Source organism: Hemiscyllium ocellatum, chromosome 5 (genome assembly GCF_020745735.1).
Source record: "Hemiscyllium ocellatum isolate sHemOce1 chromosome 5, sHemOce1.pat.X.cur, whole genome shotgun sequence".
Lineage (NCBI taxonomy): Eukaryota > Metazoa > Chordata > Chondrichthyes > Orectolobiformes > Hemiscylliidae > Hemiscyllium > Hemiscyllium ocellatum.
The window spans coordinates 21,916,589-22,482,053 of NC_083405.1; the positions used below are offsets into that span (position 1 = coordinate 21,916,589).

A 565,465-nucleotide genomic window follows, 5' to 3' on the forward strand; every position below is an offset into this window, starting at 1 on the left:
CAAATTGGGAATAAAAGATTGAAGAACTTAGAATGGAAATAAGTGAACTAAGTAGAGTAAATGAGATTAGATTACCAGGTGATATAAAAGGGAATGCAAAAGCCTTCCATAAACACGACTGGAGGTGTTTATCTCAACTCATCTCATACCCTCCACTTCCCCTCACACATTCGAGGTGATATTAGATTGCAGGTAGAACATCCAGTGTCAGCTACTTCGCAATTTGTTCCACTTAATCTTCAGGAAGACTGAACTCACTTTCTGCTGCTCCTGGAATCTCAACATACTCCATATCCATATTCCTGAAGAAGGGCTTATGCCTGAAACATCGATTCTCCTGCTCTTTGGATGCTGCTTGACCTGCTGCACTTTTCCAGCAACTCATTTTTCAGCTCCATATCCATGCTGCCAATTCCATTCCTTCTCTATGGCCATTGAACCTGTGGACATACCTGACTCATGAAAATTCCATGTGTATTACATTGCAAATTGGACATCAACACATGTGTGCATTGTAACATACTGTTTCCATTAAATTCATGATTGAGATGTTATGTTGGTGGAACTTTTAGATTACCAAGTGGCTTTCCTCTACCACACAAGCTCAGCCGACCCTCTAGACCCCTGCCAGGAAAGAGGATGATTTGCCAGACAGCTCATACATGATGAGGGATTGTGAGGATTTATCTGACAACACAAGTGCATGATCTTTTGCTATTTACTGCACCCAGGTAATCCATTCCACCAAGAAAATCTCCCCAATAACTCATAAGGACGACAAGTGTAGTCTATGAAATTCAAAGGATAACGATCATCTACACTTAAACAGTTCAGCTTTTTCAGCAATTTTCTAATGTTCAAACTTTCTCTCACAGCACAAACATCCATAAGACAATAAAGATTCGTGAGGATATGTGAGAGGTAAGGATTTTACAGTGAGTGGACAATCCTTGGAATGTTTTGGCAGAGAAGGTGTTGGAGGCAGATACAATAGTAATGTTTAAGAAGCATCTTGACAGATATATGAGTAGGCAGGGAATAGAGGGACCAGGTAGAGACAATAGGTTTTTCGTTTGCAAAGGCATCATGTTTTGGCACAATCATGATGGGCCGAAGAGCCTCATCCTACGTCTTACTGTTTCTTGTCCTTTGATGGTTTAGGTGAAATACTTGGGGAAGTGTTCTTCACTAAGAGATCTAGGAGTGCATTTTAAATACAAGTATCAGTAAAACAGAGGAAGACAAACTGATCCAGAAGGAAACAGAAAGTAAGGTATAGAGTTGTATGTTACCAGTAATCAGCTGAGAGTCAATTTTAGCAAGTAACAGACAAGGTTGTTGGCCATGAGGCCCAGCGAGGTTTCTCATGCTGTTTTCGAACACTCACCTCAATTACTATGCAGCACTCCTCTATGATGCTCCCTTCACCGTAGCTTCCCTCTCTCCTGCAGGCAGACGTAGTCACCACTGCCAGTACCTCCCAGAATTCCCCCAGCAGCACCTTATTTAAAACCCAATTGAGCACCAGGTCAAATTCAGTCAGCCCAGAGCTGCACTGCACATTTTGTGCACAGTTCCAATGCGCCATGTCAGAGGTAAAGTTCATGAACTTCACTAATACGAATCTGGTGAACGTGGTAGTGCAAAGGAATATTGTCCTCTTCCCTCAGGATCAGCAGAGGACACCATGCCATTGGACCTTCCTGACTGGGTCCAACATTGCTGACCGGATCTGTGCCGTTTCCACAGTTCGATGGAGTGTGAAGCAAAGAGCAAGAAAGTAATGATCCTACTGCATGTTGTTAGGGTAAGGGCCACTGCATTCCCTCCACATCTTCACGCAAACTCTATCTTTGCTATTTCTATCGCACCCCCCCCCCCAAACTACTAACCCTGCTTGGGCTCTTTGCTGCTTACTCACACACCTGGGATACATCACCACCGTATCTTCCACTTGTACTACTAATAACAGCTGTACTAGCTACCTTTATCTCACCCAGTCCCTCTCTTTGTCTCATTCTAGGAGAAAACATCTCCACACCAGGGTGGACAAAGTGAAATGGATTTTGGGTGCCCGACATTTGGCTTTTCACCTCCTACACAGACAGAACCTTGGCCCTGGCTATAAGGTCCATGATCATTCCTGTGGAGATTCGTAAGCAACCCAGCAACCAAGGAAGAATTACTGCCCATTGCTGATTTGTTGCCTCATTACTGCCACTGTGAATGTACTCTTAACATTGTGTCATTGAGTCTTAGAGTCATACAGCATGGGAACAATCCCTTTGGTCCATCTCATCCATGCCAATTAGATTTCCCAAGCTGAACTAATCCCATTTGCCTGTGTTTGGCCTATATCCCTCCAAACCTTTCCTATTCATGTACTTGTTCAAATATCTTTTTAAATATTGTAACTGTACCTGCTCCTATCACTTCCTTTGTCAGTTCATTCCATCTGTACACCACCCTCTGTGTGAAAAATTTTTCCCTCAGCTCCCTTTTAAATCTTTTCCCTCTCACTTTAAAACTATGCCCCCCAGTTTTGGAATCCCCTACTCTAGGGAAAATACCTTTTCCATCTGCCTTATCTATGCCCCTCGTGGTTTTATAAACACCTATAAGGTCATCCCAACTTCCTATGCTCCAGCCTAATGCCCGAATGTCTACTCTCTTTTCACAATGTATTTTCTCTGTCGCTTCCTACAGGCTCCATTGGGATCTGTACAGTCTCTGTGGTCAAGAGGCCAGCCCCACAATACAAGACTTCCTCCACCTCTGAGGAAGAAGTTTCAGATCTCTCACAGGCTGCATGAGGAAAACTGCCTTCTATACCTTCACCAGCTCAAATACTGATACTTTAGCACATATTTTATCGAGATTAGATTCAGCGGTAATTGCTGAGACCAGATTCGTGGGCGGCACGGTGGCACAGTGGTTAGCACTGCTGCCTCACAGCGCCTGTAGACCCGGGTTCAATTCCCGACTCAGGCGACTGACTGTGTGGAGTTTGCACATTCTCCCCGTGTCTGCGTGGGTTTCCTCCGGGTGCTCCGGTTTCCTCCCACAGGCACAAAGATGTGCGGGTCAGGTGAATTGGCCAAGCTAAATTGCCCGTAGTGTTAGGTAAGGGGTAAATGTAGGGGTATGGGTGGGTTGCGCTTCGGCGGTTCGGTGTGGACTTGTTGGGCCGAAGGGCCTGTTTCCACACTGTAAGTCTAATCTAATCTAATCACTGCTGCATCTCTGCAGTTGGTCAAGAGGAACTAGCCCCAGCAAATTCAATGGCTACTAGATATTTGCACAGGCCAGCACTCCATTGCACTAGTCATTGGTGCTCAGCAGGAACAGCAAGGTGACAGAGGCACTACGGACCTTAACCCCACATCACTATAATGTATGAAAATGTATGGTATAAGCTATGAAGTGAATGGCTCCAGCACCACGTGCCGTCTCTAGGAACTTGGAAGATTGTTACTTTGCCAACAAGGATGAATATTTCCAGGATGCAAAACATTGCTTGTGCATCACAGACATTAGTGGATTGATTTGTAGTGTCAGTTGAGGTGGCTAAGAGAGCTTTGAGTCAGGATTTGTTCTCCACACAGTGGGTTAATGTGTGAGGTTCACAGAGAACCCTTCATGACCGTAGGTGCTTTTCACCCCTGCTATGTGTTATGATTTGGAGATGCCGGTGTTGGACTGGGGTGTACAAAGTTAAAAATCACACAACACCAGGTTATAGTCCAACAGGTTTAATTGGAAGCACACTAGCTTTCGGAGCGATGCTCCTTCATCAGGTGATAGTGGAGGGCTCGATTGTGACACAGAATTTATAGCAAAAATTTGCAGTGTGATGTAACTGAAATTATACATTGAAAAATTGATTGTCTGTTAAGCCTTCCATCTGTTAGAATACTGTGATAGTTTCACTTCTCTCATGTGTAAATCACAAAACCCTTTTTTATAAAGTTGCATTCTCGGGTTAGCTGTTAACAATGGTGATAGCTAGACAATATGTTGAAGGTGTTAGCCTTCAATGTGTTAGTGTTTGCTATGTGTTAGTGTTTATGGATATTGACCTTCTTAGGGCCTCCCATGGCTCAAAAGTGGAGCTCTCTTCCTCACAGAATGTAACAATTACCCCACTCCGGGTGTGGTAGCAGCCATTTTCAGCTCCATTGCAGACTCACTATTCCAACCACGGTGAAAGGATACAGCAGTAAGACAACACTGAGTTAGATACACTATCAACATTTCAGCCTAGGGGATTTCTTAATTTTCATATTCCCTTCTTAGTTGCTCTCCCCATCATTGAGAGTTTTGATACCCTCAATGTTCTCACACAGCCTATTCACTTAACTGTTCATCACTACATTTTACTCCCTGAGCCTCATGAATATCACAGTTCACGACTGCCCTGTCAAAGCCAACCAAGTACTGGCTGTGGATGGCCTCCCCTCCTGCATTATCACTTTCTATCTTGTATTCTAGCATTTGCTCTCCTAAATGCTTCTCCACTTCACAATCCATCCCTCTACAATGCTGATTGTGGCCTCTAATCCACTACACTTAAAAATGTGTTGCTGGAAAAGCGCAGCAGGTCAGGCAGCATCAAAGGAACAGGAGAATTGATGTTTCGGGCATAAGCCACTACAGCTGACTTTCCAAGGCTTTATTAATTGTTAACTAAATATCAGTGCATGCAACTGGATATAAATACACTCGTCTCTGCTCTGTACTGAGATTCTTGTCTCACTATTCAACACCCCGTTTCCTTGACTCAGCAGTAATGCCTGATAATCCCCTTTTGATGTTTAGTAGACAAAAGCCCAGGAATGATCACTGCCTATCCCATTGACTGACTTGGATGGGCAGCTCCAATTGATCACTGACCAGACCCTTGACTGATCTCAGTGTAGCTCCTCAACTGATGTATCGCCATTCCCAGGACTGGTTCCAATAGACATCCAGGGTTGACCATGATGCACACCCCAGATTATAGAAGTATGGAGCCCCAGTCCTGATTGCCTCAAATAACCAACAGGCCACACTGAAGGACATATACTGACATTAAAAGCTGCCCTTGAGTGACAGTGACAGCTTCCATGACTGAAGCATGTCTCCCTTGTCTGACTGAGGATTACACCCCTTAAACATTAAGGCATGGCCATACAGTTGATGCATATGCAGTTAGTCATGTATGTGGCTGAAACATGGTGCAGTTGAGGGCTTGATGTAACAAAGTAACGTACAGCCCTGGTGACTGTGGCTGAGAAGCATGACAAGTTGCCTGGCGCTATGTCTGTGCTAAAAGAAAACCAAGATAGAAATTCTGTGAGTCTTTAAGCTCTGCCTGAGGAGGCAAAAGCAAGGCAAGGCGAGGCAGAGGGAGAGCCCTGTAGTAGGTGCGAAGTATGTGAGCAACTGAAGTGTCCTGATCTTGAGTTGAGTGCCTGTCCCTTCGTGAAGAGTCTCCTGACCTCAGCATACAAGTGATAGGTGCTGGTGATTTCTCGAGTGCCTCAAACAACCAAACAAACAAACAACTGTAAGTGGATTGAGATGTGCCATAAGAATGGGCCGAGGCTTTCGCATGTCTGATACCCACACCCATGGGGAAAGTGTAGGCGATTGCTGCCCTTGGAGGGTGTCTCGGAAGATTTTGGTGACTGGCGCTCAAGCTGACGAACTGGAGGAGAAGTGGTGAGCTGGAGATGCCACTCTAACTTACATATTGACAATTGTTTTTTCTGAGCTCCTATCTGGCAAATAGGAGAATGGCAAACTGCATATCATTGAAACATGATGAGGTAATAATGAGACATTGATACAGCCAAAATATGCAACTATGGTCCTCACTGCTCAGCAGCAAGATTATTGCCTCACCATTGAACTCCTGGTTGGAGAATGAGACATCTTGCTCTTAACATTGGGAATCTCATTTATGCCAATCTCGCATAATTTTCCCAACTTTCTCACCAATGCCCATGCTGTTCAGGGCTGAGAGATTCCTGATGCAGGTATGCAGTCATAAAAGTAGATATATCAAAAGTCAATATTGAAAGCAAAAAGAAAGGTGAAAAATTGTTATAAAAATGTTTCCTTATCACAAAACACAAACATGCAGAAGGAGGTATGCAGTGGTGTCCTCCAGAGATTAGTGTTCAGGTCCATTGCTCTGTTTGATACATATTGATACAGCAGGTCAGGCAGCATCCAAAGAGCAGGAGAATCGACATTTCGGGCATGAGCCCTTCTTCAGGAAAGGGCTCATGCCCGAAACATCGATTCTCCTGCTCTTTGGATGCTGCCTGACCTGCTGCACTTTTCCAGCAACACATTTTCAGCTCTGATCTCCAGCATCTGCAGTCCTCACTTTCTCCTTGATACATATTGATGACCTGGACATAATGTATATTACATCAAAGTTTGCAAATAAGACTAAACTTGGCAAGTGGTAAGCAATGATGAAATAAGCAGACACAAGGCAGCAAGAGAATTGGTGCATAGGTGTGTGATGTGATATGTTGGTATATTCCAGTCGAGAGAGTGAGGAGGGAAAATATAATAAAATGTTTTATGTCATCAGTTAATATGTTTGCCAGTGAAGTATCAGTTGTCACTGATTATTTACGTTTGAATGGGATGGGCTGCATTGTAAGGATGGGCTCAATTACCTCCTTTCATGCTGAAAAGCATTCTATGATTCATGAAGCTGATCATGTACTAACACATCTGTCCAGTAGAGGGATCGAGGCTCTTGAGATGATGGCATCACTCATTTAGTATGTCTTAATGTGGAAGGTTGCAGTTGCTGAATAAGCACATCAGCTTTCGGGGGTGTAATGTTAAAAACTCCTCCCTTCATCTTGAAGCTGGAATGGTTTCTTTTCATTGGGGTCAAACACAAAGTGTTACTGGGGTAATAATATTTATGGTCAAGAATGCTCCCATGAGATTGTGGTACAGACACTCATTGTTATTGCACCTAAGTTTCACCCAAACGTCTCTGGAGGAAAGAGCAGACCGGACAAAAATGATATACAACTGCACTTCTTACTGTCTTGTGTCATCAGATTAAAATTTCATGCCCGTGTGTTAACAGTATGTGATATCTTGTGTCACATCTTGTTCTTGCATTGGTAATTGCATTAATTATTTTACAAACCAAAGTATAATTTCATGGTAGCAATGTCTGAAAGTCACAGGGTCAGGTTTTATGCTTTCACTTCCTTGGGCAGTTAATTGAACCAGATCACTACCTGAAATCACTCCAAACAGCTTCACAAAGTCCTAATTGTGTTTGCATTGCTGTTCTGCCAAAACTAATTCTGGCATGTCCTGCACTGCAGTGGAATATAGTAATCATGCGTAAATTTACGCTGTGTTAAACCATTGCAGTAATTTCTTCCTGACACTAGATCCCAGCTCCTGTTACATATAGCAAAAGCAGTAAATACAGAAGAGTCATAACCATTGAAGTAATGTATAACTCCATGCCGTCGCGTCTTATATGCTAGACTACATAATGTAATGGTCACAGCAGGGAGCTAATGCTACTTGATTTGTATCAAATCACTGTACACACAGGCAGTTTTCATAAACCTTTTGCTGTTGGCCCATTAACTTCTGCAGAGCCCCAAGACATGTTATAACTTCAGGTGGATTAATCATCATCTGACTATGCATCACGTAAATTCAAATATTTTGCTGATTTTGCTCCCTGTTGGTAGAAGTGGTATGCCATACAAAGCAGAGAGATCCAGGTTCAATCCTGTGTTTGTGGTAACTGATCTTAACTACAATAACCGTAAAGCTAAAACAAATAGACCCTATGTTCTTGTCCCTTGTGAACAGGAGGGAAACTACATTGAGAGTCCCTGTTCCTCAATGTTGTCCAGTAACTGGAATATGGATTATCAAGTGCTGATATTCTGCATTATACATGAGCATAAAGGATGCTCTGATTCATAGACTAAGATTGGACATGGAGGGATAGCACAAACAACTCTGCCTGTCTTATTTACTATCCTATTAAATTCATTGCTGAAAAATTAGACAGACTTTATCACATACAGAAAGCAAAAACAGAAATTGCTGGAGAAGTACAGCAAACCTGATAGAATCGGTGGAGAGAAAGCAGGGTTAACTGAACTGACTTGTTCAGTTCTGAAGAAAGGTTGCTGGACTCAAAGTGTCAATTCTGCTTTCCCTCAATATACCATGCCAAACTTGCTGCGTTATTCCAGCAATTGTGTTTTTGTTCCAGGTCTTGAGAATTTGCAGTTCTCTATTCTATGTTATTATTTTGTTTTAATCCAGTACATGCATACAATTCTTCATGTTTACAATGTGGTTTTATTAGAATGTTGACCAGGATGAAAATTGTTAGTATACCTGGAGAGACAAGATAAAATGGTATTGCTCTCCTTAAAGCAGAAAAGGTTAAGGGGAGAATTAATAGATGGGTTCAAAATCATTTGAATAAATATTAGAAATTATTTCTCACGGCAGAGGGGTGGATAATCTGAGGATATAGATTTAAGGCAATTGTAAAAATTAGGAGAAAAATATTTACCCAGTGACTTGTCAGATCTGGGATTAGCTAACTGAAAGGAGGATGGATGCATATTCAAGTCATAATTTTCAAGCGAGAATTAAGTGAATGCTTAAAGTAAAACTGCTGGGCTTTGATTTGGAGATGCCGGTGCTGGGCTGGAATGTACAAAGTTAAAAATCACACAACACCAGGTTTAATTAGAAGCACACTAGCTTTCGGAGCGATGCTCCTTCATCAGGTGATAGTGGAGGGCTCGATCGTAACACAGAATTTATAGCAAAAATTTGCAGTGTGTTGTAACTGAAATTATACGTTGAGAAATTGATTGTCTGTTAAGCCTTTCATCTGTTAGAATACAGTGATAGTTTCACTTCTTTCATGTGTAAATCACAAAACCCTTTTATTTAAAGTTACTTGTTAGCTGTTAACAATGGTGATAGCTAGAAAATATGTTGAAGGTAAAAGTCTTCGAGGTGAAAGTGAGTGCTGCAGATGCTGGAGATCAGAGATGAAAATGTGTTGCTGGAAAAGCGCAGCAGGTCAGGCAGCATCCAAGGAGCAGGAGAAATATCTGTGTGTGTGTAGTGCAACGGTGATCACCTGTAATGTGACATGAACTCATGTCACCCATGAACCCATGAGTTCATGTCACATTACAGGTGATCACTATTGCACTACACACACACACAGATATTCCTACACGCTCACACTCTCACATACACACGGACACAGGTACACACAAACGCGCACACAGACGCCCACACACACCCTTATAGACACACACACTCCCACACTCACGCATGCACTCCCTCACAGACTTAAGACACTTTGCACTCACTACACACACACACACGCTTCCTCACACTCACAACCCCCACTCCAGACACACACACACACACACACACACACACACACACACACACACACACACACCCAAAGACCCACATGCACACATATATTTTGTGGGGTGAATTTGTACTTTCAGGATTACATTGCACTTTGCTCAAAAACTGCATGCATTCATGTAGAACTCTGTGCTCAAAAACTGCATGAATTTATGTAAAACACTGTTATCTCACTTTTTAGATTAGAATCAATCTAAACATCAGGTCATAGACAGAGAACACAGGGGGCTAACACCTTCGACATATTGTCTAGCTGTCACCATTGTTAGCAGCTAACCCGAGAATGCAACTTTTCAAAAAAGGGTTTTGTGATTTACACACGAAAGAAGTGAAACTATAACTGTATCCTAACAGATGAAAGGCTTAACAGACAATCAATTTTTCAATGCATAGTTTCTGTTATATCACACTGCAAATTTTTGCTATAAATTCTGTGTTACAATCGAACCCTCCATTATCATCTGGTGAAGGAGCGTTGCTCCGAAAGCTAGTGTGCTTCCAATTAAACCTGTTGGACTATAACCTGGTGTGTGATTTTTAATTCTGCTGGGCTTTGGGCAAAATACAGGAGAGTGGGACTAATTGGATTACCATTTCAAAGAGTCATAGAATCCCTACAGTGTGTAAGCCGGCCATTCAAACCTATCTTGTCCACATCAAACTATCAAAGGGAATCCCATCCACACCCAGCTCCCCAACCCTATCCGTGTAACCCTGCATTTCCTGTGGCTAGACCACCTAAGCTACATATCCCTAGACATTATGAGCAATTTAGTATGGCCAATCCATCTAACCTGCACATCTATAGACTGTTGGAGGAAACTGGACCACCCGAACGAAACACAACCAGACACGGAGAGAACGTGCAAACTCTTCAAAGACAGTCACCCAAAAGTTGAATCTAACTTAGGTCTCTGTTTCTATGAGGCAGCATTGCTAATCACTGAGCCACTGTGCTACCCCAGTCGGTACATGATGTGGAGGTGCCAGTGTTGGACTGGGGTAGATAAAGTTAAAAATCATACAACACCAGATTATAGTCCAACAGGTTTAATTAGAAGTAGAATCTTTCAGAGCACCGCTCCTTCATCAGTTAGCTAGTGGAGTAGGATCATAGGACACTGAATTTATAGTAAAAGATCATAGCGTCGTATACTGATGTGTTTTATTGAAGAAACCTAGAATGCTGTTGGCCTTGTTCAATATATCACATCAGTGTGTGACATTGTGATCTCTTACTATACACTCTGTGTCCTATGGTCCTACTCAACTCACGATCTGATGAAGAAGCAGTGCTCCGAAAGTTTGTACTTCCAAATAAACCTGTTGGACTATAACCCAGTCAGTACAGACATGATAGGCCAAATGGCCTCCTTCAATGCTGTATCATTCCTGGGGTTTATGACAGTCCTCTGTGTGCTATGCTGCTGGAATGCTTTATGCCCAGGTGCAATAAAAGGAGCATTTGACCTCTGCGGTCTGAAAATACATTCCAAACCAAAATAGCAATTAAATGTCTTGCTGTGCAAAGAGATTTTTCCCCTCATCTATCACCTTACTCTCTTAATTGACAATTTTAAGTTGATAACCACTAGTCACTGACTTTCCAACTTGAGGTAATATGCTTTTGCTACTCAGCCCTATCAAAATCCTTCATAATTTTGAAAACCACAAAGAAATCTCTTGTTAGCTTTTTTTGTTCTCGTGGGAATAGCCCCAGCATCATAATCTCTCCGCGTAACTACATTTTCTTTTCCCTGTCATTATCCTGTGAGTCTGTTCTATATTCAATCTCCAGACCAATGCATTTGCCCTCTGCAATGAATATTCCTGTCGATGTCTGAAGCCCTCACACCACAAAGTGCTATTATCTGCAGACTCTTGCTGCTTGCACCAACACACACAGCTTCCATTCATGCCACATCATCAAGCCACATTCAAACCTTACCAAGAACATGATTTGGAGATGCCGGTGTTGGACTGGGGTGTACAAAGTTAAAAATCACACAACACCAGGTTATAGTCCAACAGGTTTAATTGGAAGCACACTAGCTTTCGGAGCAACGCTCCTTCATCAGGTGATAGTGGAGGGCTCGATCGTAACACAGAATTTATAGCAAAAATTTACAGTGTGATGGAACTGAAATTATACATTGAAAAATTGATTGTCTGTTAAGCCTTTCAAATGTTAGAATACAGTGATAGTTTCACTTCTTTCATGTGTAAATCACAAAATCTTTTTTTAAAAGTTGCATTCTCGGGTTAGCTGTTAACATGGTGATAGTTAGATGATACGTTGAAGGTGTTAGCCCCCTGTGTTCTCTGTCCATGCCATGATGTTTAGATTGATTCTAATCTAAAAAGTGAGATAACAGAGTTTTAAATAAATTTATGTAGTTTTTGAGCTCAGAGTTCTACATGAATGCATGCAGTTTTTGAGCAAAATGCAATATAACTCGTCAAGTACAAATTCACCCCACAAAATATATGTGTGCATGTGGGTCTTTGTCTGTGTCTGTCTGTCTGTCTGGGAAGGGGTTGTGAGTCTGAGAAAGTGTGTGTGTGTGTGTGTGTGTGTCTTAGGTCTGTGAGGGGATGCATGTGTGTGTGTGGGAGTCTGTGTGACTATAAGGGTGTGTGTGGGTGTCTGTGTGCACGTCTGTGTGTACTTGTGTCTGTGTGTATGTGAGAGTGTGTGTGTGTGTGTAGGAATATCTGTGTGTGTGTGTGTGTGTGTGTTGTGCAATGGTGATCACCTGTAATGTGACATGAACCCAAGGTCCCGGTTGAGGCCCTCCCTGTGGGTACCGGCTTAGCTACCAGCCTCTGCTCGGCCACTTTTCTCTGCTGCCTGTCCCGAAGTCCACCTTGGAGGATGGTCACCCGAAGATCCGAGGCTGAATGTCCTGGACCACTGAAGTGTTCCCCAACTGGGAGGGAAACCTCCTGTCTGTTGATTGTTGCATGGTGCCCATTCATCTGTTGTCGTAGCCTTTGCTTGGTTTCTCCAACGTACCATGCCTCCGGGCATCCTTGCCTGCCAACTGTATACGATAGACAACGTTGTCTTGGGTTCATGTCACATTACAGGTGATCACCATTGCACTACACACACACACAGATATTCCTACAACATGCACACACTCTCACATACACACGGACACAGGTACACACAAACGTGCACAGACACCCACACACACCCTTATGGATACACAGACTCCCACACTCACACATGCATCCCCTCACAGACTTAAGACACTCTGCACTCATTACACACACACACACACACTTTCTCACACTCACAACCCCCACCCCAGACAGACACACACACACAGACAAAGACCCACATGCACACATTGTTAACAGCTAACCCGAGAATGCAACTTTTAAAAAAAAGGTTTTGTGATTTACACATGAAAGAAGTGAAACTATCACTGTATTCTAACGGATGAAAGGCTTAACAGAAAATTAATTTTTCAATGTATAATTTCATTTACATCACATTGTGAATTTTTTCTATAAATTCTGTGTTACGATCGAGCCCTCCACTATCACCTGATGAAGGAGTGTCGCTCCAAAAGCTAATGTGCTTCCAATTAAACCTGTTGGACTATAACATGATGCTATGTGATTTTTAATTTTTTACCAAGAACAGTTATTGCATGCATTTTAACCTTTGTGCAGCAGCAATTACAGCGAAAACTCACATTACATGTCTGCCTCGTGTTTCTAACCACCATGTTTTGCTTTAGAGCAAGTGAGCAATATGTGACTCCTTAAAATGAACCTATTGCTCCTCATGATTGAGAGATAAAGGTCAGAAAGGTGGATTGTTTCTCTTACATAGTTTTACTCTTGTGGCATTGAGTTGCCTTGCATGGGCGAAGGAAGTTTGCAATGATTGGCACAGAACCTCGAGAGGACTTTTTCCCATTCTGTCCCGAAAAGATCTTCCTCTTTCACTTAATTTAGACCAGCATTGGTAATTGCTCATAAATCTGATTTTATAGTGGTGGTGGGCAATAACTGGGTACTCACCTGTGTACCTTTAACTTGAAGCTGACTGAATCTGAGCCTGTTGAAATTGTGGATGTTGAGTGAGAAAATTCATGTGCATAAGGTATTTGTCTCTTGATGAATGCTGATGAAAACACGTAAAGATTGGGTCCAATTCAACTTTTCACCACCTGGCTTTCTAAAATCGATCAAACAGATCTTTGACTGCAGCTCCTGTTAGGAACAGAGTGCACCACAGTCTTAAACTCTCAACATTTGTTTATTTTTTTTAACAGCTCTGCTTTCTGAAAGTAAGTTCAATTATGATATTTCATTGCTTTCACTATAACAATTATTTAATCCTTTGAGTAGTAAGCCATTTTCTCAGTCCAATTATACGAGGTCTAAATCAATTACACTAATACATATAATAGGCACAGTTGGGAACTAAATCAAGGAAAGCTTCTCACAGCATTGTTCCAAAGTTATCTCATGAGGTACCTGCAATACCCCTCTCATCTAATACCAACCCACTTCTACCATTTACCATAACTGGTGGTACATGCTGCTGCTGGCATATTTTGGCATACCCTAGGATCCCTGGCATTGTCAAAGTTGCAGTCTCCTTCCAAGGTCCCATAGCTTACATTTGGTACAGGAGCTCATCCCATACTTTGGACCTGAAACCTACATGCAGTGCTTTAGATAGGTCTGGTCTGTGCCTTCAATATTATAATTCTAACAGCTAGATGGATTTTTGCTCACACAGCTGATGATGAAATATGGTGGAAATAGCAACTTATGATTCTTCGATTGCTGAAGCCGGTGGGTGGAAATTGAGGACAACGAGGGCCACATTGCTGTGTGGGACAGAAAGGGAGGAGTGTAGGCAGATGTCTGGGAAATGGGCTAGGCATAGCTGAGGGCCCTGTCGAATACATTAATGGGAAATTGTCAATTGAATTAAAAGATGGGCATATCTGAGGACCCCGGTGGAAGGTGACAAGGTCCTTAAGTGCTGACAGATGAGCAAGGCTGAGTATCTTGCCCTGTAAGTGGCCTCAGCGTTGGTATCCAAGGTTGTCAGGAGTGCCAGCCAATCAGAGACAAGCAGCATCTGATTGCTAAAGTCCACAGTCCAGGACTACTCCTCAGGGGATACAGCAGTGGGAGGGTGTCATTTTATCTTCTTGTCCTAGGGTGTGGTCCTAGGGAGAGGGAACTTAGAAGATAAGGAAATGGAGGGATGCATGTGTTCAGACTCAACACCCACCTGTGATTTTCTCATCTCCACCTCCACCCATCCACCTGACAGGCAAGTGACCATGAGTTCCCAGTCAGGAAACTAACCACCTTTGTTACCTCCCTGGAAGAGGCAGGTGATCATGGAGGCAGTGAGCTGAGGCCTAAAAATAGCTGTTGATTGACTACTCAAGAGCCTCAATGTCCCCAATGACCTTCTTTCCCAGTGCTTAATTACTGAGATAATAAAAGGGGGTGAATTTCTCTCTATCACAACCTTGCCCTATTATTTCCCTTCTCACCATTTCTATTGCTTCATATCTCCAAGGAGAGAAATGTTCCTCTATGTCCTTTTGCCCTATTATTGATGCCAGCCTAATGGACCTATATGGTTCCTTGTTTTCTCTGTCTCCTATCATAACAGCGGAAAATACATATTTATTAGTTCCGATCCATGGGTGAAAATGTCATTCAAAATGGCAATAATTTAGCAACACCTTCATGTTCAAAATCAATCACTGTGCCAAGTGACCAGAGGCAAGGGGACAATTTCTAGTGCAATGTGTAGGAGAATGAAGTTAAAAATCACACAACACCAGGTTATAGTCCAACAGGTTTATTTGGAAGCACTAGCTTTTGGAGCACTACTTCTTTATCACGTGATTCAGCAGTGCCCCAAAAGCTAGTGTGCTTCCAAATAAACCTGTTGGACTATAACCTGGTGTTGTGTGATTTTTAACTTTGTACACCCCTGTCCAACACTGGCACCTCCAAATTAGGAAAATGAAAGCTTGAAAGAATGGAAAGGAAAAAAGTGACTTGGCCAATCATTTCATTCCTATGCAGAGATTCCAAGATGAAAAGCCAAAACTCAGAATGCACAACAATACCAAGGTTGAAACAAATTAGAACAAATAATGCATGTTTTAGATAGTTCAATAAGTATCAGTTAGGTAGCACAATGCTTTGCTATTAAAATTCAGTTGTAGAAAGCAGTCAATTTCAAACTACATCTGTGCATTTTGTGGGAGAGAACTGTTTGAATCATAGAATCCCTAAAGTGTGGAAATAGGTCCTTCAGCCCAACAAGTCCACACTGACGCTCCAAAGAATAACTACCCAGACTCATTCCCTTACCCTATTAATCTACATTTACCCCAGACTAATGCACCTACCCGACACATCCCTGAACACTATGGGCAATTTAGCATGGCCTATTCACCTCACCTGCAGGTCTTTGGATTGTGGAAGGAAACCGGAGCACCTCGAGGAAACCCAAGCAAACACGGGGAGAATGTGCAAACTCCATACAAACTGGCACCCGACACGGGAAATGAACCTGTGTCCTGTCACAGTGAGAGAGCTGTGTTAACTACGGAGCCACCCTTCCACACAAAATTATGTTAAGTATATTGGGTTCTGGGGATTTTGGCAATAATAGCAAATTAGATCACACTTTAAGTACAATAGGCAACGTAAGAAATATACTTCAAAAGTAATTAATTGCTTATATAACTGATTGAGACATTCCAAGGATGTGATGATATGTTTTACAACAAATTGCAAGCTGCTCAAAAATAACTACGGTTCACACCACCTGTAATACCACATATAACATCACCTATAACACCACCTGTAACACCACCAATTATACCAACTGTAATAGCACCTGCAACATCACCTATAAGACCACCTGCAACACCACCTCTATTATCACCTATAACACCACCCCTCATACCATCCATAACACCTCCTGTAACACCTCCTGTAACACCTCCTGTAACACCACCTGTAATACCACCTGTAATACCACCTGTATACCACCTATAACACCACCTGCAATATCACCTGCAACATCACCTGCAATACCACCCATAACACCACCTATAACACCACCTATAACACCACCTGTAATACCACCTGTAATACCACCTACAACACCATCTATAACACCACCTGCAATACCACCTGTAATACCACCTATTACACCACCTATAACACCACCTGCAATATCACCTGCAACATCACCTGCAATACCACCCGTAACTCCACCTATAACACCACCTGTAATACCACCTGTAACACCACCTGCAATATCACCTGTAATACCACCTATAACACCATCTATAACACTACCTGTAATACTACCTGTAACACCACCTGAAATACCAACTATAACACCACCTATAACACCACATGTAACACCACCTGCAATATCACCTGTAATACCACCTATAACACCATCTATAACACTACCTGTAATACTACCTGTAACACCACCTGCAATACCACCTGTAATACCACCTATAACACCATCTATAACACTACCTGTAATACTACCTGTAACACCACCTGTAATACCAACTATAACACCACCTATAACACCACCTGTAACATCACCTATAATACCACATGCAATTCCATCTGTAACACCACCCATAATACCACCTGTAACACCACCTGTAACACCACTGATAACACCACCTATAATACCATTTCTAACACCACCTATACCGCCAATTGTAACACCACCTATAACACCACCTGTAATACCAGCTGTAATACCATATAATACCACCTGTAACAGCACCTATAACACCACCTGTAATACCACATGTAACACCACCTTTAACGCCACCTGTAATGCCACTTATAGCATCACTGATAACACCACCTGTAATACCACCTATAATACCACCTATAACACCATCTGTAATATCACCTATAACACCACCTATAACACCATCAGCAATACCACCTCTAGCACCACCTGTAATATCACTTATAACACCACCAGCAATACCACCTGTAATTCCACCTCTAGCACCACCTGTAATCCCACCTCTAGCACCACTGTAAAACCACCTATAACACTAGCTGTAATACTACCTATAATACCACCTGTATTACAACCTGTAATACCACCCACATGACCACCTATAACACCACCTATAATATCACCTGTATTTCCACCTGTAATACCACCTAAACCACCACCTATAAAAAAATCCTAATACCACCTATAACACCACCTGTAATACCACCTATAACATCATCTATACCACCACCTTTAACACCACTTATAACTCCACCTATAGCATCACCTGTAATACTACCTGTAATACCTCCTAAACCACTACCTATAAAAAACCCCGTAATCCAACCTATAACACCACCTGTAATATCCCACATGATAAAGTCCCACATAGGAGGTTAGTGAGCAAAATTAGAGCGCATGGTATTGGAGCAAAGTACTAACTTGGATTGAAAGTTAGTTGGCTGACAGGAAACAAAGAGTAGTGATAAACGGCTCCATTTCGGAATGGCAGGCAGTGACCAGTGGGGTACCGCAGGGATCAGTGCTGGGACTGCAGCTTTTTACAATATATATTAATGATATAGGAGATGGTATTAGTAATAACATTAGCAAATTTGCTGATGATATTAAGCTGGGTGGCAGGGTGAAATGTGAGGAGGTTGTTAGGAGATTACAGGGTGATCTAGGCAGGTTAGGTAAGTGGTCAGATGCATGGCAGATGCAGTTTAATGTGGATAAATGTATGGTTATCCACTTTGGTGGCAAGAACAGGAAGGCAGATTACTAACTAAATGGAATCAATTTAGGTAAAGGGGCAGTACAGAGAGATCTGGGTGTTCTTGTACACCAGTCAATGAAGGTAAGCATGCAGGTACGGCAGGTAGTGAAGAAGACTAATAGCATGCTGGCCTTCATAACAAAAGGGATTGAGCAAAGAGGTTCTTCTGCAGCTGTACAGGGCCCTGGTGAGACCACACCTGGAGTATTGTGTGCAGTTCTAGCCTCCAAATTTGGGGAAAGACATTCTGGCTATTGAGGGAGTGCAGCGTAGGTTCACGAGGTCAATTCCTGGAATGGCGGGACTACCTTACGCTGAAAGACTGAAGTGACTGGACTTATATACCCTTGAGTTTACCCTTGGGATCTGATTGAGACATATAAGATTGTTAAAGGATTGGACACTCTGGAGGCAGGAAACATGTTTCCGCTGATGGGTGAGTGCTGAACCAGAGGACACAGCTTAAAAATGCGCGGTAGACCATTTAGGACACCATTTAGTGGGTGGCATGGTGGCACAGTGGTTAGCACTGCTGCCTCACAGCGCCTGAGACCTGGGTTCAATTCCCGACTCAGGCGACTGACTGTGTGGAGTTTGCACGTTCTTCCCGTGTCTGCGTGGGTTTCCTCCAGGTGCTCCGGTTTCCTCCCACAGTCCAAAGATATGCGGGTCAGGTGAATTGGCCATGCTAAATTGCCCATAGTGTTAGGTAAGGGGTAAATGTAGGGGTATGGGTGGGTTGCGCTTCGGCGGGTCAGTGTGGACTTGTAGGGCCGAAGGGCCTGTTTCCACACTGTAAGTAATCTAATCTAATCTAATGACAGAGATGAGAAGAAACTTCTTCACCCAGAGAGTGGTGGCTGTGTGGAATGCTCTGCCCCAGAGGGCAGTGGAGGCCCAGTCTCTGGATTCATTTAAGAAAGAGTTGGATAGAGCTCTCAAGGATAGTGGAATCAAAGGTTATGGAGATAAGGCAGGAACAGGATACTGATTAAGGATGATCAGCCATGATCATATTGAATGGTGGTGCAGGCTCGAAGGGCAGAATGACCTACTCCTGCACCTATTGTCTATTGTCTATTGTCTATTATCACCTGTAACATCTCCTATAACACCATCTGCAATACCACCTATAACACCTCCTAAAACACCACTTATAATACCACCTGTAACACCACTTATAACACCACCTCTAACACCACCTGTAATATTATCTGTAATACCACCTGTAATTCCACCTGTAACACCACCTGTAACACCACCAGTAATACCACTGCGTACAAAGACAATGTTTTCTGAAGAAGAACACATATTGCTTGGAGACTTGTGTCCAACAGGGTCAACAACACCTCACAACAATAGGATCTTGTGGTCAACTTCCCTTTAAGTATCCAGGAAATGCCGCAGTTGTGCTTTAAATACCAATCAATTTCACCTGACATTTTGAGCTGGGATTCTGGGTTACAAGGATACTATTTATAACATGATTAGTGTTTTGATATGAAACTCAAGGGTGTACAGAAGTATGAAGTTGTGGAACCTCTCCTGGAAGCAAACCATTTCTAGAGGATTCTCAAATTTAAAATGTTAAATGTTTAAGTGTTATTTTTCCTTTTCTATTTTTTCCTCTTGTTTTATTTTCTCCAAATCCAATAAGTCATCCATCTCTACATATTTCTTCCTGTATCCAAACAGGCATTAACTCAAACAATTTCTTTCTTTTTCCTTCATTGTTCCTTTCTCCATGTTCCAGTTTAATTGGTTAGTCAAGACAGAGGGTGGAATCTTATTGGGGTCTGAGTGATGTGGCCCCATCTTTTAGATTTTTCACAAGATGTTTGGTGAGATTTTTACTAGGCAGTGGCAAGATGCCAAGTGACAATGATCATTGATTGTTGGAAGCCTTGTAACACTGCAGCTCTCCTCATTAATATGCAGCCTGTCATCTTCCCAAATTCGGAGATTCACCTCTTGACTCCAAATAATTTACGTGTTGGACTCATTGTAACGAGGGCATGATCCATGGGTATCAGCCACATGCATCCTTCATCCCCTGCCATTAACATCTAACCTCTGTCAACCCATCACAACCATCATGGTACCTTTCCAGTACCCTGGCAGATGACCTGGGAAGCTCAGGTCACATTTGCAGGAAGCTCCAGTAACTAGCATTTGAGAAGGCTACAGAAAGGACATTGTGTCCACATGGGCAGGCACCCAGGTCATGGAATGGACAAGATGTGTCTCAGGTGACTCACTTAGTTCGCACTCACTTAGTGCTTACCAGCACAATCACAGCATGCATGCACTGCTTTGCCACGCCACGCTGTGCTAAACCAGTAGTACAGTAGTGCTTCAGTTAGAGCCAATTGCTGCCACTATGCCATTTTGAGATGTTCTTTAGCGCAGACACATAGGCGCTTGTCAGTACTGATCTGTTCAAGGCGGATGACATCTTGGTGAACCACACATTATGACAGCAACTTAACATTTACAGCAGGTGCCAGCTGCTAGTGTGACAAGTACATTGTATGTTCATTCAACCGAATGACCATGTTGGCAACTGGTGGGTACTAGTCTCAGTGCAGAACTGGGAATAGGAGGCAGGAGACCGACAATGTCAGTCAGGGATCTCAACAGGGTCAATAGTCATACAGTTCACAAGTAGTCCAGGGACTTCAACACAGTCAGTCAGTCATCCTGATGAAGGGCTCATGCCCGAAACATTGATTCTCCTGCTCCTCAGATGCTGCCTGACCAGCTGTGCTTTTCCAGCACCATACTCTCGACTCTGATCTCCAGCATCTGCAGTCCTTATTTTCTCCCAGTCATCCAGTTGGTCTGCCCATGGTCAGCGGACATATTCCAGCACAGATTGGGAGGCAGGTGGGCTGCTGGTGATGTTCAAGGTCAGTCCTGTAGGACCAGCACAAGTCGTCAGGACAATTGCATATCATCTGTTAGAAATCCGCGAACAATGTCAGGCATTTGGTCAATCACGTGTAGGGAGCTTTTCATCGAAGTCGGTCGAAGGTCTGGGGTAATTACAGTCCTGGGGTTGCAACCATTGATATTTCAAGAAGCTGAAACAATGTGCCTGTAGGGGCAGTGGGGTGACGGATTCAAGGCTGGAGGTGGAAAGTAGAGGGATTTGTAGAAATGGGGACAAGGACAATGACTGATTGAGGGTGGATCGGAGGCTGTTTACTATTAGCATGGCCTCAACAGGGCCTGTTGGGGCAGATTGGCTATCAGCAATGTGTGATGCTAGGGTTCAAGGAGCAGGGAAGACAGTTTAAATGGAGTTCTTTGTGGTGGGTCTGCATAATGGGTAGAATGGCTGAAAATGGACGATCAACGTAGTGTAAGGCAATAGGAAATGTGAAGGATCTGGGGGTGGTGATGGCAGGGGGATAGGGAGTAATGGCAGGGGGATTGGGGGAGCTGGCTGGACCCAGTGCTGTTGGTCCTCCACCATGATCCCAGCCATTAGTTTCCCTTCTTTAGATGTGAGATGGTACTTGAAAATGGCTGGAACAATGCTCAGGTTGGGCAAAGAATGTATTACACTAAAATGCACAATTCCTGGATTCACACTTTATGGCCCCCATGGTATTTTAGAGGCAAAAACATGAAGCAAACATTGGAAAAGGACGGCTACACTGGATTGGCAATCATTCTGTCACCATGCTATCCATGCAAATGAGTGTGCTTTGAGGTCAGCTGTGGGTCAAAGATGTTATGCAGCTTTCCATTGGTGCTTGAAAACTAAATATGGCCACCTCAGAAATAATGAAGTTATCAGCAATGGTGATACTAAAGGTAAGTGGTTGTTGAAGGGGAACCGTGTTTAGATGCACCTCCAGCAGTCCTGTGAGCCACACAAGTTTAAGTTCTCATCTATCATGCAAGTGTAACACTTGAGCTCAGTGCAGTGTGAAGTTAATGTCAGTGTAGAGTTGAAGGGTGCCACTGTGCAGCAGGCAGTCCTTTTTCGATGAGACACAATGATCACCCAGTCGGCGTGGCTCCTTCAACAAATGCACTTGTTGAGGCGAAATGTGGATGTGCAATGCAGACGCAACTGCCCCACACCCCCACCCATTATCCATATCTAGCGTGCCTCACTGTGTGGTGAACTGTGCTCAGACCTCATCGGCCACTGATGACTCTTCTGAGATCCAAGAAACACTTAGTTCCTTCGATGTCTAATTTAAGTCCTTTCCGTTGAAAGTCCTGCACCCTGGCACTGGTGGGATGTTGGTCGCTGTGGTGGCCAACCTTAGAAAATGAAGATGGATGCAGAAAGGACAGGACTAATGGCAAATCGAGGGACAGCCAAAGGCCAGTATGGAGGATGAGGAGTTCCCAGCACAGGAAGAGGCTGCAGGGGTCCTCACCATGTCAGGTGTGTGCAGGAGGCCTGGAATATTCCATTTCCTGAGCATGGTTGGGGAACAGTGCTGATGCATACACAATATCTGAGGACACATTGTCGGAACTGTGCCAAATTCTGGAGCGGGACCTGAGGGCTGCACAAGTGAGAGGGCATCCTCACCCAGTGGCTCTGAAGGTCCACTATACTGCTGACAATTTGAGCAACTGGCTTCTTTCAGGGAATGATGGGAATCCCCTGTGAGCTCTCTCAGTCATGCACCCACAAATGCTTCAGGACCAATGCTATCTGTGCAATTTTGTTGCCCCATAACAAGGTTAGTGCTACAGCCTGGGCAGTTCCGAATAGTCACAAAGCCAGGTGCAGGGCGCCATTGACAGTACACATGTGGCACTGAGCGGGTGGTATCACAACATTGCAGAATTCATCTGCAGGAAATGACTCCATAGTTACCACTTTCCTGACAGCTGCTGTGTTTCCTACTTTCTGGAGTAATCTCATGTACCTGGTGCAGTCAAGGGTCCAGCTGCCTTACAAGGCTGGTCACTGGGAGAAATTGAGGACTGTAGATGCTGGAGGTCCGAGTTGAGAGTGTAGTACTGGAAAAGCAGAGCAGGTCAGGCAACATCTGAGGAGCAGGAGAATCGACATTTCAGCCATAAGCCCTGGTTACTGAGAGACAAAGGCTATCCACTGTCATGACACCTTTGTGAGACTCCCTGATGGATGTGAAGAGTAGCTTTGATGCCTTACATGTCTCACCAGGACTGTAGTCGAGGCTTTTCCACAGGTCAAACTTTAAACTAGAACAAGCCACAAATTTTGTTTGTCTGATGTCATATAGTTTATTTCCAAGTCCAAGTCATAGGCTGTCTGAACTGACACCATGGTGTCTTTGGTGGAACTGCCTACAAATGGCTCTGAGCTGATCTTTCATGCACGCAGGGAAAACGTGGCTGCCTCCATGTGACTTTTCACATGTTCAAATTTTTTTTGCAAGTGGTGGATGATGGTCATATTGATTTCAAGATGCAGTGTTACTCGTTAATACCTCTAGAGGTTTGAGGTAGTCAGTATCTTTGTTCTAATTTACATGACAACACGCTTTTAATTGGCATCAAGGAAGTATGTTGACTCACATTCATGAGTGTCCCACCATGGCAACTTTTTCCAACCTTTTAAAGTCTAGTTTTAAAATAAATGATCTAAAATGAGTGTATAATTCAGGATAGAGCATGGTAATTCTGCATGCTTCAATAAATACAGTAGACCCACTGTCTTCGTTTTTATTGGTGCTTTTGAATATTTTTCTTATGAACGGAAAATGCTGAACAAACTTGCTTTTAGACTGATGCCCCTGCCATTGACTGCATTTAGGCATCAGCCCTCCTGCTGGGGTCTGTCTGTTGAATGCATCAAGCATATTCCAATTCATTAAATGTATCGTAAGTGGACAGGTCCAAAATTATATTATTCTAAACAGATAAACTCCTACAACTCCTTCTAATACATGGAAGCAGCAACAATATTGTGAGGCACTGCACTAGCAACACAGATCAGAAGTTGCAAAATGTGAACTAATATGGCTTATTGCTACCAACATACAGGATCGGACTACAGTTCCAGGAATCATCCACAATGGATCCTTTCTTAAGGGAGATACCTGAGGTAATTCTGAAGATAAAATGACTGACTCATTGTATTTTCAGACCACCTCCTCTGTCTCAGTAATGGTCACCCATAAGCAGGTGTCGATGCATTCAAATTTCCAATGCCTTCCTTCATGTTCTAGGTCTCAGTCACATGACCCTGCCATTCAGATAACTGAGGGTGATCCCATTAGTGAATATCTCAATGATGCCATCAGCAGCCAACCTGCTTGAAACTGCACCCGAGTACAGCAGGAGGGAGCCATTACCCTCACCGCACCTTTGTTCAGACAACTATTTGCTTCTTCTTTCCCCAGACAAAGTGCACTTACTCGAAAGATTAGCCATCAAGTGGAAACCTGAGTCACCTCATCTTTGCATGAGGGCAAGCAGTATAGGAGTACTTTAAGAGACATCATTAATCTTTTTTTCACAAATTTAGATAGCTTAGTCTGCCAATAAAGCCATGGTGAAATTTTAAGAGACCAAGTATTAAAATGTGTTAACTTATGTAAAAGTATAAAAGAAAAGCACTCAGCTAGTAGATAGGTTTTGTTGCTGGTTCTTCTTCAAAGACTGCAATTTCCTCCCAGACGTGATCGACGATGCCCTCCACCGCATCTCCTCCACTTCCCACTCCTCCGCCCTTGAGCCCCGCCCCTCCAACCGCCACCAGGACAGAACCCCACTGGTCCTCACCTACCACCCCACCAGCCTCCATATATATCGTATCATCCGTCGTCATTTCTGCCACCTCCAAACGGACCCCACCACCAGAGATATATTTCCCTCCCCTCCCCTATCAGCGTTCCAAAAGCACCATTCCCTCCGTGACTCCCTCGTCAGGTCCACCCCTCCCCCCCACCCCCCCTCCACCAACCCAACCTCCATTCCCAGCACCTTCCTCTGCAACCGCAAGAAATGCAAAACTTGCGCACACATCCTCCCCCCTCACTTCCCTCCAAGGCCCCAAGGGATCCTTCCATACCCGCCACAAATTCACCTGCACCTCCACACACATCATTTACTGCATCCGCTGCACCTGATGTGGCCTCCTCTATATTGGGGAGACAGGCTGCCTACTTGCGGAACGTTTCAGCGAACACCTCTGGGACACCCGGACCAACCAACCCAACCACCCCGTGGCTCAACACTTCAACTCTCCCTCCCACTCCACCAAGGACATGCAGGTCCTTGGACTCCTTCATCGCCAGACCATAGCAACACGACGGCTGGAGGAAGAGCGCCTCATCTTCTGCCTAGGAACCCTCCAACCAGAAAGGATGAACTCAGATTTCTCCAGTTTCCTCATTTCCCCTCCCCCCCCCACCTTGTCTCAGTCAAATCCTTCAAACTCAGCACCACCTTCCTAACCTGCAATCTTCTTCCTGACCTCTCCGCCCCCACCCCCACTCCAGCCTATCACCCTCACCTTAACTTCCTTCCACCTATCGCATTTCCAACGCCCCTACCCAAAGTCCCTCCTCCCTACCTTTTATCTTAGGCTGCTAGACACATTTTCCTTATTCCTGAAGAAGGGCTCATGCCTGAGACGTCGATTCTCCTGCTCCTTGGATGCTGCCTGACCTGCTGCGCTTTTCCAGCAACACATTTTCAGTATTAGATAGGTTTACCAACTTCAGCCTCAATAGCAACAAAACCAGCTTTATTCTAGTTATAATTGCTCAACAGTATTGCTCCTCAAGCAAAATACCAAACCCTCTGTAAAAGGTACATCATCTCACTAACGAAAGTCATGATTTGAAATATAATTGGCTTTCATAACTATCAGAACAGGAATGGAGGGGGTTCATTGCTAGGTGATAATTATTAAACTCAACATACCTGCACATAGTGAGGCATCAGGTTGTAATGCTCTGAATAAAATTAATATGAATAAAAAATAGATCAAGTTGTAAATGAAGAAGATGAGCAAGATTATTTTTCAAAGTTAATATAATTGCTTTCTGGATTGATTTTGTCACATCCTGAATTTATGCTCTGGTCTTTCTTTATGTTGTTCCAACCTATGCTCTGCAACTTGGTCAGATGGCTGTCCTTTGTCTCCTTTGGGGGTTAATATTTTAGTTTCTTTTTGTTCAGTTTAGTGTAGCAATGGAAAAGAACCCTTACAAATCAAACATAAAATATTCAACTTAAAAATGTTTGCATTATGAGCTGACTTTCTATTTGCACTGGGCTTTTTACATGAAATGTATGGTGCAGAAACAGACCATTCAGTCCAACTCGTCCTTACATGTCCTGTGGTACGTTCAGAAAGACAGTCCAAACCCTCTCAATTCATTAAATCATTTTGTTCCTATATTAATGACAGTTATTAGACATGAGTGAGTCAATTACTTGCTCTTTTTAATGTGCTATTCGCATAGGAATTATTCAATTCAGCAAACTGGCTAAACTGGAAAGCCGACATAATTTTTCAAACCATTAAAAGAATGTCTCTTCTTTTCATGCTGCAATAGTTTAAGGATCAATGGCTGATTGAGCAGACCAGTCAGGCCACAGCAGGAACCCTCCGTCACATGCCAGCAGTAATTACAAAACCTGTCTCAGAGTTTTACTATGCTACACATCAGTGTGGGTCCATTTTTCATTAGTCAGTGCTTCAGAACTCACACAGCTATGGTGATTTATGTAATCTTGGTATCATAAACATTAACTGAACTCCATTATAAAATCTATCTCAAAGACCTCTGCAAAGGGTCAATTCGGTTAATCTATGAAGCTGTAACGTATCACTATACACAGGTAAAGCAAGGCAGGAATGCCTATTATTTTCATGATTAATTTCCATTCTATCAACTTTCTATTGCCGTACTGTCTGTCTGTAAAAACAACTTTTCCCTTAGTTGAGACCCACAGAGACTTGCATTCTGTGAAGTCAGATTGATGAGAGTTAATGTTTAGATTATAGTGAACTGAGCCGTTGTTAAAATGTTTAATGTGACACAAAGATGAAGAACTACAATATTCAATGTTGTTGGAAACTGTTTCGAAAAATGAGGTTATAGAAGTACCAAATGGAAATAATTGATTAAAAGAAACTTTACATTTCATTTTTGATTAAATAATTCTGCTTAGACCTAACATAATTATTTTCGTAAACTTTGCTGTTATTATCGAGTTGAATACTTTTCATTTTAATTCTCTCTGTGTTGTAAGCACCAGCATCTCTTTTACAAACTAGACCTTTGTTTACCCTCTGATTTTCAGCTCTGATCTCCTTCCAGCAACACATTCTCAGCTCTGATCTCCTTCTAGCAACACATTTTCAGTTCTGATCTCCCTTTGGATGCTGCCTGACCTGCTGCGCTTTTCCAGCAACACATTTTCAGCTCTGATCTCCGTACTTTTCCAGCAACACATTTTCAGCTCTGATCTCCGTACTTTTCCAGCAACACATTTTCAGCTCTGATCTCCAGCATCTGCAGTCCTCACTTTCTCCTTTGTTTACCCTCTGTCAAGAACATGAGGGGCAAAATTTTCTTCCACTCTTGTTCCCTCTGAGGTTTCCAAGTATTCTTTCCTTGAACTTAACATTGTAATCAAAGTTTACAGTAATGTCTGTTATTTTAGTTAATTGCTGTAAAGATTTCAAGATGCTGTGTGAGTCAAGAGGAACTGTCCGGCTCCTCGTGTTCCACTTCAGAATTAGAATCGGATTTTATTGTCACATGTACTCAAGACATGTGTGTCACATGTACTCAAGACATGTGTGTCACATGTACTCAAGCACATGGGTGCATGGAAAAGGGCATAATGTTGTCATTTCTGGTGCCACTTTAATGCAAGAAAATTGACAATTCTCTTTGGCCTGTGTCTCCAGCAACACCTTGGTTAGCTCCTTAAGGAACTGCTAAAACTCAGGTACTTTATACTAAATTTGGGAGGGAGTTTCAAGGCATTAGAACCATGATTAGCCTATTAAAGACATCTAATGCTTGTTTCAATTTCACCCCATGCATTCCCACAGGGCTTGAACTTGTGCAAGAATTAGTCTCTTCAATGCAAATTTCTCATTTAAAATACAGGAAGGTTGATGACAATATTTATTCCTTACCTCTACTTCTTAATTTGCCTTTATCCAGAAACGTCTTCTCACAGTTGTAAAAAGTAGTAAAAAGTATTTGCCAGTCATAGGAAACAGCTTTTTTTTAAATTATATAGGACGAAAGCGTATCCTTAGCAGCAACGCTACCACTGAGCACATCAGTCAGTCAATACCTCTAGTTCTGTTATTAAGGAATGCTTGTCTCATGTCTGAACTTGGTTTCATTGAGTCCTGCTGTGAATTTGAACGGAGACACATTGAAAAGCAGAATAAATCTGACGGATTTTATAAACACACATAGTACCACCCTCTTCTCTCTGTTGTTCTCTCCTCGGCAGGATAAAGGATGACTTCCTTCCACTCTTTTGTTATGGGTGCTGAAGAGTTTTAAAAGTCTGCATTCAGGCATTTTTCCACAGCTGAGGCAGTGGTGCTTGCTGAAGGGGGGTGGGTGGGATGCTCGTGTTTTCGCTCAGGCTTTCCTTACACTGTACACATTTGTTCCTCCACAGAAGCCCATCTGAGATGCTCGAAATGATAGACACCTGAGTGAATCTTTAGCCCCTTCCCCAGTTGGGACAGTCTTGGGCTAAATGTTCCCATGAGCCAGTGGGTGTGCGGCATTTTCAGTGAGGATTTGCAGGCGTCCTTGCAGCATTCCTTCTGCCTTCCCAGTAACTCTTTGCCACAATGAAATTTGGAGTAAAGAGCTGAGAAATTTATGTGTCAGGCATGGTACCATTGCTCCTGCTGAGCATTGGTCATGGAGCGAGGGAATGTTTGTAATCCAGTGCCAATCAAAAGGATTGATTTTCCCTGGAGCTATCAAGCATCTTAAGTGTAGTTGGACCTCCAGCCATCCAGGAAAGTAGGGGGTATTCTTGTATTGTGTCTTGTAGATGATGGATAGGCTTTAGGGAGTCAAGAGATGAGATATTCAGGGTTCTTAGCCTTGGGCCTGCTCTTGTAGCCAAAGCATTTATAGGATGAATCCAGTTCAACTTCTGATCAACGGTAATTCACAGAATGTTGATAATGGGAGATTCACCGAAGGTATTTCCCAGTCTTATTTGAGTTGAGGTTGTAATTTTGGTTTGTCCATGGTGATTTCCACTCTGACAATAGGTTTATGGTTTCTGTATGACATCATAAGGTACAGGCTGGGGCAAACTGCACTCAGTTGAAATCACTGCCAATACAATACTAGAGCATGTATAAAATTGAAATGCTCAGGTCTTGTGGCACGGTGATAACTCTGAGCCAGAAAGTCTGCATTCAAGTCCCACCTGCCCCAGGCACATATCAGAGCTTGATCGCACAGGTTGATTAAAATAATCAATCACTATCTCCCAGAGGGATAGAATCCTGACAAATAGTACAGAGGGGTAATTGAGACTGGAAGGCAGAGGAAACATAGACCAGATAAGAAAGAAGTAAGTCTAACAAAGCTAAATGGGGTATATTTTAATTTAAGAATCTTGAATAACAAGAGAGACAAGTAGACAGAATAGAAAGGCACATAGTAGCATGATATCATAGACTGAGACTCGCAGGAATATGGGCAGATTGGCAACTCAACACTCCCAATTGTAAGCTATTCAGATGGGATAAAGAGGGGTTTAGAAGGGGAATGTAACGTTGATCAAGGAATCAGTTATGGCATTGAGAAGGGATGAGATCTTGGCATCTTGGAAGGATCATCAAATAAAGCCATGTAGGTAGGTATAAGCACACAAAAGAAACATTCACACTGTTGAGTGCATAACTACCAGCCCTGAAACATTTGGGATTGGGAGAAGATGAGTGTGTAATCAAATTTCAGGCAAGTATAAAGATAATAAGGCAGAAATAGCAGGGGATTTTAACTACCCATATATTAACAGGGATAGTTTAAGTATGCAATGTAGAGAGATAATAAAATTCTTAACTGCATTCAGCAGAGCGTTTACGCCAGAAGACAGAAAGCCCAATAAACAAAGGAACAGTTCTGGACCAAATGTTTGGAAATGAGCCCTAGCAGATGGAAGGCATGTCAATAGGTGAGCAGTTTGGAGATAGTGACCATAACTTAGTTAGATTTAGGTTAATTATGGGAAGAGTTCAGGTTGGGTAATGAATAATAATTCTAAACTTGGGAAAAGGCTGATTTTAGTAAGCTAAGGCCTAAGTAGACAGGGAGCAACTATGTGAAAATAAAACTGTGTTGGAGTAGTGGGATGCACTCAACGACAAAATAGCAAGAATTTGTTCCTGTAAAGACAAAGGATGAGAGCAAGATTGGACAAACCTGGACGTGAACGAATGTAAAGGTTAAAAAAAAAATGCTTGTGGTAAAAATAATGTTGCAAGTCTCTAGAGGAATATAAAAAGATGCATGAGAAAGCATTGGCAAGTATGATAAAGGAAACTCTAAAGGGTTTATTTAAATAGATAAACAGCAAGAGAATAATTCAAGAAAGAGTGGAGCCAAATAGTGACCATAAAAGTCATCTTTGTGTGGATCCAAAGTTCAAGTATGCAATGTATAAAGATTACTTTGCATCCATCTTCACAATGGAAAATGATGGCACTGATATAGACATCAGGGTAGAGGATTGTTAAGTATTAAAATAAATAAACCTACAGACAGAAAAGAGATACGAGAAGGTTTAACAACAATAAAACTTAATTCCTTCACAGGCCTGAATGCGATATATCCCGGAATTTTGCGTGAAACAAGGGAGGAAATATCAGAGGCCCTGTCGGTAATTTTCAGATTCACTATGGCCACAGGTCAGGTGCTCGAGGGATGCTATCATTATTTTAAAAAGAAAGGATTGGATACACAAAGAAATTGCAGACCAGTCAACCTAAACCTCAGTGATGGTGAAGCAATGAGAGACAGAATCTGTCTGCAACTGGAGAAGCCACCAATTACTAGTCAACATGGATTTATTAAGGGGGGGGGTTATAATTGACAAAATTGATAAATCCTTTGATGAGTTGATGATGAGTATTGATGAAGGTAGTGCATTGGATGTGGTCCACATGGGCTTTAGCAAAGCTTTTGATAAGGTTGCCCATGGCAGACTGGTCAAGAAAAAGTCCATGTGATCCAAGCCAAAGTGGCAGGTTGGCAGGAAATAGTAGGAAGCAGAGGATCATCATAGGATGGATGGTTCTGTGAATTAAAGCCTGTTTCTAGTCAGGAATAGCAAGGCTTGGAGCTGAGGCCCTTTTTTTTTGTGGTGTACATTAACAAATTGGGCATAATTTAGGGCCATGCTAAGGAAGTCCACAGAGATGCTGAAATTGATAGGTTGGTAAATACTGAGAAGGTTAGCCATAAGCATCAGGAGGTTAGCAAGAGACTGTTCAGGTAAGCAGAGCAATGGTCAATGAAATTCAACCTGGAACAGTGTGAGGTTAATCCAATTGGGAAGAGCTAACAAGGCAAGGGATTACACAATGAATGGCAGAACCCTGAACATTACTGAAGATCAGCAGGACTTTGATGTACATATCCACCGATCCCTGAAGGTTGCAGGGCAGGTAGATAGGGTGGTTAAAAAGACATATGGGATGCTTGCTTTTATTGGCTGACGCCTAGAATACAGGAGCAGGGAGTTTCTGCAGAAACTGTAAACTGTAACTGTAAATTAGGATACAGCCAAAGTACTGTGTGCAGTTCTGGCCACCATATTACAGGAAAGATGTGATTACACATGAAAGAGTGAACTGGAAATTTACAAGGATAACACCTTACTTAGAGGATCTGAGCTATGAAAAAAATAAAGGGGCTGGGGTTGTTTTCCTTGGACCGGCAATGATGAGTGGGAGCTTGATAGCAATTATGAGTGGCATAGATATGAAGGCACTCTTTTCATTAGTAGAGGGATTAAACTGGGGATCTAGATTTAAGGTAAGAGGTAGAGGTTAAGAGAATAGTTGAAGGGAAACGTTTTCACCTAAAGGGTGGTGGGAGTCTAGAACACACTTCCTGAAACAATGGTTGAGTCCAAAACTCCCATAATATTTAAGCAGTGTTTAGGCATACAATTGTGTTGGATCAGTGGTGCTGGAAGAGCACAGCAGTTCAGGCAGCATCCAACGAGCAGTGAAATCAATGTTTCGGGCAAAAGCCCTTCATCAGGAATAAAGGCAGTGAGCTGGAAGCATGGAGAGATAAGCTAGAGGAAGGTGGGGGTGGGGAGAGAGTAGCATAGAGTACAATGGGTAAGTGGGGGAGGAGATGAAGGTGATAGGTCAGGGAGGAGAGGGTGGAGTGGATAGGTGGAAAAGGAGCGAGGCAGGTCGGACAAGTCCTAACAAATCATGGGGACAGTGCTGAGCTGGAAGTTTGAAACTAGGATGAGGTGGGGGAAGGGGAAATGAGGAAACTGTTGAAGTCCACATTGATGCCCTGGGGTTGAAGTGTTCCGAGGCAGGGGCATCAACGTGCACTTCAACAGCTTCCTCATTTCCCCTTCTCCCACCTCATCCTAGTTTCAAACTTCCAGCTCAGCACTGTCCCCATGACTTGTCCGGACTTGTCCGACCTGCCTAGCTCCTTTTCCACCTATCCACTCCACCTTCTCCTCCCTGACCTATCATCTTCATCTCCTCCCCCACTCACCCATTGTACTCTATGCTACTCTCTCTCCACCCCCACCTTCCTCTAGCTTATCTCTCCATGCTTCCAGCTCACTGCCTTTATTCCTGATGAAGGGCTTTTGCCCGAAACGTCGATTTCGCTGCTCGTTGGATGCTGCCTGAACTGCTGTGCTCTTCCAGCACCACTGATCCAGAATCCGGTCCCCAGCATCTGTAGTCATTGTGTTTACCTCATACAATTGTGTTGTCATAGCCTCTAGGGCTAAAGGCCAAGAACTGGAAAATTGGATTAGTGTTGCATGATGATTGTTGAGCAGAACAATGGGCTGAATCCTTCCTTCTGTGCTCTAAGCATCTATGAGTCCAAGATATCTAAAAACCCGTTCACTTGATCTTAAAGTACTCCACCACTAATGTTCAGTAACCGCAGTGCGTACGACCTTGGACTGTGGAAATTCACTGATGCTCCTGAGACAACACATTCCAAACCCATGACCACTACTATCTAAAAGGACAACAGCAGCATCAGGGAAAATCAGCGCTTGCAAGTCATTCACCATCCGAAGAAATTTATCACCATTCCATTACTGTTACTGGGTCAAAATCCTGGAATTCCCTCTTTAACAGCATTGTGGGTTTACCTACAGCACATGGACTGCAGTGGTTCAAGAAGGCAGCTCAGCACCACCACCTTCTCAAGGGTAACAAGGAACTAGCAACAAATCCTGGCCCAGTCAACGTCCCACAAATGAATAAAGGAAAACTCAATTTTGGAAGCACACAGGAACGTTAAAGACTAGGGCTAAATTGCTATGATTTGGATTATGACACAATGTGTACAATGGTGTGTCCAAAACACCTTGGTGAAACACTCTGATACCGATACCCAAGATATTCCTCACTTCAGATTGAATGGTTCCTTGCTGCCAAATCTCAGTTCTCATATCACATTAACGCAACCATGTTTGCTATCCTTGAGGGACAAGTTTCTTTCAAATTTTCTGCAGATATATACAACAGAATAAAGAAAATGTCACATGATACAACTTAAAATGGTTTAATTAGACCTGGAGAAGATTACAGAAAAAGTAATAGAAAAATAATACAAGGAGACTTATTAAATTGTAATGCCTTATCTGCAGAAAAGGAAGTGATAAAATTGTTCTCCTTTATATATGATAAGGGGACATTAATCAGTTCCTCTTAACATTATTTGGAAGAAAACTAATGGAACTCAAGAGGGGTTCAACTAGCAAATATCCTCTAAAAAAAGACAGAATTCAGTTTTTGGCAGCTACCTTACTAAAGCCTTAGAGAAGCAAATATATATTAGGCCAAAATTGCCTAAATAATGTGTTGTTAAATCTTGCCAATTTGATTTGTTATGGACCAGGCCAAACGCCCTCAAAACATTTCAAGAGAGTAACCCAGACCCGAACTTTGCTCATTGTTTTACATAGATTAAAGTAGGTATTCCAGGAGTGATGCAGCCATCAAACCAGGTAGTTTTAAACAAAATAGAATTTATTGGCAAGATTACAGAATGAAACACAAACAAAAGGGAACAGATAGAATAACTTAGCTATTTAAAAACCCAGTTGATTCTATTACAACTTAATGATGTTTTTCCAAATTCCTGCATCAATCCCCATAAACACCCCTTGGCAAAAAAAAAGGTAAAATCAAACATAGGGTCTTACAGGAGAGAGACAGAGAGAGAGATGGCAAAGGGATTCAGATGGAACACCTTCTTCCATGTAACTTTTCTTTGACCAGTATTCTCAAAAACTGACTGCTTGCTCTGAACAGTCAGACTGATAAACACCCAAACAAACCAAACTAGAGAAAAGCTGAACTGGGAGAACTGGTACTCCTCTTTCATTGTACAAGTGTTTTTTTAAACTTGAAAGCCTTTTCCTCAGGCAGTATCTGTTAGCTATAATCAAATTGGCCCTAAACCCCATCCAAACCAGACAGCCCGGGACTTCTGTATTTATAACCCCTTTGAAAGAAAACCAAGGACAACATAACATTAGTAAAGGAGCAACGTCATCATAGATTGTACAGATCATGTTGGACTCTTGCAATTATCATCTTCCTTTTGGATTTCACAATCTGATGCAAAAACTATACAACAAAATCATTGAGATGGAATATGCCATGTAAAAGATATTATTATTGTAGTTTATCCTTAGAAAGATTGGCATGCATTTTCTGGCTCTTGCAAATCCATGCCAATATTTTTGCACCATGCTTTAGCTCCATGCTTCCGATAACTATAAGACATAGGAGCAAATATCAACCAATTGGCCCAAAAGTTCTGCTGTTCCTTTCAATAAGATCATGGCTGATTTGATTATCCTCTACTCCACTTCCCTGACTTTCCCTATAACCTTTGATTTCCTTCCTGATTAAAACTCGGTCCCTCAGCCTTGAATATATTTGATAACCCAGCATTTACAACACTCTGTGGTTAAAATTTCCACAGATTCAATACCCTTTGAGAGAAAAAAGACCTTGTCAGCTCTGTCTTAACTTGGCAACCTGTAAGTCTGAGAATATTCCTCTGGTCCCAGAGAGGAAACAATCTTTTAGCATCTATCCTGTCAAGATCCCAAAGATTCTTATATGTTTTAATAAGAACACCTCTTAATCTTCTCAACTCAACTTCTCCTCATAAGACAAGCCCAGTTTCCTGATGAAGGGCTTTTGCCAGAAACGTTGATTTCACTGCTCGTTGGATGCTGCCTGAACTGCTGTGCTCTTCCAGCACCACTGATCTAAAACCTCCACACTCAAAGTCAACTGAGTGAACCATAAGACAAAAAAAAACTTGTTTATAAGCAGTTCCATACTGTGCCAGTACTGACCAAGTTAATTGACTGTATCTCTACTAATTGTCTTCACTTCTGCTACGACATGGCAGTGCGCCCTTCTGCTAATTAAACCAAGTCCCAGAAAAGCTCACCTCACCTTGTAATCTGTTAAAGTATGAGTGACAGAGAACTCACAAATTCCACTGTTTAAAGAAAATAAAATCAATTTAATCCTTAACTCTAAAAGTGAACATTAAACAACAACTATTCACAACTCTAAGCACTCCCCTTTAACGTAACTGCTTTTTATCTGCCTCCAACTCTATAACAATATATTGTTCCAATAAAAAAACTTATTAAAATTACATCAATTTAATTTCATAACCATACAGCAGCTGTCATCTCCAGTGTCTGTCTTCTTTCGACTAAGATCTCCCTGGGCCATCTTCTTTTATTTTAGTACAAAGGTGTTTTATATGAAAAAGGTACCTTTGACAGAGAATGTTTTCGTAAGGCAGTCTTTCTCAAGAGCACTTACTCTCACAATGGCAGTTGCACTGTCTGACTTTTCAAAAAATGCCTGCTTTTTTTTAATACCCCTAACATCGGATGATCTCATTGGTTCGATGTTAGCAAAAACACTAAACTCAAACTTGGTTGGGTTTCAGTGTCCTGGAGAATAATTTAAACTGATTGGTTAAATTTGAATTGTTGTCAAAGCAGCAACCAACTCACGCATCTATTTCACAGCCAAATGGTACACGTTTTCAATTTTCCAGTACGCTCTGAGACTGCTAGCTAGTCATCACAGGTGCTTGTCAGCTCTCAGTTCAGAACAGCATTCAATTTCCGTTAAAGGTATAGTACATGCCTTCAACTTCATAAATCTTCTGAAGTCAGGCCTCCTTGCAAGGCCTGCTGAAACATTTGATCAGAGCATGCCCCATTTTGATGAACAGATAGCATTCACTAGCCAGTCCCATTTCATTCCAGCTGCTGGTCTTAATAAATTAAATTTTCTTCAAACAGCCTCAACCATCCCTTCTCTTAATGTTCATTTCCAAAATGGATGTTAAGAGAAGGGATGGTTGAGACTGTTTGAAGAAAATTTAAGACAAAATGATGTGGCTAAAATGCTATGGTTTTTGCAACAGGTCTATTGTAGTGATTAAGTCCCATTGTCTTCTCACAAGATGAGAAACAGAAGATAGGAATGTAATGCTTGGGTAACTGTAGCTCTAACAATATTCAAGAAGCTCAACACTATCTGGGACAAAGCAGCCTTCATAGTTAGGAGCCATATAGGGTTGGAATATAAAAGCACCGTTGTGCTACTGAGACTTTATAAAGCTCTGGTTAGGCCCCATTTGGAGTACTGTGTGCAGTCTTGGTCCCCACACCTCAGGAAGGACATACTGGCACTGGAGTGTGTCCAGCGGAGATTCACACGGATGATTCCTGGAATGGTTGGTCTAACATACGAGGAACGGCTGAGGATCCTGGGATTGTATTCATTGGAGTTTAGAAAATTAAGGGGAGACTTAATAGAAACTTACAAGGTAATACATGGCTTGGAAAGGGTGGACGCTAGGAAATTTTTTCTGTTAGGCGAGGAGACGAGGACCCGTGGACACAGCCTTAAAATTAGAGGGGGTCAATTCAGAACAGAAATGCGGAGACATTTCTTCAGCCAGAGAGTGGTGGGCCTGTGGAATTCATTGCCGCAGAGTGCAGTGGAGGCCAGGACGCCAAATGTCTTCAAGGCAGAGATTGATAGATTCTTGATGTCTTGAGGAATTAAGGGCTACGGGGAGAATGCGGGTAAGTGGAGTTGAAATGCCCATCAACCATGATTAAATGGTGGAGTGGACTCGATGGGCCGAATGGCCTTACTTCCACTCCTGTGTCTTATGGTCTTATGGTCTTATTCACCGTCATATTCACTCCCAAGATCACCAGCACTACAGTTTTTACTACCTACAAGAGATAATGGAGAAAATCATCATGATTTTTTTTCAACAGCGTTTTCTAAAGTTGCAACATTTACCACCTGGAAACATGTATCAGAAAGATTCTTCAAAAGTTGTTGTAATGGTTACGTTCTGTATCAGAAATATGATACATTATGTGGACCTAATCAAACTCAAGTCCAACAATGATTTCAGACCAACAGTTAGTTGCTATAGCTGCTTTATGCAATGAAAACATTACATTTTCCAGCAGAACATCAAGAACATCAGCGATCAACAAAAATAAGTGCAGACTAAGTGTCACTTCAAAATAGATGAAACCCCGTGAATTTCAATACCCTCGGCAGCCAAACTATGGAATGAAAAGATTAACAATGGTTCAAGTGAAAGTGATGGGACATGAGAGGAAAGGTTCACGGTGGTAATAGCCAGCATGGGCAATGGGATGAAATTCACCTCCACATTAAGGCTCAAGTAGTAAACCATGCTGACCATCACATAGGATTTTTGCACTACACCCATAGCTGTAGTTGGATGGATGATGGAGAATTCAGTGGGTTCCACAGCAATTAAATTACCATAAAAAACAAGTAAATACCTAGTCTAACTCCTGGATATCTTTTAAACACACTTCCCAAATTACACCTCATGTCCCTCCCTTCAAGGAAGAAAAGTTTTAGCGATGCATAAGGGAAAAGGAAATAACTTTAAGGAAAATGATGCAAAGACCTGCAAGGTTAATTGCATGATAGCACAAAGTGCAATACCATTTGATCAGGTGTATTTACAAGAATGTTAGGAAGCGAATATGGACACATGTGCTGTCTCCAAAAGCTACAGTAGAATGCCTACGGCTCACTCACAGAGTTCTAAATGGATGACCTTTTATTCTGAGACTGTGTCTCCGTGTTCCAGATTCCCCAGCTAGGGAATTATTTTCTGTCAAGTCCCCTCAGAAATCTTTTTTTATTTTAATGAAACCACCTCTCGTTCTTCTAAACTCGAGGAAAAATAGGCTCAATCTTTTTCAGCTTCCATCATTGGACAACCTTCTAGTCTTTGTACCGACTGACTGAAACTTCATTGTACCAAGTCCAATGCAAGTATATCCGTTTAAAGCTGCGCACCATATTTTAAAAGTGGTTTCATCAAAACCCTGCATAATGATAGCGTGGTTTCTTTATTCTTGTCCTCCAAACTCCTTCCAATAAAGTAGAACCTGTGGAAAGAGAAACAGAGCTAATGTTTCAGCAGAGCAATCTTCTGTCAGAAGAGAAAAATATTGAGCGGTATCAGATTTTCCACATGAAAAGAAACAGGAGAAGAAGCTAGAAGGGTAAGGAAGGACCAAATGGATAGTTCCACAAATAGGTGGAAATATATCTACAAGATGCATTGTGGCAACTCACCTATGGTCCCTCAGCAATAACCTGCACTGTCAGCTCCCTAGAAGAACAAGGACAGCAGATGGATGGGAATAGGACTGCCTGGGATTTCCTCCTCAAGCTGCTATCCAGGACATTAGTGAGGCCACTTCTAGATGACTGCATACAGTTCTGGTCACTCTTCCATAGGAAGGATATTAATAAACTTGACAGGATGCTGAAATGATTTATAAGGATGTTGCCAGGACTGGAGAGGTTGTGCTATAGGGAGAGGCTGAATATGCTGGGCCTTTTTTTTTCCCTGGAGCATCAGGGGTTACCTTACAGAGGTTTATAAAATCAAGAGGGGCGTGGATACTGCAAATAGCCAAGGTCTTTCTTTCCCAAGGGAGGGCATTGGTTTAAGATGAGTGGGGAAAGATTTAAAAAGGACCTGAGGGATAACTTTTTCATGCAGAGGCTAAGTGAGTGTATGGAACAAGATGCGAGATGAAGTGGCAGAGGCAGGTAGTATTACATTTAAAAGGCACCTGGATGGGAATATGAATAGGAAGGATTTAGAGGGATATGTCTGAAATGCTGGCAAATGGGACTAGGTCAGATTGAGATGGCTGGTCAGCATGAATGAGATGGATTGAAGGGTCTGTTTCCATGCTGCATGACTCTATAACTGAATGACTCTATAAACCATACACAATCCTAACCCTGTAACTCCTTCTTAACTGTATTGAAAGTATACTCACAACCTATGAACTGCAACGGTTCAAGCAATCTGGGTCACCAACACCTTCTCAGGAGCCATTAGTGATGGGCAATAAATGTTGGCTTATCCAGTGGTATCTACGTGCAGTGAACAGGTAACTAAAGAGGAGAGATTCGATGAAGGCTACTGACTTTCAAAACAACCTAGGTTTGTTCAATATGTCATTTCAGTTGCATGACACTGTAATCTTTGGCGATAAATTCTGTGTCCTAAGGCTCTGTTTCACAACCACCTGATGAAGAAGCAGTGCTTCGAAAGCTAATGCCTCCAAATAAACCTGGTGTTGTGTGATTTTTGACTTTCGGTCTTACTTGGTAGTTGAAAATATTCAGAACCTTAAGGCTTAAGAGTGCACTACCACAGTGCGTGCAGGAGTAGGCTGAGCCTGGTCAGCTGAAAGGTAATAATAGAGGCCTCTGATGGAATGGTAGCGATAGCAATTCAAATTTTGTCCTTCCTGCAGATTGCTACCCTGGAAAGGGTGGAGTTCAAAATCAATATCAGGCCTAGGCCAGCTAGAGACTCCACACCTCTTAACAATGACAAGTTACAAAGAGGATTGATGAGGGCAGAGCGGTGGACATCATCTATATGGAATTCAGTAAGGTGTTCAACAAGGTTCCTCATGGAAGACTGGTTAGCAAGGTTAGATCTCATGGAATACAGGGCGAACTAGCCATTTGGATACAGAACTGGCTCAAAGGTAGAAGACAGAAGGTGGTGGAGGAGGGTTGCTTTTCAGACTGGAGGCCTGTGACCAGTGGAGTGTCACAAGGTTCGATGCTGGGTCCACTACTTTTCATCATGCATATAAATTATTTGGATGTGAACATAATAGGTATAGTTAGTAAGTTTGCAGTTAACACCAAAATTGGAGTTTTAGTGGACAGCAAAGAAGATTACCTCAGATTACAACGGGATCTTGAACAGATGGGCCAACGGGCTGAGGAGTGGCAGATGGAGTTTCATTTAGATAAATCTCTGGATTCATACCCTTCGGTCTTGACTTGTGTTCTGCCCCATCAAAGTGTCCACCCAAGACTTCTGCAGCAGAACTCACCTGTGGCTTCTCTGTACACTGAGTTGGCACACACATACCCTCTCCTCTGTCCTTGCCTGTCTCGCACTCATGCCAGCTGATCTTGAGTTTAGATCAGAGTGGCGCTGGAAAAGTACAGCAGGTCAGGCAACATCCGAGGAGTAGGAAAATTGATATTTCGGGCAAAAGCCCTTCATCAGGAATAGCCCTGCTCCTCGGATGCTGCCTGACCTGCTGTGCTTTTCCAACACCACTCTGATCTAAACTCTGGTTTCCAGCATGTGCAGTCCTCACTTTTGCCCAGCTGATCCTGAATCAACCCACTAACAGACATATGCCTGAATTGGCAGTGGCGGCTGTATTTTCCTGACCAAGTGACAGAGCTTCTTCGTATGAAGCCTGCTTTTGCTCATTGCGAGGCAGGACTGATAAGGTAGGAGTTCTTCGATCACCTGAAAGCTGAGCAACAGAAGGAAAGAGTTAGAGTGCAGGACACAAAGTGGGGTGCAAAGCAAGAGCTTACTCAGGAGTTCGCACTTTATGCCCAATAGCAGAATGTGAATGAAGTGGAATTTTAGAAGGCACATCAGGCAGAAACCCACCATCATCCTGAATAGTATCAGACACACCACATACAACAGCTTCAGTGACTGCTGGATAATGTAAGGCTCCATTTCCTCCACAGGGCTGAGGAAATGGAGTTAGACCTATTCCTATGGAGTGATCTGTTCTTCCTTGAAACTATACGTGACCTTGTGCTGTAAGAAGCCTGTAAGGTAAATGGATAGAACCTCAACATGTCTGGGGTAGGTGAGTACTGCTGTGAGCAGGGGATAAACCCCCTGAAAAATGCTGGCCGTGTGGAAACCCTACATGATACTGTCCACTTTGAGATCCATCCAGGGCTGTTCTGAAATGACGGGGAAACCCATGAAACGTTCAGATCAGTCACTTAAAATTTGAAAGAATCAGTTATTTCAGTCGTAAGTCAGTATATTCTGACATGAACAGCCAATGTAGATATTCAGGATCAAAAAGGTGCCAGCACAGTGAGGAATCTTTGACCAATATAACTGACAGGCTGGAATGCTTATAAACAGAGAAACTGCTGGATTGCATATGTGAAAGAATCATTATATCATAGCATATGTTCTGAGAGTCTGCTTTTGAAAGTCATTAAAGCTACTGTGGAATGTGTTCACTTTGATCTGAACGTCCCTACAACTTGCCGTTCTTGTAATAAAGGAGAAGATAGTGTAGCTCTACCTTGGACCTCTGGTGAGGGACAAGATGAGCAACTAAGCCAATACCAACATCATCAGGAGCAACTATATTGGCTTCCTTCCCTTCTGCCACATGCTGCTCCATCGCACAGATGGTCAGGGTACTGTGCTCCAGCTAAAAGGAGCCAATGCTCTGATCAGGAGAATGTATGGGCAAAGGATCAATGTGTTCTCCATTATGGAGCAATTTAATGCAATTGAATGTAATTTACTTTTTGGGTTCATCTCAGACTTAAATTTAACTACAACTGATTTGATTTATTCACTTTTATGATTTATATGGTTATTGTTTGGGTTTAAATTACTTGGCTGCACTTGTCTCTGAGCTGCACTGAATTCTTACTGGTGCCCTGTTTAGAAAACCAGAGTTGAGGGTGTGGTGCTGGAAAAGCACAGCAGGTCAGGCAGCATCTGAGGAGAAGGAAAATCGACATTTGTAATTAAGGGCTTATGCTCAAAATGTCGATTCTCCAGCATCTGCAGTCCTCTCTTTCTCCCTGTTTAGGAAGCCTATCTGTTTCACAAATTCATTCAAATTTCACCCAGCTCTGCTCAAAACTCACGAATGCACAAGCCTCCAAAATCAGATTTCAGCCAAATGTACCATTCCCTTCTTCGATCCAAAGTATAGGGGCCACTAGTTCCACTTGGCAATAACCCTTGCTGACTTCAAATAGAATATGGTAGCAATCTTTGAAAGATCATTAGGATGTCATTCTCTTCCAATATCTCTAGTATCTGGTTCAGACAGCCCATCTGAAATCTGACTTATAGTTGTCAGACTCCCTATCACGTGAACATAATTCCTTGAGAGCTGTAATAATATATTTCATCAATATTCCACTGCAACAATATCATCTGAAATCCTTAAAATGACAGAGATTGGTTACTTCCAGAATTAAGGAAGAAAGTATTTTAAGTTAAACTAATGGCTTCTGAAATTTTAGTTGTGTGTGTGTGTGTTTATTTAGCATTTGTACCTGAAGAAACGTTTATGTTCTGAATGTGTATTTGCAAATTTCTATGTATGAAAGAGGATGGATGCACAGTAAACAATCCATTTTGGGTGAAGGGTTTTCATTCCTTGCCCCTTTATTGATGGCTGTGAAGTCCACTCCTTGAGAAGCAGGTTCTGTAACAAGCATTGTAAATGAAGCTGCCAAGCAACATTGGGGGCTATTGTTTTCAGTGTTGGCATCTGTTGCCAAGCTGCTGCAGCCACGGGTCAGCGTGGTTGAGCACTCCATAAGAAATGTTGCTATTTGCCCCTTGCATCTTATTCCCAGATGCATTAGCCAATGTCTGAGATCTTCATGTCACACTTGAAAGCATCACTGAATCAAAGCCTTGGATGCCCCACTTAATCATCTGAGTCTAGTGACCTCAACATATCTACTTACATGCCTCAGTCACCAAAGCTGCTTCTTTTTAATTACTGCCAGCTCACTTTCAAGCTCTACCTGTGAGAGGACTACCCGATTTTACCCTCTTAAGATATTTCCTTATAACGAGTGAGATGTTGTCAAGATATATCCATAAAATGAGATGCAGTGCAACAACTTACCACCATTCCTTCGACAGCAACTTCCAAAATCTATGACCTATACCAGCCAGAATAACAAGGGTAATAGGGACATGGGAACACCATCACCTGCTCCCCTCGAAACCATGCCTTGTCTTTTATCTTTTCTTAACAACAGCTTTTATTGGATTCTTCCTCCCAAAAGTACTTGCACTTTCTTTCCACTGAGCAAACTGCAAAAAATCTGCAACAGAAATAGCTGAAGAAACTCAGCATGACTGGAAGCACTAGTAGAGAGAAAGCAGAGTTAACATTTCAGTAGAAGTGACCCTTATTATATTAGATTCCCTACAGCGTGGAAACACACCCTTCTGCCCAACCAGTCCACACCGACCCTCCGAAGAGTAACCCACCCAGACCCATTTTCCCCTCTGACTAATGCACCTAACACTACGGGTAATTTAGCACGGCCAATTCACCTCACCTGCACATCTTTGTGATTGTGGGAGGAAACTGGCCAGCTCTACCTTTGAGAGGACACAGGGAGAATGTGCAAACTCCACACAGACAGTTGCCCGATACTGGAATTGAACCTGGCACCCTGGTGCTATGAGGCAGCAGTGCTAACCACTGAGCTACCATGCCACCCACAATGACAGCTGATCCACAGTTCTTTTTAAACTTTTGATTTCTTGTTGCCAAGGAATCACAAGATAAGACCACTTCAACCCAGAAATGTCCAAATAGTTCCATTGTTCAGTTTGTTGTGATACATCAATATGTGTGATTTTTAATTAGCAATAGATGGGATGGCTGTAGTCAGCAGACAGGAAAGTACAGTTGAAGCTGAAGTGAAATTAATCATGATTGCATCAAATGGTAGAACAGGCTTCAGGAACTGATTTGCCTACTCTTGTTCTTTGCTCTCAGATTCATTTATATATATTCTGAACATTCTCCTTTATGTACCCACCGGTAAATCTTTGAAAATCTCCCATAAACTTGTCAAAAGTAATTTCCCTTCCACACAACTATCTAACATTGTCTGATCATACGCTGACTTTGTAAATGCTAACCTGTTGATATATCTTAAATACTAGATTCCAGCACCTATGCAATGACTAATCTCAAATTATCTGAACTATAATTCCCTGTTTTCGCTTTTCCTTGCTTTTGAAGCCAAGCAGAAAAGATTGAATGAAACATGAAGACATAAAAGCATTAGAAATATGAACAGGAATAAAGCCTACCCTGCCCATTCAAAAATGTCATGACGGATCTGCCTCAGGCCTCAACTCCTTTTTCATGCCAGTTCATCTTTACCCTTCTCTCCCGTATATTTCAACAATCCAGGTACCTCCACGGTGGTTCAGTGGTTAGCACTGCTGCCTCTCAACAGCAGGGATCTGGGTTTGATTCCCACCTTGGGCAACTGTCTGTGTGGAGTTTGTACATTCTCCCCCTGTCTGCATGGGTTTCCTCCAGGTACTCTGGCTTCCTCCCACAATCCAAAGATCTGCCAGTCAGGTGAATCAACCAGACTAAATTGCCAATAGTGTTAGGTGCATTAGTCAGGGGTAAATATAGGGTAGGGGAATGGGTCTGGGTGGGTTACTCTTCGGAGGGTTGGTGTGGACTTATTGGGCTGAAGGGCCTGTTTCCAGACTGTAGGGAATCTAATCTAAAAATAAACTAATTCTCCTTAAGTACTTTTAGTGATCTGGTCTTCACAACTCTCTGGGGTAGACAGTTTCAGACATTCACTCCTCTCTGAGAATAAATTTCTTTGCATCTCAGTTTCAAATGAGTGGTCCTCCCTATTCTGTAACCCTGTTCCCTAGTTTGAGATCCTCTTGCTAGTGGAAACATCTTCTCAAAATCTGTCTTCAGGGTCTTGCGTATTGCAGCAATATCAGCCCTCATTTTTTTCAACATTCTAATGACTGAAGGCTTAATCTGTTTATTTGCTCTTCATAGTCAACCCTTTCATCTCAGGAATCAGGCTAATGAATCTCTATCAAACTGCCTCCATTGCCAGTATCTTCTTTTTTAAATACACAGTATTCCAGGTGCAGCTCACCAATAATTTGCAGCACTGAAACAAAAAACAAACTTCAAAACTTTTTAAACTTCAACACCTGAGCAAAAAAGATCAAAATTGTAGTTGCCTTCTTTATTACTTGCTATGTGCTAACCTTTTATGTTCTATGCCCAGGAATTCCCAAATCTCTCTGCCTGCATTTTTTGCAATATCTTTCAATTTCAATAATAGTTTGCCTTTTGATTTTTCCCACCAAAGTACATTACTGCACACCTTCCTTCATTAAATACCAACTGCCGAGTTTTTGCCACTCACACAATCTGTCTGTGTACCTTTGCAGATTCATTACATCCTCATCTCAATATGCTGTCTAACCTATTTTTGTATCAACAAATTTGGATACATTCTGATCCTCCTCATGTCCATGTCATTAATGTAGATAGACTCATTAATTTGACTCTTCGTCTTCTGTATTTTAGCCAATCTTCATTCCATGCTAATACATTACCCTCAATATGACCTGTTCCTAACCTTTTCTGTGACACCTTATGAATGTCTTAAAAATCCAAATGTTAGAAATCCAAATATACTACATCTGTCTATCACCTTTATCAACTCTGTTTGTCACATCCTGAAAGAACTCTTGCAAATTTGTTGACATGATTTTCCTTTCGCAAAATCATTTTGACTCTTTTGTTGTGTTATATTTTTTACATCATGTTGCTTCTGTGTTATTTCTTCTTTAATAATGGACTCTATCATCTTCCTAACAGCAGATGATAGGCCCAGTGGCCTACTATTTCCTACTTTCTATCTCTCTCCCTTCTTGAACTGAGGTGGCCACATTTTCAGATCAGCTGAAGCCCTCCTGGAATTCAGTGAGCTCTAAAATATTTTGACCAATACATCCAGTAGCTTTGGAACCATTTCCCTTAAAACACCTGGATGTAGGCCATCTGGAGCAGACAACTCGCCTGCCTTCAATCTCAATAGTTTGTCAAGTATATCGGGATTGGAATGTTTACAAGATCTTTCCTCCCATTAGCCTTTTGCTTATCTGATATTTTTATGATATTTCTAGTGCACTCCATTATGAAGACAGATGCAAAGTATCGGCTTTATTTATTTGCCATTTCCTTGTTCCTTGAAATTAATTCCACAAATGCATTCTCTAATGGTCCCACACATACCTTAGCTACTTCTGTTTTGTAGATACATGGAAGTTCTTGCAGTTTGATTTTATATTTCTTGCCTATTTGCTTACATAATTAATTTTCACTGCCTTAATTAGCTTTTTAGTCATCTGCTCATGCTTCCTAAAAGAATTCTCAATCCTGTGGTTAACAGTTTAGCCTTTTGCTTCTGATTGAATACAGTCCCTGACTTTCTGCATCAGGCATGGGTGGTTCATCTTTCTAGCTGACCAGAATGGCTTTTTCAGAGTATTATGAAATATTTGCTTATATGTCTGCTGCTGCTCATCTCCTGATGGTCCTGTTAATCTGTGCCAGATCTGTCAACTGGAGCATCATGACTCTGTATGTGTGTGGTTGTGTTTGGGAAAAGGGAAGGGCTTATGGGATGCATGGGGGGGTACTTGAGCGTGGTACCAACGTTAGGGTTAAATATAAATGGGAATTTGGAGCCTGTGACCACTTAGTGGAAGTTTGGCTTCATCCTACCTGAGATCAAATTCTCACCTGTCGATCTGCATTACATTACTAAACAGGGAGATTATCACATCAGCATTCAGAGAGGGCTCATCCATTTTGGCAATATGGGTAGAGCTCAAAAATAAGCTGGGTGCAATCACTCTGATGGGATTATCCAAAAGCTCCACACCAGCCATTGAGACATTGAGGAACATTGTAAGCAGATTATGGAAAGATGCAATGAAAAGAGTTGTCATAGTGGGTGATTTTAACTTTCTCAATATTGACTGGGACTCCCTTAGAGCAAGAGGCTTAGATGGTATAGAATTTGATAAGTGCATCCAAGAAGATTTCTTGAAAAAGTATGCAGTTCATCCAACTAGCAGAAGGGCCATACTGTACATTGTATTAACTAATGAGCTTGGCCAGATGACTTTCAGTGGGTGAGCATTTTGGAAACAGTGATCATAGCTCCTTGAATTTTATGACTGGCATGTTTCAGGAAGGAGGAAGGTCAAAGATGGCAAGGTAATGGACCCTTGAATAATGAGGAAAGTTATGAGTTCAGTTAACAGGTAAAAAGAAGCATATGTAAGTTTTAGGAAGCTAAAATCAGACAGGGCCTATGAGGAATATAAAGAAAGCAGGAAAGAACTCAAGAGGGAATAAGGAGAGCAAGAAAGGGTCATGAAACAACTTTGGCCAGTAGGATTAAAGAAAATTCCAAGACATTCTATGCATACATTAAAAATAAGAGGAGAACTATGGAGAAGATAGAACAAATCAAGGATAAAGGAGGGAACTTGTGCTTAGAGGCACAGGATGTGGATGAGGTCTTAAATGAGTACTTTGTATACTCATCCAGGAGAAGGTTGTGGAGGAAAGTGAGATTTGTGTGGAGCATGTTAATATGCTAGGTGCTGGGTCTCTTGAAGAGCAGGAAGTGAGGACTGCAGATGCTGGAGATCAGAGCTGAAAATGTGTTGCTGGAAAAGCATAGCAGGTCAGGCGGCATCCAAGGAGCAGGAGAATCGATGTTTCAGGCATATTCCTGAAGAAGGGCTCATGCCCGAAACGTCAATTTTCCTGCTCATTGGATGCTGCCTGACCTGCTGCGCTTTTCCAGCAACACATTTTCAGCTATCTTGAAGAGTATTAAGGTGGATATGTCTCCAGGGCCCAATGGCATCTACCCCAAGTTATTGAGAGGGGCAAGGGTGGAGACTGCTGGGGCCTTGACCATGTTTCCTCACTAGCCACTGGAGAAATCCCAGAGGACTAGCAAGTAGCTAATGTTGTTCTTCAGTTCAAGAAGGGAAATAGGGATAACCCAGTGAATAGACTGGTGAATCTCACAATGGTAGTTGGGAAGCTATTGGAAAGAACTCTTAGGAATAGGATTTACACCCATTTGAAAAGGTATGGCCCAATTAGCAACAGTCAGTATGGCTTTGTGCGAAGCAGGTCATGTCTTACTCACTTGACTACATTTTTTGAGAAGATGACGAAGTTGATTGATGAGTATAGAACAGTGGATGATATCTACATGGATTTTAGTAAGGTTTTTGAGAAGGTGGGCTCATCCAGAAGATTAAGATGCATGGGATCCATGGTGACATGGCTGTGTGGATTCAGAATCAACTTGCCCATAGAAGGCAGAAGGTAGTTATGGAAGGGTATTTTTCAGAATAGAGGTCCGTGACTAGTGGCGTTCCTCAGGCATCTGTACTGGGACCTCTGCCATTTGTAATATATATAAATGACTTGGATGAAAATGTAGATGGATAGGTTCATAAGTATGCAGATGCTACAAAGATCGATGGAGTTGTGGATAGTGTAGAAGGATGTTAAGGGCTACAGCAGAATATTGATCAGTTGCAGATGTGGGTGGAGAAATGGAAGATGGAGTTTAGTCCAGGTAAGTGTGGGGTGCTGCACTTTCGGAGATCAAATGTTAAGGAAAAGTATACAGTTAATGGAAGCACCCTGAGCAGCATTGATGTAAAGAGGGATCTTGGGGCTCAAGTCCATAACTCCTTGGAAGTGGCCACACAAGTAGATAGGTTTGTAAAGAAGGCATATAAAGAAGGCATAAAGAAGATGCTTGCCTTTATTGATCAGGGAATTGAGTACAAGAGTCAGGATGTCATGTCAGGATGCTTTATAAGATTTGATTAGGTCACACTTAGAGTACTGCAGTTAACTCTGGTCACCACAGTACAGGAAGGAGGAGGAGGCTTTGGAATCAGTGCAGAAGGGGTTTACCAGGATTCTGCCTGGATTAGAGGGTTTCAGCTACAAGGAGAGGCTAGAAAAATTTTATTGTTTTCTCTGGAGCAGCAGAGGCTGAGGGGAGACTTGATAGAAAGCTATAAAATAATGAGGTGCACAGACAGAGTTGACTGACAGAATCTTCTCCCAGAGTTGAAATGTCCCAGAGGGCATGCACTTAAGGTGAGAGGGGCTCAATTCAAAGCAGATGTGAGGGGCAAGGTTTTTACACAGAGTGTGGTAGGAGTCTTGAATGTGCTACCAGGGGTAGTGGTGGAGGCAGATACGGTCAAGCATTTAAGGACTTTTAGATAACACATGAATGTGCAAGAAATGGAGGGAAATGGACTAAGGGCAGGCAGAAAGGATTAGTTTAATTGGGCGTCATGTTCGACATAAAACCGTGGGTTGAAGGCCCATTTCCCCTATGTGCGGTGTTACGTTCTGGAGTTTACTTCACTTATAGAGGCCCATAACATAAAGGGGAATTTGAACATTAGCAAGGTAGAAAAGGAAGGATGTATTATGATTTGGCCATGCACCTGAGCTACAGCTAACAAGTCCTGAAAAGTAAGATGTCTCACTGGAAATGGCACTTTATGAAGTCATGATTTAAATTTAGATTGATTTTTCACAACCATGCTAAAGGAGTATTATTGGAGAAACTTTCATTAGATGAGACACTAAACCAAGGCATTCTGCCATTGTAATCTTGCAAATAGATAACAAAGATTCCCAGGAATATCTTAAAAGAATTGTCCTAATCAATATTCCTACCATACATAATATCATGAAGATACTAATTAATTGGTTATTTCCTGGCTGACTGTGAGAGCTTGTATGCAGTAAAATGTTACCACATCTCTTTTGACTGAATTTCACAGCAAATAAGTAGTAATTGTCACAATCCGGATTGTAACAGTGCCTTTTGGCTATCTTTTTATTTCTGAGCTGAGAAACAGAAATCTGGATTGCTTTGGGTTTTGAACCTGTCTCCAGAGGGAAACAGTCACTGTTTGAGATTTTCACAGAGCTGTCTCTTGAATTGACAAGGGGTCAGGTATTCTGCTCAATTATGGGTGGCCTCACAAAACTGAAGGCCCAGAGACCTCCCAGCTTGAGAGAAGCAGCAGACAGTAAGTAACTGAGAGCACATGTCAACATGCAGGCATCCTCTCATCAACTTCGTTTTGAAACCTTAAATAAACAACTGATTAAGCAACCAACAGGACACCAATGGCATAGAAGTCGGAAGGAAGAGGAAGATTTCACTGTACTCTACAGCCATTGGCTGCACATCCATCCAGCCAGTCAGCAAAGCCCTTGAGGGAGCACTGGCAGCCCAGCTTTCTACTGGTCAGGCACGAGCACACAGTTAATCTACTCCCATCATGTTGAGAAGCTGCAGACTGAGGAATCTCAGATGACCTCCTTTAACAAACAGAATCATACCTTACAGAAAGGAGGCCCATCAAGTCTGTACCACCATCTATGTTTAAAACAAAGGTCGTAATGAACCAAATCAACTAATGTCCCAATCCTACTGCTAGCCCTTCAATCCATCTTTGCAAAACAAAGACCAGCACTGGCATTGGGATTAGCAGCCTAGCACTCTGGCTGGTGCTGGTATTTTCAGACCCTGTCTTGTTCCCAAATTTGCTGGGGCTAAAAACGTCCTGCTTGCAATTTCACACTTTCTGACAGGGTCTCAGATTCAGTGTCCATTCCCAGCTCTGATCTCATTTCTGTCACAGCACAGTGACTGCAGTCTAAAAATAATGGGCTGTGTGAAACACTTTGGGATATTTCTGACAGTTGATAAGGCATTATTTAAATCAATTATTTCGTGTAATTCCACAGAAGCTATGTCATGATGCAATCAAGATTAATTTTTACATTTCTGGTCTTCAATGGTAAACATGAATTAACCTGAGGGAGCCTAGACTTAAACCATACAACTATTATCCACAAACAACATTGAGAAAGTGTACACACAGCCTAGATATTCTTTCTTTGAACTATTTAAATACAGAAAATTTGCAATTAAATGCAGATGATTTTGTCACAACCATATTGAAAATAAAGATCTGACACAGGTAAACAAATTACGTGTATTGAGGGAAACTGAATCTATGTTATTTATTCATTTCTCCCCCTAGCTTTCCATAAGTAATAAGATTTAATCACGTTTACTTTTTTCACTTTAACAAAAATACTGTTTGTTAGAATTTGGAATTTTGATACCAGACTTTCTAATTGTTGCAGGAAAGAATTGTTGAAAGAAAGATCTTTTTATAATTTCAAAGAGTTTTTTTTAATTAAAGGAAAATTTTTAGCATCTGAGAAAGCTGCCTATGTGGATTTAAATATCTGAATGTGCTATAAATAATTGGTGCACGTCCAGGTTTTGAGACTGGGAGGGTCGAGAACAGGCAACTATATAATTACACATGCCAGCATTTCCATGGGAAAGTTAGTATAGCCCCCCTCTAGGGGTCTGGAATAGGTCAAAGAGCTTGATCTACTGGGAAAAAAAAATACAATTTGACAGAAAAAAATGCACTTTCCTGTGTTTTGAATGAGTATTTTCCTTGTGGAAATCAGTTGACCAAAATGTCATCTAATATCCAACATCAAGTGTGGCATTAAGAAAATGGAAACCTCTGTAGGTTTAAACAGGCTACCATCAGAACTGGGCAAAAATGAGGACTGCAGATGCTGGAGATCAGAGTCTAGATTAGAGTGGTGCCGGAAAAGCACAGCAGGTCAGGCAGCATCCGAGGAGCAGGAAAATCGACGTTTCAGGCAAAAGCGTCCTGCTCTACCATAAGAACTGTAGCTTTCTTCATAAAATTTTTGAAAGCAGAATAGAAAAACAATGCAGAAGCCTAGTAAAGAGGGAAGACAACAAAGGATGGAAGACCAAAGAGGCAGGGCTATGCACTCCCACACAATCATTAACATTATGATACTTCTTCAAACTGGGCAAAGGGAATGAAAATCTGGTGGATTCTATAAAGGGTGAGTAATCCACTTCCGATTATCACCCAAGTAGTGGTATAACAAGTGTAACCCCTAAAATAAAGGAATTCCAGTGTTATGAAAGCTTACTTGGCAGGAAAGCTTACTTTCCTCATTTCATAGAGCCATAGAGTTGTGCAGAACGGAAACAGACCTTTCAGTCCAGCTTGTCCATGCCAACCAGATATTCTAAAGTAATCTAGTCCCATTTGCCAGCATTTGGCTCATATCACACTAAATCTTTTCTATTCCTCTATCCATCCAGATGCCTTTTTGTATGTTGTAATCGTACCAGCGACCACCACCTCCTCTGGCGTGCATATTCCATACATACACCACCCACTGTGTGAAAAAGTTGCCCCTTAGGTCCCTTTTAAATCTTTCCCCTCTCACTTAAACCTATGCCCTCTCATTTTGGATTCCCCTGCCCTGGGGAAAAGACCTTGACTATTCAATTATCCATGGCCCTCATGATTTTATACACTTCTATAAGGTCACCCTTTGGCATCCGACACTCCAGGGAAAAGAGTCCTGGCCTATTCAGCCTCTCCCTGTCACTCAAACCCTCTAACCCTGGCAACACTGTTGTATACATTTTGTTTGTAAAATGTGTGGGGATTTGATTTCCACTGGTTAGACTGTGCAGCAACATTATCTATAGATTCCACAAAATTTCTGCTGCTTGGTAATTCTAGCCAAGTCTGCAAAGAGGTAGTATTTTACAATGAATTAGATAGACTCTACAACGCAGTTTCCAATCATTCACACCAATTAATCTCAGCTAATGTTCATATTCCTCTCACTCTAATTTCCTGCTCCCAGTCTGCTATTGGTTTCTCGACATTTCTTTCTCTTTCAAGTTTGCATAAATAAATATTATCTGCATAAATAAATATTATCTGCTTGAATCATTTAATGAGACAATGATTTTCACACTTTTGTTCTGTAAAGCAGTTCCCTTGATTTCTATATTTCTAAATTTGCAGAACACCTGAATAAAAGAAGTTTGCACAAATGCCAGTATAAAGTTGTTGTCCAGAAGAATTCTTAACCCAATACCTTGAATAAAAGTCAGATTGACATATAACATTGGATTCATGTTGAAAAGTGACTTTATTGATTTCTCTACCCATAAAAAGTCAACAGGAATGATTCAACAACATGCAACTCAGAACAGTAGTTTCACTTGAAAGCAATCTAGTACTTTAAAAATCAAGAAAGCTATGCTGAGCATCGATGCGTTATCCTTTAACATAGAATACTACAAAAAAACTCATTGTCTGAATTTTCAGTTGGCAAAAGACAAGTGCACTGTAGTAGACAAACATGCCATGCTGGCAAATTAAGCAGTTCATTAATAATTCCATATTATTTGCAAGACTCAAGTGTCCTCCTGGCACAGACTTTTCAGATGCATGCGATGAAAACAAGTTTAAAGACTCTGAGGCAACTATGATTTGGAGATGCCGGTGTTGGACTGGGGTGTACACAGTTAAAAATCACACAACACCAGGTTATAGTCCAACAGGTTTAATTGGAAGTACACTAGCTTTCGGAGCGTCACTCCTTCATCAAGTGATTACCTGATGAAGGAGTGACGCTCCGAAAGCTAGTGTGCTTCCAATTAAACCTGTTGGACTATAACCTGGTGTTGTGTGATTTTTAACTGAGGCATCTATGTATTCTAGCTATGCAAATACTGCTGCTGGATATCCATAGGTGTCAGGCCCACAGATCAAACAAGGAGTGAGATAGAAAACAGGTCTTACATATGTAATAGGAAAAGTGCTATTGATTATGAAGAAGGTCACAGTCATTTAGCAAATCTTAATGTGATGTCAACATGATTTAATGAAAAAAAAATCATGTGGGCAGCATGGTGGCTCAGTGTTTAGCACTACCACCTTGCAATGCTAGGGACCCAGGTTCAATTCCAGCCTTGAGCAACTGTCTGTGTGGAGCTTGCACATTCTCCCCATGTCTGTGTGGGTTACCACCCACAGTCCAAGGGTAAATTGGCGTTGCTAAATTGCCTATAGTATAGGGATACACATCTCTATAGTATTCAGGGATGTGTATGCTAGGTGCATTAGTCAGGAGAAATGTGGAGTAAGGGAATAGGTCTGGGTGGGATACTCTTCAGAGGGTTGGTGTGGACTTGTTGGGATAGATGGCTTGTTTCTACACTGTAGGGATTCAATGATTAATTTATTAGCAATCTTTGAGGAAGTAGCATGCAATGTGGATAAAAGGGAACCTATAGATATGGTGGATTTGGATTTCCAAAAGATGTGTGATAAAAGCCATATCAAAGCTTACTATAAAAAATAAGAACTCATGATATAGAGGGTAACATATTAATATGAATAGAGGTAGGATAGTTAATTTGCAGCTCAGATTGGAGAAAACTGGATCATTTTTGGGTTGGCAACATACCATAGGAATCAACATTAGAGCATCGACAGTTTACAATCAATATAAATGACAAGAATGAAGGGACTGAGTGAAAAGTTGCTAAATTTACTGGTGACCCATCGTAGGTCATATAAAATCAATACTGATCATTTGTCCTATGGCAAATGATTAGAAGCCAGCTCAATCCAATGTACAATGCACCAATCATGCACAGAGGAAGTGAGGAAGATCAATCTGAAGATGATGCTATTGAGTGACAACAATCATCAGTGAGACAACCAAATTTTCAAACAAGTGCAGCAGAGAACAGTACATAACCGTCCAGAGAGGTACACAATAACTCGATCAGCTTGAATTTTCAAATGTCCACAGCATTACATTGAAGCTTGAAATGTTAAACTTGTGTTTTACCTGTTTGTATAATTATCGAATAGACAGTATGTATCATTGCAAGTTTGCACATATTTGTTTTTTTCAATCTTTGCAAAAAGAGGAATATTGTATTATGTCTCACGGTCAGTGATGGAGCACAAATGAAGTCATGTGGAATTGGAGGTGGGCCCAGCAGGGACAGGGCAACATAGTTGAGTATAAAATGTGGGCTGTTAGGAAAGCCCATTCATGAAGAAAGAAGTTTGGTGTCTGCATATTGTGCATTAGCGATGTGTGTGTCTGTCCGCCATCTTGTAATAAAGCAAACTACAGACTTTGCATTTGGATAGTACAGTCATAGCTCCAGAGGGAGCATTCAAGGACTCACACTTTGTCCCATTAATTCAATAGCAAGTTATGGGCCTGAGACAATTACATCATGTGCCCTGCACAGATAATTCATAAAAGTCATGTTAAGAGGTGACTGGCACTTAAATGGGGGCAGAAGCTCAAGATCCTCTCCATGCCTGGGTTCTCCATAACCAGAGTAGGCATTTTCAGTAGACATGATTGGAAAATCATGGTGGGAAAAGCATATTTTACTTGATGTGCAATACTTATATTAGTCCCAGTAACATCAGAAATGTAATGTCAATATTGTGGTGTTGAACGATCTCAGGAGATGTTAGTTATGGCTAATAATTATATACAAACATTTCATTCCTCAGGCACGTAATATCTGGGATAGTACTGAGTTAGTATGTTACACAGAGTAGTATGTCATGATTCAAATTATGTTGGGCAAGTTGGTGTATCAGACATTTATGCCCTCTGGTCTCATGCTGCGATAAATTAATGATATCATGAGCATGTTCTGTGATACTTTTCATTCATATTCTATTCTCTCTTTCTTATCAATTTCTTGCTCCTCCTTTGATGAATTCTAAATTTCTTCCAATCCTCAGGATCGCATTGTCTTGGCAACTTTATCAGTCTCCTCCTTTAATCTAATACTATCTTTAACTTCTCTAGTTAGCCAACACTTATGACCTTTTCCAGATGGGTATTATTTAAAAGAGTGTACATCTTTTGAAAAATGACCATTTGTTCTTCAAATATAGTCATTGCCCACAAACAATAAAACTTTTTAATGTATTTTCCCAACTAATACAGTGGAAAAATCTATCATACTCTGGTCATTATTTCTTAAAGTTTTTAAAGATTTTTAATTCACTCTTTCTCAGTGCATAATACTAGAACTAAAATAACATATCCCTTAATTTGTTTCTAAACATATTTCTCAGAAAACTATCTTAAACACATTCCAGTAATTCTTCTTCCACAACATTGATTTACTCTGTTTATATGCAGAGTAAAGTTACCCATGACTATTGCATTTCCCTTACTAAGAGCTCCTGCCATTTCCTGACTTAAACCAAATCCTACTTTCCTACTTACCACTGAAATCATAAAAATTGGATATTACATGAAATGGCCCTTAACATGAACATAGGTGCAGGAGGAAGCCATTCAATCCCACTGCTTGATAGTCTAAAAACCTCGTATCATTGTTTCCCATCTCGTTCTGGTTGTTAACTCCACCAAAACAGAATCCATATCCTATTCTTCTGATCAAAGATGCTCTCTCACTAATATATTGTTCCTTTCCTTATTATGAACATGGTCTACCTTAAATATCCTTTAATATTCAGTTCCAAGTTTGATCACCCTGCAACCATATTTTAGTAATTAAATTATACCTTTCTACAAGCACCATCAATTTACCTAGTTTCGTCTACACATGATAATTGATACTAAATCACTAGATGTTAATTTTAAATATGAAACTTTGCTTAGTCATTTTTCAAACTTATGGGGCAAAGGCAGATATATGGAGTTAGGTTACATATCAGCAAGTTCCTACTGATTGGCAGAAGAGGCTTGAGGGACGAAAGCACCTACTCCGATTACTATGTTCCTGTGATAGTTCCAGGGCTGTTTCAGATGTATAATAATCCAATTCAAATATCATTCTTCTTTTCGTTCCAATAATCTACATGACTAAACCATGTGTTCACGTAAGGGTACATAATGTGATCAAATCACTAAGACCTCAGTGACCCCAAAATTCTTTTCAGCTATTTTTATCTGCAAACAAATGTGTCAATAATCAGTGGACATCCATGAAAATCTTTGGATTATCACAAAGCTACATTTTTAAAGATCAAAGAAAAATAGTGATTAATCCTATTGTTACTTTAATATTAATCTGATTTTTTTTACAAAACTGAGAGATTTTTGTGAATGCCTTAGACCTTCTTTGTTCTTTTGTGCCAAGTTCTGTTAACAACAGCAAAAAGTAGTTAACACAATGGCTATATTCTGTATGCATGTTAATTGAATATAAGTCAGCATTATTGCTGAGCTGAATTGAGTAGTATTTTCTTTCGAAAAAGGTTCACCCTGGTACATTAGAGGACAAAAGTTATCATATCTGCCTAGCACCATTGCAAATGGGAGTCAATGGTTTTCAGGGGTAGGTGGAATTGTGGTTTAACTGTAGAAGCCATGATGGTGGAGTGGATTAGTGGGATTGAATGGCTTCCTCCTGTACCTATATTCATGTGAAGGGTCTATTTCATGTAATAACCAATTTTTGTAATGTCAATGGTAAAGAAAATTTGATTCAGTGTAAAATAAGTTGACTATTTGCTATTATTCTGTTTCCAACTCTTGCTTGGGATAGATTTCACTCTTGCTGTCTCTTAAGTAGATAAGCAGAAAGTGGCTTGAGTTTCCAGTTTTAATTCTAAATCCAGCATAAATTGAAAGGTCATAAATTGTCAGCTTGGAAGCTACTGCCAAGGTAGTGGTATTACCCCAATCATATTCAATAACACCAGTAATATTTACTAATTCTAACATACTATAAAATACTATTGCTGTATATTGTAAATGAAATAAATGTAAAATCATGGAATTTTCCTTGTTAGCGTTTAAGGGTGGCATGGTGGCTCAGTGGTTAGCATTGCTGCCTTACAGTGTCAGGGACCTGGGTTTGATTCCAGCCTTGGGTGACTGTCTGTGTGGAGCTTGTGCATTCTCCCCGTGCCTGTGTGGATTTCCTCCGGATGCTCTAGTTTCCTCCCAAAGATAGGCAGTTAGGTGAATTGGCCATGCTAAGTTGCCCATAGTGTTCAGGGATGTGCAGGTTAGGTGCATTAGTCAGGGGAAAGGTAGAACAGTAGTGTAGGGGAATGGGTCTAGGTGGGTTCCTCCTCAGAGAGTTGCTGTGGACTTGTTGGGCCAAATGGACTGTTTCCACACTGTAGGGTTTCTATGATAATATGGCACTGGGAAATCAGATCAAGCTGACAGCTACTTATCAGCAGTTACCCATTTTGCCAAACCCCCAACTCCACCAGCCATACCTTCTACATCATCCCCCTCAACACCAACACCCTGTCCCACCCACCAACAGCCCTCCCAGGTATTGATGAATTCAAAGCTCTCCATCTTTATCAGCTCTCTGTTTACTTGCATGCTCATCCTTAGAGTCAGTTGCAGTATTCATGTCCAACTCATCTTTCCCAGATAACTTCACTGGCTTTGGAAATTCCTGCAAACATAAGGACACTATATAAATGTGAGCTCTTCCCTTTCTTTCCTTAGGAACAACAATCTCCATGTTGGTCAGGCATGTTCATCAAACTGGCAATGGCTTCAAAGTTCATGCCCGCTGGAAGAAACAGCACAAGTGCATGGACTCAAAGAGGGTCTTTGCTTTAAAATGGATGATTGCTGCCCATGTGGACTCATTGACTCTGTCAGAAAAAACTGTTTTCAATGGTCAATAGATGTGAAGCTGGAAAAGCACAGCAGGTCAGACTGTATCCAAGGAGCAGGAAAGTCAACGCTTCGGGCCAAAACCCACCACCAGTCTGGGAGGGGGAGGGAAGTGGGGCTGGGGGAAGGGTAGGCGTGATGGCAATAGCTGGATGCAGGGGGGGTTTATTATAATTGGTCAATAGGAGCAGATAGGTGAGTAGGAAGATGGACAAGTGAGGTTAGGTCAGGGAGGTGTTAGGACGGAGCTACCGTCCCTGGTGTTCGTTTGAAGGAGAGAAACACTGGATCTGATTCAAAATATAAGCTTTTACTGAGAGAGAGACGTACACAATACAGTGAGATATTTACTGCTCACTGGAGAAAGCGCCTTCTGATCTATTGTTCTCTTTGTCTAGCTTTTAGCCCCTCGCATCCCAGTGCTACATCCTTATTTGGTAAGAAGCGGTATACTCTAATAGGATTGGTTCCAAAAGAGATAACATTCAGTTACCTCAGTATGAGCTACGTGCAATCTAACACGGTTTCAATGTCCTGTTATCTGTTCACCCTCCCTGTGGCCCCATTATGCCATCAGTGTTTCAGTCTGTTCTTAGTGTAACATAATGGCTTACTGTTGTCTAGTGAAGCTAACAGTTTCCAGACTTGCTAATACTACCTTACGTGAGCACTACCTAACAATAAAGTTTCTGAACACAACCTAACCTTAATAATGCTTCCTAACAGAGGCAAGGAGGAGGGGAAGGGCTGGACATGGGATAAGGCTGGGGGTGGAGGGAGTTTGAAGCTGGTGAAGTCAATATTGAGGCCATTGGATTGTAAGGTCCTGAGGCAGAATATGAGGTGTTATTCTTCTGTTATATGTTTGGCCCCACTCTGACAGTAGAGGGCCAAGCATGGACATGCCGCCAGGGAAGTGGGAGGGGGAATTAAAATGGATGGCAACCAGAAGATCGGGTTGGTTGATGCATGCCAAGTGCAGATACTCCACAAGCCGGTCCCCGAGTCAGCGTTTCATCTTCCCGATATAAAGGAGACCACATTGGGAGCACAGATATAATAGATCAGGTTGGATGAAGTGCAGGTGAATCTCTAATGGATCTGGAAAGATTGTTTAAGGCCTTGGATGGAGGTGAGAGGAGAGATGTAGGGGCAGGTGTTGCCCCTCTTGCAGGGAAAGGTACTGGGTGTGGTGGAGAAGTTGGTAAGGAATGTGGAGTTGACGAGGCAGTCGCAGGAATGAATTGTTCCTACAGAAAGCAGACAGGAGTGGGAAAGAACATGATTTTTTTGATATTGGGGTCTGATTGTAAGTGGCGGAAATGTCGGAGGATGATGCATGGAATGTGTTTCAAATGCCAAGAGCAATTGGCAATAGATTGTTTTTATACATCCTTCCTTGATGACTGGATCATCTGAATTGCAGCAGAAGTTGACAATAGTACCCCAGCCCCAGGAAAGATAATTGCTTCTCCAAGTATATTTAACTGTATTGTTTTATACTTGTGTCCATTAATCAGACCATTGTGTCATTTCAGGAATCGAAAATATTCAATCAGCTTGTGTAATGGAGCGGTAGGTTGGCTCAGTGGGGGGCGGCATGGTGGCACAGTGGTTAGCACTGCCGCCTCACGGGACCTGGGTTCAATTCCCGCCTCGGGAAACTGTCTGTGTGGAATTTGCACATTCTCCCCGTGTCTGCGTGGCTTTTCTCCGGTGCTCCGGTTTCCTCCCACAGTCCAAAGATGTGCAGGTTAGGTGAATTGGCCATGCTAAATTGCCCACAGTGTTAGGTGGATTAGTCAGGGGTAAATATAGGGGAGGGTGGGTTTCTCTTCGGAGTGTCAGTGTGGACTTGTTGGGCCGAAGGGCCTGTTTGCACACTGTAGGTAATCTAACCTAGACTAGTTATTTATCAGAAATCAACTATTAAGGTAACTTTGCTCCTTTGTAAAACTATGATTAAAATTCCCCGGAAACCCTTAAAGCATAGTACGTCACATCCAGGCTTTTTGTTTGCTTCTGTAGCTTACAGCCAGCAAGGCAACCATTGAATATACAGTATTGGTACATTTAGAAATTCCAGTTACAAGAAACTTTTGCTCCACTTGTCATGTTTGCACAAACCATGATGATAATTTGTTGCTTGACTTTTTTCCTTGAACATTTTCATTAATGAAAACTAATTTTCTGCTTGAATGCAGCTTTTTTTAAAAAAAGGTCAGTTCCATCCAGATTAATGATGTCTCAAGTTCAAAACAATCTAATATTTCAGAAATGTTATCAGACATCCACTTGCTGACATTTTCATTGGGAACATCTCCTGCTGCTCCAGGTGTGGATTTATCCTTGAGAGTATTTGAAATGACGAAGCCACAGAGCAAAAGCAGGGTCAGTTCCAAATCCTTCGCAAAATTCATTTACTAACAGCAAGATGCTATCATCTAGTCGGAAGAGTTGGCTCCTCTGATCTTCCTGATCCAGCTTAGCCAAAATGATTTGCTATTAAAACAGAATAAGGGTCCCTTTTCTTTTGTTTCTTTCTGCAAAATATCAATCAGTATTGACTATCGATTCTCTCCTTGAATTTTTGGTATAAGGCAAGAGTGAAAAATGAGATCTGCAGATGCTGGAGATCACAGCTGCAAATGTGTTGCTGGTCAAAGCACAGCAGGCCAGGCAGCATCTCAGGAATAGAGAATTCGACGTTTCGAGCATAAGGTTAATTTTCTGCTTTGCAACTTAATGCATTATTTCAGCATTCCTGCAAATGTTTGATAATTGTGTAATTTTCTTTGATTTAATGTGTCTTGTACTTTTAGCTCTCCATGTTCTCAAGCATTCATCAACCCACAGCAGAGGCTAAACCATTTGATTGGTTAACACTTGGTGGCATCAAGAATCTTCTGGAAGACATATGGAAGGTGCCCAGAGAATAGGCCCGCAGTGGGACAAATATTTCTGCCACAGCTGTTGGTAGTAAGACTGGAAACACCATTGCCAGAGTTAAGGGCATATCCTTCAGGCGAGAGAGGAACTTGGAGTGAAAGGATGAAAATCAGTGTTGTGTTTCATGTGGGAACCAAAGATATAGGCAGAATTAGGAATTACTTTCTGCAAAGAAACGTTAAGGACTTAGGGAAACACTGACAGTCAGAACAATCTTTAAAAAGTCAGGTATTGGCCTGTTTAACGCAGTTAAAAAATTATTTCTACCACCATAGATGCTGTAGATCTTGTAATCGTGGGACATGGTAGGACTTGCAAGTCCAATATGACTCAGTTTCAGACTCTTCAGAAGAAGAGACATAATGGACTCAAACTATTAACTCTGCTTTTATCCCGACTGATACTGCTAGACATGTTGCATTTCTCAAGCACCTTTTGTTGTTATTTCAGTTTTCAGCATCTACACTACTTTCCTTTAATCTCTGGACTACATGTCCAGTATACCACCACTAAACCATTGTTTCCCCAATTTTCCTATAACCGGGGACAATTAAATTGCTGAGAATGCAATAGAAAATGGGTTTGCAGAATACTTTGTAACAGCTTCGTCGAGTAACATGTGTGTACCTAACTAGTGATAAAGCCATTTTAGGTCTAGCATTGTGTAATGAAGCAGGGTTAATTAGTAATGTCATAGTAAAAGATTCTCTGGGAAATGGTAGTCATTTGAATGATTGAATTCCATGTTAAGTTTGAAAGTGATGTGTTCCAAACACAAACAATAATCTTTAACTTTTAAAAAAGCAAATTACAAAGGTATGAGAAAACTGACTAAATTTAATTGGCCAAATAGGCCAAAATATAGAGTTCTTTTATTATTTTATACACTGTGGAGGTTAGTCCCTGAGCATATTCACAAGAGACTACCCAAAGTTCATTAACAAAAGAAAAACGCAAAATTATGTGACACTATATTACAACTACTTGAAACAAAATTCTTACAAATATCAAAAATGATATTGTCTCCAAACTTTTTCCTGTACAGCTGGCATGACTACAATTGGTTTCTTTTTTCAGCAAAGTAATATACATTCACTTGGGTGGCATGGTGGCTCAGCGGTCAGCACTGCTGCCTCACGGCATCAGGGTCTCAGGTTCGATTCCAGCCTCAGTTGACTGCCTGTGTGAAGTTTGCATATTCTCCCCATGTCTGTATGGGTTTCCTCCCACTGTCCAAAGATGTATGGGTCGAGTGAATTAGCAAGGATTCTCTGTAGGAGAATCTAATCTTGATACCACTTTCTTTAGTTAATGTATTTTCCTGAGACCCTTAAATAAACTGCTGACTCAACTCACTCACCACTGGACGTGTGATCCTTAACACGTCTTCAACAGCCTTGTAGGATGCCCTTTTCCTCTGATACCTCCAAAGTCTATTAATTTTGAAACTTTCTTCTAAGCAGCTCAGCCTTGGATTTCTATTGCTGCTTGGATTTCTATTAACACCACCTATGATAATAAAAATAATTTCTTGCTGCATGAATCTGTACAATGCCTGTCTTCTTAAGGACCGTGTGGCACAGGAAAAGCACAGCAAGTCAGGCAGCATCCGAGTAGCAGGAGAGTCAATATTTTGGGCACAGGCCCTTTATAAGACATTTCTGATAAAGGGCTTATGCTTAAAACATCAACTCTCTTGCTCCTTGGATGCTGCCTGACCTGATCTCCAGCATATGCAGTCCTAACTCTTTTCTTCAGGATCGTTCTGACTTTCTGTGTTACAGGGTTCCTGTCTCCAGGCAAACCAGATTTTTTTCTCTCTCTTTGTGCTTCAAATAAATGTATGTAAACAAAAAAATCTCCAGTTACCCCTCACCGTTCACAAATAAAATGAAACTTAGATAGCACTTTCCAAACCCATGACCAAAATGTCTCATAGAAGAAGGGTCGAAGATACGTGGAAATATCATTATCTGTATGTTCCCCTCGAAGCCACTGAACATCCTGACTTGCTGTGTTTACCAGGATTATGACCCAGTGATAGTAAAAGAACATACCATTGTTCTTTTACTGTCACTGGGTCATAATCCTGGAATTCCCTCCATAAAGTATTGTAGGTCTACATAAACCACTGCAACGGTTCAAGAAGGCAACTTATCACCACCTTCTCCAGGGCAACTAGGGGTCAGCAATAAATGCTAGTCCATCCAGCAACAGCTATGTGTTATGTCTGAATAAAAAAAATCAAGCTGATAATTAGCTTTGTGGAAGAGCTAAGGAAAATGTGTGCACATGGGATGTGTAATGACGAGTGATGTTGGAAAATTTTCTCTAAGTGAATTGTGAAGAAAGTGTTACAGCTCCTACTTCCATGATTTGCTTATAGGTGTAGCTAGACATATCACTTGTTCAAAGTATGTATTTATTTCTCAACTTCTCCACTAGCTCCAAGCCAATAATAATTTTTCAATGACTGCAACTTAGATTGTTTGCATATTTACTGAAGTCATTGTTATTGAGTGAGATTCTATAACCTTCCCAATCTTTGAGGGATTATAAACAAAACAAAAACCCGGTCAAGCATTGGGATGATTGCTTTTGTTGAGGTTGATGTAATTACTTTCACAACTGGGAATCTGCAGTGATTACCAGTGACAGCGGAGTCTGAAAATTTGCAAAATCAATGCTAACTTCAACCCATGGTCTTGACATCTGGTAGGATCATAAAGGTTTGACAGTGTGTCTGCTTGACATAGCAGATATGGATTGATCTGCAAATAATTCCTCGGAATTACTTTTTTTCCGAGGAATTATTTGATTTTGACAACTCCCTGGTGACCTTCGTGTGTTATAATGATAATATATTTTCTCAATGACTGTAGAAATGATGTTGCAATTGTTGTCTGATCAGCTGTGACGTTTAAAGGAGCTCATTTTGAACACTGCAAAGAACTTGCATGCAGATGCTGTTTCAGTCATATTGCTCAAGTTTAGTGATTCCACAGCCTTTATATGTACCTGTAATGCCTCATCTTGCTTTGTGGACAATTTAATGTCAGCTAGCTTACACAACTTTAGCACAGCATTTGGACTCAACAGTAAAATGTGGCTCCTCACAACTATTAGAATTGACTTTTGGCAACAGCTGTTGTGAAACATAGTTGACTGGGTCGATCTTGCATGACTGGTAAACAATATGAAACTCATACTCATGTGGTTTGAGTATCCAACGGCATTATTGCCATTTGAATCATAGAATCTGCAGCATTTTGCAATGGCCTCAACTTTCCATGGATCAGAAGACATTCATTCCTTCAGTGCTGATAACATTGTCACCAGCAAGTGGGCAGTTATGTCTCAGATTCACTTTCAGCGTGACTATAAGGGAGAATGTCATTCCTGATTTTCAGTGTGTTCACACGTCCTTGAAGTGCAAACTGAATCATGAGCTGAAATACTTCAGCTGCTGAAATTACTCCAAAGTTGAACTTCTTATCACAAAAAAAATTCTAAAAGTAGCCTGATTTTTTTTCTCTCTGCTAGTTGAATTTGATTGTATCCTGCGCTGAGTTCAAATTCCACCTGGGTACTTAGCACCACACAATCTCTCTATGACATTATTGACTGCATCAAATGCCTTTCTCACTGCATAGCTTGGTTTGATGGCCACAAATCAACACAATTCTAACCTGGTTCACGCTTTTAGGTTCCTCAATAACTTTCTCAAAAATGTCACGGTGAAGTAAATGCTGAAGTTGATTCTTGGCTACTTTCTGAAATGAAACCGGTTTTGTCATCTTCGATGCACAACTGTGAATGAGTTAAGGTCTGAATGAAACTGGTATGCACCAACTTTCAGATCAGTGATCTCAATGAGGTGGTCATATAAGTCAAGAATGTTGCTGGTATGCATCCAAATCACAAATGCGATGATAATTACGTGCAGATCTATTACTATGTGAAAACTGATAAGTGTGTCACATTCATAAAGCACATCATTCTTTCTCATGTCTGAATGAGATTGGTGTTTCAAAAGTTGAATATTTTCTCTCCCCTCACTTTTTCAAATGCACCTATATCTATGTGGTATCCCAGCAGCCAACAGTGACTGTCAGAAGAGGCTGGTTGTGGTGTCTAGAAGATAGCAGAGAAGTGTATGTTTCGGATTATCTGCTTCTACGTTGGCTACGTTCTCTTGCTGTTTTGCTGTGATATACATAGGTGGCACCCTTCTGCTGTTGGTGATCTATGTAGATAATTTTTCTGATGAACAACAAATGCAAGTGAAGTACTTAGGTTTCCCACAGACTTTCCTCTGCAGATAGGTGCCCCCACAATTGAAACATTGTTTAGACATGTTGCATGTGTTTGTGAGACCGTTGATGTTTCTCTGCACGTGTGTGCATTTGCAGAAGTTGATCTAGCAATGTGGTTATTGGCAGTCTCAAACACAGTAGCTCTTGACTCAGAAAGTGATAATAATCTTGTTAACTCCAACAGATCTGACAACTGTTTTTTTTAAGGGACTTTCTGGCGGAGTTGGCTACAGCAACAACTTTCAGTTATCTTGATCTCCTTTTCAACCTGTTCTAGCTCACTAATGTCACATTTGGTTGCTAGTGTTTGGCAGCACGTTGGCTCAATGGTTAGCACTGCTGCCTCTCAGTGCCAGGGAACTTGGGTTCAAATCCAGCCTCGGGTGACTGTCTGTGTGGAGTTTGCACATGCTCCCCGTGTCTGCATGGGTTTCCTCTAAGTGTTCCGGTTTCCTCCCATACTCCAAAGATGCGCAGGTTGGGTGAAATGGCTGTGCTAAATTGTCCATTGTGTTCAAGGGTGTGTAGGCTAGGTGCATTAATCAGGGGAATGGGTCTGAATGGATTGGTCTTCAGAGGGTCGGTGTGGATTTGTTGGGTCAAAGGGCCTGTTTCCACACTATAGGGATTCTATAGACTGTACAGAGTCATATAGTATGGTCTGGTCTTCCGAAACCAGCTTAGCCAAAATGATTTGATATTGGAACAAACTACGGTCCCCATTCAAAAAGTCATAGAGATGCACAGCATGGAAACAAATTCTTCATTTCAACTCAACTAATCTGACCTGGCTGCATTTGCCCCATATCCTTCTAAACTCTTTCTATTCATGTATCTATCTAGATGTCTTTTAAATGTTGTAACTGTACTCACGTCCATTATTTCCTCTGGCAGCTCATTCCATACACGGACCAACCTCTGTGTGAAAAAGTTACTCCCTCAGGTCCTTTTTAAATCTTTCCCCACACACCTAAACCTCCCCTCCAGTTTTGGACTCCCCCACCCTTGGAAAAAGATTTTCGCTATTCACTCTATCCATGCCCTCATGATTTTATCAACCCCTATAAGCCGTAACATTGTAACCTGCACTCTGTTCTGCTACCCTGATGTACTTGTATAGTACAATCTACTTCTAAACCATGTTAGACAACACTTTCCCTGTACCTCGCTACACATGACAGTAAGAATCAAATCAAAAATGTCTTGCTTTGTGTATCTGACAATGCATACTTTGTATGTTTTTGTATGTTGCATTTATGATGGTTTTGAAATAACATGCCATTACCTTTGTAACTGAATGTAGACATTTTGTAAAAGTAAAAGTAAAAGTCTCGGGTGATTGTGTGGAGTTTGCACATTCTCCCCATGTCTGCATGCCTCCTGATGTTCTGGTTTCTCCCACAATCCAAAATTGTGCAGGTTAGGTGGATTGGCCATGCTAAATTGCCCATAGTGTTAGGTGCATTAGTCAGGGGTAAATATATGGTGGAGGAATGGGTCTTGGTGGGTTGCTCTTCAGAGGGTCTTTGTGGACTTGTAGGGCCGAAGGGCCTGTTTCCATGCTGTAGTGTATCTAAGCTAATCTAATCTATCTAAATATTTCAAAAATTGTCTTCTAATTCTTCATTGCCACAGTGAAGAAATAAATTATTTATCCTTTGTCCTCTATGAGGCAAAGTAAGCATTAACCCTTCAAAATGTCACAGCAACCTTTGTCAATGCAGAAGTATTAAGGATGGCTCCAAATATGGTAGATTGAGCTTAGACATTTCCATCAGCAGCAGTGATGAAACTTGTCTGTCAAACACTCTTGCTTGCTTAATCCAAGCTCATGTTCTTTTGAAACAGTGTGAGAGTTCAACAAAGTCTGAAAATGTTGTCTGCAACTTTAAGAGCTGTTTTCTGAGCAAAAAGTTGGCAAAAACCATGAAAAACATTTACACTTCCTTAATTTGCAATATTCTTATCATCACTGTGAGGTTATTGGGACTAGGATACAACAAGAGTTAGCCAATTTTTTTTTCAAGCATCATGATTTATTTTATTAAAAAGCTTCTCCAGACTCTCCTTCTGCTGGCAGACCAACTCTGCTGGTACAATGCCAAGAAATATTGCAATTTCAAATCATCAACAATATCACATGCACTATGATAGGCAAAGTACAATGGAAGACATCCAATAAAGGAACTTATGAACTTAAGACCAGGATTAGACCTTTTAACCACCTTGACGTTATTCCATCATTCAATAAGATCTTGGCATAATCTACAAATCCACCATTGTCCCATTTTCCTTCATTCCTTTGATTAACAAAATTCAGACTTAAAATTCAAAATGGATCTGACGCCAATTGTCATTCACAGAAGAGAGCTCCATAATTCTATCATCCTTGATTCAAATTTATAGGAAATGCCCCCAGCCTTAGACTCTCCCAGCAGCAGTTTTTTGTCTTCCTGCTTCGTTTATTTGTTCTCTTTCATAGCTTGTAAATTTGGAGCACACCATCCCATCAAATTTTAACTCTTAAAGAATATAACCTGAATTTATGGAATCACGCTTTTTTTAAATTTAACCCTTGCAATCCAAACATCGTTCTGATAAAGCTAGGATGTGTCCCTTCCATTGTACCCTATTTAAAAAGAGGTGCACATTATCTGTACAGAATACTCTAAGTATGAGCTAACCAGGGTTATGTACAAGTGAACCATATAACCTTTATATTGTCCTGCTTTGTGTGTGAAATCCACCATTCCATCACAATGCAAGTTATGTTGTTTGCCTGTTCAAGAAAATCATATTGCTCTATATACCTAGAAACAAATGTCTCTTTAGATTTTGCTGCTTCTAGATTTTCACCATTCCAAACGTACCTCATTCTCCCCCCCCTTTAGATCACATTTGCCTCCATTAAACTCCAGTTGTCACAGATTCAGTTAATCTGTTAATCTCTTTGTAATGTTATGTTTACATGTGCATTGCTGTATTGTGGCCTCTATCTCCCATTCACTCTCCACCTCACGTTGTATTTTGATGAGAAAATCTACTCGAGCACAATTCAGATTAATTGGATTTTGTAGATCCCTGAAGCTATCAGCTAGTACTTCAGCACCTCCCACACCACTTGGAACTTGAAATGACAGTAGAAAGCATCGAACACTTGTAGAATCACCCAGAAGTAATCAGTCAGCAGCTCTAGGCAGTTGATGATCCCTTTAAACAGAGTAGCTATTCCTGCTGCTGCACACACGTTCAACTCTGCAAGATTGAGATGTTGCTGGCTCGATAATGAATTTTAAAATGGGATGGCTGCCATCAAATAGATGCTGCATCCTGACTGACATCATGATCTGCCTGCTCTGCATATCTCTGGTGAGTGTTCACTGTGTGCATGACCAAAGCCTGTACTAATGTGACATCCAACTAGATTTTCCCTGTTGTTAAGTTCTCTGGGCACTCACTGTGCTCAAAAGTGAAAAAAAAGAACTTGCTAATTCCTGACAAATCATAATAGCAATACCTCAGCTGTAACCAAAACGACCATTGAAAGTTCTTGGTGATTTTTTATAATGGTTGAGTTTAACACTGCTTGAATATAAGTACAGTGAGGTAAAAAGGTAAAATCAAAGGTCTATTCCTGATAAAGGGCTTTTGTCCAAAACGTCGATCTTCCTGCTCCTCGGATGTTGCCTGACCTGCTGTGCTTTTCCAGCACCACTCTAATCTAGACCCTATAAATATAGTGAGTTGGATGAAATTGATGGTTAACAACAGCCAGGCCAATTTCACTGAAATCCCTCAAGAATTTTACATGCAATTTTTCTTTCATGCCTGCGCCAGGAATAAAGGGAAATCAACAAGTTATGGCTGTCTTCAAAGACTTGAACACAAACATAGACTCAATCTTGATCAACGACAAGTAGCGTGCTGCATTGACAAGTAGCAAGAGACACAGGGAGGAGGAAGAAATGTGTTCACAAGGTGTTATATACAAGCCTGTGCTGATATAGTAGGCTCGGCAAATGCTACAAGCTGTTACCCACTTGGGCTGTGCAATCACTTTCAGCTTTATTAATGAAGAACACTGCAGGGGCCTCACAGGTAGCACCCGCCTCTCTTGTCTCTTAAGAAATTGATTCTGTGTAATGAAGCTATGTAAGTACATTTCTCCCTCGGGTTCCTCTACAGGACACAGTCTCTCTCTCCTCCCAACAGTGGGACATCTGACCTCCAGAAGCCAGATGCAAAAGGTATGATTTGAAACAGAAGGATTGTATGTAATTGAGAGGCTATTGGGAGACTCTAACAGACCCAGCAAATTATTTGCTGGCTTTTCTCCTCACATATTTTGCACAGATGTCATTGTAGTAGCCATTGACAGAACGTGAGTTACTTTAACCGACTGCGATGATACAAACCGGAGACAGATGTCCTTGAAATTCTGCAACATGTTTGAATGGGCAACCATTCAAGAATAAGACCAATGATGTATCTTCAGTGCATGTCACAGAAAGAAATTCAGTTTAGATTAATGAAAGAATGAAGAGGTCATATTCTAAGCAAGTAAACATTTCCATTGGGTGAATGAGAGTCGCCGACAGTGTTATAATAGCAGTCTAAGTCTGTTCTGTGTGGTCCCCTGTGAGCAATCATTACGACAGTTGATATATTTTCCAGAAGGTGAGAATATCAGCATGTTAAGTGCCTGTGATCGAACATGTATACATTGGCCCAGAAATTGAAATGGCCAATAGACATTCCTGCGGGAACGTTCAGAGTTGCACATCATGACCATGCGGAAATCTTAATGTAGCTGACTCTGCAGGATTTGCCAAGGAAACTAAATTTCCTTTTGACAATTCTGTCCATCTGTAACTCTCTGAAAAAGTCACCTGGAGTCAGAGATTTCTGAGTCACTTAAGCTCAATAGTTACTTAGAAAATGATAGCAGATTGAAAACCTACTCTAACTGTTGGTAATTAATAAATGGAAATCCTCCCCCAAATCTTTTCCACACATGAGATCCTAATGCGACTCCGACTCTGAGTGACCTGAATTACCCCAATCCAATTTAATCTGAGAGTCCCCTCTCTCTTTAACCTAATACCTACCCCTAAAACCTAACAAATAAGTCCCCTTTCCCTAAGAGGACCTTACATCTCTGCCCCCACCCGACACAACCTCCTCTATCCCAATTTCATAGCCCTGTGCTGGACCTGCCGGACCTGACCCTTACCCACTCACCTGGCACCCTATCCAACCATCAATCAGTCAATGACCCCCTCCATCCAGCTGACATACAACTCCCTCACCCATATGCTATTTAATCCCTCACCCATCTGTTCCTCTTACCTCTACTAAAAGATGAAGGTGAACCCTGTGTGAGAGATCCTGTGGGTCAATTCCTATATTTCTTTGTCTGAGCTCACATTGCATCAAGTTGTTTGAAGCGATATCTGCCAGGAGGCCTAGCGAGCTTTCTCACCTATCTTACCAAATTAGCCTCACTAACTATCCCAACTTCCCCCCCCCCCCCCCCACCCCCGTATCACCACAGGAACAAGTCACCAGTCAGTAGATATCTGCTGAAAAACCAGCAATCCATACGCCTGTGCATCTTTAAAAGGCCACAGTGCATCCCAATGATCACTGGCATTCTGAAGCTGCTTGCTCAAGGACAGGTTGTGATCACGAGAGAAATGATGAAAATGGCACCAGGGTTCTCAAACAGAGATCTGGATGTCCTGGTCCCTCTTCCCTAGGGACTGGCTGAGGTCAGCTGTAAGTTGGTCTCTGACTTTCTCCACAGACCAGAGCAAGTGCCACACTTGTCAACTTGTCATGTAATCAGACAAAGGAAGAGATGGAGTATGATGGAGGTGCATGGAAAAGCATTTAATGGTTATCTATGAGTAGGAGACGAGATGAGAGCCATGAGTGGATATGATGCATACCATAATGAAGTTAAAAATCACACAACACCAGGTTATAATCCAACAGGTTTAATTGGAAGCACACTAGCTTTCAGAGCGACGCTCCTTCATCAAATGATAGTGGTGGGCTCATCGGCATGGTGACAAGTAATCATGAAGATGTCAAGTTGAGTTAAGTGGCCATTAATTGGGCATTGAAGGGCCTTAACTGCTGTCAAATTAAAAAGAAAATGGTGAATTTCTCACCCAATATTTCCCTTTCTCATTGCCCTCACCCCTCAACCACCCCCCACCCTGCCCCCGCCAGGAGGAGAAAATCATATCCAGTGAGTTGCAGCTGTAGAATTGTCAATTAACCACATCTCAGAACATTGAAGTCAATTGAGACCCAACAACAACCTGCCATTGCTGTCAAGAAGTTTGAAAAGTATAACCCCAAGGCTCACTCACGTTGATCTGGAACATTAGGCAGACAGAATAGCACTTTGATACAGTTCATTGATTCAGATGGAAAAAGGAGTCAACTCCAACTTGTTCCTCTTGGCCCCAATAAGAATAAAGTCTTTTTGTGCAGCTTTCTGTTTCCCTGTTATCACACCCAGTCAGGCCACTGAACTAACATGCTACCTCTATTTGTACTCCACAAGTGGTATTCAACGTACATTCTAGCTCCCCACCTAAAGAATGACAACATGAAGTCAGCAACCAGAGCATAGCATAAAGAAGGTAGTAAGTGATTTTATGTATTCAGATTATTTCTGCCTCACATATATTAGGAAGCCACAATTAAAATTATCCACTGGAATTAACCATTCAGAGATATCCCTTGCCAACAAATATTTTTAAAACAAAGTTGGTGTTTCCTTCTACAGAATAGAGAATGGCTTGTATGGATGGATTCCATATGATTAAATAAAATATCTTTATCACAGGACAGTTTATGAAGTCTGACTATTGATTATAACAATCGGTAACAACAAACTAATTACACAGAAGGTTTATTTAAAATTATTGATTCTTTTTATATGTCATGACTCATTCTTAGATATTTATCTAGTTGGGTTATTCATAATTAATCTTGGATAATTGATGATATTCTATAAAACTGCAGTGTGCTATCATGTTTTAAAGAATTATTTTACTTATTTGAATTGCTAATATGCTCAGCTAATCACTGAGAGCATAAATTTGTAAACATTGCCCTTATGTATGCTACACTTCATTAAGCTATACAATTTGTTGAAACATCACAAAAGTTTGATATTCAGCCAGTTTTAAAATTCAGGAATAAATTGATGAATGTTGTTTTATATGCAACCAACCTCAAGAGCAAAATAACAAATTGAAATCATACAATACTGCAGTGATATAATTAAGTGTTTTTGATAACTGGGCCATTGGTATTTTTCTCCTCCTTTCTTCTTGATACTTAATCAAAACTGAGATTTTTCCAGACTGATTAGATTAGGTTAGATTCCCTACAGTGTGGAAACAGGCCCTTCAGCCCAACAAGTCCACACCAACCCTCCGAAGAGTAACCAACCCAGTCCTATTTCCCTCTGACTATTGCACCTAACAGTAGGGCAATTTAGCATTGCCAATTCACCTAACCTACACATCTTTGGACTGTGGGAGGAAACCAGAACACCCGGAGGAAACAGACGCAGACACGGAGAGAATGTGCAAACTCCACACAGATAGTAGCCCAAGGCTGGAATCGAACCTGGGACCCTGGAGCTGTGAGGCAGCAACGCTAACCAAAAATCAACAAAACTGTTCTCCTCTAAATTCTTCTACATTTATTTACACTCTTGTTCCTTTGGCCTTAAAAGGAATTTCAATTCCACTGTTAAAGCCTTCATTTACAAGTTTATGTTCAGTTCTCCTTCAAGCAAAGCACTTTGTTTTTCTTCAGAAAAATCTTTGAACTCAAACTGAATATCACTCCATATCACAGAAGGCTTTTCTACCACTTCTCTTTTACTCTTGAATAGCAGAGGCTAGCTATCTCAAAAATAATTTAGCTATCACCACTAAAGTCCAATTTTCCCAGGTTTAATAACCAAATAAGTTGCAAAGTTGGGTGTTTTTCACGGGAAAACAAGATGTTAATTCTTGTCACCATTCAGCTTCTCAACAGCATGACCATTGAGTTCCTGTTAGTCTTTCAGGCTGCTACACTTGACCACACCTGAGGGGAGTGTAGCAATGTAAGTTACAGATAGAACAATATCCAATGGCTCTGCATTTAGATTTCCCCCAACAGTGCCAGCTACAAGTGAAAAGCAAAGTGAATTTGCAGGTCCCATAGATCACGCTGATAAATTATACAAGCATTGAGATTAGATACTTCTGTATCTTACAAAGAAGGGTAGATTTATAGAACATTTTATCAACTTGTGGCATGAGCACAGACTCTCTGAATATATAAGAACACAAGAATTGAAGCAGGAGTAAGCCCATATCTCTTTGAGCCTGTTGCACCATCAGTAAGACCATAGCTGAATTTCCACAGCCACTCAACTTTCCTGCCCTGTCTCCAACTCCATCAATTTCCTTAGTGTCCAGAAATTTATCAGTCTCAACATAGGATATCCTCAATGTCTCATCACCAACAGCTCTTTGGAATGAAGAGTTCCTGAGTGAAGACATTTCTCCTCATCAGAGGACTACATGACTTGTTGTTTGTCCTTGTATTCTTTGGACCTGAATTTCTCTTACCTCTGAGAGATTACATGGACCTATGTGATGAAGGGATGACACAATACAAAGCAGAAGACATCACAACTGTATAGTGGTCCTTTCATATTTAACATAGTTATAAAATTTGCCAATGCTGCTACCAGAGCTAAGCGATGCCACAGCCAATGAATTGAATCTAAGCTCTGCAGTTTAGCCACATCCAGTCATGAATGATGATGGACAATTAAACAACTGACTGGAGAAGGAGATTCCACAACCATCCCTATCCTCAGTGATGGAAGAGCCCAGCACATCCATGCAAAAAGTAAGATTGATGCTTTTGCAGCAATCGTCAGTCAGAAGTGCCGAGTGGATGGTCCTCCTCCAGTGGTCTCCAGTCTTCAGCCAATTCAATTCACTCCACATGATATCAAGAAACAAGTGGATACATAGATACTACAAAGAGCCCTGACAACATTCCGGCAATAGGACTGAAGGATTGTGCTCCAGAACTTGTCACTCGCCTAGCCAAGCTCTTCCACTACAGTTACAACACTGGCATCTACCCAACAATGTGGAAAATTGCCCAAGTATGTCCTGCACATAAAAAGCAAGGCAAATACAACCCGGCCAATTGCTGCCTCAACAGTCTACTCTCTATCATCTGTAAAGTGTTTAGAAGGTATCATCAACAGTGCTACCAAGCAGCACCTGCTCAGCAATAAAATGCTCAGTGATGCCCAGTTTGGGTTCTCTCAGGACCACTCAGCTCCTGCCCTCATTACAGCCTTGGTTCAAACATGGACAGAAGAGTTGAATTCCAGAGATAAGATGAGGGTGACAGCCCTTGATATCAAGGCTGTATTCAATCAAATGTTGCAACAAGGAGCCCTAGCAAAATGGAAACAGTGGGTATCAGAGGGCAAACTCTCCAGTGGTTAGAGTCATAGCTGAAGCATAGAAAGATGTCGTGGTTGCTGGAGGCCAGTCATCCCAACCCGAGAACATCTCTGCAGGAGTTCCTCAGGATAGTGTCCTCAGCCCAACCATCTTCAGCTGCTTCATCAATAACGTCCCCTCCATCATAAGGTCAGAAGTGGGACTGTTTGCCGATGATTACACAATGTTCAGCATATTTCACAACTCCTCAGATACTGACGCAGTCTGAGTTCAAACGGAACAAGATCTGAACAATATCCAGGTTTGGGTTGAAAAATAGTAAATAATATCCATGCCATACAAATGTCAGCCTATTACCATCACCAACAGGGGGCAATCTAACCACTGCCCCTTGACATTCAATGGTGTTATCACCACTGAACCCCCCACTATCAATATTCTGAAGGTTTCAATTGACGAAAAACTCAATTGGACTCACCACATAAACGCACTGGTTACAAGAGCAGGTCAGAGGCTAGAAATACTCCAGCGAGTAACTCACCTCCTGATTCCCCAAAGCCTGTCCACTACCTAAAAGGCACATGTCAGGATTGTGATAGAATACTCTCCATTGCCTAGATGACTGCAGCTCTAACAACATTCAAGAAGCTTGACACCTTCCAGGACAAAGCAAACCACTTGACTGGCATTACACCCACAAGCATCCATTCCCTCCACTAGTCAACCCACAGCAGGTGGACTGCAGCAGTCAAGAAGGCAGCTCACCACCACCTTCTCAAGGGCAACTAGGGATGGGCAATTGATGCTGGGCAGCCAGCGACGCCCACACCCCGCAAATGGATAAAAACAACTGATACTACATTACCAATAATAGTTTTTTTTGTTGGCATCTTGAATTAAAAGTGATTTTTTAAACTTGTGTTATGTGATTCAGACTGTTGTTGGACTTTAGATTCATTGAATCACAGAGTTTTCTATGACACAGTAGGGGATAATCCAACCCATCAAGTCCCTATCAATTCCCCATGGACAATCCAATCAATATCCTGTACAACCTCCATATTAATTTTTATTTAAAAAGCCATTGTTTCTGCATCCACCACCCTTCTGCGATTTGGCGATGGTAAAAGCTTGGGTCAGCTTGCCTTGAGCAACCAGCAGGATAGAATTTCCCCTCTTCCATAATTTTCCCTGTAATCTCTAGAACCCACATATAACGAAAAGCTGCAGGTTCAAGTAGTGACACTCTTATAACATAATCCTACATATCCACACTTGTTTCGTCTGTGCTTCTATATCCATCTCGACAACATGCTGTTACCTGGTTTGCCATTCACTCAGCCCAGATTGTCAGCGGTATTACGCTAGTGCTTGGGGACTTACCCATCTTACCCACACAGAGCACAAACTCATTCACAGAGGATGAACCTTTAATATGGAGACCCCCATATTGCATTTCTCGGCTATAAATTAAATGATAAACTTGCCATTGAAAATGTGCCACTGAACAGCGTGGCCCCATAAACTTTAAAAGCTGAAAAATGTCGTGGAAATCTTTGTGGCCAGTGCTATAAAAGTTTTGATTACACATGCGTTATCAAGCCTTCTTTTCATTATCTTCTTGCAACTGTTAGAGTTCTTCTGGCAATAGTTAAGTATTGGTCCTTACTTGGTAATGAGAGCCGACTGAAAAATCATAATCACACTTCATCTCAACTGTTCTAGTGCAATGCATCTCTGGTTATTTGTAAATAACACTGGTCCAGAAAATTGGCCCTCTAGCATCCAACCTTCAGCTTTCAATCTTTCTTGTCATTTTCAATTTTATCACTATGACAATGATCAATGCACAGTGAATGCTCTTCTATTTTCTATATTTAACATTCTATCCATTCTTGCTTCTAACACATTTTTATATTTAACTGAGCATTAATTTTTCTGTTTAACGTTTGCATTCATTTATCAATTAGATTTGTATCATTGATAATCACAGGCAAGGTTCCAGAAGACTGGAGGTTGGCTAGCTTGGTGCCACAAAAGGTGGTAAGGAAAGACTAGGGAACTATAAACAGGTGAGCCTGACGTCGGTGGTGGGTAAGTTGTTGGAGAGGATCCTGAGGGGCAGAATTTACATGTATGTGGAAAGCCAATGACTGATTAGGGATAGTAAACATGGCTTGGTGCGAAGGAAATTGCATTTCACGGACATAATTGAGTTTTTTGAAGAAGTAACAAAGAGAATTGATGAAGGCTGGGTGGGGGATGTGATCTATGTGGACTTCAGTAAGGCATTTGACAGGTTCCTCATGGTAGATTGGTTAGAAAGGTTAAATCACATGGAATCCAGGGAGAACTAGTCATTTGGAAACAGGACTGACTCAAAAGTAGGATACAGAGGATGGTGGTGCAAGGTTGCTTTTCAGACGGGAGGCCTGTGACCAGCGGTGTGCAACAAGGATCGGCGCTAGTTCCACTGCTTTTTGTCATTTATATAAATGATTTGATGTGAACATAGGGGGTATTGTTAGTAAGTTTGCAGATGACACCAAAATTGGAGGTGCAGTGGATAGTGAAGAAGGTTATCTCAGATTACAGTGGGATCTTGATCAGTTGGGCTGATGGGCCGAGGAATGACAGGTAGAGTTTAATTTAGATAAATGTAAGGTGCTGCATTTTAGAAGTGCAAATCAGGGCAGGACTTGTACACTTAATGGTAAAGAACTGGTGAGTGTTATTGAACAAAGAGATCTTGGAGTGCAGTTTCATAGCTCCTTGAAAGTAGAGTCGCAGGTAGACAAGATAGTGAAGAATGTGTTTGGTATGCTTGCCTTTATTGGTCAATGCATTGTGTGTAGAAGTTGGGAGGTCATGTTGTAGCTGTACATGACATTGATGAGGCCACTTTTTGAATATTGTGTTCAATTCTGGTCTCTCTCCTATCAGAAGGATGTTGTGAAACTTGAAAGGGTTCAGAAAAAGATTTACAAGGATGGTGCCAGGGTTGGAGGATTTGAGCTATAGAGAGAGGTTGAATAGGCTGGAGCTGTTTTCCCTGGAGCATCTGAGGCTGAGAAGTGACCTTATTGAAATTTATAAAATCATGAGGGGCATGGATAGGGTAAATAGCCAAGGTCTTTTCCCCAGGTTAGTAGAGTCCAAAACTAAAGGGCATAGGTTTAAGGTGAGAGGAGAAAGATTTAAAAGGGATCTAAGGGGCAACTTTTTCATGCAGAAGGTGATGCGTGTATGGAATGAGCTGCCAGAGGAAGTGGTGGAGACTGGTACAATTACAACATTTAAGAAGCATCTGAATATGTATAGAAAGGGTTTGGAGGTATATGGGCCAAATGCTGGCAAATGGGTCTAGGTTAATTTAGGACATCTGGTCGGCATGGACAAGTTGGACTGAAGGGTCTGTTTCCATGCTTACAACTCTGATTCTATATAGTTGTAAGTTATTTAGAGTAAATGATAAATTAAACACTAATTTTTGGAATGATGGATGATTAAATACTTAATGACTATATAATGAAAGTGCTTTCACTCCCCAATTAATAACCAACTCTAAATACACAGTTCATTTCACACAGATGATATGAGGAAAAGTTTTGTCAAAAAATCAATGAAGCATATTGGACAAGTTTTAATGGACTGTGAACTAATTCATTCCATTCAAAGCAAATATTGTACTTTTTACTGCAAGTTATTTAGTAATGGTCAGACAGTTATATCTATGTTCAATTAGATGTTTATTACATCAGCTTTTGAATATGAATTTTCTATGTGGTAAAGTATATCATCAGTCATCAACCAACATGATATTGTTTCAATGATAGCACAAATTAGAACAAGCGCAGCCAACAAAACCTAACAATATGGTCAAGTTAAATTAAGCTAAATTTTACTGAATATTTTTAAAGTTTGCACAATACAGTGGGGAAATAGGGATTAAAAAATGACTTGCATTGGCACTGGATGTCTCAAAGTATCATATCTGATGAAGGACTTGTAAAGAGTCGACATTGTGTAATGTAGGAAATGTGTCCACCAATCAGAATTATCAATACATCAGAATTGTATGAACTGCAATGGCATATTGATCAGACAAGCGGGTTTTAAATGTTGACTGGGGGATAGACATTGTCCAGGTCACTGAGAATGACATCCTACTCTTCATTACAACATTGTCATGATATCTTTTCAGCCACCCAAACGGGCTGATGGGTTTAATGTTTAATTCAAAAGGTGGCAGTTTTGACAGTGCAGCATTCCTTTAGTACTGCAATGAAATGTTAGTTTATGGGATGGGCAGAGCCTGTGTGTTTTGTGCCCCTTAAAGCTCCAAAATGATGTTCATGCCAAACATGAGCCTTTGATATGAAGTGCATCAGGTGTCATTTTAAATAATGGTTAGCACATGTACAGTCACTTGAGGTATGCAGAACAGGTAGATTGAAATAAGAAACAGGCTTGTCTTTACTCCAACAGATTTACAATCAGATCTCGACTTTTCGTACCTGCCTTTATTCAGGATATCTTAAGATGCCCACAAACAAGTGAAATTCTAGAGCACAGAAAGAACATTGATTTGATTAGGTGCAGTTTCCTGTACGTTGAATATATAAGAGTCTGTAGACCAAGAAAGATCTGTTGAAATAAGCCAAAGTATGTTTATCCGCAAGTGTTACTGGATACTATCAATATTTATCAAAAGAGTTTTAGAGGCCATTATATCATTAGTCAGCAAGGGTTTAGAAGCTATAGGTCATGTCTTGCAAATCAATTGGAATTCTGTAAGGAGACATTGAGGACTGCCTAATGTAAATAATTCATACTAATTTTCAAACCACATTTTGAAGAAAGCTAATAAGAATGATTCCAAGGCTTAGGTTTTATTGAGGGAAGTTGATTAAATTATCTTTATTCCCATTGGAGAATTACATGGGAAAGTAGGAAGAAGATGTTAGAAGATGAATAAGGATATTATTGAGGTTCTTGAAATTCTGAAAGATGTTGCCAATGCGGACAGAAGATCATTGAGTTGAGATTGCAGGCTTTAGGGCATACGAGTTTAAAACTGACAAACCTCGAAACAGATTATAGTTGAGATCTCACCCCCAGACAAAGGCAAATACTATCAAGGTGATTAATATGCAATCAGTCAAAGAGCAACAGCAAAATCTGCCAGAGCTGTCAGTGGGTTCCTGACCCGCCTGCCATTTTGACTGCTACCGTCAGTTAAAATTTCTACCTGAGGTAACAACATTTGTTTAGCTTGTTTCTGAAGTTGAAGGGAGAAATTAAAGGTAATTTCACAGATCAGAAGCATGTAGCTGAAAGCTTTGCCTTCACTGGTGGATTGGATATAGCAAGGAATAAACTTCTTTCAAATGTAAAGGTGAAGGGTATAGTCTGTGGTCTATAACTAAAGAAAGGTTTGTAAAGAGAGCAGGACCTGAACTGTGGAATTGTTCAGACATAGAGAAGGAGATCTCAAGTGAATATACTTGCTGTACAAAAGGTTCATAGGTGAGAACAAGGTGATGGTGTGTTGGATAACCTGTGGTGAACTTTAAGCCAGAGTGCATATAGATGTAATGATTGAATGCTTGCATATTTGTCTGTCTGTAATGCTCCATAGCTTTGTACCTGGGGTGAGGTTTGAGGGTTAGGCTATAAATTATTTGAAGATACTTCAAACTTGTTTGCAGGTCTCATGTCTGTAGGACAACAATGTGGATCACATTTTGCAAAAAGTAACAGTGTACGTGACTTAAACTTGCAGAGGTCATCTGTAGCCTTGTGTTTAGGCAGTGATAATGGTTCGCATAGGTATGTGGAGACAACATTAAAAATGAAATTCAAGAAATCAAAAACTAAGGTGACTAGAGTAAAGACCCAGAACCTAAAAAGTCAGGACTGTGTCTGAGTTTACTAACTCTATGATATCAGTTGAAAAGCAGATTAGTATTCATAATGTGGAGAAAGTAATGAGAAATAAAGAATGAGAAAGTGTGTCAGATAATTTCAGAATCACTTATTAATGTTTTATTGCTTATTTTGAGAAATTCTGTCTTGTTTAAATTTCAAAAGTGGGAATGCTTGCATTGAGCACAATCGATATTTCACTTTGTTGTTCCTTTCTTCCCAACTCCAGACACACATGTTTGAAGGCCAGGCAGTAAAGAAGAAGAAATTACTTCACAGTCTCAAACCGCTTCCCTGTCAAAACAGAGGCGCCAATGAGGCAGTAGTGACTTTTCACCGTGGCATTTGATTCACAGTCAGAGAGAGTGGGGAAAATGATTTATTTTGAATAATATAGCTAGTTGTGTTTTTTTCAGCATAATTTAAATTATTTTAAAATTAGTTGCAAATCGTTAATCTTGTTGCTTTACCATCTGGGTTGGAAGGTTTATTGTGGACTCCCCCAAGAGTCAAAGATAGGACCCCTGCTCCTCCTGACATATATTAATGACCTAAGTCTTGGTGTACAAGGCACGGTTTCAACATTTGTGAGTGATACAATACTTGAAAGTATTGTAAACTGTGAGGAGGATCATGTAGAACATGAAAAAAAAGAACACCAAGGTTGGTGGAAATGGCAGCCAGGTGGAACATGTTATTTGCTGCAGAGAAGCACGAAGCAATTAATTTTAGTAGAAATTAAGGATGGGGAGACAGCGCAAAATGAAAGGTATACTTCTAAAGTGGGTGCAGGAGCAAAAGGCCAAAGTCTATATACATATATAAATCATTGATTTGCAAGAATGTTTAATAAAGTTTAAATATAGTACGCTGGGCTTCATCAGCAGGGACAAGGCAAGCAAGCTATGTTGCATTTGTATAAAGTCTCGGTTGAAAATCCACCAAACTATCGTGTCTAGTTCTCTCCCACATGTTAGGAGGGATGTGAAAGTCAAGAATAATACCAGGAATGAAAAATTGTCATGTCGATAGATTGGAGAAGTGGAAACATCTTTGGAGAAGAACACGTCAAGTCAATTGGCAAACAGAAGCCATACATTGAAAGTAACTGACAGAAGAATGGCACCATGAGGAAGAACATTTTCACACCAAAGGTGACCAGGATCTGGAATGGAGTGCCTGAGTTTGTGTTAGAAACATATTCAGTTGAGGCATTCAGAGGGAATTAGGTTATTATCTTTAAACAAAGAATGTTCAGGCTTAAGGAGAAGGCATTAAGTAAATTGCTCTTTCAGAGAGCCAGCGCAGACATGTTGAGCTCAGTGTTGGAATTATTGTAATCATTCTATGATTCTATGAAAAGTATGTCCATTTCTTTATTCACCCTTGCCAACTGTGAGCCTATAGTGACACTGACATTGCTAGGCAGTAAAACTGTCTTTCCCCTTAATGAAGCTTCCCTGAAATTTGTACTCTTTGCCTTCGTCTGTCTGTGGTACTTGTGTACCGCTTAGTTCAAAATTACAGTCTGCTTTCTGGCAATTCATCCTGCTTTGACAATCTCACTTTTAGCCACCCCTCACATTTCTAATTCAAAATCCTTTCGAGGATATCACACCAAGTTTCTTACCAAGATACTTTTGGCTCGCCTTACTCAGTATCTGTGCATTCTTTTCAATAACAGAGATTTCAATGGCATCTCTATTCACCTTGCTCTCTGTCCACTGAGTTTCCTGCCCTTTCTTCCTCCTGAAATCTCTCCCTCTGTATACATGCACTTCCCCACATACATGACTACAATCTTCATACTGACACCTCACTTAGCTTCAAAATGTCCATCAGAATTAACGCCAAGACAATCTTTGATCACTATCTTTTATCACGCATACTGCCCCTTCCAACTCTTCTGTGTCCACCCCATGGGATTAATTTTTTTCTCTCATTACTAAGTAATTCACAACCATCTCCCTTGTTGTTTGCAACTCATTAAGACAGTTCTATATCTTCCAACTTATTTATGTCACACCTCATAACTTCTTTTGTATTCAGGTCCCTACTGGGATTATGCTTTCTCACCCCAATATTTACCTTGGTACAACCTTTACATCCACTCAGCTTTGGGTTCACAGATTTGAATGTCTTTGCTAGACAGTTGGATCACTGAAGCATTGACAAGTTAAGCTGCTGATCCAAACCTCTGATAATTAATATGTGGAGATCATAGACCTCATTGACAATAAGATTGCAAAGATTGAGGCCACCTAATCAATTCCTTCTGCCAGTTCAATTCCTTCCCCATGCCCATCGACCACTTACTTGTAATGTTCTTTGCGTTCCTAACTCAAATTTGCATCTTTTTAAAAATGTTATCTCATTTAGTGGGATGCTTTCTCTGACCTTATCTCATCCTTGATCCTGTTATGGCCAAATTGCTTACCATTCAACCTCCTTTCCCAGGCTTCACATTAGCTGAAATTTATTAATGGTTTCCTTTCCTCAGGTACTGGTTCCTCTCCTTCAGATACCTGCACTGACTCCTCTGTTTTTGCAAGCTACTGTATCTTCTGCAACCTGTATTGCCTTTTCCATGTTGTTGAATCTGCCTCCACTTCACAAATCCTTGAACATCTTTCCTGCAATTTCCTGTTTCAAGATTTCCAGTCAAGTTTCTCGACCAACCACAATCTTCCTCAAAGTCACTCATGACATCTTACATGACTTTGAACTTAGTAAATTAGCCTTCTTTATCCTCCTTTACTCATCTACAGCTTGCGATACAGTTCACCATGATAACCTGCACAAGTACTTCGTCTCCATCACCATTTGAGTGGGACTGCTGTTGTTTGATTCCATTCTTATTCCATTGAGGGAAATCCAAACCAATGGCTTCTTCTGCCAGCTACACATTGTTAGCTCTGGAGTAACCCAAGGATTCATTCCTGTCCTCCTTTGGTTTCTCATCTATATGAGATCCTTTTGGTGGCATCATCCAAAAGCAGTGCTGATGATAAAACATCAGAACTAGGAGGAGGAGCAGGTAATTCAGACTCTTGCACTTGCTCAGCCATTCAATACTATCATGGCTGATTCATCTCAGCCTCGACTCCATTTTCCTGCCTGCTCCCCATAACCCCTCAACCTGTTACCAATCAAAAGTATGCCTGACTCATCCTTAAGTTTATTCGGAATCTCGGCACGCACTACCATTTCACAGATTCGCAACCCTTTGAGAGAAGTAATTTCTCCTCATCTCTGAATTAGATCTGATACCCCTTATTCTAAAGCTATGACCTTTCTTTCTGGTTTGCCCCAACAGAGGAAACATCCTCTCTATGTCTACTTTGTCAATCCCCTTTAGCTTCTTATGCACCTCAATTAGATCCTCTCTCATTCTTCTAAACACTCTAGAGTATAGGGCTAAACTACTCAATCTCTTATTATTAAACAAACACCTCAGCTCTGGAATCAGTCTAGTGAATCTTCTTTGATCTGACTCTAATACACAGACATCCCTCCTCAAGTAAGAGGATAGAAACAGTACACAATACTCCAAGTGCAGCCACAGTTAGGGAAACACTTCCCTAATTTGACACTCTATTCCGTTAGCAATGAAAGCAAAAATTACATTTGCCTTCCTTATTATGGAAAAGATGATGGTCTATTGGAATTATCAGTAGACTATTAATTCAGAGACCCAGATAATGTTCTAGGGAACCAAGTTTGAATCCCACCATGGCAAGTGGTAGAATTTGAATTCCATTTTAAAAACTGTAATTAAGAATCTACTGATGACCATGAAATCATTGTTGATTGTCAGAAAAACAATGATGTCCTTCAGGGAAGGAAATCTGCCATTCTCACCTGGTCTGGCCTACATGTGATTCCAGACCACAGCAATGTGGTTGACTCTCAAACTGCCCTCTGAAAGGCCCAACAAACCACTCAGTTGTACCAATCGCTACAAAGTCTCAAAGAAATTAAACCGGACAGATCATCTGGCATCCACCTAGGCACCAAAAAGGACAATGGCAGAAACAGCCCTGTTAACCCTGCAGAGTCCTTCTTACTAACATCTAGTGGCGAGTGCCAAAATTGGGAGAGTTCTCTCACAGGATTCGCAGAGTAGAGGGAGGAAGAGAGCTTCTTCAAGGAAGGCATCCTTGCAAAAGGATTCGTAGAAGAAGGGGTCATGCCCGAAACGTCGATTCTCCTGCTCCTTGGATGCTGCCTGACCTGCTGCGCTTTTCCAGCAACATATTTTCAGCAGAGTTCTCTCACAGACCAGTCAAGAAACAGGCTGACATAGTCATACTCACAGAATCATACCTTAAAGATAATGTCCAGATCCCACCATCAACATCCCTGGATATGTCCTGTCTCACCAGCAGGACAGACCCAGCAGTGATGGACAACAATGGTAAGTAGTTGGGAGTTCCTCTGGGATTCTCCAGCATTGACTCAGTGACTCATGAAGTCAGGTAGCTTCAGGTTAAACATGGGCAAGGAAACCTCCTGCTGATTACCATGTACTGTCCCCCCTTCGATGATGAATCAGTACTCCTCGATGTTGAACCAACACATGGAGCAAGCACTGAGGATGGCAAAAGCACAAAATATATTCTGGGTGTGGTATTTCAATGTTCACCATCAAGAGTAGCTCAGTAGCAGCATGACTGATCGAGCTGGTCAGGTCCTAAAGGTGCCAGACTGGGTCTGCAGTAGATGGTGAGGGAACTAACAAGAGGGAAAAACATACTTTATCTCATCCTTAGCAAACTGCCAGCTGATGATGCATCTGGACATGACAGTATTGGTGAGAGTCACCACTGCACACTCCTTCTGGAAACGTTTACCATTACAGATACAGATACTGTCTTCACATTAATAATAACCTCCATCATGTTGTGTGGCACTACAACTGTGTTAAATGGGGCAGACAATGAACAGAGTCAAAAAGTGTGGCAGTGGAAAAACACCGCAGGTAAGGCAGCATTCAAGGAGCCAGAGTCAACATTTCAGGCATAAGCCCTATATAAGTTCCTGATGAAGGGCTTATGGCTGAAATGTTGAATCTCCTGCTCCTCAGATGCTGCCTGACCTGCTGTGCTTTTCCAGTGCCACACTTCTTGACTCTGACTCTCCAGCATCTGTAGTGTTCACTTTCTGTCAGACTTTGAACAGATCTAGCAACTCAACACTGAGCATCCATGAGGCGCTGAGGGTCGTCGACAGCAGCAGAGTTGTATTCCAATCTGTAACCTTATGGTCCAGCATATCCCCCACTCAGATTACCATCAACAAGGGGATCAACCCCAGTTCAATAGAGAGTGCAGGAAGGCGTGCCAGGAGCAGCATCAAGCATACCCGAACTTGGTGAAACCACCAAACAGGACTACTTGCTTACCAAACAGCATAAGCAGTAAGTGATAGATAGTGCTGAACAATCTAACTTCTGCACGACAATAGAGACATGCCTTGCAAAATTAATTCACTGGTTACAAGGTAATTTAGAACTTCTTGAGGTTGAAATGCGCCATGTAACTTAAAGCTCTTACTAATACAAAATATTTCAAACAATTCAGTTCAGTAACTTGTTACTTCTAATTATTAATAATGAATTGTGGCCTTTTCCTTTGAAGTGTGTTTAAACAGATAATTTTAAATTCTGTAGTTCGCTCACTAATCTGTTGAATTGCGGCTCTTCTTTACCATCTCCAGTGCCTAATGTTAGTTATATTTCATCGTGGCGTATTGCTACTGGAAGCTTGGCATAAAAACAGTTACATTTTTTTGCAAAAATATGCTTTATACATAAACTATAAGCACATGACAATATAGTAAAAGACAATCATTACAGACAATACAATAAAAATATCAGGTAATTCGATTCACTTCATGTGATATCAAGAAATGGTTGGAGACACTGAGTACTACAAAGACTACAGGCCCTGACCTCTGGCAATAGTACTAAAGACTTGTGCTCCAGAACTTGCCACTCCAGTACAGTTACAACACTAGGATCTACCCAACAACATGGAAAATTGCCCAAGAATGTCCCGTACAAAAAACGTAGGACAAATCCAACCCAGCCAATTATTGCCCCATTAGTCTACTCTCGATCATCAGTAAAGTGATGGAAGGTGTCATCAACAATGCTACAAAGCAGCATCTGCTCAACAATAATCTATTCAGTGACACCCAGTTTGGGTTCTGTCAGGGTCACTCAGATCCTGACTTCATTACAGCCTTGGTTCAAATATGGACAAGAGCTGAGATGAGGTGGAAGTGACAGCCCTTGACATCAAGGCTGCATTTTACCTAATGTGGCATCACAGTGCCCTAGCAAAACTGGAATCAATTGTTATGAGGGGGAAAACTCTCCAGTGGTTAGAGTCATATCTGACACATAGGAAAATGGTCATTGTTGTTAGAGTCAGTCATCTCAGTTCCAAGTTAAAAATCACACAACACCAGGTTATAGACCAACAGGTTTAATTGGAAACACATTAGCTTTCAGAGCGTCGCTCATTTATCACAACCACCTGTCCAACACCGGCATCTCCAAATCATCTCAGCTCCAGGACATCTCTGCAGGAGTTCCTCAGGGTAGTATCCTAGGCCCAACTATCTTCATCTGCTTCATTAATGATCTTCCTTCTGTCATAAGGTCAGAAGTGGAGATGTTCGCCAATGAGTGCACAATGTTCAGCACCATTCATGACTCCTCAGATACTGAAGCAGTCCGTGTTCAAATGCAACAAGATCTGGACAATATCCAGGCTTGGGCTGACAAACAGCTAGTAACATTCGCACCACATAAATGCCAGACTATAACCTTCACCAACAAGAGACAATCGAACCACCATCCCTTTATATTTAATGGTGTTACCATCACTGAATCTCCCATTATCAACATCATGGGAGTTATCATTGATCAGAAACTCAACTGGACTCACCGCATAAATGCTGTGATTACAAGAGCAAGTCAGATGCTAGGGATACTGTGGCAAGTAACTCACTTCCTGTTTCCTCAAAGCGTGCCCATCTACAAGGCACAAGTCAGGACTGTGATGGAATACTCCCCACTTGCCTGGATGAGTGCAGCCCCAATAACATTCAAGAAGTTTGACCCTATTCTTGTCAAAGTAACCAACGTAGTTGGCACTGCATCCATTCCCTCCACCACCAACACCCAGCAGCAGTAGAGTGTACTATCTACAAGATGCACTGCAGACATTCACCAAAGATCCTCTGATAGCACTTTCCAGACCCACAACCACTTTCATCCAGAAGGACAGGGGCAACAGATACATTGGAATACTGTCACTTTCAAGTTCCCCTCCAAGCCACTCACCATCCCGACTTGGAAATGTATCACTGTTCTTTCATTGTCGCTGGTCAAAATCCTGCAATTCCCTCCCGAAAGGTATTGTAGGTCAACTTGCAGCAGGTTTACTACAGCAGTTCAAGAAGACAGCTCATCGCCACCTTCTCAAGGGCAACTAGGCTCAGACAATAAATGCTGGCTTGCCAGCAACGCCCACATCCCACAAAAATGAATTAATTTTTAAAATTACCTGGCGTACCTGCATACTAGTTTTGTTATGTTACACATATGCTAACAAGTCTCAGTCCTATCTCACCACCATTGTTTTTTTGGATTCCTCCACAGTCTCTGGTATGTCCCACTGCATGCTCATCATCCAGTAGTAGGTCAGCAGAAATTTCTTCCAACCAAATACTTGGGGGATGGAAGCCATTATCTTTGGTAACAATCACAAACTCCATTTCCTGGCTACCCTTTTCCATGACTGGCAATTGTCTTAAAATGATTAAGATTGTTTTGTAAACTTGATATATGTTGTACGCATGTTGAATTCTTGCCCACACATCTGCACCATCACTACACTTCCATTGTATTTTTTAATTCCCACGTTGCTTCAATGTCCCTGTTCTGAAACTCTCAAACAAACTGTTTTATCAACAGACTTGATTACTCCATTGCATTTGTAGGCTGACTTCCTATTGTCTGCCCTACCTAAACTTGTGCTCATTCAAAACTTTGCCTCTCATACTCTAACTAGCTCCAAGTCTCATTCCTGTGGTCCATGTCTGTTCTGACCTCTACTCATTCCTGCTGCAATTTTAAAATCCTTATCATTGTTTACAAATCCTTCCATGGTTAAACCCTTCCCTTTCTCTGTCACCTTCTCCAGCACTGCAAGCCCATCAGAGTCCTGTAAGCTTCCAATTTAAGGCCTTTTGGTATCCCTGATATTAATGATTCCATGATTGTTAGACATGCTTTTACCCACCTTGCTCCTATGATCTGAATGAAGTGCAATCAACACGTGGGACTGGGATAGGGATGTCTGTTCCAACTGAGAAAATATGTTTGCAATGAGAAACATTCATTCTAAAAAAAACATTTTCAGTCAATCTGTTGGGACATGTTATGACACACCTCTGGGGCAGGTGAGACTTGACCCCTGATCTTTTGACCCAGAGGTGGGGGCACTACCTCTGCACCACAACATCCAAAGCTTTTATTCTATTGTGACAAATACATAAGCACAGAAAAAAAAAATAAAAGGTACAAGAGACCAACTCAAATTAAAATTGAACCTTGAATGATTATACCCAGGAGTGCTTTACGAGACTGAGATAGTCCATTGCTTTATGTTATCTTTGCAATTGTTTCAGCTGCCAGCTGAACATTTTAACTGTGTTGGGATTTACAGAGATTCAGCTGAAAATATTATCCACTGAATATCCTTTACATTCTCATAGACTCTGAAAACATTGACAATATACACAGAATAAGTATTCCTTATGTAAACTTGTAAGTGAAAATTCAGGAAGTAATTTTGTTTTAAGATTAACTGTGGAACAATTGGTTGCCCCAGCACTTTAATATGGTAGCCGACTGTAAAGAAGTTACAACAGACAATTAATGAACTCCTGCTGTGAGCTTGTCAAATCACTTCCTTTTGGGAAAAGCTAACTGAATAGGAAAATGGACTGGTTCTGAAGGGTTAACACTTGCTGAGCTTCACAGCGATATGTAGGGAACCATGTAAAATATAAACTGCAGATAAAACATTTTTTTTGCTTGAAAAGGAAAGTTTTTTTTAACATCTTGTTATCACCTTTGAGATGAAGCTTCAATTTCTAAGATTTTCAACAGTGCTTCATATTCAAAAGTGAAAATCTGTTAAGATTTATGGTGGGAAATTGTTAATTTGGTTGAATCTGACCCATTCTCTTACAGAAATGCAAAGGTAACAAGCCTAAGAGTGATCAAAAAGGAAGTATAATCTATATTTACTCTCTTGTATCACATTTGGCAGACTGACAGGGAGACAAGGGAATATCTTACATCCCATTGAAAACATTGGCCATCTGAAACAAGGAAACTTTGATACCTTTAATCCACAGACATCACCATAGTAACAGATTCCACACTCTCAGGCACACCCAGAGTACAAAACTATTTGAATACAGCCGTTTTCCACGTTGTCTCTGTACAACTGCACTAGATAAAACTAGTGGGAGAGTTAACAGTTGAAGTAAACCGCACAATGTTCACTGAAAAAAAGTCACAGTTATCCTATTCTAAAACTATTCTTTGCTCAGTGGTTTATTGATTTAATTCAAATGGTAAAGTCACCATTGTCTCATTGAATCAAACGGTTGATTTCTCATTAGAGATAGATGACTAGTGGTAATCTAACAATTAACATAATGCCACAGTGTTGCGTGATAGGTGTGATAGTGTTTATGAGAAAGCAGCGGTTTCATAGTGATTGAATAAATAAACTTTTTGTCTCTATTTCAGCCCCTGCACATTCTTTGAACTTTTACCTAACCAGACTTATATTTTGATTCTACAGTCAGAAGGATGTCTCCATATGATATTAAAATATACCTATGCCAGGATGCATATGTTCTGTTTGGTGAACAATTGTCACTTTCCCTATCACGTTATTTTCTACTCTTATTTCGGATACTCCAGTTTTCAATTTCACAAGATTGTGTAACAAACAGAAAACAAAATATGGAAGATAAGTTTCAAGGTATTTTCCAAGATGACATTCATTATTTCTTCAGTATAGCTTTCAAAGAGCAGTCTCTGAAACTAACTTCCTCTCGAACTGGTTCAGGCCAGAGAGCAGCATAATCAGAGGAATAAACTTGCAGGTCTGTTACCTTACAGAAACCTGTAGTATGTATTGGAAAGTGCGCAGTTTCTGGCCATATTTAATACATGTTCCAATTTTGCATTTGGATGGAAGTACCTTGGAGTGCAATGCTCAAATGAGAAATGAGATATTTTTGTTGTATTTTCTTTAACTATATTGTCATGTGCTTACATTTTATGAAGAAAACATATTTTTTGCAAAAAAAAGTAGCTGATTTTAAGCCAAGCTTCCAGTAGCAATGCACCACGATAAAATACAACGAGCATTAGGCACTGAATAAGGTAAAAAAGAGTCGCAATTCAACAGATAAGTGAGCAAACTACAGAATTTTAAATTATCTGTTTAAATACACTTCAAAGAAAAAGGCCATAATTCATTTTTAAAAATTAGAAGTAATAATTACTGAACTGAATTCTTTGAAATATTTTACATTAGTAAGAGCTTTAAGTTACATGGCACAGTTCCAAACTACCTTATAGCCATTGAATTCATTTTTGAAGGCATGTCACTATTGTCATGCAGAAAATACAGCAGCAGATTTCCACACAACAAAACCTTCCCAACAGTGGCTAGAAATTCTGTGTTACTGTTGTTAGTTGAAGAATAGGTATTTGTCAGAATCACAGGACCACTGTATTGCTCTTTTTCAAATAGTTCCAGGGTTCTTTAGTCACCAACTGAGCTGAAAAGTGGGATTCAGTTTAGCATTGATTCAAAAGTCATCGCCTCCAGCAGTATGAAACTCCCTTGGTACTGTACAAAAGTATCAACCTTGAATATGTGCTTCAACCTCTGCAATGGGACACAAGATTCTGACTTGGGTGTTTTCAATATAAAGCCTGAGTAAGTTGGGTTCATTGAAGGTTAATTCCAATCATAATTTCTGGAACATTTTCGAGAACAAACCAAAAATCTCCTTACTTCATTAATAACATTTTGCAAAACAAAAATATTCCTCAGCAACCCATTTATCTACTTGCTGCATTTTTCTGAAAACATATTTGATCAGGTTTACTGGAGGGAGCGACGCTGAGGTTTTTATCCTTTATAAACTTGAAGTTATACAGTAACTCTGGTGTGCCATTTTAACTCGCAGTAAGTCTCATTCACCTGTCAGCCTGTGCTTGCTAACCTATGTTGGCTCCTACCAAGTCTTGATGCGATGAAGTATTGCTTGAAGCAATGTCCTGATTTTAAAATTCTCAACTTGTCTTCAATTCCCTTTATGTTCTAGCCCCTCCCACCCTCTGGAATATCCTCTAGCCTCACAATCCTCAAAGATATTCGGCTATTTCAGCATTTCCAATTTCAATGATTGAGGAGCTGTGTCTTCAGTAACCAAGCTCCAGGAATTGTCTGCCTACATCTCTACATCTCTACTATGTTTTCCTCCTTTAAGACACTCACTAAAACCAACCAAGCTTCTAGTCATCTGAATTAACTTCTTTGCATGGGTCACTGTAATATCTTGATTTACATTGCTGATATGAAACACCATGCTGTCATTTATTATATTAAAGATATCACATAAATATAACTTGGTGTGCTCTCTGAAGAGGTGGTAGAATCCAATTGGACTGCATGATTCCCTATCCCACTCATCCATTCACACATAGTATAGATTTAACAACTTTAAAAATACAAATAAAAGAAGAATGCCTTGACTTAGCTCTGATTTGGAGATGCCAGTGTTGGACTGGGGTGTACAAAGTTAAAAATCACACAACACCAGGTTATAGTCCAACAGGTTTAATTAGAAGCACACTAGCTTTCGGAGCAACGCTCCTTCATCAGGTGATAGTGGAGGGCTCGATCGTAACACAGAATTTATAGCAAAAATTTGCAGTGTGATGTAACTGAAATTATACATTGAAAAATTGATTGTCTGTTAAGCCTTCCATCTATTAGAATACAGTGATAGTTTCATTTCTTTCATGTGTAAATCACAAAACCTTTTTTAAAAGTCGCATTCTCGGGTTAGCTGTTAACAATGGTTATAGCTAGACAATATGTTGAAGGTGTTAGCCCCCTGTGTTCTCTGTCTATGACCTGATGTTTAGATTGATTCTAATCTAAAAAGTGAGATAACAGAGTTTTACATAAATTCATACAGTTTTTGAGCTCAGAGTTCATGTTTTGAGCTCATGTAGAACTCTGAGCTCAAAAACTACATGAATTTATGTAAAACTCTGTTATCTCACTTTTTAGATTAGAATCAATCTAAACATCAGGTCATAGACAGAGAACACACAGGGCTAACACCTTCAACATGTTGTCTAGCTATCACCATTGTTAGCAGCTAACCCGAGAATGCGACTTTTAAAAAAAGGTTTTGTGATTTACACATGAAAGAAGTGAAACTATCACTGTATTCTAACAGATGAAAAGCTTAACAATCAATTTTTCAATGTATAATTTCAGTTGCATCACATTGTAAATTTTTGCTATAAATTCTGTGTTACGATCAAGCCCTCCACTATCACCTGATGAAGGAACGTTGCTCCGAAAGCTAGTGTGCTTCCAATTAAACCTGTTGGACTATAACCTGGTGTTGTGTGATTTTTAACTTTGATTTAGTTATGGTAGACAGGCTGGAGGCTGGAAGAACTCAGCAAGCCAGGCAGCATCAGGAGTTGTAGAAGTCAACATTTCAGGTGTAACCCTTCTTCAGGACTGGTGGTGTGCGTGGGGGGAGCTGCAGATAAAAGGGGGTGGTGGGGGTAGAGCGAGGAAATACGCCTATCGCCACTTCACCATCCTGACCCCACCACCCCCTTTACCTGCAGTTCCCACTACACCCATACTCAGTCCTGAAGAAGGGTTACACCTGAAACGTTGACTTCTCCACCTCCTGATGCTGCCTGGCTCACTGTGTTCTTCCAGCCTCCTGCCTGTCTACTTTGGATTCCAGCATCTGCAGATTTTTTTTTTGTCTTTAACTGTCTTTGATTTAGCTATGGGCTAACTTGGAAGAAATTTCCAAATTTTTGATCAAATAATCAACAAAAAATAATTCAGAGGCATTAGAGTCACAAATTATACTGAAACACTGAGCTTTCCCATGGCTTCTATCTGGGCTGTAGTGGATCCTACAATAGCATACAGTTCTGTTGGCACAGCCATTGAGTTAGCTACTCCATCCATGTTAGAATGGATAAGTTTCAAGATCCAAGCACAATGCTCTCTGTCCTCATGACCCTTCCACGTTTCTTCAGATACAAGATTAAACTGAGTCCCATTCTCACTCGAAGGCTGCAAGAGGTCCCTTGGCATTATTTTGAAGAAGAGCAAGGGAGCTATCTGTAACATTCTGGCCGATTCTTAACTCTTCAGTCCATTTCACAAAACTAGATTAACTGATGGTTGCTGCTTGGGGCAACCTTTTGTGCTTAAATTGGACGATTCATTTCCAATATGCCAACTGGAGCTATATTGCAACTTCACTTTGGCTATACTTGCTTTGAAACATCTGGTCGTTCTAAAGGGTGGTTTATGAATGGAAGCATTGCATTTCTCTTTCTCTCTTTCCCCTTAATAGAAATCTGTCTCGCAAGAATACTGCATCCCAGTGGGCATTTTTTTTAACTTTCATTCACTCATGGGATGTGGCCATCACTGTCAAGGCCAACATTTACTGCCCTTCCTGAATTCCCCTGGATAATGAGGTGGCGAGTTGCGTTTTTGAATCACTATGGAGTGTACATATACACTGACTTTAGGAAGACAGTATCAGAACCCTACTCAGCCTGCTCTCTAGCCAAGCTAGAGTGGGCAGCATGGTGGCACAGTGGTTAGCACTGCTGCCTCACAACGCCAGAGACCCGGGTTCAATTCCCGACCCCGTGTCTGCATGGGTTTCCTCTGGGTGCTCCGGTTTCCTCCCACAGTCCAAAGATGTGCAGGTCAGATGAATTGGCCATGTTAAATTGCCCGTAGTGTTAGGTAAAGGGGTAAATGTAGGGGAATGGGTGGGTTGTGCTTCGATGGGTCGGTGTGGACTTTCAACACTGTAAGTAATCTAATACAACGATACCATTGGCTACTACAATGTGAAAAATTACCCAAAAAGAATTGTTGATACAAAAAGTACTTATCTAACCTGGCCAATTATTGTGTTAACAGTGAGAGAATGTGATATTGTTCTAAGTCAGAATTCTGTATGATTGGTTGGGGAATTCCGAGTGATGTTTCTATACATCTGCTGCACTTGCTATGCATATCTGTTCCATAAATGATTTGGAGGAAAACATAGCTGGTCTAATTAATGAGTATGTGGATGATGCAAAGATTGGTAGAGTTGCGGATAGTCAGGAGGATTGTCAGAGGATACATGTGCAGTTGGGAGGCATGAGCAGAAAAAAATAACAGATTGAGTTTAGTCCAGTCAAATGTGGGGTAATACATTTTGGAAAATCAAGTATAGGTAGAAACTATACATTGAATGGCAGAACCCTTAGGAGAATTGATATCAGAGGGGTCTAATGTGCAGGTCCACAGATCACTGAAGGTGGCAGCACAGGTAAAAATGGCATGCTTGCCCCCATTGGAAGGGGCATTGAGTACAAGGAAAGACAAGCTATGCTGCAGCTTTATAGAAGTTCATTTAGGCCGCACTCGTAATACTGTGTGCACTTCTGGTCACCACACTATCAGAAGGACGTGGATACTTTGGAGAGGGTACAGAAAAGGTTTGCCAGAATGTTGCCCTGGTATGGGGGATTTTAGCTATGAAGAAGAGTTGGCTAGACTGAGTTTGTTTTCACTGGAACACAGGAGGTTGAGCAGCAACCTAATGGAAGTTTATAAGATTGTGAATGGTATGGATAGAGTGGAAAGCATGAGGCTTCTCCCCAGGGTGGAAGGGTCAATTACCAGGGAACACAGGTTCAAGGTGCAAAGGGGAAGTTTAAAAGAGATATACGAGGCAATTTTTTTCACACAATGGGCGGTGAGTGTCTGGAACACATTGATAGAGGAGGTGGTAGAAGCAGACACAAGAACAGCACTCAAGAAACACCTGAACAAATACATAAAATGGGAAGGAATAGAGGGATATGGATCTTGTAAGTGAAGACAGTTTTGATACGGAAGCGCAAAATGCGTTGGTGCAGGCTTAGGGGACCAAAGGGCCTGTTCCTGTGCTGTGTTGCGGTGTGCTGCCAGGGTCAGTGCTGGATGCAGGGTTTTGCCATTTATGTAAATGATTTGGATATGGATCACATTACCGTTACACCACCAACTCCCCTTCCCATCAGTGCTCTCCTGTATGCTGTCTCATGGAATTTCCTCATGTGATTCACATGGAACAGAACTCAGCTATGACCTCAGCTGCTAGGGGGTTGGCACATAAGAGCAGGAGATGATTGTTCCTGGCCCCCTATGTGTGCTGTGCCATTTTGTGATGCAAGAAAAGCAATAATGTCAGGGGGCTGCCATGTGTTTGCCATGGTGAATAGATGGAAACATGTGGAGGCATTGAGACATGGCTGTGGTGCTGGCAGCTTTAAAATGTGCGTGAGGATGAAGGCAATTATCTAAATGTTAGTAACAGGTCTTAAGTGCTAGTGAGTATTTCTGGGCCAGAAATGGTGATTTAATTGGTGCACTGAGTGGTGTGTGAGATTAGTAGTGTAGAATAGAGAAGATATGTGAAGATGCATTTACTCACCTTGACTACCTATGTTATGTCATTAACTTTCTTCTTCCACTCCTGCCAGATCCTCAGGCAAGACTCCAAGCATTAACCAGCGGAACCAACTGCTTTCACTTCCTTAGGAGAGCAGATCTTGAGATGTCCTTGCTTCCCATGCAAATAAGTTGTCTCTTCTCCCATTCACTTCCATGATAAAGCCTTTCAATGCTTCATCTATGAACAATAGTCAACTATCTATCCCCTGATTAACTATTTCCATTCTTTCCATTGGCAGCAATGACTGTCCAACAATGTTTCCTTTTTGTCTCTGTAGCTTCCTTTAAGGGGCCAGACTTCCACTCTGGAGACTAACTGGACTATGTGCTATCCTTACACATTGTTAACTTTCCAGTTGTGCATGTGCTCATCCAACAGAATGGGCCATACTGGGCTTCACACAAAAATCATGCCAAGGAAGAGGCAATACAACGTTTACTCACTGCTCACCTCAAAGGAAACATGCAGACAGGTTACAAATCTTAACTCTGCACCTGAAAATAAGCCTGAGTAAACTTGGTCCAGACATATTGACATCATATATGCATTTGTTTTTGGATACAGCAATCTTACTTTCTCTTGTAAAAGGTCTGAGAATCTCACATTTAAAATATAACTCCCTAATGGCAAAAGGTATCTGAGTGCCCACCAGGACATTCTGATGCCACCTAACTCACAAGGTCAATGCTATCTCTGTCCCTGCCATCCTCCACCAGTAAAGATTCCAAAACCACTTCTTTCAACTTGGAGCCCTTTCACTGTCTTGTTGTTCTGTATTACAATCCTGGAAACAAGGTTTACTTGCTGCCTACTCACAACTGAGTCCATTGGATCCACAGAAAAACCAGAGCAGACAGATTTCTAGCGAATACTATCTGTCAATGCGGAGTACAGACTCTTTCTACCTTGGGACACAAACTAGTTCTTTCACTTTGGAGAAGTCAAGCATAGGCTAACAGATCAAGTTTTGAAGACCTGCAAGTGTGGACATGCAAAGTACTGGAGTTTAAACATGTGAAACCTTGTAGCCTCAAATCAGCCAGCACAGAGCAGCTTTAGCCATTCAGATGAGAACCAATCCATTCAGCAAACTTCAGTTTAAATATATTATCTGGAGACAACTGTGAAGAATCCCGACTCCCCACCTCCATAATTGATGGACCATTCCTTCTACTTATGCATCTGTGGTAAGTGATTGTTCTTCTTATTATTGCTCTCCTGCACATATTCTAGATTTACACTGCCTAAGTGCTAATGCCTTAGAAAGTTAGAGGAGCTGCCTGAGATTGGCTGGTAGTTGGACTCAGAATCGTTGCCAAGTTCGACATTTGTAATCACTGCCAGATCCAGACAATTGTGTCCTGTGATTGTGGGAGCAATAAGCCGCAGAGCAGCCCTGCAGACAGACCTAGTGTGTGCATTCTTGAAATTTACTGTGGCAGTTCCTGCCCAGCTGGAGTTAACTTTGTGCTTCAATGAGCTTCTTATCAGACAACTGATGCCCATATCAGACGTATTCTCCTAATTACTTTCCCAGCCTCTGCTTCAAAGTTGATTGGCCAGGATTTGTTTTCTTTCATTCGCTTGGGACAAAGAATTTATTATATTTTATAATGTCTTTTGTTCTCCCTATTAAATAACATAAAACTCTCAAAATAACCACAAGTTAGAAGAAGGAACCTTTTTGCAAGCTTACTTTTAAGAATAGTAGAAATCATGTCAGATGAGAGAAATAGAAATCAGAAATTGGTTGAGTAGAAAGAACAAAAGAAAGCCTAAAGTAACAGGCACTGTGAACTGTCGAACTATTAAAGGTTGAGACATCTTGCTGAAGGGAAACAAGTCAGAAATGGATTCGTTTGCTTTTCCTGTCCTCACATTTATCTGGGTATTGTGCAGAATTTCACAGTGCTTGTGTAAGCACAGATTCAACTAACATAATTTATTGAATAATATTCTCTACATCACATCAAACGATACCTTTCCAACGTGTTGCAGATCACTTTGAATGGAGTTTAGTGTCAGAGTCATCATATTGGATCTCCAATGGACAGAAGTGCAAGAAAGGGTGTAGGTGTAATCTGAAAATTCCAGTAACAGAGGTCAGTAGCAGAACCTGGCCTCTGAATATGATGCACATTTAAAGGGAGGGTTCAACAGGGGGTTTTGGAAACTTATAAGACTCCAATAAAGTGGCGAAGCATGTTGACAGTCCTCTGAAGGAGCAGTTTCAAATTTTCAGTCAGCAGACACAGGGTAGCACATAGTGTCTAGGGCACATCAGGATGCAGCTGGTGTGAACACAGTGGGAAGCATGAGGCTTAAAGGATATCATGGTCAATCATTGCAGAGAGCGAGAAAAATGCATAACTACACAACTGTTGGCACTAAATTGACACTGCTGGTGCTGTGAGAGACTTGCGTTTATCTTGAGTGAGAGGTTGAATTCTGAGAATAGTATTAAGCTGTTGGCATCCATGGTGACTGCCAGATCCCAGATGAGGTTCCCTAATTCATTATGTTTCAGACAAGACAATACAAACTGGTAAGCCAGGGTGAAAAAAGTTGAATTGGCTCCTCATTTTCATTCATTCAACACCATGATTGGTTGCAACAAGGATAATTGAAAAAAAGCTCCCTTCCTTTGCAGATGCCTTACACTCAAGCCCAAATAAACTCATGAGTTACAAGGCTCCAGTTTAACCAGATAGAGAGTGTGATTATAAGTATTAAATGGAAGAAGGATAAGAATGTAACATGCATATCCATAGATTTTAAGTAAGAGATCATTCCAAACAGATAAAAGTTAGAAAAGACAGATAATACAAATATGCATATAGCGATAAATGCATATAAATTCAGGTAGCAAATTCGGTCAAGCCCTGCACTGACAATGCACTTTCTGGATAAGGAAGTGTCTAAAACTTTAATTTGTGAAAATTAGCAGCTTTAATTTTCTGTAGGGTTTCAGCTTTGAGCTGATTTGTTTTCATGGGGTGCATTGAAAGAGTACCCAATTTAAGAACCATTAACTGGCTCAGCTAAGCCCTTCCTGTTGGGTGCATATATGCGCACCAAACACCCCATTGACCTGTGGCCGACCACTTCAACTCCCTCTCCTACTCTGCCAAGGACATGCAAGTCCTGTGCCCCCTCCAGCGTCAAATCCTAGCCACCCAATGCCTGGAGGAAGAACGCCTTGTCTTTCAACTTGGGACCCCTCAACCACACGTTTCACCAGTTTCCTCATCTCCCCTCCCCCCACATTATCCCAGATCCAATCCTCCAACTTGGCACCACCCTCTTGAACTGTCCTACCTGTCCATCTTCCTTCCCACCTATCAGTTCCACCCACCACTCTGACCTCTCACCATTACCCTACCTTCGCCTACCTATTGCAGTCCAAGTTCCCTTCCCCCCAGCACTACCCCACTCCTATTTATCTCTCAGCCTCCTTACAACACATTCCTAATGAAGGGTTTATGCCTGAAACATTAACTCTCCTGCTCCTCAGATGCTGCCTGACCTGTTGTGCTTTTTCAGTGTCACACTTTTTGATTCTACATATACAAGAAGCCAACTTAGCGCAACTTAGCATTTGATATTGTGACTTGCACTACAGTACTGGAGTTGAGCGTCTCAATTGAGAAGTATTTCTAGTCTTTAATAAAAAGTAAAGGTCTTTATTTTGTGTTTGATCACCTGTCTTTTCTATTTTTCTTATAAATGGCTTACTATGTAAAAGTTTGATATCAGTATATAAGAAAGGGGGAAAATACAATAAAGTGTTCAGAGTAAAGATTCTTCAAGTGCAAAGAGCATGGATATCAGAATGATTTAATTTATAACTTAAGTAAAATACAATAAAGATGGCAGGTCTGGTGATATGTTGCAGCTAAAGCATGTGGGAGTTGCTGACACTAAGGTGATCCATAACAAACACATCTGCAATAAATATTGCAGCTCAAGGGGTTAAGGAGCTAGAGTCTAAGCTGAAGATATTACGCTGCATCAGGGACAGGCAAAATTACCTGGACATTTTGTTCCAGGAGGCAAGCATAGCCTCTAGATTAGATTAGATTCCCTACAGTATGGAAACAGGCCCTTCGGCCCAACAAGTCCACACATACCCTCCGAAGAGGACCCACCCTGACCCACTCCTCATATTTACCCCTGACTAATGCACCTAACATTATGGGCAATTTAGCATGACCAATTCACTTAACCTGCACATTTTTGGATTGTGGGAGGAAACCGGAGCACCCGGAGGAAACCCTTGCAGACACAGGGAGAATGTGCAAACTCCACACAGACAGTCACCCGAGGCTGGAATCAAACTCAGGTCCCTGGCGCTGTGAGGCAGCAGTGCTAACCATTGAGCCACCGTGCTGCCCTTTTAGATTCAGGAATTCCTATCCTGACATTTCCCCATGGTTAATCTACATAATCTGCTGCATGGTAAAAAATGAGGTCTGCAGATGCTGGAGATCACAGCTGAAAATGTGTTGCTGGTTAAAGCACAGCAGGTCAGGCAGCATCCAAGGAATAGGAAATTCGACGTTTTGGGCATAAGCCCTTGCATCCCTGGACACTATGAGCAGTTTAGCATGGCCAATGCAGCTAACCTGCACACCTTTGAACTGTGGGAGGAAAGCCATGCAGACACAGGGAGAACTTGCGAACTCCATACAGACAATCACCCATGGGCAGAATCGAACCCAGGTCCCTGGCACTATGAGGTAGTAGTGGGCCACCATGCCTCACCCAGGTGGAGATTTAGCTAGAAATTAAACAACCAGATGAATTTGTTCAGCTGTGGGACACCTCAATATTAAGCCAACATATCAGCCACAAGAAAATAGATGCATATGGGTAGGGGGTTGGGAGAAGGGCTGGGATCTCTAGAGTGGGGACTAATCTCTGAAGGAGTCAGTGTGAGTGAGAAACAGTTACAGCATGCATCAACAAAAAAAAGGCAATACCCTTTCAGCTTCTCTTTGATTGAGCCACCAGCTGAGAGCATTCGCTCCATAAATCCCAGTTGTGGTCCAGGTGGCACAGTGGTTAGCACTGCTGCCTCACAGCACCTGAGACCCGGGTTCAATTCCCGACTCAGGCGACTGACTGTGTGGAGTTTGCACGTTCTCCCCGTGTCTGCGTGGGTTTCCTCCGGGTGCTCCGGTTTCCTCCCACAGTCCAAAGATGTGCAGGTCAGGTGAATTGGCCATGCTAAATTGCCCGTAGTGTTAGGTAAGGGGTGGATGTGGGGGTGTGGGTGGGTTCCGCTTCGGCGGGTCGGTGTGGACTTGTTGAGCCAAAGGGCCTGTTTCCACACTGTAAGTAATCTAATCTAATCTAAAAAGATGACAACGACAATGAGCATTTTAACTGGTCCCTTGACTGAATCATGCCTCCACAACTGACTTGCAGTGGGCCTGGGAATGATTGTTGCTGCAAGTGTGAATGGAACTGGAGGTTGTTCAACCACCAATGTTAAAAAATTGCAAGACTGTTTCTGCTGGGCAGGAGGCCTGAAATTCCAGCCACATTGTTCCAAGGTGTTGTCTTGCATTTTGCTGTCAGTGACAAGGAATGAAAAGCATTGATTATTATGCATACAGCTGCTCACGGACTTTTCATACACTTTTGCGTCACAAATTATGCTCAGCGCCAATTTATTTTAGCATGTCACCCTCTACAGGAATCTGGGATGAGAACTAGAAACAGCCAATCAGACTGAAGGAAGTAGGAAGTATACATTATAAAATGTAATTAATGATAACATGAAGTTAAAAAAAAAACAAAAAACGATAACAAAGGAAGACAGGATTAAGAGAAAAACATAGAAAAGACCAAAAGTGCTAAGAAATTGCTTTATTAATTTTAATTTTAAATTGCTTTTAAATCTCCAACAATAATTAAAATCCGAAGGAGCAACATTGTCTTCTGCCACTGTTCGACAACTTGTTTGACATTATATGTTGCTGATAAGACATGTTCACCATCTTCCCATCAAACACACATTATTACATTAAGATAACCCTCTGGAAGAGAACCAAGCAGAATGAAAATGACCAAACTGATGCTGACAGACAGCCTGAAGGTGTCAGAGGATGTGACACCACCCCATAGATTAACACATATGGCCTCCAAGGCTCTAGCAGGGCAGTCAGTATGTTTATTAAACCAAAACATTTGCATTTCCTCAACATAAAACTTTCTCTGTGGCCGCCACCAGTGAATCCTTCAGGGGTGTGTGTGTGCGTTCATTCTCCCGGGAGCAGCCTCAATGCTTAGACTCTCCAAAGCTCCCGGTTGGTACAACTTTTCACTCATTCCCTCCAAAGACCCATGTGGATGGGAGGAAGCAAAGGATTGACCCAGAAGAACTCCGTTAGTGTGAGCCATGCTGCAACCAGAGCAGATCATGGTCTCAAAATGAGATTCAGCTACCTGAGCAATAAGCCGGACACATTTAAAATGCCCCATCTCCAGTCTCCTGGATATTGGTGTCTTCTTCTGTGTTTTACATAAACTGTCAGATGGGGAAACACTGGCTACTGAAGCAAGGCTGGAGGGTGTGAAGGCTGAAGAAGGAGAAGAGTAGCTGTTCCATCCTGACAGGTCCTTGAAACCACTTGGAGAGTTTCATGATATTGGTGCTAGGGAGACTTGGGATGCTCTTATACTCAGCGCATTTCTTCAATTTTGCCTCTTTAGTCATCCAGACAAATAAAGACACATACTCTAAACATTTTAGCCACTCACCTCTGTTAAAAGATCAATGCATCTTGCCAATTAGTTGCAATGCTTCTATGATTGTGACTCTGAGAGCAGAAGCCATGATCTACCCCAGCTAGGGCCTGGGTCAACACTTGCTACATTTTCACTCCTTCATGGTCCCCGTCAGTGCATTACATATAAACAAGATTTGGCATTTATTAAAGTGACATTCAAACATTCTCCATGGCTCAGAACTTTATCTAACATCAGTGAAGCCATAGTTTAGTAACAAATCTCTTATTGATGCACATACATGATGCTTCCAAGATTCCTGATGAAGGGCTTATGCCCGAAACGTCGAATTTCCTATTCCTTGGATGCTGCCTAACCTGCTGTGCTTTAACCAGCAACACATTTTCAGCTTCCAACTTCATTGCCAGGTACAATTGAGACAGGTCACTGTCTCACTGTTTTTGAAATCTTGTTCAAAATTGTTCTATGTCACAGAATGGTTACAATTTTTGTCTTCCTTCTTTTGATAGTAAAAGAGAATTGAGAAACACAGAAAGAAGCTTAGGTATTGAATTCATCTTTGATTGCAATGTGCAATGTATAGGTGGGCATCCTTGTTTTATACCATTAATAGCTAAAACGTAGAGAACACAGAGTAGTGTTTTGTGCATGCCAGGAATACTGGAATGGTGAATATTCACATTTCAAGCAGTGTTTAATTCTGATGCAGCTGAATATCTTTTTTGCACTGTATTTTTTTTAATTTGGAATTATTACAAACCAGCTGGCAGTAGCATGCAAAAGCTTTCTGGAAACCTTGTCTTTGAAAGTGCTGCATAACATTTGGGTGTATGCAGATGTTCTTAAATTAATTGACTACTAGAAACTAGACAGTGTAGCTGAATCAAGCTCGTCACAGAAAAGATCTTCAATGACAACCTCTATTATTGTGTTTAGATGATAAATTATTGCAAATGCCTAAAACATGAAATGAAAAGACAGCTCCTGCTGTCTGATACTCCGTGGTAGATATCGGAGTAGAAAGATGCCAACTGAGAAAGCTGGCCCGCTACAGCCAGGAAAGCTATCATTTTAAAGCCAACCTCCAAGAGGTTGCTGAAGAAGGGTGCAACTAATGGAAGGAAGCTACTCAGTCATAGACAACTAAAACAAGAAAATGCCCTTTTGGCCCATCCAATCTGTGCTGGTCAAAAAGAACTTCTGAACTATTTGAATGTAATTTTCCAGCAGGTAATCCATAGCCTTGCCTTCCTTGGTGTCACAAGTGCCCAACTAAATACTTCTTAAATGCTATGGGTATCTGCTTCTGTCACCCTTACAGACAGTGAATACCAGATTACTAGCATCCTGGCAAATCTACTCAGCTCTGTCTCCAGTGCAATCACACCCTGCATAGTTCCAGCATCACCCCTTGGCTCTTTAAACTCTGCCTCAGTGAACAAAGGCAAATATCCCATATGCCTTCCTAATGAGTGTATCTACCTGCCCCATTACCTTCAGGTGCACATGAACAACAAGGCTCCTCTGATCCTTAATGCTCCTCAGGGTCTGAACACTTATCATGTATTCCCTTCCCTTGCTTGTTCTGTTCAAGTGCGTCGCCTCACATTTATCTAGATCAACTCATATGACAAGACCACCTATACCCTCCGCTAAACTAAGGCTATCTGCCACATGATTTACCAGCCCACCAATTTTCATGTCATCCATGAGCTTACTGATCAACCCTCCTACATTCAAGTCTAAATTATTGATTGTAACCTAAAGCAGTAATTGCCCCAACACTGATTCTTGCAGAATTGTGCTGAACAGAAACTTCACCCTCTGCTTCCTGCCATTCAGCCAAATCTGGACCCATTTTTGGCAAATTTCCTCAGATCCCATGGGCTCTTACCTTCATTATTAGTGTCCAATGTGGCTTTATCGAAAGTCTTGCTGATTTCTGAGCAGACTACACCCTCATCTAAGGTACCCAGTCACCTCCTCAGAAAATTCACTCAAGTTGACCAGACACGACCTCCCCTTAACAAAGCCATGCTGACTATTCTTGATTAATCCCTGTGTCGGTCCAATAGTTTCCCAACAGTTATGGTGAAATTGATTGTAGTTTCCTGCTTTGCCCCTTGCTCCCTTCTTGAAAATTGGTACCACATTTGCTGTCTTCCAGTCTTCCATCACTCTTCGGTGGCCAGGGAGGAATTGAAAGTTATTGTCAGCACCCCTGCTATTTCCTCCCCTGTCTCACTCAACAGCCTGGGGTACATTTCACTCAGCCCTGGGGAGATATCCACTTTTATGTCTGCAGGTCACTCAGAACTTCCTCTCTGTCCGTACTAATTTCTTTAATCATCTATACCCACATCGTCCCTCTGACTAATGAATACCCAACCAATGTATTAATTTAGAACCTTAAATACATCCTTAACCTCCACACACAAATTACCACAGCAGTTCTTAATGGGCCCTACCCTTTCTCTAGTTTTATCCTTAATGTATCTGTAATGTTCCTTTATTTATCCTGTTATTGTACGTTCATGCAACTTTTACCCTCCTAATTTACTTTTTAAGTTTCCCTTGCCTAGTCTTTATTCCTCTCCGACTTCTGTCATTTTTATCCCTCAGTATTTGCCATAAGCCTCTCTTTTATTTTACTTTATTCAATGTTGTATGTCTCTCAATATCCAGAGTTTTCTGGATTTGTTGACCCCATCCTTTATCTTTATTAGAATATGTCAGCCCTGTACTCTTCTTATTTCCTTCTTGGTTGAATTCAGTAGCTCTGGCACAAATTGAGCTGACAGTATCTGCTTCCAGCCCAATCTAGTCAAAGCATATCTAGTCTTATTAAAATCCGCTTTCCACCAGTTCAGAACTTTGATTTCAGGCTTATCCTTGTCCTTTTCCATAACAATCTTGAATCTAACAGAGTTATGATTGCTGTCTGCAAAATTCACCCCCACAGATACTTCAACCACTTGCCCAGTTTCATTACCTAAAATTAGTTCCAGGACTGCCCCCTCTCTTATATGGCCTTCTATGTACTGTCTTAAAAAGTTGTCCTGGATTCATTTTAAGAATTTCACTACATCTAAGCCTTTCCACAATGACTACTTCACACAATAACAATCCAAGTTTTTTTTAGGATGTCGAAATACTGCACTATCCTATTACTTTTACACTTTCCTGAAGTTTGCCTAGATATATGTTCTTCTATTTTCTTTCAGACTCTTAGGGGGCCTATACTATACTCCCAATGATGTGATTGCTCCTTTTTGATTAAATTCTACCAAATGGTGTCATTTGAGGAGCCTTCTAAGATATCATCCCTCTTTTCTGTTGTAATTGATTCCCTGATCAATACTGCACCATCTCCACCACTTTCCTGACTCATTTGAAGTCTAGTATAAAATGAGGTCTGCAGATGCTGGAGATCACAGTTGAAAATGTATTGCTGGTTAAAGCACAGCAGGTCAGGCAGCATCCAAGGAATAGGAAATGCTGCCTGACCTGCTGTGCTTTAACCAGCAATACATTTTCATTTGACGTCTATTCTAATTTTGATGGTGCTTTCCCTTCTCACCCACCCTCTCCCAGCAGCAGAACTCCTTTCAGGATCTCACCCTTCCTTCTCAGTTCATTAAAACATTCCTGAACAGCGCTAGCAAAGCATCCCACAAAAATGCTGGTCTCATTCCAGTTTGGGTTCCTGTCAGCCTTCTACACATTCTACTGCCCCCAAAAATGGTCCCAATGTCCTAGAAATCTAAAGCTCTTCCTCATACACCATCTCTTCATCCATACATTCATCTGGACTAACCTCTTACTTATGTCACAATTAACACATGGCATCAGAGTAATCCAGAAATTACTAACTGTTGGACCTTTCAAAACCAGAGGTCCTGAGCTGCAGCTGCCGAAAACCATACAGGTCAAGAATTGGTCTTTCCAGTCAATTACAAAGTCTGACTTGAAGTCACCACACTCACATTTCTCTACTAGTCTGTAGAGACAATGAATAAAACCATCGATGGATTCCCCTGTGTGTAGACTCTCTTTTAGATCTTGTTCTTTCAACAATTTTGAGTTCTGAAGTTGAAGTAACTATGAAAGGCTTTTCATACCTCTGCAAAAGTATACGTGTTTCTATTCCCCCCAGTAAGCTATAACAGCAACAATAGTCCAAATTCATATTTGCTCATTCTGCTTCAGCATCTAAGTTGTAAACTATTCTATATCTCATCATTTCTTTTTTCTAAGTGGTCTAATTCTGTGTTCTACTTAATCATGAAATTAAGTCTCCTGGCAATATTATTTCGAATGCAATGTCTCCCGAAATTAATTAAATATTTTGCTTGCTTAAAAGGCTTTTATTTCTCCCTGCCTTGATGCAGCTTCACTGTTTGAATCTTGCTGTCTGTAGCTTTAACAAACAATTCCGCCATTAATTATAGTAATACCGATTAATTCCTGCACCTTATGGTTTTAGTAAATCCTTCCAAACTTCATCATGGCTCTTACAAAGAATCTCCCAATTTTACTACAGTCTGAATACAGTCTCCCAACTTTCCACCCCTGTTTGATCCATTCTCTTGAATCTTCAAATCTGCCCAATAACATCACTTTAATTATAGGTTCCATGATGTCCTAGTGTCTGCAAGCTTTGATTAATATTTCTTTCGTGAATTTTATTTTTGTTTCTCTCTATAGAACCATAGAGTCATAGAGATGTACAGCATGGAAACAAACCCTTCGGTCCAACCCGTCCATGCCGACCAGATATCCCAACCCAATCTAGTCCCACTTGTCAGCACCCGACCCATATCCCTCCAAACCCTTCCTATTCATATACCCATCCAAATGCCTCTTAAATGTTGCAATTGGACCAGCCTCCACCACATCCTCTGCCAGCTCATTCCATACCCGTACTAGCTGTGCCTTGTGGTGCCCACTCACTATGGCATTGACATTTGATTGGAGGAGTAAGTAGTTTTATAACCTCTTGCTTTTCTAGTCCGAATTACTGCATTTTTTTAAGTTTCCCTAGTCCACCTAAGGATTTTAAGCTTTACTTATGGAATCCTGTGACGTCTGTTCACCCAGCACTGAAGTCAGACTCATGGTTACTCACATTATCTTGTGATGTAACCTCTGAAGTTACTAATTCTCATTTCCAGTTACTCACTCTCCTCTTTCAATTTTTTTTTTGGATTCACTCATGTGACAAGGCCATCACTGGTTGGCCAGCATTTATTGCCTGGCCCTTGTTGGTGCTGAGAAGGTGGTGGCAAGTTGCCTTCTTGAACTACTGCATTCCATGTGCTCTAGGTTGACCTACTACGCTGTAATGGATGGAATTCCAGGATTTTGACCCAGCAATACTGAAGTAATGTCACTAAATTTCTAAGGGATCCAAGGATGGTGAATAGCTTGGAGGGGAATTTGAAGGTGGTGGTGTTCCCATGTATCTGCTGCCCTTTTCCTTCTGTATGGAAGTGGTCGTGGGTTGGAAGGTAGAAGGTGCTATTTTAGGATCTTTGGTGAATTTCTGAAGTATACCTTTGAGATAATAAACACTGTTGTAAATGATCTTCAGTGGTGGAGGAAATGGATGCTTATGAATGTGATGCCAATCAAATGGACTATTTTGTCATGGATGCTGTCAAGCTTCTTGAATGTTTTTGAAGCTATACCCACCAGGCATGTGAGGAGTATTCCATCCCATTCCTGACTTATGCCTTGTCAATGGTGGACAAGCTTTGAGGAGTCATGAGGTGAATTACTCGCTGCAATCTTCTTAGCCTCTGACCTGCTCTTGTAGCTATTGTATTTATATGGTGAATCCAGTTGAGTTCTGGTCAATGGCAACCTCAAGATGTTGACAGTGAGGGATTCAGAGATGGTAACACCATTGAACGGTGGTTGGATTAACTCTTATTGGAGATGGTCATTGCCTGGCATTTGTGTGACACAGAGGTTCCTTGTCACTTGTCAGTCCAGGACTGGATATTTTCCAGGTCATGTTGCATTTGAATGTGGACTGCTTCAGTATATGAGGAGTCTCAAATAGTACTGAAACTTGTGTAATCATCAGTGAACCTTTCTACTACTGACCTTATGGTAGAGGGAAGATCATGGCTGAAGTGGCTGAAGGTGATTGGGCTAACAAAACTATCCTACTGAACTCCTGCAGAGATATCCTGGAGATGACTTCCAACAACCATGTTTCTAGATGCCAGGTATGATGCCAAGCACTGGAGAGTTTTCCTCCTGATACCCATTGACTCCAGTTTTGCTAGCACTCCTTGATGCCACACCTGATCGAATGCATATTTGATATCACTTTCACCACATCTCTGGAATTCAGCTCTTTTGCCCATGTTTGCACCAACGCTGTAATGAGGTCAGGAGCTGAGTGGCCCTGGCGGAACCTAAACTGAGTATCACTGAGCAGATTATTGCTGAAGAGATGCTGCTTGAAAGCATTGTTAATGACACTTACCATCATTTTACCAATGATGGAGAGTAGACCAATGGAGCAATAATTGGCTGGAATGGATTTGACCTGATTTATGTGTACAGGACATACTTGGGCAATTTTACACATTGTCAGGTAGGTACAGATGCTATAATTGCCCTGCCAAGGCTTGACCACGGGAACGGCAAGCACAAATCTTTGATATTATTAGTGGAATATTGTCGGGGCCCATAACCTTCGCAGTAACCTCTGTGTCCAAACCTTCCTTGGTATCACATGGATTGACCTGAAATGGCTGAAAACTGGCAGCTATAAAACTGAGGACACAGCTGATCTATTGGGTGTGGGATCACTTAGTTCTGTCTATCTCTTGTTACCTATACAGTTCTGTATGCAAGTAGTCCTGTTTTGTAGCTTCACCAGGCTGACACCTCATTTTTAGGGCTGCCAAGTGCTACTTTTGACATGCTGCTCTGTGCTCTCCATTGAGAAAGGATTGATCCGCTAGTTTGATGGTAATGGTTGAATGGAGGATATGCCAAGTCATGAGGTTACAGATTGTGCTGGAGTACAATTCTTCTGCTGTTGATGGCCCGCAGCCTCACATGAATGCCCAAGCTTGAATTGCTAGATAAATATGTCTCATTTAACACGGTAACCTTGCCACACAAGTGGAGATGGTTCTTAATATGAAGGCAACACTTCATGTCCACAATGACTGTATGGTAGTCACTTTTACTAGTGCTGTCATGACAGATGTATTGCAGCTGGCAGATTGGTGAGGATGAGGCCAAATATGTTTTTCTCTCTTGTCAGTTCCCTCACTACTTTCTGCAGACCCAGTGTGGCAGGAGCAGGTAATTCTTCCATAAGGTCATAGCTGAGTTCTAGCGAAACCTCACTTAATAGAAAATTGCTCAATCCGGTGGCTCAGTGGTTAGCACTGCTGCCTCATAGCGCCAAGGACCCAGGTTCGATTCCAGCCTCGGTAGACTGTCTGTGTGGAGTTTGCACATTCTACCCGTGTCTGCGTGGGTTTCCTCCGGGTGCTCCAGTTTCCTCCCACAGTCCAAATATGTGCAGGTCAGGTGAATTGACCATGGTAAATTGCCCGTAGTGTTAGGTGCATTAGTCAGGGGTAAATAAGTCTGGGTGAGTTACTCTTCAGAATTGTTGGGCTGAAGGGCCTGTTTTCACACTGTAGGGCATCTAATCTAATCTAAAAAATCTATAGGAAACCTGGGGTTGGGGTAAATCAGCAAAAAATACCACCAACGATCGCTCAAAAATTACCCAAAAATCCAACACAGAGTACAGCATGGCCTGAATGAAGGTTAAAATCATATTTATTAACAAAACAAAAGTAAAGTTAATACTGTATATTTAAAAAATAAAAGAAAGCTGCTCTCTGTACCGTACCTCTCACAGAAAGCTGCTCTGTTGGCAGCTGACATGATTGTATGTGCGATCAGGCAGGAAGACTGGCGCTGACATTGAGCATGCACAGAGATTTTGGCTCATGCGCAGAACGAAGGAAGCAAACTGATCCCTGCTGGAATCGTGCTATTATGAACAGTGGTAAGCATTCTTGAAAATACCGTTCCCTAATTCTTCACCAACGCAATAGCCAAAACACATTGTCGGAACACACATTATCCCAGAGCTACCTGTGTCCTTTGAAACCTGACCAACTGGATCAGTGGTGCTGCTGCTGAGCCTCTCTTGATGGTGGATATTGAAATCCCTCACCCAGAGAACACTTTGTGTCCTTGCCAGCCTCAGTCTTTCTTCCGTGTTGTTCAACATAAGCCAAGGAAGGATGATCATAGTAATCAGCAGGAGATTTCCTTGTCCATGTTTAAACTGACCCCATGAGACTTCATACGCTCTGGCATCAAGGTCGAGAACTCCCAGGGCAATTCCCTCTTAACCATATACCATGATGCCACCACCTCTATTGCGTCTGTCCTGCCAGTACGACAGGTTATCTCCAGGGATGCGATGGGACATTCTCTCGAAGGTATGATTCCAGAGACTTTGTAGCAATGGCTTGTTAGGCCATTTCAAAGGGCAGTTGAGAGTCAACCACATTGCAATGGATCTGAAGTCACATGTAGGGCAGATCCAGTGAGTTTTCCTTCCCTGAAGGACATTTGTGAGCCAAAGAGGTTTCTTCAACAACTGTTTCATGGTCATCTGTAGATTTTTAGTTCCAGAACTTTTTTAAAAAATTGAATTCTAATTCCAACACTGTGTCTAGCAATAACACCAGCAGGGCCATCAGCTTCTCCCAGTATGTGTGTCTGAAATGGTTCACAGTTTCCTGGAGTATTTGGTCATTTCTGAGGATTGCTCAAGGTTTTTTTTCTGTAGGTTTCTTAAATCTTCAGCTTTTTCCTGCTGCTCACTGTGTTGTATGAATAGCCACTGCAGAGTTGAGTTTAACTGCTGCTCACCATGTATTGTATGAGCAGTCAAATAAAACCGATGCTGGTGCTGACCTTAGTGTACAGGCATTCCAGATCACCGTGCTCTATGAGCTGCTGCTCATGATGAAGATCACTGCCATCATCCTGCTTAAATGCAGGAAACTGAAAAATCTGCTTGGTCCAGTGTGGTTGAGGAAAACCACTTCCTTCTCTAACACAAAAATCTCCTTTAGATAAGATGTAGTTTGTTGCACATTAGCAACATGTTAGAATGAAACGATAGACTTTGTTACACAGACTTTGAGGAAGGCCAGGCGTTAGCTTTCCCTCCTTTGTGAGCTCAAGCTATTCTGTTTATGTTATAAAAGTGACTGGTTTTCTGGCATTCCTCAACATTAACCCTTTCAGACCCCTGTACAACAAGGGAGTGAGATTTGTGAGTGTTATTGGGGTGAGTTTAAAAGACTTTGAAAGGGAAGTGGTAACCTGAGCATAGATTCAGAAAGTAAGGATGCAAAGCTAGAAATGGAAGTTGGAAAGCTAACAAGTGAGTACGGGGGGTGGGGGGTGGTCCTCGATTTATGAACATCCAATGAACGCTCATTCCTCCAAACGTGATCCCACCCTGGTACATAAATTTAAAGATCTGACATACGAATATTTCCTGCACATCTGAACAGCAATTTTATATTGGCCTGTTCCAACTTGCATACTAATTGAAATAAAGCTTGAAAGAACTGCAGATGCTGGAAGTCAGAAATAAAAAGAGAAATTGTTGGAAAAGCTCAGCAGGTCTGGCAGCATCTGTGGAGAGAAATCAGAGTTAACGTTTTGGGTCCAGTAACCCTTCCTCAGAACTGATGGTAGCTAGGAAAAAGTTGATTTTGATGCAGAAGATAGGGTGGGGGGAGGGTTGCATACAATTCAATAGGACACAAGAACGGAACCCGTTCACAACCTGTGGAATGCCTGTAATGAAATATTGAGGAAACAAAGGCTAAAATAGAGACAACAAACAAGTTGTTCAGTGATTGTTGGTGTATACTGCATTAAGGAATATCATGAATAATGCAAATGATGAGGAGCTTATGCTCAAAATGAGAACTCTCCTGCTCCTCAAACGCTGCCTGACTAGTTGCGCTTTTCCAGCTTCACACCCTTCCATAACAATGCAAATGAGCTGAGTTCACTGAACTTGGAAATATGATACCATTGTTTTAATGAAATGTAGGTTAAGAAAAGGCAGAAATGGCAGTACAAAGCTCTGGTTGTGTGGTTTTCAGATGGGATAAAGTGAGGGATAAGCAAAAAGGAGGAAGAGGTCAACATTTTAATTAAAGAAACACTGATTCAGGGAGGGGTGATATGTTAGAATGAGCATCAAATGAGGTCAAAATGTTTGAACTGAGTAAAAAAGAAGGGCCAATCACACTTCTGGAGTATATCATCGACCCACAGCCGGGGGACATTGATCAGTGAATCATTGATAAGTCCCGAAACCAAAGCTGAAATCCTATTTTCTTAAATTTTTCTCTATCTTTATGGTTTAGAATCGCATTTGTGCTGATGTTGTTTCTATTTAGCCTTCTTAGCGATGTCATTATATAGTTCTGGGGCAGGTTTGACTTGAACCCAGACTCCTGGCTAAGGGATAGTTGGCAACAAGCAGAGTATGGGCCAGATATTCTGGACAGCTAGCAGGTTCACCAGGAGGGGAGATGTTGTTGAAACAGGGAGAAGACCACAAGGGCTCCTCCAAGGGTGGGACTCTGTGCAGATTTCTAAAAGCTTAGAACTCAGACAACTGTTGTCAGGCATCAATGAGGAGAGAGAAACCCTCCTTTTTGCTTATCCCTCACTTTATCCCATCTGAAAACCACACAACCAGAGCTAAAGCCTTGTCCTTTAATTCTGTCCCTTAAATCTGTAGCAGTTAAGAGGAGCCATTGTTGGCTAACTGTGAGGACAGGCATGAAACCACATATGGATGAAGTTCAGTAGTAATGGGGGAGGGCTTGAGTTGGCAGAGTGAGGGAATACACACGGCAGGATATCAATAAATGTCGGTTAAAAACCAGCCTGCTCCACTAGATACCATTACATTGATATTTTCTTATTTCATTCACAGGATGTGACATCACAAGCTAGGACTGTGTCATTTGTCCATCCCTAATTGCCATTGGGCAGTTGAGAGTCAATCACAATTCTGTGGGTCTGGAGTCACATGTAGGCCAAATCAGCTAAGGATGGCTGTTTCCTTCCTGAAAAGACATGAGTGAAGTCAATGGAGTTTCCAAAGGTCAATGTGGGTTAATGGTTATCATAAACTAATGAAGCCAATATTTTGAAAGCTACCTCTCTTAAAACTTTAAGCTCTGACAATCATATCCAGGAATTTGTCAATTTTAAAGACCCATTACTTTCTCCTATATTACGTAAATGGCTGGGAAAGCAGAAATAGCTCAACGTCAAGATTAACAGTCCATTCAGTGACTTCAGCTGATACAGTGTGAATGGTTGTGATGCCACCATAGCTGGATGACTTTGTGTAGAAGTGGAGTATATGGGTGATTGTCTGACTTGGACACCCAATATCATGACTTGAGATGTTCTTTATGGTCCACTTGTGGACCATGTTACCTGACCCATCTTAAAGTAATTGAGCGTAGTACAGATGTTCCATGAAACTTTGAAACCTTGAACTCCGCTATTTATGTCCATTAACAGGTTGCATCTGGCAACAGTCTGGTCAGCCAGGAGGTGCATGTGGAAGAGGTGAGGTATCTTCAATTTTGGCAGTGTGGGATGAGCGTGTGGATTTGTTTTCGAGGTCTTGTGTCAACAGGAGCGTCTCTTTAACTGTCTACTAGAGTTTGTTTTTGGAGAGAATATATTCCCTATAGACATCAGAAGACTCAATGTGTGATGCCACAGCACTGTTCATTCTCTAAGAATAACAGTATCCCCAAGTTCCTTGTTTTCATTAGACCCATTATTTACAGAATGTGTTTCATGTTTTCTATCATGATGACACGTTCAAAGCATTTGTTTAAGGTTGCTGTCATTCATTATTCTTCATTATAATTTCTTTGGAGGACCTATATCTATTTTCTGCTAATTTCTTCCTCTTTCCAAATAACTTGCAAGCAGAACATGGGGACAGATTGTGTTGTGCATTTATTGGACTGTCGCTTTAAAAGTCTGATCCTGTGACACTGCAATGATGTCACTGGGCATTTTGGAAGGAAACAACTTAGTGTAACCTTGCTGCCTGCTGAGTGAACATGTCCACAATAACCTTCTGGCTGTGTTTAACACTTCAGCCTACTCTTCTTTTTGAAATATAACAGATTGTAAGTTTATTCTCATTCTATTTCTCTTACTTTATCAACTCTTTCTGTCATGATTTCATAAACTATAAAATCCTCCCAATCAATTGGCTCCTCTACTCTTTTGACAATCTTCCTTTGATTTAGTGCAATGCGTAGTGGTTGGACCACTTTCCACATGGATCCTTTTATTACTTAAGGAAATATACATTTCATGCAAATTACAAATTCAAATGTTAAATGTTTTCCATTGCTCATCTATCTTACCTTTTAATCCTGTTCACTAATCGCAAAATAGTATGTGGATTAGCAGTCAGGTAAACAATTGAAGATTGAGAGATGAATTTCAACAAGTGTTTGCTGAAGTCGATGATGAACAAAAGCTCTTGCTGATAGCCTCGAGGAGTATACAAAGAACAGGGATCAAGTAAATAAGATTAAGGAAGTCAAAGAGAGGGCATGAAAACTATTAGAAAAGATAAAGGTTAGGCGAGTGGGCAAAGAAGTGGCAGATGGAATACAATGTGGGAAAGTGTAAGGTCGTGGACTTTGGTAGGAAGAATACAGGCGTAAGCTATCTTCTAAATGGGGAGAGAATTCAGAAATCGGAAGTGCAAAGGAACTTGGGAGTCCTCGTCCAGGATTCTCTGAAGGTAAACTTGCAGGTTGAGTCTGTAGATAGGAAAGCAAATACAATGTTGGTGTTTATTAAAAGCAGGGATGTACTTCTGAGGCTTTAAAAGGCTCTGGTCAGACCACATTTAGAATATTGTGAACAATTTTGGGCCCTATGCCTCAGGGAACATGTATTGGCCCTGGAGCGGGTCCAGAGGAGATTCGCGATAGTGATCCCAAAAATAAAAGGCTTAACATAAAAGGGGTGTTTGAGGACTCTGGGTCTACACTCATGGAGTTTCGAAGGATGAGGGGGGATCTAACTGAAACTCACAGAATACTGAATGGCCTGGACAGTTTGGATGTTGGGAAGATGTTTCCATTAGCAAGAGAGTCTAGGATTTGAGGGAACAGCCTTCGAGTAAAGAGGAGATCCTTTAGAATGGAGAAGAGGGTAGATTCTTTAACCAGAGGGTGGTGAATCTATGGAATTCATGGCCACAGAAGGCTTTGGAGGCCAAGTCATAGAATATATTTAAGACAGAGATTGATAGGTTCTTGATTGTCAAGGGGATCAAAGAATGTGGAGAGAATGCAGGAGAATTGGGGTTGAAAAACTTATCAGCCATAACTGAATGATGGAGCAGACTCGATGGGCTGAATGGTCTAATTTCTGCTGCTATGTCTTGATGGTCTTATAGATAAACTGTCACTCAGAAAGAAATGAACTAATCAGGGATAGTCAGCGTGGTTTTGTTGAGGAAAGTTCATGCCTTACAAATTTTAATTCTTGGAGGAAGTGACAAGGAAGATTGATGAGGGTAATGCCATGGATATTGTCGACATGGATTTTAATCAGGTATTTGAGAAGGTCACACATGGCAGACTGGTCAAAAAAAACCTCATAGGGTATGGGGTATGTGATAATGTGTCAAGTTGGATCCAAAGTTGGCTTACTAACAGGAAACGGCTGTCCTTATGAATGGAAAGCTCTTTTGGATGGTGTTCGGATCCTTACTGCTTATTTTATATATTATTAATTTGGACTTGAATGTGGGAGCACAATTGAGAAATTCACAGATAACACAAAAGTTGACCACGTAGTGGATCGTGTAGAGGATAGCTGTAAGCTCCAAATGATATAGCTGGGTTGTGAAGTAGGCAGGAAAGTGGCAAATCAAGTTAGCTCTGACAAGTGTGAAGTAATGCGTTTAGGGAGGTCAAACAGTAAAAGGGAATAGGCAGTAAATGGAGTATATGAGGAATGGTAGAAGAAGAAAGAGATCGTGGCAATTGCACAGATCTCTAAAATAATAGTACAGGTAGATAAAATTGTAAAGAAGGCATATGGAATACACTCCTTCATTGGCAGAGGATGTCATTGCTCTGGAGAGAATGAAGAGAAGATTGACAAGAATGTTGCCAGGGCTGGAAAATTATTGCTATGAGGAGAAATTAGAGAGATTAGAGTTGTTTTCTTTGGAACCAGAAAAGGCTGAAGGGTAAATTGAGGTAGAGAAATAGAGTAGCCAGAAGTAACCACTGAATCACAAGATTCACTTTGCTGTACACTGCTTGGGAGAAATAATCACTTTCGCTTATAAGAACTATGGACCATTGTGTAGAGCACTATATGCACCTGTACAATAAACAAAGTATGGGAAGTAAGAGATTAGATTACTTACAGTGTGGAAACAGGCCCTTCGGCCCTACAAGTCCACACCGACCCGCCGAAGCGCAACCCACCCATACCCCTACATTTACCCCTTACCTAACACTATGGGCAATTTAGCTTGGCCAATTCACCTGACCCGCACATCTTTGGACTGTGGGAGGAAACCCACGCAGACACAGGGAGAACGTGCAAACTCCACACAGTCAGTCGCCTGAGTCGGGAATTGAACCCGGGTCTCAAGCGCTGTGAGGCAGCAGTGCTAACCACTGTGCCACCGTGCCGCCCAAAGAGGAGCTGCTTTTTTTTGACTAATTGGCAAAGATGAGCTAAAAAAATACCCATAATGAAAAATATTGTAGCTGCACTTAAAAATCAGAGTAATTTGGTAAAGTGATTAATCTTTTGCCAGCAGAACTTGAAATTTGGAGACCCTGATTTACATCATGAAATCCTCTTGCTTATTATTAGCAGGTTGGAAAATAGAGAAGTTTCCCAGGAATTGAGAGACTCCAAAATTACAACCATATACAAGAAGAAATGTTGGAAGTCTTACTGTGACAATTACTGCAGCATGTCACTGTAGTATATGTCTAGAATGGCCTTTATTGAATAGTTCTCAATCACCTGCAAAAAAAAATTCTGTAATGTTATCTATCCAGAAAACAGTATGGGTTCAGAGCTGCTTGCTCAATCCTGAGTCAACTGCAAGAGAATTGGGAGATATTAATCCAGGCTGTTTTTGTACAAAGTTTTTAATCAATAGCAGAAACATTCTGTTCTCATTTATTCACAAAATTACCAAAACTACTCCAGATTGTAACACCCTGTCACTGTAAAATGAAAGGTGGAATTAGCCACAATGGAATTTCATCTGAGCCATTCGCGATACTTAATTAATTCAGGGTTATATTTAGGTAACAAAAATGAGATATTTTCCTCACCTGTCTCTTGTATACTTTCCAAGATACAGGTCTCAATAAGAGTTATTACTATGAATAAGATTGGATACAATACAGCACAGGAACAGGGTCTTCATTCCACCAAGCCTGCACTGATTCCTAGTCCCTATTTGGGCCTGCTATTTATTGCCCATACATGATCTCTGTCCCTTTGCTTGCCATCTGTAAAAGGGCCTATCAAGGTGCACCTTAAACAGTGCGAATGTACCTGCTTCCACCACCTCCACTGGCAGTGCAATCGAGGCACCCACCACCTTCTGTGTGAAATGTTTTCTCTGCTCTGATCCTGTAAACGTTTCCCCTCTCACCTTGAACCTGTGCCCTCTTGTCATTGACACTTCCACCCTAGGAAAAAGCCTCTGTCTCTCCACCCTATCTATGCCTGTCATAATTTTGTAGACCTCTGTCAACTTGCCCCTCAGCCTCTGTATTTCCAGTGAAAACATTGAGTTTATCCAACCTGTCCTCATAACTAAAACCACCCCAGACCAGGCAACATCCTGGCAACCTTCTCTGCAACCTCTCTAAACCATCCACATCCTTCTGGTATTGTGGTGACCAGAACTGCGCACAATATTCCAAATGCGGCCTAACTAAAGTTTTATGCAGCTATAACATTAACTTGCCGACTTTTATATTCTATGCCTCAGCTGATGAACTCAAGTGTGCTTGCCCACTTTATCCACCTGTGTTGCCACTTTCAGGGATCTGTGGACCTGTACACCCAGATCCCTCTGAATTTCAGTGCTCCTAAGGGTTCTGCCATTTATTATATAATTCGCACCTGACTTTAGTCTTCCAAGATTCAACACCTCTCATTTGTCAGAATTAAACTCATATGCCACTTCTTCACCCAAATCTGCAATCTATCTATCTCCTGTTGTATCCTTTGATAATCTTCCTCACTATCTGCACTTAACCCTAATTTTAGTGTTTTCCACAAATTTACTAATTAGATCAACTACATTTTCCTCCAGATCATTTATATATATTACAAACTATAGTGGGCTCAGCACTGATCCTGCAGAATACCACTACTTACTGATCTCCATTCTGAAAAGCACCCTTCCATCTTCTAAGACCAAGCCAGTTTTGCATCTATTTAGCCACCTCACCCTGGATCCCATGAGACTCTAGCTTATGTACATGCCATGAGGTTCCTTAGCAAATGCCTTACTAAAGTCCATGTAGACAATATTCATTGCCCTTCCCTCATCAATCGTTCTTGTCATCTTTTCAAAAAACCCAATTAAGTTGGTGAGTCATGACCATTCCCACACAAACGCATGCTAATGAACCAAATCTCTTCCAAATGCGAGTAAAGCCTGTCTCTCAGTATTTTCTCCAACAGTTTCCCCATCCCTGATGTTAGGCCCACCGGCCTGTAATTACCTGGATTATCTGTTTCCCTTCTTAAACAAAGGAACAACATTAGCCATTCTCCAGTCCTCTGAAACTACGCCTAAGGCCAAAGGAGATGCAAAGATTCTGTTAAGGCCCCAGCTATACCCTCCCTTGCTTCCCACAATATCCTGGGATAGATCCCAGGGGGGTCTATCTAGCTAATACATTTCAAGACACCCAACACATCCTCCTACATTATGTTGATCTTCCCGAGAGTATTCACACACCTTGCTTGCACTTCCAGATAAACCTGTTGGACTATAACCTGATGTTGTGTGATTTTTAACTTTGTCCGCTCCAGTCCAACACCGGCACCTCCACATCATGACTTACCTAACCTCAGCATCCCTCATGTCCCTTGCTTTGGTGAATACCTATGTAAAGTCTTTATTAAGGACTTCCTCTGGCTCCACACATTATCTCCCTCCTTTATCCTTTAGTGGGCCTACTCTTCCCCTAGCTATCTTCTTGCACCTAATATATGTAAAAGGTGCCTTAGGATTCTCCATACTGTGCTGGCCAAGGACATTTCATAGCCTCTTCTGGCCCTCCTAACACCCCACTTGAGCTCCTTGTTACTTTCCCTATGTTCTTCAAGGACTTTGTTTGCAGACCTTAGGCATGCTTTTTTGACTAAGCTGATAATTTTCCCTGTCATCCAAGATTCCCAAATCCTGCCATTCCTGTCATTCACTTTCACAGGAACATGCCTGTCCTGTACTCTAATCAACTGGCCTTCAAAAGACTCCCATGTCAGATGTAGATTTACACAAAAACATCTGCTCTCAATCCATATTCTCCAGTTCTTTCAGTTATAGTTGGCCTTCTCCCAATTTAACACCTTACTCCAAGGTCCATTCTTGTTCTTATCCATAAATATCTGAAACACTTCCGGAATTATGGTCAGTATTCCCAAAATGCTCTCTCTCTAAAACTTTGATCACCCTGCACGGGCTCATTTCCCAGTACCAGGTCTAGCATGGCTCGCTCCCTTGTTGGACTATCCACATACTCTTTCAAAAAACATTTCCTGGACATAACCTAGCAAATTGCTCCTGATTCCAAACCTCTGACACTAAAGGAATCCCAGTCAATATGCAGGAATTTAAAATCACCCACCACAACAACCCTGCTATTTTCACATTGTTCCAGAGTCTGACTACATATCTCTTCCTCTATCTTCTGGTGGCAGTTAGTAGGTCACTAGTATAATCCCAGCATTGTGATTATACCTTTCCTATTCCTGAGCTCTACCCATAATGCCTCACAGCAAGATCACGACAGGGTGTCTTCTCTCAACACAGCTGTGACACACTCCCTAACAACATCTCTTTTTCTCTTGCTCCTCTGTCTTGACTAAAACATCAATATCCCTGATAGCGTCCTCTGTGCTACAGATCAGAATCATCTCTTTTTCACCCATTGCTGTTATCTCAGTTGTTAGGAATTTCTTGTCAAAAACGTTTCGCTGAAGCTTGAAAAAGAATTTTGCAGTTATTATTGACTTCCGTGTGTTTTACGGTGTTGTTTCACAGCAAGGTACCAATGTTGTGGTGCTTCTGGAGTAGCAGGGTAAAATTAGACTGCAATTTCTATATTTCCGCATTTTGCTGTGTTGTGTGGATGTCAGAAGATATTAGCTGAGAATGTGTTGCTGGAAAGGCGCACCAGGTCAGGCAGCATCCAAGGAGCAGGAGAATCGACGTTTCGGGCGTGAGCGTGAGCTCATGCCCAAAACGTCGATTCTCCTGCTCCTTGGCTGCTGCCTGACCTGCTGCGCCTTTCCAGCAACACATTTTCAGCTCTGATCTCCAGCATCTGCAGTCCTCACTTTCTCCTCGTCAGCAGATAATATCCAATTTAACATGGAATAATGGTGAGCGTCGATTGCCTCATTATTCTCGCCACAAATGATAAGGGTGGCAAGGTAGCTCAGTGGTTAGCACTGCTGCCTCACAAGATCAGGGTCCCAGCTTCAATTCCACCCTTGGATGGCTGTCTGTGTGGAGTTTGCACATTCTCCCCGTGTCTGCATGGATTTTCTCTAGCTGCTCCAGTTTCCTCCCACAATCCAAAAATGTGCAGGTCAAATGAATTGGCCATGCTAAATTGCCCATAGTGTTAGGTGCATTAGTCAGAGAGAACTGGGTCTGGGTGGGTTACTCTTCGAAGGGTTGATGTGGACTTGTTGGGCTGAAGGGCCTGTTTCTACACTGTACGTAATCCAAACTGAAAATTAAATAATTTAGTAGCTTCTATCCTAAATACAGTTTTATTAGTGCCTATATTTTCATTCCGTCCTGGTATCTTTGTTATTATTTATTTTTATTCTTCATCTTTATCATAAAAACCATTGATTACTTATCACCGGTTAATTTGGTAACTTGTTTCTGCTACAAATTATGAACGCTTTATCTGGCCATTGGAGTACGTACTAGCTTTGATAATATCAGTTAAAATTGCTTGGCATTCTTTTTCATAATCTTTTGATAGCTGCACCCAATGCTTCCAGCTTTATTTTGTAACCTCAGGAGGTTTGGAAACATTTGAATGAAGTCTTACTTGGTAGTTGGATAATGAATAGCATATAAATATGTCTATCCATCAATGTCATCCTTTTACAGGCAATTGTTACTAATTTTATTCTATTAGTGATGCATTCATACATGTACTGACTGAAACAAATTTGGTATATTGAAAACTAAAAGGCAAGATATTTTCATCTGAGCATCTTTGAATTGATTCTAACTGGAGAAAGAAAAGATAAAATGCGATCTTTTCTGACATAATCGAGTACATTATTATGAACTATCCACATTTAAGAGTAAAAAGGAGCCTGTGTTCTGCAGTATTGAGGAGTGTCTTTATTTTCATGATCATACTGTAGTTTCCCCATCGAGTTTCTAAAACTGAGGAATTGGCATTACTGTGTCTTGTTTCTTGCCATGCGTAATTCTTTGGTTATGTAAATGATTGTTTACATTTTCTATCATTAAGCGTCTAGATCTTGAGGCTTTATGAGTCAAGTTCTGAGATTTTGGGCTGAATTTGCTGCTATCAGACAGGCGAGTTTCTGCATGGATGGCAGGTTATATTATCAGAAACAAATCTTCACAAGAACTTCAAATATCAGAAACAGTTCTAGTGTAAGGACCCATAACATCTGATTTTAACTGAAGCGTGCTCCTTAGTGCATGGGAAACCCTTTGTGGACCAGATGGTGTAACATTTACAAATGTTGAAAGGCTTCAGAGTTGAATTTTAACCCTGGATTCTCTCTTTAACTGAGCGAATGAGTTTCCTGGACATTGTGAAATATGGCAGTATTGAAGGAGGTGAGAATATAGTCGGGATAGACTGAGCAAAGCTTTGTCTGGCAAGAAAGCCTTCAAATACTAAGATATCAGCTGTTTACTTTGTGAAAGGTTTGCATTCAGACTGCTGCTATCAGTATGTTTTTATAGCTTTTGGAGACAATTTCCAATATATTAGAAATCTTTTTTGCCCTTGCAGTTCACAAAGTCATATCCAGTCCAACTCATCCATGCCAACCAGATATCCTAACCGAATGTAATCCCATTTGCCATATCACTCTAAACCCTTCCTATTCATATACCCGTCCAAATACCTTTGAAATGTTGTAATCGTACCAGCCTCCATCAGTTCCTCTGGCAGCTCATTCCATACAAGCATCACCCTCTGTGTGAAAACGTTGCCCCTTAGGTCCCTTTTATATTTTCCCCTCTCACCCTCAACCTATGATCTCCAGTTCTGGACAACCCCATCCCAGGGAAGAAACTTTGCCTATTTACCCTATCTATGCTCCTCAGGATTTTATAAACCTCCATAAAGGTCACCCCTCCGCCTCCGATGCTCCAGAGAAAACAACCCCAGGCTATTCAACCTCTCCTGATAACTCAAATCCTCCAACTCTGGCAACATCCTTGTAAATGTTTTCTGAACCCTTTCAAGTTTCACAACATCCTTCCAAAAGGAAGGCCAAAACTGCATGCAATATTCCAAAAGTAGCCTAACCAATGTCCTATACAACCGCAACATGACCTCCCAATTCCTATACTCAATACTCTAACCAATAAAGGAAAGCATATCAAATGCATTCTTCACTATTGTATCTACCTGCAACTCCACTTTCAAGGAGCTTTGAACCTGCACTCCAAGATCTCTTTGTTCAGCAGCACTCTCTAGGACCTTACCATTAAGTGTATAAGTCCTGCTATGATTTGCTTTCCCAAAATGCAGCACCTCACATTTAACTAAATTAAACTTGATCTGCACCTCTCAGCCCATTTGCCCATCTGATCAAGATCCCATTATAATCTGAGAGAAGCTTCTTCGCTGTCCACTACACCTCCAATTTTGGTGTCATCTGCAAACTTACTAATTCTATCTCTTATGCTCACATCCAAACCATTGACATAAATGATGAAAAGTAGTGGACCTAGCACCGATCCTTGTGGCACTCCACTGATCACAGGCCTCCAGTCTGAAAAATAACCCTCCACCACCACCATCTGTCTTCTACCTTTGAGCTAGATCTGTGTCCAAATGGCTAGTTCTCCATGTATTCCATGAGATCTAATTTTGCTAACTAGTCTCCCATGGGGAACCTTGTTGAATGCCTTACTGAACCCCATTTACATCATGTCCACCGCTCTGTCCTCAACAATTCCCTTTATTACTTCTTCGAAAAACTCATGATTTCCCACGCTCAAAGCCATGTTGACTATCCCTAATCAGTCCTTGCCTTTCCAAATACAGGTACATCCTGTCCCTCAGGACTCCCTCCAATAACTTGCCCACCACCGACGTCAGGCTCACCGGTCTATAGTTCCCTGGCTTGTCCTTACCACCCTTCTTAAACAGTGGCACCACGTTAGCCAACCTCCAGTCTTCCAGCACCTCACCTGTGACTATCGATGATACATATATCTCAGTAAGAGGCCCAGCAATCACTTCTCTAGCTTCCCACAGAGTTGTAGGGTACACCTGATCAGGTCCTGGGGAATTATCCACTTTTATGCATTTCAAGGCATTAAGCACTTCCTCCTTTGTAATTTGGACATTTTTCAAGATGTCACCATCTATTTCCCTACATTCTACATCTCTTCCAGGTCCTTTTCCACAGTCAATACTGATGCAAAATACTCGTTTAGTATCTCTCCAATCTCGTGTATTCTCTTCCTAGTTACCCTTTTGTACTTAATGTATTTATAAAAACCCTTTGGATTCTCCTTAATTCTATTTGCCAAAAATATCTCATGTACCCTTTTTCCCCTCCTGATTTCCCTCTTAAGTATACTCCTATTGCCTTTATACTCTTCTAAGGATTCATTTGATCTATCTTATAGATATGTATAGCATATCTATACATATACTTCTAGGAGAAAGTGAAGACTGCAGATGCTGGAGATCAGAGCTGCAAATGTGTTGCTGGAAAAGCACAGCAGGTCAGGCAGCATCCAAGGAGCAGGAGAATCGACATTTCAGGCATGAGCCCTTCTTCAGGGGCCACAGAAGACTCCTGTCTACCTTTCTTACCTTTTCTGGAGTTAACCCATCTCTGTGACTGTATCTGCAACTTTTCCCCCTTCCTATAACTGCCATCCATCACATGCCCTTGCTCTTGTAAATTCCTGATTGTCTCTAACTATCTCTTCAACTGATCCATTCAATCTGATAGGATTTGTAACCAAATGCATTTATTGCAGATATAATCTTCAGTAACACAAACTCTCCCTAACCTGCCACATCCAACAAGAAGAACAAATCACTCTACTAAGGACCATTTTTGCTTCTTTCAATCTAAAGACCCAGAAAATAGCGCTGTCTTTTTCTTCTACAGAACACTGCATCAGACTAACTTAATATTTGTGGCTTTTCTTTTTAAGTTTAATCAAGAGTCATATCTCAATAAAACATATAGTCATGACAGAGCACACTCTACTCAGTACTGCAGATTTACTGTAAGGCCACACTTAAAATATTCACTTATCTGTTTCTGTACTGTCATCTCTCCCAAAAAGCTTCCTCCAAGATTAATTGTGAATTTCACTGTTTGTTAATTTTCCCAGATGCACTCCAATATCCAGCGATACATGAGTTCAAACAGCAAAGGCAGTAACTGTGCAGGCTCACTGCTGTGTCAGTGTGGGGTTTTTCCTCTCTCTCTCTCTCTGTCCTGCACTGACCTCACCATGTGCTGCCTTTGTCTGTTGCTCTCCCTTTTAAAAATGTTGTTCTTTTGACTTCTTTTTCTCCAAAGTTCCAAAACAATGCAGCAGCATATAAACCAGTAATTGCTGCTCCTGGAATTCGAGGAAATCACCCCTAACACCTAAAATACCTCAAAAAAGGAGCAGCATGTTACAGTCAGATATCATTCCCATCGTCCATCTTGGATTACCCAGAATCATTCTAGAGTAAGTCCGATCAAAATCTTCTAGGCACAGGATCAGGATCTGGATTAGCAGTGCTGGAAGAGCACAGCAGTTCAGGCAGCATCCAAGGAGCAGTGAAATCGATGTTTCGGGCAAAAGCCCTTCATCAGGAAGTTTCCTGATGAAGGGCTTTTGCCCGAAACGTCGATTTCGCTGCTCCTTGGATGCTGCCTGAACTGCTGTGCTTTTCCAGCACCACTGATCCAGAATCTGATTTCCAGCATCTGCAGTCATTGTTTTTACCACAGGATCAGGATATCTAGCTAACTGATATCCTAGACATTACATTGCCTTAGGAGGAGAATATTCCCATTTCCACAAGGTAAAATTCAGCTCATGGGCTATACCAAGGTTACAGTTCAATGCAATTAACAAATGGTGTTGAGAAAATGACATTAAATTCTTTTGCAAGCAAAGAAACTGTACAAAAGCTATATTCCACTTGAGCCAGAAATATTCACTGTTTATATTGTCATGCTTTCATCTCTCTACAGTATAATTTCAGACTGACAGAAAAGTAAAATGTCATGGTGTACATTTCTGTTAATGTGAATTAAGATATCCATATTAAATTCTGATATTGCTCAATCATTATTGCGTATGTCATATAAGGAATCTAATTTTTGACACTAGTTCTTGAGACCATATGTGATGGCTTGACGTTGACCCAGGTAATATTTTTGAGCAATTGATATGTGTGCTTGATTTGTATCCAAACAAAATTCAAAAATGGGCAGTTGCAGAAAGAAAGGCAACATTAAAAATATGATTCATATTAATTGTCATTCATACTTTGATCATTTTAACAATTTGAATAAATTGAAACTAAATCTAAACAGATATTAAACATTTTTAGACTTGTTTCCATTTTAAATATATTTAGTTATTGAAAACAAAATCAAATCAGTAACACCTCCAATATTTGGTTCTAATAATCTTGGTCTTTAATCCCTGAGAAACTAGACTTAACTTTCACATGAGGTAAGCCAAGAATTATGGGATCGACTTTTACATGAATGTTAACAACATTTTATTTGGGCTGAGTACTTTACTGAGAGGTGTTTGGATTATTCATTGGATTAGGCCTTTGCGGGTTAGATCAGCATTTGTTGTCCATCATTAATTGCCTTCTTAATGACAAGGATCTGAAGATAAAGAAACAAGATAGCCACATCATATCATGGTATTCTCCCATTTCTTCATGCAAATTAAAAATGAATGCAAAATTCAAAATTAGTAATATTAAACTCTTGAGTGTTAAGAATGGTAAAAAATTGAATCAAGTTAATTCAATTTTCTGGTACAGTGGGTATAAGGATTTTAAAACATTTTCATTAAATGTCATAAAAATGATGAAGTGCTTGGAATTTTGAGCATCTCAATATCCAAAAACAAAAGAATTTGGAATGTAACAAATATTCTAAATTACGTTCTCCAACTAATGAGTTCCTGATGAAGGATTTTGACTGTTTATCTTTTAGAATTGTTTGTCCTTATTACAGATTTTTTAAAAAATGTATCTTACTGTAATGAAGATGTGGGTATACTCTAAGAGAGTTAACAACAGCAGAACTAGCGGATACAGAACCAAGTATTCTCAATAAGACAACAATGTGACACTTGGTCGAACAATTCAATTAGCTCGTTGCCTGGAGACAAAAAACAAATTCGAATTTGGCCAATCAGTTTAAATTATAAAAATATCAACCTCCAATTCAGTTTGAATTGAGTGTATTGATAACCTTAAAAGCCAGTGACACAATCTGATGCTCTGGGGTATAAGACTGGGTACTCCAGTTTCCTCTCACAGTCCAAAGATGTGCAGGTCAGGCGAATTGGCCATGTTAAAATTGCCCATAGCAGTAGGTGCATAAGTCAGAGGGTGGTGGTGGGGGGTGGGTTGCTCTTCGGAGGTCGGTGTGGACTTGTTGGGCCAAAGGGCCTGTTTCCACACTGCAGGGAATCTAATTAATCTAATTTTTCTAAAAATTGAACAGTTGAGAGGAGAACTACCAAGCCCAGCATGTAAACAGACTGCCTGAAAAATAGCTCTCTTAAAAAGGTACCTTTTCTATCAGTAATCTGTGATGAAAAAATTCCTAAGCAGAAGAAAAGAAGACACAGAAATATCCGAATAGAAGAACGAAAACTGTCTGGTTTTGTTGCTTAGTAAATCTTAATTGGGAGCTTTGTTGGACTAGTTTTATAGAAGGGAAGGTGAAAGATAGGTTAGAGGAAGAAATGGTAAGTAGTTGTTAGTTAATAATTCTCTGTTATACTTTAAGAAATAAAGTTGTTAATTTTTACTTTAAATAGTTCTTAGCCATTCGAATTTGCAGATTACTGCTTGGGAGAAATCTTAGCTGCGTTGCTGGTTTTAAATTAAGGAGGAGGGTTTACCCCTTGTTGTAACACTTAGCTTATTAGAATTAATGCATGGTGTGTTTTGTTTCTGTTTGATGTAGTTAGTTGAGTTTCTTTTTCTAAAATGGTAATTGTAATTTTTTTGTGTGTTTTAATGCCACACTGAGTTTGGGTTCTTTACAGACTGGTTGAGAAGAAAGCAAAATCAAGGACTGTCTTCAAATACTATTTATTATTAGATTAGATTAGACTAGATTAGACTTACAGTGTGGAAACAGGCCCTTCGGCCCAACAAGTCCACACCGACCCGCCGAAGCGAAGCCCACCCATACCCCTACATTTACCCCTTACCTAACACTACGGGCAATTTAGCATGGCCAATTCACCTGACCCGCACATCTTTGGACTGTGGGAGGAAACCGGAGCACCCGGAGGAAACCCACGCAGACACGGGGAGAACGTGCAAACTCCACACAGTCAGTCGCCTGAGGCGGGAATTGAACCCAGGTCCCTGGCGCTGTGAGGCAGCAGTGCTAACCACTGTGCCACCGTGCCGCCCATTATATATTAACATTAAGTGCTATAAAACATAATACCAGGCTGTGACTTATGGGTCAGATTTAATTCATCTTTTTCATGTGTGGAAGACCATGTGCTCTGTTTTTTTCCTTCCAAACTATCTTCCAGAGAATTCCTACCTAGCTGTTTCACTCCACTATTCCATAGAATTCATATTCAGTGACATGCAATGCCTGGAGGTCATCACAAGGTTCCTTCAAGGTCCTAATTACCTTACACAATAAGAGATGCTGGACTTTGTAAAATTATATTGAAATTGTAAATATGTCAAATTAGAAACACAGAGACAAGACGTTGAGGTTTATTTATTGTGAAAGTAATAAACAATTAGTAACTTTAGCTTTGTGCACACTACTTGCACAAATTAATTGAGGACATTGGTTTGAAAGCAACTTTACCCCTCCTCAAACTATATTTGGAACCCTATCATATTGTGATTGCTATTCCTCCAAGAGGATCCTTAACTATACAATATTTCCTTAATCCTACCTCATTACATTACAAGATCTAAAATAGCCTGTTTGTAGTTTTGCAATGTGCTGCTTTAAGAAATAATCCTTCATGCACTCTTTAAATTTGTCTTCTAAGTTACCCTTGACCATTTGGTGTATCCAGTCAATTCACAGATTAAATTCTCCCAAGAAAATTGCAGTGGTTTTCTGACACATATTGATTATTTTCTAACTTATATTTTATCCTACAGTGAGGCATCTCTTTAGGGTCCTATTGATATCGCCCATTCATGACTTCTTTCACTTCCTATTCCTTATTGCCATCCAAACTGATTTCACATCATGATGTATTGCATTTACATCACAAGTCATGACTGATGTTTTTACTAACAAAGCTACCCTATCTACCTTCTCCGTTTTGCCTAATTCTCTCGAACATCGAATATGCTTAAACTTTGAGGTTACGGACTTGGCTACCTTACAACCACTTCTCCCTAAAGATGGCTATCCAGTCATATTTATTTCTATCTTGTTACAAATGCTGCATGCATTCAGATAAAGAGCCTTTTCCTTTTAATCAGTATTACTTACTCTGGTTCTAATTTCTGCTGCATATATTTTCTAACCCTTCCAGCCACACTTTGATTATTGTTCACTTCATCACTACCCTTCACCTTTACTTTCTCGTGTCTTCTTGATTTTATAAACTTCCCTTCCATTGAATCCTTCCCTCCCCATTAATTAATTTAAAACCCTATCTACAATAATGTTAACGCAGTTTGCCATGGTTCTTGACTTAGCATGGTTTGAACGTTTTCTCTTTCCCCAGTGCTAGTGCTAATGCCTCATGAATCGGAACCTATTTCTCCTAACAATCTTTCAGCCCTGCATGTACTTCTCTAATTTATTTATCATATGCTAATTTGCATGTAGCTCAAATAGTAATCTGTTACTTTTGTTATTCTACTTTTTAGTTTAGCCCCAAGATAGTCATCATCCCTTATTATTCAGAATAATCCTGAACTCCCATGCCTACTTCACTCACTGTCATATCCTGTTCTATCTTATCATGGACTGAATTTTTTGGATGGGTGCTTACCTTCAAAGTTTGTGCTAGAACATGCAACCCCTCTGACACCTCTGCCACGTTTCCATGCACTTCATGATGGACCCTCAGCATCTCCATCTTATGGACAACTCCTGTGGCTCATCGTCCAAGTGAGATTCAACGTCTGGGTCACCTCCAGCATCCCTTTGACTGGCAAAGGCCTGCTCCATCTCCATCGCTGGCAGCTGGACATGTGAGTATGATGTATCACATCATGCTTCTTTTCCTTCTGTGGCGTGATTCCCTTCTGTGGTGTTCATATCTGACCTGGTGCAGCGACCTCTGAGGCTTCCTCTTCCACCTCTGTAGTTCATGTGAAATCCTGTATGTAATAGTGGATCTGCACAGGAATCAGAAACAGGAATGGCTTACTTCCATCTTGAACATTAGGGTTCAGATAGATTTCCACACAGCAACACCGTGGGCACTGTTAGATGTTACCCAATGTTCACTTGTCACTATTCCTAACATGGATCCAGTCAATCATTACCAATGGATGAGAGTGTTTGTGAGTAGATGTCATCAATTCCTCATTAGTGCAACCAGCAAGACATCATGCACTTCCCCCTAACCTCCCTCTTATCATGTCTCCCCCAGTGGAATTACAACTCATTACAAGCAAGCTCAAGAGCACTTCCTCCAGTAGCATGGAATTGGACACTGTCTTCAACTAAAGCACATGGCTATTATCATCCAATTCACAAATATAAACCTGTAACATTGGGCAAGATCTGCTAAATCACTGCAACCATTCTTTCCCTCTTGAGTTCAGAACTTGACACGCTACAGAATTTGCAGTGCCAAATTGACACTTTCACAATTCTTGCCCCTACACTAAAAGAAATTCCTTCACTAGGCCCTTTCGTAGTACACTGTGCTACCAGTGCATCAAACCTATCTCAGATTCTGATCAGCTCCCAACACAAGACCTACACTGAACCTTCCACATCCCTCCATGCTTGCAAATCACCTAAATGGGTCTTACTCACCCTTTAAATGAGTTGCTATGACATCCTTCTGGGACAAGGCCTGCCATGGTAATGTCCAGATTTCCCACCCTCCATGAGCAGCCCCTTCTCAGGATGACCCATTGGCCAAGAACCCTCTCAGCTGCCTTCAATTGGCTGACCAGCGTATTATTTGGAGTCAGAAGTCAGTGAATGATATACTTCCTGGTCAGTCTCCTGCCCACTGTAGCAGGATATAAGTACTTACCTTGCCTCTCCTTTAATATCAAAAGAGGAGGGAAATTGCTTTAAATTACAAAGTAAGCTAAAGAGTTAAAATATTCACTGATACTCTGACAAGTATGTCAGAAATAACCAACGCAGGGTAAGTGGAACCAACCTCAGCTGTCAACATCCCAGACAAACACCACACATACATGGAATTCATCCAACATAATTACTTAGGCATCCTCCATTTGGTTCATTTTTCTTTGTTTTAATTTTGAAAATCAAAGTTTAATAGGTAAATTTTAATAGATTAATTTTTCAATTTTGTGTTAAAAATTGTGTTTTGACATTGCGTATGTACCAGATGGGGGATGCTTTCCATAAGGTAATTTTATCATTCATTGGGTTCTACTGACTGAAATATGTGGTCTGGAAGTTAAAATGTCTACTGCTGAAGTGAAGCAATAAACAGAAAATTTTTTAAAATGTGTATTTCTTTGATAATTTTCAAAATTTCCAATTTTTCACATAACTTCAGTCAGTGAGGAGTGAGAAGTCCAACTGATAGAAATAATTGTGAAAAGTAAATTTTGGACAAACTTTGTCAGCCTGTTATCAGAATCTCTCATGTGATGGCTATCCTGTCAGTATTCGCTGTACATTTCAACAGATGCTCAGTTACGTATTGCCTGCAAAAAAAAATTACTGAAAAGGTTTGAGAACAGAGCTTGAGCAAAACAACTTCCAACTGGAAGCTATTTGTTGTAGCAACTGGAAAAGATACAGGACATCTCAGAAATCCCAACTCGATGAGGACCTGGGAACGGCCTGGAAAGTTTAAACATCCCATGGGCAATTAGCCAGGCATTTAGAACTCTGAGTTAGAGGTGGAGATACGTGACTCACTTAGATGTCATATCTTCTAGTGTCTCATGTTTAATTATGAAATTGAACAGTCCACTTCCTGACTCACCCTACCACGCCTTGCCCACTTACCACACTCCACGTATTACCCTACCCTCCTCACCCACCTGCCACCCTAACCCCCACATCTTTTTAGGGTGTGGAAAGGTTGTAGTTCAGGAGTGGGTCACGATTATGAGTAAAGATTTGTACAGCGGGGAAAATATTAATGGATTGGGTGGATAATAGGAGGATGATTGTGGGTCAGTGGATGATTGTGACTTGAAAGGGTGCAGTTGAAATTCTATGTCGGGGAATTAAAGTGACTGGGTTAGCAGTATCGAAATGATTATTGGTCACAGTTCATGTGATTTCTGGCAGCAAGGCTGCACGAAAGTAGGCAAGTATGAGCAGCAATGGAGGGAGATGAGGAGGATTGTTTACAGGGCATAGGTGTAAGCACTCACCCCTCCTGGCTCAACAAGTGCTGGAAGGGCACTACCCTTCTAGCCCTAGTGTTTTTCACCTCTCTGCAGACATTTGCTTTCTCAAGCCTTGGTAAGCCTCTCAGCTATGAAATATAAATGACAATTGCAAGCTGAGGTTCACCACCTTCTTAACATATTTAAGTAACCAATCTGTCTCCAGAAAGCAGGTTAGACCCCTTCCCAACTTGCTTCAGTTAAACCTGGATGTAGGGAGTCCGAAACGGTTTGAGATTGTATTTCAGATTACTGAAATTTTAACCAACTACACCAACAATCCCCTCCAATGCATCAATCAACTTTAAAATTCTTCCTTATGTGTTAGTTGTTTCCTTCCACCCATACCAATTTGTTTCATTTGCCTAATCAGAATTTGGAAGAGTGTATTGATTAGCTACAGAATTAAAGTAGTCTGTATACCGAATGTGAAAATGTATTGTGAAATTCAAATGCAGGTTATAAAATGTTGCATTGACGGTTTAGTTGTAGAATAACAATAATCTAAATAAAGGCTTATAGCTAGCATGGTCCCCCCAGAAAGCAGATTGGAAGATGTGGGAAGTGAGACACCTATTGAGAAGTTAAAAATTAAGCAGTAGAAACCAAATGTTGTATACACTTCTTTTTAAGTTGAAGCAAGGAACATAATTTCTGCGATGATGCATACCCACATGAGCCAAAGTGACAACAAAAGGAAAATCACACCAAACCTTTGGGAAAATAAACTTTTTCACAATGCTGCCATTTTATGATTAACCATTGGCTGATTCCTTAGGCTATAAAAATACATAAGGTGATTTAATAAAGGGCAAACCTTCATGGGCGGCATGGTGGTTAGCACTGCTGCCTCACAGCACCACAGACCTGGGTTCAATTCCCGCCTCAGGCGACTGACTGTTGGGAGTTTGTACATTCTCCCCGTGTCTGCGTGGGTTTCCTCCGGGTGCTCCGGTTTCCTCCCACAGTCCAAAGATGTGCAGGTCAGGTGAATTGGCCATGCTAAGTTGCCCATAGTGTTAGGTGTATGGGTATGGGTGGGTTGCAGGTCGGTGTGGACTTGTTGGGCCGAAGGGCCTGTTTCCACACTGTAAGTAAACTAATCTAAAAAATTTCAGCAGCAAAACAACAGGAAATAATCATTACTATTGAAGGAGAGGATAATTATGGCTTTCATGTTGAGAAAGGAGATGAAAATAGGTGAGAACTATTCCAACATCCGAATCATCTACCAAGCCTTACCCAGCAATGAGACACTAATCACTCAGAACCAGCTCAGCTCAGTGGGATATGTAGATCATAAGTCTGACACCAGACTTCTGGAGCAACTGTTCTACTTGGGACTGAATTCAATCAGGAAACACCCCAGAAGGACAGCAGAAACATCTTAGGGACCTTAGCATCCCCAAAGAGGTTAAGGATCCCTGCTGATGCATGGGATTCCCTGGCTCCTGACTAACCACAATGGTTCATCCTCCAATAAATCAACAAACACATCAAGAAGTTTCATCAAGGATGTGCAGAAGGTATCTGAGGGATACTTAAACTTCCAGTCTACATGACTCTTAAGGGTCATATGGCCAAGTACATAGACCATGCATTGAATTTATCCTGGAAACTGAACTGGAACAGAAGCAAGTAATCCTCATTTCTGAGGTATTGCCAATGTTAGGAAGATATCAGAAAATTGAAGGCATCAAATTTCACACAGAACAACATGACTAAATTGAACTAAACACAGCAACTTCATGCACAGTAACTTTAATGAAGAATAATTACCTGTGATCACTAAAATATATGCTGAAGTTGGAATAAATCAGACAAGATTGGCATGGCACCTTTGCAAGGATGGTTTGCAAATTTGTGATGTTATTTTACTGCATGTGTTGAAATTAGGAAGTTAGTGTATGGTGCTGCTACCTGCAAAAATTGCAGGTACAATCCCTGACTTGGTAAAATCTTCTACTTTGGCAGTATTTCAGCCTCATACTCCTGATTTCTGACCTCCACTGGGGGAAGGACAAATTGAAAGACCACCTTTCTCGATTACGTCAGGTCCAGTCCAAATGGACAGTCTCTGATCCAAGCAGCCAAATGGAGTCATTGGACCTGACTTTCTGCCTCTCTTTGGAGTTATATTCATGCTCGAGTGATTCATCCATAAGAAGAATAGATTGTTATTTGTTCTCTTTCCTTTTCAATTTTTGTTTGTTAATTTATCAATGAAAATTGGAAACTTGTAGCCTCTTTCAATGTACCTGCAAATGATTGAATCAAAGAGAGGTATGAAGTGGAGGTGCTGGTGTTGGACTGGGTGGACCAAGTTCAAAATCACACAACACCAGCTCATAGTCCAACAGGTTTATCTGGAAGTACAAGCTTTTGGAGTGTTGCTCCTCCATCAGGTAACTAGTGGGGTAGGATCGTAAGACACAGAATTTAAAGCGAAAGATCACAGTGTCATGTAATTAAAACATTATGTTGAACCATCCTAGATTGCTGTTAAGCCTTTCATCTTTTAGAATGGGTTGCAAGTTTCAGTTCATTAATATGTAAATCACAGAAACTCTTTTTAAGTCACTCACAAACTTGATTGAGTTTTTTGAAGAAGTAACAAAGAGGATTGTTGAGGGCAGAGCGGTAGATGTGATCTATATGGACTTTAGTAAGGCGTTCGACAAGGATACCCATGGGAAACTGGTTAGCAAGATTAGATCTCATGGAATAGAGGGAGAACTCACCATTTGGGTACAGAACTGGCTCATAGGTAGAAGACAGAGGGTGGTGGTGGAGGGTTGTTTTTTAGACTGGAGGCCTGTGACCAATGAAGTGCCACAAGGATCGGTGCTGGGCCCTCTACTTTTTGTAATTTACATAAATGATTTGGATGCGAGCATAAGAGGTATAGTTAGTAAGTTTGCAGATGACACCAAAATTGGAGGTGTAGTGGACAGCAAAGCGGATTACCTCAGATTACAACAGAACCTTGATCAGATGGGCCAGTGGGCTGAGAAATGGCAGATGGAGTTTAATTCAGATAAATTTGAGGTGCTGCATTTTGGGAAAGTAAATCTTAGCAGGACTTATACACTTAACGGTAAGGTCCTAAGGAGTGTTGCTGAACAAAGAGACCTTGGAGTGCAAGTTCATAGCTCCTTGAAAGTAAAGTCGCAGGATAGTGAAGAAGGCGCTTGGTATGTTTTCCTTTATTGGTCAGAGTATTGAGTACAGGAGTTGGGAGGTCATGTTGCGGCTGTACAGGACATTGGTTAGGCCATTGTTGGAATATTGTGTGCAATTCTGGTCTCCTTCCTATCGGAAAGATGTTGTGAAACTTGAAAGGGTTCAGAAAAGATTTACAAGGATGTTGCCAGGGTTGGAGTATCTGAGCTACAGGGAGAGGCTGAACAGGCTGGGGCTGTTTTCCCTGGAGAATCGGAGATTGAGGGGTGACCTTATTGAGGTTTACAAAATTATGAGGGGGGCATGGATAGGATAAATAGGCAAAGACTTTTCCCTGAGGTTGGAGAGTCCAGAACTAGAGGGCATAGGTTTAGGGTGAGAGGGAAAAGATATAAAAGGGACCTAAGGGGCAACTTTTTCACGCAGAGGGTGGTACATGTATGGAATGAGCTGCCAGAGGAAGTGGTGGAGCCTGGTACAATTGTAACATTTAAAAGGCATTTGGATGGGTATATGAATAGGAAGGGTTTGGAGGGATATGGGCCAGGTGCTGGCAGGTGGGACTAGATTGGTTTGGGATATCTGGTCGGCATGGATAGGTTGGACCGAAGGGCTTGTTTCCACGCTGTACATCTCTATGACATTCTCGAGGTAAACAGAATTACCAAGGTTGCAGTGGAATCATATGATAAATTTGCTCACTCTCATTTATCCAAAATGTTACCAAATGATTATATTTGTTTGGCTCCTGGCCTAGCTTTAGACACTGATTCTGTTGCCAGACTTCCACATTAGACCTTCTGATACTGGGTTGTTAATGAATTTGATGGTTCATTGGTCCAGAAAAATAAGAAGCAAGGCAGAAATTGATGAGGAAGGTTGAATAAAAAGCAACACAATTTCTCATACCTTAGGATAATGGTACAATCCATTCTCATCTTTTGCGCTGGTATAAATTCAATGCCCCTTGGATAAATTGGATGAGTTGTTGAGAGAGGGTGAGTACATGAGAATTTCTAAGTATATGAATAAGTGAATTGAGAATGTGAGAAAATGTGTTATGAAACTGGGTATCTGTGAGTTTGTGAGAGTAAATGATTGAAAGTAAATTGAGTGTATGAAAGTGGGAATGAGCAAGTGATCAGTTCGAGTGAGTAAAAGCTCATGAGTAAACTTCAGTGTGAGAGCGAGAGGGAATATGTGATTGTGTAAAGATTAACTGAGAAAATGAAAGACTGAGTAAACGGCTAAGTTAGAAAGTAAGTGTATAATTGAAAGGCTGAGTGAGGCAGAAACTTGAAATACTCAAAAGGTTTATTAGCATCTATGGAGTGAGAAAGAATTAATAGTTTTGGTCACAACTGGGAAAAATTAGAAGGACAATAGGTCTTGAACAATTGAACGGCAGGGAGTGACAGAACTATTGGGAAGCTGTGATAGGGTGATGAGTAGGAGTAATTAAATGACAAAGCTTTTCATGATGCAAGACCAAAGACAATGTTAATAGGAATCAGAAAGAATCAAAAGATGTAGTATGAATGGGAGGATCCTAAATAGCTGCCATCTGAAAGTGGAGAGGAAGGAACTTTTCCGATTGCATCAAGGATTGAGAAAGACACCAACGTGAGGGATTTGGCAGAAGAAGAAATGGTAGCCACAGCAAGAGGTTAGGGTGTATAGTGCATGCCTGTGGCTGTGATTGAGCCAGATTCAACAATAGCTTTCAAAAAAACAATTTGATAATTATCTGAGGAGATGCATTTGCAGGGCTACAAGAAGACGGGAGTGGCAGTGGATAAGTTACTTGTGCAGACGGTCAGTTTTCTTGATGCTGCAGGTTGGACTGAGTCAGCTGAATCACCTCTGTGCTATAGTCATTCAATGATTCTTTGAGAAGAGAGAAACAAGAGAAAAAAATGACAACAAAGAATGAAACAAAACAGGAGCACAGGTAGCAAGTTGTTGAATTCAGTGTTCAGTACAGAAGGCTACAAAGTGGCCTATGAAAAGAGGAAGTGATGTCCCTTGATCTTTTGTTCCATTTCACTGGAATACTGCCGCAAAGGTCAGAGTCAAAAATCACACAACACCAGGTTATAGTCCAGCAGGTTTATTTGGAAGCACTAGTTTTTGGAGCGCTGCTCCTTCATCAGGTAGTTGTGGAGCAGGTCCATAAGACATAGAATTTATAGCAAAAGATTACAGAATCATGCAACTGAAATGGTATATTGAACAAACCTAGATTGTTGTTAAGTTTTTCATCTTTTAGAATGGGTTGCAGGTTTTGGTTCATTAATACGTAAATCCCAGAACTTATCTTAAGTCAAATTCTCGAGATAATTTAAGGTTTTATAAAGAAAAAGGTAACATCTCAGCTCAGACAATGCACTAAAAGGTGTGAGGTTAGAATCTGTCTGTATCCCAATCTTGAGTCAGACTGGTTCTATTTCCAAAATAGAATTTACAAAATGTTACATGAATTGACTGCCTGCAGATTGTGCATTTTTGAGCAAAATGGAATGTTTACTGCAAATATAATTCTGTAAATACAAATTCACCCCATAGACTTAAATGTGTGTGCACGTCCATGATAGAGAGAGAGAGAGAGCGTGAATGCACGTGCGATAGTGTGTTTGCATGTGTGCAACCTTGGTAAAGTGTGTGTATGTGAGTGTGATGGAGTATAAGCCTGTGAGAGGGTACGTGTGTGTGTATGAGAGAGGGTCTGTCTGAGTGTGTGAGTATGGAAGTGTGTGTGTATGTATGCATGTGCATGTGTGTGTGTGTGTGTGTGAGAGAGAGAGAGTGTGTGTATAATGTAGTGGGGTCACCTGTAGTGTTACATGAACCCAAGGTCCCACTTGAGGCCATCCCCATGGGTACCAAACTTGACTATCAGCCTCTGCTCAGCCACTTTGCATTGTGGCCCGTCCCGGAGTCCACCTTCGAAGATAGTCACCTGAAGATCCGAGGCTGAATGTCCCAGGGAGGGCACACTCCAGCCTGGTGATTGTTGTGCAATGTCCATTTATTTGTTATCACAGCATCTGCTCAATTTCACCAATGTACCATGTCTCAGGGCATCCTTGCCTGCAACGTATGACATAGACAATGTTAGTCAGGTCACATGAGTACCTGCTGTGTGCATGGTGGGTGATGTCCCCATGTGTAATGGTGGTATCCATGTCAACACTGACACGTCTTGCAGTGGTAACCATGACAGGGTTGTACGGTGTTTTGGTCGATGTCCTGAAAGCTTGGACACCTTACTGCAAACAATAGTCTGTTTAAGATTTGGTGGTTGTTTAAAGGTGAGAAGTGGAGGTGTGGGGAAGGTTTTGGTGAGGTGCTCATCCTCATCGATAATGTGTTGCAGACTGTGAAGAACATGGTGTAATTTTTCCGCTCCCAGGAAGTACCAGACAATGAAGGGTACTCTATCTGTCCGTCTCCTGTGGAGGCCATTATGGTTTCTCGCTGTGGCAGGTCAGAAGTAGCAATTGCTGAGTTGAGCATTGTACCCTGTTATTGGGCATCCTTAAGCACCTTCAGTCCATCACATTCCTCCTTATCTAAACAAATCCTGCATACGTATCGGGCTTGTCTGTTGAGGATGGCTATTTTAATAAGTTTACAGTTTATTCGGATATAGACAGACTCTAACCTCGCCCTCGTCTGAGCTGAGATGTCACTGTGTTTGATAAAACCTTGTGATCTCGAGAATGTGACTTTAAAAGAAGTTCTGGAATTTACATATTAATGAACCAAAACTGGCAACCCATTCTAAACCTTGAGAGACTTAACAACAATCTAGGTTTGTTCAATATATCATTTCAGTTGTATGATGCTGGAATCTGTTGCTATAAATTCTGTGTCTTATAGTCTTGCTCCATAACCACCTGATGAAGGTGCAGTGCTCCGAAAGCTAGTGCTTCCAAATAAATCTGTTGGACTATAACCTGGTGTTGTGTGATGTTTAACTTCATAGAAGAAGGAATACCACCATCTGTATGTTCCCCTCCAAGCCACTGAACATCCTGACTTGAAAATATACCATTGTTCCAGTCCAACACTGGCACCTCCAAATCATGACTGCTGAGCGGTTATCAGGGTGTGGAGAGTATCTGTAGGAGCAGGCAACAGGCACACTTGCCCACAGCCTCAATGTTAACTGAGCTGAGAGAGTCTGCTCTCAGCTTGGGGTCTTTGAGCAGCTGCCAAAGACAGGGCACAGCTCCGCCCCAGGGGTGGAATCATGGCAGGCTCGCCGGCAGAGTCAGCGATTGGCCGGGGCTGCTTGTCACTCGCAGGGGCTCGATCTGTGTCAGTGAAGAGGGCGAGAGATTTACTCACAAAAAAAAGCCACATGTACGTGTGAGAGGAGGCAGCGTTGGGGTTGCTCAGTCAGTGCAAAAGAAAACACTTGCAGACAGATACACAACACAAGGGAAGGGCGAGATAGCAGCAGCAACTTCAGTATTCCTGCAACTAGGCAGAGAGAGAGAGAGAGAGAGCGGCTTCCTACAGCATCGTGAAAGCAGAGGATTTCCCCTCCGGCACTGGAAATCGACAGGGCAGCCCGGCGACCAAACGCGACTCCCGGAGCCCAGCACAGAGCCTGTGGAAAGCGGCTGGAAGTCTAGCTTTCAGCCGGGGCTCTCGCTGCCAATGTACCTGTCAGCGCCAGCCGAGCCCCTGGCCACTTGCAGCGTTCCCCCGAAACTCGCTGCATTGTGAAGCCGGTCCTTTTATTTATTATTGAATTGTTCACACTCACCACCACCCTTCCAGCTGCAAGGGACAGTTCCCTCTGCCAATACTAAAACAAAATGCAGGTTTTGGAAGATGCAGTGGGCCCTTTACTGTCCGGGGGGTCCTTCTGCAGAAAAGTGTTAGCAGTTTTTCAACTCCTCATATTGATGGGACTTCACCACAAGGCATGTTAGACCTGTCCTTTTTATGTATCCCTGTGTGTTTCTCTGTAAATTGGAATGTGGATATGTTAGACAAGTCGTGTTGTAAGTTTGCAATTTCGGTGTAAACTCGTTGCAACATTTCCTGCTGTGCATGTTAATTGCCCTGTGCCTCTGTCTTGCAGAGTGACTTTGCCGGTGAAGCCATTCAAGTCGCAAGTGCTGCTGCAGGAGCTGGAGGTGAGCGGCTAGTCCATCATCATCGTCTGCCAGCGCTTGGGTGGCGGCAGCCGGGTGACAACAGCGGTAAGTGTTCGGGGTTTGAGCGTGATCCAGGATGCCACTGCTGCCCCGACTATGCCAGCACTCGAACCTGTCGCACACAAGGTTACGTGGCGAGACGAAATTCCCTGCTGGCGATGACGGTCGAGCTTCACGTTAGAAACGCAATGAAACGTGTCCAGCGAAACGCTAGAGGGTGCTCCAACACACAACTTGGGCAGCCTCTCAGCCGCTGCATTCACTCTTGAGTATTGAACTGAGAAAGGTATTTCATGTACCTAGCTGGAACTCCTCGTCCCTGGCATTATGGCAGAGCCATTTTAATTACTTGTAAAATATTGAACCAGCACTGATTGTGATTTTTGCAGAAAATTCTGCCCAATGAAATCAATTGTTTTAAGATCAACTGGGCAGAAGTGGGTACTGCCAGATGCTGGAGATTTTCCTGCTGCTCGGATGCTGTCTGACCTGCTGTGCTTTTCCAGCCCCACTCTAAACTTGACTCAGCTGTTTAAAATCTTCGAGTAAAAAATGAGGTCTGCAGATGCTGGAGATCACAGCTGCAAATGTGTTGCTGGTCAAAGCACAGCAGGTTAGGCAGCATCTCAGGAATAGAGAATTCAACGTTTCGAGCATAAGCCCTTCACCTTGACCTCCTTCCACCTATCCCACCTCCATCGCCCCTCCCCCTAGTCCCTCCTCCCTACCTTTTATCTCAGCCTGCTTGGCTCTCTCTCTCTTATTCCTGATGAAGGGCTTATGCTCGAAACGTTGAATTCTCTATTCCTGAGATGCTGCCTAACCTGCTGTGCTTTGACCAGCAACACATTTTCAGCTGTTTAAAAGTCACTTTAGGTAATAAAAAGCAAAATCCTGCAGGTGGTAGCACCCCGAAGCTTTGAAGTATAAGGGGAAGGCAGCATCTATGTAGGGACAAAAATCAGCATTTTAGATAAAAACTGAAGAGGCTGTTTGCAACTTGGTGTCCTATTGCACCTGGATATGAGTTCCATCACATTATGTTGTCACTTAGACCTCTTCACCCTGCCTCAGATCCTCTGCTGCTAAAAATCCTCATCCATGCCTATGTTACCGTAAAACTTACTTGTTCTACCATGGTTCTGATCAGACTCCTGTAAAGTTGTAGGCACACAAGACCCTACTGCACGTTTCCCCTTGCACCAAATCCCATTCATTTATTATTCTGTGCCTATGGGCTGGCTTTGAGTTAAATAATGGTTTAATTCCCTTTCTTGTTTTCAAATCTGTCTGTCCCAGCCTTGTATCCCATACAGTCCTACAACTCTCCAATACTTTCACTCGTCAAACCTGGATCAAATCAGCATCCCTGATTTTAATTGCTCCACCATTGCTGGCTGTGTCTAATGTTGCCGAAACCCTAATCTTCAAACTTCTCTTCTTAAAGCTCTTTGCTTCTTTTCCTTATTTTCCATCTTTTCCTTATTTTCCATCTTTAAAACTTTTCTGTAAAACCTACTTTTATCAAGCTTTTGGTCATTTGCCTTAATATGTCCACATGTTGCTTGGTGCAATATTTTGTTTCATAATGCCTTAGAATTTGATTAGATTAGATTACTTACAGTGTGGAAACAGGCCCTTCGGCCCAACAACTCCACACCGACCCGCCGAAGCGCAACCCACCCATACCCCTACATTTACCCCTTACCTAACACTACAGGCAATTTAGCATGGCCAATTCACCTGACCCGCACATCTTTGGACTGTGGGAGGAAACTGGAGCACCCGGAGGAAACCCACGCAGACACGGGGAGAACGTGCAAACTCCACACAGTCAGTCGCCTGAGTCGGGAATTGAACCCGGGTCTCTGGCGCTGTGAGGCAGCAGTGCTAACCACTATGCCACCGTGCCGCCCATTGCTATGCCAATGCAAATTGCTGTTGTAAACCTTTTTTAATTGCAATTAAATTGTTTCACAAAAATATACCTTGTGCTTTAATGGTGGAAATGATATTATTTCTGTCTTGTTTCTAGTTCAAACACAAATGGACATTAAGTCAATTAATTAACACTTAGCAATGTTAAGCAGCAGTTTATTCCAGACATGTAAGAAATGCTACTCACTAAATCTGACTGTACAGTTGATATAAAAATCACACTGCGGGGTGTGATCCATTTCAGCTTAACAACCTGCTGGTTTCTATGCGACCTCAAACTGTGAACATCAATTGATTGCACCAGTTGGTCCTGCAGATAGAGGATATTGAAACACTAATAATGCCATTGAAATTTCTCTTGCATTAAAATGTGCCAATACATATTTCCCATGTATAAACAACTTGGTCTTTTGCATGGTTGAATGCCTAAGGGGAATATTGAGTTTATTTTTAAACGTCCATGTCTCCCCATACTCTTATGGGCTTGCTTTAAATAGAATGTCATATGTTGTTTTCAAACATGTGTTGATCATGAATTGTTGAAAGTCCCAGATAAGTTTGATTTTAAGTGGAATGTATGATGCAGCACTTAAAAAGTGAAGCAACTGTGTAGCGTGGTGGCTGATTAACTTGTAGCCATTGTGGTGTTAAAGTGAAGAAGGGTTGGAATGCTAAACCCTCGGGTTTGAAATGCTGTACTAATACTCTGGAAATGAACTCACTTTGTTAGGTTTCAAGAGTTTAGTTGTTCAAGTGTCATGTACATCACTAGATGCGTGCTTAATTCATGAAGTAATCCTTCATAGTGTGTATGTTCAGCATCATTACATAGAATAATGAATGGGATTATTTTCCTCCATAATTAGTCATTAAGTAGATTATGTATCCTTGGAAACTTGAGTTTTGATTTACATGTGAGCTAAATTACACAATAAAAGCACAATCACAAATCAAACATGTTATGGCACTAGTCCTGGTTTTTGAACTGATTGTCCAACTCATAATGAGAACAGTAGGCACTACGTTTCTGATGTAAAATCATCAAAGAACACCTCCACCCTTGTTCATGCAATACAACATCTGTTTTCTTTCTAGAATATTTACCCATGTTTTTGCGTGCTGATACTAATCAATCAGCCATTTTAATGCTTTGCTCACATTATGCAGAGGACACTCATATAATGTAGTTGCTGACAATATTTTCTTGACTCAATTTTCCATATTTATATAAAATAATCTGACAGTTAGATGCCACTAGCTTATCTACACTATTTTCTATTTATAAAGGCACACTTAAACATTAATAAAATTAATAACATGAAATTGCTTGATCATCTCAATTGATGTAATAATTCCTGCCTTTGGCATCTTGTTTCAGCTATAGATTTCCTGGAAAGGAAAGGAATTTGGATAACTTTCTGTAATACCCACTATTCCACCATTGCAGTACATGTTCTGTCTACTTTAAAACCTAAGTTATGCTGATGCCAACAGCAAGTTGAATTTATATTGTAACTTGAATGGAGTAAAGTTGTTCCATTACGATGTGGTCAGATGAATTGCGATCTAAGGCTGTTTCAGACCTAAGCACAAAATACTTACCTAAGGCATAATACATAAAAACAAATATTGCTGTCAGAGTCAATTGACATTTAAAATTACAGAATTTGGCACTTAGTATGGTGTCGGCTGTATAGATTGAAACCTCAAGGTTTAATTCCCAGGTTTGATTATTGTATTTATACGAAATGAGCTGATCTGATTTAAAGCAACAATTGAAGTGTTATTGGTGCCCTGGGGTGTGACGGAATCAGCCATGCAATTTACATGTTCTTGTCTGCTGTCCATTGACCTTGTTGACAATTTGCATGTCTGAATATCAATGAAGACTGTAATGTGCTTGGCTATGCACCAGTCTTAGTTTATTAGTTTTTAACACTTCCTGTCTATATTTGCAAAAGTAGAATGACCTCTTGGTTAAGGGACAGATGTCTCACGCAGAGTGAGTAGCTCCAAGAGTTTGGGAAGAAGACAAAAGCAAGTGATACCAAAATAGCTGTTGCATAGTTATAGGCTCATAGCATCTCGCAGCACAGAAAAAGACTCTTGAATCCAACCAGTCCATACTGACTATAATTCCAAACTAAACCAGATCCACCTGCCTGTGCTTGGCTCATATCCCTTCAGGCATTCCTTATTCATGTCTTTTAAACATTTTAATTGTACCTGTATCCATCGATTCCTCTGGAGGTTCATTTCCACACATGAACCACTCTCTATGTAAAAAAAAAAGTCCCCCATGTCTTTTTTTAAATCTTTCTCCTTTCAACTTAAAAATATGCCGCCCTAGTCTTGAAATCCCCCACCATAGGGAAAAGAAACCTGCCATTTACCTTATCTATATGTCTCTCATACTTTTATAAACCTCAACACTCAACCTCCTAAGCTCCAGTGAAAGAAGGCCCAGCCTATCCAACCTCTCCTTATAACTCAAATTCCCCTTTCCTGGCAAGGTCTTGATAAATCATTTGTGTTTTCATATCAGATGAAACACAGACTGAAATGAATTGTAAAGGAGTAGTAAAACACATGCTCCTTAGAAGTATTAGTTTCATTTATGTTTAAAGATTTGTGCTACAGTGTTTACGTGAATAGTTTTTGTGTTTCTTGACAGTTTTGCTTTGTATGTGAGTTATTTTTCCATGAGTGACTTAAACTAAAGAGTTGCATTAAAGGAAAGCCAATGACCTTCCATTGTTCATTCCACACAAAAAGCATTGTCTGACTCTGTCTTAACTTGTTTTAAAGAACTGAGCCATGGAGATGCAGGATGCAGCTTCATGGTTTTGATTTTCTCAGATGGAAAGTTTGCATTTTAGTTGAGCCCAAAAGCACATACTAAGCAGGATTGACAGATACACCCTTCAGAAAGGAAAAGCTGAATTTAAGGTCCCCCCACCCCTCTCCCGTATTAAGCTCTTAGAATTCAAAAGCTTAAAACAGGTTATCGGAGATAAGTTTGGAATATTGTGTGACCAGGATGAGAAAGGGCAATAGGTCAAAGAGGTGAGAAATTATGTCAGTAACCTCTCAGTTATTAATTGGTTTTCTCAAATACCAAAACATGTGAGTTCTGTGCTCATGCTCTGTTAAGGACTTCAGGTATCCCTTCAATTTACAATTTTGCTTGTATGATTCAGTAAGTATGTGATCCTTTCTGCACCAGGTGCTAATAGCTGGGGTGCATGTTGACTTTTGGATAATTCACTTCCAAGTTTGGATGGGTTTCTGTCCAATAAACATATAGCTATACATTTAGTTTTATTATGGAATTTATTTTGGTCCTTGCTCTTATTTTACCATGTCAGATTTTTTTTATCTAATTCTTTTGGACTTGTGAGACAGGAGATGTCTCTTTGTGCTGCGCACATTTATTTATTTTGTTTATAATGATTATAATTATTTTCAAAGTTTTGACCCTTTTTGTTGCAAATGTGAGTTGGTTTCCATATTTTTCAATTGGTGATTTTTAAAAAAAAATGTAATTCTGGAATGCTCAAATATGGACAATTATTTATTACACCATTTTCAGTAACTTCAAGCTTGGAACTATTTTAAGGAATGTATTAAGGCTGAGCACCCCAAACCTTGTAAGAGGTATTAAAAAATGTTATTGGGTGAATGCAGTGAAAAGAATTGAATCAATAAGAACATGTTGTTAGGTGATGTTGGTTAGCTTTAAGATCAGTACAGTAATAGATATTGTTGTATTTTTGCAGAATACGAAATTGTGACTCCATATGAAGCTGACAGCAGTGGTGATTATATATCTCTCTCCGTAATCCACCAACAGAGAAAGAAGCGATCAGTTCATAATGTTGGTGATGAATCTCTCTACTTCAAACTCAGTGGGTTTGGCCAGGACTTTCATTTGGAGCTAAGAACTTCCAAGGACCTAACGCCTCCTGGATTTACAGTGCAGACTTTAGGAAAACAAGGCTTAAAATCTGTAGAGTACTATCACCCAGAGGAGCTGTGCTTCTATCAAGGTGCTTTAATATCACATAACAAATCTTCAGTGGCACTTTCTACATGCAAAGGCTTGGTGAGTCAAATAAGCTATTTTAAAAGTACTAAGTCTTTTTTGGCCAGGGACTTTAGGAAGGCCAGAAGTTAAGCTTTCTTCCAAAGGGAGACTGCTTTGCAAAGCTGTTGCTGTACAGGACAAGTTGTATGACAGCAGTACTATTATTCGTTATAGCAAGCATTTAACAAAAGCATTTGTGGGCGGCACAGTGGTTAGCACTGCTGTCTCACAGTGCCTGAGACGCTGGTTCAATTCCCGACTCAGGCGACTGACTGTTTCCTCCGGGTGCTCCGGTTTCCTCCCACAGTCACAAAGATGTGCGGGTCAGGTGAGTTGGCCATGCTAAATTGCCCGTAGTGTTAGGTAAGGGGTAAATGTAGGGGTATGGGTGGGTTGCGCTTCGGCGGGTCGGTGTGGACTTGTTGGGGAGAAAGGGCCTGTTTCCACACTGTAAGTAATCTAAAAAAAAATACTTTGAAAAACATCTTTCAAAAAGAAAACTAACACTTGCAAAATGTATTCAATAAGTCTTAATGTTGATCTGCTGATGTCAATGCAAATCTTTGACTGAATTGACAAATTATTGATTAAGTAAGTTGAGTAAGATTTAGCTATTTGTTGCATAGTGATGTGCCAGAGCTCTTAATATGTTGCTGTTACCTTTGTCTGAATGGATATTACATGTCGTTAGTTAGTTTTGCTCTAAGCTTTGAAATAATGGCTGCTAAAATGAACCGGTTATGGTTAACGTTTACAAATATCACTTGAAAATTCAAGATTCCTAACCTGGTGTATTAGCAAATCACTGTTTTCCCTCTGCAGACATTCATTTACTGCATCAGTGTGGAGCTGTCTACAAAACAAAAATGATATTCTGGCATTTGTCTTCAATGTCGAAGGACGAATGACAATCATGATAGTGATTGCCCGAGTAGATTTATTTATATTTTTTCAAAATGAGTGGAAATCATCTTATCCTGTTCACTTAGGACCCATTATAACTCCTCGTTGGAAACCAACAGAAACAGGCAATACTCCTACTTGGGGACTGTAGTCAATTTTTTTAGTTAGAGTTGGTAACCTGATAAATTTTATTATATTTGAGGAATGTTTAACATTGCCATATTCACTCAATTCCCATTATCTGCTGATTTATTAACCAGACTCCATCATCGTATAGAAACTGAAAGGACTGGGGATGCTGTAAATCGGAAACAAAAACAGAAGCTTTTGGAAAAGCTCAAAAAGTCTGGCAGCATCTGTGAAGAGAAACCAAAGTTAACGTTTCGGGTCCGGTGACCCATCCGCAGAAATGGAAGGTCGCCGAACTTGAAAAGCTAACTTTGATCTCTCTGCACAGATGCTGCCAGACCTGCTGACCTTTTCCAGCAACTTCTGTCTTTGGTCCATCATTTTATCTTCTATTGTCTCCAGTAAACTGATTGCATGGTCCTTCACAGAACCTAAGAGCAGTATCTGAGTTTTTTTGTTATTTGCTTGAAATCTGTGCCCTTAACACTCGTGGATAATGACAACAGAGTGTAATACTTCAGAATGTAAACGTTCCAGTGCATTTCAAAAGAGAATCAAAAGATAAAATATGGCACTAAATTACAAAGATGTTGTTAGGATATGTGACCAAGAAATTAGACAAAGGGGTAGATTTTAAGGAATGTCTTAGAGTCATAGAGCTGTACAGCATGGAAACTGACCATTCAGTCCAAATCATCCATGCCGACCAGGTAGCCTAAATAACTTTAGTCCCATTTGCCAGCATTTGGTCCATACCCCTCTAAACCCTTCCTATTAATATACCCATCCAGGTGCCTTTTAAATATTGTAATTGTACCAGTCTCCACCACTTCCTTTGGCAGCTCATTCCATACACGCAACACCCTCTGCGTGAAAAAGTTGTCCCTTAGGTCCCTTTTATATCTTTCCCCTATCATCCTAAACCTATGGCCTCTAATTCTGGACTCCCCCATCCCAGGGAACAGACCATGTCAATTTACCCTATCCATTCCCCTCATGATTTTGTAAACCTCTATAAGGTCAGCCCTCAGCCTCTGATGCTCCAGGGAAAACATCCCCAGCCTATTCAACCTCGCCCTATAGTTCAAACCCTCCAACCCTGCCAACATCCTTGTAAATCTTATTCTGAACCCTTTCAGGCTGGACAACATTCTTCCTATAGGAGAGAGACCAGGACTGCCCACAGTATTCTAAAAGTAGCTTCGTTAATGTTCTGTAGAGCTGCAACATGACATCCCATCTCCTATACACAATGGACTAACCATTAAGCAGCATACCAAATGCCGCCTTCACTATCCTATCTACCTGTGACTCCACTTTCATGGAGCTATGAACCTGAACTCCAAAGTCTCTTTGTTCAACAACACTCCCCAGGACCTTCCCATTAAGTGTAGAAGTCCTGCTCTGATTTGCCTTTCCAAAATGCAGCACCTCATATTTATCTGGACTAAACTCCATCTGCCACTCCTTGGCTCATTGGCCCATCTGATCAAGCTTCTGTGGTACTCTGAGGTAACCACCTTCATGGTCCAAATTTGGTGCTGAAAGGAGAGAAAGACAGAAAGGTACCAGTCAGCTATTTTGAGTGGTTTAAGCACTGACGGCAACAAGGTACATCACTGAAGAAGTGTCTACTGAGTACTTTGTGTCTGGGGAGTGCTGGAAATCAGCAGGAACCCAGACCTTCCTTGGGAACGTATGTATATATGGGAGGTGACATCATAAGGTAATAACATTATCGATATATTGTTTATTTCGAGACAAAGTCAATTTGCCGATATATGTCAAGTCCCTGATCCTTATTTCATGAAAAGTTTGGGCATTTTTTTTTCCATTTTGAGCCTTCTTCATTGCTGCAATTTAAAAACAACAACTTCATTGGCTAGTATTTGCTTCTGATTCACTTACAGAATTTTATTTATGCACTGCCAATTTGCAATTGAGCATCAGTGCATAAATAGAGATATATACACAATGCCCTGATATACATTTAAGACTTCATCAAAATTGTTTTGTGTAGTGTACTAAATATTCCTTAAATAAGCAAGTTAGATTGCTTGCAGTTTTACCATGTCTGTCCATAACGTCGAGAGAACCTTGCACATGCAGGGATTTGGAAAATCTACTGTAACACCAGTAAATATAGCATTGTCTAGAAATTGGGTCTAAAACCTTCTCGCGGGGTAGCTAACTTAATATGAATTGGTATAAATTTTGTGACTAGTCCTTTTGAGATCCCTGTTAGAATCCTATTTAAATTGTAACCAGAAATCAGCATCATGTGAGAGAAATGGGAGGGGAGCAATGGAAAAGGATTGTAGTGGGTTTTACTTGATTGTAGAAATTTGGACTTGTGCAGTAAAGTCAAACAGGCAGTTTCAGCTGTATTATCAATAGTGTTAATTATATATTTATAAAGGGATCTTGAGTCAATGGGCTGAAAAATGGCAGATGGCGTGTAGTCTGGATAAATGTGAGGTGTTGCAGTTTGATATGATAAACAAGAGTCGCTTTATGTAATTAATGGTAGGGCCTTGTGTAGTTTTGTAGAATAGAGGAACCTAGGTGTTCAAGTGCATAATTCTTTGAAGTTTGTGTTACGTATAGACAAGGTGGTTAAAAAGGCATTTTGCACGCTTTACTTCATTGCTCAGTGATTTGAGTGTAAGAGTTGGGAAGTCATGTTGAGGTTAGACAGGACATTGGTGAGGCCTGTTCTGGTCCAGTTCTGCTCGTCCAGTAATATTAAATTGAAGAGGGTTCAAAAGAGATTTGCAAGGATGTTGCTGGGTATGGAAGGTTTGAGTTATAAAGAAAGGCTGGATAGTCTGGGACTTTTTTCGCTGGACCATAGGAGGTTGAGAGATGATGTTGTAGAAGTTCATAAAATATGAGGTGTATGGATCGAGTTAATGGTAGTCGTCTTTTCCCGAGGATGGGAGATTTCAAGACTAGAAGGCACATTTTGAATTTGAGAGGAGAGAGATTTAAAAAAGACATGAAGGGCAATTTTTGTTTAAACGGAGAGTGGTTTATGTGTGGAATAAATCTCCTGAAGAAATGGTAGAAGTGGGTACAATTACAATGTTTAAAAGACATTTGGATAAGTATGTGAATAGGAAAGGTTTGGAGGGATATGGGCCAGGAGCAGGCAGGTAGGACTAGTTTAGTTTGTGATCAGCACGGACTGGGATTTCATGGGATAAAAGCATTGTTGGCTGAGCTAGCATTTATTGTCCTGGAGAAAGTGGTGGTGAGCTCCCTTAAACTGCTGCAGTCTATGTAAGTTCATACAACTGCGTTTGTATTAGGAAGGGAGTTGCAGGACTTTCACTATTGGACAGGAGCACCATTCCACCAAGGTTTCACATGGAGGTAAGTTTAATCCTTAGATACATTGCTTTTCCTTGTTGGTGTCACATTCAGTCAAATAATGCCTAGAACCTCTTTGCACACATTTGGGTTGAGGTCCAAGAGAGGTCTGAAGTGATTGGACCTCGCAGACCTAACCTTGAGTACCTTTGAGCAAGCTATTGTGTACAAGGTTAGCATGAAAGAACTATAGACAACACCTTGAAATATACTACTGGTGGTTGAGAGTAGTCCTGTGGTGCTATAATTGTCTATATTGGATTTGTCTAGTCTTTTTTATGGACAGTTTATATTTGAGCAATTTCCAATATTGTCTATACACTTAATTCCCATTATCTGATGATTTATTAACCAGACTTCATCTTTTTATTTCCCGTGGTCCTTAGTAAACTAATTGCATGGTCCTTCACAGGACTTGAGAGGTATCTGAGATTTTTGTTTTTTCTTGAAGTCTGTGCCCTAACCCTTGTGAACAATGAGGACAGAATCATAGAGTCATAGAAATGTACAGCATGGAAACAGACCCTTCGGTCCAACTATTCCATGCTGACCAGATATCCCAACCCAATCTAGTCCCACCTACCAGCACCCGGCCCATATCCCTCCAAACCCCTTCCTATTCATATACCCAGCAAAATGTCTTTTAAATGTTGCAGCTGTACCAGCCTCTACCACATCCTCTGGCAGCTCATTCCATACACATACCACACTCTGAAAAAGTTGCCCCTTAGGTCTCTTTTATATCTTTTCCCTCTCACACTAAACCTATGCCCTCTAGTTCTGGACTCCCTGACCTCAGGGAAAAGGCGTTGTCTATTTATCCTATCCATGCTCCTCATGATTTTGTAAACTTGTATAAGGTCACCCCTCAAACCTGCGATGCACCAGGGAAAACAGCCCCAGCCTGTTCAGCCTGTCCCCATAGCTCAAATCCTCCAACTCTGGCAACATCCTTGTAAATCTTTTCTGAACCCTTTCAAGTTTTACTACATCTTTCCAATAGGAAGGAGACCAGAATTCCACGCAATATTCCAACAATAGCCTAACCAATGTCCTGTACAGCTGCAACATGACCTCCCGACTCCTGCACTCAATACTCTGACCAATAAAAGAAAGCATACCAAACGCCTTCTTCACTATCCTATCTACCTGCGACTCCACTTTCAAGGAGCTATGAACCTGCACTCCAAGGTCTGTCTGTTCAGCAACACCTCCTAGGACCTTACCATTAAGTGTATAAGTCCTGCTAAGATTTGCTTTCCCAAAATGCAGCACCTCACATTTATTTGAATTAAACTCCACCTGCCATTGGCCCATCTGGTCCAGATCCAGTTGTAATCTGAGGTAACCTTCTTTGCTGTCCACTATACCTCCAATTTTGGTGTCACCTGCAAACTTACTAACTGTACCTGTTATGCTCACATCCAAATCATTTATGTAAATGACAAAAAGTAGTGGACCCAGCACCGATCCTTGTGGCACTCCACTGGTCACAGGCCTCCAGTCTGAAAAACGACCCTCCACCACCACCCTATGTCTTCTACCTTTGAGCCAGTTCTGTGCCCAAATGGCTAGTTTTCCCTGTATTCCATGAGATCTAACCTTGCTAATCAGTCTCCCATGGGGAACCTTGTCGAACGCCTTACTGAAGGCCATATAGATCACATCTACCACTCTGCCCTCATCAATCCTCTTTATTATTTCTTCAAAAAACTCAATCAAGTTTAAGACCATAAGACCATAGACATAGGAGTGGAAGTAAGGCCATTCAGCCCATCGAGTCCACCCTGCCATTCAATCATGGCTGATGGGCGTTTCATCTCCATTTACCAGCATTCTCCCCGTAGCCCTTAATTCCTTGTGACATCAAGAATTTATCAATCTCTACTTCGAAGACATTTAGCCTCCAGGCCTCCACTGCACTCTGCAGCAATGAATTCCACAGGCCCACCACTGTCTGGCGGAAGAAATGTCTTCGCATTTCTGTTCTGAATTTACCCCCTCTAATTCTAAGGCTGTGTCCACAGGTCCTAGTCTCCTCGCCTAACGGAAACAATTTCTTAGCATCCACCCTTTCCAAGCCATGTATTATCTTGTAAGTTTCTATTAGATCTCCCCTTAATCTTCTAAACTCCAATGAATACAATCCCAGGATCCTCAGCCATTCCTCATATGTTAGACCTACCATTCCAGGGATCATCCATGTGAATCTCCGCTGGACACGTTCCAGTGTCAGTATGCCCTTCCTGAGGTGTGGGGACCAAAACTGGGCACAGTACTCCAAATGGGGCCTAACCAGAGCTTTATAAAGTCTCAGTGGCACAATGGTGCTTTTATATTCCAACCTGCTTGAGATAAATGACAACATTGCATTCACTTGCTTAATCATGGACTCAACCTGCATGTTTACCTTTAGAGAATCCTCGACTAGCACTCCCAGATCCCTTTGTACTTTGGCTTTACATGATTTCCCACGCACAAAGTCATGTTGACTATCCCTAATCAGTCCTTGCCCTTCCATATACATGTACATCCTGTCCCTCAGGATTCCCTCCTACATCTTATCCACCACCGACGTCAGGCTCACTGGTCTATAGTTCCCTGGCTTGTCCTTACCACCCTCCTTAAACAGACAGGTTGTGATGTTTGAATGGTAAACATTCCAATGCATTTCACAAGAGCGCCACCATTCAAAATTTGGCATTAAATTATAAAGGAGATATCGGGACATGTAGCCAAGAGATTAGTCAAAAGGATAAAAGCAGACGTTACAGGAAAAGCGCAACAGGTCTGGCAGGATCTGTGTAGAGAAATATGAGTTAACATTTCGGGTCGAGTGACTCTTCTTCACAACAGGGGAAAGGTCACTCAACCTGAAACGTTAACTCTCATTTCTCCCCACAATGCTGCCAGACCTGCTGAGCTTTCCATCAATTTCTGTTTGGTTCTGATTTACAGCATCTGTAGTTCTTCCGGTTTTTAATTCGTCAAAGCGATAGGTTTTATGGAATACTTGAAAGGAGAGAAAGTCAGAAGGGTTTCAGGAGAGAATTTTGGGAACAATGCAACTGACCACAGTCACCAGTGGTGGAACAGTAAAAATTAGGATGAGCCAGAGGTGTACTGGTGTGAACTGAAGGAGCAGAGATGTTTATGAGGGTTTTAGGGCTAGTAGAAGTTACGCAGATCTGGATGAAATAAGCCAAAGAATTATTTCCAGACAAGAATGAGAATTTTCTAAATTGAGTATTTGCAAGAATGGGAATTCACACAGTCGAAGGACGATAGGTAATCTGGACTTGGTATAATTTAAGATACAGAAGTAAGAGTTGCGAATTGTTTGTCCATCTACATCTTATGTGACCAGTGCTCATCCCTAAAAGAATAAAGTTATGACCATGGCGATCTATAATTACTGTTTCCCTGCAGAGAGCTTCTGTTGAAGCATTCAGTATTGTTTCGGTTTCTTTCTCAAAATGCCAGTACTGCTCAGGAGAACCCTTAGACAAACTTCAGACAAGTATTTAATGCATTTCTGTGGGAGGTTTTGGAGAGAGACAGACAAGAGAGAATGTCTGACTTCATATTGTGAAGTGAAATAATGTACACTTTATACTCACATTTAGTTTGTTTGGTTTATGAGGATATTGTCATCCAGGATTGCTTCCTACCAGGAAACCAAAGTAAAATGTTGTTTAGCTATCTGATTGAAATCAAAAACGGTTATAAATATAAATATATATTCAGTTGCAGTACATTTACTGAGAAGCTTACAATGCTTAAATTGTTTTCTGATTCAGTATGAGTTACTATCTGCTAAGAAAGGCTTTTACTGAATATGACCTTGCTGTAATTCGTCTTTGGTAAAGGTTGATAGAGCCAGGTCAGACTCAAGGATAGCTGGTATGTGACAAAGAGCTGATGCATGGCAAGCACTTTCAGGAAGAGAAAATGATCATTTGTGGCTTGCAACGTTTCTCCACCTTCTTGCGGATATGCTTCAGTATTGACATAAGAGATGGTATCGTGGAATGGCACAGAAAAGCATTTTCTGTGCTAGAAGGACTTTTCCATTTCAATGCCATCAAACATTGCAATACAATGTCCAACCCAGGCAACTAGACTTTTCCTTACTTTCCTGCTTGTTCATAACCAAGAGTCATAAATTTCAACACCCTAAACATAAACTGATGGGTATTACCTTGGCTGCTATTACACAAACCAAAGTACACAAGCAGGAGGCTGGAAGAACACAGCAAGCCAGGCAGCATCAGGAGGCGGGAGACAATTTTGTTTCCCATTGAGTATTGCAAAATTAATCGACTGCTGTCTATCAACATCAGTTGTAAGCTGTTTCTGTAGTTGAAAGTTGGATAAAGAAATACAATTGATACAATGTCTCTTAGTCTCTTGCCACTTCAAGTGCAAATACTGATGTCTATTATGTTAAGCCACTTGGATCATATCAATCTCCTTTGCTTTCTCTTCTAATTTTCTACTTCAATCCAAGTTGTGGAAGCTTGACCTATCCAGATTTACAAGTGCTAACTCTTTTCTATTTTAGTTTATTTGAAACTTGCCAATAACTACTTTTGCTATAAGGCTTTCAACACATCCATTGTAATTTACAATATACTGAGTTATTTAGTGAATTTTATGATTTGAGATTTCTAGTAGGGAATGCAGAATTTTTGTGCTCTTCCTTTACGAGTGCAACAGCGCTAGTGCTGAGCAAAGTTTTGTTTCAATGAATATTATCCCAATCTCAGAAAAATGTCCAGTACGCTTGGAGAGTCTTTTATATTCCTTCTGAGTTGCTTATATCCATTTGGAAACCATTGGAAACTGTAAATTAGAGAATTGCAGTAGAGTGGATTTTTAAAGTAGAATAAGGGATTATGGATTCAAGCTCACAAAAGGCCAGTTTATAACTGAAGATCTTTTTCTCCTTTGTCTTTGTTCTGCCAATTTCAAATCTATTTACCCTCAATACTTTGTTTTAAGTGAGTGCTGACAATACTCCAAGATATTGACTTCCAAAGGTCCAGTTGTACAGAAAGGGAATACCATAATTAATCCTGCAGCTCAGGCTTGCCTTCCGTTACCCAATGTTTTGATTCACACATCCTTCTGATTGAGTGTTTTTATTGATTTCAGCTAAGGGCGGCACGGTGGCTAGCACTGTTGCCTCACAGCGCCAGATACCCACGTTCAATTCCCGCCTCAGGCAACTGTCTGTGTGGAGTTTGCACATTCTCCCTGTGTCAGCGTGGGTTTCCTCCCACAGTCCAAAAAAAAAATATGTAGGCTAGGTGAATTGGCCATGCTAAAGTTGCCCGTAGTGTTGGGTGAAGGTGTAAATGTAGGGGAATGGGTCTGGGTGGGTTACTCTTTGGAGGGTCGGTGTGGACTTGTTGGGCTGAAGGGCCTGGTTCCACACGGTAAGTAATTTAATATTTAAAAGGGGCTGCATGTGAAACTCAGTACCATTGTGGTTCAAAGTTAGAAATTTTATTTTGAGTGTGGAGTATAGGGCGCTTAATTCTAACAAATTAACAAAAGCATCTTATTTGGCGATTCCAATTTGGGATGGTTAATAAGGATGAAAATGGAACCCCTGAAAGCCAAAAAGCATCCCGCAAGAAAAATAAACCACAGTGGTTAGCACTGCTGCCTCACAGCACCAGAGACCTGGGTTCAATTCCCGACTCAGGCGACTGACTGTGTGGAGTTTGCACGTTCTCCCCGTGTCTGCGTGGGTTTCCTCCGGGTGCTCCGGTTTCCTCCCACAGTCACAAAGATGTGCGGGTCAGGTGAATTGGCCATGCTAAATTGCCCGTAGTGTTAGGTAAGGGGTAAATGTAGGGGTATGGGTGGGTTGCGCTTCGGCGGGTCGGTGTGGACTTGTTGGGCCGAAGGGCCTGTTTCCACACTGTAAGTCTAATCTAATCTAATCATTCTAATGGAGCTCTTCCTCATACACTTAATATTGGAAAAGAAAATCCTCATCCATGAAAGCTATTCAAGTTTTCTGAATCTCCTCAAATGCTTTATGTCTTAATAAGCTAACTTCTATTCTGACCCCAAATGAAAAACCGCTGTACTTTTATTATTTTCGAAATGCCAATCAAATTGTGAATTCAAAACCATCTATTGAGTTATTTGGAATTTTTTGAAACTCAACCAAGCATTCATAATAATGTAAGATTAAATTGGGGAAATTTAAGCAAGGAGCTCTTTGAAACTGCACAACCAGATGATCCTTTTTTTCTGAACAGCAACTGATGGTGTATGAATCAAGGCAATCCAATAGAATATATATTTTTAAGTTCTTACTGAAGAGAGGCATAAGCTTATTTGTTTAAGGTTAAAAAGCAGAATTTAAAACCTTCATGTTCTGGCAGTTATACAGACCTTTTCCGTCCTTCAAGAGTATTTTATGTCTGACCCATCAATCCTTGACTGCCACACTGTGGCTCTTGCAGCAGCTGAAGTTCAGTATTTGTACCAACCAAAACGGAGTGGCTTTTGTTAGCTATTGTTGCCTTATGGTTATGTGCTGTGGATTTACATCCACAATAAGTTGGTGAAGATTGCACACCAATAGTTATGTAGAGTATCATAACATAATTGAGGAGACTTCTGTTTCATCAGAAAGCTGATCGTAAAGGTGAAAGAGAAGCATGCTAATTTATTGCAACACTCGGTTGTTTATAGGATTCTTATTTATGTGTAAGCTAGGCTTTGAGGAATTGAAATAACTAGATGAGTTTTTTTTCACATCTAAGTCTTCGGGTTTTATTCCGTCCACAATACGGGAATTGACACCTTTGTACTTTGCAAAGCTTGTTTATTAAGATAATTAAAGCCACGTTTACTCAATTTGCAATTGTTGTGGGTCTATTGTACAAAATTTACCACAATTAAATATCTGTGTTAAAACAGAATTGCAATCTGAGAGGTCAAAAACGCACTCAGCAATGTCCCACTTAATATGGCAACAAATTCATGCTAATACTTGAGAATTGATATTGATTTTACATGGCTTGATGAACAATAATTCCATTCAACAATTGATTTTTCCGATTGCAAGTGAATCTGCATAACATCTAATGATGAAAATGCAAATAAATACCTTTTGGTTACTTATTTTATTAGGCAAAATTTCAAATTTAATGACTTACATTAGCAAACTGCTTTTTTGTTCCTTTTCTACCCAAAAGTGTTATCTCACACAACTGAGCAACATTCGCACCACTAGTAAAAACATCCATGTAGCCAATTCAATATTTGCATGCAAACCCCATTATGGGCAATACAAACTATCAAAGGTGAGGAAGGGGGGAGAATTAGAGAGAGTGGGAACGGACTAAATTTAAGTGGAGTCATAAGGAGAAATAAAGCACAGTATCTCCTGTGGTGCCGACCTCTCTCTGAAGACATCGAGAGCATTGATGAACACTGCATGCTCCTTCTGCAGTGAAATCTGGGCATGAATGTAACTTCAGATGGAGGCAGACATATGGTAGATGTAACTCCCTCCAGCCCACTGCCTGGTCATGTTTATAGCCAGCCTGGCCAGGCCCAAGAGCAGACCCACAAGGAGGTCCTCCAATCTGCCCATACCCCTCCGCCGAGATGGCCAAATATCAGGGGCGTGAGTTGAAGTACAACAAAAAACACAGCAAATGATTTTTCAAATAACTCAAAAGGGAGTGTGAACACCCACAATCAATTTTGGCAAACATTGGCTCCAAGTGAATATGAAAATCAGTGTTGCTGTGTCAGACTCATAGAATTCCCTTCCGAACAGCATTGTGGGAATGCCTACAGTAGATGGGCTACAGCGATTCCAAAAGGCGCACAAACAGCTACTCAAGGGCAGTTCGGAGAGTGCAATAAATGCCAGACAGTGCTCCCGACGTCCCACAAATTATTATTTATTTTAATTCAGTCAATTACAAAAAACTAAAATTGCACAGTTGATGCGATTCTTTTGTTTGATTTATTATTATTGGTATTTTTGATAATTGAAAACACTGCCTTTACAATGAATCTTTTGAGCTCTCTATTAATTGAACAATTTGAAAATACCACAATTGGATTCCCCTCCCATGTTTCCTTTTGAGTTTTAAAGTTATTGGTTTTGGTCAAATGCACATCATCTTGTCTATCGTTTGCTGAGTGGTATTGCGCAATCAAGCCATAAAAATGACATGGAACCAATAGCAAAAACAATTTGGTTGTGGTAGTTTTGAAATGAATCATGAACGCATATGCAGTTTATTCACGTGGACAGCATGTCAGAATACAGCTAAAGCTTTATTTTCTGATCTCTTGGATATTGCTTTGTTCATAAATGAAAAACATATGATCCCAGCTGATTATACTATTGAACACGTTAGATTCCTGCACGAAAACTAACTTAGTTGATTTTTGTTTAAACTTAGTTGACGTCATACAGAGACATGTTCACATGCGGAAACATATTTTCTTTTCCAAAGAAGCAGTAGTTTATGACAGAAAATAATTTTTAAAGATTTATCTATAGAAAACCACTAACTCGATCTATAAAACTCTGTAAAACAAAGTTTTAGATCAGAGTGGTGCTGGAAAAGCACAGCTGGTCAGGCAGCATGTGAGGAGCAGGAAAATCGATGTTTTGGGCAAAAGCCCTTCATCAGGAATAGAGGCAGGGTACCTGCAGAGTGGAGGGACTCACTGAGATTCTTGTAGAGAGAGGAGGAAAACTTCTTCAAGGCAGGCATCCTTGCAAGAGGATTCGCAGTGGGGTTAAAATCAACCAGGTAAAATAAGCCCTCCTGCACCCAGGGTTCATTGAACCCTGGTTTGATGTTAATGTCGGGGTGGGGCATATGCAGTGTCATGACGCTGCAGATTATGTTGAAATACAGATCTGTTGCTGATGGCCCATGGTATCTCATGAATACCCAGTCATAAGTTGATAGATGTGTCCAAAGTCAACCTATTCAGTGAATGGTGTTGCCACACACCATTGTGGGAACTATCCACAGGACTCTATCACCACAAGGACTGTTGCTGATGCTGTTATGGAGAGATGCATCTGTGTTTGGCAGTTTGGTGAAGATGAGGTGAAGAACGTTGTTCCCTATGGTTTGTTCTTCATCATCTGCCACAGGCCCAGTCTAGCAACTTTGCCCTTTAGGACTTGACCAGCTTAGTCTGTAGTGGTTCAGCTGAGCTACTCTTAGTGAGGGCATTGAAGTCCCCCAGCCAGAGCACAATCTGTGCCTCATATCAGTCTGTGTTTCCTCCGAAATGTTCAACATAAAGGAACACTGATTGATCAGCAGAAGAAGGATGGTATGTGATAACCCACAGGAGATTTCCTTGCCCATTTTTGACTTATATTGCACTTTTTTGAATATTGCTGTGTACAGAATAAGTTCCGTGTTTCCCTTCATTACATTTCAAGAAGTGTACTTGGGATGTCCTGAAGTCATGGAAGATATATCTATGCAAATCTGTCTTTCTTTAACTTGTTATTGTGTCAATTCTATCTGATGATATTCTGTTCTCGTCAATAAATTACAACTTTGTGGAAAACGTGACAACAAACTACCAAACAGTACTTGGAAATATATCTCTGTTCCTTCACTTTTGCTGGGTCCAAAGCCTGGAACTCCCTTCCTAATGCCCTCTGTCTACTTGGCTGCTATTCTCCAATATCTGACTGCCAAGTTTCTTATCCAGAACCAACAAGAAGACGAGCATGACCCCACCACCTCTACCTCACCATTCACAACAACAGGGAGCTCAATTAGCTGCTGGCAGCTCCTTTTTTTTACCATTCATTCATGAAATGAGGGCATTGCTGGCTAGGCCTGTACTTATTTCCTATTCTTAATTACCCAGAACTCAGTTTAGATTAGATTAGATTAGACTTACAGTGTGGAAAGCCCAACAAGTCCACACCGACCCGCTGAAGCGCAACCCACCCATACCCCTACATTTACCCCTTACCTAACACTACGGGCAATTTAGCATGGCCAATTCACCTGACCCGCACATCTTTGGCTGTGGGAGGAAACCGGAGCACCCGGAGGAAACCCACGCAGACACAGGGAGAACGTGCAAACTCCACACAGTCAGTCGCCTGAGTCGGGATTTGAACCCGGGTCTCAGGCGCTGTGAGGCAGCAGTGCTAACCACTGTGCCACCGTGCCGCCCACTAGAGTCAACCACACTGCTGTGGGTCTGAAATCATATGTGGGGCAAACTAGGTAAGGACTGCATTTTCTTCCCTAGAGGACATTAATGAGGCAGATGGGTTTTTCTGACAATTGGTAATGGATCCATGGTCATCATTAGATTCTTAATTCCAGATTTTTTCCAGATAGTACCTCTAGCTTGTTGTCTCCAGTCCAATGTCTTGGCTGCACAGCTGCTCAAAGAAACCAACAAAGTTTACACCAGAAGGAGGGAAGTGGAAAAAAAAACATAAAGGTGTATTGTCAATAATTTTGTAAAAGAAAACCATACCACCCAGTAAATGCCTCCGAGCCAGAGTCTTGTCATTCACCCACTCTTCCAATTCTCCACTGAGCCCTCTTGCTCTGTAGAGCATTGGGACCTCCCAGTTTCTTTGTAACCCCTTCAGGCTTGCTGGAAGTATGGTAGCATGGACCTCTGTCCCTGACTGCATGCCCCCACCCCTCGCTAAATTGGCCATAGTAAATTGCCCACAGTGTCCATGGATTTGCAGATAGGTGGATCAGCCATGGGAAATGCAGGGGTCCAGAGCAGGGGGTTGAGCCTGGGTGGGATGCTCTTCAGTAGGCCGGCGTGGATTCAATAGGCCAAACGACTTGCTTCCACACCCTGTGATCTAAGATCTGCAACAGGACTGGAACACCCTTTTCATTCACCCCTCCATGGCTCGGACATCCTGAACCCAGTTATCTGCTCTTGGATAGTAGCCTCACCAGGTCACAGGTCCTGTGTAAGGCGGGAAGAAACATTCACAGTAACTTCCAGATTCTGCTGTCTGTTAACCTTAACTAGGGTGTGAAGAAAATGGGAGGGGGTTGAGAGATTGAGGGAAGGAAGGTAGAGAGTCAGGGATGGAAGAAGGGAGGCATCAGGGAGGCAATGGATGAGCAGAGATGGAAGGAGAGGAAATATAATAATATAGGTCATAACAATATTATACTACATTAGTAACTAACTCATTATAAAAATGAGTGCAACTACACTATATTGATCACTGTAATAGCGTGCCAATGTTGTACAATCACACACTTCATGCATTTCAACCAGGACTGGATAAAATGCCCGAGACTTTGTGATCACTAGCTTAGAGTTTATACTTTGATTACTTCTAGACTTAGGAATGTGTTATACAGCTTTGATTTCAGCCTCATTTGTTGTCAGTTGATTTCTAATGATTTCAGTTGAATGTTGCTGATTACTTTAATGGCAAGTTTGTAATTGATGTAGCTGGTGCACTGTATGGTGTCATTTCAGGCTTATTGATGTCAGTGGATCCTGTTAGCTGTCAAACAATGCCTGAACGAACACTTTGGAGCACAGCTTATCGCAATTGAGTACAAACAAATGCTGATGAGCACACAATGAGGTCAGGTCTTTCTGGTCAGGGTCATGTCACATAGCTGTTGGATGGTTAATTGGAAATTCTGGTTTTAGAACTTGCAATGATGAATTCACACAGGATTTGCCTGTGAAATGATGTATATTTGAATTGTTTAAATAATTCAACATATGGTTATTATTGGCAACTGTTCAGGATTTGAATTTGGTAGATATGGATGTCGTTTTGTTTGAGTCAGTTAAATTCTGTTTCCTATTTATAATATTCTACAGTTCAAACCCCTGTATTACAGCAATCTTCATTGTTCAGTGTAGTATGCCCTTAATTCAGCGTAGTGAAAACAAAGCGGCACGGTGGCACAGTGGTTAGCACTGCTGCCTCACAGCGCCTGTAGATCCGGGTTCAATTCCCGACTCAGGCGACTGACTGTGTGGAGTTTGCACGTTCTTCCCGTGTCTGCGTGGGTTTCCTCCGGGTGCTCCGGTTTCCTCCCACAGTCACAAAGATGTGCGGGCTAGGTGAATTGGCCATGCTAAAGTGTTAGGTAAGGGGTAAATGTAGGGGTATGGGTGGGTTGCGCTTCGGCGGGTCGGTGTGGACTTGTTGGGCCGAAGGGCCTGTTTCCACACTGTAAGTCTAATCTAAAAAAAAAGCATTGAAACTATCCTGAACTCTCTCTTTCACCATCTTGTTTCGCAAATGCTTCACTTACTCTGAGATTCAACAATTTGGGTGGCACGGTGGCACAGTGGTTAGCACTGCTGCCTCACAGCACCAGACACCCGGGTTCAATTCCCGACTCAGGCGACTGACTGTGTGGAGTTTGCACGTTCTCCCCGTGTCTGCGTGGGTTTCCTCCGGGTGCTCCGGTTTCCTCCCACAGTCCGAAGATGTGCGGGTCAGGTGAATTGGCCATGCTAAATTGCCCGTAGTGTTAGGTAAGGGGTAAATGTAGGAGTATGGGTGGGTTGCGCTTCGTCGGGTCGGTGTGGACTTGTTGGGCCGAAGGGCCTGTTTCCACACTGTAAATAATCTAATCTAATCTAATCTAATAACCTATTCCATGATGGATGAAATGAGAAGTGGAGCAAGTATAGTTAAAGTGAGATAGGAAGGTTATACTTTTTCAACCAAGATTATATCACTTTTACTAGGGAATTACAGATGTGCATATCCTCTTATATGTAAAAAGTTTTACTTTAATCAAATTATCTGAAACATCAATTCACAAGGATATCAACCATTATGATCCCTGCTGATTACAATGCTGGACAAGTCAGACCCCAGAATAGAATCTACCTTGAGAGTGCAGACGTTTTTTTTTCTTTTTATTTACCGTGGAGCGCATCACCGACCATTATTGGATAAAACCTGTTTTACATTATATTATTGGAACATTCTTAATACAAACATGAGAAAGAAAAGTTCATCCTTTTTTACTGAGCGTGAATCTGTTTTTGCCCTTCCACCTGGTCGTCAAACCCAAGTCAACAAACATTTCAGCAGTTATCTTCCTGGTTATTAAAAAAATCACATGACTTCTTGGAAGTGCTGTTTTGAACACTCCGCTCAAAATTGCTTTCTGACCTTTTGTTAAAGTCAAACCCTCACAGAACTGAAAGCTAAAGTTGTTTTTTTTTCCACTTTAGAACCCATGTTTTCAAAAAAAATGATATTATCAACATTCATTACCCAATATTTAATAGCGTACTATGACTTTTCCATGTTTTCTCTTCCCTCCACTGCATCTCCCTCTGCCAAAGTCATTGACTTCTCTTTTAGGTATGCGTTCATTATTGCCAGTTGGCATTTGGTATCATAAATGGGATATTTTACCCTGGAGAGTTTTGAGCTGAGTTACTGTGCGTTGATCTTGGGATTTCTAGTGTTTTTGCTGCTTGTTATTTATATGATTTGGGCATATGCACAAAACATATTACATTAACATCTTGTGACAACACAAAAGTAGAGAGTATTGCAAGCTCCGAGGAAGACTGGAAGAGACTACAGCTGGCCTTAGCCATATCAGTGTGGACAAAAGCAATTTAATGTCAGGCAAGGTGAATTAGTACATTGGCAGAAGTAACAACAACTGTCATAATTATTAAAAGTTATTGACATTTAGAATTGTTGATCATTCATAAAGTTAAACTTTAAAACTTGAAATATGTATAAAAAGACAACTGTAATTCTGATTCTTGTTTTTATATTAAATGCCTAGAAATGTTAGGAAGATATTTTTTATAATAGGGAAAATAGCTTGGCATGATTTTGTTGACTGTGATTGGGAATCAAATTTGAAGTGAAAATGTGTTGCTGGAAAAGCGCAGCAGGTCAGGCAGCATCCAAGGAGCAGGAGAGTCGATGTTTCGGGCATGAGCCCTTCTTCAGGAATGGCTCAGATTTGAAGTGTTTGTTTATTGGGTCCTGCACCTATTGATGAGGGGAAGCAGTTACAGCCTGTGATTTTCACAAAGCTGGAATATTATTTGATGGGAGGGCAGTTTGTGGTGGCAAATTAACAGCTGTAGTGCCAGGACTGGAGGTGGGAAGAGTGTGGGCCATTTTGAACTCGCTATGGTAGCCACTACCATGATTACTATTCTGGAGGATGGATTAAACATGGAGCAAGAGAGGCAGAGGCCTGGAATTTGATGCTGACTTGCAGGTGATCCTTGTGGCAGTGAGGGACATGAGGAACGTCCTTTTCCTAGAAGGTGGCAGCAAGATCAACTTGGTCTGGATTGACATCACTGAGCAGCTAGACTGGCACAGTGCAGGAAGTCATTCATTATTTACCTTGGCAAGGTGAGTGCAATGCTGGATGCTTATGACATGCATTAGAGCATACCACCTCCCCTAGATCTTTCAACTGAGGTGCTTGGGGAAACACGTTGCCCTGAACATGGGAGTAACGTGTGCCCAGGGCTCTTACTGACACCCTGTTCTCAGAGCTATTGCATGGCTGAGGGTTGGCTATTGCTCCTGCATGTAGTTTCAATGAACCACTGGCGCTATTCAGCTAGACAGTTGGTTTAAAATGCTGAGGGACAGCAACAGCGCAGGTTCAATTCCTGTACTGGCTAATGTCACCATGAAGGTCCCATCTTGCCCATCTCCTGAGGTGTGATGATTCTCTGGTTAAACTACTGCCAGTCATCTCTGTCTCTTTTTTATTGAGACAGCAGCCCTATGACTCTCTGGCACTATGGCGACTTTACCTTTTAGAAGCCTGCTGTGCCTTATATCTCTGTCTATCCTTTCAGGAGAAGTGAGAACATCTTGCCTGGCCGATAGCTGAGAGAGGGGGAGGAAGGAGGCAGATCACAATGGAAGAGCGGGGCTCATAGACATTGAATGGTCACTGAGGGAGTGCGACTTCAGGAAAGCAAAGTAGGAATCTCTGGTGAATCTCTGAGAGAGTGAACAAAACCTGGATTGCACACATTGAGGTACTGTTTTGAACTGACAGCAAGTGGAAGGTTCCACGCAATTGGGGAAACTTAAGCAATGCCAAAAATTTACATACCCAGGTTTGTTTTTAAGATGTGTTCTTGGGTCTTTCACGAGTACCAATGTTGAAGCACTACACTTGTTCCAGCACAGCAGAGTTCAGAACAAGCACTACCGCACCTTACAGGAATACCCAGTGCAGATACACTCTCTTCCGTGTGCCCTTACATGTGTTCAGATATGCAGGTACTGAGAAACGAACGTGTCACATGTGAGCAGGAGGAGGTGAGAGAGCCAGCAGCAACAGTGGGCAGTCCCCCAGGAGGAGAGGGGAGAGATGGGCTTGCTCAGTTGGGCACAGATACAGGGCCTCCTGTGTCAACATTTACCCACCAACTGTAATTGTAGAAAAGAGCCAATTTATAGCACCTTTCTTTCCCATCTCATCCTGAGGCCACCACCCCCTCCCACAGCTATTGCCCTGTCCTCAGGCCACCACCCTTCCTGCGTCTGCCTGTTATTTTTACCTGAGCACATCTCCACTCAACAGTTTCTAGTGATCACACAAATTGGGCCCACCTGATGAAGGGCTCATATCCTCGGATGCTGCCTGACCTGCTGTGTTTTTCCAGCAGTACCCTCTTGACTCTGAGCTCCAGCATCTGCAGTCCTCACTTTTTCTCCTGAAAAAGTAAGCAGTTGACTGTTTATTGCTGCCATTCCAAAATTATAAAACTTTTGGAAAAAAAAATTATTTTCAGTCCCTGGCTCTATTTCAAATTCTATCTTTCAGTTTTATTCATATAAAATTTTATATTTACATCTTGGCAGTTATCCAGTCTGCACATGTTAGAAAAAAATTGTCCCAGGATTTACTAACCTGTGGCCTGCCTGCTTCCTTGATGCTGCTGTCTACTGGCAATTCCTTCCCGCTTCTGTATGTTGACTTTTATCAATTAAAAATAGAGGCTTGGCCTTGACTCCTCTCTAAAATGGTCTCTGGTGCACATTACCCTTCCCTTTTCTGACTTCATAATGATTTTGACTTTAAAAACGATATGTACATGGGTCTGCCCGTCAATCTCTGGTCAGCTGAGAGGTTCAAAGGAATGCAAATTTTAAAAACTGTGTTAAATTCAGGCAGATTTTTGTTTAGAAATAAAGTGTTTGAATTAATTATTTAAAAATAGTTGAATTAGTGGGTGGAAGTACATTCGAGAAAGGATTAAATGCTTTGTTAGAGAGCAGGCATTCGGGATCTGGTGAGAAGATGTAAAGACACAGTTAATCTAAACAAAATGAACTGTCTGTTTGGGCCAGATGTCTTTGCTTATATCAAAAAATTATTATCCGCAGTTTGGCAATTCGTAGCTCATGATCATCTGCTGTTTTCCTATTAGGTGCTGACAGCCTCTGGGAGATTAATGTGGCAGCACGGGTGTCAGGGTTAATGGCAGAGGTCTGAGTTTCACATGAGTTTTTTTTGTGCGGATCAAAATTAGAATATCATTTTTAAGGTGCTGGAGACTGCCTGCTACTATGCTGGAATGAATCAATACTATATATTTGTAGAAGAATCCAAATAATTATATTTCAAATTTACCTTGGCTCGTGCACTTGAGCATGGATTGAATTACCATTGAAGTGTGATCCAAACTAGATAATATTTAGGACAAATCCTTAGCTTATGACTGTAAATCATTTCAATTATGATTTAAGAAAGTTAGTGAAAAGCCAAGCTGGAACGTTTACCCTTTACTATATTGATGTTTCAACACTTGCGCAGTACCATTGAAAACTGGCTGTACCATTGAGTGCTCAGAGGGTTAACGTAATGGGGTCATTCACCATGTTGCTGAAATGCCAGTTTCCAGATGAAACATTGCTCTTTGAAGTGCTGTAATTGAACTTCAACTTCCTCCTGCTTTTTAGGATCAGTCTTGAAACGTCTGGCGTGTTTTCAAGTGTACTTGAACCTAATCCAGCTGCTAGCAGCTTCACACAATATGTGGACGGTGGTCAGTGCTTTGTGCTACTGAGGATTTTATAGCTGTTAGGTGTATTTTATGGTATGTTGTTCGTATTTCAGGAATGATGCTTTTCAAACATCTTGAGAGGATATCATTTTCACACTCAGTAAAACCAAGTGTTAGATCTTTCTGATAAATAACTGACATCAGAATTGTAAATTACATTGGATTTAGTAATGCACTTGCTTTGTGTAAGATTATGCTTCAGGTGGTTGAAGAGTAACAAGAGGTGTTTCAGTGAACACTTTATGCCAACTTTGATTAGAAATGCAGGCTCTCAGTTCATGACTCTAAATCGGGGCTTTGTTCTTCTGTATTATATCACATTACAGGAACTAAAAACTTAAAATATTTTCCTCTTTCCACCTACAAAAACAGTGGTATTTTCCGACTCCTTGTTCATTTTGCCAATAAACAATTTTCAACACACAAACTATCAATTGCACTGCTCCTAGATATTGATCCTAATTGTGAACATCAACAGGCAGTGATAAAATTCCAATATCACAACCCTGACTTGGGCCCCGAATGGCAAAGTATTCTTTCAGAATCGTGCTGTGTGTATTCAAGATGCATCTGGCTGGAATCTTGGGATAACTTGGCATTTCCCAAGGGTTTTCTCCGAAGCACTTTCAAGGCATTGCAATACGAACAGAGATGCTTTCTCCTCTTTGCTTATTGCCCCCCCCCAAAACCACCAGTAAACCAAATAAAATTGAGTACTCCAACTTGATGTAAATACGCCAAAATGCTATGCTCTTCCAGCACCACTAATCCAAAATGTTTGATAGTTCAGTGTTCAATCCAAATTTCACTCTGCCACCACTTCTTTAGCTAAAGTTCCATGTGAGAGGTGTGGGAATTCATAAGTTTATTTTTCCTTTCCTGATAATTTCTTCCTGTGCTGTTTATTGTAATGTAGTTTTGTGTTGTTATGTCTTTAACGCCTCACTGATGAGGTAAGTGATTGCATTGCCCTCTGATCACATTGCTGGAGGCATCATAATTAATATCCTGCCCTTGCCCAGTCAGTGAGAGAAACAGGACCTGTTTGTCAATTATATTTCTCCAGCCCACTATCCAGCCAATTGAAGCAGAACCTCATGCACTACATGGCAATGCTATCACAGCTCATGCACACAGAGCCTGCACAGATGAACCTGTGGGGTGAAGATAGACTAGCTCCACTCTAGCGTAACCATTAGCCCTTTGGGAAACCAGAATACCTTTTTTCAGGTCACTGTATGTGGCTCCAATACCTGCTACCAAATCTATTATCAGCGGCATTTTCTGTCCAATTCTTAGAGTTATCACAGGCTGTAATACGTGATCTGACTTCCATTTTCTGAAAACTTCATGTCGCTCAGAATTTTTTTTTGTCTCATTACGTAGTTGCCTTTCATCAGAGTTGGACTCTACAATGTGTATTGTTAGTCACGATTTCAGTGCTATACTTGGATTGTCGAGATGACACAACTGGCACTACTCCCTGGCAGTGAGTAGCATTGTTTATGTAGGCAAGTGCAGTTACTTTAGCAGTCTGATTTGAACTCATTTTGGAGCTATTCCAACCACCTGTAAGCGCAGCAACGTTTTCACAGGGCTGGAACTGCTCCAGAGTAAACTTTGTTCTTCATGCAGTGCATATGCTCGTAATGAGACGATGTAAATGTGTGAGCACTGCAATGTGATGCCTGTACAGATGTCTCTCCTGATCCAAATTGTTGCTATAGACTTAGCAAGATACTCGAGCACGTTTTTCATATTTGTGGTGCTTTAGGTTCTGAAAATCTTTTGTATCAACGCTGCAGCATAACATTTGGATGAAATAGTGTAGAATTGTAGCAGTTTGGAAATGGAGACAGATTTGAAGAACATTCTTTTATAACTTAGATTTGAATAGCTCTGTATTTCAACAGATGAGTTTTCTTTTCGGAACGAGTATATTTAAGTTTTCTGGCAGTTGATAACCAAAAAAAAGGTCCGATCTGTGCTGAGGGGCAGGATTAGAGCACCCATCATCTTGAACTATCATATATATCTAACTTAAATGCTGCACTGATGTTTTAGTTTGTATATCATAGTTTCCAGTGTGAAGGCTGCTTGACATTAGCACAGAAACATACTATTTTAAAAACTACATCCTGGTTTTCTAATTAGTGTCAAATCCAGAAATCAAGATGTCAAGCCTGCCATATCTCAGCCAACGTTCCTTTTGAGTACCATTGCAAGCCAGCAGCTAATGGAATCAGAGGAACTTAGGAACACGAGTAGACCACTTATTCACTCAAGCCCATTCTGTAATGCATTGAGATTGTTGGCGGATGTGTGAGTAAACACACACACCTGCCTACATCTGTATTCCTTAATATTGTTGGGGAAAAACATACGTCTGGTTTGAACATTTCATTGTGTACTCGTCAGGATAATTTGCAAGAACACCAATTTACTATCAAAATACTATATCTTAATACATTTGGTTAACAGAAATTTAAAACATTCTAATTTAAAATGAACAATTGAGCTTGCATCAAAAGCTATTTTTCTTAGAAGACCTGCCCCCGGCAGAACTAGAGTTCTAAGACAGTGGAAATATTCTTCATATACCTATCCCTCCATCTTAATAACCTGCAAAATTTTAATGAAGGAATCCCTTCATACTATTTAAAATTCCAGAGAATTCAACCTTAATTCTTGTAATCCCTCTTTGTACATTAACCCTTTGAGGACACATTTTGGTGGCTTAGTGGTAAACACTGCTACCTGGCAGCGCCAATGGCCCGGGTTCGATTTTTGCCTCGGGCGACTGTCTGTGTTCAGTTTGTACATTCTCTCCGTGTCTGTGTAGGTTTCCTCCGGGTGCTCCGGTTACCTCCCACAGTCCAAAGATGTGCAAGCCATGTTGAATTGCCCATAGTGTTAGGTGCATTAGTCAGGGGTAAATGTAGGGGAATGGGTGTGGGTGGGTTACTCTTCGGAGGGTCAGTGTGGACTTGTTGGGCCAAATGGTCTGTTTTCACACTGTAGGGATTCTAGTCATTCTAATCAACAGACGTGGTTATGGAGAACTGACCCTGTATTCTTCCAAAGCCAATATAACCTTGCTAAGCTGTGATGCTCCAGCTGTGTCGAAGCAGGACTTGACATTTTCTTTATTCTTTTGTGGGATGTGGGCATCACTAACAATGTTAGAATTTGTTATCCATCCCGGATTACCCTTGAACGGAATGGCTTGCTAGGCCATTGCAGGGGGCCTTAAAGAGTCAACTGTATTGTCACATGCAGACCAGACTGTTTAAGGATAGTACATTAGTGAATCAGATGGGCTTTTACAACACGTTTTGGGAACTGTCATGGTCTCCTATCCTGAGGCTAGCTTTATATTCATGACTTCTATAGCTGCAGCATAACTTCCAACTCCTTGTCCTTCTATTAACTTTTTTGATTATTTTCTGTATCTGTTCACAACATTTTATGGATATGTATACACACGGACCTCCATTGATTTTAATTTCTCAGCACTTAGAAAGTACTCTTGTTCTATTCTTTTAAGGTCTGAAGTGGATGTCCCTCACATTTCCCAAAATGGAAGCCATTTACTACCAGTTTGTATGTTCAGGTGATCTACTTTATGCTTGCATCTACACTGCTTATCCTTTTATATTCTGGTCAATCAACTGACCTGCTACTGATCTTTGAGCAGTTGTACGTCTTTTAAATGCAATACTATCCTGAAATTCTCTAGTTAATCACGGATGGTACCTCCTCCCTTTATAATTTGTGTTCATAGTCGGGGATAAACCTAACCTGACTTTTTTTTTCCAAACTATCCCCATAAATGTCTGCCATTGCTTCTCTGTTCATCTACTACCTAGTATGCTATCCCAGTTCACCAGCTAGCTCAGCTATAAGGTCCACATTGTGGCACGTTTTTATGTTTAAAATGCTAGTTTTAGACTGAATATTCTGACTTTCAAACTTGATATAAAATTTAATCATATTGTGGTCATTGATCCCTAGGGTGCTCCCTTGAACTAATCCTGTCACTTTACACAATGTCAAATCTAGTATAACTGTTTGGTGATTAGATGCCCTACAGTGTGGAAAGAGGCTCTTCAGCCTAATAAATCTACACCAGCCCTCTGAGGAGGATCCACCCAGATCCATTTCCCTCTGACTAATGCACCTAGCACTTTGAGCAATTTAGCATAGTCAATTCACCTGACCTGCACATCTTTGGACTGTGGGAGGAAATCAGAGCACCCAGAGGAAACCCACGCAGACACGGGGAGAATGTGCCAACTCCACACAGACAGTCACCCGAGGCTGGAATCAAACCTGGGTCGCTGGTGCAGTGAGGCAGCAGTGCTAACCGCTGAGCCACCATGCTGTTTCTCTGATCATATCCAGATTGTGCTCCTCAAAGAACTAGCTCAAAACCATTCTGTGAACTCCCAAACCAAGCTTCTACTGTCAATTTGATTTCTTTCCATTTCCCTGTAATATAAGGCCCCACGTGCTTATTGTCTGTATTACCACCGCACGGTATTTTGTTTTGTATGCTTTCTCCTAAATTGTAGTTACTCTTAGGAAGCCTGTAGACCACACCCACTAGCAACTTCCTTTCCCTTCTATTTCTTAACCTCCACCCATACTAATTTTACATCTTGATCGCCTGAAACAAGTTCATTTCTAATTAATAATGTCACCTTTGGCTAACAGTGCTTCCCCTCCACCTTTACCTAATTTTCTGTTCTTCTTAAATACCATAAAAATCTTAATGTTCAGGACACAACCATGACAGCCTGCAACCACATATTCATAAGAACTATCAGATTATTTTTGCTTATTTACAAACAGTCAGGGCAGGCCAGGACAAGGTACATCTAATAAATTAAACTGCATTTATTTCGATGCAAGGGGCCTAACAGGAAAACCAGATGAACTCAGGGCATGGTTAAGAACATGGGGCTGGGATATCATAGCAATTACAGAAACATGGCTCAGGGATGGGCAGGACTGGCAGCTTAATGTTCCAGGATACAAATGTGACAGGAAGGATAAGAAAGGAAGGAAAGAGAGGAGGGAGAGTGGCATTTTTGATAAAGGATAGCATTACAGTTGTCCTGAGGGAGGATATTACCGGAAATACATCCAGGGAAGCTATTTGGGTGGAACTGAGAAATGAGAAAGGCATGATCACCTTATTGGGATTGTATTATAGACCCCCTCATTGTCAGAGGGTAATTGAGAAACAAACTTGTAAGGAGATCTCAGCTATCTGTAGGAATAATAGGGTGGTTATGGTCGGGGATTTTAACTTACCAAACATAGACTGGGACTGCCATAGTGTTAAAGGTTTAGATGGAGAGGAATTTGCTAAGTGTGTACAAGAACATTTTCTGATTCAGTATGTGAATGTACCTACTAGAGAAGGTGCAAAACTTGACCTACTCTTGGGAAATAAGGCAGGGCAGGTGACTGAGATGTCAGTGGGGGCGCACTTTGGGGCCTGTGACGATAATTCTATTAGATTTAAAATACTGATGGAAACAGATAGGCCAGATCTAAAAGTTGAAGTTCTAAACTGTAGAAAGGCCAATTTTGACAGTATTAGGCAAGAACTTTCAAAAGCTGATTGGGCGCAGATGTTCGCAGGTAAAGGGACGGCTGGAAAATGAGAAGTCTTCAGAAATGAGATAACGAGAATTCAGAGAAAGTATATTCCTGTTAGGGGTGAAAGGAAAGGCTGGTAGGTATAGGGAATGCTGGATGACTAAAGAAATTGAGGTTTTGGTTAAGAAAAGGAAGCATATGTAAGGCATAGACGGGATAGATCAAGTGAATCCTTAGAAGTGTATAAAGGTAGGAGGAATATACTTAAGAGGGAAATCAGGAGGGCAAAAAGGGGACATGAGATAGCTTTGGCAAATAGAATTAAGGAGAATCCAAAGGGATTTTATAAATACATTAAGGACAAAAGGATAACTAGGGAGAGAATAGGACCCCTCAAAGATCAGCAAGGAGGCCTTTGTGTGGAGCTGCAGAAAATGGTGGATATACTAAATGAGTATTTTGCATCAGTATTTACTGTGGAAACGTATATGGAAGGTAGAAGATGGAGGGTGGTGGTGGAAGGTTGTTTTTCAGACTGGAGGCTTGTGACCAGTGGAGTGCCACAAGGATGGTGTGGGTCCTCTACCTTTTGTCATTTACATAAATGATTTGGATGCGAGCATAAGAGGTACAGATAGTAAGTTTGCAGATGACACTAAAATTGAAGGTGTAGTGGACAGTAAAGAAGGTTACCTCAGATTACAACAGGATCTTGATCAGATGAGCCAATGGGCTGAGAAGTGGCAGGTGGAGTTTAATTCAGATAAATGTGAGGTGCTGCATTTTGGGAAAGAAAATCTTAGCAGGACTTATACACTTAACGGTAAAGTCCTAGAGAATGTTGCTGAACAAAGACACCTTGGAGTGCAGGTAGATAGGATAGTGAAGAAGGCGTTTGGTATGCTTTCCTTTATTGGTCAGAGTATTGAGTACAGGAGTTGGGAGGTCATGTTGCGGCTGTACAGGGCATTGGTTAGGCCACTGTTGGAATATTGCATGCAATTCTGGTCTCCTTCCTATTGGAAAGATATTGTGAAACTTGAAAGGGTTCAGAAAAGATTTGGAAGGATGTTGCCAGGTTTGGAGGATTTGAGTGATAAGGAGAGTCTGAACAGGATGGGGCTGTTTTCCCTGGAGTGTCGGAGGCTGAGGGGTGACCTTATAGAGGTTTACAAAATTATGAGGGGCATGGATAGGATAAATAGGCAAAATCTTTTCCCTGGGGTCGGGGAGTCCTGAACTAGAGGGCATAGGTTGAGGGTGAGAGAGGAAAGATGTAAAAGGGACCTAAGAGGCAACATTTTCATGCAGAGGGTGGTATGTGTATGGAATGAGCTGCCAGAGGAAGTGGTGAAGGCTGGTACAATTGCAACATTTAAGAGACATTTGGCTGTGTATATGAATAGGAAGGGTTTGGAGGGATATGGGCCAGGTGCTGGCAGGTGGGACTAGATTGGGTTGGGATATCTGGTCGGGATGGATGGGTTGGACCGAAGGGTCTGTTTCCATGCTGTACATCTCTATTACTCTATGATTTCAATGTGTATTATCATTTTGTTTGCTACTTTAAGGAATGCTATTTGTGTTCAAACAGAGCTTAATTTTTTAAAAATTTGATATCTTAATAATATTTAGTCTTGATTGATGATGGATCCCTATTTGTTTAACTCTCTGTTCCTGTCTGCCATTCTTTGCTCTTTAATTTATGATTCTTTGTCTCGATAACCTTGTCTCAACTCTTTTGATTTGCCAAATTGTTCCATGTTTGATTGCTTGCCCTCACCATTTAGTTTAAACCCCTCTCTACTTCTCTCATTGTGTGGTTCACAAGAATCTGGTCCCAGTGTAGTTCAGATGTAAACTATCCCACTAGTTGAGGCCCCCCCTTTTCCCCCCAGTGCTGGTGTCAGTGCCATGCAAGCCCATTTAAAAAAGCTAAAGTTACCAATTCGCCCGATCCTCAAAAATACAAGACAAGATCTTTGCCAGACATTTTCTCCTCCATTGCCTGCAAAACGGGTAAAAAAAAATGACTTGCATTTATCTAGTAGCTTGTGCAATATCAGGGCATCTCTTTTTAAAGATAGTGAGATAGTTTTGAAGTTTAGTCAGTTTACAGTATTAAGTTTAACAATGTGGGAAAATGTTATCATCTACAGTGCAGGTTTGATTGCATAAGTTCCAACCAGTTTCTATCTCGAATGACATTGAAGCTCATCGTGCCATTTGGATTTCTATGTTAAAAGAGACTTATCACTTGAAACAAATACTCAGAAGAGAGAACCTTTTGAAAATGTTGCCTGTGTTAATGAGGTGATAAAGCCCCGTTTTAGGACATTATTACCCTGTTAATGCAAGGTGAAGGAAGTGTAAATTGACCCAGTGCGTGACGTAAAAACTGAAAACCCAACATTTCTGTCAACACCTCGGCTCAATATTTACATTAATATCCTACCTTGCAAAGTTAGTTTCAAAAAACCCCTACATAAGGAACAAATCTAGCTTGAACAATGGAAATTTAATGCATAAATAGCATAATTAGGGAAGAACACGTGAATGAAATTTAGTGAGTTATTAGATAGTCCAAAATAATGCACTTAAATTGGAAACAGTTAAAGGAAGCTTGAATTCCCTTTCCACCAAAGAGCATTTCTTGACAATATGAGCACAGTGTGTTGGCAATACAGATCAAAGTACATATGGGTCAGGTTAAGTATGGGTGAGAAGTAAATCTGCCTGTGTAGACCTTGGTCCAGTTGCAAAGTGTGCGAGTGTGCTACAATGGAAAACCAGCATACTCAGGAATTGTTGCGACTCAGTTGTCAGCAGCAGCGATTAGGATATCTCGGAAGAATATTATTAAACTGGGAAGGTTTCAGAAAAGATTTACTGGGGTGTTCCCGGGAGTGGAGAGTTTGAGATATAAAAATAGACTGGGTTGACTTTGACTGGAGCGTAGAGGTTGAGGGGTGACCTTATTGAGGTTTATGAAATCTTGAGAGACATGGATAAGGTGAATGACACATTTTTTTCCTTAGGGCAAGGGAATTCAAAACAAGGACCTATTTTTAAAGTGAGAGGAGAAAGATTTAAAAATAACATGAGAGACAATTTTTTTTACACAGTGATTCGTGTGTGGAATGAAGTACCCGAGAAAGTGGTGGATGTAGGTACAGTTACAACATTTAAAAGACACTTTGATAAGTTCATGAATAGGAAAGGTTTAGAGGGAAGTGAGCCAAACACAGGTTGGTGGGACAGGTTCAGTTTGGGAACATGTGGACGGGTTGGACCGAAGGGTCTGTTTCTATGCTGTATGACTCCAAGTCCAACTACACATTCACTCAAGCTTTGGCTGTAAAGGGAAAGATTGGGTACTCCACCATATATCCTGTTCTTGGCTGCACCCTTATGTATTGCAGTGGCTGAAGCCAGGATGGTCCAATTGTCCTTCCCATTACCTGATCTCATTCACGGCTATGATGAGAACAAAACATGCTGAAAAAAGCTAAGCAAGGTCAGGTAGCGTCTGTGAAGAGAGAAGCCAAATTAACATTTCAGATTGAGATGTACTGTCATTAGAGTTTTAGGGTTCGGGATGAGGCCAGGAGAAATTAAGTAACAAAAAGTTTCATGGCACAAAGGTCAAAGTTTCAGGAAATGGTATTGCTAAGGAAACAGTCAAATGATATTTCTAGGTCAGCTTTGAGTGGTAGGGCAAATCAACATGGTGGCACCAGCACGGTAGGTAGCTTTTGAGCTCTTAAGCCCATCGGCTCCAGCCTGTTGGCATTCTTTTTCTCTTTCCCTCCTTTTTGTCTTTCTTCTTCTTTGAGGCTAGAGCAGGGTGGTTGGGTGGTGGCTGCAGTATCGATGGTGTGGATCGGGACTCCAGGCAGTGGTAGGCCCGAAGCATGGACTCTTGTTGGTGGTGCCTGGAGTGGGAAATCCTGGCTTCGGTAGGCTCCGAGCAGGGACTCTTCGCGTTGGTGGTGCCCAGAGCAGTAACACCTGGCAGCAGTAGGCCTGGAGCATGGATTCTTGGCACTAGTGCCCGGAGTGGGGACCCTTGGCGAGGCGGGCAGCAGCAGTCGAGCCGGAGTCTCCTAGGGCATTGGCGTCGTTGCTGTTGTTCTTGGAGTGGGGACTCTTTTAGGCCAGGAACACCTTACACAGACCTTGCAGAAGCCCACCTTTCAAATTCCTCTACTCCCTCAGTAACCTTGACTGTGATACCTCCCTTCTTCCGGTAAGGATGCAATTCTGTTCTCAGTTTCTCCATTTCTGTTGCATGTGTTCCAACCATGCTTGCTACCCCAGTGTTAATGCTGACGTGTCTTTTTTCCTCAATCAAGATTTCCCTGCACTGTGGTTGACAAGGTTCTCTGCCATATCCAACCCATTTCCCACACATCATCAATCAGCATGGCCAATCCACCTCATCGGCACATCTTTTAACTCAGGGAGGAAACCAGAGCATCCGGAGGAAACCCAAGTAGGCACGAAGAGAACGTGCAAACTCCACACAGTTACCCGAGGGTGGAATCAAATCCGGGTGTTGGGTGCTTTGAAACAGCAATTCTAACCACTGAGGCACCGTGCTGCTCTAATCACGCTAAAGAAAAAGGTGGTGAGCTGTGTTTTTGAACTACTGCATTCTTGAAGTTTTGGGAAACTCTCAGGGCGATTAGGAAGGGATTTCCAGGATTTTGACCCAGTGACAATAAAGGAATATAAATATGTTTCCAAGTCAGGATAGCGTGTGACTCGGAGGGGTGCTTGCACCTGGTTGTGTTCCCATACATCTGTTCTTGTCCTTCTACATGGCAGAGATCACTGGTTTCAAAAGTGCTGTTGGAAAAATTCAAAATAAATATACAGCGAGTCTGTTAGTTCTCATAGAGTCGTAGGAATATACAGCACAGAAACAGACCCTTCGGTTCAACTCATCCATGCCGACCAGATATCCCAAACAATCTAGTCCCACCTGCCAGCACCCAGCTCATATCCCTCCAAACCCTTCCTTTTCATATACCCATCCAGATGCCTTTTAAATGTTGCAGTTGTACCAGCCTCCACTACTTCCTCCACACACATACCACGATCTGCGTAAAAATGTTGTCCCTTAGGTCTCTTTTATATCTTTCCCCTCTCACCCTAAACCCATGCCCTCTAGTTCTGGCCCCACCCATGTCAGGGAAAAGACCTTGTCAATTTACCCAATCCATGCCCCTCATGATTTTATAAACCTTTATAAGGTCACCCCTCAGCCTCCGACGCTCCAGGGAAAACAGCCCTGGCCTATTCAACCTCTCCCTACAGCTCAAATCCTCCAACCCTGGTAACATCATTGTAAGTCTTTTCTGAACTCTTTCAAGTTTCATGACATCCTTCCGATAGGAAGGAGACCAGAATTGCACGCAATATTCCAAAGTTGGCCTAACCAATGTGCAGTACAACTGCAACATGACCTCCCAACTCCTGCACTCAATACTCTGACTAATAAAGGAAAGCATCCCTGCGACTCCACTTTCAAGGAACTCTGACCCTCCACTCCAAGGTCTCTTTGTTCAGCAATACTCCCTAGGACCTTACCAGTAAGTGTATACGTCCTGCTAAGATTTGCTTTCCCAAAATGCAGCACCTTGCATTTATCTAAATTAAACTCCATCTGCTACTCCTCAGCCCATTGGCCCATCTGATCAAGATCCCATTCTAATCGGAGGTAACCTTCTTCGTTGTCCACAACACCTCCAATTTTGGTGTCATCTGCAAACTTACTAACTATACCTCTTATGCACACATCCAAATCATTTATATAAATGATGAAAAGTAGTGGACCCAGCACTGATCCTTGTGGCACTCCACTGGTCACAGGCCTCCAATCTGAAAAATAACCCTCCACCACCATCCTCTGCCTTCTACCTTTGATCCAGTTCTGTATTCAAATGGCTGGCTCTCCCTGTATTCTATGAGATCTAACCTTGCTGACCAGTCTCCCTTGGGGAACCTTGTTGAACACCTTACTGAAGTCCAAATACATCACATCTATTGCTTGGCCCTCATCAATCCTCTTTGTTACTTCTTTAAAAAACTCAATTGCGTTTGTGAGACATGATTTTCCACACACAAAGCCATGTTGACTATCCTTAATCAGTCCTTGCCTTTCCAAATACATGTACATCCTGTACCTCAGAATTCCCTCCTACAACTTGCCCACCACTGACCTCCAGCTCACTGGTCTATAATTCCCTGGCTTGTCCTTACCACATTTCTTAAATAGTGGCACCTTTTCAACCAACCTCCAGAATTGCGGCACCTCACTTGTGACTATTGATGATACAAATATCTCAGGAAGAGGCCCAGCAAGCGCTTCCCAAAGAGTTCTATGGTACACCTGATCAGGTCCTGGGGAACTTATCCACTTTTATGCATTCTAAGACATCCAGCACTTCCTCCTCTGTAATATGGACATTTTTCAAGATGTCACCATCTATTTCCCTATATTCTATATCTTCCATGTCCTTTTCTGCAGTAAATAGTGATGCAAAATACTCATTTAGTATCTTCCCCTTCTCCTTTGGCCCCACACAAAGGCCGCCTTGCTGATCTTTGTGGGACCATATTCTCTCCCTAGTTACCCTTTTGTCTTTAATGTATTTGTAAAAACCCTTTGGATTCTCCTTAACTCGATTTGCCAAAGCTATCTCAAGTCCCTTTTTGCCCTCCTGATTTCCCTCTTAAGTATCCTCCTACTGCCTTTATACTCTTCTAAGGATCCATTCGATCTATCCTGTCAATACCTGTCATATGCTTCCTACTTTTTCTTAATCAAACCCTCAATTTCTTTAGTCATCAAGCATTCCCTATACCTACCAGCTTTTCCTTTCACCTCAACAAGACTATACTGCCCCTGGATTCTCATTATCCCTTTTCTGAGGTTTTCCCATTTTCCAGCCATGCGAACATCTCCTTTCAATCAGCTTTTGAAAGTTCTTGCCTAATACCATCAAAATTGGCCTTCCTCCAATTTAGAGTTTCAACTTTTGGGTCTGGTCTATCTTTTTCGATTACTATTTTAAAACTAATATCGTTGATTGGATTTCATTGGTAATGATGCCAATCTTGTGATACTGTGAAGAGAGGCAACTCTTTCCACACACGAGGTGCTTTATGACTGCAACCAGTAGAGAACTATCCTGTAAATGCTACTTACCCCTATTTTGCTATGGCCCCTGGATGCCCTCATTCACGTACTGCCTTGATGTCCAGGACAGCCAATCATCCCTGATCTCCAGAATTCAGCTCTTTTATCAATTTTTGAGTGAAGGCTGTAATGGGTCAGGAGTTTGTTGGCCATGAGAGAATCCAAACTAGGTATCAGCAATTGGATTTGTCTTGCCTATTGTGCCCAGGACTCACCTGGGTAATTTTCAAATATTCTGGTAGATGCCAGTGTTGTAGATTTAGTGGAATGGCTTGGCTAGGACTGGAGCAAATTCTAGAACAGAAGTCTTCAGTACTGTTGCTGCACTGTTGTCAGGACCCATAGCCGTTACAGTATCCTCTGTTTTCAGCTGTTTCCTGATATCACTTGGAGTGAATCAAATTGGTTGAAAGGTTGTATCTATAATGCTGGAGATGTCAGGAGGGGATAATCAATCATTCACTTGACACTTCTGGCATAAGGTGAATGCAATACTTCAAAATTGTCTTTTTCACCCAAGGCTGTCTTCCCCCATCGTTGAGTTTGACAATATCTGTGGAAGTGTCTATCTAATAATATGGGCAATTGTTCACAACCATTCATCACTGGCTGTGGCAGGATTGCTGAGCATGTATCTGATCTATTAGTTTTGGGATCACTCAATACTGCCTGATGAATGCTGCGTCCACTGTCTGTCCACTGTCCAGGGCCCCAAACCTCTGTGTCCAAGAGGAGCAGTGATTCATTTCTATTTGTTTCAGTTTGGTCTCCTGCATCTGCTGCTCACAACATGTTCTCTACATTGTGAAGACCAAATTCAGACTGGGTGGGTATTTTGCACAATACTCCTGTTCTGTCTAGCAGTATGATTCCAGTCCAGTTACTTCCCACTTCAATACTCCATCCTGCCCAGATTCACATTGTCTTATGCCTGCTGCATTGTTACAGTAAGGCCCAGTGTTTAGGCACACTATGGCTTTCAGAACTCAATATTAAATTTGGTAAGCCCAGACCATGAACTTTGACCTCCATTTTGACATTCCAATCCTGCTATTGCCTTAGTTTTTTTCTGCTTTTACTTCCATTTGGAATTCGTTGCTATTATGTTATGAGCTCTGAGTCTCGGTCTTGTTTGACTATTCCCACCAGTTGTCTTTTGTCCTCTGACACCATTGATTTCCAATCTATCTCAACTTTTCCTGGACCTGCGCTTCCGTTCCATTTGATGCACCCTCCTTTCAGCAGCATAAACCCCATTATTTTTCCAACTCTTCAGTTCTGAAGAAATGTCTTTGGACTCAAAACGTCAACTCTGTTTCTCTCTCCACAGATGATGCTGGACGAGATTTCCTTTCATTAATAGCTGCTAATCCCATACTCTGCCTTGGCCTTGCTTATTTGCTTTTATCACCTGTTGAATTTTCCAAGTTGCACCCAAATCTCACTTGTGTTATCAACCTGATATATACAGCCTTCCCTGCTTTAGCTTGCTCTCTGTTTGTTTTGTCATCCAGAAAGCTCTGGCTTTGTGATTGAAGATGTCATACGGGGCTTGAAACCTTAATGTTATTTCTCTCCACATGTGCTGCCAGGCCTACTGGGTTTCTATTTTCTAATTTTTCTTTTGAAGCACTGGCTTGTTTTCAGTTTGCTCAACTGTTTCTGCCCCCATTCAAGGAATTGTACCTTACTGTAACTGACTGCCTTCACTGTAAACATCCATGACGTTTCTATTTTTGTGACTGATTTAATATTTCTTGTTCACAGAGGAGTAAAGATATTCTTTTAGAACAATCAGTTGAAGATTTATCTTGTTTTTAATCAAATGTGTTTGTTAATTACATCTGATTACAATATTCTACCTCAACTATGGATTCCCAACATGATATCCTTGGGTTATCTGTTAGATGAACGCATTGTATTGTGATACAAAACATTGAGGTTGTTCAATGTCTCAGTGAATCCTTGCAATTACCTATGCACACCAGAATCCAGCAGTTTTCTGATCCTTACTTTACCCGACTGGGTTCAATGCCCAGGTTAGAGAGGAGTGAAACTCCAGCTCCTGACCGCTACTTTGCAAACATGGTGACTTTAGCTGAGAACAGATGGGCTCTGTTGCGATGCTCGCCATGGTTAAAAAAGCATGCTTACAGCTGTTGTCGAAGCTTAACCATGAATGATGGGCTGTTGAGCCAGACACTGGGATTAGCTGGCACTTACTGAGGTGTATCACAGCACGATACAGTTCTGTAAGGAGAAAAGTAATATTGCTATATAATCCGTACTTTAAAGCTTTGTTGTCATTATGCTCCACTCATGACTTAAGCCCAGTGCTGTGGCTGGGGTCCAGACTCCAATCAGGAATTAGCTAAAGACCTATTTTGTGATATTTGTGTGTTGTAAAGTGGAAACTACAAAAGTAACTGTAAAACTGCAACTTAAGAATGCTGGAAATGATTTATAGGATAATGATTTCACTGAAATTGCAATTGTAAAACAAGGCAGTGACGCATATACTGGATTTTATGATGTGTGTATATAATTGCTTAAAATTTCTTTTTGATAGCTTATAACAGAAAACCTTATTGAGTGTGGCCAAACATTTGTAAGTGTTATGGCCATGACTGCATTCTCAAGTAGACTTAGCTTCAATCATTTTATTATGTGCAAAGCACAAGATTATGTGAGATCCTAATAAAAATGAAAGATAAGTACTACTTTAATAATGAGAACATTACTAGTTCCTACTTTTGGGTTCAGCAATCCCTTTTGAACTGTATTTTCCATTGTTTGCTAATTTTAACTAGAAAGTAGATATGAAAATTTTTTTTCTCTGGGGTCGAGGAGTCCAAAACTAGAGGACATAGGTTTAGGGTGAGAGGGGAAAGATATAAAAGAGACCTAAGGAGCAACTTTTCCACACAGAGGGTGCTACAGGTATGGAATGAGCTGCCAGAGGAAGTGGTGGAGGCTGGTACAATTCCAACATTTAAGCGGCATTGGGATGGGTATATGAATAGGAAGTGTTTGGAGGGATATGGGCCAGTTGCTGGCAGGTGGGACTAGATTGGGTTGGGATATCTGGTCGGCAAGGACGGGTTGGACCCAAGGGTCAGTTTCCACGCTGTACATCTCTAAAGCTATGACTCTATGACTAGTCACATTCCCCAGTCTTTTTTTGGATGAACATTTTGTGAAAGGCAAATGATTAGAAACAGTGTTTGCAGATTTTTAAGAAATTTTAAATAGAACGATCGAGAATATTTTGCAATTATTTGTACCAGTCAGTTCTTTCACTTTTGCTACCTTCCTTTCACTATCATAGACCAAAGCTGGGTTAACTGATTAGTTGTCATACAATTCAGGATGCTCCATTACTACTTATCAGTAAATGGGAAGACATTATTACATAGAACAGTGCAGCAGAGGAACAGGCCCTCCAGCCACCATGTCTGTGCTGATTATGATGCTATGCTAAACTAATCCCTTCTGCTTGCTCATGGGCTAAATTCTTCTACTCTGCCTGTTCATGTGCCTGTCTATATGCCTCCTGAACTTTGCTGTCGTATCTGCTTCTACCACTTCGCTTGGCACCTACTACTTTTTTTTAAAAAAAAGAACCTTCCATCACGCATCTCCTTTAAAGTTACCCCCTCTCTCGCCTTAAACACATGCGCCCTGGTTTTTGACATTTCCACCCTGGAGAAGAGTCAATGAACATCCACCTCCCCATGCCTCTCATAATTTTACATATTTCTATCAGGTCATCCCTTAGCCTCTGATGCCACAGCAAAAACAGCCCAAGTTTCTACAACCTCTCCTTAAAGCTAATACACTCCCATCTAAACCTCTTCTGTACCCTCTTCAAAGCCTCCACATCCTTCCTAAGCCAGAACTGCGCGCACAACTCCAAATGTGGCCTAACGACAGTCTTATACTTGCTGTCTTTTATTCTCAGTGTCCCGACTGATGCAGGCAAACATGCCATATGCTGCCTTTATCACCTTCTACACGTATTACCACTTTCAGGGAGCTATGGATTTTAGGTTCCAAGATTCCTGGATATGTCAATGCTCCTCAGGATCCAGCAATTAACTCTACACTTTCCTCTTGCACTTGACTTCCCAATTAAACAGCACCAGCCATTTCTCCATCCAACTTTTCAACTGATCTATATCTTTGAAATCCTTCCTCACTGTCCACGACTCCACTAATGCTCATATCATCTGCAAACTTACCAATCAGATAATCGTCATTTTTATCCAAACCATTTTTTTAGTTACAAACAACAGAGGTCCTAGCCCTGATCCTTGCTGAATGCAGTCAGAAAAATCCCTTCCATAGCTGCCCTCTGTCTTCCATAGCCAAGCCAATTTTGTATCCAATTTTTCAACTCCCCCTGGATTCCATGTGATTTGACTTTCTGCACCAGCCTACCATGAGGGATATAGTTAAATGCTTTCATAATGTCCACGTAAGGCAACGTCCACTGCCCTACCCTCATCAGCTGCTTCGTAATTTTCTCAAAAAACCTAATCGAGTTTGTAAGACAAGACTTCCCCTGCAAAAAGCCATGCTGATTATCATTAGTATGTCCCTTCTTCTCTAAATGCAAGTAAATCCTTTCCCTAAGAATCTTCCCCAATAAATTGCCCATTAATGATTTAAGCCTGTAATTTCCTGGGTTACCTCATCATTCAAGGTTCCCGAATTTTGCTATCTTGGTATTTCATCCACACAGGAATGTGCTGATCCTGAGCTCTGGTCAGCTGCCTTTTAAAAGACTCCCAAATGTCAGATATGATTTACGTTCAAACAACTGCCCCCAATCCAATTTTTCCATCTCCTTCCTGATACTGTTGTGATTAGTCTTCCCTCAAATTAACACTTTCACCTGAGGACCAGTCTTATCCTTTTCCATAACTATTTTACAACTTCCTGAATTATGATCACTGTTCCAAAAATACTACCCCACTGAAACGTCATCACCTAGCCAGATTAATTCCCTGTAACAAGGTCTAGTACAGCATTTCCCTTGTTGGGCTATCTATGAATTGTTTCAAAAATCCCTCCTTGGTGTACTGAATAAATTCTGCCTCTGGCACTAAAGAAGTCCTCATCAATATTAGGGAAATTAAAATCACACATGGCAACAAGCCTGTTTTTATATCTTTCCATGATTTGCTTATATATGTTCCTCTATTTCCTACTGACTACCGGAAGGTCTATAGTCTAACCCCATTATAGTGACTGCATCTTTCTTATCCCTATGTTCTACTCATGTGGCCTCACTGTGGACGAGCCCCAAGATGTCATCTTGTACCTGTGACAATCTCCCTTAAGAAATCAACAGCCTCATCCCTTTTGCATCCCTCTCTATCATGCTGAAGCATCTAAATGCTGAAAAGTTGAGCTGTCACCCTTCTCTCAACCAAGTTCCTGGAATGACTACCACATCATAGATCTCTGTACTAATCCAGGCTCTAAAGTCACCTGTCTTACCTGTTAACTCCTTGCATTAAAATCAATGCACTTCAGACTTCTAGTCCCACCGTGTTCCTTAACCTGGCCCAGCCTGTTCTTCCACCTCGACCTATTCGATTTTACCCCCCCTCTTCTTTTCAAGCAATCACATGCTGACCCCCCTGCTCTGGTTTCCATCCTCCTGCCACACGAGTTGAAACACTCCAGAGTGGCACCAGCAAACCTCCCTGCAAGGATAATGACACCCCTTCAGGTGTATCCCGTCCTTCTGACACAGATCTCACCTGCAGTGGAAGAGATCCCAATGATCCAGGTGTCCAAACCCTCCCTCTTACATCAGCTGTTTAGCTATGCGTTCAACTGTATTATCTTCCTATTTCTGGCCTCGCTAGTATGAGCCACGGGGAGTAATCCTGAGGTTACAAAATGGTGCATGCATTCTTTGTAATTTTTTTAGAATCTTAGATTTTTGAAAATCTCAGAAGAATGGAAAACTGCCAATGTGACAATCTTCATAAAGTCAGGGAGACAAAAACAAAGACAAGTGAATATAATTCAGATAGCTTAATCTCTGCCATGGGAGAAGTGTTTTATTATAATGATGTAATAGCCAGGCATTTAAAACTACATAATACAGCCAGGCAGAGTTAGCATGGCTTACAAAAGGGTTATCATGCTTGATACATTTATTAGGATTATTGAGGAAGTAACAAGCAGGACAGAAGAAGGTGAACCAGTGAATGTGACATATTTGGATTTCTAAAAGACATTTGTTAACATACCACATGTAATACTGCTTAATAAGGTAAGAGCTGATATGTAGGGGGTTGCATGGACAAGGGATTGTCTAAGTACAGGTCGATCTGCTATAATGTGTGTTTCATTAATGCGAATTTGCTGTGACACGACTGACGAACCGGGGACACTGCTTCTAAAGTACAAACTTGTAAGGCAGTTACTGTAACACAATTACATCGCCAACACTTTAAATACTGTTTCTAAAGCACAATTTTACTATAATGCAGGGTTGCACAATAACACAACCATCACATTATAGAAAAAGTACCTGTAGTTGGAAAGACAGAGTTAGGTTACGTGGTAAAAACAATGACTGCAGATGCTAGAAACCAGATTCTGGATTAGTGGTGCTGGAAGAGCACAGCAGTTCGGGCAGCATCCCAAGTGCAGCGAAATCGACGTTTCGGGCAAAAGCCCTTCAGCAGGAATAAAGGCAGTGAGCCTGAAGCATGGAGAGATAAGCTAGAGGAGGGTGGGGATGGGGAGGGGGAGAAAGTAGCATAGAGTACAATGGGTGAGTGGGGGAGGGGATGAAGGTGATAGGTCAGGGAGGAGAGGGTGGAGTGGATAGGTAGAAAAGAAGATAGGCAGGTAGGACAAGTCTGGACAAGTCATGGGGACAGTGCTGAGCTGGAAGTTTGGAACTAGGGTGAGGTAGGGGAAGGGGAAATGAGGAAACTGTTGAAGTCCACATTGATGCCCTGGGGTTGAAGTGTACCGAGGCGGAAGATGAGGAGTTCTTCCTCCAGGCGTCTGGTAGTGAGGGAGCGGCGGTGAAGGAGGCCCAGGATCTCCATGTCCTCAGCAGAGTGGGAGGGAGAGTTGAAATGTTGGGCCAAGGGGCGGGTGTCCCGGAGATGTTCCCTAAAGCACTCTGCTAGGAGGCGCCCGTCTCCCCAATGTAGAGGAGACCACATCGGGAGCAACGGATACAATAAATGATATTAGTGGATGTGCAGGTAAAACTTTGATGGATGTGGAAGGCTCCTTTAGGGCCTTGGATAGAGGTGAGGGAGGAGGTGTGGGCGCAGGTTTTACAGTTCCCGCGGTGGCAAGGGAAAGTGCCAGGATGGGAGGGTGAGTTGTAGGGGGGCGTGGACCTGACCAGATAGTCACAGAGGGAACAGTCTTTGCGTAAGGCAGAAAGGGGTGGGGAGGGAAATATATCCCTGGTGGTGGGGTCTGTTTGGAGGTGGCGGAAATGTCGGCGGATCATTTGGTTTATGCGAAGGTTTGTAGGGTGGAAGGTGAGCACCGGGGGCATTCTGTCCTTGTTACGGTTGGATGGGTGGGGTCTGAGGGTGGAGGTGCGGGATGTGGACGAGATGCGTTGGAGGGCATCTTTAACCACGTGAGAAGGGAAATTGTGGTCTCTAAAGAAGGAGGCCATCTGGTATGTTCTGTGGTGGAACTGGTCCTCCTGGGAGTAGATACGGCAGAGGCGGAGGAATTGGGAATACGGGATGGCATTTTTGCAAGAGGTAGGGTGGGAAGAGGTGTAATCCAGGTAGCTGTGGGAGTCGGTGGGTTTATAAAAAATGTCAGTGTCAAGTCGGTCGTCATTAATGGAGATGGAGAAGTCTAGGAAGGGGAGGGAGGTGTCAGAGATGGTCCAGGTAAATTTAAGGTCAGGGTGGAATGTGCTGGTGAAGTTGATGAATTGCTCAACCTCCTTGCAAGAGCACAAGGTGGCACCAATGCAGTCATCAATGTAGCGGAGGAAGAGGTGGGGAGTGGTGCCGGTGTAATTACGGAAGATCAATTGTTCTACGTAGCCAACAAAGAGACAGGCATAGCTGGGGCCCATACGTGTGCCCATGGCTACCCGTTTGGTCTGGAGGAAGTGGGAGGATTCAAAGAAGAAATTGTTAAGGGTGAGGACCAGTTCGGCCAAACGAATGAGAGTGTCGGTGGAAGGGTACGGTTGGGGACGTCTGGAGAGGAAAAACAGAGGGCTTGGAGGCCCTGGTCATGGCGGATGGAGGTGTAGAGGGATTGGATATCCATGGTGAAGATGAGGCAGTGGAAGCCGGGGAAACGGAAGTCTTGGAGGAGATGGAGGGCGTGGGTGGTGTCTCGAACATATGCGGGGAGTTCCTGGACTAGGGGGGATAGGACAGTTTTGAGGTAGGTAGAGATGAGTTCAGTGGGGCAGGAGCATGCTGAGACAATGGGTCGGCCAGGGTGGTCAGGCTTGTGGATCTTGGGAAGGAGGTAGAACCGGGCAGTGCGAGGTTCCCGGACTATGAGGTTGGAAGCTGTGGGTGGGAGATCTCCTGAGGTGATGAGGAGGTATGGTCTGGGAGATGATGGTTTGGTGATGGGGGGGTGGGGTCATGGTCGAGGGGGCGGTAGGAAGAGGTGTCATCGAGTTGGCGTTTGGCTTCAGTGGTGTAGACGTCATTGCACCAGACTACCACTGCGCCCCCTTTATCTGCTAGCTTCATGGTGAGGTTGGGATTGGAGGCCTGCGCGTTGTGAGGGTGAGAGGTTGGAGTGGGAGAGGGGGGTAGACAGGATGAGGCAGTTAATGTCCCGGTGGCAGTTGGAAATGAAAAGGTCGAGGGCACGTGATAGGCCAGCGTGGGGTGTCCAGGTGGATGCAGTGTGTTGGAGGTGGGCGAAGGGGTCCTCGGAAGGTGGGCGGGAATCCTGATTGTGAAAGTAAGCTCGGAGGCGGAGGCGACAGAAGAATTTTTCGACGTCACAGCGTGGCAACTTGTTCCTGACAGAGTTCCACAGGGATCAGTCCTGAGTCAACAATTGTTTATGATATATAAATGTCTTGAATGTATAAAGTGAATATATTAACATCATGTTTGATATTGATGATTCAAAATTAAGTGGAAAGGCAAATGGTGAGGCTGTGACAAAGAGTCTGTAGTTCGATGGCACCTAAAATCGTTTTGGTCCCCTTATTTGAGGAAATTTATACCGGCTTTGGTGGTAGTACAAACGAAGTTCAGTAAGCTGTTCCTGAGCATAGAGGGAATTTCTTATGAGGAGAGTTTGTATAGGTTAGGTTCCTGATGAAGGGCTTATGCTCGAAACGTCGAATTCCCTATTCCTGAGATGCTGCCTGGCCTGCTGTGCTTTGACCAGCAACACATTTTCAGCTAGGTTAGGTTGTACTCATTCAAGGTTAGAACCATGAGATGTGACCTTGTTGATGTATATAAAATATGTGTGGGACTTGACATGGTAGATACTGGAGCTTGGTTTCTCTTGTGGGAGATTCCTGAGCAAGAGTGATAATCTCAGAGTCAGGAGTCACCCATTTGAGATGATAAAGAGGATAATTAATGCTATGAGAGTAATGAATGTATGGAATCCTGCTGAGGCTGAATTGTTTAAGTATATTTAAGGCTGAGATGGACAGAATTTTAGTGAAGGGAATCCAAGAATATGGGGAAAAGGGAGGAGAAGGGGCACTGAGGAACTTGTCAGCTGAGACACGATCTCATTGAAGGACAGGGTATACTTGATGGGCTGAATAGTCGACTTCTTATATCGTACAGTAAACATTGGAATTGATTCAGGTTTTCTGTTGAATATTTATGGACAGCAATTTGAGGAATACTAAAAGTGGGAAGGAGAATACATCTTTTACCTTAGAAAAGAAGGAGACATTTTTAATTCTGGCAGGAAGTTGGGAACCGAGGTGATCATTAACTTTTGAGGGGCTGATTCACACATTTAGTTTGTGGCTTCTACATTTTAGCAGACAATGACATTTAGTATAAATCTGATGTTAAATCTATGTATGTTCAATTGTGGAAAGTTACCTTTTCAGTGGGCACTATGAGCAGTGATAGATAACACTCATGAAAGTGAATTTATGTAAGTCCTTAACAGAATAATGTTGTTTCAGTATTGGAACTCTTGACAACTCACAAGTTAGGATTTTGTATCTTAGCTACAATAGTACTGTTCCCTCACAGCGCCAGGGACCCAGGTTCGATTCCAGTTTCAGGCTACTATGTGGAGTTTGCACATTCTCCCAGTGTCTGTGAGGGTTTCCTCCCAGAGTGCGAAGAAGTGCAGGTAAGGTGAAGTGGCCATGCTAAGTTGTCCATAGTGTTCAGGCAAGTGTCGCTCAGGTTCATTAGTCAGGGGAAATGGAAGGTAATAGGGCAGGGGAACGAGTGTGGATGGGATACTCTTTGGAGGGTGAGTGTGGACTTGTTGGGCCAAATAACCTGTTTCCACACTGTACGGATTCTATGATTCAGTGATAAAATCCTTTAATTTATGAGCAGTCAATGTTGCTACAGCAACTGACTGCAGTATGGTGAGCAGGTTAGACGAGCATTGAAGTCAGGGACAGCAGGCTGTTTCACATCACCTGGATTGGGATATATGTTTATATGGGAGAGCTGAAAATTCATTGTTTTAAGTAAGACTTCTGTCAGTAAAATGCCCTTGTTATGTTAGATTTGGGCAAGGTTCCTTTAGACTGGAGAACAATGAATGTAACCCCTTTATTCAAGAGGGAAGCGTACAGAAAGCAGGAAACTACAGGCCAGTTAGTTTAACATTCATCATCGGGAAAATGTTAATAGCTTTTACTAAAGATGTTACAGCACAACACGTGGGTATGTTCAATATAATCAGGCAGACTCAACATTGTCTTTTCAAATATGTGTCATGGTTAACTAATTCATTGGAGTTCTTTAAAGAAGTAACTCGTGTTGTGGATAAATGGGAACCAGGAAGAGGTCATGTATGTAGATCGAGTTAGACCCCATGTACCACCCCTTGAGAAAAAGAACAGGAAATGACATCACCACAGGAAGTGACATCGCCAATCCAAAGAAACCCAAACAAATAAATAAAAAGCAGGAATCAACAGCAGTGCTTTGCCTGGAGGCCCACTGATGATGTTACCTAGTAGGGTGATGAAACGTCCGGAAATGAACCTTCCAGCTCAGCGAGCAAACCTACATCCAGAACCTCAACCTGAGCTACAAATCTTCTCAAATCTCGCTAATGTACTTAGATTTCCAGAAGACATTTGATAAGGTGCCACATTAAAGAATATTCAGGAATTAAAAGCTCGTGATATTGAGGTATTATATTGGTATGACTACAAAACGGCCCTGTTAATAGGAAGCTGAAAAATGTGTTGCTGGAAAAGCGCAGCAGGTCAGGCAGCATCAAAGGAGCAGGAGAATCGACGTTTCGGGCATAAGCGTTTTCAGCTCTGGTCTCCAGCATCTGCAGTCCTCACTTTCTCCCTGTTAATAAGAAGCAAAGACCAGGAATAAATGGGTCTTTTTCAGGTTGACCGGATGTCATGAAGGGTGTGTCACGGGGTTTGTGCTGAGGTCTCAACTTTTTACAATTCATGTATACAGTTTGGATGATGAGACCAAAAGTATAATAGCTAAATTTGCTGATGACACAAAGAGGGGTACAAAAGTGAGTTGTAAAAGGACTTAAGGAGCCTGCAAATGGTATAGATCGGTTAAGTCAGTAGACAAGGAACTGGCAAATGAAGTACAGTATAATGTGGCAGTTATGGAAAAATTTACTAGACTAGCACCTGGAGTGAATGGTTTGCCTTATGAGGAAAGACCAGACAGGCTAGGGCTCTAGCTTCTGAAGTTTAGAACTATCAGCATTAATCTATTGAAGCACAGGATCCTGAGGGAACTGAACTGGGTAGACATGAAACAATGATTTCTCTTGTAGCAGAATGTGGAACTTGGGGTCATGGTTTAAAATTAAGGATTCGGCATTTAAGACAGAAATGAGGAAAGTCATTTTGAGGTTTGAGAGTCCTTGGAATTTCCTTCCTCAAAAGCAGTGGATGCAGAATCTTTAAATATTTTGAAGGCAGGTGTAGATAAATTCTTGATTAAGAAGGAGATGAATTATTCTTGGGGGCATGCAGGAATGTAGAGTCGAGGTTAATATCAGATTGGCCATGATCTTATTGAATAGCACAGCAGGCTGGAGGGGCCAAATGGCCAACTCCTGTTCCTTGTTTGCATGTTTGTAAATTTGTAATTGTCAATATATGTTATATAACTGTGTCTTAACCTTTCAAGCTTATCTAAACGTATTTGAGGAAAAGTAGTTAAATGTTCATGGATCAGCTGATGTTAAAAGCGCCCTTTTTCTGGATCTGCTCTGAAGCCTATTCAGTTGTGAGTTGTCCAGTTTAAACACTGTCCCAGGCCAGGGGATAGGGATGCTTTAATGGGAGGTTTTAGCTGTTTTCAATATCCAATCTTTACTTCCGATTTGATGACCAGTGCTGATTTTTCTGAAATTGATGTAAAATTGCAGCTTTTGATAGGTCAACTCAACAAGGGTTTCTCAGTTCTCACAGCACCTATCTTGACGCCGTTTCTAGCTATTTTTGTCAGTGTACAAAGTTGTGTGCAGCTTTAAATGCATCTAGTAGGAGTGAATTCTTGGAGTTCTTAATACCAATTTTGCAAACAGCTGTTATAAATGCAGCCTCCTAATGCTTAAATGGTATTTGAAATGTGTGGGCATGCTTCTTATGTCAAGTGAGCTGGATGCCATCTTGTTAAGAGGGCTTGCAAGTGTGCACCTAGCACTCCAGGCAGCAGATTGAGATTGCAGGTTCTGTTGTCAACCAGAGGGTAGTGCCAGCACGGCCATATTGAATGTTGCACTCCAACCTGTGCTCTGACCTAGTAGTTTGCTGGGAATGATATGGCTGGTACTTAGGTAATTTTTAAGTAACATGGAATGGAGGAGGGGAGGGGCTATGGAGAGCAGGTCAAATTGCTGAAAGAGTGAGGAGAGGGATGGATGGAACTGGTGTCAACAGAACATAATATCCATCCAGGACCTTTAGGGAGCAATTGTCTTGGAAATATAAGAACATAAGATTTGAGGGAAGGCCATTTAGCCCCTCGAAGACATTCTTCCTCCATTCAGTAAGATTGTTGCTTATCTTTGACCTAACTTTATATGCTGAACTTTTCCCCATGTTTCAAAACAAAATCACTTTCAACCTCAAATGTACAATTAACAGTTAATCTAGTCCTGATTGTCATTTCTAGAAGATAGTTCTAAACTTCTATCATACTCTGTGTGTAGGAATGTTTCCTAATTTTCCTTTTGAATGATCTAGCTCTACCTTTTGGACTGTGCTCCCTAGTCCCTTACTACTTTAACAAGCACAACCAGTTTTTCTCAAGCTACCTTCCTTTAATATTTTGCCAACTTCAATCAAATCACCCATCACATTTCAAATTCCAATGAATTCAAACCCATCTTGTATAATACCTTCTTATAACTTAACTTAGAGTCTAATGTCATTATGGTTCACTACATTCCCACGAAGATCAGTATATCCTTCATGAGGTGCTGTGCTCAGAATTGTTCATCGTACTCCTGGTGTGGTCTAACTAGGGCATTGTATTAGAATAAGGTGACATCCAGCACCTTGAATTCTATTCCTTTCGATACAAAGCCTACCATTCTGTTCATCTTCTTGAGTACTTTCCTTACCTGTTAATAATGATCTGTGCAACTAGATCTCCAAGTTCCTTCGATCTCCACTGTTTGTAACTTTCGCAGTTCATAAAGTATCCAGTTCTGTGCCTAATCCAAAGTTGGTGATCTCCACAAAAAGCTGTATAATTCTGTCCATTTACTGGTCTATCAGTATCTCTGTAATTTTTTTGTCCCCATCCACATTGCTCATGGTGACCCTTATCAAAGTGTTGGTAAATGTGAACTTGTAGCAACATTGTTTATGTCATTCGTTAAGTGTGGTAAGTAGCTGACCCCCAGCATCGATCTTTTTTGGACACCATTAGTCACATCCTGTCAAATCAGAAACCTATTCGTGATTGTTACTCTTGCTGTCCTGACGAGCAGTTAATTTCTGAACCATGTCAACAATTTTCCTTCAATTCCATGAACTTCAACTTCAGCTAATAGTCTCTTACCAGAGTCCTGATCAGAAATGTGAAGAAATAACATGCCAAAAAAAACTCTGAGCCACTGCATTAGTCACTTGTTCAAAAACAGCATCACTTGGCTTCTTCAGACATGATCTGCCCTTTACAAATCCATGACCTCTGCTCTGCAGAAAATTGTCAAGGTGTTCCATCGCTGTGTCATTAAGTATAGTAATTTCCAGACAACATTCCAGATGTTGGACTAAGTGATCTGTAATTTGCTGATGTCTCCACACCACCACCCCCGCCACCCCCCCGCCAAACCTCTTTCAAGCTTTTCATTTCAAAGGAATGATTTTTGAATCAAAAGAGCGTCAGAAGATTTATGGTTCAGGCATCTGCAATGTTCTCAATTACTTCCATTAAAACACTGGGATTGATATGACCTGCTCTTAAGGGTTTGACACCTCCTTGTTACCAATCCTGAAGAAGGGTTATACCTGAAACTTTGACTTCTCTGCCTGGCTTGCTGTGTACTTCCAGCCTCCTGCTTGTCACCCTGACCTGAACTTAAGCAAAGACAGTTTCTTGAGACACACTAAGTGCGGTTGAAATCCCCAACTGTTGTGGGCACAACTGCAACCTCCAAGAAGGGCAAGGAGACAACATGAGGGACAAGGATATGGTGAATAGCCAATGTCTTTTTCCAGGGTGGGCAAATCCAAAACTAGCGGACACAAGTTTAAGATGAGTGGGAAAAGATTTGAAAAAGACCTGTGGAATAACATTTTCACACAGTGCGGTACGTGTATGGAACGAGATGCCAGAGGAAGTGGTGGAGGCGGGTACAATTACATTTGAAAGACATTTAGATGGGTATATGAATAAGAAGGGTTTAGAGGGATATGGGCCAAATGCTAGCAAATGGGACTAAGTCAGATTGGGATGTCTGATTGGCGTGAAGTTAGACCAAAAGGTCTATTTTCATAATGTATGACTGACTGACTGTATGACAGCATTCCTGAAGAAGGGCTCATGCTCGAAACGTCGATTCTCCTCCTCCTTGGATGCTGCCTGACCTGCTGCATTTTTCCAACAACACATTTTCAGTTCTGTATGACAGCAATGCCTTTTGCTGTGGAGCTGTGCATTGCTGTTAACATCTATCCAGTTGCCATGTTTCATGTCTACTGCTGGAAGATATACTCACACTTTGCAGTTTTCAGTGCATTCCAACTCTCAATCCACAAAGAAATGGCTTTAGTTCATTTGTTGTTGCCAGAGATGTGCAGGCCACAAGAGCACAAGCATATGATAGGATTGCAGGCTTTGGTACAGCATCCTATGAGCTACATGCACGTACTTCATCTGAACTCATCTTTATGCAAGAACCTGAAAGGGATTCTACTCCTTTAAAGTACATCTGGTATGCTCCTTTATTCAAACAGTAGTCATGATGACTTTGTTCAGCATCAATCCCCGGGCCACCTGTATTTCAACCACTTTTGCAAGTCAAGGCTGTCAATTGGGTGATAAATGTAGTTATTTCTGACAATGACCATCTCGAACAAGAGAAAATCTAAGCATCTTTCCTTAGCATTTATAGGTATTACCATTATGGAATCAGCCACTATCAACATTTGGTGGTGTTACCAATGACCAGGAACTGAACTGCGCTAGCTATATAAATACCGTAGTTGCATAGGTTGTCATAGAGGGTATAAGGGATCATGGGAATGGATAGACAGACATAGATTGGCAAGGAAGTTATGAGGGGGCCATAGGATCCAGTAGGGGGCATAAGTTATGGAGTGTATGAGCAGCTGTAGGTGATAGTAAAGGGACATTGGTTGTCTTGGAAGATCCAGGGGGACCATGGGCTTGGATAGAATGGCATGAGTTGGTATGATGAGTATGGTGGCCATGGGGTGGGTCATAAGTTATCATGGTGTGGGTTTGGGAAGTGTATGGGAATAGTGAATGGTGGCGGTTCAGAGAGCTGTTTTATTATACCATTGGTATCATAACTGGGCAAAGTCTCCGATCACAGCAGTAGGCCTACTAAACAGCTTGCCTCTGTACTTGGCCATCCTGTTTCTGGGAGTGAGAGGCCCATCTCCCTTTAGTTAATGCATCAAGTCCTTCAAACATAGGTCCAGCCATTTCGCACGTTAGTTGTGTGTCGGGTTTGCAAAGTCGGGAAATTTGCTGATTTATTGTATCAGCGAAATTTGGGGCTTTGGTATGTAAGATGTGTGCTTTTGCAAAGCCCTTTATCACACTGTACCCTTAAGAGAGTGGAGGCATCAGGATGGGAGAGGGGGTTAAAACATCAGAATTTTATAAATCACACAACACCAGGTTATAGTCCAACAGGTTTAATTAGAAGCACACTGGCTTTCGGAGCGACGCTCCTTCATCAGGTGGTTGTGTCCTGATGAAGGGGCGTCGCTCCGAAAGCTAGTGTGCTTCCAATTAAACCTGTTGGACTATAACCTGGTGTTGTGTGATTTTTAACTTTGTACACCCCAGTCCAACACCGGCATCTCCAAATCAGAATTTTATGAAACTGAATTATAAATTTGAAAGTTTTGATATCTGCAAAATAATTGAGGAATGCTCATTTCCAAGCTGTCATGCTGACTTTTGCTGTGCTCAAAATATTTCTCAAATGAAATGAAGAGAAAAGAATTGGTCTGTATGTCACAGGGAAGTGCAGCCATACTGACATCACTCTCTCTCATAGATTGTCCAAAGTCGTCATCTAATGGCCTGTAGCTTAAAGTTGTAATGTAAATATCCGTAATCTGAGTTGTGCTCTGTGCCAGACCTGATCACATGAAAGTCAAATGTTAACAAGGATTAGTTCAGGATTTTTGACTTTCGATTTGGCTTTGGGTTTTCAGCTCAGAGAGTAAAATGAGCTAATACAGCTGTGCTAAGCATAAACACAGTGTGCTTTTGAATCAATTGGCACTTTAAAGAAATAGAAGATCTGGAAACGTCATTGAGAATAGCATTTTTGAGAAGTTTGAATTAGCTTTGTAAGTGAAAAGGCACTTCTTAATTTCTTTTTGTTTTAAGTTCACTTGTGGGGTATGGCAATGCTGGTTGGGTAAGCACTTTACTATGCGTGGAGATAATGGGGACAGCAGATGCTGGAAAGTCGGAGTTGATAAAGAGTGGAACTGGGAAAAACACAGCAGGTCAAGCAGCATCAGAGGAGCAGGAGAGTCGAGACCTTTCATCAGGACTGGGGAGGGGGAAGGAGCTGAGAAATAAGTAGAGGGAGGGGTGTGGGGCTGGGGGAAAGGTAGGTGGATGCAGATGCAAAGGAATAGGGAGGAAACATAAGATTTCAATCAGATTATTTCAGCTTGGTTTTAAGACTATGAAGTAAAGACGAAGCCTGTGGTGATGGAGTACTTGATTGTGATAGGTCAGTTGGACATGTGGAGCAGGAAGGTAGGAAGGAAGATGGACAGGTTAAGTCCGGTCAAGGGGCTAAGAGTGAGGGCTGGACATGCGTCCCCAGTTGCCCATGAGGAAATGATAGTAAGTTGCCACCTTGGACTGGTGCAGTCCATGTCCTGTAGGTAGACCCACAATGCTGTTTGGTAGAGAATGAGAAAATAATAAAGTCCACTGAAAGAAATCTATTTGCAACATTTTCACATTCAGCTTTGCCATTTGTGAAGCATCAGGAGGTACTCAGATCAATTTTGAAGGCACCTGTTGTGGTTCTGTTCGCCGAGCTGGGAATTTGTGTTGCAGACGTTTCGTCCCCTGTCTAAGTGACATCCTCAGTGCTTGGGAGCCTCCTGTGAAGCGCTTCTGTGATGTTTCCTCCGGCATTTATAGTGGTTTGAATCTGCCGTTTCTGGTTGTCAGTTCCAGCTATCCGCTGCAGTGGCCATTATATTGGGTCCAGATTCAATCAATAAGCACATCGACCTGGACTCAATATACCGGCCACTGCAGCGGACAGCTGGAACTGACAACCGGAAGCGGCAGGTACAAATTACTACGAATGCCGGAGGAAAGATCACAGAAGCGCTTCACAGGAGGCTCCCAAGCACTGAGGATGTCACCTAGACAGGGGGCGAAACGTATGCAACACAAATCCCCAGCTCGGCGAACAGAACCACAACAACGAGCACCCGAGCTACAAATCTTCTCCCAAACTTTGAAGACACTTTTATAGTATACCTGTTAGATTCTTTCGAGTCGTGAGATCTGGGGTTTTAGGAAAGTACTCCCTGTCACCACAGGCTTGGTCTTTACTTCATTGTCTTAAAACCAAGCTGAAATAATCTGATTGAAATCTTATGTTTCCTCCCTATTCCTTTAAATAGATCTAAAATGAGATTGTTGTATGCAACCCTATCATGGAATCTAAACTGACATTTCAATCTTGAGCAAAAGCTGTCTTTTTAGAAGATATAGCCTTTCAGATGAGACATCAGTTCAAGTCTCTGCTTGCCCAGAGGGATTTAAAATATCACGTGGTACTATTTTTAGAGCAGAAGTTCTCTCCATGAAGACCAGCAAATAACAAAGTAAATCATTTGCAATTAATGAAACCTTTTTCAGCACAAACTGTGCACCACATTTATTTCTAACAGTGACTGCACTTGGTGGGGAGGGGAGGGAAGTAACACTTCTCTCTTTTACAAGCACTTGTGTAAATAGCTCCTAAACTACGACAAGAGAATTTGCATCCAATTGCATTTGGGAAAGCTCGACAATCAAATTCACAACGATAGGTCTATCCTGTTGGTGGTACTATCAGACTAGGATTCTTTAGAGGCTGCAAAGTGGTGGCACAGTGGCTCAGCAGTTAGCACTGCTGACTCATGGTGCCAGGGACTGGCCAACCTCGGGAACTTGTGCAAACTCCACACAGACATTCTCCCCCAGGCTGCACTGGTTTCCTCCAGGTGCTCCAGTTTAATCCCACAGTCCAAAGATGTGCAGGTTAGGTGAATTGACCATGCTAAATTGCCCATAGTATCCAGGAATGGAAAATGCAGGGATTGGGGAAGGAGTCTGGGTGGGATGCTGCTCGGAGGGTAAGTATGAACTCGATGGGCCATATGGCCTGCTTCCACACTGCAGAGATTCTACCATTCCATAAGTGACTTGAAGGAAGTCTTTAAAATCACGAGAGAATTGGTTATGGTGAGAAGTGGAAAAGACCTTTACCACTTGTGCAGGGTTCAACAATAGAGGCCATAAATAGAAGATCATTACCATAAATCCAAAAATAAATTGATGAAACGTTCTTCACTCAGGGAATGGTCAGAATATTGAACTTGCTACCACAGAGAGTTGTTGAGCTGCAATTTAAACAGAAGTGATAAAAGTAAGTGAGGGAGAACGGACAGGGCTGAAGTGGGCACAGGTCCTTTCTCGTGGGCTGTAAATTTCTGTGGAATTCTAACTGCCTTCAGAATGGGGATTCTTTGTTGTAACCTTCTTAGCATTCCTCTTCCGCGGTTTTAAGCATGTGCCTTCTCAGCTCCACCTTGCTGAAATTCAAGCATTTACTAAGTCAGCATAAAGTAAATCTAATGACGTGGAGGAAGTTGGCAATTGGCTAAATTAATCACATTAAATTCTATATACTCATACGAAAAGTTACAAAAATTGTCATATGACATAAGGTGTGGCTAAGTTTTATATTCCAGTCCTAATCCAGGTTTCCAACATAAAAGGTATGGCAGTACTGAGAGAATACTCAACTGCCAGAGGTGTTATCTATTGGATCACACATAACCAAACCTATCTGTTCTTTCAAGCATTTCTAAAAGACCTTTTGACATTATTACAAAGAAGAGAATCTATTCTCGGTGTCCTGGTCAATAATTACCCCTCAATTAATAGCATAGATAATCTGATCATTAACACTTCTATAATCAACCTTTACAGCAACTTATTGCACAAGTCTTTAGCAGGTGGGCATCTTTGAACACATTACCATTGTGCCGCATTCTTACATTCCTGTTGATTTAATTTATTGTGATCACTTGTACCTGAATACAGTGAAAGCCTTTGTCTGCAAGCAGTATTGGCAGATCATAGTAAGCAAGGACATACAGATAATAGAGTGCTTCAGGGTCACCAGACCTGAAACATTAACTCTGATTTCTCTTCACAGATGCTGCCAGACTTGTTGAGCTGCTGTAGCAACTTCTGTTTTTTTTCATGCAGATCATAGGGTCCTTAGAGTGAAATATGCAAGTTGCCCTGTGCAGGAGATGTGCAAAGCAAGATCAACATTATTTGAAGTTAGAGAGTCGATCCATCAGTCGAATAACAGAAGAGAAGAAGCTGTTCTTGAACCTGTTGGTCCGAGTGTTCAAGCTTCTGTATCTTCTGCCTAATAGAAGAAGCGGAGGAGAACATTACTGGGGTGGGAGGGGTATTTGATGATGTTAACAACCTTTCCAAGGCAACGAGTGATGTAAGTGGAGTCCGTGGATGGGAGTTTGGCTTCCATGATGGTCTGGGCTGTGCACACAACATTCTGTAGTTTTTTTACGGTCCTGGGCAGAGCAGTTGCTGTACCAGGCTCTTATGCACCCTGATAGTGTGCTACCTATGGTGCATCTGTAGGAGTTGGTGAGGGTCCTTATGGATAGGATGGATTTCCTAAGCTGCCTGAGGAAGAAGAGGTATTGTTGTGCTTTCTTGACCATCACATCTACATAGGAAGTCCAGGACAGGTTGACAGTTGACACTCTCGCCTCTCTCGACCTCCTATGTGTTAATGTAGATGAGGGCGTATTCTCCTCCTTTCTTCCTGAACTCAATGATCGGTTCTTTTGTTTTGCTGTCATTGAGGGAGAGGTATTGGAGTCACCTGTGCACAAATTATTTGCTGAGTTTCCAGATCACAATGGTGACTGCATTTCTTCAGTGGCTCTAAAACACTTTGACTACGAAAAGCATAATATAATACAGTATTTCTTTTAACAAGATGTAAGTTTTAAAAGTCAATCAAATTGTTAATTGCCCTACCAAATCAGCAGTAGAAAGTATTCTGGGTGTAGAACAACAGCTAAAAAAAAGCCATCCATGGAATTCACATTCAAAGTGTTCCTGACAGTTTTTGAAACAGAGAGAAAATCTCATTTGGGGTATCAAATCTTATCAAACTACTTCTATGAAATAAAAACTGATACTGGAATCATGATTTTAACAACGTGCAATAAAGGCTACTTCAGATTATTTTCAGATTTTCACGAAGTTCTGAAAGGCAAAAAACCTACACCAACTTCCATTTGTACAAAAAAAAAAGATAAGAAGGCGGTGTGTTTATTTTTTGAAAATAATGAAAAGCATAACAAGATGGATAAGGTTGAGATCTATTTTTCATAGTAAAGGGAAAACAAAATGTGCTTAATGCCACAGAAAAATCTCTTCACAATTACTCATTGATTTAAATAAACAGTCGCTTAGTCAAATTAGAGACTGCCTTTGTCAAAGAATTCAAAAGGGAATTAGATACTTCTCCATTTAGCAAGAAAAAATAATATATATTTGGGTTGAGAAGATTTATGAATTCTTTATGAATTTGTTGATTTCAATTTATCATCCTAGATTAGCGTATTTGGTGTAACTCCATACATTCCTTTTTATATCTTTTCTCAAAAGTTATCAATTTCATTTCAAATTGTAAATACAAGGACGATTGGGAGTAGGGCTGAGACGTCGTTTGACAATTTTAATTTTGTGGCAAAACTGCAGGGCTTAGAGGTGACTGACTTGGCACCAAGGTAAATCAGGGAGAGGGAAGGTTTTTTGGAAGGGGATATTCATTTCTCCTTTATTGCCCTGGCTCTGTTGCAATGAAGTCTCAATATCTGAGGAACCTTGTGCCTTATCGTTCTGTGGTTTTCATATTTGTTGCAGTTTATTTTTAAAGCTGGATAGAAGGAGCATTTTAGAAAGCATAGGTATTTTCCTTTACAACATTTAGGACATTGTGAAATTTAAGTAATACCTCCCCTGAAGAGTTGCAGCCCCTTTTTCAAGTATTATCTCCAGCACTTATGTGACACATGTATCAAACGTGGGTGAGTCTGTGGACCTTATTGTCTTTTCATGCTGGAATGAGTGAAGTTTGAATTTAGTTTTCAATCTGAACTGTGTTTTATGTGAGCTGTGGAATGCATGTACAAGCGTATGACTCTAAAAGGATTTACACAGCTCATGCCAGTCAGAAAGGTGAATTCTGCATCCTTCCATTTTAAGAGCTACTTTTTTATATTTTTGTAAACGCAAAGTTCTTTTGACGAGAACATCATTAAAACATGATGTAATCTGGTTGCTTCTACCAGCTGGTGTCCATTCCAATTTGCTTGTTGTTGCTTTTTGCCGTCACTGTGATAGATAGCCAATGCAATTTATTCTGACCACCAGTTATTGCTTTTTCATCTCCCTTTCCCTGTGGGCATAGAACTTCCTGTTGCTTGAAAGACTGCATTGAGGAGGGGAGGTTAAACCAGGGTCTATCTTTTTAAATCTTGCTACGATTGATAACCTACCTTAATTCAGTGACACTTGTTTTGGCCAGGTAATGTAGGCTTTAAGAGCTGGAGGAAAACCTCCTGTCAAGAGGATATTGGCACATGTGATAATGTAACCTATTGTTTCATCTCCTCATCTCTAGCCTAACCCTCCCAAATCTCTACTGAATGAGGGCTTACCTCTGATCAGAACATATGAAAACCTGTGAAGAAAGTAGATTTCTGACCGGAACCATTACAATCACTTTTTATTTTTTGCAGTAAATGAATGACTAGTCACATTCTTACTTCATCTATCTTCTTTTGATTGATCTGTTTTTCCAAATATTCATTGACAATTTTTGTACAAAATGTGGATTAAAAAAAAACAACAAAAATTGAAATCTGTGAACAATTGTATTTTTTTTGTAACAAGTCAAAACTGAAAGTGTTCATATTTTGGTGCAAACAGCAAAGCAACTTTAGAACAAAATTATTTTAAATACTATAAATGCTAACAGACTATAGTGCTAAAAGCAGTTATAAACCCTATTAATTAACCCATCCTCAGTTCAACCTCCTCCCCCATAGACTTTAATGAACCCCTCTGGACGTAAAAGTTGAGTATATGATCTATTTCAGTGCATGTCAGCATGTGTTGTGTCAAATACTCAAAGCAACATTAAGTTCAAATGACCATTCTTTTGCTGTTAGTGATTCCAGATTCTTTATGATTTAACCCTAATTTTGGATTTCATCACTGGTTCTTTGATCTGATATTGCAATCAAAGACATGGCTGTGATGCACCACAAGGATACAAACTGCAGTTGATTGCAATTCTGCTGTTGCTAACAGTACACAGCACTTCTTGCATGCCCACTTTCGTCCTGCTGGCTTTGTTCTGAATCACTCTCATTTAGTATGATAGTAGTGCCACACAGCATGGAGAATTTTCTCAAAGTTAGGAGTTGTCTCTGCAAGGACTATGTGGTCATCACTCTTTATCATCACTTATGGATAGGTATAAAATAGGTACATTGGACGGCACGGTGGCTCAGTGGTTAGCACTGCTGCCTCACAGCACTAGGGTCCCAGGTTCGATTCCAGTCTGTCTCGGGTGCCATTCTCCCTGTGTCTGTGTGGGTTTCCTCCAGGTGATCTGGTTTCCTCTCACAGTCCAAAAGATGTGCAAGTTAGGTGAATTGGCCATGATAAATTACCTGAACTGTTAGGTGCATTAGCCAGAGTGAAATGGGTCTGGCTGGGTTACTCTTCGGAGGGTCGGTGTGGACTGATTGGGCCGAAGGGCCTGTTTCCACACCGTAGGGAATTTAATCTCATCTAAAGTAGGTCGTTGAGGGCAAGGTCAAATGGACCTTTCACTGTTTCCTTTTTATCATCCATCCCAGGCCCAGTTAGCATCATGTGTTGTCCAATTTGGAAGAATATCGGCAAATAGGCTCATAAGCTGAGAGAAGGTGGCAACCTGCAAAAGATTTTTTTGTTCATGATTGAACTGTGCCAAAAGATCTCTTGGGATCCAGAGCCAACATTGAGAACTCTGTGATCCAATCCCTCCCACTGTGCTATCATTTCTGATAGGATTAGAGTTGTGCTGGAAAAGCACAGCAGGTCAGGCAGCATCCGAGGATCAGGAAAATCGACATTTCGGCAGGCTGAAGGGCTTTTGCCTGAAACGTTGATTTTCCTGATCCTTGGATGCTGGCTGAACTGCTGTGCTTTTGCAGCACCACTCTAGTTTTAACTCTAATCTCCAGCATCTGCAGGACCCTCTTCCGCCTATCATTTCTGATAGGTAACTCAAAACAGTGATGCTAATTTAAAAATGCTTGGAGTTTGCTTAAAGCTGTAATTCTGAGTATGACTGTATTGCTTGAATAGTCTGCAGGACAGCTCTCCCAATTTTAAAACCAGTTCCCAGATGTAGTGAAGTTCTGCAGGGCCCACTAGACACTTGGTGCATCGGTCATTGCTGAGTTGTCAGTCTCGAGTCTACATTCAGCATTATAATAGAATCATACAGCACAGGAAAAAAAACCTTTCAGTCCAACTCATCCATGCTGACTAAGTTTCCCAAACTAATCGAGTCACATTTGCCTGCATTTGACCCAAATCCCTCTAAATGTTTCCTATTTATGTACCTGCATCTATCACTTCCTCTGACAGTTCATTCCACATGCAAATCACCCTTTTAACCTTTTCTTCCCTGACCTGAAAAAATATGCCCTTACTTTTGAACTCCCCAACCCTTTACTATTCACCTTATCTGTGCCTCTCATGATTTTCTAAACCTCTGTAAGATCACCTCCCAACCTCTCTCACTCCAGTGAAAAATGTCCCAGCCTATCCAGTCTGTCCTTTCTAATTCAAACATTATTGTAAATCTTTTTGGAAACCCTCTGACAAGAGGTGATTTTACAATGTAGACTATTCTGAAAAGATTTGATAGGACAGTTGCTGAGATGCTGGTTCACCTTGCTAGAGGGTCTAGCATTGGAATGTAGTCACAAGGTAAGGGTTTGGGCATTTTAGACTGAGAAAAGAAGATAATCCATGACACTCCATTTGAACAATATTTCAGATTAAGCAAGTGAAAGCAAGGTGGAGAATTAAAAAGTGATAGGTAGCACAAGAGTTAAGCTAGGGGACTGAACTGAGCAGTCACCCAGACTTTACAGTATTTCTTCTGCCCATTGTAGAGTAGACCACATTGTGACCAATGAATACAGCGTCCTTAATCGAAAGAAGTAGAAGCAAATCTCGATTTCAGTTGGAAGGAGTGTTTGGGAGAACGAAAAGATAAGGCAAAATATAATTCATTCAGGGGATGTGAGTTTCATTGGCTGGGTCAGGATTTGTTGCCCATCGCTGTTTGTCCTTGTGAGGGTGATGGTGAGCTGCCTTCTTGAACTACTGTAGTCTGGTGTTGGTACACTTCTTATGCTGTTCGGGAGTTCCAGGATTTTGACCCAGTGACACTGATAGGACGGTGACATATTTCCAAGTCAGAGTGATGAGGGGATCTTGCAGGATCTGGTGTTCCCATGTGTCTGATGCTGCTGTCTTTCCAGATGGTAGCGATTGTGAATTTTTAACAGTGCTATTTCTGGAGCCTTGGTAAATTTTTGCAACGTGTTTATTAGATGGTACACACTGCTGCAACTGAGCGTTGGTAGTGAAGGAACTGAATGTTTGAGGATGTGGTGCCAATCAAATGGGCTGCTTTGTCCTGAATGGTGTCAAGCTTCTTGAGTGTTGTTGGAACTGTGACTGTTATAGCATCTCTGAATGTGTTTGGAAAGGTGCAGTAAGCAAGGGTGGCATTGTTAGGGGTTATGGAAGAGTGGATCAGGATGATGTGATAGAAACGGTTCCTTTGGAATTCTGAAAGAAAGAGGTCAGGGAAAGATATGTTTGGTGATGGCATCATGCTGGAGCTGAAGAAGGTGGTAGAGATTGACCTGTTGAATACAGTGATTTGCTGAGGTGGGAGGTGAGGGTGAGAGGAGCCCCATCTTTGCGGAAGGTTGGAGAGCTAAAAGATGTGAAATGGATCACATATAGTGAAAGGACTTGACAACTGGGTGGAAATAGTACATTGGGAACTAAGAAAGACCAATCAAAAGTGAGAGGTGTTTCACTGTTAGAACAGATATGATGGGGGAAGAAGCTGTTTTGCTTGCATCATGCTAGAGATGGCAGAAATGGCTGAATATGATCCATTACTTCTGGAGAATGGTGGAATGGAAGATGAGCATAAGAGGAAACTTGTATAGTTTCTGAGGGAGAAGTAAGGGGTAAGGACAGAAGTGTGGGAAATAAGTTGTACATGGACAAGCTTCCTTTTAATCATTGTGGGAGGAAGTCATTGGTTGAGGAAGAAGGCCTTCAAAAATTGCTGATGTGGAAAATTGGATCACTCAGAGCTGAGGCATCAAAGTTTGAGATGCTGAGAATTCAACAGAGTCCTTACCATGTAACAACCACATTCACATATGAAACCATGAGTCTTAAGTAGTCCCAGCATAATCATGGCACAGGTCCGAGTTATACTTGCCTTTTTGTCAGACACGTAAAATCTTCCTTCCTCCAATTCTACCCAGCCCTCTCCCTCATCTCTTTTACCAATACACTGAAGACTTTACCAGAGATCCCTCCTGCACTGACCATGAACTGGAAAATTTCAATAATTTTGTTTCATGGAAGGAGGAAACGAGAAAGGGTGAGGTGGAAGGTGAGGATGAGAGGAACACCATCATTGGGGAAGAGGTGAGAGCTAAAACATGTGAAATACAGTATGATCTGGGAGTCTGTTGAACTGTAGTGAATCTCAGATGATCACTAGTTTCCAGGAATGGAGTCTGAAAGGTCTAGGAGGGGAAGGGAAGAGTCAGAAAGGGACTGGGTGAGAGAGGGTAGGAATTTGAAGCAATATTATTGAAATTTCCAGTTCATGGCCAGTACAGGAGGGATCTCTGGTAAACTCGTCAGTGTATTGGAAAAAGAGGTGAGGGAGAGGGCTGGGTAGAGTTGGAGTAAGGAAGATTTTGCATGTCTGACAAAAAGGCAAGTATAACTCAGACCTGTGCCATAATTGTGCTGGGACCACTTAAAATACATGGTTTCATATGTGAATGTGGTTGTTACATGGTCACCAGTACTCCTATTTTATTTCAACACTACAGACAATTTATCAAATATTTGAAGTGCAGGAAATCTAAATTCCTTCTCAGTTTTACAGCTCTGATAAGTTTATACACTTTGTATACACATGTATCTCTGCTTTTAAAGTCCTGTAACGCATTTTACTTCTCCCAAAAGTTAACTGATCTTCCAAAGTTGTCACATCCTATCTGCAAAATGGAATCTTGTTTGTCCAAAATGGTATTCCACCCTTCCAAAAGAATTCTGTGAAGTTTAGACCTCCTGATTGGCATTTGTGTTCATTTCCTAAGCTTGTTTAGGATTGAAAAGATCCACTTTACCCCATCCTCACAGCAAGTGCCCATTATTGTAAAGATACTCTGCTCTGTCACAGATAATACTCATGATGTGGAGGTGCCAGTTTTGGACTGGGATGGACAAAGTTGACAATCATACAACACCAGGGTTATAGTCCAACAGATTTATTTGGAAATACTAGCTTTCAGAACGCTGCTCCTTCATCAGGTAGCTGTGGAGCAGGATCATAAGATACAGAATTTATAGCAAAAGGTTACAGTGTCATGCAACTGAAACATTATATTGAACAAGAAGAAAGTGAGGACTGCAGATGGTGGAGATTGGAGTTGAGTGTGTGATGCTGGAAAAGCACAGTGGGTCAGATAGCATCCGAGAATCAAACCTCTGCTGAGAGTGAAGAATTAGATATTTCTGTCATTTAAAACCTGATCATTCAAGCACTGCTAATGATGAACTGAGAGACTGATGATGGCATTGGTCCGGGACCAACAACAAGTAATCTTGAGCTTGAACCCCGGCAGTTTGTGAAACAGAATTCAAATAAATCTGAAACTGTGGGCTGGTACTAGAAATAAAAAGTGACCAGGTAAACAATTGCTTTGGAAAAACCTAGCTTGTTTACTAATGTCTTTGATGTATCGGAATCTGCCACATGTGCTGCAAATTTGTGATTTGAGTTCTGTATGATTATGGCTGGCTATTATGTCCTCCGCACAACTAGTGCTGGACCATAAATCCTGCCTTGCCACTGATTCATCTGTCCCAGGAATAAATTGAAAAGCAGAAAGTACTCAATTTTGGATACCATGCAGCTGAAGTCCAAACTAATGATCCTTGATAATCAATTGCTGGATCATACAGATAACTAGTTAATCATTTCAAATAAATTCTTTATGACAAGGTCAACATTTGTTCCCCATCCCTAATGACCTTTGAACTGAGTGGGTAGCTGAGCTGTTTCAGAAGGAAGTTAAAAAGCAGCACATTACTGTGGATCTGGAGTCACGTAGAGACCAGACTGGTAAGGAAAGCAGATTTCCTTCTGAAAGGACACAAGTCAGCCAGATGTGTTGCCATCACTAGTTTTGTGATTCCAGATGTTATTAATTGAATTTAAATTGTACCAGCTGCTTCAGTTGGATTTAAACCTGTCTCCTCAGATTGTTGGTTTAGTCCCGTCTACTACAAGCCCAGTGACAATGTCACTGCACCTCAGTCTCCCCCAGATTTGGCTAAAGTGTCGCAGTTTAAATATAAAACCAGAATTGACAAAGTAAAGATTTTGTCCCTGAATTTCCAAGTGGATTTAGTCATCTCAGGGAGAGATTATGGCCTGCTGAAGCATCAATGCAAACTGCTTTTTTGGTGTTTCTCTCTAACTTCAGAACTTCTTAGCTAACTATTTTAGGGCTTTATTGTTCTGTTCTAATTCTGCTGCCCCACCCTCAACCGCACCCCCATCACAGTAATTGAATTCATCAAATGTAATTGTGTGCACTCTCCATTCATTGCCAATTCCTTTCTCTTGTCCTCATGCCTACTTCTTTGATTCTGTTTCAAAATAGTTTTGATTTTTCATGTTTTCCCTATTTTAAATGATTCTTAAGTGTTTTAGGTTCACTTCATGTGGACTTGACGAACAGTTGGAACAATTTGGATACCCTGCCAGCAGTAGCTGGAAGGGATAGCGCCTTAGTATTGAGCTGAATGTCTCTCTGGCAGCCATCCATTTTTACTGTTGGCCGGCTTCTGATTTTTCTTGTGTATTGATGGTAGTGATCAGCACAGGAAAGTGCCATAGAATGACTTGATATATGTTAGTAAAGTGGCATGGTTTCCATATCGTTTTTGCTACAACCCTCATTATAACCCGCTTTACTGTTTAAATAAAGAATATGGGCTGAGTCTTTGAATAAAGCTGGGAAACTGCAAAGCTGCCGCAAAGTGTGACTTTGCACTCCATTTTCTGCTTTTCACACAGGAGTTGGGTTCATGGTGCATTTTGTGAGCTGTGCAAAGTGTGTGGGTGCAGAGGTGGCCTGGATAAAAGGGCTGCTGCAGCTCTGGAAAACAGTAGCCAAGCTCTCAACGTTGTTCACATGGTCTCTACAATTCATTCTTCACCTCCCTCAAACCTTCACCCACCCCGTGCCATTTAAGCTCATCCATAACTGCTTCATGCATCCATGTATGTCCCCCCCCCCCCATGCCTACGCAGACCACCTATGTCACTCCATGGCACCTCTATGCCCTCCCTCCTCGCCAATTAATCTTCCAATGCCACTCACCCAGTACTTACTGTACATATCCCTTAGAAGCAATGCAAAAGCAATGGGAATGATCTTGAAAATTATCGGGGAAAAGAAAAAGTAAACCTCTATTGGTCAAAGGAAACACAATGTAAATGTACAATCCTTTGTTTAAAAGAAACCAAGGATAACCAACATCTGTAATCTTTTAAGTGTCTATTAAACAACCAAAGAACCACATCAAAGAAATGCACGGTCATTACAGTCCGTGCACCTACTATTGTTTCAAGAATACCTGCTGAGCTGAAGCTTTCAAAACTCAGCCAAACATTCATAATTGAGCAAAGTCATTTAAAAATGGAGAGTATTTTGCTAAAATGATGATTACATGCAGAGCTTACCTCTCTCCCAGGAAATGTTCTTGTGCAATTTTATGCTGCTTGCCTTCTGTGTGCACCATACATTTATGGTGTGCATGTCACTCCAGCATGTGCTCACCAGCAGGGGAAGTACTCACCACAGAATGGGAGCTTGCCTCTGGCATCATACTTAAAGCCCAACTGTGTGGCAGGTCAAGTACTGCCAGTCAGCAACTGCTCACAGACAACAAAACTAGCAGATTCTGCATGGGCATAGATGGCACAGGTGACAATTCATACAAATACAAATTTGCATTCCATTGCAGTACTATTTTAGTTACCACCCTGTCTGATCAACAGTCATTGGTTCTTGTAGCTCAAGTTACAGTCTATCCATCCTTAGTACTGTACGATGTTGGAACATATCAGGGAGTTCTGCACTTTCCCTAATGCCTGGCACAACACATCTCATTGTTCACTGTGGGGGAAAGCCTTCAAACAAAAAAAATGTAAACTTTATTGGGCAAAAGCAAAGAAATAACACAAACAAAGAGGGGCTGCAGTTGTTTCTGGGAACAGGCAGGGACTATTTGCTTTCAAGCAGCAACAAATTTACAATCAGTGAATGGCCACCACACCCAACTCCCATATATTGGACCATGTGTCAGTTATGTCATATCTGAACTATTGTGCCTAACACAGTAAGAATTGATCATGCTGACAGTGATGTTCCTCCAGCTCAAAGTCCTTGTTTACCTCCGTGGAAAATTTATGCCATCCTCCCAGTTCTACAGCTTCTATCACATTCCTTCTCATCTGCTTCAGTTGTGTAGGGCATGGCATACTAGGATTATATGGCACTCTCTGAAGTATATTGTAAGGCCAATTCAAACCAATCCAAGCATTGTAACCTCATCTTCAGGAGGCTTATCATCTGCACTACCATTGCCCTGGTAGAAGGATGGGAGCAATGTATCTGCATTTGGTCTCAGGTGAGGATTACATCATGGAGTCTTCAACCATGATTCTGTTTGTCTCCATTCATTATCCTGGTAAGGCATCAGGCCTTTGAAATGAATTGGGAACAAGGAAGTTCTCAAGAATATAGGTGTCAGGCAATTCCCGTGTTATTTGGCACAGATCTCTAAGAAATTTGATTGATGATGACAGATGACTTAGACGTTGGTGGACTGGGAGCTTTTTCTGTTTGTGTCTGTGTTGAGAGTGCCATATTATAATGCAACACTGTGTGAATGGGTCTTTATGACCTTACATTTGGGGGTAAACAACAATATTCCCTCGAAGCAGCACAACTGTCACTCCTGGAGGAAATGACATCAAGTATGTTGCACTATGAGCTTCCTGTCCCTCCTGCATGTCTCACGGGGACCTTCACCTGCATCATCATCTTGTTGTTCAGCATCCATTGAAGGCTGTTGCAAGTCCTAGACTTGCCAATCTGGACGCTCGCAGCCATTTTTCCTTGGACAATTGCGATGCAGCTGAAGATGGAAGGCAACACATTGTTGCCCTTGGCAGAGTTGCAAGCTTAGGCTGGTAATCCAGACCCTTGAAACTGTTGTGATCCTTTCTTTCTTGCATGACTTATGATTCTATCAGTTCAGAGCTTCCGCATATTCCCACACAACCTTTTCATTTAATTCTTCATCTTCCCATGATACACAGTCCACTGGACCTACAGCTTAGCCAGGCCAATAATCATGCTACACTGTTTGTGACCCCTTCCATCAAAGCCAGGGTGTTGCGACTCAGCTAATTACCACCCTTCTGCAGTAACCTATGTATTCCAATTCACTATTGTCTCCGATTTCTGTATGTTGAATTGCTTCCCTTCACAATCATTGTCCCCTCTGCTCCCCAGCATGCTGACTCCAGTTTTCACAACTGATTTCCCAAGCTTTTGTCCCTGATAACCTTGCTGACTTTCAATGATAGACCCCATGACTGAGGATGTCCCACCACCACCGTCCCCCTCCCCAATATCTGGAAGGTGTAACAGCAGCTGATGCATGGAAACACCACCACCTCCATGTTCCCCTCCAAACCATGCACAATTCCGACTTGGAAACGTATCACTGTTTCTTCATTGATGCTGGACCAAAATCCTGGAATACCTTTCCGAACAGCATTTGGGTCTATCTATCCTCATTGACTGCATTTATCACTTTCTTGAAGGCAATTTGGTCAGGGTAATAAATAGTGGCGTAACCCCCAATACCTGTATTCCATAAATTAATTTTGAAAAACATGTTTGCTATTAAAATACACAAAAGTAGGCAGAGACTTGTTGATTGAAATAATATGTAGCTTTACATTATGCTTTAAAGCTGAATGTCAAAAAATTGGATTCTTAACATCATTTCCATAATGTGAAGCCCTGAAATGCTTATGCGATTATTTAGTAACTCAAACAACCTTTGCTGTTTTTTGTACTTGCTGTGCAACTTCAGTGGCAAACTGTGCTGCTGAGTATTTTAATCAATTACAGTGTGAAGTAAAATTTCTATTACAATTTTTAAGTTCATACAAGTTATTATACTTCTTTTTTAAAAAATCATATAATGAGGTAGTTGATCATATCAAAGTCTGTAGAGATGCAAAGGAGGGTGAGACTGCATTGTAGTTAATCTAACAGAGAACGTCATTTGTGAGTTTAGCTGGAATGATTTTGTTGCAATGGAAGGAGCAGAACTCCTCTTGGAGAGAATAAATCGGGTGTTGAGAAAATAGGCATGAATCTTTCAGGAGACATGGAGTTACTTCAGAATGCATTGCGGCCTGACATGTTCATGGAGAGTTGAATGCCTTTTACTGCCAACATGTTTAACCATTTGTAAATTAGATAAACCACTATTGACGTCCACTCACTCATCGCTTTCAATTCTAATACTTCTATGTAGTTAAATCTAAAAAGCAGCAATCTCAGTGTATTTTGTACTGGCCGTGCTGTAGACTCGCTTGAAACCTTGAATACTATGATCAATTCTTATCAAGGTTCATGTCCACATTTGGACAATAGACTGAGAACCATAAAGGGACTAACCTCAGTGTAGGAGATCTGAGTTATGAGGGAAGATCAGACGTGGGATATTCCTTCAGTGGGATTGGTGCTAGAAGTAGATCATGTGGAACGTAATCTCGCTGGTCCAAGTCCAAACCAACATCATTGTGACTGTGACCTTTCCACTTAGATTAGGTCAGGTCTTTGATCTTATAGCCCAAAAAACTTGTTGGAAATTTTACCATCCCGAAACAGGCAATGTAATAAGTAAGGTAATTGCTGATATAAGCTCACCTTATTATTCAGAAATCACATTGTGAAATAATAATATTTGGATTCCTTTGCCTATTATCTGCCAATGTGTTGGTTTAATGAGGATAATTATCTGATATTAAAAATTTGCTCAAAATTTATACCTAATGTTAACTTGTGTTGTTGTGCATTTACCATAGGAAGTAACGTTAAATTGTTTGAACATGGCTGTATCACTGATCTTTATAAGCAGGCTGCTGTTATATCTTCCACTTGTTTTGTATTTCTGCAAGTAATAATCCAATTTGTCATACTTTATCAAAGACAATGGTTGCAACTTATTTTTGTCAGTCTGAATATTTTCTATGTATTTTGTAATCTAATGTTTTCCTTTTTCTTTTACAGTCAGGTTTGATCAGGACAGAAGAAGCTGATTACATTTTGACACCTCTACCTCAGCACCTTGCACTTAAGCACAATTACACAGCACCTGAAGGGCACCATCCACATGTCCTCTATAAGAGATCTGCAGAGCCAAAAGTACACCATCAAAATAACGAGGTAACCATAAATCAAAGGTCTATGGGAATTGAATATTATGATCATAAGTATCGACACCAACACCGACGTCGTAATGACTACAAGCATGGACAACTTCAAAAGCAACACTACTGCGGAAGACGCAAGAAATGTATGTAAGGGAAGTATTTTATTTTCTTTATCAAATTTTAGGTCTTTCTGTTGCACTGAATAACTAACTGATAAATTAACAACAATATGGGAATTTTATTGAAAAATGCACAAATTTCACAGACCGAGAAGTAAATGTTGAAAGTTTGTAGTCATCAGCTGAACCCAAGATCAATGTAACACAGTCGCTCCTAGAATCAAATTTAATGTTGGTGATGGAGGTCTTGACACATTATTAGATTGCATTAGTTGCTCACTTAATGGTCTGAATTAGTGAATGGACGGGAAAACCATTCATGAATGTGTCCACCCCGGATTTTGTTGGTGAAAAGGCACCAGAAGTCCAACCGCTCTCCTTCCATCCAATAAATGCTCCAGTTTCCACATCCACAGCCAGGAGGAATTACATTTCACTCCTAACTTCAAACAAAAGCTATACTCCAAGCTAACTTCTAAAGTCAATTATTGTTGATTCAAAGTTTTTCTTTTTGATGTTTGTGCTTAATACTTAACACTTATAACTCCAACTGGAGAAAGAAAAGCAAAGCTTTTCTCTTATAGGATGCAGCGAATCCCAGGAAAGCGAAGATGCAAGCAGTTGATGGTTTGGAAATAGTTAAATGCCAATGATGCATTAAAATTGGAGGCCTGCTTCCTTTGTTTAGCTTAACAAAGCCAGAAAGTCAGTGCAATGCAGTCCTTTTTTTCCTATTTGCTCAAGTGGGTCTTGATGGGAAGAACAGCATTTATTGCCAATACCCAACTGCTGGAGGGTAATTCAACTACATTGCTGTGGGTCTGAGTTCATGTGTTGGCAAGACCATGTAGGATCAGTGAATTTCTTTCCCTAAAAAGACAACAATCAACAGTTGTTATATGGCCACATTAGACTAGCGTTTTACTCCAGATTCTCATTGAATTCAAATTCAAACATCTGTCACGGTGGGATTCAAATCCATGTCCTCCGAACATTAGCTGGGGTTCTGAATTATGAGAACAGTAGCTTTATCACTGTGGAGAAAGTGAAGACTGCAGATGCTGGAGTTCAGAGTTGAGAGTGTGATACTGCAAAAGCACAGCAGGTCAGGCAGCATCCAAGGAGCCGGAGAATCGGCATTTTGGGCATAAACCCTTCATCAGCTCTTGCTGATGAAGGGCTTATGCCCGAAATGTCAATTCTCCTGCTCCTCACATTATCACTGTGCCATGGACTCCCATTGGCCTAGGTGACTTTCTCAATTCAAGTTTCAAAAAGCTTAATTTCACCAAAGAGAAAGCAACAAAATAATTATTTAATAGCGCATTAAAATCTTCAAACTGGTACTTCAGTCACATTTGTAAATCAATGTTCAAATGCAACAAGAACATTATCTTGCTGTTTTATAGAATTCGGATATTACAGATTTTTCTTTAAAAGATTGCACAAGGTGGTGTCATAATCTACAGTTTTGGAAAACTAATGAAAAACAGATTGGGTAACAAATTCAGGAGAGAATGTTGACATTCGGTTTGATATCCTAAATTATTGTGTTAGTCGCTTCTGCAATAATGTTGATTCTTTTAATTCATCAAAATGTATTTGCTACTGCTCTTTCATTTTATTACTTGAAGGTATCATGAAGTGAGGAGGTTTAGCTAAAGCTTTTCCTCTCAAGGTTGAAGACTGTGAGGTAGAAAGCCATTATATCTTGGAGGAGAAAGTGAGGTCTGCAGATGCTGGAGATCAGAGCTGAAAATGTGTTGCTGGAAAAGCGCAGCAGGTCAGGTAGCATCCAAGGAGCAGGAGATTCGACGTTTCGGACATAAGCCCTTCATCAGGAATGAGGAAAGTGTGTCCAGCAGGCTAAGATAAAAGGTAGGGAGGAGGGACTTGGGGGAGGGGCGATGGAGATGCGATAGGTGGAAGGAGGTCAAGGTGAGGGTGATAGGCCGGAGTGGGGGTGGGGGCGGAGAGGTCAGGAAGAAGATTGCAGGTTAGGAAGGTGGTGCTGAGTTCGAGGGATTTGACTGAGACAAGGTGGGGGGGAGGGGAAATGAGGAAACTGGAGAAATCGGAGTTCATCCCTTGTGGAAGACCGCCTAGGTACCCTCCAACCACAAGGGATGAACTCCAATTTCTCCAGTTTCCTCATTTCCCCTCCCCCCACCTTGTCTCAGTCAAATCCCTCGAACTCATCACCGCCCTCCTAACCTGCAATCTTCTTCCTGACCTCTCTGCCCCCACCCCACTCTGGCCTATCACCCTCACCTTAACCTCCTTCCACCTATCACATCTCCATCGCCCCTCCCCCAAGTCCCTCCTCCCTACCTTTTTTCTTCGCCTGCTCGACACACTTTCCTCATTCCTGAAGAAAGGCTTATGCCGGAAACGTCGAATCTCCTGTTCCTTGGATGCTGCCTGGCCTGCTGCGCTTTTCCAGCAACACATTTTCAGCCATTATATCTTGGGCCTTCATATTTGATCAGGACTACAGAGACATGACGTTTTACATCTCTGCAAACCTGACTGGGAAAAAAGGACCTGGAAGGTTAGAATTCTGTTCAGGGTTGTCCAGGATTCAGGCCAGTCAACCACAGAACAACAGCAGAGGATGCTATGTGCAGAATTGGACTCCATGGAAAGGTTGTCCTAGTATGTGTGCACTGCACTTGCATATTTAATTGAAAAAAGGTAAAGCAAAATAAAAATCCCCCACCCACATACACTTCCTCCCCTGGTTACCCTTCTTTGCACCACACAACTTCATTCATCACTATTTCCTTCAACCCACACCAGCACACTCATGGTTAGACCAGACAGAATAGGATTAGAAGTACGCCATTTGGCCCCTCAAGCTGCTAGTCAAGAATCCATCTGTGCTTTCCATGATAACCTGTGGTCCCATAGCCATTTACAGTCCTTATGGCAACTTAAAACTTACTCACGCCAACCAATGCCCTTGCCTCCTGAAATTTCATCCAATCACATGAACTCATCTGGTATCCACCATGGAAGAACTCAGAGCACATGCAGAGATCAAATAAAATCAATTTCCATCAGATAAAGCTCTAAATGTGTATTGCAGAGTTCTTCATATTAGATAACATTGTATAAATAAAGATTCTTATGCTACATTTACATTTATGAAGCCTTTAGCTTTTGTTAAATTACAACAAACATTTTGCTCCATTGCAACAAGCATTTGAATTCATCGTCCCATATCAAACAGCAAAGCCATGTCGGTCAGACTGTGAAATTGGAAGGCACCCACTGTGATAATGGATGCACCTGAACTCAGTCATTCAGCACTAGTCTAGTCATGGAAATCATTGAGCTTGTGTCCATTGACAGAGCGAATAGGCAGTCAATCTTTTTTTTCACCTCACCAGACATTTTGGTTTCAAAGATATAAAAGGCTGTAGTTTTAAACGCTTTAACAAGTTGTCAGTTAGCATTGCCTTGGACAGTCATGGAGAGAGCCTGGGGTAGATGCCTCTGACAGCTTTGACAATTGATTTTACAAAGTGCACTGATGGTCCCAATGAGCTTGATGTTAACTAGTTTATGCACTTTTAATATACATGTATTTTTAAACAATTCTAAACAATATCTTGAACAACCACATGTTCAGCTTCAATTCCAATTTTTTTAAACAAAGTTTTGGAAAGAAAAAGGCAAGGCAATGACTTTGCAAAATGCTTTTGTTTCTGTTAAAGCCATAAACTATGTCAAAGCATTTTCCTTTTGTGCAACATAAACAGAAGTTGCTGGAAAAGCTCAGCAGATCTGGCAGCATCTGTGAAGAGAAATCAAAATTAACATACCAGACCCGAAACATTAAATGTGATTTCTGTTCACAGATGCAGCCAGACCTGCTGAGCTTTTCCAGCAATCTGATTTTGATTCGGATTGACATTATCTGCAGTTCTTTCTATTTCTTTTTGTGCAAAGTTGTTGAAAAACAACCAAACACATTGTTGGGGTATTGCAAGATTGAAAGTAAAGGGTCTGGAATGTCCCTAGAACCATTCTCATTCAACATACTAACTTTGCCCAAGTGCAGTGAAAATCATATTTATGATACCATTAAAGGTATTCATTTCCTCAGCCAGCTAATCAAACCTGATTTAGGGTTGTGGCAGATGAGCATCAAAATTAGCTGGTAGAAGGATAGGAATCATCAGGGAATCTTCACCATGTGTTACCACTGTTGATAATTTCATTGCTTTCCAAATGCTGACTGTATGAAGAGAAGGTATTTGTGCTTAGTTGCCAGTTGACAACCTAGATGATATTGAGAGAAAGTGAGGACTGCAGATGCTGGAGATCAGAGTCAAAAAGTGTGGCACTGGGAAAGCACAGCAGGTCAGGCAGCATCTGAGAAGCAGGAGATTCTACATTTTGGGCATAAGCCCTTCATCGTCTGGACTCAGGACATTGTAAATTCATGAATAATTGTCGGCAGAAGGGTGTAGAGATTGGTTGATTTTGCACTCAAATTCTGTGTGTGTATCATCGCAGCGTGATCAATGTCAAGCACTAATTTTTCATGCTCGGTGTCACCACAGAAGTATGTGAGGTGGCAACTTGCTCATTCCAGGGGCCCATACATGAAGTAGAAGCATACTCTTTTACTGTGCTGATCAGGAGTCTTAATATTTGTTTTAGAGTCTCATTCCATGTTAGGCAAAAGCTTAACTGAATATGGAGTGCATGTGCTTCATCCACTTATTCAAGGGCTTCAACAGCCAAAAACAATGGTCTTTTTGAATCTAAACAAGAGCTAATTTGGCACAAAGACCAAAGGGCATGAACCTCCTGATCCCATAACACTTTGCTTGTTAACTATCTCAATATCCTGACATTAGTCATTAGTGTGAAGAAGAATTAGATCAGTTAAGACTGTAGTCACTGGAGTTTGGAAAGATAAGAGGGTGTCACAGAGGAACATATGAAATTCTACCAGGATTAGACCAGGTAAATGTAGGTAGAATGTTCCTGATTACTGGGGAATCCAGAAGAAGGGATCACATCTAAAGAGTCATGGTAGGCCACTTAGGACTGAGATGAGGAAATATTTCTTCACCTAAAGACTGCAGACACTGGAGATTTAGATAAGATTACTTTACAGTGTGGAAACAGGCCCTTCGGCCCAACAAGTCCACACCGACCCACCGAAGCGCCACCCACCCATACCCCTACATTTACCCCTTACTTAACACTACGGGCAATTTAGCATGGCCAATTCACCTGACCCGCACATCTTTGTGACTGTGGGAGGAAACCGGAGCACCCGGAGGAAACCCACGCAGACACGGGGAGAACGTGCAAACTCCACACAGTTAGTCGCCTGAGGCGGGAATTGAACCCAGGTCCCTGGCGCTGTGAGGCAGCAGTGCTAACCACTGTGCCACCGTGCCGCCGACACACTGACATTTCTGCGACAGAAAGTGATTGAAACAAAAATATTGAATGTTCTCAAGAAAGAGTTAGTATCGTTCTTGGGACTAAAGGGATCAAAGTGTATGGGCTGGAAAGTAGGAACAGGGTATTGATTTGGATGATCATATTGAATGGCAGAGCAGGCTCAGAGGGCTGATGGCTTACTTCTGGGCCTTTTTTCTGTTCCTATGGCTCCTCTCCTTGCCTTTTGGTTATCTCTGATTGCAGCTAAAGATGCCTGACTGTCTGCAGCTCCTCTTTTAACTACAGGTAAAAGCCATGAAGAAGCTGGTGTGATGCCTCAACTGACTAGCAGTCTGCTATGAGCATAGGTCCAGTTTCCAGCTCTAAGTTTGTGCTACCCCATTCCAAACTCCATCCTTATAATGTGTTGGTCTGGTGGAATGTTATTCTGCTGTTGCACAATCATGGTTGGTAGAGTTTAAACTGATCTTTACATTGATGCTAAGATGACTGTTACTCCTCAGTATATTTATTCATCTGATGATTCCACGCAAAATGCAAGTGTAGCTTCCCAAAATACCTTTCCTACCTACAGACAATTCATCCAGGATACTGTTGCTGTCTGACCGGTTTCAGTATCAGTCATGAGATGTGGGTGTCACTGGCTAGATTATGAATAGATTAGATTACTTACAGTGTGGAAACAGGCCCTTCAGCCCAACAAGTCCACACCGACCCGCCGAAGCGCATCCCACCCATTCCCCTACATTTACCCCTTTACCTAACACTACTGTGGGAGGAAAATGGAGCGCCCGGAGGAAACCCACGCAGACACAGGGAGAATGTATAAACTCCACACAGTCAGTCGCCTGAGGCAGGAATTGAACCCAGATCTCTGGTGCTGTGAGGCAGCAGTGCTAACCACTGTGCCATCATGCTGCCCACAAAGGCTAGCCTTAAGAAAATAATGATGAGCTGTGTCCTTGAACCACTGGAGCAGTTTGTGTTGTTCCAGGTTGGTCTGGAAGGTGCTGTCTTCGGGAATTTCTGCAATACGTCTTGTAGCTAATGTCCACTGCTTTTACTGTGTATTGATGGAGGAAGTGAATCTGCGCAGCTGTCAGTCAAGTGGGTGGCTTTCTCCTTGATGGTGTGGAGCTTTCTGCATTGTTGGAGTTGCACCCATCAGACAAGTGGGGAGTATTTCATCACACTTTTGACTTATGCCTTGTAGATGGTGGACAGCATTTGAGGAGTCAGGAGTTGAGTTATTTGCCACAAATTTCCTCCTTTTTTTTTGTTAGCGATGACCTGGCACTCAAGTAGGGAGAACGTTACTTGTCATTTATCACCCAAAGCCTGGATATTATCCAGATCTTGCTGTTTTTGGATATGGACTGTTTCACCATCTGATGAGCTGTAAAGGGTGCTGAACATTATGCAATCATCAACAAATATCCCCATTTCTGACCTAGGGACCACCCTGTCCTTGAGCATTGCCTTGAGGAACTCCTTCAGAGACATCCCTAGCAGGGATGAACTACTTAGAGCTAGTGAGAACTGCAGATGTGGAGATCAGAGTGGATAGAGAGTGGAACTGGAAAAAGCACAGCAGGTCAAGTAGCATCAGAGGAGGAGGGGAATTGACGTTTCAGATCGGAATCCGATGAAAGGTTCTGACCCGAAACATCGATTTCTCTCCTCCTGTTATGCTGCTTGACCTGCTGTTTGTGTTTTTTTTCCAGCTCTGCTCTGTATCTACAGGGGTGAATATCTTCCCCAATAGCCACAGCAATTTTATCGTTGTGCTTGGCATCACTGCACCGAGTGGAAACTTGCTTCCCTAGTGCTCATTCAAATGTGGCTTTTCATGGCAAGAGCAGTCACTCACACCTCACCTCACCTCTGGCATTCATCACTTTGTCCATGTTTGAACCAAGGCTGTAGTGATGTCAGGAGCAGAGTGGCGCTGGTGAAACTGAAACTGTGATATCCCAGCGGCTGCAGCATGGTTGTTGAAAGTCAGCAAACTTCCAATGACAAAAATGGGAGATGGCCTTAGAAAATGCCCAAGAATAGGTCTGGGCTACGGGCCCAGCTTTGGGCTGTGGCACCTTGGCTTGGGTGGCAGCCTCTGAATTGGCTGACTGACAGGCGAAGGTAATTTTGGAATAGCAGTGGTGGAAGCACGGATCCTGTCATGTTGAAAGGACGTTTAGGTTTGTGCAGCACTGTCACTCTCTCTCTCTCAGTACATTGCCTTGGCTACTCTCTTTGCCGGAGGGCAAACTGCTGGTTTGCTGAGAGAGCCAACATGCCTTTTTCAGCAACGACATGTTGGCAGTAGATCGAGCCCATCTCCTAACAGATAGGAATCTCAAAACCTCAATCTGAACTTTTAGTGTGGCACTAATGCATTGCTAGATTTCAATCTGTACTGCAATGAAGCTGCAATAGTGGCATGTATGGATTTGGCACGTAGTTTTGTCAGGAAGGTGTCTACTCTTTCCTCAGACAAAAGGATGAGTCAACATCTGCACAATGCCCTACCAAGTGATGGAACCAGACTCTTGCATGTTCCTAACTACTGACTGGATGCTGTCTGCCAATTCTGCCACTGCATGAAGCCTTTTGATGCTCATTGTCAACAGTGTTCTTTAGTAGTCAGCAAGGTCCTTATCTGAGCCATTCCAATAGAAGTGGACTGAGATTTTATACCCTGAAGAGTTTGTGTAGTAGTTATCTCATCGCCCTGTCCTGCAGCTCACTAAGTGACACACAATGTGCAAATCTTGATTCTAAGCCTAGCCTCTAAGTAGGGGTACACAATGCCAGCATCTGAGGGTGCTTTTTTGTTGAACCTCTTTTCTCCTTCTGCCTTTCCACATGGAACTTCTGCAGTTGAGCGACCAGTTGTCCTTGACTGTCTGAAAGCGCAACAGCATTTTTGGAGGTGGGGTGTAGAGAATGGGTGAGGGAAAAGGATTACACTCTTCCAGTTTCCATTTTATTGCTTCCTTCAGGATGAGGGTAAGGAATGAATGGACAAAGCACGTGGGACATCAGGTTACCATCCTGGATAACCTTCAGCAATGTTGGGTACCAATGCTTTAGCGACATTGTTGTCTCCTATTCTGTGAACCGTTCCTCAAGGGAATAGAGGTGTGTCAATCTCTCCTGTTGATACTGAAGGAGGAGGAGGAATGTCAGTACTTGGGTGTTCGTATTGTTGGGCAATATGCCTATTACAGCTGAATGGTTGTAGTTTTGTGGAGGCAGGTGGAGTTGTGTGTGCAGTTTGCTTGACTTTTAGATACAGTCTAGGGATGTCCTAAGAGTATGCTTTAATGAGCAATGAGAGGTGGGATGATATGGGGCTGAGTTATGAAGTTGCAGGCACTTACCTTGAATCAAGTTATTACACCTGTGCTGCCAATGCTGTATGCGCTACACTCATGCCTTTAGTCACAATTACCACATCCTTCCCCCATTCCTACAGAGACGAGATCTTGAGGGCAAGTCTTCATTGCAGGCTTCCGTCTCTGTGATGAATATGTTCGGGGCATCATTACTGAAGTTGTTTGGTTTGCTGGTCTCATCCTCCCCCATCAGTGCCAAAATCAGATCGCCCAGGAATTTGCACCACTTTGGTGCAATTTCCCGACTGTAAGGACTTCAACCCTGGGAAGCGTTGGTTACCTGCACCTCAGAGTCTCTATACGATGTTACTCGGCCCCCTGTGGTTCACAGAGGTTACTGGCAGCTCAATAGAGTCCAGGGCAGGTGGGAGCTGCTCATTACCTCGCTATAAACAAGCTGGTGCATGAATTTTATATGTCATCCAAAATCTTTCCAAAGTGCATGGCAAGGTCATGAATTGCAGTTACTGTACCCAAAAATCAGGGAGAAATAATTTCTAGTCCCATATCTCTGTACTAGCTGCAAATCACTAATTCAGCAGGTACTGGGGCACAAACTGCTGTCGTCTTGTATCTCAGCATCAGATTTTATGCCACACTAGCTGGTTATTTCAGCACATTGATTCCTCCATATTTACTGCAGGTAACAACATTTCAAAGCACACTGAGTTAGGGACACACTGTCTTGAGGTTTCCTATAAATGTTGGACATTAGATTGATTTTCTTACCGAGAATTCCAGCAGATTCCCATATAACCTCAATAGGTTGAAAGAAATTCCGTGGGCATTCAGGAGCTATTTTGCACATTCCATTTTCAAGGGAAGTGCTGATTAGCAGATTTAAATATTCTGGAGGTGCTGGTTAAAGCACAGCAGGTTAGGCAGCATCCAAGGAATAGGAAATTCGACGTTTCAGGCATAAGCCCTTCATCAGGGCTTCATCAGCCCTTTAAATATTCTGGAGTAGATATTAGCTGATTTTTTGGCTTGTCAATCTATGATATTTCATACACAACTCATGGAAATGAATTAGCAGGTACCAAATTCTGAGAATTTGATTCTCAGTGGCTCAGTGGTTAGCACTGCTGCCTCAGAGCACCAGGGTCCTAGGTTCGATTCCAGCCTCGGGCAACTGTCTGTGTGGAGTTTGCACATTCTCCCCGTGTCTGTGTGGGTTTCCCCCGGTTGCTTCAGTTTGCTCCCACCGTCCAAAGATGTACAGGTGAGGTGAATTGGCCATTCTAAATTGCCCGTAGTGTTGGGTGCATTAGTCAGAGGGAAATGGGTCTGGGTGGGTTACTCTTCGGTCGGTGTGGACTTGTTGGGCTGAAGGGCCTGTTTCCACACTGTAGGGAATCTAACCTAAACCTCTCCAGTATCATTGTTTCAATTTGTAGATCAGAGTAAATTTTATTTTAGCTAAGTGGGTGAAATTCTGCAACTTTTTATCTATTTACAGACAGCACTTGCTCTCTGCAGTTCTTTAGAATTCAAAAATTCTTTTATAACCACTGCATGATTTATTGACCATTCTTTTTCTGCAGATATGCCAAAACCCCCAGAAACAGACATGTATATTCTCCCAGATGAGTATCGGTTCTTACCCAGAAACAAGCGGTCCTTGTTCAAGACGCGGAAGAATGAAAAGCTGAATGTGGAAACTTTAGTTGTGGTGGACAAGAAGATGATTGAAAACCATGGCAGCGAAAACATAACTACATATGTGTTAACTATACTAAATATGGTAAGGCTGAGTAAATAAATATATTTCATTCCAATCAACTCATATTTACTGGCAAAAATACTATCCAACATTGGTGCAAGGTGCATTCTTCAAAATTGGTGTTCTCCATTAGTCCTGCCATTCATTGCATGTATCGATTAGTAAGTTGGGGCTGTTCATTTTGCTATAACCAAGTCCTGAGGGATGAATATGTTCCTCTCTTTTGATTCTTAAAGTTGTTTGTAAGAGTGTTGACTATTTCTTAATTTTATGTTTCCTCAATTTTCTATGTAATTGTTCATATATAAAGCTATTTGAAGAAATAAGGCAGACAGATCTCTTGAGTTGCTGCAATTAAGGAGTTTGTTTTTATTGTAAACTCTTTGAAGTAATGTGTAAAACGTAAAAAGAGAACGACCCATCCTGAATCCTTCATGACACATGCACGGAGACCGACACATATATACAGAGCAAGTTACAGGATGGGAGGTGGCGTTTTTCAAGTGCATAAGTAAATAAACTTTACACTATGAGCTTTATTTGGTGGCTTTAAAGCCCAGTGGTGATGTGGCCAATGTAAGCTATTCTTCTGGAAGCTACTTAAAAAGAGACTATCTGTCCTTTCCCAAAGTGGATGCAATGGCACTGGACGTTCCATTTATGTTTAATTTCTTTGACATATTCCAATTTGTAACACAGTTAAAGTACAAGCTTGGAGAGCTAGTTGAGAGAGAGTTGGTGTTGGCATTCCATCCTGCAACCAGCATACAAGCTTGCAATTGTGTATTTTCACAAGGGGGAGTTTTGGTTGTGTAATAACTGACGAGTATAACACAGTAGGGGCATCCTGTGTTAATGAGGAGTTTTGGTATCTCGTTGTCAAAGCTATTATGATGCCATTGAAACGAGGGAACTTTCAGCATCCTTTTACATAATGGGCTTCGGTAAGTTTATTTTTAATTCTGCTCATTTGTGCAAGACAGTTACGTTTTGTCAGTTTCAGGTAACCTAATGAATATCAGTAGAGGTATACAATCCTTGATCTGAAATGCTCTGGACCAGCTGGTTTTCAGAATTTGGAATTTTTTGAATTTCGGAAAAGGTGACAGTTTGACGGTGAAATTTTAAAAATGTCTTACCAAGGCCATCAAGGTCCCGGGTTCAATTCCAGCCTCAGACAACTGTCTGTGGAGAGTTTGCATATTGTCCCCGTGGTCTATGTAGGATTCCTCCAGGTGCTCCAGTTTCCTCCCACAGTTCAAAGATGTGCAGGTTAGGTGGATTGGCCATGCTAAATTGCCCATAGTATTAGGTACATTAGTCAGAGGGAAAAGGGCTTGAGTGGGTTACTCTTCGGAGGGTCGGTGTGGACTGGTTGGGCTGAAGGACCTATTTCCACTATGTAGAGAATCTTAAAAAAAACAGCATACTCAATGTGAGTACTACGGGCCCTGAGACAGGATTGAGGCCGGTCGGTGCTGGGCCACGCACCCCCCCTCCCCCGTTGCATCTGAGTGACATGCATCAAGTGGGTGTGGAGTTGGATTAACTGCCTTGCGCACCAAACAACCTTATTAATGAAATAAAAACTTCACAAAACCACCTTTGGATTTTGGAGCTTTTCACATTTCGGGATTTTGGATAAATGGGTGTCTACCTGTACCTGAGCAATGTTTAATAAACATGTATTTTGTAATTCTGTGATGGAAGACATGCTAACTAAAGAATTTGGTTTTGTGGTAAACTGACAACTGTCAGCTATCACAAAATAGTTGAGGTGCATAAGCGACAGGCAGCATCACAAGGACAACTGAGCAACATTCAAATGTAAGCAGCCTTCGTTTTGAAAGATCTGTTGGAACGAAATGTTGAAAGGAATCTAGTGTGACTGGCATAAAATGAACCTTGCAGGAGATTGGCCATGACTTGGAAGATCTATGAAGTACCTGACACTGCAATGTTTTCAATAATGGCAGACCAGAGGTTAAGCAAAGCAAAAGCCGGAATGCAGAAGCCATAGAGATCCGTCTATTCACTTCCCTCCCTCTAAGTCTCTCAAAGACAATTTACTCTGGAAAAAATTCGTGCAACTTTTGAGCCTTTCAAGGCTGCTCCACCATTTGGTAAGATAGTGGCTGATCTGTTTGTGGTCTGAACTCTGCGTTGCTGTATTCCATTTGTACCCTTTGAACCCATGTTTATCAAAAAGAAATCTAATTCTGCTTTGAATAAATTCAGTGATCCAATCTTCCCCGTTCTTGAGGGAGGAGAATTCCAGACACTAATAACCCTCTGAGCGATAAAAATTCTGCTTTCTCCATTTTAAAGGGGAGACTGTGGTTTTTATTCTTAAACTCGTCTCATCTTCCTCTGCCACAAGCAAACATCACCCAGTATGCACACTATCCAGTCCCCTCGAGATTTTGCATGTTACAGAGAAATCGCTAATGACTCTTACCTCAATTTTGTTACTTCATGATTTAAGCTCTTTATCCCAGGACTGAGTTGGGTGAGCTTTCTCTGAACTGGCTCCAGTGCAAATATATTATTTTCCAAATAAGGAGACCAGAAGCATGCACCGTTTCCAAATATGGCCGAACCAAACAGCTGCAGTAAAGTTTATCTGTTTTATATTTCATTGCCCTTGCAATAAATACCAACCCTGATTTGCCTTTTTGACGGCTTGTTCTTTCTGCATACCAATTTTTTGTGATTCATACACAGAACGTTCAGAACTCTCTGTACTAATGAATTATGCAAGTTCTTCTCATTTCAGTTTTCCTGCTCACTGTGGGCATTTTCCCACAATGCACCTCATCTGCATATTCTTAATGCAGTCTCTTGGGCATGTCTCTATCCTTTGCAGACTCTCTACCTCCTCTTGAGACAGAGAATGGAATGGGATCCTTATAGGAAGCAGGTGGTGAGGCAGCATATTCAAAGTAACTGTGCAGCTATGTGTTTATGGAAAACATTTATTGATAACTATTCCTAGAAAATGAGACAAGGTAATTCAGGGACCAGCTTCATAGAAGAACATTTCTGCAATTGCATAGCTGTCTGGCAGACCATTAAATTTTAGAACTCAAAATGTCCTTATTTGAGTATGCGAACAATTTGAATTTCTGTCTGAATTTATTTTTGACCTTGTACTTAAGTAGATCTTGTGTGATCATATGAGTATCTTGAACACTGTCCTGCAAAATACTTCAGTGATTTGAGTCAAAACATTTCAACACTTTAAACATCAGACATTCGAAATAGAGTGATGTCTGTAGTTGTTACATCATCTGTGAAGTATTGGGTCTTCTGTAATTAAAGGTAGTGATGTACTGAAAGTCCTTTTATGGAGAAACAGGAAACATCAAATAATTCACTTCTAGTGATGTGTTGTAAAAATCTATGATGCTGTAAGTAAAAACCCAAACATTCCATGTATTTAAGTGCAGTTTGTGATATAGAGGCTACAACCAAGTTTTAGGGTGACATCTTGACTTTTGTTTTAAACTTGTTGCATATTTTTAAGTGTTGATTTTATATCTTCTAAAACATTTTAAATCCAAACAGTGAGTGGAGATGAGGAGAATGTGAGGACTGCAGATGCTGCAGATCAGAGTCGAGAGTGTGGTGCTGGAAAAGGTTAGACAGCAGCAGAGGAGCTGGAGAATCGATGTTTCGGGCATAAGCACTTCATCAGGAATAAGGGGCTGCTGAAGGGGCTGACGCTGGAAACATCGATTCTCCTGCTCCGCGAATGCTGCCTGACCTGCTATGCTTTTCCAGCACCACACTCTCGACAGTGGAGATAATGAGTTCTTTCTCAGGTAAAGTAGATGGAAAAGCAAGTTGGGAGAGGGATATATATACCATTCACAGTGATATTGGTAGGTTACAAAGTTGGTAAATGGAGTGTAATGTAGGAAAATGTGAAATTCATTTTGGCCGGGGGAACAGAATATTATTTAAATGGAAAAAAAAATCCTGCAGAAAGCTGTGACACAAATGGATTTGGGGTACTTGTGCACAAAACACAGAAATCTAGTTCCCAGGAATAGCAAAAAATCAGGAACGCTAATGGAATGCTGGCCCTTATTTCAAGGGACTTGTGTATAAGAGTAGAGAATGCTTACTGCAACTGTAGAAGGTGCTGGTGCGACCTCATTTGGAGTACTGTGAGCAGTTTTTGTTTCGGTATTTAAGGCAAAATATTGCTTAATTGGAGGCAGTTCAGAGAAGGTTCACTGGGATGATCCCTGGTGTGAAGATATTACGTTATGAACAAAGGCTAAACAGTTTCGGACTGAACTCACTGAAGTACAGAAGAATGAAATGTGATCTCATTGAAACACACAGGATTCTTAAGGAGCTTCTCAGGCAAAATGCTGAGAGGATGTTTCCCATCATAGGACAAGAGGGCATAGTCTCAGAATAAACGAGCAGCAATTTAAAACTGAGATGAAGAGGACTTTCTTCTCTGAGAGTTGTAGTCTTTAAAACATCTTGCCCCAGAGAGCTGTGGGGGGCAAGGCCCTTGTCTAGATTTAAGGCTGAGCTAGATCAATTCTTGATTGGTAGGGCAGTTGGGGGTTGTGTATGTGAGGAGTGTTGGATCAGCCATGGTTCCATTGAATGGCGGGACAGGCTCAAGGGCCTTATCCCGTTCCTATCGTAGGGGCTTATGTTTCTTGAGCGTTTTGCATTGTGATTTTCGTTCACTAACTTTCAATGGAGACTTTTTTAAAAAAATGCATTATTTTGTTTTTGTGCTTGTAGCATTCCGGAAATGAAATGTGACACAGACATAAATCTACAATTTTTCTTTTGCCTCCTTCAAGGTGTCCACTCTGTTTAAGGATGGCACGATAGGAGGAAACATAAATATTGTAATCGTTGGGATTGTCCTGCTTGAAGAAGATCAGGTAACAATTTCAAATCAAATTAGATAACCCTTGATGTGCTGTGTTTTGTAATGTGTATGTATACAGTCAATTTGTACAAATTATTTTCTCCAAACTACCACTAATGCTTTTTCCACTTGGTGTAACAATGCTCAGCCTCCCCACTTTTTCAGTTAAGCTTCTGCTGAGACCTATGTTTCATGCCTTTTTTGCTTCGGGGCTTGACCATTCCAACACCTGAACTCTTAGTCCTAGCTCTCAGCTGTTCACACATCAATCCATGCGTACTGACTTACTGTGGCTCCTGCTCAGGGAATGCCTTGATTTTAAAGTCTCCATCTTTGCTCTTACATCCTTCTTGACCTTGGCCCTCACCATCTCTGTAATTTACTCCATCCCCACAGCACCCTTGAGCTACCTCGCCTAATACGAGTGTCTTGAGCATCCCTGATATTAATTGCTCCACCGATGGTGGCCATGCTGACAGTTTCCCATAGCAATCAACTTCTGGATTGCTCTCTGCGTACCGTTCTGCCCTTGACCTTGCTTCTATCATGTATGGCACCGCTTGAAACCTACCTCTTTGGCAATGCTGTTAGTCATCCAGCAATGTCTCTCCTTATTGTCATATTTCATAATGCTCCAGCGACCTGCTTTAGGATATCTTTTTATGTTAAAGATGCAGTAACAATATAAGTTAATATTGTTGAATTATACTCCTGTTTCGGTTCTGTTAGATCATGGTGACAGTGCTCTTCATTAAAGGTTTAGAATCTTACACCTGTATCCCTCAAATTTATTTCCTCTTGACTTCTCCAGAAGAATGTTAAATATGTGCCCACTATCTTGTTGGCATTGCCTTCTGGCGTCTGATTTGACTTAGTCTTAATTTGATACCTTCGCAATTGCCATTAGGAATTTCATGTAAGGGTATAATTTGCAAATTCCAGCGTTGCCTTAAAGTTGCAACATTGCCAACATATTCATCCTTTCGTGAAGCACTGAACCACTTAATGAACTACAGAAACTGTCTATGCAAGCTTGTTGCCTACCATCCTTGCTCATTTGATCTTTCACAGTTATTTCACTAAATAAAGCAAATTGGAAGGGCCAATTTATGACCTCCTTTGAACTTAATTCTTTCTCCTTTGCCTTTTTAATTTGACAGCCAGGTCTTTTAATAAACCACCATGCAGATCGCACTTTGAACAGCTTCTGTCAGTGGCAGTCGGGATTGGTGGGCAAAGATGGTAATCGTCATGATCATGCCATTCTGCTGACAGGCCTTGACATTTGTTCTTGGAAGAATGAGCCTTGTGATACTTTAGGTGAACTCATTAAATGGTTTTGATACTTAATAAGATATGAAAAACACATTTTCCATGCAAAATGTGAAGCAGTCATCTCTTTATCACAATGTGGAGTGAGGTGAATTTATCTGTAATTCTGAATCCCGAAAGATTTCATGTTCTGCAACTCGTTGCACCACATTACACGGCAAAACCAATTTTCACAATTGTCTTATTTTGATGGGTTTAGCAAAGATGTGAGAACAGCAGAACACCAGTGAGAACAGCAGATAGTGAAAGAAAGGAGAAATCCGCGATGGGTGATTTGAATTGTAAACTAAGCTTTGTTTTCACTCGGACAATTCATGAAATAGCTAAAACTTCACTCACCCCAATCATTGTGTCTTTCAATTGTGCTACCTTAATATATTCAATTCCTATCTCATGCAAATTTGTTTTATTAAAAGATGTGCTTCATATATGTGTGACTGATATTGATATGTAGTGGTATTAATGAGAATAGTAAAAATAAAAGAAAATATTACAGATCAGAAAGCTCTTAGTTAAACTCATCTTGGCCTAGATTCTCCACCATTGTACTGTCATTGTTAATGGCTCATAGCAACATGATAACCATTCCCAATATTCTGGAAGACTTTGAAGTCATTGTTCCCGTCTTCCAACTTGTTTTCAGAAAACAAAATAGAAGGTTTCTTCCAGTTAAATAGATTGATATGAAAATGTTAAGAAAATTAAATTGATATCTCTGCTTTACACCTACCAAGCCATTGCAACCACCTTCTGTGTGAGATTTTTGAGTCTTGTCCAGAAAAAGACTTCAGTTCTGCATCATCATGCTCCATCTGTCCATTCAATCTGAACCTTTAAGTGCGGAACACTAATCTTGCGTGAAGTCCCATCTCTTTCTCTCTCTCTCACGCGCGCGTGCGCACACACACACACTCTCGCTCTCTCGCTCTCTCTTGCTGCCCTGAATTTTAACATTTTCATTTTTATTTTCAAATCTTTCCATGGCCTCACCTCTCCTCTCTCCTTCAGCCCATCTTGAGATATTTGTGCTCATCTAATTCTGGCTTCACCAGTATCCTTAATTTTAAAGCCTGTTGTGGTGCAGTGATAGTATCTCTGTACTGGACCAGAAGGTTTTATGACCTATGTGGTAGGGTGAAAGGTATGTCATGACGTTTCTGAACAGGTTTTTTAAAGTACATGATGTTATTAATAATATGCTTATGAGCCTAACGCTTAGGTTTATCAATTCAACAATGATTGCTTTACATTAGATTTTGTTCTTCTATTAAGTTGCATAATGAAAGTGGAGTCACAAGTAGACAGAGCTGTGAAGCACACTGGCTTTCGTCAGTCAGGGCAATGAGTGTAGAAGTTGGGAAGTTATGTTGCGTTTGTACAGGACTTTGCTGAGGCTGCGTTTGGAATATTGTGTTTGGTTTTAGTCCCCTTGCTATAGGAAGGGTGTTATTAAACTGGAAAGAGTGAAGAAGAAATTCACAAGCATGTTGCCAGGGCTGAACGGCCTGAGTTATAAGGAAACGTTAGACAAGCTAGGACTTTTTTCTGTAGAGCATAAGAGACTGAGGAGGGAATCTTATAGATCATGAGAGGCATGGATAGGGTGAATGCATTCCCAGTCTTTTTCCCAGGGTTGGGGAATTGAGGACTACGGGGCATCAGTTTCAGGTTAGAGGGGAAAGAATAAAAGCAAACTTGAGGGGCAACCTTTTTACACAGAGGGTGGTACACATATGGAATGAGCTGAGAGCAGAAGTAGTTGAGGCAGGTACATTAACAACATTTAAAAGGCATTTGAACAAACACATGAATAGGAAAGGTTTAGAAGGATATGGCAGAAGTGGGTACTGCAGATGTTGGAGATTAGAGTCAAGATTAGAGTGGTGTTGGAAAAGCACAGCGGGTCAGGCAGCATCCGAGGAGCAGGTAAATCAACGTATCAGGCAAAAGCCCTTCATTCCTCAAGTCATACAGCATGGAGACAGGCCCTTCGGCCCATACTGGTCCATGCCGACCAAAATGTCCATCCATGCTAACCCCATTTCCCTGCACTTGGCCAATATCCTTCTAAGATTAAAGTGGCACTGGAAAAGCACAGCAAGTCAGGCAGCATCCGAGAAGTAGGAATGAAGGGCTTTTGCCTGATACGTTGATTTACCTGCTCCTCGGATGCTGCCTGACTTGCTGTGCTTTTCCAGTGCCACTTTAATCTTAGAAGGATATTGGCCAAGTGCAGGGAAATGGGGTTAGCATGGATGGACATTTTGGTCGGCATGGACCAGTATGGGCCGAAGGGCCTGTCTCCATGCTGTATGACTCGATGAATCTACCAATTGAAGGGAGATGAAAGCTCTCCATTCTGATACTGAGTTTCAAACATCATATCATAATGTTATTGATAGTGCAGAAGAAGGTTGCTTGGCTCATTGAGTTACATTGATACTTTGGGGAGAAATCTGGTCAGTGCTATTCTCTTTCTTGAACTTAATAGCCCTACAAGTTTTTCTTTCAAATACATATTGAGTTTCCCTTTTGAAATTATTGATTTCGAAATCACCACTCTTGTGGTGGGCGGAGTGGGGGCAATAATTTTTAGAATCCAACCCGATGAAAGTATTAATTTAGTTTCCCTACAGTGTGGAAACAGGCCCTTTGGCCCAATCAGTCTATACTGACCCTCCGAAGAGTAACCCACCCAGACCCATTTCCCTCTGACTAATGCACCTAACACTATGGGCAATTTAGCATGGCCAATTCACCTGACCTGCACATCTTTGGACTGTGGGAGGAAACCGGAGCACCCAGAGGAAACCCACGCAGACACAGGAAGAATGTGCAACCCCCACACAGACAGTCTCCGAAGGCTGGAACTGAACTTGGGACCCTAGTGCTATGAGGCAGCAGTGCTAGCCACTGTGCCACCCCCAATAATCAATGCTGGCTTTACAGTCATCCATTGATAGTGGTTGCATAGTCAGCATTAGACTCATTTTAAATTCCAGATTTTATTAAATTCAGATTTCACCATCCACATGGCAGGATTTGAACTCATGCTTGCAGAACATTAACTTGCATTTCAGGACTATGAGTCCAGGGCCATTACCACTACACCATCACCTCACCCATTTAAACCCCTATTGCACCATACAAAGGTTTTTGATTGATCTATTGTCACGTGTACCGAAATGCAGTGAAAAGATTTTTTTATGAGCAGTATAGGCAGTTCATAGTAAGCAAGATTTACAGAACAAAAAGACTTAGACAGAGGCATGCAGGTTACCTTACACAGGACGTGTGCGAGGTGAGACCACTGTCAGCAAGATTAGCATTATTTGAGGCTAGAGAGTCCATTCATCAGTCTGATAACAGTCGGGAAGAAGCTGTTCCTGAACCACTTAGTGCATGTGTTCAGACTTCTATATCTTCTGCTTAATGGAAGAGGTTGTAGGAGAGCATTACCAGGATACAATGGGTCTTTAATGATTTTAGGAGAAAGTGAGGACTGCAGTTGCTGGAGATCAGAGTTGAGAATGTGGTGCTGGAAAAGCACAGCCGATCAGGCAGCATCCGAGGAGCAGGAGAATCAACATTTCAAGCATAAGCCCTTCATCAGGAATGAAGCCATATTCCTGATGAAAGGCTTATGCTCGAAACGTCGATTCTCCTGCTCCTCGGATGCTGCCTGATTGGCTGTGCTTTTCCAGCACCACACTCTTGTCTTTGATGATATTGGCAGCCTTTCTGCAGCAGCTAGCCATGTAAATGGAGTCCATACATGCAAGATTAGCTTCTGTGATGGTCTGGGCTGTGCTCACCACCTTCTGTAGTTTCTTATAGTCCTGGGCAGAGCAGTTGCTGTACCAGGCTGTTATGCACCCCGACAGTCTGCTTTCAGTGGTGCATCTGGAGAAGTTGGTGAGGGTTCTTATGGGCATGCTGAATTTTCTGAGCCACCTGAGGATGAAGAGAGACCGTTGCGCCTTCCTGGTCGTCACATTTACTTCAGAAGTTCAAGACAGGTTGTAGTTATTGTCACTCCGTTGTTACACTTGAATGTTGAGGCAAAGGTAAATGCCATATCTGTACTGTATTCATACCAAGGATTGCATTTTCCTGTGGTTGTTAAAAGTAATTCAAACATTGGCACAAATTTGGAGAAAAAGATCTTCTTTATACTCTGTTTGCCAACAGGAGAAAAACCCATCTGGTTGACAAAACCATCTGGATCTTTGCCATATTAAATATCTTACTTTTTCCACTTTTTGGACCTCAAATTCAGTTGTGCACAAAGCCTCCAGATAAATGTACCAATTAGTCTTTTAACGTCAATATAGACTCCAGCATTTGACTCCTGACATTGTACCTGGAATGAACCGTGTGGTGCATATTCATGTACAGACTTATCTTATCTTGTTTTCCTCGCTTAAAGATTATGAAGGTGTGATTGATTTTGTTCTCAAAAATGTTTTCATCATAGTTTCAAAGGAGAAAGACACATATAATGATTATGGTTAAGGGGATGACTGTATTCCATGTGACCATAGAGTCATAGAGATGTACAGCATGGAAACAGACACTTTAGTCCAACTTGTCCATGCCGACCAGATAGCCCAACTTAATCTGGTCCCATTTGTCAGCATTTGATCCATAGCCCTCCAAACTCTTCCTATTCATATACCCATCTAGGTACCTTTTCAATGCTGTAATTGTACCACTCTCCACCACTTCCTCTGGCAGCTCTTTCCATACATACCACCCCTTGCATGGAAATGTTGCCTTTCAGGTCACTTTTATATCTTCCCCTCTCACCCTAAACCTGTGCCCTCTTGTTCTGGACTCCCCCACCCCAGGGAAAACAACTTGTCTATTTACCATATCCATGCCCCTCATGATTTTATTAACCTCTATAAGGTCACCACTCAGCCGACGTTCTAGGGAAAACAGCCCCCAGCCTATTCAACCACTCCCTTTAGCTCAAACCCTCCAATCCTGGCCCACCCTCGTAAATCTTTTCTAAACCTTTTCAAGTTTCACAATATCTTTCCGATAGGAAGGCGACCATATTCCAAAAGTGGCCTAACCAATATCCTGTACAGCTGCAAAATAACCTCCCAACTCCTGTGCTCAATGCTCTGACCAGTAAAGGAAAGAATACCAAATGCTTCCTTCACTATCCTATCTATCTACAACTCCACTTTCAAGGAACTAGGAATCAAAACATCCTGTGGATTCCTGGCCATGGTTTCATAGGAAACTACTGGTGGTCCTCGTGATTCGCCCATGAACGCCATGACACCAGTAACGAGGGTACGTACCAAAATGGTGAGACATGTGTGAGACTGTACAATGTAGATGTTCCTTTCTTCTGTGCCCATGAGTTGGCATTGAACAGATACAGAGAAAACGGAAAGGGTGGAAATCAGGTCCTGCCCCATTGCATTACCTTGGACTTTCTTGGATTTGCTGCAAACTGGCACACACTTACACCCATAACAGATACTGCAGCAAGAGGGGCCATTCATTGCCTCCCACCTCATTTTATATTGGGTCTGACAGAAGCACCTATCAGAAGCTAGAACAAGTGGCTGGTCCAGTCACCAAATCAGATAGCGTGCAGGAATCGTGCTGCCAGGCTGACGACAAGAGGGGAGCTATGACATTATATTTTGAAACACCCCCAGAACCCTTTCAGGCACTGGGATCTTTCTGGGTGGTGTGCTTTACTCTAAAGTCTGAAATAAAAATGTAGTTGCAGAAATCCAGATTCGCCTGATTTTTTTTTGTTTAAACACTTTATCCAAACAGGACCAGGTTTATATCATGCTTATAAATGGAGAAGAAATGTAACACAACTGGCTTCTTCAAAAGGGCAGAGTTCCTGAAGGGCGCACTCTGGAAATGATTCCCTACATCTACACATGGGAGGGCAGAGCAGTCACACTAAACAATTTCATGATGTATTCAGGATTCACTGTATCCGAATTCCCTGAACATGATGATAAAGTCATTTGTTTTTCCTACGGAATGATTAAATTGAACTTTTTCATACAATGTAGACTTTTGAAAAGAGGACATGAGCATTGGCATGGTCTAGTTTGAAATATTGTCTTTCCTGGAATGTATTTTTATCATCATTGCATGAGGGATTGAAATCAATGTAATGCATATGGGACCGATTCTGTAATTGGTGAGCAAATAACTTAGTAAGGTTATTGCCCACTGTTGCTCAGATCAGCACAGCCAATGAACAGCAAAAATGTGTTCTGTCAGTGTGGAGTTCGCTCATTCTCCCTGCGTCTGCGTGGGTTTCCTCCGGGTGCTCCAGTTTCCTCCCACAGTCCAAAGGTGTACAGGTTAGGTGAATTGGCCATGCTAAATTCCCCGTAGTGTTAGGTGGATGAGTCGGGGTAAGTATAGGGAATGGGTTTGGGTCGGTTGCTCTTTGGAGGGTCGGTTGCTCTTCGGAGGGTCGGTGGACTAGTTGGGCCGAAGGGCCTGTTTCCACACTGTAGGGAATCTAATCTAATCTAATCTAATATTTAATGTAGAAAAATGTCCCAAGCAACTTCCTAGAAGTTTAACCAGAGTGAACCAAGGAGAGAGATGCTAAAAGAATAGTAAAAGAGGTTTGTTTCAGGGAATGCTTTAAAGAAGACCGTAAAATAGAATGTCCAATGGTAAGGAAAGGAATTCCCAGGCTCTAGGTGTAGACCATAAGCTACAGGGGAAAGAGTCAATTCAGCTCACAGTGATGTGGTGGCTCAGTGGTTAGCACTGCTGCCTTACAGTGCCAGAGACCTGGGTTCAATTCCCACCTCAGGTGACTATCTGTATGGAGTTTGCATATTCTCCCCATGTCCGCGTGCTTCGGTTTCCACCCACCATCTAAGGATGTGCAGGTCAGGTGAATTGGCGATGCTAGATTGCCCATAGTGTTCAGGGATGTGCATGTTAAGTGCACATTAGTCTGGGATAAATGTAGAGTAGTAGGAGAATGGGTCTGGGTGGGCTACTCTTTGGAGGGTCGGTGTGGACCTGCTAGGCTGAAAGGCTTGTTTTCACACTGTAGGGATCCTATGATTCCGCCCATTGAGTTTTCTCCATCAGTCAACGAGATCATAACTGATCTGATAATTCTGAACTTCATTTTCCTATCCTTCCCCCATAATCCTTGATTCCCTTCCTGATTTAAAAATCAATGTCAGCCTCAAATACACTGAATGACCCATCATTTTCAGCCCTCTGGGGTAAATAATTTCACAGACTCGCTGACTTCTAAAAGAAAAAAAACCTCCTAATCTCTGTCTTAAGTAGGTGACGAGATGTTGCCCTCTGGTCCCAGACACTCTCTCAAGGGGAAGCAACCACTCCACATCTGCCGTGCACCACTCTGCATCTGTCCCGTCACGCCTCCTAAGAGTCTTGTCTTTTTCAATAAGGTCATCTCTCAGTTTTATTGTATCTAAAAGTAGGCTCAACCTGCTTAACCTTTCTTCATAAAACAGTTCCTTCATACAAGCATTTACCCTGTGTACCTCCTCTGGACTGCCTCCAATGCCAGGCTACCTTTCCTTTGATGAGGGGATCAGAACTGTTACCTATATTCCAGGTGTAGCCTGACTAGCACCTTGCATAATTTTAGTGCGATTTCACTATTTTTATACTCCATTCCCTTTTGAAATGGGTGGCACGGTGGCTCGGTGGTTAGCACTGCTGCCGCACAGCGCCAGGAACCCAGGTACAATTCCAGCCTCAGGCAACTGTCTGTGTGGAGTTTGCACATTCTCCCTGTGTCTGCGTGGGTTTCCTTCGGGTGCTCCAGTTTCCTCCCACATTCCAAAGATGTGCAGGTCAGGTGGATTGGCCATGCTAAATTGTCCATAGTTGCTAGGGGCATTAGTTAGAGAGAGAGAGGGGGGGGTTGGTTATTCTTCAGAGGGTCGAAGGGCCTGTTTCCACACTGTAGGGAGCTTAATCTAATCTAAATAAAGACCAAGATTCCACTGGCCTTCCCTGTGACTTGCTGATCTTTTAGACGTTTCTGATTAATGCATTAGGGCTTTAAAATCCCTCTGAGCTCCACTTTTCTGCGTTGAAATTATCTTTATCCTCCAATTCCTTCTGTCAGCATGAAAAGCCTCAATTTGCCACATTACATTCCATCTGTCACGTCTTTGTCCAACTTGCTTTACCTGTCTCTATTCCCCTCTCGACACTCTTTGGATCATCCTCATCATCTCTATCCATTTTTGTCATCAGAAAGATTGGCAGTCGTACACTGGCAATCATCATCTATGTCATTAATCTATGATGTAAATGATTGTGGCCTGAGGACCGATCCCTTTGGCACTCCACTCGTTATAGGTTGCCATCCTGAAAACCTACTTCCAACCCCGTCCCTTAATTGTTCGTCAATCCACCACTCATGGTGATATTGCTATCTCCAACACCATCGGTTCTTATCTTAATAGGTTGCTCCATGTGCAGTACTTCACCAAATCCAAATATATTACACCTACTGCTTTACTTTCATACATCCTGATTGTTATATTCTCAAAGAATTCAAATAAATTTTTCAGATATGAAGCCATGTTTACTCTGCTTGATTGTGTTTCTAAATACTCTGTCATTGCAACCTTTATAATAGACTGTAACATTTTCCCATTGACCATCAGATGTTAAGATAATTGGCCTATTGTCACATGCTTGTTGTTTCTGTAAAAAATGAGGTCTGCAGATGCTGGAGATCACAGCTGCAAATGTGTTGCTGGTTAAAGCACAGCAGGCCAGGCAGCATCTCAGGAATAGAGAATTCGACGTTTCGAGCATAAGCCCTTCATCAGGAATTTTAGTGCGATTTCACTATTTTTATACTCCATTCCCTTTGAAATGGGTGGCACGGTGGCTCGGTGGTTAGCACTGCTGCCTCACAGCGCCAGGAACCCAGGTACAATTCCAGCCTCAGGCGACTGTCTATGTGGAGTTTGCACACGCTCCCTGTGTCTGCGTGGGTTTCCTTCGGGTGCTCCGGTTTCCTCCCACATTCCAAAGATGTACAGGTCAGGTGGATTGGCCATGCTAAATTGTTTCTGTCTGTTTGTGTAAAAGGGTGTCATGTTGGCACTTTTCCAATTGTCTGGGACTTTCCCCGAATCTCAAGATTCTTGGAAGATTGCCACCAATACATCCACTAACTGTTGCTACTTCCTTTAATTTCCTCAATTGCATCCCATCAGATCTAAAGGACTTTTCGGTCTTGGTCCTCATTAGTATCCAAAGTACTTTTTCTCTGGTGATAGTTATTGTGTTTACTTCCTCCTCCATTGACCTTTAGCCCCTTGATTATTTGTATTATTGAAATTATATTGTTAAAAATCTCACAACACCAGGTTAGAGTCCAACAGGGTTATTTGGAAACAATAGCTTTCGGAGCACCGCTCCTTTAGCAGTTTGTTGTGGGGTATAAGATCGTTAAGTCATAATTTATAGCAAAAGTTTACAATGTGAAGCAACTGAAATTATATATTGAAAAAGACCTGGATTGTTTGTTCCATCTCTCATCTTTTAGAATGACCATGTTGGTTTCAGTTCTGTCATGTGTAATTGAACTTTAACAACAGGTGCCATGTCAGCTCAGATAATGCATTGAAGGTGTGAAGCTGTCTGTGCCCCAGACTGATGCTATTTCTAAAAGAAGGAATTTACAGAATCTTCCATGGATTCATGCAATTTTTGAGCAAAATAAAATGTAATTCTGGCAACAACGGAAAGTGGCCAAACAGAGGCTGATAACCAGGTTCAGTACCCATGGGAATGGCCTCAACCAGGACCTTGGGCTCATGTCACACTGGAGGTGAGCCCACTACACACACTCACTTGCACACTCACACTTTCTTTTGCACACACACTCTCTTTCACACACTCGCACTCTCTTTCACGCACACAATCTCTCTCTCACATGCACACTTTCTCAGACACTCATACCTCCTTCCCCCCCCTCCCCAAAAATACATAAGTTCTTGGAGTGAATTTATACTCGCAGAATTACATTTTATTTTGCTCAAGAACTGCACGAATCCATGTAAATTCCTTTTTTAGAAATAGAATCAGTCTGAACATTGGGACATGGCACCTCACGCCTGCAATGCATTACCTGAGCTGACATGGCACCTATTGTTAAAGTTCACTTGAGAATGTAACTTTAAAAAAGGTTCTTGGATTTACATACACTGTGGCACAGTGGTTAGCACTGCTGCCTCACAGCACCTGAGACCCGGGTTCAATTCCTGACTCAGGCGACTGACTGTGTGGAGTTTGCACGTTCTCCCCGTGTCTGCGTGGGTTTCCTCTGGGTGCTCCGGTTTCCTCCCACAGTCCAAAGATGTGCGGGTCAGGTGAATTGACCATGCTAAATTGCCCGTAGTGTTAGGTAAGGGGTAAATGTAGGGATATGGGTGGGTTGCGCTTCGGCAGGTCGGTGTGGACTTGTTGGGCCGAAGGGCCTGTTTCCACACTGTAAGTAATCTAATAACTGATCGCACTAAACATTTGCTATAAATTCTGTGTCTTACGATCTTATACTACACAACCACCTGATGAAGGGTCGACGCTCCAAAAGCTAGTGCTTCCAAATAAACCTGTTGGACTATAACCTGGTGTTGTGTGATTTTTTTTAACTTTGTCCATCCCAGTCCAACACTGGCACCTCCAAATCATGAAATGATATTTGCATCATCTTACGTGAAGACTAACGTTTATTCAATTCCTCTGCACTTTCTGGTTCCCCATAATTTTTTACCCATCCTCCATCTCTCAGGGGATAGTGTTCAATTGGCCGTCACTTTCTTTTAATAGTTTTAAGAACCTCTTGCTACCCTTTTATTACCCTCGACCAGGCACAGTAATTGAATATTGGCAAAGGTATTTCAGGATGCTCAAAAGGCAAAAGTAGGCGATGCATCAAGTTACCAGATATTTAGTTTGCAATTTTCCCAGCTGAAAGTCAACTTCAAAAAAAGATGTTGGCAAAGTAATTTTGTGAAAGGGAAGAGGATAGAAAGGAATGGTTTATTTTGTTTCCTCCTTTTAGAGTAAAGTGAGATGGCGCAATGGAAGTTGCCTTGAATGGAATGTTCTTTGCTCACTTGATGTCTGAAAAGTCAATCATTTCATCTCACCAAGAGTTTCTCAGCCTGCCTATGGAACGTATACATGGGAACACATTCAAAATGAATGATCTTCAGATCACAAAGGGGTCCTTGTGTAAGACCAATTTGTTCCCAACCTGATTTTCCCTGCTCCTGAGAATGCCTTTCTGCACAGAAAGGAGGGCGATAAAAGCTTTCATTGAAAACACGTTATGCACTGAATAATTTAACTTTATATATGTTTGAGTGCTTGGAAACATGGAGTGAAATTGCTGTTACACAAGAACTATTAATAAATTTATGATCATGCATTATGCCTGTGCAATGTTAAGGTGGCTCAGTGGTTAGCACTGCTGCCTCACAGCAGCAGGGTCCCAGGTTTGATTCCAGCCTTGGGTGACTGTCTGTGTGGAGTTTGCACATTCTCCCTGAGTCTGTGTGGGTTCTCTCTGGGTGCTCCGGTTTCCTCCCACAGTCCAAAGATGTGCGGGTCAAGTGCTAAACTACCCATAGTGCTAGGTGCATTAGTCAGAGGGAAATGGGTTACTCTTCGGAGGGTCGGTGTGGACTGGTTGGGCCGAAGGGCCTGTTTCCACACAGTAGGAAATCTAAAATAAAATGTTAGGCTTAATAAATTTTCACATATTGCCTTCGAGATGTTACACTGTTGTAAAAGTTCAGTGCTTCAGTTACTGAAGTAGTATCTTCAATAAGTTATGAATATGAAATTTGAAGTTTGTTTTATATATTGGACGGTTTCCCTTCTAGTTGAGTTGGAATTAACATCATGCCATCCAGAATATTAATCCATTTTGAAACGCAACACAGATCTTTAACAATTGAAAAGGATTTGAGCATCTGCTACAGCAGTTTAATTAATTTAGCAGATGTTGAGAATGCAAGTGTAATTTTACGAAAAACAGATTCAAAAGAGTGCTCACTGAGAATGTTTGCAAAAGTGCTACTGATTTCAACATTGGCTTCCCTGATAAATCCTACACTTTTTTTTTATTTATGATTTTAGAAAATAAAAGAATGAGGTTAATACAAGTGAATACTGAAGTACTCATTCCAAATTGTGTTTTGTTTTATTCCCTAGGATTTGCACCCATTAGTGGGATGTGTAGCAAATATCGCAGCTGTACTATCAATGAAGACACTGGATTAGGTCTGGCCTTTACCATCGCTCATGAGTCTGGACACAAGTAAGATCAGCTGTTGATCATTCAATCTGTCATATCTCGCGAGTGCAGTGATCTTAAATCAGCACTGATATACAGGATATCAGTAGGCACTTCCAGTTTCTGAAGCACCTTTATTTTGAACAGCAACAATTTTCAGTTATCTGGTTAATATTTTGTTGGAGAAAAGTTTGACATTCCTCCTTCGTGGAGGTTGTGGAAATGTAGCCTTGCAATTTGTTGATTTGGGATATTTCATAATGGAGGAAAGAAATCTGGGATTCCCTGCTGTCCACAACAAGAGGAGCTTCACTCATGTTTCATTGTCCTGCCTCTTTTTTCATATGTCCCATACAGAAGATGTTCACAATCATGTGACTTTCTGCAGCTACAAGAGGATCATGAACTTATGCATGATATCCATCAGTGTTGCATCAATAATGATCGGAATCATAGAATCGAACAGAATGGAAGGACATCATTCAAATAATGGACTTTTTTGCCAAATCCTTCTGACTGCAATCCCAATAGTCCCAATTTGCAGTTCTTTCCCCAAATCACTTTGGTTTTTTTTGCTTTTGCTTGCAATTATTTATCCAATTTCCTTTTGAAAGTCACTATTGAATCTGTCTCCATCATCCTATCAGGTGCAATTGAAATCTGAAGCACTATTTCATGAAACATTTTTCCTCATGTCACCTTTGATTATTTTGCCAGTCACCTTAAATCTGTTTTTTGCTTACTGATCCTTCATCCATCAAAACACTTCAAGTTTATCAGCCCTAGAGCAACTGTGGAGTCATCAGCCTGGATTTTACTTGGAGCGTTAATTTGCTACTTTAGCTTTGCAATAGATGCAACAGAAAACCTGGGCTAGACCTTAGGTCAGCATTTTTGAAGGCAATGGGGTTTCGCAAAATGACAGTTAATGTTAGTTGTCATTTCTTGAGGAAATTTCAAGATGAGGGGACACATTTTTTAGGGTGAGAGGAGAGAGGTTTAAAGAAGACATAATGGTCAATTTTTTCACACAGAGTGGTTTGCTTGTGGAATGAACTTCCTGAGGAAGTGGTGGATGTCAGTACAATTACAACATTTAAAAGATATTTGGATAAGTACATGAATAGAAAAGATTAGGAGGGATATGCACCAGGAGCAGGCAAGTGCAACTAGTTTACTTTGGGATTATGTTCAGCATGGAGTGGTTGGACCAGTGGGTCTGTTTCCATGCTTTATGACTCTATGGTATTCCCAATGCCTGCCCACCTACCCCAATCTCTCTCTCGTGTTGCATCGGGCTGGGAAAATGTTAGATCGCCCATTCACCTTCGGGCTTATTGAGGCCCTTGAGTAGCCAATGAAATCTAGTTGAGAGCCCTTAGTGTTATTTTATTCATGGCTAAGGAAGGCATGGTCCCAGGCAGAAGCTGAGTAGTAACACTGACTACTATCGCACAAGAGGCGGTTATCTCCTTTATGGCTTCCCATGTTCATCAAATACAAACACCTTTCACACCTCACCTTTAATCTCACTCTAATCAGCCGCTTCACCCACCGTCCAGATGGGAGTATAAGCATTACTCAGACTCCATCGAGTGGAAAAACCCCCTCTGCTGTCACAAGGATTCTGGGTAATCCAAGATGGAGGACGGGAAAAATTTCTGGCTGTAACAACTGCTCCTTTTTTTTGAGGTATTTTAGGTGTTGGAGGTGATTTCCTCGAGTTCCAGGAGCAGCAATTACTGTTTCACATGCTGTTGCATTGTTTTGGAACTTTGGAAAATAAAGTCAAAACAACAGCAGTTTTAAAAGGGAGAAGAGCAGACAAAGGAAGCACATGGTGAGGACAGTGCAGGAGACAGAGAGAGAGAGAGAGAACCTGCACCGTTACTGCCTTTGCTGTTTTTGAATTCATGTGTCGCTGGACATCGGAGTACACCTGGGAAAATTAACAAACAGTGAAATTCACAACTAATCTTGGAAGAACCAGTTTGGGCAAAGTTCACAACACAGAGTCAGATAAATTAATGGTTGTTTTAAGTCTGTCCAAGAGAAAGGCTGTATTAGTGAGTACAGTGGGTTCTTTCTTGATTATATATTTTTGGAGATAAGTCTCTTGATTAAACTTAAAATATAAGCCATAGCTATTAATTTAACCTGGGGCAGTGTTCGTAGAGGAATAAGACAGTGTTATTTTTTGAGTCTGTAGATTGTGAAGGAGCAAAAATGGCCTTTGCAGTGATATGTACTTCTTGTCAGACGTGGGAGTTTAAAGAGAGTTTAAGGGTTACTGCAGATTATATCTGCCATAAATGCTGCTGGATGCTAATCCTATCAGATCGAGTGGATCGGTTGGAGAGACAGATAGAAGCGATGAGGAATTTGCTACAGCAACAGTATGTGATGGATGGCAGTTATAGGAAGGGGCGGGGGGGCGGAGTCTCAGATACAGTCACATAGATGGGTTAACTCCAGGAAGGGTAAGAGAGGTAGGCAGCTAGTGCAGGAGTCTTTTGTGGATATATCCAATTCAAACAAGTATGCTGTTTTGGAAAATGTAGCGGGTGATGGATTCTCAGGGAAACATAGCACAAACAGCCAAGTTTCTGGTATTGAGACTGGCTCTAATGCAACGTCGGTACGTCGGTTTCCAAGAGCTCAATTGTGTTACGGGATTCTGTAGTCTGAGGTACAGACAGAGAAAAGCAGAATGGTGGATTGTTTCCCTGGTGCCAGGATCAGGGATATCTCAGAGAAGATACAGAATGTTCTCACGGGGGAGTGAGGCCAGCAAGAGGTCATTGTCCACATTGGAACCAACGATATAGGAAGGAAAAAGGTTGAGATTCTGAAGGGAAATTACAGAGAGTTAGGCAGAAATTTAAAAATGGGGTCCTCAAGGGTAGTAATATCTGGATTACTCCCAGTGCTTCGAGCTACTGAGGACAGGAATAGGAGGATAGAGCAGATGAATGCATGGCTGAGGAGCTGGTGTATGGGAGAAGGATTCACATTTTTGGATCATTGGAATCTCTTTTGGGGTAGAAGTGACCTGTACAAGAAGGACGGATTGCACCTAAATTGGAAGGGGACTAATATACTGGCAGGGAAATTTGATAGAACTGCTCAGGAGGATTTAAGCTAGTATGGTGGGGCGGTGGGACCCAGGGAGATGGTGAGGAAAGAGATCGATCTGAGACGGGTACAGCTGAGAACGGAAGTGAGTCAAACAGTCAGGGCAGGCAGGGACAGGGTAGGACTAATAAATTAAACTGCATTTATTTCAATGTCAGGTGCCTAACAGGGAAGGCAGATGAACCCAGGGCATGGTTAGGAATGTGGGGGTTGGATATCATAGCAATTGCAGAAACATGGCTCAGGGATGGGCGGGACTGGCAGCTTAATGTTCCAGGATACAAATACTACAAGAAGGATAGAAAGGGAGGCAAGAGTGGAGGAGGAGTAGCATTTTTGATAAGGGACAGCATTACAGCTGTGCTGAGGGAGGATGTTCCTGGAAATACTTCCAGGGAAGTTATTTGGGTGGAACTGAGAAATAAGAAAGGGATGATCACCTTATTGGGATTGTATTATAGACCCCTTAATAGTCAGAGGGAAATTGAGAAACAAACTTGTAAGGAGATCTCAGCCAATTTTAAGAATAATAGGGTAGTTATGGAAGGGGATTTTAACTTTCCAAACATAGACTGGGACTGCCATAATGTTGAAGGTTTAGATGGAGAGGAATTTCTTAAGTGCATAGAAGACAATTTTCTGATTCAGTATGTGGATGTCCCGACTAGAGAAGGTACAAAACCTGACCTACTCGTGGGAAATAAGGCAGGGCAGGTGACTGAGGTGTCAGTGGGGGAGAACTTTGGGGCCAGTGACCATAATTTTTATTTATTTTAAAATAGTGATAGAAAATGATAGACCAGATCTAAAAGTTGAAGTTCTAAATTGGAGAAAGGCCAATTTTAACGGTATTAGGCAAGAACTTTTGAAAGCTGATTGGAGGCAGATGTTCGCAGGTAAAGGGACGGCTGGAAAATGGGAAGCCTTCAGAAATGAGATAACAAGAATCCAGAGAAAGTACGTTCCTGTCAGGGCGAAAGGGAAGACTGGTACATATAGGGAATGCTGGATGAGTAAAGAAATTGAGGGTTTGGTTAAGAAAAAGAAGGAAGCATATGTCAGGTATGGATAGGATAGATCAAGTGAATCCTTCGAAGAGTATAAAGAAAGTAGGAGTATACTTAAGAGGGAAATCAGGAGGGCAAAACGGGGATATGAGATAGCTTTGGCAAATAGAATTAAGGAGAATCCAAAGAGTTTTTACACATATATTAAGGACAAAAGGGTAACTAGGGAGAGAGTAGGGCCCCTCAAAGATCAGCAAGGCGGCCTTTGTGTGGAGCCACAGAAAATGGGGGAGATACTAAATGAATATTTTGCATCAGTATTTACTGTGGAAAAGGATATGGAAGATATAGACCGTAGGGAATTAGATGGTGACATCTTGCAAAGTGTCCAGATTACAGAGGAGGAAGTGCTGGATGTCTTGAAATGCTTAAAGGTGGATAAATCCCCAGGACATGATCAGGTGCACCCTAGAACTCTGTAGGAAGCGAGAGAAGTGATTGCTGGGCCTTTTGCTGAGATATTTGTATCATCGATAGTCACAGGTGAGGTGCCGGAAGACTGGAGGTTGGCAAACGTGGTGCCACTGTTTATGAAGGGCGGTAAAGACAAGCAAGGGAGCTATTGACCGGTGAGCCTGACCTCAGTGGTGGGCAAGTTGTTGGAGAGAATCCTGAGGGACAGGATGTACATGTATTTGGAAAGGCAAGGACTGATTAGGGATAGTCAGGTTGGCTTTGTGCATGGGAAATCATGTCTCATAAACTTGATTGAGTTTTTTGAAGAAGTAACAAAGACGATTGATGAGGGCAGAGCAGTAGATGTGATCTATATGGACTTCAGTAAGGCGTTCAACAAGGTTCCCCATGGGAGACTGATTAGCAAGGTTAGATCTCATGGAATACAGGGAGAACTAGCCATTTGGGTACAGAACTGGTTCAAAGGTAGAAGACAGAGGGGGTTGGTGGAGGGTTATTTTTCAGACTGGAGGCCTGTGACCAGTGGAGTGCCACAAGGATCGGTGCTGGGTCCTCTACTTTTTGTCATTTACATAAATGATTTGGATGTGAGCATAAGAGGTACAGTTAGTAAGTTTGCAGATGACACCAAAATTGGAGGTGTAGTGGACAGCAAAGAGGGTTACCTCAGATTACAACAGGATCTTGACCAGATGGGCCAATGGGCTGAGAAATGGCAGATGGAGTTTAATTCCGATAAATGCAAGGTGCTGCATTTTGGGAAAGCAAATCTTAGCAGGACTTATACACTTAATGGTCAGGTCCTAGGGAGTGTTGCTGAACAAAGAGACCTTGGAGTGCAGGTTGATAGCTTCTTGAAAGTGGAGTCGCAGGTAGATAGGATAGTGAAGAAGGCGTTTGGTATGCTTTCCTTTATTGGTCAGAGTATTTAGTACAGGAGTTGGGAGGTCATGTTGCGGCTGTACAGTACATTGGTTAGGCCACTGTTGGAATATTGTGTGCAATTCTGGTCTCCTTCCTATCGGAAAGATGTTGTGAAACTGGAAAATGTTCAGAAAAGATTGACAAGAATGTTGCCAGGATTGGAGGATTTGAACTCTGGGGAGAGCCTGTACAGGCTGGGGCTGTTTTCCCTGGAGCGCAGAGGCTGAGGGGTGACGTTATAGAGGTTTACAAAATTATGAGGGGCATGGATAGGGTAAATAAGCAAAGTCTTTTTCCTGGGGTCCAGGACTCCAGAACTAGAGGGCATAGGTTGAAGGTGAGAGGTGAAAGAAACAATAGAGACTTACGGGCAACTTTTTCACACAGGATATGGTAAGTATATGGAATGAGCTGCCAGAGGAAGTTGTGGAGACTGGTACAATTGCAACATTTAAGATGCATTTGGATGGGTATATGAATAGGAAGGGTTTAGAGGGATATGGGCCAGGTGCTGGCAGGTGGGACTAGATTGGGTTGGGATATCTGGTCGGCATGGACACATTGGACAGAAAGATCTGTTTCCAAGCTGTACATCCTTATGACTCTCAATTTCAAAGATAATAATTCACTGGTTAAGTGATTGAAATTGTCGTCCTCTAGCAAGCAGGTTGGAGGCTTATTTTTGGTCAGAGATTTTCAACTCTGTAATATATGGGAATTTTATTTCGTGGAAATCAAGAAAAGTAAAAAAAAATCCAAACAACTAGAGATTTAATTTCGTGATGAGCTGTGTATTTGTTATTTCACATAGGTAAAGCCCAGGCCCAAGTCATACACAACTTGGATTTTAATTTGAAGCAGGAAGTTAAAATTGGGTACTTTACAAAATACTTGGCCATAATGCTTTTAAAAATGAATCATTCAGACACAGTTAACTGTCTCTGAAGCTCAAAATTATTTCAGTTAAATATAGCAATGTTTAATATATCTAACATCCCGTTCAAAGTTGGGTTTTTGAATGAGTTCAATTAATTTCATATTTGACTTTCTGATGTGCACTCTTGACTGCCAAGAATCCTTTCTAAGCACCAAAGTTAGGACGTCATCTGATATGTATGAAGTGATTGGGGACAGATTGACATGAATAGTGACTGCATAAATGTAAATCTTGGATACAACTTTTATTTTGTATGAATAAGGAAGTCCTCTTTATTAGTAAGGACAATTTACTGTACATTTGTTGGCACTCAACATAGGAAATCTATTTTAATTTGCACTTTCCATATCCATATATTCATTTGATTTAAATGTAAGTAATGTGTTCCATTATTTTCAACTCACTACATTTATATTTGTATGTTTAACTTCTGCTTCAACAAGTTTGTTTGAATTTTAATTTGAAAGAACAAGTTAAGATTGAATACGTTACAAAAGACTCAGCTAAATGTTTTTAATAATGAAATGTTTAGATACTGTTAACTTTCTCAAACTAAGTGAAACTTTGATATCGGACTGAATATCTTTAGTTCCTAATTGGTATAATTTCTTTTTTTAACAGAAGATTAGTTCCTTAGTACAATGGAAAATATGTTGGTTTTATGATATTTATCTAATCTTCTTCTTATGTGTAACAGATAAGAAAGCAATGAAGGTGTCAATGACAAAGGTTTTGGATGAAGGACACTTCTTTTTTTAAATTTTAACCTAAACTTACCACTTCCTTCCAGCTTTGGTATGATTCATGATGGAGAAGGAAATGTATGCAAGAAATCCGAGGGTAATATCATGTCACCAACACTAGCAGGGCACAATGGGGTCTTCTCGTGGTCAGCCTGCAGCCGGCAATATCTCTATAAGTTTCTGAGGTACAGAATTGACTTATTGCATGTCTTGTTGCATTTGACCAATACGTCTCGACCCTTGTATTCTACATGGAACTACCTCAGTTAAATAATTTCATAGATAGGAAATACAATAATTGATGAGGTAACAATGATTTTTATTTTTCACAGGAAACCTTGACATTTAGGGACATGTAATAGAATTTTGGAGAATTTTGCATACTTTCAATTAATTTCATACCTTTGTATTTCCGATGTACATATCTGTCCTGACTAATACAGTTTTTATACTCCTCAAATACTAAATCATGCAGAATTTATAAACCTATTCTAAAACTCAGGAATAGAAATTTGTGCCATTCCTATCTTCTGCACAGATTTAGATTACATTCAGCTATATTTTGATTCTCATATAACCTAAAAATAAATCTAAATAACATGTTAGCAACCAATCACTTTTACTTTCATTTCAAAAGCACCCAAACCATGTGCAACATATTTAAGTTTGGTATAAAAGATGTGATAAAATAGTGCAGCTAGGTCTCCTTGAGAATATTTAAATTGTACATATATTATGTCTAACTTGTATTTCTTGCTTGCCACATTTCATGGTACTACATCACTGTCATCATGTCTCCATTGCAATGTTTTTACTAATTGACTCAAAATAAAAAAATTCCCCCTGAGAATCATAGTTAGAACATCATCAGTTATGTATGAAGTGATTGGAGACATACAGACATGAATGGTCACTATAATTCATGGATGCAATCCCACATTACTTCTGGAATAATATTTTTACTTTATATAATCAAGAAAGTGCTCTGTGTTAGAGTTAACAGTTATTACTCTGAAGGCTTGATATCCACTTACCAACTATCTCTGGAAGTTGGATAATATTTGCTGATGGCCTATTTATACTGTTGTTCAAACAAATCACTGTCTGACCTTGTGCTTTGTACTTGTACATGCTGAGTAAGACTGCATCATCTATGTGCGCGTGAGTGTGCACTTTGTGAAGAAGTGTTGATGTGTGTGTCTCGATGCCAGTATGGATGCTCGTCACTGCGCCAGATGCAAATGTTTTGAAAGAAACTGAAACCATCTCTTTATAATGTAGAATAAAACAGAAGATGCTGTGAATTCTCAGACAGCGTTCCCACCCTTGCCTGCCTCCCCATTGGACCATAAAGGTTCCACATACTGGCTCTGTTTCTCTCTCCACAGGTGCTGCCTGGCCTACTGAATAACTCCAGCTGGCCCTGTACTTAATTCTAGTTTCCAGCAGCATTTTGATTTTGGCTTTAGATTCTAGTTCCCTCCTATGACTTCATAATTGTTTTTAATCTGCTGACATCTAAACATGCAGTTGAAATTATACGACTTTTTTTTTCACCAAACACATTGTTGGTAGATTATTATGCCTCTAAGTTATGTGATTTACAATGGCTCATTGTCCAGCAATTAATTTGATGTTTATGTGATTATATAAATAAAACGCTTGCATTGATGTATTTTAATAATTCAGATTTTTATGTCCACCAATCATAAATTAAGCAATGTGTCCTGTATATGTGAAAGGAGGCTCTGGATTAACTCAAATTTTCCAAATAGAGCCAAGAATCTCCCACTGGGCTTCAAGCCCCTGTCTATGGTTATCTAATTACCATGCACAATTGCTCAAGAAAAGATAGTATAGATGTCAAGAATCCCAGTTCAAAACCTTGCTCACTCAAATAATCTGTGTGAGACATTATTTACCAGGTGGAATATCTCTGTATGAGTGAAGAAACTATTTCAGCAGTTGAATAATATGTTTAATCTTCTTTGATTTTAAATTACAAACTGAGCACTATAGTAGGTGAAGAGTATGTTTTCTTGAATAATTTATTAAATTGGGTTTTAAAATTTGTTCTCCTGCAAACCGCTGACTGTGGAACATCTTTCATAATTTGCTTTTAATATGACAATAAGTGTATATGGGCCTTACGCTCAGAAAACTATAAAAGATTGGAAAACTTGACCTTACATATACATATACATACACTTAAACTATAAACTTATCCATCATTAGTTAAAAATGGTTGCTGGTGCTTGACTGAATGTTGTTAGATGAAGATGTCTCGACATTGTTTTAATGTAAGAGAATGTATGTGCTGGAGAAACTCAACAAGTTTGGCAGCATCTATACAGGAGAAACAGCTAACATTGCAAGTCTGATATGACTCTTCAGAATTCAAAACTTGTTCAGAACTGAGGAAGGCAAAGGTGGGATGTAAACATTACATACCAGTGGTTGGCATCAGGCCAGTTGAGACAATTAAATGACCAGTTTGTGGTCACACAAGGGCCTTCTCCCACTGATGCTAATACTGTGCCAGCAATGACCATGCGGGCATTGTAAATGTAAACAACAGGATCATTACCATCAGCTGTGTCCAAAGTAGTGGGAACAATAGCTATGAACTCAGTGCTGAACAAGTCCTGAGGAGACATATCAGACTCGAGATGCTTAACTGTTTCTCTCTCCACAGGTGCTACCAGATCCTTTGAGTTTCTCCAGCACTTTCTGTTCTTCCTTCAGTTTTCCAGCATCCCCAGTATTTTCCTTTTAATTGATTTTCTTAAATAGCTGCACTATTTTATCACATCTTTTATACCAAACTTAAATATGTTGCACATGGTTTGGGTGCTTTTGAAATGAAAGTAAAAGTGATTGGTTGCTAACATGTTACTTAGATTTATTTTTAGGTTATATGAGAATCAAAATATAGCTGAATGTAATCTAAATCTGTGCAGAAGATAGGAATGGCATAAATTTCTATGCTTGAGTTTTAGAGTAGGTTTATATATTCTGCATGATTTAGTATTTGGGGAGTATAAAAACTGTAGAAATTGTCAGTTTGAGTTTTTTAAATGTTAGTTCCGTGTTTCACAAAAGCCTGATGATCTGATGTCCAGTTATTGTATTGTTTACTGCAAAAACAATGTAACCCTGATTTGTTGTAAAAGTTGTAGGCAGTGCCGCATTTAATCTTTTTAAACCACTTGTATGCAGCACGTCCCAGGCAACTTGTCTCGTTGACGAACCAAAGCCAGCAAATGAGTACAGATACCCTGATAAGCTGCCAGGAGAACTCTATGATGCCGACACTCAATGCAAGTGGCAGTTTGGGGTGAAGGCCAAACTCTGCAGGCTGGATTTTAAAAAGGCAAGAAAATGTTCTCGAATTTTAAGTATACTGTTGGTATTGGTCTTGAGTTTACTATTTTGTCTTCGTTAATTGCCCACTGCATGATCAAGATTAAGTATGTCATCCAAATTTAATTAGTAAGGGTTTTTCTGTACTTTTGAATGAAAAAGAAAACATTCAAAGAAACCCTTCAAACCTGAAAGATTGTTTTGGCTCACTTAATTTCACATTCCTTCTGTCAGTCTGTGTTTTCTTTATGAACTGATGGCTCCCTCAGTCACAGGAACTTATTATGGATCGCAGCAGGTATTTCTTTAACATATAAGGTCTCCTTGAGAATATTTAAATTGTACATATATGATGTTTAACTTGTATTTCTTGCTTGCCACATTTCATGGTACTACATCACTGTCATCATGTCTCCATTGCAATGTTTTTACTAATTGACTCAAAATAAAGCAATGGCCAATAAGATTTGACAAATAAGGATGAACAATTAAAATGCAAGACAAACAGTTGGAAAACTGCTGGGAGCATACCACTAAAGACTTCTAAAGTAACCAGCAAAGTACACAAGCAATGTTAAAGGGAGTAGAGAGCATTTGTCAATTTTTTAAAAAACGACAAGCAATTAGATCAACCAAAACACATTTTGGCATAAAATGCCCTGATGCCACTGGTTTCTAAGTTTAAATAAAAATGCATGTGCAGGAACAGCTAAAGATGAGCAAAATACTTCTCTGCTCATCACCAGTTTTGATGAGGGCAACTATAGCAAGCAGCCCATTTGGTCGAGCTGCCTAAAACTCTGAGATTTTCAGAGTGGTCTGACCACATATACAGATTGGATGCCACTCTTGAGTGTTAAATTTGTCAACTATCATGCTTGTTTTGTGTGAAATAAATTGCTGAAGTACATTCTGTTTTCTAAACCCCAGAGTCTCTAAATTGCAGAATTATAGCATACATATAGGCATCCTTAATAGTCTGCAAATACCCTACATTTTAGGTTAAGTAAGCATTGGCTAAAGTGATGTATTGGCCAGTTAAGAGGTCAGAAACGCTTTAAGCTTCAATGTATTTGCCTGCTTCAATTATGACCCCTCTCAGTCAAGACCGAAAGTTCATGTAATGCCAATTTATAAGCTGCTGCTTGCAAGAAAGAGTTGATGGTGGCGGATCTTCAGTTGCAGATTCTTCCGCATTCATTCCTATTGCTTATGATCCATGGACTTCATCAGGATCTGGAAAGAGAGAATAGAGAAAATGGGTGGTAACCGGAGGCAATAGTATATTGTAGCAAAACAGTAGCTTCTTGGTGACGCACCAGTAGATTGAGTGAGAGGCTGAGTTAAATTTGAAAGAGATTCATGTTTACAAAATCAATATCCTGTGATATGCTTCCTTGTGCACTACTTTATACAGAGCTTCTCGTTCCCCTTATTCATGGGAATGTTTTCAGCAGTTGACAGTCTGTGAAATGAAGCAGTCCCTCCTCCTGTACTGGGCTCGCCCTAGATCGTGCGTTGGTTTGTCCTAAAAGGGCAATGTTGCTTGTGTTGCTGTGTGGTTTACTGAAGCGTTCTGATCTATATGTGAATATGAAAGCTTGGTTTTATGATAAACCATTAATAATGAGCAAGTAAAGGTATTACTTATCGAAGCACTAGCAGAGTATGGAAACAGTAATAGGAGGACAGTCAATGAAGGCTTTTTCAATGATTGGATGAGGAAAATGAGAAGTGGACATTGCCAATATTTTCATCGATACTATTAGACCAAACTGATGCAGGGCATTTGTAATGTGAAAGAGCCCTGGCAGACTATTTGATTTTTTCCTTATGCTGCCTTTGGGTTAGAGATCCTCAACATCTGACATACACATTCCACTTCCTCAGACCATCTTTCTGTCAGGGCAGTATTGGAGGATCTGGTGTTCTTCCAGTCAGTATTGTTTCCATTATCGTACACAAGCAGATTTCAGTTATGTTCCGTAAAAAGCAATGCACCTTCCCTTTCCAGCCCAAAGTCCCTTTTTCTCCACCACTGCATGAGATCTCCAGTTGCTAGTCTGAGTCATGCTAACAGCTCCTCAATCAAACAATAACTGGATGAGCAATGTTGTTGGTCTACCCACTGTTTGTCCATTTCTGTTTTATCTGTGTTAAAAATGGTAAGTAGCAGTCATTAACATTCTAAATACTGATGGTGCTATGGAGTTATATTATCTGACTTAAGTACAGTAGAGCTCCAACCACTTTATATGACAGTTATGTTCTCGCATTGCTAAATCCCAAATCAAAACACAAGGGGAATGAGATATCTGAAGAAGTGGAAATGGTCTGTATCTGCTGTGTCAATATCCATCATAATTTATACGTCCTTTGCATTTCCTATTGGACTCCATGCTCTCTTCTGATGTGAAGGATATCATTTGAAAATCATTCATTTGTGAAATGGCCATTCAGGGATGCAAAGCAGTCATAACTATTGTATATGCAATGTTATGAAAAGGGCAGCAGTATTGTAAAGTAAATGTTTTTCAACTATTTATTATCTTTTTTCATCTTTAATATGGTTTTGTCTTGCTTATATTTGGGATACTTCAAGCCTTTCAATCAATTATAATAATTTAATCCTGAAATTCTAATGAAAATCACCTTTGTATAACATTCATAGAATGAATTTGGTGTAGAAGGAGGCCATTCAGCCCATTGTATCTCTCCAAGCATATTTGGAAGAAGACAAAATTACTGATCAGGCTATTCAGACCGCAAAAGGTGTGCCCTGTGTCAATCTGCCACTATCTGCATGGATGTCTTTCCAGACAAAAATATAGGTCTGTGACTAGAGCAGGCTAGCTTTCTATTCCGAATGCAGCTGACTGTGATCATGAAAGCAACGTCAAGATCTTGTTTTCTGTAGTATTTGTGAAGGCAGCCATGACATGATGATCAACTGTCATTGTCCCCTAATTCAATGTACTTTCCAAATTACACCAAGCATGCAACGACTAACTAACTGTCCACAGAAAATCTGAGTCAGCCCTTAACCAGATACATCAACATGTCATCTGCTGCAAAGACCTAGTTATCATATCATACATGACTGGGAGCATTTAGATGGAAATGACACCTATAAGTGTTAAGTCATAGACTAGTAAGGATGGCCACCATTCTTGAATCTCCAGTGGTACCATCAACTAAACCTCAGAAGCGATCAAGATACTGCCATTCTTAGCTGTAGTCTCGTGTCTGAAAAATGAATTTCTTCTGCTTGTCTCTTATTCCCTAGCTTTAGTAAAAGCTAATAATAAATCAAGATATGTCTTCAGCAAAAGACTTACAACATTTTTCACCCAATATTTTTGTGGCACATTAGTTATAGTTCCTTTAAGTACTATTTACTCTTTATCTTTTTTCAATGCAACTGTGTTCCCAGCAGCCATCTTGCACTGTCCCAATGGAGATACCTTGGAAGTTTAGGTGCATGTATTCTATTTCACCATTTGTATATGCCTGCAAGTAAAAATTAGCTACTTAACCTACGATACAGGGTTGTAGTAAGTATATTCTGATAACTTCAAGACATTATTAAAGACTATGTGGGCAGTGGGCAAAGAGCATGACGTGGTACTAGTCTAATTACTCTTCCAGAGTGCCAGTATGGGCTTGACTGGCCAAAAAGCCTCTGTTTATGTTGTAGCCACTCAATGATTCTATGTTACGTGGGAGTGTGAGACATTGCTGCGTTGGTGTGGCTGACAGGTATCATGATGAAGTGGATAGCTCTGGTTGATCCAGCAGTTCACCACCACCTTCTCAAGGGCAATCCATGCAGGCCTAGCCCACACCCCATAAATGCATAAAGAGGGGGGAAAAAAGGGTGGCCTTAACTGGACCAAAAATACTTATATTGTTTCTTTAGACTGACACCAACATGTATTTGTTAGTCCTTAGCAACAAGCTTAAAACAATATGTCAGTAATGGTGATGGTTCTCACAGAAAAGCTTGCAGCTGAATTGATTTTCTGTCCCTCAGGATATCTGTAAAGCACTTTGGTGCCATAGAGTTGGCCGAAGATGTGAAACAAAGTTCATGCCAGCTGCTGAAGGCACTGTTTGTGGGCTCAACCGGGTAAGGTAACCCTTTTGCTGTTTCCAATTGTGAAGTAATTTCTGAATTATTCCATTTAACATGTATTTGTTCATTGATTTATTATGTGGTTTACCGAGAAACCTGGTACGTTTATATTCTTATAAGCACCCAAGTAATCTAAAGAGTGTTGGTTTTGGAAATCGTGAAAGATTTTATATCTATCCATCTGAACAAACCTGGTTATCAAATTGAACGTTCATTTCAGTGTGGTGAAATAGGAAATTCTGGCAGAAGAATATTAACACCCAAGCAGATTAAACACAATTAGTTAGGAACAGAAGTAAGCCATTCAGCCCCTCAAGCCTACCCCATCATTTTATAAGATCTTGGCTAATCTGTAGTCTAACTCCATATGCCTACCTTGGGCCCATATCCCTTGATACTTTTGCTAATAAAAATGTATCTATCTGAGCACTAAATTAAATTAGCATCAAACACCATTTGAGAAGAGTTCCAAACATACGCTACTTTTTATGAAACAGAAGTTGCTGTAAAAGCTCAGCAGGTCTGGCAGCATCTGTGAAGAGAAATCAGAGTTAACGCTTCGAGTCTGGTGACCCTTCCTTAGAACTCCTCCTTGCATGCTTTCTGACATTTCTTATGAATGGTTTGGCCTTAATTCTTAGACTATGCCCCCAGTTCTAGAATTTTCAACAAGTGGAAATGGTTTATCTCTGTCTACCCTGTCTTTCCCTGTTAATATCCTGAAAACTTCGATTAGATCAGCCCTTAACGTTCTAAATAAATGAGAATAAATGTCTAATTTGTCTGATCTCTCTGAAGTCCAGGTAGCGACCTTGTAAATCTGCTTTGAACTCTCTCCAAGGTCAAAAATCCTTCCTAAAATGTGATGCCCAAATCTGCTCATAGTGCTTTAAGTGGGGCCTAACTAGCGTTTTGTGTAACTGCTACATAATGTCAGCACCTCTACACTCCAGTCCTTTAGATATGAAGGCCAGAATTCCAATAGCCGCCTTGACTATTTTATGCACCTGTTCGTGGAATTTTAAAGAACTTTGCACATGAACCCCCAAATCTCATTGGATATCCACTGTATTTAACTTCTTAAATAAATCCTGACCTATCCTTTTTCTTCCAAAATGGATAACCTCACACTCTCCTATATCAAAATCCATCTCCCACAGCCTTGCCCATTCACCTAATCTATCAATATCCCCTTGTAATGTTGTGCTGTTGGCAACACTGTCCACAATGCTGCCCAATTTTGTCTCATCAGCAAATTTGGATAGTTAATGTTTTATGCCATTATCAAAGTCATTAATGAATATTGCGAACAATTGAGGTGCCACTAGTCATATCCTGTCAATTTGAGAACTTACACATTATTTATAGAATCCCTATAGTGTGGAAGCAGACAATTTAGCCCATCAAGTTCATATTGACTCTCCGAAGAGCATCGCACCCGGACCCACTCCCTTACCCTACCCCCATAACCCTTTGGTTCCTTTAGCTAATCCACCTAGCCATTATTCCAACTCTGTTTCTTGCCACTATTCCAATTTCCTATCCACATCAGTAATTTGCCCTCAATTCCATGGACTTCCACCCGACCTAATGGCCTTTTGTGTGACACTTTATCAAAAGCCTTTGGAAGTCAAGATAAACAATATCCATTGACTTACCTCTATCCACCACCTTTGTCACCTCTTCAAAAAATGCTGTCTTTGTCTGACCATGTAAAGTGAATTGAAATAAGTGGCAATAAATCAGAGTTGATCTGACCAGGCATGAGCAGAGCTTTCTAATAGGGGGGGAAGAGTAGTTCCTGCTGGGCATCCTATACAGGCTGAAGCACATATTTCCATTCTACTGAGATAAGAGGGTGTTGTATTAATATAGCACAAGAGCTAAATGTACATGAAAATAAAGTTCATAATGCAGAAAACAATGTACTGGAGAATGGATTGCAAAGTTTGGTTTGGAAAGGAGACTGGCTTCTCTCATCTTCTTCTGAAGAGCGCTGTACACTTGGAGTGATGCCTTGCAAAACTTAGTTCCTCATCTCTCAAGTCTTATTCAAGGAAACTGATAAAAACTCTGCAATACTTCCGTAGGTATGGATGTATTCAGCTACAGCATTTTCTATTCTCATCTGTCTCTGCAAAACTGTTAACGATAAAAATCAACTTTAAGCTTTTATATCCCACTGTATAATGGGTGACAAACCCACTCACATTATTTCTAATGACTCTGCTGAAATTTACCTGTTATTTAACTGTCTGCTTAAAAGTGAAAAACAAGTTTTAAAAAAATGTAATCAGCTCTGATTAACTGGTTTTAATTTATTTCAACCTAACACCCGCCATTCGCTTTTTATAAATCTAGATTAGACATCCTTGCATTGTACAATTGTAGCCCGATGAGAGGTATGTATTAACAAATCTAATAAAACTTTACAACATTTTAAAAAGTGTATTTGCAATGTACAGCCACCACACACATGTCTATGGTAGATGAAAAGCTGAACTCTTTGTCACTCAGAGGACACACTTGGTTTTAAAAATATGGACCGTGCATCTATTGGCCACTCAAGGAATTCATGGTAGTTACGTATTAATCTAGTGGTTGCAGGATTTGCCCTCATTGGTCAGTGTCAGTGTGCTATCATTGTCTCTTTGTATGTAATTAAAAGTCTAGTTGCAGTATTTAAATATCATATAATTTGTTTCATAGAAACGTTGAAACACAGAAAATAAGAACAGCCTTTCCAGCCTGCTCTACCATTCAAGAAGAACTGTATCATTTAAGAACTATGTCTGACTCCTCCTTTAAAACATTCAATGTTTTGTCCTCAACTGCTTTCTGTGGTAGAGAATTCCACAGGCTCACTGCTCTCTGGGTGAAGAAATTTCTGCTCATCTCAGTCTCTATATGGCCTTCCTCCATGTCCTTAACCTGTGACCCCTTGGTCCTGGAATCCCCAGTCATAGCATTTACCCTGTCTAGTCCTGTTAGAATTTTTTAGGTTTCAATGAGATTTTCCCCCTCCATCCTCCCACCTCCATTCCTTTAAACCCCAGTGAATATAGTACTAGCCAATCCAATCTGTCTTCTTACACCAGTCTGACCAACCAAGAATCAATCTGATAAACCTTTGTTGCCCTCTGTCCATAGCCAGAAGATCCTTCCTCAAATAACGAAACCAAAACTGCAAACTATTCTTCGGGTGCGGTCTCACCCATCTCATATACAATTGCAGCAAGACACTCATGTTCCAATACTTGAATCCTTTCGATGTGAAGGTCAGCATGCCATTTCCCTTCTTTACTGTCTGCACCTGCATACTTGAACAATTAGTGTACAAGGACACCCAGGTCTCAATGCATCTCCTCTTATCTCAATTCCTTGCCATTCAGACAATAGTCTGCCTCCTGTTTTTGCTACCCGTGTGGAAAACCTCACAATTTATCCACATTATACATCATCTGCCATGCACTTGTCCAAATCACACTGAGGTACCTTTGCATCATCCTCACAGTAAACCCTCCTACTTAGCTTTGCATTGTCTGCAAACTTGGAGATATTGTATTTAGTTCTCTCATCTGAATCATTGATATATGTATATATTGCCAGTAACTGGAGTCCACATACTGATCCCTGTGGTATCCAACTGGTCACTGGTTGCCACTTGGAAATTGCCCATTTATTCCTACTCCTTGCATCTTACCTGTCAAACGATGCTCTGTCAATATTAGTACACTGATCCCATGTGCTTCAATTTTACAAGCTAATTTTGTGTGGGACCTTTATGCAAAACCTTCTGAAATTCCAAGTGAACTACATCGACTGGCTCCCCATTTCAAAATCTAAAGTTAGAGGTTGAGGCAGAGAAAAGGCATCTTTGGTAGATACTTTTATTAACTAGAGCAGAACCCAAATATATCTGCCTGAGGAATTTTTAATGAGGAATCAATACTTTCATTAATTTAGAAATAAATCACTAAAAAAAAGGAACGAATATTAATATATTCTGGTGCATTTATCTAAGGTCTCTTGAGAGGGACTGTTAAAAAGTGGATGTCATGCTCAAACATAGTGGCTTGCCAAAGCATCAAAGTGGGAGTTGCTGTACTTGTACTACTTGTATAAATTCTAGCAAAGAGCAACACGATTATAATTTTTAACTGACAGGTTAATTGTATGCAAAAGCTGCAATGATTTTCCTTGGCATGAAATGAAAGTCAAATGAGCTAAATGGATATATAATTAGTAAGCCATCTATGCCAAGTTTAAATTATAAGCACTTGTTAGAGCCAAGTCCTTGTTGGCTGTTCATGAAAATATGATGTATGTCTGCAGTCCCAGGTTTATTGGAAATATTTCACTTCTACAAATACAGAAGTAAAGTTTTTTTCTGGTTACAGTACTGGGTGAGCAGAAATTTCCTTCAATTAAAATTGGGGAAGACTGAAGCCATTGTTTTTGCTCTCACTCCAAACTTTGTTTCCCAGCTACCAAATCCAACGCTGTACATGGGACTGAACCAGGTTGTTCACAACCTCGGTGCTATATTTGATCCTGAAATGGGCTCCCACCTACGTGTTCCTGCCGACTGGTTCCACCTTTGTAGCTCCTGAAACTCTTAATCGTGCCTTTGTTATGCACTCCTGCCTTGTTTCCCACGTGCTTCCCTTCATATATCTCAGGCAACTGAAAATATTACTGCCTATATTCTAACTCTCACCAAGTCTCACTGCAGCGCCTATTGACCTATGTTACTCATAGTCAAGCAATGTCTCGATTTTAATGTTCTCATTCTCGTTTTCAAACACTTCCATGGTCTCACCCTTCCCTACTTCTAGTTCTGTATTATACCTCAGACAGGAAGCTGCTAAATAAGGGAAGAGGCCATTGTTTAAGGCACAAGAGATTGGCATGGATAGAGGATTGGCTGACTGGCAGAAGGCAGAGAGTCGGAATAAAACAGCTTTTTTTCAGGATGGCAGCCAGTAACTAGTGGAGTGCCTTGGGGGTCAGTGTTGGGACCATCATTATTCATTTTAGAACATAGAACATACAACATAGAACAATACAGCACAGAACAGGCCCTTCGGCCCACGATGTTGTGCCGAACATCTATCCTAGATTAAGCACCCATCCATGTACCTATCCAATTGCCGCTTAAAGGTCACCAATGATTCTGACTCTACCACTGCCTCGGGCAGCGCATTCCATGCCCCCACCACTCTCTGGGTAAAGAACCCACCCCTGGCATCTCCCCTATACCTTCCACCCTTCACCTTAAATTTATGTCCCCTTGTAATACTCTGTTGTACCCGGGGAAAAAGTTTCTGACTGTCTAGTCTATCTATTCCTCTGATCATCTTATAAACCTCTATCAAGTCACCCCTCATCCTTCGCCGTTCCAACGAGAAAAGGCCGAGAACTCTCAACCTGTCCTCGTACGACCTATTCTCCATTCCAGGCAACATCCTGGTAAATCTTCTCTTTTAATGTTATACATTAAAAATCTGGATGAAAGAACTGAGGGCATTGTTGCTAAATTTGCAGATCACACAAAGATTGGTAGAGGGACAGGTGGTGTTGAGGAAGTGGAGAGGCTGCGGAGAGACCTGGACAGGCTAAGAGAGTTGGCAAAAAAAAAGTGGCAGATGGAATATAATGTGAGAAAGTGTGAGGTTATACACTTTGGTAGGAAGAGTAGAGGTGCAAACTATTTTCTAAATGGGGAAAGGCTTCGGAAATCTGAAGCACAAAGGGACTTGGAGGTCTTAGTTCAGGATTCCGTTAAAATAAACACACAGGCTCAGTTGGCAGTTAGAAAGTCAAATGCAATGTTTGTATTCGTTTCAAGAATGCTTGAATAAAAGAGCAAAGGCTGATCACACCGCATGGAATATTTTGAGCAGTTTTGGGCCCTGATGTGAGGAATGATACACTGGCATTGGAGCAGTCCATAAAACGTTTACAACGCTGATCCAGGGATGAAGGGCTTGTCATGTGAGGAGTAGGGTGATGACTCTGAGTCTGTACTTGGATGGATGAAGGGGGATCTCATCAAAACTTACAGAATACTGAGAGGCCTGAATAGAATGGGAAAGATATTTCCACTAGTAGGGGAGACTAGAGGTTGAGGACACAGCCCCAGAGTGAAGGGGCAACCCTTCAGAACTAAGATGATGAGGAATTTCTTCAGCGAGAAGGTTATTATTCTGTGGAAAGCATTGCTGCACAAGGCTGTGGAAGCCAATTATTGAGTGTATTTAAAAGACAGACAGGTTCTTGATTGGTCAGAGGATCAAGAGATCCAGGGGGAAGGCAGGGAAAATGGGATTGAGAAACATGCCAGGAGAAAGTGAGGTCTGCAGATGCTGGAGATCAGAGCTGAAAATGTGTTGCTGCAAAAGCGCAGCAGGTCAGGCAGCATCCAAGGAACAGGAGATTCGACGTTTCGGGCATAAGCCTGAAGAAGGGCTTATGCTCGAAACGTCAAATCTCCTGTTCCTTGGATGCTGCCTGACCTGCTGCGCTTTTCCAGCAACACATTTTCAGCAATTGAGAAACATACCAACCATGGTCGAATGGCAGATTGGATGGATCGAATGGCCTAAATCTGCTCCTATATCGTATGGTCTTGTGGATGCATCTGCACCAGTTTAATTCTAGCCTCTTGTGTATCTTTGACTGTAACCACACTACCATTAATGGCCAAGCCTTCAGTGCTTGGACATTGTAGTCGGATCAGGTCTACACTTAGGTGAGTGGACATTAACCGGTTTAGTTGAATATAACAATATATAAGGGAAGGCAAGACAGGGCACCTCTGGAACTCTGATATTCTCCCATTTCTGAATATGTGAGGGGCACTCTGAGCTGGGGAATTTTGTTGTGGCCACTTCATTAGCAGTAAAAATTTTGACGCTCTGTTCTATCCATTTATCATCGAACCGCTGTAAGTTCATCACTGTTGGCCTTCCAAGTGTTCAGGCATCAACTGTTTGCTTCTGTTGATTGCATTTCATCTGCAACATTATAACACTTGAGCTGTTTGGTCAGCAGTTTTATGAAGTTTTCATTCATGTCCAATATGTGTTCTTCCAACATCTCTTTAGTGCTCCAGCCTTTAGCGCAGGGAAGAAACCTTTGTCTAAGTGTATTTGCTGCTGCTATGACAATTATCCTTCAGTGGAGTATGTAGACATATGTAACTCTTTGTTGCCATCTTCAAAGAAAGGGATTATTCTCCTGAAAAGAAGCAACAGTGACTTGATTAATAGTGTTGCCCAAATCCAAATGTAGAGGAAGGTCTGGCCTTCTGTTTCCACTCAGTCAACCAAGCAACTGGTAGGTTCATTCTCTAACACTGTGCTCTGGAAAAGAAAATTGAAGTCTAGAATGCCAGCTTACGATCAATCTCTGTCATCTTTGACTTCTATTCCCACCAATTAAGGATCGGCATTACTTTCCTGTCAAACTAATGCTAGAGTTTCTGCAACGGAGAGTGATTCCAGATGCACTGAGCCAACCTCACTGTCTTCTGTGACTGCTACACAAAGAATACTTAAAGCCACACAAACATTTCAGCCGAATCAAAAAAAAGAGTAATGATTAGGAATGACTTTCAAGACTTCTGTAATCTCTCTTCTATCATAGCAAATTGTAACATGTGTCTGCCTTCTCGTTCTGACTTGAATACATCCTGTGTCCCACATTTGAATAGAAGATGGTCTGAAGATTTCTGAACTCAGCTGTGGTGTTGCATCCAAAAGAATAGACGCTGTCCCTGTATCCAATTTAAAATTTGATTTCCATGTTACCACCCATGATATCTGCATGGTTGGTATTGCTTTATGGGTCTTCAAAATAAGGGAGGCTGAAATCCTGCAGTTGGCCTGTTACATCACCCAATAATTATTTATCCTGCACCTCTTTAATGCTCAGCTGCTTACAGGTGGCTGTCATCTGTTAACACAGTTCTGAAGTCTTCTCTCCTGCCACTTTACTTTTCTTTATTACTGGCCGTGACTTCAGTTAATGCTGTCAACTGTGCCTTGTTTTATCGTGCACTTTCTGCTGGCCGACTGGGTTATTTTTTTCCATCCCTGTAAGACCTTTAACCCACAGTAATGTATTACCCACTGGGACTGACTTGCTTTATTACAGCTTGCACATTCCCTACCGTGGCCTTTTCCTGCATCTTGCCTGTGCTGTGCAGGCTTTCCCTCTCCACAGTCTTGATCTCCTTTGCCTACTGCTACAGGCTGCCATGGATCTGCACTTCTTGTTTTTCCTCACTTCTAGGACCAGATCACTGATCTGGCCTCCTCCTTCACCCTTAGCATTGTATTTCACTTCATTACTCCTTGCTGCTTTGCTCTCGTTCCATGTGCTAGCTCATCGTTGCCATGGTGTGGCAAGGTCAAATGTGAACTCAGTTGCGTGAATATTGATGGACTTCGTTGAACATAACTGTTTGCAAGTGATGACAAGAAAGGACCTCTCTGGAACCCCAAGGTTGTTGGTCACAGTTCCAAGTCATCTGATCTCACTGTGACAGCTTCTTTTACACATGCTCAGTAGCAATTCTTGGAGCAGAGGAGTAGGTAAGCCTTTATTCGACAGACACTGGCATTGGAATTTCCATTCGGAATTGTCTTCACCTCTCTATCTCATTTCTTCTTTTAAGGCATTCCTTAAGACAAAGGAATCTTTGGTCACCGGACCTACTGTGGTCTTTGTTAAGTTCAAGTTGAGTCAGGTTTTGTGAGTGATTCTCGCCACAAAGCCAAACACATTTCTCACCGTATCTTACCGAACCTTCTGCGTTAATTGGCATTTGTGCCCTCACAGTTAGTATCATGCCTACTTTCCACCCCATCATACCTCACACAAGCAATGATCAAAAATAACACGATTTCCAAGAAATAACTTGTTAAAAACAAATTCCGGTGTCTTTTCATTGACTTTCCTTTCAAAAAATAAAGCCACGTATCTTCCCAATCCTTCAAATTCAGGTCTATAAAACCTATTAAGTATGAAGCCAACGTAACAGAGTGAAATTTGTCCTAGTCTCAATCCTGAATGGACAATCCTTTATTCTGACATTATGACCCTAGATTTTCCTGAGTCCCAAGGGGAAACATAGTATCTACTCTGTCACTCCTTTAAGAATGTTATGCTTCAATTTGATAATTTCTCAATTCTCTTAAAGTTCAGACCATATAGACCTAGTCTACTCAATCTCTTCTTGTAGAGTATTCCCCCTCATCCAAGGATTCAGTCAAGTGAACATTATTGCACTGTCTCCAAGGCAAGTATGTTGTGCTTTGGGTAAAGAGGCCAAACTGTACATAGTACTCCAGGTGTAATTGCAATGAGACCTTTTCATCCTCATACTCTAATCCCTTATTGTTACAAAGTTTAACATATAATTTGCTTACTAATTGCTTGCTATAAATACATATTAACTTTGCTATTCAGAACTCCAGATCCACAATAAATAACCTTTCCCAGTTTCTCACCATTTTAAAAAATATTTTTTCTTTTCTGGTTTTCATTCTGAAGTCAGTAACTTCACATTTCCAATAGAATATCCTATCTTTAATGTTATTGTCCACTCATTTGATCTAAGTTCTATTGCAACCTTTCTACAATTTACTTCCTCACCTAACTTTTGTATCATCAAACTTGGATACATTCAACTCAATCTTTTTATCCAAGTCATTGTTAAGGATTGTCAATAGCTGAGGGCCAAGCACAAATCCTTGCTACACCAAACTACATCTAGCTTTCCAACTTAAGATAGCAACATGTTTGTTTCTACTTTGTAGTGTCTGGATGCTTTGCTGGAGTGCTGTGGAGTGTTAGAGATGGCAACAGTCATCAAAGCCATCCAATGCACTGCCATTTCAGCTCCAGCACCCATCAATGTGGAAGTCAGGCTCTGGTCTACACTTGACTGCAGATCAGTGACTGCGTTTAGAAATTCCTTGAACTACTTTACCTGATTCTTCTTAATCTCCTATTGCTTAAATCTGAACCAAGGTTGCTAATCGACAGAAATGCCTGTTCAGAACTTTTCCAGATTGCTGTCCCCTTCTTAATGATACATTTCTCTTTTAATTCTCTTCCTTAAAATTTGTGCACAATTTTCTTTGTCTTCAATGTTATCATCTGTAGCTGAAATCTGAGTTTGTACCTGGTGTTGAGTAAATAAACTTATAGCAGAAAATTCATGATTGTATTGAAACTGAACCATATTCGAATTAAATTATGCTGAAAGGTAAAACTCCGCTCCCCCCCAAATCTGTTCATTTTTGCCACGTCCCATTGAAGCAAAAGTGATTTGTATTATTTCAAAGTCTGAATTCATGAATATCAATTATGTCTTCAACCACACCATATGGACTTGTTATTCTTAATGTTTGGTATAAACAGTAATCTCTCTGCCCTTAAACATAATTTTTCTGATTATTTTTCTTTAAAAACAAAATAGCATGAAGTCGACACAGCTTAATGAGTTCAATTACAACCTCCTGTGCTGTACGAAATCTGCATTATTCTGTAATATCTTCACGTGATTTTTTTTGCATTGAATTAACTTGGATATTTCACAACTTAGCTTTCAACAGAACTGAGTGTGAGGTATTACCAGTGCAGCTGATTTATGATCCATTCTGGACTATGGCTCTGTAAAGAGTCTGCTGAGATCTGAGGGTTCTTTCTTAACTTCTTTACTTTTTGCTAACTTTAAAACAGTATGGGAGGTGATATCTTCATGTGTGTGGCAGAGAAGAAATAAATGTTAGTTTTGGCTTCCATTTTTATTACAGTTTGAAGTAGGTTTGTGGTTTTCCTACCTTCTGTTTGTCTTCCCTAAAATACTAATTTTTTTATTAATTTCCAAGCATGAAAAAGCAAGTTTCAGTGAAAATTCAAACTTGTAAAAAGGTAATTGATAGATACACCAGCTTCTTTGCAGAAGTAAAACAAAATAAATATAACATACAATGCATAAAATGAACAATTAAAGCATAGAGGAATTTGTGCAGGTGATAGGGATCGCCTTCACAAGTTGGAGAGTCAAGTGTCAGTCCCATCTTGTTTCTGTAGGATTTAAGTGCTATCAGGCACTAGGGTGGCCAGTGATGTGCCTTCCACACAGTCAGGTCCCATTGGTTTGAAAATGTGATCCCCAAGATCTGCCAGCCAGTCTGAGGCTGATAAGACTATCAGAAGTTATGGAGTCTACTGGTAATGCTCCAGGTCCCAGCTTGTGGATGGCCCTGCACATGGGTGAGTAGGGCAGGATAGGTGTCATGAGGGGTTGGCCACCAGAGGAATAGGACAAGGCGTTGGGCCACCGATGGCTTTCAGCAGTCCCTCCTTCCTTAGTCCTAACCTAATTCGGGGTTCGTTGATCAGGCAGAATACCTGACAATGAGGCACCTACTGTGAAGCCATGGATACTGACTGGTTCCTGAACAACCTTCAAGAGGCACAAGAGAGTGGTGTGAGCCCATTACAGTTTTGAGCAAATGCTCAATTCTGATGTGTTTGAGGTTAATTACTTTCCTCCCTGATCAACACCCTATGTAGCAAGAATGTCACTTTGTTTTCAACATACTTAATCAGCCAATGCCCTCCAGTTGTATATCCTTAACGTTAATAATACATTCAATATATCTTAAAAGAGACTATCACATAGCTACATTGTGTGACCATCCATGAATGTAAAAATGGTTATTTTGATGATGAGTGTCAGACCAAGGACAGATTGTATAGCCTGTGATTCAAAGACCCATTTCTGAAATAACATGTGCTGGCCTCTGAGGCTTTTAGATGTCATGCATCAAGGATATCTTAGACGATAATGGCATAGCTAATATTCCTGAGGACATGACAGGCAAGTTGCAGTGTAAAATGGATGTGCCAAAAAGTAGAACAAGTGGACCTATTCTGGAACATGTGCATCTTAACCCTCAGACAACTGAAGAAACCAGAGCTTTTGCTCATTTCTCAATTGATCACAGAAGCATGGAATAAGCTTGACCGATCCCTCGTCCAACCTGGTTTGAAAAGGTGTCTCATAGAGGTAGATATCCTCTGGGACATTGGTGCTTTTATGGTGAATGATGGTAAAGATGAAATCTGTGGTGATGCCATTTATAGTGACACAAAAAAAACCTAGTGGTGGTAGGGAAACTGTGCAAATTATTTGCGGACAGTAATTGAGAAAGTCTTTCATGGCTTCTAGGTTCTAAAACTTGCTAGCAACCTCTTGATCATTGCTATCAAAAATGAAGTTTATTACTTTGCCAAATAAATGTTTTGATTTGTTACTATGTACAATATACACCAGAACTCATAGATAAAAGAAAAAGTTGCATTTATATCTGCAAAATTAAGGGAGGTTTTAATGTGGTTGTACCAAAGGGAAAAATCACACAACACCAGGTTATAGCCCAACAGGTTTAATTGGAAGCACTAGCTTTCAGACTGCTACTCCTTCATCAGGTGGTTGTGGAGTACACAATTGTAAGATACAGAATTTACAGCTAAAGTTTATAGTGGGATGTAACTGAAATTGTACATTGAAAAATGCCTTGATTGTTTGCTATACACTTTTGCTATAAATTTTGTGTCTTACAATTGTGTATTCCACAACCACCTGATGAAGGAGCAGCGCTCTGAAAGCTAGTGCTTCCAATTAAACTTGTTGGGCTATAACCTGGTGTTGTGTGATTTTTAACTAAGAATTGGAAAGCCAGTCGGTATGGAAGCCAGTACAGCTCGTTCTGCAATAACACATCTTTTGTCAACGGGAATTGGCTGTAACGCGATTGATGCATTGGGGACAGTGTTTCTAAAAGCGCGAACATTTTAACACATGTGTTGGCTGTAATGCGATGACATAAAGCGCAATTTTACTATAACGTAGGGTTGCACAGGAACGCAACCATCGTGTTATCGAAGAATTGACTGTATAAGTGAGATTTGTAGTGGGAATAAGTGACCAAGAGTTTGAGGATGGTCTGTGCATATTTTATTTCCCAAAACATGAAGCTAATTATATGCATTTTAAAAAAGACAGCAATTTCGAACCACTAGGAGATTGGTCCTTGGAGGTTTCATACTGTCGCAAAGAACAGTGAATTTGACAAGGGATTGGATAAACAGGAGGATAGCAAGAGTCTTAAAATTTAAAGAAAATGTGAGCATAATATGAGAGTGAAAGCATTTTATGCCCACACTTGCCTTAAGGACCTGACTAAAGAAAGAACATGATGTTCATTGCAGCCTCTGAAAATTACAGAAGAGCTGAGGAATTGGAGATTGTGAAGTTCCATCTTGTGGTAAAAGCATGCAGCTGCAGGTGTGACTTGGAGACAGATGGGGCTTATTTCAAGTGAAAATATTACCAAGATGAAGATGTCAATCCAATCCATAGGAAAATAGTTATGGCCAAATAAAGTGTCTGTGACATATGGTAAACTTTGATAAAATATAGGTATGTGAAAACCTGTCTATCTTCATGTACCTGTCCTTAGAATGCTTTGAGGTGTTTACAGCAGAGTGTATTATTTTCCTTTACTGTTCTGTTCCATATCCTTGATTTTAGATGAAGTTTAAAAGTGGCTTCATCCAGCTGTGTCAATAAGTAAAGCCTGGTATTCTGTGACAGTGATGTGACTAAATGATGTACCTCCATTTGTTCAGAAATGGTTGGGTCCAAAGAGTGTTTTTTTTTTGTACTCTCCCATGAGATGCGAGTGTGTCATCAGCAAGGCTAGCATTTGATGCCCAACCCTAATTGCCCTTGAACTGACTGGCTTGTGAAGCCATTTCAGAGGACAGAAAAAAAAGTCAACCATATTTCTGAAGATCTAGAGTTGTGAGTTGGCCAGACCAGGAAATTAGTTGAGATTATTCGTCCAGTGACATTACCAGTATTGCACTATCTCCAACCAACGACCCCCACCCCCCCCAAACCTACCCACTTGCTTTGACAGATTAGATCATTTTAAGTATTAATCTCTGCAGATGAACAGGCAAATCACAATGTTTGCATTGAAAAAGTAAGGGAGATGGTAATTCACTGATAGAACTTTGGCTCTGAAGACATAGGATCTTGTCACTCTGCCATGTTGATGCTGACTTCAAAAAACATTAATTTAATGTGAAAAAGACATTGTGGCATCTGTTGAAATTTTTAGGCTGCAAAATTAGACTCTGTCGTCATGCTATTTTAATTAATATGGAATTTAGAGAGATATAAAATGATATGGTCACACACTACTTATGTTTCCTGTATGCTACCTGAGGTTGTTCGGGTGTATGTATGGGCATCCCATATGTACACTGATAGCATTCTGACTGATTTGACCCCAGTGTTATTCACTCTGAGCTGAACGTGCTGTGCAAGGAAATACCAACAATGCTATTAAAGAAGGACAGGTAGATGAAGTATTTTAATCTTGACTCTTGATGTAGAGAGGTTAACAGAAATCTGATCGTGTGCTTGTGTGTCAATTCAGGGAGGGCAAAGGATTTTGACATCCATACATGCCAAGAGGTATAGGGATTGTGGCCACACAGAGAGGGAAGCTGTCTGAAGGCCAGGAAGTGGAGGGCTCTCTACACAAGGACCTATAAGTTTTACACATAGCACTCATCCATACCTCCATCTTAGCCCGGAGCAAGCTGTGAGGCTTCCTGGCTACATCAAGAAATTCCTTACAGAACTGTGCTACCTCCATCAACTCCAACAGTAGCATTAATATTTTTACATGACCTGGATCATTCCAGATGAGCATGTGCAACATCTTTCAGCAAGTACACAGTCCATCTCAGCACCTGGCAAGTGACAGAGGGCCAATAGAGACCAGTCGCCTCTCGTGCTTTAAAGAATGGGAAGCGGGATTGAGCAAACCTATGGATTGTCAGGGTTGAAGAGCGTGGTGCTGGAAAAGCACAGCCAGTCAGGCGGCATCCGAGGAGCAGGAGAGTCAGGCGTTAACCTTTCATCAGAATGAAGGGCTTATACCCGAAATGTCGATTCTCCTACTCCTCAGATGCTGCCTGACCGGCTGTGCTTTTCTAGCACCACACTCCTGGCTCTGATCGCTAGCATCTGCAGTCCTCACTTTCTCCCAAATGGATTGTCAGGGTAAAGGGATTTCTGGTCCAGCAGGGTAGCATTGTCTGCCCATGTGTGGATCTGTGGGTCTCCCATCCCAAGTAGTAAGGAACAGCACCTGCCATCATTCCACCAGCACCTATTTCTTGCACCAGAATGCTCTGCTCATAATATACGTCATTCTAGGAGCTGCCAAGATGCCTTCTGTCTGAAACCATCTGCAACTCACCTCCATCTTTAGGTCTCCAAAATCAATCAGAGGATTTGAGACCAGGGGTCAAAGATGCCCACCCCGTCCCCCTCCCATATGTGCATGATGACATTCTTCTGTCACCTGAACACAAGAAGACAGTGAAAGTGTAATGAAAGCCGGGAAGTGCCAGGAATATCATGATGCAGACCATCAGCACCGCTGTAGCATCGTTCTGCTCCCTGAACTGCACTGGAGGAGCCTTCCAGGATATAGTTGGGCGTAAAGAAATATACTCTTATATACACACAATATCACCAAGATGCCACCGGAGATTTGGAGACCACCTTAGGAGGAAGAAGAGGAAACTTTGGGAAACAGTAGGTTCTGTGCGCTATCTGAGACTGTCTTCTGAGACTGTGCTTCCCAAACATTGGCTTGCCTTTGTCACCATGGCTTCACTATTACATCCATTCAAGATGCACAATTCCAGTGTCACGTTGGCCAAGGCTATTCAAAAAAAAGCCAGCAGTGTAAGCCTTACCATGCCAACTTTACACATTGAGTTACATGAATCAAAATGAACCGTTCACCCTTGTGCTCTTCTTTAAGTGCCTTTCTTCAATGTGCCTTTGCACTTCTGGTGCCCTTGAGCAGTAACAGTCCTGTAGCTGCAGCAGAAGTGAGCTGATTTTCAGTAGAGGGGGATGGTGGTTGCTGATGGCTTTGCAGAATGACTATATGCAGCTCTGGGCCATGAGGGCCTGTCCTCCCGCACACTGCTTTGGCTCACTAGCAGATTAGCAGCAGCAAGGGCACTGGGAAGTTCTGAGAAAGAGCCATAGCTTTGTACTACTGCCCCTTTCGCGCAGCAGTGTGTCAACAATTATGGTAATCTATTAGACATCAGATTTTGGTCTGCTCTCGAACTGGCATGTCCGTTTCAGCACAGTCATGTGCGGTCCTGTTGATAGGTGTCTGAGCGGGCACGGCAACAGATAAAGGTCTCATGACCTCTGCCCGAACGCTCACTGCAGCACTAAGGCCATCTGGTGGATTCTGCTTATGCTCAGGTGGAAGCTGAGACATGAGCTGCTGAACGCTGAGTCACAACTGGGGCTTCCCATGTATTTATGAAGTTGGCCTTGATCTCCAGTCTGTGAGCTTCATGCTACGTAACAGTATCTCTCTGGCAAGTTGGAGGCAGCCTCCTCCCTGATCATTGATAACTGGCTCTCTGGCAGGTTTGCCAATTCACTCAGCATTTTAATGTATACACCTATTGGCTTTTTAGTCTGTCCACTACCCCATTGTATTCCTGTCTGAATCCACTGCAGCAGAGCCTGTCTATGGCCTTGCCCTCTGGTAAGTACCAGCCACCCCTTTCGCTTGGCCCAGTTACAGCCCACTTGTGATCAGTAACTCTTCAAGTGTAGATCTCAACAAATCTTTCCTCGCCTCGAAGATGCTTCTAGAATCAGTAGCTGAGGGTCCTGCGTCCAAGTTCCACCTTCTCCAGAGGTGTGTAATAACAACTCTGAATAGGTCAACAAGAATATGATAGCTGCAAGTGCAAGCAGACAATGTTGCTTTAGTAATGGGGTGTCTTCCCCATGCCTGGGCAACTGACAGTTTGCAGCCGTCTGAGAGCAAAAATATTATGAAAGGGCAAGTTGAAGTTAGGGAATAGTTGGGTTGTTAATCAAGATCTCTGCAGCTTTCCCTTCATATCAAAAAGTAGGGTGAAGGTTAGGTGTAAATTGAGAAGGAACGTAGCTGTTGTAATGTGCAATCATCCGGTCTGGTCTCAGCAATGCCAAATTCTTTGGCCTCTGCTTTAGCTGAGCACATGATGTGCAGCGCAACCTCTTCAGACATGCTAAAGATGACTCAAAGTGCACCGTCGCTAGTTCGGTTCTGCTCCCTTTTAATGTGCTCACTATTTCTGTGTAAGGGAGAGGGCAGAATGTCACAGGTTGTGTACCACTGAATTTGAAAGAGATGCCTGCCGTAGTGAATAGCTTGAAATGCAGGGAGGCAGCGAAAGTTGAGTGTGAGGTTTGCAGCACTGCTTGTTCTGTGTGGGGCTGTTGGAAGAGTTTCTGTGTGCTCAGTATGAATCCGAAATGCCAGCAGTTGTCCTTAGGTGACTGATGGGGATGTGGTGCATTGAATCGTGTGAGACATTAGTAGGTACTGGGAATAATATGCACTTTTACAATGAATTCAGTGATTTTGGCCATGTGAGAGATGATTGAATATCTTATAGCATTTGAACTCTGGACACCAGGTAATTTGCCTATTGCTTCCATCTCCTTCAGAAATCAGTCTTTAACAACTTTCTGGACCCACACAGAAACATGAGAGTTCACCACACGTCTAATCCTCCAGTGCTGTATCTATGAAACATAGAGCTAACTGCCTTGGTGCAATATTTCCAGTCTCTCCATTTGCACCAAGGTCTGTCAGCATCAGCATGAAACATGCAACTTCCCCTTAAGAGGGACAAATTGCCGTTAAAGGCTGAACTTTAACATGAATGGTTCTACATAATGTCCAACCTTCTGTTGAATAGTTGACCAGTAGCATGGGTCAAGCTGAGATGCATGCTGAAATCATACAGTGAGTGAAGGAGTTAGTGCAAAATGTGCATACTGTGTGCGTCAATAGGAACAAGCAAAGGCAAACTCTGACATCTCTGATCAAAACTGATTTATTTTAGCTCCTTCCTTCCAATCAGGAATTCAACTCTAAAATTGTCAGAAAATTAGAGCCAACAGAGACTTCCAAACTGGATGGAGGTTTTTGTTGCAGGGGAGGTGAAAACTGATTTCGGATTGCTGGGTAGTTATACATCCAGCTTGATTTCCCTTCTATAGACTTGCCAAAGACGAAAGTTGTGCCCCCTCTCTATATAGTTTGTTGAATAGAGGAGCCAGGAATGATCTCAAGAGCAGGAGATGGGGTAGTAAACTGCCAATGAAGGAGAGGAGCATTCTACAGACCAGGTGATTGGCTTGAATCTGAACTGGGTTGAATGGAACTTCATTCAGAGAATACGTGGAGAGTTTTAAAAAATGCAGTGTATGAGTAGGTCGGACAGAGTGAGGGTGATGAGTAGGCAGCCAGAGTGGAAGAACATCATGAGAAAGAGGCATCCAGATGTTGAAATAGGGGTAAAGCAGAGAAGATCAGCTATCAGAGCCACAAAGAGCATGAGGTGGTCCGCCTCAGAGTTTGGCACGATGATGCAAGTGATTGGAAAATTGTGGTGCATTGTGAAGATATCTAATGCAAGGCTGGTATAAATGTGAGAGATGACAGCGAATCAGACAAAGGAGGTGCATTAATCAACAAAACCTTGTTACTGATCCACGGAACCCACAGCCTAGAATTGGGGTTTTGCCCAAACTAGGACATGATCTTAGTGCAAACTGATGAGTGAGTCAGATGCCAGCAACCACTGCAAATATTTTCATGATCTTATTGTTGGCTGTAAGCACCACTCACCAACTCTGAGTCAGGTCTCTGTTCCGTTGGAGGCATGTGGTTCAACGTGCTTAGATGTCAGTCAGTGTCTTTAAAATCAAGGGTAGCAAGAAAATCAGAAGGGAGACAGATAGTCCTTGCTCCTCAATAGGTGAGGTGTTTTTAAAAGCATTTAAACTTGTCAAGCCATTTTCTTTTCAACATTTTTAAGAATTACTAACATAATTGCCAAGTGTCCGAAGAATAAAGGTAAAGTCACTAGAGTCCTATCATACCACAGGGCTGTTCTTCTCACGAGAGAAAGATGACTGATGGTGGTTTAACCTGACAGTTACCACGCCTCAGGCGAGAGGAGTGATTGAGAGGGAAAGTCCTGTATGTTAACCTCAGCTCAAGTGGGAATTGAACCCATGCTACTGGCATAACTCTGAATCAGAAACCAGCCAACCAAGCTAAACCAGCTCCCTTACTGAGGAATATTATCACTGTATGGAAACGCATGCTGTGGTTACATGCAAAGGAGGTAGTGAACACCTGTTAAACCTTTGCATGTGCAAAGACAGAGCTGATGCTTGCTTTGAGTACGGAGTCTGGAAGCATACAGAGGAACTCTAATCTGTGGGCAAAAGATTTCCTGCCGTCATTTTAGACTGTCAAATGCCCGTTTTTACACTTGTAAACTGAATACAAGCTCCGATTTCAAAGCCATGTCTTTTGACTCACATGAGAAATGTTGCAAGAATATTCATTAAATAACAGTTCAGTAAGAGCCTAATCTTGAAAATTGCCTGTAGTTCAATTATTGATCGGTAGAACAAAATCTATGACTAAATACATTAATGCAATTATTTAGCCAGTTTTCCATTCTTCTTCCATTTTTTTGTAATCCAGTGGTGTCGCCGTGGGCAATGTGTGAAACATGGAGATTCAGGGCCAAAGCCTATAAATGGTCGTTGGTCAAGCTGGTCAATGTGGTCACCTTGTTCGAGGACCTGTGGAGGAGGCGTAACAAACCGAGAACGTCAGTGTACAAACCCAAGGTAAAACAGCACTGTATATATGGGCAATGTTCCTTATTAGTGGCATCTTGACAACTCTGTGGTCTGAAAATCCCAACTGGGTTCCCCAGATTCTCACCACAAGCTCAGTAGCAACCTCTGTAAATCCGATTTGAATGGCTGAAGGTGGAGTTATGGTAGTTAGTTGGGAGAACCCAATAGTGCAGTTTTGTAAAGATTACTGAGAAGTGAAACATTGTAGCTTGAAACAGAACCCTACTTCCAGTTACTCGCTGTCATTCGCTTACGCAAACTATTTTCAGGTTTTCAATGTATTATTCAACAATGTAATATAGGTCTTAAACTCTGGCAGGATGACGAGATCAGCAAGCATTTAAAATGTCTTGGCAAGTTAAAAGGATGCCAGAAGAATAGTTGCCCTAGCACCTAACATGTTATTGCCCTAATTTTTTTCAGAAGTTGCAATCGAAAAGTCTTCTCTCATTTTCGGAAAGTTATTGATGTTTAATCTGTATGGACTTGATATTTGGGTGTGATCAAAAATGCTTCAAACAAACTGAGGAATTCAGATGCTTGACACAAAGATGAAATCTTAAAACCTAATACCTAAAACTTTTATAAACTTAAGTCTGAACGCATCAGTTAAAATCTGCAGCGTAACCTAAACCAGTCTATGGAATGTTAAGTTAAATACTCCTCAGAACGCTCAGTGGCTTTGCTGTTTACCTAGTGTAATCTAATCTCTGTGTGTGTTCAGTAATATCCAAAAAAGATTATTGCAATAATTAATGCAGATGTTACTAATGTTTTGTTAGAAAGAGAACCAGTAAATTACAAAGTACTTTCATACGCTATACATTTGCAGTAATATGGATTGAAACTCTCACATCTCCTGACATGTAATTGAAGTAGAGAATGTCTTTTGTTACCATGAGGAGAGGGGGTGGTCATGGCTCCCCTCACTATTTAAATCCCTCTCAGTCAATCACAAAAAATGTTTCCTTCTTTTAGCGCATAACTATCATGCTTTTATTAAACTTAATTAACCAGTTCAAAAATGGGGAGCCAATTCTAAGATTTCTTAAGTGAAGGAGAGTGGATTTATTACCTATTATTCCCAAAACTAAATGTAACAACAAACACACAAATAAATACAAGCAACAAAAAGTAGTAGAGGAGTACAATTGTCTGGTACAGGCATGAAGAGAAAGCAAAACCATATATAGATCTGAAGATCTATTAGGCTGTGGGAATGAGAAGACTGTCCTATTGTTTCTTTAGCTGTTCTTCTATTGCTTTGTGATGAAATTTGTCGATCTTCAGTTCCATGTGTTAATTTTTTCAAGTTGTGTTTCCATTAGTTCCATGACTGAGAAAGCAAGACAGGGAAGAGTTTCCGGTATCCATGTTGTTATCAGTCCGTGGTGCTTTCTCTCTCCTTTTTGGTGCTGTCGATATACCCATTCCTTGTCAAATTCTGGTGTCTGTGTCATTGTTTCATTTCAAGCTGGTTGCTACAGAAGGTCTTTCATCACAGTAATCATGCAACAGTGACTGTGACAAGAGATACCAGTTTGTTGACACCTCATTGAGTTTCCGTGCCTCTTGATTTAAAGTGGCAATTCTGAGGCAGACAACTTGGTATATTCCCTGTAGGTTGCGTGGGTTGTCAGGTGACTATGTTTAGTGCGCAAAGTTCTCTGATATTAAGGATTTCACAAGGAATGTCACACTTCTTTAAATTTTCTCTTTTGTTTGACATATCTTGGAAGTTGAGAATTAGACCTAAAAGATAGTGGCTTGCCATGATTACAGAGCTAGGTTTGTTCACAGGCAGGCTTTCAGAAGTACATTCCTGTAGGTCAAGATTTGAGTAAGCAAGTTTAACCAGGGTCACTGCTGAGGCTGTATTCACAGCTGATATATTGTGAGATCGGCAATTGAAGCTTTGGAGGAGTGGCAATGCTCCTTTTTTCTTCAGAAGAACAGAGCTCCACATTTCTGACCAAAGTATCTAAACCCACAGTCCTTCTTCATAGCACAGGATCATTAGGAGAAGCCAAGCATTTTCTGCATCTTTGGTAAGTCTTTATTTACTAATGCAGTGTTAAGCTTTAAGACCTTTAGACACTTTTCAATGTGTTTGTGAGTGAGTGTGTGAAGTAAGTGAATACGATGACTGAGTGATAATAATGATTTGGAGATGCCAGTGTTGGACTGGGGTGTACAAAGTTAAAAATCACACAACACCAAGTTATAGTCCAACAGGTTTAATTGGCGCTGGTGTGCTTCCAATTAAACCTGTTGGACTATAACCTGGTGTTATGTGATTTTTAACTGAGTGATAATATGCCAGCTTGATATGGTGATAGGATTGTACAGTGGGTCAGTGGAAATCATGGAGGGGAGTTGAAGGATTAGGAGTGGTTGGCTGAGGGGTCAGTTGTAGAGTTACTTGGCAGTTAGACATGGTATTAATCTAGGCAGAAGTGGGCACTGCAGATGCTGAAGGGTAGAGTGGTGCTGGAAAAGCACAGCAGATCAGGCAGCATCCAAGGAACAGGAAAATTGACATTTCAGGCAAAAGCCCATCGTGGCATTAATCTGTCTAACATTTCACGAGTAACTATCCTGGTCAGTGAAGAGCTGGCTAAGTCTCCAATTCTAGGTGAAAGTCACAGATCTTTCACATAGAATCATTACAGAATCCCTACAGCATGGAGGCAGGCCACTTGACCCATCAGCCTTGGAGTGCAGATTCAAAGTTACTTGAAAGTGGAGTCACACATACATAGGATAGTCAAGAAGGTGTTTGGTACACTTGCCTTTATTGGTCAGTGCATTGAGTAAAGGAGTTAGAGAGTCATATTATGGTTGTACAACACGTTGGTTAGGCCACTTGTGGAATGCTAGGCAAAAGTGAGGACTGCAGATGCTGGAAACCAGAGTTTAGATCAGAGTGGTGCTGCAAAAACATAGCAGATCAGGCAGCAACCGAGGAGCAGGAAAATCTTCATTTTGGGCAAAATCCCTTCATCAGAAATCTATTCCTGTTGAAGAGCTTATCCCAAAACATCGATTTTTCTTGCTCCTTGGATGCTGCTTGACCTGCTGTGCTTTTCCAGCACCACTTGTGGAATACTGCATTCATTTCTGGTCTCCCTGCTATAGGAAGGACGCTGTTAAACTTGGAAGGGTGCAGAAAAGATTTACAAGGATGTTGCCAGGGTTGAAGAGCTTGAGCTATAGGGAGAGGCTGAATAGGTTAGCGCTGTTTTCCCTGGAGCACTGAGGGGTGACCTTATGGAGGTTTATAAAATCATGAGGGACCAGGATAGGGTGAATAGCCAAGGTCTTTTTTCCCCAGAGTAAGGGAGTCCAAAACTACAGATTACAGATTTAAGGTGAGAGGGGAAAGATTTAAAAGGGACCTAAGGGATACTTTTTCATGGAGAGGATAGTGCCAATATGGAATGAGCTGTCAGAGGAAGTGGTGGAGACTGGTACAATTGCAAAATTTAAAAAGCATCTGGATGAATATATGAATCGGAAGGAAATACAGGGATATGGGCTAAATGCTGGCAAATTGGACTATATTAATTTAGTCTATCTGGACAGGTTGGACTGAAGAATCTGTTTTAATGCTGTACAAGTCTATGACTGTGAGTCCACATTGACCCTCCAAAGAGCATCCCACCCAGATCCATCCTCATACCCTATGCCTGTAATCCCACATTTTCCAAGGCTAATTCACCTGGCCTGCACATTCCTGGACGCTATGGAGAGTTTAGCATGGCCAATCCATCTAACCTGCACATCTTTGGACTGTGGGAAGGAAGTGGAGCACCCAGAGGAAACCGACGCAGACGTGGGAGAACGTGCAAACTCCACATAGGCGATCGCCCAAGGGTGGAATTGAACCCGGATCCCTGGCACTGTGAGGCTGTAGTGCTAACCACTGAGCCACCATGCCACCCACAGTGAAGGTCACGTAGGAACTCTGAGTCTCAACTCATGCCAGTGCTCTCTGACCAATTAGAGAGCAGAAGACCAAGACCAATGTTTTAAAATCCATGAGAGAACTTGTGTAGTCTTTCCAAATTTATGCAGAAATTTGCTGAATCTCAGCATTGTGTAGGTCAGCATGAAGCTAAGTGACAGGTTCGAAGTAAAACATGGAGGTGACCTTTAAACAGTATTTTCCCTGTCTTTACTGCAGTCATGCACACTGCAGCCCCAAGTCCAACACCACATGTAACTGCAGCTAACACCAACACTCAAGAGGAGTGTGATGTGGCTGCGAAACCTTCCCACTAATATCTGTCCAGCAAACATAACAACATGGCACAGGTTATAAATTACACGTCAGACCTCTGGTGGAATTCTTTGGCATCTTTTCTTCTGCCATGTAAAATATTTGACAGGATAAACTGGTTTTGTCAAGTTCAGTACTGTATCTCCTTTGATTCAGGTATTTATAGAAACAGTGAAACATAGTAAATAGGAATAGGAGTAGTCCACTTGGCCCTTCGAGCCTGCTCCACCAGTCAATATGATCGTGGCTGATTATCCTACTTGGTACCGTGTTCCTACTTTCATCCATATCCTTTAATCCCTTTAGACCTAAGCTGCATCTGTGTCCTTCTTGAAAATGTTCAATGTTTTAGACTTAACTGCTTTTTGTGGCAGTGAATTCCAAAGACTCGCCACTCTTTAGGCAAAGTGATTTCTTCTCATCTCCATCCTAAATGGCCTCCCTCCACATCTTTAGACAGAGACCCCTGCTTCTGGACTCCCTGGTCATCAGGAGCATCTTTCCCACTTTTAATCTGTCTAGTCCTGTTAGAATTTTATAGTTTATACATCTAAACTCCAGTGTATATAATCGTAACCAATTCAGTGTCTGTCTCTTCATACATCTGTCCCATCCATCTTCATACGTTTGGTAAAACTTTTGATAGAATGTAAACTAATGGCATTATGGCACTGCCCAAAGCAGTTGCCAGGGTGAAGGTGTTGTTGATTCACCTGAAGTCAGCAGGTTTAAATTTCAACAACTGAAGGAGTACCTCCCCTTTAAGATGAGAGAACAGGTAAAGCTTTCAGGGGCTCCACCATTCCTGTGTACTTATCCACTCTTTCGATGAATTGAGTGCTTTGAATTGTCTTATCTGTAAGGCTTGGATTTGGAACATGCTTTTACTATGAGAAATATGTCAAATCTCACTTGGAATCAAACTCCTCCTTGCTATGAACTTGTTATATGCCATTTGAAGTTTGGGGACTCGTTATGTTTACGCAGTTATGTGTGTCACAGTTGTAAACTATTCGGTCTATTTGATGTAGAAGCTGGAATTTAAAGGTTACTTTAAATGTAATAGACAAAGAAATGTCTGCAGCCACTATAAGTTAAGGATAATCTCAAAATGGAAAGCCCTGGGCTTGGCAGGGTGATCATGATACAAAGTATTATTTCAACAAGCTAGGGTTATAGCGTTACTCTTGAGCAGTGAAAATGCAATTTTGAAGATTTTTTAAAAATACTTTAAATATAACGATACAGAATTGACAACACTACAAAACAGATAGTTTGGCCCAATGGATCTATGCCTAATTATTTTAACTCTGTTAGTGTGTCGTTCTATTTGATTCTCTTTAACACCTGTGTAGCCTCTCCCTGACTGAAATATAAAACAAGAATTTTTGTGCAGCACTTCGTTGTTGAGTGGGTTGTATTTCTGAGTGGATTACAGCTCTCATTGGATATATTGACCAAAGGAACTAAACTGAAGACTATCCACCGTAAGGTGTATAACCCTCAAAAGCCCTTGAGCGAACATTATGACCAGTGTTTTTGATCAATAAAAGGTGACTCATTTACAAGCAAATCAAATGGTTAAGGTCTGATCTTAGCTCAAGAATGCAGGAATTCTATAGAGGTTTGGATAGGAGATGATGGAACTTCAATGAATTTACAAACAATTAATGGAGAGCATTGCCTTTTGTCCTGGGGCCCCTCTAAACTATTTTGACATGTTTCCGTTCTGACAATAAAAGTCCTTTTTTAAGCTGAGGATTAAAAGTCGAATTGTAATTAGTAGCCGAGCTGTAGGTTCACCAAAAATTGGTTCCAATTAATCTTGTTCTTTGCTTGTATTCTTAACTTAATAGGCCTTTCGAATAATATTTAATATTATGCATTTAATGTGCAACTCTTCTGAACAGTATGAGATAGTCTTTCAAATTTTTCATTCTTAAAAAACTAAAAATTTTTTTTTTATTTTGACAACAAAGAACACAATGCTAATTCCTTCAGTTTTTCATGAGTTGAGTTAGTTCCAGAGAAATTTGTTAGCCGCACTCAAAGATAGCTGGTCAATCTAGACATTCCTAGAGCAATAATCATTTAACATCCCTCAAGAGGCATAAGAGCTACTAATAGAGAGGTGACAGTGTTCTGGAGCATTGGAAACTGTAAGGAATTCAGTGCACCCTGATTCATTGATGTGGCCTTGTTAAAGATTGAAATGCTGATCAAATTTAGATCTGTTGTCAATGCTTAATTTGTGGATCCATGTCATTAGAAAGAAAAATATTTGCTTTGTGTGATTAGCAAGATCAGTACTTGTTTACAAAAGTAATTATTAATGTAAATGTCTATTGCTAAAGGCATTGCATTCTTGATGGAGAAGAAGCATTTCAGAGGTGGGGTGCAAAGTTCCTGGAAGGTTCAGAATGCTCCATTCAGTGTGTCAACACCTTGGCTTCCACTCCCAGAAGTCACTACAACTCAGACATTGGAGATTCTGTTTTATTTATCCATCAGTGGGACTTGGGCATCGCTGGCTGGCCAGCATTTATTGCTCATCAGTAGTTTCCTTTGAGAAAGTGGTGATGAGCCTGATAAAGGGCTTTTGCCCGCAACATCGATTTCACTGCACTTTAGATGTTGCCTGAACTGCTGTGCTCTTCCAGCACCACTACCTGGAATCCAGAATCCATAGCTTCTTGAACTGTTGTAGCCCACTGTTGACCTACAATGCCCTTCGGGAGAGAATTCCAGGCCCACAGAGCAGAAACGAAAATTTAGAGAGACTGTTGTCAAAGAGTACATCAACATTTTTCACCTATTTAAGATACCCAATCCTAGCATTTTGTCAGCATTCTGCCAACAAATCATGCAGTCTGCATTGGCTACATTGCTTAATTAACTGTTACCTGCTTAAAATTCGCTGTCTTTTCAAATCGCTCTATAGTGTTGTCTTTCCCTATCTCGGTAACCACATCCAATCCTACAACTTTCCAAGATCTCTTGAGGCATTTAAATAACATCATTGACCTTTTAACAGGCTCCAAAACACGTTTGACATTAAGTGTTTGATGGATGAGGGTAATTAGGCCAGCTGTATCTTTAGTGTAAGGAAAACAATTAAGATGTTGAATTTGACTGACCAGTTGTTAATCATTATGAAATGAAAATCATCCAAGTGGAACCAGGTCAAGTGTATCCCCTACCATATGGAAAGTTGAGGTGTTCCAAACGGGGAATTGAAATCATAGTAACGTTTGACTTATTTAGAGCAGCACTGAATAGCAAGACTAAATGTTATTTTGGATAAGAATCAATAGAATTGTGTATGATGTTGGCACCAGCAATTTGGTGTTTTTTTTTCACATAGGCATGTAGTCATGTATCTGTGCTGGCAACTGAAGAGGGAGCATTTATGTCCTCTGGCAGTTTCGCTTATTTCAATGAGGGCTGGCAAACTGAACCAATCTCGGAGATGCCCCATGCCAGAAATATTTCTCTAGTTCAAATATGCAGTTGTGGCCAGTCAGTAATGTGGTGTTTCAGGGCCAGGCAATTTCTGAGAAGCTTTCAGACTCTCCTACAATAATGAGTCCTATTGAAACCGGTAGAACCAAAAAAAAATATTTGGACAAATTCTCATAACTGATACCAAGCAGGGCTACACAGAGAGGAATATTTTAAATCTTAGTTCTCAGCAAAACTACAGGTCCAGCATTATTTCAGGATTGGAATATATGTGTATGTGTTCTTATACATATTCCAGATGGAGGTGAGGAGATTACTTTATACAAAAACTTTGCCATGTGGATTTTCCTTTTCCTTTAAGTTGTAATCAGAGAGGAAATGCAGTTCCGTTCAGGTACACACCTAAGAGTTAATTGTTTTCACTTCCCTGCTGACTGGATAACAGCTCAAGTATTGGATGAGTGTAATTCTCACAGCATCTATAACATGAAGTTTTGTCCCAGCACAACTTAACAAGTCAAGAAAACTCATTTTGAGAGCCAGATGAAAAAATTCTTTAAACTAATTGGACTGAAACTCAGTATCCTAAGATGATCCCTGAAATTTCTATGAAGTTCACTCTCTCTGGAAGACCACTATTTCTATAAGGTATGATCAATTTTTCCTGAATCTCTCCTAGTTACTTTCCTGTAGAAATCTAATTAGTTTATAAAAATCATAAAGCTGCGATTCTTACTAAAACCAAAAATTGTTGACATGCTGACATGCAGTCAGTGATGTTAATTGGACTTCTATTTCCGTCATTATGTAGATTGCAAATATATGTTTCACAACTTGCTTCAAATGTCAACTGGTACTCAGTTAGTGGTTATCCAATCCAGGTAAGTGTAAGGTGATGCACTTGGGCAGGCCAAACAAAGGAAGAGAATACTTGATGGACAACAGGAACCTGTGGTATAGCAAGACCAGAGGGACCATGATATGCGTGTCCCTTAAAGTAGACAGGGGGATAAAGTGATTAAGAGGACATATGGACAATTGCCTTTATTAGCCGAGTTTAAGAGCAGATAGGTCATGCTGGAACTGTAAATAAAGTTGCCATAGTCCCAGAGAACTGCAGGAAAAAGACGATTGCTTGTGATTTAACCTGAGGTTCGCCACGCTAGAGAATGTTTCAGAGGTGTGCATAAAGTGCAAATATTCTAACCTGTATCCCAAACTTATTTATTGAAATAAATTCCAGCTAATTTGCATTTCTGATGGTTTCATCAAGTTTGTGGAGTTCAACATTAATGGATGTGAATAACAAAATTGGCACAAAAGTATTACAAAGGCAACTCAAATGTAAAACTTGAAAAATTCTCGGATTAATTAGCTGCTGAATTGGCTGGATGAATTCTGTCATTTCACTGTTGCAAGCTTTCCATTAAAATTAATGGCATGTCATTTAATGGCTAGGTTTGCATTCTAAATGTAATAATAAGACCATAAGACGTAGAAGCAGAAGTAGACCATTCAGCTCCTCAGGACTTCTCTGTCAATGAATTACCACCCGATAATTCTCAATCTTGTTGCTGCCAGTTAAAACTTTAGACTCCACAGGTGTGTTGCACCGTTCCTGGTTCAAGAGATGGGCTTCACTGCGGGTCCTTAAATTGCATCCTTAATACAATCGTTAGAATGTGAATTGACAACCCTAAGGATATTTGAGGTTTGGGGGAGGGGCCAGCGGAAATGAACTGGAGTTGACGATGGGGGTGTGAGTGGGTTTGGTTGGGTAGAGATAGCATGACAGGGAAGGATTAGTGATCACAAAAGCAGAGGGGTGTCTTATTTTGAGATATCACTGCTACCAGCATGTGGTATTCTGGTTGCATATTTAGCAGCCATCTTCCTCCTCCTGTGCTGAATCCAGGCCCCATATTATAATCAGTGTTAGAAGATAAAGTACTTTATGAGCTGAAACTGAAGAGGTACTTGTCTTGATAACAACTTATTTTTAATTGCATTATAGCAATAGGCAAGTTTACATTGTACCAGGCAAAATTCTAAGCATTCTCAAGAACTGTATAGGATACATCAGCTTCCTTTGTGTACTCAGGTAAAACTGAACTGTCTTCATGCAAAGTTTGTGTAACATCATCTGATTTGGTGGAGTTCAATTTAACGGAAGCATTAACTCCTTCCAAGCCATTACCATAGTGTGGGTGGTGTTTGCTGGTTTGACGAGGTTACTTGGTTGATCCCAGTGGAAATACTCCTGCTGTTCCTGGCTCACAAGTTGCTTCCCTGATGGATCTAGCCCTTCATAACTTCTGCTAGCCTGGTTTCCCCAAGGTTTGAGAAACTTGAGTTTAAAAATAGAAACCTTCTTAAAGTTGAGCCATGCAGACTCCTTTAATGATTTGACAGCTGACCCACCTCCTGAAAGCTGGTTGGTCATCTCCCTCTACCTCATCACATCTCCACTAAACCTGGAACTGCATGGTCTCATGACAGCTTGAGTTTGGATTTGACATTTCTGCTTCTCATCTGGGCTGAACCACCTATTTTTGAGGGGTAAAGTTACCCCTGGGTATCAATTTGTAGATCCAGGGAAGCTGTATGACTCAGGAACAGCTCATGGTGCCACTGTCTAAAGACTTATTTGCATACGCCTTGTCTCCCAATTTTGGTGTTTCTGAAAGCCTTTTAATTATTGCCTCTTCTCGTTCTTCACACCAAAGTTAATCACTTCACATTGTTTTAATTTCCGTCTGGTGTATGTTTGTCCACTTCTGTCTCTATCATCCTGGAATCTATTGCGAACCTCTTCATTCTTTACTACAATGACATTATTTGGTATCAAAAGAGAAGCGTACCAATGCACCGAATTGATTCACTGCATGTAATCATAAAAGGATGAAATTTGTTAACTCTGATGGCAAACCTAAGAAAGAGAGGGGCTTTGCTGCATGGAGCTTGATGAGTTCACATTGAGGAATGCTGTTAACTGCAGGACAACTACACATTGGTGTTACTGGTTAGCAGGAGGGGACAGCAGCAAAGTTTAGTCCTACCACTGTTAATGGACAATGTAGATGATTTGATTTGACTTATTAATGTCACATGTACCTAGATAGTAAAACGTTTCATTTTGTATGCAGTACAGGCGTATCATACTGTTCAAAGTGCAGAGGCTAATAGAACAGAGCGAAGAATATAATGTTATGGCTGTAGAGAAGATGCATGGAGAGCATGATCAACGTTAAATTTAAAATTTGTAAGGTCTATTCAGAAGTCTAATAACAGCAAGGAAGAAGTTGTCCTTGAATTTATTCGTACGTGTGTACAAACGTTTATATCTTCTGCCAGACGGAAGAGAGTGGAAGAGAGTATAACTGGGATGGGACAGGTCTTTGATTATGTTGGTTACTTTCCCAGGACATTGGGAAGCATAGATGGAGTCAGTGGATGAAAGGCTGGTTTGCACGATGAACTGGGCAGTGTTCACAACTCTCTGCAGTTTCTTGCAGTGTTGGGAAAATCAGTTGCCAAACCATCCTGTGATGCATCCAGGTAGGATGCTTTCTATGGTGCATCTATAAAAGTTGGTAAAAGTCCTTGTGGGCATGCTGAATTGTGTTTCCCTTTTTAAGGAGCAAAGGGAGGGGAGGATATTGGAGAGAACGAAGGTTAGAGATTAATTTCTGATAAAGAAAGCAGCTGTAGTCTGTGGGAAAGAAAAACCCCGACTTTTTAAAGAAAATCACACATTGTTCTTAAAGTTGCATGGGGAAATAATTTTTCTTCAATTGCTAGAACGTACAGCCAAGAGTAGGCTTATTGACCATCTACCATTCAATAAGACTGTGATTGGTCTGGCTATATTCTCACTTCCACTTTTCTGTCTACACCTTAAAGCCTTGCCTCGTTTGTCAATCAAAAATGCATCTAACTCTGGCTTCAGTAAATTTGAAGACCCAGCATCCTGAGGAAAAACGTTCCACATTCCAACGTATTTTTTTTTCATCGACCTGTTCAGCGATGTTCTTACATAGCTATGTTATAGGTGGAACTTGAACCTGGCTCTCCCAGTCCAAGGTCGGGATATTACCACAGCACCACAGGAGAACCCTCCACACGCCAACAAGCCTCTGAAGCATTTGCCTCATACGAATCTTGTCCAGCCATTTGTGGAATCAGTTGCTTGTCATAGGTTATGGATTTGAAGCTATGCAAGTCCAGTTGCAAAGCAAAGACACTGTGTGTGGTAAATGGATAGACAGGCCCAGCTTGTGTATTATTGTTCACCATGGCTTGTATCAGTGCCTGAGAAGGAATCTACCTGTCCAAAACTGAGTAATTAATTACTCTTAGAAGCATACACAGGCATGTTTTGAAACAATACTGCTTCACGGGCAGGAGCACATTTCTACAGTGAGATGTAAAATAATATTCCAAAGCCTTTTGACTGGTTGGATATTTTACAAAAATGTCAGTTAAGGAATATAACACACTAATTAAAACACTAATTTAAGGCTATTGGTTTCCTTCCTTTTGATCCTGGACTTTCACTTCCAGTGTCTTAAATTAGACAGGCTGAAATTAATTAAAGCATGTCAACATCTCATAAATCAATTGCTGTCTTAAAAAATAAATCTGAATCTACTGGTTTGAAATGTTATTTTCTTCTAGTCCTGACTTCAGTTTTAAAAAACACTTTCTGTGGTACCTGCTATTAGGTCTGCATGTTCCTGCCAAATCCTGAAGAGCCAGTGCCTGTTTGCTGTTGGAAGGATTTCAGCACCATCTAGGCATAGGTTGTGAACACATAAAATTGATTATTATCGCTGTTAATTCTGCCTGGAAAGTAAATGCAATGTAGACCAATTTATAACTAATTTCATTCAGTATTAGAGTCATAGAGTCATAGAAATGTACAGCATGGAAACAGACCCTTCGGTCCAACCTGCCCATGCCGACCAGATATCCCAACCCAGTCTAGTCCCACCTACCAGTACCTGGCCCATATCCCTGCACATCCTTCCTATTCATATACCCATCCAAATGCATCTTAACTGTTGCGATTGTACCAGCCTCCACCACTACCTCTGGCAGCTCATTCCATACCCTCTGTGTGAAAAAACTTGCCCCTTAGGTTTATTTTATGTCGTTCCCCTCTCACCCTAAACCAATGCCCTCTAGTTCTGGACTCCCCACCCCAGGGAAAAGACTTTGCCTATTTACCCTATCCATGTCCCTCATAAGTTTGTAAACCTCTATAAGGTTCACCCCTCAGCCTCTGATGCTCCAGAGAAAGCAGCCCCAGCCTATTCAACCTCTCCCTGTAGCTCAAATCCTCCAACCCTGGCAAAATCCTTGTAAATCTTTTCTGAACCCTTTCAAGTTTCACAACACCTTTCCGATAGGAAGGAGACCAGAATTGCATGCAATATTCCAACAGTGGCCTAACCAATATCCTGTACAGCCGCAACATGACCTCCCAACTCCCGTACTCAATACTCTGACCAACAAAGGAAAGCATACCAAACGCCTTCTTCACTATCCTATCTACCTGCAACTCCACTTTCAAACAGCTATGAACCTGCACTCCAAGTCTCTTTGTTCAGCAACACTCCCTAGGACCTTACCATTAAATGTATAAGTCCTGCAAAGATTTCCTTTCCCAAAATGCAGCACCTTGCATTTATCTGAATTAAACTCCATCTGCCACTTCTCAGCCCATTGGCCCATCTGGTCCAGATCCTGCTGTAATCTGAGGTAACCCTCTTCGCTGTCCACTACACCTCCAATTTTGGTGTCATCTGCAAACTTACTAACTGTACCTCATATGATCGCATCCAAATCAACATTGTCTCATTACTAACCAGTGGATTTCATTGACATAGTTATATTGTCACTGGATTAGTAATTCAGAACTTGCTGGCTAATGTGTTGAAACGTGAGTTAAAATCCCTCTGTAACAGCTAGTAAAATTTGAATTCAGTAAGATCTGGAATGAATTAAAATCTATCCTATCAGAGACCATGTCAGTTGTCATAAAAATTGATCTTGTTCATGAAGGTCACCTGGGAAGGAAATCAGCTGTCCTTACCTGGTATGGCCAACAAGTGACTGTAACCCCATAGCTATGTGGTTAACTCTTAACTGTTTCCTGAAATGGAATGGTCTAGCAACTTAGTGGGCTAGCACTCAGTTGCATCAATTCATGACAAAGTCTACAGGAAATTAAATCAGACAAATCAACTGGCAGCAGAAATAACAACAGCAAACACAGCTCTGTCAACCATACAAAGTCTTCCTTATCAATGTCTGAGGCCTTATGCCAAAAATAGGAGAGCTATCCCGCAGACTGGTTGAGCTTTAGCCTGACATCATCACACTCATGGAACCGTGCTTTACAGACACCGCCATCCCTGTTCCTCGGTATATCTAGTACCCATCAGCAGGACAGACCCACCAGAGGTGGTATCATAGAGATATGCAGGCAGGAGTAAGTTGCTGGGAGCCCTCAGCATTGACTCCAAGTCCATTCTCCCCTTAATTCTTTTTCCGCTGCATGGTGCTCCAAAGTCCATGCTTGGCTTCCTCATAGAGAAGTCAATGTGTCAGCAAGCCAGCCAGTATATTTGGGATCTCCAAGCAGCTGTACAGCTTACAGAGCATGTCGATCCAGACCCCATGAAATAACATGGTATCAGGTCAAACATTGGCACTCCAAGTGATTGTCACCTATCCTGTGCCCCCTTCCCCTGTTCTGTTTTGTTGAGCACCATTTAGAGGAAGGACTGAGGGTGACAGTGGCACAGCATGTACTCTGAGAGCTCACAATATCTATTACCGGGGTGGCTCAGCAGCTCTACAAGTGATCAAGATGGCAAAGGTCAAAAGGACGGAGTGCCTAGACTGGGTCAATGACAGCTGGGGAGGGAACCAGCACGAGGGCAAATTCCATTTGGCCTTTTCCTCACCAATATGTTTGCCATGGATATGTTCATCCTGGATAATTCTATAGAAGTGATCACCACACAGTCCCCTGTGGAATCTTAACTTTACATTGATGAAACTCTCCATTGTGGTATGTGCATCATCACAGTGCTAAATGGGACAAACTTAGAACAGATTTAGCAACTTAGACTGGCCATCCTTTGCATTGACAGCAGCAGAATTATATTTAACCACAGTGTGTAACCTCATAGCCCAGCATCTTCCCCACTTTAGCATTACCATCAAGTCAGGAGATTTGCCAAGTTCAGCAAAGGACAAGGCATATATAAAAATGAGGTACCAGTCTTGTGAAGCTATAACGCAAGACTACTTACAGGTCAGAAAATGGAAGCATAATACAATGGATCAGACTAAACAATCCCACAATCAATGGATTCAATATAAGGTCTGCAGTCCTCCCACATCCAGTCATAAATGGTGATAGACAATTAAACAAGAGGTTGAACACCTCAAATATCCCCATTCTCTATGATAAGGGAGCTTATCACATCAGTGTTTTTAAAAAAAGGTATTTTCATCATCGTCAATCAGAAGTACTGAGTGGATGATCCATCTCAGCCTCCCTCTGAAGTTCTCAGCATCACAGCATTCTACCAATTCAATTCACTCCACATGATAACAAAGGTCGACAGTGTGATGCTGGGAGAGCACAGCTGGTCAGGCAGCATACGAGGAGCAGGAGACTCGACGTTTCGGGCATAAGCCTTTCCATCAGGAATCATTCCTGATGGGCTTATGCCCGAAACGTAGATTCACCCACTCCTCAGATGTTGCCTGACCAGCTGTGCTTTTCCAGCAACACACTCTCAACTCTGATCTCCAGTACCTGTAGTCCTCACTTTCTCAATGTTACATCAAGAAATGGGTGAAGCCATTCATGTGGCAAAGACTGTTGCCCTTGACAGTTCTGAAGACATGCGCTTCAGAATTTGCTGCATCCCTCAGGCAAGCTGTTCCAGTACAGCTGCAACACTGGCATTTATTCAACAATGAGAATAACTACCCACTTTTGTCATGTCCATAAGAAGTAGGACATATCCAACTTGGCCAATTACCACCCTACCAGTGTACTCTCCATCATCACAGTGATGGAAGGAATGGTTGTAATGCTATCAGATGCACTTGCCAAGGAATAACCTTCTCACTGCGATTTTGCATTGGTAGGAACGTGGACAGAAGCAGCTGAAATCTAGAGGTGAGGTGAGCGTGATCATCTTTTACATCAATTCAACATTTGACTGAGTATGGCATCAAGAGCCCAAACAAAACTGAAGTCTGTAGGAAGATGGAGGAATACTCAAAACTTTGGGTTCATACCTAGCATAATGGAAGATGGTTATGGTTGGGGTCAATTATCTCTGCAGGAATTCTTTAGTCATGATGTGGAGGTGCCACGGTGGACTGGCATGTATAAAGTTAAAAATCACACGAGACCCAGGTTGTAGTCGATCAGGTTCATTTGGAAGCATCTTTAGAGTAGTGGCCTAGGCCCAATCATCTTCTGTGGCTTCTTCAATGTCCTTCCCTCTATCATAACCTCAGAAGTAGGGATGTTCGATGATTGCGCAATGTTCAATGTTATGACACTTTCAGATTCTGAGGCAGCCTGTTTCCTTATGCACCAAGATCTGGACAAATTGGACTGACAAGTGGCAAATGACATTCATGCCACACTGCCAGGCAATCTCTAATAAAACAAAATAGTCTAACCATCTCCCCATGACATTCAATGGCAATACAACCACTAAGTTCCCCCACTGTCAATTTCCTGGAGTTTATCATTGACCAGACATTAAATTGGACTCATCACACAGGTATAATGGCTACAGGAGCATGGTAGAGACTAGGAATTGTACAGCAAATAACTTAGCTCTTGTCTCCCTAAAGCTTGTTCACCATCTACAGAGCAGAAAAACTGGAGTTTAATGTAATACTCCACATTTGCCTGGATGGGTGTAATTCTAAAATCATCATCCAGGACAAGCAGCCTACTTGACTGACACCCTACCTACTACCAACAATATTCACACCCTCCACCAATGACATGGTCTGTACTATCCAAAAGAGACACTGCAATAACTCACCAAGGCTGCTCTGATGTCACCTGCAAAAACCCGCATCCTCTGCCACCTAGAAGAACAGTGGCAGCAGCTGCATGGGAACACTGCCAACTGAAAGGTCAAATGCTGTCCTGACTTGGAACTATATCACTGTTACCTCAATGTCACTAGGTTAGAATCCTAGAACGCCCTTCTAACAGTATTGTGGGCATACCTGCACCCTGATGACTGCAGTGCATCAACGAGACAGCTCAGTACTACCTTTTCCAGGGGAATTAGGGATGAGCAATAGGTTGTGGTTTAACCAGCAATGGGAGAAAGTGAGGACTGCAGATGCTGGAGATCAGAGCTGAAAATGTGTTGCTAGAAAAGCACAGCAAGTCAAGCAGCATCCAAGGAGTTGGAGAATCGACGTTTCGGGGATGAGCCCTTCTTCAGGAATGAGGAAAGTGTGCCAGGCAGGCTAAGAAAAAAGGTAGGGAGGAGGGACTTGGGGGAGGGGCGTTGGAAATGCCATAGGTGGAAGGAGGTTAAAGTGAGGGAGAGAAGGTGAGGGTGATAGGCCGGAGTGGGGCTGGGGGCGGAGAGGTCAGGAAGAAGATTGCAGGTTAGGAAGGTGGTGCTGAGTTCGAGGGTTGGGACTGAGACAAGGTGGGGGGAGGGGAAATGAGGAAACTGGAGAAATCTGAGTTCATCCCTTGTGGTTGGAGGGTTCCTTGGCGGAAGATGAGGGGCTCTTCCTCCAGCTGTCGTGTTGCTATGGTCTGGCGCTGGAGGAGTCCAAGGGCGTGCATGTCCTTGGTGGAGTGGGAGGGGGAGTTGAAGTGTTAAGCCACGGAGTGGTTGAGTTGGTTGGTCCAGGTGTCCCAGAGGTGTTCCCTGAAACGTTCCGCAAGTAGGCGGCCTGTCTCCCCAATATAGAGGAGGCCTCATTGTGTGCAGCGGATGCAGTAAATGATGTGTGTGGAGGTGCAGGTGAATTTGTGGCGGATATGGAAGGATCCCTTTGGGCCTTGGAGGGAAGTAAGGGGGGAGGTGTGGGCGCAAGTTTTGCATTTCTTGCGGTTGCAGGGGAAGGTGCCGGGAGTGGAGGTTGGGTTGGTGGCGGGGTGTGGACCTGACGAGGGAGTCATGGAGGGAGTGGTCTTTTCGGAACGCTGATAGGGGAGAGGAGGGAAATATATCCCTGGTGGTGGGGTCCGTTTGGAGGTGGCGGAAATGATGACAGATGATGTGATGTATATGGAGGTTAGTGAGGTGATAGGTGAAGACCAGTGGGGTTCTGTCCTGGTGGCGATTGGAGGGGCGGGGCTCAAGGCTGAGGAGCGGGAAGTGGAGGAGATGCGGTGGAGAGCATTGTCGATCACGTCAAGGGTGAAATTGCGGTCCTTGAAGAATGAAGCCATCTGGGTAGTTTGGTATTGGAACTGGTCCTCCTGGGAGCAGATGCGGCGGAGACGAAGGAATTGGGAATATGGGATGGTGTTTTTACAGGGGGCAGGATGGGTGGAGGTGTAGTCTAGATAGCTGTGGGAGTCAGTCGGTTTATAGTAAATGTCCATGTTGATTCGGTCGCCCGAGATAGAAACAGCTACCTAGACTACACCTCCACCCTGCTCCTATAAAAATGTCATCCCATATTCCCAATTCCTTCATCTCCGCCGCATCTACTCCCAGGAGGACCAGTTCCAATACCGAACAACCCAGATGGCCTCCTTCTTCAAAGACTGCACTTCCCCCCCCAGGCGTGATCGACGATGCCCTCCACCGCATCTCCTCCACTTCCTGCTCCTCCGCCCTTGAGCCCCGCCCCTCCAACCGCCACCAGGACAGAACACTACTGGTCCTCACCTACCATCTCACCAACCTCCATTTACATCGCATCATCCGTCGTCATTTCCACCACCTCCAAATGGATCCCACCACCAGGGATATATTTCCCTCCTCTCCCCTATCAGCATTCTGAAAAGATCACTCCCTCCACTACTCTCTCATCAGGTCCACACCCCCCACCAACCCAACCTCCACTCCCGGCACCTTCCCCTGCAACCGCAAGAAATGCAAAACTTGCGCTCACACCTGCCCCCTTACTTCCCTCCAAGGCCCCAAGGGATCCTTCCATACCCGCCACAAATTCACCTGCACCTCCACACACATCATTTACTGCATCCGCTGCACCCAATGTGGCCTCCTCTATATTGGGGAGACAGGCCGCCTACTTGCGGAACGTTTCAGAGAACACCTCTGGGACACCCGGACCAACCAACCCAACAGCCCCGTGGCTCAACACTTCAACTCCCCCTCCCACTCCACCAAGGACATGCACGTCCTTGGACTCCTCCATCGCCAGACCATAGCAACAGGACGAATGGAGGAAGAGCGCCTCATCTTCTGCCTAGGAACCCTCCAACCACAAGGGATGAACTCAGATTTCTCCAGTTTCCTCATTTCCCCTCCCCCCCACCTTGTCTCAGTCCCAACCCTCGAACTCAGCATCGCCCTCCTAACCTGCAATCTTCTTCCTGACCTCTCCGCCCCCACCCCCACTCCGGCCTATCACCCTCACCTTGACCTCCTTCCACCTATCGCATTTCTAACGCCCCTCCCCAAGTCCCTCCTCCCTACCTTTTATCTTAGCCTGCTTGGCACACTTTCCTCATTCCTGAAGAAGGGCTCATGCCCGAAACATCGATTCTCCTGCTCCTTGGATGCTGCCTGACCTGCTGCGCTTTTCCAGCAACGCATTTTCAGCAGTTCAACCAGCAATGTCCACATCCCATGAACATCAGTTTTAAGAAGTGAGTAATCTACTTTGCCTCTGTCTCCAATTTTAATCAAATTTAAATTTGTCATTTTAATGATAGATTCAGTACTGTTGTAATTTTACACAGTACGTGTCAGTAATAAAGTGCATTTTCAAGGTACTAATGAAATACTGAACGTGATATCCAGCATGCCATGACTCAAAGTTTCTGGAAGGCAGCTCAGAAAGCAGTCACCACACAAAGAAATAATAAAGCAGAGAAAAGGAATTTAGTGATCAGTTTGCTTCTAGCCGGATGTTTTATCCAATATTGGCAATACCTATGTTAGCTCATGTATTATGAGAAACTAAATATATACTATATGTATTGATAGTGTGGTATTTATGAATTCAACAGACATTTATTGCAGCTAACTATTGTACATAAACACTACATTCCTCAGACAACTAAGTTTTTGGGATAATATTAAGTTAATAGTTTACAACCGGTTACTGTCAGGGGGAGGAAAGAGAACCAACGGTCAGAGCAGGGATCCCCTGTGGTCGTTTCCCTCAGCAATAAGTACACCATTTTGGATACTGCTGGTGGGACAGCCTACCAGGATAAAGCCATAGTTGTCAGGTCCCTGGCACTGTGGCTCAGAAGGGAAGGGGGGAGAATAGAAAAGCACAAGTGGTAGGGGACTGAATAGTTAGACTTATTGACAGGAGATTTTGTGGTCAGGAACGGGACTCCAGGAAGGTGTGTTGCCTCCCCGGTGCCAGGGTCCAGGACGTCGCCGATCGGGTTTACAGGATTCTGAAGGGGGAGGGTGAGCAGCCAGTAATCGTGGTACATATTGGCACCAATGATATAGCCAGGGAAGGGATTGAGGATCTGAAAAGTGACTACAGAGAGCTAGGTTGGAAGCTGAAGAGCAGGACGAGTAGAGTAGTGATCTCAGGTTTGCTACCGATGCCACGCGATAGTGAGATGAGGAAGTCAGCGAATGCAGCTTAACACATGGCTGCAAGGCTGGTGCAGGAGGGAGGGCTTCAGTTACGTAGACCATTGGGATACCTTCTGGGGAAGGTGGGACCTGTACATGAAGGACAGGTTGCACCTGAACTGGAGGGACACTGATGTCCTGGGTGGAAGATTTGCTCATGTGATTCAGGAGAGTTTAAACTAGTTTGACAGGGGGGTGGGAATCAGAGCCACATGTCTGAGATGGGGTCAGTTGCAGATGGGACAGTGACAGGATGTATTGAATCTATCAGGAAGGTTTCTCACGCGATGAAGCAAAGGGATTGGTTAAAGTGTGTCTGCTTTAATGCAAGGAGTGTCTGAAATAAGAGTGACGAACTTAGAACACGGATCAGTACTTGGGGCTACGATGTTGTGGCCATAACGGAGACGTGGGTTTCACAGGGGCAGGAATGGTTGCTTGATGTTCCAGCGTTTAGAATGTTTACAAAGTACAGGGAGGATGGAAAAAGAGGAGAGGGTGTAGCATTGTTAATCACAGAGTACATCACAGATACAGAAATGAAGGTTGTTGAGGAAGGTTTGTCTACTGAGTCAGTATGGGTGGAAGTTAGGAACAGCAAGGGAACAGCCACCACATTGGGGGTTTTCTACAGACCATCTAACAGCAGTAGAGAGATTGAAGATCTCATAGGTGGGCAGATTCTGGAAAAATGCAGAAGTAGCAGGGTTGTTATTATGGGTGATTTCAACTTTCCCAATATAGACTGGAACCTTCTAAGTGCAGATGGTTTGGATGGAGCTGTTTTTGTCAGGTGTGTTCAGGAGGGTTTCCTTACTCAGTATGTAGACAGACCGACAAGGGAAGAGGCCATGTTGGATTTGGTGCTCTGCAACAGGCCAGGACAGGTGTCCGATCTCGCAGTGGGAGAGCAGTTTGGTGAAAGTGATCACAACTGCCTCACATTTAGCATAGCCTTGGAGAGAGAAAGGAGCAGTTACCGAGGGAAGGTATTTAATTGGGGAAAAGGAAATTACGACGCTATCAGACAGGAGTTGGGAAGTACAGACTGGGAGCAATTGTACCACAGAAAGGGCACAGCAGACATGTGGAGACTATTTAAGGAGCAGTTGTTGCGAGTGATGCACAAATTTGTTCCTCTGAGACAGGTGAGAAGAGGTAAGATTAGGGAACCTTGGATGACGAGAACAGAGGAACTTCTCATCAAAAGGAAGAAGGTGACTTACATAAGGTGGGGGAAGCAAGGATCTAGCACAGCTTTAGAGGATTGCAGGCTTACTAAAAAGGAGGTCAGAAATGGACTGAGGAGAGCCAGGAGGGGGGCACGATAAAGGCTTGGCAAGGATTAAGGAGAACTCAAAGGCATTTTACTCATACATGAGGAATAAGAGAATGATCAGGGAGAAGGTAGGGCTGATCAGGGATAGCAGAGGGAACTTGTGCGTGGAGTCTGAGCAGATAGGGGAAGTCCTAAATGAATTTTTTGCTTCGGCTTTCACCAAGGAAAGGGACCTTGTTGTGAATGAGAACTTTGAGGAGCTGGGATACAGTCTTGACCAGATCAAGATTGATGAAGTTGATGTGCTAGAAACTTTGGAAAACATTAAGATTGATATGTCCCCAGGGCCAGACCAGATTTATCCTAGGCTGCTCCAGGAAGCGGGAAAGGAGGTTGCTAAGCCATTGGCAAGGATATTTGCCTCCTCACTCTCCACAGGAGCCGTACTGGAGGATTGGAAGAAGGTGAATGTTGTTCCTTTTTTCAAGAAGGATAATAGGGAAATCCCTGGCAGTTACAGACCAGTCAGTCTAACATCTGTGGTCAGCAAAGTTTTGGAATGAATTCTGAGGGATAGGATTTATGACTATTTGGCAAAGCACAGTGTGATTAAAGGCAGTCAGCATGGCTTTGTGAGGGGCAGGTCATGTCTCAGAAATCTTATTGAGTTCTTAGAAGAGGTGACAAGACAGGTCGACGAAGGTCAAGCAATGGGATGTGGTGTATATGGACTTCAGCAAGGCATTTGGTAAGGTTCCCCATGGTAGGCTCATTCATAAAGTCAGGAAGTATGGGATACAGGGAGGCAAATATCCTTGCCAACGGCTTAGCAACCTCCTTTCCCGCTTCCCGGAGCAGCCTAGGATAAATCTGGTCTGGCCCTGGGGACATATCAATCTTAATATTTTCCAAAGTTTCTAGCACATCAACTTCATCAATCTTGATCTGGTCAAGACTGTATCCCAGCTCCTCAAAGTTCTCATTCACAACAAGGTCCCTTTCCTTGGTGAAAACCGAAGCAAAAAATTCAGAATTGGCTGGCTGATAGAAGGCAGAGAGTGGTTGTAAATGGAAAGTATTCTGCCTGGAGGTCAGTGTTGAGTGGGGTCCCGCAAGACTCTGTTCTTGGGCCTCTGCTCTTTGTAGTTTTTATAAATGACTTGGATAACGAGATTGAGGGGTGGGTTAGTAAATTTGCAGATGACACAAAGGTTGGAGGTGTCGCCGATAGTATAGAGGGCTACTGCAGGCTACAGTGCGACATAGACAGGATGCAGAGCTGGGCTGAGAAATGGCAGATGGAGTTCAACCTGGATAAATGCGAAGTGATTCATTTTGGAAGGTCGAACTCGAATGCTGAATATAGGATTAAAGACGGGATTCTTGGTAGTTTGGACGAACAGCGGGATCTGGGTGTGCAAGTACATAGATACAAGATATTGCTTGTTAAGAAATCATATGGTGTTTTGGCTTTCATTAACAGGGGGATCGAGTTTAAAAGCCGCGAGGTTTTGCTGCAGCTCTATAGGTCCCTGGTGAGACCACACTTGGAATATTGTGTCCAGTTCTGGTCGCCCTACTATAGGAAAGATACAGAGACTTTGGAGAGGGTGCAAAGAAAGTTTACCAGGATGCTGCCTGGACTGGAGGGCTTGCCTTATGAAGAAAGGTTGAATAGGCTCAGACTTTTCTCTCTGGAGAGAAGGAGGAAGAGAGGAGACCTGATCGAGGTGTACAAATAATGAGTGGAATAGACAGAGTCAACAGCCAGAGACTTTTCCCCAGGGTAGGATTGACTGGTATGAGGAATTTGAAGATATTAGGAGGAAGGTATAAAGGAGACGTCAGAGGTAGGTTCTTTACGCAGAGAGTTATGAATGCATGGAATGCGTTGCCAGCAGTGGTGGTGGAAGCAGAATCATTGGGGACATTTAAGTGACTGCTGGACATGTACATGGATAGCAGTGAGTTGAGGGGTGTGTAGGTTAAGTTACTATATTTTACACTAGGATTAAATCTCGGCACAACATGGTGGGCCAAAGGGCCTGTTCTGTGCTGTACTTTTCTATGTTCTACGTTCTAACAGATGAACATGCTTTCAGTAGGGTAGAGTCATGCTTCAAATGATCTGAGGTAAGATGGAGTATGTGATGCCCTTACGCCACATGCTGCGGTGCAGCATTGATATCGATATCTTAGAGATTTGCTTGCATGTTGTCTCGTAACGGTATACTGTCATACTGACCGTGAACATTGTTGGATAAAAGGAGATGACAAATGAAATCAGTGGAGGCAAGTAGCCATAACACTGCTGATTGCAACAGCAGCATGCACTTACATTTTATTTTTGATGTTAAAAAAAATCCCCAAGTGTTTCACCAAGCTGAAAGATGAAGGTAAAAACAGCAAAAAGCTGTCTGGTCATGCACAGCTAGATGGATTGGTGCAAACCCAAAGGGGTATATTTAACATGTGTGATGAACTGTTACACCTCTAACTGTTATACAATGTACAATGTTCAATGTTCTATTATGGCAGGGAAATCCAAGCATTAGAGCCAATGAAGAAAGGAGAACTAAAGCAGATCCCTAGTTTAAACACCTGACCTATGTGGAGTGATGAAAGAACTTGGACTTCTCTTACACTTGAGCAGAAAGTGTAGCTTAATTGAAGGTGTGACAAAAATTACACTTGCGAGTGGTGAGGTTATGACATGGGCTGACATTTCTGTGCCATTCTTCAAATATAATCAGTGCTCTTAAGGGATGAAATTATTTCAATTTTAATAAGTTAAAGGTGTTACGAACTGTAGAGGGGCACAAGCTCCAAATTGCAAGAGAGAAAGTTCATAAAGGAGACAAACTTTAAGTATTTTATAGAGAAAGTCTGTATGTGAAATGGACTGCCAAGTGTGCTAGTTCATATGCAGGCTAAGGGGAAATTGGCAGATATTTGCGAAGGTAGAGTGATGTATCCCACTCCTGAATGCAGTTAGTAATTTTTTTACACAGGCCTTTTCTTGTTCAGTATTTTCCAAAGTTCTAAATATATTGCACATTATAATTTAGTTACTTATTAGTGTTCTTGAACCTATATCATCATACCATTTAATGTTTCATACAGTAAAATGGTGTCTTTCCTTAAAGCATTTCCTTCTCCTGTGCTGAACTGAATTTTCTTTCGTGGTTCCTCGTAGCTTATCCCTTTCACACTGGGGATCAGCTGTGCCGTGCTTTTCTGCACCCTTTATAGAAGAAGTAATGTGATGACTAAAAATGAACGCAGTGTAATAAAGTTTATGGCCTAGAAATGTGATTACCCAACACATTTTTTTAAAAATGGAAAACAGGTGCTACACTTCATAAGTGTGATACACACATGTTCAATCCAGAAGAGAAATTCTCTTCATCCCACATTTGTGAGGATGCTATGCAGTTGCCTTGGCCATCCATCTGTAACAATCATTAGGCCACCACTTCATTAAGCTTTATTCGTAGTCTGTTCCCATCTGTCGGGCTTGCTTGGTGTTATTGATGCATATGTTCCTGTGTAGTCTGACCAAATTATTAGAACAAATTCTGCGGTCTTGGGAGATTTTGTGAGCGTGTTACAACTAATTTTTAACTTTGATTTAATTATATTAGTTGTAATGCTTTGTGACTCATTACATTGGTGAAGAATACCTTTTTTTTATCTCGATAGGCCACAGTATGGAGGAAAGTTCTGTGATGGTACCCATCGTACATACAAGCTTTGCAATAATCAAAAATGCCCTAAAAATAGCATTGATTTTAGATCACAGCAGTGTGCTGAATACAACAGCAAGCCATTCCGAGGGTGGTACTACAACTGGAAGCCATATGTTCATGTTGAAGGTAAATATCTTTTTTGGGCTGCAAATCATAAGCAATATTATGTATTCTGTATGGTCAAATGTGAATGTTATTTTGTTTTTTTAATACAAGTAATTTTGATTTCAAAGTGAGCTAGCAGTGATAATAGTAATCTGCATTTGTATTGAATCTTTTATCTAATAATATGTTCAAGCAGCTTCTTGTATTTGAGAATGGACTGGATATTAGTTGGAGATTCAAAAGGCAGAAATGATTATCAAAAATATGTTGGAGGATGCTTTTAAGGTCAGCAAAAAGCAGGAAAAAGAAGTTGACGGGTAAGGTTTCAAAAGATTGGACGTGGATAGATAACACAGACAGAGTAACAAATATCATTCCTGCGCACAAGTGGGGTTGACAGAAATGTGATCAGGGCAGAGTTGAAAAGCTGAAGAAATGGGCTCAGATTAAAGGCTGAAACATTTACAAACTCAAGTTGTTGGAAGACCAAGGTATGAATTGTATATCAGATCAAACATTTTGAATTGATGCCTTGGGAGACTGGAAGGTTCTGCAGGTAATTAATTGGATCATGGATATCGGCGAGGAGAACGTGTGTGGAAAAGAGAACAGACAGCAGAATTTTGTACAAGTCGCAGTTTGTGCAGAGAGATGCTTGGGAGATAATTGAGGAGCTTTTTAAAGAAAATCGGTGTTGACATTTGAAAAGTGTAGTTATGAAGTAGAATAGAGTTAGTAATATTAACTAGGTCAAAGAATAAAGACCTAAAAAATAGACTTGATTCCCCTGATGGCAATCATAAAAATTGGGTGCTGAAAAGTATGATATGGTGGTCTGCCGGCACATGGTTCTTCCTTGGCAAAATCTCCATATTGTCATGGGACCGAACCTGAAATGGTTCCTCACATCTGTAAGATCTGTCGGTATACATTCCTAATGAAACTAATTGTTGCATGCGAGAGACAAACCAGCAGACCTTGAAGGAACGAGTGGAGGCTCGTGCAAGGGAGGTCTGAGCATTTGAGTCACCACGTTTTGAAACCAAAATGAGTATTAAACCTCCCAATGCAACATAAAATCATAGTTGGGGGGGGGGGTGTAAACTCGGTGAGCTGGCCTATTTTTAGTAGTCTGGCTAGCTGCAAGTTAGAGCCTTGTGTCGACCGCAAGTTCCGATGCATTTGTGGCGAGTGAGGTGGCACAGGAGCAAAGGCAGAAAACTCTCCACGAAGACAGCCTTGGCCACATCACTGCAGATAATCCGTGGCCCTTACACAATAGGTACTGTTTGGTTTTACGCTATCTGAGACAGTGTTTCCCTGTGTGAGCTGGTCACTTGACATTGCACCCTTAGCGTAGTTGGAGTCATAGAGATGTACAGCACGGAAACAGACCCTTCTTGTCCAACTTGTCCATGCCGAGCAGACATCCCAACCAAATCACGTCTAGCACTTGACCCACATCCCGCTAATCCCTTCCTATTCATATACCCACCTAGATGCCTATTAAATGTTGAAATTGTACCAGTCTCCACCACTTCCTCTGGCAGCTCATTTCATACCTGTACCACCCTCTGTGTGAAGACGTTGCCCCTTAGGTCCCTTTTAAATCTTTCCCTTCTCACCCTAAACCTATGCCCTCTAATTCTGGTCTCCCCCACCCAGAGAAAAGACCTTGCCTATTTACCCTATCCTTGTCCCTCATGATCTTATAAACCTCAATATGGTCACCTCCCCCCCCCCCCCCACCCCACCCCAGCCTCCAACACTGCAGGGAAAACAGCCCCGGCCTATTCAACCTCTCCTTATACCTCAAATCCTGTATCCATATCAATGTTCTTGTCAATCTTTTCTGAGCCCTTTCAGGTTTCACAACATCTTTCTAATAGGAGGAGGGTCAGAATTGCATGCAATATTCCAAAAGTGGCCTAATCAATGTCCTTTACAACCACAACATGGCCTCCCAAATCCTATACTCAATGCACTGACCAATAAAGGAAAGAATGCCAAATGCTGCTTTCACTATCCTATCTATCTGCGACTCCACTTTCAAGGAACTATGAACCTGTACTCCAAGGTCTCTTTGTTCAGCAACAATCCCCAGGACCTTACCATTAAGTGTATAAGTCCTGCTAAGATTTGCTTTCCCAAAATGCAGCACCTCACATTCATCTAAATTAAACTCCATCTGCCACTTCTCAGCCCATTGGCCCATCTGATCAAGATCCTGTTGTAAGCTGAGGTAACCTTCTTCGCTGTCCACTACACCTCCAATTTTGGTGTCATCTGCAAACTAACTGACGATAACTCTTGTTTTCTAATGTCTCCAAGGCACCTCTCAATCTTTATTGCTTCTTCCAATCCTATACCACTTTAGCACTTCTTCAGTTCTCACCTTTGTAAGCATCCTTGATTTAAGTAGTCAACCATTAGGGGCAATGCTTTTAACATGACAAGTTGGATCAGGTTTGTGTTCTGACATCTGAGTGTGCAGAATCATTAAGCCCAATAGTTTTTGAGCACTTGGTTTTCTCTGGGTAGAGTGTAATTCCTACAGATGCTGAGGGATGTTTCGAAAGTGCTCAGTCCATTGGACATCAGGAAGATTAACAAACTTAACACACAATTTTTTTCATATCAGAAGGAAATACTCCCACAAGCAAGCTCATTGGCTTACATTTAGTCAGATGGGATCAGAAAGCTCACTCCACACATTCAAATCAGTTTCAGACTGTCTTTCCTAGGAGGGGGAGAGCAACTTGCAGGAAGATACAGCCTGCAGCAAGACACAGTCCTACCAGCAGCACCTCACATTACACAGAAACCAATACCTATAATTTCACTTCTGCTTACAATGCATTGTTAGGAAGAAGTGCAGTTGTAGCATTTTCAGCTTTAGTCCTGCACTAATCTTGAGCCATTGTCACTTAAGAGTTTTCTTAGCAATTTAGGCAGCATTGTAACTGTTTTTACTAAATTAAACCAAACTTTTATGCAAAAATATTCTTTGTAGTAAAGCAAAATACCAAGGCTGCTGGAAATCTGAAATAAATTCAGAAAAACCTGGAAATATCCAGCAGTAGAAAGAGCGAATCAGAGTAATATTTCATATCAAAGACCATACGTTAGTACTGGTCACAGATTATAGAATCATAGAATCTCTACAGTGCAGAAAGAAGCCATTTGGCCCATCGAATCTATACTGACCCTCCAAAGAACATGCCACCCTGAACCAGCCCCCCCACCTGTCCCCATAACCCCACATTTCCCATAGCTAAATCACCAACCCTGCACACGCCTGGACACTACAGGGCAATTTAACATGTTCAATCCATGTAACCTGCACATCTTGGGACTGTGGGAGCAAACGGTGGCACAGTGGTTAGCACTGCTGCCTCACAGCGCCTGTAGACCCGGGTTCAATTCCCGACTCAGGCGACTGACTGTGTGGAGTTTGCACATTCTCCCTGTGTCTGCGTGGGTTTCCTCCGGGTGCTCCGGTTTCCTCCCACAGTCACAAAGATGTGCGGGTCAGGTGAATTGGCCAAGCTAAATTGCCCGTAGTGTTAGGTAAGGGGTAAATGTAGGGGTATGGGTGGGTTGCGCTTCGGCGGGTCGGTGTGGACTTGTTGGGCCGAAGGGCCTGTTTCCGCACTGTAAGTCTAATCTAAAAAAAACCAGAGCACCTGGTAGAAATGTAAGCACACACACTGACAGCGTGCAAACTCAAAACAGACCGTCACCCATGGCTGGAATCGAATCCAGGACCCTGACGCTGTGAGGCAGCAGGGTGAACCACCATGCTACTATGCATCGTGAAGCAGTTAAATTCTTCTCTCGCCACTGATGCTGCCTGACCTGCTGAACATTCCTTGCAGGTCCTTTAAACAGCTTTTAATTGCCTTTGAATTAATCTTCAAACTGTGCTGCACTCTTCAAAAGTTAATTCTTAATGAATTCCTTTGCTCAACATGACTGTCAGACTTGGGAAATCAGATTTTTTAAAACAATTTTTCACCCATTGTCAGCATCTTGTGTTTTTCTTCTTGGCAGATTTGGGCAAAACATTAACAGCCTCTTATAACTGCAACCTTGCTCCTGCCCTATTTTTGGGAGGTTGGGATGCTCTGTTGTACATCCCTCCTCCTATCCCAAACATGTCCGGCTGTCTGCATTTGGGGCCAGAACTAACAGAGAGGCTCTTGTGTGCCCCCACGCAGGTATTGAGAGGTGCTGCTTGCCTGTGTTTCACCAATTCAGTCTCACTGCCCTCCCTTCGAGGACCTGCCTGTGACTACATACAGTGTTCCTGATAGCCACAGTTCCTGTTGCCCAGTTCTACCAAGCTGGCTTGGGATGCCTGTTTCCTATCGGTGGATCATTTAGTAAGGTTAAAATGAGGTGTAGACCTGAAAATCTCAGCAAATTCTCCTCTGTGGAAATGGATAAACTGGTATTGAAGAGCAAATTATAACCCATTTATCACAATGGTATGACGCTTGCTACTGAAGTGGGCAGTTTTCAATTTCTTCTTCTTGTAGATGAGCGGGCCAATTTGTGGGCAATTTTGCCAGCAGAGATCTCTACTGAGATGGTCTATGTTTATTTGACATGAGACTGTGTCAAAAAAAGAGGAACCAATCGTCTCCTCAGTTCAAAACCAGACCTAAGACCAAAAAGAACAGCGTAACTGCCAAACACATTGATAAGAGCAGCAATCTAAACTTTAGAATTGACAACAGCTGTCTGTGGTGCATGCCTCTAATTAAATTTATTCTGAATACTTCAAGCCTTAATGAACAGATTGGCATGAATCGCTTGTTATAGTCCAACAAAAGAACTATTCTTTCTCCAAAAGATAAATGGCGCATTATGCCTTAGTCGTTCTAAGCCCATGCTTAAATTGCATTTAAGATTTATCCTTCTTAGAACGTGTTTCAATCTTCTTTTGTGCACAGTGTATTTATTCCCAGATTGATAATAAATCTAATCATATATCCATTTATCATTTACAGACCATGATCTTTGCAAACTGTATTGTGCGGCAGAAGATTTTGACTTCTTCTTTGCTCTTTCAAGTAAAGTCAAAGATGGAACACCATGCTCTGAGGAAAGAGCTGATGTATGCATTGATGGTGTATGTGAGGTAAAATGGATTAGTTATGATTATTCCCATACCCACCCTGCCACAGACTGTATAGATGCAAAATCTGTGCAACAGTACAGCTGAAAACTATACAATATATGTAGTTTAGTTTTAATATCCTTCCTTTCAAAGTGCAGGAAGTCAACATAAGACATATGTAACGACATTTTAAACAGAAAAGCAAAATTGAATTTATTATGCTGCTGATACCCCAGTCTGAAATAATTAAAAGATAAATCAGCCCATTTAGGGGAGTTCTAACCCCCAAGGATGGGTGGCTAAGGGCAAGTGAAAAGGTAAAGATTTAAATGTCAAAAACACTTCAAACCTACCAGCTTCTTGGTTTAACTAAAGCAGATCGAGAATTGGGTGAGTAATTTACTCCAGTGCTAGGTGGCTCACTGAAATCTTTCAATTTTAACCCATGCAGGTCAGGTTTCCCAAGGCAGGAGACTTGGGGCAGACAGGAGCAGTTGAAGGTGAACAAACCCATGTGGTTACTGCATTTAAACCACTGCCTGTGGGTCAAGGGAAATACAATAGCTTTATCCAGGCCCTACAAGCTTTCAGTCTTTTTTTTTGCCCTCCACATGTGCTGCCTGTTCTGCTGAGTATTTCCAGCAGTTTCTGTTATTGTAGATTACAACCTTACCCCATAACCGATACCCCACAATACCCCGAATCTCCAGAAGGGGGCAGGCTCTGCCACAACTAGTGCTTACCCCACTCTCAGATTGCACCCCCACAATATCTCACTTAGCTACTAATACACCTTGACTTTGTTCCCACCTAAGAGGCCTGCTCAGTTTGGCTGTTGCCGTAAGAACTCTGTTCTTGTTATTTTTATTACAGAGGTTCTGGTTGAGGAATCCTCCCCTGCACTCCTCTCAGCCCTAAGTAAATATTGAGAGCACTGTTGATTTTATACTGATGTGAGCATATCTAAGAAATGGAAGTTAGGCTCTGGTCTGACAATGACGGTGGCCATTCCCTAATATCAGGATGTTGATGTATTCATTTTTTTAATATAAATATATAAACTGCATAAGACAGAAGGAAGTGACTGGACAAATAGTAGGCTGGAAAAACACAGCAAGGCCAGGTGGCATCATGAGGTGGAGAACTCAACGTTTCAGGTATTAACCCTTCGGGACTAGATGTGAGGATGAAGGGAGCTTCCCTTACCCCCACATCTAGTCCTGAAGAAGGGTTAATACCCAAAGTGTTGACTTCTCCACCTCCTGATGCTGCCTGGTTTGCTGTGTTCTTCCAGCCTGCTGTTTGTCTAATTTGGATTCCAGCATCTGCAGTTGTGTTGTCTCTGGGAGGACGTGGGGGCAGGTGGAGGGGCTCCCAGCACTAGAAGTACTCCTGTCTCCATAAGTTGAAGGAGCCTCACACCTCATCAGCAATCTCTCAAGCCAACAAAATGACACCCGGGCCCTACCAGTGTGTTCAGCCTGGGAACGTGGCTTCGTTACTGAGCAATCAGGGGCGTTTCTTTCGTATTTTAAGCACAGCTTGTTTAGAAAGGAAGTCTGCCCAAGAAGAGTTGATTTTTTTTTCTTTTCTGAGGGATGAAGGTCCTTTACATTTGTTCATTTCTCAACCAATGTTTCTACAATTTATGACCTCTTTGGCATTTGGGCATACGTAGCACCTACATCTCCAGTGATGCCAGCACCAGCCTGTGATAAGCTAAACAAAGGTCTCTATAAATCAAGAAATGGTTAAAGATTCTTTCTGGGCACAGCCTGAATTTTACTCCAGGAGTCAATCCCACATGGAATTTTTGCTTCATTCCGAAACAAGGAAGTCCTAATAAAATACCAAGGCCAGACCTAAATAAATGTGTGTCTGTAGATGGATTTGCACTTGTTTCAAAAGTAATTCTAATCCATTATGAAATACTTAACTTGAACCATTAATGGTCAGTATTTTGCAAAATTCTGTATTCTCCATAAAATACACAGAATCAGAAATAGCGTTCCAGAGATATCTACTTGAATAAGAAATTGAATTACAAAATGCTGTTTTTCTGCACTTATATCTTTTTATGGAGAACCTGTGAGTGATTTGTTAAAATCCCATTGGCAACTATTGTGTCTCCTTTGGCAGGAACATTTTTCATAGTCGCTCCTGGTTTCAATTGGGACAGCAGAGGGAAAAGAGGCAATGTTGGGTGGCAGGTTTTGGGCACTGCAATCCCCAAATACCACCAGCTCTATCTATCAAACAATGTTTGATGCAGTCACTGCATACAGGGGGAGACAATATGTTTCCCTGTGCCATCTCCCATCTATCTACTCTTCTTGTTACAGGTCTGGCAAAAAAAAATGACCTTAGACGTAAGCTAGCAGCAGTAGTGGCCCTGATCTCTACCGGTCGGAAGGCACAGGCCCAGTTAGAGGTCTGTTCTTTTCCAACCAGGCCTTACACCTTCAGGGCTGTACTGTATCTTTAATGTCCCTCAATACCTGATTGGGTGGTGTCATACTGGTGCAAGCATAAATCCTCCTGATTTTCCATGTTGACATTGGCAGTCTTCCTTTTGGCAAAGCAAATTTTGTCAAAAGCCCATCTTTCATGCTGAGGAGCTGCTGTATATAATGCTTTCTATATCCCCGTGGCCCAGCAAGCTCAACCTCTGTGTTCCTGATGCAATTGCATGAATGTTGTAGTTTTGTCAGCCCAATTTCTTGAAAAATTAATCATTCATTCGTGAATATTTGCCATATTCAAGCACTGATAGAGTTGTTTACCTGAACCAGTCAGTTCAGCCTAAACGAAAACAGTCAAAACCGCACTGATAATAAAGAAGTAAGCTTCTTGTTGCCTAGTGTAGCCTTACAAAATCCTCATGGAACAGCTACTGTCAAATTGCTCCATCAGTGTTTCAGACTGAGTGGAGATTGATCACTCAATTAAGAGTGCCCCAGCAGTAAAGGAGACATTCCACTGTTACGAAGGCCCCTGAGTAATATGTTAAATTAGAATGGTGCCCTTTGTGCAGAGTGATTCTGATTGAATATAGTCTTATAATGGTTTCCAACAATTTTAAAATAGATTTGTATGAATTGTGTTCCCAGTAAGGTACAGAAACCAGAGACACCCTGCCATTTTCAGTCATTCAGTCAAAATCACATGTACGTTCTATAGCACAATACCTAACTGATGTGCATTTGTCCCTTTTCATTGCTCACAGGCAGTTGGATGCGACCGTGTACTGGGTTCTAATGCTGTGCCTGATGCATGTGGGGTCTGCAAAGGAAACAACTCAACCTGTAAAATCTACAAGGGCCAATACAGCAAACAGCACTATGTCAACCGTATGTTTGATCTGTGTAATGTATTGAGTCTTTCAGTCTATTACTCGTTTAAGTATTTGACTTTCTGAGGTAGAATCTAAAGCTTTGTGCTTCACAGGTTTCTTGAACAATTATCATGTAAAATTTAAATCCGCGATGACTTTCATTTGTTCAATTCTTAACCTGTAATCGCCAACACACCTTGGCCATCTAATTTGGGATGTGGCCACAAATTTGGCAATAACCGCAAAAAAAAACTTAACGTGCGAACTTAGAGGCTCACAAAATAAACAGGACAGCTCAGTGGGAGTAAAAAAAAAATTTCAGCACAATAAAGTTATTTTTTTGGAAGTTAGACCAAATAGCCTAAAAGCCATAATTTTGTATCTATACTGTGTAACCAGTTAGAATGATAAGTAATTTATATAGATGGGTTGACTAAACAAAGAATTTTCTTCCTGTTGCATGAATATGCTTTTCATATTTGATGCAACTTCATGGCAACCCCAATTGGAATTCTATTCCATGAAATCCGAAACAGAACAGAGTTAGCAGATGGACCGCCCTTCCCAAATTTGCATTCTGTCAAGCAAACTTCATAACAGGATGGCCATCTCACAATGTCTACTAGCTATATTCTTTGATTTAGTATTTCTCTGAAAGATTGTGTTTCAGATTCTAACCATAGGACTTGCTACTCTATTTTGTACCTTTCGACATAGAACTCAAAATATTTTGTACTTATATAAATTGAGGATATAAGTATATGAAGTGAATTTTCATTTCTCTCCAACAGAATACTACACAGTCGTTGTTATTCCTGCAGGGGCGCGTAGCATTCGTGTATATGAGGTAAACATCTCCAACGCTTATATTGCTGTTCGAAACCAACAGCAAAAATACTATCTCAATGGCCATTGGACATTGGATTGGCCTGGACGGCACAGATTTTCTGGCACAATATTTGATTACAAAAGGCCCTTCAATCACCAGGAAAGCCTTTCAGCCATGGGCCCTACGAATGAAACACTGGTGATAGAGGTATGTTGGTGCATTCTTTCAGGGAAACAAGCCCCAGTTCTTGATGTAGTAACATCATCATTCGAGCACTGATAATAGCCAATGCACAGTTTCATCAGCCCTTTTGACTCTGTTTATATGTTAATGTTGCACTGTGAAGAGACAATGAAGGACTGCAATTCTGTCTCCTGAAGCGAAATTCCGAGTTGAGAAATGTATGGCCCTCTGGTTCATCGCCTGTCCGCTAAAAGATATGTGTGGTTATCATCAGTAGAAAGTGGGGGGGGGTTGCGGTAAGCAAAAATAATAAAAACTAGGGGCCGAAGTAGGCACTGCAGTTCTTCAGCCTGCTCTGCCATTTAGTATGATCATGGGTGGTTTCATCTCAGCGTCAACTCCATTTTCCTGGCCAACCACCATAACCCTTTCATCATCACGGACTGAAAGACCTCTTTATCTCCTCCTCAAATTTACTCAGTGTCCCAGCAGCTGCCACACTTTGGGTCGTGAATTTCACAAGTAATTCCTCTCTATCTCTGTTTTAAATCCGCCACGCCTTAACCTAAAATGATGACCTCTCAATCTACTCTGCCTTGAATCTAGAATAGGTGGAGATGATATTCATTTGTGACATAGTTACTGAGTGATCGTCACTGCGGGTCAACCTGCAGCACGTAGACTGCAGTGGTTCGAGAAGGCAGCTCACCACAACCTTCTCAAGGGCAACCAGCAACAGGCAACAAGTGCTGACCAGCTACGAGAGAATATAATAATATGCTGCCAGGTGTCATGACCACATCGATAGCATCCTCAGAGCGGCAAGTGTATTAAGAATTTGTACAGGGTTGTAAAAAGCCCCTTTTTGTTTTTGAGTGTTTCAATTTTAAAATAACCAGCTACTCAGCTTATGATTAAACAAGATAAAGGTTATTTTATTGCAAAACTACTACAGTTTTTCAAGTAAAAGTGGTGAGGTTATTAGCCAAAAACACAAATAGCAAAAATGAATAAGGTTTTAATGATGCTTTTAGAAATGAAATTAAGATCAGTCTCTAATATTATTGCAAGCCTGCTGCTTGCTTAAAGATTCTCTTTCCATCGTGGAGAAATTAAAAGCTGAATCAGATTGCAGCAGTTGTCACGGTTTCTCTAGCTCGATGAAAGTGAGGGACTGCAGATGCTGGAGAGTCAGAGTCAAGAAGTATGGCGCTGGAAAAGCACATCCAGCCAGGCAGCATCCGAGGAGCAGGAGAGTCGACATATCAGGCATAAGCCCTTCAGCATTCCTGATGAAGTCCAAAGCGTCAATTCTCCTGCTCCTCAGATGCTGCCTGACCTGCTGTGTTTTCCAGCACCACACTTTTCGACTCTAGCTTCTATAGCTGAATAGTTGGAGATTGCTCCAACTGAGCAGAACAGGGCCTAGGACATGGTGAAAGATCCTATGTTTCAATGTTTCAGCGCAGCAGGTTGTCGCTCATGCTAACCTTGGGTCATTAGGACCCGCATCTCCTCCACTTCCCGCTCCTCCGCCCTTGAGCCCCGCCCCTCCAACCGCCACCAAGACAGAACCCCACTGGTTCTCACCTACTACCCCACCAACCTCCGTATACAGCGCATCATCCGCCGTCATTTCCGCCAACTCCAAATGGACCCCACCACCAGGGATATATTTCCCTCCCCTCCCCTATCAGCGTTCTGCAAAGACCACTCCCTTCGTGACTCCCTCGTCAGGTCCACACCCCCCACCAACCCAACCTCCACTCCCGGCACCTTCCCCTGCAACCGCAGGAAATGCAAAACTTGCGCCCACACCTCCTCCCTTACTTCCCTCCAAGGCCCCAAGGGATCCTTCCATATCCGCCACAAATTCACCTGCACCTCCACACACATCATCTATTGCATCTGCTGCACCCGATGTGGCCTCCTCTATATTGGGGAGACAGGCCGCCTACTTGCAGAACGCTTCAGGGAACACCTCTGGGACGCCCGAACCAACCAACCCAACCACCCCGTGGCTCAACACTTTAACTCTCCCTCCCACTCCACCGAAGACATGCAGGTCCTTGGACTCCTCCATCGCCAGAACATAACAACACGACAGTTGGAGGAAGAGCGCCTCATCTTCCGCCTGGGAACCCTCCAGCCACAAGGGTGAACTCAGATTTCTCCAGTTTCCTCATTTCCCCTCCCCCCATCTTGTCTCAGTCGATTCCCTTGAACTCAGCACCACCCTCCTAACCTGCAATCCTCTTCCTGACCTCTCCACCCCCACCCCACTCCGGCCTATCACCCTCACCTTGACCTCCTTCCACCTATCACATCTCCATCGCCCCTCCCCCAAGTCCCTCCTCCCTACCTTTTATCTTAGCCTGCCTGGCACCCTCTCCTCATTCCTGATGAAAGGCTCTGGCCCGAAACGTCGAATTTCCTGTTCCTTGGATGCTGCCTGACCTGCTGTGCTTTAACCAGTAACACATTTTCAGCTCTGATCTCCAGCATCTGCAGACCTCACTTTTTACTCATTAGGACAGGCCTGGACTCTTTCCTCTCTCCGATATTGAGAAACGGTGACTTCTTTATGATGTTTCTCTCGTGGTCTCTGAACAAGATGGTGGGCTCACAAACAGACTTTTTTTTGTAGATCAAACCTCAAAATTGCTGCTATCCCGAAACTGTTACAGCACACTCCAATTTCAGGCATTGGGTCTGAAGCCATACACAGTTATTGGCCTTCTCTCAAGGTCATTGACATTCTTGATGTCTCACTACTAGCTCAGATGGCTCTCATCCTATCAATGCATTGGTGAGACAGGAAAACTATTCACATCTCCAGAAGTACCATTGCCAAGGAGCTTTCAAAACATTCATTGAATTTCAGAATGACCCTTGATGTCTTCCTGAACTACTTATGATCTGGACACATACCAGCACCTCTAAGGGGCCCAGGATGGATGGCACCTTCTTGGATACATAGTGTAGACCTGCAATGTTTGTCTATTGTGGTTACAAATTATTTGAACATTGAAGAAGTGGGATCGTTTTCTGTTGACAAAGATTGCTTGGAGTTGATAGGGTGCTCTTAAAGGGAAAATCCAGTTTTTAAATAAAGTTGTTAGACATGAACATACTGGTCGTAATGCAGCACTGTTCTGAAGTATACAAAACAAACCACAATAGTATGTGTCATTTACAAAGTTGTAATGGGTGTTATTTTCTGGGAACCAGTTGCACCCTCCACCCAAAGGAAGCAAGCCGCGACCAGGAATTATAATGGCCTCACTTCACGAGTGGCCTGATCAAAGAGAAACAATATAACAGGTGGGTTCTGGGTGAAGAGGGAATCAGTGACATCCCAGATATGGTTATGAGTAGAGCACTATCAAATGTCACAGAGAACTCCAGTTGCTCCTTGAAACACTGAAAAACCTGAAACATAACTGTAATCTTTAGAACTGCCAAGATGTTAATGATAAGAAGGAGTTGCAGTTTTTCCATGACAACTTTAACCCTGGCATAGACCACATCTATAGCTACAGAAATATCTGCCTGTTCCTGAATTAACAAATCCTCAACTACAACTGCTCATCCTTTCTTCTTACTCTCCCTAAGTTGCGAATACGGCCATGTACCTAGCTCTGGTATAACCCCCTTGCAGTATCCAAAACTGATTAGTGGGCAGGACTTTGCAGTACCTGACTGGCTGTGTTGGGCTGCCTGACTGTTACCCATTCCCTTTCTGCCTTCATGGTCTTAGCCTGACCATTTCCCTCAACATGCTGTCCAAATAATTGGCACCTGAGAAGAAATACCAGGGTGACTCCAGTCACCACTCGAGAACTGAAACCCAGAGCTGAGGTTTCTGTAGCTGGTGATACTCTTGTGTACGTGGTGATCTAGACCCAAGATGTCCTGTTTATTACATGGATGTATGTTCCATATAACCACAATGCCTGCTTTGTTGTAAAGTTAACATGAGTGATGTAAAGTTATTTTACTTCGGTTTTACATACGTTTACTTTATTTGACTTGACCTTGACCTCATAAAACTTACAACTGGTGAGAAACCATGCCATTAGTGACAATTCTGATCAATACTTAACACAAACAAAAACAGAAAATGCTGGAGACCCTCAGCAGGCCTGGCAGCATCTGTGAACAGAAAGCTGAATCAATGTTTCGAGTCCAGTGACCCTTATTCGGAACTTATAGTGACTAGGAACAGGTGGTATTTACACTAAAGACAAGGAGTCAGGGGAGTGCTGGAAAACAAGTGAGGGGATAGGTGGAGATGGAGACAAGAGAGAGGGCACAACAGTTAGGGAGACAAAAGCAGAGAGGAGAGTGCTCAGGATCAGAAAGGTTGATCGTGGAGACTGGAAGTAGGTGACAATGAGTCGGCTGTGCAGAAACCAGCCTATGCCGTGACAGAGTGTATGCTGTGGGGGTGGGTAAAGGACATGGAAGAAGGTGTTCAGCATCTAAAATTATTGCACTCAGTATTGAGTCCTGAGGACTGCAGGGTCATCGGATTATATGTGAAGAACCCCTGCAGTGCAGAAAGAGGCCATTCAGCCCACCAAGTCTGCACTAATCCTCCAAAGAACATCCCAACCTCCCCCAGACCCCTGCTTATACCCTGGCTAATCCACCTAGCCTGCACATTATGAGACACTAGCACAGCCAATCCCTGAAATCTGCACATCTTTGGACTGCAGGAGGAAACTGGAGCATCCAGCGGATGTATACACAGACATGGGGAGAATGTGCAAACTCCACACAGACAGTCACCCAAGGCTGGAATAGAACCAGGTCCCTAGCACCGTGGGGCAGCATTGCTAACCATTGAGCCACCAAGTGCACCCATTTTTCACGTGTGGAATATGACATGTTGTTCTTCCAGCTTGGGCCGGGCCTCACTGTGGCACTGGAGCACTGCAGCAAGCCTGAGACGGAGATGTTAGCCAGGGAACACCATGGTGTGTTGAAGTTGAAGGCAACAGGAAGCTTAGAGTCATTTTTGCAGACAGAACGTAGGTTTTCAAAAGGCATTCACCTGCCTGTCAACTGCCAGTACTGGTCAATTCCACGTTTAACAAGGCAACCAGACATCCTTGAAGTTTGAGTTCTATGTCAGAGTCTGACTCTCGATCTCAGTCTGCATTTAAACTTGGAAAGGACTTGCCAGAACTTAGTAACTAAACCCAATTTTCTCCTTGCTTGGACCTATGTATCTCACAATCATAGTTACCTGACCATATACCCAGCATTCCCTCTAATTTTTTTCTTCTACGCGGAGCGTCCGCGGCCTGTGCATAGCAACAACTTCTGGAACTCAATGCTGTCATTGGTGCTGACCACCATGCACAGATAGTAGAAACGTTGCATGTGTCTGTTACTGACTATCTCTTCACAGCATGATTTTTAACTCGCCATCTCAGGAGGGAGAGCACAATTGCAACAGTTTTCTCTTGCCCAATCAAATCGTCATGCTCACAATTAACCTTGCCACCTCAGAAAAAGGGAAAATCGTTTATGGGCACAATGTCTGCTAGCCTGAAACATTCCTCCCAGTTCCAATTCAGTCAATTGTGCATGTTGTTTTTCTTAAATCTGAACAAGCAGTGAAGATGTTTTAGTGTTATAAATTGTTTGATTCAAATCTTACATGATGTTCCTGTAAATGCATGGTTCAATGAAGGGAATTAACCTAACCTTGCATTTCAAATACCTTTCTTGCCACTAGCACATCAAGATTGAAAGCTAAATAATGTAAGTTTCTGCAGGATGGGTGGGGTAACTGAAGTATGATCTAATCTGTTAGCATTTAGAACATCTTAACTCCATATAGAAGTGGAAGATTATCATCGAGATAATATTGTATTCGATTGGAAACAATGTTGTGCGTGTAAATCTCCCGAGAATGGGAAGTAATGGTAAACTGCCAAGAGCTCTCATAGTACAGCATTTTCATGAAACCCTTAATGTGCTTAGTAACTAGCGCATTAGAAGAAAAGATTTATGAGACACACAGGATTATTATGACACTATTGTGTGATAATTTGACATGAACAACATTTCAAGTGATTGTTTTTATAAGATGGAAAAACAAATGTCACCCTAAATTCATAGTTGTTTGATATCTTTTAGGGGATCCGAAGGTACCAAGTCCACATACCAACTTCCAAATTTAATACATCACAGTAAAAACTAAATGCAGGCTTCTATAAGAATTCTCTGAATCTTGCATTTTGTGGAGGAGTTGCAAAATCTTGGAAAGGCAGTGTGAACGCCATCTGGGCCATTTTTCTAAGATCTTTACAAGTAAAGTCTGACAAAAGATTGCCTCTGCAGTAAAATCTGTGGAAAGAAATAGAACATTAGAGTCAAGTGTATTTATTGCTGGTGTGACACAAGACTGTGGTTTTTTTTTGTTCAGATCGCTGCTATATATATTCAGGAAGAAATTCTGTGTTCAGCTAACTGTTAGTCTGAAAAGCAATGTTGAAAATCAGTGGGAATGGGATTAGTTTAGCCACTTTTTTTTGCCCACAGGCCACTTGATCCAATACCTGGGATACCTCTGTGAAGCCTGCATTATTTTGAAAGTTGCAGTCATAAGCCACTTGGTGGAAACTGCAAAATCCGCCTACAGATGGTTCAAGTTTATACCAAGCGAGTAGCTCTGACTTGGATCTTTTTTCCGAGGCAGCCACTCATTATCATTGGTGACTTTCTGGAGTGTGGGTCCTGAGGTGACTAAACTGTTCAATATTTGATCCACAAACCTTGCCACAAATGAGGGGAGAAAGTTAAAAATCACGCAACGCCCAGTTTATAGTCCAACAGGTTTATTTGGAAGTACAAGCCTTAATAAATCTGTTGGACTATAACCTAGTGTTGTGTGATTGGTAACTTTATCCACCCCAGTTCAACACTGGCACTTCCAAGTCATGCCAAGTGAAGTGGGGGAGGAGGGGGAGGGTTGATAGGCGGTTCGGGGTGATGGTTGGTTTTTGCACGCTGCTTCTGCTGTTTCCAAATGGTATCCACCTGGGCCTGGTGACATTGTTCAAAATGGTTGGCACCTTTGCTGATGCTCCTTCATTCTGCGTCAGCTCAGGTTCCAGACTCTGAAGAGTATGTGGGGAATATTGCATTTCTTCGGGGAGACAATGGTTGAAGTGTTTCCCGTGGCTTTGTGGTAACCACTTACCATGTCAAAGCCCAGAGTAGAGAAGTTGTTTTGCAATGTCTTGTGTCAGGCATGAGGACAGTGTGGGCCTGCCCACTGCAAGAGACTGACCGTAACCAACCTCTCAGTGCTGAGCGTCTTAACTCCATATAGAAGTGGAAGATTATCATCGAGATAATATTGTATTTGATTGGAAACAATGTCGTGCATGTAAATCTCCCGAGAATGGGAAGTAATGGTAAACTGCCAAGAGCTATCATAGTACAGCATTTTCATGAAACCCTTAATGTGCTTAGTAACCAGCGCATTAGAAGAAAAGATTTATGAGACACACGGGATTACCTGAGCGAGGACACTGTCATACTGGAACATCAATCCTGCATTGGTCTTGCAGCATTTTGCCACAGCGTTGTTGTTGACATTCCTCAAGGGATTGAGATATGTTCGGTACATTTTCTCCAAAGTAGCACTGCTGCCCCTTCAGATTGTGAGCTTCATGCCAGTTTTGAGATCTTTGATGGCCCAAGACTGCTCCAGCATCTTGGAGGCAACGTTGAATTTCGTCATTGATAAAGTTAGAAATCACACAACACCAGGTTATAGTCCAACAGGTTTATTTGGAAGCACAAGCTTTCAGAGCGCCACTCCTTTGCCAGGTAGCTGTGGAACATGGTTGAGGGTTCTCATGTTAAGGACTGAAGTTCTGTTGAGGTGATCCTCGAACTTTACCTTCCAGTGGGTGCTGGCTGCCTCTCCAAGAACTTCTCTAAGTGCTCCAACACGGTCTTCATTGCTCCTAACTCCTCACTTTTCTCTCCCTCTTGCTACTTTAGTTCTTGCTACTTTAAGAGAACAGTTCTCTCCTCACTGCTCTTCTATTCCCTGCTGCATACCAGCACCAACATGTAGAAGTTAATTACTAACCTGCCTGCCAGTCCTGAAAGGAACCGGTGGAATCCAGACAAAATTTAGCTTTAATCTATTTTCAACAAAATAACAGGAATGCTCCTCCTGTTGCCACCAAAGTGTTCTGGTATACTGCCTGCCCAACTTCTCTTCCCAAACACATGCTTCTTGGAACTTTGTACGAAACTGGGTGTTGGAGCCAGTCAGAATGCATCATTGTCTGCACAGCAAGTCATCCATAGCCCATCTGTGACTGGTAGAAGGTGCAAACTACAGCTTTGTTGGATTTTTGTTTTACTCGGGCAAAACTAATTGCTCTCCCTGGCGATCTTAATGAGGCTCAGTGATTAACTTACTTTATAAACCATTGCTGTAACAGGTAATTGTGTTTTGTGTCGATCTTATGACTTGGGATAGAATGCTGAAGACACTGGGAACATAGATACCACAGGACGTTGGGCTCCTCAAGGGCCAAGGCGATGAAAGGGTTTGGAAGCAAAATGAGAGTTTGAAAATCAAGATGTTGCTCAACCGGGTGGTAACGTAGGTTAATGTAGCTGTCATGGCCAGAGGGCATGAAGAACTAAACTGTATTCTGTTCTATATTTTAGTGTTGAAGTTCTGTTACATCCAGCATGACTGTGCATTTATAAATGTAAAAAGTAGCTGAAACTATTTGCCTTTTGTTGTGTTTTCTCATATTGGTCAACCACTTGTATTGATCTTTGCTTTCTGCATCGGCGTTTCTTTGCATTGTAACAGATTTAAGACAAAGACAGTTTCTGGATACATGTATGAAACTGCATTACCCACATTGTTTAACACTCTTGCTTCTGTTGGCTATGAGAATCATAGAAATATACAGGACAGAAACAGACCCTTCAGTCCAACTCGTCTGCACGGACCAGATATCCTTACCTAATCCAGTCCCATTTGCCGCCACTTGGCCCATATCCCTCTACACCCTTCCTATTCATATACTCATCCAGATGCCTTTTAAATGCTGTAATTGTACCAGCTTTCAATACTTCCTCTGGCAGCTCATTCCGTACTCGCACCACCCTCTGCGTGAAAAGGTTGCCCCATAGACCCCTTTTAAATCTTTCTCCTCTCACCTTAAACCTATGCCCTCTAGTTTAGGACTCAACCCACCCTGGGGAAAGGACCGTGCTTATTTACCCTATCCATGCCCCTCATAACTTTGTAAACCTCTGTAAGATCACCCCTCAGCCTCCGACACTGCAGGGAAAATAGCTCCAGCCTATTCAGCCTCTCCCTCTAGCTCAAACTCTCCAACCCTGGCAACATCTTTGTAAATCTTTTCTGAACTCTTCCAAGTTTCACAAGTTTCATGAGAATTTGAAAATCAAGATATTTTTTCCCTGGTTACCCTTTTGTCCTTAATGTATTTGTAGAATTGCTGGATTCTCCTTAACTCTATTTGCCAAAGCTATTTCATGTCCCATTTTTGCCCTCCTGATTTCCATCTTAAGTATACTCCTACTGCCTTGATACTGTTCTAAGGATTCACTTGATCTCTGCTTTCCTTCCCTGACATATGCTTCCTTCTTATTCTTAACCAAAACCTCAATTTCTCTAGTCATTCAGCATTCCCCACATCTACCAGCCTTGGCCTTCACCCTAAGGTGAAGGTCTGTGGTTGTTTGTATATCTCATTTTTGAAGGCTTCCCATTTTTGAGCTATCCCTTTACCTGCAAACACCTGTCCCCAATCAACTTTTGAAAGTGGTCTAACTAATGCCCTGCACAGTTCCACATGACCTCCCAACTCCTATACTCAAAGCACTGACTAATAAAGACAAGCATGCGAAACATCTTCTTCATTATCCTAACTACCTGCAACTCTACTTTCAGGGAACTATGAACCTGCCCTCCACGGTATTTTTGTTCAGCAGCACTCCCCAGAACCTTACCATTAAGTGTATAAGTCCTGACTTGATTTGCTTTTCCAAAATGCAACAATTCACATTTATCTAAATTAATCTCTATCTGCCACTCCTCAGCCCGTTGGCCTATCTACTCAAGATCCTGTTGCACTCTGAGGTAACCCTCTTCGCTGTTCACTACATCCAATTTTGGTGTCATCTCCAAACTTACTAACTATACCTCTTATACTCACATCCAGATCATTTATATAAATGACTTCTTAGGTGAGACAGCATCTGTAAAAAGGAAAACAGTTAACATTGTGAGAAAAGGTGATTGACCTAATGTCAACAAGTGACTCAATGAGTAATACTGTGGTCTCGGAATGAGAAGCCTGTGGGTTAAAGCTCCCAAATTTTGAACGTACACTCCAGTGCAGTACAGATGAAGTGCTGTACTATCAAGATAGAGTCATTTGGCAAGACCTTAAACCAATTTTCAGTCTCTCCTCTTGGTTGGAAATAAAGATTTCATGGTACTATTTCTAAAGAAGGGGAGGGACTTGTCCTCAGTGTCTGAGCCAATATTTATCCCTCAGTTACTATCACAAAAACAGATTATCTCATCACAATCACTTGCGCACTGTGGGAACTTGCAGTTACAGGTTGTTATTTCTTTATTCTGTGGACGATGTGGATGTGAGTGTCATGGGTAATGCCAGCCGCATTTCTAATTACTCTGAAAAAATGATGATCACTGGTGCAGGAGAAGTGATAAGCTTTCAAGCCAGGATGGTGTACAACTTGGAGGGAGACTTGCAGGTCATAGTGTTCATATATATCTGCTGTCCTTATGCTTCTTGGTGGTAGAGGTTACAAATTAGCTTCTGTCAAAAGCACCTTGGTGAGTTGTTGTAGTACATCTTGTAGATGGAACACATTGCTGCCATTGTGTTTCAGTGGTAGCGGGAATGGGTGTTGAGGATAATGAATGATCAACCTGGCTTTGAATAATGTCAACCTTCCCAGTGTTGTTGATGCTGTACTCATCCAAGGCAAGTGGAGAATGCTTCATCACACTCCTCACTTGTGCCTTGAGAATGGTAAGTGAACTTTGGCCAGTCAGGAGGTAATTGCAGTCTCAGGACTGTTGTTATAGTATTTATGTTGATCCACTAGAGCCTCTCATCAGTTGTAAAATCTAGGATGTTGATAGCAGGAGAATTAGCGATGAGAATGTCATTGAATGTCATATATTCTCTCCAAGCCTAAATGTCATCCAGATATTGCTGCGTGTGGATTGCCTCATCTGATGATTAGATTAGATTAGATTCCCTACAGTGTGGAAACAGGCCCTTCGGCCCAACAAGTCCACACCGACCCGCCGAAGCGCAACCGCCCAGGCCCATTTACCCCTGACTAATGTACCAAACACTATGGGCAATTTAGCATGGCCAATTCACCTGACCTGCACATCTTTGGACTGTGGGAGGAAACCCACGCAGACACAGGGAGAATGTGCAAACTCCACACAGACAGTAACCCAAGCTGGGAATCGAACCTGGGTCCCTGGCACTGTGAGGCAGCAGTGCTAACCACTGAGCCACCGTGCTGCCCAAATGATAGTGAATGTTGCTGCTGTATTTTCAACATTCAAACAGTGACATTATTTCAGAGTTGTTTACTAAAATGCAAAATACAAGGGAACCTATAACAGTTGTGAAAGAGACTATGTGAATGAAGTACAGTTGGTTCTGCTATATCATATGTTTCTTCAACGTGAATTGGCTTTAACGCAATTGAAGAATTTAGACTGTTAGTTGTAGAACACATACTTTCCTAAATGTGTTGGCTGTAATGTGATTCCAGCCCCATTACTTTAAATGGCACGAACATTGCGTGATTTTCTTATAACGCAAGATCGCACAAGAGTAGATCTATCGCATTATATCACAACTGACTGTATTTTGTTCTTTTTCTCTGTAGGTATTGCCAGATTTTAAGTATTTCCTGAATTTGCTGGTTTTTTTATTTATCATACATCATGTGAGTTGTTCCTCTGTCTGTGCTTATTAAAAAATATAAAACTTCCAAACTTAGGAAAATTCACAGCCTTTAAAGCTGGAGACTCTATGTTGAATCATGGGCATCTCATACAAAAAGAAATCTAAGGCAATACCACATCAACAGGGAACTGAAATGTTTTTTGTCATGTCCAATGAGTATGTCATACTCTTTACATTCAAGGTATGGAGTCAATTCAATCTAGATTCTTCAAAAATTACTTTGAAGGGTAGACAATATGTATTGAAGGGACTGCCAAAGGCCAGGTGACCTTCTATGATTCCTGCACAGCCATAGAATTAACTCATATCTGAACACACTTCTGGAGAGTCACTTAAATGTAAATGTCCTGGGTGGAAAATCAACCCTTCGAAACATGAAACTACTGATAAATGGAATTTATAACCCCATTGGCTGAGTATGAGCATGAAGTCAAAATAATGAATGCAGTCCCCAACTCCAAGCTCTGTGTCTTGAATTTAATCAATTTAATTGGAAGCAGTAGCTTTCAGAGCACTACTCCTTCATCAGGTGGATAAAGGGGCAGTGCTCCGAAGGCTAGTGCTTCCAATTAAACCTGTTGGACTACAACCTGGTATTAATCTTCGAGTAAAAAATGAGGTCTGCAGATGCTGGAGATCACAGCTGCAAATGTGTTGCTGGTCAAAGCACAGCAGGAAAGGCAGCATCTCAGGAATAGAGAATTCGACGTTTCGAGCATAAGCCCTTCATGATGAATTCACAGTCACTTTGAATCATTAGGGTGGACAAAAGAAGTATTGACCATGTGGTGACATGTTCGAGACTAACTGCAGGTAACAAATTTTAGTACTCCAAAAATCAACCAGAAACGAATCAGCCCGGAAATCAACAGGGCAGCAGGAACATTACTTCAGGAAGGCAAATGTAACCCTGCACAAGCAACCAGTTAACCCAGGCGGTGTGAGAAAGGGAATAACTCCCTCTGCCGAAGATTGTCCATGGCTTCATTTCGAAACCCTGCAGCTTTCCAGAATCCATTCATCCAAAAAGACAGAAAAGAGAACCCATCTAGGCGTGCATCTTAACCTGGCAAAAGTGAGGACTGCAGATGCAGATCAGAGTGGTTGCTGGAAAAGCACAGCAGGTCAGGCGGCATTCGAGGAGCAGGAAAATTGACGTTTCGGGCAAAAGCCCTTCATCAGGAATAGGCATCTTAACCTGACCATATGATTTACTTATTGCATTTCTGCCAGCTGCCGAAATGTATGCTTTGTCTCGAGAATTTATTATGCCTGTGTTTGTGTGCCTCTGTCTGCGCAAGGGTTTGAGTGTGTTGCATGTTCATTATTGTGTGTTGTGTGAACAAACATGGCCTTTCCTTCTGATTTAAACATTTAACTGCAAGCCTGTTTCCTGTTCATTGCCAAAAATGACAAGTCTCAAAAGTTTTCAAACACTCCGTCTCACCATATGTTTTGTTGTGGACAACTGAGAGGTGAGGAAAAGGGAAGTTATTCCACCATCTCTCTCCCATCAGTAAGACTACTGTTACAGAGGAGCTAAATCTATCGAGAAAACATTGAGAAAAGCAAATTACTACCAGCGTACTAAAATGGACATTTGTTTAAAATATCCAAGTTCTATGGTGCAACAGAGAGAAGCATTTGCAGTTTCATTCAAAGTAAGAGAGTTATTATCATAAATACATGTCTGCTGTTGTGTGTTTTAATCTCTATTGAGATCATATAATCCTTAGTAGTCTTCAAGAGAAGTTCTAACCTATTTCTTCCCTATGGTTTCACAGCTGATGTGTACTAGATAATCAGAGCAGCTACTGTCTTAGTTTAAACCATGCTTTTAAAAAAGGTAGCAAATACATACCTGTTAAAGGTGTGCTTCTGCTTTGAATGATGCCTTGAACTTGATCGTATCAACACCTCACCAGCTGAGGTCAGATGCACTTCTCATTTAAAGAAAGTCTGGAGTAGAAAGGAATAAATGGAGTGGAACTGCATTAAAATTTAGCTGTATGTTGGTTTTCAGCCTTTATAAAGGGTTACAGGTAAAGTTCATATGAATCCCATCTTCATTAGTCAGTACAACAAGAAACTTTCTTTTTATAACACAAACTGAAAAACGTGTAGAATTTCCTGCTACTTTTTACAAAAGAAAACAGACAGAAGTTATTAAAGCACTGCATTAACTGGTATTGGAAAACACTTTATAGTTTGCTGCCTTCAGATATGGGTTTTATTGTAATAAAGAATTGCTACTCTGAGGCAATCTGCAAAACATTGATAGATGGAAAAAGTTAATTCAATTTTTGGCAGCTGTTTAATAAGGTCATTTGTTTGATTAAGCTTTACAGGAATCACTCTTAACATGATAGAAGATGAAATGATGAAACATTGTTTCCAAACTTTATTTTGTTTATCCAGATACTACTTCAGGGCAAAAATCCAGGGATTGGATGGGAATATGCCTTGCCAAAATCATCGACTGAGAATAAAACAGCTCCGAAACACAATTACACATGGGCTATTGTTCGTTCTGAATGCTCAGCATCTTGTGGAGGAGGTAATGTTTCGTTGTGCAATCACTTAACATGAATTTGCAACATTCTGAGGTAGACCTTTCCCATTGTCAGTGGAAGATGTGACTTGTACATCTTCCTGTTAAAATAAGCAGTTGTTAATCCATTACTTTCAGAATAAGTAATGTTAACTATTGGCTTCAAGTCTGCACAGATGAATAGGAAGAAGGCTGAATAAACATGGTGTGTTTTCTGTATCTAAGTAGGTAGCCCTAAGAACAATGGACATATGTTTCAGCTCATTCAACAATATCCTTCCAATTTTCCCTTGTTACTTCGGGTGTTTCATCTACTGCTTCCTTCCCTTGGTAATAAGTACATTTTGGCTTTTTTATTGAATTTTAGACGGATATGCTGATTGGTAGAGGCACTTGCTTTGGAACTTTAACACTTGCTTTGTTGCGTTGAATGGCCAGTTTCTGTAATTGAACTTTACTTTTTGTCAACATATCTGGAATGTCTTAAAATACAAATGATTTGGAGATGCCGGTGTTGGACTGGGGTGTACAAAGTTAAAAATCACAAAACACCAGGTTATAGTCCAACAGGTTTAATTGGAAGCACACTAGCTTTCAGAGTGACACACCTTTATCAGGTCTATCACCTGATGAAGGAGCCTCACTCCGAAAGCCAGTGTGCTTCCAATTAAACCTGTTGGACTATAACCTGGTGTTGTGTGATTTTTAACTTTAAAATACAAAGGCTCTGTTATTAATTCATAAAGTTGATTAATGCAATATTTTAAAATGTGTTTCATTATTGTGCTCTCAATCTGTTTATCAAACTAGTAGCTTCCTCTGTTACACATTATTCCAATTGCATTTTATGAGAGTGAACAAAATTCCTTGTCCCCATGAGCAAAGGTTTTCTTGATGTCTTTTGCTATCTGCGCTTGTTTCTAACCCTATTCTCTCAACACTCTAATTTTAATAAGGAAATTAAGTAAGGTAGAGATGTACAACACTTGATTTCAGTTTAGTTAAGAATTTTAATTGATGCTAAGTTTTTGAGAATACAAGTGTTTTTGAATCCCAATGGGTCATTTAGAAATGTATCATTCTCGAAACAGGTGATAACTAAAAAGGAAGTTTGCACAGGTAATACTTTAGTAGGAATTGGGAATCATGGTGCAGCTGTACAAGGTACTGATGAGGCCAATTTTGGAATGTCGTGTGCAATTCTGGTCCCCCTCTTATCTGTAGGGTGTTGTACAACTTGAAAGGGTTCAGAAAATATTTAAATGGATGTTGCCAGGGTTGGAGGATTTGAGATATAGGGAGAGGCTGAATAGGCTTGGGCTGTCTTCCCTGGAGCTTCGGAGGCTGAGGGGTGACCATATCCAGGTTTATAAAATCATGAGGGGTATTGATAGGGTAAATAGACAAGGTCTTTTCTCTGGGGCGGGGGAGTCAAGAACTAGGGGGCATAGATTTAGGTAAGAGGGGAAAGATTTAAATGGGACCTCAAGGGCAACGTTTTCATGCAGTGGGTGGAGCATGTAAGGTATGAGCTGCCACAGGAAGTGATGGAGGCTGATACAGTTACAACATTTAAAAGATGTCTAATGGGTATATGAATAGGAAGGGTTTAGAGGGATATGGGCCAAGTGCTGGCCAATGGGACTAAATTAATTTAGGATATCTGGTCAGCATGGACGAGTTGGACTGAAGGGTCTGTTTCTGGACATCTCTATGACTCTGTGACTGTAAGTAATACTGACCAAAAAATATTCAAGATTCTTTGCAAAACCACACAGCAATTGTTATAACATCTAAAGGAAGATGCAAAAATAAATCTCAATTGCAAAGTTTGCCAGACATTCCAGCACTGTTATATTTGATCCCTGACATATCTGTAGAAGCCTAATAAATGCTGATGTTACAGTATGTAATCAAGTGAATCCCTACAGAAACACCATCAATATATTTGTAGGGATAAAGAAAATAATACTTCCTCTGAAAATCATGTATTTAAAAACGTTCTGAAATCTGCATAGCAACAAGTAATAACAAATTAAACATTTTTTGAGTCTAAGAGCAGTTTATCTAGTCCCGCTAGCCCATCCATGCCATGTAGTTTTGCAAGTTTTAATTTTCAGTTCCTTCAGAAGCTAAGATTGAACTTGGTTTCACCCCTTTGCAGGCTGTACATTATAATTACTCCCTACATAATATTAATTCTTTTGCCTGTCATCTGAAATCAGTGACTTCTGGTTCTCCGTCCTACTCCCAGTGGGAACAGTTCCTCTCCAGCTATTTCTCTGGTTCACTTATGATTTTTAGCACTGCCATCCTCTCAACATTCCTAAAGAGAAATGAGCCCCGTTCTGCAATCTACCTTAACTGACATCCCTCAGCTCTGGGACCTGTCTGGTAGGTCTTCTCTGCAACCTCTCTGAAGTTTCCTAACTTACAGTGGCTAGAGTTGAACACGGTACTTCAATTAAAGCTGAACCATTATTTTGTAAAGATTCATTAGAACTTCCTTTCTTCTGTAGCTTCAGACTCACTTTGAAAGCCCAGAGTCCTGAGTGTTTTGCTGATCACTTTCCCAGCCTATGCTGTAACCTTCAATGATTTAAGCACATTTACTTGCATCTCTCTGTTTCTGCACCCCTCTAGAAATATATTGATTATTTTATGTTGCCTTTCCTCATTCTATCTGCCAGAATGTATTATTTCACTCTTCTGTGTATTAAGTTGCATCTGATCTATGTCTGCCCATTCTGCGTGTCTGTAACTTTTTGGAATGGTTCAGCGCAGTTCATATTCTGTTTGTTAACTATAAATTATGAAATTGTACACTGGACACTGAAGTCTCTGTCACAAATATATATCCAGGAAAGCAGTGGTTCTAATATCAACTCATAGAAAAACTCACCTCGCAGTCTATTTAATTTCCATATTGACACATCTTTTATTCCATGGGCATCATTTTTACTGGCAATCCTGTTTGCCTAGCACTTTATCAGAAGTCTTTCAGAAATCTATTTAATGTCAACAGCAATATTACCTTTACCAATTCTAATATTTCATCAAACTTGTCTATCAAGTTTGTTAAACACAGTTTCCATTCTGGCTTTGTTTAATTCATCTACACTTTACAAGTGACTATAAATTTCATCCCAGATTACCTCTGAATTAAACTGAGTAGCCTGTAATTGTGGGGTTTATCCATAAAGCCCTTTCTAAATATGAATTTAACATTTGCACTTCCAGTTCTTTGGCATCATCACTGTAGTTAAAGAAGATAGAAGTATTATTGACAATGCCTCCACAATTTTCACCTTTACTTCTCTCAGTATCCTTGGATTCTGTTGACTTACAACTTTAAATTGTATAATATCTCCTGTTTGTTCGTGTTTTGGTCTATTATGCTCCCTACCTTCACATACTTATTTGTTTTATATTTCTAAAGAAGACTTTTCTATTTCCTTGCATATTAGCTGTCAACCTGTCTTCATATAATCTCTTTGCCCCTCTAATTCTCTCACTTCCTTTCTAACGTCCACTCTGAATGTTCCATATTCAATCTGATTTGTATTTTTAACCTGACACCTCTCATACACAAACTTTTCACTTATATCTTATTCTCTTTCTTTTTCTAGGCTTTCCCTCTAATGGGAATGTACCTTGGTTATACCCAAATAATAATTGGACCACAATTTTCTGCCAGCCAATCTTTCACTCAAGTTTACAAAGAATAAATTAATTCTAACTGCACTGAAATTGACCCTGAAATTAGGTAGTTTTGTTGTCCATTGTTCCTCGTCTTTTTTCATTTTTCTTTATTTTGGTTTAGGCATAGTTAAACTGTATAATACAGTACTATGATTAAACCACTCTAGATCTTCTGATATTGAAATTTGAAATATTTGATCCCTCTTATTCCCCCAAACCAGATTCAGCTATGCCTAAAGTGAAACAAAGAACTCTGGATACTGGTAAACTCTGGAGTTCTGATGAAGTGACACTGGACCTGAAAAGTTAATGCTACTTTCTCTCCACATATGCTGCCAGACCTGCTGAACATCTCTAGCAATTTCTGTTTTGGTTTCAGCTATGTCTCCTTCCTCTTTGGACTGGAAGTCTGCTGCTCAAGTAAATTCCATTGAACATAGTTCTGAACCTTTTTCCAGTCACATACAGAGGAACCTCGATTATCCGAATGCCATGGGAGGGGAGTATTTTGTTCGAATAATCGAATGTTGGGATAATTAAATGTCGGGTAACACGGTTTAGCCAAGCATCGGGACCTTGCGATCTTGTTCGGATAATCCAAAATTCGGATAATCGAAGTTCCTCTGTAATAACGTTATCTTGTGTATATTTGTTCAGTATAAGGTATTTGAAATCTCATGGAAGCAGGATTAGAAGATTTCATTCATAGAAATAGTTATCAATGGTACATCAAATTAAAACCCCAGCATGTTCAGGAAACATAAATTTCCTAGAAACCACAGTGTTAAATTTGGCACAGCCAGCAGGCATAAGTTAGCACCATAAGTTTTTCTTCCAAAATGACTAACCTGCATCTCTACACCCAGAAACCTCCACCTTAAACACAGCGTTTTTATTGGTTAGGTCACAGCTGATGTGTTCTCATCACAACTTCACTAGGCTGGAATATCTTAACCAACATATTAATGCATCACAGATTTCTATTTCAGATTTAATTTTGACAATCGATGCGCAGTGTTCATTACAATAGCATCTACTGCATATTTCCCCTTACAGTAGCTTCTGAATATTTGCAGCATTATGCTAGAGATACCACCTTCATTTGCAAATAATTAATTACCTCAGCGATTTAAGATTATCCTGTCTCCCCATTAGCTGAGTGTTCTTTTGTTGACAGGTGTGAAACTATTCTCTTTTCCACACCCTTGCAGTCTCCCTAATTTACCCATACCCCTTGCAGCTTCATTTCCTTTCTCATCCCCTTTACAACCTCCCAGTCTCTCCTCTCACCCGCTTTGCAACCTCCTTGCTTCCCTGTCTCTCCACATCTGCCTTGCAGCTTTCCAGTCCTCTCCACACCCAATCCCCAATACCTTGCACCTACCTCATTTTCCTAAATACCTCCTGAGCAGCCTAGGCAAGCGGCCACCTCTGCCAAAAGATGGCTTGCGACACCTCCTCCTGACCTCAGCAAAGCCTCAGCAAAATGGCTGCTGACTCCGAGAATCCACTCCCACAACTCTTGCTGCTCCTCAGACCACACCCCTGACTCCCAGTAGATATTCCCACAGTGACTCCCTCACTGCCAGTACCTATTATCCTGCTCAGCTCTCCTCCAAGCATTTGTTGCAAGCATTGGCAAGATCCAGATTATGATTGGAAGAGGAACTTTCTCCATTCTAATCCCAGGGTAAATTTTCTCAAATTTCTCCTCTTGAGGGGACTTTCCTGGAAAAAGGAGACTTTCAGTGGCAGATTTGCCTACCAAGCCCATGAGCACTGACTTCAATTGTACTTATTCTGTGACTGTCCTCTCAAGGACCCCCACTCCGCACAGCCCTATGTCACTCTCCTCACTCAATATTCCCACACCTCTTTCCTTCACTGGCTGGGTCAGCATTTATTCTCCATTCTGAATTCCCCTTGTGAAGGGGATGATGGTGAGCTGCCTTCTTGAATTGCTGCAGTTAGTGAGGGGTGAGTACACCTGAAGTGCTGCTAGGAAAGCAAGTCCAGGATTCGGACTCTGCAGCAATGAAGGAACAGTGATAGAATTCCAGGACAGGACAGCGTGTGGCTTGGGAAAACCTACAGATTGTGGTGCTTCCCTGCGTCTGCTGCATCCCTGTCTATCCAGGTGGTAGATATTGCAGGTTTGGAAGGTGCTGTATAGAAGCCTTGGTGAGCTGTCCACTCAGAAACCCATTCCTGACTTTTCTGAGCCAGGTCTCTGCTATTGCCACAACAATATAGATACCTGGAGTTCACCAACTTTATTCATTGTACTTTGTGTGTCCATATGCATCCTTCCTAGGCCCAACCATCTTCAACTGCTTCATCGATGATCGTTCCTTCATTAAAAGGTCAAAAGTGGGGGCATTTACTGATGATTGCTCAATATTCATCATTATTCACAGCTCCTTAAATAGTGAAACAGTCCATGTCCAAAAACATGGGTAATATCCAGGCTTAGGCTTAAAAATTGCAAGTACCATTCAGCCCACACAAGTACCAGGCAATGATCATCACCAATAAATGACCATCTAACCAACGCCCTTTGACCTTCAGTGTTATTACAATCACTCAATCCCCCAATGTCAACATTCTGGGTGTCACCATTGACTTGAAATTGAACTGGACTAGCCACATAAATACAGTCACTACAAGAGGAGGTGAGATGCTAGGAATATTGTGGCTAGTAAGTCACATCTACATGACAAAAGTCAGGAGTGTGATGAAATGTTCCCCACTTGCCTGGATGAGTACAGATCCAGCAACCCTCAAGACACTATCCAGGACAAAATCTGTTGATTAGTATCTACAGCATCTATACCCTCCACCACAGATGCTCAGTAGCAGTATGTACTGTCCACAAGATGTACTGTTGAAAAACACCAAAGACCTTCTGATAGCACCTTCCAAACCTACAACCACTTCCATCTAAAAGGTTGAGGGCAGCAGATACATGAGAAAACCACCACCTACAAGCCACTTGCCATCCTAACTTGGAAATATATCACCATTCCTTCAGTGATGCTGGGTCAAATTCCTGGAATTCCCTCCCTAAGGGCATTGTGGGTCTACCTACAGCACACAACAGCAGCAGTTCAAGAGGCAGCTCATCACCACCTTCTCAAGGACAACCAGGGAGGGGCAATAAATGCTGGCCCAGTCAGCTGCATCACGTCCCATTAGTGAATAAAAAAATCCTTATTGTGTATCCTCTTAGACTGACTCCATGCAATACCATAGTATTTTTTATTCTAGTGCTAACTGTCTCTCTCAATACTTTGTGTGCCTTATTTTGCATTGCTGAAGCCACATCTTGGCACCATCCTCCTCCTAAGTTAGTTTAAAGTAAACACTCCCCAAAACAGACTGTCAGACTACTCAGACCCCTTGGCATCACCCCTTGGTAGCCCAAAAACCCACCAACACACTAAAACAGCAGCTAATATGAACTTGAAAGACCCTATACAGACAGCAAGCAAAACTAAGGTCATTTACAAAGTACCATGTAACACTACATTGGACAAACAGGCAGAAAACTAGGGACCAGGATACATGAACATCAACTAGCCACAAAACAACATGACCCTTTCTCATTAGTATTCTTACATACTGATAAGGAAGGACACTACTTCGACTGGGACAACATATCCATCCTAGGACAAGCCAACAAAGACATGTATGAGAATTCCTAGAAGCATGGCATTCCAACCAGAACGCAATCAACAAACACATCGACTTGAATCCGATTTACCACCCCGAGAAAAAGAACAGGAAATGACATCACCAACCCAAAGAAACCCAAATATATAAATAGAAAGCAGGAAACATCAGCAGTGCTTCATCCAGAAGCTCACTAAAGATGTTATTTAGTGTAGAGATGAAACGTCTGAAAATGACGTTTCCAGTTCAGTGAGCAAACCTACATCCAGAACCTCGACCTGAGCTACAAATCTTCTCAAAACTCGCCAACTCCCCAAAAGCACAAACAACCTGCCTTAAAGAGCCTAGGTCATGTTGGGTACTATTTTATTAGTGAATACTATTATTACTGAGAACAAGATTTAAATTGGTTATAATTAACTTTAATCTCCAAGGTAGATTGTTGCTCGTACAGGAATCAATTTTCATAGGACTTTGTGCCCGGTAAGGTACAAATGCTGTCTAAGGTCAGATTTTATTTCCAAGCTCAAAAGAAGGGATTTATGTGATCGATGGCAATAAAACCTGGCGATGTGATGGCTTTAGTTGATTTTTTGCTGGATCGTTTCACATCTCACATGATTTAAAGCAGCTGTTCACATTTGTGATCTAAGCAAATAAATGAGATTTAATAGGAACTGTTATACAGGAATTTATTATTGTAAAGGAAGGAAAGGATTATGCTTTAATGTTTTGTAGAAATAAGAAAAACGACAGATTTCATAATAACTGAGATCGTAAAACATTACTCTCAGCGTGACCAAGCACGTCATTGGCTTACTCCCTCATATAGAGAATTGTTCTTTTGATAAGTAATCTGTACAGATAGCTGGAAAATGAATACAGTGCCGAGTACAAAGTTCTCAAATCTTGTCTACCACAACATGTTGTAGAGGCGTACAGCATAGAAACAGACCCTTTGGCCCACTGTGTCTGAACTGATTAACAAACATCAAACAATAATAATCCTATTTACTTGCACATAATCTATCGCCGACATTTTAAGTACTCATCCAGATGCTTTTGTAAATGTTGCGAGTGTGTCTGCCACCACCACCCTCTTGTGTAACATGTTCTACATATCTACCACCCTCTGGATGGGAACAACATCTTTCTCATATCTCCTCTAAATCACTTGCTCCTCATCCAGAGGAAGGGACTGTACCGCTGTGATGCAAGATATTATACCAGAGATTTTTAAAAACTCACAATTTAAACCACATGCCTTCAGTTCAGTTAACTGAAAAGCCAGCAATCAATTACAGCTAACTATACTTTCATTCACTGAAGAAAAATAGAGAGGGGGCAATAAAACAATGTTTCCTTTGCTTGTTTTGTAGATTGCTTTGGCTTAATTTAAACTGTTCAATTCACCTTTTTAAGGATGCTCTTCAGGTCTTGAAGTGAGATCCTTCTATTGATAAAGAAAACAGTGTTCAGATTTCTTGGTGAATATTTTGCCACTTCTTTTTTGTCAATGCTTGCTGTCGAAAGAGTGAAATCATGACCCTGTGGGGTGGGGGTCAGGAAGAAGAAAACACTGGTCTGACCTATCTATATCTGTCCATATGGATGTTGGAAAGGTCACGTCATTGTGGTCAAATTTGAGGCCATTTCACATTCTTTCCAACACAAATTCAAGTGAACCAGGATAGGCTGTATTCTGTTTCTTTTAAAAGGTGCCTCACATATTTACCAAAGAACAGATTTCCCACAAGGTTCAAGTGTAATGCCATTACATTTTTACTGTGACTAAGGTCAGCAATGCCTTTTGTGTGGGACAGAAGTTGCCAGGGTAAGATGACTTGTTGATTAAGTTAATGTACAAGCCAATTCATTCATATTTTCGAAAAGGTCTGGGAAACTCACTTTCTTACAGTGTACACGACTGAATATGGGAATGGGTTGGACAATTTGGCTACTGCTCCCAAACAAAGCAGCATTGAATGCATGTCAATTAGTGATACAGTTCAAGCTTACAAATAATGTATATTTGGCTGATGTGCAAGATCAGCATAAATAGTGGGCCATTGAAGTAGATTTGCATTGCTACTGAGAAGTAGAGGAGTGGCTAATCAGGTAATTGTCTGTAGTTCATGAAAAATTATAAACATCTTTCCAATAAGCTAGCTACTGGGGAGAAAGCATGAATGATTATAGTGGCCTAGATCTTCCAGTAAGTTGGTAAAGTTTGGATACACTACAATTGCCTGCAAAGCTTGCACCAACCTGAAAATGCTGTCCATTTCTTCTGGAATCTTCTAATCCTGACTGAATAAGAAACAGGCGACTCAGGTTTTTCCAGGTTTGTCATTTACATAAATGATTTGGATGTGAGCATAAGAGGTACAGTTAGTAAGTTTGCAGATGACACCAAAATTGGAGGTGTAGTGGACAGCGAAGAGGGTTACCTCGGATTACAACAGGATCTAGGCCAGATGGGCCAATGGGCTGAGAAGTGGCACATGGAGTTTAATTCAGATAAATGCGAGGTGCTGCATTTTGGGAAAGCAAATCTTAGCAGGATTTATACACTTAATGGTAAGGTCCTAGGGAGTGTTGCTGAACAAAGAGACTTGGAGTGCAGGTTCATAGCTCCTTGAACGTGGAGTTGCAGGTAGATAGGATAGTGAAGAAGGCGTTTGGTTTGCTTTCCTTTTTTGGTCAGAGTATTGAGTACAGGAGTTAGGAGGTCACATTGTGGCTGTACAGGATATTGGTTAGACCACTGATGGAATATTGTGTGCAATTCTCATCTCCTTCCTATTGGAAAGATGTTGTGAAACTTGAAAGGGTTCAGAAAAGATTTACAGGGATGTTGCCAGGGTTGGAGGATTTGAGCTATAGGGAGAGGTTGAATAGGCTGGGGCTGCTTTCCCTGGAGCATCGGAGGCTGAGGGGTGACCTTATAAAGGTTTACAAAATTATGAGGGGCATGGATCGGTTAAATAGGCAAAGTCTTTTCTCTAGGGTCGGGGAGTCCAGAACTAGAGTGCATAGATTTAGGGTGAGAGAGGAAAGACATAAAAGAGACCTAAGGAACAACTTTTTCCACACAGAGGGTATGGAATGAGCTGCCAGAGGAAGTGGTGGAGGCTGGTACAATCGCAACATTTAAGAGTCATTTGGATGGGTATATCTATAGGAAGGATGTGGAGGGATATGGGCAGGATGCTGGTAGGTGGACTAGACTGGGTTGGGATATCCGGTCGGCATGGGCAGGTTGGACCGAAGGGTCTCTTTCCATGCTGTACATCACTATGACTCTATGACTCCAAGTCTAGCATCCTTGGTAGAGTTCAGGAAAGAAAAGGCATGTCCCCTTATGACAATACCTGCCATATTTGGGTAAGTTTTTTTAAAGGTTCAAGTCTTACAATGGGTGTGTGTTAGGGGATGGGGTGAGGCAGTGATAGAATGATTCCTGGCTGGGTGGATGAGTGGGATAGTGAGTTTTGTGGGTAGGTAGTCAAGTTAGGTTCACTCAAGGGGCTGGTCAGGGCAGGTTGGTGGAATGATGGGATGGGGATGTCAGTTACCATGTGGACTTAGAATGTTTACAGCATAGAAAGAGTCCATTCAGTCCATTGTGCCAACACCGGTCACCAAACACCCACCCACCATTTTGGCCAGTATCCTTGTTTGCAAAACTGATTCCAGCTGTTTGCCTAAATCGTTTGTCAATGTCTCGTGGGTTCCTGCTTTGACCACTCTTTTAGGGAGTGAATTCCTAAAATGCACTACTCTCTGTGATAAGGGCCTTTTCCCCATATCTCTTCTAAGCCACCTGCTCCTTCCCTTGAAAACTGTCCTCCATTGATTGTTGACCCTCCATGAAGGGGAAAGATTTCTCCCTGTCTTTGCCCCTCATGTCCAATCTGCTCCTCAACCATCTGTGCTCTGGGGAAAACAATCTCAGCATCTCTAGTCTCTAGGCTGAGAGTCTCTCTCATTCCGTCCCACCCTAATAACTCTCTCCTGAACCCCGTTAGGTGCAATCATATCTTTCCTATAGTGTGGCGACCAGGACTGTACTTGTTGCCTCATTGACATTATATATAGCTCTATCATAACCACCTTTCTTTTGATTTCAGTCCCTTTTTAACCATCTTGTCGTCTACTCCTGCCTTCAAGGATCTGCAGGCGTGCACACCGAGCCCCCTCCATCCTTTATACTTCCTAGAGTCCGACCATTCAACATATACTCCTTGTCTCATACTTTTCAGGTTTAAAGCCTGGGAATATATTTTTTTTTTAAATGGGCGACACGGTGGCGTAGTGGTTAGCACTGCTACCTCACAGCGCCAGAGACCTGGATTCAATTCCTGCTTCAGGCAACTGTCTGTGTGTAGTTTGCACATTCTCCCCGTGTCTGCGTGGGTTTCCTCCGGGTGCTCCAGTTTCCTCCCACAGTCCAAAGATGTGCAGGTTAGATGAATTGGCCATGCTAATTTGCCCGTTGTGTTAGGTGAAGGGGTAAATGTAGGTGGATCACTCTTCGGAGGGTTGGTGTGGACTTGTTGGGCTGAAGGGCCTGTTTCCACACTGTAAATAATCTAAAATTCCATTTTCCACTGTTCACACCATCTTACTAACCCATATATACTGTCTTGAAATCTAAGGCTTTCCTCCTTACTGTTTACCACATGTTTGTATCATCTGCAAACTTTCTGATCATGACGTCTTACATTCCATTTCTAGATCATTAATGTACACTACAAACAACAAGGGACCCAGCAGAGAATTAAAATTGTGACTGAACAACTGGGGTGGGAACAATGTATTTCAATTATTGAGGTACTGGTACCAATACTGGACAAAGCGGTAGCTGTCCTGTTAACCTCATGGAGTCAGTCTCCTGGAAAGACCTCCAGATCTTTACTTAGGGTGGTGAATCTATGGAATTCATTGCCGCAGAAGGCTGTGAAGGCCAGATCATTCAGTGTACTTAAGACTGAAATAGATAGGTTCTTGAGTATCAAGGGGATCAAGGGTTACGGGGAGAAAGTGGGAGAATGGGGTTGAGAAACTTATCAACCATGATTGAATGGCAGAGCAGACTCAATTGGCTGAATGGCCTAACTTCTGATCCTGTGTCTTGTGTATTATATGTCTTATGTCTAATGTCTAGACCAGAAGGTTCAAATGCTGCTGATAAGCAGGTTGATTTAAGAAAAATAAGGTTTTGGAGGGAGTTTTAGACTAAATCAGGGTGGGATGTGGCAGAGAGAGGGTCCACATGAGGAGAATTTTGGAAAATTAAAGTGAAAACATGAGGAAGTAGTGCAGGGTAAAGCATAACAGGAAGGTGTAGAAAGTACAAACACTGAGAGTGGAGAGCTGGGAGGAAATGGCTTTAAACTAACAGAAGATAAAAATGGTTTGGGATAAGGGACACTTCAAAGGATTACCAACAAGGTTAAGACATTTTTGGATTAAAATCAGAGGCTTATGAATTTTTAAAGAACAGTAGTTTGTCTAAAAATTGGGAATGTTTTAGAAAGTAGCCAAATGCCACCAGAAACTAGATAAATAAGGGGAAAAAGTGGAGTATGATAGTAAACTGGCCAAAATGCAAAAAAATTTGTAAGAGCTTTTGCTAGTTATATTAAACAAAGAAAGTAGGTATAGTAAATACTGAACCCTTAGAAGTACTGATAAGATAAACTATCATAGATTCATTCAGCACAAAAAAGGCACTTTGGCCAATCAAGTCTTCACAGACATAACCACCAATCCCAATTACCTGCACTTGTCCCATATCTTGAATGTTATGATATTAAAGTCCTCATCCAAATATTTTTTAAAAGGTTGAGAGGTTTCCGGCCTCCACTATCTTCCCAGACCACCATCCAGTGAGTGAATTGATTTTTTTTTCCAAATCCCTTCTATGTGTCCTCCCCTTTACCCTAATCTATGTCCCCTTGTGATTGATCCCTCAACCAGAGGGTACAGCTACTCTGTATTCACCCTGTCTCTATATCTCATAATCTTATATACCGTGGGGCAGCACGGTGGCTCAGTGGTTAGTACTGCTGCCTCACAGCACCAGTGACCCGGGTTCAATTCCAGTCTCGGGCAGAGACACAGGCACATTCTCCCTGTGTCTGTGTGAGTTTTCTCCAGGTGCTCCGGTTTCCTCCCACAGTCCAAAGATGTGCAGATCAGGTGAATTGGCCATGCTAAATTGCCCATAGTGTTAGGTGCATTAGTCAGGGGGAAATGGGTCTGGATGGGTTACTCATTAGAAGGTCACTGTGGACTTGTTGGGCCAAAGGGCATGTTTCCACACTGTAGGGAATCTAACCTAATCTAATCAATCATGTTACCCTTCAGTTCTCTCCTCTAGAGAAAATAAGAAAACCTATCTCGTCTGTCCTTTATAGTTCAATTTCTCCATCCCAGGAAACATCCTGGTGAACCTCTTCTGTACCCATTCCAGTGCTGGCACTCCTTCGTGTGATGAGGTGACTAGAACTGCACACAGTACTCCTTCATGGCCTGACCAACGTTCCGTACAATTCCAGTTATCTCCTTGCTCTTATACTCTATGCCGCGACTGATAAAAGAGTTCCATACGCCGCCTTAACTATCCTATTCAAGTGCTCTGCTGACATGAAGGATCTGTGAATAATGACCCTAAGATCCCTCTGTTCCTTTAATATACCCAGTGTCCTCCCATTCCTCAATTTGTTTCTTCTTCCAAAGTGTATTACCTTGCACTTTTCAGGGTTGAGTACCATCTGCCACTGTCTGCCCATCTCACCAACCCATCTATATCTTCCTGTAACTTACAATCATCTTCTTCTCTATTAACAACTCTACCAATATTGATGTCATCTGCAAATTTGCTTAACATTGCCCCCACATTTTCAATCATGGGATATGAAGAAATGACAGAGACATTCATAACCAAAGATACAAGTTGGTAACCCAGGGAACAGTCTGCCTTTGTAGTAGTTGAGCAAACTATACTTTGTCTGTAAAAACATCCTGTTCCCTGGCTGGTATAAATTGCCTGTTTGATGTCTTTGTTTATACCTTTCCTGGCCTTGGCCCATCAGATATAAGGATTTTAATCGGATTATCTGATTAGTTTACACCATGCAGTCATATCTAGCTCTGAGCAGGAGTTGTCTCCATGGATATTCCAACAATGGGAATGATTTCTGTATCTCTAGCAAAGTGAAAGGAAATCAAGCAGCTTGAATTGGCCTAGACCAGCTGCTAAAGGTGAGTTTGAGTTGAATCTCCACCTCGGGACAGTTGCTGACATATATCTTGCATGTGTATTATATGTGTGTGCCTTAGTTAAAACTGTCCTTGTTGACCAGTAATATCTTCAATCAAAATCCTTTCTTTGTAACTTTATCTTCCATATCACCAGACAGACTTTCACCACAGAACTTCCTCACAATTTACACCTGACAGTATGACTTTCATAAACAATTGACACTAATAATAGATTCAGTAATTACGTGCATAATGTGTACCCACATCTATTAAAGTCTACTGTACTTCACTGGAGAAACATAGCAACACCTCTTCCACAGTCCATTTGCAAACCAATCAGCCCTCTCCTCTCAGGGATGGACATATGTTGGTTCTCTCCTCGAAGTGGTATTCTTGTGAATTGTCCTGATGAGTGCAATATGAAGAGCTTTGATAAAATGTATCTTTTTTTTAAGCAATATTCATTATAATTCCTTCTGCCCTAGCCTTTAGGTGAAACATTCTCTAATTCCTTATTTTACATACTTGGAATAGCTCTTACAATCTGGTGCCAATTTTCTCTCATTCTACTTTTTCTTCTTTGATCAGTTTTTTTGGTCACCTTTTACGGATTCTTTTAAAAAATACTCCATGTCATCTGGGTCCTTACGTGGCAACATTATAAACTTCCTATTTTCAGTCTGAGGCGAGGGTATTGTATTTGAATAAGAGAAATTATGACAGCCTAAAGCACAAATTGGCTGAGGTGGATTTGGAAAATGCATTAAAAGGTATAGCTGTTTAATGGCAATGGATAGTTCTTCAAGTTCCATTTTATGACAGGCAGCAACAACACAATTGTGTAAAGTGACAAAACTCCAAAAAAGTCAGTCAACCATGGCTGGAAGTTCAAAATTGTAAAAGATTAAAAGAGAAGGGCAATACCGTTGTCAGAAATAGCAGTAAATCTGAAGATTGGGAATATTTTAGAATACAGCAAGGGAGGACCAAGAAACTGCTAAGGGAAAGAATAGAATGAGAATGCAATCTAGCAAAAAGCATAAAAGTAAGCTGTGAAAGCTTCTATAGGTGTGTAAAAAGGATATGCATAGTTAAAATGAAATGTGGTCCGTTACAGGTAGAGGGATGGGAAGGCTGAATTGATAATAGAGAAATAGTGGAGGGGCTAAATGACTATTTGATACCTGTTTTCACTGTGGATGATACAAATATCTCCCAAAATCTGAGGCCCAAGTTGCAAGTGAGTGTGAGAAATTGAAGGAAATTGCTATTACTAAGATGATTGTTCTGGGGAAATTAATGGGGCTGAACATTGATAAGTGCCCATGATTTGATAATCTACATGCCAGAGTTTTAAAGGAGGTTGTTGAGAGATTGCCAATACATTGGTAATTATCTTCCAAAATTCTATAGATTTTGTAAACTTCCCACGGATTGAAAAGTAGCAAATGTTACTCCACTTTGTGGGCGGCACGGTGGCACAGTGGTTAGCACTGCTGCCTCACAGCGCCTGAGACCTGGGTTCAATTCCCGACTCAGGCGACAGACTGTGTGGAGTTTGCACATTCTCCCCGTGTCTGCGTGGGTTTCCTCCGGGTGTTCCGGTTTCCTCCCACAGTCACAAAGATGTGCGGGTCAGGTGAATTGGCCGTGCTAAATTGCCCGTAGTGTTAGGTAAGGGGTAAATGTAGGGGTATGGATGGGTTGCGCTTCAGCGGGTCGGTGTGGACTTGTTGGGCCGAAGGGCCTGTTTCCACACTGTAAGTAATCTAATCACTGCCCAAGAAGAGTGAGAGAGAAAACAGAGAACAACAGACCTATTAGTTTTATGTCACCAGCAATAGTCCCTCTAATTTGCATTGATCGCCAGTATACCTGTACATCGAGAAAGCTTCTAATCAAATTCCCTGTAGGAGATTGGTTAGAAAAAATGAAGCTCACATGATAGGAGGTAATGTCGTGGCAAGAGAACAGAAAGTAGAAATAAATAGACATTCTCAGGTTGGCATACTGTGACTAGTGGGGTACAACAAGGATTCAATACTAAGACCTGAGCTGTTCACAACATTTATCAATGATTTGGAGTTGGGGGCCAAAATGTAATATGTTCCAAATTTGCAGATGTTACAAAGCCATGCAGGATGCGTGCTGTGAAGAAAATTTGAGCAGGCTTACTGAATAGGTGAGGATGTGTCAAGTAAAACATAATGTAGAAAAATGTGAGGTAATACACTTTGGAGGAAATGCAGATTATTTGTCAAATGACAAGAGGTTGGACAGTGTAGATATACAAAAGGGCCTAGGGGTCCTCGTCAATAAGTCATTGAAAGCTAACAGGTAGATGCAACAAATTATTAGGAATACTGTTGGAATGTCAGTCTTTATTGCAAGAGGATTTGAGAACAGGAGTAGCAAAGACTTGTTTCACATGTACAGGAGCTTGGTTAGACTGCACCTAGAATACTGTGTACAGCTTTGGTCTCCTTATCTCAGGAAAGATATTGCCGAAGAAAGAGTGGAGCAGAGGTTCACTGGCCTTATTTCCCGAATGGTGGGATTGTCCTGTGGAGAGAGATTGGGAAAATTGGATCTATATTCTCTAGAGTTTTGAAAAATGAGAGGTGATATCATGGAAACCCACAAAATACTTAAAGGGATGGATGGGGTAGATGAAGGTAAGATGTTTCTCCTGTTTGGAGAATCTAGAACATGAGGTCAAATTTGAAAATAATGGGGAGGTCACGTAGGTCCCAGAAGAGAATAAAATCTTGTACTCAGAGGGTTGTGAACCTTTGAAGTTGTCAACCACATAGAGAGCTATGAAAGCCTAGTCTTTAACTATGCTTAAGATAGAGGTTGACAGATTTCTGATTACTGGTGATATACAGGGTTCTGATTCTTATGCTGCTCATTTCACTATCATTCAGTCTCATTGGCAAAGAGATATACAATTGCCTCTCCCATTGACTCAGTTCCAAAATACCCAGTTTACCCCCACTGCAGTATTTTCAATCTGTTCTTTTGGTAAATAGAAGATTTAAAAACTTAAGGGAAGGTCAAACCAGTGAAAAACGTTGCTAATACCCTGCCACAGTAAATATCTTGGCCAGTACATTTCACTGCACTTTGGATGCTGCCTGAACTGCTGTGCTCTTCCAGCATCTGCAAATGTGTCCTGTGTTCAAGACCTTAATTTCTGACATCCTATTTTCACCACACTTGTCATGTTTTCTCACTAGGTCTGTCACTGTACCCCGATCCCATCACCTCTCCCCCACCACCCTCACCTGAAACTGTTTGATTCTCTGGTTCCAACATTTAGAGCCATTATTCATCTCACAGTTGGAAGGGAAGAGGAAAGAATATAGATCCTGTCATGTTTCATTGCAGTCTACTCTTTTAAATGAGCACAATCTTCATGAAAAATGTCTATTCCATACAAAATGGCAGAATACGGCAAATAAAATTGAAGCATGTTCATTAATTGATTCACTGGTAATGCTATAGTAAGAATGATTTGTGACTTTCCTGTCTACCCTTGCAAAAGATCCGTCTTCTCAGTATTTTGATATGTGAATGATGTCCTTCATTAAAAAATGTCCAATTCATTTTGAATGTTTTATAAAGTGAACAAACAAACTGGCTATGTTAATTTCACAATGGGTATATTCATCGAAAATGTCAAATATAATTTCATCAATTAACATGCTGGGCACAGCATATTACCAAATGGATACGAAACATTTTATACATCTGTTTTCCTGATTGATACTTTTACTTGAGTGAGAGGTTTGATGCTTTTTGCTTCAGTTCAAAAATGTAGAAGTTTGTGATGAAATGCTGCAAGTCTGTATGTATTTACTAATTTCTCTTTCTCCTTGTCTGTGCCTCCCTTACTCAGTTCTGTCAGTAAAGGAGCATCTATTCAGTTTGTCCTATTTGAAGTGGGAATGAGAACGAGTCAGGCTTTATGGAATCTTAATAATGAATTTGTGGGTGGTGCATGAATTTAGTCAGCCTGCAGTTGTGTCGCCGTTCTCCAGTTGACAAGAAGGATAACCTGTTGAATCTAGTTTAATTTTAACCAAATATTTTAAAGCTTACAATAGCATAAATGAAATATTTAACAATAAGAAAAGTTTCAAGAACAGTTTTGAAAGAATTGTGGTTACTCGATGTTTAATATAATTTAGCTTTTATTGAATTTGATATGAACAAGGATGGAGCTTATTTATGTTTCTAAATTAGATTTAAATTATTCATACTAGCTCACTGTTTTTTCAATGAACTTGCTGTAGATTTTTTAAAATATCGCTGTGTGACATTGAATGGCTTACTGAATTATGCTGTTTGATATTAAAAAAACTGAAATGGTTTGCCAACACTAAGTAAAATGTTTGTATTGAAAATAATTGAATAACACAAATACATGAATAAGCAATGATTTGCGTCTCAAAACTTAAGCTGTTCAGATTATTCTGAAATCGAGGTTTTGTAGTCTATCAATTCTGTTTTGTATACTTCTTTTTCCAAACTAATCTCCAGTTATTGGTGGAGTGAAGTCTCATTTATGTTCCCTGGTGAAGAAAGTAGGGAAAGAAAGAAACTTGCTGAAAATGTGTTGCTGGTCAAAGCACAGCAGGCCAGGCAACATCTCAGGAATAGGGAATTCGACGTTTCGAGCATAAGCCCTTCATCAGGACCAGAAACACATTTTCAGCTGTGATCTCCAGCATCTGCAGACCTCATTTTTTACTCAAAGAAAGAAATTTATCCATCATCATCAAGGGGTAGAGTGAATCAGTAGTGTGTGCAGTAACAGTAAAATGAAATCTAAAGTTTTGTCAATGTTTTTTAGTGAGGACATTTCAACTGTTTTGAGCAACTGAGGTTTCTTGATCATATTCTTATTTGAAGTACCTATCCTTCCAACAATATCCTTTATCTGAAGTCCTGTCTTCTTTACCAATGATCTCTTCTCAGGCTCCTTACAGCAACAACCTGCATTTGTATTGTTGTGTTAGCACAATTCATTCTGCGTTTCCTACTTTGGTACCTATCCTCCAAGAAACTCTTTTGATTATGGAGTCTGTCTTCCACTACCATGATCTGGATTTTCCCCTCATTGTCTTGCACGTACTGTCTGCCCTCATCTTTATTCCCGTCATCCTGTCATCTGTCCTCTCCATCGTTGCTTTCCAAGTACTAGCTGGCTTTTCCATATATACTTTGTCTTTGATGCATGTCCATTGGCTGATATTTGTTCTTGAATCCCTGGGTTACCCATTTGCTTTAACAATTTTGTAAAAGAAATCGACATCATAATCACTGTAGGCTGTTGTGAATATCTAGTTCATGATGCATATGTTTTAGGATATAACATTTACTTTGAAAGGTAACTCTGCCATTCATATATGCAATTCTAAAATGCTTGGAGTTTACACTGCAAAAGATGAGGCCACGTTGACTTAGGCTGTTAACAGGTAAGTTAGCATAATAGGTGGGTTTACTTGCTTATTGAACTGGAGACGTGATTCCAACTATTTCAGTAAAGCATTCATGTGATTTCACAGAATGAAGGAAAGTTATGGAATTAAAAGGTAGCTAATCTGCCTTTCAACTTGGCAACAGGGCCATTTGTGTCACATTGCCATGGAGATAGGTGAAGCTTCGTGAGTTTTTTTTAAAAATTGCTTCGGTGAATTTGGTTAGAATGTAGACAACAGGCAGAATTGGTTAATGCTTGGAAAGAGACTGGGCTAGCTTTGGGTCTCTTGTTGTTCGTAGCATGTTGAAAGTCAAGAGATAAAACCAGACTTGGTGCTGGAATAGAGCAAATGCTAAATCTGTTGCCTTGGAAGCAGCTTGAGAGCTAATACTCAATTTAAGGCACGGTTATCAAAGAGAAAAAAATCTGGAAGATTTGTTTATCTGGAAGCATCACGAAGAACTCCTCAGTGAAAGGCAGTAAAACTTGTAGTTGGACCTCTGGAAATAATCAGCTTTATTGCAGTTTGAATCTACAGTGGCTATCTAAGTGATAACCAAGGGTATTTTCAATGTTATAACCAAAGGGCCTGTTTCCACACTGTCGGTAATCCACGTCACAGTCTCAGAGAAATCCTATACCCTTTTATATAACTGGAGCATTGACGAGAAATCTGAGTTAATTCTGACGACTGTGATGTGGATTACCGACAGTGTGGAAACAGGCCCTTTGGTCCAACAAGTCCACACTGACCCTCCGAAGAGCAACCAACCCAGTTCCCTACATTTACCCCTAACTAATGCACCTAGTACTACGGGCAGTTTAGCATGGCCAATTCACCTAACCTGCATATCTTTGGACTGTGGGAGGAAACTGGAGGACCCAGAGGAAACCCACGCAGACACAGGGAGAATGTGTAAACTCCACACAGACAGTTGCCCGAGACAGGAATTGAACCCGGGTCCCTGGCGCTGTGAGGCAGCAGTGCCAAAGTGAATGAGCTTTAGGGATTAAATCAGATAAGGGAACTCTTGAATGTGGGGAGAATAAAAAGTAGAACTGAGTTTATAGCACAAATCTTTACAAACTATACTGTTATGTTAATAGCATTTTTAAACATTTCTGTCCATAATATTCAATGAAGTTTATTTTGGTTAAAAGAAATGTATCTTATAGTATCATGCCAGCAATTAATTACTGGGTCCCTAAAGTAATCATAACAACAAAAAGTACAGTTTTACAAATGAATCATTTTTAAATTATTTTTGTGAAACCAGGAGGTGTATTAATGTTTGATCCCTCAATTACTCAACCATCATTCTTCTTCAGGACCATAGTGATGGCATCAGTTTTTACATCTCCTCCACTCAGCCAGACACTCAAAAAGCAAAAGCAGTTCACTGACAGAACCAGACATGCCTGATCAGCATTCTGTCATAGAATCTTAGAATCCCTACAGTGTGGAAACAGGCCATTTGGCCCAAAAAGTCCACACCGACCCTCTGAAGAGTAAACCACTCCCCTACCCTATTACTCTACATTTCCCCTGACTAATGCATCAAACCTTCACACCCTTGAACACTATGCACAATTTAACATGGCCAATTCCCCTAACCTGAACACCTTTGGACTATGGGAGGAAAAGCACCACCCAGAGGAAACCCACGCAGACACAGGGAGAATGTGCAAACTCCACACAGACAGTCGCCCAAGGCTGGAACTGAACCCGGGTCCCAGGCACAGTGAGGCAGTAGTGCTAACCACTGAGTGACTGTGCTGCCCTATCAGATGCACTCTTGCATCCTCTCCCACAGTGGACATAATGTTAGGTTAATTAAATTATACCATTCTGTGCACCAATGAGACATTGCTAAAACAAATTTCAAACACATAATTTAAAACCTCATTAAGAGCGTTGACACTTGGATGAAATGGATGAAAGTGTGCTTTTGTTCATTGTAGGTCGGATGGCAACAAAAGTAGCATGTTACCGTGATCTTCGTGTTCAGGTAAACCTCTCTTTCTGCAATCCACGGAATCGACCAGCCACTGGAGTCATCTCTTGCAATGTACAGGCATGCCCTGCAAGGTAAGAGCTCAAAGTACCAAAGTAATTTGCTATATTTCTTTAAGTTATTTCTGTCTTTTCTTTCAAAGAAGATATTGCATCCTGAAATTTTTAAGTCGTAAGTTACAATAAAGCCTCTGGCAAATTGCCTCAAAGATATTCCTACATTTCAGTGTCTGCTGTGTGTAATTGAGTTGTATGATGACAGTAGGTATTACAGAATGTCACATTTCTATGATTAAAGTTGTGAGCTTTTCTAATAATTAGTGAATGACATTGGATAAATCTCATTGCTAAAATATGCTTTTGAAATATTAATACTAATAGTGTTGTTGAACTTATCAAACAGTGTGAGAAGAATTCTGACATGAAAGATTGGAATGTAAAAATGTTTAACTTTACAGGAACTACATGAATGAACTTGGATGCCATGTCATGTCATAACTTTATGTTAGCATTTGGAATATTGGATGGGGTAGGCATGGAAGTATCATTGAAATACTTGAATCACAGTTACAAATTAATGTTCATAAGATGCCCGTGTTGGACTGGGGTGTACAAAGTTAAAAATCACACAACACCTGGTTATAATCCAACAGGTTTAATTGGAAGCACACTAGCTTTCGGAGCGACACTCCTTCATCAGGTGGTATCACCTGATGAAGAAGCGTCGCTCTGAAAGCTAATGTGCTTCCAATTAAACCTGTTAGACTATAACCTGGTGTTGTGTGATTTTTAAAATTAATGTTCAGCACACAGCGAGTAGGTTATATGTTGTAATTCCTCCATCTTCCCCATGGTCTAGTAGTAATTTAAATTATTTTCTTAATATTTCAGACATTATAAATAATGCAAGTATACATTGTATAGATACATTAGATTAATGTCCCAAATGCAACCAAAAAATTATGTTTAACGAATGAGCAATGTTAACATTTTGGATTATAAAATAAGTTGATATGTCACACAGCAAAAAATGAAGAGTAGATCGTTACATCGATTAATCATCCAGATTCAATAAATTGGTACTATCAGTATCTATCAGTAATTAACATAAAGAATTGTGGTTTAGTGTTCATGAATTCAGATGCATTCATACTACCAACAGTTCGTGAAAAATAGCAGTATATTTTCTTCTTTTTCCAATACAGATTCCCACTGTTCAAGTTAATCATTAAAATTTCAAAATGGGCAGTTAATTTTAAATGGAGCAATTTTGATAAAATATTGTGTCCTTCTATGGTCAGAACTGTTAAAAACAAAAGTGCTTCGAAATATGATAACTTTGCTTCATTTTCAAATACATACTTGTGTCTGTACAGGTCATGTTTTTGATAATCTCACAAAAAGGTTTTGCTAATGAATTGTATTTTTTGTACCAGTCACTACTGATTTTTGTCATAGGGTTATACAGCATGGAAGATGACCCTTTGGTTCATGTGATCCTCATAGACCATATATTCTAAACTGATTTAGTCCCCTCTGCTGCCATTTGACCCATAATCCCTCGAAACCTTTCCTATTCATATACACATCCAAATGCATTTTAAATGTTATAAAACCTCTGCCAGCTCATTCCATACAAGTTACCACCCCTCTGTGTGAAAAACGTTGCCCCTCAGGTCCGTTTGAAATCTTTCCCCTCTCACCTTAAACCTATGCCTTCTAGTTTTGGATTCCCCAACACTTGGAAAAAGACCTTGGCTATTCACCCTATGATTTTATAAATCTCTATAAGGTCAACCTTCAGCCTCTGACTTTCCAGGGAAAAAACCCCAGCCCCTAAAATTGGAGATGCAGTGGACAGCAAAGAAGGTTACCTCAGACCTCAATGGGATCTTGATCAGGTGGGCCAATGGGCAGACGGGTGGCCGATGGAGTTTGATTTAGATAAATGTAAGGTGCTGCTTTCTGGAAAGGCATATCAAGACAGGACAGATGCGCTTAATGGTAAGGTCCTGGGGAGTGTTGCTGAACAAAGAGACCTTGGGGTGCAGGTTCATAGGAGTTTTGGTAAAATGCTCTCCATAATCCTTTTTTTACTAATGGCAAAACTTTCAGCCAATCTGTGTATACAACTTCCTGATTAGAGAAGTGATTCTTTCGGTTTTGAAACTCAGCCAGGCATCTTTCCTGGTGTTAGCTGCCAAAATAACTCATTGCAACTGAAACAATGGAGCTTATTGCTACTGGCCAAACCAGCTCGTTTGCTTCTAAGGCCATGAGATAATAGAAACAGAATTAGGCCATTCAGCCCATTGAGTCTGCTCCACCATTCAATCATGGCTGATATGTTTCTCAACCCCATTCTCATGATTTCTCCCTACAACCTTTTGATTCTTTTACCAATCAAGCACCTATCTATTTCTGTCTAAAGTACACTCAATATCTGACCTCCACAGTCTTCCACAGCAATGAGTTCCACAGATTAACCACCCTTTGGCTGAAGAAATTCCTCCTATTTCAGTTCTAAAGGGTCAGTTCTTCATTCTGAGGCAGTGTCCTCCAGTCCTAATCTTTCCTCATAATGGAAACATCTTCTCCATATCTACTCTAGCCAGGCCTCTCAGGGAGCTGTAAGTTTCAAGGAGATCCCCCTTCATTCTTTTAAATTCCATTGAGTACAGATTTGCAGTCCTCAACCACTCCTCATTTGACAAGCTTTCATCCCAGGAGTCATTCTTGTGAATCTCCCTCCAATGCCAACACTCCCTTCCTTAGATATGAGGCCTGAAACCCGTTATTCCAAATGCAGTCTGACTAGAACCTTCCATAGCCTCAGCAGTACATCTCTGCTTTTGAATTCTAGACCTCCTGAAATGAAATCAATTTGCCTTCTTAACTGCCAACGCAACCTGCATGTTAACTTTAAGAGAATCCTGAACAAGGCCTCTTAAGTCCCTTTGTGCATCAGATTTCAGAAGCCCTTCTCCATTGTGAAAATAGTCAACACTTTTATTCTTCTCAACAAACAACGTAACCTCACACCTCCACACATTGTATTCCATCTGCTACTACTTTGCTAATTTTCCTGGCTTCTCCAAGCCCTTCTGCAAGAATTGTGTTTCCTTAGCACAACCTGTCCATTTTTGTGTCATCAGCAAACTTAGCAACAATGCCCCCCAGTTCCTTCGCCCATTTTGTTAATGTATAACGTGAATAGTTGTGTCCCAACACTGACCCTAAGTTACACCAGACGGCCTGACAATTAAAGCTTTCCAGGATCAGATGATTCTTTTTTACCCTCAATGGAAATTGCAAGCCAAGCTTTTTATTTAAATTCAAATCGAAGTTTTTGCAAGGTTTGTGAAGGTTTGTAGCTCAGGTTGAGGTATATCGAATCAAATCGAAGTATATGTTTCAATCACTTCAGATCATGACACCAGAGTTCCTAAGCATTTGAGTGCATAATAGCACTTTTCTGATTGGTGGAAGAATTTTCAAATGCCTCTGAACACTGACGCAATGCTGATCCATGTACTGAGCAGCGTAGCTTTGCAGAACAGAGCCCTTTGATCAATTGCTGCAGTAACTTAAAATAGCAATTGTAATAATAAAATTTAAAATTGTCAAACCATTTAAGATAACAGTTGCCAGAATGTTCCCAAGTTTCCAGTAGTCTTCCCTAAGGTTGTTGAGCTCCCAAACAAGGCCAGTTTTTGGCCGCCTTCCAATCCATGCGACCTGGTATTGTCAATGGTGATACAACATTGTGTTTGGACCTCTTCCTGAACTTCTTCATATCACTGAGAAGATTGCGTAGGACTATTTTTATACTGTGCTCTGAATAAAACAGAAATGGTTGGAGAAACTCAGCAGGTCTGGCAGAATCTGTGGAGAGAAAGCAGAGTTAACATTTCAGGTTCAGTGATCCTTTCTCAGAACAGGGTCTTGGTGATTTCAGACCCCATTCTCAAATCTAGGAGGATATGAAAATCTGTTTCTAGTTCACTTGATAGGTTACAGTTGCTTTACTTCAAATATACTAATAAATTGCTCAAAATAGTGTTCAAAAGGCCAAAGAATAAATGTGAAGGTGTTTCAGAGTAAAGGAGAGAAAGACTTTTAGCCAGTGACCACACCTTATGCATATTGAATAAATGATAAGTGAATGGCAAGTCTGCAACATTGCTGGTGGTGATATTTAGAGTCAGAAAGATGTACAGCATGGAAACAGACCCTTCGGTCCAACTCGTCCATGCCGACCAGATATCCCAACCCAATCTAGTGCCACCTGCCAGCACCTGGCCCATATCCCTCCAAACCCTTCCTATTGATATACCCATCCAAATGCCTTTTAAATGTTGCAATTATACCAGCCTCCACCACTTCCTATGGCTGCTCATTCCATACACGTACCACCCTCTGCGTGAAAAAGTTGCCCCTTAGGTCTCTTTTATATCTTTCCCCCTCTCACCCTAAACCTATGCCCTCTAGTTCTGGACTCCCCCACCCCAGGGAAAATACTTTGCCTATCTATCCTATCCATGCCCCTCATGATTTTATAAACCTCTATAAGGTCACCCCTCAGCCTCCGACGCTCCAGGGAAAACAGCCCCAGCCTACTCAACCTCTCCCTATAGCTCAAATCCTCCAACCCTGGCACCAATCTTGTCAATCTTTTCTGAACCCTTTTAGGTTTCACAACATCTTTCCAATAGGAGGGAGGTCAGAACTGCACGCAATATTCCAAAAGTGGCCTAACCAATGTCCTTTACAACCACAACACGGCCTCCCAAATCCTATACTCAATACACTGACCAATTAAGGAAAGCATGCCAAATGCTGTCTTCACTATCCTATCTATCTGCCACTCCACTTTCAAGGAATTGTGAACCTGCACTCCAAGGTCTCTTTGTTCAGCAGCACTCCCCAGGATCTTACCATTAAGTGTATAAGTCTTGCTAAGATTTGCTTTCCCAAAATACAGCACCTCACATTTATCTGAATTAAGCTCCATCTGCCACACCTCAGCGCATTGGTCCATCTGATCAAGATCCCATTATAATCCGAGGGAACCTTCTTCACTGTCCACTACGTCTCCAATCTGCAAACGTATCAACTATACCTCTTAAGCTCACATCAAAATCATTTGTATAAATGACGAAAAGTAGTGGACCCAGCACCGATCCTTGTGGCACGCCACTGGTCACAGGCTTGTTGGAAATAACTTTGCTGCTATTTTATTTTCAATGTTGCTGAGTTGGCTGAGCAGAATGAAGTGGAACAATCTCATGGGAGATGAGCTGAACTGAATTACTACTTTTTCAAACTGGTTATTTTTAGAAGTTTAGACTAGGAGAAAATGGGTCATCAATCAGAGCACTTCAGCATGAGCTATGGTTGTATTTTTGTTAACCCAATTTGCCAAGCGAAAACTGAGCAGGCGGGCAGTTAAAAGCAAATTGATTTCTTCGCCATCTACATGAAATTTGCACCTCAGCATCTTTGCAAATTAGAGTGCTATTTCACCATTCTCGTGTCATTTGTAAGCACAAGCCTACAGCAGCTCCTCACACATCATGGTTCCTTGAGGAAGTTCTATAATTTGTGCAGCCAGGGGAAGGACTTCTACTCCAATTCCAAAAGGAATTGTGGCCTCCCATCCAGATATGCGCAACATTCCCCTTCTCTCCTGCAGGACACTGCCATAACCTTTTCCGTTTCCATCCTGTTTCAGCTGTGGCCTCAGGATTGCTTTTGAATTGAAAGATATTAAACCATAATTCTGATAATTTGTTAATAATTGTGTACTGCTTTGTGTGAGGTACTATTGTTCAGCGGAAGAGTTTCTTCTTTGGGAATTACTAAATTCATTAGTCAGGAAACAACAACCAAATCAGCTTGAAATTGTTTACTTTACATTTCAAGTTTCTGCTAAAATCACAAACTTAAAATCCGCCATGAATCAATACAGTCAGGCATTAGAATAGAATTTTGTTTTCCTTCTTTCCATTTAAAAGTAGTTATTTTGTTCATTCACAATTATTGGCATATCCAACTTTTTCCTACCTGTAATTGCCCTCAAGAAGGTGATAGTGCGCCAGGGCCTTGAAACACTGCGGTTCACGTAGTGTAAGTACAATCATCGCTCTCTGTAAGAGGAAATTTCCAATTTCTGCCCAAGGATAGTGAAGGAACAGCTACTTTGATCCAAGTCAAATGATGCGTATCTAGGGATGAACTTGCAGGTGATTGTGTTCATATCTATGTACTGCCTTGAAGGTGGCAAAGGTCACTGGTTTGAATCTCTGCCTTCCATCTCCAGAACTGGTATACACTGCTGTCACTGTGTTGGCAGTGGATGGAGTGAACATTTTAAAGCAGTGAATGGGACGCTGATCAAGTGGGTCGTTTTGACCTGGTGTGGAACTTGTGGTGTCTTGTTAAATGAACACTCATTCAGGAAAGTGACTTCTGACTTACAGCTTGTAGATGGTAATCAGGTTTTGCAAAATCATTAGGTGGGCTGCTTCCACCACATTTCCTGACCATTTTTGAGACTTATTAAGAGACAACCATACTGCTGTAGGTCTGGAGCCATAGGAGATCAGGACAACAGATTTTTTTTCCCTAAAGGGCATTAATGAACCAGATTATTTCAATGACAATTTTGGAAATTCACGCTGACCACTATTGATGCTGTTTATTTATGTCAGATTTATTCTATTTAACTTCTCTAGCTACCCTTGTGGGGTGTGATATTAAGTCAACATTGCTGTCTTTGAGGATTTTGAGGGTGCAGCTCTCCTCTGCGTTAATGGCACCCATCAATCAGCTGCTAACCATAATTAACATTAATTCCTGAATCCAAGACATTTATGGTAATGGTGAACAACAGCGATCTCATCAACATGCCCTATGGAACATAACTTTCCAACAACTGACAGTAAAGTAACTATCTTTAACCCCTACACACTGATATACGTTTTGTTTCCAGCTTGGAGACTATCCGACATGTCCTTGTGTTCTGCGACCCTTGACTTTAGTCATGATCCTGCTATGTGGCACCTTCACGAAGTCTTTGAAAATCTTAATTTATTGTGTGTAGCCTCGGGCAACTGTCTGTGTGGAGTTTGCACATTCTCCCAGTGTCTGCGTGGGTTTCCTCTGGGTGATCCGGTTTCCTCCCACAATCCAAAGATGTGCAAGTTAGGTGAATTGGCCATGCTAAATTGCCCATAGTGTTAGGTGCATTAGTCGGAGGGAAATGGGCCAGGGTGGATCCTCCTCAGAGAATTGTTGGGCCGAAGGTCCTTTTTCCACACTGTAGGGAATCTAACCTACATTACTGTTATCTATACACTCACTTGCCTGCTCAAGGAATTAAGGAAGGATGGTCAAGAATGACCTTTCCATCTGTGTTCACCACTTCATTATGTTTTCAATTCCTAGATATTTCTCTGTTATAATCTTTGAGTAAAGATTTCTTTATCTTTCCCATCACTAACACTAAACTGATTCCTTAGATATATTCTATAATCCTATATAAATATAGGAAGCATATTTTTTGCCCTCATTCCTCAAGTACTTCTATCATTTGCAATGGATTTTTAAATACATATTCCTGGGTTTTGTGTTCTCTTCCCAAACTATTTGGAATGTACAAATAGAAGCAGGAATAGGCTATTCAGCCCGTCAAACCTTCTCCATCGTTTGATATGACCATGGTTAATCTCACCTTCATCAACTCCATTTCCATGCCCGCTCCCCATGACCCTTCAATCCATTACTCATTAAAAATCTGACTATATCCTCCATACATCAGTATCCTGGCATGCACAGGCAGCACTGTGGGATAGTAAATTCCACAGATTCACAATCTTTTGAGAGAAGTCCATTCTTCCTCACCAGTTTTAAATCTGCTACCCCCCATCCTGAAACTATCGCCTCTCATTTCATATTGCCCCACAAGAGGAAATGTCCTCTCTAAGTCTACTTTGCCAACCTCTTTTGCATAAGACCATAAGAATTGGGAACAGGATAAGACCATTTGGCTCCTCAAGGCTGTTCCACAATTCAACAGGATCATGTTATATTTGAATTCCTCAGGTCTGCTTTCTGAATGATATACCTCAATTCGATCTCCCCACATATATAGGCCTAAGCTAGTCAATCTCTCTTCATAAGGTAAAAACAATGACTGCAGATGCTGGAAACCAGATTCTGGATTAGTGGTGCTGGAAGAGCACAGCAGTTCAGGCAGCATCTGAAGAGCAGTAAAATTGACGTTTCGGGCAAAAGCCCTTCATCAGGAATACAGGCAGAGAGCCTGAAGGGTGGAGAGAACCCTTCAGGCTCTCTGCCTGTATTCCTGATGAAGGGCTTTTGCCCGAAACATCAATTTTACTGCTCTTCAGATGCTGCCTGAACTGCTGTGCTCTTCCAGCACCACTAAATCCAGAATCTCTCTTCATAAGTCAACCTTTCACCTCAAGAATCAATCTAATGAACATCCTCTGAACTGCCTCCAATGCAATTGTATCTTTCCCCAAGTAAAGGAACCAAAACTGTACACAATCTCCATGTCTAGTCTGATATGCATCAATGCAATTTGTCTCTCCAGGGTAAAAAAGTTTGATTACTTAACAATGACCACCTTCCTTTCCAGATTTAAATTGTTTTGTAGTTATAATCTTACAATCTTCTGCTGGCAGGTTTGCAAAATGGCTTCTGGCTGCCTCCCACCCACCTCCAGCCTATGGAGGCCCATCCATCCTCACCTCAGTTGAGGTCCTTGGTAAGAGCTGCTTCACAGTCAGTCTCAAGTTTAAGGATGGGGCAAGGAGTTCAGGAATGGGGGGAAGCTTGGCAGGTTACTCTCTCTGGATGGAAAGGGTGGTACCTCCCTCAGGTAGCCTCCACCGGAGCCTGCCTCCAACATATACTCTCTCCCAATCTCTATCCAAACCATCGGAAACTCTCCTCTGTCCAGCTGAGAATTTCTGGTCTTAAACTCTGCGAATTAGAGTCCGGGGATGCTTGTGTTCTCTGTCCTGGTGACGACTGGTGTTGGAACTGCATTCAGATTGCATGGCAGCTCTCTGAGACTTGACTTTGTCTGCTTGAAAGGCAGAAGTTCCACCTCCAGCCAGGGAACATTCTTCAGAGTGTTATGTGGCTGTGGTGTCAGTGTAGTCAGCAGGGCTGTGTTCCCCATTCCTGAAGAAGGGCTTATGCCCGAAACGTCGAATCTCCTGTGCCTGACCTGCTGCACTTTTCCAGCAACACATTTTCAGCTCTGTGTTCCCCATTAACCCTATGGGGGGCAGGGTGGAAAAATCCTGCCATCTCTCTCCTTTTGATCTTTTCTTGCTATCTGATGTCCATTATGTTAGTCTTCCTGGAAAATACTGAGGCAAAGAAATTATTTATCATAATTTATCACTGCCATGACCTTTGAGTTTTCAGGTGTGTCCCTTCATGATCTTATCTTGACATTAATATTTTTATATCATTACTTATGTCTATAATGCTTTACTCTTTGTCTTGTGTTTCTTCTTAATATAATTTTGTAGTTTATCTTCCTTTCTTCTCTTCCCTAATATTTTCATATTCCCTCTTACTATGTTGTCTGTGTACTTATGTTTGTTTCTTCAGTTGCAATATTGCCTTCTCTTGTTGGGCTCTATATTTATTGTATAAGATTAAAAGACGGTATGTATTGTGAAAAACACTTCCCTCCATTGATCTCACTGCTTTCCAATCTCATTTGATTTTGGGTAAAATACAATTTCTTGTCATTATTAACTTATGGCCTTTACTCATTTCACATTTTGACTTATTCATTCTCCACACCCACCCTCAATAGTATATCCTTTTTTGAGTTTTGTTTTCTAACTACTTATTTCCTACCCATTAATGTTATTTTCATTCTTTTCTTCATTAAGAGCTTTACTGTTGGCATTTATTTCCATTATCTTCAGATTATTTTGTTTTCCCAAGACACCTTCCTCAATTTTATTAAGTTAAAGTCCTTTAAACATATGCTGTATTTATCCTTTACTTTTGAATGGGTCAACATCTGAGAACTACTTCCCCCCCCCACCACTTCAGCAGTACTGTCAGTGTACCTTCACCACATGAACTGCAGTGGGTCAAGAAGGCAACTCACTACCATCCTGACAAGAGCAATTGGTGATGGGCACAAATGATGGCCTAGTCTGCAGAACCCACATCCGGTGAATGATTTTTTAAAAAAGTATTAATATAAATAGACAAGTATATGAAATCACTGCCTCGTAAATCTGCAGTAAGATGGAAACATTACATATGTGCAGTGACCAAAAGTAAACATTGAACAAATTCTTCAAGTGCTGATATATGTTTTCTGACAAATCAGTTCTTAATGGTGAGCTTTGTGGTGAGTCCAGCTTTCGTCGGCTACTTTTGACTGGTACATTGTGGCAGTAACACAGCTGTCTGGATCTGTGGATGTAAGGCACTGGAAATTTAAAGCAGTTCATGTGTCAGATTACTCTCAAGATTTAAAGCGGTTAGACTAGCCAAATCCTCTGGGCTCCAAACGCTGCAGGGTGTTGAAGTGCTGTAGATCCAGGAGTTCCAGAAGTGTGAACATAGTTAAAAGTGTATCATCAGCTGATACGAATAGCATTTTGAACAGTTTTAATAACTGGCGGCAGCCATTCAGGCTTGTGAAGGATGATGGCTGTTGGCCAGCAAAAGTATCTACCTTTCTCCATCCAATTACCTCATTAAGGTTGATCTTAATAACCAGACTAGACAAACTGTAATATTCTGGTCATCAGACTGGAATGTCCGACTCTGAGTGTCAAGTGTCAAATTGCAGCCTTAAGCACGCCAACATCACAAAGTCAGCAGACTGAGTGGTTCCATTTCTTTTAGCTATTAGATACGATGTTTGTCATTTATAGGCTTTTAGAAACATGCTTTATTCACAATGTTCTTTTGCCATTTTAATGTTGCAATAATATTTTCTATGCACATTTCCCAATAAAATCATTACAAAGTACAAATCACTCGACGAACACGCTATACCTTTCATAAAAGCAAATTACTGCGGACGCTGGAATCTGAAACCAAAAGAGAAATGCTGGAAAATCTCAGCAGGTATGGCAGCATCTGTAAGGAGAGAAAAGAGCTGATGTTTTGAGTCTAACTGACCCTTTGTCTATACCTTTCGCTGCCTCACTATCCTCATAAATTAGAAAATTCATGCGTTGACTTATTCTTGTGTAGCTCGATAACTGGCTGTTCAATGTCAGAAGGTATTCTACCAATAGTTTTATTCTGTTAATTTTTACTTAACCATTTGATGGAAAAGTGCCTCACCCAAGGAATTCAGCTAAAGCTCTGAAATCCTGCTGGGGAAAGGAGTTCCCTTATTGAATATCTCTCCACGTGCTGGAAGTGCGTCACTTCCACCACCTCAGTCCCAATGTAAGAATATAAAATAGACTACTTAGAGCTGAGGTGAGGAGAAATCTCTTCCCCCAGAAAATGGTGAGCCGATGAAATTCTCTGCCATAGAATTCGATTGAGTCCAAGACATTAAATGCTTTCAAGAAGAGTTAGATATAATTCTTAGGGTTAAATGGTATGGGTAGAAAGCAGGGGTTCTGAGTTGAATGATCAGCCATGATCATATTGAATATTGGAGCAGGCTCAAATGATCTACTCCTGCTCCTCTTTTCTAGTTTTCTATATAAGTCCACCTTCTTTGGGCAGGCTGATTATCTAAGCAGGGCAGGTCCCCACTGCCAGGAGAGAGTTCCCACTGCTCATAAGGGAGGAGGAAGTTTCAGATAGTGCTCTTATGAAATCACACCACAATGATAAAGGGTACCAGAACAAATTGAAGGATGTATAACTTTTGTATTGAAGAGAGGTTTAAATTACAGAAAAGAAGACAATGTTTGTCTTGTATTTCTTCTAAATATGATTTTGTAGTTTATCTTCCTTTCTTCTCTTCCCTAATATTTTCATATTCCCTCTGTCATTAGTAAACCTTTTGCAACTACTACAAGAACAGTTGCCTTATTAGATGGGGGAGGCTTGACCAGTGTTCCTTGTCGTTGCTTTTATGCAGCTGGGTGGTAAAAGGGAGGCGAGTGATTTCCTGCATAAAAGGGGAATGAAAAGACTGCACATGTCAAACTTCCTTTAATATTTTCCATGGGAACTGGACCCACATGAGAATAAACTATTGCACACAGGCAGGAAGGGGAAAGGAAATCAGGGCATTTTCGAGGCCTTAAAAGAGCAGGACCATGGAAACCCTGCGACTGAACTTTTCATGGGAACCAGAGGTTTTACTTTATCAAATTCTGTTGAACTCTTGGCAAGTTTTTAAAATCGATTTTGTTTCGGCCAAGAACTGTGAATTTTGGTCTTCAGATTTATTTTTCATGCTCCATCCTGTGTGAATGTATTTGCATTGCTAAGCCACTTCTGCACTCTGCTTTGTGTAGGGGTTGGGTGCTGGGGAGATTGTAAAAGGGCAGCATTGTGGTGCGAAGCAGTAGGTGGAGTGAAAGGGAAAAGAAGTGTGAAGAATGATAGCGTGGGAGTGGGAAGTGGGTACTGGTATGAATCTAAGACTTTTTTTTAATTCATGGTAGGATAAATGCTCTGTGTAATTTTCCTATCTGTACAGGAAGTTTAGTTGGATCTGGCGCCCCTGCTCCATAGCAGATTTATGGCAGACACATTTGTGTGCCTAATTCTGTTATAAGCTCTTGCTTTAATGTTTTTTTGTTCTGAGTGTTTCCCCTAATGACATTGGAGTAGAAAGTCAGCTGACTGAACTTCAGCCTTTATATGGCAGGATTGCCCTTCTGCTTGTGGCTGTTTAAATTATGTGAGCAATGTGTTGTTATGGAGGGGAGAGGAATGATAAAATGAGTTATTCTTCACCTCTCAGGTTGCTGCAATATGGTAGATAGTATTCTGTCACTGTTCTTTGGAGAAGAAGAGAAATTGGAAGTCTCAGTATTTCCAGACAAAGTTATGGCAGATGAGAAGAAATATTTTCAGGTGAAGGCAACTTAGTCCCCTTCACACGTTGCCCAAGTTGAATCGTGATTCCATATTTATTAGCTGGAGGAAATGACATTCTTGTCCTGTTGATCTCCAAACTGACTTTGTCTCTGAAGTAATAAGGTTTATGGGCTGAGGTCAGTTTCTATTATGTAATCACATGATCAGGACTTCTGCTGTCGACAGAAATTGTTCAAAGTTAGCAGCTACTATACAATGGGGGAATGAAGTGGTGGCTTTTCACACTGACTTGCAATCCACTGATTTCCCTGAAGGTCTCCAGTTCAGTGTCGACCTTGCAAAGACTACTTCTGTTGGCTTAGACACGCAAACAATGGGGCTATAAATTGCATAAGTAATTTCTCATATGAATGTCTTTTCAGAGATGACATTGCACCCATGATCACTTACATTGAAATATGTTAAGCTTTGGAAAGTTTTTACAATGTCAGTGCACAAATTGTAAATATTAGTCAACTTACTCTGAGTAGCCATGTTAGCAACACTTGTCACACTTTTAAAATTTGAAATTTCAATGATATTAAAATTCAATAAAAATTGGGTAAGTTATGTATATCTTGAAAGTTATGTGCATCGTAATTTACTGGGAACAACACGCAGCTGAGGAAAACCAGAAAAAGATTCTGCTGCTATTGAAAATGTTTACACTGCACTACACTCCAAATTTGAACAACTCAATTGATGTAATTTGATTTTCCTCACACTGTTCCTGGTGCTTTTGCCAATAACCTTGAGTATCAATCCTTCATTGGTTAGAAGTACTTTCAAGTTATTTACATGACATCTTTCATTACTTTAAACAAGTCTATGGAATCTCTGCTCTAAGGATGATAAAATCCTTCTCCAATCTACTTATCTCTTATTCCTGGCACCATTCCAGTAAATCTTAACTGTATCTCCCCCCCCAACAATCTTCATGTCATACTAAGGTGTGACCCATCAGTGATCACAGTATTCCATCTGGTGACTAACTGGTGTTTCCTGGTCCTTCAGTTCAGCTTTTGCGTTTTGTATTCAATGCCTGAAGGGTTCCAGGTCCATAAGCATAAGAACAGCAGAACCCCCAGCAGGAGTAGGGAATTCATGGCTGATTTCATCCCTCAAAACTCCACTTTCCTACCCAGTCTCCACAACGCTTTCTCAGCGTCCCAACATTCACAGCAGTGCAGTGCGGTAGTGAACTCTTCAGATTCACAACCCTTTGGGTTCGACCTCATCTCTGTTTTCAACCTGCTATCAAATATCCTGAAACTATTCAGACAAAAGAACTGCGGATGCTGGAAATCAGAAACAAAAGCAGAAATTGCTGGAAAAATCCAGCAGGCCTGGAAGCATCTTATGGAGAAAAAGCAGAGTTAACGTTTCCGGTCCAGTGATCCTTCTTTAGAACCTCAATTCTAAATAGCCCATTGTTTCTAAGAGCTTTCCAACTGCTGTCATTGAACTGACTTGCCTATCATTGCCAGAATTCTTCTGCCCTTTAGCACCACCCCTTTATTATTAAAAAGGACTGGCAAATTGAAAAATAAATCTGCAGCTTCTCCCTCTCTTTCCTCAGCAACTGTGTTCAAAAACCCTCGGGAACACGTCCCCTCTTGCTGCAATATTTCTCCCCCCCCCCCCCCCGACCCCAACCACCAAACTTAACAATGGACAGCAGAGTCTGAGACCAGCCGGGGAGACGAGTCGCGTCCGGAGCCTGCAGCGGGAGCACAGCAGGTACGGGCCAAGTCACAGCTGGAGCCTGGAGTGGGAGCAGAGCAAGCCCAGGCCCACTGGGGGATGAGTACTGAACAGAGGTCAACCCTTGGGAGCAGCAAGGTCCTGTGTTCTGAAGCCCAGCTGACATGGACTCAGTGAAAATGGACTACCTTAAAGATACTTTTTATTCACATTCTGGACTTTTTAAACTCGGTATTCCCATACAGTCTGTTCTGATATAACATAATAGTTCCGCTCCTATGCGATCCCACATTATAAGAAAGTTGCGTGATCGCCACACCATTTAAATTAATGGAGCTGAAATAACATTATAGTCAATACGGGTAAGGAAAGTTTGCATTCTACCAATAATGGTCTAAATTCTTCTATCGTGTTAAAGCCAATTTGCATTGGAGAAACATGCATTATAGCAGAATCGACTGTACTAGTCTTTTTTTAAGCTATTCCAATCCTGTAACAACACTTAAATATCTGTGCCTAGGTACCCCATATCTAAAATAGCACGATAGATGACATTACAAGCCTTTCATTGCAGCCATTCAAGTGCACATGACAATAAAGACTATTCTTTCTATTGCCCGTGTACTCAAATGAACCGGCTTAGTTTGTAGAGTTTCCCTGGAGACCCAAGAAAGGGCAAAATTAATCAAAAAGTACAATATTGGTGAATTCCTCTTGTGAGCATGGTCACTTTCTGGGCTGGACCGGCTTCTAACATCTTGTTTTTAAAACTAAGGAAACTGGATTTGTACTGAACACACTTTTTCTGTTCAAAAATGCGATGACTGTTTACCAGGCTGAGAATCACTGCAACTCAGTGGCAACTATATCCTAGTATACTTAGCATTTCCTTGAGGTCAATGAAACAAAATGACTTTGACATTGGAACTATGGGAACTTTAGTCGGAGCTGTTTTAGAATTGCATCAGAACTGCTATGACCTTTGTACAGTACTTTCAGCGATACTAATTCCAGTGTTGCTTCTCACTCTCGCATGTATATGGAATTTCAAGAGCCAGCGCGGTTTGGTACTAGCTATGTCTTGGCTGTGTTTGGCACCAACTTTGCAGTACAACAGGTGCTGCTTTGCACCAGGGAACAGTTTGCTGCGACACAGCTGTTAATTAAATTCCTGTTGAAAAATGTGACCCATAGTTTTACACTTCCTATGTAAACATGTCAAGTTCAACTTCCCCGAGTTGGAAATCAAATGTTATCATTGGAAACATCTAATAAAACAGTCTTCAAGAATTAATTTGCACCTCCATCATTCAGCAGATACAGTAACTTTGTCAGTTCAAATGAATTTAACTTTTGTGCTTGGATTTCCCAAATCCCCTTTGGTCCTTTCCAGTGCCCAGTTATGAGCAGCATGAACAAATGCTAAATACGCACTGAATTAGGGGCAGGATTGCAGTCTGAATTCTTCAATATAAAAGTTGTTGCCCATATCTTAGCTGCTTTGTCTCCCAAAACTAGATGTTCTAAAGAAATTTAAATTCAGAGAGTACCGACTCAAGAAGCACTGTTTAAAGCAGATGGTTTGAGTTATAGAGGAAAGGACTGACTCAGACCATGATGTGCTACCTACTGGAACTTACTGCACTTTCCTCAACATTTCTCTCTCAGTGAGAAAGTGATATGTTAAAGTAATGGTAGCAATTCAACCGAAGTGTGATCCAACATTCCCCACATTCTGTGATGCAGCAAATTTCACATCACCAGGAACCTTAGCACCTAATGCTTAAACCTGTTGTTATATTTAACTGCCATTATTAGACAGGATAATGCACATGCTATCTATCTACATGACATATATATTTATTTGCGGCACTGTGACTAGCCTGTTTGCAGCATGGTTCAAAGCAAAGATAATTCATTATAGTCTCAAACCTTGTTGTAGCCCTCAGAAGATTAAAGTGCAATCCTGGATTTTCTGTCCTACTGCTCTTAAGAGTGATTAAAGTGAACAGAATTACCCTAGAACAGCATCCAGCAATAAAGAAGAGGCCTGGTCTTCTCACTCAGCTTCTGTCCTGGCTCCTACTGTTCTTTTCCAAGTCTTGTCTCCTGCTGTTACTGTCTATCCTACTAACTGCTAATTCCCAGTGCAATTTTCTACCACTCAGTGCCAGTTCTAATGGCTCTCTCTCTCTCTCTCTCTCTCTCTAATGCTTTATTTCTCTCCTTTATACAAGCCCTCAATACTTCATTTTTCACTTTCATGTTCTCTGGCAAGTATTAACGCATGCAGCTCAGTCTATCTCTCTCCTAAAATGAGAGCCAGCTTGCATTGCTCAGATTCTCTTCCTCCTCATCATTAATCTCACTGTTTCTTTATCTCTTCCCCTGCCCCGTATTTACAAGTACTGGGTCTCATTACTCATGTGAAGCACAAAAGCGCAAAATAGATCCACCTGCAATCTATCTCAGCTGCGGTTCTTACAGCCTACAATCTGTGAGCTTGCAGGCAGTTCCCCCAATATCTTCCCAATGATGAAGATGGTGAAATCCAATGTGCCATGCACCACTCACCAACGACTTCCACAAGTGGTCAGTTTGAACACAAATGTACAGTACTGTTAATGATTATGTCCTGTCAATGAAAGTGCAACTAGTTCCTCTGTTAGCCCAAACTCTGACTGCCAATTCCATGGGAGCCAAGCTTATTTCATCATCTCTTTTGAAAGCAATTTGCCAAAGGTTGGTTTTTAAAAATCAAGACACATCTTTGCTGAATCTTTGTCTTATAGCCATAGCATGTTGTGAGACAGGTCCTTCTTTCCTAGAGCTAGGTTGAGACTTGCTTATGAGTGTCTTCAACGGTTATTACATTACGTGTCTCCAATTTTCCCATCCAACAATTTCCCTCGAACAAAGTAAAGTAATAAGTCATGAATTTCCACATTTCGCAGATGAATCATTGTGACCAATTTGTCAGCTTTTCTGTCAACCCCACGTGATATTCATTGCCTCTTAACTGTTGCTGATTCACCAGACCTCATATCCCAACCTACTATGACATAGTCTCAAGTTTATGGGCGAGCATTCTCTGTGTCAATAGCCTATTTATATTGGAAACAGAGTCTTGTGTCTGCAAATTTAAGATAGACCACCCTCTCAGCTGCCAGGACATTTGAACCTTTGCAGTGGGCCAGCCAAACCCCACTTTTGCTGCAGCAAATCAGGGCTATTGTGCACATCGGGCTCTCAATAGGTTCTCCTTTATTGCTTTACTTTATTATGTAATGCATATCATTCTCTTTGTGACACACCATCACCGAGTTGCTTTGACATATTTCAAAGTGGACTGGAACAGTCGAGTCCCTGTCTCCATTTAGAAACAAACATTGACAGTCTAAATCAGAAAAGTTCGGTAAACATTCTCATGGACTGTTTTCATTGCCAAATAAACACTGTTTACAGCTGTGGTATGATTTTTTTTTTGGGGGGGGGATTTAGTTTGCTGACTTGCATATTATTATAATTCTATACTATAATATGATCAATCAAGGGAACATTAATATTGGTAATGAATTTTTCATGTTGTGTCCATATTCACAATGTCTCATTCTGTGCTGTACACATAATAGTTCTACTCTTTTCACGGCTATGGAGACTTTTGTGTACTCTTACATGAAAGCAGAGCAGACATCAGCAGAAAGTCTAACTGCAATGTCGGTACACAGTGCAGATATAAAAAGCAGATATCTTTATAGGAGGTGACATCACTCTGAAGATTTGTCTTATTAGTGATGTACATTGGCATTATAACATTGCTTGAACTGTCCCAGTAAATGCTATTTACTGGAACTGATAGCTTTGACCGTTGTTATATGTAGTCGATGATTTTGGGCTTTGAGCCAAATTGTATATATTAAGTCAGCAAAAACGAACACTTGCTTCTGAAGCTATGGTTCTTTTATTTAATTTGGTAATAAAGGTAATGTTTACCTCCTGAAGAGGAAATGCTGCAAGTGTTTTACTAACGAGGTTATAACATTTTCAAGTTAATAAGCACTATTTGTAATTGTGAGAGAATAGATCTACTCAATAACTGTGAAGGTAATGTGTTCAAGTGCTGACAGATGTTTTTTTGGCTGTCTCAGTAGCGGTTTGAGTTACAGTCTATGGGTTTTTTACTTCCATTCTCTGTTGAGCTGTGAGCCAGCCAGCTGTCAGCAGCTTGCTGGCTGCACGACCATGAGATGGGTAGTTGGGTATAGAATGACAGAATGGAACCTACCAGTGCCTATTGGTGGCCCAAAGCGAGTTCAATCATCTGCATTATGAAAATTTGTCCAAACATAGTAACGAAGTGTAAATGAGAGTGATTATCAGGTACAAAGCAGCACTTTGACAAAATCCTAGTTCCGTAGTCCAACACAGTTGTGTAGTTTATATAAATAAGAACTCTTAGTGCTGCAAGTGCATTTTTAAAATAAAAATTGATTTTATTTTCCTTAACAATGTGATTCAATCAGTCTGTGTGAAATACTCTTGTGGAACTTCATCACTCCCAAAATAACTACAGGCGATCAATTTTGATTGGTTATTCTAATACTTAGGAAACTTTGACATAGTTATAGTTATAACTATAGTTATAATATCACCCTTGTTTAGCTTTCCTGAATATCACAAATAGTGGTAGTGGTGTGTCAGTCATACTTGAGAATGCCTGGACTGGAATTGTAGATTCACATTAGATGATTGAATTGATTTCTATGCAAATTGCTACGTAATGGGTAAGCACGTTCCCGTGGGATTTTTTACTGGTATTTCCACTGTTGACCATCTCTTCCATCATGTCTTCACACTGGCTCCACGCAAAAGCTCAAAGCTTTTCATTTCTTCAGTTATTTTAGCTTGCCATTGCCATGTCTTGGTGTCCAAGATTTCCCAAGTGTGAACAACCATGTTGCAGTGCTTCAAGTATATCTAAAACAAGACCACTTTAAAATGTTTATGGTCCTAACTGCCTTCTATCAAGATTCCACAGTTCTTTGTGAAGTTTCAGCAACCATTGCCATTAATCTTAACACCATTTGCGCATCAAAGCTGAATGTTAGTTATGATAGCCAATGCTAGTGGAGTTAACACATTTCTACATTATTTTAATAACCCTGCCTGCCGTTTGGTGAGACCTAGACTTTAATCATACGAGGGAGAAAATGAACGGAAAAGATCTGTGATAGGAGGGAAAGCATGAGAGGTTAAATGAAAATAGAATGAATGGTGCTGGGGCAAAGGGAGTGTTAAGGAAACAAAATTTTAAACAGGACGACGTGGAGAATCATGAACAGCTGAAATCCAAAACCAAAAAAACATGGAAAATGAGAGAAACAATCATGAAACTAAAATCAAAACCAGCAAAATGAAAGGAAATAATTTGGGAGCAGAGGATTCAATGTGAACTGTTGAACCCATTATATTAAGTACAAAAGATTGTTAAACATCCAGTTGAAGATATAACTGGTACAGGTACTATTCTCTTCAGGCCAGAGCATAAGTCCGGAAGACTGTGTTGCCTGCCCCTTGTGAGAGATAAAGATATCTACTGGCAGCTGAAAAGGAACTTGGAATAGAATGGAGTTTTGTGATTTACCTGAGTACCAGTGACACAGGGGTAAAACTGAAAGGGGGTCTGTTGAGGCAATTTGAGCAGCCAGGAGTTAAGTTTGTAAAGGCGAACCACAAATCATAAGTAAATTGGCTGTACGGTGATGGACTGTGGTTTTCAATTAAAAAGTGAGGTCTGCAGATGCTGGAGATCAGAGATGAAAATGTGTTGCTGGTTAAAGCACAGCAGGTTAGGCAGCATCCAAGGAACAGGAAATTCGACGTTTCAGGCCAGGATTCCTGATGAAGGGCTCTAGCCCGAAACGTCAAATTTCCTGTTCCTTGGATGCTGCCTAACCTGCTGTGCTTAAACCAGCAACACATTTTCAGCTGTGGTTTTCAATGCCAACCCATATCCCACTGTGAACAGCCTGTTTTGGTCCTCTATGGCAGTCACCAGTTTTTCATCTTTGAGAAGGTACATCTTCTGAAGTCTTCAGCTCTCCTCCAAATATCAGAAGCCTGCTCGATTTCAACCTCCAATAGTTGGGTTTGCTACTCTACACACGTGGAGTCCTTAGAACTGGCATGTGTACCTTCTGTGTGCACGTATCTGTATTAGTGTGAGATGGAGAGCAAGGGTGTAATAATTTACCCTCTGAACCTTGATCCTCCTCCTCAGAGGTTATCGTTGGACCCTCTGAGTGAGTGGCTGTAGCTGCTGAGGTTTATCCAGAATGCAAACAAGGAAGACATTTGAGATGAGTTCAGAAACGAGCAGCTTAAGAACACACGCTGATTTCTAAAGGGACCCTGCACCATCACCTCTGTCATGGCTGGAAATGGTCATGTTGGGTTGATCAGCTCTGGATTTGGCCTTCTTATGAACAGTATCTATCTCCTCCTCCCGCAAGTAAAAGGTGTCACTGTAATGCATATGTATGTTGCAATCACAGTTGTGTGCTAAATCCACCCTTTGTCGGCTATTAACATTTCTCAAAGATACTCACCAGTTTACAGGTGTTGCATTCATAACTCACCCCTTAATGTTTTTTGGGGTGACATCTCTGCTTCATGCCAACTTGGGCAGGACACTAGGCAATCCTACCTCACATATTTGCTCGGTTGCACATAGTTCCATCTCCAAAATGATTACACACACATCCTGGCACATAGTAAGAATTCATTAAGCCTTTTATGGTACTGTAACCCAGTAGCAGCTGACACCTCTGAGCCCCCCCATTCAAGGTGCTTTGTTCTGGCGAAGAGGTTTCCTATTCCCATTATAGGACCTCCCACTGATTACTTTCAGTCTGCAGGAGGACTCACAGAATCATCATCAGACTGTGGAGTCATTCATATTCTATTCCCTTCATCAGCACTGTCTGCTCCATCTGTAGACTGACAAAGACAATTAAAGAGTAGAGTTTGAGCCCTCTCCTAAACACTTGATATTCATGAGCAAAACTCAGAGTGGTATATTCAAATATTCTTTCCACCCTGACTCATGCCAGCATTGCTTAAACCAGTGGCAATGACTAACCTTTGGTACACGCCCTGGCCCATCTGTTCCCAGATGTCCCACCTTTCTGTCCCTCTGCCATCATTGCTGTCTGATGGTGGTCAGGTTCCCAATAGGCTGCTGTGTACTGGCTGCAAGATGCTCAATCAGGCATGTTCAAAAGGGAGGAATAGAAGTTGGTGATCCACATACTTCCAGGTTGGACTCCTCGCTTTTTCTGTGAATAATGTAATACATCTCCATGCTAATTGGCTCTGTTTATGGTTTTCTTTTTGCTGCAAATGCATTGATTTGTAAATTTACAACTAGGCTGAACTACCAATCCACATGGTGCTGATGTCTTCAAGAAGTCAACAGAAAAATGTTTATTAAGCTTACTGTTGGAATTAGCCTGATTATATGCAAGTACCCAAGGAGCAACTGGAGTATGACCCTGTCCATAGGCTGTGGCTATTGCAGCTGTATGAGAAGGAGAATTTCTAATTTCACATGGTTGACTATTGTTTGGAGTGCAGTGTGCAGCAGGAAGTTTCACATCCTCAATCAGCAGTTTTCCATCCATTAGAATTTCAGATGGGAAAACTCCATCACCATTGAGTGGATGAGGCGGGTTAGTTGAGGGTGTGGTGTGGCATTGACAGTATGGTTTGGGTGTATGGAAATATAGCATGCAAATACACCAGTATGCACTCCAGATGTGTAACAAGTGTGTGAGGTAAACACCCCATCAAATTGCAGTTCTCAGAATCTTTCAGTAGGTGAGTGAAGAGCTTGGGCAATAGCCCTATTCTGAAGCTTTGTTTTCACAGATCCTACTTCTACTTAATGTCTATGTTAAGATAAATGCATGTTTAAGTTACAGGTCGTTCTGGTATAATGCACGTTTCGTCATTTGTTATAATGCAATTGACAAATTGTGAACGATGTTTGGATAACGCAAACTTTCTAATGAACTATAGGGCTTTTCTAGTCCACAGGGTTGCAGGGGAACATAACTGTCGAGTTATAGCAGAATGACCTGTACCAATTATTGAACTGCAAGGTTTCAAAACTCTATTGTCATTATAATGTTTGCAAAATCCTACATCATTCTCATGATATAGTAATACTGTAGAATGGTAAATAAACCAGAGGGATTAATTATCTAATTAAATAGATGGAAGATCAATGTCCTTGTGCTTTCATTCACCAACACCATCTCCAAGCACTCAGTGGGTTAAGATAAAGCTTATACAAAAGTGACCAATTATCGGCATTAAAGAACAAGTATAGGCTTTGTAAACCTTTATCATGGCACTTGGAATTAGATACAGGAACATTAGTTTGTGCCAGTATAGATGGTTTTATCTAGTCCTTGTTTAGATGATATAGCAAACCATGAGGTGTCTGACTCATGTTCAGACATTGCTGTGGTTAGAGGCTGAATACTATGTCTGAGCCTGTGGCTTACCACTGTCAATATTATTGGTGTTTCAGATAATACATGATAGCATTGATTCAGTAACCATTTTTTCAACTAAAGGTAAAGCCACAATAGCTGAAAATGTGTTGCTGGAAAAGTGCAGCAGGTCAGGCAGCATCCAAGGAACAGGCATAAGCCCTTCAACATGGTCCCAGAAGACCATGTTGGCTGCTCCCTCATTTTAGAGAGAGAGAGAGAGAGAGAGAGAGAGATGACTGGTCATTTTAAGGTGAGGGGCAAGGTTGAGAAATCAATTATTCTGTTTTTCATGGCACAAACATGCGGTTTAGATTATTTTACTTAGAAGGTGGAAACAGGCCCTTCGGCTCAACAAGTCCACACCGACCCTCCGAAGAGCAACCCACCCAGACCCATTCCCCTACGTTTACCCTTTCACCTAACACTACGGGTAATTTATCATGGCCAATTCACCTAACCTGCACATTTTTGGACTATGAGAGGCAACTGGAGCACCCGGCGGAAACACATGCAGACATGGGGAGAATATAATTCCTGGCTTACAGCATTTGATCTTCTGTATATCTGGTATTTTAGATTACTTACAGTGTGGAAACAGGCCCTTCAGCCCAACAAGTCCACACCGACTCCGAAGAGCAACTTACCCAGACCCATTCCCCTACATTTACCCTTTCAACTAACACTACGAGCAATTTAGCATGGCCAATTCACCTAACCTGCACATTTTTGGACTGTGAGAGGAAACCGGAGCACCCGGAGGAATCCCACACAGACACTGGGAGTGTGTGCAAATTTGCACAGAAAGTTGCCTGAGGCAGGAATTGAACTCGGGTCTCTCGCACTGTGAGGCAGCAGTGCTAACCACTGTGCCACCGTGCCACAATGACAAAGAAAATGAAGTGATGTTCCCAACATTTCTTGTGTACAGTGATAGTGTCCCTGCCTCTGAACCAGGGAAGACCTGGGTTCAGGTCCCATCTGCTCCAGAGGTGTGTAATAATATCTCTGAACAAGTTATTAAAAAATATCTGAACTGATGCTCCTACCAGCAACAAAGCAGCGTTGAGATCTGAAGCCTCTGTGGTCACCTGATAGTTTTGGGGCTGTGCCATGGTACAGTGGTGTCAAGTGATAGCGCTAGATTCAAGTCCCATCTGCTCTAGAGCTGCATCATAGTATCTCTGAACAGGTTGATCAGAAAATATCTAAAAGCCATAGCCTTGTGTTAGCTCCTGGTAGGATTTTTGAACAGAAAGAAGGAAGGGTATGGCAGGGTTTTGAGAATTGGATAAGTTAACTGCTGATTCATAATGAAACGCTGCCTGTCTACTCTCCCAATGTCAAGAGCAGTAAGGCCCATTCTCCAGCCAAGTGGTGAAAGGCAAAACAAGGATCTCACCAGTGAGTAGCAAGATGCCTGTTCGCATGCATTAGCAAACATGACCAGCTGTTAGTAGTTAATGTCACCTTTTTTATATGGAGTTTCCCACTCGTCAGTTAGAAACTAGACCGTAACAGTTTTTGACATGAAAGTCAGAATGATTGCGTCTCATCACTTGCTTATCTGCACCTCTATCTTGGATACCAGGCACCAAGGTCTCAAGGCATGCTCAAGAACAGTGACAGTGCACAGCCCAACCCATGGATGCCAGCATCAGACAAGTACCATCCTCACTGCACTCTTTTGGCCCATCAAAAATCCGAACACAATAACAGTTCTGCACTTAGGAACTGCATTTAGGAACATACCGGCACCTTTCATTGCAGTCTTTGCAAAGGGACAGATGTCAGCTTATGGATTGGATCAGAGTACATCTCAGGGGTCCTCTCTTCATAACTTTGTGCTCAATAACTCATGTGCCTACTTGAAAGCTCACAGCATCTCTGCCTTGCCATATCTTTTTCACTTTGTCCCCTTCAGCTGGTGCTTAAAGTCTCACAGTACTTTTGACTTGACTTGCCTTTTCGCAAAGACACACAACTGGGCAGCTAGCTATGCTTGACAGCAACCGACAGTCAAGGGGGCTGACATGTAGTGCATGTCACAGTTCTATATAATTGTTACATCTGAACCGAATGTAGCAAACCCCCTAGTTGTATTTCAGACAAATGACCAAACCTCAACATTCAAACAGAGTAATCCTTAGTTAGGCAAGGAATACACTCTTGGTACTCTGACATAGTTAGTCAAGGGCAGCCTCTGATATCAGTCCAGTGGCTTCACAAAGTTGGCTGTTTGGAGTGGTCAGTGATAGGATCTTCTCATAAATGGTGAGGAGCCAAATGTTAGGCATCCCGTTAAGTTTCTTAGCTCTTATTGCTGTAATGTCGGCCTCAGTCTCCTAGATTGAAACAAATGGAGTGATAGAATGAAATTAAAGTGGCTAGCATAGCTGTTAATGCTAAATCAGGTGGGAGAATGGTGGTGAGGTGGATGAGTTGGAGGCACAAAGGCACGGTAGAGTTAGTAGGGTTCAGGGGATTGTGTGGGTGACAGCAAGTGAGGAAAGGTGCTACAAGTAGCAGTGAGAGTGAGACCATTAGCCTTGGTGTGAGTTGAGTACAGTCATGGAGTGAGAGTAAGTTAGCAGAGGAATTGTTGAAAGTTACCCTGGCAGAGTGAAGAAGGTCATAGATTTTCTTTCTACAACGCTGGGCATTCCTCAGAATGGTTGCCACCATCCTGACCTGGATGGCACCCTCAACTAGGTTGGCACAGTTTGGTGTCGTGACCTCTTTTGCTAGTCCTGGGAATAGAATCAGCCTTCCTTCCACATAACCCTGTCCATCAGGACTGCCAGGTCGTTATCTACAAAGTAGTGTGGGGGGGGCACCAACTTCCTGTTATCTTCCTTATTTGGGACAAATGTCAGGAACTATGCAGGGAACCTCTGCACTACCAGCAACTGACTGTAAATGGCTTTTTAAATATGGCACCAGTGCCAGAAATCCCAGAATGTCCCTCCAGTGGTGGGCACTTCCTCCAGTGATGAGTAGGAGAATAGACCAAGCGTCGGATGAGCAGTGTGCCATGGGGTGTGGTGCATTGGCAGGTTTGAGATGGTAACGTGAGAAAATTCACTGGGCCCTACAGAGAGAACATTACCACACCCCCCACCCCCAACACCATGAAACTTGATGAAAAAGATATTTAGCCAATTTCTTGCAAATACACTCAGGTGTTCTACACTGTTTCCAGTGTCTCAGTGTTATAGAGCTGAAAGGCTTCTGACAGTGGTCCTTCATCATTGTGCCTCTGTGACAACTTCCCCAAGCTTTACAGCACATTTTAAAATGCACTCCTAGACCTTGGAATGTGCCAATTTGTAACATTTACCTCAAGGGCAACTCTGTCCTGGAAAGCCAGAAATATTCAGGCACCAAAGAACATCAATTTGATCTTCCAACTGTCATTGAAGTTTATTTCTGTTGTGTTCCTCGGACCAGCCTGTACAGCATATTTGAGCTCCTCAGAATGAGCTTCAACAAAAACCACTGCATCTCTCTCCAAATCTGTATTTTTGCAAAAATCCATTCTTGAAGAGGATAAAAAAAAGCAATCTCTTCTCCACCTCGAGGGCAGTATTTGGAGCATGATCATAATTTGACTAAATTAATGAAGTTGGCCTTAGTTTGGAGTGTCATTCACCTGCAGAATCTTGCAGGATGAAATTAGAAATGGCAGTAAAGAATTAGAGGTAAGTCATTTGCTGGTCTTTAACTGCATTGGTTTTCACCAATTAGAAAAACACACTAAGTAATGGAAACATAATGCTGGGGGTACACACATTACTGTTATTCTGGTTACAGTGTAAGTCACTTAAATAATAATGCAACTTTGCTTTAAATAAAACTTTTCGGCAGAGAGCCTTCTCACTCGCACCCTCCACTGGCTACTTGGACATTGCAATAGATCGCTGAATTTGAGGAAAAATTGACTCAAAATTCAATCAACTGTTGGATATTTTGTGTGGCTATTCAATTGAACAATGCATATTTTATATTGTGGTAAATAAATTTAAAAACTCTAATAATTGGACAGGATAGTACAGTAAACTTTGCAATATTTGAGGTAAGCAATTTTTGCCGGTTTATCAAGAGTGCCTGTTCAAACAAAGTTTGCTGTATTTTCTAATCAACCTGTTCAGAGATATTAGTGCATACCTCTGGAACAGGTAGGTTTGGAGCCCAGGTCTTCTGACTCAGATTAGGGAACACTACTATTGCACCACAGTAGTCTTGATTTAGATTAGATTAGATTAGATTACTTACAGTGTGGAAACAGGCCCTTCGGCCCAACAAGTCCACACCGACCCGCCGAAGTGCAACCCTCCCATACCCCTACATATACCCCTTACCTAACACTACGGGCAATTTAGCATGGCCAATTTACCTGACCCACACATCTTTGGACTGTAGGAGGAACCCGGAGCACCCGGAGGAAACCCACACAGACATGGGGAGAACGTGCAAACGTTACACAGTCAGTCGCCTAAGGCAGGAATTGAACCCAGGTCCCTGGCGCTGTGAGGCAGCAGTGCTAACCACTGTGCCACCGTGCCACCCTAAATTTATTCAATTGTATTATTGTCAAATCTATTTGCAATCTCTCTGAAATCTTCTGGGCTTTTGAACTTCTTTAAAAAATTGGCATGAATGCTTCATTTCTTTTTGATATACAGGTCGAGCAAAATGATTGAAGAAAGATGAAATCTTCATTCTATCTTGAGTTCAGACCATTGCACCCAACAAAGCCAAGCTGACTTTAAAGTGTGTTTGGAAAACAAGTCATTCAGATTTAATATTGTTTAATTTATTCTGTCTTATGTCCTTCATTCTGTTCAAAAGCAGTATTATGTGGGATCAGATAATGTTCAGAACAGACATGACCTTGCATTCCAGGTTTCTGGTAACTGTCAGGTTTAATCCTCCACTTTAATATGAGCCTGTGAACTGTTTTGATATTTTCACAGCTGGGCTGTTGGTGACTGGGGAGAATGTAGCCAAGCGTGCGGAAGAGGTGAACAGCTAAGACAAATCCGCTGCACTCGAAGAGTCGCTTACAATAAGCTAGAAGATGTGCATCATGCGTTGTGTCCATATCCAATGCCAGTCCGAAAGCAAGCATGTAATACTCATAACTGTCCACCTGCATGGAGTGTGGGAGCTTGGTCTGAGGTACATGTCAAATTTACTGTAGGAATTATAATTCTGTTATAATCCTGTTTCAGCTATACCAACACTTAGCTGAGAGTTTTAATAGACCCAGGACCATGTTTAAGACCAAGCCAATAACAGATCCCAATCAGATGGGGATTAATTTACCATGTAATTGGGGGATTAGTCAATTACTGACCATGTACAGCAAATAAGCCTGGTGATGCCTGTTGGTCATATGCTCCCTGATGCGCTGAATTGAATGATATCTGTAATCCCTCCCTTCTAATGCTGTTTATTCCATATATGGCAGTATTTTGTTGTATTGATCCTTTTTTTCAATTCAACATACTAGTATCCCTGATCTTGTAACAACGTCAGCTTAAATTCTGAGATAGAAAATAAGTAATGGAATCTCACTCAGGCCATACTTGTACTATGATCATTTATACTAAATTAGAAGTGGCTACTGAAGAGATGAGCATGTGTGACTCACTTGACCTTACTTCCTAAAATTTAATGTAGTCTTCACTTTCCTATGCCTATATTTGCAATTACCTTATGATTTTTTCTTTGTGACCGTGTATATCAGTTAGCTTCTCCTAAATACTTAATGAAAGAACAGCATTTAAAATCAGCGGTTGTAGGATCTGTTGTTGCTGACCGTACACAGTTCTTGTTTTTGAAACAATACTTGGCCAAGATCTTCTGGTATACTTTTTTTTTGTTATACATTCTATTGGAAACAGCATAGATTAATCCTAAACATTTTTGAATTATAAAATGACATATTAAATTTTAATTCTCGCACAGTCAAATTGATTTATGATGTGGTTGCTGATAAAGTTATCCAACATAAACATAGTAAAGAATTTACCAAGCTCAATTATCAGCTCATGAACTGGATATAAATTTGTTTTTGTAATTCACAAGTCATTGCTCTCAGATTAAAATCCCACATTTTAGAACAAATGTCAGCACTTTCAGTGCCGAATGTTGTGGAATTCAGTTCCATTAGAGGATAAGTTGGACAATCAAGCTGTGTTTCCTGACTGATAACATCGGAAGATTGGTGAAAAAGATGTACTGACCTCTAGTGGCCAAATGTCTGATTTTTTTCTCCATCACACAATAATATAGCATATGGGCTGGCCATTCAGCCCATTGTTTATACATTGGCTCTTTTGGTAGAACTATTTAATTAACTTCCACTCTGCTTCTTTCTCAAAACTATATTCTTGCCTTTCAACTCGTCATCCAACTCTCTTTTAAATGCTGCTGTTGCTTGGCTTCCACTACAGCTGGTGCATTGTGGGTCAGAAATACATTAAAATGCTGCACTAAAAACAAGGTTTCCTCCATCTCCTACCATGACTGAAGAGTTTTTCTTTAGTTACCCTAACAAAGACTCTGAACTTTCTCTGCCGTAAAGATGACATTGCTTTCTGCAGTCTCTTCGATAACTCAAGTCCCTCATCTTTCGTGCCATCCTTGGAAATCTCTTCTGCACTTTCTCCAAGGTGTTCACATCCTTCCTCGTGTTATACTCAGAGTTGAGAAAAGCACTCCTGCAATGGCTTAGTCCGTGTTTTATAGAGATTTAGCACGATGACTATGCCTTTGTAATCACACCTGTATTAGTAAAGCCAAGAATACAACATGCCTTTTTAAAACAACCTTCTCAAGCTGTCACCCTCAAAAATGTATCACAAGCATCCCTAAATGTACATCTTTCTGGACCCTTTCCAAAATTATAATATTTACTTTTCTTTTGTCAGAAGAATGACATCAAATATCTCTTCATATTTCACCCCAAACTGAAAAACAACCTCCTTCCCATACAGTCCAAATTCTCTCTTCCACACTCCGACATGCCATATGGTTTGTTCCATCGATATATCCCTTTAACATATACCCTGGTACCAACACCTTGGCTGGACCTAGTCAGCCATAGCAGTTAACACCCTAATTTAGGCACCAGTTACACCTCACTAACTATTAACTCTTGATTGCCATAAACTTGGAAGTTAATAGAGTTTTAAAGTAAGAAGAGTTTGAATGTCAAATTGATAAATTTGCTTTATATCCCATTGCACAGTTTTCTGGACATTAATTTGAGCCATTCTTCGAATGTCAGCATCTACACTGCATAGAATTAATAAGTAGCTTGCTTAAGTTATTTTCATGTTATTGCTTAGACAGCAGATATTAAGTGTTAACTTTACTAGGAAGGTTAGTCTTACAAGAGAAAATTAAGCCACAGTTCTCTTGAGATGTGAATTATGGTACTGCGATATTAAAATTGTTTTTTTTTCCCCTTCTGTTATGGGAAAGCTTTGATATTGATTGGTTTACCCATTAGTCTAAAGTTGAACCAGGTTTCACTTGTTCATCTGGCCACAAACATCACAAGGGGATGGCACGGTGGCTCATGGTTAGCACTGCTGCCTCACAGTGCCAGTGACCCAGGTTCGATTCCACCCTCAAGTGACTGTCTGTGTTTGCACATTCTCCCCGTGTCTATGTGGCTTTCTTACGGGTGCTTCAGTTTCCTCCCATAGTCCAAAGATGTACAGTTTAGGTGAATTGGCCATGCTAAACTGTCCATAATTTTCAGGGATGTATAGGTTAGATGCATTAATCATGAGGTAAATATAGAGTAATGGGTTTGGGTGGGATACTCTTTGGAGGATCAGTGTGGACTTGTTGAGCTGAAGGGTCTGTTTCCACACTGTAGAGGTTTTAAGATTCTAAGATCACCAGTATAGCCAGATCGTTTCTGTTTATCTATACTGTTTCTCATTCCCAGAAAATGGGTTTTGCATTAACCAGTGCAAATCCTTGGATATATAATTGACGTTAAAGAGTAGATGCTGTCGTTGTATCAAGATCACACATTCATTAAATCAACCGACAAAATTCATGATGATGATGAGTAGTTTTTAATAAAACATTTATTATTTTTAATAAAACATCGATCAAGTTGACAATATAATGCAGGTTAATTGGAAAAAAATAGAATTTAAGCCAGAATACTATGATACTTAAGCTGAAATAACCAGTTATTGTTTGTTATTGTTTGTCTGTAGTGTTCCCGAACATGTGGAAAAGGGTGGAAAAAGAGGACTGTTGTTTGCAAGAGCACAAATCCGACTCCCAGATCTCAGATCCTACATGGAAGTGCTTGCAAGGCCAAAGCAAAACCTAAAACCCAGGAAATCTGCTTGTTGAAACGCTGTCATAAACATCGCAAAATGCAGTGGTTTATATCCACATGGGCCGAGGTACAGTAACCAGTTTAGTTTTCAAAGTCTACAGTAATTTATCGATCAAATAATAACCAGAAATAACAGGTAACCAAAAATATTAAAGCAGAATCAATAGAACATGTAAGATCTCCAATGAATGGAATCTCTAATTGAAACAGTGATGTTGACAGGTCTTCCAAGATCTCACATATTGGAAAATGATAGAAGTCATGCTACAATAATAGGTTAGCTATACATGGCCCTGCTGACAAGTCAGAACCTCAAATTATTTTGGCAATGAAAACCAACTCAGGTCTTCATTGAAGTCAATGAATAGGAAAAAAGGATGTTGAATACCTACAGGCAATCTTGATTGCACATGTTCCTTCACATGCATTGCTAACACATTCACACATACAGACTGCAGTTACATCAGGCTGATAGATATCTCACCCACTGGACAGCATCATAAGACCATAAGATACAGGGGTGGAAGTAAGGTAATTCGTCCCATCGAGTCCACTCTACCGTGTAATCATGGCTGATGGGGATTTCAACTCCACTTACCTACACTCTTCCTATAGCGCTTAATCCCTTGCAAAATCAAGAATTTATCAATCTCTGCCTTGAAGACATTTAATGTCCCAGCCTCCACTGCGGTCCATGGCAATGAATCCCACAGGCCCACCACTCTCTGGCTGAAGAAATATCTCCTCATTTCTGTTCTAAATTGACCCCCCTTTAATTCTAAGGCTGTGCCCATGGGTCATAGTCTCCCTGCCTAACGGAAACAACTTCCCAGCATCAACAGTTTCTACACCATGCATTATCTTCTAAGTTTCTATTTGATCTTCCCTCAACCTTCTAAACACTAATGAATACAATCCCAGGATCCTCAACGTTCATCGTATTCTTAGGCCTACCATTCCAGAGATAATCCATGTGAATCTCTGCTGGACACCCTCCAGTGCCAGAATGTCCTTCCTGAGGTGTGGGGTCCAAACTTGGACACAGTGTTCTAAATGAGGTCTAATTAGAGCTTTATAAAGTCTCAGAAGCACATCGCTGCTTTTATATTCCAACCCTCTTGAGATAAATCACAACTTTCTTAATCACAGACTCAACCTCCAAGTTAACCTTTAGAGAATCCTGGACTAGCACTCCAAAATCCTTTTTTACTTTGGCTTTATGAATCGTCTCACCATTTGGAAAATAGTCCATGCCTGTATTCTTTTTCCCAAAGTGCAAGACCTCGCATTTGTTCATGTTGATTTCATCAGCCACTTCCTGGACCACTCTCCTAAACTGTCTAAATCTTTCTGCAAGGAGAAAGTGAGGACTGCAGATGCTGGAGATCAGAGCTGAAAATGTGTTGCTGGAAAAGCGCAGTAGGTCAGGCAGCATCCAAGGAACAGGAGGTTCGACGTTTCGGGCATAAGCCCTTCTTCAGGAATGAATCCTGAAGAAGGGCTTATGCCCAAAGTGTTAAATCTTTCTGCAGCCTCCCCACCTCCTCAGTACTACCTGCCTGTCTGCCTAACTTCACATCATCAGCAAACTTTGCCAGAATGTCCCTTCATCCAGATCATTAATATATAAAGAGAACAGCTGCGGCCCCAATACTGAACTCTGCAGGACACCATTTGTCACTGGCTGCCAATCCAAAAAAGAGCCTTTTATCCCAACTCTCTACCTTCTGTCAGACAGCCAATCCTCAATCCATGCCCGTAGCTCATCTCGAACACCATAGGCCCTTGCCTTATACAACAGCCTCCCATGAGGCACCTTATCAAAGGCCTTTTGGGAGTCTAGGTAGATAACATCCACTCGGTTTCCCTGGTCTAACCTATTTGTTACCTCTTCATCAATTCCATTGGGAAGAGGCGTGGCAGGATCAAGTATTCTTCAGGCACTTAATTGGCCAACATCGGGTCCTGCTGGTGATGGAGGGGTCCAGCGGCAGAAGTCTCCCTGACGTTAGCTGCCAGTCAAAGACCAGGACCACCTCATCCTGCCAGCTGGAGAGTGGCAGCTGGCACTATTGCACCCATTCGTAGCCCAGGTTACGTCAGGGACCACAGACTTCAGGACACTGATTTTGGAGTGGGGAGGTCGCAGGATGAAGTGAGGGCCAGAACTGAGACACTACACCTCTTCTTCCTCAACAGCAGATCACTAGATTGGGTTCAGATTAGATGATCGGAAGAGGCATCCCCTCCACCTACCAAGCTGATAGGTCACAGGTTTGTCTGGGCAAGCTTTCAAGAATGTGGGACATCTTTGAATTGAAGTGTGATGAGCTCAGGGATAATGTGTATCAACTGGTTCAGCAATGAGACCTAGTGATATCTTGCTCATAGGATTCCTACATCAACTGCTTCAACTCTATTTGGGGATTTTTTTTCCCAGCACCAGAAGAGTAATTCTCTTGAGCCAAGCCACCATGATTGGCTGCATAAAAACCAACCCTTAAAGAACAAAATTCAAAAGAAATAGCACGCCATTAGGAATGCTTGTTTAATCCTGAATCTGATGAAGAAACTATGAAATAAAAGCTTCAAGATAGGAGGTGGGAAATGAGATGCCCGGTTCATCAAGTGTGCTGATGTCCTTGTCTATTTCTCCAACAAATGTTCCAAGTGTGGGGCGTAGAAATGTGGAAATTAACAAAACAAAACCTTAACAAATCTGCACTTCTGAAAAAGAGTGTTATCTGCCTAGATTACAGCACACACGACCCCATAGATTTCTGTCTGTTTAGGTTTAGACTTTGAGTGAATAAAGTTCAAACTGTTGTGTTGGAAGATCCTCAATAAATTATTATGCTTTTATTACCTTTACAGAAGCTGATTAACCTACTCTGCATTTCCAGTATTTTCAATTTTTAATGCAAACAAAACCGGGGGGGGGGGGCGGGGCTGGTGGGAGGTGAAATACAAATTTGAGGGAGTGCATCAGAAACAGTAATGGATCAGTTTCCCATTAAAACACCTTGTTTTATTTTCCTTTCTATTGAACCTTATTGAAAATGGACAAGAGGCAGAGTGTATGACAGGCCGCTCTTTCACTGCTGTTTGCATTGCTGCCAAAGTTGAATTTTGCTGCGGTGACATGATTCAGTCTCAAATTTGTTACCTTGCCATTCCTGACCTCAGAATTTCAGTGGTTTAACAAAATCATTGAATACTTTAAGCAGAGAAGAAACCATTTCAAACATCAAGCCAGCAGTTTAACTTGTATTGCCTGTATGTCTCCCATGAAGCCTGCAGTTTTATTCTCGTTGGGTACTTATACAACTCTATTTTGAAAGCTACAACTGAATCATCTTCCACTACACTCTAGTCCTGCCTTCCAGATTTGAGCACACGTCTCCTCCAGTTGCCTGTGGTTCTTTTGTCAATTAAAATCTCTATCGTCCAGTTCTTAACCCTTATGCCATTGTGAGTTGTTTGTCTGCGTCTAGACCCATATGATGTCATGCAGCTCCATCACATCTCAGGTTCATCTAAGCAAAACCACCCTGGCCTCTCCAAAATATTGATAAAAATTAAGTCCCTCATCCTTGGAACCACTTCTGTGAAATCTCTTAAGATGATGTGTCCAGAGTTGGATACAAACCAGAACCTTCTGCAAGGTTCCAGTTGAGAGGCTAATCCAGTGGTTTATAGGGATTTACCATAACCTTCTTGCCTTTATAATCTATGCTTCGACTTGCGAAGCTAAAGTCTGTTTGACTCTTTAACTGCTTTTTTTTCAACCTGCTCTGCCACCTTCATTGATTTGTGTAAATATCTCTCTGCCCTTTCTGTTCCTGCACCTACTTTAGAATTGTACCCTCAAAAGTATCACTTCACACTCCTCTGCATCAAGCTTGATCTGTCATTTGTCCAACTGTTCTACCAGCCTGTCATTATCCTCTTGAAATCTATCACTATTCTCCTCACAGTTCACAAAACTTTCATGTTTTGTGGCATCTGTACATTTTGAAATTGTGCCCTGTATGTGTAAGTTTGGTGTATATTTTGCTGATTCTTTATAAATGCCTTTTGAAAATCCATATCAGCCACATTATGCACTGTGCTCATTAATTGCTTTTGTTATCTCTTCAAAAATAAATGTCTTTTTGTTATTTTCGCCATGTTTTCCAGTGTTCTGTAACCTGTGGTAAAGGGATTCAGAAGAGACATTTAAAGTGTGCAAACAAAGAGAATTCTGGAAAATACAAAGAATTTGCTTACAAAAGATGTAATCACTTGCCAAGACCTAACCTGGAGCTGGAAAGAACATGCATTCTAAGTGCATGTCCAAAACCACCAAGTGAAAGGGGCTTCAGCAATGCACTAGCAAGCTGGTATGCCTCACCTTGGTCACAGGTAAGGGGATGTTGCAGCTACTCTATTTTTGCATGGGTGTTCAACATTTGTCCAGCCCTTTCCAAAAAGGATTGTAGCCTCTATCAATTATTTCAGTCCCATAATTCAGATTTCACTCTCATATTAGAATGCAGCGATTGGCAACTAAACCCAAATAAAATCATAGCAGCACCAGTAAATGTTCAGGTATGTATAATCAGGATCAACATTAAGACTGTAATCACACTGAACAAAAAGAACAAAATATCCATTTCTAGCTAACGGTCCATTGTTTATGCTGTCATGCTGTATTTGGGCTGATCAAATTCAGGGGTTAGTTCCATTTCTTGATCTGGAAGGCCCACTAGCTCACTATATTCAAATACATTGAGTACAATTCCATACTGCTGGAGGACCAGTGAAGCGCTTTGTAACTCATGGTTCCACTTACTCAGAGTGACATTCCATAGTGCCTAATCCCAAATACTAAAAAGCTGTTTCTTCCTGTAATGTTGCACTATTCCCGGCAAATACCCTGCTGTAAAACTAAGATTAAGTTATGAATGTACCGGACTAAGACTTTTATGTGGGCCCAAGCAGACCTTCTTTGCCCGTATGTCCACTTACAGAAATACACACCAAATTTGTCTCCAATGTTTGACTTTTTAACAGAGAAGGCGGCATCACACTGCACTTTGTAAGGTTTAATGGAGAACCTGAGGGCACATAGGTGCAGATGCAGATAGCAGGCTGGCCTCCATTCTTCAACACAGCAGCCCAGTTCCAAACAAGAGTCAAAGACCCTCCAAACCACTCGTTCTCCGTATACCTTCATGCCATCTTCATGCTCTCCAAGTACAATCGATAGGATAATTCTCGTGAGCCATGCAATAGCAATGATAATTCATGTAAAAATAAATATTTAGCAGTGTAATAAAACAATGAATTCAAAAAACAACATCACTGATGCTGGAAAGAACAAGTAAAAACTGTAGTGTAAAAAAAGAGATTCATCCTTTAAGTAACTTGTAGATTTGCAGACAAAGAAAATGTCACCACCATATGTATATTATTTTATTACAGCCTCTTAAAAGTGTCACTCACTCTTGGATCAATAGACCACTTGCAGAGGTGAAGCCATTATAAGCTTTAAAATGCAGCCATGCATTCATAATGTTTACACTTGGCAAAACAGAAGCTTACATTGCCTGAAACTGATAGAGCAAAATTGTGTTCCATTTCTGTTTCAAAGCAAAGTGCCTGTCAATGGACAGTGTAGAAGATTATCTCAGAGTACAGTGGGGCCTTGATCAGATGGGTTAGTGGACTGAGGAGTGGCAGATGGCTTAATTTAGATAAATATCAGGTTTTTTTAGATTAGATTAGACTTACAGTGTGGAAACAGGCCCTTCGGCCCAACAAGTCCACACCGACCCGCCGAAGCGAAACCCCACCCATACCCCTACATTACCCCTTACCTAACACTACGGGCAATTTAGCATGGCCAATTCACCTGACCCGCACATCTTTGGACTGTGGGAGGAAACCGGAGCACCCGGAGGAAACCCACGCAGACACGGGGAGAACGTGCAAACTCCACACAGTCAGTCGCCTGAGTCGGGAATTGAACCCGGGTCTTCAGGCGCTGTGAGGCAGCAGTGCTAACCACTGTGCCACCGTGCCGCCCTTAAAGTGTTGCATTTTGGTACAGCAAACTTGTACAGTTAATGGTAGGGCCCTGGAGAGTATTGCTAAACAAAGAGATGTAGGGGTGCAGGTACATTGTTCCTTGGAAGTGGTGGGGTGGTGAAGAAGACATTTGGCACTTTGTTGGTCAGTGTATTGAGTTGGGATGTCATATTATGGCTGTATAGGATATTGTTCAGGCCATTTTAGAATTTTATATACAATTCTGGTCTCCTTGTTATAGGAAGGATGTTGTTAAACTTGAGACAATACAAAAAATATTTACAAGGATGGTGCAGGGTTTGGAGGGTTTAAGCTATAGGGAGAGGCTGAATAGGTTGGGACTTTGTTTTCCCTGGAGCATTGGAGGCTGAGGGGTGACTTTATAGAGGTTTATAAAATCATGAGGGGTGGAATAGCCAGATAGGATGAATAGCCAGAGCTGTTTTCCTCAGATGGGGAAGACCAAAACCAGAGGGCCTAGGTTAAACGATGGTCCGAAGGGTCTGTTTCTCTGCACTGTGACTCCAAAGGTGGAGAGAAGCAGTTGATGAGGTTTCTTTAATTTCAATTTTCAAAAGTAAGGCTTTTCTTTAACAGCCAATTTAAATCTTACCACATACGTGACAATGCATTGTCAATGAATTTTGACATGTATGACAAATGTAAAAGTACTATAATGCATGACAGTGCAGTTACACAATGCTGGTCAATATAATGATCAACCTACATTTATAGGTCAAATCACTTGATGAGGCATGTATTAAAAACACTTACATCTTCCAACATAGCCTCTCATAGTGATATTTAAAGGTGCCAAAACATTTTACTTTTGTCTGAAAGAATATTCCTCAGTCCTCCGCAGACATGCCCCTATGGTCATGCTGAGTCAAAAGAGACTTTTTAACAGCACACAGAAGCCCACACTTTCACAAGAAAGGGTAAGAGGAAATAGTTTCCCTGTGGCCATCATAATGGGAATGCTAACTTAAGAACAGATGTGTGCATTTTATACTATGTATTCATGACCAATGGAAAGGCTACATAAAAATTATAAAAGATTAGGAAGGCTGAAGAAGATTGCACCTCAGAGATGTGCAGCATTTTTCACCCTGATTCTAGCCCCTGTTGGAATGAACATCTGGCACCAAGGCTTGTTTTCTAGGGTTTTTGTGGATCCTTATATAATTTAGCAATGTGATGGAATACTCCCATTTACCTGGTTCGGTGCAACTCCAACAATTCTTAACAAGATTGACACCATCCAGGACAATGCAGCCACTTTTTTTTTGGCAAAGCTTCCAGCAAATCCATTCCCTCAACCACTAACGCTCAGTGTGTAATATCAACAAGATGTACTACCAAAACTCAACAACAATCTTTAGACAACATCTTCCTAACCCATACCAGTACCATCAGTTGCAATTTCCCCTTCAAGCCACTCTCTATTCTGACTTGGAAATAAATCAATTTCTGAAATCTGGAGAATTAAACAAGACTGACTTCCAGAAAATGAAACCAGATGGATCCAACACAACATGCTTCTACGGATTACCCAAAATTCACATACCTGGAGCCTCCCTCCGACCCATAGTCTCGCTACCTGGAACACCAATGTACAGATTACTGAAGGAACTACGCTAAAGACTAAAACACTTAGTATAAGACTCATGCTATTCCACTCACTCCACCCAATAATTCCTGAATACCATCAAAGACACCAAGATAGAAGAGGCTGAAATAAAGGTCTCCTTTGATGTAACAGCCCTGTTCACATCCATCAACATCAAGCTTGCCAACGAAACACTGACTACACAAACCAAATACCACCAACTTCATCAGCAAGGACATCATTGTCAAGCTAGTGGACCTATGCCTTACCACCCACTTCACTTTCAATAATAAAACCTACAGACAAACCAATGGAACACCGATGGGATCTCCAATATCAGGGCTCTTGGCAGAGGCAGTAATGCAGAGACTCAAATAAACAGCTTTTCCAGCCATCCAACTCAAACTTTGGTCCACTACATGGATGACACTTTTATCATCAATAAATGAAACAAATTAGAGGAAACCTTCAAGACCATAAATAATATTGTTACTAACCTAAAATTCACTGAAGAGGAGGAAAACAACAACAAACTGCCATTCCTAGATGTCACAGTAGAGGGAACAGCCAATAGGGAACTTCAAACCAGCTCTACAAGAAAACAACACTTATGGACCAAATACTGAACTACAGAAGCAATCATCCCAACACCCACCGACAAAGCTGCATTAGAACATTATTTCAATAATCCACCACAAACTGCAGCACAGAGGAACTACAAACAGTAGAGAAAAATCACCTATACAGTGTATTCAAAAAGAACGAGTATCCAATGAACACAGTCTGCCAATTTCTGAACAAGCAGACACAACATGTCCAGAAACCCTAGCCGCTCTCCCCTTCATCAAAGATGTCTCAGAAATTACTGCCAGACTGCTCAGACCCCTTGGCATCATGGTAGCCCACAAACCCACCAACACACTAAAACAGCAGCTAATGAATTTAAAAGTCCCGATATAGACAACAAGCAAAATGAACGTTTTTTACAAAATACCTTGCAAAAACTGAAATAAACACTACATTGGACATACAGGCAGAAAACTAGCCTCCAGGATACATGAGCATCAACTAGCCACAAAAAGACATGACCCACTCTCACTAGTATCCTTACATATAGATGGGGAATGACACCACTTCAATTGAGATGACACATCCACTCTAGGATAAGCCAAACAGAGACACACACGAGAATTCCTAGAAGCATTGCATTCCGACCAGAACTCCTATCAACAAACAAATTGACTTGGATCCCATTTAGCACATCCTGAGAAAAAGAACAAGAAATGACATTACCACAGGAAATGACATCACCAACCCAAAGAAACCTAAACATGTAACTAGAAAGTGGAACATGACACCAGCACTTCATTGGAAGCTGACTGATGTTACCTAGTATGGTGACAAAACATCTGAAAATGAACCTTCCAACTCAGTAAGCAAAATTGCACAGAACCTCAAACTGGGCTACAAATCTTCTCAAAAGCTCGAAGATTTAATATTCAAGGCAGAAAGGTCTTCAAGGAAGAGAAAAGGGAAAAAGGTGTGTCAGTATTGTTCAAAGAAACTATTCTACCACTGGAGAGAAATTATATAGTTAAGGTCAGAAATGATAAAATTTATAACTTGCCCAATGCCAATCTACCCATCACCCATGGGTCCTCCTATCAACATGCCATACTATGCCTGACTACCCATTCCCATAGTCCCTCATACATCCTTTTCTTGCAGTCACACACATGACCATTTGTAGCTGCTATGCCAGCTGTGTACATTCAATGCCCTCAACCCTTTTCCCCTCTCTCTCTCCATGCAGATCATCTAATATATGCTGTGGCCAAGCCACAGAAAGCATGCAACTATAAAAGAGAGTTATTTATCTATTGTTGATGCATTAATGAAAAGAAATGCTCTAATTGATATAAAACATATTCATACATTGATATTCCTTCAAATTATCACTTAAAGAAACAAATATTTTCATTCTATAGGCAGTTAAATGGCATCCTGTTATGGAAATGTTTGGGAAATCAGTCTTGCTTTACAATCCTGTAATAATCTATGTCAACAGAACATACCTTTTTTTATCACCACATTGAAATACTTTTTTTTAAAATCACCGCACATTCTGTTGGACAGTTTCTTGGCAGCTTTGAGCATTCCTAAACAGGTGTTGCAGTCCCAATCAGTACTAAATAGAGAGAAGAGCTCAATCCAGAGGTGAAATGAGAGTGACTTCCCTTGCCTTCAAAGCAATATTAGACTGACTGTGGCATCAAGCATTCTTAACAAAGACAGTCAATCAGGGTGAAACTCTTTGCTGGTTTGAGTCATATCTTGCACAAAAGAAAACTGGCTATGGTTATTGATCAGCCATCTCAATTCCCAGGATATCATTCCAGGGTTTCCTCTGGATGGTTTCTTTCACTCAACTATCTCCAGTTGCGACATCAGTGACAATCTTTCCTTCATTGAGTGAGATGTGGGATGTTTTCTGATGAATGCATAATGCTCAGCACCATTCGGCATTCTTCAGAAACTGAAGCAGCCATGGCCATGAACAGCGAAACTTGGATACGATCCAGGCTTGTGCTGACAATATTTGCCAGGCACTGCTCATTTTCAACAAGAGAGAATCCAACCGTTGCCCTTGACACACAACAGCTAAATCATCTCCGAATTCCCAACTATCATTGAGGACAGAAACTGAGCTGGAGGGGTCAGAGTTAAAAGAATTCTATAATGAGTAACTCATCTCCTGTCTTTCCAGTTCCTGTCTGCATCTGCAAGTCACAAGTCGGGGATGTGATGGAATCTCCACTTGCCTAGTTGGATGCAGTAAAAGTACCACTTGAAAAGCTTGACACCATCAAGTACAAAGCAGCCTGATTGGCACCACATCCACTTCCCCTTCACCACTGATGCATACTGGGGACTGTATGTACCATCAGTAAGATATCCGACAATAACTCACCAATGCTCCTATAACGGCACATTCCCAATCTGTGACATGTACCACTGAGAAGTACAAGGACAACTACTGTGTGGGAACGCCATCCCCTAACAATTCTCCTCCAAGCCATATACCATCTTAATTGTACCTTGCACAGTCGATGGGTGAAATTCTTGAAACTGTCTTCCTAACAGAACTGTGGGTGTACTGATACCCCAAGGACCAAAAGAGATTCTAGAATGCAGTTCACCACCACTTTCTCTCAACATTTATGGATAGGTAATAAATGCTGGCCTAACAAACCATGCCCACATCCCATAACCAAATTAAAACAACGTATTAATGCACCTCTTCTGCACAAGCATGCCTACTTCCCACAATCCCAAAAGTTGCCTAACCTCCCAGCAAAGGTGTCTGGGGGACCAGATACAAAGAGGCATCTTACTGGTCTAGTTTCCAAACTCTGGATTGCACATTCCAGGGACTCCAAAAGCTGCTTCCATGGAGGCTCTGTCTTGCATGCATGAATTACTCACAAACCCTGATTAATTTTCGAGCTGTAAACAGGCAGGTCCTGTTTATTTTCTGTTTTTGATAGATATTTGTAGATTTTAGTGTGAGCAGGTGGATTCGGTTTTGCTTAATAATTGTCAAAAGTTTCAACATTAATAGATTTTGTACTCACAGGTGAGGACAATTTCTTCTTATATGAGAAATTTATTTACATCCTCTAACCACATTTATTTGGAGATTCATTAATAGCCCCTGCTGCCCATTCTTTTCCATTGTAGAATTACTATTCTTGGATAAATATTTTGAATATAGTTATGATTTCTTTTTGAGTAATAGTAGTTTGCTAACAGTGATTGCGAATCGTAAACTAAAGATGAATTCTGTTTTTAATTCAGTATTTTCTTTGCTGTTCATTTATTGTGGCGTGGTTGCTTTAAGCTTGAAGTTTCGGTAGGTTATGTCAAAAACTGTTGTGAATAAGCTCCACTTTCTGAACTAAAATGTAGTCAGCAAATGATTTTAATTTTTAATATTTTAGTGCTCTGTTAGCTGTGGGGGAGGGGTGCGAGCCCGTGCAGTTCAATGTCTTGCGTACGGCCGACCTACCTCAGGGTGCCTACTGCATCAAAAACCTCTCGCTACAGAAGCTTGCAATACCAATTTCTGTCCTCTGCCTGAAAAGAAAGGTAAGAAGTGAATAACTTTTTGCACCAGTAAGCATTTTAATATCTTTTTCCTGTGGAAATGATGTGACAATTTTATCTACTAACATTTTGGAGGTATTCTTTAAAATGCATCATCCTAATAGCCCACTGTATCAGTCTTTGAGTGTGGTAGGGCATTATGATTAACGACGTGATATTATGGGCTGGATTTTACATCCACCCACTCCTACTAGTGTGTTCGACTGTTACAGGAGTAGGTGCTCAAGGGATCCAAAAGGGCAGCTTGCCTACTGCCTGACCACCTGTCCCAGCTACCACAATCATTGAGACGTCAGGTCACCACCAGCCAACTGAGACCCTGGAGTGCACAATTGTTTCCCATCTACTGGCCTCATCCAGGGAGAAATCGATGGAAGGTAGTCAGTGTGGCAGTTTTCTTGGCATGGGTTAGTGGCACAATAGACCGAGTGCCCTCCTTTTGCGCTGTAACAATTCAATGGTTCACACACGCCCACCCCGCCACCCCACAGCTTCTCTTCCCACGCTGTCATCCTTGCCAGCTAGGAGCCCAGCAAGATCTGCATTCTATCACCTGAACCCCAACCCCCTACTGAATGCATTGATCCCACAGGCCTCTGCTTCTGAGGGGCAGAAACCCGACCTCCAGCCTATCAGTTGGCCATTGAGGTGTCTCTGGGGCAGCCCACTGTTCTCCTCACCGGGGCTTCTCCCATTTTTTTTTTAACCTGGGAGTGGGGCCAGAGAATCCAGCACCTCATAAAATTCAACCCCATTCTTCCTCAAGGTGGCTGACCAGATAACTTATGCTGCATTATGGCCACATCCTAAATGCAGGAATTCTGCTGGTGAACCAGTCACTGATCAAGTTATTACAGCATTTTTATAATACTTTCAAGCTAACCTGTTTACATTTAGTGAAGGGGGTGGGAGGAATTGGTTGTTCATGGAAGATTCTACAGTAGTTTCCTCACCTAGCTGCATCAACTGTGTTTTGCCCATCTCTCTACATCTGACTGTCAAGTATCTACAAGATGCTTTCAATGGAAATTATGTCTTGAACTCTTGGTCTGTTTCAATCAGCATGAATTCTTGAAATCTGACTAATTCAGCAGAACCTAACACACTGTTGTATGTGGGCTCTCAGAATAAATTGCCTGGGTGAATCGTACTGTAATCAGCACCGGATCAGCACGATTCAGAAAATCGCGGTCTACATTTAGCCTAACTGTGATAGTCAGTGGAGGTCATGATCAAAATTGTAAATATACTTTCCTGAAAGCTGATTCAGGAGGTGCAGGACAGCCCCCCACCCCCCCATCACCCCATCACCCCATCACCCCATCACCCCACCCCCCCATCACCACTGGATTGCACATTCAAAACATTCAAAATTGACCACTGCTCACCCATGTTCTCAATTACTTCCCTTCTCTCACAGCTCGTCATTATCTCTTACTGGGTCCTTTCCCCAGCCTGATTGCTACCTTGCCTTGTGGTAGGTCTTCTATTGAACAGTGAAATTGACAAGGAGATTTATAAGAGGAAAGTAATGCAAGTATATTTTTGATGAAGGGGAAATGGGATATATAATCGTGTGCAGTGGTATAGCCACTGAAATGATTCCAGCTTAAGCTGCCATCATTCAATACATTTTAGTTTCTTTCCAAAGGAAATTTACTATGCAAAGAAAATGGGAGAATTCGAGGGTGGAACAACAAATAACGTAAATGTATTGTTTCTCTTTTCCCTGACACTTCCATCCCGTGTCCAATTATGAAGATGTGTATTGCAAAGATTATTTCAACTGGTGCTACCTGGTACCCCAGCATGGTGTTTGCGGTCACAAGTTCTACGGCCAGCAGTGCTGCAAGTCGTGCTCCACGTCAAATGTATAGAAGAACCAATAAACGAACAAAATGCATTAATTTCTTTATAAGGAAGCTGCACATTGTAATTTTGGTTGCATCTGATGATTGAAGAGGTAAAGACTAAATCAGGTTCTGACTTGTATATGAAACCTAGCAGCATTCCACCTGTCAATCAATGTGATAAAAGAGAGCTTTTCTTGCATATATTACTATCACCAGGTCAGCAAAATCTTTGCAGCACTGCCCATATTTGAGTGTTTCGGTTCGCAAGCAACAATCAGCAACGTACCTACAATACCATGTATTTAAGTGGAAGATTGAAAAATATACCAGTTTTTCAAAGGAGGTGTTATATGTTACCGACCTACACAATCTGGCTATGTGAACTGAACTGAGCAAAGATTTTGAAAACCAGAAGGCATTCAAAATACTGTGTAAACAAAAGTCGGGGGGTGGGGGGGGGGGTGGTGTGGAAAGTGTGGGAGGAATCTGAATTAAACTTTCTCAACCCATTTATTTACCTCATTTAAATAAATTGATGACCATTAAATAAAACACACTGTGCCATATTTAAAACTACTGTAGCTATTTTGCCATTGTAGTGAACTCTTGGACCCACTGTTTTCAAGGAACATTAGCCTTCAAGTGATTCAATGGTGCTTTTTGACTCCAGTAAGGGCATGTAACTGTTTATTATTAAATTATGCTCTCAAAACATATAGTCAAAACTGCAGTAGCAGATACAAATGAACCAGTTTGAGAAAGGAGATAATAATTACGTCAGAACATAACAAAATTTGAAGGTGCTTTATTTATTTATCAAACTGGTCTTTTTAGCATTGGTAACCATCCTTACAGAAAATGAAGATCCCTTCTGTGCACTACTCTAATTGTCTCCATCTCTTTAATGGTATACACATTATTCGGTGTCATTTTAAACTATCATTCAATGTAATATTTTCACTTTGTTATTGTTGAGCTTCATGGTACCACTAAATTAACAATGGTGCTTTCAAGTACAACATTATTAGATTTTTTTTAAGGAAAACGTTCTAATTTATTTACAAATATCTTGCGAATTTGTTCAAATGTTTGCCTTTTGCAAAAAAAAATGCACAGTTTAAAATAATCAGAATTGTTGAAGTATCTTGGTTGGTTTAAACTTTATGCAATTCTGTGCAGTAATACTGTAAACATTTTTCACCCAGCTGTGAGAAAATATTTATGTTTTTATGGAGTTTTGTAATAAAATTTCATTGGAAATATCATAATATAGTCCTTTATTTATTTTATACCTTAGAAATTCTGGCTTAAAATACAAGACCATTTTGATTGTCATTACAGGAAGTCCAGGATTTATAAATGTCCGATTTACAAATGCTCTTGATGATCATTCCAAACCATTGATATAGACTGATCAGTTGGGGACCAAACACAGCTCCAAACAGTACCGCATCAGTCACAGACTTCCGACCCCACAACGAACCATTTATTCCTACTCATAGAATCCCTACAGTGTGGAAGCAGACCAGTCAGCCCATCGAGTCCATACTGACCCTCAGAAGAGCATCACAACCAAACCCACACCCTAGCTATCCCAGTAACCTTGTATTTCCCATTGCTAATCCACCTCGCCTGCACATCCTTGAACACAATGGACAGTTAGGATGGCCGATCCATCTGACCTGCACATTTTTGGACTGTGGGAGGAAACCAGAGCATCCAGGGGCAGTCCATGCAAACTCCACATAGACAGTTGGCCAAAGTTAGAATCGAACACAGTACCTGGTTCTGTGATGCAGCAATGCTAACCACTGAGCCATCGTACCACCTCAGTCAAAGTAAATTTGGAATTATTTGAATGTAGGTATCCTAGGCTGCTAGCACTCTGGGACCATCACACACTGCACTCACCATTCTTTCCTGAACCTTCTTTGTATTGGAGCACTCATCAAACACCCTTCGCCTCAGTGGCCTGAGCTTAATGAGGCTGTGGCTCCCTTCAGCAGCTGCTTGATTAGAATTGATTATATTGAGTGCATTTTTTATTGGAGAAACTGGAGTTGGAGAAGTCCTGTATTGATTCTGCTATCTTTAAACAAGGACACTCATTGGAAGAGTCAAAAATCTAAAGAAATTAGGGAAAAGTTTTGTCCAATAATCGGGGGCTACACACGTTATTTTTCCTTCTGTTATGCAGCAAATTTTTCAAAACCAGCATGGAGTTTAATTGCATGATCTATATTGATTTTGTACCACTTTCAAGAATTCACTATTGGCAACTTTGTTATTGGCCCTGTTCACTCATGGGCTATAGAGCAAGTTTCCATTGTATGTGTTTAGTTTTAAGAGCTTTGTGACAAAACCGGAATTTCTTTCCCATTCCCTTGTGATGCATCAGTAAGTAACTAGTAGGCTGCCTGCTGAAATTGCTGCAGTCCTTGTTCAGAAATTATTTCCACAGTTTGTAAATTAGAGAATGGTGATAAATGACCAAGTTGGAATGATTTTGACTTGGAAACTGAGTAATGCATTGAGCCAATTGTAAGGGTTTCAAATCACGAATCATGCAAATCCAAGGTAATGAAGTTCACTTGTGTTTGCTGTTGTTGGCATTGTGGACTTGAGGGGCATTATCAATGAAATATATAGTCAATACACGTTACGTTTAGCAGCTACTTAAAATGCATTTATTGTTAAAACAATCAAGGATTAGTATGATCCTTGTTGTGAAACTCTTTCAATTGTTCAAATCTGTTTGGCTTTCAAACCAAAGATGCTGTATAGTGATACCTGTCAATTATTTTTTTAGAGCTGATATTAATATATCAGGAAATATTTGCTTTTGTAAAAATTTTACAAGCTAGAAAACGCATGTTGGGCGCAGCTGCCTAACTCATTACTCTGCTCTCCATCTGTCTCAGGAGATTTGGAATCCGATCAAGCCAAGAATTGGAAGTTAAGTTCTTGTTTTACTGACAACTGTTAGGAACAACAGAGAGTTGATTTGAAGAAATCTCAATGTAGCAGAGTCCCGAGTGGACAGAAGCAAATATAATATGCCGACTTTGATCCAATGTCTCTTTAGACTATCTCATGCCTTAGAGATCCAATATATGGAAAGCATAGAAAAGCATATCACGTTTTTGTATTAAATATGCCTTATTTCTTATCTCTCAAGCTCCGCGTTGTCAGTAGCATCATTCTGCTGTCAGTCATTTTTGAAAACTAAGTAAGGTATGTCATGCCAAATATGTCTTACATATTTGGCAGTGTGTAGTTACGTAAAAGACATAAATAATAATAGATGAAAGAATTCCTTATAGCACTTGTTAGAACATTGCATTGAAATATAATCTATGAGGTGCCTGCAACTCAGCTGCTTTGGATTGTTTTTTGTATTGCCTGAGTGGAGGTGACAGATGCAGGGAACAATGTTTAAAATACGTGGTAAAGCTCACTGTTTTAAAAAGCCTTAATGCTGCTGCTAATTACATCAAATCAAAGAACAGCAATGACCTGGTTAACTTGGGACCTTGCAGTTGGCTTCGGTTTTTTTTTGCTATTTGTAAACAAAAGCCTATTCCTAATGAGCAAATGGCTACTACATCTATATTTTATTCACTAAGTAGAAATCCACAATTACATTTATGATAGTGAGTTCTCTCCAATTCCACTCTCTTTCATGCATTTGGTGCTGGTGACTTGTTGGGAATCAGTCAAGAAATCGGACTTGCTGCGGCAATGTGTACTTTTACTTACTTGCTTGTAGCCTAGAGCTATAGATAGTGATGATAGATGCTTCAACCTTCTTGCCATTATATTTCCAGGCCAGGAATCACTACCATCTCTTACTGTCTGGCAACAACATTGGAAAATTCTGCAGTTGCATACTCAAAATGTTTGCCCATGTTATGAATGCACCTTCCTTGCTTTTACGTATTTAGGGAACAATATAATTGAGTTCTGGTTTGCCAAGAGATATGTCACAAAACCACTTACATTGTGGTAATCTGGTGCGATCTTGAAGAGGTAAAGGCTGGATAGGCTGGGACCTTTTTCATTGGAGCGTAGGAGACTGAGGGGTGATCTTTACAGAGGTTTATCATAAGATGAGGGGCATAGATCAGGTGAATAGCCGAGGTCTTTTCCCCAGGGTGGGGGAGTCCATGTCTAGAGGACATAGGTTTAAGGTGAGAGTGGAAAGAGTTAAAAGGGACCTGAAGGGCAACCTTTTGACACGAAAGGTGGTGAGTGTAAGGAGCAAACTGCCAGAGGAAATGGTAGAGGCAAGTACAGTTACATTTAAAAGACATTTGGACAGGAAAGGTTGAGAGAGGCACTGATCAAACACAAGCAAATAGCATTAGTTTAATTTAGGAAACCTAGTCAGCTAGGACAAATTGGACCAAAGGATCCGTTTCCATGCAGTATGACTCTATAACTCTTATGTATCATGCACAGAGGGCTGATGGATTGACTTGGTACTACAAGTGCAGGAAGATTGGTCAGAAAAGAACCCATTAAATCTCCCTGTACAGTATTTGATATTCTGAGGAAGATAGTGCAGCAAGGATATTTCCTGTTAAATTAATCTTGATGGTGAATTTTGGCAGACTGCAGGAGGCTTTAAACTAAGTATGAGCTTAACATTATCCAATGTCTGCACACACACATTGTCCATCAAGGATCTGAAACAGGAAAATCTAACTTAATAATCTGTTTCATTTCTCCAAATTGTAATGTGGAGGATTAATAGCTTTTATGCTCATTCTCAGACTGTATCAACAGTAGTATCAGACGATGTCAGAGTGTATGTAACTGGAACCTGTGGGACGAAGTTTCTGATGGAGATGTTTTAAAGTCTGTCATTGTATTTACAGTAAATAGTCAATGAATGTTCATTAGTTTGCATCAGCATGGTTCTCTGCTTTTCTATCAAAAGAACGCAGAGACCTGTTTTGATATTTACACATAATCTGTTTAATGCTTTGTATAAAGGAAAAAGTGAGGTCTGCAGATGCTGGAGATCAGAGCTGAAAATGTGTTGCTGGAAAAGCGCAGCAGGTCAGGCAGCATCTAAGGAACAGGAAATTCGAACTTTCAGGCATAAGCCCTTCATCAGTAATGAAACCTTCCTGATGAAGGGCTTATGCCCGAAATGTCGAATTTCCTGTTCCTTAGATGCTGCCTGAACTGCTGCGCTTTTCCAGCAACACATTTTCAGCTCTAATGCTTTGTATATTCTAGAAACTAAACTCACATATCTAATACTACTATTCATATTTTTCTTGAAGCATACTGATTTCAATACATATACTCATCCCAACTGATGTTCTTATATTCTCTGTGGCTATATACAAGACTACAGAACACTTGCTTAGTGAGAGAATGACGGTTGTCATCAGCATCATCTTTAGCGTTGTTTGTTCTTTGTGTTGCTTAGATTTACAAGAATATTTATTGGCATGGGGTGCAGCTCAAGGGTTGGTTAAATATGAAAATGTGATCTGGTTTTATACATGGGGTGCAATTCTGCCATGTCAGCTGCAAAGAATTTTCATTTCTCACTGGAACAAAAATGTAGGTGAGCCACAAATGCCCCTATATTGGAACTGGCTTTATGTTAACATGGCAAATGTAAGGCCAGCAGGACAAAGTGTACCCATGAGATGGATGGCTAATTAGGTATCTCTTTGACGTGCAAGTCTTGATGTCTGGTTTGCTTGAGGAGGATAGGAAGTTGGGTGTCAATATGCGAGATGTGCACATAATAAGGTCGTTAACAAACAAAAATCCCCCTTAAGAGGTAACTCACCATTGCCTCACCTCAACACCCTGACTTAGAAGATGGAGCATGTTGTTCCCAACGTTGAGGTAGGCCTCACTGGATCAGTGCATCTTGTAGGTGGTACACTGCTGCTACTATGTTGATAGTTGAGGGAGTGAATGTTCATGGATGTGGTGTCAATCATGGGGCTGCTCTACCTTGGATAGTGTCAACTCCTTGAGTGTTGATAGAGTTGCACTTATCCAGGCAAATGGAGAGCATTCTATCACATTCTTTGTGGATGGTGGACAGGCTGGAGAGTCAGGAGCTGAGTTACTTGCGGTATTCCTAGCCTCTAAACTGCTCTGTAACCACTGTATTGTATGATGAGTCTAGTTCGGTTTCTGGTTAATGGTAACAGCTATGATTTTGATAGTGGAGAGTTCAGTGATAGAAGCACCATTGTATGACAAGATACCATGTTGAGATTCTTTCTTATTGGAGACGGACTGCTTCAATATCCTGAGACATCGCTAATAGTGCTGAACATTATGCAATCGTTGTGCAGGAATGAAACAGTTATGGTTAAGATAAACATGTTCAGGCCCTATTTGGCAAAGCATTTGCTTTGGAGCAGAGAACCTCTCACAAAAACAAAGTGACATTGATGTATGACGTGTCTCAGTGTTGCAAATCATAGAATCCCTGCAGAGAGAGGCCATTTGGCCAATCGAATCTGCACTGACACTCCGAGGAGCATCCCACACAGACCCAACCCATCCCTGTAACCCTGCAATTCCCATGGAAAATCAATCTAGTCTGCACATCCCTGGATACTGCAGGGCAATTTAGCATGGCTAGTCCACCAAGCCTGCACATCTTTGGACTGTGGGAGGAAAGAGAGTTCTTGGAGGAAACCCACAAAGACTAGAAGAGAACATGCAAACTCCACACACTCACCCAAGGCTGACATCAAACCCCGTCCCTGGCGCTGAGGCGGCAGGAGTAACCACTGAGTTGCCATGCCACCCACAGTAGGACGAGGTTACCACCCATCACTGAAATATCTAACCTTTTGATGCCCTTATGGAGTCATAGACTCATAGAGACGTACAGCATGGAAACAGACCCTTCGGTCCAACCCATCCATGCCGACCAGATATCCCAACCCAATCTAGTCCCACCTGCCAGCACCCGGCCCATATCCCTCCAAACCCTTCCTATTCATATACCCATCCAAATGCCTTTTAAATGTTGCAATTGTACCAGCCTCCACCACATCCTCTGGCAGCTCATTTCATACACTTTGTGTGAAAAAGTTATCTCTTAGGTCTCTTTTATATCTTTCCCCTCTCATCCTAAACCTATGCCCTCTATTTCTGGACTCCCCGACCCCAGGGAAAAGACTTTGTCTATTTATCCTATCCATGCCCCTCATAATTTTGTAAACCTCTATATGGTCACCCATCAGCCTCCGATGCTCCAGGGAAAACAGCCCCAGCCTGTTCAGCCTCTCCCTATAGCTCAAATCCTCCAACCATGGCAACATCCTTGTAAATCTTTTCTGAACCCTTTCAAGTTACATAACATCCTTCCAATAGGAAGGAGACCAGAATTGCACACAATATTCCAACAGTGGCCTAACCAATGCCCTGTACAGCCGCAGCATGACCTCCCAACTCCTGTACTCAAAACTCTGACCAATAAAGGAATCAAGAGACTTATCTCCAAAAATATATAATCAAGAAAGAACCCACTGTACTCACTAATACAGCCTTTGTCTTGGACAGACTTAAAACAACAATTAACTTATCTGATTCTGTATTGTGAACTTCGCCCAAACCGGTTCCTCCAAGATTAGTTGTCAAATTCACTGTTTGTTAATTTTCCCAGATGCACTCTGATGTCCAGCAACACGTGAATTCAAAAACAGCAAAGGCAGTAACTGTGCAGATTTTTTTTCTCTCTCTCCTGTACTGACCTCACCATGTGCTTCCTTTGTCTGTTCTCCTCCCTTTTAAAACTGCTGTTAGTTTGACTTTTTTTTTTCCGAAGTTCCAAAGCAATGCATCAACATATAAAACAGCAATTGCTGCTCCTGGAATTCCTGCACCTCAAATACCTCAAAAAAAGGAGCAGCTCTTACAGCCAGAAATTTTTCCCGTTCTCCATCTTGGATTACCCAGAATCCTCATCTAAGGAAAGATATATTGCATTGGAGACAGTCCAGAGAAGGTTCACTCGATTGATTCTGGGGATGTTGTACTTAAATAGCCACTCCTAATTCCTTTTTACATCTTGACAGAAATGTCCACTTCAAGGAGTGGATGATTTTTGTTTCCCAGACAATCAGCACTGTCAGTGACTGCCTCAGCGTGAACCAAAGTTGCACCCCTGATTAGAAATGGCTGTTTGTTCTTTTATTTGCATATGTACATGGCTGACGTCTGCTTAAGTTTTTGAGTAAAAGATGCCCCTTTGAATGTACTTTACCAAAGATGGATGGGTGGCATATATCGTAGCAGAAGCAAGCACATCGATGTATCAGATCCTGCTTTCATGCACAAATGGCATCTGCAGCATTTAGATGACGGGCACTACAAATCCCAGTTCTGTGTCCTTTGTTTCCTGTGCTTCAACCACCCAAAAATCCCCGAAGCCTTATTTCCTCTTCTACTGTGCACTGAATATTTCTAATATGGTGTTGCACAGGAAGCAAAGCAGCTTTGTGAGCTCCTTAAAAAATAATACAAGTACCTCTGTGTGCTTTTATATATCTTGGTGGCCACCCTGAACTATCTTACAAAATTTGTCCAATATTGCTTGTCTTTGACAGGTCTGTGCTGGTTGGTTGTGATTCACTCTGGTATTTTTAAACCATTATTGAGTTATCACCCCTCGCTATGACTCTGTGGAGCAAGAGACTGCTGTGTTCTTACAAGATGTCAGCATTCATTCTCCTACCTGAGCCAGTGTTCTTGCCACTGGCTATCAGTCAGTCAGCCTCGACTGTTCAGCACATGGGTCCGGAGCTGCTCAGGGTCATCCCATACGATCGTGGGCAGCCTGCTCCACTGAGAGGCAGCAGCCTTGCACCAGCCATAAGCCACTGAGTATGAGCACCAGCACACATGAAGGCACATGGAGGAAAGGCATTAAGACCAAACTGATTCATTTACTTTTGGATATAATATATGTGCCTTGAATTATAAATTTGGTTTGGATTTTTTTTGTGTGTAACGCCTATTGTATGTTTATTGGTATTCCATGCAGGCGAGATATTCGCAGACATTCCAGCCTACCTCTGCTGCCTTCTCCAGACCCTCATCTGCTTGTCATTTGGCTGGTGACAATGCTGTTGCCTCAGGATGGTGAGGTTATGACACCCATTCTGCTGAGTTCTGAATGGCCCTGCCGGAGCAGTCTGGACAGTGCGCTAGTCATCTATTTCCTCTTGCTTTCTGCGTGTGCTTGGGTTGAACACTGACATCATGAGTCACATGGTCAGAGCAAAGCCCCTATCACCCTGGAGCCACCTTTTGGTGTGTATAGGAGTTGGGGTGTCATTGTAGCAATGCAGGACGTTAGTTAGGCCACTTTTGGAATACTGTGTTTAGTTCTGGTCTCCCTGCTTTAAGAAAGATGTTGTTAAACTTGAAAGGGTACAGAAAAGACTTTGAAGGACGTTGCTGGAATTGGAGGATTTGAGCAATCGGGAATGAACAGGCGGGGGCTGTTTTCCCTGGAGCATTGGAGGCTGAGGGGTGACCTTACAGAGATTTGTAAAACCATCAGAGGCATGGAAAGGGTAAATAGACAAGGTCTTTTTCCCTGGGGTGGGGGAGTCCAAAACTAGAGGGCATAAGTTTAAAATTAGAGGGGAACTAAAGGACAACTTTTCCACCCAGAGGGTGATGCGTGTATGGAATGAGCTGCCAGAGGAAATGGTGGAGGCTGGTACAATTACAGCATTTAAAAGGCATCTGGATGGGTATATGAATAAGAAGGGTTTAGATGGATTACGAGCCAAATGCTGGCAAATGGGAGTGGATTAATTTAGGATATCAGTTCGGCATGGATTGGTTGGACCGAAGAGTCTGTGTTGTACAACTCAATGATTCTCCGACTCGTTCCAGTGGTTCAAAAGCAGGTAGCACAGCAAACGAAAGGCATGGTGCTTGCTGCAACTTCCCAGGCATTGTTTGTCATCTCTTGCTGCCAGGGAAGCAGGAAGGCTTGCAAATGGCATGGGGAAGATGTCAACCTGTGTGCCTGACATTCTCCCACCACCCTAACTATTTTTCCAGCAGCAGGAAAGGTGGTTATGGTTCCTTCCTGTCTCCACTGGCACTTTACCATCTGTCAAAAAGTTGCTCTTCCTTAGGAAACAGTGCTGCCTCTTCCCAGCAAATATCCATCACTTCCCTGTATTAGAGGTGCTGGAAAAGCACAGCAGTTCAGGCAGCATCCGAGGAGCACTAAAATCAATGTTTTGGGCAAAAGCCCTTCATCAGGAATACAGGCAGAGAGCCTGAAGGGTGGAGAGATAAGTGAGAGGAGGGTGGAGGTGGGGAGAAAGTAGCATAGAGTACAATGGGTGAGTGGGGGAGGGGATGAAGGTGATAGGTCGGGGGCAGGGGGAGGGTGGAGTGGATAGGTGGAAAAGAAGATAGGTAGGTAGGACAAGTCAGGAGGACAGTGCTGAGCTGGAAATTTGGAACTAGGGTGAGGTGGGGGAAGGGGAAATGAGGAAACTGTTGAAGTCCACATTGATGCCCTGGGGTTGAAGGCGTTCTTCCTCCAGGTATCTGGTGGTGAGGGAGCGGCGGTGAAGGAGGCCCAGGACCTCCAAGTCCTCGGCAGAGTGGGAGGGGGAGTTGAAATGTTGGGCCACAGGGCGGTGTGGTTGATTGGTGCAGGTGTCCCAGAGATGTTCCCTAAAGCGCTCTGCTAGGAGGCGTCCAGTCTCCCCAATGTAGAGGAGACTGCATCGGGAGCAACGGATACAATAAATGATATTTCTGGATGTGCAGGTAAAACTTTGATGGATGTGGAAGGCTCCTTTAGGGCCTTGGATGGAGGTGAGGGAGGTGGTGTGGGCACAGGTTTTGCAGTTCCTGCGGTGGCAAGTGAAGGTGCCAAGATGGGGGGGTGTGTTGAAGAGGGCGTGGACCTGACCAGATAGTCACGGAGGGAACGGTGTTTGCGGAAGGCAGAAAGGGGTGGGGAGGGAAATATATCCCTGGTGGTGGGGTCTGTTTGGAGGTGGTGGAAATGTCGGCGGATGATTTGGTTTATGCGAAAGTTGGTAGCGTGGAAGGTGAGCACCAGGGGCGTTCTGTCCTTGTTACGGTTGGAGGGGTGCGTCTGAGGGCGGACGTGCAGGATGTGGACGAGATGCGTTGGAGGGCATCTTTAACCACGTGGGAAGGGAAATTGCAGTCTCTGAAGAAGGAGGCCATCTGGTGTGTTCTGTGGTGGAACTGGTCCGCCTGGGAGCAGATACTGCGGAGGCGGAGGAATTGGGAATACGGGATAGCATTTTTGCAGGAGGTAGAGTGGAAGTGGTGTAATCCAGGTAGCTGTGCGAGTCGGTGGGTTTATAAAAAATGTCAGTGTAAAGTCAGTCGTCATTAATGGAGATGGAGAGGTCTCGGAAGGGGAGGGAGGTGTCAGAGATGGTCCAGGTAAATTTAAGGTCAGGGCGAAATGTGTTGGTGAAGTTGATGAATTGCTCAACAAATCGCGAGAGCACAAGGTGGCGCCAATGCAGTCATCAATGTAGCGGAGGAAGAGGTGGGGTGTGGTGCTGGTGTAATTATGGAAGATGGACTGTTCTACATAGCCAGCAAAGAGACAGGCATAGCTGGGGCCCATACGGGTGCCCATGGCTACCCCTATGGTCTGGAGGAAGTGGGAGGATTCGAAGGAGAAATTGTTCAGGGTGAAGACCAGTTCGGCCAAACGAATGAGAGTGTCGGTGGAAGGGTACTGTTGGGGACGTCGGGAGAGGAAGAAACGGAGGGCTTGGAGGCCCTGGTCATGGCGGATGGAGGTGTAGAGGGATAGATGTCCATGGTGTAGAGGGATAGATATCCATGGTGAAGATGAGGCGTTGGGGGCTGGGGAAACAGAAGTCTTGGAGGAGGTGGAGGGTGTGGGTGGTGTCTCGAACGTATGTAGGGAGTTCCTGGACTGGGGGGGATAGGACAGTGTCAAGGTAGGTAGAAATGAGTTCAGTGGGGCAGGAGCATGCTGAGACAATAGGTCGGCCAGGGTGGTCAGGCTTGTGGATCTTGGGAAGGGGGTAGAACCAGGCAGTGCGGGGTTCCCGGACTATGAGGTTGGAAGCTGTGGGTGGGAGATCTCCTGAGGTGATGAGGTTCTGTATGGTCTGGGAGATGATGGTTTGGTGATGGGGGGGGTGGAGTCATGGTCGAGGGGGTGGTAGGAAGAGGTGTCCTCGAGTTGGCGTTTGGCTTCAGCAGTATAGAGGTCAGTGCGCCAGACAACCACTTCACCCCCTTTATCTGCTGGCTTGATGGTGAGGTCAGGATTGGAGCAGAGGAATTGGAGGGCTACGCGTTGTGAGAGTGAGAGGTTGGAGTGGGGGAGGGGGGTAGACAGGTTGAGGTGGTTAATGTCCCGGTGGCAGTTGGAAATGAAGAGGTTGAGGGCAGGTAATAGGCCAGCACGGGGTGTCCAGGTGGATGCAGTGTGTTGGAGGTAGGCGAAGGGGTCCTTGGAAGGTGGGCGGGAATCCTGACTGTGAAAGTAAGCTCGGAGACGGAGGCAGTAGAAGAAGTGTTCGACGTCACGGCGTGTATTAAATTCATTGATGCGTGGACGGAGGGGGGTGAAGGTGAGTCCTTTGCTGAGGACTGATCGTTTGTCCTCAGTGAGGGGGAGGTCAGGGGGAATGGTGAAAACTCGGCAGGGCTGGGAGCTGGGATCTGGTGTGGGTGTGGTGCTGAGAGTGGGGTTGGAGCCTGTACCTGGAGTGGGTGTGGTGGTGAGGGGAATGGGGATGGAGTCATGAGCAGGGGTAGTGTTCCCCTCAGGGTTCTGGGGGTTGGGGATAGTGACAGTGGGGTCTGTGGGGGCGAGTATCAGCAGACTGCAGGTGAGTGGCATTGGTGGGGGCGGAAGTGGTGGCAAACATGGCAGTGGGTGAGTGTTAGTCACTGAGTGTGTGACATCAGCGATGATGTGAGGGGCGGAAGTGATGTCACGCGTGGTGCATGAGGAATTGTGAGGGGTGGAAGTGGCTGTGGGAGTGGTCATGATGAGGGAGGAAGTGACATCATCAATCAGCGTGGGGGTGGCAGCTGCTCCAGCCACATGGCTAATGGCATCCAAACACTTCCAGAGGTCAGGGAATCTACTGGAATGTTTGAGGAGGGCTGGTTATGGAGGTGGGTAGATAAAAGTTTGTTGTACTTACAGTTTTTGATGTTTGAGATGGAGTTGAAATACTGTTTGTTGAGAGTATGAATTCTTCTGAGGATGTAGTACAGAGTGGGTCCTTTGCAATTCTGAGAGAGTGTGGCCCTCAGCTGAGGCAGGGCTTACTGTAGAGAGGTTAGGTGCCGGTGCATTGCTGCGAGCGTGGAGCGGAGGATCCTGAAGGAGAACTGTTGCTGGTATTTTTGAATCTGTAGTCTGTACTGTTTGTCCTGTTCGGATCCGAACTCTGCTGGTTTAAAGGTGGTCCGAAGTCCATGTGGGATGAGTTGGTTACAGAGGCAGGCACTGAGGAAGCAAATGTGGCTGCGGTAGCGAGTTTGTTTCAGGACATGGTTGAAGAGCTTCAGGGCAGAGGAAATGACCTGGGAGTTGCAGTGGGAGAGGGACTCCCTGAGATTCTTGTAGAGAGAGGAGGAAAACTTCTTCAAGGCAGGCATCCTGGCAAGAGGATTCGCAGTAGGGTTAAAATCAACTAGGTAAAAACAAAGACTGCAGATGCTGGAAACCAGATTCTGGATTAGTGGTGCTGGAAGAGCACAGCAGTTCAGGCAGCATCCAAGGTGCAGTAAACCTCTTCCTCCGTTACACTGATGACAACTCCCCACCTCTTCCTCCGTTACATTGATGACTGCATTGGTGCCACCTTGTGCTCTCGCGAGGAGGTTGAGCAATTCATCAACTTCACCAACACATTCCACCCTGACCTTAAATTTACCTGGACCATCTCTGACACCTCCCTCCCCTTCCTGGACCTCTCCATCTCCATTAATGACGACTGACTTGACACCGACATTTTTTACAACTCACCGACTCCCACAGCTACCTGGATTACACCTCTTCCCACCCTACCTCCTGCAAAAATGCCATCCCCTATTCCCAATTCCTCTGCCTCTGCTGTATCTGCACCCAGGAGGACCAGTTGCACCACAGAACACACCAGATGGCCTCCTTCTTTAGAGACCGCAATTTCCCTACCCACGTGGTTAAAGATGCCCTCCAACACATCTCGTCCACATCCCGCACCTCCGCCCTCAGACGCACCCCTCCAACCATAACAAGGACAGAACGCCCCTATGCTCACCTTCCACCCTACCAACCTTCGCATAAACCAAATCATCCACCGACATTCCCGCCACCTCCAAAAAGACCCCACCACCAGGGATATATTTCCCTCCCCACCCCTTTCCACATTCCACAAATACCGTTCCCTCCGTGACTACCTGGTCAAGTCCACGCCCCCCCCCCTTCAACACACCCTCCCATCCTGGCACCTTCCCTTGCCACTGCAGAAATTGCAAAACCTGTGCCCACACCTCCTCCCTCACCTCCATCCATGGCCCTAAAGGAGCCTTCCATATCCATCAAAGTTTTACCTGCACATCGACCAATATCATTTATTGTATCTGTTGCTCCCGATGCAGTCTCCTCTACATTTGGGAGACTGGACGCCTCCTAGCAGAGCGCTTTAGGGAACATCTCTGGGACACCCGCACCAATCAGCCACATCGCCCTATGGCCCAACATTTCAACTCTCCCTCCCACTCTGCCGAGGACTTGGAGGTCCTGGGCCTCCTTCACCGCTGCTCCCTCACCACCAGATGCCTGGAGGAAAGACGCCTCATTTTCCACCTAGGAACACTTCAACCCCAGGGCATCAATGTGGACTTCAACAGTTTCCTCATTTCCCCTTCCTCCACCTCACCCTCATTCCAAACTTCCAGCTCAGCACTGTCTCCATGATTTGTCCTACCTACCTATCTTCTTTTCCACCTATCCACTCCACCCTCCCCCTGCCCCAGACCTATCACCTTCATCCCCTCCCCCACTCACCTATTGTACTCTGCTACTTTCTCCCCACCCCCACCCTCCTCTCACTTATCTCTCCACCCTTCAGGCTCTCTGCCTGTATTCCTGATGAAGGGCTTTTGCCCGAAACATCGATTTTACTGCTCCTCGGATGCTGCCTGAACTGCTGTGCTCTTCCAGCACCACTAATCCAGAATCTGGTTTCCAGTATCTGCAGTCTATGTTTTTACCTATCCATCACTTACCTGTCTATAAGGCAATGGCCATCAATGGATCTTTATCTTCTAGGTGCAGCAACAGCAGTGACCACTGAGTTATGAACCATCCGCTCGTATTCTGAGACCTGCTAAATTCTGAGAGAAATGCCTACTAACTACATCTGGAAACCATAGAATTGTGCAGGAGCTTTGAAGCCAGTTTCTATGATTTCAATGAATGTTCATGCACCAAGTATGTTCACATTGATGGTGGCTAGTCAACCTATCGCCTTTTGCTTTCGGCCCTCACCACTAGCCAGGTGTCTAGCTATCACAAAATGAGAGTTGGCTGTGAGTGTCTCCCCCTGCCAGTGCAGAGCCTCTTCAACTGCAAGCCCCTCTGGACACATCCCGATGGCATATGAAACAGACACCTCCGTGCGGCTATTTCAGGGGATGAAATGGCCAGTAGGGTAAACTCTGGCTGAAAATCCCGAGTGGAGTGCAATAATGCACCACCTATCAGGCAGCTTCATGGTAACGCTTGGAGAAGAACTGATACCGAACTGTACTGCTTTTCTCCTTTCCTTCATCTTACTACAGGCAGGTCCTAATTCATGTGCATGCTAGAAAAGCTCAGCAAAGGACGCCAGTCTTCACGCATTCTCCCTTTACTGACAACCTCCTCCAAATTGATGTTGCAAGCAAGCAGCCACGATTGACTAAGAACTTTCAAGGTTCAATGTGGATATTACTGTGCTGCATGAAACTGGGTTTGTTCAATTTGAAAAGAAACCCTGTCCATTCTACTTGAGGGGAAAAGCCAAGATGAACACATGAGCATGGGATGGGCCTCACTGTAAAAATGCTCTACTTGCAACGATTGAAAATCAACCCCCTCCATCCATTAAAGGCTGGAGGAAACTTCTTACTCATCACTCGTCAAGTAACAAAGGCCTGGTTCACCTCATGTCTATGCTCCAACACACAGAAATAGCCTCAGCAGAATCTTCAGTAGAAAGGGACTGTACCTTCCAATTAACTTCAGCAAAACAGGTCAACAACTGTACAGTTTGGTCAGTATGTGCGAGCTGAATGCAAGTAGGCAGAGGTTTCGATGCTGTTACCATGGACTACATGTCGAAAAGCCACTTCCAAATTTAAGCCACGCTATTAAGTGTACTGAGATCTGAGATCGGTCACTGACACCAGTTCCACTTCAGAAAGTGTCCTCATCACTTTCTGGTGTGCAGCAAGGTCATGGTCAAATCAGAAGGAAACTACATCACTCTAAGTAGAAAGCTGATCCTTGAACATACTCTCACCTTCACAATGGGTCCAAGAGCTCCTCAGCATGGTCAATGAAGCTCTTTTGAACAACAGTTGCTGAAGGCCAGAGACTGGTATCAATGTGAGATAATCTGTATAACACCATCAATCATGCTGCACTCTCGCTGTGAATGGGAAATTAGCTTGGGCAAACACTGACTGGTTTAAGAAAGATTGGACTGAAGTTGTGCCAGTTTCTGCAACAATTGTGAAAGACAATCATACTGTGAGAAATACCAACACAGCAGCTAAATCCAGGGATGCTAGAAGAATGTATGAAGAAAACGGGAAAGCAAGAGATGCCCCTTGAAGACAAAGACAGGGATGATTGTCAATGGGCTCGCAAGCAGATGGGAAACTAGGTGGAGTATTATCACAGATTTTACGCAGCAATGTTGTCAATGCAAAAGGTTCTCAAACATTCCAGACATTCCAGTTGAGGATGAGTTGTATAGCTCAGTAGAGCTCATCAAGATTATTGATCACTCGAAAAGCCAAGGAAACGATAGCATTCCAACTGAAATCAGGAAATGCGAACACCCAGCACTCCTGCAGCATCTCCATGCAAATCTACTGGATGGAAAGATGTATGCCTTAAGACAATTGTTGGGCCCTTTGCTGAGATATTTGTATAATCGATAGTCATAGGTGAGGTGTCGGAAAACTGGAGGTTGGCTAATGTGGTGCCACTGTTTAATAAGGGTGGTAAGGACAAGCCAGGGAACTATAGACCAGTGAGCCTGACGTCGGTGGTAGGCAGGTTGATGGAGAGAATCCTGAGGGACATGATGCGCATGTATTTGGAAAGACAAGGACTGATTATGATCAGTCTCACAAACTTGATTGAGTTTTTTTGAAGAAGTAACAAAAACATATTTGATGAGGGCTGAGTGGTGGATGTGATCTATATGGACTTCAGTAAGGCATTCGTCAAGGTTCCTCGTGGGGGACTGATTAGCAAAATTAGATCTCTTGGAATACAGGGAGAACTGGCCATTTGGATACAAAACTGGCTCAAAGGCAGAAGACAGAGGGAGGTGGTAGAGGGTTGTTTATCAGACTGGAGGTCTGTGACCAGTGGAGTACAACAAGGATCGGTACTGGGTCCTATACTTTTCATCATTTATATAAATGACTTGGATGGAAGCATAAGAGGTATAGTTAGTAAGTTTACAGATGACACCAAAATTGGAGGTGTTGTGGGACAGAGAAGAAGGTTACCTCAAATTACAATGAGATCTTGATCAGATGGACCAATGGGCTGAGAAGTGGCAGATGGAGTTTAATTTAGATAAATGTGAGGTGTTGCATTTTAGGAAAGCAAATCTTAGCAGGACTTATACACTTAATGGTAAGGTCCTAGGGAGCGTTGCTGAACAAAGAGACCTTGGAGTGTAGGTTCATAGCTCCTCGAAAGTGGAGTCACAGGTAGATACAATAGTGAAGAAGGTGTTTTTTATGTTTTCCTTTATTGGTCAGAGTACTGAGTACAGGAGTTGGGAGGTCATGTTGTGGCTGTACAGGACATTGGTTAGGCCACTGTTGGAATATTGCATGCAATTCTGGTCTCCTTCCTATCGGAAGGATGTTGTGAAACTTGAAAAGGTTCAGAAAAGATTTACAAGAATTATGCCAGGGATTGAAGATTTGAGCTTTAGGGAGAGGCTGATTAGGCTGGGGCTGTTTTCCCTGGAGCATTGGAGGCTGAGGGGTGACCTTATAGAGGTTTATAAAATCATGAGGGGCATGGATAGAGTAAATAGACAAAGTCTCTTCCTTGGGGTGTGGGAGTCCAGAACTAGAGGGCATAGGTTTAGAGTGAGAGGGGAAAGATATGAAAGAGACCAAAGGGGCAACGTTTTCATGCAGAGGGTGTTACATGTATGGAATGAGCTGCCATAGGAAGTGGTGGAGGCTGGTACAATTGCAACATTTAAAAGTCATCTGGATGGGTACATGAATAGGAAGGGTTTGGAGGGATATGGGTTGGGGGCTGGCAGGTGGGACTGGATTGGGTTGGGATATCTGGTCGACGTGGACGAGTTGAACTGACGGGCCTGTTTCCATGCTGTACGCCTCTATGACTCCATGACAAGCAGGATGTACAAAAACAAAGGGATCATGTTGACTGCAATGAGGGGTTGCACTAAGTCAAAACTGAGGGCAACAATAGATGTTAACCTTTACAGTGCATCTATCTTCTGAGCAATCATGGAAAATATCTTCAAATAAACAGTACCTATGTTGAGCTTACCAGGTCCTGCTGTGAGATTGGTAAATTTGTATTCAGCAAACTAAGAAGCATACGTTGCGATAGTCCAAGTTTATCTCGGTATGGCCAAACTGAACTGATCTTTCAAACTATCAGGCCATCCCTGAATAATGATCGCATGCAACTCTTGTAGCTGCTTATGTTTGGCAGAGGCTGATTGCAATTGTTCCCAATGGCTCTGGCCAAAGTGTAGCAGATCAACATTGAGAATATTTTCTACATAGAGATTCAGAGGAAGATCTTGGTCTTCCCGAGGGTTGGGTCATTGATTCAGGGTGTTGCAGATCCTCGTTATCCTGTGAGGATTTGTTTAACGTCCTCAATCTTAACTGGAAATAGACAGTGGGTTGAATAAATTGACCCAAAGAAGTTTATCTGACTAACATTGTCCTGGCAGTTTGTATTGTTAGAAATTAATCCTTGGCATCATGCTGCTGCCTTCAATAAGTGACAGTTGTGATCATGTTCTCCCTCTGTCTTGTGCATGACCACAGTATTTTAGCAATGCAAACACAATCAGAGACATTGTCAATAATCCAATTGCTGCTGAAATATATCGTGACTAACTGAGAGCCCAAATGTTAGTTGAAACCAAAATATAAGCTCTCAGGATTCCTCTGTTAAATGGACAAACCAATATCCCTACTTCACTTCTGGCTTAGGAAAGAATTTTGTTCTGGATAATCTTCTGGCATTGGTATCTTTTTGTAGACTTTTTTTTAAATGAAAGTTTAAATGGCCTTGGATCTGAACATACTTCTACGGTGCCTCCTTTGTTTAAAATGCAGGTGATAGAACAGCACCAATCTGTATTATGGTCCGCTTTCTGAATAGTATCATTTTGCTCCATCTTATTCAATCCTGCCCAAGTATTCTCTTGAATGTCTAAGTTGCACTTCATTGGAAAATCAAGAATGGGGTTGCATCACATTAATACATATTACATCAATATTGCAATATTGCATCACCTTTAAAATTTCTGAAGGCATCAAATCTGTTTGCATACAGATATTTGAGATTAGTGACTTATTCATGTCTGGTCTGTTTGCCATGCTGGGTGTGGATTGAATCTCATGAATTTTGACTATATTGACTTCTGCACATTCTGGTAGTCTTGCCACTGGTGGGCTGATGGTATCTACCAAGGGAGAAGATTTTGGAGAGCTAAGATGAGATTGCTTCTTGGGACTACGGCGTGGCTCTGCCAGTGCACAGCATTGGTGATCTATTCGACATCGTGGGATAATCTCTCTCATTGCTGTACCATAGCAAACTTGTTGAGCTAAATGTCTTACAGGACACACAGCAAAAATGAATGACACGAGTCCCCATGTCAATTTTAGTTTGTATTGGATATGTCCTGTCTTGCTGGGGAAAACAATATTAATGGTTGTAGAAGTTTCTGATTGCTTTATTGACATGGTATCTGAGGTTAACAACATAGAAAGCTTGGTCAACTTCTTTGCTTGGTTGGCTCTGAACTTTATTGACGTGTTTACATTTGTGCACCTTCTCAACATTTTCCGTTCAGCTAATGTTGTGGTGCTGTACCATCTTTTGCTCTTCGGGTCCGGGGTCAGGCTTGACCTTTCGAATTTAATTTCCTGTGTCTACATGCTGAATGACCCTTGGTGCTACATTCTTCACAGCTATTAAAAGAAAAGCTTGACGGCTTTTGGGTAAGGGTGACAAGTTGCACCTTTTTCTATACTTTGCCCGTTTTCTGTGCTTTGCTGGTCGCAGCAATGGTGTTGGCTGCAGCTGAAACATGTAACCACTGTTGACTTGCCACTGTGGCTTCAAACTTGTGTCCGTCGTCAAATAATGTGCCAGTGATGTGACCTTTTCTCTTGCCCAAAATATCCTTCCTAAATTCTTCAATTAGTGTAGAAGCAATGTCTAACTCTGAGTTTCTCCAATAATTGCTTGTTGGGAATACATACACTCATGTTCTTTGTTATGACATCTCCTAACAGACTAGTTAATAAGGGGTTGCTGTCTATATATTACTGAGTTGATGACTGTTCATCCTGAAATTCATTGTCATCCTGAGTTGGTCTTTGAGATTCTACCAGATCTTTTCTGGATATTTCTGATCATCCATCACTTAGAGTCATAGAGATGTACAGCACGGAAACAGACCCTTCGGTCCAACTTGTCCATGTTGACCAGATATCCCAACCCAATCAGTCCCACCTGCCAGCACCCGGCCCATATCCTTCCAAACTCTTCCTTTCCATATACCCATCCAGATGCCTTTTAAATGTTGCAATTGTACCAGTCTCCTCTGGTAGCTCATTTCACACAAGCACCATCCTCTGCGTGAAAAAGTTGCCCCTTAGGTCTCTCTTACATCTTTCCCCTCTCATCCTTAATCTATGCCCTCTAGTTCTGGACTCCCGAACCCCAGGGAAAAGACTTTGTCTATTTATCCTATCCATACCCTTCATGATTTTGTAAACCTCTATAAGGTCACCCCTCAGCCTCCAATGCTCCAGGGAAAACAGACCCAGTCTATTCAACCCCTCCCTGTAGCTCAAATCCTCCAACCGTGGCAACATCCTTGTAAATCTTTTTTGAACTCTTTCAAGTTTCATAACATCTTTCCGATAGGAAGGAGACCAGAATTGCACACAGTATTCCGACAGTGGCCTATTGATCTGTAAAATGAAGCAACACATTATTTTTAACAATTGTAAATCAATCAGGGAGTCACTGTATTGTGCATCCATTATAGGGCTTCTGTTGTCTATGATTCTGCCTTAAAAACATTGGACTGGACCACATTAAACCACGTTGTCTAACTGGAGATTAAAACTACCCTATCGTTAAGAACAAAGTCTTCCCAGCTGTTGTTCTGAGAAACTATTAATTATATATTGAGAGAGAGGAACAAAACATGTGAGCATTTATATCTCAATCACTGGTTTGTGTTCCAGCTACAGTATACTGTCATCTTTTTTATTTTCTTTTTCTTTACTTTTAATTGAGGCACTACTAGCCATCTATTTTACCTTGAAATAATTCATATTGCTAAGTAAGAACAAATTAATCTGTTTTCTTGATGATTACTGCCCTATCTGCAGATCTATAAAGATGTGTGTAGTCATAGAAATGGATGCTGCCAAAGGTTGAACATCTTTCCCTATGTCTGAATTATCTGTTGTTCCAAAGCAGTTGTCCTTCAATTAGTTTTGCAAGCATCACCACCAAGATGTTGGAAGCATGACTGTTACCAAGGTGTGAGCTTGCCTCCAATAGGGTGTTTTATATGACAATACTTACATTATCTCTTGTAGTATAAGAAACTGGGTATGATATTGTAGCAGTGAAAATTCAAGAAACATTTATTCCAACTAACTATTATGTACATACATTACACACCTCAGGCTCTTAAGTGTCTGGGCCAGCATTAAGCTGTTATGTTACAACAGAGCAATATGCTTTCAGTAGTTTGGGATGCTTCGAGTGATCTGAGGTCATATGGAGCATGAGATCTTTATGTCGTCAGGTCACATTTTTTGATGAAATGATATAATGAGCAAGTCTTTCAAGACTATACTGACATAATTATGTGTCATGTTGCACAATCATTAACAGATCTGTTAGTACCTGTGAAGAGAGAAACACAAAGTAAATGTTCCAGGTTGTAATCTTCCATCAAATGAAAAATAAGGAATTTAATGTCCTCCTGGGAGATGAGATGGATGGTGTAGGGGCATTTAAATATGAGGATAACAATGGCTCAGCCAGCTTCCTGCCTCAGTATTGGTGAGGTTTGCGGTGGGAAAACTTGTGGATGACCTTCCCACACTGCAACCAGTTGAGGTCTTTAACAGAGCATTGGTCAGAGATTCCTCTGGTATTAAGGCAACTGCAGACAGGAGACACACCAGGCAGGAAGCTTGCAAAGTGAACCTTGTCATGGGCTCACGTAGCCAGTTTCAGTAAACTAGATTTATAACATATCGAATAAGCTGGATGTAGTGAACTCCAGCAGTTTGTTCAAGAGTGTTGAGGACATTTAATCATCTTCCATTAAGGCTGAGAGCCACCCCTACCCCCACCCCCAATCCATTTTACCAACACCCCCAACCTGTTTAACCAACAAACCCCTCTCTGTGACCTCCACCCTCCCCTGACTCATCTGGATTCCTTAGGTTACTTTAGGTGTTTAGTGGATGCATTACCAAAAGCTTCCACTGTCCCCAGCAGTACTTTTCTAATGGAGAGTGTTGGTGTTTCCCAATGGAGGCAACATGGGACTCTTGTATGCAAGACCTGTGCGGATTTAACTCCATACAATAGGTGGTAAAGTGGAAAGTTCACAACCAGATGAATTGACCTCTGCAGAAGGTCTGATTTGCTTTACTGTTGATCAAGCCTCCATAGCAACTCTATACTTCTCATAAAGTGACACCAAACTATGAATATTATTGCTGAAAATGTGTTGCTGGTTAAAGCACAGCAGGTCAGGCAGCATCCAAGGAACAGGAAATTCGACGTTTCGGGCCAGAGCCCTTCAATATGAATATTATTGGACAATCACTTGAACCCAGCTAATGATCCAACACCTACTGACTTTTGAATATAAACAGAAACTTAAATCAACATACAGAATGAATATTCATTTGATATATGGAATTAATATCAAATCTAAGGCAGCTTAATTGTGGGGAAGTGGTTGTGCAGTAGACTAGCAATTCAGGATGGTAGATGAACGCTCTGAGGGCTTGGGTTTGAATGTCGCCACAGCAGAAAGTGAAACTTAGCTTTTAATTCCAGATATTATTAAAATTAAATTGTGTGACATCCATGCAACAATTGTCACTTGTCATAAATGCCCATTTAGTTCACTAATTTCCTTTAGTGTATGAAATTCTCCATCCTCACCTGGTCTCCTGAACATGGAATTTCAGATCCGCAGCAATGCAGTTAACTCTTAACTCCCCTCGAGAATAACCAATCAGTGTGATTCAGCTCCAAGGCAATAAGGGATGGGCAAGAAAATGTTGGCCAAGCTAGTGACATCCACCTTCCGTGAACAAATTTTAAAAATGCAACTGCAAGACTAACTTAAAAGAAAAATACTGTGCTAAAAAATACAAATTAAGAACTTACAACTTACGTTTAGTCATAAAAATATATGTTTTGCAATGATCTTTTACAAGGAGTTCATGGAATAGTGACAATCCCACCCACAGAGGTCACATAAATGTTTAGAATACCTAAACTGCACACAGTCAAAAGAGGAGGAAGCATAAAAGATGTTGACTGATTCATGGTTATGCTATGACAAAGAGGTTGAGGCTTGACTGTACGAAAATCAAATGGAGACCACGATAAATTAATTCCAGCCACCTTCATTTCAAGCTGCCCATCTCTGTTAATTTTAAACCAATAACAGTATTAATTATTATTAATATGCAGGGTATACAATAACATGGTTGGATGATCAGGATTAAGAAAACAATTTAACAGATCAAGCAATAGTTGGAGTCCACTGAATTCAAATTGATGCAACACAACAAAGAAGCTAAAGATAACATTACAAAATCATGAATTAGATTTGAAGAACATGATGTGTACAAAATTGCTTTTCGTTGCAGTTCAAGTCAAAGGTTAGATATGTTTTTGAATGTCTGAATCATTACCTTACAAATCCCATCCTATTCCTATTATATTGATCAGACGAAAATCATGCACCAAGTTAATAGTTTTCTGATCATTTCAGTCATAATATCAACTGTATTTTCCTTATCCACCAGGTTAGTTATATCTTTGAAAAGCTGTCAGAGATTAGTTAAAGATAACTATACTTTATGCTGACTCTCTTTTGACCATTTTTTATTTGCATTTCTCCTCCAGATCTTCAAAACATATCAAATATTTTTCCAACAACCAAACTTATCATTTGGCCATGTTTGCACTCTTACAGTTGTATAATAAAGGCGAATTTGACCTTAAATTAACCTTTAATTAATGAAGAGAACATTATTCAGTTATTTAATTGAAAACTTGTGAATTTCCTCCCATTAACCTTTTTACTCTGTCCCTCTCTTTTCTCTTTTAAGTTGTTCATTGAAACTTGTTCGTTTGACAAAGCTCTTGGTCATCTGCCCTAATATTTCCTCGCATGGTTTGGTGTAACATTCTGTCCTATAACATTTACATAAAGTATCTTGGAAAATTTCACTATGTTAAAGCAACTACTTGAATCAAAGTTGTTGTTGTTCTCAACTTATCCAAATGAAGACTGTTTTAGACAATTAAATCTGCTTGCTGTCATCCTTTTAACCTTCCTTCAAATCCTGTAGATTTCTTCAGAATTTGGTGAACTCTGAAAAATGTCAGTTAAAGATTGATCCATTTCAATCCCCATCCTTTATATCACCCATTTGTGCACATGGCTGAACCAGGAAAACATGGCGTTTTGGAAGTCCTGTCAATGCACATTTTTGATGCATCGGGGCCCAGTAATGAGCACCTTTCCCTTCCTTAGACCCCAAATAATCACTTTCAGTTTAGTCCAAGTCCTTAATTTAAAGTGCTGCCAGAAGTTTGGGCCATTCTGTCCCCAGGTTTTCTCTGTTTCTGGCACAAGGACTTCAAACTGAGCCCGTCTGCTCCATACTGGCTGTGTTCTTTTTCTCTCCCTCCTTTTCGTCTTTTCTCTTTTGCTTTTCTTCATCTTCCTGATGTCATGGAGAAGCCAGACCGGTGTCGGCAGTGAGGCCTGGTTCATAGGCCTGATGCGCCATGGACTCCTGGGCGTCAGCTGCAGCCGTAGCAGAGCGAGGACTCCTGGCTGCAGTTTGCCCGGAGCGAGGGCTCCACCAGTGGCAGTGGGTTGTTGATTGAGGTGGTGTTGGTGCCCAGAGTGGCAGAACTCCTACAGCTGTGTTTGGGACTCTGGCCGATGAAGATGGACTCTATTGAAGTACTTACTTTTTATTCTTTTGTATCTCAAAATGGCACCAGATTGTGGCAACAAAATCCCTGTATGACCTCCACATGACCCTAGGCCCATGGTTGACTCTTAACTGCTCTTTAAAACAACTGAGCAACACATTCAGTTCAAGGAGAGGTAGCCAACAAGTGCTGGCCTTGCCAGCAGTGCCTCCATCCCACGTGATAGTTTTTATAAAATCATAGCTCCAAATTTGGGCATTCAGACCATACAACAATCCCAGTTCACATTGATCCATCAGTAACATTTGTTTTGTTGAAGTGAGAAACATAAATTCTGCCTTCACACACTTTACACATTTTCTATGTCATTAATTGCTGAGGAAAAGAAACAGTAATCTCTGCCAAAATACTAGCAACAATTTTATTAATTAAGACTGTTCTAATTGCCTGATCCTCCACTTACATCCAGTGCAAGAATGAAATAATTAAATCCTTAGGTTAGCAGTAAACAATCTCCAGTAATTCAATGTAGGTCCGCATCAATTCCACTTTACGGTCTTGACAGTGTTGTTCAGGGAACAGCTGAAAATGTGTTGCTGGTCAAAGCACAGCAGGCCAGGCAGCATCTCAGGAATAGGGAATTCGACGTTTCGAGCATAAGCCTACTTGAAAATTATTCAGTAACCCATGTTGTGTATTGCATTGTGTTTAGTTAGTATTCACCGACAACCCCCTTCCCCACAAACTGTTCAGCATCAGATTTTTAGGTCAATGAGGAAACAAAAAGCGCACATAATTCCAACTGCTAGTTCTGATGACTTATTGATTGGCACTATACATCAGAATCATGAAATGAATTAGCTGCTCTATGCACTGTTTCCCTGTGAATTTCCTTCATCAAATACCTTTTGAATTTTAAAGCATTTTTGAGAAGGAATCGCATACCTCGAACAATGGGAGAAGCATTGAGTCAGCATAAGCAGGTAGATTTGAAAAAAAGGTGAGACAAGACCTTTGAAAATTGAATTATTTCAGAGGTTTAATTGTACCTTTCCATCTGCTGAGCTAGGATTTATAGGAAACTTGGTATTTCGAGAGAGAGAAGTCACAGTGTATTCAACATATCAACTCCTCTGTCTGATGTCAGCCAATAAATCAAATGCCATCTGGAAACAATAACAGTCTCTGAAGCAGATTGTAGCTCTTGAGTCAGACAAGTTTCGTTGTGGAAATGTGCACAACTGCCTACTGAACACTCGATCTGTGCATACAGACGGTGCAGTTGTGCTATTATGATGTTAAGTTTGTACAAAACGTTTTGCTGCCTGTTAACAAGACAACCATTATTTATGCTCTGTGTGGGGGGGTTTCAATGCAAATATATTCATGGAGCTGCTGCTCGGAATCTTGAGGAGGTGACCAGGCTCCCAGCATTCAGCTGAAGAGCTGGTGAGAGCCTTGCTTCACCTCCTTTTTTGGGAAGTTCCCCCACATCATGTTCAACCCAGGAATTGAACAACTGGTGGCAGGCATGGCACCCAAGTCAAGGAACCAGGGTGAGCACCACCCATCCATTAGACGCTGGCAGCTCTTTTGACTAGAGTGCCACTAAGGTGCCAGCGTGACACCTACCTGAGGCTAGAATTAAATGATTCTGGAAGGAGGGTCACAGGGGAAGGGTGGTCACACACGGCCAGGGGTGTGACTCTATGACAGCGTCCCCTTGTGGTGCTGGGTCTCTCAACCCAACACTGAGTGCCTTTGAATGAGGCACCGCATGGGTTTGCTTGTGATGTTGCCTGCATGGCACCCACCCACCACTGGGTTAGTAACAGAGGCAGTGGGATGAAGTCCTTCAGAAGGCTTTTCTAGCCCAGACACCGAGAATGCAGGAGAAACTCAGCAGGTCTGGCAGCATCTGTGGGAAAGAGAAAGAAGAATTAGTGTTTCAAGTCCAATATGATTCTTCTTCAGAACTGAAAGGTGTTTTGACAGAATCAGGCCCGTGCTACAACAAAATGGTTGTTAATGGTGATGAAAGAAAAAATTAGAAGGAAAGCAAGGTGCAATCAAGAAAGAATGGGTTCTCCATTCTGAGAGCAAAGTAAACAAGACATAAAGAAGACAAAGACGTGGGGGGAAGGGGAAGAGAATGAAAATGGAGGACAGATATCACATGGTCAGGTTCTGAAGTTATTCAATTCGATTTTGAGGTCTCGACATGGTAAACTGTCTGAGCTGAAAATTAAATGTTGTTCCTTTGGATTGTGCTTTCTTGGTGCAGTGCAACAGGCCAGGGTCACAAATGTTAGCATGAGAGCAAGATGGCTTATTGAAGCAGCAGCAAGCAACTGGAAGGTCAGGGTCATTTTTACAAATAGAACAGTTTTCCATAACTCAGTCATCCAGTCCATGCTTAGTAACAGCAATGTAAAGGAGATCACAATATGGGCAGCGAACTCGGTAAACTAGATTGAATGAAGTATAAGTGAAATGCTGCTTCCCCTGGAAGGTGTGTTTGGGACCTTGGACAGTGAGGAGGAAGGAGATAAATGGACAAGTGTTACACCTTCTGGGATTGCATGGGGAAGGTAACATGGGGTAATAAGGAAGGATTTGGAGTGATGGAGGAATGGACCAAGTTGTCATGGAGGGAACGGTCCATGCAGAATGCTGTCAGTGGAGGGAAGGAGCAAGTGTGTTTTGGGGTGATGGTACCCTGTTGGAGGTGCAGAAATGGCAGAGGGTGATTCTTTGGATCTGTTGTTGCGGACCATAATAAATGAGGGAGCCAAGAGGGCAATCTGCTGGTCTTCCCGCCATGGATTTGATCAGGATGCAAGTGGGAAAGTGATGAGGGTGCATCCACCACCTTTACGATTGAGTAGATTTCCTCCACCACCAAACCTGCCAGGGAGGAGAGTCCAAGATTCGGACTGAGCCGTGGGATTTCAGGTGAACAGGCTGAGAATATGAGAGTGTAGCTATGAAATATTAAATCAGCTTTCAGTTTGAACGTGATGCTGCACAAATTCCATGCAATTCCAACTGAAATTAACATGCTTTTGAGCTGGATAGGTTTACAAAATCCCAAATAATTTTCTGACGGCACTGATCTGAATGCACTGATCCCATTCATCATAACAATCTAAAGTGAATTTGTTCTTCAGATGCATTTTTGTCAAGTTCATAACTTGCCCTGTAGTTTTGCTGTCACCTTGTTTGAGAGTTTTGTGAGTGGGTGGAGTTGAGGCCAAACTGTCAGCATTCAATGTCACGATCCTGTGAAACTGACTCCAGCTTCAGAATATAATACAAATTCAGATTACCGCAGAGCTCCAGAAGTCTATCACTTGCTGCTTGGCCATAAATCTGTACTAGAGAAGACCACCAGAGGCAAAATCGTTGAACTCAGTTAATGCAGCAAGAACTACCCCTTTTTCAACTCTCGTATCATGTTGGGAATCGCGTAAAAATGTTTCACTGTTTAAGTTGTCTTGGATGGGGGATGGTGGTCGTTAGCCACTGGAAGCTGGAAAATTGAATGCCAATTTTTTTCCACTGAGCTGCGACACTAGCATCCCATTATCCAGTTTCCCAAGCAATGAGAAACATAACCAACATCTGCCTGTTGAAGTTTCACCGTTTAGTGGTATTCCATGAGGTTCAGAAAGGGAGCACTCTGCCATTGTCAGGAGAGAGCTCACTACCTGAATGATGGAGTCTCTACAGGAGAAGACTGTCCCATGCCTGTCGGATACTTTCCTGGACACCACACTGAAGACTGCAAGGACCTGCTGAGATATTTTGGCCAGAACCTTCCTACTGGTGGCTGGCCTCGGAGACAAGGAGGATCGAGCGGAGGAGATTATCCTGAGGTTTTGGTGGTGATCTTTCAGGAATTACTGGAGTCAGGGAGGGTCCCAAAGGATTGAAAAATGGCCGGTGTAGCACCTCTGTTTAAAGAAGGGAGGAAGGCAGAAGACCGGAAACTACAGGCCTGTTAGCCTGACCTTAGTCATTGCTAAGATTTTTGAGTCCATTATTAAGGATGAGATTGTGGACTACTTGCAAGTGCATGGTAAAATAGGGCTGAGTCAACACGGCTTTGTTAAGGGAAGAACATGCCTGACAAATCTGTTGGAATTCTTTGAGGGGATAATGAGCAATTTAGACAAGGAAGAGCCAGAGGACATGATCGATTTGGATTTCCAGAAGGCCTGTGACAAGGTGCCAGTCAGGTGGCTGCTGAATGAGATAAGAGCCCATGGTGTTGGGGCAAGGTACTGGCATTGATAGAGGCTTGGCTGGCTCACAGAAGGCCGAAGGTGGGAATAAAGAGGTCTTTTTCAGGATGGCAGCCAGTCACCAGTGGAGTGCCTCGGGCTCTATATTAGGATCACAGCTAGGCACTGGAAACTGGAAAATTGAGGTTTTACATTATACATTAACAATCTGGATGAATAAACTGAGGCCATTGCTGCAAAGTTTTCAGATGACACAAAGATAGATGGAGGGACAGGTAGTGTTGAGAAAGCTGAGAGGCCTACAGAAAGACTTGGTCAGACCGGGAGAGTGGGCAAAGAAACGGTGGAATACAATGTGGAAAAGTTCAAGGTCATGCACTTTGGTAGAAAAAATATCTGCATAGACCATTTTCTCGATAAGGAAAGGCTTCTGAAATCTGAAGCAGAAAGGGACTCAGGAGTCAGAGTTCAAGATTCTCTTCAGGTTTACATGCAGGTTCAGTTGGCAGTTAGGAAAGCAAATACATTCATTTCGTGAGGCTAGAATACAAGAGCAGAGATGTACCACTGAAGCTATATAAGGAGCTGATCAAACAACATTTGGAATATTATGAGCAGTTTCGGGCATCTATCTAAGGAAGGATATGTTGGCATTTATGTGGGGTCCAGAGGAGATTTATAAGAATTATCCAAGGGATGAAGGGTTTGTCATATGAGGAGCGGTTGTCGACTGTGGGTCTATACTTGATGGAGTTTAGAAGAATGATAGGAATCTGATTGAAACTTACAAAAAACCTGAAGCCTGGATAGAGTGGATGTGGAGAAGATGTTTCCACCAGTCGGAGAGACTAGAACCCTAATGACACAGCCAGTGAATGAAGGGATGACACAATAGAACTGAGATGAGGAAGAATTTCTTCAGCCAGATGTGGTAAGTCTGTGGAATGTATTGCTACAGAGGGCCATATCATTCAATGTATTTAACACAGAGATTAATAGATTGTTGATTAATAAGAGAATCAAGGGTTAGGGGGAGAAGGCAGGAGATTGGGGTTGAGAAACATATCAGCCATGATCGAATGATCTATGGGCGAAAAGCCTAATTGTGCCATTATATCTTATGGTTTTATCTTATGGCCTTATGGTCATCTAACTCTCCATAGTAGACTATTTAAGACTGATGTGTGGTCCCTATTTATAGTTGATTGTTGAGAATACCATATTTCAACAGATTACAGGATGGGAGATAAGCAGATCTTGTCATGTGTTGAAGTACTAATGTACAAATCTGATTTTTCCGGTATTAAGACTTAAGTTCTCTATTCTATTCTAATATCAACAGAGAACTGACCTCACAGATTCGGTCTACTTTTCAATTCCATTGACAGTCATCACATTGTGGCTCCAGGATCCTTACATGGATTCTTTGCAATGATAGTATTGGATCTACTCTCTACCATTAAATGTTTTAAATAATATGATCAACAGTAGAAAGATTTGTTTTCAATTAATTACCAAATTATCACAAATGGATGGATGTAATAAATCTCAGAATATTAAGCATCACTATATTAGAACCTCGACTAAAAGCAGTGATTTCTGCTCATGCAGAGGAAAATGCATTTTCGTGAGATCATGTCCAAAAGTTATGTTGAGTTGTAATTGCCATGATAAAGAAAAAGAACAGAGGCCCACAAAATTTAGAGAAAGTAACATGCACTTCCATCATTCTCATTGATAGTTTGCAGGTGTACCAGTTCGCTTTCATGGTAAAGCTCTTTCAAAGCACATTGGTGTCGTTGAAGGTTAATGACTTTTGAGGAGGAAGGTCATACATTGAAAAGCAACGTTGCAATGTCAGTTTTGACATGGTGGAGACATTGAATCATGAAACCAGGAATGCTGATGGGTCACAGTCTGGTCAAAATTGTTGTGTTTTGTCTGGACCTGTCGGAAAACAATGTGAAATGAAGCAGATCAATGTTATATGGACCTCACTCGCTCACTTACCCGCCTCGTCAACAAGATGTACAACTGGTGTTGTTGTAATTCTTGAATGCTCTTTAATCAAACAGAATGCAACAAAAGTGATGAATGTCTCATTCCCACAAAGAGTTGCTATTGTCATCATCCAGCTTGATTAACATGGAATTGAAAATCTCCTCAAATGTTTATACTATTTTGAAGCTATCAGCCGTTTTTGTTAGAGTGGCTGCATTGTGATGTGTTTTATTCCCATGGTTATTCAATAGTTGAAATCCTATGTTCAAAAATCTCATTATTTCTGTGGCGAGTTAGATAAATGGGTCTGGGGTGTCACTAAGATGGATTGTTCATTGCTTATGTTACACAGCATCCCATTTTTCTTCCTCTTGTTAGCTCCTGTTTTCTTTTGCAAAAAAAAAACCTTCCTTGATAATATTTTGGATTTTACAGCAAATGTAGAAGTTGTCCTTAAATCTTTGTATGTTATCAAATATTTGCATGTTTGCGATGTCCAAATAAATCAATATGTAACAGATCTAGCCATTTTGTTAACTGGATGAAAAAATGAATATAGTATAACTTAATTATTATATAACACACATACAGGACAGACATCCATTCTATAATTCCACACCAAAACTAATCAGGTAAGAATTTATCAAGCTGAAAGTCACTGAGGTGAAATATATCCCATTCCTATGAGTGAATTTAAATAGGTTTTCTAGGTTTGGGTCAAACGTAAGTTGCCAAGTTCTATCCCCTATTTAATCCAGTGTATAGTATTGAAAACCCAGGAAGAAATGTAGGAGCAGAAATAGATCATTCAGCAATTGAGCCTGTTTCACCATTCAATTAAATTATCAGCTTCATGGTGGTCATAAACATCTTTAATCTTCCACTGTTTTTCAATCAAGGCATCACTTACTTCAAAATGTATCGACAAGTGGGAAGTTTAAGTCAGCCAAATAAAAATCCTGCATGGACTCTGCAGTATGATCAATCTGTGTACAGAATGGGTGGGCAAATTCAGTTCAAGCAGTGTTGATGATCTGTGTTGCAGAGTTAGGTGCTTTTCTCTCAGTGAGAACACAGGATTTCCAAAGGTACTTCTTGTAGTCTGTGGTCTTCATCATTATCTTAACAATACCATGGGTGATGAACAAGGGCAGGTTCTTTTATTGCAGGAGGTATATAATCTCTGGGCTTGTGGTGTCCATCATATAAAATATCTGGGGTGACCAGAAGGAGTTTCCATAGCAACACTTAAGTGTAATGGATCGCAGGGATGGAATCTCCAAGTCATTATATGCATGATGTTTGGTAATGGTTGGTCAAATCATCACTTGCCATTTCTGTGGGTACATAGATTTCAATATATGAAATATAAAGATGTGTGTAACTACACTGAAGTCCAGTTTTGCCGGTAGATTTTGCTGCCCTTTCTTTTATGACCATACAATCTGGATTGTGGAAATGACTTCCCACTAGTCGCTCTGTGCCAATATATTCCTTATGTTCACCACACTGAATACCAGCTCAATTTGTCAACATATTGGCTGTCCTTGTCATCTCATCATCTGGCTTGGCTAGATATTTTGTGGCAAAAAAACCAAAGTTGCTGGAATAGCTCAGCAGGTCTGGCAGCATCTGTGAAGACAAGTCAGAGTTAGCGTTTCGGGTCTTCCTCAGAAGACCCTTCCTCAGAACTAATGGAAAATATTCGTTTACATGCAGAAAATAGGATGAGAGGAGGGTGTAAGGAGTAAATAATAGATGGGGAGAGAGCCTAAAGGGAGAGAAGAACAGTTGGTCAGTCAAAGGAGTGAATAAGGATCTGGCTAGGAGGGTGACTAGCTGTTGATGGGGGCTGTTAGTAGTTGACAATAGGATGTGTGTAATAGCAGGCTGTGTGATCACAAGGCCTGGCATGTGGGGATGGGGACTGGAACGTAGGACGTTCAAACCCTAAAGTTATTGGACTCAATTTTGCATCCTGAAGGCATTGTGCTTCCACTTCCCCAGTGACTATCTGTTCTGAGGAAGGGTCAGTGGACACAAAATGTTAACTCTGATTTCACTACACAGATGCTGCCAGACCTGCTGAGCTTTCCCATCTATTTCTGGTTTTGCTTCTGCAGTTCTTTCAGTTTTTATTACCTATTTTGTAGATTTTAGTTTTGTTTGGTCAGAGTACAGTACCTCTCTGTCCTCTGCCTGAGGCTCCGTGCGACATGGATCAGCTTCCTTGGGACTAATGCTTTTGCATTGATGTTTCCAATATCTTCTGGTAACACATAAATTGCATACACCATTAAAAACTGGGCATTTCTTTGAGTATGTGTGTTGTATTTCTTGCTACTGCACCAGTGGGGAACAAATTACGCATAGCCTGCAGACTCTATCTATTCATAAGTATGGTTTGGTATGTGTAGTTACTTTGTCTTTTCACTGTTTAACCCTTGGTTCACATAAGATGTCTTTTTGGAGGGCTTCCTTTGGGGAGATGCAAATGTAAGCTTGGTTATTTTGTCTACTGGCTTTGCTATCGCTGAGTTGTAATCACAGCACTTATCTCTGCAACTTTCATCTCAACTGGGCAATGATATCTAAAGTTATTGTGTGAAGAACCTGAATTCCAGGTAATGTATTCTGAAGTTGAACTTCATTTGTAATTGATTTTCAAGTGTTGACAATATTTTTGGATAGATCTGATGAGAACTGTCTTCATTGCCCATAGCAATTTTATTTTAATGGCCTAATTATCTTGGATGTAGGTTTGCTCACTGAGCTGGAAAGTCTTTTTTCAGACGTTTTGTCATCATACTAGGTAATATAATCAATGAGCCTCTGGATGAAGCACTGGTGGTATGGCCTGCTTTTTATTTACATATTTGGGTTTCCTTGGGTTTGTGATGTCATTTCCTGTGGTGATGTCATTTCCTGTTCTTTTTCTCAGGAGGTGGCGAATGGGATCCAAGTCAATGTGTTTGTTGATAGAGTTCTAATTGGAATGCCATGCTCCTAGGAATTCTCGTGCTTAATGATCTTACTTGGACATACTGAGGTCCAGAAAATACAGATTGACACGTTGTCAGAGCAAAATAAACACAGGGTCTTCATTGCATTCATATTAAGCATTGGAAATTGTGTGATCATTTTGTTGGACTTTTGATGGTATTTGAAACTTGTGATGAAGCCTATATATTGTACTATGTAAAATAGCAATCAATGATTGTTTTAACATTTAGTGAATAGGGAGATCAAATGGTTTCTAAGTCTGAATTCCAGTCATGGTTATATTTAGTTCTGCCTAATGGGGCAAAGCTTGTTATGAGGTTTTCCAAAGGGCATTTAGAATAGTTGAAGGAACGCAGAAGGAGTTTAAGGGTTGCAGTCTGTTGAAGACAGTGAGAGGGGAGACCCATAAGCAGGTTACATGAAGAAAATTGCTGTAGTTAACTGTATTGTTGAGCAGGCTGCTAGCCCAGGGAGAAATCCCAAACAGCAGTTGGATGGCTTCATGGGGTTCAGACTCAGGAGGTCCTTAGCACCAGTAGTTGCAGCTAGGTATTGGAGTCAGGGATGAGGAAAGTCCTGAAGGCTTAGAGGGGTTTTGATGAAATAGACAAGTGGTTAAAATATCGGTGAGATTTGACAGCAAACAGGCAAAGTTTATTTGGTGCAGCAGAGCAAGACTAGGGACATTAATTTGTTTTTTTTTGCTAAGTGTCAGTTTCTGACAGTTTCTGTCCATGAAGTCTAACCAGATCTCTGACTGTCTCGTATTATACAATGATCTTTTATACTCTGCTCCAGTAAGTGACCAACTCTTTTGTCCACTACTTCCCACACTCTATTTCTGTTAAAACACCCACCTCCCACTGAGGCTTATGCTTTGCCACTTGCATTATTTCATTGAAGCATTACCCCTCACTTGCTTCATTTCCCCTAAATCTTCCATATAGCTAACTTTGCATGCCCTCTGCGATGCCTACTCATTGTGCCACCTTTCATCCATCTGCACCAGAATAATAACCATGCCTCTCTCACTTCAATTCTCCCTTTCTCCCATCTGAGATGAATACACAACCCATTAGAGAGCAGAGAGAGTCCAGAGGGATGGGGTGGGTTGTAGGGGTGGTGGTGCCTGACATCAGCTCCTCACCTACAATGAGGAGTGAACCCCAGTCTTTGTCAGGGAAGACTGAGACCACTCATACAGGGCTGCCAAGACATCCATGTCCTTTCAGCCAAGTAGTCAGGACGGGTGTTTTAGGCCAACAGCATCAGATATGACACCAGGTTCACGGTTTCTATGGTTTCCACCTCCTATATGGCTCTGAGATGCGGAACAACTCCAACAGAACCCTCAAGGTGTTGGAGCAGTCCCGTCAACGCTACCTGCACAAGATGCAGCGAATCCACTGGGAAGAAAGACACACCGCCCTCAGTGACCTCAGTCAGGCCATACGTCCCAGCATCAAGGCATTGACCACCCTTGGTCGGTTGTGATGGGCCGGGCACATCGTCCACATGACCAACACAAGATGGTGGGCGAGCCCCAGGTGGACAGAGGAAGTGCTTCAATGATGCCCTCAAGGCCTCACTGGTGAAGTGCAGCATTCCCACGCTCATCTGGGAATCATTGGCCGAAGACGGTCCAAAGTGGAGGACGAGCATCCAGGAAGGTGTTGAGCTCCTCAAAACTTGGGGAAAAAAATGGAAGCCAGGCAAAAAGATCAAAAGGAGTATGCTGCTACACCAATGGCCCACGCACTCCCTTCTCATGTCTACCTTCTGCCCCAAGTATGGCAGAACCTGCAGAAGTCACAGCCACCTAGAGACTCACTCTGAGAGTAGAAGAGAGTCATCCTTGTCTTCAAGGGACTGCCAATGATGATGAAGGTAAATCTCACATTAACTCCGCTCTCAGTCTCATTCATTGCATGTGACTTCTAATCTCAGTAGGCAGAGTCAGAAGGGGAGACTGCTCCAGAGAGAGACATCCGAGGAAAACATTGTTTTCCCAGAGCTAACCTTTGCCAACACATTGCGAGGACAAATACAAATTACCTTCAGATATCAAAAAATGTGATACCAGAGGCATCTGAGAACTTCCTGGGAAATGGTCACCAAAATATCTCAGATTGTTCACAAGGACAAGCAGCTGGGTGGATTTGGTGGGAACCCCATGTGAAATACGAACTTACAGCAGTACTCAAATTTCTATTCCAGTGGTGACTTCCAATGTTCAATGGGCAACATATGTGGCATCAAACAAGTTGTCACACATAGGTTCATAAAGGATGCATCAACACCCTGTTTAATCATACCTGCCATTTCATTCACTTCACACATGAAGCCAACCAGACTGCAAGATCAGCCATTTTTGGTAACAAAACTGGGTTTTCTCAACTGCACGCATGTATCACAAAGCCACCCCCCACCCACACAAAAAAAACAGTTGTATTAGTTGTAAATTGTGAAGTCTTTCACTCCAAGGAAGTACAACTGGTGTACCACAAGTGAAGAATGACACAGGCCTGTACTCACTTCCCAGGGAGCTATCACACATTCATTCAGGAGATGTAGGCATTGCTGGCTCAGTCAGCAATTATTGCCGAACTCAAATGGCCCTGTAGAAAGTGGTGGTGATCCAACCTCTTGAACCACTGCAGTTTATTTGGTGTAGGATCACCCTCAGTGTTGTTAGGGAGAGAGTTAAAAGACTTTTGCCCAGCAACACTAAAGGAGTGGCAATATAGTTCCAAGTCAGGTTGGTGAGTGGCTAAGAGGGGAACCAGCAGAAGGTGGTATCCTCATGTGTCTGTTGCCCTTCTCCTTCTAAATGGAAGTGATCGTGGGTATAGAAAGTGTTGTTTAAGGAAAATTTCAACATTGCATCTTGTAGATAGTACACATTGTTGCTACTAAGTGCCGATGATGGAGCAAGTGAGTCATTGTCGATGTGGTGCCAATCAAGTGGTCTACTCTGTCCTGAATGGTGTCAAGCTTCTTGAGTGTTTTTGGAGTTGCCCGAATATGGGCAAGTGGGAGTATTACATGACACTCATGGTTTGTGCCTTGTAAATGGTGGACAGGCTTTGGGGAGTCACAAGATTAATTTTAGATTCCTAGCCTCTGACCTGCTCTTGTGGCCACAGTGTATGTCTCGTCCATTTTAAGTACTGGTCAATGGTAAGCCCTGAGATGTTGACGGAGACTCCATAATGGTAATACCATTGAATGGCAAGGGACAAGGGTTAGATTCTTTCTTATTAGAGGTGTAATTGCCTGGAACTTCCGTGGTTTCAATCAATTTAGATTTTGTCTAGTTCTTGCTACATTTGGATATGGCCGACTTCAGCGACTGACGAGTTGTGAATGGAGGTGAATATTGCACAATTCGCTGATCCAAGATGGTGACAGAGTAGGACACTTCAGCTGGTCCTTGTCAGCTCTGACCATTCTTTTGCTTCTTATTATACTTCTCTTTCTTTCCTCTTGGTTTTTTTTTACTTCTTCTCTCCCAGCATCCAATGACGATTCCTGGCCTCTAGTTGACTGCCCACCTCTGATGATTCCCAACCTCTGATCAACTCCTGTCTCCGGTCAACTCCTGGCCTCAGCGCAGACACAGCGAGAGGTCCCCACAGCCTGGCTTGTCAGCCTCCTGGTCTGCTGACCTCCTCCCATGGAAGCCTTTGAACATGGCAGGGCAACACACCACCTCCATCCCAGCATGGCACCCTCTTGGCCTAGTGTGGCAGTCTCTTGACCAGGCATGGCCTCAGTGTGGTCACCCAGACTATCTGAACATCATGATCAACAAGGTGAAGCCTGCTGCGGTCTGGAGCTAGGGCCGGATGTGGACTGGAGGCTCAGTGCTAGCTTGGTATGAGTTAGTAGCCCGCTGTTCTGGAGTTTTATTTCTGCAATGCTGGACATTTTATTTCTCTATTTTCTAAGATCTTATAACCGAAGAAGCTATACCTAGGTACCTTTGCACATAAGATAGTGCTGTATGTGGTGACGTATAGACTTTTCGCTGTACTCATTTGAGTATATGTGACAATAAAGTTCATTCAATTCAATTATTATCAGTAAACATCCCCACTTCTGACGTTATCATCACAGGAAGGTCACTTATGAAGCAGCTGAAGATTGTTGGACCTAAAGTACATGAAACTTACAGAATACTGAGAGGCATGGATACCGTGGATGTGGAGAAGATGTTTTCGTTACGGGGAGATACTAAAACCTGAGGCAACAGCTTCAAAGTGAAGGAACATCCTTTTAGAACTGAGATGAGGAATTTCTTCAGCCAAACAGCAGTGACTCTGTGTAACTTATTTCTTTAGAATGCTGTGGAGGCCAAGTCATTGAGGGTCTTTAAGACAGCGATAGATAGGTTCTCGATTAATAAGGAACTAAGGCTTTGGGGAGAAGGCAGAAGAATGGCAAGGAGAAACATATCAGCCATGATCAAATGGTGGGGCAGACGTAATGGGTCAAATGGCCTACTGCTGTTTCTATATCATATTTTATCTCATCTCTGAGATACTCCTGCAGAGGTGATCTGAACCTGAAGTGACTCCATCTAAAGTAATCCATGAGTTCCAGTGAAGGTCCAGCCCAAATTGATGAATGGATCCTTGGTAATGTCCAGGGCCAACCTCCACATACACAATGCAACAGAAGAACACTACAATGAAATGTACATGTCCAGTAGAGCTATCATTGAACACACTATTGGCCTTCGTAAAGCATATCCACTGCTTCGACTGGTCTGGGGGATCTCTGCGATATGCATCCCAGAGGTGTAGCAAATATCTTGGTGTTGCAATGTGGAAAGAGGAGGAAGAACATGAGGAGAGCCAGCCCCCTACAGGTGAGGAAAATTTCTCAGAAAATAAGAAACCCAGCAATCCAACTGAGCCAAATGAGAGGTGTATAAGGGATGACAGGGACAACTTGATCTTGACAACTAATGGTGCTTCTGCACGATCATCGTTCTGTCGCCTGGCTTCCACTGCCTTATTGGGGTGTAGACTCAGACCGGCCATCCTCCCTTGCAGAGCTATCCCTCAACCTATATCCTCTACCACTGGAATAGAATGGGAATCAGAGCTTTCTCACATACATTCACAATTCAATGCTATTAACAAGGATATCTTAGGGGTAGTATGTGCATAGGCAAGGCACGATTTTGTGCAGAATTATCATCACAGCAGTAAAAATTCATATGAACATTCAATAAAGAATACACAGAAACATGCTTATTTGGTGTTACTGTCCTCTTTAACTAGCATATTGTAAGAAACATGGGGCATACCATTATCATTACAAATCATATCATGGCAAGTCTCAATAATCATAAAGAGTTGAATAAAATGATATCATGGATGTAAGTATATGGAAAAAATACCCATTCTGCGTTTTTGTTCATAATTTTTTTAATATTATTTTGCTTCTGCATCATCTCAGTATTAGTTGTTGTTTAAGAGCTTTAGAACCTTAAAGCAACTTTGTAATGATGTCACAAAGTTGCTTTTCAATGGGCATAAATGGTAGACGGTGGACAGAGTTAACAAAATTGTATCTCGGTGTGTGTGTGTGAGAGAGAGAGGGACAGACAGAGAGAAATAAATGGAGAGTTAAGCAGAAGCCTAAACTCTAGTCAAATGGATGTTAAAAACACATGCAGAGAAGTATTTGGAGTAGATTGACTAGCATTAGCTAGTAGGATTTATAGAACAGTCTTTCCCACCAACATAATAGTGAGTGAAATTAGAGCATAGTGTATCTCTGAAATCACTTATTGTGACATTTAGTCTCAATACATAATAGGTAATTTTATAAGGAAGTCCAATCCTGAAAACAGTTCTTGACCTGACTTCTCTTCTATCAATCTGTCTTAAGCTCAGACACATGGATCTGGCCATAAGGCAGTGGCTGTGATAGGGTCAACAGCCTGGAAAATTATGGCAACAGTGAAGATCAAGAAACAGACTGAAATTGTTTGCAGAAGAGGAGAATTCAACCATCACATTTTTAAGAAATCACCAGTCCAGCTTTAAGACCAAGTAGCAGCGAGAAAAGCGTGGACTTAAACAACTGCTGTGAAGACAAAGAGAAAAAAAACTCAACAGTGAAACAACCAAAGATAACTTTTAAGTCTGGACAAAAGCTTTTTATAGCCAGTAATAGGGGAGACAGCTTTCGAACAAAAACATTGCGAACAATGACAGCCCATTAGCAGCCAAATGGATAAACCCGGATCAAGCAAATGTGAAAAGAGGTAAATTATTGTAGAACCAAAGCAGGTTTGATCCCTTAGAGGAAAGAAAAGTTTTGTTTCCACTCAAAAGAGTTAAGCTGGGGAAAAATATTCAAAACTTCCAATGGTGATTTAACAATTGCTAAACTATTTACTCAATCACAAAGTTAAAAGTAAGGACGTTAAGAAAATTCTTCAGAACCAGGCTTAAAGTAAATCAATTGAAATAAATGAAATGAAAAGTCATGTGTTGGAATGCAAAAGTTCAGAACACTAACAATGAAAATCATTAAATTCTTAATGTTTTGATCGTTGGCGAGAGAAACGTGCATTTCATTCAGCAACTACGAATTTTTATGGATTTTAATTAGTAAGAAAGTGAACAAATTGTAAATAAAGAAGAAAAAGAAATGAATCTGATCATGTGGTGCCAAATGCAGCTCAGAAATATCTCAAAGCAGAAAAGAAAAAAGAAACTGATGTGAATGATTTCATGGCGGTCATCTTTGATGCAGTGAAAACATTAAAGAATCTTATTAATTGATGCCATTTTGAGCACATTTCTACCCTTCAGCCACCTTTGAAAAGGAAATTATTCATGCATCTGTATGAAGGCCCGTATTGCAAGAAAACGTAAACTTTACATTGAGCATGTAGAACAACAGAAATGCTAACAGCTTTCAGTTTTAATTTTACAACAACAACCTTTACAACATTAAAAATTCAAAAATAACTTTACTGAACTAAGAACGCACAAGACCAACAAATGGGTGTAATGCAAAGAGATCAAAATCCCAACAAAGGTCATGTAAATCAAGAAAATAATTGACAACTTTGCTGCCTATCAATAATCAGCCAATGCAACAAAGTTCACCTGTATCAACTTCTCCTTTGGAAATAAAAAGCCTTTAAATTAAATTTATAGATCAGCACAAATAAGCAAATATGGAAGGTGAAATTCATAAGTTGTTGAAACGGTTCAACATTAGATATCAAATCAAATACAAAACTGATTAGTGGACTTCCCTGCTATAAGGAAAGAACATAAGATCATATGGTACCTAGAAAACAGATCGATGAGAAACAAATTATATTTGACAATTTCATAATAGTTTTGATCAATATTTCACTTCAAGAGCAAATATGACATTGGTGAGATCACATTTCAGTAGCAGATACCACGGTCCAAGTTAGTTTCAGTAATAGCCTGGATGTACCATGTGAATCTTGGAAATTTACAAGAGCTCACTTGCAAATGTTGGTGCTAGTCTGCTACATAAAACAGTTACTGACCTCCTTCGATCAAAACAGCATCGGACTCTAGATAGTGCAGGTCAAAAAGCAGTGAATAGAAAGTCTAAAAAATTGTTAAGAAGCACTATATAGACAAAGTTCTAATTAATGCAAAACATTCTGCATAGTAATGACTATTTAAAGCACAATGGAGCATTATCCATAGCAGATATAGACCTCTCATCCAAAAACTATGCAAACATATTAATATCAATATGAAATCCTACAACTGAATGTTACACCAATGTCAATGGTGTGGTGCCAAACCCCACACCAGCAGAGATGAAACTGTTCAGCTTTATACCAACAATGTTGTAAATGAGGCCACTTTTCAAAGATCTGCTAAAGTCTAAACATACTAACAATATATTAAATTGTTTAAAATCCTGGATGTTCATGTATATTCATGCCCTGGAACAGAATCATGAAGAACATTGCAATGAAACAATTTTCCTTTTTAGGAGGTGCAACTACCTTTGGAAAACTAATATTAACCATCCCTAGTAGACATTAACAGTCATCTCATCTTATTGTTCCAGCCCACCCATCTACCATCCTCACGGCAGGGATCACCTGCCCAATTAGGCACCACGGAATGCCGCTACCTTTGACTGATCCCTTTGTTTGTATTTCTCATTCAGGGTGTACAGTCTGTCCAACAGGTTACCTAAATCACTGATCTAATAGAAGATAGCAGAGAAAAGGAAAGCTCATCAACTTTACCTTAAGATTTTCTATACCTTACCATCAGCTTTACTGACTCATCTTCTGACACAAATGGACAACCACGGGAAGGGTGGCAGATATAAGTTAAACATATGCAGCCAATGTTAAAAAAACAAGTCACCTAAAGAATTGCTTTGGGAATGTATATGAATGTTAACCAGATATGCAGCCACTCTGCGATGATGTCATAGAATCATAGGGATGTACAGCATGGAAACAGACCCTTCGGTCTAACTCATCCATGCCGACCAGAAATCTTTAATTAATCTACATTTGAAGATGCCGGTGTTGGACTGGGGTGTACAAAGTTAAAAATCACACAACACCAGGTTATAGTCCAACAGGTTAAATTGTTATCTCCCTTTTTAGATTAGAATCAATCTAAACATCAGATCATAGACAGAGAACACAGGGGGCTAACACCTTCAACAGATTGTCTAACTATCACCATTGTTAACAGCTAACCCGAGAATGCAACTTTTAAAAAAGGTTTTGTGATTTACACATGAAAGAAGTGAAACTATCACTGTATTCTAACAGATGAAAGGCTTAACAGACAATCAATTTTTCAATGTATAATTTCAGTTACATCACACTGTGAATTTTTGATATAAATTCTCTGTTACGATCGAGCCCTCCACAACCACCTGATGAAGGAGCATCGCTCCAAAAGCTGGTGTGGTTCCAATTAAACCTGTTGCACTATAACCTGGTGTCATGTGATTTTAACTAAATTAATCTAGACCTATTTGCCAGCACTTGACCCCTACCTCTCTAAACTCTACCTATTCACATACCATCCAGATGCCTTTTAAATGTTGCAATTGTACCAGCCTCCACCACTTCCTCTGGCAGCTCATTCCATGCATGCACCACTCTCTGTGTGAAAACGTTGCCCTTTAGGTCATGGCGATGCTCCCGACTGGACATAAATAGTAAACAGGCAGAGGGAAGAAGGAACTCTGAAACACATGGAAAGCTAGATAGAAATCTGAAATTGAGCCATGTGAATGTAGAAACATGGACAGAGAAGTATGTAGAGTAGATTAATTAGTATGAGGAATGGAGTTTGTGGAATAGCCTTGAAAGAACATAACAGTAAGATTAAAACCTGATAAATCTCCAAATACTATGTGGTAATTTGTCTTAATATGTAATGAACACCCCAAGCCTAATGACATTCTAGAAATAGATTTCTCCTTGACCAGTCTACCTTGAACCCCAACACATGGATGTGGGTATAAAGGCTAAAAGCAGAAGACTAGCTGAGAAGAAATACAATCTGCTTAGTTTCTTGTCCCATTGCCTTGGATGACAGTAGCAGTACTCCTCCGGAAATGTGCGGCATTCAGGGCTCCAGCCTACTGAGGATATCCTACACTCTTGCTAGCTCATCCTCCTGGCCTCACCTGCTGGTGCTGTTGGAGTCAATGGTGGGGAGGATGAGGCTGGTGTGGTCGAAGCTGAAGGTCTGTGTTGTAGGGAAAATCACCAGTCTCAGAGTCAGAGTCGGGGTTCAATGACAAGGAAATACCAGAGCTTCAGGGAAAGAGGGACACCAACAGCACAGTGGTCAGCTGCGAGTCTTCTCTCAACCAAGAGCACATGTCAAAATGTTTTTACACATTTTGTGATATAATAGGTCAGTGATGAGGTTATTATTTCTGTAACACTGTTTGTTTATTGAAAACATTGCAGAACCATTGATAGTTTTGTGTGCAGTCATTGTCAGTTCCAGCGCAGCCTTTGTTAATTTCAGCGTGGTCATTGTCAGTTTCAGCACAGACATTGTCAATTTCAGCATCTGCGCAGAGGTCCATTGCTGTACTAATGGGCGCTAATTGCTCTTCCTGAGAAGGACGATTACTGCAGCCCTGGCTATTAGCACTCTGCATTGAGTCCATATCAAACAGTTAGCATTTCTATCAAAGGTGTTGGCTGGACCCAGACACTTCGGCGGGCAGTATACGCTACTTGTGTGTATTCTCTCCCCCTCACCCCCCCATCTTAAACTGATCAACTAGGTTGTGAGTGCATTGTGCTGGCATTCTGGTGGCCCCAGGCAGTATCAGTGTTTGCTCTGCTGTTTAGATTAGATTACTTACAGTGTGGAAACAGGCCCTTCGGCCCAACAAGTCCACACCGACCCGCCGAAGCGACAACCCACCCATACCCCTACATATACCCCTTACCTAACACTACGGGCAATTTAGCATGGCCAATTCACCTGACCCGCACATCTTTGGACTGTGGGAGGAAACCGGAGCACCCGGAGGAAACCCACGCAGACACGGGGAGAACGTGCAAACTCCACACAGTCAGTCGCCTGAGGCGGGAATTGAACCCAGGTCCCTGGCGCTGTGAGGCAGCAGTGCTAACCACTGTGCCACCGTGCCGCCCTATGTTTGTCTCCATATTGTGGTCTGACGGCCATCTTGTGTGTCAAGTGGCCAACTTATGTCTCAGCAACCATCTTATGTGTCCATGTGCCTAGTGTCACCCTGACCCATGCAATCTCCCACTTCACCTGACAGCAGCTGAAATGTGCTTCTCCTCTATCTTAAAGCAAGGGATCCTGGTGAAATGTTCAGATGCCTCGTCTCCCTCTGGCCTAGCAACTATGGCTAGAGCAATGGAATCCAGATCAGAATGCATATGTATCAAATACTCAACTTGGCACACCGTGGAGGTCACCATCTTCTCACTGGATGATGGAAAGGACGGTGACTTCCATGGAGGTTCGAATGCCTGGGGTATGTCAAAAAGCATAGTATATATAGTGTGACGATAATATGACATTAAGAGGTCTATTTTGCCCCAGGTTTTATTTTAAAGATTGGTTTGAAGACAAAGGCACTAAGATGTCTATTGAATCTTTGAAAAGTAAACAGCTTGTGTCCTTGGATTTTTTTTTAAAGATTGAAACAATAGAAGCAGCCTGAATGGGTGTGATCAAGGTCTCACAGAACCAAGGGTTTTAGTTTCTTAGTTTTTCAGTAACAGTTATTGCTGGGTCTGTTTGCTGCCAAACATTTCTCCCTACTACACTGTTTCAGAGTTCTCTTCATGATTTTTCTCCTGGGTTGTTGGATTTGCATGTGAGACAATCTGTTTTCTAAATTTGCCTTTACCCAAGAGTTTGTTTAAGGGATTTTTTTTTTGCAGCAGTTACTGTATCTATTATTTTGTTAAGCATTTCCATGGAGTGACAACTAAGCCAATTCTTCTTTTTAATTCTGTTGTAATTTTACTAATGTGAATGAATAAATTATGTTTTTCTTAACGTTGAGTAGTTTGACCAATTGGATTGTATTTGGAACACAACACTTACACTTAACTTTAAAATAAGAAAAACATGGGGTCTAGGCTAACTCATTGATATTTTTTGAGTGGGTTTAGTTTGGTTCGCAATAACAGACCCCTCTAATTTTCCCATGCAAAGCTGCACATAATCTCTGGAATCTCTGCCATGTTTTCCCTGATAAGCACCACTGCGTGTCCAGCCAGTGTCTTGTGGCTGAAACTCAGTATTCCAGCTGAGGGGTAGCTGCTGATGGATGTGAATGATGAGGAAGATGATGGTGCTTTCTCTGGGGCATTGCCTGCTTTGTCCTCAAAAGTGCAGTCTTTATATTCCTGCTCTGTCTGAACCTGGCCCTTGGATGGTGATGGAGAACAAACATTGAATCATTGTAGTTTAAAAGCTTCACATTTAACCTGTACATCTTGTGTGCCCTTGTGCAATCCTGTTGCTTGAACCTTACATCCATGTGCACACAAAAGTCTTTGGACCTCAGTTGCCCTGTGGCACTCATGGTGTGTTCACTGGTCAGTCCTTGCTGCCCACACACGTAGTTATCTTGTTGACGTTAACATGAGAGACCCCTGCAGACACTGAGACATTGACACTGACCCTTGATCAGGTTGTTCACCCATTTCCCAGCTTTATCCGATCACCCCATGGTTGCTCAGCCACCTCAGTCCAGGTTGCTTTCTTCTTGTGAGAGGGCCTCTTCAGAAAAGATGTGAAGTAGATCCGCTGGCATCTCTGACAAACATCCTGGCTAGAATGCATTGTCTTCATATTTGACCGGTAGGATCTTTAATAGATCACATATGGATGTATCGGTACCAGAGTCAAGAGTGTGGTATTGGGAAAGCGCAGCAGGTTAGTCAGCATCCAAGGAGCAGAAGAATTGATGTTTCAGGCATAAGCCCTTCATCAGGAATGAGGCTTGTGGGTCAGGGGACTAAGACGTAAATGGGAGGGGGGTGGGTTTAGGGGGAAAGATAGCTGAGAATGCAATAGGTAGATGAAGGTGGGGTGGATAGATGGGCAAGGAAGGTGGTGCCCAGTTGGAGATTTGGAGCTGGAATGATGGTGGGGGAGGGGAAATGAGGAAACTGGAGAAATCCACATTGATCCCATATGGTTGCAGGGTCCCAAGGCGGAATGTGAGGCGTTCTTCCTCCAGCTGTTGGGAGGTAAGGGTTTGGCAATGGAGGAGGCCCCGGACCTGCATGTCCTTGGTGGAGTGTTCGGCCACAGGGCAGTGTGGTTGGTTGGTGAGGGTGTCCCAGAGATGCTCTCTGAAATGATCTGCCTGTGTAGAGAAGACCACATTGTGGGCCATGGATACATTGGTGGAGGTATGGGTAAATTTCTGTCAGATGTGGAAGACTTCCTGCACCTCCACCCTTGAAGCCCACCCCTCCCAACGCAACAAGGGTAAAACCCCCATCACCTTCCACCCAACCATCTCTGTATACATTGCATCATCCTCCGCTATTTTCGCCACCTACAAATGGACCCCACCACCAGAGGTATATTTCCCTCCCCAACCCTATCAGCATTCTGGAGAGACCATTCCCTCCATGACTCCCTTGTGAGATCCACGTCCCCCCACCAGCCCACTCCCTGCAACTGCCCCTGCCACCACAGGAAGTGCAAAAACTGCTCCCACACCTCCACTCTCACTGCCAGCCAAGGCCCCAAAGGATCCTTCCACATCCAACAGAAATTTGCCTGTACCTCCACTAATGTTATCTGTTGCATGCGTTGCACCCGATGTGGTCTCCTTTGCATTGGGGAGACAGGACGCCAACTTGCGGATCATTTCAGAGAACATCTCTGGGACACCCGCACCAACCAACCCCACCACTCCATGGCTGAACACTTCAACCCGCCTCCCACTCTTAGGACCTACAACCACACAGAATCAATGGGGATTTCACCAGTTTCCCCATTTCCCCTCCTCACAGCTCATGCCAGTCCTAAGCCTCCAACTCTGGACATGTCCATCACCTTTCCCATCTGTCCTCTCTGACCTATCACCTTCTCCCTCACCTTCATCCACCTATCGCATTCTCAACTACATTCCCCTCCAACCCCACCCCCCTCCCATTTATCTCTCAGACCCCCGACCCACAAATCTCATTCCTGATGAAGGGCTTTTGCCCAAATTGTCGATTCTCCTGCTCCTCGGATGCTGCCTGACCTGTTCTACTTTTGCAGCACCACACACTCGACTCTGACGCTCCAGCATCTGCAGTCCTCACTTTCTCCCTGTATCATTACCAGCTGATGGCATATTCCACCAATGAAACGCTTCCCTTTCTTTTAAATTACATGTGTTTTACTCACATGCTGCTGGCATTTAGAATTTTACTAATACTTGCTCAGGAAAAGGCAAACAGACAGAAAACAGGTATGCCTCTCAGATTTAGTGATAGCATCATAAGTGTTGACAAAATCCTTACCATTGAGTCTGATGGTGGTTATTAAGATGATGTACTCAATCATATTCACACGAAAGAGAAAGAGTGTTTGAGCCAACATTTTGCCCAAGTATTTTATGAAGGTGAGTGTAACTACTCCTATTAGGTATCTTCAGATGAGCAGATAACTCGGACAGTTCCAGTGAGTCTGGGTGCCTTAGATAATGAAAAGCAGCAAAGATTGCAGACTGAAATAATGTACAACAAATCACCCCCAGGAAAACATATTTTAATTTATTTAAAAAGTGTTGTGAACTAGAATGATTGAAAAAGATTTTTTTTCTCTAAGATTCTCATTGATTATTCTTCCTGGTATCTACCTCATTACCTTTCCTGATGAAGGGCTTATGCCCGAAACATCGATTCTCCTGCTCCTCAGATGCTGCCTGACCAGCTGTGCTTTGCCAACACCACGCTCTTTGACTCTGATCTCCAGCATGTGCAGTCCTCACTTTCTCCAACCTCATTACCTTCCACATCTGCACTTTCATAGATTACGGGCGTTCCTTGATTTACAAACATCTGATTTACTTACATTACTTTGTATTATGGACACTATCCCATATCAGGATGTATTAATATTAGTTTTATATATCTAATATATGAATGTACCTCATACTAATGAGCATATATTTCATATTGTTGCATTTATATTGTGTCAACACCATGCATTTCTGATGTGGTAAATAGAACTGAACACCATATGTATTTCCTCTCTCTTCATCTTTTATATTTAACCTACTTTTCTAATCAACCTGTTCAGAAATGTTATTGTGTACCTCTGGACCAGGTGGGACTTGAATCTGGGCCACCTGGCTCAGAGATAGGGCACTACCACTGTGCCACAAGAGGACCCCTAAATATTACATGCCAAATTATGTAAAATTCGACTTATGAATGGACACAAGATCAGAACCCATTCTCAACCCACAGATTGCTTGTTCAGAAATTGGCAAGACCTGATGAATAGAATCACAATGATTCCTTGCACTTTTCACAACATTTGAAAAAAAAACTTGTTTAAAGGATTGTGAGACATACATACATACATGCTGATGACATTTGGTTGGCATAGTCAACAGTTTTGATTGAGCAAAAAGTTCAAAAGACAAAACTACTAAATGCCTCAAATCATGTTACAATCGAGCACTTTCAAAATGTAGCCACTGCTGTGATATAGGAAGCAATGCAGCCAATTCGGGGACAGCATGCTCCCACAAAGAGCAAAATGTCAGCAACTGACTTTCCAAAAGTAATTTGAGTGATGAATATTGTCCAGAACATTATTATTTTCTTTACTTTTCATCACGTAAGAGTATTTTATATTCAACTGGAAGATTGATGGAGCCTCGGTTCAATTACTTAACTGAACGACAGCACTAGGAGAGAGTGAGGACTGCAGATGGTGGAGAGTCAGAGTTGAAACGTGTGGTGCTGGAAAAGCACAGCAGGTTCGGCAGCATCTGAAGAGCAGAAGTCGACATTTTGGGCATTAGCCTGTGCAATGCTCTCTCAGTACAGCATTTCTTATGATCTTGAGAAAGGCCATCAACTTATCAGAAATAATTCAAACTCCCAGGATTTTATTCAAAGAATCTTGACAGAAGATTTCACATTTTAAGCAAAAATCTTTGTTGTGGAAGAGTTAAATAAAGCAAGTGCCACTAACCTTGTATAATATATTTTGTAATATTGATGTAAAAAACATTTTTTCCCTCAGTCAAAATGACACAGAACCTTCATTCTAGAAAACCAGCCCTCAAATATGGCAGCTAACATAGGAAGAGCAGGGGAAAATTACAGTTTTCATATCTGCAGTTCTGTTAGATCAACATTTCATTGGTAGGATGTCCAAAATCTGACTTGTAGGCTTTAGACATTTCAAGCAAATGTTCAAAATTAGTTGGAGAGCTTTGAATACAAAGTATCTGTTCTGAAAAGGTGCAAGGATGCCTTTGCGAGAGTTCCATTTGCCTGTTGAGATGTTCAAAGTAGAGATGAGTGCATGTGTATATTTGCTAGCCTCATTGTATCTGTCAAGCAGTCAAAGTATTTAAATCCACATGGAAATATAACTCTATTAAAATATTCAAACTTCCCAGTCTTTAGATGTAAAAAAAAGAACTCCCTGCAATTTTATATCAAAATAAATTAATGTTTGTTATTTCACTCTCTCTGTTGATGCATGCTTGAAGTCTATCACTCTGCAAATTGCATCACATGTCTGATTGTACAACCTATCATTATCACAGAGGGATACCTGTCAACTTCAAATAATCATAAAGTAATTGATGATGAGATATAAAATCACGTGTATTTTTATAAGAAAATGAGTAGCAGATAGAAGTTGAATGTAGTTAATGTGTTTTTATCAATGAGAGATTTATTTTATAATGAAGTCATCACTAGGTATCTGAGAGATGAGATTACCTTTCTTTGGATAAGTGTATGTTGCTTTTGGAGAGATCCTTCCAGGAAGCCCAATGGGATTTCTCTCCATATCTTATCATACACACTTATCTACCCTGCACCTAGAGCATCCCTCATTCTGATTCTATCCACATCATACTGGGTGTCATTCAGCAGGAAAGATTGGCATCTCTAGCTATATTTATAAGGCTGCTGTGTATTCAGACTAGCATAGGCAGGGATGGTTTCATGACACGTGGTTGCATGAGGGTATGAGGATGTGAGGGCAAGTTGAGGTAGTGAGGGATGAAGGCAGAAGACAGTTTTTTACAGGAAAGACAAAGCCCTGATTCTAGTCTTTTGTCCAGCCCTCCGTGGATGCCTCGGCATTGCTTCTGGGGATAGCAGACCCAACTTTGAACACAATTACCATCTGGATCCAAGCCAGATTTATGGGGTCAGGAATTTTCCTCACTTTACTGTTTCCCGCCACAATTTTTTTTAACAGCTGATTCTCTACTCGGCTAATCTGACACTCTGATTCTGCATGAATTTGGACTACTCCTCATAACTCCAGCTGAGAGACTCCTTAATGGCTTCTGTGCTTCCTTTTCTGACTGGGAGTAGACTTCCCGCTCCACCCCACCCCCCAATTCACTCACAAAGTGAGTGTCACTGGTTAGTGACCCAGCAGAGTCCTGTGAGGGCTTACAGGCTAACACATTGCTGTACATCTGGAGTCATATGTAGGCCAGGCCAACAGTCCACAATGTTTTATTGAACTCAAATTTCACCATCTGATATGGTGGTATTTGAATCCAGGTCTCCAGAACATTACCTGGTTCTCTGAGTTAACAGTCTAGTGATAGTACCACCATCACTTTCCCATAGAAACACAGCTTCCTTCCCATTCAACAGTGTACCCCAAGGCTAACTATCCCTATGGAAATGAGGAACACCTACAATGTCTCAAAGGAAGTTCCACTGAGTAAATTACAATTCCAAAACTTGTCCTTTGATAGAAAATTGTATGGATCCTTGAAGAACTTTCTTGTTTAGTAAGTAGATGTGGAGCTGGAGAAGCACAGCAGGTCAGAGAGCATTGGAGGAGCAGGGAAGTGGACATTTCAGCCAGGTTCCTACATTGTGTTTACTTCTCTAGTTCCCGATCTATTGACTCTGGCTTCTAACATCTGCAGTCCTTGCTATCTCCTTTCTTGTTTAGTAGTTGCTTTTAGATTAGATTAGATTACTTACAGTGTGGAAACAGGCCCTTCGGCCCAACAAGTCCACACCAAGCCGCCGAAGCATAACCCACCCATTCCCCTACATTTACCCCTTTACCTAACACTACGTGCAATTTAGCATGGCCAATTCACCTGATCTGTACATCTTTGGACTGTGGGAGGAAACCGGAGCACCCGGAGGAAACCCACACAGACACAGGGAGAATGTGCAAACTCCACACAGTCATTCGCCTGAGTCAGGAATTGAACCCGGATTTCTGGTGCTGTGAGGCAGCAGTGCTAACCACTGTGCCACCCAGCTTTCTTTGATCTGATGAATGGTCGTAAGTAACTTAAACCACTTCTAAAGACAACTGTAGACATCTCACTTTCATCATGACTTTGACATGAGCTGTCAAGTGTTTAATGTTTTCCTACTTCTAACAGTGACCCCACAGAGTAAACACAGATCACACTTTGAATTGTAATCATTTTGGGTTTGTTTACCAATCTCTCAAACTCAAGTGTTTTCCCATTTACCTTGCATTTAAAATTCAATTATTAAATTATGTATCATACGTCTTACATCATCTTCATAGCATACTTTCCTATCTATTAAAAGGAAAAATATCATGGATGCTGTAAATCTAAACTTTAAACATAAAATGTCAGAGAAATCCAACAGGTTTGGCAGTTTCTGGGGAGACAGAAACAGATCTAATATTTTGAGACTGATATGACATCTTCAGAACTCAGTTTGCTACTTTCCTGTCTGGTGGAATCTTTCCAGAATCTGACAAATTTTACAAAATTAATAATGCATGCAGTATTTCAACAGCAATCTCTTTTAAGATTCTAGGATGAATTCCATCAGGACTAAGGGATTTGTTAACCTGCAATTGCATCAGTTTGCTCAATTCTTCTACCCCAGTGATTATAATTTCACCAAGTTCCTCTCCTTTCTATCTCCTGATGCACAGCTATAACATGATTTCTTTTGTATCCTGTACAGTGAAAACAGAAACAAAATACTTGTTTTCCCCATCCCTAATTTCCTTACGATCCTTTTGCAAGGTTTGTGAAGGTTTCCTTACTATCTGCTATTAACTCCCAATTCTCCCCCTCTAGAGGACCAATACTCACTTTATTAACTCTACTTTTAAACTACCTGTAGAAACTTTTGCTCTCTGTTTTAACATTTCTAGTTTGATTCCTCTTACAACGTTCTTATGTTTAATTTACTTTTCTGTCATTCTCTGTTATTCTTTATATTCTGTTCAATCATCTGACCAGTCACTCATCTTTGCACAATTTGCGCACCTTTTCATAAGCTTGTTGCTTTCCTTAATTTCTTTAGTTAACCAAAGAAGATGGATTGGTCGCTTTGATTTTTTTCTTTACAGTATGGATATAGTTTTGTTAGCATTCCAAAATATCCCCTTAAATGTCTTTTGCTCCTTCTCTATCCATCTTTACTCTATTGTCCCAGTTCATTTCAGCCAGCTCAACTTTTATCCCCACACAGGCGTCCTCACTTAAGTTTAAAATACCAGTCTTCAAACCCATTCTTGTTATTCATTCTTAATTATTCCTGTGATATTACATAATAGAAAGTCTAGTACAACCTGCTGTCCAGTTGATTCTAGAATGTGCTGCTCTAAGAAACCATACATAAAGCATTCTATGAACTCCTTAATCAAGTTTGATAGTTTGATATTTCCAGTTTACATTCTGGTTAAAATCACCAATGATTATTGTGATTCCTTTACCAAAAGCATGCAATATGTCTTCCCATATACTTTGCCCTTCACTGTGTTTACTGTTAGGGGGTCTGCAAACTACTCTTACTAGTAAAACCTTGCCCCTACTAGTCCTCATCTGCATCCAAACCAATTCTGCATGCTGATCTTCAGAATGGTGAGCTCCACTAAGACATCAAACTAGCAATTGCAGCTTACTGGATTTATTCAGCTAAGTCTTGAGGTCTACTTTTCAGTGAACTCAGTTACGTGTGAACAATACCAATTTTGAGGTAAAAACAATGACTGCAGATGCTGGAAACCAGATTCTGGATTAGTGGTGCTGGAAGTGCACAGCAGTTCAGGCAGCATCCGAGGAGCAGTAAAATTGACATTTTGGGCAAAAGCCCTTCATCAGGAATAAAGGCAGAGAGCTTGAAGCGTGGAGAGATAAGCTAGAGGAGGGTGGGGAGAAAGTAGCATAGAGTACAATAGATGAGGGGGGGAGGGGATGAAGGTGATCGGTCAGGGAGGAGGGTGGAGTGGATAGGTGGAAAAGAAGATAGGCAGGTAGGAGTCAGGTGCCAACACGATTCCAGTTTTTCGGTGACTAAAAACAGAATTATATTTTAATTGTTAACGCAAATTGTTCTCTTAATATTACACCAAGAAATTCAACTGCTCTGAGATGTGCACATGAGCATTTTTAAGTGGTAGAATTAAAATGAGACTGAGTCTAAGCAAAACTACATTTTCTTTTTGTAATATTTTTATTTGAAAAAAAAGTTTTGGGGTTTTTTTACAAAATTACAAAACTAGTACAAAAATAGTGTAGCAACTTTACAAAATAATAGCACCAACAATATAAATAAAGAAAACAGGCTACTGATCTACTCTACAAACTACCAAAACACAAAAGAGGATATTAAAAAAAAAGAAAGCTCTATGTATAAAAAAGAAGCTACCGTACGGTGGATAACAAACAAAAAAGAAAAAATAAATAAATAACTAAACATTCCAAATAGAATTAGACCAAGTCATGACAAGATAATTTACATTCAATAAAGTTACAACACTAAACACACTCTCATCGCAGCTCCCCATCAGTGGGCGTAATACTGAGTAGAGCTATATTTATTTTTCCTCCCAGGCGTCCCCGAACTGACAGACGTCATCCTCACGGGTGGACAAAGGCCCTAGATAATATGGCCGATACATCTACATTGATATAAAAACTAAATTTTTTAACCAAAGATAAAAAGTAGAGTTTTCTGTATCAAGGGGTCTGCCATTAGTTGGAGTTTCCACTGTACTCTTCAACTCCAAAGAGTCTTGACTAGAATGTTGTTGGAAGTATAAGCTCATAGCATAACAGTGAGAGAGTGTCATCAGGATCCTGAATGAATAGGATAAATTAAGAAGGTATTCTCTTAACCATCAAGAATTAAAAGTTGGGAAATAACCACAGGAATGACTCAGAATTAAAAGGAGAAAAATTCTGTGTCAAATCTGACGCAGAAAAAATAAAGAGACAGAGCAACGATAAAATTAAGAGGGACAAGAAAAACAGAAAATTAGGAATCTGAATTCAAAATCACAATCTGGACAAATTAAATGCTTCATTTTTAATTTTTTTTGGTATTGAAGAGCTTAATTCATATTAGAACTTATCACGGTGTTAAGGGGGTATTTGAATGGCATCTCTTAACTTTCTGTGGTTATTTAGTGAGTAATGCTTAGGCAAGTGCAACAAGTTCACAAAGAAAGGAGGTGAAAGTTGAGTTATGCTTTTCAATGCTAACAGCATAGCAGTGCAACATAGGTAGAATGTTTGGATTTTAATTTTTAACCTTGTATTGGCTCCTCACCTGAAAGTACTGTGCCATTTAGCAATAAATAATGGTGAGTGTCATTTGCTGAGCCATTACTTTCACTGTAAATGCTGGCACATGAAAGTCATTATGTTTATGAATACTTTTATTCAATATAATTTGCTTTTTTTATTCAGTGAACTTTGTCCTCAGCAAGATTCTGCTCACTTTTTCCTCCTAAAATTTTAACCTTGTAAATCACATGGAATTTTGTTTTTTTTTCTCAGTATTAAATTTCTACTCACAATCATGCACATATTAAACAGAAAACAATACTGCTTCATCCTGAGGTCTGATTCTATAGTTGGCACATATCCGTTGTACCCTACAAAATTCTTCCAGGAATCTGGACTGATTAAGAACTGATTAAACTTAGGATCAGGAAGGTGTGAAAGCTAAACCTAGAGGCTCATAACTGGGTGCATGAGGTCATCATTCCATAAGGTCTGGGTGAGTAAGTGACATTTCATTTTGAGAACTGTCACAGAGATTTAGCATCATTGCTGAGTTCTCTCACTTGGCGGTTGGCAAACCTTGTACAGATTTTTCTCCACTGCGATATTCTCTAATTTGGATGTTGAGTTAAGGAAGTGAAGTTGCTGTTTGAAAGCCAGCCAGACAATGAAAGGGAAGCTGGGTTCAAGACCTAAAGACAAATCATCATTTCAAATGAATCGGGAGCTCATTTGACAGTTTGTTCCATTTGCTGGACAAAGTGAGAAGTATAGAAGCACGCTCGGGCAATAAAATTGTCACATGTGACAAACAGTCACCATAAGCTACATAAACATCACTGACATCACTGCTTTAAACCGAGTGGAATACTTAACAGCTTTACACTGAGGTGTAAGATGTTTCTAAAAATACCCAGTGGCAATGACCCATGTATAGACATTCTTAATGTCTTTTGCAGGCCAAGTTAAAGGCCTCAGACCAGCAGATATAGATTGCAAAGTTCTGTGTCACGCACAATTAGAATGCAACTTTGTGCATTATGCAAAATAATTACTAACAGAAATGCTGAAAACGCACAGCATGTTTGCATATTGCTGACAGAGAAGACCATTTCATTTTTCAACTGAATAATTTGATTTCTTGTATTTCATTTTGGATTCCCAACTTTTTATCCTTCATTGGAATTCTTACTTTATTAACAAGAGAAATCATTTTCTCCAGCTTCATACTGCTGGACATTTGTGATTTTGAAACAGCTGTCTGGGTATGGCAAGTTGTTAACCTAAGAAATTATGTAATTGCACAAGAAGTTGAGAGAGAATTCATGGTGTGCAGGGGCTATATGAAGAAAGGTTAGAAATGACATGACACCAGGTCGACAGGTTTATTTGAAATCACAGGCTTTCGGAGCAGTGCTCCTTCGTCAGGTGAAGACTTCACGAAGACAACAGAGCAGCGCTCAAAAAGCTTGTGATTTCAAGTGAATCTGTTGGACTATAACCTGGTGTCATGCGAATTCCAACAGCAGCACCTCCACATCATGAAGGAAGGTTGAGTAGGTGGAGAATATATTTGTGGAGTTTAAAAGAATGGAAAATCCAGGGAGTATTCGATGAGGTGGATGTTTCCTCTTGCAGAAGAGTCTTGGAAAGGTGGAAACTGTTAAAAAAAATCACTGATTTCCCATTGAGGAATGCGATGGAAAGGATTATCTTTCTTTCACAGGGTTGTTAGTTTGTGGAATTCTTTTCCCCTGAGAACAGTGGACACAGGGGTCATTGATTGTATATGTTGAGCTTGATTTTTAATTAGAAATGGTAATCATGGACTATGGTGAGCCATGCAGGGAAGTGGAGTTCAGTCTGCAATCAGATTAGCCATTGTCCTATCCAATTAGCCATTAGAATCCTACCAGATTAGCCATTAGCCAGAGACCTGGGTTCAATTCCCGCCTCAGGCGAATGACTGTGTGGAGTTTGCACATTCTCCCCGTGTCTGCATGGGTTTCCTCCGGGTGCTCCGGTTTCCTCCCACAATCCAAAGATGTGCGGGTCAGGTGAATTGGCCATGATAAATTGCCCGTAGTGTTAGGTAAGGGGTAAATGTAGGGGGGGTATGGGTGGGTTGCGGGTCGGTGTGGACTTGTTGAGCCAAAGGGCCTGTTTCCACACTGTAAGTAATCTAATCTAAAAATAAATCCCAGAGGAGGCTAGAGAGGCCAGTGGACATGCTCTGGTTTCAAATTTTTATGTTAGAAAGTCATAGAGTCATACAGCATGGAAACAGACCCTTCCATCCAACCAGTCCATGCCAAACATAATTCCAAACTGAACTAGTCCCACTGCCTGCTCCTGTCCCATATCCCTCCAAATGTTTCCTATTCATGTACTTATCCAAATTTCTCTTAACCACTGTAATTGTAGCCACATCCACCACTTCCTCAGGAAGTTCATTCCCCAGACTGTGTGAAAGATTTGCCGTCATGTCTTTTTATAAATCTGTCTCCTCCCACCTTAAAAATGTGCCCCTTAGTCTTGAAGTTCCCCATCCTGGGGAAAAGACAATTCCCATTAAACCTACCTGAAACCCTTATTATTTTATAAACAACTATAAGCTCAACTCTCAACCTCTTATGCTCCAGTGAAAAAAATCCCAGCCAATCCAGTCTTTCTTTATAACTCAAACATTCTGTACCCAGCAACATCCTGGTAAATCTCTTCTGAGCCCACTCCAGATTAATATTTTTATGTATCACTATTAATAACATGTTCTCCTACCGTTACATTACATAAGATTGCATAGGAAATGTGGCACAGAATGAGACTATTTGACCCCCAGAAAGCTCATGGCACCAGGTCAAGCATGGGTAATGAAACCTCCTTATAATTACAACCTCCCACTCCCATCACCACCCCTATTCCTCTCTCCATACTTGACCGGTGAACCAATGCTCCTCCAAGTTTAACAGTATTTGGAGGAAACACTGAGGTTGGCACGTACTCAGAATGTACTTCATCTCAATGTAAGACCATAACTGACTGACCCAGTTGATCCTAAAGGACAAAGTTGCCAGATATTGTCTGTGGCCGATGATAATGGAACAAATAAGGAAAAAAACTTTGACCTCGTCCTCCCCAATTTACTAGTCACAGATTATCCTGTTCATGAGTGACCACTATACGGTCTGTGTGGAGATGAAACCCCATCTTCACATTGAGGATACTCTCCATTGTGTTATTGGGTAAACATCTTAAATGAGGTGGAAGAGCTGATGTTGGACTGGGGTGGACAAAGTTAAAAATCAAACCACAGGGATCCAAGATGGCGGTGACCCAGCAAGACTGAGTCCACAGTGCTCTACCCAAAACTTGGGAAAAGTGGGCTATCCACCCCCACCACACTCACTAAACCATTTATAATAGTTGTTAACCTTAAATAGTTACCTATTAGTACATTTAAATAGTCTAATACTAGCTGGAAAATGAGTAAAGGGAAGGGAACAGGCGGCTCTAAGAAAGCAGGGACCCCTCCCCCACCCTCTCCCTCTTCAGCTGCAACAAAGGTGTCTTCAGCTACTTCAGGAGATTTACCAATGAAGATGAGCTTTGAGGAGATGTTTGCCAGGTGGGAGGCGAAGATTGATGCTTTTATCGATGAGTCTCGGCAGAGCAGAGAAGCACTATCAGCCGAGCTGCAGAAGCAGGGCAGAGACATTCAGGAATTGGAGTGCCGAGTCAGAGAGGTGGAGTCGAAGGCCGCAGCCTCAGAGACTGGGATAAAATCAACAGCCGACCACATCCGTTTTCTCGAGAATCGAGTCCAGAACCTAGAAAACCACATTGATGACCTCGAAAATCGATGTCGTAGAAAAAATATTCGGTTGTTGGGCCTTCCCGAGCAGGAAGAGGGAGGCCAGCTGACAGCATTCTTAGAGCATTGGCTGCCACAACTTTTAAATCTGCAGGCTGGATCAGGCCAGGTAAGGGTAGAATGGGCCTACCGGGTCACAGTACGTGGGCCCGGCTCAACCCAGCGCCCACGCCCGGTCCTGTTCCAGCTGCAGAGCTATAGGGAGAGGCAGATGCTCCTGGAAGCCTCAAGAAATCTGGGAAAAGATCCCCAAGCTATGACCCACAAAGGATCCAGGATCATGCTGTTCCAGGACTTCTCCCCAGCTTTGGTCCGAAAGAGGAAGGCATTCGATGAGGCGAAGAAGCGTTTAAGGGACTTAAATATCCAGTACTCCTTACGATATCCAGCGACGCTACGCCTTAGCCACGAAGGATCCATATATAACTTCGGATCACCGGAGAAGGCTAAGGAATTCTTGGACTCTCTTAAATAAGCTGTAAGAGATTGTGGACGCTGGTCTGCCTTTCCCATTATTTTGGTTTACATCCCTTCATCTTTTCTTATCTTTCCCCCATGTGTGTATGTATATATATATGTTGGGGCGTTTGGTTAATGTTGATGGGGGGAGGTGGTTACCTTATTCTATTTTACTTCTGTTTTTAGGAGCGGGGTTGTTTTTCTTTCCCCTGTTATTTTGTGGTACTATATTTAAGTATTACGTGTTGAGATTGTAATCTTATAGTTATATATGGTATTAATATTCCCAAATATATTTAGATGTGGGTGTGGGTGGGGGTGGGGTGTTCACTGTTAACTCTAGCTTTATATTATATTTGAATTCTCCTCATTTTATTGAGGAACACCTGGGTCAAGGGTGGGGCACTGGTTGGAAGAGGGTAAGATGGACTGTGGGAGAGGAAGTGACGCTCCCTGGGAACAAGGGAGAAAATCTCCAATTCGGAATGTTTTATATTTTTTATACTTAGAAAGAGTTTTTTGTTATATTGGTTTGAGTGTATCAGAGAATCTTTACTTTTGTAAATCTTGTATGCTCCATGCTCGGGATGTTCTAGATAGGGTTTCCCCTCCCGAGGGGTCTCGGATCTGTCCAGATGATTATGGCTGAACAGTCGGTTAAGTGGTGCACCTGGAATGTCAGGGGGAGTAATTCGCCAGTTAAAAGGAAGAAAATATTATCAAATCTTAAGAAGGAGAGAGTTGATATAGCTCTCCTACAGGAGACACACCTGTCGGATAAAGAACACTTAAAATTACGACAGGGCGGATTTGATCAGGCCTTTTTTTCCTCTTTTAATTCAAAAAGCAGGGGAGTCGTTATCCTTGTCCGGAAGAACTTCCCTTTGAAAATTCTAAATCAGATAAAAGACGAATCTGGACGATATATTTTGATTAAAGCCCTCATAAATGGAGAGGAATATGGGATCTTAAATGTATACTGCCCCCCGGCACACCCCTTTAAATTTATAACGGAAGCTTTTTCAAAACTGATGGCCTTTGGTGCCCGTCATACAATTATAGGGGGAGACTTTAATTGTATTATGGATCCGGAAATAGACAGGATTCCCAAGAGTGCCGCTGGAGTATCTCCCAGATCTAGACAACTGGCGGACCTGAATAAAGTATTAGGATTGGTAGATGTATGGAGATGTCTCCATCCACAGGGTAGAGATTTTTCTTTCTACTCTAATCCACATAAATGTCACACAAGAATTGATATGTTTTTTGCCCCATCGATTTTTCTAAACTCTATAGCAACCTGTAAAATAGGTACTATAGCAATCTCTGACCATGCCGCTGTATACATGGAAACTAAGGTAAAGAACAATGGGACATCTGCTCGGCATTGGCGTATGGACCCCTTCCTGATAAAAGATAGCAAATTTTTAAAGTACTTCTCCCAAGAACTTAAAACTTTTTTAGAAATTAATACTGGTACGGCTAGCAATCCGTCAATGATGTGGGAGACCATCAAAGCTTATGCACGAGGTTTGATCATCTCCTATTCAGCGACCCAGAGGAAAATGAAGGGAGAGCAACAGCGTCTGCTCGAAGCTCGCCTAAAAGCAGCCGAAACAGCATACGCTGATAGACCTTCTATCACAAAATTGCAGAGGATTACAGCTCTTAGGACAGCTTTAAACACCGCGCTTACTCAAACGGCTAAAAGGGAAATATTATTTGCGAAACAAAGATTATATGAATATGGCGACAAACCAGGTAGATACTTAGCATTTCTTGCAAAGAAAAAGAAAGCCCCTCAAACTATTCCGACCATCAAGGAAAGTACAGGTACCCTGACTCATGATCATAAAAAGATCAATGCGACCTTTAAAGAATTTTATTCTGAACTATATAGATCGCAGGATTGTGAAGATAGGATTAGGAGGATGCAGTCATTTTTAAAAAATTTGACCTTCCCGGGCCTGACTCCGGAACAGGTGTCGGCCCTAAATACCCCTTTAACAGTCCAAGAAATACTTGAGGCAATTAGGCAACTTCAGAGCGGAAAAGCACCGGGCCCAGATGGTTTTCAAGCTGAATTCTATAAAGAATTTACAGGAATATTGGTTGACCCACTTATGGATATGTATAATTTTGCACATAGTCAGGTCTGTCTCCCGCCCACGCTGAAAGAAGCAAATATTTCTCTTATCCTCAAAAAAGGAAAAGACTCAGAAGATTGTGCATCTTACAGACCAATATCCTTACTAAATGTAGACTTTAAAATTCTCTCAAAAATGTTAGCACTAAGACTAGAAAGGGTACTGCCATATATTATAAAGGAGGACCAGACGGGATTTATTAAGGGCCGCAGATCATCCAATAATATCAGAAGAGTCTTGAATATGATCCAAGCCTGTCATCAGGGAAAGATACCAGGAGTAGTAATTTCATTGGATGCGGAAAAGGCATTTGATAGGGTTGAATGGTCATATTTATTTTACACATTGGAAAGGTTTGGCGTTGGACAGGTGTTTACCAAATGGGTTTCAACATTGTATAATGACCCCAAAGCAGCTGTTATTACTAATGGGTTAAGATCGGATGGCTTCAGTGTGGGTAGGGGCTGCCGTCAAGGATGTCCTCTCTCACCATTGTTGTTTACACTGATAATCGAACCATTAGCAGAAGCCATCCGGACTGATCCTAATATAATGGCCCCGAGGATTGGTACAGGTAAACACAAAATTACCCTCTATGCAGATGACATTCTCTTATTCCTCAGTAATCCTTTAATGTCAGTGCCTCGTCTAATTCAAGTTATTAATACATTTAGTGCATTCTCAGGCTATAAAATTAATTTTTCAAAATCGGAAGCCATGCCAATGGGTGGTCTGGCTATGATACCCCACTTAATGGACGGATCCCCTTTTCCCTTCCGTTGGTCCCTGGAGGGCTTCTTATATTTAGGTATTTTTATCACGCCAGTATTTGATCAGCTGTATAGGGCTAATTTTGTACAATTAATGGAAAGGATAAGGCAGGACCTCCAGCGATGGAGAGACCTTCCGATTTCCTGGCTAGGGAGAATAGCATTAATTAAAATGAATGTTCTGCCCCGTCTCTTATATCCTATGAGAATGCTCCCGCTGATGCTGCCAAGGCTAGCCCTACGTAAATTATATGGCTGGTTGGGCTCCTTTATTTGGAACCATAGACGGCCCCTTATTAAGCTGAAGAAGCTACAGCTTCCACAGGCAAGGGGAGGACTGGACTTCCCAGACTTTAGGAAATATCAGTTAAGCTCCCTACTAAGTTACATAGCTGATTGGGTTTCATCTGATCCACAATCAATTTGGCTGGATATCGAAGCCTCCCAAGTAAAATACCCACTTATTAACCTTTTATTTTCAGATAAGAGGAAAATCATTACAGACCACTGTAAAAATCCCATAATATTAAACACAATTAAGGCCTGGAATATAATGCGGCAAAATGAGGGTAACTCACATAAAACATCCCCCCATGCACCAATAGTAGGCGCATGGGGATTCCAACCGGGGATTACAGATGCCACCTTTAAACTCTGGAGATCCAGGGGCATCTCATGCTTAGGGGACCTATTTAAAGATGGGATCCTGATGTCCTTTGAGCAGCTGCGTCTGAAATTCGGAATACCTAATGGGGATCTCTTTCGATACTTCCAAGTTCGAGATTATATACAGAGGAAGACTACATTAATAGATAGTCTTTATAAATCAGACAGAGAACGTAATGTCTTACGACCAGCGGGGGCATCCTCCGTTAGTACTATATACCATTTGCTACATGAAGGAGTCTCAGGAGACATGGATGACCTGCTTAAAACATGGGAGCAGGACTTGGGGCTAGAAATCTCTGAGGATATGTGGAATGACATTTGGGAAAATGCTAGAAGAATTGCTATCTGTAACAGAACTCAGGCTATCCAACTAAAGATACTTCATAGGGCCCATATAGCTCCGGCTCGACTGGCAAAATTTAAGGCAGGAGCATCTCCAATGTGTCCCAAATGCAAAATAGAGGTGGGTACTCTTGTACATTGTCTGTGGACTTGTCAGAAAATCCGCAGATACTGGACTAAAGTGGCAAATACCCTGACAGAAATTTTAGGAACGGAAATTAGGGTGGACCCTGTATCTCTCCTTTTGGGCTTTTCGAACCTCTCATCTCTGGATATGCATGGGAAGAGACTATTTTCTATTCTCTCTTTCTGTGCAAGGAAAAATATTTTGGTGAACTGGGTGGCTGAGGGCCCCCCTGGACTTTCAAATTGGCACAGATTAATTATGGAATATATCCCCCTTGACTTCCTCACAAATATGGTGCACCGAAAGACTGAATTATTTTATAAAATATGGCAGCCCTTTTTGAATTATATAAATGCAGATATTTCGGCTATCCTAACAAGGGCTTTTATTTAGTGAAGATTTCAGACCGGGCTGCTCCGGGGCCCCTTGGGAGAGGAATCCTGCGCGAATACGGGTTTTATTATATTTGATGTTTATACATTCCGAGCATGTAAGAGACTTAGGTATACACTCTGGTTAGTTATAAGTTAGATTAGTAGAAAGTTGAGTTTTTTTTTAATTTCTTTTTTCGTTTCTTTTTTTTCTTTTTTTGTTTTCTTTCTTTCTCTTTTCTTTGTTAAATTATGACTATTGTATATATGATTTAATTGTACATCAATGTTTGTATTTGAGAGTTTTGTTTATTTTTGTAAATTTGCAAAAATGTTACATTTCAATAAAAATATCTACAAAAAAAATCAAACCACGCCAGATTATAGTCCAATAAGTTTATTTGGAAGCACGAGCTTTCAGAGCACTGCTCATTCATCAGGTGGGTGTGGTTGTGCTCTGAGAGCACGTGCTTCCAAATAAACCTGTTGGACTATAACCTGGTGTTGTATGATTTTTAAACTTACATGAGAAGGACTTTGGCCAAATCGAGTAACTCAAAACTGGGCATCCATGAGACACCTTTGGTCATCAGCAGCTAAAGAATTGTACTCACATATAATATTCATCCTCATGGCCCAGCTTATCCCCCACTCCAGCATTATCATTAAACGAGTGGATCTACCCTGATTTAATGACAAGTGCAGAAAGGCATGTCAGGAACAGCACAAAGTTTCTGCGAAAATGAAGCATCAACACATGACTGCTTGCATGCTAAACAGTGAAAACTGCATGCAATAGAGTGGACTGAGCCATTCCACACCTCCACAGATCATATTCAAGCTCTGTAGCCCTATTATATCCAGTTGTTGAAGGTGGTGGACAGTTAAACACCTAACAAGGGGAGGAGAAGACTCCACAAATATTCCCATTCTCAATGTTGGGGAGCTAGCATATCAGGGCTAAAGACAAGGTCAAAGCATTTGCATTTGTCTCCTGCTAGAAATATCAGATGGAAGATTCATCTCAGCCTCCAACAGAGGTCCCCAGCATCACAGATGCTAGTCTTCAGCCAATTAAATTATGTTACATCAAAAATGGCTGAAGGCACTGAATACTACCAGGGTTATGCACCCTGATAACATTCTAGCAATAGTTCTGAAGACGTGTCCCAGAACTAACCTTGTTTCTTGCCGAGCTATTCCAGTATAGTTATAAAGCAGGTTTCTTTGTAACAATATGGAAAATTTCCCAGCTACATCTAGTACACAAAATACAGGACAAATCTAGCAAAGCTATTTACCACTCTATCAGTCTACTCTCAATCATCAGCAAATTGGAAGGGTCATCTGTAGAACTATCAAGCCATGGTTGTTCAATGTTATTCTTCTCAATGATTTTCAGTTTGTGTTCGATTAGGGGCCACTCAGCTCTTAACCTTAATAGCGTATTGGACCACATATGGACAAATCAGCTGAACTCCAGACTCGAGAGTGACTCCCTGTAAGCTTTTATTCTCACTTCACGTGGTATGTCAGGTTTACATAGAATAGCCTTGGGTTATTGATATTCAATCAGTGGAAATATCAAATGTTCGTTATTAAAGAAAAAAAACAAAATCTTACCTGTCCAATACTTGCAATCACAAGTGAACCTTGCTACATAGACATGTCTGAAGATCAAACCAGAACAGATGATCAGCCGACTCCTTCTCAACTTCCAGCCATTGAACAGTTGACTCTCTGTCCCTTTATTAACTGTGTGGTGAGGCATATTCCTTCTTTCATACAAAGAACCTGTACGTTCAAAGTTTTGACACTGTCCAGTCTCCAGCGAATAATCACTGGCAACCATCACAAATGTGTCATGTTTTCTACAACGGTTTGAACTATTAGCTCTTTATAACTTGCTTGTATCGCCTTGGAAAGAGGCTTATCTCTTGCTTTTAGTGAACTCTGATCCCAGCTTCAGCATGCACACACAGTTCACCGCTTTTGCATCATCCAATCAACGTATGATATTTACACAGCACAGTTCTACCACAATCAGAAATTCAGCTGATAAGACATCGGATTCACTCTGTTTGTTTTAAGCAAAATTTCAGCTTTTAGAGACATAGAGTCATAGAGATCTACAGCATGGAAACAGACCCTTTGGTCCAACCCCTCCATGCTGACCAGATATCCCAACCCAATCTAGTCCCACCTGCCAGCACCCGGCCCATATCCCTCCAAACCCTTCCTATTCATATACCCATCCAAATGCCTTTTAAATGTTGCAATTGTACCAGCCTCCACCACACCCTCTGGCAGCTCATTCCATACACGTACCACCCTCTGCGTGAAAAAGTTGCCTCTCAGGTCTCTTTTATATCTTTCCCCTCTCACCCTAAGGCTATGCCCTCTAGTTCTGGACTCCCCGATCCCAGGGAAAAGACTTTGTCTATTTATCCTATCTATTCCCCTCAAAATTTTGTAAACCTTTATAAGGTCACCTCTCAGCCTCTGACACTCCAGGGAAAACAGTCCCAGCCTGTTCAGTACCAGTCCTTTACTGGTTGGAGTCAAACCTAACACAAAGGAAGATATTTCTGTTGTTTGGAGGACAGCTATCTCAGTCCAAAGAAATAAAACATATTGCCTTGTTTTGTCATTGCCAACCTGTAGTGATTATATGATTTCTAGCCATTCCTGGCTCTCCAGATTATTACTGAAAATGTGTTGCTGGTTAAAGCACAGCAGGTTAGGCAGCATCCAAGGAACAGGAAATTCGACGTTTCGGGCATAAACCCTTCATCCAGATTATTAGTTTGAAGTCTTATTAACAGCCATCGTTATCTTTTCCAGGATATATCTTCAACCCCAGCCTGGTATAGGTCCAGCTGATACCAATGGTTTGGTTCTCTGCTTTCCCAATTCTGGTGTCAGTCTCTCATGAAATGGATCCCCTCTGTCCCAAGTTAACCCTTTAGCCACATCTCAAATTTCATTTTGCACCATTTGCAGTATTCTGCTTCTGTGTTAATCCTCCTAATCTGTTTGTCATTATGCTAATTTTTAACCGGCTTGAGTAATAATAAGTAAAGTATTATTCAATAGACAACATGTTGTTAGGCCTTTGACCACAATATGCCCTCTAGGGAGAGGTGAGCAGCCAGATTAAAGTTACAGACCAATTAGAGGAAAAAGCTTTCTGTTTCCTTTCTGCAACTTGTCCAGAAACTGTTCTGATCATAACGAATGCTACTAGACACTTAACTCTTGTATGAAGTGGCTTCCAATCCAGACAAGTTCCAAGCCTCATCCTTGAGGGAACTTAGTCAATCAGCAATCAGACTCTGATGGAATTTTTCACAGTTCAACTATTCTCCGGAAATAAGGGGCTTCCTAACATCTAACGTATATTTGTAACTTTTACAGGTTAGTTCAGCGCATTCCCAGTTTCCTTCGTTCCTCTATTCCACTTAGACCCCACCTACTTTCCAAGTTATAACTGACCATGCTATTCTTTCTAAAGAAGTTACCAGCATTTATCTATGTTAAACTTTATTTCCCAAATTATTTTTTCATTCTGCACATCTATTAATATTTTCCTGCAATCTGTTGTAGTCCTTCTCAGTGTTGGTCACCCGCAAATTTAAAAATTGTGTTTTTGACTCCAACGTTGAAATTGTTCATATAATTTGCAAACAGCAATAGTCCAAGCACTGATCCTCGCCTTCCAGTGCACCACTTCCCATCTTCTGCTTCCATTATAAATAATTTCCCTTTATGCTGACAGCCAGCTTCTATCTTGAAGCCACTGGCAACCCATTCTTCCACTTATCCCCTGACTTTAGTCTTTGATGTTTTTCATTTATTGTTATGGCTATTATTTGGCACCTTATTGAATGCTATTTTCTAAATCCAAACAAATTATAGCTACTCCAGTAACATTGTAACTTTTTCGGTTACCTCCTCTTAAAAACAAATCAATGACTTTCCCTTCTGTACTCCATTCTGACTAGTTGTTATTTTATGTTTGGTTTCTCGAGGTTAGTTGCCATCTCTATTTTGGTTCAATATATAACATTCACAGGGATTTTGTTTCTTTTGGGATTTCATGTGTACTGATTGAGGAAGGAGTCCTGCGTAAACAGTTTAAAAACTCCATTCTCTTTTCTCCTTTCAATATTACTTTCTGTCAGTTCATTCCTGGATATTTGAAATTGCCCTTGATTACTATTTTATGTCTATCACTCAATCTTCCACACTTCCCTTCCTTTATTTCCTTTCCAGTTTTTGATAGGACATCGTGTAATATTGCAAGCATAATGGATCTCTTATCTTCTAGCACAATTCATCAGCATCCTGCATCTATTTTACAGCTAATAACATTCATTTCTTTTCCCTTGCAGCCATTATGTCATTATTTAACTGGAAAATCCATTTCACCTTCACCTTTCCTTCCTAAATGTGTTATGTTTGATTGCATATAGTTTCAAATCCTGTTCCATCTGTAGCCATGTTTCAGTTGTCTGTGCATATCCAGATCCTTACTTATTGCATCCAGTTCATCCAACTTCAGTTGCAGAATGCATTGTCGAAACAATTACAATTTCTTTTTTTACCGTTCTACTCTCTTTGTTTCAGGCATTTATTTCAAGTTTAGGCTCAATGACTTTGTTTAGTCTCTGACCATTCGTGTCATCCTAATCCCTTCTTTTAGTTTTTCTATTAATCCCTTTTCCTGACCCTGTTATTGTTAGATTTACGTGATTCCTAGCTTTTACCACCTCTCCATATTATTAGTGTGAAGTCTTATTAACAGCTCTCGTTATCCTCTCCAGGATCGATCTTCAGTCCCAGCCTGGTACAGTTTCAGCCTATTCTAGTGTTCTGGTTCCCTGTTTTCCCAAATCCGGTGTCAGTCTCTCATGAAATGAATCCACTTTGACCCAAGTAAATCCTTTTACCACATCTCAAAATTAATTTCGCACCATTTGCAGTATTCTGCTTCTGTGTTAATCCTCCTAATCTGTTTGTCATTTTGCTCATTTTTAATCAGCTTGACTAATAATAAGTAAGGTATTAGTCAATAGACAACAGGTCATTAGGCGTCTAATCACAATATACCCTCTAGAGAGAGGTGAGCAACCAGATTAAAGACACAGACCAATTAGAGGAAAAAAGCTTTTTCCCTCCCTTCTGCAACTTGTGCAAGAACTGTTCTGATCATCATTAAGCTACTAGAGACTTAACTCTTGTATGAAGAAACTTGCAAACCAGACAAGAACAGGTCCAAGCCTTATCCTTGAAGGAATTCAGTAAATCAGCCATCAGAGCCTGATGGAATTTTTCATGATTCAACTATTCTCTGGGAATAAAGGATTTCCAACATCTAACTAGGTTTGCCCTTGCTAACTTGTAAGTGTGCCCCAAGCTCCTCTCTTAACTATGTAGTTAAAACAAGTTGTCTGAACAGATATTATCTAGTTCTTATGTCATCTCATAAACCTTGATTAAATCACCCTGCATCTATGCTTCTTTTAAGTGAAGAAGCTCAGCTCTTCAAACCTGTCTGATTAACTCGGCTGTTTGAGGCATGAAATAAATCTTGCAAGCTTTAGAGTCTAGGATATCCAGATATTTTTCTTTCATATTGGCTTTATGTATTTTTTTCCCGCACATTCAGCAGTTGACCCGAATGCAGGCATAATTCCGTTATGTTTAAAAAGAATTGTCATTTACCAGTCACAGACCCATTCACTGACTGTGTCAATATGAAGAGCGCACTCTGGACAGGAAACCATCAGAGTACAATCTACAAGTAAAGAAAGGTCAACTGACAGACACACTAAAATATTGGCACTAAGAATGCAGACTGCAAAGTCATAAATACTTGAAACAGACTGTGGTAACGCAGTGACTTAACACACTTGGGAATGCTTATTTTATATTGTAGCATGCAAACAGGCTTTTTACTTAATTATTCAAGTGCATGGGAAGCAATGATAACGTAACCAGGATATATATCAATGAGGTCTGCACAAATAAAACCAGGGGAATGGGTCTGTGCAAATTATGAACACATTGTCCTATGTTTTCGGTTGATTCCATCAGTCTGCAAACTGACTGAAATCTGCCAAGCCTGCAACAAAAATGCAGAGTTATATGCACAAGTTACATCAACTGATGTTTGATGCTAGTGTAAAAGAGTTCTGCACTAAAGATAATGCATTCACAAAACTAGCTATGCTGCCAGGTTAAGATGATGATCACAGTAAGTCTATTTATTTTGCAAGTTCGAGCAGGGTCTTCAGATTGAGCTATTTTGAGGACACAAATTGTCACATTTTTTAAAGTTTCTATAGATCAAGCAGTATATCACTTGTTTTTAAAAAATGAGTGTAAGGATTTCTTGAGAAAGTGGTTAAAAATTAAAGATATTGGGCCTTATAAACAGTTGCATAGAATACAAATGCAAAGAAGTTACTAACAACCTTTAGAAAATTCTGCTTCAACATCAGCTGAAATATTGTGACCAATTCTGGATAATACCTTTTAGAAGGATTGTAGAGAGAGTGCAGAAAAGATTTATAAAAATTGTTCCAGCGATGAGGGACATTTTCCAACGATCCTATATGCCTTTTTAACTGCTCTTCGAAACTGTCCTGCCACTTTCAAAAACTTGGCATATATACCTGCACTCTCCATGTGCTCCAGCACCCACTTCAGTGTTTTATTCTTTATTAATTAGTACCTCTTCTCATTCTGCTATATAAATGGAACATATCACACATTAAATTGCATCTGCCATGTATGTGCCCATTCCACCAGCCTGTCAATGCCTTCTTAAAGGGTAAAAGCAATGACGGCAGATGCTGGAAACCAGATTCTGGATCAGTGGTGCTGGAAGAGCACAGCAGTTCAGGCAGCATCCGAGGAGCAGTAAAATCAACGTTTCAGGCAAAAGCCCTTCATCAGGAATGCAGGCAGAGAGCCTGAAGGGTGGAGAGATAAGTGGGAGGAGGGTGGGGGTGGGGAGGTGAGTGGGGGAGGGGATGAAGGTGATAGGTCAGAGGTGAGGGGAGGGTAGAGTGGATAGGTGGAAAAGAAGATAGGCAGGTAGGACAAGTCATGGGGACAGTGCTGAGCTGGAAGTTTGGAAGGGTGAGGTGGGGGAAGGGGAAATGAGGAGACTGTTGAAGTCCATATTGATGCTCTGGGGTTGAAGTGTTCCAAGGCGGAAGATGAGGTGTTCTTCCTCCAGGCATCTGGTGGTGAGGGAGCAGCGGTGAAGGAGGCCCAGGACCTTATGTGTCTGCTGTACCGGCAGGAATCATGCCCTTCCCGGTGGCATTGCTGTTCATTAAAGTTGCCAATTGCAAGTTGACTGGCAGCTCTCAGGAGCTGTCCCCAGGACCCTTGATCACCGTGCAAGCCTGAATGGCCCTAATTCAACATGAAGGTCCTGCCAGATTTTCAGTTAATGAGCAGGATTCTCATCCATTAAAACCGACCGCCACGTTCCACGCAGCTACTGACACATTCAGAAGTATTTGAATTCATCCTTTTGCCCCTTTTATCATTCTGCAATAACCGAATGTCTGGTTTTGCATTGGCATATTGTATGCAATCTTCTCACATAAAAGTCACAAACAAATTAGTGTTTTGAATCCAATGGAAATTGAGTTGGCAGGAAAATTAAAGTAAAGGATATTTACAATGACAAAGAATACATTTTCTTTCTGATGTTATACTCATAGTTATGGATAACCTCTGAAATTTAATTGATATTCCGGTAGACTGCTATAGACCCTGCCTCAATGAATACAGAAATGTGAGAAGTACCCATCAAATCTGACAGCATCAATGGAAACAGAATGGACTTAATAAAAAAATCCTTTAATAAAAGTTGGAAGTTTGTATTGTGACTGGTATAAGCAAATAAAGAGGGTGGGGTGGAATAAACAAAAAGGCAGGTCTATAGTATTGAAATGGACAGGATATATCAAATAGTAAAAGCAATAATCATGCAAAACAAAAGAGAGATTGTTAATGAATCAGGGAATAAATGATTCGTGTAGAGAAGCAAAAAGAAATCCATGGTAGAATCGTTCCCAGCACCTCCTATTCAAAAGCATGAAAACAGTGCTAATTAGTAATTTCTTCCTGGTTTAAATAATAATTTCTTGTGATGTTGTTGCATAGATCCCAGTAATTAAATGATATCACAACATCACAGAAGTTCCACTATAAAGGTATAAACCTTTATAAAACGTATAAATCTTCAGTTGCAGCTGCAGCACAATGGAGTCAATGCGGTGTGTAGGCATTGCAATCAGCTATATGTCGTGTTTCATTCATGGAATGTAGTTCTAGCATCAGTCAGCATGGAACCCAGACTATGTGTAAATCTTAAAATCTTATCACAATGTAAAAAGTAAAAATAAACTTAAAACATCTGTCTCAATCTGAATTCAGTCTTTGTGGTATATATTATATGGACTAATTTTTTTTTTAATTTCAAAAATATACTTTATCCATAAAATAATTTGATGGTCTGTACAGTTGGTCATGCCATACGTATGTAAACATTTACATACAGAGATCAGAATTTATCATTTTTATATACAGGTCTGTACGTTTTTCAATCATATGCCCATATATTTAGCTGAGGGGTCAGCAGAGCCCAAATGACTGCGTGGGCCCCCTGTTCTTCTTTAGACAGGCAGACATTACATGGTGGTTTTTCCCCACCGCGCCTTGGCGGCAGCTGCCTCAAGCTTCAGCACGTCCCTCAACACGTAGTCCTGGACCTTGGAATGTGCCAGTCTACAACACTCAGTCGGGGTCAACTCCTTCAGCTGGAAGATCAACAGGTTTCGGACCACCCAGAGAGCGCCCTTCACTGGGTTGATGATCCTCCAGGCACAGTTGATGTTCGTCTCGGCGTGCGTCCCGGGGAACAGACCGTAGAGCATGGAGTCTGGCATCACGGCGCTGCTCAGGACAAACCTCAACAAACACCACTGCATTCCTCTCCAGACTTCTTCTGCGTAGGCACACTCCAGAAGGAGGTGTGTGACAGTCTCGTTCCCCCCCCCCGCAGCCGCTTCGAGGGCAGCGTGCGATGCGGCTGAGAGTCTGGGCGTGCATAAAGGATCTCATAGACAGAGCCTTTCTCAACACCAGCCAAGCCATGTCTTGGTGCTTGTTGGAAAGTTCTGGCGATAAGGCATTCTGCCAAATGGCTTTGACAGTCTGCTCAGGGAACCGCTCGATAGGATCCGCTCTCTCCTTTTCCCAAAGGGTCTCAAGGACACCATGCGCTGACCACTTCCTGATGGACTTGTGGTCAAAGGTGTTTTTCTTCATAAACTTCTCCACGAAGGACAGGTGGTACGGAACGGTCCAACTACTCGGAGCGTTCCGCGGCAGCGAGGCCAGGCCCATCCTTCGCAACACCAGGGACAGGTAGAACCTCAGTACGTTGTGACACTTGGTGTTTGCTTACTGGGGATCCACGCACAGCTTGATGCAGCCACACACAAAGGTGGCCATCAGGGTGAGGGGGGCATTGGGTGTATATTTTCCCCCGTTGCCCAGATCTTTGTACATCGAGTCCCTTCAGACCTGGTCCATCTTTGACCTCCATATAAACTGGTAGATGGCCCGGGTGACTGCAGCGGCACAGGTTCTGGGAATAGGCCAGAATTGTGCCATGTATAACAGCAATGACAGTGCCTCACACCTGATGACCAGGTTTTTTCCCGCGATGGAGAACGACCGTAGCTTCCATCTGCCCAGTTTCTGCCTCACTTTGCTGGTACGCTCCTTCCAAAACTTGGCGCACACCCCAGCCCCCCCGAATGAAATACCCAGCACCTTCAGGTGGTCAGTCCTGACGGTGAAGGGGATCGAGGATTGGTCGGCCCAGTTCCCGAAGAGCATGGCCTCATTCTTGCCTCAGTTTACCTTGGCCCCCGAGGCCAGTTCGAACTGGTCACATATGCACATGAGTCTGCGCATGGACAGTGGATCCGAGCAGAAAATGGCGACGTCATCCATGTACAGGGAGGCCTTAATCTGCAGGCCCCCGCTGCCAGGAATAGTCACCCCTCTCAGGTTCACATCCTTCCTGATGGACTCAGCAAATGGCTCTATGCAGCACACAAACAAGGCAGGAGAGAGAAGGCAGCCCTGCCTGACTCCAGATCTGACTGGGAAGCTATCTGATTCCCACCCATTGACTGAGACTGCACTGACAATGTTGGTGTAGAGCAGTCTGATCCAATTGCAGATTCCCTCCCCAAAGCCCATTTTGGAGAGAACATCTTTCATATATGTGTATGATATCCTGTCAAAGGCTTTCTCCTGGTCCAGGCTGATCAGGCAGGTGTCCAGCTCCCTATCCTGCATGTAGGCGATCATATCCCTGAGGAGTGCGAGACTCTCAGCAATCTTCCTGCCCGGCACAGCACAGGTTTGGTCAGGGTGAATCACTGACCCCAGAGCAGACCTGACCCGGTTGGCGATTACCTTTGACAGAATTTTGTAATCCGCATTCAACAGTGAGATTGGTTTCTAATTTTTGAGTTCTTCCCTCTCCCCCTTCCACTTGTAAATGAGGGTGATGATGCCTTTCCTCATGGATTCACTCATGGTACCTGCCCAAAGCATACTGACATACACCTCCCAGCAGGTCCTGACCAATCAATCCCACAGAGCGGAATAGAGCTCGACCGGTAAGCCGTCGCTTCCAGGAGTTTTATTCTTTTCGAAGGACCCAAGGGCCTTGGTCAGCTCGTCCAGAGATAGCGGCTGGTCCAGCCTCTCGCGTGTTCTGTCATCTAAGACCTCCGTGATAGAGGACAGGAACGATTGGGAGGATGCGCTGTCGGTCGGCTTCGCGTCATTCGGACTGGCATAGAAGGATTTACTGATCCTCATGACGTCAGCCTGAGATGACGTTATCGAGCCATCTTCTTCCTCAGGCTGCTGAGCACCTTCTCGAAGAAGAAACGTGAGCACATCTCGTCCTGCTCCACCGAGCGGACCCTGGACTGGAAGATTATCTTGGAGGCCTCTGAGGCAAAGAGCAAGGCTTGCTGGCCCTTCACCTCCTGGAGGTCCTCCGTGACATCGACCCCCATCGTCTGCAGCAGGAGCAGGTTCTGCATACTTTCCTGGAGCTGGGACAGTTTTCCCCACCTCTCTCTCACCTCCTGAACACCTTTGAGGATGAAGAACCTCTTGATGTTCCCTTTTACTGTTTCCCACCAGTCCGCTGGGGACTCAAAGAGGGGCCTCACGGTTCTCCAACCTGCATAGTATATTATATGGACTAACATGTTAGAAAGCACTCACAGCATTTTGTATTGGCATTGGTGCTTGACCCAAGAAACCACATCATTTCTATACATAAGCCTCTCCATTAGGAAGACCATAGAGTAGCCAAAGGCCTTCATCACATCAGAGAGAAGCTGTACAGGTAAGCACACTGAAACTGTCATCCACTGAAAGAAAATCTAAATGTTTTCTTATCCATGCACTCAAATCTCAGGCATGTAAATTTCATATTTCTCCACAGTTCTTGTAACAATGTAAAATCTGCTGAGCCTATCATCCAGTGACTGCAATAGTCTGAACAATTCTCCCTTTTGCATATACAGGCTCAGGGATCTGTGTTCAAAGTCTGTGTAGTTGCTGGTGATGTTTTCCTTCCCTAACAAAAATACTTCTTTTCCCTTGATCTAAACCTTATACAACTTTGCTCAGCATCCTCAGTGTTTCCCGCATAATTCCTTCAGAGTAGTTCCTCTATACTACTCTGGGGGGAGAGGGTGTTTCTGTCACTTAGCCAGTTGAGAAGAGATGGGTGCTAGGTGGACTGATTCCTGTAGATTCTCTGGATGATCTGACATCTAGTAAACATACTTTTCCTTGAAGACATAAAATGGACAAATATCATAGCGAATCCAGGATTAACATAAGGTTCATATATCTGCTGAGATTCACATTTATATCTGCCAAATAATTGATGGCAATTGCTGAGACAAGATTTGTTCATTCAGCTCATCATTGAAGCCGTCTCTTCTAACTGGTCAGCTTTTATTCTTCATGCATCATCTGTGGGCATGGTCAGCTCGGACAGTGTTTAATGCCCTAGTGAAGGTGGTAATGAGTTACCTTCTTGAATCTCCTGTACTGCAGCAAAACATGTTCCGGTAAGAAAGCGTGCTTTTGTTGCACTGCTGACTTCCTTTGCAGGAACTTACAAAGTTTGAATTTCTAGTTGCAGTGTATTAACAGTCGCAAAACCATTTCTTACAGTGAAGTTTTCATACATTATCCTTCCAAGAGTTTGGTGAGCAATTAAATTATAAATTGGGCCGAAGTGTGTATGAGATGCATCGGGCTTGCATTATATAATGTGAACGAATGCCTTAAATTATTGATTAGATTAGATTCCCTACAGTGTGGAAATCGGCCCAACTACTCCACACCGACCCTCCGAAGAGTAACCCACCCAGACCCATTCCCCCTGACTATATGGGCAATTTAGCATGACCAATTCACCTGACCCACACATCTTTTTGGACTGTGGGAGGAAACCCACGCAGACACAGGGAGAATGTGCAAACTCCGCACAGTGTGTTGCCTGAGGCTGGAATTGAACCCAGGTCCCTGGCGCTGTGAGGCAGCAGTGCTAACCACTGAGCCACCATGCCACCCGTGCCAAAGAATTGATAGCAATTGCTGAGACAAGGTTTGTTCATTCAGCTCATCATTGAAGCGATCTGGGTGGGAATGGATCTGGGTGAGTTACTCTTCAGAGGGACGGTGTGGACTAGTTGGGCCAAAAGGCCTGTTTCCACACTGTAGGGAATCTAATCTAATCAATAATTTAATGCATTATCACAATTACGTGATAGTATATTGTTGCCAATGGACTTGTAAGCAGATTTTTATATGCGCAGAGTTTCATACGTTTCTCCCTCCTGGTGTGGTCATGAAATATTTTTTGGCTTGTGTCTATGGTTTTTGGCAGAATGTTTCTGCTGTTCAGCTGCTTCTCGTCAGGCTCTTTGTGCGAGCATTTTCCGTGGTCTTCTCCCGCAGTGGGAAAAGGGCAACCTTCCTTCACTCCACAGCCTGAAGCGGCTGCCCCATGCTTTTCATCATCAAAGCAGTTGCCTTGGTGCAATCAGCCTTTGTGACTGGCACCAGGACAGACTGCACCGAAGCCTTCCCACTTGGCACTCTTACTTTACAAAGGCAGGAAGAAATACTCAAGGATATTTGGTTGCCTATTGCATGCTTTGCAATTTTCAACTTTGCAGAGTCTTCAGCCTTTGCAAAAGCCTGAAGTTAACTAAGTGCTTTTAAGGTCTGAACTTGCATGTTTGCTTCCTGCTCCGCGAAGCCTGTACCCAAGAGCGAACCTCAGCATGTGCCATTGTGCATCCCAAGATTACAATTAACTTGAAAAGCCCAGAGAAGTGCCTTTGGTGCAGTACTATTTTAGCTCATTGTCCATACACACCATTCTTTCCCATCCCCCAGAAATATCAGACCTGAAAACTTTTTTTAAGAACCTAGATTCCTGTGCACAATTGTTCCTTCCTTTCAAATCATATTTACAGATTAGAAACTAAATCATCTCCATTTTTAGTGCCAATGGGGGCTGAAACGAAGAGAATAAGAGTGCTCTTAGCTAAGTAAAATATTAAACCATCAAATGTCCCATTAGATTGATATTAATGCCTGTTAATTCAGCTCTTGAGGGGTAAAGGGTGTAGTTAATTTCCTTCCTTTCTTATTAAGGTGCCTTCTGTTTTTCTTATTTTTTTTGTGTGTGAATGAATAAGATTCCATGGCACTATTTAATGAAAAACCTGATAGATTCAAGAACATTCCACTCAACAAAATTGCTTATCTACTTTATTGTTGTTTTTTAGAGGACAAAATAAGGCTAGCACACTTGCCTTTGTGGCAACTAATATATTACTTCAAAATAATGAAGTGAATTGCAAAGGGCTGTTTTCTGAGACATTTTATTTGTTTACTGGATGTGAGCATCACTGGCAAGGCCAGCGTCTGTTTCTTGCCCCAGTTACTCTTGAGAAGGTGGGACTGAGTTGCCTTTCTGAACCGCTGCAGTCCCTAGCATGTCAGGATGGAGATCCAGTAATTAGGAAGAGTCACGGTGAAAAAACGATGTTCCAAGTCAGGATGGAGAACTTGCAGATGAGGTGCTCCAATTTGTTGATTGAACTTATTCTTCAACGTAGTGGATTTTTGGAAAGTGCTGTCAAATGAGCCTGTGATGGCGTGGATCTCAGAAGGTGGATGCAATGGATTTTTCTCACAGTACTTCTGGTTGAAGTTTAAATGCTTCAGATTTATCTTTGCACAGATTTATCTTTGCTGTGCTCCCACTCCTATTGAGGTTTGGGGATGTTTGAGGAGTTTCCTGCTCTGGTTAGTTGTTTTATTGTCCAGCTTTATTCATGACTAGATAGGATAGGACTGCAGAACTCAGAGCTGATTCATTGGTTAGGGGCTTGCAGACTTCTCTGTGTCCCAGGCTGTTTGTGCTGTTTGCTATGCAAGTAATCCTGTGCTACAGCTTCATCAATCTGAATCTTATTTTTAAATATGCCCAACGCAGACCCCCTGAACTCTTCATTGCACCAGATGTGATCCCCTGGTTTGATAGTAATGATGGAGTGAGGAATGTGAGTTTCAGATTGGGGGGGAATGTGATTCTGCTCCAACTGATGACCCAGTGTTTCATGGGTACCAGGTTTTGAGCTGCTAATCCTGTTCTCAATAAAACTCATTTCACATAATAATAAACGCTCTGCAACAGAAGGAGGACATTCCTCAGTGTGAAGTCTTGACATTGTGTGATATCATCCCTGCTTGTGGGACAGTTCTCCCAACCTTGGCACAATTTACTTGATGTTAGTATGGAAGTCTTTACAGGGTCAGCTAGGCAAAATATGTCTTGTTATTTCTGATGCTCAATTAGGCAAAGGTAGTCCATCATATTTTCTTCTTATTTAACTTTCCAGTAGCTTGCTTGCTGTTTCAGAGACGACTTCAGGGTCTCCCATACTGCTGTGTGTCTGGAATTATGCATTTCCCAGACCTGATAAAGATAGTGAATTATTTTTCTCTGACATATTAATAAACCGGATGGGTTTGTATGACAACTACTTCATAGTCACCATTACAGAGATGAACATTTAACACTGGATTTAAAATAAATTCTTCAGCTACAGTGATGGATTTTGAATTCTCATCTCCTGAGTTGTAATCTGGATTACTAATCCAGTAACATGACCATAATGCTTCCATTCTTTTGATAAGTAAGGTGTTGTCTGAATTAAGTGCTTTCTCTTTTTATGATTGGTAAGTTATCTTGTGAAAACAGTGTGCAATTCCCCTTTGTACCATATCACATAGCAAATTGAAGACGCACCTTCCTAAAGTGCACAAGTTATTAAGTTTCAGTCTCCAGCACAACTGGTTCAAGTAAGAGTTAATACAGAAATGACATATCACCCAGAACATCAGACAATGTAAAGAATCTCCTCCCTTTCTTTTTATGTCTTCATTCTGTTTGTTTTGTCAAAACATTTTCAATTTTTAGTTAGCAATTTAGTATACCTTAGATATGATGGTCTGATTCAGGTTGTTCTGCTATAATGTGCACATCGTTAATGCAAATTCACTATAATGTGATTGACAAATTGGGACACTGTATCTATAGAGCAAAGTTTTAAGGTGTGCATTGGTTCCAAATTGATTCTGGTCCCATCCGTTTAAATGGTGGTGCTACTATGCGATTTTCTTATAACATGGGATTGCACAAGAATGAAATTACTGCATTATAGCAGAAGTGACAGTAGTTCAGACTTGTCTCAAAGGTAACGAAGGAAATTTAAATGTAACTGCAAAATCTGTAATGATTATGAGCATAGTGGAGTAAGATATTGGTTTTTGCCTCCAGTAGGATACATTATCTGATGTGGCAGTACTAATGTTATTCCTCATAACACAAGAAACTGGTTGTGGATATTGTGCCATTGAAAATCCATCAGACATTTACTGCAGTTAGGTATTATGTACAAACATTACATTCACAGATACATTAGTATTTAAGCTAACATTAAACTATTAGATGACAACTGAGGAGATTACTTCTTGGAGCATGGAATGTTTCAAGTTGTCCAAAGTAAAATGGAGATTGTGATCTTTATATCTTCAAGTTATATTCTATCATGCAGTGATGTCATGAACATGTCTGTTAAAGTACACAAAGATACTATGTATCTTAAAGACATATTGGAATATTGACTATGAAGCATAATACAATCAGGAGAGAGGTTAAAAAGAGTATTGATTTCCTGTCATGTCTTTTTCACGATCACACGAAATAAAGAGTAAGTATCTCACATTTAAAGTTAAATCCTACAGAGTGTACTTTGGCTTTCATAAATGGCAAACTTGACCATTGTTTAACATCTTGTGTTAGACGATGGAAGGGTAAATAAAGGAGTAATAACTTGCCTACGGACAATGGGAAAAATGAGGCCATGTTTAACTGCAATAAAATGACGTTGCAATTTTGCATTTTTTTTTATTCTGTTATAATTTAGTAATTCTAAAATTAATAAAATAACTGCGCATCGACTACAAGGGAAAGAGAAATGTTTACAAAAGTGAGTTTACATAGACCTCAGTTGTGCAACTTGCATAAGATCACGTTTCTCTGTTAGTCTGGAAATTACCAACATGCTGTGGAGAGAAAGAACTAGAGTTGAAAAGAATGACTGTAAAGATTGTACGAAGTTATAATGCTATGTGCCATTTGAATTCAGCATTTCTTTAGACGACCGATCTGAAAGAGCTTGTGAATTACTTTCCATCATAGTGTGTTGACTAACTTCTAATTATCCAATACAGAGTTGATAAACTTCATTATTTTCTCATGAATGGAAGTGTTTTTTTAATAAAGAGGCAGTTGTCATAATGACGAAATGCACTTATGATTAATCACCATATTGTTGGCAGAACCCTCAAGAAGCCCAATAGATATATTTAGATCAGATTTCACCCTCCTGGCGAGCTGCAATGCAGTGTTATCCCATGTGTGTTTATAGTAGTCAATTGGACCCTTTCCAGTATAACACTGAGCCATATAGCTCAAGGAAATATCAGGTTTAATCCTCAATTGCGGAGTTAGTAGGACTCAGCCAAAGAGATGGTATTGATGCAATAATTGGCCTTCATTCTTTTGAATAAGGCAGGAAAGAAATTCCAACAATTTCTGTTCCTCTTCATTATGATGGCAAACATAATGTAGCTCACTATGACAGGCAAGATGGCAAGTGAGGTCATGTAATCAGGAGCAGTCCATGCAACTGGCTACCAAAGATACAAAAACCTCAACAATGAAGTTGACGGCAGAATATTGATGTCAATGTGGAGTAGTCACCTGCACATGACAGGAAGGTAATTGAATTCATTAATGAATGTGTCAAAGACATTTAAAGTCAATTCACCACAAATTTAAAAATTTGTATTGTAGTTTCTGAATTACGTAGGTGCTGGAGCTGCTAAAATTCACTCAGGGAAACCTGGTGACATTTAAAGGGCTCTGATAATTTGATCTTAAAAATGTGTTGCTGGAAAAGTGCAGCAGGTCAGGCAGCATCAAAGGAGCAGGAGAATCGACGTTTTGGGCATCAGCCCTTCTTCTTCTGATAATCTGATGTCACTCTGACCTGCATGGATATTTAGTCTACCCATGGTGCAAATTGTCCAATCTGGGTTTGAATTCCAATCTCTGATCAGTCAGAATCTCTGTTTTTATTGAGGGTCAGAATCTCTAATTCTGATGCTTGTCAGAAGCCCGATCTCTGATCATGCTGAGAATTCCTATCTCTGGTCAAGATCCAAATTTCTATTTCTAATCTGAATATCCTTCTTTATCCTTGAGATAATTTTTTTCTGTGCCTCCTGAATTATCCTCAGAAACTCCTTCTATAGCTGCTCCACCGTCTACCCAGCTAGGCTCCCCTTCCAATCAACTCTGGCCAGCTCCTCTCTCATGTCTTTGTAGTTATCTTTCCTCAATTGTAACACTATTACACCTGATTCAAGCTTCTCCCTCCCAAACTGTAGGGTGAATTTTATCATGTTATGGTCATTGTCCTCAAGGGATTTCCTCACCTCAAGCTCTCTAATCAAGCCTGTCTCATTATACATCACCAAATCCAAAATTGCCTTTTCCCTCGTGGGGCCTACCACAAGCTGTTCCAAAAAAACACCATCTTGTTTCCACAATTTCATTTTCTAGCGATCCAGTGCCAACCTGATTTTCCCAGTCCACCTACACATTGAAGTCCCCCATGGTTATGCCTTTCTTTCTTACCATTTCTATCTCATGAATTACCTGTGCCATATCCAGACTACATATGGGTGGCCCGGTGGCACAGTGGTTAGCACTGCTGCCTCACAGTGCCAGAGACCTGGGTTCAGTTCCCGCCTCAGGTGACTGACTGTGTGGAGTTTGCACGTTCTCCCCGTGTCCGCATGGGTTTCCTCCGGGTGCTCCGGTTTCCTCCCACAGTCCAAAGATGTGCGGGTCAGCTGAATTGGCCATGCTAAATTGCCTAGTGTTAGGTAAGAGGTAAATGTAGGGGTATGGGTGGGTTGCGCTTCAGCAGGTCAGTGTGGACTTGTTGGGCCGAAGGGCCTGTTTCCACACTAAGTAATCTAATCTAATATAGGAGCCTGTATATAAATCCCAGTAGGGCCTTTTTCCTGTTACAGTTGCTCAACTCTAACCACAGATTCTGCACCTAGCGACACTATATCGATTTTTATGATCAATTTAATTTAATCTATTTCTAACAAGGCAACCCCACCCTCTCTGCCCATCTGCTTGGCCTTTCAATAGGATGCATATCCTTGGATATTTATTTCCCATGTCTGCCCATGATCCCCTTGTAGCCATAGCCTTCTGATACCAACATCGAATCTGCCAATTACAAGCTCAGTTATCATGTTTTATACATTGTGCATCTTTAAGTCCTGCGTTGACTGCCCTCCTTCTCAGAATTTCTTCCTTATCTGCTATGGCTAAAATTAGCCCTGAAAGGATCCAACTCAGTTTGAACCTTCGTACATTCTCCATGTGTAGGATTTGAAATATTTTACTGACTGAGGTTGCTGCTTCAATGAAACAAAATTGCTTTTTAGGTAACATTTTTGATTGAATATGCCAAACAACTGAAGTTAACTGTTGCATCCACCTCACAAGTTTACAATGCACAGATAAGGGCTCGTAAGCCCCAGTGAGTCCAGGTGTGACTGGAGTTGATTAAAAAAAATCTATAATGAATAAATTTCAGTGATCCATACATTTAGGAAAGACGTGCCTTACAATTGCAAAATATTAGAACAACCGAAATCAATTTAACTCACAACAATACAAACGTAAAGTGCTACAATTGCTTTTAATCTGAAATAAGAGTAGAAATTCCAATGAATTGCGTTTTAACATGATTCTTCTTTCTATTTGTAATGTCTCATAAACATGAGGGCCTCAGATTGTGTTTTGTCAATCAAACTGATGTCACAAACTAATCCTTCCTGATTAGCCCAATTCAAGTGGCGAGACCATGGGGCAGGACTTTTTGGATAGTGTACAGACCACAGGAATGGGACTGAGTGATGTGTGGTCCAGGTTAGGGAGTCCAGGGAGAGAATTTGGTGACCAGCGGATTAAAGAGTGTAGACTTTGAGGCGTCCTTCAATGCAGAGTCATTCCCCATTACCTAGCACCCGGTAAAGATTGAGAAAATACCACCTTGCATGGGCCTGGTCCTGTTGCGGGTGTCATTAAAGCAGCAGCAGTGATTGGATGAGGCATTTAGATATCTAATTTATTGGCCACTTAAGGGCTGCAATAATATAAGGTTTGGGTGAGCTGCCCACACTTTCAAGTTCCTCATAAAATGGGAGATAAGCTAAGAAGGCATGTAGGCAAAGGGCAGGCTGCATGCTGCATTTTACAAGCTTCAAATCTGCCACAAGACACTATAAAGTCTGCCCATAATAGTATTATGGTTTGGAGATGCCTGTGTTGGACTGGGGTGTACAAGGTTACAAATCACACAACACCTGGCCACAACCACCTGATGAAGGAGCATCACTCCAAAAGCTAGTGCTTCCAATTAAACCTGTTGTACTATAACTTGTTGTTGTGTGATTTGTAACACAATAATATTAAAACATGCTCAGGTTTAAAACCAAAGGACATAGAGCAACATGCAATGCTAGGTTTATTTTATCACCGCACAATGTAAATATATTCTAGCACCATTAAAGTCATTGAAAATCTCTGTTTTAAAGTAATTTAACTCCCGTAGGCCATTTGGAGGCATACAGTTAATTTGCGGTCACATTGACCTCCTCATTAAGGCATTGTGTTACAGCACTAAACAGTACCAAAGTCAGAAATGAGCCAGTGTGATCCAAAACAAAAATATTCACAGCCACTAAATGGAGGAACAATGTAACAAAAATGTTATGTATCCTCAATGAGTAGGGAAAGCTACTTCAATCCTCAAACAAGAAATTTATGAGTTATCACATTGAAGCTTGCTTTTGTGGGGGTAGGGCTTTGATGGGGAGAAGTCAAACCTATTGTTTTTATCTTCCTCCTTTCCCATTATATCCAACTTGAGTTTTATCAACTTGGTTGTTTCGAAACGCTTTGACCTCACCAAAATCAGATTGGCAGAGGACGAAGTCTCAGTCCAACGCACACATTTGCTTTTGACCTTTTTCTTCCTTCTAAACCCAATTTTAAACTCGCTGTCCTGATTGCTCTGCAGATGTTGTCTTCGAAGCAATACCGGTAACACTTGAAGAAGATGCCTGGGAAAACTGGGTGATAACAGATATGACCCCCTCCGAATGTTAGATTAAAGAGAAGATTCTAATAAGGTTGCCTTCAAAGTAAAAATTCTACACAAGTCTCTTGTGGAATAATGAAACCTAATGGCCCAACCCAGTTCTGTGTCGTGTGACACAAAGGGTATAAACATTCAGCACTCTCATTAAATCAAGATCAAGGCATTAAGTGACATGTTTGCAAGTGCTTCTCAGAGAACAATTCATTTTAAATCAAATAATGGTTTGCACCTGGATAAAGGAATTAAATGAGTTCAATTGTTTTTTTTCCAGATATTATTGTCCCAGTCTAATGGTTTCAGTGGCCTTTTAATAACAACTGACTTGTAGCCCGAATAAGAATGGATGGTGTCTTCTTTCACAGCATTGAACCGAGAGACACCCGAAGGAATCAGCACCAGACAGAAAGCTTTTTTTGCATATTGAGCCACGCAGTGAATACGATACTAATTGAGGATGTGGTGTTTAATCCTCTGAGCAATTTGGGTTTTTTTATGGTTAAAAATAGAGGACAGAGAGGCTTTTAAAAATCTAGACAGCATAGTAATGGGCAGACAGTGGACTAATCCACTTCAAGCATATCTTTTGTGATATACAGCTTGTTACAAAGAAAAAACGAAAGTGTAACAAGAATATGAGTTATGACTCTTATTCTGTTTCCGTTGCTAATTATTTTACTCGGCTGGATCTGATTCTCTATTTGAAGTCATCTGTTTAAATAAGAAATGTTTGCATATGTTTTGTTTCATTGCCTAAATTATTGTTGAACTAGCATTGTGGTGGTCCTCTGTGAGTCAGCAAACTGCCATAGCAGCTGTAGTAAAATATACAAATGGTAATGAGCAATTTGTTACATCTGCGAGATTGATTTAAAACTACATCTTAGTCTGCTTGTAATTCTTGCAACAGGGACTGCTACATTTCCAAACAGCTGATTACAGGATGCCATCTACTGGTCTCAGGAATACTTTCCATAATGAGTGAAATGTGCTTCATGTTGATTCGTTAGTTAAAGTGCATAAACTTAAAACACTTAACAAATATCCTGCTCACTCAGTCTCCGTTCTCCACTCCAAGAATTATTGACTGTTCAAAAAAGAGTTGAACTTTCTTGAAATGCACCTAAGGTCTGGCAACAGAATATAGCCATGATTTGGAGGTGCCGGTGTTGGACTGGGGTGGACAAAGTTAAAAATCACACAACACCAGGTCATGGTCCAACAGGTTTATTTGGAAGCACTTGCTTTGGAGCGCGGCTCCTTCATCAGGTAGTTGTGGAGCAGGGTCATAAGACACAGAATTTATAGCAAAAGATCACAGTGTTATGTAATTGAAACAATAGATTGAACAATTGGTAATCATTTTGGGATCTTGTTCAGTATATCATTTCAATTGCTGTGATCTTTTGCTATAAATTCTGTGTCTTATGATCCTGCTCCACAACTACCTGATGAAGGAGCGGCGCTCCGAAAGCTAGTACTTCCAAATAAACCTGTTGGACCATAACCTGGGGTTGTGTGATTTTTAACAATGGATAGGTTAATGTTTTAGACCTAGATCTACCTTTGATTAATTTTTCACCAAAGGTTTGTACTATATAGTAGGGGAAAGTAAGGACTGCAGCTGCTGGAGATCTGAGTTAAAACGTGTGATGTTGGAAAAGCACAGTCAGTTAGGCAGCATCCAAGGAGCAGGAGTGTCAACATTTGGAGCATAAGCTCTTCATCAGGAATGTGGGAAAGATCTGAGCTGGCTAAGAGATAAATGGGAGGGGGTGGGGCTGGGGCAAGGTAGCTGGGAATGTGATCGGTAAATGCAGGTTTGGGGAATGATGGTGATAGGTCAGAGTGGAGGATGGAGTGGACATGTGGGAAAGAGGATGGACAGGTATGACAGATCAGGAGGGTGGTGCCGAGTTGGAGGATTGGATCTGGCATAAGGTGGGAGGAGGGGAGATGAGGAAACTGGTGAAATCAACATTGATCCCATGTGGTTGGAGGGTCCCAAGGCAGAAGATGAGGTGTTCTTCCTCCAAGCATTGTGTGGCTAGAACCTGGTAGTGGAAGAGGCCCAGGACTTGCATGCCCTTATTGGATTAGGAGGGGGAGTTGAAGTGTTCGGCCATATGGTGGTGGGGTTGTTTAGTGTGTGTGTCCCAGAGATATTTTCTGAAACATTCCGCATGTTGGCGTCCTGTGTCCCCAATGAAGAGGAGATCACATCGGGAACAACAGACACAGTTGGGCATCTTCCACTGTCAGATTCTAACCACCCACACCTGGAGGAAGAATGCCTTATCTTCTGCCTTGGGACCCTCCAACCATGCAGGATCATGGTTGATTTCACTAGTTTCCTCATCTCCCCTTCCCCCCACCTTATCCCAAATGCAACCCTCCAACTCAGCACCGCCCTCTTGAATTATCCTACATGTCCAGCTTCCTTCCTACCAATCCACCGCACCCTCCGCTCCGACCTATCCCCAATCACTCCCCACCAGCATCTACCTATCGCCTTCCCAATTACCTTACCCCCAGCCCCACTCCCCTCCCATTTATCTCTCATCTCTCAGCCTCTTTGGTCCTCCCCCACACTCCGAATGAAGGGCTTATGCTCGAAACATCGATACTTCTGCTCCTTGGATGCTGCCTGGCCGGCTGTGCTTTTCCAGCACCAGACGTATTGTCTTTGTACTATATAGTGTCTTTAAGATAGTCAAACCTTCCAAAGTCATTCACAGAGGCAAAATTTGACAGTGAAACACCATAAGCAGATGGCAGAATGGTGGCTAAAAGCTTAGTCAATGAAATAGATTCAAAGGAGTGTTTTAGAAAGTGAGATAGAGGTACAGAGGGGTTTAGGGTAGAAAGTGAGACAGAGGTACAGAGGGGTTTAGGGTAGAAAGTGCACAGCTTAGAGCCCAGACAGCTGAAGGCATGGCAGTCAATTGGTTAGTAATTAAAATTGAGGTGCAAAAGAGGTCAGAGTCGGAGGAGCTTATATCATTTTCAAAAGATTTTACTACTTGAGAAGGTTGCAAACATGAACATGGAATTGGAAACAAGGGTGAGAATTTTAAAATGAAGTGCTACCCACATACATCAGGGAGAATAGGGATGTTGGATGAACAGAACTTAGTGACAAAAAGGATTTGGGCATGAGAGCTTGAGATGAGCTGAAATGAATAGGAGGTTAACCGAGAAAGCATTAGAAGAGTCAAATTTAGAGATAGCGAGGGCATGATAGAACTTCTGAGCAGCTGATGAATTGAGACAGGGCCAGAAACGGGCAATGGAAGGCTGTAGAAAATGTCCACCTTGGTAATGGGGAGGTTATGAAGTTGGAAACTTCACTCAGGATTGTCAAGAGTACCAACAAATTAACTGAAATTACAATCTTTCACTCTGGTCCAACAGTTGCAAGTATTATATTTCCCTTCATCTCGCCTTATGAGTTTGAAAATGTAACAAATCTTGCAGGTATGAGGAGAATATGATGTTTCTTCTCTTCTCAATTGAAAACACAACTTAATAAATAGTCATCAGTTGTTCTTGATTGACACTTTCTCAAATATCTTTCTACTCTTTAAAAGGCTTAAAGGAAGAAAGATAAAGATTATTTTGTATCCCTGTGAAACCACTACCAGTTTAATGCACATCAAGATTAAATTTGGGAGAGTTGAAGGTGGAACTTTCCTTATTATGGTTATGCCAGTTTAGGGATAGGTCCATTAAATATCAGGTAGTTTTATATTGTGCAACAGGAGCAAATGCTCTGAATGATTTCTTGATTAGGGCACTGAGCAAAGCAAATTCACTGACTATTGGTCCTGATAAATGCCCATTCTGCCATCAATTATGCTGGAAGGTTTGGTTGCACAGTGACAAATGAGTAGCATTTGCCACTAATAAGATGTGGGCATCAATTCAATTCGATGTTTAATTATATACCACCAGTCATAACTGGATGTTACAGGACTTTGGAGCTTAGGCCTGATCTGTGACTTGAGGGATCTCTTTGTCTTGATCCATCACATGTTGTTTCCACTGTTTGGTATGCAAATATTCTTGAGTTCTAGCTTCACCAAATTGACACCTCAATTGTAGATATACCTGGTGCTACTCCTCACATGTCTTCCTGACCTCTTCATTGTACCAAGCTTGAGCCCCTGGTTTAATGGTAATGGAAGAGTGGGAAGATGTCAGGCCATGAGTTTGTCATTCTGTTTGAATGCAATTCTGCTACAGTGTTTCATTGTTGCCCAGTTTTGAGTTGCTAGATCTGTTCAAAATGTATCCCACTTAGCACAATGTTAGTTTTATACAAAACGATGGAAGGTATCTTCAATGTGAAGATGGGATCTTGTCTCCATGAGGATTGTGCAGCAGGTCAGGCAGCATCCAAGGAGCAGGAGAATCGACGTTTCAGACATAAGCCCTTCTTCCTGAAGAAGGGCTTATGCCCGAAACGTCGTTGATGCTGCCTGACCTGCTGCGCTTTTCCACCAACATATTTTTCAGCTCTGATCTCCAGCATCTGCAGCCCTCACTTTCTCCATGAGGATTGTGCAGTGGTCCACTCTTACCAATATTGTCAAGAAAATATGCATCTCTGACAGGCAGATTGGTGAGGATCAGGAGGTCTACTTTGTTCCCTCACCACCAGCTGCAGCTGGCAGCCACATCCTTTAGGACGTGGCAAGCTGGGACAGCAGTGGTGTTATCAAGCTGCTTGTGGTAACAGACATAGAGACAGAGAGTCATAGAGATGTACAACATGGAAACAGACCCTTCAGTCCAAACCATCCATGCCAACCAGATATCCCAAATTAATCTAATCCCATTTGCCAGCACATGGTCCATATCCCTCTTAAACACTTCCTATTCATATACCCATCCAGATGACTTTGAAATGTTGTAATTGTACAATTCCTGGCAGCTCATTCCATACACATACTACCCTCTGCATGAAAAAGTTGCCCCTTAGGTCCCTTTTATATCTTTCCCTTCTCACCCTAAACCTATGCCCTCTAGTTCTGGATTCCCCCACCCCAGGGCAAAGACTTTATGCTGCTGCTGCTGCCTGTAACTATACCTGCTGGGAGCTCATGACATGTTATGCCATACTTGTCTGTTTTCTGTCATCTTCACACACACAATTGCTCATCTGCGATTGCTGTGTGGTTACCATCTCCAGCTGTGATCCTTGTTTCTGCTGTCCTCCACCTTACGTTTACTAAATGGCCAAACCTATCGAACTGTCCAGTGTAACACCATGTACTTCAATCTTCATTCTAATTTCTTATAATGTATTCTGTCTGACTCCCATTGATTTTTGTTTTACTTCTGGTGTTCACACTCAAACTATATTCTAACCTTCTGAATTTTACTTGATATATGATATCTTGATTCTAATTTTGCAAGTAATGATTTGCTGTTAGTTTACTGCAAGATTTTTTTAAAAAAGGTTTTGTCAAATTTCTAATCCTGTTCTTCTTTACTTCAAAGTATATATCAACAAGTGCACCAATGTTAGGTATCCCTCCCTTTGTCCTTTCAGCAGGTCTAAATTCAGACTGCTTCCACAATCTCTGCTTCAAGCATGTTATTTCTTTAAGTTATGATTTTTGCAGTTGCTTTAATGACAGGAATTCCTAAGCTTATAATTCTTTTGTTTGCATTCCATTGCTTTAGGTTTCTATTGGAACTTAAAAAATAATAATTGACTCAAGTCACTTGGGATGTTTTGTTTGGTATATGTTTATCACAAATTTGTGTTCCCACTTCTAATTAAGGTCCACCAAGGAGTTTTAGAAGTTTTGTTGCAACTTCATCTCTGCCTGGAGCTTTTCCTGTACTCATCAGTTTCAAAGCATTCTCTATTTCTGATTTCATCGCTGTCCTTCCATCACTAGCCTTTATGCCTTGAGAACTCCCTCAATCTGAATCATCATACAATTCACTTGTATATTCTGCTTTGTTTTTTATTACTGCATTACCTTCAAACAGCATTTTACTGTCTCAGTTTGCTGCATAATAAACGCTCTTATTTATTTCTTTCTGCGTCAAAAATCAGTTGAGTGCTAGTTTTTTTTAAATTCCAAATTTATTTTAATAATTGAATTTAATTTCTACGACTCTAGGATTGAAGTTGAGCTCATTGCTGCCAAATTATCAAGTGCATTTAAGATAGAGATAGATAGGTCTTGATTAGTAATAGGATCAAAGGTTATGGGGAGGAGGCAAGAGAAAGGGTTTGAGAAACATGTCAGCCATGATTGAACGGTAGAGCAGAGTTGATGGGCCAAATGGCCTAATACTACTCCTTTATCTGATGGTAATATGGTTGTTAATAGTCAGGCCCCTCAAATACTGGTGCAAGTTATTATATACCCAACACTGTTGGATTAAACCACAAAAGCAAGGGTTGCAAATGTTCCACATATTCTTGATCAAGTGATTATAAAGAGTTAAGTTAGTTTTGCTATAACTTAGAAACAGATGACTTATAAAAAGAATGAGCAGCAGCTTTTCTTGTGTTCAAAGGAAACAGGATATGGATATAAATCACGAACATTATTAAATTGTACTTAGGCAGTGATGTATGACTGGATTACAAAATCTCTATTAGAACAACCTGTTTAAGTAAATCTAAAGTTCTTTGAAAGACATACTGTAAAAATAGAATGGTAAGCTAACTCACATTGTAGTGCCTTTCATTTATTAAGAAAACAAAAACCAAAATAATTGTTCTGTAGCATTTCCTATTGAAAGGAAAATTTCTGTAAAGCATTATGTTTGTGTCTAATAAAAATCTACCAAAACTATAGTACAGCATAGATTCGCATTATCTCCTACATTATTTACCATTCCCGTTTAAAAACAATCACAAAATAAAACTGAAAAGAAAGTTCAGTTGCCATTCAAATATAGACTTCATCATGGTTCTCATTGAATCTAGTTCGATGGGTCATATGTCAAGCTAACTCACACGTTACTCCTCAACTCTTAAATATCAAATCAAGTGGTTGTTAACTTTTCCAACAGATGGCATAATAATCCATATGAATCACCTGAAAAATCAGCACAGTATTTTGTGGGTAACTGATGATTTATTAAATCTCTCTTAAGTTTGCTCCACAGTCTTAAACACTTCTCTTTTTGGTATACCTTAACTATTTCCATTCAGCTTATGTAGCCTCTCATCTTTTTCTAGGGGTTGTGCAATGTCCAAGTGACCGCTTTTGGTCTAACCAGGTGTGAGTGGTTCAGAGTGGTATTCATCCTTCTCCTGACTTGAGGTCCTTTGCATGAACTTTTGCTAATTCCACAATCAAGTTGAGAAACCAACTTTATGAAAAAAAAACTTGCATTCCTGTGACATCTTTTATGGCCATGGGACATCCTGAAATGCATTACAGCCAATTAAGTACTTTTTGAAATGTAGTCACTCTTGTAACGTCTAAAATATTAGAATTCGTAATGTACTGCAATTGATAATGTTCAGGCACACATCACATGATCAATGTGTTTTCTAATATCCATGTCAATCTTACATTGATACTCTGAACTGCACGCATCTATTTGGCACAGAAAAGGTGACCTGCACAATACATCATATCTAGAAAGGAAAAGGAGAAAATACATTAGCAGCATGTGAACATTTCCTGTACACAGAAGGCAAAGCAACTTGACTGTGGGACAGAGGTTAGAAATTGTTTGGAGAGGCCACAAAATTATCCATAACTTGCAGAGACTTGCAACAGCCTCTTGTAAGCAAAGCTGAGGGAGGTTTAGCTATAACAGCAACATATCTTACTTAGGAGCAACATATCTGACTTAGGAGCTGGGCTAGGCTGCTTTGCAACCCATAGTTTAGTAAAATCATGGCTAATCTCCCCCCTAGTTCTTTTAAACTTTCACCCCTTTGGTTACCACAAATCTATCCAGCTCTGCCTTAAAAAACACTCCAAGGTATGCTTCCACTGCTTTTTGAGTATGAGAGCTCCAAAGACTCATGACATGCTGAGAGAAAAGTATTCCCTTCATCTCCAACTTAAATAGTCAATGCCTGATATTTAAACCATAAACCTGAGTTCTAGATTCCTGCACAAGAGGAAACATCCTTTTCACTTCAACTCTGTAAGGCTCCAAAAGGATGTTTCAAACAAGTCACCTCTCGCTATTCTAGACTCCAGTAGATATGAACCTAGTCTGTCCAACCTTTCTTCATAAGACACCTGCCAAGTCCAGGTATTACTCTAATAAAATGTCTCAGAACTGCCTCCAATGCATTTTCCTCCTTCCTTAAGTAAGGAGACCAATACTATACACAATACTCCAGATGGGATTGAACCACCACCCTTCATAAGTGAAGCATGAAGCATCTATAGAAGAGTACTATTCTTACAAATCAAGAATGTTTACTACATGATAGCATTAAGTATAATTGCATTCAGCAAGGCATAATTACGCTAATCTTAGGGAGTTGGTATTGATGCATTTGTTCCCTCCAAAAGCTAGAATAGAACAGCTTTTTCCTAGCCACAGGCTACATGGTGATCCATTTAGTAGAATGGATGGAGGGAAGGATATACAAACATTAACCCCCTTCAGAATTATTGCATTGTACAGTACCTCTCCTCAAGTTCTTTCCCATAGATAACCCATTGTTAAATAGTGAATATCACTATATTATATTGATCATTATCCCATGTCACCCTACGGCTCTGAGTTCACAAATTAGACTGCCTGGACATTGCACTTTTACTTGAATGCATTCTCTTTGGAATAGGAAGAATGGTATTCTGCTTAAAGACTGTTGATCTTTGTTCTGGTCTGTGAATCATTTATCTGCTGGAGGACCTTTTGTCATTTGGATAGCCTTTGTGGAAGGTATAATTGCTTGTAAACCTTGTTGTTAGTACCTTATTTTATCTGGAGGCCCTTTAATCTCCTAAATTTCCTTTGTGGAGGAAATCACCTTTGTTCACTCAGATAGCTATCCCATCTGGGGGACATTGACAAAGTGCAAAATAGGAGTAGACCATTCAGCCCTTGCTCATTGCTGATCTGCTTGAGATTTTAATTTCACATTCCTGCCTATACCTACCATTCTCCTGTTTAACAAAATGTTATTCACCTGTCTTAATAAAATTCAAGGGCAAGTTCCATTGCCTTTTGAGGCAGAGGCACAAAGTTGCACAATCTCATAATATCTCATAATAAAGATAGCATCCCACTAGTCATCTTGACTACATGCAATCCTCGCATACTAATATGTTGACTCAGGCACATCTACCTACAGCTGCTGCTGTCACTCTCAGCTGGTAACTCCAGTACAACTGTTGACCGACTGGTTGTGTCTTCATAAATCAGTAATACTTTTAAAATGGCAAATTCACTTGCTTGTAATTTTTAAAAATTTTATCTGGATCTACTGGATTTTGTCTCCTGCTGATGGCTTCAGGTCCATATCACCCCAACCACATGATATTTCTTGCACATTGATAGTCGCCACCTTGATTAATACGTGATGCTCAGTAAGGGTTGTTTAAGGTAGTGCACTGTCACTAATTCTCCTCTGTCTTTGTCTTCACTTTGATTTATCTATTTATTAGTGGTGAAGGATACACCACTGTAAAGTATCTACAGAAGAAGTACAGTTATTAGATAACAAGAAGGTTTTAAAACCAATAAGTACAGCCACATTTAGAAAGCCTTAAGTATTGGAACCTCAGAGAGCCAGTTTAGATACATCTGTTCCCTTTGAAAGTTAGGGTAGAATTTCCTGTCTCAAGCTATAGGCCTATGTGTGACTTCAGTAGACTGGGTGGTTCTAGAGTTGACATGAATATAAGATTGGAATCTGGCGGTGAGGTAGACCTGGGTATCTTCAGTGCACATATGAAAACTACCCTTTGCATTCAGATAATGTTGCACGTACATGAGAAATAGGAGGTGGCCAGGGATAATTCCTTGGGGAATGCCAGAGGTAATGGTGTACAAGCAAGGAGAAAAGATACTGCAATTGATTCTCTTGACATTTGGGTCAAATACCTAATTAAAAGGAAAGCAATGGTTTAACAAATTTATTTGCCAAACTTAAAGCAGATTGAAAGTTGCCACAGAATTAATTACTACTGCAGTAGTTAAATGACATCCATAACATCAAAGTTTGGAAAATTGTTCATTTCCAACTCCTTGTTGAAATTTTTATCAACTTTAATTTAATTGATATTTAATGAGTGAAATGCACTTATTCGCTTACATTGCCTAATTAAAAAGGGCTAGGCCAGCTGAAAAATTCAAAATAGATTGAGACATTTATGTTAGGTTAGGGGAATGAAAAGATATGGAGCCAAGATAGGGTGGTACAGCGGCTCAGTGGTTAACACCACTGCCTCAGAGTGTTAGGGACCTGGGTTCGATTCCAGCCTCGAGTGACTGTCTGTGTGGAGTTTGCACATTCTCCCTGTGTCTGTGTGGGTTTGCCCTGGTTTTCTCCCAACATCAAAAGATGTGCAGGTCAGGCGAATTGGCCATGCTAAATTGCCCATAGTGATAGGTGTATTAGTCAGAGGGGAATGGGTCTGGATGTGTTACTTTTTCAGAGAGTTGGTGCGGACTTGTTGGGCCAAAGGGCCTATTTCCACACTGTAGGGAATCTAAGATTAATAAGTTAAGGTAAAGTAAAAAACGGCCATGATTTAATTGAATGGGGGAGATAGTTTCAAGATCTTGAATGGCCAACTTCACTTTTATTCCTGTGCGGGGTTCATAAGAAGCAGTGAAAGGGCATATAAATTAGCACTGCAGGAAGAGGGGGAGTCAGATTTTAATGGCCTGTTTACAAGTCCGTAAGCATTAGGATACTGATTGTAAACACCCAAGAACTGAAGTTCAAAATTGTTTGAAAATTATTTGGCCCTTGCTCCAAATTCTTTAACATTTTATTGAGTGACACCTCTCATTCCTTTGCAGGCAGTTCATGCATATGCAAAGAACGAACTTTGAACTTGTTTGAGAATGAGGGGACACCGTTTCAGAACAGGGAACAAACCATTTAAGATTTAGATGAGGAGGAATTTCTTTATTTAGAGGATGGTGATTCCTTAAAATTGTCTACACAAAGGGGAGGTGAAAGTCAATCATTGAGTCTGTTCAAGGCAGAGAACAAAGTTTTCTACATACCAATGGCATTGAGGGATGTGAGGAAACTGATGTTCAGATAGGTATCGCCAACAATCTAGATAACAGAACAAGCTCAAGGGCTGAGTCTTTTATGCCTGCTCCTAAAGTTCTTGGCAGAAGCAAAAGGTGTGTTGATGCAGATAAGGATAGAATGGAGGGAATGATGTAGTTGTTTAAGTGGGAGAGCAAGGGTACAGACCATGTGGATGAGAACATTCCTGTCGCTTTCTTGGCACCATAGAAATGCAGCTTGCACATTTTCTGAACTCCTTTTTTTGATTTTGTCAGTGCAGACTGCTTGGCTAATAGTGGAATCATGTGCAGGAAAGGCCGAACTGCTGATGCACTCCGTAAGTAACTTTTCCCAGAAAGATCCTACAACAGATCCCATATTGCCATATTGGCCTGACAAATTTATAAGTAGCATGTATTGACACCCCGGTTGGATGTTTAGCTGTCCTATTGCTAAATTTGTCAACATTGTGCTCATTTTGATTTCCCAAAAATGGCTGCAAAGCACACTGATATGTTCGATTGTTCTTTACCCTTGGAATGCCACTATTATTCCATACCTTGCAAAGTGATAAGTGACTATTTTTTCAGATGTCGGAATGTGATACAGCTATGTACTACACTCATGGGACACAATTTTCCTGTCAGCGGCAGCTATGAGCCAGACTACAACTGTTTTATTAACAATATTTTCCACATGACAGTAGCTTTAATAAAAGGCTACCATGCAGGCTTCCCCCATATCTGGGAATAATCAGTGGAATTCATAGAAGGGAGACAAACACTATCTGAAGAGGTCAGTCTCCTTTAGATGTCAAATGCCTCTAGGTTTTTAAACAAGCCAGCAATATTATTTGGCAAGCCTTATACAGTCCTGTTTTCTCATCACAGCCAGAGATTTACAACTCATTTTATCAACCTGAGAAAGATTAAAAAAAAACTATTTTAATCCTGCCACCCCAATGCATACCTGTCTGGTGCACAGTTAAAATGGTCTGAGGGATTTACTCGAAAGAAGGATAGCTACCTGAAGGCAGGGGATTCATTCTGTAAATGTGCAAATTGGTTCCCCATAACCGAGGTGTTGCGCATCAGGCTATGATTCTGAGAGAATTAAAATTGAGCTGTATTCACTCTCCAATCTGACGAAGTCACGCTGCCATTGCATTAAGAAATTATTAGCTGAAAATGTGTTGCTGGAAAAGCGCAGCAGGTCAGGCAGCATCCAAGGAACAGGAGATTCGACGTTTCGGGCATAAGCCCTTCTTCAGGAAGGGCTTATGCCCGAAACATCGAATCTCCTGTTCCTTGGATGCTGCCTGACCTGCTGCGCTTTTCCAGCAACACATTTTCAGCTCTGATCTCCAGCATCTGCAGTCCTCACTTTCTCCATTAAGAAATTATTACTCTTGCACAAGGTCCTTGTGGAGACAAACTTGAAATACCTGGCTCCTGATAGTTCTACAACTACAGTTTGTTGTGCAAGAAGAATGTCTTCTTGAATTAAGATACTATGGTGGCCTGTCCTCTACTCCTGATAATCAGACAGGTCCTTAGACTCAGCATAAAATGGTGGATTGATAGCAGCAAATTGCCCCCAACAACAAGGTACTAATGGTTGGTGACCACAAGATATGACAGTGCGTAGTTCAAAAAGGCATCTTGATTGAAAATATTGTTTCTGTGCAGGCCAGGCAGAACAAGATTGGTGCTCCAAGCCACACAAAGAATTTGAAAACTGCAAAGTACTTTGTTTTCCATTCTCGGAGTTCAAGGCCCTCCTGCCACTGCTTTGTCCCCTAATATCCGCCCAGGTACAGGGCTCCAGGGACCCTGCCTTTATATCCCTCTGTGTCTAGGTATCCTACTCCCACTTGCTGAGCAGCTAGCCCCACTCACCCGGTTAAAATGTACAGGGCCTATGTTGCAAAAGACGAAGTTGCTTGCCGTCTGCCTCAGGCTCTACCCACGTTTACTCCCTCAACTAAAAGAATTGTGGTAACTATGGCAGGGTAAAATGATCCATGCTGGTTGGACTGCTGTCTTTTACATTACCTAATTTTCTGTTCCATTCAATCAGATGGGATATAGAATGGGTCACTCCACTTTCTACCCCCTGCCAGAGTTCAGACAATTCTCCCTCACTCATGTGAACTCCAAGTGGGTCTGCATCCCAGCAGAAATTAGCACTTTGAAAAACGAGGCGTGTTTTTTGGAACTGAAGGACCAGTGGGATGGAAAATGCTTATCAAGCAGATTTGGATCTTGGGCAGGAGCTAATAGGGTTCTGAGCGATGTGGGGTACAGATTTGTAATAGAATCAGTCAAGTGATCTAACAATGCCAATTATGATGTTCAGAAGTTTCTTGCTCCATCATTTGCTGAGTGGCACAGCATATTTCTCACTAGGCAATGGGGAATTGTGAATTACAGCTTGTTAAATGCATCATGACTGAACCAGCAACTATCATTGTGATGCTGCAGCAAGGACACCACGCTCAGGGAGAAACACCCAGCTCATGGAATGGACTAGGCTGCATCTCTGAGCTTTTCACTTATGTCACAGCACTCACACTGTCTGAGGCTACCTGGATGCTCACAAATGCCTTGCCTTTTTATACCTTTCCTCCTTAGCCAGAGATACCAGGCTCACGTTACTTCAGTCTTGTCTTTTTATATCGAGTCACGGACTCATAATGTTGCACAGCACAGAAACAGACCCTTCAGTTCCACTCGTCCATGCTGACAAGATATCCTAAAGTAATCTAGTCCCATTTGCCAGCATTTGACCCATATCCCTATGAACTCTTCTTATTCATATACCTACCTAGATGCCTTTTAAATGTTGTAATTGCACCAGCCTCCACCACTTCCTCTGGCAGCTCAATCTCTGCATGCACCACCCGCTGGTGAAAATGTTACCCCTTATATCCCTTTTAAATCTTTCTCCTCACACCTTAAACCTATAGTTTTGGACTCCCCCATCCTGGAGTAAAGACGTTGGCTTTTTAATCTATCCAAGTCCCTCATGATTTTATAAGCCTCTATAAGGTCACCCCTCAGCCTCTGATACTCCAGGGAAAATAGCCCCAGCACAAACCCTCCAACCCTGGCAACATTCTTTTAAATCTTTTCTGAACCCTTTCAAGTTTCACAATATCCTTCCAATAGCTGGGAGACCAGAACTGCACACAATATTCTAAAAGTGGCCTAATCAATGTCCTGCACAGCCGCAACATGACCTCCCAATTCCTATACTCAATATATTAACCAAAAAAGAAAAGCATACTAAACGCCTTCTTCACTATCCTATCAACTGGCAACTCCACTTTCAAGGAATTATGGACTTGAACACCAAGACCTTTTAGTTGAACAACACTTCACAGGACCGTACCATTAAGTGTAAAGGTCCTGCTTTGATTTGCCTTTCCAAAGTGCAGCACCTCGCATTTCTCCAAACTTCATCTGCCACTCCTTGGCCCATTGGCCCATCTGATCAAGATCCCATTGTACAAATTTAGCGCAGCCACAAAGACAGGAACCCTGTCACAGTCGTCAGCAGCCCTCAATCAAGTCAAGGGGGTAACATTTGCTCAGGGGTCGTGACACTGTAAGTCAAGGGTGGTCTCCACTACCAATCCAGAGGCTTGGACATGTCCAGTCAATTACTTGGGGAAATCAGAGTCTGATTCATTTCTACAAATTGGGTGAGGATACAAATGTTAGGCAGCCCAGCACCAATTTTAATTCTTTCTGCCTTAATGCGGACTGTTTTCTTCCTGGAATGAGAGACAGGCAGGTACAAAGAGAGGTGAAAGTGGGGAGCACCACTGTTAATTTCGGTGTCAGCAGAGTAATGCCCAAGTGAGTGAATAGTCAGAGCAGAGGGGATGCAGGGTTAGTAATGTTGCAGGTGGGTAAGTTTGTATGGGAAGATGGACTGATCCAAGTGCCAACCTTGGAGCAGACTGACATGATCTGGTGTTGTGACCAGTACTGCTAGGGGAGCAGGAAGTCCTGCCTCTTCACCACCCCATCCAGCAGGAGCTGCAGCTCCCCACCCATAGCAGGAAAACAACACTTTCCTGTCTGCATTGTCTGAGGCAAACACCAGGGACTGTTGAGGGCAACTCCAGACTGACATTGCTTACCCAGAGGCACAAAGGGCTCTCCAGGGCATAAGGAATGCTGGCCAAGCAGCAGATATCCAGTGAGTGGTAAATTGTTCTGGGAACACATGGTAAAATGGGGAATAGGATCAGTTGTGAGGGATGGTGTAGCGAGGTACATTTGGTAAGCTACAGTGTAAAAATTGCCCAGTGCATCTCAAATTCCTGAGGCCCCAATATTTGACAAAGGTTCATCCAAGTGGAGCACCTGTTTTTCTCATGTCCAAGAACACAGATGTCATTCCAAACTGTGCACAGTCACAGTCAGCATGGAGTCCTTACTTTCATTGAAGCATGATGCCTCTAGATCTGTGGAGATGAGTCACACAGTTCCATTGATGGCAAGGTGAGCCAGGCAGGACTAAAGATCACATATACCTGATACTTCTAATGTTCCTGCGGGAACAAAGAGCCTTATTAAAATGGTAACTTGGAGCATGACAAAAATATTTAGCACGAAATTTTCTTGATTGATCATTGAACTTTGTTAGGCATAATATCTTCACAGGAAAGTGGGGTGGTGGGAGCAAGGGTTGAGTCGGGGGCAAGTTGCAGATGAAAGACTGGTTACACTGTGTCAATTCCCAATTTCCTGATAATCCCTCCACCTCACACCCCTTCCTTCCTTCCACAACCTTACCTGGCAATGCACCCATTCTGTCTATTCTAGCTATTAAAATTGCAACATTTAAAAGGGATTTATGAATATATATGAATAGGGTATATGAATAGGAAGGGTTTGGAGGTATATGGGCCGGGTGGGACTAGATTGGGTGGGTATATCTGGTCGGCATGGACAGGTTGGACCGAAGGGTCTGTTTCCGTGCTGTACATCTCTATGACTCTATGACTCATTAAAATGTTAGCAGCAACAAGGATCCTTCTGTCTTTAAGTGATTATATGAAGTGATATTGATTCAGCTGCCTATTATACGGATCCGCATTCGCTTTGCGGAGAATGAAATTGGGAGAGCGATATCATGGATCAACCTCATCCTTTTTTTTTAACATCCATCTGCTGAGGTCAGAATTACCCCCGCTGTGTTTGCACCGGAGCAATTATTGCAGTCCTGCCGAGCAGTACGTTAAATCAAGAGCTTCTAGTTTCCTGGACAAATGTCCTCATCCATGAGAAACTGGTCTGGCGGATCTTTCAGCACAGCGCTACAGCTGAAGTTGCACACGTGCAGACTGCAGGGTCAAAACAGGGCAACAAGAGACATTCTGTCTCCCTGGCACATTCTCCCTCAATGCTTTGACATCCTTTCCTGGCAGCCACATCTACAGGGAAACACTAATACCCTAAAGAGTCTCCATATCAAAAAAGCATTTAAATATTGCAGCCTGTCAATCAGGTCTCATGCTGATGTGGTAATTTACTATTATTGCATGGCTGTAGTTAAATCAGTGTCTCTGATGCCTGTATATCTAAAAGTGGCTTTGAACTCTGCAAGTGACAATCTCTTTGGTGTAACATTAGAAAAAGGAATGTAATTTCACATTAAATCTCAATGCTCTCCGCACTGTATGTGTTAACTGCTTGTAAGAACTGCTTATTCAAAACTGGCCTCGATTTACATTTCACCGAACAGGCCAGCCTTGCCAAGTCGGCAATTGACCCTGTACATTCCTCGTGCCAGCACTAATGGAACTGGGGATGTCAGAATTTTCAAATGCCTTGATAGAAAACATTGACGTTAAAAAATCTGCAAAGACCATGAATCATTTTCTTGAAAGCGGCAAATAAAACTTAGTTGGAAAGGGAATGAGTGTATGTTGTAATTGTGATCCCTCACTTTACCCCACTACTAAAAGACAAAATTAATTTTTTACTGAAGTTTTCTGTAATTTTTTTTGTCGCTTCTTATTTCTGAATGTTTGAATGCTGTAGTTTTCAGTTATTGCTTGCCAAACGGCACCCTCAATCTAAGAACATAATAGTTTTTCAAAGGTTTGTTAAATTATATTCATTGTTTTTTACATTTATAAGATGAATTCAATTCCCAATGTTGTTTATTTACGGTCAATAGTCTAGACGCTTTCTGTTCACTGGCTCCAAAGTTTTGCAAGTTTCTCCATAATTTATTAAGGCATTTGTAACATTAATTGATCATCATTAACAAGTACTCAAAAAATTCAGTGGCCAACCAAAAATAACCACTGGACTTCAAGTGGATTTAGATAATGAGAATCAGAGAATTGTTACAATGCAGGAGGCCATTTGTCCCATTGTGTCTGTACCAGTTCTCCAAATGAGTATTGCACTTAATGCCATTTTCCTTCGTTCCCTCCAGAACACTGAACCTTGTTCGTTTTCAGATAGCCATCTGATTCCCTTTAGAACCCGAGGATGGGAAAGGAATAAAGCGTGTTTGTGGGGCACAGCAGAACACTCCTGTCCGCCTGACTGACAAGGAAATTATGATTTTTTTTGTTCAAGCTTAAGCAAAAACCCAAGAACTGCAGATGCTGGAAATCAGCAACAAAATCAGAAATTGCTGGAAAACTCAACAGCTCTGGCCATTTCTGTGCAGAGAAAGCAGAGTCAATGTTTTGGCTCCAGTAACTTTTCTTCACGTAAACTCTGCTTTCTCTTTGTACAAGCTGGCACTCCTGCTGAGAGCTTTTCCAGCAGTTTCTGATTTTTCTTTTTTTAAAAAAAACTTGCCTTCGTAAGTTCCTCCAGTTCCTCTTCCCAGCTAGTTAATGCCAGTTGAGGTGGTGTCATTGTAACCTGATATTCATTTCATGTCAAGTTTCAGACTGTTCTCTCTGGGTGGGGTGGGGGTGTGGGGTGGGGTGTAGGGATGGAGGCTGGTATTCATTTTCAGCAACTCAGAGCAGGGTTGTGTGGGACACTGGCAGATAAATCTTCCCTGTCATGTTAACTGCACCCATTCTTAACTAAACTGAGTCAGAATCATAGGGTCATCTAACACGGAAATAGATCCTTCAGTTTAACTCGTCCACACTGACCAAACAGCCTAATCTGACCTAGTCGCATTTGCTAGCAATTTGGCCTATATCCATCTAAACCCCACCAACTCACGTACCATCCAACTGACTTTTAAATGTTGTAATTGTACCAGCCTCCATCACTACCTCTGGCAGCTTGTTCCAGACATGTACCAACATCTGCATGCAAAAGTCACCTCTCTGGTTTCTGTTAAACCTTTCCCTTCTCACCTTAAACCTATGCCCTCTAGTTATGGACTCCCACCCCCTAGGGAAAAAAAGATCTTGGCTATTTACCTTATCCACATCCCTCATGATGTTATAAACCTCTCCAAGGTCATCCCTCAGCTTCCAATGCTCCAGGGAAAATAGCCCCAGCCTATTCAGCCCCTCCCTATAACTTAAACCCTCCAGTCCCAGCATCATTCTTATAAATCTATTCTTCACCCTTTTAAGCTTAACAACATCCTTCCTATAGCAGGACAACCAAACTTCTATGTTGTATTCGAAAAATGGCCTCACCAATGTAGGGGAATGGGTCTGGGTGGGGTGCTCTTTGGAGCATCAGTGTGGACTTGGAAACATTTGGCCTGTTTCCACACTGTAGGGATTCTAATATTCTAAGAGCTCTAGCAAAGAATGAGGCAAGCAGGAAGGGGCCATGAAATGATCTTGGTAAGTAAGGTTAAAGAGAATCGCAAGGCATTCCAAACGTGCTTTTATAATAACAGGAGAGCTAGGTAGAAGGTAGGACCACTCAAGGGTAAAGGAAGAAAGTTGTGCTTGGAGGCAGAGGATGTGAATGAAATCCTAAATGACTACTTTGCATCAGATTAACACAGGAGAAGGATATGGAGGCTATTGAGATTAGTGTGGAGCATGCTGATAAGCTAGGCCACTTTGAGATCAAGAAAGAAGTGATGTTAGGTCTCTTGAAGAGCAATAAGTCCTCAGGTGCTGATGGTATCTACTCCAGGTTGTTGAGAGAAGCAAGGAAGGAGATTGCTGAGGCCTTGACCAAGATCTTAGTATCCTCTGGAGAGGTCCCGAAGGACTGGCGAGTAGGTAATGTTGTTCCTCTGTTCAAGAGATGAGTATCTTCATACTGGAATATATCTTCTAACTGCCTTAAAGAAACACTGTTTAGTGTGGAAACTATATAATAATCTAACATTTGCCACTTGTCCTTTACAGATGCATTTAGGTATATTATGGAAGGATGCATTTAGGTATATTAAGATGACAGGCATACAACACTTCCAGAATAAGTCTTTCTACAGTTATTCCTGATGAAGGGCTCTGGCCCGAAACGTTCGAATTTCCTGTTCCTTGGATGCTGCCTGACCTGCTGTGCTTTAACCAGCAACACATTTTCAGCTTTCTACAGTTATCCCAACTTGAGTGTGTAGTTTTGCTCTGCAGTGTACTGTTGGTCATTGTGGATGGATATGCATTCCTTGTTGTAAGTGCGTTATCATCTGAAACGAATGTAATACTTTCAGTATCTGCGTCATCATTCTGCATGATGGATGGTTGATCACATACTGTTTGATATGTTACAAATTTCTTTGTGAGACTTCACTGTTGCTCATTGCAACATTATATGACTGAGACTAGATACAACATCTCGGTATCCTTCCCTGAACCCATGTGTTCATTTGACAATCCTGAATTCTTATATTTTGACCTAGTTCAAGTTGTGAATACAGTCTGCATATTCGGCAATTATATTCTTGTACCCCCTTCCCAGTGCTGCATCGTGTACATATGATTGTGTAGTGATATCATGGGAGGGAGAAGGGCTGAGGGGATCCATCATTAAAACATGGGTGTTTCTGGTAAGTGAAAGCCTAGAAGAATAGCACGCACCAAAAATCTTGATAAGTCACTTTACACTTCACCATCATGGACTCTATGGTATGGACAGTGTTCTCTGAGTCACTGTCAGAATGAGGGCAGTGAAAAGCTTATCATGCTGCTTATGTAAAACATTAAAGATTGCACAAGATGCTCCAGATGTTGAGATGGGTCTCACCGAACTTCTCATCTGATTCTGGCACAAAACTCACTATCACTCAAACCCCTATAAAATGTTGAATACCCTGTTTCCTATACAACAGTCGGGTTAAGACTGGCTTTATCGATTACCATTTTTTGGCTCAGTCCAAAGTGCACTGAATGTTTTTGAAGACTCTTTTGCCATGAGACCTAGTGAGTTCTCTTGCTGTTTCTTACTGTATCAAACTCACTGCATGAACCTTCTTACACCACCCTGTCACTCACATCCAATTCTGGGGCAACCTTACCACACATCATTCCCAGAACAACTTGTCACTCACTGGCTATCTGATGAAAGGCTGCATGCCTTCTGTCCGTGTTTCAGAGTTCTTTGGGTGCATCAGAGAGGTACTATGATGGCTGGCAGGGGTTGGCATTTACCAGATCTTAATGTCTGTGGACAAGGGATACATGCAGTTGATGCCCCCAAAGTGTACCCTGGGTGCAACTTGGACAAGCAGCAACATAGTATTGCCAGGTAGACACTCTGGTGTCCAATGTCTAGCTTGTTTGGTGAGGTTAGAAAGATAGAAAACTGAATATTAATGAGGTGAGTTAAACCAACAATAAGTCATTTCAAAAACGATAACCCCCATGAACTGGCAACTTGCCACTGCCTGGCCAGATGCTTGTCATACTGCTTGTGAAAATCATTACAGATGGCACAAGATGCTCCAGACATTAAGATGGGTCTCACTGAATCTCTTGTCTGATTCTGACACAAATCTCACTATAGCCATATCACTCAGACCCCTGTAACATTATGCACAATATGTCGAATACCCTATTTCCTACACAGCAATAACATTAAGGGGCACTACAGAAAACGATAAACCAGGATAAAATTATTATTGGGAGAGAGCTCCTTGCAGTAAATTGGAATCAATGATTGCTGGACAATACTGCGATTGAACATTGGGCGCCTTTAGAAAGGATGATAGTTCATGCATCATTGAGGCATGTTCCCACAAGGGGAAAAGTAGAGTAATAAACAACGAGCCCTCCAGATGAAAATGAGAGCATAAGATGATAGGATGCAAATGACTATACTGTCAGATCAATAATATAACTGAGAATCAGGTTGAATATAGAAAGCTCAGAGGGAGAGTTGAAAAGGAAATAACAGCAGCAAAAAGACAGCATGAGAAAAAGCGGTCAGGTAACATAAAAAGAGATCCGATAGTCTTCTATAGACATATAAATAGGATGAGTGTAGGAAGAGAAGTAGCTGCAATTAAGGACCAAAATGGGGATCTGGTAATGGAGACAGAGGGCCAATATGAAGTACAAAACAAATTCTTTGCATTTGTAGTTGCCAAGAAAAAGCATTTGCCAAAGTCATAGTGAAAGAAAAAGTAGTTGAGACATTGGAAGAGCTAAAAGTTGATAAAGAAGAGGTATTAGAAAAGCAGGCTTTACTTAAAAGCAGGAAGTACTTGAAGATAAGAAGTCATCATGACCAGTTCAGATGCATTCAAAATAGGGAATTAAGTGTGGAATATGCAGAGGCCCTGACCATAATTCTCCAATCTACCAGTGACAGAGCACTGAAAAATTGCAAATGTTACAACTTTATTGAAAGAAAGGTGTAAAGATAAACCCACCAACTCTAAACCAATAAGTTTAATCTTGATGTGGAAAAGCTGTTAGAAATTGATCTAGGGCCATACTAACAGTCAATGGAGAAATAAACAATATTTAGGGAATGCCAACACAAATTTGTTGAAGCATGACATCATAGAGATGTACAGCATGGAAACAGACTCTTCGGTCCAACCTGTCCATGCCAACCAGATATCCCAACCCAATCTAGTCCCACCTGCCAGCACCCGGACCGTATCCCTCCAAACCCTTCCTATTCATATACCCATCCAAATGCCTCTTAAATGTTGCAATTGTACCAGCCTCCAACTAAAATAAAAACACACAGAAAATTTTGGAAAAATCATAGATCTGAGGAGAGAGAAACATATTTCAGATCACGACCTTTCATCGGGAAGCTACGAATTTTTGATAGGGTGACCAAGGTAACTTTGTTCATGTGAAGTTGGCATCATTGGCTGAGCCAACATTTATTGCCCATCCCACTGCCCTTGAGAGGGTGGTGGTGAGCTGACATCTCAACACCCTGCATTCCTAAGGGTGTAGATACATACACAGTTCTGTTAGGAAGCAAGTTCCAGTGTTTTGACTGAATTGCAGTGAAGGAATGGCGACATTATTGGGTGGTGTGTGGCTCAGACAGGAACCTGTATAAGGTGGACCTCCCATGCATCTGCTCCCTTGTCAGTCTGGATAGTAGAGGTCAGGGTTTGAAAGGCAATGTCACAATGTATTTTCTAGATGGCAAACTGCTCCCACTGAGTGTCAATAGTGAAGGAAATGAATGCTGAAGTTAGGGTATAGGGTGCTAATCAAGCAAGCTGCTTCATCCTAGATGCTGATGAACTTCCTGAGTGTTGTTGGAGCTGCGCTCATCCAGGCATACCCCTCACAAATGCCTTGTAGAGACGTGACTCTGAGGTTGATTGGTCCAGCAAGGCGATGGCAGAGGAGTATTGGCTCAGTAACAAAAGGTGGCACCTGAGGATCAGTGACCCAATGTTGGTTAGGTCCGGTGCGGATGACAGCAAAGGGTAATGGAGAAGGGATGGTGATGAGCTGGCTCAGGACTGATGGACTCTCTTTAAATCTTACAGAGTCATAGAGATGTACAACAAAGAAACAAACCCTTCAGACCATGCCGAGCAGATATCCCAATCTAATCTATCCCATTTGCCAGCACTTGGCCCATATCCTTCTCAGCCCTTCCTATTCATATACCCATCCAAATTCCTTTAAAATGTTGTAATTGTGCCAGCCTCCACCACTTCCTCTGGCAGTTCATTCCATACATGGACCACCCTCTGCATGAAAAAGTTGCCCCTTAGATCCCTTTTAACTTTTTCCCCTCTCACCCTAAACCTATGCCGCCTAGTAGTGGACTCCCCTACCCCAGGGAAAATACCTTGTCTATTGACCTTATCCATGCCCCTCATGATTTTATAAACCTCTATAAGGTCACCCCTGATGCTCCAGAGAAAACAGCCCCAGCCTATTCAGCCTCTTTCTGTAGCTCAAATCCTCCAATCGTGGCAATGTCCTTGTCAATCTTTTCTGAACCCTTTCAAGTTTCACAACATCCTTCCATTGGGAGGGAGACCAGGATTTTGGATTTATCTAAATTAAACTCCACCTATCACTCCTCAGCCCAATGGCCCTTCTGATCAAGATCCTGTTGTACTCCAAGGTAACCTTCTTCGCTGTTCACTACACCTCCAATTTTGGTGTTACCTGCAAACTAACTAACTATACCTCCAACGTTCACATCCAAATCATTTACATAAATGACAAAAAGCAGTAAACCCAGCACCAATCCTTGTGGCACACAACTGGTCATAGGCCTCCAGTCTGAAAACCCTCCACCACCACCCTCTGCCTTCTCCCTTCTCCCTTCAAGCCAGTTCTGTGTCCAAATGGCTAGTTCTCCCTATCTTCTGTGAGATCTAACCTTGCTAACCAGTCTACCATGAGGAACTTTGTCAAATGTTCCTGGAGTCCATATAGATCTCTTTCTCTTTTTTTCTTATTATTAAATTATTCAAAATAGCACCAAATAGTGACAGCAGATGAAAGCTTTTCATTGTACTTTCTTGTATTTTAATTATAAAATCCACATGACAAGAAAATGATTCATTAGTTCATTAGGTGGTACTGTGGTTGCAAGATGTGAACTATTTGTCACAGAATTGTTAGCCTCTGACTGGATTTTGTTGTGCTACTTTTTTAAGGCTGTTCCAGTTCAATTTTTAGGGGAAAGTGAGGACTGCAGATGTTGGAATTTAGCGTCGAGAGTTTGGTGCTGGAAAAGCACAGCAGGTCAGACAGCATCCGAGGAGCAGGAGAGTTGACGTTTTGGGCAAAAGCCCTTCAACAGCAATCTTCATCACTCCTGATGAAGGGCTTTTGCCTGAAACACCGACTCTCCTGCTCCTCGGATGCTGCCTGACCTGCTGTGCTTTTCCAGCACCATACTCACAGTTCAATTTTTAGTCAATTGTAATTCCCCCAGATGTTGATGCCATTTAATTTCTTGTAGTGATGGTTAGAATCACTCTTTTTTGAGATGGCAAATGCCCAGCAATTTCGTGGCACAAACATTATTTGCCATTTATCAATCGCAAGCTTGGATTGTTGTCCAGGCCTTGCTGCATTTGGACATTTGCATCTTCAGTATCTGAGGAGTTACAAAAGGTGCTGAACATTGTGCAACAATTGGTGAACATCCTCACCTCTGATATTATGATGGAGTGAGTTGACGAAGCCAGCTTCAGCTGGTTGGGCCTACCACACAATTCTGAGGAACTGCAAGGATATCCTAGAGCTGAGATTGACCTCCAATAATCACAGCATCTTTTCCCATGCTGGGTATGGATCCAATCAATGAGAAATTATCAGTGGAGAAGTTCTAAACTGAGTCAGTTTTGCTTGAACTAATGGATGTCATGTTCAGACAAATAAGGGCAGTTGCTCTTCTGTCACTTCCAGGTATTTGTTGACCAGACGTAAATGGGCAATCTTCAACATTGCTGGTGTGCCAGTGCTTGGCTAGGGGCTTGGCTAGTTCAACTGCACACTTCGTCTGTACAATTGTAGGAATATTGTCAAGGTCCTTAGCCTTTGTAGTATTCAGTGCCTTCAGCTATTTCTTTATAGCTAGTGAAATGAATCAACTTGGCCAAATTCTGATATCTGTGATGCTGAGAATCTCTGAAGGAGTCCAAGATGTGCACTCAGTACTTTAAGCTGAAGATGGATGCAAATACTTCATGTTTGTATTTTGCGCTGATATGGTAACCTTCCACATCATCGGGGCTCGAGATGTTTATGGAGCCACCACCCCATGTTAGTTACTTTGTCCACCTTCATTAATGATTGGATGTGGCAGGACCACAAAATTAGATCTGGTCCATGGTTGTGTAATTTCTTAGCCCTGTTTATCGCATGTTGTTTCCATTGTTTGTACTTGGATGTTGTTTTGTGCTGTAGTTTCATCTGGTGATAACCTCTTTTGTAGGTATGCCTAGTTTTGCTCCTGGCATGCCCTTTCTCAACTCTTTACTGAGTGAGGCTTGGTCATCTGCCTTGATGGAAATGATAGAGTAAGGGATAACATTGGGGTATGAGGTTAAAGATTGTGCTTGAATACAGTTCTACTGCTGGCTGATAGCACCTCGTGAATGCCCATTTCGAAATCTATTCCGCTTAGCATGGTGGTAGTGAAAGTATTGCATGAGGAAGGGAATTCACAGGACATCATCTCCACAATATCTGTGAGGTGATCACTCTAACCAATACTGCCTTGGGCAGATGCATCTGTGACAGACAAAATGGTAAGGTCGTGACCAAATAAATTTTTCCCTCATGTTGCTCCCCTCACCATGTGCCACAGCCCCACTCCAGCACTCCACTTTAGGACTTGGCCAGCTCATTGTTATTGAGCCATTCTGGGCAAGAGAGATTGAAGTCCTGCAGTCAGAATGTATCTTATCATCATCGATCCATCTTCCAACTGATGTCCTACATGGAGAAGCACTGACTGATCAACCAAATGCGAGTGGTAAGCAGTACATTTCCATATCCATGTTTGCCTTAATGCCATGTGGTGTCATTGGATCTAGTATCAATGTTGAGCACCCTTCCAACTGTATTCTGTTATGCAGCTGTCTCTGGTTGATCTGTCCTAACATTGGGACGGGAAATATCCAGGAATGCTGCTGATGATGTCTGGGACATATTCAGTAAGATACAAGTCCGTGAAGGTGACTATGTGAAAATGATGCAGAACCAGTCAGTGGCACAGGCTTCTCAATTTTGGCAAAAGTTACTAGATGTTTGCAAGGAAATATTTGTAGAATCAACAGGGCTATATCATTGCTTTTGGCGCCTAGGTCTATGCCAGGTGGTCCATTCATTTTAATCCTTTTATTTGACTTCGTAGCAGCTCAATATAACTGAGAGCCTTGATAGGCCATTTCAGAGGATATTCAAAGGACATCTACATTGGTAAAGCTGGATTTTATTTATATGTTGGCTAGTTGAGGATGGCAGATTTCCTTCCCTAAAGGGCGGCACGGTGGCACAGTGGTTAGCACTGCTGCCTCACAGTGCCAGAGACCCGGGTTCAATTCCCGACTCAGGCTGCTGACTGTGTGGAGTTTGCACGTTCTCCCCGTGTCTGCGTGGGTTTCCTCCGGGTGCTCCGGTTTCCTCCCACAGTCCAAAGATGTGCGGGTCAGGTGAATTGGCCATGCTAAATTGCCCGTAGTGTTAGGTAAGGGGTAAATGTAGGGGTATGGGTGGGTTTCGCTTCGGTGGGTCGGTGTGGACTTGTTGGGCCGAAGGGCCTGTTTCCACACTGTAAGTCTAAGTCTAAGTCTAAGTCTAAGTCTAAAGGACATTACTAAATCAGAAAGCTTTTGACAGATAGTTATTGGCAATATGCAAAGTAGTTGACAGGAAAGTAGCAAGGAGCAGTGAACCTTTTGGATGGCAAAATTATAATCAGGTTCCTCAAGAGTCAACATTAGGGTCACTACTTTTCATGATTTATATTTATAATCCATACATGAATTTGCTTTGAAATTAAATAATTTAGTTTTAAAATTTTCACATGATGCCAAATATGATGTACTGTGAATTGTGAAAAGCGTTGTGATTTACATAAAAATGATATTGACAAAATGATGGAATGTGAAATTTAATGTGGATAAGTGTGAAATTGTACCTTTTTATCAAATAATTTAATAAATAAAGGATACATATCTAAAGTGAGTGCAGGAGCTTGGAATCATGGGGCTATAAGTATATAATTCCTTGGAATTGACAAAGGGGGTTGAGGCAATGGTTAAAAATGGTTGGGACAGTTAACACTTAAAGAGAAATGCACAACTCTCATTTAAACCAATTAAACAAAGCCATAAGATTTTATTTTTGTTTTTTTAACAAAAACTTTGCTATATAAAAATGAGTTATTCAAAACAACTACTATTAATTTCATGATATTGTTTATCATGATGGATGTTGTGTACTCTTGTTTATTTCTTGCTTCCCCCAAGACAAAACACATCAATCTCAAAAGTTATTATCTTCTGAATGGACCACCCACAAGTAGCCACAGAGTCCTGCAGAATTCTCCTCAGCACCAGCTATTCTTAGAATGAAAACTTTAATTTACCCACTTTTGACTGTGGATGCTTCATTCTCTTGTACTTCCAAATTAACCTGCCAGTAACGTTTGTTTTTACAAAACGCAGTGGAGCCCCAGATTCATCCAACAGTTTCAAACTAATCAAGTTTCCAGCTTCTGTTCTGTCCCAAAATTCAAACTGATATTAAGGTTCCCCTCCCAAATCCCCATGGTTAATAGCGACATTGGCTTTTATTCGGCAGATATTGCAGCCCGAACTAACCATCTATTTTTTGACAACCTCTTTATGAGCTGTAAGTCAGGCAAGGTCCAAACATCAACTCCCTTTTCCAGCAAACGCTCCAATAAAATTAAACCAAAGAACTTCCCAAAGCTTCCCCTGTCCCATATCAGTGTTCTGGGATGACGTCAAACTGACCTCTCGGTTCATTATCCTTTATTTTACAATTTCTATTTTGATCTGATGATGTAAATGGCTTTTCTAACTTTTCAGAGTTTACTGATACTTTTAAACTAATTTAGCTCTAACTCCCAAACTAAAAACATTGCTGGGACTATCATTACTGCCAAGTTTACAACATCTCATCTCCAGCTCTTTAATGACGTATGCCTATTTGCTGTTTCACTGCTGTCTTCTGTTCTGACATTTTTAACATAGTATCTAAAAGTTGTCTTATTAAAACTAAGGTTATGTTCTAAAATGCATGAAATATGAACTGGATATGTACAACAATGGTCCATGTGGATTTCTAAACTGAGGGAAAGGACTGAAGGAAATGGCTGTCACTGTGGCACAGTCCACTATCCCAGCAACTCCGACACTGCCACTTCTGAATTGTCCATCGGAATTCAGCATTGTCAGGCAGTTGCTGCCTGATGTCGAGGCTTCCATGTCTTTCATGGTGAAGATCCCTCTTCCAACAGCTGACAACCAATCAAATGGCCAGTAGATCTTCACTCCTTACAGCACCAAACACACCAATGGCTACTGCCAGTAACACAGAAGGTCACTATGGTCAATTATATAGGCTCTGCCCAAGTGGTTATGATGCTGGGTTATTGAGGAAGATGGAGGGGATTAAGAGGCCTTTTGAAGAAGGTGAACTTACCTAGAGGCTACAAGGTGCCTATTCAATGGGGCCATTCCTCCCTTTCCCTACCTGGCTTTGGGGAGTCTGTCAACCTTTACTTAAAATATGAATTAGTTACATCGATTGACCTCCTGGCCCGAATGAAATTGTTGAACTGTCCCTCTCCCTCCATTGACAAATGAAGAGATAGAGAGTACTAAGTGGAGGTTAGGAATGGCAATAGGTACTCTATTCTCCACCTATGTTCCCATTCTAAGACCTCCTCCAACTTGCCACCAGCTCACGAGATTGAATTACATTCTGCCTATAGAGTACAAAAGCAAGAAAGTTATAGTGAACCTTCATTAAGCATTGGTGCACATTGGAATATTGGGTCCAGTTCGGGATAACACACTTTACAGAGGATGTGAAGCATGAGAGAGGGTTTAGAAAAGATTTACAGGAATGATTCTATGCGTGCAGAACTTCAATTATATGGATATTTGGATAAACTGGGACTATTCTCCTTAGAAAAGAGGTTTGAAGAAGATGTATTATAAGTTTTGAAGATCGTGTGGTGTCACAGACAGTGGGGAAATGGCAGATGTTGAAACCATTTGAGCCAAAACAGCTTGGCATTGTTTGATTGTCTCATTTTTCTTTTAACTCACATCCCTTAATAACTTAGGCCGAGGGATGTTCTCCAAACCGTTGATTTGTAGATTCCAGTTTTTGAAATACACCCACAGCAAAACCCTTTGAGATGAAACCAAAGATTGAATTTATTAACAAATGTTCAGAGCATAGAAATTTCTTTGATTATCTATCCAAACACACAAACATTCAAGAAATTGAGGAAGACAGGAGGGGAGATGGGTCACTTATAACCCATTTTTGGGAAATTCAGTGGTGTTTTAAAAGTGTCAACATAAGCCATAATTTCCCAGAACTCCACATCACTTAATAGTCTCCTTGGTGAGCTGGGTCCAGTAGTTGTCTTTTTTTGCAGGTAAAGTATAGACTTCTTTCCAGCCAGCTACTTGGAGACAGAGATAGAGGGTCTGAGGCTGCTGACTTAGTCTGGAGCCTTACTTCCCACTCTAGAGGTCAGACAGCAATGACTTGAAATTCCAGAATTGTACATTTAGGCAATTCAGATTTCAGTCATGTGACCAAGACAGACATTTCAGGTACTGATGTGCCCATGTCAGTGGGCTATTTGGAAGGTCATTTCACCTAATAATGAAGTTTAACCTCCTCCATCATCAAGGTTTCAATTATGAGTTGATGAGGTCACTGAAAAAGCATTGGGCCTCAATTTAGTATAATACATCTTGATATTTTCCCTTTATCTAGAGCTGGTTGCAGACAAATGCTTCATCTCCAAGTCATAGGTTCATTGAATCATACAGCACAGAAACTAACCCTTCAGTCCAAGCAGTCCATGCCGACCAATGATCCCAATGTAAACTAGTCCCACCTGTCTGCGCTTGGCCCATATCCCTCCAAACTTTTCTTATTCATGTCTTTTAAACATTGTAACTGTACCTATGAACCACTCTCCTTGTAAAAAATATTTGCCCTTCATGTCTTTCTCCTCTCACCTTAAAAATGTGTCCCCAAGTCTTGAAATCCACCCCCACTCCCCAGGAAAAAGACACCTGCCATTCACCTTATCTATACTCCTCATGATTTTATAAACCTCTATAAAGTCATCCCTCAAACACCTATGCTCTAATGAAAGAAGTCCCAGCCTATTGAGCCTCTCCTTATAAATCAAATCCTCCATTTCCAGCCACATTCTGGCATATCTCTTCTGAGCCTTCTACAACTTAATATTATGCTTCCTATAACTGAGTGACTAGAACTGGGCACAATGTTCCAGAAGAGGCCTCACCAATGTCCTGCACAACCTCAACATGACGTCCCAACTCCTGTACTCAAAGGACTGAGTGATGAAGGCAAAGATGCGAGACGTTTTCTTAACCACCCTACCTCTATGTGATGCAAATTTCAAATAATTATGTTTTTGAATCCCTAGGTCTCTCTATTCTTCCAGACTTCCTTGTATGTTGCGGTATTTTAAGTACTGATCAAATACTTCTCAAATGTCATGAAGTTACTCGTTTCTACCATCCTCATAGGCAGTGAGTTCCAGATAACTATCACTCTGTGAATGAAAAAGAAATTTTCCTTAAATCCCTTCTAAATCAATTGTCCCTTACCTTAAATCTATGCCCCCTGGTAATTGACCCCTCTACTAAGGGGAAATGTATTTTCCTATCAAGCCTATCTGTGCCCCTTGGAACTTTGGGCCCTCAATCAGGTCCACCCTCAGCCTTCTCTATTCCAAGGTAAACAGTCCATAAGACCATAAGACCATAAGACATAGGAGTGGAAGTAAGGTCATTCGGCCCATCGGGTCCACTCCGCCATTCAATCATGGCTGATTTGCATTTCAACTCCACTTACCAGCGTTCTCCCCGTAGCCCTTAATTCCTCAAGACAACAAGAATCTATCAATCTCTGCCTTGAAGACATTTAGCGTCCCGGCCTCCACTGCACTCCGCGGCAATGAATTCCACAGGCCCAGCACCCTCTGGCTTAGTAGTCCTAGCCTACTAAGTATATAAAGTACTGTGTATTATGAAAAAGTAATCAGAATGTGAGAAGTCCAATAAGTAAATAAATAGTGTTGTACATCATCTTGTTACAGTAAAAATGCAATATAAAAACAAGTTGTCGAACTCAATGAACACTGTTTAATTTGTGATACTGAATTTTTTAATTTTTAGGTTTTAATGTTTTCAAAGTGTCTGAAATTTTCTGTGTTATCTTCTGGCCCAATCGCGGTATAAATAAGATTGTCAAAACACTTTATTCACGATGCCAATATATCATTTGATATGTATCATGCTGCTAAAATATCAGAGCAGTATATCATTCAATATGTATCACAGTGCGAAAATATCAGCATGGCATTGCCAGACAGTGACATCAGCATCACTGTCTTGTAAAGATCAGGCATGTGACCACTATTGAAAAATACATGTGGGAAAAAAACAGCATTAGCAGAAGAAAACAGAGGAAAAAGGAAGAAGTAATGTTAAGCAGAGCGATTTCTCCTGCACAAAACAGACTTCCAATTTATACACCTCACTTCTGAAGTCATTGATTGCTCAAAAGGACCTAGTACTTTGTTTCCCCAGTTGGGTATTACTTAGAGTCATCAAGTCATAGAGCACTTCTATCATGATCACATGGATTATTTGCAGAATTGCAACGTACATTAACAGTTACCATGAATCTAGACCACATCTTCCTGTCACTTCAAATGAAAAGATCTCCTAACAATCGTGCTGAAAATAGGTAGTTCAATAAGTAATTATATTTGCCAGCTAATCACTTCAGTACAACTTGTTTCAACATTTCGTAGTCATAGAGTTTTAAAGCATGGAAAGATGCCATTTAGCCCATCATGTTCACACCAATTATCAAGCACCTATTTAGCCGAGTCATTATCATTATCAATTTATTTGATTTAACACCACTTTTTTAATTTGCAAGACTTCGGGGTTAGAAGAGAGAATCTTTGATCTAAATTCACATTGTTGCTTATTTTATAGCCTGAAATGGACACAATAATGATTAAGTTAGTCTTGTAGGAATCTGCAGTCACTCCACAAATGTTTTCCAGAGACTAATATATTTTGCAGTCTTTTTGGACAACTCTGGTGGCTACTTGAAGTGACGACATATCATTTCCAAATGCAGGTGTATATGCATGCTAGGTGGGTTGGCTATAGGGAATGCGGGGTTACAGGGATAGGGTAGAGGAGTGGGTCTGAGTGGGATCTGTTCGGAGAGTTGGTGTGGGTTCGATGGGCTGAATAGCCTGCTTCCACACTGGAGGGATTCTCTGATTCCAGAACTGAACTATCACATTTTTAGGAGAAAGTGAGGACTGCAGATGCTGGAGATCAGAGCTGAAAAATGTGTTGCTGGAAAAGTGCAGCAGGTCAGGCAGCATCCAAGGAGCAGGAGAATCAATGTTTCAGGCATGAGCCCTTCTTCAGGAACTATCACATTTTTAGGACAAGTCAGAGATTGCAATTTTTAAGCTTTGCCTGATATTTTTGGACAGTAACAGCCAGACCAACGGTCCTTAAGGAGCTCCCTTCCGTTGCTAAATTCCTCATTATCTTGAACTGAGCAACTCTCAACTTCCCCCCAAGTAAATTTTTCCATAGGCCTAAGAATCTTTGATTGGCCTCTCCCCCAAAAGTCAAGCCAAACCAGGGCAACTGAATGTTCCTCATAATTTGCCTGCAAGATTATGGTAAGGCTTAATGACATATTTAGAAAGTTTCTTGGACTTCTCTGTTACAGCACATGTGCGTTGCCAGAATTATGCCTCGTTCAATTACTTCAATATATTTAGATCTTATTTTCTGCCTGGCCCTCTCTCCTCTCACTTCCTCACTCACTCTCTTAGTCTGACTCCCTTTCTCTTCTACTTCAATGAAGGCTTGCATGAAAGAACAAATGCAAATTCAATTACATGTTCATGAATTGTCCACAGCGTTAGGATGGTTAATCATCATATTTAATGCCCAATGAACAGAAAAAATAAGTTGCAAACTGATTATACTCATTACAGGTGATTAATAATAGACTGAAATTTCCTTAATAGAATATTGTATAATAATTGATTGTTAAAGTGAGACACATAGACAAAGCTTTCGTCCTTCTGCATATCAGGACTGTGATGCAAGAAGCTTAACTTTGAAAGGAGCAACAATTTATACAGCAAACAAAGAGAGTGTTGATTGATTTGACCATGGTTGGCATGGAGATGCAGCAGAATCTGTTAAATGTCAATTTTAGCTCAATGATTAACTGTAAACCAGGCACTTAGATGCTGATTAGTTAGGGCATTGTTGTGAGTAATGCAGGAGAGATTACAGTTTCTATAAGCCTTTCTCAGTATAAAAGGTGCAATGTGTACACAACCACCTTTCATCTGCACAGAACAGGATCTTGTGTGTTAGCATGTGTGGTTTCTAGCAGAGTCAAGAGTGTGGTGTTGGAAAAGCACAGCAGGAAAACCAACATTTCAGGCAAGAGCTCTTCATCAGGAAACTTCATCAGTCCTGATGAAGGGCTCTTGCCTGAAACATCAGTTCTCCTGCTCCTGGGATGCTCCCTGACCTGCTGTGCTTTTCCAGCACCACACTCTCAACACTGATCTCCAGCATCTGCAGTCCTTACTTCTCCCAGTTTCTAGCACACTCTCATGAATGGTCTATGAGCTCGGTTGATAATCTTAAATTGGCTTCTGGAGTAATTCCAAGCACAGCCTGGATTATTTAGTAATTGTAGTCCAATAGCAGAATCACATCTAGCGGTGCACACTATATTCTGAGGTCTGTCGGGTTGATTGATCATGGTCACCATGCTGCTTTCTGTATCCAGTCAAAGGGACATGTTGTCTGATCTGGATTTAAGGTGACATATGTTCCTAAGAAAGGTATGTGTGGATCTGATTTTAGCTAATTTGATACTAAACTATTTCTACATCTGCTTAATTATTTTCAGTATTTCATCAATACAGTTGCTGAAACTCTCTGCTGCTAATTTACAAAGCCTTAATGCCATTCGAAAGACCAGTAAAGCAAATGTCCTGGATTTATACACTTAATGAATTGATGTTGACGTGTGATCAAGAAAAAGAAGGAGGCTTTTTTTAAGTATAGACAGCTGGGATCAAGTGAATCCCTTGAGGAGTATAGAGGGAGCTGAAGAACTCCTAAGAGGGAAATCAGCTCAGGAAAAAGGGGACTTGAGATAGCTTTAGCAGATAAGGTTAATGGACATCCAAAGAGATTCTACAAGTTCATTAAGGGTAAAAGAGTAACTAGGGAAAGAATAAGATCCCATAAAAATCTACGAGGCCATCTATGTGTGCAACCATAAGAGATGGGTGAGATACTAAACAACTGTTTTGCATCAGTATTTACTGTGGAGAAAGGCATAAAAGGCAGGGAACTTGGGGAAATAAATAGTGATTTCTTGAGTTCACATTTCAAAAGAGGAAGTGCTGGAGGTCTTAAAATGTCTAAATGTAGATAAATCCCTGCAACCTGTATCCCAGGACATTGTGGGAAGCTAGGGAAGAAATTGTGGGATGCCTATCACCGATATTTGTATCATTGACAGCCACAGCTGTGGCGCAAGAAGACTGGAGAGTGGCAAATGTTGCGCCATTATTTAAGGAAAATGGGAAGGAAAAGCCAGGGAACTATAGACCAGTGAGCTTGACATCAGTGTTTGTTGGAGGGGATTCTGAGGGACAGGATTTACATGCATTTGGAAAGGCAAGGACTGATTCGGGATAATTAGCATGGCTTTATGCTTGGGAAGTCATGTCTCACAAATTTTCTTACATTATTTTGAAGAGGTGATCAAGAAGATAGATAAAGGCAGAGCGGTAGACATTATCTACATGGAACTCAGCAAAACGTTTGACAAGGATGGTAGGCTGGTTAGTAAGGTTAGATCACATAGGATCCAAGGAGAGCTAGCCAATTAGATACAAAATTGACTTGAAGTAAGGAGACAGAGGGCAGTAGTAGCGGGTTGTTGTTTGGACTAAAGGCCAGTGGCCAACAGTTTGCCTCAAGCATCATTGGTCAGAGCATGGAGTATAGGAGTTGGGACATCATGTTGCAGCTGTGTAAGACATTGGTGAGGCTACCTTTGGAGCAGTGTGTATAATTCTGGTTGCTCTGCTACAGGAAGCATGTTATTAAACTGATAAGAGTTCAGAAAAGATTTATAAGGATATTCCCGAGACTGCTGGGTTTGAGTTATAAGGAATGACTGGATAGGCTAGACTTTTTTTCCCTGGAGCATCAGAGGCTGAGGGGTGACCTTACAGAAGTTTATAAAATCATCAGAGGCATGGGTAAGGGGAATAGCCAAGGTCTTTTCCCCAGGGTAGGGGATTCCAATACTAGAGGTCATAGGTTTAAAGTGATAGAGGTAAGATTTAAAAAGGACCTGAAGGGCAACTTTTTCACACAGAGTGTGGTGTATATATGGAATGAACTGCCAGAGGAAGGGGTAGAGGTGAGTCGAATTACATTTAAAAGACATTTGGACAGGTACGTGAATAGAAAAGGTTCAGATGGATATAAACCAAACATAGGCAATTGGGACTTGCTCAGTTTAGAAAATCTGGTCGGCATGGATGAGTTGGACCCAAATGGTTCTGTTTTCATGCTGTATCACTCGATGAGTCTATGTAAGTTCATTCTCCAGTGTCCAAGATCAGCAAAGGCTTAGTTAGTTGATGCCACCATAAGAATGATTTGTGAATTCGGCAGCAAGTTGCTTGTATGTTTTCCTTCTATCTGATATCTACACTCTGTTGTTCCAAATATTGCCAGTCATGGGGGAGTTTAGATCTGATTAGCACTGCACAGTATTAGATATTCAGAATAACTCAACAGTTGGAATCGTCTCATGCTCTGCAGAATGCTGGGAGGGGAAGAAGACGCCTGGGTAGAGGACACAGTCAAATGAAGCCACAAGCACAGCAATGCAATATCAACAAAATGAAATTAATATGGTTAGCGGGTTAACCTGAGGCAGTTATCCTTTAGCAATTTTAATACCAATGTTGAATGTCGCACAAACTGCTTCATGTTGAAAGTATGTAAAGTATTCGTAGTTAATGATATTACAGCAGAAATGGAGCTGCATTTTCCCAGTCCCTCAACAAAATGTTAGCATTCTCAACACCAGAGCTTTTCCACCCCAGCTTTGAACAGTGAGAGTTCATGAGTGGCAAGAGACTGATTGGCATTAACATCTTGTTAATATCTAATCTCACCTCATTTATGTTCAATTTTGTATTCTCCACATGACTAAAAGAAACCAGACAGAGAAAATTCAGAATTGAATGTCAGAATGGATATCTGTCTTCTCCATCACTGTGTTCCTACAGGCTGCCACATTGATTAGCAGGCTCAAAGATCTCAGAAATGCTCCATTAGCAATGACTGTCTGCATTCCTATCACAAGAGGTTAGCTTGCTTGCTGAGTTGGAAGGTTCATTTTCAGATGATTTGTCACCAAACTAGGTAACATCATCAATGAGCCTCCGGATGAAGCACTGGTGGCATGGCCCGCTTTCTATTTATGTGTTTAGGTTTCCTTGGGTCGGTGATGTCATTTCCTTTGGCGATATCATGTCCAGTTCTTTTTCTCAGGGGGTGTAAATGGGATCCAAGTCAATGTGTTTGTTGATAGAGTTTTGATTGGAATGCCATGCTTCTCGGAATTCTCGTGCACGTCTCTGTTTGGCTTGTTCTAGGATGGATGCGTTGTCCCAGTTGAAGTGGTGTCCTTCCTCATCTGTATGTAAGGACACTAGTGAGAGTGGGCCATGTGGCTACACGAACATCAACTAGCCACAAAACGACATGACCCACATGACCCCACACCATGAGGTTTTGTTTCCCTCAATAACATTTGATGAAGAATTTGTTAAAGCTCTTCTGGAAATCTTAATACAGTATATCCACTAGTTCCCCTCTATCCACTCTTCAAATATCCCAGTAGGCCAAGCATTATTTCTCTTTCACAAAACCGAAAGCATGATTACCTTGAAGTTATTTAAGTGTTCTGCTATTACTTTTTTAATAATAACTCCAAGCGTTCTCCCAAGATAGATGGCATCTAACTGGCCTGTACTTTTCTGCTTTCTATATCCTTCCTTTTTTTGAAGAAAGGAATCATATTTTCTGTCCTCCAATCTCGTGGGACTGTCCACAAACAAAGAGAGTTTTAGAAACTTTAAACCAATGCATAAATTAGCTCACTAGCCACTTCACTTAAGGCGCTAGGATGAAGTCCATCAGGGCATGAGGACCGGCCTAACCAAAGCTCCATCAGTTTATTCCATATCACTACACTGGTGATTGTGGTTATGAGTCCCTTCCTCCCTTCCATTTTTTGATATTATCCCTTTTTCTGTTATGTGACTTGTATTCTCTACAGTGAAGACCAATGCAAAACTCTTGTTCAATTCATGTGCCACTCCTTATTTTCCACTATTAATTCTCTGTACTCACATTGTATAGGACCAAGGCTCACTTCAATGTGTCTATTCTTTTTAAAATATTAATTGGAATTATCATTAACTGTTTTTAAATTTCTGGCTAGTCTTCTCTTACACTCTAATTTCCCATCCTATTACTTTTTGAGATTTTCTTTACCTTTTTCAGTCTAGTCTTCTGACCTGCCAGTATTCTTTGCACATTTAATTTTTTTCTTGTATCTTTAACCTTTCTAGCTTCAGGCTGATTCCAGGGATGGCATGACTGAGGTATGAGGAGAGATTGACTAGGTTAGGATTGTTTTCACTGGAGGTCGTACAAATGAGGGGGCTATCATAGAGACTTATAAAATTCTAACAGGTCTAGATGGCGTAGATGCAGGAAGGATGTTCCCAATGGTGGGTGTGTCCAGAACCTGGGGTCACAGTCTGAGGATTCAGGGTAGACCATTTCGGAGGGAGATGAGGAGACATATTTATTTCTGGTATTTTCAATAAGACAGTTTAAGCAAGTTCTTGTATAGTGTATTTTGGGGAGTATCGTTGTGTGTAATTTACTTTTATTTTTGTGTTAAAAGATTGTTGCCAGTCTCTTGTGATAAATTCAGTAACTGACCAGCATATTTTAAAAATAGTTAAAATAAAATGTAGTGTCTATGAAGTTAGGATCTCACTTGTAAGGTAGTCCTGGAATTTCTGTTGAGGTAAGTATCCATTACTTTCTCATTCCAGCACCATGCTTGAGCCTTTCTAAGATGTTGTTGCAATTGTTCGTTTATTTGTGGGAGATATAGTAAAACTCTACACAATGAGTTGACCATTCTCATGAACTGCTACAGATCTGTAATATTTCTACATGATGAGAACACTTTGATAGCTCTCGTCTTCCATGGGCCTGCCATAATACCTATTACGTGAGGAATATGATCCAGGGAGCAAGAGTGTGAGGACATATTTTTCTTGTTCAATGTTGAGTCCTGCGTATTGTAATGCTTTCAGAAATCTCTTCTGTTGTGTTCAGTTTCAACTGAGCCATGGATTAGAATATCATCCATATGACAGATAATACCTTATATTCTCTCTTAGATGATGATTTTCAGCATTCTTCATAATTTTTTTAGATGCAGAAATAATACCAAAATGTATTGATCTCCTACAACCTCTTCCATCAGGCAGAAGATTAATCTTTTTTCAGAAGTTGTTTGTGCGTAGCAAGATGACTGCCAATTTCCAGAGTTATTTTCTTTTCACCGTTATAACTTCATTCGAACTAAAGAAGCTTGAACATACGCACCAGCAGGTTCAGGAACAGCCTCTTCCTGGCAGTTATTAGATGGATGAATGCACTCTCTAGCCTCAAGTAATACTGACCTTGCTAGGGCTGATCTCACTTAGTGCACACCATGTGCAACGTAATTTGTGTGCAATGTAACCTCACGCCTTTATCTGAGTTTTTTTGGTCTGTATATCCTTGTTTACTTTGACCTGCCCGTACTGCTCATAAACAAAGCTTTTCACTGTACTTTGGTACATGTGACAATAAATAAATAAATCAAACGATTAAAGTCTAATTGTTGTCTTTCACTTACATGGATTTTTCTTGCAAATTTTCCTGATGAGCGCAAGGCAAAAGAGATTATGCAGAAATGATAGGATAGTGGAGTTGGGATTGACCAGACCAGCCAGAACCTCGTTGAATAGCTGACTAGGCTTGACGGGCTGAGTAGCCTACCTCAGTTTCTACCTCTTATGGTATTACAAGGGAGTCAGAATACTGAGACACGAATGCTTTATCAGGTTCCCAATTACTTCAAATAAGAGAGAAATCGAAAGTCTTGTCGCTTTGAAGCAAACTTTGGAGATTTTCTTCCTTCAGAAACTACAGCTTTTTCAAACAAAATTCAAGGTTAGAAAGGGTTGCTAAGTAACCCCACATGACACCATAGCCTCTTCCAAAGCTGTGATTTCCAGCAATAAAGGGCAATAGATCCCATCTCTTCCTTCCCTAAAAGTTTTACACAGCTGTTTTTCCAAAGTCACTTCACCTTCTGCAATTAGCAAGTGGCGCACTGCCCACCATAAACTATTGACTACAGTATTTTTTTAAAAAAGGGACCTTTATTTCAGAAAGTATCCAAGCAGTTCAATACCTTTCAGTTTTTTCACATGGTCCATAAATAAGCATTCCCAAAAGTATAGCAGAATTCACTTGTCTTAACGATAGGATACTGTGACTTCATTCTTTCAGTAAATCATTGAGATTTTAATTCTTTTAAAAAAACATGAATATTCTCTATAGGGATCACAACAGTATATAAAACATTCTGGTAAATTTACTTAGCTTACCAAGTGGGAGCTGAACTTGAAGGGCATGGGATAGATATCGAGCCAGATTCATAGTTCAGATAATTGATTCAGTAAACTCGATTTCCCCGAGTTTACTTGGAGCACAATTTTGGATTTCCTACATTCCTCCATTAGGGCATGGAACCGGATTCTGAGGACAATTCAAATTTATAACAGTGCTGTAATTTTTAAAATATATATTTATGACTGATGATTTGAATTAATAATGCCACATGATTCATCTTTATTTTTCAGAATTTGTTTGTGCATAGCAAGATGACTGTGAATTTCCAGAGTGTTTTTTCTTTGCCATTATAACTTCATTGGAACTAAAGAGATATGAGAGTGAGTCCAAGGCAATGTCAATCTTTACTAGATGCTGAAAAATCACTGATCTTACTTCCTTCTTCCCAACTTCTCTAGAGGTGTGTAATAAAATCTCATATTAGGAAAACATCTAAGCCATCAACCTGTAAGGCCTTATGGTGCAATGGTAGTGTACCTATGTCTGACCCAGGAGACCTGCATTCAAGTCCCATTTGTTCCAGAGACATATATTGATATCTCTGGGTGGGTTGGTTGAAATAACTGTGCAATCAGCCCGTGGGGTTTGTGGTGCAGTGACAGTGTCTGTATTTCTGTTTTATCTCTATCAGTCCATGCTCCACCCTTCAATTCGCATGTTTTACCTCACCCTCGCAAACATTATGTTGTTGCAAGTTCCGCATTCACAGCTCACACTCTGGCAAATGTTAAACAGCGAAAGTCACAGAATCCAAAATGATTGCAGAATGCTCACTTCACACACTTCTCCCTTTGCTACCGGAGAATTCACAACAGACGGCAGCCTGAAAGAAATAGAGGACACTTTAATTTCATGGAGAAGATGGTGCTAGCATTCCTGGGAAGGGGCATTGCTAAGCCTACAGCCACTGCTGAGGCTGGAGGGATTCTTGATGAGGGCGTGTGCATACTTAATCCTTTACCTCTCATTAACCTATTCTTCAAATCACAATTCCTTCTGACTCACAAACTAAAAATGAGGTAAAGAATTTACTTAGAGTCATAGAGTCCTCGAGTCAAACAACATGGAAACAGATTCCTCGGTCCAACCAATCTATGCCAACCATAATTCCAAACTAAACTAGTCCCACCTGCCTCTGCTTGGCCCATATCCTCCAAACGTTTCTTCTTCATGTACATATCTAAATATTTTTAACTGTACCCGCATTCAGCACTTCCTCTGGAAGTTCATTCCACACACAAACCACTCTCTGTGTCAAAAGAATTGCCTCTCATGTCTTCTTAATATTTTTCTCTTCTCATCTTAGAAATATGGCCTGCAGTCTTGAAATCCCCCACCCTCTGGGACAAAAACACCTGTCATTCACCTTATCAATGTCCCTTATGATTTTATAAACCTCTATAAGATCACCCCTCAACCTCCTACATTCCGGTGAAAAATGTCCCAGCCTATCCAGCCACTCCTTATAACTCAAACCCTCCATCCCAGCAATATCCTTACATTCTTATTCTCTCATGACCATCTAACCTTTCAATCCTTTATAAACTTTAAATAAGTAAGAAATGGGAACTTCCCAATCAATGGAGGAAGGGGATGAACCGAACACTACTGCCAGTTCAGAACTGGCACTGCAGTGGCAAGACATTGAGCATAAGAGTGTAAGGGCTGGTCAGGGGTAAAATGACAACATACATGCCAGCTTGCTAGAGGAAGAGGTTGCACCTGAGTTGTACCAAACCTAAATGGGCCAGACTGCAGAAAAAGGCTGAGAGGTGAGAACACTAAATGCTCTGACAATTGATAAGCTTGGTGGAAAGTTATGTCACAGGTCATGAAGAAACCCGGCATCAATTCAGCACAAGGTTTTGCATAGTGATTGGAGTCTATCCTTTCCAGCGGGAAGTGTGTGATCATCTAGGTTAGATGGGCTTCAGATTGCTTCCACAGGTCGACACAACTTTGAGGGCTGAAGGGCCTGTTCTGCACTGTAATGTTCTATATTGTATGTTCTATGTTCTTTATATCTGTATCAGCACCCACATGCACATTAGCATCATGTAAGGTCTGATGGTATCATCAAAATGACAGCAGCATAGACAACTGTGCCAAAGATCTCACTGCAGCTGCGTCCAGTTACCATTCTTCAAAGGGACTTCCAGAGTATGAAGGCACTCCACTAAACTGTTGTTCAACAGATCAGGCGTTTTGCTGAGGAGTCAGACTGGCGAAGTGGGGATGAAAACATAAACCTATTGTCTCTTCTATATATAGACAACATTCCTCCTCCCACCCTGCCTCTCTCCTCATTGTTGCCTGTCAGCCAAATACATTGCTAACAAAGAGATTTTGAAGTTAGAAGCCAGGGTTTCCAACCTAGAACTATTCAAGATTACCTGCCGAGACTTCCCACCAACAATGTTACAGTCATGAAAAACACCTTCTTTGGAGTACAAGGACAGACACAGGCACACACTAGACAGCCAGTGACAGAATACATAGAGGTGATCAGTTTTATTTCATACACATTGTTTCATAAATTAATTTATATGATTAAACTGGAGTGTGAATTTCTAGTGGTTTTATTTTAATGTTGGAAGAGGGACAAAGTCAATGATGGAGGAAAAGGGAGGGGAGTAGACCACTGGTGAACAGAAAGTGGTCACTGAGATTACTGTTATCACTTACAAGAACATCAACCGCATAAAACCATCGGAGAAATGGATTGTGCCCATTATAGTTTCTCTCCTTTTCCTGTTCATCAACTCATGTTGTACTTCATCCACCTTTATTTTCTCCCTGTCAGATTATTACTTGGTCTCCCTCAATCAGACTCAACAAAAAAAAGAGGTTTGGAGGCATGATATTCTTCAGTAGAAGGTCTTCAGGAAAGGTAGTGAAAGAAATAATAGTTTAGATTAAGAATATTATTACAGTGCAAAAGGAAATGTCATTGGTGAAATCAAAGGCAAAATATATTTGTTGGAGTTAAAGAACAATTTAGGAGCTACTCTGCTGTTTGGTGCATTTTATAGGCCATTGAAGTGTGAGGAGAGAGCAATTGATTTGTAGGAATGTTGGTAAGTGGCATTAGAACAATACAGTAGTTATAATAGGAGTCATTAACTACTGCATATTGAATGGAGCATTTATTGTGTTAATAATACAGGAGAGGAATTTCTGAAGTGTGTTCAGGATACCTTCTTATTACCTTTCTTTGCAATGAAGAAGGAGGCTTTGCTGTATTTGGTCCTGGAAAATCGAAGTCTCGTGGAGAATGTCACAGAACGGGGAGCATCTTGAGAACAGTTTTGTTTTAATCTTAAGTTCATTTCTCTAAGAAGAATGTGGAGTGATATTGAATAACGCAAATGGAGGAGGGCTGATTTCAGTGAAATGAGGAAGGTTTAAGAAGGTAAATTTGTGTCCATTGATCTAAGAGTGGACTTAGTAGTGTCTATTATTTGGACACTATTTGGGGTTATTCAGGAATGAAAGTGATGTGCTCACTACTACCATGCATTATGACAGATGCTTTATCGGTGATAGCATTTTCATGTGTGCAGCTGATACCCACCAGAAGAATGCAGAGTAGGTAGCTCAGGATATCAACTGGACTACTGTGCTGATCTGACACAAGCAGTGCTGGTTTGATGCTCATTGCTTCTGTTAATACCCACCCCCCAAAACCTGTATTCAGTTGTGCAAGGTTAAGTAGCAGGAAGGATTCCCCACTGGCTGCTGTTACAATTCTATAAGTGTGTGGTGCTTTCTTTAGCTCTTCCAACCCAGCAGGTGCTGAAGCATCTTTAATTGATTTCATGGCTCCTGCACAGACCAGTTGGTCCCTGGAGGAGCCCGGCAGAGCAGGAGTAAGGTTTGTGTTGGTCTATTGCACAGTGCACAATAACCATGCAGCCCTTGCCTCTAATACTGTAGTGAACAGTTGAAAGTGAGTTGGTGGGTGAAATTATAATTAGTGTTAGATTTATTGTCAAAAGTGTCTGTTTGCAAGCAAAATGCAAAGTGCCACCATGCTCCAGTGCCATCTTGAATCAATGAATATAGCGCAAGATTTTATTGCGGTAGAGTTCACCTTTTCCTATTCTTTTTGTTCCCCTCTGCTACTCCTCTGGTCGCTGTTTGATATTGGCCACAGTCTCAGTTATGGACTCGTCTCCGCTGTCACCAACACTCCCACAGCTACCGCGTCTGGGCTGGAGCTTTGGGCTGGAGCTTTGGCCTGGTCTCAAACCACCTACACTCCCACCTCTCCCAATGCTCCTCCAGACACTGCCGCTGGTCATCGGTTGCTGGAGTCCTGCCTCCTCCACCGCTGACACTGAAGCCTCCATGACCTCAGTGCCCTAGTTGAAACCAGCCATGGATCTTGGGGCTAGGAGAAAGTGAGGACTGCAGATGCTGGAGATCAGAGCTGAAAATGTGTTGCTGGAAAAGCGCAGCAGGTTAGGCAGCATTCAAGGAGCAGGGGAATCGACGTTTCGGGCATAAGCCCTTCTTCAGGAATCGATGGATCTTGGGGATGTTTGGGTCCCAGTCCCAGCCCGCTCCCATGTGGAAAACCCGATCACCTTTCCTGCTGCTGATGCCCTCTCTAATCACCGGGACAAGGAACCTCTGTGCTGCACGTGCTCAGGAGGTCAGGTCCACTTTCACCTTCCTCACAGCGCTCCTGGGAATCTACTCGCTCACCGCCTGGCATTGCACATGCTCCACTACTATTTTCCAGGAGGAGCGAGAAGATTCCTTCAGTTTGGTTTGTCTGTGAAGAACTAGTTCCAGTGCAACACCAGAGACCACAATCAAAAATTCCCATTCACAAATGGCATCACTCCTCTCTATCTCTCTGTTACTACAAAAGTTTGACAACAATGCAAAAGTGAAAACCATTGTGAAAGAATCAAATCAAATTTATTGATAAAATTATGCCATATTGCAAACAAAGGTAATATAAACACCCTTGGGCATTCCCTTCACTTCTGTTTTACATTTCTCTTTGTCTGTCTTCATGTCCCAGTGCACCTCTACCCTCGGAATTGCAGGAGATGTATGTGGAAGGCTGTTGATAAAAAAAAATTTCTGTAAAGGGGTCAGCAATGTAGGTTGCCTGGCTGACAGGCAACAACAAAGGTAATGACTGAGTGACAGAGGCAAGACCACAAATCTTACATCCTCAGAGAACACAATTGGTTAGTGCTCCATAAAGACCACTGCTGCCACCCTGTGGCTGTCCCTCATCCATCCTAGTAATCTGTTGCAAGACAGGTTCCTGGACTGCTGCTTTCTTCCTGCTTCTTTGAGCACTGTATTCTATAAACGTGGTGGCAACAGTTTGTTTTCCACTGAGGACTCAGAAATTGAGTCATTGCTGTCCGTGGTATAATTAAAGGTGCAATACCATCCATCTGACACTATACCATGGTTAGGTTTACCAATGTATAGAACTAAATTAACTGCACATTCCACTTTGAAAGGAAAGGAGCCAATTTTTGCTCATTGTCCTATGCCAACTTGATGCTGGGTTCTTCCATGATTTCTGACATTGACTGAAAACTTTCTATAAGACTTCCAAAGTTAGCAAGGATGTTGTTATGCATGCCATCAGACTTTTCTGCAAGCAACCCAATAAAGTCCTAATCTGTCTCATCTACAGAGGGACCTATGTGTGACTTTGCCTTTTAGTGATTTGGCATTTACTGTATCCTTGCCCCTGACTTGGCTGCAAAAGCCCAGTATAAGGATACCTCCATCTTTAGTTTCAGCCACATCACTATGCGCTGCCTCAGAAATGGCCATTCCAATAAAGGCCAGTGCCATCACCACTGACTCCTGGAGCATACAGGGCTGTCTCCTCCTGCCCTTGCTGTGGCTGTTTCCCTTTGTGAGCCACCTTACCCTGCCACCCAAACTGTTTCACTGATGTGGTATAGTTCAATAATTGGATCTTTGCAAGTTGTTATATATAGATGCAGTGTTAGGTGTGTTACACTACATTTGAAAGTTATGGGTATGAGTATTTTTTATCAGTAGATAATGTTGCTGGATGAATAATGGGGATACAGTGAATTGAACAGTTGCTGAGACATGTGGTGTACTGGTGGAGTATGGCATTTACACATCAATTTATAGGCCTTGCCGTTGTATATCTTCTAATATCACATCTAGGTTGTTGAAGCTTGAGTCGTGACTTGTCTGTTCTATTTGTGTTCTAATTCTGAAGGGTTCTGGAGTGCCTCCTGCCCCTTTGAGATAAAGGTATCTCTTTTGTTTTCTACCAAGACTTCCAAAGCAGTGTTCGAACACCTTGGTGACTGTTGTCTGTCATGTTGAGCCATTTTTAGTGTTACCAAAGTCAGATGCACTTTCAGATTCACTGTTCTGGCAATAATGCATCACCCTTTAAAGCAAGATAGCTTTAACATGTTTTCATAGTTGATCATGGAATATGGGCATCACTGGCAAGGTAGGTATATATTGCCCATCCTTAATTGCCTGTGAAAAGGTGATGGTGAGCAGCCTCCTTGGACTGCTGAAGTCTGTGTGTGAAATATATCCACACTGTTGTTAGAGAGGCTGTTCCAGCACTTTGACTAATTGACAATGAAGGAATATATTTCCAAGTTGAAATGATTTATGCCTCATAATTGTAATTTTCCCATGTGCTGGCTGACTTTGCTCTTCTGGGTGCTGCTGGGAAAATGTGGCTTAGGGCTGCAAACAGCCACATAGACCCTATGAGCATTGTGGTTTGTGCTAATTGAAGACCAAAGTCAATATATTGAACAGGCAGTGAGAAAATGTTATGCTGTCTGCATTTCAATCAACAGTTGTGAATTAATGAATTAATACTTGTGGTCATATTTGGAGCTATCAAATTTAGCTCTGATAATACTTTAAATGAACTTGACTCTCATTGAATACTAATTCTGATGGTGACACTTTCTAAATTAACTTATTTAATTAACAGATTCAGGAAATCTGATTTTTAAGAATCACTTTGTTGGGAGCCATGTCACTAAGTATTTCTTAATAGCCTCCTCCAGACTTGAACTGCCATTGGGAGAGCATCAGGTCAGTTAGCTGGTGAATTGTATCATACTAGAGGGAAACTACAAGTAATAACAAGAAAAGAAATCAAATTAAAATTAATGGACAAAAAGGCAGACTGTGGAATTTGCCTTCTTACTAAATGAGAACATCTTACACAATATCTTACAATTAGACATACAAAGAACAAAGAAAAACCCCATCAGTATGTCTTCAAGGCGACAGTATAAATAACATACTCAAAAACTATTCTAACTCCTTCCTTGTACTTCACAGATTTAGCATGTCATCCCTACCTTTCTTTATAAGGAGTGCTGCTTTTGACAGCACATCAGCAATGTCCATTGTTTCGCTTGCTTTTATGCCATCTCCATATATAAGATTTCTACAAATGAAGTGACATTCTTTGCAGCCATAGCATGGACCTCAGATACGTTGCTCCCACACTGTAGTTATGGGTGACAGCAACAAAGATCAGATCAAAGTAAGTAAACGCCAAACAATATACTTCAAATAATTTGAAAACACCTGGAAAACAATAATATTATGCTCTCACAACAAGAGTTGTGAGCCTAGACAGGTCAGCAGCATTACATTTCATTCTTTAAAGGCTTTCCAGCCTACTTATCCTATTGATTAATTACCTTTCTCTATGTTTGAACCTTTTTTTGATGTTGCAAGTTCTCACAGCTCATGAAACACAAGCGCTGGCTATTAAAGTCAGAATCCTAGGTTCGAGCCACGAATAATTGTTTGTTTGGATATTCAAATAATTGGCCGGATTGCTCCACATATGTTTCCCATTTATGTCAAACGTACACTAGTAAAACGTGAAAGTGCTTGGATTATGTCCGACAATGGGCAGAATTTTTGTGGGGTTTCTTTTGCCTCAATGCAAGTCATAGTCAGTTTGTTCATGGGTTTTTCGCTTTGAGGCCAGGCAGGTTTTCCTGCAGAACCTTACAAAATGATCGTATCAATTTCCATTCCTGTCCATAAGGTGTGCGTCCCAACTGATTTCCTCCTCAGCTTACCATGTGCCATTCCCAGAACATCACTCACCACTCACCAGATGTCCTAGAATTGACTGGCATCCCTGGCATGAACGTCATCTTTACAAGGTCATTGTGCACCTGGACAAACGTTGTTAGTCCAGAACTGTTCTCCACAGTACCTGGCATTTCCCCTGGACATTGCAGATAGGAGCAAATCGGTGCTGTACATTGTGGGCAGGGATCTGGTACACATGCAGGACTTCCTCTTCCCTCATGATCAGCAGCGGAGGCCATGACACCAGACCACCAGCTTGGTTTGAGGTTGTCCCCCAGGTTAAAGCAGTTTTGGCCATCTGCAGGAATGCTTAGCATTGTTGGAAGAAAGCCATTGTCCTTCTCTGCTCTCCAGAGCAAATGCCAATATCTTCTCTCTGATAGCTCAGACTCACTCAGCCTCTGCTACAGTACCCTTCTCTCACCATGGCTCATGCTATATCACTTGCACTTCTGCACGCAATTTCTTCCCCATTCAACCATCCCCAACTCCTGACACCACTAACCCAGAATGCAATGGTGCTGCTGCTCGCCCATTTGGGACACCTCCCTACATGCACTGGTAGTAATAGTTGTGCTAGTCACTTTCATCTTCCATCATACATGACTCATTTTCTCACTCATTCCAGAATGAAAGCAGCTGACAATAGGGCAGAGAAAATGTGGGTGGCACGCTGCCCACCATTTGGCTCCATACCCATTATGAGGAGAGGTTTCTGACTGTAACTACTCTGAGCAAAGCCTGGACTGGTATCAAAGATTGTCCTAGGCTCACAGTGCATCCAGGTAGGCTAAGAGTGAATGAGTACAATGACAGCAAACCAAGAGTCCCATGAGCTGGGTGTGTGTCTCTGGGCACACATTTCAATGATAGTTGTTGGTGCAGCCTGAAATGCAACAATGAAGTGCAAAAACATCCTGTAAATGAATCAGAGATCCCTCAGGGATCCCTGAGGCTAGCACATGTGGATGCCAATGTTTGTAGTTGTGGGGTGGGTGTGGCCAGTGCTCATTGAGTGTCTCCAGAAATGTTGGTGCCTGATGTCCAACCTGGAGGTTGTTTTGAAGTAAGTGAGCTCAACCTGCCAAGCACCTTTTCCAGTTTCCACGTTGGGTTTTACCGATGTCCAGTTTGTTTGGCAAGTCCAGTGAAACCACAACTGGAATGTTGACGGGATGAGTTGGTCTATCAATTAGGATTTTGACGTGCATTAATTACTGTCAACCTTGCTCCTGCCCAGTGAGAATCTCACTGTGCCACTTGTGAAAATTGTAAAAGATGAGGTGTAATAATCTCAATCTCAAGATCACCCTTGCTCCATTGGCCATAGCTCATGTTGCACAGACCTCGATAAGAGTCTGCTCAATGGCATTTCACTCAAGCCCACACCTAAACCTGATCCCCTTCCCCAACAGCTATTGTATCTAAATATTTCCTCATCACCAACATTAGACTAACTACTTTCTCGCTACTGGATTTATGCAAATTAATAGGAACAGTGCTTTAAATTTGGTTTCTAGATTCCATGATATGTGGCTTATGATCACAACTAAATGATTAACCATGACAGAAATGTTGTGGTTCTGTTCGCCGAGCTGGAAGTTTTTGCTGCAAACGTTTCGTTCCCTGGCTAGGGAACATCATCAGTGCTATTGGAGCCTCCTGAGAAGCGCTGCTTTGATGTTTCTTCCGGTATTTATAGTGGTTTGTTCTTGCCGCTTCCGGGTGTCAGTTTCAGCTGTAGTAGTTTGTATGTGGGGTCCAGGTCGATGTGTCTGTTGATGGATGTTCTTGCCGCTTCCGGGTGTCAGTTTCAGCTGTAGTGGTTTGTATATGGGGTCCAGGTCCATGTGTCTGTTAATGGAGTTTGTGGATGAATGCTATGCCTCTAGGAATTCCCTGGCTGTTCTCTGTCTGGCTTGTCCTATGATGGTAGTGTTTTCCCAGTCAAATTCATGTTCCTGGTTGTCTGAGTGTATGGCTACTAGGGATAGCTGGTCGTGTCGTTTTGTGGCTAGCTGATGTTCGTGGATGCGGATTGTTAGCTGTCTTCCTGTTTGTCCTATATGGTGTTTTGTGCAGTCCTTGCATGGTATTTTGTAAACTACGTTAGTTTGGCTCGTGCTGGCTATTGGGTCCTTTGTTCTAGTGAGTTGTTGTCTGAGTGTGGAAGTTGGCTTGTGTGCTGTTATGAGTCCTAAGGGTCGCAGTAGTCTGGCTGTCAGTTCTGAGACGCTCCTGACGTATGGTAGTGTGGCTAGTCCTTTTTGTTGTGGCATGTCCTCGTTCCGTGGTCTATCTCTTAGGCATCTGGTGATAAAGTTGCGTGGGTATCCGTTTTTGGCGAATACCTTGTATAGGTGTTCCTCTTCCTCTTTTCGCAGTTCTGGTGTACTGCAGTGTGTTGTGGCTCTTTTGAATAGTGTCCTGATGCAGCTTCGTTTGTGTGTGTTGGGGTGGTTACTTTCATAGTTTAGGACTTGGTCTGTGTGTGTTGGTTTCCTGTGTACCCTTGTGGTGAATTCTCCGTTGGGTGTTCTCTCTACTAACACGTCTAGGAATGGGAGTTGGCTATCCTTTTCCTCTTCTCTCGTGAATCGTATTCCTGTGAGTGTGGCGTTGATGATTCGGTGTGTTCTTTCTATTTCTATGTTTTTGATGATTACAAAGGTGTCATCGACGTATCTGATCCAGAGTTTGGGTTGGATTTGTGGTAGGGCTGTATGTTCTAACCTTTGCATAACTGCCTCTGCTATGAGTCCCGAGATTGGTGATCCCATGGGTATTCCATTGATTTGTTCGTATATCTGATTGTTGAATGTAAAGAGTGTGGTGAGGCACAGGTCTAGTAGTTTAAGTTTGCCGTCCTTGTTGATAGGTTCGGCCTCCTGTGTTCTGTTATGTATGTCCAGTAGGTTGGCTATTGTTTCTCTGGCTAGGGTTTTGTCAATTGATGTGAACAGTGACAGAAATGTTCTGTTTATTTACTTTCTCTCAAATGTTCCTGAAAAGCATAGCACATTGTTGAGGTTTTTCATCTTGCACTCATTAAGGAGAAATGCAGAATGCTAAATTTCAATCACAACAATTTATACTATAACAGAGAAGGGTCTCAGCAAGTCAACAAATTGAGTAAGTTCGCACTTTGTACCTTTTCTGAAGAACATTTTTTTAATTTCAAAAATATACTTTGTCATTAAAAATCTCTTCATATATACATTATCAGAAAAGCAGTTTGATTCTGTACAATTACACATCAGGTAAATAAACAAAACATTGGACTTTGACTCTTTCCAAAAAAACCAAAGACCTCTGTTACACATACAATACTAATATTTACATATATCTGAGGCACTGTGAAGATCTGATAACTGAACAGACCCATTTACCTTTAGCAAGAAGATCTCTGACAATGTTCTTTCCCCAGTGGTCTCTCTTGCTCTGTCTATGGCAACAGCTCAATCAGGTCAATAAAATTTGATGTTCTTACACTGCACTGAATGAATGGTGAAATTCTTTAGCAATGTTCCTCTCTTTTCAGCCATTTGCAAGTTCTGAACTACCAAAAGACTGTTCTTTTATCTTAAAAATAATGAAATATTTGCCAAAACATTCTTTGCCTATTCAGATTGGTCTTTTTAAACAGATAACAGTGGATACCTGTGAGCAATTAGGTTGCAGTATTGTCAATGAACTCTGAAAACAACACTAAATATGTTAATTTCAAGTAGATCCAGATGCTAAGATCAGATTCCCTTCGGCCCAACAAGTCTACACCAGCCCTCCGAAGAGTAACCCACCCAGACCCGTTTCCCTCTGACTAATGCACCTAACACTGTGGACAATTTAGCATGGCCAATTCACCTGACCTGCGCACCTTTGGATTGTGGGAGGAAACCCACACAGACATTGGGAGAATGTGCAAACTCCACACAGACAGTTGCCTGAGGCTAGAATCAAATAAGTCCCTGGTGCTGGGAGGCAGCAGTGCTAACCACTGAGCCACCGTGCAACCCTAAGATTGAACACATCCTTGAGCTCATTCCAGTGTCACCCTAATGTTAAGTTCATTGATCAGATTTTATTCCATTTTGGATCAATTTTGTTTTCATAATTTAGCTCTTACAGCAAATGTTAATATCCAATGTATTTTGTTAGAGAACAGTAAAGAGGGTATGCATGGAACTTTTGTATTTTGAAATGCAAATTAGCCATTTAGAAGTATTTTTAGTTCAGCACAATTACTCTTTTTACTTCGCACTGTTTCATATGATCTTTCTGAGAAAAACATGTTAATTGAATTTTACGGGAGTATTTTTCATAGAAGGAGGTATCACTGATTGAAATCTTTCAGAATTCTGGGGTACACCAGCGATATTTTTCTGAATTTGACTGGGAAATGAAAAGTAGTTTAAGGCCGACTGAAATGTCACATTCCACAGATGTAAGAGCTGTGAATTACACCCAAAATCATCAGCAGGAATCCCACCTTCACAAGAATAATGGCAACAAGGGATCACATGGCAGAAGACAATTTGTGTGGAATGCAGCAAGAGAGAATGAACAATGTTTAATGCAAAAATGACACTAAAGTCTTTTCTCGTAGATACATGAACAAACGTGGACAGCCTCAAAATAATGTCCAATCATTTTGGAATGAAACAATAGCATCAGTCATGTAGAACACAAGACACATATGAAATAAAATAAGGGATCCTGTTTGGTGGTTTTTCTATTCACTGTAAATTAAGAATGATGAATACTTTCAGACTGAGATGTGGTGGGTAGTCTGTTGAGAAAAAACCTCAGACATGATAAGAGGAAAGGATCTGAGTTCATTCCAACAGTTCTTGGCAGCAAAACTTCTTTTTTTTTCCCCAGCTTAAGAAACATAGGGAAGAAGAATTTAATGTAATATTTGTCAACTGAATAGCTACAAAGGTGCATTTTGCAATGAATCTCCAAATTGGCAAGCGTCCAAGGATGTGCAATGAAAAAGGGGCCTGGAATTACAAACAACATTTAGGCCTGTGCACTTGCAATGTCAAAAGGCAAATACCAGTTGGGCTTTACAGTTTCTTCAAAATACAGGTAACTAATTTATTCAAGTTTGTTTCATACCAAGTTTTAACTTATTGGACTCCCACTACTAACAGGGACCCAATTAAGCAGCAAAAGAGTTTGAAACTAACGGAGGATCTGGCAAGGCCAAGGATCTGAAGACATTATTGGTCTTAACAACACGTCAGTATATTGTGAGGCTGCGTCACATCTAGTGGCCAGCCAAATGGGACAATCTAAATAAGGTGGAATATCAGAAGCAAGCTGCTGCAGCTAAGGATTTTGCAGAATGGTGCCCAGAAATTGGGATGGCAACATTAGCTCCAGGTAGGGATCAGCTGAGTTGAGAAGAGGCTGAAGGTCTGCACTGAGGAATACCAAAAGCTTTCATGAGGAAAAGCAAAATACTGCAGTTGTTGGAAACCTGAAATTGCTCAAGAAGTTTGAATAAGCCCTCGAAAGTCATTTATCTTGGGAACCAGCAGCTCTTACTTTGGATCAGGGTGGCACGGTGGATCAGTGATTAGCACTGCTGCCTCCTGCTAAGGACCTGGATTCAATTCCAGCCTCAGGCTACTGGGTGTGTGGAGTTTTCATATTCTCCCTGTGTCTGCATGGGTCACCTCCAGGTGTTCAAGTTCCCTCTCTCAGCCCAAAGACATGCAACTTAGGTGGATTGGCCATGGCAAATTGCCCATAGTGTCCTGGAATGTGCAGGTTGGTGGATTAGCTGTGCAAAATGCAGAATTACAGGAATGGGATGGGTCTGGGTGGGATGTTCTTCAGGGGGGTCAGTGTGTACTTGATGGGCTGAATGGCCGACTTCCACACCGTAGGAATTCTGTGATTCTTTAAGCTGTTGGGCATCACTTAACAAAGCTACGCCACCATTGATGTAATCAATCTTTGACTTTGGAATTTAATTGATGCCTTCCTTATAAAAATGAGTCAGATTGCTCAATAAGAATATTTTATCCCAACTAAATGTATCTTGCCAGTTAGGGAATTTCGGGGAGTGACGAGTTATTGTAGTTTAAAATTTAGGCTCTGCTTTCTGACTTGAAAGAAAAGTCAAATTTTTGTAAATGTTGCAATAATAATATGCAAAATGTCATTGGTCATAAAATAAAGAGAGTAATCATCAAATTGCTGCCCTTTTCCAATGGGCCAAAAAGTTTGCGAGAGAAGTGTTTTTCTGTCAGCATACACTTGAACAGCAGAGATGTTGTAACTCATGAGTAATATTTGATGAACAAAATCAATGTGATCTTTGAGAGTGAAGTAAAGTTTTAGGTGATAAAGTATGCAATGTATGCTGCGGGGGAATCACAGCTAATAGTGATGAGATTTCCCATTTTACTCCATTGGCAAGTGCCATTATGTCCAGGGTGGGTAGGCAGGTTGACAGGATTTAACTCACATACTTAGAGCAATTAGAGCAGTTTGTCAGCTCAGAGCAGATCCAGGCCAGCTGCCTGTCAGCACTTCACCAACACTGAATCTTGGGGAGAAACTGTATATGGCCAGTCCCTGTACTGTAGGATTAAAAAAATGGTTTACAGGTTTCTAAGTTAATACTACTATAAGGTCATGTTACATTATAAACATATAAATACCAACTTTTTGTTACACTTCTTTCTTAAACATTGTTGAGTTTAGCAAAATAAATTTTAAAAGTTTACATATAATTATAACTATACATTAGTTGAAGCAAGGAGTGAACATTGGTGAACTTTAAGAATGGAAAATCATTGAGAAACAACTTCTTGCCAGTAAAGGGAATATTATGATTAAGTAATCATCTCATGAAAAGGACAGGTGGTGAGTTGAACCTGAGGGTTACCATGCTTCTAGAAATGGGTGATCTCAGGCAGCAATTAAACCCACACTGTTGGCATTACCCTGCATTGTGAACCAATCAACCAATCTAACCAACTTCTCCTATGTCATGTGTTAAAATGCAGAGGGCAGCAATGTTCGTGAATTTGTACCCTTAGATTTCAATCTTTTCTTTTTTTACCATATGTGGTCCAGTTTTAACATAGATAAGTGTTTTTTTAATGACCCTTTCTCAATAGTCCTTTTATCTCCTCAGGTTAAAATCATGACAAGTTGGCAAATTTAAACCTGATTTGTAGTCTGTAGATGCATCAATTTTGATTTTACGGACTCCTACATCCAAACTTAACAAGCTGTTCATTTTCATGTCACTATAATCATAGTTCTTAAGTTTACATTGCAACTGTCTTTAGTTTGGTATTGTTAACATCTCTCATTGACTGCAATTATAGCAACGTTGTTCCTCTAATCATCTCTATTTTTCACAATCCTACTCTGGCTATATCTTATGCATGTTAGCATGTTCCTTTTTTCCTTTCAGAAACAAAGACCTTTAACAAAACTTTTCTAATACTCTTCAGTACTTCAACAGCTTTCTCCAAAATCTCACTGAGAACTTTTCTGATTTCTTTCACCAATTAATCTCCTGGTAATTCATTGAATCCCTGCAGCGTAGAAGTAGCAATTCAGCCCATCAAGTCCACACCAGCCCTCTGAAGAACATCCCATCCAAAGCAATCCCCCTACCCCATCACTGTAACCCTGCATTTCCCATAACTAATCCGTCTAACCAGCATAGCCCTGGACATTACGGGTAATTTAACATGACCCATCTACTTAACCTGCACATCTTTGGACAATGGGAGGAAACCAGAGCACCAGAAGAAAAGCCATGCAGACATAAAGAGATGGTGTTTTTATGTATACTCAAAAATACAAGGTTAGAATGAGATGGTAGAAATGGAAATATACGTGAGCAACAAAATTGAAAGAGATTAAAAGAAAAAGCATTTAATTACACAAAGATGTCAGATGTCTGGACAGAAAATAATGAATAATAAGAATGACTAAAGGATTGAGAGAGGTGGAGAAATTAGAATACATGAGAAAGCTAGCTAAAATATGACAGATCATAAACATTTATGCATGTATTTAACAAGAAAAAACAAAATCAGTATCAATACTGTCTACAAGGACAACCTGTTAGAGAGCTTATCTGGACAATTAACAATAGAAAATAAAGGAAGGACAGATGTATTTTGTATCTATCTTCACTGAAAGGATACAAATAATCACTGCTACCTCACAGCGCCAGGTACCCAGGTTTGATTCCAGCCTCGGGCAACTGTCTGTGTGGAGTTTGCACATTCTCCCCGTGTCTGCAAGCGTTTCCTCCAGCTGCTCAGGTTTCCTCCCACAGTCCAAAGGTGTGCAGGTCAGGTGAATTGGTCATGCTACATTGCCCGTAGTGTTAGGTACACTAGTCAGGGGTAAACATAGGGTAGGGAAATGGGTCTGGGTGAATTACTCTTCGGAGGGTCGGTGTGGACGTGTTGGGCCAAAAGGCCTGTTTCCATACTGTAGGGAATCTAATCTAATCTAAAACAACTTCCAAGAACTCATTGTGAATTAGGAAGCAAAGGGAAGGAACTTAAAACAATTACATTCACCAGGCAAAAAGTATTGAGAAGATTATTAGAACTAAAATCTAACAAGTCTCCAGGCTTCCATGGACTTCTCCCTTGGGCATTAAAAAAGGTGATTGCTGCAATAGAATGAGCATTGCTCTTAATTTTCCTAAATTCCTGAGAGTCCCATCAGATTGGAAAATAGCAAATGCGACTCCTCAATCCAAGAAAAGGGAAGATAGAAAACCGAAAAATACAGGCCAGTTAGATTAACATCTGTGATAAGATGGCACAGTGGCAAGCTGTAGCCAGTGGACTGTAACAGTGCTGGAGTTTCAATTATTTAAAATTTGTATGACTTAGATGAAGAAACTCAATGTTGAGTTGCTGATAATGCTGGTGATATAAAAATAGGTAGCAAAGTAAGTTGTGAAGAGGGGGCTAGGTGAAAGGGAGAAAATTGCGAGGTGGTGTATAATGTGGGAAAAAGCTAACATGTCCACATTGGTAAGTGATGAGGCTGTGCAAATGAACTGTGCAAAAAAATATTTCGAGGGACTCTGTGCTCTGAAATAAATTGTTGCATACTCCAAACAAATTAGAAGAAAATTTGATCTTGTTCTCTTCAACAGCTAGCTATTCTTCACTCTTTCTCAGGTCTGGCTCAACAACTGCAACAGCCACAATTCACCACCCCTTTACGAGGTGTAGGTTAGCTTTTAGTGCAAGCTTGACTTAAATCATGCAAGTTATTTATGATATTGGGTGCCCCACTAATGTGTGGAACAAGTGAGCAGCACATGAGATGATTATAATGAGCTGGCATCAGTAAGTTGGCGTGCTGCATGCATTACATTGAATGACTGTGCATCTATTTTTGAGGCCAACCAATTGAATTTCCACCATGTATTCATATAAGAACAACATTGTATAGTTTCCATACTTTTATTTTAGATGTTGATTACTTTGTGCATTGTGCATCACTAGAAATATTACTGATAATATTCAAAGCCATTTCTTGCTGTCTTCAATACAAGCAGATGATTGAAGATGGTGCTTAACCAGTTAAAGTAGCTCCGTCTCAAGTGGATGGTGGATTGAGCTATAAAGCCATAGAAGAGGGAAGGTGAGAACAGCTGAGCTATTATTATTAAAATGCTGACATCAAAGAGCGAAATTAAGAAAGAAAAAAGTTTCAAAGGAATACTCCACATTCCAAATTATCAGTAAAGATTTTTTAAAAACATAACATTTCAAAGAGAAGTACAATTTTCTTAATCGACAGAAAAAACACAAAACCAAGATGTTAGCTGAGAAAACATGAAAATGCCTGCTGCACAAAAATGGCTTTGGTGAATGATCCACTCAACCCTACACGGTAATATGATGCCTTAGGTAAAATAAATCACTTCAACCTCCAGCTTCCTGTTTTTCCTAGCTCTTTTTATCTCTTACCAGCATACAACATGTTGGATCACTCCTTAGAAACTTAGATTCTCCGACTGTTGATTTAAATCAGGCAAGCATGCGTTCTTAATTTCCCTGTATTTGCAGTCCCCAGACAATCCAACAGTCTCAGGTAAAGAACAAAAAAACTTGACCCAGAACTGTGCCGTACAGAAGCACAATTCTCAATGTATCAAGGACATTTTAAATTTAAATATCATGCTGATACAATGAGCTTTTGTGCACTCAGGATCAACAAAATTAAGGATTATTGTGAAAGTGTTTGTTTTTGCAATAGTTGATGCCTGCTACAAAAACACAACCAATACTCTTGAGTTGAAATCCATTAGGTTAGATTTCCTACAGTGTAGAAACAGGCCCTTTGGCCCAACAAGTCCACACCGACCCTCCGAAGAGCAACCCACCAAGACCCCTACATTTACCTCTGACTAATGTACCTAACACTATGGGCAATTTAGTGTGGCCAATTCACCTGACTTGGACATCTTTGGATTGTGGGAGGAAACCCACACAGACACAGGGAGAGTGTGAAAACTCCATACAGTCTTCTGAGGTGGGAATTGAACTCAGGTCCCATGAGGCTGCAGTGCTAGCCACCGTGCCATTGCCTACCTAAATACAACAACATTCTGCTTCTCCTCCTCCTCCTAAATTTACTGCATTTGCTGAGCCCACAGAATCAAGATGTCGAGCCACAGGAAAAGGTGAGCCTGGACCCCAAATATATAGCATGGCTACATCCAACAAAATATGAACTCCAACAATTCAGATTGTTTAAATTTAGTTTGAATGGTGCAACAGTTTTCAATCTGGTGATTGTGGTGCCTACATTACGAAGCTCTGTACTGCTGCTATTGAATAATTTTCTGCACTGTTTGCCATTGCCTTGGGCATTCTGTAGTATTGAACAGGGTGCACAATGGTGCACTTTCAAACAGATCACCACCAATTGACTCCCATCGAAACTATGTTAGCTTGCATGCATCACCTCTTCTAAAAAGAAAATGAGAAAAAAGCATCAGTTTCTAATTAACAATTACAACATAGGTACTAACTACAATAGATATTGCTGTTTATTTCTATTACATTTAATCAACATGTGGTAAATTAAACCTTAATTATTTGAAACAAGATCAACTTGTCATAGGTTCTGCTTCATTTTCTATACTAAAATTGGTACTATAATTATTCTGCAATCCTGAAAATGATTGTTATTTAGCATAATTTTGAAATCCAAAATACAAGCAGCATACAATGAACAGACAGTGCCTCTTAGTGACTAACTGAGGAACTACAATGTTAAAAATCACGCAACACCAGGTTATATAGTCCATCAGGTTTAATTGGAAGCACTAGCTTTTGGAGCACTGCTCCTTCATCACAAGTACCCGATGAAGGAACATCGCTCCGAAAGCTAGTGCTTTCAATTAAACCTGTTGGACTATAACCTGGTGTTGTGTGATTTTTTAACTTTGTACACCCCAGTCCAACACCGGCATCTCCAAGTCATAACTGAGAAATTGTCTGTGTCGACACTATTGTATAGTTGTTAAAGTTATTACAGATCAATGTATTTGAAAGAGTGCTGTCTACTGTCATCAGAGATCGCGTTTCATTATTTCCAATTTCACTGTACCTTAAATTATCTTTCATTATATAAGTAGTGAGGATCAACATTCAGATTTTGAGTACTTATTATCTGAAATTCCAACATTTCCCACTCCTTTAAAATATGACTGTTTGGAGGATTGTTGAAAAAAAACTGTAATCAAAAAGGTAGATACTTCCGAGCTTTCCTGGGTTATCAAGAATATTAGTTCACTAGGTGCATAGCACTGTTTCCAGATTAACATTAGCAAACGTCAAACAAAATAAAAAGCACACAAACCTTGACATTATATTGGGGATACTAAACTGTGAACAACCATTTCAATTTCCTTTCTCCAATATTTTAACAGATGAGTTGACTCATTTATTCGAAATAGTGCCCTATTGTTTAACTGCAGGAGCACAGAGGATAGTACTTAAGAATAATTATGAGATAAAGGCACGGTGGGCCGAATCATCTTCTTCTGTGCCATAAACATATATATGAGAATCCTATGTATAAAGCAATGCTATCAAAAACACAGGTAATGTGGCAGTCATATAGAGCCTGATACATTTTATATATTATCCAGGATTTAAGTAGAATCCCACCATCTATACTTTGCTGCTTACTCTTACCAAACTTAAAAGCTCTCAGTTATCAATTTCATTAAATGTTTACTCCAACTCTTAGAAAACTGCACTTAAGTCCTTCTTTGTGCTGTCTCCCTGGTTACTTTTGTTGATTCTTCCTTGAAAATTTAATGAAATCCTGACCCTGTGACCCATTTATCTCTCTGTTCTTTTAATCTTTAGCGTTTATTTGATGGTGTTTTAATTCACAACCAAAATAAACATTATTCTTCATAAACAATAAGATATGATAGCCCTGCCTCTCAAATGACAACGAGTGAAGTAACATTTTTCACTTTTTTCTCTCCTGTGAATCGTTTTGTCCCACGAAAGCTGAGTAACTTGGATAACACATTCCTCTTAGACATATCTGATCCTCCACTGTGTTCATCTGCCTGACTTTGGGGGATTTAGTATATGTGAACAACGGACAGAAACATAAGTCCTGCACCATCCAATAGCATAGCTTCATCAGTCAAAACCATGATGCAGTACTTCATCTTGTCAGAAATAAGCATTTGCAACTTTTGTGGTACACAGAGTTTGGAGCTTTTATATCTTACTAATTATGAATATGCAAGACTCCATAATGTCTGAGGACAGAAACCCAAAATTAAAGTACAGGTTCTAAAAATTACCATCTGTGAGACTCAAATGACCTGCATGCTATCATAGAACATAGAACATAGAACAACACAGCGCAGAACAGGGCCTTCAGCTCTAGATGTTGCATCGACCTGTGAACTAATCTAAGCCCATCCCCCTACATTATCCCATCATCATCCATGTGCTTAATCTCACTAATGTTGCTGATTAATGCTCACTAATGCTCATTTTGAAACTATTCGCATTTCCAAAGCTGAGTAAATGTAAATCTGAAGTAACCTTGCTATTGAAAGTTCCTGGTGTAGCTCAAATAAAAATAATATATTGCCATATCTCAACATACAAATGGTACAATTTTCTCCTACTGAGGTGACATGAAAAATATTAAGCACTTAATTGGTCAAGAGCCCAAAACCATGGATGAGATCAAATTCTTGCCAATAGACTGCAAGAAACAGATTAGTTGGCATGTCTATCTCCTTATTATCTGCTTCCTAATTAAATTCTCCCCAAATGAGAACTTCAACAGCTCAAAATTTCAAGAATAGAATGAGTGGGTATTGGTTGAGATCAATCCTCAGTCTTGAATTGTTATGTCAGCAACCCTCCTTTTTCTGCATATTCCTTCATATATAAGACCACGAGACATAGGAGTAGAAGTAGGCTATTTAGCTAACTGAGTGGCTTCCACCATTAAAAGAGATCATGTTTGATTTGATAATCCTCAACTCCACTTTCCTCCCTCTTCCACATAACTGTTGATTCCCGTTACTGAGTTGAAGTCAGCCTATCTCTGCCTCCAATATCCATAACCACTCAACCTCTGCAGCCCGCTGTGGTAAAGCATTTCAGAGACAATCCTCTGAGAGAAGAAATTCCTCTTTGTCTCTGTCTTAAATGTGTGCCACTTTCCTCTGAGATTGTGCCTTCTGGCCCTACTCTCTCCCACAAGGAGAAATAATGTTTCTGCATCTAGCCTGTCGAGTTCCCTAAGAATCTTTTCAATAAGGTCACCTCTCATTCTCCTACATTCCAATGCATACAAGACTAATCATCTCAACTTTTCTTTTAAAGACAGTCCCTTCATATCTGCTATCAACTTAATGAGCCTTCTCTGGACTACTTCCAACGCCAGGATATCTGTCCTTGGCAGCCCAGAACTATTCGCAGTATTTCAGCTATAATCTGGCTCCACCTCATCTCCTCCACTTCCCGCTCCTCCGCCCTTGAACCCACCCCTCCAATCGCCACCAGGACAGAACCCCACTGGTCCTCACCTACCACCCCACCAACCTCCAGATACATCGTATCATTCTTTGTCATTTCCGTCACCTCCAAACAGACCCCACCACCAAGGATATATTTCCCTCCCCTCCCCTATCAGCATTCCGGAAAGACCACTCCCACTGTGACTCCCGCGTCAGGTCCCCCCCCCCCCCCCCCACCAACCCAACCTCCACTCCCGGCATCTTCCCCTGCAACTGCAAGAAATGCAAGACTTGCGCCCACACCTCCCCCCTCACTTCCCTCCAAGGCCCCAAGGGATCCTTCCATATCCATCACAAATTCACCTGCACCTCCACACACATCATTTACTGCATCCGCTGCACCCAATGTGGCCTCCTCTACACTGGGGAGACAGGCCACCTACTTGCGGAACATTTCAGAGAACACCTCTGGGACACCCACACCAACCAACCCAATCGCCCCATGGCTGAACATTTTAACTCCCCCTCCCACTCCACCAAGGACATGCAGGTCCTTGGCCTTCTCCATCGCCAGACCATGGCAACACAACGCCTGGAGGAAGAGCGCCTCATCTTCCGCCTAGGAACCTTCCAACCACAAGGGATGAATGCAGATTTCTCCAGTTTCCTCGTTTCCCCTCCCCCCACCTTGTCTCAGTCCCAACCGTCGGACTCAGCACCGCCTTCTTGACCTGCAATCTTCTTCCTGACCTCTCCACCCCTATCCTCTCTCCGGCCTATCACCCTCAACTTAACCTCCTTCCACCTATCGCATTCCCAATGCCCCTCCCCCAAGTTCCTCCTCCCTACCTTTTATCTTAGCCTGCTTGGCACACCTTCCTCATTCCTGAAGAAGGGCTTATGCCCGAAACGTCAATTCTCCTGCTGCTTGGTTGCTGCCTGACCTGTTGTGCTTTTCCAACAACATATTTTTCAGCTCTGATCTGCAGCATCTGCAGTCCTCACTTTCTCCTATAATCTGGCTAATGCCTTGTAAAGTCGGAGCAAAACGTCCCTGTGTTTTTATACACAACTCCCTTTGAAATAAAGCCGAACATTCCATTTGCCTTCACTATTACCTGCTGAACTTGGATACTAGCTTTTTATGATTCAGAGACAAGGACTCACAAATCCTCTGTTCTGGAGCTTTCTGCAGTCTTTCTCCATTTAAATAATATTCAACTCCTCTATTCTTCCTGTCAAAGTAAGTAACCTCACATTTCACCATGTTATGTTTGACTTACCAAGTGTTTGTCCACTTAGAATCATAGAATCCCTATGATGTGAAAACAGGGCATTTCACCCAATACATCCATACTGACCATTTGAGGAGGATCCCATCCAGACCCACCTGCCCACCCTATCCCTGTAACCCTGCATTTCCCATGACTAATCCACCTAGCCTCTCCTGAAGGTGAGGTTCTAATGTTTGGTCTGCCTCACATCTTTCCGGTGCTGGAACTTAATTGAGGTCCACAGGTACTACAGCAGACACTGTGATAATGATGATATATTTATAAAAGTTGGCTATTTACAGATTGATTGAGCATGCATCTTACTGATGTGCCTTGTTGACTCTGCTTCTGTCCACAGAGGCTGCCAGACCTGCTGAGTTTCTCCAGCAATTTCTTTCATGGTTTCCTGAATTCGTTACAATTCCAGATAGGCCAACAAAAGTGGTTATGTTCCCAAGGGAGGAGTGATAAACCGTCTCCCCTTCTTAAGTTGGATTTAATTTGTTTGATTATGTCTAATTTAGAAAAGGTCCTTTTCTTTGTGAATATCTTTTCCCAATCTGAATGTATTTACATTTTAAAAGTGACCAAATTAACCAGGCTTCCTTGAGTTAATGAAGAGGTGAGTTTATTAGCTAAATAAAAGACACGTACACACAGATTAGAAATGTGAATTTGAGTAAAAGAGTAACAGTTGAAAAGATATAGGAGTTAGTCTCCGTTTTTCATAAGAAGTGGATGATTGATCTTTGCAGCCATTAAATTGGATGATTTTGATTACGTTCATATTGATTATACTGATGTTGATGATGCTGGTATTGGGTAGTGAAGCAATTGGTTTCATAATTCTTTGCTCCCGAGTTTGCCGATAGATTTTTACTTTCTCAACGCTGACTTCACTGGCTCACCTAGCTCCCAGCAATCAGACGCAGAAAGGGCCTTCCTTTTATTTGCAGCAGACAGCCGCATCACGGCTGTCCTCAAACCATGACCTTCAAAGCAAACTAGCATTTAGCCTACTAACATGCACAGATACCAGAGGTTGCAGTTGGTTTTTAATCAATGTTTTTGCATAATCCTGCAAGGATCAACCACAAAACATGTCTGCAATTTGGGACGTAATCTGCAAATAAGCTTTCTGCTGAGGGAGACAGCCCGTCCCTCATTATCTTGTCTGTTTAAATACCCCTGTTTGAAGTTGCCCTGACAATCTAAAGGTGTAATATTCCATAGATTAATGGTGGCACGGTGGTTTAGTGTTTAGCAATGCTGCCTCACAGTGCCAGGGACCTGGCTTCGATTCATGCTTCAAGCAACTGTCTGTGTAGAATTTCCACATTCTCCTTGTGTCTGTGTGGGTTTCCTCTGGGTACTCTGGTTTCCTCCCACAATCCAAAAAGATGTGCAGGTCAAGTGAATTGGCCATGCTAAATTGCTCATAGTGTAAGGTGCATTAGTCAGGGGTACGTATAGGGTTGGGGAATGCGTCTGGGTGGGATACTCTTCAGAGGGTTGGTGTGGGCTTGTTGGGCCAAAGGGCCTGTTTCCATACTGTTAGGAATCTAATCTAATTGAACACAGGACTTTTCCAAACAGCCTGAGAATTTATAGTCAATTTTTGGCTGTAGGGTCTCTTTTAATGTTCAATTTGTAAGTAACAGAATATCATCATGACATTCTGGTGTGTGTGTGTGTGTGTGTGTGTGTGTGTGTGTGTGTGTGTGTGTGTGTGTGTGTGTGTGTGTGTGTGTGTACTGGCACCATCCTGTAGTGGAATTGGGCATTTGGTGTGAGGTCACATTCCATTGCTCCCCTATCACCTTATCATTGATGTTAAGCATTCATAGCTATGGTGATGGAGTATAGTTCAGAGTTCAACAGCCACTGAATGTTCTGCTGGAACTGGGTCTCCAAGGCAACCGTCACCCTTTCCATGGGTGCTGGAGCCACTACATTAGTGAGTCTATGGACAGACTCCTCAATCTTTTGCTCCAGTCTACCAATGGCCTCTAGCACACCAGAGCTTCCCTCTGCCCTTTCCAGTGTACTGCAGCTGACTGAAGAAAGATGGAGGAGTCAGAATAAAGTGTGTCATTATGATCCAGGCTTCTTTGAGCTGGTATCTACAGTCAAGGAATAATTGGATGAAAACTGGAGCTCCCCAATGGGATGGACACTCATGATGCTCCCTTTGAGGGGCAAGAGAAATCTGCACTTTGACCAATCAATTCCTCACTCACCTGCAGCAATGTGCTTTCCTGCTATTGGCCTATAAAGGCATACAATATAGGAGCAGAACTTTGCTATTCAGCCCATTGGGTCTTTTGATCGTGGCTGATATGTTTCTCAACCCTACTCTCCTGCCTTCTTCCCATAACCTTTGATCCCTTTACCAATCAAGAACCTACCTATCTCTGTCTTAAATGTACTCAATGGCTTGGCCTTTGCAACCTTTGTTGCAATGAGTTCTACAGATGAACTACCATCTGGCTGAAGAAATTTCTCCTCATCTCAATCCTAACAGCCATCCCTTCACTCTGAGGCTGTGTCCTCAGGTCCAAGTCTCTCCAAGTGGTGGATACGTCTTCTCCACACCAACTCTATCAAAAGCTTCTCAGTATTCTGTAGCTTTCAATAAGCTGTCCCCCCATCATCCTTCTAAAGTCCATTAGGGACTGATTCAGAGTTCTCTCAAATGTTCCTCTTATGACAAGCCCTTCATCCCAGGGATCATTCATGTAAAACCTTTCTGGACCACTCCAATGCCAGCATACCTTTCCTGAGATATGGGGTCCAAGCCAGAAAACAGTATCTTGAACATGGTCTGACCAGAGCCTTATATAGCCTCAGCAGTACAGGTCTACTCTTGTATTCTAGCCCGCTTGAAAATGATTTGCCTTAACTGACAACTGAACTTGCACGTTAAGTGTAAGAGAATCCATAACTTGGCCTCCTAAGTCCCTTTGTGCTTCAGATTTCTGAAGCTTTATCCCCATTTAGAATACAGTCTACACCTCTATTCTTCCTACCACAGTGCGTAAGCTCACACTTTCCCACATTGTATTCCATCTGTCACTTCTTCACCCATTCTATTCATCTGTACAAGTCCATCTGCACCCTCCCCAGTTCTGCAACACAACCTGTCTCTCTTTGTGTCATAGGCAAACTTAGCAACAATGCCCTCACTTTCTTCATCCAGATCTTTAACGTGTAACATGAATAGTTGTGGTCTCAACACGTACACTTGTGGAACTCCACTAGTCACCGGCTGCCAACCTGAAAAAGACTCTTTTATCCCCACTGTACCTTCAGCTAATCAGCCAATCTTCTATCTATGCCAGTACCTTGCCACTGACAACATGGACTCATATTTAGTAGCCTCCTATGTCACACCTCATCAAAGGCTTTCTGGAAATCCAAATAGATCATATCCACTGGCTCTCTTTTATCTAGCTAGCTCATTACCTCCTCAAAGAATTCTAACAAATTTGTCAGGCATAACCTCCATTTGATGAAGCCATGCTGACTCAGCCCCATTTTACCACGCACTTTTTGCAATCTCATCTTTAATAATGGACTCCCAAATCTTCCCAACAACTGAGGTCAGGCTAACTAGTCTGCATTTTCCTGTCTTCTGCCTCCCTCCCTTTTTAAACTAGGGTGTTACATTAGCCATTTTCCAATCTTCTGTGAACACATGACCACCCTCCTGCCTGCCACCCTCCCACCCCCTCCCCACGTTCCCAGATCACCACCAATGCTCCATTATTCCTTCAGAGCTCTGGGTGCAGTTGTTGAGTGATACAGCACAGAAACAGACCCTTTAGTCCATCTCATCCATACCAAACAAGTTTCCCAAACTTAACTAGTCCCATTAATTGCATTTGGCCCATAATCCTCCAAACCTTTCCCTATTTATTTACCTGTCCAAATGTCTTTTAAATGTTGTAATTATACCTGCATTTACCACTTTCTCTGGCAGTTCATTCCACATACGAACCACTCTCTGTGTGAAAACATTGCCCCTCAGCTCCCTTTTAAATCTTACTCCTTTCATTTTAAAATATGCCCCCTAGTTTTGAACTCTCCTACCCTAGGGAAAAGATCTTTGCTCTTCACCTTATCTATACCCTTCATGATTTTATACCCAGTAATTTATCCACCTTTGGTCCTTGCAGCCTCACCAGCTCCTTCTCCTTCATGATGGCCACTCCACTCACCTCTGCCCCCGACCCACTTGGAGTTCTGGTAAATTACTGGAGTCTTACATCATGAAGACTGATGCAAAAGTGCCTATTCAGTTGTTCTGCCATTTCTTTGTTCCCTATTCCTACTTCTCCAGCCCCGTTCTCCAACGGTCTAATGTCCATCCTGCCCTTCTCTTACCTTTCATATATCTGAAAAAAACTCTTGCAATTTTCTTTTACATTACAGATTAGCTTACCCTCAAATTTTATCTTCTTCCCCACCCCACCCCTCCACCCCTCTCCCCTCATTGCTCTTTTTGTTGTCCTCTGGTGGTTTTTTCCAAAGGCTTCCCACAATGCTTCACCAGATTGTATGCATTTTCTTTTGCTGTAATGCTTTCTCTGACCCACCCTCTCAGCCACAGTTGCCTCGTCCTCCCCTTCATATGTTTTTTTTTCTTTGGGCTGAATTTCTGCTGTGCCTCTCAAATTATCCCCAGAAACTCCTGCTCTTGTCGTCCCAACGTCTTCCCTGCTAGGCTCCCCTTCCAAGCAACTCTGGCCAGCTCCTCCCTAATGTCTTTGCAGTTACCTTTACTCAATTGTAATTCTTTTACATCTTATCCAAGCTTCTGTCTCCCAAACTGCAGGGTGAAATCGATCAGATTATGGCCAATGCCCCCAAGAGGATCTTCCCCTTAAGATCCCTAATCAAGTCTGTTGCATTACACATCACCAAATGCAGAATTACCTCTTCTGGAATAGACTCTACCACAAGTTGCTCCAAATAGCTATATTGTGGATATTCCACAAATATCTTTTCTTGGTATCTACTACCAACCTGATTTTCCCAGTCCAACTGCATGAAGATGTCCCCTATGATTACCATAACAGTGACTTTCTATCTCCTGATGATATTTTCTTCCTCACATCCTTGCCCTCGGAAGCCCGTACATAGCTCCCATTAGAGTCTTTTTGCCTTTGCAGTTCCTCAACTCCACCCATACAGATTCTGTGCTTCCCAACTTTACATTACGTAGAGTCATAATTTCATTTCTTACTGACATGGCAACCCCAATACCCCTGCCCATCTGCCTCACCTGTCGATAGGATGTAAATCCTTAGATAATTAATTCCCAGCCCTGATCCCCTTGCAACCACGTTTCTGCAATATCCACATCATATCTGCCAACTTCAATTGATGCAAAAAGTTCATTTATCTTGTTTCATATACTATGTGCATTTAAGTATATGACACTCAGTCCTGTTTTGACTGCCCCCATTCCCATCATAGTTGTTCGCTCATCTGTTGTGCCTGAAGTTTCTGAATTCCTGGATCTTTTCATTTTCTCTGTCCAACTACTTGTTCTGGAAATTTTAGCAACCTCTGTGGAACACCACCAACCAATCCCCCCATCCCAACACCTACCTCACAGCCCTCCTCACTCCAACCAGCAGGATTCAGATGGAACCCATCCCATCGGAACAGCTTTCTCCTTCCCCTGGTCCTGGTCCTGGTCCTGGTGCAATATCCCATAAATTCTAACCCATTTCTCCTATACCAATCTTTGAGCCATGCTCTTATCTCTTTAACCTGTGGGCCTCTGGCTCTGGTAGTAATCCAGTGATAGTTACCCCTTTGGTTTTCCATTTTCATTTCACCCCAAGCTGCTCATACTCCCTCAGCAAAACCTCTTTCCTCCTTCTACCTATATCGTCAGTACCTACGTGGACAGCCACAACTGGATTTTTCCCCTCCCACTGAGATAGCCTGACCCCACACGCCAGGTAGGAAACATAGCCTTCAGGACTCTTGATCCTGGTACAGAGAACAATGACTATTTCCCTGACTATACAATCCCCAACTGCAACTATATTTATCTTTCCTCCACCTTCTTGAATGGCCCTCTGCACCATGGTGCTATGGTCAGTTTGCTTTTCCTCCCTGCAGCCCCAACTCTCAAGCAAACAGAGAGCAATCATCTCAGGTAAACTCAACGGTTGTGTTTCCTTTACCCTAGATCCCTCTATCTGCTTCCCTCATGGTCACATCCTCCTATCTCTAACCACAGACCAATTTCAAGTTAATTTAAGGGGTGTGATTGCCTCCTGAAACACAGCATCTATGTAAAACTCTACCTTCCTGATATATCAGTGTTCTAAGCTCAGACAGCGGCTTGTCAACTCTGAGCTGGAGTTCCTCAAGCAATCAACACTTGCTATAGATGTGGTCACTATGAACTACAATGGGGTCCACTAGGTCCCACATCTTGCAGGTATAACACATTGCCTGGCCCTGCTTTTCTATTTTTAGTTAGCTGTTAATTTCATTTTTAAAAAGCTCCTATTGGTCTTTTAATTTGTAATTATTTTCTCTTTTTACCTTCAATCTGAAAGTAAAATATAATAGACAATCAAATCAGTAGCCAATACCAATCAATGAACTTATCGTTTTCCTGTGATGACACACTCTCTTTTATGCTGGGCCCCAGGCTTCAATTTATCTCAAGCTATGTCTCACTCCTTCCTGACCATACGCAGCTTGCTAGCAGGGATCTATGGGTGTCATAAGAAGGAAGATGGAGACAGAGACAAGCTCCTAGCTCAGCTCAAAATACTGGGATATCATCACATAGTTGATGAAACATGACAGATTCAGGCGCTTAATGTTACATTGTCACATTTCTTATTTATGCATCAGTAATTTGATTGCACAGTTCTGTTATTCGATTCTGACCATTCTTGCTTGCCACCAGGCAAATGGCATTTGCCCCCTTAAGGATGGTCAACCCATTAAAGATGAGCAATTGGTTTGAGAGAGGAATCGTTGACTGCAGATCTGCCTTGTGCTGGGGGTGGTCAGATAGAGCCTAGTTCAAAGTTTGTTGAAAAGGATACAGTATGTCTATCAGTTGCAGCATTGCCCCATTTTAACTGAAGCCTGAATTCGACTGTTCCGGATATTCTTAGTGGCTATATGTGCGGCTGCTGGTGTCCTTGCCTATTAGTTGTTATCCTTCCCCTTTTCTGAAGAGGTTGAGCATCCATCACGTTCCTCCTCTTAGAGCTGTGTTCCTCACTGCTGCACAATGTTGTGTAAGCAACAGTAGAAAACACAACAAGCCATTGCTCATGAATAAGCTGGGGTATCACCAGCTGTCCACCCAAGTGAATCATAGGCATTCAATTATGATGTATTAGTTGTAGACAGGCTGATTGAAAATTGGTGGTGTAGTGGATAGTGAAAATGATTAACTCGGAGTACAGCAGGACCTTGATCAGATGGCTAAGGAATGGCAGATGAAGTTTAATTTTGATAAATGTGAGGTATTGTATTTTGGCAAATCAGGGCAGGACTTATACACTTAATGGTAGGGCCTTGGGGAGTATTGGCAAACAAACGGACCTTAGGGTGTAGGTTCATAGTTCCTTGAAGGTGGTTTCACAGGTAGTCAGGATAGTGAAGAAGGTGATTGGTCTTGCCTTCATTGGTCAATGCTTTGAACACAGGCGTTGGGAGATCATGTTGCAGCTGTACAGGACATTGGTGAGGCTACTCTTGGAATACTTGGACAAAGTCTACAGGCACATTGCATTCAATTCTGTTCTCCCTGCTATAAAAAAGGTGTTGTTAAACTTGAAAGGGTGCAGAAAAGATTTTCAAGGATGTTTCCTGGGTTAGACCGTATGAGCTATAAGCTGAATAGACTGAGGCTATATTCCCTGGAGCATTGGAGTCTGAGGGGTGACCTTATCAAGATGGATAAAAGCATGAAGGACTTGGATAGGGTGAATAACCAAAGTCTTTTCCCCAGGGTAACGGAGTCCAAAACTAGAGGGCATAAGTTTAAGGTGAGAGGGGAAAAGATTTAAAAGAAACCTAAGGGGCAACTTGTGCATGCAGAGGGTGGTGTGTATATGGAAATGAGCTGCCAGAGGAAGTGGTGGAGGCTGATACAATTACAACATTTAAAAGGCATCTGGATGCCTACATGAATAGCAAGAGTTTATAGGGATATGGGCCAAACACTGGAAAATGGGACTAGATTAATTTAGGATATTTGATCGGCAGGGACAAGTTAGACCAAAGCATTTGTTTCCATGCTGTACAACTCTATGACTCCAAAATCCAAATTTCTAGAGTAAATTTCACCATCCAGACATTTTATTCGATTTATAACACAGCACTCTCTGCCCTGTTGTATATAATGCACTATGAGTGTGTGCTGTCATTAGCACGCTTAAGGTCGTTTCAAGAGAAAACATAAATTAGATGTTGTAATGGATGGAAACAAACCATAGGGCTAATGTACAAAGTGCTCTATTTGCTAGCCAAGTGTCAATTTGTGAAAAAGGTTGATACATGCACCCAAAATGATTTAGAGTTTGTTTAATGTTTCATTTCCTAGCGCTAGGTCTTGTTGACACTTGAACAATGTGTACTTTTAAGTGAACTTGAGAAAGCCTGTCACCTGCTTAGCTGGCTTGCCTCAGGACTGTTTGGTGAGCGTCTTCTTGTCACCTGAAGCCTGGAGAGCTCCAGTCTGCTTGAGGTTACTTTCACAAATGCAGGTGAAACCTCCTGAGCTGGCCTTGAAGGAGGTGCTTTGTTTCCTGGCAAAGGTGACATAACAGATCACTTTTGGAGTGTCCTGAGATAATAACCCATGGGTTGCTCCTCTTCATTGGTGTGCAAAGGTATCACCTTCACCTTTAAAGCAAATCGGTTGCTACACTTCACTGCAGTCTACACATTATAGCTCAGCAATGACAAAGTCTACAGGCTCATCATTTGTACTGGGCGCAGCAGGAGCATGTTCCCCAGCAGTTCAGCGAGCTTCATGTTGATTTGTCAAACCAGTCAGGGTAGCCCGGAGGAGGAGTTCATTGAGCGTAACCGTGATAGTCTTCTTGAACAGTATGTAATGAAACAAACAAGGGAGCAAGCTATCATTGATCTGGTCCTGTGTAATGAGACAGGAATAATTAATGACCTCATAGTTAGGGATCCTCTCGGAAGGAGTGATCACAGTACGGTTGAATTTAGAATACAGATGGAGAGTGTGAAGATAAATCCAATACCACTGTCCTGTGCTTAAACAAGGGAGGCTACAATAGAGTGAGGGAGGACTTGGCTAACGTAGACTGGCAACAAAGATTTTGTGGTGGGACAGCTGTGCAGCAGTGGAGGATTTTCAAAGGAATTTTTCAAAGTGTTCAGCAAAAGTATATTCCAGTGAAAAGGAAGGACTGTAGGAAAAGGGGGCAATCTGCCATGGTGTCTAAGGAAATAAGGGAGGCTATCAAATTGAAAGAGAAAGCATACAAAGTGGCCAAGAACAGTTTGAAACTATAAGATTAGGAAAACTTTAAAGGTCAACAGAAAGCCACAAAAAGAGCTATAAAGAAAAGTAAGGTAGAACATGAGAAAAACCGAGAATATAAAGACAGATAGCAAAAGTTTCTATAAATACAGGGGAACCTCGGTTATCCGAACGTTATGGGCGGGCACTATTTCATTCGGATAATCGATTATTTGGTTAATCGATCAAATGCCTTTCCTCTGGGGCTCGGAGCTTTTAAGTCTGCTCCCTGTTCTGGAGACTGCAGCAGCACACAGCACGCAAGACCCCACCCACAACCCCGTTCAACATCACCCCCCGCCCCCAACCCTGTCCAACACTGTCTCTCGCCCCCAACACTGACCCCGCCCCCTACTCCCATGCAACACCGCACCCCCGCCCCCAACCCCGTCCAAAACTGCTCCCGTTCCCCACACCCGTCCAAAAATCCCCCAACACCGGCTCCCTGCCCCCAACCTCTTCCAACTCTGCCCCCAACCCCATCCCTATCCAACACTGTCCCCCGCCCCAACCCCGTCCAACACCGCACCCTGCCCCCAACACCGCGCCTCCCCAACCCCAACATCACCCTCCGCCCCCAACCCCATCCATCATTGTCCCCTGCCTCCAACCCTGTCCAACACCGCCCCCTGCCCCCAACACCATGCCCCCCGCCCCCAACTCCATCCAACACTGTCCCCTGCCCCCAACCCCGTCCAACACTGTCCCTGCCCCCAACCCTGTCCAACACTGTCCCCGCCCCCAACCCTGTCCAACACTGCCCCTTACCCCAACCTCATCAAACATCGCCCCCTGCCTCCAACACCATGCACCCCGCCCCAACCCCATCCAACACCGCCCCCATCCCCAATGCCATCCAACATTGCCCCCCACTCCCAATCCCGTCCAACACTGTCCCCCGCCCCAACCCCGTCCAACACTGCCCCCTGCCCCCAACACCGTGCCCCCCACCCCAAAGCCGTCCAACATCACCCTCCGCCCCAACTCCTTCCAACACTGCTCCCCGCCCCCAACCCCGTCCAACACCGCTCCCTGCCTCCAACACCACCCCCCCAACTCCATCCAACACCGACCCCCGCCCACCCCCCCCCCCAACCCTGTACACACCCACCAACTCTCCAAGGCAGCTGGACTGGACACCAACAGGACTGCCGCAGTTGCTTTTGTGGGGTTAGTCTCGGAATAGCGCACATACACATATACACACACGCAAGCACAGCCCCACACACAACATTTTACTGCAATGTTTTGACAGGTTCCACCTTTACCCTACACAGGACAATGTTAGAGAGATTATCTGGGGAAGGAGGGGTTCAGGGTACACCCCTGTGTAGAACTCCAGAGAAAGTGTGGGGAGAGAGAGGGCGGGCAGACAGTCATTTGCAGACGGTGCGTGTTTAATCACTGCAAACAAAAGACGCAATCACTGTTGGAAACACGTCTTTGACGGAATGTTTCCATCAGGACCTTGAGATCTCCTTCAGATAATCCAATTTTCAGATAATTGGTATTGGATAATCGAGGTTCCTCTGTATATAAAATGAAAAAGAGTGACTAAAGTAAACGTTGGTCCTTTAGAGGATGAGAAGGGACATTTAGCTATGAGATATGATTAAATGGCTGAGGCATTGAACAGATATTTTGTATTGGTCTTCACAGTGGAGGGCACTAATAACGTGCCAGTAATTGACAAGGAGACAAAGGTTGGTGAGAATCTGAGAACAATAACTATCACAGAAGTGGGCAAGCTAATGGAGCTAAGGATAGACACATCTCCTGGCCCAACACTGCCCCCTGCCCCCAACACCGTGCCCCCCACCCCAGGGTTCCAGAATGCATCCCAGGGTTCTAAAAGAGCTGGTGGGTGAAATAGCAAGTGCACTGGTGGTAATTTTCCAAAATTTTGTTGGACTCTGGGCCTGTCCCAGCAGTTCGGAAAACAGCAAATGTTTAAAAACGGAGGTAGACAAAAGATGGGGAATTATAGGCTGGTTAGCTTGACCTCTGTAGTGGGGAGGATGCTTGAGTCTACTATCAAGGAAGAAATCGCAAGGCATCTTGATAGAAATTGTCCTATTGGGCAAATGTAGCATGGGTTCATGAAGGGCAGGTCATGCTCAACGAATCTGATGGAATTCTATAAGATGTTAAAAACAAGGCAGACAATGGGGACCAAGTGGATGTGATGTAACTAGATTTCCAAAAGGCCTTCAACAAGGTGACGCACAAGAGGCTGCTGCATAAGATAAAGATGCATGGTGTTAGGGGTAAAGTATTAGCATGGTTAGAGGATTGGTTGACGAACAGGAAGCAAAGTATGGGGATAAATGAGTGCTATTCTGGCTGGCAATCAGTAGTGGTGTACCTCAGGGATCAGTGTTGGTACTCCAATTATTCACAATTTATATCGATGACTTGGAGTTGGGGACCATGTGTAGTGTGTCAAGGTTTGCAGTTGACACTAAGATGAGTGAAGAGCAAAGTATGCAGAACACTGTGACACTTTGCAGAGGAACACATACTTTAAGTGAGTGGGGAAAGGTCTGGCCAATGGAATACAATGTTAATGAATGTGAAGTCATCCATTTTTTGTAGGAGTAACAGTAAAAAGGATTATTACTTGAATGGTAAAAAAAAATTGCAGCATGCTGCAATGCAGAGAGACCTGGGTGTCTTTGTGCATGAATCACAGAGGGTTAGTCTGCTGGTACAACAAGTAATTTGGAAGGCAAATGGAATTTTGTCCTTCATTGCTAAAGGGATTGGCTTTAAAAGCAGGGAGATTATGTTGCGGTTATACAAGGTGCTGGTGAGGCCATACCTGGAGTACTGTGCGCATCTTTGGCCGCCTTACTTGAGAAAGGATGGTACAAGCACTGGAGGGGGTGCAGAGAAGGTCACCTTGGTTAATTCAAGAGTTTAGGGGGTTGGCTTATGAGGGGAGCCTGAGTAGACTGAGATTATATTCATTGGAATTCAGAAGAATGAGGGGGTATCTTATATATAGATATAAAATTATGAAGGGAATAGATAAGATTGAAGTAGAGAGGATGTTTCCATTGGCAGGTGAAACAAGAGGGCATAGCCTTAAGATTAGAGAGAGCATATTAGCACTGAATTGAGAAGGAACTTCTTCACCCAGAGGGTTGTGAACTAGTTGACACTACTTCAGTAAACGTTTTTAAAGCTAAGATTGATTTTTTTTTACAACAAATGAATTAAGGGATACGGTGAGAGTGCGGATAAGTGAAGTTGAATCCACGATAAGATCAGCCATGGTCTTATTGAATGGTAGAACAGGCTTGAAGGGGCAGGTGGCCTACTTCTGCTCCTAGATCGTATGTAAGCGTCAGTGACCTCTGCTGCTTTCTTTTTCTCCTCTAGCTGCAAGCTCTTTTCAGTGCTGTGCTCACCAAAATATGACTTTGAATCTAATGTAGATAGATTACCCATTGATATAAATGTCTCTATGCTGCTCGACTTGGGAGTGGAAACTGTAAGTTCCATAGAAAAAGCGCAACACATTCTTAGTATCATGAGCCACCACCTAATGTTTCCTTCAGATGGTGGGGCTTGAGAGTGGAGGCAATAGTCTAGTGTTATTTTTGCTGGACTTTTAATCTACAGACCCAGGTAATGCTCTGGAGATGCAGATAATGGGACTAGAATTCAATAAAAATCTGGAATTAAGAGTCTAATGATGACCACTAATCCATTGGCAATTGTCAGAAAAACATCAGGTTCACTAATGTCCTTTAGGGAAGGAAACTGCCATCCTTACCTGGTCTGGCCTACATGTAACTCCATACCCACAGCAAAGTAGTTGGCTCTAACTGCCCTATGGGCAATTCAGGATGGGACATAAATGCCAGTCTGGCCATTGATGCCGACACCCCATGAATGAATAAAAAAAAACTGCAGTTGGGAGAAGCAGTTTGAAGGTTTTATCAGATAGCTCCAGACGTTGAATCTCTCCTTCAGCAAAGGTGCATTTCCCTCGTTCTCCTGACAGTCCTCCTCAAAGGGGGTCAGCAGGTTTATTCAGATATCACTCCTGTCCCCACATCCAGGTCTGTGCAAGTTCTTCTACTGTGCATGTTCTTCTCCAGCAGAAGCATTAAGACACATAGGCATGGTTGGATAAACTCTAACTGTGCTTTTATAGAAATAAAGTTAAAAATCACACAACGCCAGGTTATAGTCCAACAGGTTTACTTGGAAGCACACTAGCTTTCGGAGCGACGCTCCTTCATCAGGTGATAGTGGAGGGCTCAATCCTAACACACAGAATTTATAGCAAAGCTTTAATTTATTATAAATTCTGTGTGTTAGGATTGAGCCCTCCACTATCACCTAATGAAGGAGTGTCGCTCCGAAAGCTAGTGTGCTTCCAATTAAACCTGTTGGACTATAACCTGGTGTTGTGTGATTTTTAACTTTGTACACCCCAGTCCAACACCAGCATCTCCAAATCATGACTTTTATAGAAATAGATAGAGAGGTCAATCCCCAGAGCTGTGTGTTATTCGTGAGAAAACTCTGGTATGGGGCATGTTATGTCTTAAACAGTTCAGTGAAAGAGTAAGTGTCATCTGAGCTACAGTTGATGAAAAATAACAAAGCATTATATGATGTGTGTGACACATACCTATGAGGTTTTCATCCCAAAAGAATCGTTTATGGTTATGGCCTTGTCCCATGCCAGTGTTTGGTGCATAATTATCAGACGTGTACATTCCCCTAGTTTTGATGAATAGTTAGTGAACTGATGATGTATGAGCTAGTTTGTGTTGCATCTCCTTGTGTTTTAAATGTCAACTATGATTAGGTGTGGAGCAAGCAATGCAAATTGTAATTGCAATAACAGACACTCAATGTACATGAGGCATCTGATGACAATCAATCTTGTGTCCATCAGCCCTTTGCAGTAGCAAGACTATCTCAGATAGAGAGAGAGGGTCATGATACTGGTACATATTCTGGCAAGATCATTCATTTTGTTACAGATTCTCTTGAGCTGCACTTGGGTGCTGATGTCTGCAGACAGATATGTCCAGTCTACCTTCATGAGTTAGGAAGACATCCTTGATTTTCTTTCTGCACTGAACAGCCTCTAGCAGAACCTCCAAGAGGGCATCACCATAGCACGGTTCCACATTCTGCCTGGTTTCTGACATCTCAAGGAGTGGGTAGGGGAGAATTAGCAGAGGCCGAAAGATGCAGAGATTGAAATGCTGTCTAGCTGTCTTTTAAAGCCCTGAAAGTCCTGATAAGAAGTAGATGTTCCAGCCTTCTTGCCCATAAAATGTTCCTGATGTAGTGCATGCAATGAGCTGCAAAAAGTGTAACTGATGAGCAAACCCAATTCAACCCTGTACAGATGTTTCTCCCATTTTCAGGCCTGCCTACACATTCAGTCTTGAACACAGGATTTTACCCAAAGTAATAATACTGCTGGACTAATAACCCAGAGGCTTAGAATCCTTACAGTGCAGCTACAGGACATTTGACCAATGAAGTTTACACTGACCCTCTGAACAGCATTCCACACAGAATTAACTCTTATAGTTTAACTCTTATATTTTAGCTCGTACACTCAATACCCTGTCCAATGAAGGCAAGCATACTATACGCCTTCTTGACCACTCTATCCACCTGTGCAGCAACCTTCAGGGTGAAATGGACCTGCACTCCCAAATCTCTCTGTCCTCCCTGTAACCCTGCATTCCCCATGGATAATCCACCTAGTCTACATATCACTGGACACTATGGGCAATTTAGCATGGCCAATCTAACTAACCTGTTTATCTTTGGACTGTAGGAGGAAACCGGACAGAAACCCATGCAGACACGAGGAGATTGTACAAACTCTGCACAGGCAGTTATTCAAAGCAGGTTTTGAACCCAGTGCTAACCACTATACCACCATGTCACCCCCACTGCACAACCAATGTTCTGCAGACAACAGTTCAAATCACACCATTACAACAAATTTAATTAATTAATTAAACATGGAATAAAAATCAAGGAACAGTATTGCGGATGATTAAAATTTGGATTGCCTGTAAAAACCCACCTGTTTCACTAATTCTGATTTGGAATTATTCTAATCCTAGCATAACTCCTGGAGTAATTCTGATTTGGAGTAACTCTGATCTGGAATGAATCTGACCCTGGAGGAAACATGATCCTGAAGTGATTCTGGTCTGTAGAAACTCTGATACTGGAGTAACTCTGATCCTGAAGTAATTCTGATCTAGAGGAACTAAATTTTGATTCTGATCCGGATTAGAATTACTCCAGATACTGGAGTGATTCTGATCCCAGAGTAGTTTTAATCTGGAGTAATTCTAATCCTGATACTGGAATATTTTGTTCCTGATGTAATTATAATCTGGAGTAACCCGGATCCTAAGTAATTCTGATCCTGGAGCAATTATGATCTTGAAACTGGAGTAATTTTGAACCTGAAGTAACTCTGACCCTGGAGTAATTCTGTTCCTGGAGTAACTCTGAGCGTGGAGTAATTTTGATCCTGGAGTAATTCTGTTCCTGGAGTAATTCTGATCCTGAAGTAACTCTGATCCTGGAGTAATTCTGATCTTGAAACTGGGGTAATTCTAATCCTGAAGTAATTCTGATTCTAGAGAAATTCTGATCCTGGAGTAACTCTGATCTTGAATCTGGTGGAATAACTCTGATCCTGGAGTAATTCTGTTCCTGGAGTAACTCTGATCTTGAATCTAGAGTAATTCTGATCCTGGGGTAACTGTGTTTCTGGAGTAACTCTGTTCCTGGAGTAATTCTGATCCTGGAGTAACTCTGATCTTGAATCTAGAGTAACTGTGTTTCTGGAGTAACTCTGTTCCTGGAGTAATTCTGATCCTGGAGTAACTCTGATCTTGAATCTAGAGTAACTGTGTTTCTGGAGTAACTCTGTTCCTGGAGTAATTCTGATCCTGGAGTAACTCTGATCTTGAATCTGGAATAACTCTGACCATGGAGTAACTCTGATCTTTAATCTGGTGGAGTAACTCTGCCCCTGGAGTAACTCTGACCCTGGAGTAACTCTGACCCTGGAGTAATAATATTCTGATTCTCTACATTGTGAGGAACGGGGGCCTGAGCAGACACGCAGAAGCTGTCTATGCAGCTGCCACGTTTGATATACCGTATTCCTGTTTGTTTTTC

The 565,465-nt window shown here is 41.5% G+C and overlaps 1 protein-coding gene and 1 non-coding gene across 2 annotated transcripts; both read left to right on the plus strand.

The window, feature by feature from the left end:
* The first annotated feature begins 136,938 nt into the window (after positions 1-136,938).
* Positions 136,939-137,047, plus strand: LOC132816265 (U6 spliceosomal RNA). The gene has a single exon (XR_009644761.1). It is a non-coding gene; the product is annotated as a U6 spliceosomal RNA (small nuclear RNA).
* Positions 137,048-143,176: 6,129 nt separating this feature from the next.
* On the plus strand, positions 143,177-399,693 carry LOC132815921 (A disintegrin and metalloproteinase with thrombospondin motifs 16). The gene is made up of 23 exons (XM_060825296.1): positions 143,177-143,197; positions 143,446-143,566; positions 149,239-149,564; positions 217,808-218,093; positions 228,442-228,641; positions 233,456-233,539; positions 234,687-234,846; positions 247,105-247,210; positions 254,457-254,594; positions 257,629-257,782; positions 261,806-261,901; positions 281,614-281,762; positions 307,324-307,496; positions 312,491-312,621; positions 315,827-315,950; positions 316,726-316,970; positions 331,421-331,559; positions 353,650-353,776; positions 382,014-382,218; positions 385,287-385,481; positions 389,594-389,818; positions 397,097-397,244; positions 399,024-399,693. The coding sequence occupies exons 1-23, from the start codon at positions 143,177-143,179 to the stop codon at positions 399,137-399,139; spliced, it is 3,669 nt and encodes a 1,222-aa protein (XP_060681279.1). The 3' UTR covers positions 399,140-399,693.
* Positions 399,694-565,465: the final 165,772 nt, after the last annotated feature.

Excerpts from the sequence above, each read along its gene's own strand:
- LOC132815921 (XM_060825296.1), top strand. The coding sequence starts at position 143,177 with ATGCAGGTTTTGGAAGATGCA. Across the intron at positions 234,847-247,104 it reads TGAGCCTTGTGATACTTTAG|GATTTGCACCCATTAGTGGG; the intron begins GTGAACTCATTA and ends TTTATTCCCTAG. Across the intron at positions 257,783-261,805 it reads GCAGGCTGGATTTTAAAAAG|GATATCTGTAAAGCACTTTG; the intron begins GCAAGAAAATGT and ends TCTGTCCCTCAG.